The sequence below is a fragment of the Pseudophryne corroboree genome, chromosome 4, assembly GCF_028390025.1.
Source record: "Pseudophryne corroboree isolate aPseCor3 chromosome 4, aPseCor3.hap2, whole genome shotgun sequence".
Classification (NCBI taxonomy): domain Eukaryota; kingdom Metazoa; phylum Chordata; class Amphibia; order Anura; family Myobatrachidae; genus Pseudophryne; species Pseudophryne corroboree.
In genome coordinates, this window is record NC_086447.1 from 860,230,987 (window position 1) to 860,807,702 (window position 576,716).

Sequence of the window (576,716 nt, forward strand, 5' to 3'; positions counted from 1 at the left end):
TAATGACACGACTGGTCCAGCCCCCATCAGCAACTTGCTGCATCTCCAAATTAATGTTGCCAATGGGTGTATGTTATATACAGTATTGATAGATAGCTCTGTGTTTGCCCCTGGTTCTCACACTGTTGTGGAGATGTACTAAGCCTTGGAGAATGATAAGGTGGAGAGAGTTAAAGTACCAACCAATCATCTCCTAACTGCCATGCTACAGGTTGTGTTTGAGAAATGTCAGCAGCTGATTGGTTGGTAGTTTATCTCTCTCCACTTCTCAAAGGCTTTGTAGATCTGCCCCATAGGCAGAATTTAGTGAAGGCCAATACAGGTTGTGCAGACCTGGATGTAAGCAAAAGTACACAAATCAGGCTTGCCCGTAGATGTGTACAGCTTGCATTTTCCCTGTGCAGACTTTTTAAATCCATGGGGGTTATTCAGACCTGATCGCCGCTGTGCATTTTTGCACCGCAGTGCGCAGGCGCGTCGCACGGGTACAAAGCGGATCGCCGCTCATCGATTGGGTTTGTGCAACGGATCCGTTTGCACGGGCGATTGCAAGGAGAATGACAGGAAGAAGCCATTTGTGGGTGACAACTGACCGTTTTCAGGGAGTATCTGGAAAAACGCAGGCGTGTCCAAGCGTTTGCACGGAGGGTTCCTGACGTCAATTCCGGTCCCAGACTGGCTGATGTGATTGCAGCGGCTGAGTAAGTCCTGAGCTGTGCAGAGACTGCATAAAATCTGTTTGTACAGCTCTGCTACACATGCGTTGGCACACTTGCACAGCTAAAATTGTCGGCGACTATCTGATCGCAGCAGCGCAAAAAAAGCTTGCTAGCGATTAGGTCTGAATTAGGCCCCATGTACGCATGTGTAAATGTTAAAAACTTCCCTTCTGTAAAGATCCATGTAAATATCGAAAAGTCTTTACCCCCTGTGTAGGGTTGGTGTGAATATTGGAAAGTGATCATTTCACCTCTATAGTGGAATGTGCAAATTACAATGATATTACTTCCCATATTTGAATCTTGTGCCGGACAAAGGGTGATCCCTTTAAAAATATAGATCTTCAATATAGATCTTCCCTATTAATGATGACTCGCAAAATAATAATAATAATAATAATAGTAGTAAAAAAATACCTTGCCTTTAACTGATGTAATCGGACACAAAAATAGTTCATTATGTGATGGAAATATCCAGCTGGTATAAATAGGCAACTGAACAATTTAATGTTGGGGGAACCTTTCATTAGAAGAGAGCCTGCACTCCTTTTCTAGCATCACCTTAGGGGGCGCAAGCGCTGGTTTTGTATTTTTATTGTAACGTTGCTCCAGCCCGCCTAATATTACTGAGATTTGTCAGGTGAGTGCACAGAGATGTGATACCGCAGCTAATGACAGATCTTTTGTGTACTCCTTTTAAAATATTACTGAATAACTCAGAGCAATTTCCAGACTTCCAATATAATAGACAATTACAGAAATAACTGAATTATATACACTTCTTGTTACAAACACAGGTATACGGTGTAATTACATGTAATTATATTTTTCACAGTAGCTGATGACAACAGTTTTTTCACATTTGTCTTTCAGTTCATTTCTATCATGTTTTTTTTTCTCCCTTCATTTACAAGATGAAACCTATTGTTTTTGAAGAAGGCATACTCGAGGATTTATTGCCCTCTAGTGGAGGGAATAAATATATTTTTTTGTGTGCTGCCCAAAACTGACATGTACTTTATATTCAAATCCCCCCAAATATCAGCATGCTATCTGCCCCCTGCTAGCAGCTTGTTATATTTCTCTGCATTCGTTTCTTTTATATGAATTCTGATATCCAGAAACTGATCCTGATCTGCGAATCAACTCAAGCACCCTAGAGAATGCAGAGTATCCAAAATGATTTAGGGGGTAATTCAGACCTGATCTTAGCAGCACATTTGTTAACTCTAACTCTCTCTGCAAATGTTATATCTACCCCCCCCCCCCCACCGCTTCCTGCAGTGCACATGGGGGGCCATTCCGAGTTGATCGCTTGCTGCCGATTTTCGCAGCACAGCGATCAGGTGAAAAAACGGCATTTCTGCACATGCGTATGCCCCGCAATGCACACGCGCGACATACGGGTACAAAGCCATTTGTGATTGTGCTCAGGTTCTAGCGAAGTTTTTCTTTGCACTGGCGGCCGCTAGAAGATTGACAGGAAGGGGGCGTTACTGGGTGTCAACTGACCGTTTTCAGGGAGTGTTTGCAAAAACACAGGCATGTCTGAAAAAACACAGGCGTGGCTGGGCGTTCGCTGGGCGGGTGTATGACGTCAAATCCGGACACGAATAGGCTGAAGTGATCGCAAGCGCTGAGTAAGTTTAGAGCTACTCTGAAACTGCACAAACTGTTTTTGCAGAGCTCGGCTGCACTTCTGCTAAGCTAAGATACACTCCCAGTGGGCGGCGGCATAGCGTTTGCACGGCTGCTAAAAACTGCTAGCGAGCGATCAACTCGGAATGACTCCCTTGGTTTTGCCCAACTGGTAACAAATTTGCTGCTACGATCAGGTCTGAATTACCGCCTTAGTCCTCTAAGGACACTGTATGCTACAGTATAAATTGTCTTGTTTAAAACTGATTCCTCATACCTATACTTGTATACAGAGTTGGACTGGCCCACAGGTGTACAGGGGAAATCCCTGGGGGGCCCCACTGCCGGAGGGCAACACTGCTTTCTTTAATGTCCGATTCCAGACTGTGCACTCATATTATACACTGTTACTCCGGCCCAGATTTATTAAGCTGGTGAAGTGATAAAGTGAAAGGTGATAAATGACCAGCCAATCAGTTCCTAACTTCCATGTCACAGGCTGGGTTTGAAAAATGTCACTTAGGAGCTGACTGGCTGGTGCGTTATCACCTTTCCCTTTATCACTTCACCAGGCTTAATAAATCTGCCCCTCTATGACTGTGTCAATTACATGGTGTCTAATAGCTGGCCAAGTCAGTGTGGAGCTGGCCACACCCCCTGTTGTAACTGGCCACACCCCATAAGCACGGGCCTCTATCACTGCATTACCCATTTTTTGTTTTATTTCTTGGGGACACTTTGGTCTTCACAAATGAGAAGGCAGTATACAGACTCGTTGACCACTAGGCTGGACACAGCTAGGGTTTTCAGATTGCTAGTTAACAATGGGCACGATTCAGAAGCAGACACTAAGGAAATTGTGGCTGCAAATCAGTACGCAGTTTAATGTGGGAAAATATGCTAATGCTGCTGCATGCAAATGTATTGAGGCACCCACTGACGGCCTCGCTAATATCAGCAACTGCATACACACAGCGCAGCGGTGGTCACAGATCCCTCTATAATTGACCATCTGAGTGAGTCTAAGATCCGTCAGAGTGGCCGTGGGAACTGAGACGCTGGCACCAGAGCCGGCCCCAGAGCCGGCCCTAACCAATATGATGCCCTAGGCAAGATTTTGGCTGGTGCCCCCTTGCACAGATGCTAGTTCCACCTCTGACTCTGTACCCCTTTCCCAGCACCATCACCCCTCACCCATAGCAGTCCTCATTTTAGTGCTCCTACCCCCTATATTATAAATAGGAACGGTGTACAGCCCAAAAAAGGGCGTGTTCTTGCAGAGAAGGGGCATGGGCACACTATAATACCCCCGGTTGAAATTACGCCACACAGTACTGCAACTTTATTCACGTAATATCATGCAATAGTGTCTCTTATTCACGTTACATCACACAGTAGTACCACGTTACTCCTCACAGTAGTGCCCCTTTTTCACATTACACCACACCATATTGCTCTTTATTCACATTAGACCACACAGTAGTGCCCTTTCAACATGTTAGGCCACAAAGTACTGTAGTACACCTTATACACATAATGGCGCACATTAGTAATGCATTTTGTATTCAGATAGAGCCGCGGTCACACATAGAATATAGGCATGCCACATATCATTCTAATCTGCAGAAGCTGCTTGTGCCCCTAGGCATTCCAAATGCCCTAGGCATTTGCCTAGTTTGCCTATGCCTAGGGCCGGCTCTGGCTGGCACCATTGTCTCTGCATAGCAGATCGCGGGTATTAGGCAGAGACGCGTTTCGGTCTATGTTTGGACCTTTATCAAGACATTAAGATGTCTTGATAAAGGTCCAAACATAGACCGAAACGCGGAAACGCGTTGACAGGAGGAGTGTGGACAGCCATTTTTTTCCATCTTTTACCTTTTATGGACTTTGTATAAGGTAAAAACCTTGTTTTTAATCTTTTATGGTTTTTTACTCAGAAGAATTTTGGCTCCTTTGTGTTTTTGTAATTTGTATGTACTCTATTGTCTTTTGAACATTGTTGTTTGGCCCACTCCCATGTGGAGAGTGGTGTGGAATAAAATACAAGCATTTTTTTTCTTACCGTGGATTTCTCAAATTTATGGAACTATATATGCCTGATTGGAGGTTATCCAGATGAACTATATGACAGAGGATAAAAAGAAACCCTGATGCATATGGCTGTTATGATTCCAGCACTCCTGGCCAGAGGAGATCTTATGACAATGACCGGAGCACTGGAATGGAATGCTGGGAACGGGAGCAGGAAAGAATAATAGCCCCTGGCACCCTAACTCTGTTGTCTCACCCGTGCTATCGGAAATCCCTTGCGAGACTATGGTTTCTTGAGCCCTTGGCAGCCGCGTTTGAAGGGCGGATTATGTCTGCCCAACTCCGATGCCCCCCGGTCTTAATGAGAGACAAAGGGAAATCCGAGGCAGGATGATAACAAGAGGACCTCTAGCTAACAACAGGCCAGGGGCTACGAGCTAACTAAAAAACCTAAAGTATGTGCGGAAAAACCGCCAGGGAAAAGGACAACCAAAATTCACTCGTCCAATACTCCTACCCGGCACCGCCGGATACCAGAGTGGACCTGTGGAAGCGGAACCCTCCGCAAAATGCTCCAAACACAAATAATAAAGGGTAAAGCGGCCGAGCCGCTACACACGGCAGAGCCGCGACTCACGAACACCACTGGATGTTAAACGGTGATCGGTCAGGACTCCAGGGACGAGATGATAACTCCCGAGTACAGGACTTCAGAGGACTGGAACGACCGGATACAGCAAGACTGGAAACAGACTCTCAGCAAACAAAGACAGCATGCAGGAAGCTATTACCGGCGTCTGTGAGAAGCCCTGAAAAGTGTATTTAAACAGGAGTCCTCCAATCAGCTGCTGACAGAGCTGATTAGAATGAATGCCATGCAGCTGCCTTGCTGCACGGCCAGAGATCAGGTGCACCTATTAATTAAACAGGACCCAGCAACGGGGAACGCGGTCCGTCAGTGGCGTCCCCGTTGCTAGGGTCCGTGCGGCTCAGCGCGCCCGGCGTCTAGCGTTGCTAGGGAGCCGGCGGCTGTACGCGCACGGCGTCCCTAGTTGCTAGGCGCCGGGCCGCGCAGACGAGCGGACCCCGGCGCCTAACAATGGCTAGAACCAGCTATATTGTGAGTGGGGTACGCTTGTTGGAATTTCTCCATTTTTCTCCATACAAAGAAACTGTTATGTGTATATCACTTCACCTACCTTGTGTAAGTGGGGTACGTCCATTCTAATCTAACACCAGTCTATATACTGGGTTCATTTCCAAGGTCATATGCACCACATATTAATATTAATATTGTCGGGGACCATTATACATATATATCTTTATAAAGGGATATTTCTAACAAATAATTAACCCCCTTTTTTTCATGGTACATTCCTCTCAAACGTTTGGAGAGAGGTTTTCACATATATATCTTCTGTACTAATTTATTAGTCCAGTCTACACATTTGTGTTTTTTTTTTTTATTTTCACATATTTGGCACTGAATCCTTGGGGGAGACTGAGAAGAAAATGAAAGTCACCTTCATCAGAAAAACCAAGGGAAAAGAAACCTTGATACGCATGTGATCACTTTCAACCCTGTAAGTAGGGTACGCATTTGGATATACAGTATTATTGAAGATAAAGATACCTTTATGAGCTTTCTCCACTCTACAAACTTAGTGAGTGGGGTACGCCAATCTAAACACAGTAAAATCGGTGGTTTGGTGGTGAAAAAAAAAGGAGACAAAAAGATACCTTTATATATATAGCTTCACGTTGAATTATGTGAGTCGGGGTACGCTCACATCACGTCTTATTGTTCATCTAAAGGATATTGTACATTGTATAAAAAAGAGACTCTTTTAAGAAATTGAGACTGTTCTACACATATATTATCTTTATTTTTTGCATATTATTCACATCACTGGGATATGACACTGGATGAATATTGAAAGAAGAAAATACATTTTTTTGGGGATCCATTAAGAGGAACGTATTGTGTAAATTTTAATATATATGTACATGTAAAGTGTTGAATATTGCGATGTAGCGCCAAGAGCCATATCCTTTCCATCTTCTTTGTATTGTTGCGGTTGATCAGCCCATCTGATGAGAGGTGTTGGGCTGAGCGGCCCATCCGATAAGAGGTGTTGGGTTGAGCAGCCCACATGGTGAGAGGCGTTGGGTTGATCGGTCCGCCTAATGAGAGTCGTTGGGTTGAGCGGCCCATCTGATGAGAGGCATTGGGTTGAGCAGCTTGCCTAATGTGAGGCGTTGGGTTGGTAAAAAGATTTAGATTTGTGGGAAAATGTGTACTACGGATATGCTCTTAGTTTTACTGGTGGGTTTACAGCATCCCCCCCCCATACACACACACACACACACACAAGGACTTGATTGTTCCACCTGTCAGCATCATCCAGGATTTGTCCTTTCTTTTTAGGGGAATACAATTTTCTAGACATACACAAAAAGTTGGCATGTAATAAAGGTCCTCAGATTCTGCTTTCGCTCTCAGGTTTCATTTCAGGCATATATTTGAAATGAATAAAATGGGTGGAAGAATCTCTGTGAAAACCATTTAGGTTCCTTTCCTTCCCCTTTATTATATGCCCTTCATGTCCAAGAAGAGCCCTATTTGTCGGCTACCAATTGCTTGACGACAGTGAAAACCTTTGGTGTCTCCAATCTGTAAATAATATACTTTATCTTTACCTACCACACCGTGAGTCAGAGAGAACTCGAACGTTTCACTCTGTACGGGAAAAGGATGTTTCTGGGTGACAACTGGGTGGACACGCAGAAGAGAACCATTTTGATGGAGTGGCATGCGCTTATAGCCTGAGTTGCGTCCAGGGTTGGACTGGACCACAGGGGTACCAGGGAAACCACCGGTAGGCCCCACTGCCTGAGGGCCGGCTCCTTCCTCTAAGAATCAGGTTCCAGACTGTGCACTTGTATTATACATGGTAGATATGTTGCATTACACTGCACTAAACGATTGTGTATTTCAAGCCTCTGTGGAGGCTGGCCACACACCCTTTGTAGGCTGGCCACGCCCCTAAGTATGGGCCCCTATAACTGCATTCCCCCAGTGGGCCCTTCATGCCCCAGTCCGACACTGGTTGCATCCCATTCTGAGTCGTGGATATGGGGGATACAGTAACAGGATTGTGAAGATCTTTTTGCCATATTTATCAGGATTAAAATACTGTAGAAACAACTGATGAAACCCCCACCCCATCTGCTTCAGGTTGTTCCCAGGAAAGAATTACTGGTGGAGGGAACCAAACAGTCTGACTGAAATAGATAGCTTTATCATATTAATATCTGGAGACTTCTCTGCCCCCATCTTGGGAGCCCCTAATTACGGTACACTTGAAACTTTCCATCTAGAAAGTATGCATAGCCAAAAAATTGTGGACATAAGTTTCACTTATCTTGGCGTAGGACCCTGCTCGAACCACGCACATACCTTATCCAGATGATACAAGTACTGGTAGAATATTCATTTTCGTGGTGACCATCCTCCCACGCTGGCCAATCACGTGCTATCTCCGTATCTACAGACCTGATCTTATTTGGGTGAAAGGGTATGGGTCGTTGAGTAGGCCAAATGTATGGGATGTAGTCAATATGGCAGCACGAACATAATGTCGATAGCGAACATGTCAACGTGGTCTTTATGTCGACATTGTGAATGTCGGCCATCACAATGTCAAAAAATTCTGAATGTTGACAGTCAAAAGGTTGACATTACAGAGCTAGACTTAAAGCTATCAGTAGAAAAACGTCAACATGCCGACTGTTGATATACACATTGACATGACCATATCAACATTCTGGTATCAATATTCGCACCATGGGGGTCATTCCGAGTTGTTCGCTCTGTATTTTTCTTCGCATCACAGCGATTTTCCGCTAAATGCGCATGCGCAATGTTCACACTGCGACTGCGCCAAGTAAATTTGCTATGTATTTAGGTATTTTACTCACGGCATTACGAGGTTTTTTCTTCGTTCTGGTAATCGTAGTGTGATTGACAGGAAGTGGGTGTTTCTGGGCGGAAACTGGCCGTTTTATGGGAGTGTGTGAAAAAACGCTACCGTTTCTGGGAAAAACGCGGGAGTGGCTGGAGAAACGGAGGAGTGTCTGGGCGAACGCTGGGTGTGTTTGTGACGTCAAACCAGGAACGACAAGCACTGAACTGATCGCAGATGCCGAGTAAGTTTGAAGCTACTCAGAAACTGCTAAGAAGTGTCTATTCGCAATTTTGCTAATCTTTCGTTCGCAATTTTGATAAGCTAAGATTCACTCCCCATGTCAACATTCTGGTGTCAACGTCCTGAATGTCAACCTTTTTTAGAAGTCCTAATTTATATATAGGGCCGGCTGTAATGGTGGACGCGTGGGATGTCGGCCGAACACAAATGTTTTTTATAAAGGGCCGATCACTTACAAGGCAAAACCATGCCTTGTAAGTGATTGCCCCTTTATAAAAAACAGTCCGAATTTGGCCGGCATCCCACACGGCCGCCGAACTCTGTCATCATTACATCCGGCCCATTGTGGTTTTTTTTTTTTTTTTTTGGGGGGGGGGGGGGTCAAATTGTACATAAAATTTTGGGCTAAGATTAATTCCTTTGTATATGAAATATGAATGGGTAAAGCCTAGGATTCAGTATCAGTGCAATCGAAACACACTATTATTCTTCAGCAGGCAAAGAAAATTATCTTACAGAAGTTCACGTTCATTGCATTCAACAGTAACCTCCAGCAGCCTTGGCAATTGTAGCCTTGGGTCTTGTCACTGACCTTTCTGTTACTTGGACAGCGGTGTTGCAAACATTCCTTTGCAGCGAGCCGCAGATGGGATAACCGTGTCTGCTTTCGTACATCATGGCTATAACCTTCAGCCCACCACATTATGTCATACTAAACGTTTTATCCATTCCAGGAACGCCACAGGCCAAGGAGTTGTCGCAGAGGGTGTTTAAGATACTGGTGGGATTATACATGAAGCAGGTGAGGCAGGAGCACTGTAATCTGTAGTAACACACTGCAAACCATCAGACTTTCCTGCCGCTTCCCTGTGCTTCCATCTGTACTGTAGGCAGTGGGCGAGCAACCGGTTCTCAGAGCTGCTGACAGCAGTTCCATTTTCCCTCTTCTGCCTACGGGATATTAGGTTAGGACATGAATGGGAAACTATCAGCTATTTCTATTATTAGTTTGTGTTCAGTTTCCCATCCTGCACTGTCCTGAGACCAGCTGCCGGGGGGATAGTGGAAAGGAGAGTGCTGACAGAGTATCTTGCACTGAAGTATGCATATGGGCAGTTTTACTAAGCTGTGGAGAGAGGTAAAGTGGAGAGAGAGAGAGAGAGAGAGAGATAAAGTGGCAGCCAATCAGCTCCTAACTGCCCCGTTACAGGATGTGCTTGAAAAATGACGATTAGGAGCTGATTAGTTTGTACTTTATCTCTCTCCACATTATCTCTATCCAAACTTTGATACCTCTCCCCCAACGTGTGTATATATATGTAACACCCCCTTACCTGGGCTTTCTGGGTAATGGTGTGTATTTAAACTCTTCCCGCTTTGCAATGCTTCTCACCTTGTACTTCTTTTGGTATTAGTGCCTCCACCCGAATCTTGACGTGACGTGCTCTTCTGGGAAGTGCTCAATTTTGGAAACACCAGAGGGAGACTCGGGAAACCCTCTGCCCACCACGTGCTTAGACCGACCCCACTACAGGAATATATCACACGGATATGTTGCAAAAGCCACCCTGGCACATTAATTAAATGGTCTGGAATAGCAATTGCTTTTATGCATTTATATACAAGGGACTATAGTAGATCAATAAAAGAGGACATATACTAAAGGCATAGGAACATGTTGGTCAGTAATGCACACACATATCTAAAGGGTGTATAATGCAGTAATAAGAAAAATGAACATAACACATGAATCTGCTTTCTCCTGTCTGTCTGTCCCTTCCTGAACTTCCCTTTTGTATGCAGATAGCACCCTGGCCTTTGCAATCACTAACTGGGTAATGGCAACTTAAAACAGCAGTATCACAAGGAATTTCACACATACCACACACAGCATTAGACAATACATCCCCCACTATAGTGCACTGTTATTTCAGAGTTCCTTATCTTCTGCATGCTATAGCTTGATGGAAAAGGTACTTTAACAGGTTCCAATTGGCACTTTCAGCAACGCTGGTACTTGTAGTTCCACAAACTGATTCTTGGTGAAATCTCACACTTTGTTAGCTACTATTTATCAGTCTTTACCGAGAAACATAACACTGTAAACCGTTACTTATCTCACATTCCTCCAAAGTGTGTCCCTCTGCAAACTGTCCTCTCCAGGGGTCTAGAAGGAAGGTTTGAAATGCATTATCCTCTGTAGGCCACTTAACTTCATCAGACTGGGGTTCTCCCTCTCCGTAGGGCTCTTTCTGTACAGTCACGTGGACTTCTTCCCCAGTATTCTCCAGTCATTGTCAGCTGCATCTTAGCTATATGCCAGACATGGATCCTTCTCCCATCTCCTCCTTCACTCCTCTGGACAAAAGCATTCCATTCTGCACTCCCCCCTCCCCATGCCTTGTTTCCCCACCCCCCGACAGCCTCTGCGTGTCTCTCTGTATATCCTCTGAAACCCAAGGCTGTCTGGGAGATGTAGTCTCTATACACAAAATGGCCGGTGTCCAATTTCACATTTGCTGCCTGTCATAAGCGCTGGGCGCTACATACTCCCCCTGTGGGACTGGCGATCCGCTGACAAAGTGATGAGCCTGTTCCACACCCTGAAAAGGAATATGTGTTAAACCATTCTGTCTGTTTACACATCCACACATACCCTGACAAGCTCCTACGATGACAGGAGTGGGCCCCAAATAAGGCCACGGGTAGACCCAGTGAGGGTGAACCACCCTGGGCACTTCAGTGGCCCTTCCTAACTCATCATAAGTAAATATCATAGGGGCCCTAGTGGTGCGTCTGGGTCGGCTAATAGCTGGAAGGGCTCCCTCATCTCCCTCTGACACCCTTTCTGGTTGCTCAGCCTCTCCCCCAACATCTCTCTCTTCTGGTTGGTCCTGAGCCTGTCCCTCAGGTTCTCTAACTTCCACCGTTACTTCAGGTACGACCTCTTCCAACCTGCACACCTGTTCTCCTCTTGGCTCTCCTGTAGCTCTCTCAGTAGACCTGTGGGGTCTAGTGACTTCATGACTTTGAATGACAGTCTCATTTTCCGTAGTGGGAGGATCATACCCCCATTCATCCTCACTGCATTCTGTCTCTTTATAATCTCTAGTTTCCTCTCTCCTTGTAGACCTCAGTCTTCCTGGCTTCCTCCAGGGCACCCTCTCGGTGGTCTCAACAGCTTGCTTGGTCTTGAACCTCACATCTCTGCCAATCGGTAATAGGTGTTGACGGTGATAAGTCTTTATGGGCCCTGTTTGTCCTTCAGGCCTTACACGGTAAATAGGTGCCCCAGACATTTTGTCCACCACTTCATAGGGTTCTTCTCTCCATCGATTTGCCAATTTATGCTTTCCAGGTATTCCCAGGTAACGGAGCAGTACTCTGTCTCCTATCCCCAGTACATTCTCTTTCACTCGACTGTCATATCGAGTCTTGTTTCTCAAACCCGACTTAGTAGAAGCTTCTTGAGCCAACTTGTGAGCATGTCTCAGTTCTTCTCGCAGTCTCTGCACATACTGTAAATGTGTCTCCCCCGAGTGGGAAACCTCCATTATTCCAAAACAAATGTCTACAGGCAGTCGGGCTTCTCTTCCAAACATAAGGAGGTATGGCGAGTATCCAGTTGACTCATTTTTTGTGCAGTTATATGCATGTACTAACTGACTGATGTGCCTACTCCAGTGTGCCTTCCTGGCAGTGCCCAAAGTGCCCATCATGTTGAGAAGAGTTCGATTGAATCTCTCTGGCTGTGGGTCCCCTTGTGGATGGAATGGTGTCGTCCTCGACTTCTGTATCCCGCACAATTCACAGATCTCTTTTATCAGCCGACTCTCAAAATCTCTTCCTTGATCAGAATGGATCCGGGCAGGAAGTCCATAGTGCACAAAGAATTTCTCCCATAGAATCTTGGCAACAGTTGTGGCTCTTTGATCTTTGGCTGGGTAGGCCTGGGCATACCGAGTGAAATGATCTGTCACGACCAGAATATGTGCTGTGTTGCTTTCATCTGGCTCTACAGAAAGGAAATCAATACACACCAGCTCTAGTGGCCCATCACTCGAAATGTTTTTCAATGGTGCAGCTCTTTCGGGCAGTGTTTTACGCAGAATGCAAGTCCCACAATTTCTGCAATATTTTTCAATATCAGCCTCCATCCTTGGCCAATAGAACCGATCAGCAATCAACCCGCTTGTTTTCTCAACACCTAAGTGCCCATGTTGGTCATGTAGGGCATTCAGTACAGAATCACGATGTTTCTTTGGCAGAACCAACTGTCTTCTTACTCTACCATCTCTGCGGGTAGATTCCCTATAAAGGAGGCCTCCTCTGACCATCAGAAATTCTCTTTGCCTGTGCAGTAAGATGGCTTCTTCTGTTTTAAGGGCCTTTGGCCCCAACCTCTCATTGTTCTTTATCATCCAATAGACCGCTCCTAGGGACAGATCTTCTAGCTGATCACTTTTCAGCTGTTTCCTACTGATCCTCTGCAGATCACCCAGTTCAAACTGACTCAGCCAGCAATAATGTTTGGGCAGTGCCGCTTCTGAAACTCCCAATGCAGTGACACATTCTCTCACAGGCGGCACCACCACTCTTCCTTCATGGCACATACCTCTTACTTCTGGAGCAGGCACTTCAACCCACTCTTCTTCAGGTGATTCAGCATGTCTTCCAGCCAACCTGGACAAAGCATCAGCATCAATGTTTCCTTTGCCAGGTCGGTACTTAAGCGTGAAGTCATACACCGCCAAAGCTGCCAGCCATCGATGTCCTGTGGCATCCAACTTTGCTGTAGTCTGGATGTATGTCAACGGATTGTTGTCAGTATGGACTTCAAAGGTAGCACCATACAAATAATCATGCAGACGGTCGACAATGGCCCATTTTAATGCCAAGAATTCCAGCTTGTGCACAGGGTAATTCTTTTCGCTGGGTGATAGGCCTCGGCTAACATAGTGCACAGGCCTCATCTGGCCTTCTTGTTCTTGGTAAAGTACTCCTCCGAGTCCATCAAAAGATGCATCTACATGAAGAATGTATGGAAGGTCAGGGTTTGCATAGGCGAGCACTGGAGACTGGGTAAGGCCCTCCTTCAACTTCTTGAATGCAGTTTCACACTCTTCTGTCCATCTTTCCCCAAATAGGTCATTAACACGGAGAAAGTGTTTATTTTCTTGCTGGGTCATCCGCCCCTTCACTGGTGGGTACCCTTTGGTTAATTCTGTCAAAGGCTTGGCTAATTTAGAATATCCTGGAACAAATCTTCTGTAGTACCCACAGAACCCCAGAAAAGACCTCAGTTCCTTTAGTTTTGTGGGCCGTGGCCACTCTGCCACAGCTTCTACTTTGGCTGGGTCGGTGGAGATCCCTTCCCTGCTGACAATGTGCCCAACATACTTGACTTGCTTCTGGCATAGTCGACACTTTTCTAAAGATAGCTTTAGCCCTTTACTCTTCAGTCGGTCAAGTACTTTGAGCAATCTCTCGTTATGTTCTTGTAGACTCCTCCCAAAAACGATCAAGTCATCCAGATACACGATTACTTCACGAAAATTCATGTCTCCCACTGTCTCATCCATGCACCTCTGAAAGGTGGCTGGGGCACCTTTTACCCCCTGTGGCATTCTCTTGAACTGAAAGAACCCTTCAGGGCAGATGAAGGCTGTCTTCTCAGCATCTTCCGGACTCATCAGAATCTGATAGTACCCACTCCTGAGGTCTAACACAGAGAACCATTTGCTTCCTTGCAGACAGTCAAGTGCCTCATCAACTTTAGGCACTGTGTACTGGTCAGGCACTGTTCGCTTATTAAGAGTTCTATAGTCCACACACATCCGGATATCACCATTCTTCTTACGAGCCACCACTATTGGAGAGGCATAGGGACTTTCTGATTTTTCAATGACATCATTCTCCAGTAGACCTTTCAGATGACTTCTTACATCATACAAATCCGCAGGGGCCAATCTTCGTGACCTTTCTCGAAAGGGTTTTTCATCAGTAAGACGAATCTTATGTTGGACCCCTTTAGCCAGACCTAGGTCCCAATCTCCTAGGGAGAAAACATCTCTCCTCTCTAACATTTCTTTGATTAGTCTGTCTAGATCGGCTTTCATGGCATCTGTACCTTCAAAGCATGGTTGGAAACTGTCTGCAACCAACACACTCTTTTTCTGAGCTTCTTCTGCCTCCTTTTTTCGATAGGCAGCCAGGCATACAGGATGAATGGTGAGCGTCTGGTAGTATTCCTTTCCACCCTCCTCTCTGCACCATTGGGCTAGTGTATTGAACAAATGGGCATTGGTTCCTATGATAACTTGCACATCTCTATCCTCTTCTTCTGGATCGGGACACACAAGGGCGACTACTTGCACTTCTTTTTCAATCCCAGCCACTTCTCTTGGGAACTTGAGGTCCACTGTGATGTATCCGAGATATGGATAGCTCTGTTCACTGAGGCCCCAGATGGTCAGTCCAGACAATGGATGTACCTTGACATCCGACAGATTCTCACGAAACCACTTCTCAAACACAATGGACACCTGGGAACCACTATCCAGTAGAGCCGTACACTTCTGTCCATTCAATAAGGCAGTCACATGAGGCGCTGGACCGACTAGGCCAGGTGGCAATATATTCCAGGTAGCAGGTGAGTTCCCCACAGCATTGGTACTAACTTTCTTTAGGGGGCCAGGGTGGGGTCTTCTGGTCCCCCTTTCTCGTTTCCCAAAGGCTTTTCAGGTTGTGGGGATTGCTTATATGATGACCTCTGATTCCATCTGGCTGGACACTGTCTAGCTATATGTCCAGGCCGACCGCACTCAAAACATCTTCTGGGGTCACCTCGACTCTCTAGTTGTATTGGAGATGATGGATGCGAAGGCCTTGGGGCCTCCCTAGCTGTCTGAAGGGCTAACAGACGGTCTATCTGTTCCTTCTGCACTTGAAGGATCTTCAGTAACTCCACCTCTTTTGCACTGGTTTCCTGCTTCAGGCTAACAGTCTTTATCTTTTTGGCTACACCATCTCTAGCTTCGATTATAGCTTCCTCTTGTTTAACTTCATCGATTAGCTGGTTGAAAGAAGGAGCTGGGTTTCTAGTAAAGTCTCCCCGGAGCTTCAATGCAACTGGGTCTAAAGACAGTGCTCCTCTTAGTAACTGTTGCATGCGACTCCCATCTACTTCACTGAGGGTCATTCCCCCTTTTTCCACAATGCGGTAAATTAGCTTGTCCAGGCGGTATAGATATTTGGACAATCTCTCCCCCGGCTCTTGACAGGTGTTTCTTAACTTGTAAAGGAGGTCAGTGGCATCTTCTGATGTTCCAAACTCTCTTTCCAGAGCTGCTAGATAGTTCCGTGCAGTAGCATTAGGGTCACTCTGACGAGTGGCCTGCACAATCTCCATTGCTGGACCACGTAAACTCTCCACTATCCGTTGTCTCTTTGCAGTCTCAGGACAGTGCCACTCTTCCATGTACTGGATTGCAGTGTCTTTCCACACCTCATAGGCATCTTCTCCAGTTGGAACAGGTTGGACACCTGAGAAAGGTCTCAATCTCCTATATCCACCATCATACTGGTTTCTTCCCAGTTGCTCCACGAGTTTATTCATAGCAACCAAAAATAATTGACTCTGCGTGTCAGAGGCTCCATCTAGGCCCAGAGGTGAATCATCTTGTCTTCGAATGTCAGGGGACTGTACCATGGAGCTCCTTGCCCTCTCTTCAGTAGGACTGGATTCTTGGGCAACTCTCATCCCCTCACTTGGCTTAAGAGGCAACACTACACTCCAACGTTTGCTTCCCTCATAGGAAAAGACAGCAGGGATCAATCCTCTCTCCAACACAGCATTGCTCTCTAGCAGCACAGCATCATCCCGCCTGCCCAGTACATTTAGCCTCTGCATCCCTGTCCGATCTGCAATCATCTTGGTAACCTCCTCATCTGGAACTTCCTGCAGTTCACCGCACAAAACAAAACAGCATTCTGAATCTTTGGATAGTTGTTCACACCAACCATATACTTCTTCTGGCTTCAAACTAGCCATGGCGCCCGCCTGGTAAGCAAATCCTGAGTTAGCTGTACGAATCTCAGCAGTGCCTCCACTGTAACACCCCTTTACCTGGGCTTTCTGGGTAATGGTGTGTATTTAAACTCTTCCCGCTTTGCAATGCTTCTCACCTTGTACTTCTTTTGGTATTAGTGCCTCCACCCGAATCTTGACGTGACGTGCTCTTCTGGGAAGTGCTCAATTTTGGAAACACCAGAGGGAGACTCGGGAAACCCTCTGCCCACCACGTGCTTAGACCGACCCCACTACAGGAATATATCACACGGATATGTTGCAAAAGCCACCCTGGCACATTTATTAAATGGTCTGGAATAGCAATTGCTTTTATGCATTTATATACAAGGGACTATAGTAGATCAATAAAAGAGGACATATACTAAAGGCATAGGAACATGTTGGTCAGTAATGCACACACATATCTAAAGGGTGTATAATGCAGTAATAAGAAAAATGAACATAACACATGAATCTGCTTTCTCCTGTCTGTCTGTCCCTTCCTGAACTTCCCTTTTGTATGCAGATAGCACCCTGGCCTTTGCAATCACTAACTGGGTAATGACAACTTAAAACAGCAGTATCACAAGGAATTTCACACATACCACACACAGCATTAGACAATACATCCCCCACTATAGTGCACTGTTATTTCAGAGTTCCTTATCTTCTGCATGCTATAGCTTGATGGAAAAGGTACTTTAACAGGTTCCAATTGGCACTTTCAGCAACGCTGGTACTTGTAGTTCCACAAACTGATTCTTGGTGAAATCTCACACTTTGTTAGCTACTATTTATCAGTCTTTACCGAGAAACATAACACTGTAAACCGTTACTTATCTCACATTCCTCCAAAGTGTGTCCCTCTGCAAACTGTCCTCTCCAGGGGTCAAGAAGGAAGGTTTGAAATGCATTATCCTCTGTAGGCCACTTAACTTCATCAGACTGGGGTTCTCCCTCTCCGTAGGGCTCTTTCTGTACAGTCACGTGGACTTCTTCCCCAGTATTCTCCAGTCATTGTCAGCTGCATCTTAGCTATATGCCAGACATGGATCCTTCTCCCATCTCCTCCTTCACTCCTCTGGACAAAAGCATTCCATTCTGCACTCCCCCCTCCCCATGCCTTGTTTCCCCACCCCCCGACAGCCTCTGCGTGTCTCTCTGTATATCCTCTGAAACCCAAGGCTGTCTGGGAGATGTAGTCTCTATACACAAAATGGCCGGTGTCCAATTTCACATTTGCTGCCTGTCATAAGCGCTGGGCGCTACATATATATATATATATATATATATATATATATACATACACATTGGTCGAAGTGGAAATTTTGAAGTGGGGGTATAGAAAAGTGGAGGCTGTAATTATGCGCTCAAGAAAAGGGGGTGTGGCCACTCAAAAGGGGGCATGTCCTGGGAGCGTGTCCTTAAGTGTAGTTTAACACACCATATACCATTTATACACATTATGCACAATAATAGGACCCCTTATACTATCTAGTAATGGTGCCCCTTTGAAATTATGCCACATGGAATGAGCCAAAATTCACATTATACCACACAGTATGACCGAAATTCACATTATAGCACACAGTAAAAGCCACAATTCACACGGAATGAGACAAAGTTCACATTGTAGTATATGGCGGAAGCAGTATATGGAGGAGGGATGTGCCCTGTATATAGGCAGCACTATATGGAGGGATATGAGGGTGCAGCGTTAGATTAATGTAACTGTAAGCGGAAATTAAAGAAAAGGATAGAAAATCCAGTCAATGTTGACTATGAAGGGTTGTTATAAATGGCAACTGACACATCAAAAACCTACCGCCCCCCCCCCCCCCCTCTCTCTCTAGCACCCTCTCCCCATATTCAACAAGTGTGCAATAGTCAGTGTTTTTACGTAATTAGCAGCAGGCTGTAACATCTCCCTGCATGATCACTTTCATTTTCAGTTGGTCTGTGTGGCGGCCTCCAGTGGCCATCGGTGCACATAACAGAGGTGAGGAGCAGTTAGCCTTTTATTATTTCTTTAACTTTAATAGATTATTCAATTTTGAGGCCTGTACTAAATCTAATACCTCTCATCAAGAAATCACCCAGAGAAGCTGAGACAATGCATAAGTAAGAGATACCATATATTTTATTTTAAAGTGTTAAAAATGAAAAAAATTATTGACAGTGCAGTATTTATATACAAATGTTACAGATTAGTAGTAGGATCTCATGCACAATACCCAAAGTAAGAGAGACGTTCACGAATTTCCCACCTCACATTAAAAAGGTGTGAGCTCTATGGTAGGTGCTTATATATATATATATATATATATATATATACACATACACATACATCTGAGGCGGCTCCATCGCAGGCGTGCACTCCCGGTGTGACTAGACGATCCGTCTGCCTAGTCATGCCAGGAGTGCACAGTGATGCTCCCATTCTGAGCGTCTCTGTCCGGGCGCGCGGATGGAGACACTCTCCATTCAAGTTAATGGGGCGCATCTAAGTCGTGGGCGCGACAGAGACGCTCTTGGCGATAGGTGCGCTCTAGTCACACTAGTGTGGCTCCATCTGTATATACACCGGTTTACTATTTATTGTAGCACACTTCTGTGCTGAAACTATGACTTACTTTAAACCTGTTGGCATAGTTTGTGTTGAGTTGCTAAAGTTACTATACACTAGATTAACCAACCGCTGATTTTTCTCATATGAGTTTAATTGAATTATTTTCCCCTTCATCACATAATTTGTGCATCTGCAATATTGCTTTATGGGATATCGTTGAAAGAGACATAGGATCTGATTTGGACTTGGATAGATGTTAATTTACATCTTGTAAAAATGTATAAAATGGGCCAACCTGTGCATACATACAAGTCACACATTTTGAGTATATACTGTACTTGTACTTGCTGGGACATTAATTTGTAGATTCAGTACAGTAGCGTGGAATCACAAGACAACCACGCCCCTTAGAGGTGCATCAGATTTTCCCATAAATGTATCTTAAAGATATGTCTTTTAGGCAGGTACAGTACTGTGCAAAAGTTTTAGGCACGTGTGGAAAAAATGCTGCAAAGTAAGTTCTTTCAAAAATAGAATTGTTAATAGTTTATTTTTATCAATTAACAATATGCAAAGTGAATGTACAGAAGAGAAATCTAAATCAAATCATTATTTGGTGTGACCACCCTTTGCCTTCAAAACAGTATCAAATCTTCTAGGTACACTTGCACACAGTTTTTAAAAAAAAACTCTACAGGGTGATTGTTCCAAACATCTTTGAGATCTAACCAACGATCTTCTGTGGATGTAGGCTTGCTCTAATCCTTCTCTCTCTTTATGTAATCCCAGACCTGCTTTCTAATGCTGAGATCAGGGCTTTGTGGGGGCCATATCATCACTTCTAGAACTCCTTGTTCTTCTTTATGCTGAAGATAGTTCATAATGACATTGGCTGTATGTTTGGGGCCGTTGCCATGCTGCAGAATAAATTTGCCTCCCTGATAGTATTGCATGATGGATACCTGTATTTCTTAGCATTGAAGCACAAAGGGACATGCAACGATGAGGACCGTAGACACAGTGGTCGGCTAAGAAACTTTGGGGGACATGTACTAAGAAGTGATAAGAGCGGAGAAGTGAACCAGTGGAGATGTTGCTCCTTCAACCAATCATCAGCTCTGTATAATTTTATAGTATGCAAATTATAGATGTTGCTTCAGTGCTGATTGGTTGCCATGGGCAACTTCTCCACTGGCTCACTTCTCCACAATTATCACTGCTTAGTACATGTACATGCATCAGATGAAAGACACTTCCTGCTTACTTCCTTCAAAATCGGATGATGTTCAGCAATGTCATCAGCTCATAATTGGTAGAAACCAGTGGGACCAAGGTACACTCATCTACTGTTCGGAGTAGTTTTGGCAAATTTTGCGGGCATGTTGTGCCAATCTTGATGTCACACGCAGCCAATCCGACTGACAGCGCAGCCAGGCTGCGCTGACAGGGGTCAACCTTAATTTGATACGCCCGCAATTAAATTGCAGACGTATTGTGAGGCGGCGCCACACATGCTAGGTGGACTTTCCCTGTGCTGGGCAGCCCCCGGCATGAGAGGAGATGGACATAGATCTTGCTGCCTATGCAGCATCGGCATCAGTCTCTGAATAACCCCCATTGTTTGCCTACAGTGCTTTTTAGGTCTATTTTGTTCATCATTATTTGCATTAATATGCGTTTATTATTTATTTGTACATTTTGTATATGCTTTTTCATTGTGAGCCATTAAAATGTTTTAGATTTTGTATAATATACATGCCTTGATTCACTTTTTCTGCCATGCCAGTGCTACTTGGTTTTAACTGTGCTTATTCCTGCATAGATCTGTTCTTGGTAGACAAATGACTGCTGCAGTCTATAATGAAAGCCACCATATGTGTAAAGGTGGGTACACAGTGGCCGATATATATCGCCCGTTCTATTGAACGGCTGATATATCGCTGGTCCGTCGGCCAGTGTGTACGGGCGATATGTCTGAGAACTCCGTCGTCAACAGACATATCGCGTCGGCCCCGCAGCACAGCCGACGGCCAATATATCTACCGATATATTGGCGCATCGCTGTGTGTGTGTACGGACGACCAACCGGCCGCCTGTACTCATTGGGGGTCATTCAGAGTTGATCGTTGCTGTGCTAAATTTAGCACAGCTACGATCATTCACACTGACATGCGGGGGAACACCCAGCACAGGGCTAGTCCGCCACTCATGTCAGTGCCGGCCCTCCGCAGAAGTGCAAAGGCATCGCACAGCGGCGATACCTTTGCACTTCAAGAGTAGCTCCCGACCAGTGCAGCTTTAGCATGCTGGCCGGGAGCTACTCGTCGCTCCCCGGCCCGCAGCGGCCGAACCGCCCCCCCTCAACGGCGGCTTAACGCCGCCATCCAGCCCCCTCCCGCCTCTGCCTCAGAGGCTATTGCTAGGCAACGACTGCTGCGCAGCTGTCGCGACTCGCCCCAGCAACGGTCCTGACATGATGGTGTTGTTCGGACTGCCCCCAAAAACACCACTGAAATGCCGCTGTCACGGCCGGCGACTGCCTCTGCCGCCTTGCACCACAATTAGTGCGCGGTCACAGAAATTAGGAAAGTCTCCTGCCAGTGCAGCATGGCAGGCCGCCATCTTTTTGATCGGAGTCATGATGTCACGCAGCTGCCCCGATAACGCCCCCCCCCCACCCCCGTTTGTGCCGTCACCCTCTCATTTCCTTGACGTCGCCCACGCAACGCTCCGTCTCCGCCTTGGAAATGGAGCGTTGCCACCCCCTCCCGCCCCGCAAAAGCCTCTGCCTGTCAATCAGGCAGAGGTGTTCGTATTTACTGCTGGTCATCCGCTGAAAATACATGCGCAGGACGGGCCCTACACATGCGCCCACCGGGCTAATGTAGAAATTCAGGTTGGATCACGATTTGCAATTCAACCTGAATTAGCCCCTACTGTATGTCAGGTCCACAAACTTGCTTTCATACCATAATTTCCAGCTTTGAGAAAAATGTCTCTGTCAACTGGATGGTACCGTGTTCAAAGTTGATAAAAGGGGAATAGTCATCCAATCTGGTGCTAGTATAAAATACAAAAAATACAAAAAAGAATAAAAAACAGCACTGAACCTACAAAACAAAAGAGGAAAGCTGAAACACATTAACAAATCTGACCTGCATAAAAAACTGGTGAGTTGGGCAAAGTGAGAAGAATTAAATTAACTTTCAATGACTTTGATGCACCTTACACCATAATTTACTGTAAACTATTCAACAAGGGAAATAAGGCACCACAATCCACTTAATCACAAACAAATGAGAAAAACCCCACAAAGGGCAACAAGCAAGGGATACAGATAAAAATATACAATAAGTGACATAAGCAGTTGCTAGCTAGCATAAAAATCTCTCAAAACCCAAAGAAATGTTAAGGTCAGCCCGAATGGTAAATAAATTCAAAATCTAAAAAGGATAATAATACTATATTCTTGAATAAATATAAAAAAAATACTTGTCAGCATGCAATATCTATCAAACATACAGTATATAAATAAATCAAGATTAAAAAGTTATTATAAATAAACATATATAGAGCATTGCGAATATTCTCAAGGAAAACCAGAATAACTATCAAACAGAATGTACAGTGCATCCGGAAAGTATTCACAGCGCTTCACTTTTTCCACATTTTGCTATGTTACAGCCTTATTCCAAAATGGAATAAATTAATTTTTTCCCTCAAAATTCTACACACAGTGGGGGACATTCAGATTTGATCGCTGGGCAGCGATTTTTGCAGTCCTGCGATCAGATAGTCGCCACCTACAGGGGGAGTGTATTTTCGCTGTGCAAGTGTGCGTTCGCATGTGTAGCAGAGCTGCACAAACTGATTTTGTGCAGTCTCTGCGCAGCTCAGGACTTACTTATCCTGTGTGATTGAATCCTCCTGATCGGGACTGGAGCTGACGTCAGACACCCTCCCTGAAAACGCTTGAGCCCGCCTTCGTTTTTCCAGACACTCCCTAAAAACGGTCAGTTGCCACCCACAAACACCCTCTTCCTGTCAATCTCCTTGCGAATGCCCGTACAAATAGATCCTTCGCACCATCCCGTTTCAGGGCGCCTATGCCCGTTGCAGCCGTGCAACGCGCCAGTGTAGTGTGGTGCATACGCATGCGCAGTTCGGATCTGATCGACCGCTGTGCGAAAACACACAGCAGTGATCAGATCTGAATGACCCCCCAATACCCCATAATGACAACATGTATCACAATCCTGTCTCGGGGGTCTACAGACAATTCCTTTGACTTCATGCTTGGTTTGTGTTCAGACATGCACTGTCAAGTGTGGGACCTTATATAGACAGGTGTATGCCTTTCCAAATCATGTCCAATCAACTGAATTTACCACAGGTGGATTCCAATTAAGCTGTAGGAACATCTCAAGGATGATTAGTGGAAACAGGATGCACCTGAGCTCAATTTTGAGCTTCATGGCAAAGGCTGTGAATACTTATGTACATGTGATTTCTTAGTTTTTTATTTTGAATACTTATGTACATGTGATTTCTTAGTTTTTCATTTTTAATAAATTTGCAAAAATCGCAAAAAAACTTTTTCACGTTGTCATTATTGGGGACTTGGCCCTCATTCCGAGTTGATCGCTCGCTAGCTACTTTTTGCAGCTGTGCAAATGCATAGTCGCCGCCCACGGCGGAGTGTATTTTCACTTTGCAAGTGTACGATCCGAAAAAGTTTTGCAGTTTCAGAGTATGTCTGAACTTAGTCAGCCCTTGCGATCACTTCAACCTGTCCAGGCCCGGAATTGACATCAGACACCCGCCCTGCAAACACCTGGACACGCCTGCGTTTTCCCTACCACTCCCAGAAAACGGTCAGTTGACACCCACAAACGCCTTCTTCCTGTCAATCTCCGATCGGCTGTGCGAATGGATTAGTCGCTAGAAGCATTGCACAGCAACGATGCTGTTTGTACCCGTACGACGCGCATGCGCATTGCGGTGCATACGCATGCGCAGTAGTAACCTGATCGCTGCGCTGCGAAAAACAGCAGCAAGCGATCAACTCAGAATAAGGGCCACTGTGTGTAGAATTATGAGGACAAAAATTAATTTATTCCATTTTGGAATAAGGCTGTAACATAAAAATACATAAAAAAAATAAAAAAAAAATCAGCAGATGGGATTAATACTGTACGTGGAAGACAAACACCTGACAACATGAGACATGATATTGCTGAATCCTATAGCTTTACCCTTCCTAATTAATTCCCTGCCTTGTCTTTTCTACCATTGTACATGGCAACTTACCTCACTTAGGGGGGGTCATTCCGACCTGTTCGCATGCAGCGGTTCTTCGCTGCAGTGCGAACGAGTCAGAACTGTGCATGCGCGGCGCCCGCAATGCGCATGCACGTCATTGCCCAGTGACAGCCGTAGCCGGGCAATGACCAGAAGAAGAAAGTGATCGCTAGCGCGACCGCAAGAAGACTGACAGGCGGAGGCGTTCCGGGGCGGTTACTCACCGTTTTCCGGGCGTGGAGACCCGAACGCAGGCGTGTCCAGGAGTTTGGAGGGCGGATGTCTGACGTCAATCCCGGGACCTTCGTCGCCGGATCCGTCGCACAGGGTAAGTAAGTCTGACCCTGACTGCTCGTGCGATCAACCTGACGCCGCCTATGGGGGAGTGTATTTTAGCATAGCAGGGCTGCGATCGCTTGTGCAGCCCTGCTATGCTAAAAAAAGTTTCAAGTAAAACAAGACCAGCCCTGCAGCTACGTACCCAGTACGACGGATCCAGCGATGAAGGTCCCAGATGTGACGTCAGACATCCGTCCTCCAAACGCCTGGACACGCCTGCGTTGGACTCACCACGCCTGGAAAACGGTGAGTATCTTCCCGGGAGCGCCTCCCGCCTGTCCGTCTTCTTGCGATCGCCGCTGCGATCACTTTTGTCGCCAGGCAACGATGCGCATGCACAATGCATCCGCTGCGCATGCGCATTTCCGACCCGTTCGCACCCAGGCAAAGAACAGCTTCGTGCGAACGGGTCAGAATGACCTCCTTAGTCAAAATTGTACATAGACAAAATCTCAAGCACAGATAGTCTAAATCTGTACAATCTGTGCTATCTGGGCACTGGGGGAGTTTAAGGGAAATTGCATAGTCAAAATCGGACATAGCAGGGATCTCACCATGTGTGTACACACCTTAACACCTTGAGATATGCACTAACTTTTCATAAGATTTTCACTATATAGTCAAAATCTTACAGATTTATCTCACCGTGTGTACACACCTTAAAGGCCCATACACACTGGGAAATTTTGAGCTGAAAGCAGGTCACTTTTGGTGTTTTGAGCTGCTATCAACTCAAAACCACCTAGTGTGTATGCCCTAACGATGAGCGCTGATACGCGCTCCCGCATCATCGCCAGTGGCCGCCGTTCATCTACTGATATTACCAGTAGATGAACGGCGGGGAAAGCGGCTTTCCATAGCGTCCTGCTATGGAAAGCCGCTTACGCCCGCTGCCCTCGCTGGGCAGGGGGAAAAAGCGCTCAGTGTGTATTAGAGATGAGCGGGTTCGGTTCTCTGAGAACCGAGCCATACCGAACTTTGCTACCGGAGTCCGGATCCGAGTCAAGCTCGGGTTTTCCCGCCTGACCCGGAAACCAGAACGAGGCAAAACGTCATCATCCCGTTGTCGGATTCTCGCGGGATTTGGATTCCATACCAAGGAGCCACGCTTCCCCACCATTTCCACTCCGACATTAGAGAGTGTAGAGAGAGGACGTGTCTCCATTCTCTCAGTGTCCGTGTCTTGTGCTGCATTTGTCCAGTCACAGTGGTTGTGTCCTCTGCTGCCATATGTCCAGTTCTGCTGTATAAGTCCGGTCCAGTGTTGCTGTGTTGTGCTGCATCAGTTCAGTGGTGGTGTATTGTGCTGCATCAGACCAGTGGTAGTGTCCTGTGCATCAGCCATCAGTCATTCCAGTGACCAGGCAGTCACAGTGGTATACTCTGTTGCCATATGTCCAGTGATCCTGTGCCGCATATTGTGTTATATAACTCCAGAAAAAGTAATGGAGAACAAAAATTTGGAGGATGAAATAGGGAAAGATCAAGAACCACTTCCTCCTAGTGCTGAAGCTGCTGCCACTAGCCATGACTTAGACAATGAAATGCCATCAACGTCGTCTGTCAAGGCCGATGTCCAATGTGATAGTAGAGGGCAGGTAAAATCCAAAAAGCCAAAGTTCAGTAAAAAGATCCAAAATAAGAAATTTAAATGGTCTGGGGAGAAACGTAAACTTGCCAATATGCCATTTACGAGGCAAGGAACGTCTGAGTCCCTGGCCTATGTTAATGACTAATGGTTCAGCTTCACATGACGATGGAAGCCCCCATCCTTCCGCTTGAAAAATTAAAAGAGTTAAGCTGGAAAAAGCACAGAAAAGAACTGTGCTTTCTGAGATGGTATCACAAATCCCCAAGGAGAGTCCCAAGTGTGTCGGCGGTTGCAATGCCTGACCTTCCCAACACTGGACGGGACTGGACTGCACGCCCCTGCAAGTGCTGGAAGGAGCACCCACAGTCCAGTTTCTGATATTCAAATTGAAGATGTCACTGTTCAAGTACACCAGGATGAGGATATGGGTGTTGCTGGCGCTGAGGAGGAAGTTGACGATGAGGATTCTGATGGTGATGTGGTTTGTTTAAATGAGGCACCGGGGGAGACACCTGTTGTCCGTGGGATGAAGAAGCCCATTGTGATGCCTGGGCAAAATACCAAAAAAGCCAACTCTTCACACCACTGACAACCTCTTATGGAAACTGAGGGACATCATTGCGCATTGGTTTTCCCCACTTAGACTCTCCTGGGGATTTGTGATATCGATCAATGCCACCAATATTGGGGGTCATTCCGAGTTGTTCGCTCGCAAGCTGCTTTTAGCAGCTTTGCACACGCTAAGCCGCCGCCTACTGGGAGTGAATCTTAGCTTATCAAAATTGCGAACGAAAGATTAGCAGAATTGCGAATAGACACTTCTTAGCAGTTTCTGAGTAGCTCCACACTTACTCGGCATCTGCGATCAGTTCAGTGCTTGTCGTTCCAGGTTTGATGTCACAAACACACCCAGCGTTCGCCCAGACACTCCTCCGTTTCTCCAGCCACTCCCGCGTTTTTCTCAGAAACGGTAGCGTTTTTTCGCACACACCCATAAAACGGCCAGTTTCCGCCCAGAAACACCCACTTCCTGTCAATCACATTACGATCACCAGAACGAAGAAAAAACCTTGTAATGCCGTAAGTAAAATACCAAACTGCATAGCAAATTTACTTGGCGCAGTCGCACTGCGGACATTGCGCATGCGCATTAGCGACTAATCGCTCCGTTGCGACAAAAAAATAACGAGCGAACAACTCGGAATGACCCCCATTGTGCGTGCATTACAACTGGGCAAATTCCAGCACGTCCCATGTTTTGCACATACAATTGCGGGCCACTTTTGACATTCTGCCACCGCGTGCCGAAGACTGGAGCACCAGCAATCACTCCTGAACCTGCCCTGCCATCAACTGGAGCAAGAGGTGGTAACGCGGTGAAATTCAACACTCTATATGTTTCAGATGATGGTGGAGCAGCAAAAGGCCATTAAAGCCTATACATCCACCTACAATATATGCAAAGGAAGGGGAATGCACCTGACTCAAGTGCAGTGGAGAATGATTTCCGTCTTGTGCAAGGTTCTCCAACCCTTTGAACTTGCCACACGTGAAGTCAGTTCAGACACTGCCAGCTTGAGTCAGGTCATTCCCCTCATCAGGCTTTTGCAGAAGCAGCTGGAGAAATTGAAGGAGAAGCTAAGACGGAGCAATTCCGCAAAGTATGTGGGACTTGTGGATGGAGCCCTTCATTCGCTTTACCAGGATTCAAGGGTGGTCAATCTGTTGAAATCAGAGCACTACATTTTGGCCACGGTGCTCGATCCTAGGTTTAAAGCTTACGTTGTATCTCTCTTTCCGGCAGACACAAGTGTGCAGAGGTGCAAAGACCTGCTGGTGAGTAAATTGTCAACTCAAGCGGAATGTGACCTGTCAACAGCTCCTCCTTCAATTTCTTTACTTTACTATTTGAGCAGTCTTCTCTCTACTACTTTTATTATCCATTGCTGTCAGTTTCCTTGTTCAGCATATAGCCCAGCGGTGTCTATCTATCACCTTCCCTCTCTTGTTTCTTTACATAGCCGCACAGACCCTAGCACGTAAGCGCTTCCACCGTTGCTTGGCAACGGATCGGCACAGACACTCTTCTGATGCACCTATGCGTCATTTCACAGCGCCGCACAGCGCACACGCCGGGACCGTGGACAGCTTCTCTTCTCCGGTTTGGCGGGCTCTGTCTCCATTTAGGTAGGTTCTTTTCTTCACTTACACACTCTCACATCTTGACAAAGGGGCTAGACACCCCAAAACGTTGGTGTTCCATGTTGTGAATTATCAATACACTTTGCCTGTTTACAAGACCCTGAGTGCCGCAGCCATCTATTCTACCTAGCCATTCCTTATACTGAGGGCACCGGGGCATTTGGAGGAGTGCCAGGCTTTACATGCTGTGTGTATATATATATATATATATATATATATATATAAATTTGTGTATCTATCTATATATACTTGTTTGTATACTGGGCCACCTCAATCTCCAACCCCATGCTTGGCTCCACCCCCTCTGGAAACCTTCCCCTCTCGATCCTGCGTTTGACCCTGTGGCTGCATGACATGGTTACACCTCCCACATGCCCGCTTATACTTATGTTCCAAAAAAATCCTGGATGGATATGCCCTGTATGCTTCTACAGGACACATCTGGACCATTGCACAATTATAATTTTACTGGTTACCAGTCCATTAAAATGACGGAACAACATAATAGTAATGTCTGCGCCAGCAGCTGTGCACGCCCGAACGGAGCAATGTGTCAATTGCTCCATCGGGCGCCATCTAGTGGCCGCCGGTGCACAAAACACTTGAATCCCCACCCCCCATTGAGGTGAGGAGCAACGTTAGCCTTTTATTATATAAGATTAACCTTTTTATCTATAAATTTAGAGAATTGTGTGGTGTGGTCATAAACCTGTGGCTGCCACCACCAGTGCTAACTGAAGGCAGATCATTTCTGCACCTAAACTGTCATTACATACTGGTTTCAGTCAAAGACCATACATAGGTACTTGGCTTTTAGATGCCCGAGGGAAGGGGGGGGGGGGGGGGGGGGAACGAGCGCAACGAAGCCCCTTTGCGAGCTTGCTGCGCTCGAATACTCCCTGTTAGTTGGCATGCCGACTGTAGGGATTGTGAGGGGTCGGGGTCCCGGTCTCCTGATCACCGTTCACATAACTACATCCCAGGATGCTAACTAGTGCAAACATCGCACTCATAATGACCATAGTATAGCCATGACTGTGACACACACACGGGAGATTATAGCAGGGGAGATGTAATAATGTACTGATCAGGTACAGGTGAATGCCATGCTAGGAGAATTGGTGCAGAGCCATATAGAATGTGCGAGTCAGCATCAGAAATTAGTGACAAGCATCTTAGCACAGCTTAGCCTTGCAGAGCCATTTGCATGCATTAGGTAGCCTCTGTGGAGCGCAGGCTTTGAATCATATAATTGTTCTGTGGAGCTGGAAGTTATGTCCCGTGACCCACGCCAGCTATAGCAAGATGGGTGCAGTTTGTCTCAATTCAATATTGGATTATATATTTGTGATAGATAGATAGATAGATAGATAGATAGATAGATAGATAGATAGATAGATAGATAGATAGATAGATAGATAGATAGATAGTATTATAGAGGTTATACCTTAGCTAGTGTAAACATATGAAAGTAACGTGTGATATGGTTGATTGAATATCATTAGAGTCTTGTTACCTTATGGATGATTTCCCTCTGCGCCCAGGCCCTCCTGTTGTGCACTTGTCATTCCTATACAGAATTTGTCGGAGTGCGAGAATGCTTCATTTTTGTAACGCTACCACTGAAGCTCTGCACATCCTAAGCAACGTATTAAACCCACTCTTTGCCTAAATTCGCTCTGAATGTCACTGTCATTAATGAGTCCTGCAGTTTTTCTCGTTGTTAGCGAAACCCTAGGCTTTCTCAAGTTGTGTGTGATGATGCTTGGTTTATGACAGGAAGTTTTTAATCATATAGGTAAATGAGAACTCTTATAACGAGTAATAAAATGTCACATAACTTTCAGCAGAGAAATCATTGCTATGAATGATGGCTTTATCAGCAAAACATTGCAATATGTTATTAATTACAAAATGCATAATTTTAACAGTATGTGTGTGTGTGTGTGTGTGTGTGTGTGTGTGTGTGTGTGTGTGTGTGTGTGTGTGTTAATAAATGTGTATTAATAGTTTCCAATGTTTCAGAGTAGACATTCTTTCATCAGGGTATAGCATAAAATAACTGAAATGTTTCCTGACTTATAGCTGAAATGCCCCACAGTCATGAGAGAGGAGAGGCAAACAAGGTTTGTCACAGTTTCCCAATCTCCAACTCCTGGATAGGGGAATCGGAAATATGAAACATATTGGGGGTCATTCCGAGTTGTTCGCTCGTTGCCGATTTTCGCTATGCTGCGATTTGCTGCTAATTGCGCATGCGCAAGGCACGCAGGGCGCATGCGCTTAGTTATTTAACTAAAAACTTAGCAGATTTGCTGTGGATTCTGCGGCGCTTTTCAGTCGCTCTGCTGATCAGTGAGTGATTGACAGGAAAGGGGCGTTTCTGGTAGTTTTCCGGGAGTGTGCTAAAAAACGCAGGCGTGTCAGGGAAAAACGCGGGAGTGTCTGAAGAAACGGGGGAGTGGCTGGCCGAACGCAGGGCGTGTTTGTGACGTCAAACCAGGAACTAAACGGACTGAGGTGATCGCAATCTGTGAGTAGGTCTGGAGCTACTCAGAAACTGCAAAGAATTATTTAGTAGCTAAGCTAAGATACACTCCCAGAGGGCGGCGGCCTAGCGTGTGCAATGCTGCTAAAAGCAGCTAGCGAGCGAACAACTCGGAATGAGGGCCATTGGGTGGAATTCAAATGATATATATCACTCTCAATCTCCTGTCTAAAATGATCCCCGTTATCATGCATATCGCGCCCATAGTAATCAGGTTTAGCTGTGTAAATGGGTGGGTGCCTCGCTATTCCAAGGGTAGCAAGCTGAAATAATGATACCATTCCCCCGAGGGCAGAAACAGAATGGGTGTGGAAAGTGGGTGAAAATAATTGAATCCCGTCCATTGAATTCTCCTAATTTGCCAGTCCCGACTAAAAAAATTATCCGGGTCGGCAAATCAGGGAATTTTTAACATGTAAATTCCCCAGTGGTTCTCCAATCATTAATGGCCGCCAGTCGCCATTTTTGATTGGTGGGTCTGGGAATTGGGGAAATGGACATCTGATGTATGGGTCCCTTTAATCTCCACTTCCTGGTCAGGTTACCCATACTTGCTGACTTTTACCAGAGCCACCGGTCAGAGGGAAAGGCACAGGTGGAAGGTGTGTAGAACATGGTGCTGTGAATCATACCATCGTGAACCAGTGCCCCTTGTACAACGCCTTGATGTGCAGCATAATGTAGTAGGGGAAGCAGTCAGGTTGATGTGATTCACAGCTAACTGCGCCATTGAGCAGCTAGTCAGACCACTACTCTGGGGAAGCTGTGCATCACAGCTGTGCAGAAGCCAAACACAGAATGCAGTAATGTGAAGCACACCACGGTACAGACATAGGACCTGATTCTGAGATGGAAGCAAAGCAAAAAGTACTGTAAACCTGGACAAACCAAGTTGTGTGTTTTTGCACGACAAATACTAGCTGCTTTTGCGTGTAGCCCCCACATGTTAGACAGCTTTATTACACTGCAATTTAGATTTCAGTTTGGACATGCCTCTCTCATATCTAAATCTCAGGCAGATTGACATTTAATATCTCAGTAGGCTGATCATGTGACTGGCTAACGTCATAGACAGCCTTTGTGATGTCACTCAGCTTTGGGGAAAAGAATCACTACTTGGTAAGTAACAGTCAGTATTCAGCTGTATCTGCTGATGTGGCATCTCACAGTGTAAGGTAAGCTTATTTTAACCTAAATGTTGTATGAAAATAATATTAGCTGGTGCAACATGATTCTACCAAAGTGCCAAGTTCCACAATCTTTTTTGCTTTTCTTCCAGCTGAGAATCAGCCCCACAGACCCCAACATGACAATGAAATACAATAACTTAGGAGTTTGGTATACAGTATACATAGACAGTGATCATGTCTAAATTCATAATGTCGATTTAAAAATGTCAACAATGTCATTGCGCTGACATTTACCATGCCGACATTCAACATATTGACACTGCTGTAATGTCAACATGGTGATAATGTCTTCTTAGGGTAAGTGTAACTCTAATTCTAACCCTAAAGGTAACCCTAATCCATAAACCTAAGACTAATTTAAACGGTCATGTCAACTTTTTCACTATGGAAACATTTCATATGTCAACAATCTGTCCATGTCGACACTTTCCAGATGTACTATATATATTAATTATCAGGACTTGGAAAGTTTTGGTTAGTAAGAATAACCCTGCAAAAGTGATCACTTGGAGAATCAGAAGGACGGGATGTAGTCAGAATCCCGGCGGTCAGAATCCTGATGGTAAGAATCCCAGCGGTCACTATGCCGATGGATCCAACGGTATTAGGGTTAGTTTTAGGGTTAGGTTTGAGCACTAGGAGCAGGGTTAGGGTTAGGCTGCGTGGGGAGGGGGCATTTATGGTTAGGCTGCCGAAGGTGATGATTAGGGTTAGTCTCCCGGAGGGGATGTTTAGGGTTAGGCTGCGGGGAAAGGGGGCATTTAGGTTTAGGCTGCCAAAGGTGATGGTTAGGGTTAGGCTGATGAAGGGGCATTTAGGGTTAGGTTGCCGAAGGTGATGGTTAGGGTTAGGCTGTGGGAAAGGATGGTTAGGGTTAGAATACTCACCGGGATCCATCAATATTCTGACTGTCGGGATTCCACTGTTGGGATGCTGACTGCCAATATTTTGTACCCAACCACCCAGCACAACATCAAGTAATTGTTTAGGCCCATAGAAGAAGATAAAGAAAGAAAAATGTGTTTACACTGGATTATTTATGAGGTGTAATATAGCCTTTAGGATGTGTCCAGTGCTTATCTCTGGAATCAATCCCCAGGACCGGGAAATTGATATGCAATTTTTATAGAAAAGAAATTTAGGGGCATATTCTATTAGCTGCTAGGTTTACCCCACAGCTAGTTAGAGGAGCAGCGGGATTCAATTAGTGAGGATTCACGGGTGCGTGTTTCCTCAAGGTTCACGCGTGGGGAAAACACATTCATTCCGCAGTTTACGAAGACTCAGTGAGATTCTGCGCTGTAATCCCGGACTGTAGGCATGGGGAAAACGCTATGTAATTGAATAGCCTCCCCTAACTGAAAGAAGGATATTCTCTTTTGTCACAATCTGTCCCCCCCCCTCCTATATTTTCCTACATAGTATTTGCCTTCTTTTTGCCTTTTAAAACATAAAGGGTCTGATGCCAAGCAACATGCAAAGCATCTGCAGCTGCAATTTTTCCCAATGCATTTGCATTGGAGGCCGTCTCTGAGTACAGACAGAAGTCTGCTGACGCTTTACGTGCAGCACAAAATCTGCAGATACTGTGCCGCAGTCAGTGCTGCCTGCCAAGAATTGGATGAGACTTTCTGTAATTGCATTATGCTTATTATGACATAAACTCGGAAGAGGCAACCTACCTATCATCCTGATACAAGGGCCTGATTGAGCTTTTCTGTTTGGCTGCGGCAACCTACTGACTTCCATCTGCTAATGGGAGAATCTGCCCATGTATACTAAAAATCTGGGCATCTGCACATGGAAGCTCATCCCGGCCACTGTTCTGTCTGCAGCTGTCATCATTAGTATGTGCATCATTAGTATGTGGACTTGTACTCACTCCATGCTGGGTACAGAAGAATCATCTGAAAAAACAACATCCAGGCACTATGATCGAGCAAGAAAGCCAGTCTACATGCCCAATACACGTGCCTACAACACTTCCACAATACGGAACAGTTCTATGTGTTTACATGGTCGCTGCCCAGTTACTGCAAAGAAAGGTCCATTTTACAAGTACTGTACAAGGCCAGATCAAGGACCCCAGGGCAACTAAGTTATGGGGCCCCTCCAATAAAGTGGCCCTTTGTCTTGCCCCCCTTCCCTCCCAATCTGGCAACAGTGTATGCTGCACAGAGGGGGATGCTGCAGGTCAGTTCAAATTTCAAATAGCGGACCCACACCAACTGTCACCAACTTCCATTTAAAACGGACTCATTGGCAGTTGGTGTGGCTTGCCTATTTCAATTTTGAACTGAGCTGCAGCCCCACCTCTGGAGCCGCCCCTGCTGCACAGTTCCCTTCTCCCCTGTGCCCCCCTCCCACCCGAGTACTCACCTCATGTGGTGGTATGATTCCAGCTCTGCGTTCTACGTGTGCAGCTCTGCATTGTATGCCGTCTGTACATGCAGAACACAGAGCCGCAGCAGCCCGGTCCATGCTGCTAGCACCTGTACTTGTCAATTGCAGTGTCAGACTGACCCAGTGTGAGCCCACACTCCCCCTTTTCCCCCCCTGGTGACCTTTCCTGTTATTTCCGCTTCTCTCAATCCATCCCTGTTAGTGCGCTCTGTCAACAGACAGGGCCTAATTCAGACTTGATCGGTGCTGTGTGCGTTTTCGCACAGCAGCCGATCAGGTCTGAACTGCGCATGCCGACGGCCATCTCAGCCCTGCGATCGCCTCTGCCTGGTTGACAGGCAGAGGCGTTCTCTGGGTGGGAGGGGGCGGGCCTGCAGCATTCGGCTAACGTTTTAGGGGCGCGGTCTGGATTGTGTGGTGGGTGGGCCGCGGCGGCTGCGTGACATCACACGCAGCCGCTGCGACCCTCACAGTGACGAGTAGCTCCCTGCCAGCGTGCAGGTGCTGCGCTGATGGGTAGCTACTCTTCAAGTACAAAAGCATCGCCGCTGTGCAATGCTCTTGTACTTATGCGGGGGGGGGGGGGTCGGGCCTGACATGCAGGGCGGACTAGCCTTGTGCTAGGCATCCCCCCCGCATGTCAGTGTGCCTGATCGTAGATGTGCTAAATTTAGCATATCTACGATCAAGTCTAAATTAGGTCCAATGGCCCTCATTCCGAGTCGTTCGCTCTGTAATTTTCTTCGCATCGCAGCGTTTTTCTGCTTAGTACGCATGCGCAATGTTCGCACTGCGACTGCGCCAAGTAATTTTGCTATGAAGATAGTTTTTTTACTCACGGCTTTTTCTTCGCTCCGGCGATCGTAGTGTGATTGACAGGAAATGGGTGTTACTGGGCGGAAACACGGCGTTTTATGGGCGTGTGGATAAAAACGCTACCGTTTCCGGAAAAAACGCGGGAGTGGCTGGAGAAACGGAGGAGTGTCTGGGCGAACGCTGGGTGTGTTTATGACGTCAAACCAGGAACGACAAGCAGTGAACTGATCGCAGATGCCGAGTAAGTCTGAAGCTACTCTGAAACTGCTAAGTAGATTGTAATCGCAATATTGCGAATACATCGTTCGCAATTTTAAGAAGCTAAGATTCACTCCCAGTAGGCGGCGGCTTAGCGTGTGTAACTCTGCTAAAATCGCCTTGCGAGCGAACAACTCGGAATGAGGGCCAATGTGCGTACACCTGATCCAGTGTATTGCGCAGCAGCCATTTTCTTTCTTTGGCGCCTGTGCGCTATGCAGGGGTGTGGCTCATACTTAGGTCAACAGTCTCTAGGTCGACCACTATTGGTCGACAGTAAGTAAGTCGACATAGCTTCTAGGTCGACATGTACAAGGTCGACATGACAAAGGGTCGACATGGATTTAAAAAAAAATTGGTGTCGTTTTCTCCGTAAAGTGACCAGGAATCCCAATTAGTGCACCGTGTCCCATCATGTGGCTCGCTTCGCTCGACATGCTTCGGGCAAGGTGCCTCGCTCCGCTACCGCTGCGCTCGTCGCAGGTTAACGTTCCCAATTGTAGTCCACGTGGATCATAAAGTATTAAAAAGTTTAAAAAAATTTGAAAAATTCATGTCGACCTTCTATCATGTCGAGAGACCATGTCGACCTAGAAACCATGTCGACCTACTTACTGTCGACCAATAGTGGTTGACCTAGACATTGTCGACCTAAGTGTGGTCGACCTAGAGACCGGATACCGTTATGCAGATATCTGCAAGATCCATCTGCCTCTGGTGTCAGAATTATGCCCAAGAGGTTCTAAAATTCAACATGTAAGTTTGATCATCCCTTCCAGTTCCCGATTTAATCAGAAAACTGACATGAGAGTCAGAATCCCAATGGATCCCGGAGACCAGCATGGCAGGTTAGGCACTAGGGGGAGGGTTAGAATGTGGGTGGGGTTGGTGGAGGTATAGGGATAGGCTGCAAGGAGAAAGACAGTTAGGTTTAGGCTGCGGGAGGGTATGCTTAGGGTTAGGCTGTGAGCAGAGGTGTACCTAGGTGCCATGGTGCCTGGAGCAAGGGTATGTTATGGCGCCCTCTCCCCTGAACTGAATTGGGTGTATGTTAAATTTGAAAAGAAAAAATATAAAAAAATCCTAAATTGGTGACAGGTCTGGTTCTAGATCTTGTGGAGCTCAGTTTCCATTGGGCGTCCCACATGCATAAAATAGGGACAGTGCAACAAAAAAAATATAGTGGTATTGCTTCATGGGGAAAATGCATAGCCACAGAATACTACCAATTCAGATTACATTGCACAGTAGTGTCCGTTATTCACATAACACCACATATACACATTTCACAACACAGTAGAATGGCTTGTACACGTTACACAATACAGTAGAGCCGCTTGTTTTGTTCGTATGTTTGTAAATCCAGTCATCAGGACACAGAGACATCCAAGTTCACTGCTGTGCTGCTTTATTCCATCACCAACTCCAGGCACACTGCACACTGGACCACCCACTTCCCAGCATCCCCCTGGTCCCAGGGACCATCACTGAAGATTTAGGCTTACACATATTACTAAGGGAGTGTCTACAAATATAAAGTATTCTAATACACTAATATCACACCGCTTATACACATTACACCACAGCAGACCCACTTATACACTTTACACAACAGTAGTGCCACTTATACATGGTTATGCCACAATAAAGCTGCTTATACATGTTACTCTGCAGCTTCTTGTGCAGTAAGCGGTGCTGCAGCAGTAGCTGGGGCAGAGAGTGGTGCTCCAGCATCAATGTGGAGAGAGGCGCTGCAGCAGCCCGGGCAGAGAGAGGAGCTGTAGCAGCCAAGGCAGAAAGAGGTGCTGCAGCAGCTGGGGCAGATAGAAGTGCTGCAGCAGCAGGGGCAGAAAAATAAGATTTTACTCACCGGTAAATCTGTTTCTCGTAGTCCGTAGTGGATGCTGGGAAATCCGTAAGGACCATGGGGAATAGCTATCGCCTGAGGGTCCCTTGACCTGGCGCAATATCTTTTTAGCTTTTTGTTGAGGCGGGACGCCATCATGTCCACCTGTGGCCTTTCCCAATGGTGTACAATCACTTTGAAGACTTCTGGATGAAGTCCCCACTCTCCCGGGTGGAGGTCGTGCCTGCTGAGAAAATCTGCTTCCCAGTTGTCCACTCCGGGAATGAACACTGCTGACAGTGCTAACACATGATTTTCCGCCCATCGGAAAATCCTTGTGGCTTCTGCCATCACCATCCTGCTTCTTGTGCTGCCCTGCTGGTTTACATGGGCGACCGCCGTGATGTTGTCTGACTGGATCAGCACCGGCTGGTGTTGAAGCAGGGGTCTAGCCTGACTTAGGGCATTGTGAATGGCCCTTAGTCCCAGAATATTTATGTGTAGGGAAGTCTCCTGACTTGACCATAGTTCTTGGAAGTTTCTTCCCTGTGTGACTGCCCCCCAGCCTCGAAGGCTGGCATCTGTGGTCACCAGGACCCAGTCCTGTATGCCGAATCTGCGGCCCTCTAGAAGATGAGCACTCTGCAGCCACCACAACAGCGACACCCTGGCCCTTGGAGACAGGGTTATCAGCCGATGCATCTGAAGATGCGACCCGGACCACTTGTCCAACAGATCCCACTGGAAGATCCTTGCATGGAACCTACCGAATGGAATTTCTTCGTAAGAAGCTACCATCTTTCCCAGGACTCGCGTGCATTGATGCACCGACACCTGTATTTGTATTAGGAGGTCTCTGACTAGAGATGACAACTCCTTGGCCTTCTCCTCCGGGAGAAACCCTTTTTCCTGTTATGTGTCCAGAACCATACCCAGGAACAGTAGACGCGTCGTAGGAACCAGCTGCGACTTTGGACTATTCAGAATCCAGCCGCGCTGTTGTAGCACTTCCCGAGATAGTGCTACTCCGACGAACAACTGCTCCCTGGACCTCGCCTTTATAAGGAGATCGTCCAAGTACGGGATAATTATAACTCCCTTTTTTCGAAGGAGTATCATCATTTCGGCCATTACCTTGGTAAATACCCTCGGTGCCAGGGACAGACCAACGGCAACGTCTGGAATTGGTAATGACAGTCCTGTACCACAATTTTGAGGTACTCCTGGTGAGGAGGGTAAATGGGGACATGCAGGTAAGCATCCTTGATGTCCAGTGATACCATGTAATCCCCTTCGTCCAGGCTTGCAATAACCGCCCTGAGCGATTCCATTTTGAACTTGAACCTTCGTATATAAGTGTTCAAGGATTTCAATTTTAGAATGGGTCTCACCGAACCGTCTGGTTTCGGTACCACAAACATTGTGGAATAGTAACCCCGGCCTTGTTGAAGGAGGGGTACCGTGATTATCACCTGCTGGAAGTACAGCTTGTGAATTGCCGCCAGTACTACCTCTCCTCGAGGGCAGCAGGCAAGGCTGATTTGAGGTAACGGCGAGGGGGAGTCGCCCCGAAACTCCAGCTTGTATCCCTGTGATACTACTTGCAGAACCCAGGGATCCACCTGTGAGCGAGCCCACTGGTCGCTGAAGTTCCCGAGACGCGCCCCCACCGCACCTGGCTCCACCTGTGGAGCCCCAGTGTCATGCGGTGGACTCAGAGGAAGCGGGGGAAGATTTTTGATCCTGGGAACTGGCTGTCTGGTGCAGCTTTTTCCCTCTTCCCTTGTCTCTGTGCAGAAAGGAAGCGCCTTTAACCCGCTTGATTTTCTGAAGCCGAAAGGACTGCACCTTATAATACGGTGCTTTCTTAGGCTGTGAGGAAACTTGAGGTAAATTTTTTCCTTCCCAGCTGTTGCTGTGGATACGAGGTCCCAGAGACCATCCCCAAACAATTCCTCACCCTTATAAGGCAGAATCTTCATGTGCCTTCTAAAGTCAGCATCGCTTGTCCACTGCCGAGTCCCTAATACCCTCCTGGCAGAATGGACATTGCATTAATTCTGGATGCCAGCCGGCAAATATCCCTCTGTGCATCCCTCATATATAAGACGACATCTTTAATATGCTCTATGGTTAGCAAATAGTATCCCTGTCCTGACAGGGTAATAGACCACGCTGCAGCAGCACTATCCATGCTGAGGCAATTGCAGGTCTCAGTATAGTACCTGAGTGTGTATATACAGACTTCAGGATAGCCTCCTGCTTTTTATCAGCAGGCTCCTTCAAAGTGGCCGTATTCTAAGACGGCAGTGCCACCTTTTTTGACAAACGTGTGAGCGCCTTATCCACCCTAGGGGATGTCTCCCAACGTGACCTATCCTCTGGCGGGAAAGGGTACGCCATCAGTAACTTTTTAGAAATTACCAGTTTCTTTTCGGGGGAACCCACGCTTCTTCACACACTTCATTCACTCATCTGATGGGGGAACAAAACACTGTCTGCTTTTTCTCCCCAAACATAAAACCCCTTTTTTGTGGTACCTGGGTTAATGTCAGAAATGTGTAACACATTTTTCATTGCCGAGATCATGCAACGGATGTTCCTAGTGGATTGTGTATATGTCTCAACCTCGTCGACACTGGAGTCAGACTCCGTGTCGACATCTGTGTCTGCCATCTGAGGTAGCGGGCGTTTTTGAGCCCCTGATGGCCTTTGAGACGCCTGGGCAGGCGTGGGCTGAGAAGCCGGCTGTCCCACAGCTGTTACGTCATCCAGCCTTTTATGTAAGGAGTTGACACTGTCGGTTAATACCTTCCACCTATCCATCCACTCTGGTGTCGGCCCCACAGGGCCCCACATCACATTTATCGGCATCTGCTCCGCCTCCACATAAGCCTCCTCATCAACCATGTCGACACAGCCGTACCGACACACCGCATACAAACAGGGAATGCTCTAACTGAGGACAGGACCCCACAAAGTCCTTTGGGGAGACAGAGAGAGAGTATGCCAGCACACACCAGAGCGCTATATAATGCAGGGATTCACACTACCCACAGTGATTTTTCCCTTATAGCTGCTATAATACACAGATTTGCGCCTAAATTTAGTGCCCCCCCTCTCTTTTTAACCCTTTGAGCTTGAAAACTACAGGGGAGAGCCTGGGGAGCTGTCCTCCAGCTGCACTGTGAAGAGAAAATGGCGCCAGTGTGCTGAGGGAGATAGCCCCGCCCCTTTTTCGGCTGACTTTCTCCCGCTTTTTTATGGATCCTGGCAGGGGTATTTTTCACATATATAGCCTCTGGGACTATATATTGTGATTATTTTGCCAGCCAAGGTGTTAATATTGCTGCTCAGGGCGCCCCCCCCCCCCCCCCCCCCAGCGCCCTGCACCCATCAGTGACCGGAGTGTGAGGTGTGCATGAGGAGCAATGGCGCACAGCTGCAGTGCTGTGCGCTACCTTGTTGAAGACCGAAGTCTTCTGCCGCCGATTTTCAGGACCATCTTCTTGCTTCTGGCTCTGTAAGGGGGACGGCGGCGCGGCTCCGGGACCGGACGATCGAGGTCGGGCCCTGTGTTCGATCCCTCTGGAGCTAATGGTGTCCAGTAGCCTAAGAAGCCCAAACTAGCTGCAAGCAGGTAGGTTCGCTTCTTCTCCCCTTAGTCCCTCGTAGCAGTGAGTCTGTTGCCAGCAGATCTCACTGAAAATAAAAAACCTAAACTATACTTTCTTTTCTAGGAGCTCAGGAGAGCCCCTAGTGTGCATCCAGCTCAGCCGGGCACAAGATTCTAACTGAGGTCTGGAGGAGGGTCATAGAGGGAGGAGCCAGTGCACACCAGGTAGTCCTAAATCTTTCTTAGCTGTGCCCAGTCTCCTGTGGAGCCGCTATTCCCCATGGTCCTTACGGAGTTCCCAGCATCCACTAGGACGTCAGAGAAAAGGTGCTGCAGCAGCCAGGACAAAGAGTGGTGTAGCAGGACAGACGTAACCCTGCTGCACAACTACAAGCAGACAGTGAGACATATAAAAGGGCGGCAGAGCTCTGGCATGTGCCGGCTGTCAGTGTCTCCTACTATCACCTCTGGCCTGCCCTGTTCCCTACCTAGTCGCTGAATCCGAGTCAGTGTGCAACCCTCCGCTTCTCCTCTTGTTCTGCAGCTGCCTGTACAGCGGGCTGCGGTATAGCGGGTGGAGATGGCGGGGCAGGCAGCAGCGTGCCCTCTAACTTTTCCGGCGCCCGGAGCTCAAGTTCCACCGGAGCCACCCTCGCTACACCCCTGGCTGTGGGAAAGGATGTTCATGGTTAGGCTGTGAAAGGGGGAGGTTAGAATTAGGCTGCGGGGTAAGGGGGGGCAGTTAGGTTTAGGCTGCAGGAGGGGCAGGTTAGGGTGGCGACCATTTTCTGAGTGATATTTGCAGCTCTGCAGCTGGTACCAGGCTGACAGAGCGGTGAGTCTAATTAAATGGGCCAGTGCACCTTACACCCATTATAGATACGCCAGTGGGGGTACAGTGAAAATACTTACCGGGATCTGTCGGCCTTCTGACTGTTGGGATCCCGACCGCCGGGAATTCTTACCCAATACGTTTATTTATACAGGTCCAAATGTAGAGCTGCCTGGTGGTTATACAAGCTCTGTATATTAGATCCTTAGCAATGTTTAAAAAAGGATAATGGGGGTCATTCCGAGTTGATCGCATGCTGCAACTTTTTGCAGCCTGTGCGATCAACTAGACGTCGCCTATGGGGGAGTTTATTTTTGCATAGCAAGGCTGCGAGCGCTTGTGCAGCCCTGCTATGGAATTTTTTTTTGTGTAGTACAAGACCAGGGTAAGAGTTACTTACCCTGTGCGATCAATCCAGCGTTGCAGGTCCTGGAATTGACGTCAGACATCCGCCCTCCAAACGCCTCGACACGCCTGCGTTTGGATCTCCACGCCCAGAAAACGGTCAGTTGACGCACAGTTCCACCTTCCTCCTGTCAATCTTCTTGCGGTCGCTGCTGCGACCGCTTTCTTCATTAGCGGCGTCGCTGCCCGGCGACAGCCGTTGCTGGGCAACGATGCGCCTGTGCAATGCGGCCGCCACGCATGCGCAGTTCCGACCCGATCGCACAGCTGCGAAGAATGACCCCCAATGTGTGAAGAGACGTTACGTTATTAAGCATGACATTCTAGCTGTATCAGTGTCATGCAATACTCATACAACATAATAAAACAAGATGCTATACTCAGTCAGGTAGGCCTGCTATTACCCTCTTTTTTTTTTTTTTTTTTTTTTTTTTTTCATTTTAGTGCAAAGTCCATGATCACTTCGTTTTACATCAGTCATTTCTGAGGTTAATGTCATAAACATTTCCCTTCATTTTTTTCCCCAGCAAGTTTTTATTGTGTAAAGCACCATAAAACTGTCTTTGATGACATAGCATCTATTCATAAGACAATAAAGACATCACATATTAATGACTGTAGATATACACATAAGTAACTAATTACATCATAGAAAAAAAACAAGTAAATGTAATTAATAATAGACAATCAAAAATATCGATTCAAGCTTGCATAGATCCATAGTAAACAAATGTACAGACAACAATATACTGTAAATCTTTGCATTTCCCTTCATTTAATAACAAAAAATGGACCTGATTAGGCAGCTCATGTCACTGACACATTATACAGAGTTCTGTAATGTCACTGACACATTTGCCCTCATTCTGGGTTGTTCACTCGCTAGCTGCTTTTAGCAGCATTTCAATCGCTAGCCCGCCGCCCTCTGGGAGTGTATCTTATCTTAGCAGAATAGCGAACGAAAGATTAGCAGAACTGCTAATAAATAATTCCTTGCAGTTTCTGAGTAGCTCCAGACCTACTCACAGATTGCGATCAGCTCAGTCCGTTTAGTTCCTGGTTTGACGTCACAAACTCGCCCTGCGTTCGGCCAGCCACTCCCCGTTTCTCCAGACACTCCCGCGTTTTTCCCTGACACGCCTGCGTTTTTTAGCACACTCCCGGAAAACGCTCAGTTACCACCCAGAAACGCCCCTTTCCTGTCAATCACTCACCGATCAGCAGTGCGACTGAAAAGCGCCGCACGACGAACAGCAAAACTGCTAAGTTTTTCGTTAAATAACTAAGCGCATGTGCCCTGCGTGCCTTGCGCATGCGCAATTAGCAACAAATCGCAGCATAGCGAAAATCGGCAACGAGCGAACAACTCGGAATGACTCCCATTATACAGAGCTTCTGAGATGTCACTGACACATTATACAGAGCTTCTGTGATGTCACTGACACATTATCCAGAGAGTCTGTGATGTCAATGACACATTATACAGAGCTTCTGTGATGTCACTGGCACATTATACAGAGCTTCTGTGATGTCACTGGCACATTATTCAGAGGTTTTGTGATGTCACTGAGACTGGAGCAGTTAGTGTTTGGCACAGACCTGTCAGTTACCAGCTGCCAGGGACCTGTTCTGTACTGTATATATTCACTGCTGTTTTGTGGTATGTCTCCTAGATTTGACATCACATACAGTAGCCTAAGGTAAGTTGATTATTATTATTATTATTATTATTATTATTATATTGTATTGATAATTTACTTTTAGCTTATAACAAAATATATGAAAAGCACTTGCCATCCAAATTTAGGGGGAGATGTATCAAACCATTTAAAGAGGGCTAGTGGAGGTTTTTTTGTTATTATTTAGTACATTCTATAAAATGATAGCTAGAAACGTATCCGTTGCTATGGGCAACACCTCTACTTGTCCTCTTAGAAAATTCGATAAATCTCTCCCATAGTGTTGACATTACTGATATGATAATAAAACCATGAATCAGAGTTGTCTGATGGTTCCCCCAACATAAAAAGTTTGTAACCAGTTCAGCGACTCACCCATAACACCGCCCAGCACTTTTCCAATACATTTCTGATATGATAAAAACCGAGAATGCGCCAATTCAATCTGTTGTAGGTTTTAACCAAATAATATTTAGACAAATACATTAATGATATCGGCCAGCATCACATAAACATTGCAAAACACACACTATGAATATAGAAACTTTGTTAGCAATAAAGCAGTTTATGCAGCAGTGTATTATTTAGTGCATGGGACAGTTCAGAAATTCTTATCTCCCACATCCCGCCAGTGATGCGTACAGGAAGAGGAGATTATACCTGGGATTTTCTTCGTTTCTAGGAGGTGGGGCTAAATGACCATCCAGCCCCGCCCCCCAAAGTGTGTGGCACTGTCTCCACTTCGGGGTTTTCCCTTTGAGGAGACCATATAAGTAGGTAAGCTAAGTGCGTGCACACAGGGCTACCAAGAGAAATCCTGGACCCCGGTACAACAACTTCCGCCCCCCCCCCCCCCCCCCCTGCAAAAGGGTGTGACCACAGCATGCTGGGGGCATGGCCACACCTCTTTGGAGCATGTCTAGCACATGAGAAGCACCCACTCACAGAAGTATGGCATGCCTCCCAGCCAGGGCCTAATCACAGGAGTTGTGGACCTGGGCCCCCACTGGGCCCCTCTATCAGATCTGGGCCCAGGTAATTTGTACCCTCTCCCCCCCTCTCTCGGCACCACTGCGTACACACAGTGTAATGCATGAGCCTTATGATCTTTTAGGGACTTTCGTGCATGCACAGGAGAATAAACTCGCTCAATTACATGAACATTAGCATTGTCTGTGACTCAGAACCAGGCCCTCAGTGTAATTATTGAGGCCCCTTCACATTCACATGAACATCCAATTGTATATTAAAGGCTTCAAAGGAATCTTTCATATTGGGTTGACACTGCACTAAATCAAGTATATTTAATATTACCTTAGTAAACTTCACCCAGAAATAATCGTTAATTACACGATACCGTTGGGATTTTTTTTCTGTATGTGATAAGAGTAATATACCATTAGCACTTTACTTTTAAATACAGCATAATTGGAAATCAGGGTCCTATTTCCCTTTAAATGACATTTAAATAAATATTGTTTATGCTACGGATTACAGCAAATAGTATTTTATTTGACAGCAGCATGAAAGTAGGAAAGCAAAATATATTTGGCAAATAGCAGGTCTCCAGGACCAGTAAACTGTGCAGGCAGTTTTTATTTTTATTTTTATTTTTTCATTATTTTATTTTATCATGAATATTTGTCAGCGGGAAACATCCGCTCCAGTGATATTGCTGATTGACGTACACAGCAGTAGTCCGGCTACTGGCTCTGGTTTAATATTCATGTTAATGGCAAGCTGTCATTGAGAATGCATATTCTAATTGATAAATGAGACTGCTATAGTATTATTGTCATAATGGATAATTCAGTGCCTCATTTTGTGAAGTTATTCTAATGACTCGGGATAATATCTACATATCAAGAAAAACAAGTCAATTGTGCATTTTAATTCAATGACATATACTCGGAATCTAGTTAAAGCCGTTTCGAGAACATTGAACTGGAGAAAATGTCCCTGGGGGGGAAGGGGGGAAGGGGGGGAACTACAGTGGTAGTTTGAAACATAACTTTAATTATTAAAAATCAATACTCAATTTACAGCGCACCTTGTTTTAGAACTGCATTGACAGTAGATAATATTGCAATCTCAGTAAAGATGACAATGATTCATCGTTATTTACAAAGTTCTCTATGTGACGGCAAATTAATCCTGCAGGGTGACGGTAAAATGAGGCCCGGAGGGTCCTACGTAAGAGTAAAAAGACTGAGCTTTCTGTTAAATAAAAATAAATCTACCTGCACAAGCATATGATTCATAATACTGGGAATAATAAAAAGGCAATTCCGTGGGTACATCTACTTGACCTCAGCTTTTTTTTTTTGGTTTGCGTTTAAGGAGAAATCCATTAATAGTCGTCTTTTAACGTTAATCCCCCTAACTACTAAGTTGTAGAGCGACATACCGCTTGGACCCTAGTTTATGTGGGTGTAAAGGAAGTGTACAACTACAGGAGTGGTCATTTTACTAGTGCATGAATGGAAATGGTGCAGGGAACCCCGTCTCCCCTATCCTGGTACCTAGACAGTGAGAGATGGAGGCACCTTCGTTTGAAAGAGATGTGCGCTCGCTTTCAAAGGGAAGCGGTTATGTGACTGGCGGCCGGGAATGGGGGAAAGCCCGACAGTTGGCATGCCAACTAACAGGGGCTATTCCCACTCCTGGGTGTCTCGCAAGGGCCTTCGTTGCGCTTGCCCCACCCACCACCACTGGCATTCTGCCGCCAGGATCCCGGGGTCGGTATACTGACCTCCGGGATCCCGGACGCCAATCTTCAAATACCAACAGTCCACCCAGAGAAGCTAATGACTGATGAGTGCAGGTCCAGGAATGGAGCAAAAACTCTGCCATCCTGGCTTCCATTATTTCATGGGCACCCATGTTTGAAAGTGGTGATCACCAGACAATGGGAGTTATGGCTGACAGTAAGCTCCGGCGAGAGGGGGAGGGGAGGTCGGGCATCACTGCCCGTGGCTGACAGTAAGCTCCTCCCGGGCAACACTGCCCGCAGCTGACAGTAAGCTCCGGAGGGAGGGGGAAGGGGGGACTGCTTCCTCCCTCCATGCATAATATTTGCTTGCACAAAATCTGGTTGCCAGGAAGTAGAATCTGGTCGCCATGGCGACCTGGCCCCCGGGATTTGTTGAGCCCTGGGTTATGCAATAGGTACCGAGATGAAGGAGTTGGCATAATCTCAGTGAGGTTGCTGTTACTGTACATTTAAAGCGAAAATCAATTGTATGGAAAGTTTTGCCTGATAACTGATTGCCGTTTTAAATTTAGCGGCAAAATCACAGAAATCACGAACCTATTAGATAACTCCCTTGTGCTATCAAAAATGAAATTTTCCATTCAAGGGGGCAGGGCACAGTGCCTCCTACCTCACCAATACTTGGCTGCATTTCCTATATGTGCCAAGCTCTGGAACTAGATACTTGGCCGTAATCACAATTCTACATACATATCAGTGTTCTTAAAGGTGCTGTGTATGCGTCATAGTGTCGTTATGTATCGCATCCAAAATCCGATGCCTGATACAATCCACCCAGAATCAGAAAGGTGGCGGTAAAGTGATGGACATTCCTGGGCAGAGACTGGGAGGTGACTATGAGTGCATGCAAAATTGTCTGTTCCATGGACGTATTAGGGGAGTGGCGTGGGTCTGCCACTGCAAGCGGCTGCATTCACAACCGCAAGCATAGGAGGCCGTAGTCAGACAGAGAAACTGCTCCTGCTGCAGGGCTGGTGCACAGTTCGATAATGTCACCGATGGTGGCAGGGCCAGGCTGGCCATCTAGTACTTCTGGCAAATTTCAGAAGGGCCGATGATTTGATGTGCCAGTCCGGACGACACAGAGAGCAGGGTTGGCCAACCAGCACAGCCAACCAGCTGTGGCTCCGCCCCCCCTTGTCGCGCGCACAGTGATGTGTTTCACAGCCCCAGTCTGTCCCTGGATGGTGGCTTATAATGACGCACCAATCGGTATTACAGTGGGCATGTCTGTCCTTGCACATTCGGTCACATGGATGTACACAAGGGAAGGAGTTTATATGTAATTTGCGTAAACCTGCAGACGGATCGGACAATAAATTTTTAGGCGTATGGCAAACTTTAGACACACGTCTGGTAGCCCCCAGGTTCTGACGGTGAGCGTGTCAGTTGGCTTCCGCACCCACCTTCATAGACGACGTTCACCCCTCACATCAACGGCACATGGTGCTCCACAGTTTCCATGTTGATTATTCGCAATGGTGCCATTTGTCCAATCACACTACACCTTCACTACAGCAGCACGCGGACAGGTCACACACTGCGCTATTTTAGAAATACTGCCACCCTTGGCCCGAAAGCCGGTAATCATCTCTTTTTGCAACTCAGATAAATCGCCCATTATACCCATGACAGCAACGCGAGTAAAATGTGTGCAGACGGCCTATCGCACACCTTATATACCCACCAAGCCAGCGCACAACACATGATGTACTTCATGCACGCTATCGACGTCTCATGTAGGAGATGGTCATAATAATGTGACACGGATGCGTAACATTAATGGGAAAACTTAAGTCAAACCATTTACAGCCGATCTTAGATCATAACTATCTCCGGCTTGATGTCTGTAGTGCAAAGACGTGGAGGCATAATTAGTGATAACAATAGGCTCAGGCATCTAATTTGAGCTACGTTCTAGGTGTCTGCCATTGCTGAACCCTTTATATCCTGCGAGGCCGCAGAGGGAAATGAAAGACTTTTTTCTTGTTTCCATAACTATAAGGGGAATATATACAGTATGCTGTATGCATCACCATACATTTAGGCATATGAAAAGAAAAAAATTCTGTCCACTTTGCAGTTTGCTATAACTGTAGTATAAGCATATAAATCTTTTTTTCTTTATTATTTCTTGGTAATCTGCTTTAGTAGACAGAAAAAGGTCAGCATCTGACTGAGAAAGCGACAGATAAATCCAAACCGCGTACAGCGAGCCCCTTACTTAATGCTGCCTTTACCCATGCATATACTACGGTGGACACTTACTACCTTGCTAAACACTTCTGTGATGAATGAATATCAAATTGATATAAAAGCAGATAGATTTGAAAGTATAAATAGACGCTTTAGTACAAATGAATATTTTATTAAACGTGCAGCGCCGGCTATCACCGTTTATGGCTTGCAGAATAACTGGAAAGGGCACAGCCATGAATCACCTTTTAACGCCTCCTCTAACTGTTGTCTGTAATTCTTGGAAATTGCAGATCAAGGAACTCTTTAGGGCTCAGCCATCAATCGTGTGCCGCTGACGCTGTGCGTGCCAGGAACCATTTTACATTTGTTTAGTAAACAGCAGGAATTCTGTCACTTTTTTTTTTTTTGGGGGAATGTGTTAACAAAGTTCTTTGTATTATATTTGTGAATTCGTGTGGGTGGATATGATTATATATGGAATTTTGGGGGCGTTCTCAATCATTACGGAACATTCTGTGTATGAAGTGCACTTCGGAACTGCAGAGTGAATTCTGAGCCAGTTGGCATAGAGCATCTTGCATGAATTCACACTGCGCATACCCAGAACAGTGGGCGCCTTGCTCATATGCCACTGTGCACATTTGCGTAACTGCCACTTCTTCCTGCCTGTGCATGGATAGGTGGAATGGGGGCAAACCTAGGACTAGTACAGTTCATATGCAGACTGGGAACGCTGTATCATTAGTGGCTGTTCCACCCATCCCGATTTTGGCACGACAGTACCAGCAGCGTTTCTAGAGAGGAGGGGACCCGTGTGCAGACTCCGTGTGTGGGCCCCCTCCTCTCCTGTAGCCGTCACCGCCGCTGCTAGCGCTCTCAGCGCTGAGACTCTGGCACAGTGCCAGAGTCTACAGCGCATGCACAGGACTCCGAAAAATGGCCGCTTTGCCACAGTCTCTAGCGCTCAGTGCGCTAGCAGCGGCGGTGAAGGCTACGGGAGAGGGGGGACACACACACAGTCGCTGATGGACGCCAGAAAGGTAAGTATAGAAGAAATGGGTGCAGTGTGTGCGGTGTGGGCCCCCTCTGGACCTAGGGGCCCATGTGCACCACAAACACTGCACCCATTATAGATACGCCAGTGGACAGTACCATGGCATGTAAGGAACTGGGGGTAGCCCAGCTGTGCTAGAAAGCTGGGTTTGCCCCCATCATGACGAAAAAAGGAGTTGTGATGCCCTCATTCTGTGAGGTCTTACCCCGATATAGAGAGGCCACTCCCTTTTTGTAGAGTCCAGCTTCCCTTCTCTCAAATGTTCTGAGGGATGGTGCGTTTGATTGGCTGTTTGGAAACACCCCACAGATGCTGATTGGTGCATTCTTAATCACTTGGGCATAAATTTCTCTCTTTTCTCTTTAAAGGGCAGGGACTAATAGCTTTACTGTTGGTGTCCATCATTTGCAATGGCTCTCGATCTAAGGGCCCGATTCAGACCTGATCGTAGATGTGCGTAAAAAGTAAAAACGCACATCTACGATCGATAACTCTGACATGCGTGAGACACCAAGCACAGGGCTAGTCCGCCCCACATGCCAGCCCCTACCTCCTCCCCCCCCCCTGCACATGTGTGAAAGCATCGCACAGCGGCGATGCTTTCGCACCTGGCGAGTAGCTCCCTGCCTACGCAGCCTAACCGCGGAGGTAGGCGGCTACCCGCCATGTTTTTGTTTGCAGCGGCTGCGTGTGATGTTACGCAGCCACCACAACCCACCCCAGCAACGTTCCGGACACACCTGCACTGTTGGGAACGTGCCCCCACAGCGCCATTCGAACGCCACAGACATGCCCCCTCCCGCCCCGCAACAGCCTCTGCCTGTCAATCAGGCAGAGGCGACCGCACCAGTGACATGCTCTCGCATCTCACTGTGTGCACACACGCAGTGCGCCCACTGTACGTGCGCACACCACGTAGGGCTTCAGCCTGTGATGGCTGCCGTTGCAGTGACCAAGGCTGAATTAGACCCTAAGATTGTTGGATCATGGTCTATGAAAGCGGCAAGCAACTGTATATTTAACCATTTGGGGACACCCACCCCCTTATCCCTGTGTCACTGCCACACAGCGAACAGCATAACGAGCTGACAATGGGCTACTATCATTCCTGGAATATTTCTACATCGCACCTACAGCAGAGGTATATAACCATCTAATAGATTCCAGTTCATGATAGTGGATACATATTTTAGTTTTTGCTTTTGTGTGTGACTATATATTGCTCTTATTATTATTTTGATGTAATAATATTTGTATTTTTTTACACTTGATACTTTTTGAATAATTAATTGCACTCCTTGAAATTGAGAGTATACTTTTGTACATTACTCTTCTCCCTCCTCTTGTTTAATGCTGGCCATACATTAGGACGCGAGTCGTCTCACGATTTCCCTTGAATTCCCCGGGAGCTCCCTGGCAGTCATGGCCACACAATTTGGTCTTTTTTTGACACATGGGGGGAGATTCAAATGTTTGAAAAATAAGAATTTACTTACCGATAATTCTATTTCTCTAACGTCCTAAGTGGATGCTGGGGACTCCGTCAGGACCATGGGGTTTAGCGGCTCCGCAGGAGACAGGGCACAATAATAAAAGCTTTAGGATCAGGTGGTGTGCACTGGCTCCTCCCCCCATGACCCTCCTCCAAGCCTCAGTTAGATTTTTGTGCCCGGCCGAGAAGGGTGCAATCTAGGTGGCTCTCCTGAGCTGCTTAGAATAAAAGTTTAAGTTAGGTTTTTTATTTTCAGTGAGTCCTGCTGGCAACAGGCTCACTGCTACGAGGGACTTAGGGGAGAGAAGTAAACTCACCTGCGTGCAGGATGGATTTGCTTCATAGTCTACTGGACACCATTAGCTCCAGAGGGAGTCGGAACACAGGTCTCACCCTGGGGTTCGTCCCGGAGCCGTGCCGCCGACCCCCCTTGCAGATGCCGAAGTTGAAGAGGTCCAGAGGTCCAGAAACAGGCGGCAGAAGACTTTCAGTCTTCATAAGGTAGCGCACAGCACTGCAGCTGTGCGCCATTGTTGTCAGCACACTTCATACCAGCGGTCACTGAGGGTGCAGGGCGCTGGGGGGGGCGCCCTGGGCAGCAATGTATTATACCTTTTTTATGGCTAAAATACATCACATATAGCCCTTGAGGCTATATGGATGTATTTAACCCCTGCCAGATCTCACATACTCCGGGAGAAGAGCCCGCCGTTTTAGGGGGCGGGGCCTATTCTCCTCAGCACACGGCGCCATTTTCCTGCTCAGCTCTGCTGTGAGGAAGGCTCCCAGGCTCTCCCCTGCACTGCACTACAGAAACAGGGTTAAAACAGAGAGGGGGGGCACTTATTTGGCGATATGATTACATATGTGAAAATGCTATAAGGGAAAACACTTGTATAAGGGGTTGTCCCTGTATAATCATAGCGTTTTTGGTGTGTGCTGGCAAACTCTCCCTCTGTCTCCCCAAAGGGCTAGTGGGGTCCTGTCCTCTATCAGAGCATTCCCTGTGTGTGTGCTGTGTGTCGGTAGGTGTGTGTCGACATGTAGAAGGACGATGTTGGTGAGGAGGCGGAGCAAATTGCCTGTATTGGTGATGTCACTCTCTAGGGAGTCGACACCGGAATGGATGGCTTATTTAGGAATTACGTGATAATGTCAACACGATGCAAGGTCGGTTGACGACATGAGACGGCCGGCAAACAAATTAGTACCTGTCCAGGCGTCTCAGACACCGTCAGGGGCTTGTAAAAACGCCCATTTACCTCAGTTGGTCGACACACAAACGTATTTTCCTTTAGGGCCACACGTTACATGTTAAGGGCAATGAAGGAGGTGTTACATATTTCTGATACTACAAGTACCACAAATAAGGGTATTATGTAGGGTGGGAATAATCTACTTGTAGTTTTTCCTGAATCAGATAAATTAAAGGGTGTGATGATACGTGGGTTTCCTCCGATAGAAAATTATTGGAGGTATACCCTTTCCCGCCAGAAGTGAGGGCGAGTTGGGAAACACACCTTAGGGTGGATAAGGCGCTCACACGCTTATAAAAACAAGTGGCGTTACCGTCTCCAGATACGGCCGCCCTCAAGGAGCCAGCTGATAGGAAGCTGAAAAATATCCTAAAAAGTATATACACACATACTGGTGTTATACTACGACCAGCAATCGCCTCAGCCTGGATGTGCAGCGCTGGGGGGGCTTGGTCGGATTTCCTGACTGAAAATATTGATACCCTTGACAGGAACAATATTTTATTGACTATAGAGCATTTTAAGGATGCATTTCTATATATGCGAGATGCGCAGAGGGATATTTGCATTCTGACATCAAGAGTAGATGTGATGTCCATATCTGCCAGACGATGTTTATAGACACGACAGTGGTCAGGTGATGCAGATTCCAGACGGCACATGGAAGTATTGCCGTATAAAGGGGCGGTCCATCGGACCTGGTGGCCATGGCAACAGCTGGAAAATCCACTTTTGTTACCCCAAGTCACATCTCAGCAGAAAAGGACACAGTCTTTTCAGTCTCAGTCCTTTCGTACCCATAAAGGCAGGCGGGCAAAAGGCCAGTCATATCTGCCCAGGGTTAGAGGAAAGGGAAGAAGACTGCAGCAGGCAGCCCATTCCCAGGAACAGAAGTCCTCCACAGCTTCTGCCAAGTCCGCAGCATGACGCTGGGGCCATACAAGCGGACTCAGGTGCGGTGGGGGGTCATCTCAAGAGTTTCAGCACGCAGTGGGCTCACTCGCAAGTGGACTCCTGGATCCTACACGTAGTATCCCAGGTGTACATTGGAAATTCGAGACGTCTTCCCCTCACAAGTTCCTGAAGTCTGCTTTACCGACGTCTCCCTCCGACAGGGAGGCAGTATTGGGAAAAAATTCACAGGCTGTATTCCCAGCAGGTGATAATCAAAGTACCCCTCCTACAACAAGGGAAGGGGTATTATTCCACACTATATTGTGGTACTGAAGCCAAACGGCTCGGTGAGATCTAAAAGATTTGAACAATTACATACAAGGGTTCAAATCAAGATGGAGTCACTCAGAGCAGTGATAGCGAACCAGGACGATATGGTGTCACTGGATATCAGGGACGCTTACCTACATGTCCAAATTTTGCCCTTCTCACCAAGGGTATCTCAGGTTCGTGGTACAGAACTGTCACTATCAGTTCAGACGCTGCCGTTTGGATTGTCCACGGCACCCCGGGTCTTTACCATGGAAATGGCCGAAATGATGATTCTTCCTAAAAGAAATATGGACGCTTTCCTGATAAGGGCAAGGTCCAGAGAACAGTTGGCGGTCGGAGTAGCACTATCTCAAGTAGTTCTACGACAGCACGAGTGGATTCTAAATATTCCAAAATCGCAGCTTTTTCCGACGACACGTCTAATGTTCCTAGGAATGATTCTGGACACAGTCCAGAAAAGGATGTTTTCTCCCGGAGAAGAAGGCCAGGGAGTTATCCGAGCTAGTCAGGAACCTCCTAAAACCAGGAAAAGTATCAGTGCATCATTGCACAAGGGTCCTGTGAAAAATGGTGGTTTCTTACAAAGCGATCCCATTCGGTAGATTTCACGCAAGAACCTTTCAGTGGAATCTGCTGGGAAAATGGTCCGGATCGCATCTTCAGATGCATCAGCGGATAACCCTGTCTCCAAGGACAAGGGTGTTTTCTTCTGCGGTGGCTGCAGAGTGCTCATCTATGAAAGGGCCGCAGATTCGACATTCAGGACTGGGTCCTGGTGACCACGGATGCCAGCCTGAGTGGCTGGGGAGCAGTCACACAAGGAAAAAAAAAAATTTCCAGGGAGTGTGATCAAGTCTGGAGACTTCTCTCCACATAAATATACTGGAGCTAAGGGCAATTTACAAGGCTCTAAGCTTAGCAAGACCTCTGCTTCAAGGTCAGCTGGTATTGATCCAGTGGGACAACATCACGGCAGTCGCCCACGTAAACAGACAGGGCGGCACATGAAGCAGGAGGGAAATGGCAGAAACTGCAAGGATTCTTCGCTGGGCGAAAAATCATGTGATAACACTCTCAGCAGTGTTAATTCCGGGAGTGGAAAACTGGGAAGCAGACTTCCTCAGCAGGCATAACCTCCACCCGGGAGAGTGGGGACTTCAGCGGGAAGTCTTCCACATGATTGTAAACCGTTGGGAAAAACCAAAGGTGGACATGATGGCGTCCCGCCTGAACAAAAAACTAGACAGATATTGCGCCAGGTCAAGGGACCCTCAGGCAATAGCGGTGGACGCTCTGGTAACACTGTGGGTGTACCAGTCAGGGTATGTGTTCCCTCCTATGCATCTCATACCAAAAGTACTGAGAATCATAAGAAGGAGATGAGTAAGAACGATACTCGTGGTTCCGGATGGGTCAAGAAGGACTTGGTACCCGGAACTTCAAGAGATGCTCACGGAAGAACCGTGGCCTCTACCTTTAAGAGAGGACCTGCTCCAGCAGGGGCCTTGTCTGTTCCAAGACTTACCGCGGCTGCGTTTGACGGCATGGCAGTTGAACGCCGGATCCTGAAAGGGCATTCCAGATGAAGTCATCCCTACCCTGGTCGAAGCCAGAAAGGATGTAACCGCAAAACATTTTCACCGCATTTGGCGAAAATATGTTGCGTGGTGTGAGGCCAAGAAGGTCCCTACAGAGGAATTCCAACTGGGTCGTTTCCTACATTTCCTGAAAACAGGACTGTCTATGGGCCTAAAATTAGGGTCCATTAAGTAGAGATGAGCGCCTGAAATTTTTCGGGTTTTGTGTTTTGGTTTTGGGTTCGGTTCCGCGGCCGTGTTTTGGGTTCGAACGCGTTTTGGCAAAACCTCACCGAATTATTTTTGTCGGATTCGGGTGTGTTTTGGATTCGGGTGTTTTTTCCAAAAACACTAAAAAACAGCTTAAATCATAGAATTTGGGGGTCATTTTGATCCCAAAGTATTATTAACCTCAAAAACCATAATTTACACTCATTTTCAGTCTATTCTGAATACCTCACACCTCACAATATTATTTTTAGTCCTAAAATTTGCACCGAGGTCGCTGTGTGAGTAAGATAAGCGACCCTAGTGGCCGACACAAACACCGGGCCCATCTAGGAGTGGCACTGCAGTGTCACGCAGGATGTCCCTTCCAAAAAACCCTCCCCAAACAGCACATGACGCAAAGAAAAAAAGAGGCGCAATGAGGTAGCTGTGTGAGTAAGATTAGCGACCCTAGTGGCCGACACAAACACCGGGCCCATCTAGGAGTGGCACTGCAGTGTCACGCAGGATGGCCCTTCCAAAAAACCCTCCCCAAACAGCACATGACCCAAAGAAAAAAAGAGGCGCAATGAGGTAGCTGTGTGAGTAAGATTAGCGACCCTAGTGGCCGACACAAACACCGGGCCCATCTAGGAGTGGCACTGCAGTGTCACGCAGGATGGCCCTTCCAAAAAACCCTCCCCAAACAGCACATGACGCAAAGAAAAAAAGAGGCGCAATGAGGTAGCTGACTGTGTGAGTAAGATTAGCGACCCTAGTGGCCGACACAAACACCGGGCCCATCTAGGAGTGGCACTGCAGTGTCACGCAGGATGTCCCTTCCAAAAAACCCTCCCCAAACAGCACATGACGCAAAGAAAAAAAGAGGCGCAATGAGGTAGCTGTGTGAGTAAGATTAGCGACCCTAGTGGCCGACACAAACACCGGGCCCATCTAGGAGTGGCACTGCAGTGTCACGCAGGATGTCCCTTCCAAAAAACCCTCCCCAATCAGCACATGATGCAAAGAAAAAGAAAAGAAAAAAGAGGTGCAAGATGGAATTATCCTTGGGCCCTCCCACCCACCCTTATGTTGTATAAACAAAACAGGACATGCACACTTTAACCAACCCATCATTTCAGTGACAGGGTCTGCCACACGACTGTGACTGATATGACGGGTTGGTTTGGACCCCCCCCAAAAAAGAAGCAATTAATCTCTCCTTGCACAAACTGGCTCTACAGAGGCAAGATGTCCACCTCATCTTCACCCTCCGATATATCACCGTGTACATCCCCCTCCTCACAGATTATCAATTCGTCCCCACTGGAATCCACCATCTCAGCTCCCTGTGTACTTTGTGGAGGCAATTGCTGCTGGTCAATGTCTCCGCGGAGGAATTGATTATAATTCATTTTAATGAACATCATCTTCTCCACATTTTCTGGATGTAACCTCGTACGCCGATTGCTGACAAGGTGAGCGGCGGCACTAAACACTCTTTCGGAGTACACACTTGTGGGAGGGCAACTTAGGTAGAATAAAGCCAGTTTGTGCAAGGGCCTCCAAATTGCCTCTTTTTCCTGCCAGTATAAGTACGGACTGTGTGACGTGCCTACTTGGATGCGGTCACTCATATAATCCTCCACCATTCTATCAATGTTGAGAGAATCATATGCAGTGACAGTAGACGACATGTCCGTAATCGTTGTCAGGTCCTTCAGTCCGGACCAGATGTCAGCATCAGCAGTCGCTCCAGACTGCCCTGCATCACCGCCAGCGGGTGGGCTCGGAATTCTGAGCCTTTTCCTCGCACCCCCAGTTGCGGGAGAATGTGAAGGAGGAGATGTTGACAGGTCGCGTTCCGCTTGACTTGACAATTTTGTCACCAGCAGGTCTTTCAACCCCAGCAGACCTGTGTCTGCCGGAAAGAGAGATCCAAGGTAGGCTTTAAATCTAGGATCGAGCACGGTGGCCAAAATGTAGTGCTCTGATTTCAACAGATTGACCACCCGTGAATCCTTGTTAAGCGAATTAAGGGCTGCATCCACAAGTCCCACATGCCTAGCGGAATCGCTCCGTGTTAGCTCCTTCTTCAATGCCTCCAGCTTCTTCTGCAAAAGCCTGATGAGGGGAATGACCTGACTCAGGCTGGCAGTGTCTGAACTGACTTCACGTGTGGCAAGTTCAAAGGGCATCAGAACCTTGCACAACGTTGAAATCATTCTCCACTGCACTTGAGACAGGTGCATTCCATCTCCTATATCGTGCTCAATTGTATAGGCTTGAATGGCCTTTTGCTGCTCCTCCAACCTCTGAAGCATATAGAGGGTTGAATTCCACCTCGTTACCACTTCTTGCTTCAGATGATGGCAGGGCAGGTTCAGTAGTTTTTGGTGGTGCTCCAGTCTTCTGTACGTGGTGCCTGTACGCCGAAAGTGTCCCGCAATTTTTCTGGCCACCGACAGCATCTCTTGCACGCCCCTGTCGTTTTTTAAAAAATTCTGCACCACCAAGTTCAAGGTATGTGCAAAACATGGGACGTGCTGGAATTTGCCCATATTTAATGCACACACAATATTGCTGGCGTTGTCCGATGCCACAAATCCACAGGAGAGTCCAATTGGGGTAAGCCATTCCGCGATGATCTTCCTCAGTTGCCGTAAGAGGTTTTCAGCTGTGTGCGTATTCTGGAAAGCGGTGATACAAAGCGTAGCCTGCCTAGGAAAGAGTTGGCGTTTGCGAGATGCTGCTACTGGTGCCGCCGCTGCTGTTCTTGCAGCGGGAGTCCATACATCTACCCAGTGGGCTGTCACAGTCATATAGTCCTGACCCTGCCCTGCTCCACTTGTCCACATGTCCGTGGTTAAGTGGACATTGGGTACAGCTGCATTTTTTAGGACACTGGTGACTCTTTTTCTGAGGTCTGTGTACATTTTCGGTATCGCCTGCCTAGAGAAATGGAACCTAGATGGTATTTGGTACCGGGGACACAGTACCTCCAACAAGTCTCTAGTTGGCTCTGCAGTAATGATGGATACCGGAACCACGTTTCTCACCACCCAGGATGCCAAGGCCTCAGTTATCCGCTTTGCAGTAGGATGACTACTGTGATATTTCATCTTCCTCGCAAAGGACTGTTGAACAGTCAATTGCTTGCTGGAAGTAGTACAAGTGGGCTTACGACTTCCCCTCTGGGATGACCATCGACTCCCAGCGGCAACAACAGCAGCGCCAGCAGCAGTAGGCGTTACACGCAAGGATGCATCGGAGGAATCCCAGGCAGGAGAGGACTCGTCAGACTTGCCAGTGACATGGCCTGCAGGACTATTGGCATTCCTGGGGAAGGAGGAAATTGACACTGAGGGAGTTGGTGGGGTGGTTTGCGTGAGCTTGGTTACAAGAGGAAGGGATTTACTGGTCAGTGGACTGCTTCCGCTGTCACCCAAAGTTTTTGAACTTGTCACTGACTTATTATGAATGCGCTGCAGGTGACGTATAAGGGAGGATGTTCCGAGGTGGTTAACGTCCTTACCCCTACTTATTACAGCTTGACAAAGGGAACACACGGCTTGACACCTGTTGTCCGCATTTCTGGTGAAATACCTCCACACCGAAGAGCTGATTTTTTTGGTATTTTCACCTGGCATGTCAACGGCCATATTCCTCCCACGGACAACAGGTGTCTCCCCGGGTGCCTGACTTAAACAAACCACCTCACCATCAGAATCCTCCTGGTCAATTTCCTCCCCAGCGCCAGCAACACCCATATCCTCCTCATCCTGGTGTACTTCAACACTGACATCTTCAATCTGACTATCAGGAACTGGACTGCGGGTGCTCCTTCCAGCACTTGCAGGGGGCGTGCAAATGGTGGAAGGCGCATGCTCTTCACGTCCAGTGTTGGGAAGGTCAGGCATCGCAACCGACACAATTGGACTCTCCTTGTGGATTTGGGATTTCAAAGAACGCACAGTTCTTTGCGGTGCTTTTGCCAGCTTGAGTCTTTTCAGTTTTCTAGCGAGAGGCTGAGTGCTTCCATCCTCATGTGAAGCTGAACCACTAGCCATGAACATAGGCCAGGGCCTCAGCCGTTCCTTGCCACTCCGTGTGGTAAATGGCATATTGGCAAGTTTACGCTTCTCCTCCGACAATTTTATTTTAGGTTTTGGAGTCCTTTTTTTTCTGATATTTGGTGTTTTGGATTTGACATGCTCTGTACTATGACATTGGGCATCGGCCTTGGCAGACGACGTTGCTGGCATTTCATCGTCTCGGCCATGACTAGTGGCAGCAGCTTCAGCACGAGGTGGAAGTGGATCTTGATCTTTCCCTAATTTTGGAACCTCAACTTTTTTGTTCTCCATATTTTATAGGCAGAACTAAAAGGCACCTCAGGTAAACAATGGAGATGGATGGATTGGATACTAGTATACAATTATGGACGGACTGCCACGGTTAGGTGGTATAAAAAAACCACGGTTAGGTGGTATATATTGTAATACAATTATGGATGGACGGACTGCCTGCCGAGTGCCGACACAGAGGTAGCCACAGCCGTGAACTACCGCACTGTACACTGGTTGATAAAGAGATAGTAGTATACTCGTAACAACTAGTATGACTGACTATGACGGTATAAAGAATGAAAAAAAAACCACGGTTAGGTGGTATATATTATAATACAATTATGGATGGACGGACTGCCTGCCGACTGCCGACACAGAGGTAGCCACAGCCGTGAACTACCGCACTGTACACTGGTTGATAAAGAGATAGTAGTATACTCGTAACAACTAGTATGACACTATGACGGTATAAAGAATGAAAAAAAAACCACGGTTAGGTGGTATATATTATAATACAATTATGGATGGACGGACTGCCTGCCGAGTGCCGACACAGAGGTAGCCACAGCCGTGAACTACCGCACTGTACACTGGTTGATAAAGAGATAGTAGTATACTCGTAACAACTAGTATGACTGACTATGACGGTATAAAGAATGAAAAAAAAACCACGGTTAGGTGGTATATATTATAATACATTTATGGATGGACGGACTGCCTGCCGACTGCCGACACAGAGGTAGCCACAGCCGTGAACTACCGCACTGTACACTGGTTGATAAAGAGATAGTAGTATACTCGTAACAACTAGTATGACACTATGACGGTATAAAGAATGAAAAAAAAACCACGGTTAGGTGGTATATATTATAATACAATTATGGATGGACGGACTGCCTGCCGACTGCCGACACAGAGGTAGCCACAGCCGTGAACTACCGCACTGTACACTGGTTGATAAAGAGATAGTAGTATACTCGTAACAACTAGTATGACACTATGACGGTATAAAGAATGAAAAAAAAAACCACGGTTAGGTGGTATATATTATAATAATACAATTATGGATGGACGGACTGCCTGCCGACTGCCGACACAGAGGTAGCCACAGCCGTGAACTACCGCACTGTACACTGGTTGATAAAGAGATAGTAGTATACTCGTAACAACTAGTATGACTATGACGACGGTATAAAGAAAGAAAAAAAAATACCACGGTTAGGTGGTATATAATTATACAATTATGGATGGACGGACTGCCTGCCGAGTGCCGACTGCCGACACAGAGGTAGCCACAGCCGTGAACTACCGCACTGTACTGTGTCTGCTGCTAATATAGACTGGTTGATAAAGAGATAGTATACAACAATATACTACTATACTGGTGGTCAGGCACTGGTCACCACTAGTCACACTGGCAGTGGCACTCCTGCAGCAAAAGTGTGCACTGTTTAATTTTAAATTAATATAATATTATGTACTCCTGGCTCCTGCTATAACAACCTGCAGTGCTCCCCAGTCTCCCCCACAATTATTATAAGCTTTTATACATTGATGTGCAGCACACTGGGCTGAGCTGAGTGCACACAGACTGAGTCACACTGTGTGACTGCTGTGTATCGTTTTTTTCAGGCAGAGAACGGATATAGCAGAGAACGGATATATTAAATAAAAGTTAACTTAACAACAACTGCACTGGTCACTGTGGTAAACTCTGTCTGCACAATCTCTCTCTCTCTCTCTCTCTCTTCTAATCTATTCTAATGGAGAGGACGCCAGCCACGTCCTCTCCCTATCAATCTCAATGCACGTGTGAAAATGGCGGCGACGCGCGGCTCCTTATATAGAATCCGAGTCTCGCGAGAATCCGACAGCGTCATGATGACGTTCGGGCGCGCTCGGGTTAACCGAGCAAGGCGGGAAGATCCGAGTCGCTCGGACCCGTGAAAAAAAAAGTGAAGTTCGTGCGGGTTCGGATTCAAAGAAACCGAACCCGCTCATCTCTACCATTAAGGTTCAAATTTCGACCCTGTCGAATTTCTTCCAGAAAGAACTGGCTTCAGTGCCTGAAGTTCAGACGTTTGTAAAAGGGGTACTGCATATACAGCCTCCTTTTGTGCCCCCAGTGGCACCTTGGGATCTCAATGTTGTTTTGAGTTTCCTAAAGTCACATTGGTTTGATCCACTCACCACTGTGGAATTAAAATATTTCACATGGAAGGTGAAGATTCTATTAGCCCTGGCTTCAGCCAGGCGTGTGTCAGAATGGGCGGCTTTATCATATAAAAGCCCTTACTTAATTTTTCATTCTGACAGGGCAGAATTGAGGACTCGTCCTCAATTTCTCCTTAAGGTGTTTTCTGTTTTTCACATGAACCAACCTATTGTGGTACCTGCGGCTACTAGGGACTTGGAGGACTCCAAGTTACTTGACGTTGTCAGGGCCCTGAAAATATATGTTTCCAGGACGACTGGAGTCAGAAAATCTGACTCGCTGTTTAGCCTGTATGCACCCAACAAGATGGGTGTTCCTGCTTCTAAGCAGACGATTGCTCGCTGGATTTGTAGTACAATTCAGCTTGCACATTCTGTGGCAGGCTTGCCACAGCCAAAATCAGTAAAAGCCCATTCCACAAGGATGTGGGCTCATCTTGGGCGGCTGCCCGAGGGGTCTCGGCTTTACAACTTTGCCGAGCTGCTACTTGGTCAGGGGCACACCCTGACTGAGGAGGACCTGGAGTTCTCTCATTCGGTGCTGCAGAGTCATCCGCACTCTCCCGCCCGTTGGGGAGCTTTGGTATAATCCCCATGGTCCTGACGGAGTCCCCAGCATCCACTTAGGACGTTAGAGAAAATAAGAATTTACTTACCGATAATTCTATTTCTCGTAGTCCGTAGTGGATGCTGGGCGCCCATCCCAAGTGCGGATTGTCTGCAATACTTGTACATAGTTATTGTTACAAAAATCGGGTTATTCTTGTTGTGAGCCATCTTTTCAGAGGCTCCTTCGTTGTTATCATACTGTTAACTGGGTTCAGATCACAGGTTGTACGGTGTGATTGGTGTGGCTGGTATGAGTCTTACCCGGGATTCAATATCCTTCCTTATTATGCACGCTCGTCCGGGCACAGTATCCTAACTGAGGCTTGGAGGAGGGTCATGGGGGGAGGAGCCAGTGCACACCACCTGATCCTAAAGCTTTTATTATTGTGCCCTGTCTCCTGCGGAGCCGCTAAACCCCATGGTCCTGACGGAGTCCCCAGCATCCACTACGGACTACGAGAAATAGAATTATCGGTAAGTAAATTCTTATTTTCTCGTAGTCCGTAGTGGATGCTGGGGACTCCGTCAGGACCATGGGGAATAGCGGCTCCGCAGGAGACAGGGCACAAAAATAAAGCTTTAGGATTAGGTGGTGTGTACTGGCTCCTCCCCCTATGACCCTCCTCCAAGCCTCAGTTAGGATACTGTGCCCGGACGAGCGTACACAATAAGGAAGGATATTGAATCCCGGGTAAGACTCATACCAGCCACACCAATCACACCGTATAACTTGTGATCTGAACCCAGTTAACAGTATGACAAACGTAGGAGCCTCTGAACAGACGGCTCACAACAATAACAACCCGAAGTATTGCAGACAATCCGCACTTGGGATGGGCGCCCAGCATCCACTACGGACTACGAGAAATAGAATTATCGGTAAGTAAATTCTTATTTTCTCTAACGTCCTAAGTGGATGCTGGGGACTCCGTCAGGACCATGGGGATTATACCAAAGCTCCCAAACGGGCGGGAGAGTGCGGATGACTCTGCAGCACCGAATGAGAGAACTCAAGGTCCTCCTCAGCCAGGGTATCAAATTTGTAGAATTTTGCAAATGTGTTTGCCCCTGACCAAGTAGCAGCTCGGCAGAGTTGTAATGCCGAGACCCCCCGGGCAGCCGCCCAGGATGAGCCCACTTTCCTTGTGGAATGGGCCTTGACAGATTTAGGTTGTGGCAAGCCTGCCACAGAATGTGCAAGTTGAATTGTGCTACAAATCCAACGAGCAATCGTCTGCTTAGAAGCAGGAGCACCCATCTTGTTGGGTGCATACAATATAAACAGTGAGTCAGACTTTCTGACTCCCGCCGTTCTTGAAATATATATTTTCAATGCCCGGACCACGTCCAACAACTTGGAATCCTCCAAATCGTTAGTAGCCGCAGGCACCACAATAGGCTGGTTCAGGTGAAACGCTGACACCACCTTAGGCAGAAAATGAGGACGTGTCCGCAGTTCTGCCCTATCCGTATGGAAAATCAGATATGGGCTCTTATATGATAAAGCCGCCAATTCTGATACTCTCCTGGCTGAAGCCAGGGCCAGTAGCATGGTTACTTTCCATGTAAGATACTTCAACTCCACCGATTTGAGCGGCTCAAACCAATGGGATTTGAGAAAATCCAAGACTACATTAAGATCCCACGGTGCCACTGGGGGCACAACCGGGGGCTGTATATGTAGTACTCCTTTTACAAAAGTCTGGACTTCAGGAACTGAAGCCAATTCTTTCTGGAAGAAAATCGACAGGGCCGAAATTTGAACCTTAATGGACCCCAATTTGAGGCCCATAGACAATCCTGTTTGCAGGAAATGTAGGAATCGACCCAGTTGAAATTCCTCCGTGGGGGCCTTCCTGGTCTCACACCACGCAACATATTTTCTCCAAATGCGGTGATAATGTTGTGCAGTCACCTCCTTCCTGGCTTTTACCAGTGTAGGAATGACCTCTTCCGGAATGCCTTTTTCCCTTAGAATTCGGCGTTCAACAGCCATGCCGTCAAACGCAGCCGCGGTAAGTCTTGGAATAGACACGGTCCCTGCTGAAGCAGGTCCGGTCTTAGAGGTAGAAGCCACGGATCCTCCGTGAGCATCTCTTGAAGTTCCGGGTACCAAGTTCTTCTTGGCCAATCCGGAGCCGCTAGTATCGTTCTTACTCCCTTTTGCCGTATAATTCTCAGTACCTTTGGTATGAGAGGCAGAGGAGGGAACACATACACTGACTGGAACACCCACGGTGTTACCAGAGCGTCCACAGCTATTGCCTGAGGGTCTCTTGACCTGGCGCAATACCTGTCCAGTTTTTTGTTGAGGCGGGACGCCATCATATCCACCATTGGTTTTTCCCAACGGTTCACAATCATGTGGAAGACTTCTGGATGAAGTCCCCACTCTCCCGGGTGTAGATCGTGTCTGCTGAGGAAGTCTGCTTCCCAGTTGTCCACTCCCGGAATGAATACTGCTGACAGTGCTATCACATGATCTTCCGCCCAGCGAAGAATCCTTGCAGCTTCTGCCATTGCTGTCCTGCTTCTTGTGCCGCCCTGTCTGTTTACGTGGGCGACTGCCGTGATGTTGTCCGACTGGATCAACACCGGCTGACCCTGAAGCAGGGGTTTTGCCAGACTTAGAGCATTGTAAATCGCTCTTAGCTCCAGTATATTTATGTGAAGAGACATCTCCAGGCTTGACCATACTCCCTGGAAGTTTCTTCCCTGTGTGACCGCTCCCCAGCCTCTCAAACTGGCATCCGTGGTCACCAGGACCCAGTCCTGTATGCCGAATCTGCGGCCCTCTAACAGATGAGCACTCTGCAACCACCACAGAAGAGACACCCTTGTCCGTGGCGATAAGGTTATCCGCTGATGCATCTGCAGATGCGATCCGGACCATTTGTCCAGCAGATCCCACTGAAAAGTTCGTGCGTGGAATCTGCCGAATGGAATCGCTTCGTAAGAAGCCACCATCTTTCCCAGGACTCTTGTGCATTGATGCACAGACACTTTCCCTGGTTTTAGGAGGTTCCTGACAAGTTCGGATAACTCCCTGGCTTTCTCCTCCGGAAGAAACACCTTTTTCTGAACCGTGTCCAGAATCATTCCCAGGAACAGCAGACGTGTCGTCGGGGTCAACTGAGATTTTGGAAAATTCAGAATCCACCCGTGTTGTTGCAGCACTAGTTGGGTTAGTGCTACTCCGTCCTCCAGCTGTTCTCTGGACCTTGCCCTTATCAGGAGATCGTCCAAGTAAGGGATAATTAATACGCCTCTTCTTCGCAGAAGAATCATCATTTCGGCCATTACCTTGGTAAAGACCCGAGGTGCCGTGGACAATCCAAACGGCAGCGTCTGAAACTGATAATGACAGTTTTGCACCACGAACCTGAGGTACCCTTGATGTGAAGGGCAAATTGGGACATGTAGGTAAGCATCTTTATGTCCAGGGACACCATAAAGTCCCCTTCTTCCAGATTCGCTATCACTGCTCTGAGTGACTCCATCTTGAACTTGAATTTTTGTATGTACAGGTTCAAAGATTTCAGATTTAGAATAGGTCTTACCGAGCCGTCCGGCTTCGGTACCACAAATAGCGTGGAGTAATACCCCTTTCCCTGTTGTAGGAGGGGTACCTTGACTATCACCTGCTGAGAAAACAGCTTGTGAATGGCTTCCAATACCGTCGCCCTGTCTGAGGGAGACGTTGGCAAAGCAGACTTTAGGAACCGGCGAGGGGGAGACTTCTCGAATTCCAACCTGTAACCCTGAGATACTACCTGCAGAATCCAGGGGTCCACCTGTGAGCAAGCCCACTGTGCGCTGAATTTCTTGAGTCGACCCCCCACCGCTCCTGAGTCCGCTTGTAAGGCCCCAGCGTCATGCTGAGGGCTTTGCAGAACCCTGGGAGGGCTTCTGTTCCTGGGCAGGGGCTGCTTGCTGCCCTCTCTTACCCCTTCCTCTGCCCCGAGGCAGATATGACTGTCCTTTTGTCCGCTTGTTCTTATAGGACCGAAAGGACTGCGGCTGAAAAGACGGTGTCTTTTTCTGTTGGGAGGGGGTCTGAGGTAAAAAGGTGGATTTTCCGGCAGTTGCCGTGGCCACCAGATCCGATAGACCGACGCCAAATAATTCCTCCCCTTTATACGGCAATACTTCCATATGTCGTTTGGAATCCGCATCACCTGACCACTGTCGCGTCCATAAACTCCTTCTGGCAGATATGGACATCGCATTTACTCTCGATGCCAGAGTGCAAATATCTCTCTGAGCATCTCGCATATAAAGGAAAGCATCCTTTAATTGCTCTATAGTCAATAAAATACTGTCCCTATCCAGGGTATCAATATTTTCAGTCAGGGAATCCAACCAGACGACCCCAGCACTGCACATCCAGGCTGAGGCGATGGCTGGTCGCAGTATAACACCAGTATGTGTGTATATACTTTTTAGGGTAGTTTCCATTCTCCTATCAGCTGGATCCCTGAGGGCGGCCGTATCAGGAGACGGTAACGCCACTTGTTTTGATAAGCGTGTGAGCGCCTTATCCACCCTAGGGGGTGTTTCCCAGCGCGCCCTAACCTCTGGCGGGAAAGGGTATAATGCTAATAACTTTTTTGAAATTAGCATTTTTCTATCTGGGTTAACCCACGCTTCATCATATAATTTAATTCCTCTGATTCAGGAAAAACTACAGGTAGTTTTTTCACCCCCCACATAATACCCCTTTTTGTGGTACTTGCAGTATCAGAGATATGCAAAGCCTCCTTCATTGCCGTGATCATATAACGTGTGGCCCTACTTGAAAATACGTTTGTTTCATCACCGTCGACACTAGATTCAGTGTCTGTGTCTGGGTCTGTGTCGACCGACTGAGGTAAAGGGCGCTTTACAGCCCCTGACGGTGTCTGAGACGCCTGGGCAGGTACTAACTGGTTTGCCGGCCGTCTCATGTCGTCAACTGATTTTTGTAATGTGCTGAAATTATCACGTAATTCCATAAACAAAGCCATCCATTCCGGTGTCGACTCCCTGGGGGGTGACATCACCATTATCGGCAATTGCTCTGCCTCCACACCAACATCGTCCTCATACATGTCGACACACACGTACCGACACACAGCAGACACACAGGGAATGCTCTTATCGAAGACAGGACCCCACTAGCCCTTTGGGGAGACAGAGGGAGAGTTTGCCAGCACACACCCAAGCGCTATAATATATATGGGAACAACCTTATATAAGTGTTGTTCTTTATAGCAGCTTAAATATATCAAAATATCGCCAAAAAAATGCCCCCCCTCTCTGTTTTACCCTGTTTCTGTAGTGCAGTGCAGGGGAGAGTCCTGGGAGCCTTCCTCACAGCGGAGCTGAGCAGGAAAATGGCGCTGTGTGCTGAGGAGAATAAGCTCCGCCCCCTATTTCGGCGGGCTTTTCTCCCGTAGTTTTAGATAACTGGCATGGGTTAAATACATACATATAGCCTCAATGGCTATATGTGATGTATTCTTTTGCCATAAAGGTAATAAATATTGCTGCCCAGGGCGCCCCCAGCAGCGCCCTGCACCCTCCGTGACCGCTTGGTGTGAAGTGTGTGACAACAATGGCGCACAGCTGCAGTGCTGTGCGCTACCTTCATGAAGACTGAAGAGCCTTCTGCCGCCTGTTTCCGGACCTTCAATCTTCAGCATCTGTAAGGGGGGTCGGCGGCGCGGCTCCGGGACGAACCCCAGGGTGAGACCTGTGTTCCGACTCCCTCTGGAGCTAATGGTGTCCAGTAGCCTAAGAATCCAATCCATCCTGCACGCAGGTGAGTTGAAATTCTCTCCCCTAATTCCCTCGATGCAGTGAGCCTGTTGCCAGCAGGACTCACTGAAAATAAAAAACCTAAAAACTTTTTCTAAGCAGCTCTTTAGGAGAGCCACCTAGATTGCACCCTGCTCGGACGGGCACAAAAACCTAACTGAGGCTTGGAGGAGGGTCATAGGGGGAGGAGCCAGTACACACCACCTAATCCTAAAGCTTTATTTTTGTGCCCTGTCTCCTGCGGAGCCGCTATTCCCCATGGTCCTGACGGAGTCCCCAGCATCCACTTAGGACGTTAGAGAAAGTTGGTTGGGTGTCTGCTTTTTCCTGTCTATTAGGAAAAAACAGACACCGAACTGACTTTTCAAATATTTGAATCTTCCCCATGATGTGCATACGATATGCATACGATCTTACGACCTCTCAATCCATCGTATGCCTTACATAAAGCATACACTCAAATGCATGGCCGGATTAACAATGGGGCGGATGGAGCTGCAGCTCCAGGCAGAGCCGGCCTTAGCTATAGGCAGGCTAGGCATTTGCCTAGGGCATCCAAGCATGTCTAGGGGCATCCAAGCATGTCCCTGCAGTATCTCATGCTGGGAGGGACAGTCTGCAAACTATCTGTTACTTTCTAAATGTATTCAATCAGTACTTGTATACACTGCTGTTTACATTTATAAAAAAAAATGCACACTCTCCCTTAAAGTTCTTAAAACTCCCTCTGACATGCTTGAATGCCCCTGACTTGTGAGACCTCAGACAGACAGCAGAAGCCCAGTAACTGCAATGCCTGGACCTGTGACATTTTCACTGACTATATAAGGTTATTACTGGATGGCTCCTAATGATACCACATGTGTATTTGGAAGACTGCTTCACATAAATCTGACATCACCTATACTGCTTGTGCACATGGGGGAGGGGGACCCTGCCATCCTGTGTGTGTCCCTTATCCCTGTGCAAACCCCAGGTGTCTGCAGGGACATAACATGGGCAGTGTTCGCCTCACACTTTATTTCCTAGTCAGTCCATACCGTAAAATTCCCCTCCCAGGATGACGTACCCTGTGAGGTCACATCCCTTGTATGGGTGCCCCTTTAACGGGTGTGAGCGCAAGCACTCATCCATCCTGCCACCCCCATCTCACAAAACGCAGTCATGGATCCAGGGAGCTGCATGGGCGCACACACTGACTGCAAGCACACCAGCAAGCAAAAGTAAGTTATATAAAAAAAGCTACTAGCATTACTAATGTGGGGCATATGTGTAAGGTGCATTGCTATGTGGAATTATGTGTATTATGGGCATCACTGTGTGCCATTATGTAGGGTTGATCTGGCCCACCGTGTACCCCCCCCCGGTGGGCCCCACTGCCTAAGTGTGGCTGGGTCAGATGCAGAACCAGCGGCGGTGCTAGGGGGCACCAGACAAAATTTTGCCTAGGGCATCAAATTGGCTAGGGCCGGCTCTGGCTCCAGGCTGCCCCATCAAAATAGGCCCTCAAGATCTGCTGCGCTGCTGTACACAGGAACATTTTTCTTTCCTGTTACAGCAGTCGCCTAAGGCCCGTCTACTAAAGCCGCAAAACCCCTTCCACACTTTCCCGAGGTTGAAAACCGGACATAAGAATTCTGCTCATAGAGGCGCAGCGGAAAGCTTCACACCCCTCCCTGCACCGCACAGTACCTGCCTATCCAGCGGGGCAACGCCGTGATGTTGCATCAAACCCCGACATGAGACATGACACCAGGCGCCGCCCACCACCGTGTACAACTGCAACAGCCAGCTCAGCATCAGCTCCGTGAAGGTGGCCTTGATTGCTGCCTCTGCCTGAGCTACCTGGCTGCTGATCATCGGCGACAGGCTTCAGCTGTCAGTGAATGGGTGATCAAGGAAGGGGTGTCAGTGTCCTGCAGTGCCTGTGTAAAAGGTATTGCAGTTTTGCTGAGTGAACATGGGAATAATTATATTTTGTTTAAATACAGTATGGAAACATATATTTTCAGGGCCCTGACTACGTCCAGCAACTTGGAATCCTCCAAGTCCCTAGTAGCCGCAGGCACCACAATAGGCTGGTTTAAGTGAAATGCTGAAACCACCTTAGGGAGAAATTGAGGACGAGTCCTCAATTCTGCCCTGTCCGTATGAAAAATTAGGTAAGGGCTTTTATAGGATAAAGCCGCCAATTCTGAGACACGCCTGGCTGAGGCCAGGGCTAACAGCATTACCACTTTCCATGTGAGATATTTTAAGTCCACAGTGGTGAGTGGTTCAAACCAATGTGATTTTAGGAACCCCAAAACTACATTGAGATCCCAAGGTGCCACTGGAGGCACAAAAGGAGGCTGTATATGCAGTACCCCCTTGACAAACGTCTGAACTTCAGGAACTGAAGCTAGTTCTTTTTGGAAGAATATTGACAGGGCCGAAATTTGAACCTTAATGGACCCTAATTTTAGGCCCATAGACAGTCCTGTTTGCAGGAAATGCAGGAAACGACCCAGTTGAAATTCCTCTGTAGGGGCCTTCCTGGCCTCACACCACGCAACATATTTACGCCAAATACGGTGATAATGTTGCACAGTTACATCCTTCCTGGCTTTGATCAGGGTAGGGATGACTTCATCCGGAATGCCTTTTTCCTTCAGGATCCGGCGTTCAACCGCCATGCCGTCAAACGCAGCCGCGGTAAGTCTTGGAACAGACATGGTCCCTGCTGGAGCAGGTCCTTTCTTAGAGGTAGAGGCCACGGGTCTTCCGTGAGCATCTCTTGAAGTTCCGGGTACCAAGTCCTTCTTGGCCAATCCGGAGCCACGAGTATAGTCCTTACTCCTCTCCTTCTTATGATTCTCTGTACCTTGGGTATGAGAGGCAGAGGAGGGAACACATACACTGACTGGTACACCCACGGTGTTACCAGAGCGTCCACAGCTATTGCCTGAGGGTCCCTTGACCTGGCGCAATATCTGTCCAGTTTTTTGTTGAGGCGGGACGCCATCATGTCCACCTTTGGTTTTTCCCAACGGTTCACAATCATGTGGAAGACTTCTTGGTGAAGTCCCCACTCCCCCGGGTGGAGATCGTGTCTGCTGAGGAAGTCTGCTTCCCAGTTGTCCACTCCCGGAATGAACACTGCTGACAGTGCTATCACATGATTTTCCGCCCAGCGAAGAATCCTTGCAACTTCCGTCATTGCCCTCCTGCTTCTTGTGCCGCCCTGTCTGTTTACGTGGGCGACTGCCGTGATGTTGTCCGACTGGATCAGCACCGGCTGACCCTGAAGCAGAGGCCTTGCCTGACTTAGGGCATTGTAAATGGCCCTTAGTTCCAGGATATTTATGTGAAGTGACGTTTCCATGCTTGACCACAAGCCCTGGAAATTTCTTCCCTGTGTGACTGCTCCCCAGCCTCTCAGGCTGGCATCCGTGGTCACCAGGACCCAGTCCTGAATGCCGAATCTGCGGCCCTCTAGAAGATGAGCACTCTGCAACCACCACAGGAGAGACACCCTTGTCCTTGGAGACAGGGTTATCCGCTGATGCATTTGAAGATGCGATCCGGACCATTTGTCCAGCAGATCCCACTGAAAAGTTCTTGCGTGGAATCTGCCGAATGGAATCGCTTCGTAAGAAGCCACCATTTTTCCCAGGACCCTTGTGCATTGATGCACTGACACTTGGCCTGGTTTTAGGAGGTTCCTGACTAGGCCGGATAACTCCCTGGCTTTCTCCTCCGGGAGAAACACCTTTTTCTGTACTGTGTCCAGAATCATCCCTAGGAACAGCAGACGTGTCGTCGGAATCAGCTGCGATTTTGGAATATTTAGAATCCATCCGTGCTGTCGTAGTACTACTTGAGATAGTGCTACTCCGACCTCTAACTGTTCTCTGGACCTTGCCCTTATCAGGAGATCGTCCAAGTAAGGGATAATTAAGACGCCTTTTCTTCGAAGAAGAATCATCATTTCGGCCATTACCTTGGTAAAGACCCGGGGTGCCGTGGACAATCCAAACGGCAGCGTCTGAAACTGATAGTGACAGTTCTGTACCACAAACCTGAGGTACCCTTGGTGAGAAGGGCAAATTGGGACATGGAGGTAAGCATCCTTGATGTCCAGAGACACCATATAGTCCCCTTCTTCCAGGTTCGCTATCACTGCTCTGAGTGATTCCATCTTGAATTTGAACCTTTGTATGTAAGTGTTCAAGGATTTCAGATTTAAAATAGGTCTCACCGAGCCGTCCGGCTTCGGTACCACAAACAGCGTGGAATAATACCCCTTTCCCTGTTGTAGGAGGGGTACCTTGATTATCACCTGCTGGGAATACAGCTTGTGAATGGCTTCCAATACCGCCTCCCTGTCGGGGGGAGACGTTGGTAAAGCAGACTTCAGGAACCGGCGAGGGGGAGACGTCTCGAATTCCAATTTGTACCCCTGAGATACTACCTGCAGGATCCAGGGGTCCACTTGCGAGTGAGCCCACTGCGCGCTGAAATTCTTGAGACGGGCCCCCACCGTGCCTGAGTCCGCTTGTAAGGCCCCAGCGTCATGCTGAGGACTTGGCAGAAGCGGGGGAGGGCTTCTGTTCCTGGGAAGAGGCTGTCTGCTGCAGTCTTTTTCCCCTTCCTCTGCCCCGGGGCAGATACGAGTGGCCTTTTGCCCGCTTGCCCTTATGGGGACGAAAGGACTGAGCCTGAAAAGACGGTTGTCTTTTTCTGCTGAGAGGTGACCTGGGGTAAAAAGGTGGATTTCCCAGCCGTTGCCGTGGCCACCAGGTCCGATAGACCGACCCCAAATAACTCCTCCCCTTTATACAGCAATACTACCATATGCCGTTTGGAATCCGCATCACCTGACCACTGTCGCGTCCATAACCCTCTTCTGGCAGAAATGGACAGTGCACTTACTCTTGATGCCAGAGTGCAAATATCCCTCTGTGCATCTCTCATATATAGAAATGCATCCTTTAAATGCTCTATAGTCAATAATATATTGTCCCTGTCCAGGGTATCAATATTTTCAGTCAGGGAATCCGACCAAGCCACCCCAGCACTGCACATCCAGGCTGAGGCGATTGCTGGTCGCAGTATAATACCAGTATGTGTGTATATACTTTTTAGGATATTTTCCAGCTTCCTATCAGCTGGTTCCTTGAGGGCGGCCGTATCAGGAGACGGTAACGCCACTTGTTTTGATAAGCGTGTGAGCGCCTTATCTACCCTAGGGGGTGTTTCCCAACGCGCCCTAACCTCTGGCGGGAAAGGGTATAATGCCAATAATTTTTTAGAATTAGCAGTTTTTTATCGGGGGAAACCCACGCTTCATCACACACCTCATTTAATTCATCTGATTCAGGAAAAACTACGGGTAGTTTTTTCACACCCCACATAATACCCTTTTTTGTGGTACTTGTAGTATCAGAAATGTTCAAAACCTCCTTCATTGCCGTGATCATGTAACGTGTGGCCCTACTGGAAAATACGTTTGTTTCCTCACCGTCGACACTGGAGTCAGTGTCCATGTCTGGGTCTGTGTCGACCACCTGAGGTAACGGGCGCTTTAGAGCCCCTGACGGTGTTTGAGACGCCTGTACAGGTATTAACTGATTTGCCGGCTGTCTCATGTCGTCAACAGTCTTTTGTAAAGTGCTGACACTATCACGTAATTCCTTCCATAAGACCATCCAGTCAGGTGTCGACTCCCTAGGGGGTGACATCACTAATACAGGCAATTGCTCCGCCTCCATACCATTTTCCTCCTCATACATGTCGACACAACGTACCGACACACAGCACACACACAGGGAATGCTCTGATAGAGGACAGGACCCCACTAGCCCTTTGGGGAGACAGAGGGAGAGTTTGCCAGCACACACCAGAGCGCTATATATATACAGGGATAACCTTATATAAGTGTTTTTCCCTTATATAGCTGCTGTATAGATTTATCTGCCAAATTAGTGCCCCCCCCCCCCCCCCCCTCTCTTGTTTTACCCTGTTTCTGTAGTGCAGGACTGCAGGGGAGAGTCAGGGAGCTTCCCTCCAACGGAGCTGTGAGGAAAAATGGCACCAGTGTGCTGAGGAGATAGGCTCCGCCCCCTTCTCGGCGGCCATTCTCCCGCTTTTTTATGGAAAAACAGGCATGAGTTAAATGCATCCATATAGCCCAGGAGCTATATGTGATGCATTTTTTGCCCCCTAAGGTGTTTATATTGCGTCTCAGGGCGCCCCCACCCAGCGCCCTGCACCCTCAGTGACCGGAGTGTGAAGTGTGCTGAGAGCAATGGCGCACAGCTGCGGTGCTGTGCGCTACCTTATTGAAGACAGGACGTCTTCTGCCGCCGATTTTTCCGGACCTCTTCTGCTCTTCTGGCTCTGTAAGGGGGACGGCGGCGCGGCTCTGGGACCCATCCATGGCTGGGCCTGTGATCGTCCCTCTGGAGCTAATGTCCAGTAGCCTAAGAAGCCCAATCCACTCTGCACGCAGGTGAGTTCGCTTCTTCTCCCATTAGTCCCTCGATGCAGTGAGCCTGTTGTCAGCAGGTCTCACTGAAAATAAAAAAACTAAAACTAAACTTTTTTCTAAGCAGCTCAGGAGAGCCACCTAGACTGCACCCTTCTTGTTCGGGCACAAAAATCTAACTGAGGCTTGGAGGAGGGTCATAGGGGGAGGAGCCAGTGCACACCAGGTTGTCTTAACTTTTGTGCCCTGTCTCCTGCGGAGCCGCTATTCCCCATGGTCCTTTCGGAGTCCCCTGCATCCACTAGGACGTCAGAGAAAAGTAAAAATTTGTGACGCAAATGCAGGTAACAAACGTACAGGATAATAGAATAAAAACAGCTTATCTGTCCACTCTGGGAAGTTCAGGGTTAAGCAGCAAGTCCCAATCCCAACGCGTTTCGTCCTATGGTAAAGGACTTCATCAAGGGGATGCAGACTGAGAGCAAAGCAGGAGTTTAAATAGCAAACATACATTGATCACATGGGACAGGAAGTGTGACATCACTTCCTGTCAGGTGACTGAGAACTGAATTAGTATGGGGATAAAGGAGACCAATAAGAATGATCTAAAATAAAAGTCCAGAAGGTATATAGCCCAGTAGTCTAATAGGGATAGCATGGTGTGGAAACGAGTTTTAAATTTGTCTTAAAATGTGGTATTGAGCCGCGATAACGTCATTTCCGCCGGAACCAGGAAGCCGGGAGTCCTCTCTCCTGGCTTTGAGGCGCATCGTGAGTTGCGCCACGTCACTTCCGCCGGATGTTGATGTCAGGAGCAGGGCCGGTCCTCGCGGGAAAACAGTGCTGGAACGCACTGTGAGCCGCATTACATCACTTCCGCTGTAGCCTGCGGTGACGGAACGTCACTTCCGGTCCGGCTTTAATGTAGACGCTTGGACAGTGTTAGAGTCATTTTCTGTATACTGTGAAACGCACGCCCATTGTTCTACGGTTCTCCTCAGGCCATATATTACTTTTAAATGCACTGGAACGCACAGCCATTTTGATAAAGAGAAGTGAGATCATCAGAAATATATTATTAAAACTTATGTAAGATATTCATATTTATAGTAGTGTGAATCGCATAGTGTAGTGGTGATTTGTACAGAAACAAGATAAATGTAGAAGCATGAATAACAATAGCAAGTGAATATATAAAATATAATAAATAAAAAGATTAAGTGTATAAGAGGCAAAATAATACCTAGTGGTACCAGAAGGTATATAAAAACATATTGCTGCCCTGCTTGTAATTTTTTGCCAAGTCTTAGCATATACTGTACATATATATATATATATATATATATATATATATATATATATATATAGGAATAAAACATAATGGAAAAGGCGCTCATAGTGCAGACTGTTTATTCAATTTAAAAATAGTAACAGGTCCACGGACAAATTGTATAGGACTCGTACCATATAGCACACACTGTGGGCTGGTTACCACACAGTTCAAAGAAAATCCACTGGCACAAACTGCATAACCGCTGGCTGCCACCCGGGTCCACACACCGCGCCGCCGGCTATGGTATAGCCGTGACTCGTCGGGAAACCTCTCTGGATCAGACAGTGGGAGCAGCTGCACAGGTGGACACAGTGCGTCAGACAGGCCACCCCCCAACGCGTTTCGTATCACACTTCGTCAGGAGGCTGGCCTGTCTGACGCTGAGCTCATGTTTTATGTCCCTGGGCTGTGTGTGCGCATCAGCCCACACTGCTCAATTAGTGGCAAGCACAGCTGAGCACTATTATGGCTCCAGGTAAAAGTGTTTAAGACATGCCAATAAAGCACTTTTTTTCTAAAAACATAACAACAGAACATTTTTAACATTTTTAACACTTTTTAGCCTAATAGCAGCAACTTTTAGCTTAAAAGACCATACATAGATCACAGGCAATGAATAGCAAATACTAATGAACATTTCATGACATGTACACAAAACACATACATATAATGCAATATAAAATATATCTATAAAAAATCTTTACTTATAGGAGGGAGATCACAGTAGTTAGATTCAGGGATTGCACGCAGAGAGAAGGTACCAGAAGAAACTTCAGAACACTAAACTCTACACAACTGACAGGAGAACTTTCTCTTAAGCATTTCTCTCAGTTAATCACAGCTAGATCCCTTGTTACATGTTGCTTAAAGCAACAGTAACCATTATTCGTTGTATCACTTAAGATCGTTTCCAGCTATTTTGTTACCTACTGCACATATTTGTAACAGTATTGCTAATATTGTTCAAAACTGCTAGCAGACACAGAAAGACTGATCTTTATCATTCTGGCCTCAAGGGTGTCAGTAATATAAACTATATGTCCCGAATAGCAGCTGTCACAATCAAGGAGAATAGAGAAAATATCAGGTAGCTAGATTAGACATAAAGGTACTAGTAATAAAAAAAAGTAAAATGATGGAAACAGAAAAAAACAGCAGAACGAACAGAGGAATTTATCAGTGACTACCAAATCATGTCTTGATAATTCTGCAGTACAGAGATAGGAATTGTCTTCATATTTTTCTCTCTACCCCTATATTCTCATATTGGTGTACTAGAAGCAGGGAGAAAGTAACTATCCAATTATTTAACCCTACCACGCTTATCTCTGTCTGATGAATGGGGTGATCTCATATGTTTCATTTAACCCATTAGGAATCAGAGTGTCTAGAGACAGGATCCAGAACGTTTCTCGTCTCAGCAGTTGTTCCTCTCTGTTTCCTCCGTCCTTATTTTGAGCAACATGTTATATCCCCATAAACTTCAATAAACTAGGGTCAGCATTGTGGCATTCTGTAAAGTGTCGGGGGACACTATGATTTAGAACCCGGTTTTTTATGTTCCGGGTATGCTCTAAAATTCTAATCTTCAAGACTCTTTTGGTTTTTCCCACGTATCTTAGTCCACATGGGCAACTCAATACATATATGCAAAAAGGTGTATTGCAGTTAATAAAAGACCTGATGTTATTGGGAGAACTCTGTTTATTATTTCCAGAAAACGTCTTTTTTCCATTTTCTGCATTATTACATACCTTACATTTCCCACAACTAAAGAAGCCTTTTAGACCATCCAGGAAATTTTTTTCCATATTTCCATGAACCTTTTTAGTTTACTCTTAGATATCATGGATTTGATGGTTTTAGCCTTTTTGTAAATGATCTCTGGTTTGCTGGTAAGTTCAGGTCCCAGGACTGGGTCTAGCTGGAGGATATGCCAATTTTTTTGGACTATCTTTTCCAGCTCTCGGAATCCTGCACTGAATTGTGTGACTAAGGGGCAAAATAATTTATTTTGATTCTCCCTTTTCTTATACTGAAGTAGGCCAGTCCTTTCTTTTAGCCTAGCTTTTTCTCTAGCTGTTGACACAAGTTTTTCTGGGTAGCCCCTTTCAGTAAATCTATCAGTATACACATGGGCCCTCATTCCGAGTTGTTCGCTCGGTATTTTTCATCGCATCGCAATGAAAATCCGCTTAGTACGCATGCGCAATGTTCGCACTGCGACTGCGCCAAGTAACTTTGCTATGTAGAAAGTAATTTTACTCACGGCTTTTTCATCGCTCCGGCGATCGTAATGTGATTGACAGGAAATGGGTGTTACTGGGCGGAAACACAGCGTTTCAGGGGCGTGTGGCTGAAAACGCTACCGTTTCCGGAAAAAACGCAGGAGTGGCCGGAGAAACGGTGGGAGTGCCTGGCCGAACGCTGGGTGTGTTTGTGACGTCAAACAGGAACGACAAGCACTGAACTGATCGCACAGGCAGAGTAAGTCTGAAGCTACTCTGAAACTGCTAAGTAGTTAGTAATCGCAATATTGCGAATACATCGGTCGCAATTTTAAGAAGCTAAGATTCACTCCCAGTAGGCGGCGGCTTAGCGTGTGTAACTCTGCTAAATTCGCCTTGCGACCGATCAACTCGGAATGAGGGCCTTGAGCTTGTTCATCAAACTTAGATACATGGGTGCAATTCCTACGAAGTCTAGTGTATTGGGACAGGGGAATGTTTTCCTTCCATTGCGGAAGGTGACAGCTAGTGTATTCTAAGTAGCTGTTACTGTCTACCTGTTTGAAATGTGTGGAGGTTTCAATAACACCAGAGCTTTGAAAATTTTCTGTTGATAATACCAGGTCAAGGAACTCAAGACGGTTACTACTAAAAGTACCCGTAAATTAAATTACATTTTAAATAATCATACCTGATTATTTAGATTGTCATTTCTATCTCTTTGATATTTCTTAGATTTAGTGTCCATTACTTTATGTTCTAATATATATATTGGCTAGGCTTGGAGCACAAATACTGCCCATTGCTGAGCCACAGACTTGTTTATACCAGTCATCTTGAAATGTCAAGTAATTATATCCAAGTACAAAATATAAACATTTAGAAATAAATTCAAGCTTCACATCACTGATTTCAGGATCTTGCCTAAGTTTGTTCTCAACTGCATGTACACCTTTGTCGTGAGGAATAGAGATGTACAGGGACTGCACATCCACAGAACACCATTTAAATGTATCTTGCCACTTAAGATCACTAATCAGTTGTAGCACATACGTGGAGTCTTGAATATATGACTCAAGAAGGGGAACATATTTCTTTATATAGCTATCAACATATTCAGATATTCTCGATGTCAGGGACCCAATCCCACTAATAATGGGTGTTTAAAAGAGGTGGAAAGTGAATTAGAGGTTTTGAATAAGGAATTTGAGTCCATAAAGGACAGTGAAAAATTCCATCAAATCAAAAGAGAAATTGATGCCAAAGTATCCACTATAGAACAGAAAGTAATGGACACTAAATCTAAGAAATATCAAAGAGATAGAAATGACTATCTAAAAAATCAGGTATGATTATTTAAAATGTAATTTAATTTACGGGTACTTTTAGTAGAAACCGTCTTGAGTTCCTTGACCTGGTATTATCAACAGAAAATTTTCAAAGCTCTGGTGTTATTGAAACCTCCACACATTTCAAACAGGTAGACAGTAACAGCTACTTAGAATACACTAGCTGTCACCTTCCGCAATGGAAGGAAAACATTCCCCTGTCCCAATACAATAGACTTCGTAGGAATTGCACTCATGTATCTAAGTTTGATGAACAAGCTCATGTGTATACTGATAGATTTACTGAAAGGGGCTACCCAGAAAAACTTGTGTCAACAGCTAGAGAAAAAGCTAGGCTAAAAGAAAGGACTGGCCTACTTCAGTATAAGAAAAGGGAGAATCAAAAGAAATTATTTTGCCCCTTAGTCACACAATTCAGTGCAGGATTCCGAGAGCTGGAAAAGATAGTCCGAAAAAATTGGCATATCCTCCAGCTAGACCTAGTCCTGGGACCTGAACTTACCAACAAACCAGAGATCATTTACAAAAAGGCTAAAACCATCAAATCCATGATATCTAAGAGTAAACTAAAAAAGGTTCATGGAAATATGGAAAAAAAAATCCTGGATGGTCTAAAAGGCTTCTTTAGTTGTGGGAAATGTAAGGTATGTAATAATGCAGAAAATGGAAAAAAGACGTTTTCTGGAAATAATAAGCAGAGTTCTCCCAATAACATCAGGTCTTTTATTAACTGCAATACACCTTTTTGCATATATGTATTGAGTTGCCCATGTGGACTAAGATACGTGGGAAAAACCAAAAGAGTCTTGAAGATTAGAATTTGAAAGCATACCCGGAACATAAAAAAACGGGTTCTAAATCATAGTTTCCCCCGACACTTTACAGAATGCCACAATGCTGACCCTAGTTTATTGAAGTTTATGGGGATTGAACATGTTGCTCAAAATAAGGACGGAGGAAACAGAGAGGAACAACTGCTGAGACGAGAAACGTTCTGGATCCTGTCTCTAGACACTCTGAATCCTAATGGGTTAAATGAAACATATGAGATCACCCCATTCATCAGACAGAGATAAGCGTGGTAGGGTTAAATAATTGGATAGTTACTTTCTCCCTGCTTCTAGTACACCAGTATGAGAATATAGGGGTAGAGAGAAAAATATGAAGACAATTCCTATCTCTGTACTGCAGAATTATCAAGACATGATTTGGTAGTCACTGATAAATTCCTCTCTTCGTTCTGCTGTTTTTTCTGTTTCCATCATTTTACTTTTTATTATTACTAGTACCTTTATGTCTAATCTAGCTACCTGATATTTTCTCTATTCCCCTTGATTGTGACAGCTGCTATTCGGGACATATAGTTTATATTACTGACACCCTTGAGGCCAGAATGATAAAGATCAGTCTTTCTGTGTCTGCTAGCAGTTTTGAACAATATTAGCAATACTGTTACAAATATGTGCAGTAGGTAACAAAATAGCTGGAAACGATCTTAAGTGATACAACGAATAATGGTTACTGTTGCTTTAAGCAACATGTAACAAGGGATCTAGCTGTGATTAACTGAGAGAAATGCTTAAGAGAAAGTTCTCCTGTCAGTTGTGTAGAGTTTAGTGTTCTGAAGTATCTTCTGGTACCTTCTCTCTGTGTGCACTCCCTGAATCTAACTACTGTGATCTCCCTCCTATAAGTAAAGATTTTTTATAGATATATTTTATATTGCATTATATGTATGTGTTTTGTGTACATGTCATGAAATGTTCATTAGTATTTGCTATTCATTGCCTGTGATCTATGTATGGTCTTTTAAGCTAAAAGTTGCTGCTATTAGGCTAAAAAGTGTTAAAAATGTTAAAAAATGTTCTGTTGTTATGTTTTTAGAAAAAAAGTGCTTTATTGGCATGTCTTAAACACTTTTACCTGGAGCCATAATAGTGCTCAGCTGTGCTTGCCACTAATTGAGCAGTGTGGGCTGATGCGCACACACAGCCCAGGGACATAAAACATGAGCTCAGCGTCAGACCGGCCAGCCTCCTGACGAAGTGTGATACGAAACGCGTTGGGGCGTGGCCTGTCTGACGCATTGTGTCCACCTGTGCAGCTGCTCCCACTGTCTGATCCAGAGAGGTTTCCCGACGAGTCACGGCTATACCATAGCCGGCGGCGCGGTGTTTGGTCCCGGGTGGCAGCCAGCGGGTATGCAGTTTGTGCCAGTGGATTTTCTTTGAACCGTGTGGTAACCAGCCCACAGCGTGTGCTATATGGTACGAGTCCTATACAATTTGTCCGTGGACCTGTTACTGTTTTTAAATTGAATAAACAGTCTGCACTATGAGCGCCTTTTCCATTATGTTTTATTCCTAGAAATCAATCCTGCTCCAGGAGTCCGGAGCCTTCATTGGGAAAGTGCTGCGGTATTTATCCTATACCTGTGCTACAACTCAGAGGTTTCTGGTGCTTGTAATTTTATCTACTGTTGAGAGAAAAAGGACTGCCAGCGCACCTGCACACCTTCTAATCAAACTGATATATATATATATATATATATATATATCAACACATGTCCATCCACATGTCCATCATTGTTCTGTGATTTGTCTATATATATATATATATATATATATATATATATATGTGCACATGTATCATATATTATTAGTGTGTGTGGTTATACAGTATAAATAAATATAAATATATATGCTGGTGCCATTCCCTTTCCTCTAGCCCACACCTTTCCAACCCCCCCCCCCCCCCCAACAGCTTGGCCATGCTGCTTGGTCCCTGCCGCTTTGTCCCCACAGCTAGCCAGGTCACGGCACCTACTAAATGTACCTGTTAGGCATCAGGACCGGCGCATATGCACTAGCGGCGACGGTACTGCGCGTGCGCAAAACCCTGGTTTCTGTAGACTTCAGCAACAGCAGCAGCCCATAGAAGCCATCTGGGAAGGGAGTGGCTTCCTATAGGAAGCCAGCTCTCCACTAATTGCAGCCTGTACTGGCAGTCCCAGAGGGAGAAAACACCTCCCAATGGGACTTCCTGTCCTGCGGATGACTGACAGGTAGGACTTCCAGTGGGAAGTCGCTGCCATTCACAGTGTAGCCAGTGCAGTCTCACAGACTGCATCTTACTCGCTGACATGAGCTGAGGTGGCGTATTTTACTGGGGGGTCTGCAGTTCACAAGTAAAAGCTTCCACTGGTTCTTACTTTGGTGCATATTTATTAACCAATTCTGCCCTTAAAATATGCTGAAACTGCTATTTCCACATGTTTAAAGGGGTAGTATTCAGTATGCCGGCTGTTCGGATCCCGGCGCTCAGTATACTGGCGCCGGAATCCCGACACCCGACATCAATTCTCCCTCTTGGGGGGTCCACGATCTCCTGGAGGGAGGGCTCATTTGCACTCACCCAACTGTCGGTATGCCGGCAGTCGGGATCCCGTCGCCGGTATGCTTGCCGCCGGGATCCCGGCAGCCAGCATACCATACTACACCAGTTTAAAGGCAGAATGGATTGGGAAGGGGGGAAGGGGGGTTTGTGGCTTTTAAAGGTAGGTGCTAGTCACACCCTTTGGCACAGGCCACACCCCCTATGCAGGCCACACCCCCACAACATTGGCTACAGCCCCCATATCACTAGTAACAGCCCTGCAGCGCTGATCACATCCACTGCAGCGGCACACAATAGGCCCTTCATAAATTTTAGCTCCAGGCCCATTTGGACCTTAATCTGGCACTGCTCAAATTACGTGATTGAATGATACATGGAACGTTGCATTGCATGCACATAACACATGGGGGTAATTCAGACCTGATAGCTGATGTGCGGCGATCAGGTCTAAACTGCGCATGCGTATGCACCGCGCATGCATATGCACCGCAATGCACAGGCTTGTCGCACGGGTACAAAGCGGATCGCCGCTAAGCGGTGGGTTTGTGTGACGGATCTGTTCGCACCGGCGATCGCAAGGACAGGAAGAGGGCGTTAGTGGGTGGTAACTGACCGTTTTCAGGGAGTGTCTGGAAAAACGCAGGCATGTCCAGAGCTGGCCCTAACCAATATGATGCCCTAGGCAAGATTTTGTCTGGTGCCCCCTAGCACCACCGCTATTTCCGCCTCTGACCCTGTACCCCATTTCCAGGACCATCACCCCTCACCCATAGCAGTCCGCATTTTCATGTTCCTACCCCCTATATTTAAAATAGGAACAGTGTGCACATTCTGCGCGCAGCCCAAAGAGGGGTGTGAATTTGCTGGCAAGGGGCATGGGCACACAATAGTACCCTCATTTTCAAATTATGCCACACAGTATTGCAACTTTATTCACATTTTATTATGTAATAGTGTCCCTTATTCACGTTACATCACACAGTAGTACCACTTTACAATATATACGTTACTCCTCACATTAGAGCCACTTATTCACATTACATCACACTGAAATGCTCCTTATTCACATTACATCACATCATATCATGTCCATGTGTTAGCAGGGAGGGTTCCTGACTTCAATTCTGGTCCTGGACAGGCTGATGTGATCGCAGCGGCTGAGTAAGACCTGGGCTGCTCAGAGACTCTTCCATGCTCCTGAATTAATTCTTTGCTTCATGATTATTGTAGTAGGCCGTGATCTAATCCATAGCCACTTGGTGCCAGATTTTAACTATGCAGTGAATGTATTAACGGAATCTCAGGTTATTTCCAATGACAGATTCTTTAGTATGTCACAGCGTTGAGTATCTGGGTGGTTAACTTGTCCCACAATTGCTAAATTCAGAATGACTGAAATAGAGTTTATAAAGAATGGAAGCTTGGTCACAGTCCTGAGAAGGTCAGCCACCTTATCTAAAATTGTGACTATTTTTGGGTCCAGGTGGTTTTTCTCTAGATAAGGGATGGGCAATAAGTGGCCCTCCAGATGCTGTGGGACTACACATCCCAGCATGCACTGTACCAGTTTTAGCACACCCACATAGCAACAGTATAACACAGTATGCTGGGATGTTTAGTACCACACAGCTGTAGCTAGATATTTTGGTGCCCTGTGCCAGAAAGAGCACTGGTACCCCCCCCCCAATCAATATTTTGGCCACACAATAGTACCCCTTATACACAGTATGCCATACAGTAGTACCACATATATACAGTGCACCAAACCACACAGTAGTACCCCTTATACACCTTACACCACAGTAGTAAGCCTTATACACAGTATACCCCACAGTAGTAGTACCCTTAATACACAGTATGCCACACAGTAGTGGTACCCCTTATACACAGTATGCCACAGAATACTACACTCATGATACACAGCATGTCACACAGTAGTACACCCCTTATACACAGCATGCCACACAGTAGTATGCCCCTTATACACAGTATGCCACACAGTAGTACACCCTTGATACACAGCATGTGACACAGTAGTACCCCCCTTATACACAGCATGCCACACAGTAGTACACCTTTTATACACAGCATGCCACACAGTAGTACACCCCTTATACACAGTATGCCACACAGTAGTACACCCAGTTTATACAGCATGTTACACAGTAGTACAACATGTATACACAGCATGCAACCGAGTAGTACCCCTTATACACAGTTTGCCATACAGTAGTACATCCCTTATACACAGCATGCCATGCAATAGTAGACCCTGTATACACAGTATGTCACACAATTAATTTAATGAATTGGTTATTTTAGTCCCCAAAAATTTGTGAGATAATTAAACCCATTGAGGAAACAAATTCAGTAATTCAGTAATACTCTCCCGCCCCCTCCCTACAGGATAACTCACCCAGCCGCTGCATCTTCAGTACTCCTCATGACATCTCTTCCAGTCCCAAGAGACACTGCACGTGGCAGTGGGTCCAGCAGAAAAGGAGCCTGGCTCACTGCTACTATTATACAACAAGGCAGGTGGTACATAGCAACTGAAAGCGGCAGCACACACAAATAAAAAACATCAGTGGATGCGGACAGTTTTGCCCACAGGGCAGATGTGCTATGTGCCGTGCACCGCTTGCACCACCGTAGTTACAACCCTAGTTCTACAGCAGCTGGAGGACCACTTATTGCCCACCCCTGCTCTAGATTCTTGCACCCTCAACCAGTATTGATGTTGCAGATCTTTACGGCGCATCCGTTGGGTGCTCCGGGCATGTACCCTGCAGCCTGTACAGCTGCACAAAGCTCCAGGCAGTGATGTAGTTTCCAGTGCTGGTGGCCCCACCCCCATTATGTCATGTGTTCATGGGGCGGCGCAGTGCAGCTCTGCTCTGGCACTGATGGAGTAGATTGTGCGTGTTTTTTTTATAAAGGTGTGTGATAACAAATCACCTCAAATTTTGTCAAATGTTTTATAGTTTCTGAAATTCGGAAGGAAGTTGGTAAAATGGGCCTGATTCAGAGGTGAATTCAGTTACATGCACAGCTGTGGTTTAGTTCTTAGTGTACTTGTGAAAATATGCTAATGGGATGTCATGCTCACAGAGACGTCTGTGACGGAATGCAGCCATGCCAGCGTCACGTATTTTTGGCCAGCCTGGTCCTGCGCTTCAGTAGTAAATGGCAGAATACCGGAGCTAACGGTATGTTATCCTTTATAACACCCAGCTGATATTCGCATCTGAGCTGTATACCCCATACTACTGTATACAGCGGACATAACAGGACTGCATGTTGGACAAGAATATGATGTTATACTGAATAATCCAAGAAGGTGATTTTGCTAGGTACCCGATTTGTGCCTGCGGTAAGAAATAGTCCCGTGTTATATGGTTGTGCCTCTCAGGGAATATCTTTCTAGCCCTGATTTGCTCACTATAAAATGTATATGTGTGATTGTATTGTATTGCACTAATGGGTGTAAGGGCTTGTTGTCAAGTGTGTGCCCAGCCAGGGAAGCTGTCTAGGACATCTGGCTGTGTGATGTACAGGAAGTGCAGGGCTGACCCCCCCGCCCCCCTCTGTCGCAGCCCCCCTTCACAGGAAACCTCAGTCAGCTGAAGGGCTTGTGACATCACAAATGATGACAAAGGGTTAATCGTGACTCATTTTATTAGACCAATTAATTACCTGGTTTTGTTCTACCAGGGCCCTTTCCAGACTCTCATGCATCAGCCCTGCAGGGAGTCAAGCTGCTCAAGGGATGTTTTACATTTCTTGGATTCAAGAGCCAGCCAATCCCTGCACAGAAGTCAGTGGACTGGACATGTACATTCTGGGATTCAAGAGCCACCCAATCCCAGAGAGAGAATTGTCTCCTATCTCCACCAGCATCAGAGGTTTTTAAAGGTCACGCGGAAGGGCTTTTGGGGAGATTAGTGAAGCTCCTGCCTTGTGAGGAGTTTTGGAATGAGGCTGTTGCCAGGAGTCGAGAGATCCTGTTAGCCCATTGGTCTGGAGTCCTGGCTCTGCAGAGAGGGTCCAGTATATGCAGCCAAGCGTATTGCTCCCACGGGAGCTATCCTAGGTAACTGGCTTAAGTGTGCCAGCAGGAGCTGGGTGACTTTTCCAGGTTACCCTACTCGCAAGAGTAGTGGATTCACACAGGCCACGCGGCCAGGGTCAGCAAGACAGACATCATCTCCCCTTCCAGCAACCAGCATCCGCCAGGAGTTGCCAAACGCAAGTATTCCCTGAGATGGCTAGTGACTGTGTAGGGGCAGGAGTTTCTTGCTTTTGTGTGGTTCTTTCTCTTATATAATCTTAACTGTAATTGTTATTAATGCTACCTGTATATATTGTACAAAGTGGGGTTACGGTTTTTCCTGTATAATTAGTGGGTATGAAAATAAAGGTGCGTTTTGTACCTTGCTATTGTGTCCTTACTGTGTGATTCCCGACCCATACCGGGCACTGGGGTAACCGCACTGAGCTGTAAAGGACAGCCTTTCTGAAGGCTGCTCCCATAATACGTGCACATAAACCCAGTGTCCTCACAACGTCCACTGCCACTCACATACGTATATGAGCAGAAACAGTGAGAACACTGGATGCACATTGACCGCACCATTGGACCTCTGAGGAACCTTATGCTGTCTCCGTCAGAGCGGCTTTCCTAGGGCCTAATTCAGATCTGATCGTAGATGTGCTAAATTTAGCACATCTACGATCAGTTTCACAGACATGCAGGGGGACGCCCAGCACAGGGCTAGTCCGCCCCGCATGTCAGACCCTACCCCCCCCGCACAGGTACAAAAGCATTGCACAGTGGCGATGCTTTTGTTCCTGACGAGTAGCTCCCTACCAGTGCAGCTCCTGCATGCTGGCAAACCGCTACTCGCTGCGTACTGGGTCACAGCGGCTGCGTGTGACGTCACGCACCCGCTGCGGCCCACTTCCCCAATGGTCTGGACATGCCTCCATTTTCCGGAACGCGCCCTAACGTTCTAATGCCGTTGGCAAGCCTCCTCCCGGCCCGCGACCTTTGCCTGTCAATCAGATTCTAGCTATTATCTCCTAGAGGGTGCTAGATAAGTAAGTTGAATCGTATTTGTTGCTAATGTGCACCGGACATTTTTCGGGTTTTGTGTTTTAATTTTGGATTCGGTTCCGCGGCCGTGTTTTGGATTCGGACGCGTTTTGGCAAAACCTCCCTGAAAATTTTTTGTCGGATTCGGGTGTGTTTTGGATTCTGGTGTTTTTTTACAAAAAACCCTCAAAAACAGCTTAAATCATAGAATTTGGGGGTCATTTTGATCCCATAGTATTATTAACCTCAATAACCATAATTTACACTCATTTTCAGTCTATTCTGAACTAGAGATGAGCGGGTTGAGCGGGTTCGGTTTCTTTGAATCCGAACCCGCACGAACTTCACTTTTTTTTCCACGGGTCCGAGCGACTCGGATCTTCCCGCCTTGCTCGGTTAACCCGAGCGCGCCCGAACGTCATCATGACGCTGTCGGATTCTCGCGAGGCTCGGATTCTATCGCGAGACTCGGATTCTATATAAGGAGCCGCGCGTCGCCGCCATTTTCACTCGTGCATTGAGATTGATAGGGAGAGGACGTGTCTGGCGTCCTCTCCATTAGAATAGAGATAGATAGATTAGATAGAGAGAGATTGTGCAGAGTCGCAGACAGAGTTAGTTTACCACAGTCAGTGACCAGTGCAGTTGCTAGTTAACTTTTATTTAATATAATATATCCGTTCACTTCTCTCTGCTATATCCGTTCTCTGCCTGAAAAAAAAAACGATACACAGCACAGTCAGTCACACAGTGTGACTCAGTCTGTGTGCACTCAGCTCAGCCCAGTGTGCTGCACAGTCATCAATGTATAAATTAAAAGCTTATAATTAATTGTGGGGGAGACTGGGGAGCACTGCAGGTTGTTAGCAGGAGCCAGGAGTACAATTATATTAATTAACAGTGCACACTTTTGCTGCAGGAGTGGTGACCAGTGCCTGACCACCAGTATAGTATTGTTGTATACTACTAATATCTCTTTAAATATCAACCAGTCTATATTAGCAGCAGACACAGTACAGTGCGGTAGTTCACGGCTGTGGCTACCTCTGTGTCGGCACACGGCAGGCAGTCCGTCCGACCAGAATTGTATTATTTATTATTATATACCTACCACCTAACCGTGGTTTTTTTTTCATTCTTTATACCGTCATAGTGTCATCCTAATTGTTACGAGTATACTACTATCTCTTTATCAACCAGTGTACAGTGCGGTAGTTCACGGCTGTGGCTACCTCTGTGTCGGCACACGGCAGGCAGTCCGTCCGACCAGAATTGTATTATTTATTATTATATACCTACCACCTAACCGTGGTTTTTTTTTCATTCTTTATACCGTCATAGTGTCATCCTAATTGTTACGAGTATACTACTATCTCTTTATCAACCAGTGTACAGTGCGGTAGTTCACGGCTGTGGCTACCTCTGTGTCGGCACACGGCAGGCAGTCCGTCCGACCAGAATTGTATTATTTATTATTATATACCTACCACCTAACCGTGGTTTTTTTTTCATTCTTTATACCGTCATAGTGTCATCCTAATTGTTACGAGTATACTACTATCTCTTTATCAACCAGTGTACAGTGCGGTAGTTCACGGCTGTGGCTACCTCTGTGTCGGCACACGGCAGGCAGTCCGTCCGACCAGAATTGTATTATTTATTATTATATACCTACCACCTAACCGTGTTTTTTTTTTCATTCTTTATACCGTCATAGTGTCATCCTAATTGTTACGAGTATACTACTATCTCTTTATCAACCAGTGTACAGTGCGGTAGTTCACGGCTGTGGCTACCTCTGTGTCGGCACACGGCAGGCAGTCCGTCCGACCAGAATTGTATTATTTATTATTATATACCTACCACCTAACCGTGGTTTTTTTTTCATTCTTTATACCGTCATAGTGTCATCCTAATTGTTACGAGTATACTACTATCTCTTTATCAACCAGTGTACAGTGCGGTAGTTCACGGCTGTGGCTACCTCTGTGTCGGCACACGGCAGGCAGTCCGTCCGACCAGAATTGTATTATTTATTATTATATACCTACCACCTAACCGTGGTTTTTTTTTCATTCTTTATACCGTCATAGTGTCATCCTAATTGTTACGAGTATACTACTATCTCTTTATCAACCAGTGTACAGTGCGGTAGTTCACGGCTGTGGCTACCTCTGTGTCGGCACACGGCAGGCAGTCCGTCCGACCAGAATTGTATTATTTATTATTATATACCTACCACCTAACCGTGGTTTTTTTTTCATTCTTTATACCGTCATAGTGTCATCCTAATTGTTACGAGTATACTACTATCTCTTTATCAACCAGTGTACAGTGCGGTAGTTCACGGCTGTGGCTACCTCTGTGTCGGCACACGGCAGGCAGTCCGTCCGACCAGAATTGTATTATTTATTATTATATACCTACCACCTAACCGTGGTTTTTTTTTCATTCTTTATACCGTCATAGTGTCATCCTAATTGTTACGAGTATACTACTATCTCTTTATCAACCAGTGTACAGTGCGGTAGTTCACGGCTGTGGCTACCTCTGTGTCGGCACACGGCAGGCAGTCCGTCCGACCAGAATTGTATTATTTATTATTATATACCTACCACCTAACCGTGGTTTTTTTTTCATTCTTTATACCGTCATAGTGTCATCCTAATTGTTACGAGTATACTACTATCTCTTTATCAACCAGTGTACAGTGCGGTAGTTCACGGCTGTGGCTACCTCTGTGTCGGCAGTCGGCAGGCAGTCCGTCCATCCATAATTGTATTATTATTATAATATATACCACCTAACCGTGGTTTTTTTTTCATTCTTTATACCGTCATAGTGTCATACTAGTTGTTACGAGTATACTACTATCTCTTTATCAACCAGTGTACAGTGCGGTAGTTCACGGCTGTGGCTACCTCTGTGTCGGCAGTCGGCAGGCAGTCCGTCCATCCATAATTGTATTATTATTATAATATATACCACCTAACTGTGGTTTTTTTTGCATTCTTTATACCGTCGTCATAGTGTCATACTAGTTGTTACGAGTATACTACTATCTCTTTATCAACCAGTGTACAGTGCGGTAGTTCACGGCTGTGGCTACCTCTGTGTCGGCAGTCGGCAGGCAGTCCGTCCATCCATAATTGTATTATTATTATAATATATACCACCTAACCGTGTTTTTTTTTTCATTCTTTATACCGTCGTCATAGTGTCATACTAGTTGTTACGAGTATACTACTATCTCTTTATCAACCAGTGTACAGTGCGGTAGTTCACGGCTGTGGCTACCTCTGTGTCGGCAGTCGGCAGGCAGTCCGTCCATCCATAATTGTATTATTATTATAATATATACCACCTAACCGTGGTTTTTTTATACCACCTAACCGTGGCAGTCCGTCCATAATTGTATACTAGTATCCAATCCATCCATCTCCATTGTTTACCTGAGGTGCCTTTTAGTTCTGCCTATAAAATATGGAGAACAAAAAAGTTGAGGTTCCAAAATTAGGGAAAGATCAAGATCCACTTCCACCTCGTGCTGAAGCTGCTGCCACTAGTCATGGCCGAGACGATGAAATGCCAGCAACGTCGTCTGCCAAGGCCGATGCCCAATGTCATAGTACAGAGCATGTCAAATCCAAAACACCAAATATCAGAAAAAAAGGACTCCAAAACCTAAAATAAAATTGTCGGAGGAGAAGCGTAAACTTGCCAATATGCCATTTACCACACGGAGTGGCAAGGAACGGCTGAGGCCCTGGCCTATGTTCATGGCTAGTGGTTCAGCTTCACATGAGGATGGAAGCACTCAGCCTCTCGCTAGAAAACTGAAAAGACTCAAGCTGGCAAAAGCACCGCAAAGAACTGTGCGTTCTTTGAAATCCCAAATCCACAAGGAGAGTCCAATTGTGTCGTTTGCGATGCCTGACCTTCCCAACACTGGACGTGAAGAGCATGCGCCTTCCACTATTTGCATGCCCCCTGCAAGTGCTGGAAGGAGCACCCGCAGTCCAGTTCCTGATAGTCAGATTGAAGATGTCAGTGTTGAAGTACACCAGGATGAGGAGGATATGGGTGTTGCTGGCGCTGGGGAGGAAATTGACCAGGAGGATTCTGATGGTGAGGTGGTTTGTTTAAGTCAGGCACCCGGGGAGACACCTGTTGTCCGTGGGAGGAATATGGCCGTTGACATGCCAGGTGAAAATACCAAAAAAATCAGCTCTTCGGTGTGGAGGTATTTCACCAGAAATGCGGACAACAGGTGTCAAGCCGTGTGTTCCCTTTGTCAAGCTGTAATAAGTAGGGGTAAGGACGTTAACCACCTCGGAACATCCTCCCTTATACGTCACCTGCAGCGCATTCATAATAAGTCAGTGACAAGTTCAAAAACTTTGGGTGACAGCGGAAGCAGTCCACTGACCAGTAAATCCCTTCCTCTTGTAACCAAGCTCACGCAAACCACCCCACCAACTCCCTCAGTGTCAATTTCCTCCTTCCCCAGGAATGCCAATAGTCCTGCAGGCCATGTCACTGGCAAGTCTGACGAGTCCTCTCCTGCCTGGGATTCCTCCGATGCATCCTTGCGTGTAACGCCTACTGCTGCTGGCGCTGCTGTTGTTGCCGCTGGGAGTCGATGGTCATCCCAGAGGGGAAGTCGTAAGCCCACTTGTACTACTTCCAGTAAGCAATTGACTGTTCAACAGTCCTTTGCGAGGAAGATGAAATATCACAGCAGTCATCCTACTGCAAAGCGGATAACTGAGTCCTTGACAACTATGTTGGTGTTAGACGTGCGTCCGGTATCCGCCGTTAGTTCACAGGGAACTAGACAATTTATTGAGGCAGTGTGCCCCCGTTACCAAATACCATCTAGGTTCCACTTCTCTAGGCAGGCGATACCGAGAATGTACACGGACGTCAGAAAAAGACTCACCAGTGTCCTAAAAAATGCAGTTGTACCCAATGTCCACTTAACCACGGACATGTGGACAAGTGGAGCAGGGCAGGGTCAGGACTATATGACTGTGACAGCCCACTGGGTAGATGTATGGACTCCCGCCGCAAGAACAGCAGCGGCGGCACCAGTAGCAGCATCTCGCAAACGCCAACTCTTTCCTAGGCAGGCTACGCTTTGTATCACCGCTTTCCAGAATACGCACACAGCTGAAAACCTCTTACGGCAACTGAGGAAGATCATCGCGGAATGGCTTACCCCAATTGGACTCTCCTGTGGATTTGTGGCATCGGACAACGCCAGCAATATTGTGTGTGCATTAAATATGGGCAAATTCCAGCACGTCCCATGTTTTGCACATACCTTGAATTTGGTGGTGCAGAATTTTTTAAAAAACGACAGGGGCGTGCAAGAGATGCTGTCGGTGGCCAGAAAAATTGCGGGACACTTTCGGCGTACAGGCACCACGTACAGAAGACTGGAGCACCACCAAAAACTACTGAACCTGCCCTGCCATCATCTGAAGCAAGAAGTGGTAACGAGGTGGAATTCAACCCTCTATATGCTTCAGAGGTTGGAGGAGCAGCAAAAGGCCATTCAAGCCTATACAATTGAGCACGATATAGGAGATGGAATGCACCTGTCTCAAGTGCAGTGGAGAATGATTTCAACGTTGTGCAAGGTTCTGATGCCCTTTGAACTTGCCACACGTGAAGTCAGTTCAGACACTGCCAGCCTGAGTCAGGTCATTCCCCTCATCAGGCTTTTGCAGAAGAAGCTGGAGGCATTGAAGAAGGAGCTAACACGGAGCGATTCCGCTAGGCATGTGGGACTTGTGGATGCAGCCCTTAATTCGCTTAACAAGGATTCACGGGTGGTCAATCTGTTGAAATCAGAGCACTACATTTTGGCCACCGTGCTCGATCCTAGATTTAAAGCCTACCTTGGATCTCTCTTTCCGGCAGACACAGGTCTGCTGGGGTTGAAAGACCTGCTGGTGACAAAATTGTCAAGTCAAGCGGAACGCGACCTGTCAACATCTCCTCCTTCACATTCTCCCGCAACTGGGGGTGCGAGGAAAAGGCTCAGAATTCCGAGCCCACCCGCTGGCGGTGATGCAGGGCAGTCTGGAGCGACTGCTGATGCTGACATCTGGTCCGGACTGAAGGACCTGACAACGATTACGGACATGTCGTCTACTGTCACTGCATATGATTCTCTCAACATTGATAGAATGGTGGAGGATTATATGAGTGACCGCATCCAAGTAGGCACGTCACACAGTCCGTACTTATACTGGCAGGAAAAAGAGGCAATTTGGAGGCCCTTGCACAAACTGGCTTTATTCTACCTAAGTTGCCCTCCCACAAGTGTGTACTCCGAAAGAGTGTTTAGTGCCGCCGCTCACCTTGTCAGCAATCGGCGTACGAGGTTACATCCAGAAAATGTGGAGAAGATGATGTTCATTAAAATGAATTATAATCAATTCCTCCGCGGAGACATTGACCAGCAGCAATTGCCTCCACAAAGTACACAGGGAGCTGAGATGGTGGATTCCAGTGGGGACGAATTGATAATCTGTGAGGAGGGGGATGTACACGGTGATATATCGGAGGGTGAAGATGAGGTGGACATCTTGCCTCTGTAGAGCCAGTTTGTGCAAGGAGAGATTAATTGCTTCTTTTTTGGGGGGGGGTCCAAACCAACCCGTCATATCAGTCACAGTCGTGTGGCAGACCCTGTCACTGAAATGATGGGTTGGTTAAAGTGTGCATGTCCTGTTTTGTTTATACAACATAAGGGTGGGTGGGAGGGCCCAAGGATAATTCCATCTTGCACCTCTTTTTTCTTTTCTTTTTCTTTGCATCATGTGCTGATTGGGGAGGGTTTTTTGGAAGGGACATCCTGCGTGACACTGCAGTGCCACTCCTAGATGGGCCCGGTGTTTGTGTCGGCCACTAGGGTCGCTAATCTTACTCACACAGCTACCTCATTGCGCCTCTTTTTTTCTTTGCGTCATGTGCTGTTTGGGGAGGGTTTTTTGGAAGGGACATCCTGCGTGACACTGCAGTGCCACTCCTAGATGTGCCCGGTGTTTGTGTCGGCCACTAGGGTCGCTAATCTTACTCACACAGTCAGCTACCTCATTGCGCCTCTTTTTTTCTTTGCGTCATGTGCTGTTTGGGGAGGGTTTTTTGGAAGGGCCATCCTGCGTGACACTGCAGTGCCACTCCTAGATGGGCCCGGTGTTTGTGTCGGCCACTAGGGTCGCTTATCTTACTCACACAGCGACCTCGGTGCAAATTTTAGGACTAAAAATAATATTGTGAGGTGTGATGTGTTCAGAATAGGCTGAAAATGAGTGTAAATTATGTTTTTTGAGGTTAATAATACTTTGGGATCAAAATTACCCCCAAATTCTATGATTTAAGCTGTTTTTTAGGGTTTTTTTAAAAAAACACCCGAATCCAAAACACACCCGAATCCGACAAAAAAAATTCGGTGAGGTTTTGCCAAAACGCGGTCGAACCCAAAACACGGCCGCGGAACCGAACCCAAAACCAAAACACAAAACCCGAAAAATTTCCGGCGCTCATCTCTATTCTGAACACCTCACACCTCACAATATTAGTTTTAGTCCTAAAATTTGCACTGAGGTCGCTGGATGGCTAAGCCAAGCGACACAAGTGGCCGACACAAACACCTGGCCCATCTAGGAGTGGCACTGCAGTGTCAGGCAGGATGGCACTTCAAAAAAATTGTCCCCAAACAGCACATGATGCAAAGAAAAAAAGAGGCGCACCAAGGTCGCTGTGTGACTAAGCTAAGCGACCCAAGTGGCCGACACAAACACCTGGCCCATCTAGGAGTTGCACTGCAGTGTCAGGCAGGATGGCACTTCAAAAAAATAGTCCCCAAACAGCACATGATGCAAAGAAAAAAAGAGGCGCACCAAGGTCGCTGTGTGACTAAGCTAAGCGACACAAGTGGCCGACACAAACACCTGGCCCATCTAGGAGTGTCACTGCAGTGTCAGACAGGATGGCACTTCAAAAAAATAGTCCCCAAACAGCACATGATGCAAAGAAAAAAAGAGGTGCACCAAGGCCGCTGTGTGACTAAGCTAAGCGACACAAGTGGCCGACACAAACACCTGGCCCATCTAGGAGTGGCACTGCAGTGTCAGACAGGATGGCACTTCCAAAAAATAGTCCCCAAACAGCACATGATGCAAAGAAAAAAAGAGGCGCACCAAGGTCGCTGCGTGACTAAGCTAAGCGACCCAAGTGGCCGACACAAACACCTGGCCCATCTAGGAGTGGCACTGCAGTGTCAGGCAGGATGGCACTTCAAAAAAATAGTCCCCAAACAGCACATGATGCAAAGAAAAAAAGAGGCGCACCAAGGTCGCTGTGTGACTAAGCTAAGCGACACAAGTGGCCGACACAAACACCTGGCCCATCTAGGAGTGTCACTGCAGTGTCAGACAGGATGGCACTTCAAAAAAATAGTCCCCAAACAGCACATGATGCAAAGAAAAAAAGAGGCGCACCAAGGTCGCTGTGTGACTAAGCTAAGCAACACAAGTGGCCGACACAAACACCTGGCCCATCTAGGAGTTGCACTGCAGTGTCAGGCAGGATGGCACTTCAAAAAAATAGTCCCCAAACAGCACATGATGCAAAGAAAAAAAGAGGCGCACCAAGGTCGCTGTGTGACTAAGCTAAGCGACACAAGTGGCCGACACAAACACCTGGCCCATCTAGGAGTGGCACTGCAGTTTTCTAGCGAGAGGATGAGTGCTTCCATCCTCATGTGAATCTGAACCACTAGCCATGAACATAGGCCAGGGCCTCAGCTGTTCCTTGCCACTCCGTGCCGTAAATGGCATATTGGCAAATTTACGCTTCTCATCAGACGCTTTCAATTTTGATTTTTGGGTCATTTTACTGGACTTTTGTTTTTTGGATTTTACATGCTCTCTACTATGACATTGGGCATCGGCCTTGGCAGACGACGTTTATGGCATTTCATCGTCTCGGCCATGACTAGTGGCAGCAGCTTCAGCACGAGGTGGAAGTGGATCTTGATCTTTCTCTATTTTAACCTCCACATTTTTGTTCTCCATTTTTTAATGTGTGGAATTATATGCCAGTATCAATAGCAATGGCCTACTACTATATATACTGCGCACAACTGAAATGCACCACAGGCATGGATGGATAGTATACTTGACGACACAGAGGTAGGTAGAGCAGTGGCCTTCCGTACCGTACTGCTATATATACTGGTGGTCACTGTCAGCAAACTGCAAAACTAAAATGCACCACAGGTATAGAATCTAGATGGATAGTATACTTGACGACACAGAGGTAGGTAGAGCAGTGGCCTTCCGTACCGTACTGCTATATATACTGGTGGTCACTGTCAGCAAACTGCAAAACTAAAATGCACCACAGGTATAGAATCTAGATGGATAGTATACTTGATGACACAGAGGTAGGTAGAGCAGTGGCCTTCCGTACCGTACTGCTATATACACTGGTGGTCACTGTCAGCAAAACTCTGCACTGTACTCCTCCTATATAATACAGCTGCTCCCCAGTCCCCACAATTGAGCAGTGTGAGCACAGATATATGCAGCACACTGAGCCAGGCTTGCCTACCCTCTCGCATTTAGCGGGAGGCTCCCGTTTTTTAATTTACCCTCCCGCCGCCCCGCAAACCTTGCTTAGCCTCCCGATTTTTAACAGGTCCCTCTGTGAAAATATGGACTTTGCATGAGCGAGCCCAGAACGGCTGAGGGGTGGGGCCTGCATGAGAGCCGTCCTATAGGCAGTGGACCGATGGCTGAGTGACTGACTGTCCTGCAGAGACAGTCAAACACTCTTAACTGCAGCCGTCATGGGTGCAGGACAGAAGCTTCACGCACAGACTGTATCCTGCCACAGCTTTGCCAGGTGAGCTTTGGTCCCAGCAGTGTGGGAACTATCAGCTGCTGCAGAACAGCAGTCTCAGTGCTGATCTCCCTGGCCGTATCTCCACTCACCCTTTCAAAGATGGTAAAAGGGATTTTTTCTGATACAGCTGCAGCAGCCATCCCACTGCTGAGGACCGGCCCTCTCCTGCAATCTTCCTCCTCCCCTCAGAGACAGGAACAGAATTCCCTGCTGCAGCAGGCAGCCAGAAGCAGAGGCCCCACCCATCTCACTGGCCCCGCCCCTAGAGCAATCCTCCTCCTCCTCTCAGAGACAGGAACAGAATTCCTGCTGCAGCAGGCAGCCAGAAGCAGAGGCCCCGCCCCCAGCGATCTTCCTCCTCCCCTCAGAGACAGGTACAGATTTATTCCCTGCTACAGCTGCAGCAGGCAGCCAGAAGCCGAGACCCCGCCCATCTCATAGGCCCCCACCCCCTCCAGCCCCAGCTATGCAGATCCTGCACAGAGATACTACAGGTAAGAGCTCTCAGTACTTTCTATTATCAAAGCTCTGCCACCAATATATTAGAGCATGACAAGCCTAGAAAACATAATATTGTCACTGAATGGGTCCAATATTTTTCTTTCAAAATAACCTGACACCAGTGGTGCCGACAGTTCTGCTGCTCCCGGTAATGAGAGGGGACGTGGTCAATGGGGGAGGTGTGGCCAGACCCTGCTTTTTCAAAAATATATTTAAAAATTTTTTTCTGTGTGGCGACGTAGTGGGCATGTGCTGCACAAGGTGGGAGCACCAGTGTCAGAATCAGTGGGTGGCAGCGGCCAAGCGGATGGTCAGGCGCGATCGCTCTCCTTCCTCTCATGCAGGGAGAGAGGACTGACTGCTGCTGCAGCCTCCTCCCCAGCACCCAGCAGCCTGTGCAGTGCTGGGCTGGGGAGAGAGGCTGCTGCAGCAGCAGTCAGTCCCCTCTCCCTGCCCTACGTTCAGCTGTCAGCAAAGGGGGAGGGTAGCAGGACCCAGGCCCCTCCAACGAGCCCGGGTAAAATGTACCCGCTCCCCCACCTCTCGGCGCCACTGCCTGACATAGGATGGAGCACTAAGTAACTCAAACAGCACATACCGGAAAGTGATTTACAGACCATGTAGACAGGGACGGAGTGATGTGCTCAGCAAGGGCAGCAATGCACTTTGCTGTAGAGGCATTCTCCCCACTCTGCTGCTATCCCAGGCTTGCCTACCCTCCCCGTATTGAGCAGGAGGCTCCCAGTTTTTAATATAGCCTTCCACTGCCCCACAAATCTTACTCGTCCTCCCAGTTTTTCACTGTCCCCCATGAAAATCTGGACTGCACATGCACAAGTCCGGAAATGCCGGAGGCGGTGCCTGTATTGGAGACATCATGACACATGACGTCATGTTACTTAAAGGCCGATCACCGCAGGTTGTGGGTAGCGGTGGCCGTCTAGCAGTGCACGTTCAGAAAGGCACAACTCACAGTCACTGCCATTGCCATCTCTAACTCCGCTCTGAGCCTCACTGTGGCAGCCTCATCAGCCAGAGCCACTCTGCCAGTCTCAGATGCCGCTAAGCTGCCTACATTGTCCCTGAGCACCAGCTTCAGACCCTACTACTGTCCAAGTGCAGCATCAGATCACTCTCAACTGCTCTCTCCTGCCGACCACTGCACTGTAAGCACTGTGAGATTAGCAGTAGCAGCAGAGTTAAGTCTAAAGCCTATCTGGCTAAAGAACCCCTGACATCACAAGCATGGGACACTCAGCAACAGGGGGAGAATCAAGGTCCAAACATGGGAGCCCAAATGCATTCATGTAGGCTAACTTCGCTCGCCACGCTTTGGGCACAGTGGCTCACTTTGCTCTCCACCTGGTTACCAAAGGCAATAGGTGGTGACGCGGATAGTGACAGTGCTATTCAAACTTCCTTGCCCCTTCCACTGCCGGCGGGTGTCACGTGGTTGAGAAGCCAGAGGTACTTTAGCCCACTTGGATTTAGCAACAACGGTAGCAGCAGCTTGTATTCTTACACTAGCTCCCTGGGTCTGCATGCACCACTTTCAATCACTCTTTGCGGGAATCCACAAGTGCCATATAACCAGTCCTGGCAAAGTAGATCATCTGATCATTAACAGCATCAGGGCTTGGCTGTGCAGGTGAGCAGTTTATTTGTGTCCCATGACTAAACAGGCAGACTTGGCACACTGGTCAGAGGGGATGTAGTCCGCATTCCGACAGAATGCCAACAGTCACAATACTGACAGTGGCATCCGGACTGTCATAATCCTGACACATTCCACCAATAAGCATTAGGGTTAGGGTGAGGCTGCGGGAAGGGGAGGGATGGAATAGGGTTATGCTGTGGGAGGGTTAGGGTTAGGCTGCGGGAAGGGTGGATGGGAGGGTTAGGCTGTGGGAGGGGAGGGTTAGTGTTAGCACTAGGAGGAGGGTTAGGCTGTGGGAGGGGAGGGTTATTGTTAGCACTAGGAGGAGGGTTAGGCTGTGTGAGGGGAGGGTTAGTGTTAGCACTAGGAGTAGGGTTAGGCTGTGGGAGGGGAGGGTTAGGGTTAGCACTAGGAGGAGGGTTAGGCTGTGGGAGGGGAGGGTTAGTGTTAGCACTAGGAGTAGGGTTAGGCTGTGGGAGGGGAGGTTAAGGCACTAGGAGGAGGGTTAGGCTGTGGGAGGGGAGGTTAAGGCACTAGGAGGAGGGTTAGGCTGTGGGAGGGGAGGTTAAGGCACTAGGAGGAGGGTTAGGCTGTGGGAGGGGAGGGTTAATGTTAGCACTAGGAGGAGGGTTAGGCTGTGGGAGGGGAGGGTTAATGTTAGCACTAGGAGGAGGGTTAGGCTGTGGGAGGGGAGGGTTAGGGTTAGGCTGTGGGAAGGGTGGATGGGAGGGTTAGGCTGTGTGAGGGGAGGGTTAGGGTAAGGCACTAGGAGGAGGGTTATGCTGTGTGAGGGGAGGGTTAGGTTAAGGCACTAGGAGGAGGGTTAGGCTGTGGGAGGGGAGGGTTAATGTTAGCACTAGGAGGAGGGTTAGGCTGTGGGAGGGGAGTGTTAGGGTTAGGCTACGGGAAGGGTGGATGGGAGGGTTAGGCTGTGAGAGGGGAGGGCTAGGCAATAGGAAGAGGGTTATGCTGTGGGTGGAGGAGGTTAGAGTTAAGCTGCGGGAAGGGTGGATGGGAGGGGAGAGTTAGTGTTAGCACTAGGATGAGGGTTAGGCTGTGTGAGGGGAGGCTTAGGGTAAGGCACTAGGAGGAGGGTTATGCTGTGGGAGGGGAGGGTTAGGGTAAGGCACTAGGAGGAGGGTTATGCTGTGGGAGGGGAGGGTTAATGTTAGCACTAGGAGGAGGGTCAGGCTGTGGGAGGGGAGGGTTAGGGTTAGCACTAGGAGGAGGGTTAGGCTGTGGGACGGGAGGGGAGGGTTAGGGTTAGCACTAGGAGGAGGGTTAGGCTGTGGGAGGGTTAGGGTTAGGCTGTGGGAAAGGTGGATGGGAGGGTTAGGCTGTGGGAGAGGAGGGTTAGGCTGTGGAAGGGGAGGGTTAGGCACTAGGAAGAGGGTTAGGCTGTGAGAGGGGAAGGTTAGGGTTAGGCTGCGAGAAGGGTGGATGGGAGAGTTAGGCTGTGGGAGGGGAGGGTTAGGGTTAGGCTGCGGGAAGGGTGGATGGGAGAGTTAGGCTGTGGGAGGGGGGGGTGTGTTAGGGTTAGGCTGCGGGAAGGGAGGGTTAGGGGTAGGGTAAGGGTTACAGTACCAAAATGTGTAAGGATTATGACTGTCGGGATCCTCTACCCAACCTGGCCACAGCTTTTTAGACTATTGAAACTAATGTGCAGTGCTTTTAGCTAATTACTATCTTTAAGGAGAACTCTTCATTGGATTACAGGCCTCTTCTCTAATTGTTTACTGCACTCTTTCTTATATAGCCCTACTTACCCGGTCTGTTGGTTGGACTTTCAAAGACGCTTTTTATATTCAGTTAAACCTGAATAGATATTCTATATTTGTAGTGGTCACAAATGTGTAAGTTGGTTGCAACTATGTAGCATACAACTATTTTGATGGATGGGAATATGTTACATGTTGCATTGTAACTTTTTCGATTTTTTTATAGACTAATCTTGTTCAGGTACCAGCAGTTTACATCTGATTAATACATTTATGTTGTTTTTCTGTTTAAATAAATTGCTATATCTACTTAAATAATAGAGTTGAATTGAATTTTATTTAGTTTTTATGCAAATGTCGGTGCTGCTTAAATTGTTTGTTTTGTTTTGTTGTTACCATTTATTGGGACTAGTATCCCTTTCAGCAGCTGCTGTATAAGCATATTTCCCAGTGCCAGCAATGTGGAAGGTTTGTGGGCAAGGTGAGGTCACTTAAATTAATTTAAAAATTACCCTTTGCTCCCTTCTATAATTACCCTGGTAAATTATACACAACAAATGAGAATTTGCATATATACGACTGTACAAATAACATTTATTCATTTTAAGTTGGGCCACTGTGAGATTGGCTTCCTTTGTACACTAACCCAAGACCCAAATGCTGACAGATGAAAGGAAAGAAACTGGGTGCCGAGTGTCACAGGCATTACCCAGAGAAAGCACTCACTGATAGCCATGGATGACTGTCAGTCACTGCCCTTTCAGAGTGCAGTTAATGCCTGTGACACTCCGCACCCAGTCCCTTCCCTTTCTCCTGCCCAACCACCACGGACCGTATGATGCAGTTCTGGTTTACTTAATTCCCTTACATTCTAACAGACCACCGTGTGGGGAGAAGAGGCCACCACTACAGCTGACACTGACAAGGCCATAAAGCACACTAGCCTCCGCTTAGGCTACACACTAGAAGATATGAAATAATTCCAGGCACACAGCAATCCACACAGATACTAAACTCAGCAGCTCTGCTGCAGGACACACCCCTGAGTGGCAATAGATATGCCCATAGGCGGATCTAGACATGCCCTTTGGGTTGTACATGACACGCCCCCTCAACAGCACGCTACACATTCTGCTACCACTTGCAATCTCCCTGAAACTAGTTTTCAAAAGTAGGCAAGTATGCACTGAGCACAGATATGGAGTGTTTTTCAGGCAGACAACGTATACTGGTGGTCACTGTCAGCAAAACTCTGCACTGTACTCCTCCTATATAATATACTGGTGGTCCCCAGTCCCCACAATAAAGCAGTGTGAGCACAGATATATGCAGCACACTGAGCACAGATATGGAGTGTTTTTCAGGCAGACAACATATACTGGTGGTCACTGTCAGCAAAACTCTGCACTGTACTCCTCCTATATAATACAGCTGCTCCTCAGTCCCCACAATTAAGCAGTGTGAGCACAGATATATGCAGCACACTGAGCACAGATATGGAGTGTTTTTCAGGCAGACAACGTATACTGGTGGTCACTGTCAGCAAAACTCTGCACTGTACTCCTCCTATATAATATACTAGTGCTCCCCAGTCCCCACAATAAAGAAGTGTGAGCACAGATATATGCAGCACACTGAGCACAGATATGGAGTGTTTTTCAGGCAGACAACGTATACTGGTGGTCACTGTCAGCAAAACTCTGCACTGTACTCCTCCTATATAATACAGCTACTCCCCAGTCCCCACAATTAAGCAGTGTGAGCACCGATATATGCAGTACACTGAGCACAGATATGGAGTGTTTTTCAGGCAGACAACGTATACTGGTGGTCACTGTCAGCAAAACTCTGCACTGTACTCCTCCTATATAATAAACTGGTGGTCCCCAGTCCCCACAATAAAGCAGTGTGAGCACAGATATATGCAGCACACTGAGCACAGATATGGAGTGTTTTTCAGGCAGACAACGTATACTGGTGGTCACTGTCAGCAAACCTCTGCACTGTACTCCTCCTATATAATACAGCTGCTCCCCAGTCCCCACAATTAAGCAGTGTGAGCACAGATATGTGCAGCACACTGAGCACAGATATGGAGTGTTTTTCAGGCAGACAACGTATACTGGTGGTCACTGTCAGCAAAACTCTGCACTGTACTCCTCCTATATAATACAGCTGCTCCCCAGTCCCCACAATGAAGCAATAAGCACAAATATTTGCATCAACATTAATAAACGGAGAGGACGCCAGCCACGTCCTCTCCCTAACATTTCCAATGCACGAGTGAAAATGGCGGCGACGCGCGGCTGCTTATATAGAATCTGAATCTCGCGAGAATCCGACAGCGGGATGATGACGTTCGGGTGCGCTCGGGTTAACCGAGCCATACGGGAGAATCCGAGTATGCCTCGGACCCGTGTAAAATGGGTGAAGTTCGGGGGGGTTCGGTTTCCGAGGAACCGAACCCGCTCATCACTAGTTGCTATGGGCAACATCTCCACTTCTATAAACCTGCACTTTAGTAAATATACCCCTAAGGGCCATTTCACACCAGCCGGTTTGTCCCAGCTGGCAAAAAGCTGGGCGGCTTTTTGCCGTGGCTGGAATTTAGTTAAATGTAGAACTGCATATGTCCTTCCTTTTACAAGGCACGGTTCCGGCCCAACCGCGGTGTTGCAGTCGGTACTATTCACTGGAAAGGCTGGCTGCCGGGCCGTGGCTGTGCCGTCCAAACAGGACAGTAAAACACATGCTTCAGGGGGGGCGTGGCCTGGAGTAGCTAGAGGAAGGGTGCGTTTGCTCAGCTCTCCCGCTGAAATCCTTCATTTCTCCTGATTGCTGTGCTAATTCTTCCCCTCATGCTGCCAGAGAAGTGAGGGAATGGTTCCTGACTATCGTAGACTCTGTGTGGGGACTTTTCTGTGGTGATTTACTGCGTGATTCGTGGAGTGCTCTTGACGGCCTGTTCTCCGCTCCTGTTGTTGGTGTTTTAGCCTCCGGCTCCCGGGACTGGTCAGTGATCGTATACTTACCCTGTGGCTCTCATCCTGCTGGCGGTTGTCTTCGGTGGAAGATCCTGGTTGCTCCATCCGACTGCTGCGGTGTTTGTGAGGTGGGATTGAAGCTTGGCGCTATCGTGTCTCTGTGCCCATCACGGTTGCTGGTGAGATTTGGTGGTGTGCCGGCCACCGCCATTTTGACGCTGGCTCCCGTCTTCCCTGCTTGATCCTGGTATAACGATGGCTGTCTCTGTACAACAGATCCTTCTGGCTGTAAATGCCTCTACTGAAAGGCTTCTTGCTCAGTTAGATGCTACATTAGCAGCTGACGTCTCGGGGTCTGTGAAGGAAACCCTCGGGTCGCTGTTACCTGAACTCCTCCTGGACTTATCTGTTGCACGAGATGTACTTTTCGCCTCACCCGTTGTGCGAGATGTGCCTCTCGCCTCACCTGATGTGCACGCTGTACTCCTGGACTCGCCTGCTGTACAAGACATGCTCCTGTACTCTCCTGCAATACAGGAGGTGCTTTCACCCGTGTCTGTGTTTCTTCCTGCTAAGGGATTCATTGATTCTGGCCATAATATCCTGTCAATAGATTTTACCCTTCTGGGGCCTGTGTTCCAGTTTTGTGCCCGGATGTCCATGGATGGCTGGGAAGTTTCGATATTTGGCTTGTAAGTATTTTTTCTCCTGTTCTATCTGGCCCTGGGTGACTGGGGATGTGACCATCTTCGCTATCCTACTTGCGCTGGAGGACTGGCCGGACTGTTACTCCATATGTGTTAAATAACACCTATTGTGATTTTATGTTGATGACGTTTCGTATTGTATAATGCGGAATTGATATACCCTTCTGGTTATGGGCCCCCCGTCCTTTGTTTTGTTTTATATATATATATATTGTTTATAAACTGGTTAGCGTTCTGCATGAGAAGCACACGATATCCTTGAACCGCGGGAGAGCTGGGTTTAGTCTAGCTATAAGGTCATCTTTAGTCTATTGCCCTTATCAGACATGTGCTTTAATATCCTTCTGCCTTAATATCCAGTGGTGGGGTGGGAAATGGGGGGTTGGTTGGTTAGTGTAGTGCGGGGCGGGGTGGGGTCTTAGCGATCCAAGTATACCTGAGTTGGGGGTAGGGTATACAGGGTGGGGGGTTAATGGGTAAGTAGTTTAGTGGGGAGAGGGCTTTTGGGGATCCAGGTATACCTAGGTTGGGGTTAAGCTATACAGGGTGGGGGGTTATGCGGTGGTTTGTTTTGGGGTGTTTTGTTTTCATTTTATACTGCAGGGTTTTATGTTTTATTTCTATGTATGGCAGATGTCTAAGGATTTCACTTATTTTAATTGTATTCTATATACCTATGCAAGTGTGGTCTACAGTGCTAGGCCTCATGTGTCCTTTTTACTTTATCCTTATGCGGGAGCTCATATGATGCCTGTGGGCTCTTACTCTTATTCAAGGTGTATTATAGATCCTGACCTATTGCTGTATGCTGACCCTATCATATGTGCCCATTGTCTGACCACACTACTGATTGTATAATGCATACTCTCTTTTACCTGCCGCTATTGTTCGGTATTGTGTTTTTTTTTTTTGTTTTTTTTTATTTCTCAATGTATTTTTGTTTGGTTGTTATGTCTTTTTGTTTAAAAGAAAACGGAAAAACAATAAAAGATTATTGAATTTAAAACACATGCTTCAATTGAGACTTTCACACATACCATTTTTTTTCTCTGGAAGCTGTGAGCTTCTGCAGCCATTCTCCACCCCCAATTTTACATCACAGCTATTCCCTGCCGGCTAAAAGCCATTGCATGTGAAAGGCACTGCCGGCTGCCAAAAAAACGGACGACACTTGTCCGTCTTTTTGCCAGATGGTGAAAACAGAGGTGCAATTATGCGGGTATGCTCGGGTACGGAGTACCCTTAAGAATTTGGCAGCGGGTACTCAGTACCACCTGCCACACACTTTGCCATTACCACATTTATAATGTGCCACAAAGCAACAAGACCATGATGCTTGACAGCATGACGGCTCCTCCCACTTTGTCATGGTTACTGGGAGTGCGACAGTGGCTGTATTTTCCTGTTATAATGGAGGCATTACTATATATTGTTATTAAACTGGTGGCATCACTATATATTTCTATTATACTGGAGGCCTTACTTTATACTGTTTGCCTTGCCTCCAGATTTAAAAAAAAACAGGGCCTGTCATGTGGCCACGCCGCTAGTGTCATGTAGCCACTCCCACTAGCAGCATGTGGTCACGCCCCCTCACAACACATGACCACGCCCATTTTCAGCACTCAGTACCACTAAGAAAATATTTCTACTTGCACCACTGGGTGAAAACCAGTGTGTGTGAAACAGGCCTGTGTGTCTAAAGGGCTCTACACATTTGTCGATCCGCCACGGAGCTGCCCGACGGTGGAGACGGCCGACGGGTGACCCCGCAGCAGGGGGGCAGTGACGGGGGGAGTGAAGTTTCTTCACTCCCCCTGTCACCCGGCTCCATAGCAGTGCAGGCAAATATGGGCGAGATCGTCCATATTGGCCTGCATGCACAAGCGACGGGGCACCAGCGATGAATGAGCGCGGGACCGCGCATCGTTCATCACTGGTGCCACCACACTGAAAGATATGGATGGTATCTCGTTCATTAATGAACGAGATCATTCATATCTTTCAGTATTATCGCCAAGTGTGTAGGGCCCATTAGAATAGTGAGTTTCAACTGATTGCAAACTGAACGAGATGGTAAAATTGTTTTGTAGTGAATAAATTATTAAGATTATCGTAGAGTTGTGCCCCCAGTTTATGAAGAGATTTGTGCCCCCAGCTTGAGAGGCATTGGGGGGCTGAAGAGACAGAACGGGGCTGGCCAGAACTGGAGAGACACTGGGGGGCTGGAGAGACAGAGGGGAGCTGACTGGAGCTGGGCTGGAGCTGTAGAAACCCGGGGGAAAGGGGGGTAGATGAAGAGAACTGGGGAGAAGTGGCTGGAGAGCAACTGACAGGATTACTGGCACATTCCTTCCAACTTTGCCCCCTCAGTTGTTCTACTGTGCCTATGCATGAGCAAGCTTGACGGCAACGGGAGGGTGGGAGTGGGCACCACAATCTATTTTGTCTCTGTGCTTCTGGTATGAATTTGCGCCCCTGCAGTGATGTAACCACCAGCTTGATGTGCCCTCAAGGCAGTGAATCAGAGAATCAAGTGGAGCCCTCACCTGTTGAAAGCACTAACGGGATAAGAGAATTCATAACTCTGAGCTAAAATAAAAAAAAATAATAACAAGTTAGTTGAGGACATATAAAAACATTGCTCATAAATATATATGCTAAAAATAAATAAATATACTAGATTTATGGACCCACCCCCTCTCTGCTGTCCTCCTCTTTCTCCCCCCTCTAGCGGCTCCGAACCACCTCTCCCCTCCCCCACACTTCCCACCAACCCTGCTCTTATACTTTCCCCCGAAGGCTGGTCCTCTTCTCAGAAGGTTGTCCCGTTTCTCATGCAGTGGGAGTCTTACAGAATTAAGGAGACGGGACAGCCTTACACAATATATAATTTATCCTACTGTTTATAATAAAAGGCTATTGCTGCTCCTCACCTCTATGGTGAGCTGGCGGCCACTAGATGACGCCCAGTGGAGCAATTCAAGTGTTACTCCGTTCAGGCACAAACACATACATAGTACTTAGCATGACAGACCCCTGCTCCCTGCAGCTCCATCGTTTTGATGGGATGGTAATTAGTATTATATGTTTGCTTTGTGCAGTTTACAGTATGTACATTTCTCTAGCATCCATATGGGATATTGGGGAATTAGTACGATGGGGTATAGATGGGGTCCAAAGGAGCCGGTGCACTTTAAATTTGTTCAACTGGGTGTGCTGACTCCTCCCCTCTATGCTTCCTCCCACAGACAGTTTAGAAAAAAGTGCTCTCAGGAGAGGATGCACACTTGGAGCTCCAGAGAATTTTTTTCTGTTTCTTTTAAAACTTTATTTTCGGTATGCTGTTTGGGCAACAGCATACCTGCACCGTGGGAGTTAGAGGGGCGGTCACCGGTCTTTGTAAGGTGTCAGAGCCGCTTCCCCGCTGCAGGACCACTGTCCTGAGAGGTCGTTGTACAGCGGGGCACTGTGCCTTAGCGGTCACAATCGCAGCACGCCGCACACTCCTCACATTGCCTGAAGATGACAACAGTGGTGAGTACAAACCAGGGGCCCTGCTAGGGGTGTCCCCCGGTTCTTGGTGCGGCAAAGACGCAGGAGCGGCATACAGGACCCTGCCGGGAAGGAGCCCCCCTGTGTACACTGGCAGCGGTAGTGAATGCTAACACTTGCTGTGATGTTTTACACTAATAGGGAGACTTTGCCAGTATAAAGATCACTGAAGCTCCGGCGCCATTACAGGGGCGGAGCTTCCTCAGAGCGGGACCAGTGGTGTTTTGGCGCCTTCCTCTGCTTACAGCTGCAGCAGCAGGCACACACAGCTCCTCCAGACACTCAGGATACGCAGTAAAACTGGTACAGGGGTGTAGCAAAGGGGGAGAGCCGCTATTGTACACAATCTCTGTGTCCTGAAAAGGACTAATACTCCGGTGTTACACTGTGATATAACAGCTTACAGCCTCACTGGGGCTGTTTAGCTTGGGTGTGCTGTTCCCTTCTACCTGTCTCCCTCTCACATACAGTAAGGGCATTCTAACTATTATATTACTTGTATGTGTATATAAGTGTTGTTTACTGTTAACATGGTGAAACACCAATTATGCAGTGTCACACCAGATTCTCTCCCTCTATATCTGGTTCCATATCATGTGAACAATGCAGCCAGTCCTCACAACTCAGTGAGGGGTCTGGGGGGGGAGGGTCAAGAGCCTTCCTGGCTAGGTGCCATAAAATCCATGATGTCAGATATCTCATCTCAGCTCACTGCTAATACTCAAAAAACTCAACAACTGCAGCAGGATGTTGCAGACCTAGCTGCAAGAAAGCCCCCCTCTCTAAATCAGAACCACAAAAGTGTGGGTTACCTGCTTTACTCTCAGACTCTGATGAGGAGACACAGGAGGAGGGGGAGGAATTGGATCCTGTTACTGGGGATTCCCCTTCTACACAGGGTATTGAACCCCTCATTCTAGCTATTCAGCAGTCATTTTTCACAGTATAAAACAAACTCAGTGTCACTTTCCCTGATTCTGCAGAGCTAGATGATCTGTTTAAGTTAGCCTGGAAAAATCCAGATAAAAAATACCAAGTGTCAAGACGGTTTTTGCACACCTTCCCATTTGCTCCTGAAGGCAGGAAAATCTGGGAAGAACCCCCGGCTGTTGATGTATCAGTCTCTCACCTATCTCTGGGCTCCTTAACCATAAAGGATCCTGGGGATAGAAAAATAGAGACTACACTGAAGTCTATCTACACAGCAGCGGGTATATTACAAAGACCGGTCATTGCAGGTTGCTGGATGACTCATGCCATTCATACGTGGGCTACGCAGATTCTGGAGGGCCTCTTGGGGAATATGTCCCTGGTCACTACAGTGACTCTCCTAAAACACATGCACGTGTCCTGTGTGACTCTCTCAAGGAGATAGGCAATATTAATGCTAGGACCACTGCTATGGCAGTGTCGGCATGCAGAGCTTTGTGGTTGCGTCAGTGGATAGTGGACACAGAGTCCAAGCGCAGTGTAGATTCTCTCCCTTTTTCAGGGGATTGGCTCTTCAGGGTGGAATTGGATACGTGGATTTCTAAAGTAACTGCAGGGAAATCCACGTTTCTCCCCTCTGGGGTTCCTACCCGGGGCAGTCTACCCAGTTCTTTCAGTCTAACAGATTTAGATCTAGGGCCAGAGGTGCCTCCAATGTGGCTAGAGGCACCAGAGGTAGGACAAGGAAACCAGCAATCGCAGTTTCTCAGGAGAGCCCAGTTCAGCTTCCACTAAGGCCTCAGCATGACCAGGGCCGACGCTTCCACTAGGCAGCTTTAGGCAGCTGCCTATGAGCGCAGGGAACTCAGGGGGCGGCATGCTGAGGCTGCCAGGAGCCCTTGTCATTTTGGTGGTTAGCCCCCCTCCAGGGCCGGTGCAAAGTTTCTTGGCACCCTAGGCAAAACTTCAATCTCCATTCCAAACCCCCCCCCCCCCCTCCCCCCCCCCCAAAAAAAAAAAAAAAGAAGACATTGGCCACCACAGGAATAAATTATAACAAAACATTTGCCCCTTTCAGGAAAAAAAACAAACACTTTGGCCTCCACAGGGTAAAAAAAACACATTGAGGCAGACGCACACATACACTCACAATGACACTCATACTGAGGCAAAGGCACACACACACACACACACACACACACACACACACACACACACACTGAGGCAGAGGCACACACTCATACTGAGGCACACAAACACATACTGAAGCAGAGGCACACACACACACACACACTCATACTGAGGCAGAGGCACACACTCATACTGAGGCAGAGGCACACATACTGAGGCAGAGGCGCACACACACTCATACTGAGACACACACACTGACACTCATACTGAGGCAGATGCACACACACACTGACACTCATACTGAGGCAGATGCACACACACACACACACACACTGACACAAATACTGAGGCAGACACACACACTCATACTGAGACACACACACACTGACACTCATACTGAGACACACACACACTGATACTGAGACACACAAACACTGATACTGAGACACACAAACACTGACACGCATACTGAGGCAGAGGCACACACACTGATACTGAGACACACACACTGACACTCATACTGAGACACACACACACTGATACTGAGACACACACACTGACACTCATACTGAGACACACACACACACACTGATACTGAGACACACAAACACTGATACTGAGACACACAAACACTGACACGCATACTGAGGCAGAGGCACACACACTGATACTGAGACACACACACTGACACTCATACTGAGACAGAGGCACACACACACTAATACTGAGACACACACTCACACTGAGGCAGAGGCACACACACTGACACTCACACTGAGGCAGAGGCACACACACACTGATACTGAGACACACTCTGACACTCAAACTGAGATACACACACACTGACACTCATACTGAGACACACACAAACTGACACTTATACTGAGGCAGAGGCACAAACACAAATACATACACTGACACTCATACCGAGACACAAAAAACACACACACAGACACTTCTACTGAGACACACAAACACACACACTGACACTTATACTGAGACACACACACTGATACTAATACACACACAAACACACACACTGACACTCATACTGAGATACACACAAACACACACACTGACACTCATACTGAGATACACACAAACACACACACTGACACTTCTACTGAGACACACAAACACACACACTGACACTTATACTGAGACACACACACTGATACTAATACACACACAAACACACACACACACTCATACTGAGATACACACAAACACACACACTGACACTCATACTGAGATACACACAAACACACACACTGACACTCATACTGAGGCAGAGGCACACACACCCATACTGAAACACACACACTGATACGGAGACACACACACACTCACTCATACTGAGGCAGAGGCACACACACACTGATACTGAGACACACACACGGATACTGAGACACACACACACACACACACACGTACTGAGACACACACAAACACACACTGACTCATACTGAGAAACACACTGATACTGAGACACACACACACACACACACTTATACTGAGCCACACACAAACACACACTGACACTCATACTGAGAAACACACTGATACTGAGACACACAAACAGACACACACACACACACTCATACTGAGACACACACTGACACTCTGGGACACACTCATATTGGAGGCACACACCCACTACCACAGTAGTTACCTCCAGCTCTGATCACAGGAGCCAGTCTCCCAAAGAGCAGGCAGGCCAGGCAGAGCCACAGACAGACCGCGGGGAGAACTGGCAAAGTCGGGGGGCGTGGCCTAATCACGGCTATGTGGCCACGCCCCCTTTAAAAAAAAAAAAACACAGCACAAAGCAGCAGTCTATGGAGGCGGCTCCGGCCGGCAGAAAAGGGACATGGTGACGGGACCGGCCGAGGGGGAAACCACCTCTCTGCTCACTGCATAGCTTCTGCACAGAGGTGGCAACTTAAAGAAAATCAGTGGTGGATCTTGGGACACTGGGTAGGGTATAGTGGCCTGGTATGGCCAAAAAGCATCAGCTGCCAGTCACTCGATTTAGCAGCGTTGCAGGACTACCCGCAGCGCTGCTACTAGTAGTGTGTCCATGCCGCCGGGTGTCCTGCTGCTGTATTGCATGGGGGCTACAGGGAGGGGGGCTAACCATCAAAATGACAAGGGCTCCTGGCAGCCTCAGCGTGCCGCCCCCTGAGTTCCCTGCGCTCATAGGCAGCTGCCTAAAGCTGCCTAGTGGAAGCGCCGGCCCTGCCCCCTCCCTGTAGCCCCCATGCAATACAGCAGCAGGACACCCGGCGGCATGGACACACTACTAGTAGCAGCGCTGCGGGTAGTCCTGCAACGCTGCTAAATCGAGTGACTGGCAGCTGATGCTTTTTGGCCATACCAGGCCACTATACCCTACCCAGTGTCCCGGGATCCACCACTGATTTTCTTTAAGTTGCCACCTCTCTGCAGAAGCTATGCAGTGGGAGCAGAGAGGTGGTTTCCCCCTCGGCCGGTCCCGTCACCATGTCCTTTTTCTGCCGGCCGGAGCCGCCTCCATAGACTGCTGCTTTGTGCTGTGTTTTTTTAAAGGGGGCGTGGCCACATATCCGTGATTAGGCCACGCCCCCCGACTTTGCCAGTTCTCCCCGCGGTCTGTCTGTGGCTCTGCCTGGCCTGCCTGCTCTTTGGGAGACTGGCTCCTGTGATCAGAGCTGGAGGTAACTACTGTGGTAGTGGGTGTGTGCCTCCAATATGAGTGTGTCCCAGAGTGTCAGTGTGTGTTTCAGTATGAGTGTGTGTGTGTGTCTGTTTGTGTGCCTCAGTATCAGTGTGTTTCTCAGTATGAGTGTCAGTGTGTGTTTGTGTGTGGCTCAGTATAAGTGTGTGTGTGTGTGTGTGTGTGTGTGTGTGTGTGTGTGTGTGTGTGTCTCAGTATCAGTGTGTTTCTCAGTATGATTCAGTGTGTGTTTGTGTGTGTCTCAGTACGTGTGTGTGTGTGTGTGTGTGTGTGTGTCTCAGTATCCGTGTGTGTGTCTCAGTATCAGTGTGTGTGTGCCTCTGCCTCAGTATAAGTGAGTGTGTGTGTGTGTCTCCGTATCAGTGTGTGTGTTTCAGTATGGGTGTGTGTGCCTCTGCCTCAGTATGAGTGTCAGTGTGTGTGTTTGTGTGTATCTCAGTATGAGTGTCAGTGTGTGTGTTTGTGTGTATCTCAGTATGAGTGTCAGTGTGTGTGTTTGTGTGTGTATCAGTATCAGTGTGTGTGTCTCAGTATAAGTGTCAGTGTGTGTGTTTCTGTGTCTCAGTATGAGTGTCAGTGTATGTATTTGTGCCTCTGCCTCAGTATAAGTGTCAGTGTGTGTGTGTGTGTGTGTGTGTGTGTGTGTGTGTGTGTCTCAGTATGAGTGTCAGTGTGTGTGTTTGTGTGTATCTCAGTATGAGTGTCAGAGTGTCTCAGTATCAGTGTGTGTGTGCCTCTGCCTCAGTGTGAGTGTCAGTGTGTGTTTCTCAGTATGAGTGTGAGTGTGTGTCTCAGTATTAGTGTGTGTGTGTGCCTCTGTCTCAGTATGAGTGTCAGTGTGTGTGTCTCAGTATCAGTGTGTGTGCCTCTGCCTCAGTATGCGTGTCAGTGTTTGTGTGTCTCAGTATCAGTGTGTGTGTCTCAGTATGAGTGTCAGTGTGTGTCTCAGTATGAGTGTGTTTTTTTTTTTTCCCTGAAAGGGGCAAATGTTTTTGTTATAATTTATTCCTGTGGTGGCCAATGTCTTTTTTTTTTTTTTTGGGGGGGGGGGGGGGCTGGAATGGAGATTGAAGTTTTGCCTAGGGTGCCAAGAAACCTTGCACCGGCCCTGAGCATGACGGTGCCCACCCACCCCGAGGGGATCTCAACTGTGTCACTTCAGCCGCATCTGGGACAGCTCCTAGCAGGATACCTGGGTAAGGGACCTCATTTCTCAGGGCTACAAACTGCAGTTCGACGGTGCTCCTCCCCAATGATTTTTCAAATCAAGCTTACCAGCTTTGGAGGATATGCGTGTTACGCTGCAACAGGCCATCCTAAAATTGGTCCAGTCCAGAGTCATTGTTCCAGTGCCACTGCAACAATAGGGAAAGGGTTACTACTCCAACCTGTTTGTGGTACCAAAACCGGATGGTTCGGTAAGGCCCATTTTGAATCTAAAATTCTTGAACCCTTACCTAAAGGTTTTCAAGTTCAAGATGGAATCCTTGCGAGCAGTGATTGCGGGCCTGGAGGAACGGGAGTTCATGGTCTCCCTGGATATAAAAGGCGCCTATCTCCATATCCCGATTTGGCCACCTCACCAGGCTTACCTGAGGGTTGCCCTGCTGGACGCTCACTACCAATTCCAGCCACTACCCATTGGCCTGTCCACAGCTCCAAGGGTGTTCACGAAGGTGATGGCGGAGATGATGTTTCAACTCCGGGGAGCTTTTATTGCTCCATATAGACCACACTATCCAACTTCTGTCACACCATGGATGGATCCTCAATTTACAGAAGTCCCACCTGGTGCCAATTCAGTGGCTCCTGTTCCTGGGAATGTTGCTGGATACTGTGGCCCAAAAAGTGTTCCTCCCAGAGGACAAAGCGAGAACACTTCAGGAGATGGTCCGAATGGTTCTCCGGCCTACTCGAATATCCATCCACCTTTGCAAAAGATTGTTGGGGATGATGGTAGCCTCATACGAGGAGATCCAGTATGGAAGAGTATGGAAGGTTCCATGCCAGAACATTTCAATTGGATCTCCTGAGCAAGTGATCCGGATCACATCTTCAGATGCACTGTATAATACGGCTGTCACCTAAGGCCAGGATTTCCCTCCTGTGGTGGCTGCAGTCCTCCAACCTCCTGGAAGGTTGAAGTTTCGGGATTCAGGATTGGACCCTCCTCACGACGGAAGCGAGTCTAAGAGGATGGGGAGCTGTCACCCAGGGGGCTCAGTTCCAGGGCAGGTGGTCAGCCCACAATGAAATATTGTAAACAATTAATGATAAGAAGGATTGAGTGATAAATTAATTTTGCAATTTAATAAAAATGAATTATCGGCCTTTATATAAAAGTGGATACAAATCCACACACATATTCAAACAATTAAAAACAATACATATGGGTCTGATGGAAATAATGACTGCCTAGCACATTAACATCCGTTCCTGATTTGGAAAACCTGGAAATTTAGCAGATGGAGACAGACTGACAGCGCAGTCACACCAAAGCACTTTACCCAAAACCGCTAGAGGTGTAGTCCCTTTAAGAACGTCACTGATGTTTTTGCTCAGAATCAGCCAGATTCGGGATCCTCATTTAGCACGGTGTCCTCTTTGTGAAGATGGGGTAGATGGTGCTCCTTAATCAGGAAGTAGTTGTCTCAAATAAACTGCAGATGGTAAAGTCCAGTGTTTGGTCCGGATGTGATACGGCAGTCAAAATGGCGTAATAGTTGACCCAAGTAGCCTCCTCCTAACGCGTTTCACTGCAAGGCACTGCAGCTTTATCAAAGGTGACTTAGGTAGGCCACTGACAGGATATTTATACCTTAGGTGATTACCAAACAATAAACAGCTGTTTCACTCAATCCTTCTATTTAATCAATTTAATCATAAAAACATTCATACTGACCCTACAATGGGTTGTTTGTGTGTTATAGGGACAGACTCAAAGATGAAAACTCTATTTTTTAAAAAGGAATTTGGTCCAAAAAACAAATCTATTCATTATAATTGACCTCTATAATAATGCTTCCGGGTCACGAGAGCATATGTTTTAAATACAAATGTTTATTTCCACCTCATATTTTCGTTGAACTTGTTTCAGGGGTTATTTACTTATGTACCTATACTTATTAACAATGACCTTTAGTAATAGCTACCAGGAGAATTCTTTTTAATATCGTGTTCCCCACTGTCCCTAGTGAGATATTTCCGCTCAGTGGAGCGCATTTGCGTTCCATCAGACGGAGTTCGTCTCTATGCGTCTTCCGGTCACGTGGTATCCGTCGTCCCGCTGCCTCTGGGAATCGTAGTGAATTGTTGAACGGCGGAGTCCACGTGACCGGACAGTGAAGTCCGTTGGCATGGTACCTTATAAACATTATGTTCTACTTATGGAGGCACAATTTCAAAACATATAAAGTTTCATATTATCTTTTTCTTCCACAGTATAGTGGTGGATATAAAAGGAGAAGAATATACATGATAATGAAAAAACAGGGCACTCACACCCGTTACCATAGTCACCAATAAACAATTCTATCATTAGTTGGCTTGATTGTAAGAACAGATACTGCAAGAATATACTGAGGATGTTATAGGGATGTCATTTCATCGCAACTCTTTGAATCTATAGAGGTGTAATACTTCAGATATTATTGGAGAGCCTTTGGAAAGGCATGGATAGATTCCCTGCTCATCTCCCCAAAACCCATATGTCTATAGTATTATATCCATAATCAATTTGCATATTAATCACAGACATTCAAAGGGACCAGAGAGTTTATATATTGATTTCTCAGAAACTATTTTGTTATTTTGAAGGCTCTTATCGACTTAGTAATATTTTCTGAGAAATATATTATTCCTATTAAATGTAAATTCCAAGTCAATAACATTTTCTAATTATTTTTTATTTTTTATTAATTTTATTTGGTTTATATTATTATTATTATTATTATTATAATTATTACTATAAAAAGACATATTAGATTTACTACTTTCTCTAATGAGGAGAGTTGAAAATATTTACCTCCTCTCTGTTATGAGAGGTAAGAGGGGAAAGGGAAAGGAAGAAAGGAAAAAAGAAATTAACCCTCACACTGCTTTCGAGGGTGTATAGGTCTTATGGGTTCTTAATGCTGCAATATTTAACTATATAGAACATTGCAATCCTAAATTAGATTATTATTCTGGTATGTACATATCACCAGTCAGATCACAGTATTTAATTCTACTGCCTCATTGAGGCCCTCCGGGAATATGCTGTTCATTTGGTACATCCAGAAGACCTCCTGTCTACAAAGTCTCTTATATCTATCGCCCCCCCGTGTGGTGTGGGGTATATGTTCTAGACCCAGAAGTTTTAAACATTTTGGGTCTCCACCGTGTACATCACAATAATGTTTCAGAACACTATGGGTCTGGATCTTTTTTACTATGTTCCTCCTATGTTCTAAAAACCGGATTTTGAGTGTTCTTGTTGTTCGTCCTATGTATTTTTTACCACATCCACATGTCAACATATAAATGACATATGGAGTATCACAGTTAATAAAGCTCCCAATTTCGAATAATTTCTCTGATGTTTCGACCTTAATTGCTTTTGTTCGGTTAGAAATGTGATTACATGTTATGCATTTATTTTTCCCGCATCTGTAACAACCTTTTATTTTTTCCTGATGGTTCTTCAGCCAGTTGTTATCCCCACTTAAACCCTCATTGTTTTCTCTGATAACTTTGAGATAACTGGGAGCTAATAAATTTTTGAGTGACTTGTTCTTACGGAAAATAAACTTAGGTTTTGAATGCAATATTAGGGACAGCTGTGGATCCTGTCTCAAAATCCCATAATTCTTTGAAATGATATTCCTAATCTCTGAATGACAGTTATTAAATGTTGAGATAAATGCTATCTTATCCATATTAGCAGTTTTATCTGTCCTCTTGTCTTTAGGTATTAATAAATCTTCCCTTTCCCGCTGTCTGACTTCATCCAACGCTGATTTAATAAGTAATTTTGGGTAACCTCTACTGAGAAACGCCTCCGTCATTGATTTGGCTTGTGTGTTAAAGGAAGTCAAATCAGAGCAATTCCTTCGGAGGCGTAAGAATTGACTTTTGGGAATGCTCTTTTTCCAGGGCATGTAATGTCCACTTTTGAAATGTAGATAGGCATCTGTTCCCACCTCTTTCATATAGTTAGTAGTGGAAATTTTATTTCCTCTGACCTCCAAGGAGATATCCAGAAAATTAATATTATAAGGGTGATAAGTGGGGGTGAAAATTAAATTAAAAGAATTGGAGTTAAGATGAGAAACAAAAGAAGAAGCGGATTCAGCATCCCCATTCCAAATTATAAAAAGATCATCTATGTACCGGCCATAGAGAACCAGGCCCGCGCCGAGGTCGCCACCCCACACGAGCTGGTCTTCGACTTCGCCCATGTAGAGGTTGGCGTAACTCGGCGCGAACCTGGTTCCCATGGCCGTCCCCATCACCTGTAAATAAAAAGTGTCCAAAAATGTGAAATAGTTGTGTCTTAATATAAATGATATAGAATCCCGTCAAGTAAATTTTTAGAACAGCGGAAAAGGAGGTTTCAGGATCGGGACAGGGACTGGCAGAGAGAAAGGGCCAGAAAAAGGAGAAACGTCAGTTTCGAGGAAGAAGAGGCGGGAGGAAGGAAGTATACAAGAGATTAAAGCTAAAAAGAAAGCAGTCACAGAAGAAAAATATATTTAATCTTTCTTCCAGACAACTGACTGATAATGAGATTGCATTGTTGAATAAGGGCTTAAAATTCTCCCCATCAACACCACCCAACATATTCAATTTATTTGTAGAATTGAATCGGTTTGTCCGAACTTTATGCCGGAAGAAATATTTTGCAAAGCAGGCCTTATTAAAGAAAAAAGATTTAGCATCACCCATAGTTTTGGATGGGGAAGACGAAGGGGCTTTAGAGATACTTACCGATCTTCTGGGTGAAAGCTCTGAGGACACCCCCCCCGAAAATCGTGAAATTGTTTGACATCAATAAGCTGAAAAACAAGTCAGAGTTTTATCCAATCAAAACAAAGGGATCGAGCATAGAGAGTTTTTACAAAACAACATTAGAGGAATTTAAAAACCTGTGCTCAAAAACACAAGAGACACATAAAACCGATAATCTCAATAAGTGGGAGAAAAAAGCAATTCACAGGCTAACAAAAGACAGTACGATAGTGATCAAACAAGCCGATAAAGGGGGGGGGCTCATTATACAAGACAGGTCTGATTATATTAGTGAAGCCAAAAGACAGCTAGATAATCATGATTTTTATCAAATTTTACCTAGAGACCCTACTCCAGGTTTTTTGAGAGAACTCCATGACCTATTAGGTCAAGCTATGAGTAACAATCTGATCTCCAAGGAGGAATTCAATTTTTTGTTCTGTGCACACCCTACTGTTCCTATATATTATCACCTCCCAAAGATTCATAAATCGTGCACTGCACCCCCAGGTCGCCCTATTATTTCTGGTGTAGGTTCCCTCACGTCTAACCTTTCACATTATGTTGATATTTTTTTACAGCCACGGGTCACTTCGTTGAAATCACACATCAAAGACACAACACATTTTTTGAATTTAATCAAAGACATCGAGTGGAGAGACTCCTATGGGTTTCTCACACTCGATGTCCAAAGCCTGTACACCAATATCCCACACGATTTAGGTATTAAAGCAATAGCAAAAAGACTCACTGAGGATGGGGATCTCACTGATCTACACCAACAATTCATTTTGGATTCTATATCATTTATATTAAGACACAACTATTTCACATTTTTGGACACTTTTTATTTACAGGTGATGGGGACGGCCATGGGAACCAGGTTCGCGCCGAGTTACGCCAACCTCTACATGGGCGAAGTCGAAGACCAGCTCGTGTGGGGTGGCGACCTCGGCGCGGGCCTGGTTCTCTATGGCCGGTACATAGATGATCTTTTTATAATGGGGATGTTGAATCCGCTTCTTCTTTTGTTTCTCATCTTAACTCCAATTCATTTAATTTTCACCCCCACTTATCACCCTTATAATATTAATTTTCTGGATATCTCCTTGGAGGTCAGAGGAAATAAAATTTCCACTACTAACTATATGAAAGAGGTGGGAACAGATGCCTATCTACATTTCAAAAGTGGACATTACATGCCCTGGAAAAAGAGCATTCCCAAAAGTTAATTCTTACGCCTCCGAAGGAATTGCTCTGATTTGACTTCCTTTAACACACAAGCCAAATCAATGACGGAGGCGTTCCTCAGTAGAGGTTACCCAAAATTACTTATTAAATCAGCGTTGGATGAAGTCAGACAGCGGGAAAGGGAAGATTTATTAATACCTAAAGACAAGAGGACAGATAAAACTGCTAATATGGATGAGATAGCATTTATCTCAACATTTAATAACTGTCATTCAGAGATTAGGAATATCATTTCAAAGAATTATGGGATTTTGAGACAGGATCCACAGCTGTCCCTAATATTGCATTCAAAACCTAAGTTTATTTTCCATAAGAACAAGTCACTCAAAAATTTATTAGCTCCCAGTTATCTCAAAGTTATCAGAGAAAACAATGAGGGTTTAAGTGGGGATAACAACTGGCTGAAGAACCATCAGGAAAAAATAAAAGGTTGTTACAGATGCGGGAAAAATAAATGCATAACATGTAATCACATTTCTAACCGAACAAAAGCAATTAAGGTCGAAACATCAGAGAAATTATTCGAAATTGGGAGCTTTATTAACTGTGATACTCCATATGTCATTTATATGTTGACATGTGGATGTGGTAAAAAATACATAGGACGAACAACAAGAACACTCAAAATCCGGTTTTTAGAACATAGGAGGAACATCGTAAAAAAGATCCAGACCCATAGTGTTCTGAAACATTATTGTGATGTACACGGTGGAGACCCAAAATGTTTAAAACTTCTGGGTCTAGAACACATACCCCACACCACACGGGGGGGCGATAGATATAAGAGACTTTGTAGACAGGAGGTCTTCTGGATGTACCAAATGAACAGCATATTCCCGGAGGGCCTCAATGAGGCAGTAGAATTAAATACTGTGATCTGACTGGTGATATGTACATACCAGAATAATAATCTAATTTAGGATTGCAATGTTCTATATAGTTAAATATTGCAGCATTAAGAACCCATAAGACCTATACACCCTCGAAAGCAGTGTGAGGGTTAATTTCTTTTTTCCTTTCCCTTTCCCCTCTTACCTCTCATAACAGAGAGGAGGTAAATATTTTCAACTCTCCTCATTAGAGAAAGTAGTAAATCTAATATGTCTTTTTATAGTAATAATTATAATAATAATAATAATAATATAAACCAAATAAAATTAATAAAAAATAAAAAATAATTAGAAAATGTTATTGACTTGGAATTTACATTTAATAGGAATAATATATTTCTCAGAAAATATTACTAAGTCGATAAGAGCCTTTAAAATAACAAAATAGTTTCTGAGAAATCAATATATAAACTCTCTGGTCCCTTTGAATGTCTGTGATTAATATGCAAATTGATTATGGATATAATACTATAGACATATGGGTTTTGGGGAGATGAGCAGGGAATCTATACATGCCTTTCCAAAGGCTCTCCAATAATATCTGAAGTATTACACCTCTATAGATTCAAAGAGTTGCGATGAAATGACATCCCTATAACATCCTCAGTATATTCTTGCAGTATCTGTTCTTACAATCAAGCCAACTAATGATAGAATTGTTTATTGGTGACTATGGTAACGGGTGTGAGTGCCCTGTGTTTTCATTATCATGTATATTCTTCTCCTTTTATATCCACCACTATACTGTGGAAGAAAAAGATAATATGAAACTTTATATGTTTTGAAATTGTGCCTCCATAAGTAGAACATAATGTTTATAAGGTACCATGCCAACGGACTTCACTGTCCGGTCACGTGGACTCCGCCGTTCAACAATTCACTACGATTCCCAGAGGCAGCGGGACGACAGATACCACGTGACCGGAAGACGCATAGAGACGAACTCCGTCTGATGGAACGCAAATGCGCTCCACTGAGCGGAAATATCTCACTAGGGACAGTGGGGAACACGATATTAAAAAGAATTCTCCTGGTAGCTATTACTAAAGGTCATTGTTAATAAGTATAGGTACATAAGTAAATAACCCCTGAAACAAGTTCAACGAAAATATGAGGTGGAAATAAACATTTGTATTTAAAACATATGCTCTCGTGACCCGGAAGCATTATTATAGAGGTCAATTATAATGAATAGATTCGTTTTTTGGACCAAATTCCTTTTTAAAAAATAGAGTTTTCATCTTTGAGTCTGTCCCTATAACACACAAACAACCCATTGTAGGGTCAGTATGAATGTTTTTATGTATAAATTGATTAAATAGAAGGATTGAGTGAAACAGCTGTTTATTGTTTGGTAATCACCTAAGGTATAAATATCCTGTCAGTGGCCTACCTAAGTCACCTTTGATAAAGCTGCAGTGCCTTGCAGTGAAACGCGTTAGGAGGAGGCTACTTGGGTCAACTATTACGCCATTTTGACTGCCGTATCACATCCGGACCAAACACTGGACTTTACCATCTGCAGTTTATTTGAGACAACTACTTCCTGATTAAGGAGCACCATCTACCCCATCTTCACAAAGAGGACACCGTGCTAAATGAGGATCCCGAATCTGGCTGATTCTGAGCAAAAACATCAGTGACGTTCTCAAAGGGACTACACCTCTAGCGGTTTTGGGTAAAGTGCTTTGGTGTGACTGCGCTGTCAGTCTGTCTCCATCTGCTAAATTTCCAGGTTTTCCAAATCAGGAACGGATGTTAATGTGCTAGGCAGTCATTATTTCCATCAGACCCATATGTATTGTTTTTAATTGTTTGAATATGTGTGTGGATTTGTATCCACTTTTATATAAAGGCCGATAATTCATTTTTATTAAATTGCAAAATTAATTTATCACTCAATCCTTCTTATCATTAATTGTTTACAATATTTCAATTAGCGCTATTTTTTTTCTTGTATTTCTTTGAGTATATGGTTGGGGTGTAACTACCCCCAAATGTTATAGCAGCAGCATTAGAAACACAGCACCTGAAAGCGCCCGATCCTCCATTTATTTGGTAAAATTTCCTCTTGCTTGGTCCGCCCACAATGCCCTACTTCCGATCAACATTCTGGAACTTTGGACAATCTACAATGCTCTGCTTCAGGCCTCTCCTCTACTCAGGGATCACGCGATCGAGGTTCAGTCGGACAATGCCACAGCAGTGGCGTATATCAATCGGCAAGGAGGGACAAAAAGCAGGGCCTGCCTTCGAGAGGTGTCAAAGATACTCTGGGCAGAAAGAAATGCAAGAGCAATGTCCGCAATTTTCATTCCGGGAGTAGACAACTGGGAAGCGGACTTCCCTAGTCGTCAAGATCTCCACCCGGGAGAGTGGGGGCTCCACCATCAGGTGTTTCAACAGATCATCAACCGGTGGGGCTGCCCACAAATAGACATGATGGCTTCTCGACTCAACAAGAAGCTTCACTGGTATTGCTCATTAACCAGGGACCCTCAAGAGAGGGCAGCAGATGCACTGGCGTCGCCGTGGCCTTACTGGCTGGTCTACCTATTTCCTCCGATTCCATTGCTCCCATGGGTGCTCAAGCGAATCAGGAATCAAAGAGTCCAGGCAATTCGGATTGCCCCGGATTGGGCTCGGAGGGTGTGGTATGCAGATCTTCTGGACATGTCCGTCGAAGACCCTTGGCCCCTGCCAATGGGAAGAGATCTTCTTCAACAAGGACCGTTCATCTACCAGGACTTACGGCGACTTCATTTGACGGCATGGAGGTGGAGCGGAACATCCTACTGTAGCTCACAAGGGCCTTTCCAAGAAGGTTATTGTTACCATGGTTCAGGCCAGGAAACCTGTGACGTCAAAAAAATATCATCATATATGGAGAAGATATGTCTCTTGGTGCAAGGAATGCACGTATCTGCCTGCTGAGTTCCACTTGGGACGTTTCCTGCAGGCTGGTCTGGATAAGAGCTTGCATCTGGGTTCCATTAAGGTACAGATTTCAGCTCTCTCAATTTTCTTCCAGAAGAAATTGTCAGTATTGCCAGAAGTTCAGACCTTCTTGCAAGGGGTACTTCACATACAACCTCCTTTTTTGCCGCCCACGGCACCCTGGGATTTGAATGTAGTGTTGGCATTTCTACAGTCCTCCTGATTTGAACCACTGATGACAGTAGAAGACAAGTACCTCTGTCACGATCCTCACTGTAGTTCTCATATTGGGTGACTTCTCTCTGCCATCTGTCCTGGATCCTGCGTCTTTTCTGTTCACTGGGATAAACAGCTTGTCAGTACCATGAGTTTCCTGAGTGCAGAGTTAACGAGCTCCACCTGTGGTAACTAACCTTCTGTGTGAATCTGAATTCAGCAATCTGGAGTTTAGGCCTAAAAGCTAGCATCCTCTGTTCATTTGCAGAAGTTAAGGCTTCAGTGTTCTTTCAGCCTGCTAGGCCTCACTCCACATCACATGTCACACTTCTCTGAGGAAGCCGCTGAATCTTTGAGAGGTGGAGAAACGCGTAAGAGGTCTCTATCATCATCATTGTCCGGTACCGGTCTACATTTCGATAACCTGCAGGCGTTTGGACCATTATTGGGACACTCCAGATATGGCACCATTAAAGGGTAATTAAAGCACCAGGAGCCGGGAGACACCATCATACTGGACCAAAGGGTTTATTTCCAGACCCAGGAAGCAGGTTATATCTACACAAAAACGTGGATCACTGTTTCTTGCTTTTTCTAAATAATATAAATAGCATGCTATAAAAACTAACTAACAATGCTTGGAATGGTAGTTGCAACTAACAGACTAGCCAGCACCAGTAGCAACAACTACTGTTTTGCAAAAGACTTGCTAACTTGGAAAGAGCTTAATGACTAATTAACTAACCTAGCTTAGAAAGCTTGTGCAGCGAATACTTGCATAAGGGCTCTGAACTATACTGTGCCTCGAAATGTATGCCCTGCAGGACTGACCGACAGTCACGATGAGAATTTATTGCATGTTTAAATTTTAATTTGTTATTAAAAGTTTACACTTTTCTAATAAGCACTGTTATTTGTGTGTATATTCTGTGGTTTTAAGGGTAGAGTACTCTCCCTTTTTCTAACAGCTGCTATTGATTGGTGTGTGCTTTTTTAGCTTTACTACATATATGCACTAAACCTACTTGGGAGTGAGCGCTAAGTCGTTTTTTGTCTTGGTGTCACCAGTAACCAGTCCAGCTCACAATCTCACCAGTAACCAGCTCAGTTCCAGTCCCACCAGTAACCAGTCTAGTTCTCAATCTCGCCAGTAGCCAGCCCAGTTCTGCACAGCTCCAGAGATCCTATTTCATATTAACCTTGAGTACACAAGCACCTACTCCTGTGACAGTATATCCAGTTCAATCTCACCAATACATTCACCATCCTGCTATCAACACCAAGTCCCTGGTGATCCAGTGGCCAGGATACGGCTTCCTCTGCCGAGGCCCGGGTTCGATCCCCAGTCAGGGATTGCTCCTTCTTCTCACTGATTCCTACAGACCAGCCTAATTTACACATAGTCCTCCAGTCACCCGCACAGACTTCACTAACACCGGGTTCACAAAAACCACAGTCATGACAACCTCACGTGGAAGACGGTGATGTTATTGGCCTTGGCTTCTGCTAGGCGTGTCTCAGAATTGGGGGCCTTATCGTGTAAAAGTCCCTACCTTGTCTTTTACGAGGACAGAGTGCAGCTCAGGCTTAGGCAGCAGTTCCTGCCGAAGGTCGTCTCTGCATTCCACTTGAATCAACCTATTGTGGTTCTGTCCACTTCTGGCACTTCTGCTCCCCCGGAGACATTGGACGCTGTGCGAGCCTTGAAGATCTATGTCAAGAGAACGGCTCGGATCAGAAAGACGGATTCCTTGTTCGTGCTATATGATGCGCAGAAAAAGGGTTGCTCTGCTTCAAAGCAGTCCATTGCTCATTGGCTTAGACCTACTATCCAACAGGCCTATGTGTCGGCAGCCTTTCCTGTTCCACAGTCTCTGAAGGCCCACTGTACAAGATCGGTGGGGTCTTCCTGGGCGGCTGCCTGTGGAGTCTCGGCCTTGCAACTATGCCGAGCTGCTACCTGGTCGGGGAAGAACACCTTTGTGAAGTTCTACAGGTTTGATACCCAGTTTGGGCAGGTGGTCCTGCAGGCATCTCCGCACATTCCCGCCCGTTCTGGAAGCTTTGGGATGTCCCCATCGTACTAATTCCCCAGTATCCCTTATGGATGCTAGAGAATATAGGATTTTAATTACCTACCGGTAAATCCTTTTCTTGTAGTCCACAAGGGATATTGGGCGCTCGCCTCAGTGCGTTGACTTTTCTGCAGGTTGTCTCTTATGTGGTTACCTGTTCAGCTGTTGCTGTTTTGTTACCAGCCATTGCTGGTCGTTTTTATGTTAGTGGTGTACTGGTGTGTGAATCTCACCACTCATTCTTGTTATGTTCCTTCTATCATATATGTCCTTTCTCCTTCGGACACTGTTTTACCTATAACTGCCTGTGGGAGGGGGCATAGAGGGGAGGATCCAGCACACCCAGTTGAACAAATTTAAAGTGCACCGGCTCCTTTGGACCCCGTCTATACCCATTGTACTAATTCCCCAATATCCCTTATGGACTACGAGAAAAGGATTTACCGGTAGGTAATTATAATCCTACTTTCCCAAATGAATGTCTCCATTCTCTGGGCTGAAACACTCCTAGATAATGTTCTCTGGGAACACTTGTGCCGTTAAGGTTACCTCAGGCTTTGCCAAATGAAACGTATAGCTTTTCATTGTTTTCTCATTATACTTTGGAGATTTGTGGTCACACACTAATCATGAAAGATTGTCTATTGCGGAATGCCACCATCACCTGGCTTACACTGCACGTTGATTTCAATTATTTCATATTTGGTGCATAGGTCTGAGAATAATTCCTGGGGTAGAGAATCCTGCTTGTCAAGAAGCAGGAATAATATTGTCGCCTCTACTAATACAGAGGCTTTAGCAGCTATAATACTGTGGAACGCTTTGGTTATTATCCTAAGTGTCATCTTCAATCTGTTTTATGCTATGTGGACTTTCCAGCATGAGAAATAAAGCGGAGCCCAACTTTATTTTATACATTTTTTATGAGTATTATATAGATCAGTTATTCTAACAGCGCAATACACTTTTCTTTATTTATCAAGTGATGCAGATGTTTTTGAACAACAAAGTAGATTTACAGTAAGGGGGGTATCCTATTACCTGCGGTAATTTACAATAGCTAATTGGTTTGCCGGGAGCTATCCTATTAGCCCTGATAGCCGGCACGTATCGGAGATTGGTTTCAACTGCCTCAGGCAGGCAAAGCCAAATCCTAGATAAGTGACTATTTTTTACCGCGATAAGTGCCGCAAAAATACATAGGTCTGCAAAAAGCTTTTTGCGGACCCTATGTATTTTTGCTAAGAAAAAACGGGGGGGGGAGGGGTTCTCATGATGTAATTGGATACCAGTGATTAAAGAAAATCGGTGATTAAAATGAAAAACAAAAACACAAAAAAACAAAAACGCATAAACCCATTTTTCACTGCTGCGACTTTGTTACAGCTAATTGGATACACCCCCCCCCCTCCTTAAGAATTGTGAAGATTCTGAAGAAAAGCATAGTACTACACTGAGATTAATATCATAATATTAAACATAAATAACAACATAAAATTAAATAGCCCAATTGGCATTTATGTGTCAACATGTTTGTTTCAGAAATCCTTATAATAGTCATGGTTTAAAAATAAAAGCAGACTATAAATATGCCCATATTGGGGTAGCCAATATAACAATCCAAATAGAGGCGCATCTTATTTTTCAAAAATATTTAACAGCAGTTTCCCAAACTCCGACATTACAGTTAAGGTCTAAAGCATATCCATGATGGTTACATCATATTGACTGAGGTACTCATTAAGTCACTGTGCTCAAGCATGGATATCCTTAAAACCTGGACTGTAATGGCGGAATCTGGGAAACGCTATCCTACAGTATATATTAAAATCATCTTGCAGGGACAGTGGTTACAAAAACATGCTTTCCCTGCAAGTTACATATGAGCACAAACTTTGCATTTTCAAAAGTCTCTTCTGTGAGAATTCCTCCTTAGGAATAAAGAGGTTAATGCCACCTGAATGTGTGGTTAACCTACAGGGCTAAGTCATGCAGGAACTGCAGTTTCAGCATGGTCTAAGTAACGGTATCCAGTCTCTGGGTCGACAGTGAATAGGTCAACACTAGAAATAGGTCGACACGACCATTAGGTCAACATTAACAAGGTCGACATGCAAAAAGGTCTACATGAGTTTTTCACAATTTTTTTTCTTTTTTTGAACTTTTTCATACTTTACGATCCACGGGGACTACGACTGGGAACGGTAACCTGTGCCGAGCGCAGCGGTAGCGGAGCAAGGCACCTTGCCCGAAGCATGGAGAGCGAAGCGAGCCGTGTGAGGGGACACGGTGCATTAATTTGGGTTCCTGGTCACTTTATGAAGAAAACGACACAAAAAAACATGAAAAACTTATGTCGACATTTTTCATGTTGACTTTGTTCATGTCGACCTAATGACCACGTCGACCTATTTTTAGTGTCGACCTGGCCACTGTCGACCAATGGGTGTCGACATAGACACTGTCGACTCTGTGTCCCACACCCCTAAGTAACAGGGAGCTTGATACATAGACCTTCCCAACCTCAGCATCAATCTGTGTCTAGTATGGCTGCAAATGACCAAATTGTCTGAAATCGGATCTTGCAAGGATTAGTAGTATGAACAGCACACCCCAGAGTCGGGCTGGCTCAGAGGTGTGCAATGGAAAGCCCGATGAGCCCCACTGCCTAAGGGCCCCACCTAGGGTTACCACCTCATCTCATTAATTCTGGACACATATTAATTACACAGGTTCTGTGGCGGGCTGACTTCAAGACTCCATTTCACCTGGTTTTAATCAGCCACAGAACCTGTGTAATAAATGTGTCCAGAAATAAAGGGATGAGGTGGTAACCCTAACCCCACTCCCTCCTCTAGGGGTCAGTATCATGGATGAACTTGAGTGCTTGGTTTGATTCTATGGATTAGAAGTCGAAGTGGATGGTCCTAACACATCCCTGTCCCCTTCTATATAAATGGGCCCTGTTTTTAATATGTCCTCTATAATAATTAGTTGGCCAAGTCCCTCTGTGGTGTCTGACCACAACCCTCAGGTGGCTGGCCACACCCCTTCAGCTTGGGCCCATACCACAGTATTTCGTGATGGGCCTATCATGCCCCAGTCAGACACTGGCACACACTGACAGATGTCAGTCATGGGTCATGTACTGAAGATGTTTTACCACTTCTGATCAACATCTACTTGACCCTGATAAGAGATGACTCTCTTTGGCCAAAACAGATGCCAACTGGGTGCAAAATATCCAAACTGGACATTTAAAGGGACATATATCAAGATACAATAGAGATGCCTATTGTGCTTATCTGATGGGCTACTCTAATGTACAATACAGAAATATGTAACGCTGGAGGGAAAGTGACATAGTACTGCAGGTAATTCTCCCTCCATCACCTTGGGCAGTACGGATGGTGTAATGGTTAGCATTACTGCCTCACAGCACTAAGGTCATGGGTTTGATTCCCACCATGGCCCTAACTGTGTGGAGTTTGTATATTCTCCCCGTACTTGTGTGGGTTTCCTCCGGGTACTCCGGTTTCCTCCCACAATCCAAAAATATACTGGTAGGTTAATTGGCTTCCAACAAAATTAACCCTAGTGTATGTGTCTGTGTGTACACGTGATAGGGAATATAGATTGTAAGCTCCACTGGGGCAGGGACTGATGTGAATGGGCAAATATTCTCTGTAAAGCGCTGTGGAATATGTGTGCGCTATATAAGTAACTGGTAATAAATAATACCTCCACCTGCTGCCATCCTGTACAGTGCAGCCACAGATTTCTAACATGAATTCACATTTATTCCGTGATGAGAATGAACATTAGATACCGCCTGTATATCTTTAATGAAGGAAATTATATTTAGCTTATGATAGTGTCTCACACGCCCAGTCACTTATCCTGGCGCCAGGATAATTTGTATGTAACAAAGCTTGGTTATTACCTCATTGCCCATGCCAATCATTTATTGTTTGCTTGATAAAGTGCTTCTCTTACTTTGATGGCTTTTTCTCACTAACATCTACATACACTTGATAAGGCGAGAGCATGAATACTAAGTACGTTTCCCAGGCAAGTCGGTCTCCCAGCTACATTAAGCTGACAAGAAGTACTTCAGATTGTAATTTCCCTCACACACAACTGGGTTATACTGACCAGATAGGATTGTACAGTCTGTGCAGGCACAATGTTGCTGGTTTTGTTTCAGCAGTTAAAAAGACAGTAAATGTTATTTACTAACCATAAAATGTGCAATAGTATGTGGGTGGTCATTCCGAGTTGTTCGCTCGTTGCAGATTTTCGCTATGCTGCGATTTGTTGCTAACTGCGCATGTGCATGGCACATGCTAAGTTATTTAACACAAAACTTAGTAGATTTGCTGGTGTTCGTGCGGCGCTTTTCAGTCGCACTGCTGATCGGTGAGTGATTGACAGGAAAGGGGCGTTTCTGGGTGGTAACTGAGCGTTTTCCGGGAGTGTGCTAAAAAACGCAGGCGTGTTAGGGAAAAACGCGGGAGTGTCTGGAGAAACAGGGGAGTGGCTGGACGAACGCAAGACGTGTTTGTGACGCAAAAACCAGGAACTAAACGGACTGAGGGGATCGTAATCTGTGAGTAGGTCTGGAGCTACTCAGAAACTGCAAGAAAATATTTAGTAGCAATTCTGCTAATCTTTCGTTCGCTATTCTGCTAAGCTAAGATACACTCCCAGAGGGAGGCGGCCTAGCGTTTGCAATGCTGCTAAAAGCAGCTAGCGAGTGAACAACTCGGAATGACCACCGTAATCCACTGGCCACCTACAAGTGGAAAAAGCACGCGCATAGCGAGCACTTGTTACAGGTTTCGGGAACGGCCCAGGTAAAAATGGTCAGTGTTGAGTTTTGCAGGCCCAGATGGAAATGTAGACAGGGATGCACTCTGTAACCGTAATGTGCACGTTACACGATGCAATTACTTCTGGGTTTCAGACCCGGCAGCTGTGATGTGCATACGTGGCCGTTGGGCTGTATATGCGCAATTGGCGTCTTATGGAGAGGAATCTAAAATTTTCAGAATATAGCCCATAAGCTACTATGGTCAAATCCAACAAAATATGGCGTTGTCTCTGGGCTGGTAATTTTCCAGAACTTGATACATTCAGCCAGATTGCAACCCCATAGAAATCTATGGGGACTGCTCTGTCGAGGGACCAGCGATATCTGCTGCAAATGCTGATAATACATATGGGGGGATACTAAAGTGATAAGCTGCTGAAAATGTCATTTCTCAGGTGCATTTCTCAAATTCACCTTGCCAGCTCCAACCTGCTATGCCTGCAGGGTCCCATGCCCAGTGTCTGAGCAATGGTACAATACTATCTGAGGCACTGTTACCATAACAGCCGTCAGTGGAGAGTAGTAACTAATGGTCCACACAATGATTTATCAAGCCTTGGAGAGTGATAAATGCACGGTGATAAAGTAGCAGCAATTAGCTCTTAACTGTCATTTTTCAAACACAGGGGGACATTTACTAAGCAGTGATAAGAGTGGAGAAGTGCCCATGGCAACCAATCAGCACTGAAGTAACATCTATAATTTGCATACTATAAAATTATACAGAGCTGCTGATTGGTTGATGGGGCAACTTCTCCACTGGCTCACTTCTCCACTCTTATCACTGCTTAGTAAATGTCCCCCACAGCCTGTGACATGGAAGTTGGGAGGTGATTGGTTGGTCCTTTATCACCATTCTATTTATCACTCTCCAAGGATTGATAAATGGGGGCCAGTATTAGATCACATGCCGAAGGGAGGAATTGGGTGAAGATTTCTCTGCCTAACAGTCTGCTTATAACCCATCCCAGAAAAGTACAAATCTTCCTTACATGTAAACTTCTCATTTTCGTCCGCAATAACATAAGTATAAAAAATATATAATTTATTGACCATGAAGGTCTAAAATGTATTTATCACCTCTTTCTTACTGCTACCAGTACATACAGTAGATGCTGTATATTGCAGTATCCATGTCAATGCACAAAACAGACTGTACCCTGCGGGGAGAAAGATCTACACATGATGCAATTTCCTCCAAACGACTGGGCACATTTTTTCATTCCTGCTAATTTGTCACAGTGGATTGTGTGTGAAATTCTGATCATCCTATTTGTTGCGTTTGACTTAAGCCCAGAGGTTAAAAGCACCTGCAACTTGCAGAGCTCGTGCGTGCCACAATTTTATACCTGTCACAATACAGCTCTACTTCACTAATGAGAGGCACCTGCTGCTCCTAATTGCCACAAGAATAGACGGGGACATATTTAGCGCTTCAGGAAAACTAGCAGAAGTTGATGATTCTACTCTAATGCACACAGAACCACACATACATATGTGCATCACCTATTAATGAGTATAAAAGGAGACAAACTTATCGTACCCAGCGGTGCAGATGGGGGATGGGTACTGATTGCCAAGGGTTGCTGGAGAGGCCCGGGTCCGTGCCCCACCCTTACCTGTTAGACAGCCGCAGCCTCTCTCCCCAGCCCAGTACACGCTGCTGTATGCTGGACTATCGTGGGTCCACTCCAGGGAGGAGTGCAGCACTCCACTCCACTGAGTGCAGCAGTCTCCTCTGCCTGCAGGTGACTTTAGCTATCGTACTGTTTGCCACCCCCCTTGCACCTTCCCCTCTGGACCAGGCTGAGTGGCTCACGGCATCCCCACTGTTCAGGTTGGCACCAAGTACGTTTTTGTTAGAGATGAGCGTGTTTGGTTTTACCCGGATTTACTTGTTTCTCAAAACGGCATCTTATTGGCTCACAGATGTCTCGTTTTGGATAGCCAATAAGATGCCGTTTTGAGAACCGAATAAATCCGAGTAAAACACAAACCCGCTCATCTCTAGTTTTTTTTTGCATTTATTTAAAGGGGGGCATGGCCACACCCCCATTATCAGGCCACTCCCCTTCCCCGGTTTTACCGGGCCCCAGCAATCTTTCTACAACCCTGACCGTATACAGCCACTGGGATACGGTCAATAGGTCGACCACACTTAGGTCGACAGTCATTAGGTCGACCACTATTGGTCGACATGCATAAGGTCGACTTGGTCACTAGGTCAACATGTACTAGGTCGGCATGGAAAAAGGTCGACATGCATTTTCACATTTTCTTTTTCATTTTTTTTACTTTTTCATACTTTACGATCCACGTGGACGATTGGGAATAGTAACCTGTGCCGAGCGCAGCTAATGACCATGTCGACCAATAGTGGTCGACCTAATGACCCATACCCCAGCCACTTTACTGCAAGTTTAAATGTTTTGATCAAAATATGAACAAAATCTCCATGTTTTTATTTGCTATACGCACTGTGCAAATGTGTCTGTAATTCGTCTCCCATATTGATAGCTGCACACCCAGAAATAGCTTTAACTTTCATCATACTGTATATTTTGCAAACGGATTTCAGAATACAATTGACAGGAAAATTCGGAAACACCTTTAGTGGAGCATAGGGTCGAGTCTATAAGGCTTGGAAACAGACTGATTTGTTTCACTTGCAGCTAAACCACTCAGGTTATACCTGCTTGCCACTTACAGTAGGTTAGTCGGGAACTTTCTTTAGTAAAACTACATTTGCTTCACCTGTAGCTGAACCCCTAAGGTTTGCATGCACTGTGATGTCAGAAAAAACATGGGCACACTGGTAGCTGTTAGGTCCACTGTACCTACACTTTGTTAGCAAGGGCCCAGTGGTATCAGAAGTATATATACATAGTCAATTTTGTAATTTAAAAAAAATCTTATACCGCTTTCAGACATATGTCGGGGCTCTGGACACGGGTTGGATCCTGGCCCCTGCTCAGTACCCCCTTTCACACAAGAGATGACATTTCTGGGGTAAGCATTTGGACCTGGGACTTAGCCGGCTTAACCCAGATACTTTCTCTGTGTGAAAGGGTCGACTAAGGTTGCTACCAGGATTGAAGTCCCGGCACTTTTGACCTGGGTGTTCATTTTCACACAGAGAAAGTACCCAGGTTGAGTTGGCTTGCCCCGGCAAATTCCTGGGTACAAATCTCTGTGTGAAACCTGGGTCCTTTCTCTGTGTGAATGGGGTATTAATGATTTGTTTGGTACACGCATGAGAAGAATGAGCTGCCTGCTAGTACCTTTATAAAAGTATAGCTGAATACCTGTGTTTCGCTATGGAATTTCAGGTATAATGCCAATCTTTGTCAGGCCGCACCTCCAGGCGGGCCATCCCTGGATTGATGCTGTCAAAAGGCTGGCGCTGAGGAGAATAATCCGCCTCCTTCTCTGCCCCATCCCGCCTCTGATGCTGCCCTGCTCAGTGCTGTAAATGATGGGGCGACAGGTCAAGCTCCGTTCGCTGTATGTTAAATATGTAAGGTTTGCAGGGATAGGCTGACTCTATTCCAAAGGGCCCTAGGTCTCATTGCTTAGCTTCTCGCTCTCCTTAGGATTCCTCCTTTGAGGTAAAAAGGTAAAGATTTTTGCATAACACTTAAGGTCACTGGGAGAGCTGTCGGTACCATTTACACAGCAGATAAGCAGTTGCTGACTATCAAGCTTTCCTTTAATGCATTTAAGAGTCAAAATATGTATGTCTCCTTTCCTCCTATTGCTCTCTGAGAGGTTCAGCAATGTTTAGTTCAAGTGACAGGTTCACCTCTAATAACTGAGACACTATGCTCTCCTGACTGGAAATAGACTGGTTAAGTACTTAAAAAGCAAATACCACTGACTCATCACAAAATCTCCTGAACCATAAGACTGCACTTCCTTGCCAGTGGCAGTTGCATAGCAGTCCATTATTCAAATAGAGGAGCCACACCCAGCGATGTTTGACAGTAATTAGGGATGGCAGTTGATGTGGCTCCCCTATTTGAATAATGGACTGCTGTGCAACTGCCACTGGCAAGGAAGTCAAGGAACAGAGCATTCTGGCCCTTCCCCTCTGTGACTTGTCACCATGCATTCTATAAAGCACCAGCTGGGTGGGCTGTCTTAACTCTCCTCTGTGAGGAGGAAATTCCCAATAATCATCTCACCCCTTTTAACTCCTTTGTGGAAAGTGAAAGTATAAGATACTCTACAGTAGCCTGCAAACCAGGAAACACCAGTATCAGTCTCTCTTCTATGAGAACCGGATGCTCCATCATAGTGCGTATGCATGGTTTGGTGCTTGCATCCAACTCAGAATCAGAACCATAGTGTTCACTTCAGATATCTGGCTCCAAACATGAGTGCAGTCTAATAATTCTCTACCCTACAGTCCCCACCATAGCCTTGAATTCAGTGCTACTTGTTGCTGACAGTGCTTCCAGTACATAGCTCGGGTGGTATTCATGTGACCGCCGGTCAGCTGACCGACAGTCACATGACCTCCTCCACCAGCCCGACCGGTCACTGTCCCGATGGTCGGCTTGCCGACCAACAGGGACTATTTCCACTCGTGGGTGTCCACGACACCCATAGAGTGGGAATAGAACCCGTGGCGACCGCAGGTCGCCACCGAGCCCGCAGCGTGGCGAGCGCAGCGTGCCCGCAAGGGGCTTGCTGCACTCGCCCCTCCCCGCCGGGATCCCGGCGTCGGTATGCTGCCGGGATCCCGGCGTCGGTAAGCTGACCGGCGGTCAGCCGTACTACACCCCATAGCTCTAAGAGATGGAGACTGATTGGTTGCTGCTATGGGCACATGTCCTCCTTAGAAGGTTTGATGTATCTGTCCCTCAATGAGGAATTCAAAGCTCCTGCACAGGAAGTGAAGTTTGTCTTGAATGCAGCATCTAATTGGATAAGTACTGTGGCCAATCGAAATGGGTTTCAGATACACTATGCATATAGCACAGTGAATATCCAAGCCCAGGCTTGTTGGAGAGGCCCAGGTCAACTACCAAGGAGGATATATGTCCCACTGTGAAGCCACCAGCGTCCTCTGGTGCAGCAAGCGAAGCATGCCACACAATCCACACATACTATTTTGTTCTCATTTGTATGAGTGGGAAGTGGCCACGCCAACCTCTGCAGTGTCTCAGTAGGAGGCCGTGGTCTGACATACTATTAAAGCCTTGGATAGGAGGAAGCAGAGATAGTACATGTGGATAGCTTTATACTATAACATATATACATTCACTTGTGACAGGCACAATGAAGCACAGACTTCCCTTGTTTTCCATTACTGTCCCTTTAATAGACATGAGTTTATGATCGGAATGTAGAGGACTCCCTGAGAATACACATAATAGCTGGCAGAAATGTACGGTATGGTTCCAATTATTTGTTCATGTAATCATTTTCATTTTATCCCCATGGATAGTATAGCCTTATTGCTAAATACTTGTTATGCAAATCCACCAGCAAAATTATACCAGAATTGTAGCATAGTGTGGTAAGTACATAAATATGCAATGTGTATAGTGTGTACTACAAATAGGATATTATTTTATATTATCAATATTGTGTATATGCAAGTGATATTAACAGTGTATCTAACATATATTACTAATTCAAAATATCATTACAAAGCAATTATTTACATCTGTACACATACAGACAGCAATGTGGAAACTTTATCACACCAGCAGTTGCTGCACTACACGATATCTTCAGCTGACGGAGCATTCTGGGACTTGCAGTACGGTTCATGGCGTGGCAAAGGAAGCTAGCTCCTGAAATAAGGGTTTTATCTCAATAAGGCAGTTTCTGTGTAACACCATTCAAAGACTTGTCCTGTTTCTACTGCATTAAGCAATCTCCAGCCCTGTTCATGTCTTCTCCCTCAGTGGGAATGCGCTGTTTCTCAATCTCCACCTGAGGTAAAAACAGAAGATGAAGATTCAGGTAAGAAAACGGGAGACAGATGTAGCTGGTCCAGGGAGAGACAGAGTGGACATTTTCAGAAGAAAGGTCAGGGCGATATCAGAACAACGGAGAGACACGTATGGTATATTGGGGGTCATTCCGAGTTGTTCGCTCGTTGCTGATTTTCGCAATGGAGCGATTAAGGCGAAAATGCGCATGCGCATGGTACGCAGTGCGCATGCACTAAGTATTTTAACACAAAACTTAGTAGATTTACTCACGTCCGAACGAAGAATTTTCATTGTTGAAGTGATCGGAGTGTGATTGACAGGAAGTGGGCGTTTCTGGGCGGAAACTGACTGTTTTCTGGGAGTGTGCGGAAAAACGCAGGCGTGCCAGGATAAAACGCGGGAATGTCTGGAGAAACGGGGGAGTGGCTGGCCGAACGCAGGGCGTGTTTGTGACGTCAAACCAGGAACGAAACGGGCTGAGCTGATCGCAATGTAGGAGTAAGTCTCGAGCTACTCAGAAACTGCTAAGAATTTTCTATTCGCAATTCTGCTAATCTTTCGTTCGCAATTCTGCTATGCTTAGATACACTCCCAGAGGGCGGCGGCCTAGTGTGTGCAATGCTGCTAAAATCTGCTAGTGAGCGAACAACTCGGAATGACCCCCATTGAGGGAGATATATCAACATGAAGAGAGATAAGGCAGCCAAGCTTCTGTCATTTTTGTAGCACAGCCTGTAAAGTGATGTTGTATCTCATAGGCCACAGGTTCTCAAACTCGGTCCTCAGGACCCCAAACAGTACACGTTTTCCAGGTCTCCTCACTGAATCACAAGGGAAATAATAAAGTCCACCTGTGGATCTTTTAAAATGTGTCAAAGAGTAATGAGTACACCAGTGCACCCGCTGGGTGACCTGGAAAACACAACCTGTTTGCGGTCCTGAGAACTGAGTTTGAGAACCACTGTCATAGACTATCCCAGACTTTGCACGCAACTTCAGTATCAGCAGGTGCGGCAAGCCTTTTGGTGAGTGTAGAACAATAAAAGCTATTGGTCCATGTAGTTACTAACCCCCCCCCCCCCTCCCCCCACACACACACACACACACACACACACACACAATCTGACGCTGATCACAAATTGGGGTAGAGCTCCATCTGCCTCCACATAATCACCACCACAGGCCTGGGTAATCTGTCCAGGTTGGGTATAGGATGCTGGCAGCTGGGATCCCGGCGGTTAGCATACCAACGCCGGGATCCTGCCCACTAGAATGCCGGCAGGGGGGCGAGCGGAACTAAGCCCCTTGCAGGCTCGCTGCGCTCACCATGCTGTGCGCTCAGTGGCTCGCTACACTCGCCACAGCTTCTATTCCCGTTCTATGGGCGGGAATAGTCCATGCTCGCCAGGATTCCGGCTGGTAGCAGTGGTCGGGATTCTGGCATCTGTATTCTGATTGCCGGGATTCCGACTGCCGGCAATGTAACTACATCCCCTCTGTCCACCTCTAAGTGCCCCTATTTTATACATCGGCAGTGGCCACGGAATCTACATATCCACGACAGGGACCAGCCACGTCTCCCGAACTCCACACTCACTTCCCCACTAAGAATCAAGGGCAATATTTTTCTTGCCACCCCCTGACCCCCAGTAGCTGTACAGAAATGGCAGTCGCCAGTAGCAGTATTAATATTGATATCTGATAATGCTTCTGCCTTCCAGCAGCCACACACACTGTCTCCACCACTACTACATTGTTATTCCACTACCTATTACATCAGTTGTTCCCTACTTATTGCATCAGTTGTTCCCTTCCTATTGCATCAGTTGTTCCCTACCTATTGCATCAGTTTTCCCTACCTATTGCATCAGTTGGTCCCTACCTATTGCATCAGTCGTTCCCTGGCTATTACATCAGTCGTTCCCTACCTATTCCGTCATTCTCTACCTATTACATCAGTTTTTCCCTTCCTATTGCATCAGTCGTTCCCTACCTATTGCACCAGTTTTCCCTACCTATTGCATCAGTCGTTCCCTACCTATTACATCAGTTGTTCCCTACCTATTGCATCAGTTGTTCCCTACCTATTGCATCAGTCATTCCCTACCTATTACATCAGTTGTTCCCTACCTATTACATCAGTCGTTCCCAACCTATAACATCAGTCGTTCCCTACCTATTGCATCAGTCGTTCCCAACCTATTGCATCAGTCGTTCCCTACCTATTACACCAGTCGTTCCCTACCTATTGCATCAGTTGTTTCCTAACTATTACATCAGTTGTTCCCTAATTGCATCACTTGTTCCCTACCTATTGCATCAGTCGGTCCCTACCTATTACATCAGTTGTTCCCTAACTATTACATCAGTTGTTCCCTAATTGCATCACTTGTTCCCTACCTATTGCATCAGTTGTTCCCTACCTATTGCATCAGTTGTTCCCTACCTATTACATCAGTCGTTCCCTAACTATTGCATCAGTCGTTCCCTGCCTATTGCATCAGTCGGTCCCTACCTATTGCATCAGTCGGTCCCTACCTATTACATCAGTCGTTCCCTATCTATTGCATCAGTCGTTCCCTACCTATTGCATCAGTCGTTCCCTACCTATTACACCAGTCGTTCCCTACCTATTACACCAGTCGTTCCCTACCTACTGCATCAGTTGTTTCCTACCTATTACATCAGTTGTTCCCTAACTATTACATCAGTTGTTCCCTAATTGCATCAGTTGTTCCCTACCTATTGCATCAGTTGTTCCCTACCTATTACATCAGTCGTTTCCTACCTTTTGCATCAGTCATTCTCTACCTATTACATCAGTTTTTTCCTTCCTATTGCATCAGTTGTTTCCTACCTATTACATCAGTCGTTCCCTACCTATTACATCAGTCGGTCCCTACCTATTGCATCAGTCATTCTCTACCTATTACATCAGTTTTTCCCTTCCTATTGCATCAGTTGTTTCCTACCTATTACATCAGTTGTTCCCTACCTATTGCATCAGTTGTTCCCTACCTATTACATCAGTCGTTCCCAATCCCTACCTATTGCATCAGTCGTTCCCTACCTATTATATCAGTCGTTCCCTACCTATTACATCAGTCATTCCCTGCCTATTACATCAGTCGGTCCCTACCTATTACATCAGTCATTCCTATTGCATCAGTCGTTTCCCTACCTATTGCATCAGTTGTTCCCTACTTATTACATCAGTTGTTCCCTATTACATCAGTTGTTCCCTATCTATTACATCAGTTGTTCCCTAATTGCATCAGTTGTTCCCTACCTATTACATCAGTTGTTCCCTACCTATTACATCAGTCGTTCCCTACCTATTACATCAGTCGTTCCCTAACTATTACATCAGTCATTCCTATTGCATCAGTCGTTTCCCTACCTATTGCATCAGTTGTTCCCTACCTACTGCATCAGTCGTTTCCCTACCTATTGCATCAGTTTTTCCCTATCTATTGCATCAGTCGTTCCCTGCCTATTACATCAGTCGTTCCCTACCTATTGCATCAGTCATTCTCTACCTATTACATCAGTTTTTCCCTTCCTATTGCATCAGTTGTTTCCTACCTATTACATCAGTTGTTCCCTACCTATTGCATCAGTTACCTATTACATCAGTCGTTCCCAATCCCTACCTATTACATCAGTCGGTCCCTACCTATTACATCAGTCATTCCTATTGCATCAGTCGTTCCCTACCTATTGCATCAGTCGTTCCCTACCTATTGCATCAGTCGTTCCCTACCTATTCCATCAGTCGTTCCCTACCTATTGCATCAGTCGTTCCCTACCTATTACATCAGTTGTTCCCTATCTATTACATCAGTTGTTCCCTAATTGCATCACTTGTTCCCTACCTATTGCATCACTTGTTCCCTACCTATTGCATCAGTTATTCCCTACCTATTGCATCAGTCGTTCCCTAACTATTGCATCAGTCGTTCCCTACCTATTACATCATCAGTTGCTCCCTACCTATTACATTGGTTGTTCCCTAATTGCATCAATTGTTCCCTACCTATTGCATCAGTCATTCCCTACCTATTACATCAGTCGTTCCCTACCTATAACATCAGTCGTTCCCTACCTATTACACCCATTGTTCCCTACCTATTGCATCAGTTGTTTCCTACCTATTATATCAGTTGTTCCCTAACTATTACAGCAGTTGTTCCCTAATTGCATCACTTGTTCCCTACCTATTGCATCAGTCGTTCCCTACCTATTACATCAGTCGTTCCCTAACTATTACATCAGTAGTTCTCTGCCTATTGCATCAGTCGGTCCCTACCTATTACATCAGTCATTCCCTGCCTATTACATCAGTTTTTCCCTTCCTATTGCATCAGTTGTTTCCTACCTATTACATCAGTTGTTCCCTACCTATTGCATCAGTTGTTCCCTACCTATTACATCAGTCATTCCCAATCCCTACCTATTGCATCAGTTGTTCCCTAGCTATTATATCAGTCGTTCCCTACCTATTGCATCAGTCATTCTCTACCTATTACATCAGTTTTTCCCTTCCTATTGCATCAGTTGTTTCCTACCTATTACATCAGTTGTTCCCTACCTATTGCATCAGTTGTTCCCTACCTATTACATCAGTAGTTCCCAATCCCTACCTATTACATCAGTCGGTCTCTACCTATTACATCAGTCATTCCTATTGCATCAGTCGTTCCCTACCTATTGCATCAGTCGTTCCCTACCTATTAAATCAGTCGTTCCCTACCTATTGCATCAGTCGTTCCCTACCTATTACATCAGTTGTTCCCTATCTATTACATCAGTTGTTCCCTAATTGCATCACTTGTTCCCTACCTATTGCATCACTTGTTCCCTACCTATTGCATCAGTTGTTCCCTACCTATTGCATCAGTCGTTCCCTACCTATTGCATCAGTCGTTCCCTACCTATTACATCATCAGTTGCTCCCTACCTATTACATTGGTTGTTCCCTAATTGCATCAATTGTTCCCTACCTATTGCATCAGTCATTCCCTACCTATTACATCAGTCGTTCCCTACCTATAACATCAGTCGTTCCCTACCTATTGCATCAGTCGTTCACTACCTATTACACCAATTGTTCCCTACCTATTGCATCAGTTGTTTCCTACCTATTATATCAGTTGTTCCCTAACTATTACAGCAGTTGTTCCCTAATTGCATCACTTGTTCCCTACCTATTGCATCAGTCGTTCTCTACCTATTACATCAGTCGTTCCCTAACTATTACATCAGTAGTTCTCTGCCTATTACATCAGTCGGTCCCTACCTATTACATCAGTTGTTCCCTACCTATTGCATCAGTCGTTCCCTGCCTATTACATCAGTCGTTCCCTACCTATTGCATCAGTCGTTCCCTACCTATTGCATCAGTTGTTCCCTACCTATTGCATCAGTCGTTCCCTACCTATTACATCAGTTGTTCCCTACCTATTGCATCAGTTGTTCCCTACCTATTACATCAGTTGTTCCCTACCTATTTCATCAGTCGTTCCCCACCTATTGCATCAGTCATTCCCTTCCTATTGCATCAGTTGTTCCCTACTTATTACACCAGTCGTTCCCTACCTATTGCATCACTTGTTTCCTAACTATTACATCAGTCGGTCCCTACCTATTACATCAGTAGGTCCCTACCTACTACATCAGTCGGTCCCTACCTATTGCATCAGTCGGTCCCTACCTATTACATCAGTCGGTCCCTACCTATTACATCAGTCGTTCCCTACCTATTGCATCACTTGTTTCCTAACTATTACATCAGTCGGTCCCTACCTATTACATCAGTCGGTCCCTACCTATTACATCAGTCGGTCCCTACCTACTACATCAGTCGGTCCCTACCTATTGCATCAGTCGGTCCCTACCTATTACATCAGTCGGTCCCTACTTATTACACCAGTCGTTCCCTACCTATTGCATCACTTGTTTCCTGACTATTACATCAGTCGGTCCCTACCTATTACATCAGTCGGTCCCTACCTACTACATCAGTCGGTCCCTACCTACTACATCAGTCGGTCCCTACCTATTGCATCAGTCGGTCCCTACCTATTACATCAGTCGGTCCCTACCTATTGCATCAGTCATTCTCTACCCATTACATCAGTTTTTCCCTTCCTGTTACATCAGTCGGTCCCTACCTATTACATCAGTCGTTCCCTACCTATTACATCAGTTGGTCCCTACCTATTACATCAGTCGTTCCCTGCCAATTACATCAGTCGGTCCCTACCTATTACATCAGTCGTTCCCTACCTATTACATCAGTCGTTCCCTACCTATTACATCAGTCGTTCCCTACCTATGACATCAGTCGGTCCTTACCTATTACATCAGTTGTTCCCTACCTATTACATCAGTCGGTCCCTACCTATTGCATCAGTCATTCCCTGCCTATTACATCAGTCGTTCCCTGCCTATTACATCAGTTGTTCCCAATCCCTACCTATTGCATCAGTTGTTCCCTACCTATTATATCAGTCGTTCCCTACCTATTACATCAGTCATTCCCTACCTATTACATCATCAGTCATTCTCTACCCATTACATCAGTTTTTCCCTTCCTATTGCATCAGTTGTTCCCTACCTATTACATCAGTCGTTCCCTGCCTATTACATCAGTCGGTCCCTACCTATTACATCAGTCGGTCCCTACCTATTACATTAGTCGTTCCCTACCTATTACATCAGTCGGTCCCTACCTATTGCATCAGTCATTCCTATTGCATCAGTCGTTTCCCTACCTATTGCATCAGTTGTTCCCTATCTATTACATCAGTTGTTCCCTATCTATTACATCAGTTGTTCCCTAATTGCATCAGTCGTTCCCTGCCTATTACATCAATCGCTCCCTACCTATTACATCAGTCAGTCCCTACCTATTACATCAGTCGGTCCCTACCTATTGCATCAGTCGTTCCCTGCCTATTACATCAGTCGTTCCCTGCCTATTACATCAGTCGTTCCCAATCCCTACCTATTGCATCAGTCGTTCCCTACCTATTATATCAGTCGTTCCCTACCTATTACATCAGTCATTCCCTGCCTATTACATCAGTCGGTCCCTACCTATTACATCAGTCATTCCTATTGCATCAGTCGTTTCCCTACCTATTGCATCAGTTGTTCCCTACTTATTACATCAGTTGTTCCCTATTACATCAGTTGTTCCCTATCTATTACATCAGTTGTTCCCTAATTGCATCAATTGTTCCCTACCTATTACATCAGTTGTTCCCTACCTATTACATCAGTCGTTCCCTACCTATTACATCAGTCGTTCCCTAACTATTACATCAGTCATTCCTATTGCATCAGTCATTTCCCTACCTATTGCATCAGTTGTTCCCTACCTACTGCATCAGTCGTTTCCCTACTTATTGCATCAGTTGTTCCCTATCTATTGCATCAGTCGTTCCCTACCTATTACATCAGTTGTTCCCTATTTATTACATCAGTTGTTCCCTAATTGCATCAGTTGTTCCCTGCCTATTACATCAGTTGTTCCCTACCTATTGCATCAGTTGTTCCCTATTTATTACATCAGTTGTTCCCTAATTGCATCAGTTGTTCCCTATTTATTACATCAGTTGTTCCCTAATTGCATTAGTTGCTCCCTGCCTATTACATCAGTTGTTCCCTACCTATTGCATCAGTTGTTCCCTATTTATTACATCAGTTGTTCCCTATTTATTACATCAGTTGTTCCCTGCCTATTACATCAGTTGTTCCCTACCTATTGATAGTAACCTCAGTTGGGCAGCTCCATCTTTATCTTCTGTTTTATGTCATTATTTCCATATATACAGATTCTCAGAGAAATATTGGTAGATTGTATTACGGTTATTATTCTAACTATATTATAAGACTAGAGTTTCAGCTGGCTGTAATATTTATTTCTCGTTAGACACAAAAGGGTTAAGCATTAACATTTAATCACGTTTTAGGTCATCGTTAAGCAGCTTCAGCTGAATACTCAGACACCAGCAGTTTTGCTGAATGATATCATCTTTCCAGAAATGATGATTCAAGCAAGTTTATTGTCGTTGTTTCATTAAGTGAACTACAGTATGTTTTCCTAGCGCTCCCACTGTTATATTTTGTCTGACTAGACATCTCCTGTGCCACTCGCTGCATTTTGTATTATTAAGTCTTTAAATATTACCTTATGTGACTTGTGCATGCACACCTGTCAGCTGATAGTCTTCCCCTAACAATAACTATTATCTGATATATTATTTATATCATTGTAATATTCACAGAGCTTAGCTCATATTCTAGATCTATGGCCCTCATTCCGAGTTGATCGCTTGCTAGCTGCTTTTAGCAGCAGTGCAAACGCTATGCTGCCGCCCTCTGGGAGTGTATGTTAGCGTAGCAGAAGTGCGAACGAAAGAATCCCAGCACTGCTACAAAAAAAGATTGTGCAGTTTCAGAGTAGCTCGAGATCTACTCCTAGCTTGCGAACACTGCAGACTATTTAGACTGGTTAAGAACCCCCTGTGTAGCCTGACAGTCACTTTTACATCCATTGTGCACCTATTGTGACCACCATACCCATAAGCTATACATACACAGTATACAATAGGTTTTTAATATCTACCGGTAAATCCTTTTCTCATAGTCCATAAGGGGTATTGGGGGAATCTAGTACGATGGGGTATAGATGGGGTCCAAAGGAGCCAGTGCACTTTAAATTTCTTCAAGTGGGTGTGCTGGCTCCTCCCCTCTATGCCCCCTCCTACAAGCAGTTATAAGTAAAAACGTGCCCAAAGGAGAAAGGACATATATGAGAGAAGGAACATGATAACAGAAAAGATGGTGAGATTTAGACACCAGCACACCACTGACATACAACAACCAGCAACGGCTGGTAACATAACAGCAACAGCTGAACAGGTAATTATAGAACAAGAACCTGCAGAAGAGTCCACGCACTGAGGCCGGCGCCCCAATATCACTTATGGACTAAGAGAAAAGGATTTACCGGTAGGTATTAAAATCCTATTTCCTCTAACATCCATAAGGGATATTGGCGGAATCTAGTTCGATGGGGACGTTCCAAAGCTTCCAGAACGGGTGGGAACGTGCGGAGACTGCTGCAGCACTGCCTGCCCAAACTGGGTATCCTCTTTGGCCAGGGTATCAAATTTGTAGAACTTCACAAAAGTGTTCTTCCCTGACCAGGTAGCAACTCGGCATAGTTGCAAGGCCGAGACTCCACTGGCAGCCGCCCAAGAAGAGCCCACTGATCTTGTAGAGTGGGCCTTTAGAGACTTAGGAACAGGTAAGGCTGCCGACACATAGACCTGTTGGATAGTAAGCCTGATCCAACGAGCAAAGGACTGCTTGGAAGCAGGGCAACCCTTTTTCTGCGCATCATAGAGCACGAACAAGGAATCTGTTTTTCTGACCCGAGCTGTGCGCTTGACATAAATCTTCAAGGCTAGCACAGCAGCCAATGCCTCTGGAGGAGCAGAAGTGTCAGAACTGGACGGAATCACAATAGGTTGATTCAGATGAGACAACCTTCGTCAGAAACTGCTGTCTAGTCCGGAGCGACGCTCTGTCCTCGTAAAAGACCAAATACGGACTTTTACACGATAAGGCCCCCAATTCTGAAATATGTTGAGCAGAAGCCAGGGCCAGTAACATCACCATCTTCCACGTGAGGTACTTTTTCCTCTACCATCAGCAGAGGTTCAAACCAGGAGGACTGTAGAAATGCCAACACTTCATCCAAATCCCAGGGTGCCATAGGCGGCACAAAAGGTGGTTGTATGTGGAGTACCCCTTGCAAGAAGGTCTGAACTTCTGGCAACACTGCCAATGTCTTCTGGAAGAAAATGGAGAGGGATGAAATCTGGACCTTAATGGAACCCAGACGTAAGCACTTATCCACACCAGCCTGCAGGAAACGTAGGAAACGTCCCAAGTGAAACACTGCAGGTGGATACGTACGTTCCTCGCACCAAGAGACATATCTCCACCAGATATGATGATAGTGTTTTGACGTCACAGGTTTTCTGGCCTGAACCATGGTAGCAATAACCTTCTTGGAAAGGCCCTTGTGAGCTAAGATGTTCCGCTTAACCTCTATGCTGTCAAATGAAGTCGCCGTTAGTCCGGGTAGATGAACGGTCCTTGTTGAAGATCTCTTCGTAGTGGTAGAGGGCAAGGGTCTTCGACGGACAGGTCCAGAAGATCCACATACCACGCCCTCTGAGGCCAATCGAATTGCCTGGATACCTTGATTCCTGATTCTCTTTAGCACCCTTGGGAGCAATGGAATCAGAAAAAAACAGGTAGACTAGCCGGTACGGCCAAGGCGACGCAAGTGCGTCCACTGCCCTCGCCTGAGGGTCCCTGGTCCGTGAGCAATACCAGGGTAGTTTCTTGTTGAGCCGAGAAGCCATCATGTCTATTTGTGGACAACCCCAATGGTTGATGATCTGCTGGAACACCTGATGGTGGAGCCCCCACTCCCCCGGGTGGACATCGTGACGACTCAGGAAGTAAGCCTCCCAGTTGTCCACACCCGGAATGAAGATTGCTGACATTGCTCTTGCATTTCTTTCCACTCAGAGGAGTATTTTGGACACCTCTCGCATGCAGGCGCTGCTTTTTGTCCCTCCTTGTCGACTGATATATGCCACAGCTGTGGTGTTGTCCGACTGTACCTGGATCGCGTGATCTCTGAGCAGAGGAGAGACCTGAAGCAGAGCATTGTAGATTGCCTGAAGTTCAAGAATGTTGATTGGAAGGAGGGCTTCGTGGGCTGACCACTGTAAATGCCAAATTGTTTCCTTAAAAATATTTAAAATGCCCACTCTAATATATATTGTAAACGCCTGCACCTCTTATTACCATGTGCCATGAATGTGCGCTATACATAGCGAAACAATGCATCCCATAAGAGAAAACAATACACCCACACATTATCTAAGTTCCAAAGCTCATTGATGTATATATTTGTTATTAAAAGGATATGGATTCAATATATTACAGTGTACAGTATACACATAATTACATGATTACAATTTATACAGTAAGCAGTTAATACATACAGTTACAGGCCAGCATACAATACTATTATCTTTCTCATATAAATTTGTCTCTCCATATCACTCTCTCTCTCTCTCTCTGTAAAATCATGCAGGCACTCCATCAACGTCTCGGACAAAAACAGCAACTGCCTCCTGTGTGATCAGCAATGTGTTATCTAGTTTTTGGGGGAGGGGACTTTCTCATTCATGATGAGTCACTAGTCTATTTGTATATGCTCCACAGGTTCAGCCTTGAAGACATCCTAAGGGGCTGGCCTGAGCTTCCTGTCCACTACCTGTTTGGAATATCTATTGTTCTAATAAAAGTGATTTTACCTTTCATACATTTAATCATAACTATTTGTTGCAATGTCCTACAACTTAATAACAAGTATCAAATGAATCTACACATTAATCTGGTTGCTTAAATACCAAATATGGCAGGTGTATCTGGCTTCGTTCAAATAATACACATACATGACATTACTTCATTATATAATTTTAAATCATCATGATGTCTGGCGCTTGATATTATTATAATTATGTACTGTATGAAATAAGTGTCGAATCCATCTCTGTGGCATGTCCGTGTAAATGCGTGTGTTACAATATATTGCTGTGCTCGCTGCGCGTATTTGCAAGTATAGCGACTTATATGTGTGTAGAGTTTGTATGTTCTTTCTATGTAATATTTTTGACTTCGACAGTCCACCCTTTGGCAGTAAACAATAACTGCCATCAATTATTAACATAAGAAAAAATATTTCATACAATAATCGGTGACCTAGACACAAGTATGTATTCATTTCGCAAATCAGACACTTGACTATGGGGGTAATTCCAAGTTGATCGCAGCAGGAAAAATTTTAGCAGTTGGGCAAAACCATGTGCACTGCAGGGGGGGCAGATATAACATATGCAGAGAGAGTTAGATTTGGGTGGGTTATTTTGTTTCTGTGCAAGGTAAATACTGGCTGCTTTATTTTAACACTGCAATTTAGATTGCAGATTGAACTCACCACACCCAAATCTATCTCTCTCTGCACATGTTATATCTGCCTCCCCTGCAGTGCACATGGTTTTGACCAACTGCTAACAAAGTTCCTGCTGTGATCAACTCAGAATTACCCCCTATATTTGGGGAAGACAGGGAGGAGGACGAAACATCCTCTATATGCACTCAGCGGTCACGGGACCACTGGTTGGGTGTGGGACAACCTTCAACCTATAGAGTATGCTGGGACAGTGCTTTGGCCTATAATGTCTGATTTGCGACGAACATTTCACACATACATGTACCTACGTCTTTGTACACTGATGTTTGGATTCGATTGAGGTTCTGCTGGGTAGATGAAGAAGACACAAACAAATTGTGAAAGTGACATATAAAATTTTTATGATCTACATATTCCTATCATTTTCTGAACATTGTTTCCATTTCTGGAACGTATGCTAGGTCTGTTTAATAATTGAACAAGGGTTATAAGTAGTGTCCTTCCTAAATAACATAAACCTTCGGAGTTCGGGGAGAGCCACTCATAAACCTTTCTTCCACATATATTAATGAGCTCTTTATCTGCAATGTGTGAATAGCCATTGTCTGTTTGTTCCTGATTACCTCCGAACTCCATAACTACTAGACCTTTGATTTTTCTCTGATTTTAACAAACTGATCGGCTAATCTTGGGATCCTATAAGGAAATCACTCCTTCCTCCAGAACCAGTTCCAGTCCCACACTCGACTCCTCGTAAAAAAACCTCACAAAAATAGAATATCCTGAAAAAAAATGTTTGTCAGCGGGAAAGAGAGAAAAGAGAAATAGAACAAAACAACTCTTGTTCATAACAAATCAATTACAATGACTGGTCTTTCTGCAATCCTTTAGTACGCTCAGGTAGTGTTCAACAGTGCCGCCTCTCAGTCTTCACGGAACAGAGTCTCTGGTGATACTTTTGCGATCTCACTCCATTTACGAGTTCCTTCCGGACTACCGACTTTTCTACAATGGGAATCGTGGACCCAAGTCTCTCTCTCGACTACTTTCACTGGGATAGTGCTGTCAACAAAACTTGGTATGGTCCTTCCCACCTGTCTATTAGGCAACCTGAGCGTAAGAACAATCACACAGTCTCTTGGTTCACAATCAAGACAGTTAGTATTTGGCATACCAGCAATCAACAGTTTCAAGTTCTTTTGTCAAGTTCTCAAATGCTGGCTCATCTCAATAAGGTACTGTACTGTCACCTCATTGGTGTATTTCTGATCATTGTGCGGATCAATCATGACATGAGGTTGTCTTCCAAAAACAACCCCCAAAAAAAACACAAATACCAAAACCAAGACAAAAACAAATTTCGAAGAGGGTGATTAGTTGAGTGAAGAACTGGGAGTGGTTCCGATGCTACATAATACTAGTGGCAGTATCTATGATCACAATAGTACAATTTCAAGCTTTGCTCCTACTTCTAGGGGTACCATTATCTACACACAAATTTCTGCGCAATTTTTCTTTGCGGTAAACACAGCAGCATCCGTGGCGGCAGGAAATGCCTCTACCCAGTTTGAGAAAACATCAGTGCACACCAATACATACAATAATTCCTAAAGGGTGTTAACTGTACGAAGTCGATTTGTATTTCCTGAAAAGATCCGTCTGCAGGAGGGATATGGGATGGCTCTGTTGGTATTGCTTTACCAATATTCTTCCTCAAGCAAGCAAGACAGGTCATTGCTCTCTTACCTGCATGAGAATAGAATCCTGGCGCACACCAGTAGGCTCTCATCAGCCTGCACATACCCTCTTTGCCTAGATGAGTCAGACCGTGTGCCACCTCAGCTAGACTTGGAAGGTATGCTCTGGGGGCTACTGGCTTACCGTGTCCACCTGTCCACAGTCCTGAGGACTCCTGGCCATACCCCTTTGTCCTCCAGACTGCCTTTTCCTGTAGGGAACACAAATTTTTCATTTTAATTTACTATCGTGTGTTTGCAATGTAGAGTACCATGAGCATAACTCAAAAAAAAAAAACATCTCTAGAGGAGAGAAGGAAAAAGAAAATGAAAAAGAAAATGTCAGGTTTGCCATTCACCAACAGGCATATCAGTGTCTATACAAAATTTCCCTTCACCAGTATTCCCATTCTCCACCCTTTGTGCATGACAAGGCACACAGCATTTTAATTTACTATCGTGTGTTTGCAATGTAAAGTACCATGAACATAACTAAAAAAAAAACCATCTCTAGAGGAGAGAAGGAAGAAGAAAATGAAAAAGAAAATGTCAGGTTTACCATTCACCAACAGGCATATTAGTGGCTATACAAAATTTCCCTTCACCAGTATTCCCATTCTCCACCCTTTGTTAATGACAAGGCACACTGCATTTTAATTTACTATCGTGTGTTTGCAATGTAGAGTACCATGAGCATAACTCAAAAAAAACAAAACAAAACCATCTCTAGAGGAGAGAAGGAAGAAGAAAATGAAAAAGAAAATGTCAGGTTTGCCATTCACCAACAGGCATATCAGTGTCTATACAAAATTTCCCTTCACCAGTATTCCCATTCTCCACCCTTTGTGCCTTACAAGGCACACTGCAGTAATACTGGTGTTATCGTGCTGTTGAGATATACTGGGTTTGGGCAGAACTCTGAAGGACCTATGCATGTGGAGTTTGAACTGTAATTGGGTCCATGTATTGTACCACCCTGTGTGAACGCAAAAGATGAAGAGGAAACTGTAGAGAAACAGAACAGAGGTTGGTGACAGATGAGTTTGTAGAGGTGAAGAAGATTTTATAAAAATTTGACAACTGGATTGGGCACTACAGGGAAGTGATTCTCTACTTGGTCTACTCCCCTTAAAAAAATTCTGTGTTTATCGTATCGCTATTGGGACTATCCCAGCCATCAATCCAGTGTCCTGTCCATACTAAGTTCATAGGGAACCCGGTATCTGTGAGATAATTTCCTCTACCTGTGATGGACATGCATCTAGAACAGTAGAATGCGACATTAGTCTTCGTGGGTGTCTAACATACTTTGTACTTCCTGAGCGGGAGCACAGTATATGTATATCATATCTAACAAAATTAAGTTAATCAGGGGCCATTTCTGCTAGGAAAAAGAAGCAAAAGTTTAGAGGCCCCATCTTAACCCCAGCAAGTTTTGTCAAAGGGTAATGTTGCATTTATTTTGTTCTTCCCATTAGCCGAATCTGTGTTTTCTATATGGCTTATGATTCCTTACTATATGTCCCTTGGTCCCGTCTATGTGTTTAATAATGTGGCTTGTGTTTTCTGTCTAGGGGGTCTATATTGACTATGTGTCCTACTACTCCTACAATCTCTAGCAAAATGCCCTTCCTTCCTACAAATGTAACATATTATTAACCATTAGGGATCTGGGGTTTGGACTGATGGGTCTTTCCTGTATGTGCCAGTATACTTACCGCCCTCAACCTCTCCACCTGTTGTTCTCTGCGCCTAGCACTATTCTTGTGATGTTCAATAGCACACTATCTAAGATTAGCTGCTGTGACCCCTTTCCAATTTTGCAAAGAAGTCTGCACCCTGACCCTCAATGCCTTATTGAGCCCGTCCATTAGCACAGAGACAGCCACCTCCCATTTGCCGAATTAGTGTTTACCAGTGGTCTTATCCAGATGGAGAGTTTTCTATTACTGCAAAAGACAAAAAAAAAAAAAAACAAGTTTAACAAGCTTCTAGGTCATGCGAAGTATTCATTCAATCCTTCTCATCCCGTATTAAGGGTCTGTACATGGTCCAACAAACATTTCCGAGCTCATCTTGACTAGGGGCATTACTAGGAATGAATACTTCTTATATGGTGACTGAAAGAAATACCCGGGGGTTACCTTGTCTCTGTCCGCTTTCCTACTGGCAAATACTAATGTGCGGACAGGTTTTTCTCCATTTCTGACGTTACTTTCTTGATTTTTTTATTTTTATTTTTGGGTTTTACTATATATGTACACGAATGATACCATACTTACCTGTTCCACTGGTCTCAGCCACTTCCCCCGCAGGCTACTGCTCTTCTTTTACCGGTTGGATACTCCTCTGGGTGCATGAGAAATGGCTGAAAACAATCAGAATGTTATGAGCCACGGCTGTGGCTCATTCCTGTTTTGCATTTTTGTTCTGTATTTTATGTTATACTTCTGTTTATGTTCCCCGTGGGTGTCATGGGGTGCTCGGAGCTCACCCTTAAGGAGGGGATACTGTTATGAACCACAGGTAGTGGTTCATTCCTATTTTATGTTTATAAAGTTGTCTTGCATGCCAGGATTTCCCGTTGCTCTGTTTTAGAATACTCTTGTCTGCTGCCGCTGGTGAGTCTGTGTAATTGCAGCTTGTTCCCATGTGTTCAGCCTCACCTGGCTGCTAATTGCATCTTGTCAGTTTAGAGTCATGCAACAGGGCAGCTGCATGGGATTATTAATTAGGCCTCTCTGTTATATGCTGGCTGTTTGCAATTCACAGATGCTGGTGATATTTCTTGGTTTTCAGTCTGCTTGAAGTCTGACCTGGTTCCTGCCAGTCCCTGAGCTCCTGTATAGCAGTGTCTGACTAGCTGCTTCCTGTGTTGATTCCTGTGTCAGTCCCTGTGTCGATTCCTGTGTCTGATCCCGTGCCCTGCTGTGAGGTGTTCCTGCCCTGAGGTCCAGTGGCTTTGCCTATCCCTGGTCTAGTTCCTGGTTTCCTGGTGTCCACCGGTCTGTCGTTTGGGATTCTGCCTGTCCTCCAGTTCTGAGAGTGTGTGTCGGCATCATTGAGGGTTCCTGTCCGTTTGCCAGTATTCGTACCAGTTCCGTGAGTAGCGGCTCTGCCGCGTCCGTTGGCCTAGGCCGCTGTATTCCATTATTGTTTCTGTCCCTGGTGTTTTGCAGAGGGTTCTGCTTATGCTGTCACCGCCGGTACACAAAGGTATTGTGTCGGCGTGTGATCAGCATTTCCTTTGTTGTTATTTTCCTTTGGCGGTTTCTCTGCACATACTTTAGGTTTTTAGTTAGCTTGTAGCCCCTGGCCTGTTTGCTTAGTTAGAGGGCCTCTTGTTATCATCCTGTCTCGGATTTCCCTTTGTCTCTCACTAAGACCGGGGGGCATCGGAGTTGGGCATACTTAATCCGCCCTTCAAACGCGGCTGCCAAGGGCTCAAGAAACCATAGTCTCGCAAGGGATTTCTGACAGCATGGGTGAGACAACAGAGTTAGGGCGCCAGGGGCTATTCCCTTTCCATTCCCCTTTCCCAGCGTTACGTCCTGGTGCTCTGGACTCACTTCATGAACATCTCCCTTGTTCTGAGCACCAGGAACCTAACACAGGTCACCTTCTCCTCCTAAATAAAACTTCAACATTCATTAGTACATATATAGGTTACAGTCATATTTTTCCTATTTTTATTATTTTCTATAGTTTGTATGCTGGCCGTAACTGCTTCCACATCTACATATGGCGGTGTACTTGCATTCTCTTTTTTTTTAATTCCTACTTGTTTATTGTTGCTACAAGTTCAAACAGTTCTTATATTTCCATTCTTGTCTTATATGACTTTGGTTGCAATACCTTAGGATCAAACTCACCAACCCCTCTTGCTGCCACAGGTTTAAACACTTTGTATGTCTGACCCTTTGTTTTCTGGATTTTATCAGACATATTTTACTGCTTACATTCTGCAGTACCTCTGGTTCAAAGCTGCCCACCTTAGGGAATGGTACCCTATCTTTGTCAGTCATACGTACCCATTAGTCACAATAAACTTCAGCATGTGTACCATATTTCCCACACATAATAAACCTCGCTGACCCCTTGGGCCGCGGCTCTTCAGCCTGAACCCTGGCTAAACATCCCTTAGTTGCGCAACTGGCTCCCATAATTGTGGGCCTTTTCCCACAAACACCAAAATACTCAATATAAGGTGACGGTGAAAGTTCTCTGAGCGCTTTCACCCACTCTCGCCCACGTTGGTCAGTACTACCATACACTGTCGATAGCGAAGGCGATGTACCCAATTTAGGGCCCCTAATTGACCTATATTTACTGGAAGTTTTAAGGAGTAACTTACCCTTTCCAGTAAAGTATCTGTCGTTGGAGATTTTCCTGAGAGAGACCAGCGAAAACTCCCTATGCACTTTTTATACACAAATCACGCTTGCGTATGCTGTATACAGCGCTAATGATACTGCGATTTTACACAAAATCTCGTAAAAGGGGTATCAAGTTGCGCTATATATCGCACCCACAAACGCGCGGTCCAATCGCACAGCGTATAGGTACTTGTTACCTATCCGCCGAACGACCACTGGAATCGAATCACAAGCTGCGAAACCTCAGCCGGAGCGTATCAAAAAACTATATGGGTCACAATTCACAATTCCCTACCATGCTCCTGTGTAAGTCTCTTCACGACTTACGTATTCCAAATCTTATACTAACGTGAGTCAGCCGCCTCACGCCACCAAGCCTCCACTCACTTGGTGTACCGAACGACGGGATCCCGAATTCCGTGGTTCGAATCCACTCACTCCTACGTTCGCTCACTCAAATACACTTTGTTTTTCTGTACAGAAAATTTTAATTCATTCAGATTGGCAGCTTTACCCCCAGAGGCAATACAGTTTAAACAAAAGTTTTATACTAATCTGCTTTAGAAACCGGGTAGTTTTGTGCTATTGTAGCCTGGCTACTGTCCCACCTTTGAACTAAACGACACTATTGAGTAATTTGTACTTAGCGCCCGCACTCTTACGCACTTTGCGTAAACACGCGACCATGCGTGTCTCTTACCCTGCATGCGCAGTCCTGTACTTTGTCCGAGACACGTGTACAAAACCCTGCGTCCGCAATAAAACAAGTCACACAGCTCTATAAATGTGAACAATACTAATTACTATTGCCCACTAAACACAAATTGTTCTGTATAAACTTTTATGCAGACCTGCGTTTGTGTCTTTACACTTACTTCCTTAAAATACTGTTATTTAAAATTTACCTATATAGCAACAAATGTATCCGATTTCACACAGATCTATAATGAATGCAATAATCTATAATTTAAATTATATGATTCCGATTGGATAGCTATCTTGCAGAACATACACTGATATATATATATATATATATATACACATAATTATAATAATATTATATATATGTATCATTCACTGGCCTTCTATGTGACTCATTTACCCATTCAGTGCTTCTAATTTGCATATCAAAGCTATTTGCTTTTCACTGCTAAGAAAAAGCAGTTACACAGGTTAATTTGCATTTCAATGGCTATCCTATAGCAAACAGAGAGTTAACTAAATCCTGGGGGAAAAAAGAAGAAGAAAAAAAGTATTTTTTTTCTTTTCTTTTTTGTGTGTAATTTCTTACACCAAGCCAAGCATTTATCTCACCATTTACTCTCACTAGGCCCAATTGAAACTATTTGTAATTGACTATGGCATGGGTTAAATAAATGCATTGGTAACTCATAAATGGTGCTTGATGTGACCAAGGAAACTGATTGTTCTGAGCAGACGGAAAATCAGCTATTTAGAAAATGACCTTCCTAAAATGGCCACTGCTCCTCCCCCTTCCACATCCATGAGGTTTACACAAAATGGTGGACAGGCCATGTGGTTAGTCCAAAATGGAGGACAGACCATGCGGCTTCCTTTGTCACAAAGAAATCACACATTATACACGCACCAGAAGTTATTTTAGGCCTGAGTTTAAAAAAAACTATATCAAGGCTATGCAGCAACTTTTAAATGTACTTTTAAACCTACTTAACAGATAAACAATCCAATCTGAATCAAACACAATATGACTTATTTGAACTTTGTTTTCTAACAATAAAAATACATTTTAGCATTTTAAATATTATGAGAAACGCATTGTCCCTTGAAATTTCATATCATTGGCTTAGTGATATCACAACAATACACACGGATATGATTTTCTCAGCTTTACGATGCGTCCACCACAAGCTGATCGACCACAGTGTTGCGTTTATAATATACAGTGCATCATTAAGACCATGATATCCCGTAAGAGCCCTCATCTGTAAATGCCAAATTGTTTCCTTAAAAATATTTAAAATGCCCACTCTAATATATATTGTAAACGCCTGCACCTCTTATTACCATGTGCCATGAATGTGCGCTATACATAGCAAAACACTGCATCCCATAAGAGAAAACAATACACCCACACATTAACTGAGTACCAAAGCTCATTGATGTATATATTTGTTATTAAAAGGATATGGATTCAATAAATTACAATGTACAGTATACACATAATTACATGATTACAATTTATACAGTAAGCAGTTAATACATACAGTTACAGTTACAGGCCAGCATACAATACCATTATCTTTCTCATATAAATTTGTCTCTCCATATCACTCTCTCTCTCTGTAAAATCATGCAGGCACTCCATCATCGTCTCGGACAAAAACAGCAACTGCCTCCTGTGTGATCAGCAATGTGTTATCTAGTTTTTGGGGGAGGGGACTTTCTCATTCATGATGAGTCACTAGTCTATTTGTATATGCTTCACAGGTTCAGCCTTGAAGACATCCTAAGGGGCTGGCCTGAGCTTCCTGTCCACTACTTGTTTGGAATATCTATTGTTCTAATAAAAGTGATTTTACCTTTCATACATTTAATCATAACTATTTGTTGCAATGTCCTACAACTTAATAACAAGTATCAAATGAATCTACACATTAATCTGGTTGCTTAAATACCAAATATGACAGGTGTATCTGGCTTCGTTCAAATAATACACATACATGACATTACTTCATTATATAATTTTAAATTATCATGATGTCTGGTGCTTGATATTATTATAATTATGTACTGTATGAAATAAGTGTCGAATCCATCTCTGTGTCATGTCCGTGTAAATGCGTGTGTTACCATATATTGCTGTGCTCGCTGCGCGTATTTGCAAGTATAGCAACTTATATGTGTGTAGAGTTTGTATGTTCTTTCTATGTAATATTTTTGACTTCGACACCACCTACCCTGGCACTGCGCCCCTTGGTGACAGCTCCCCATCCCCGTAGACTCGCATCCGGAGGGTCCAATCCTGAATCCCGAAACTTCGGCATTCCAGGAGAATGGAGGACTGTAGCCACCACAGGAGGGAAATCCTGGCCTGAGGTGACAGCTGAATCATCCAATGTATCTGCAGATGCGATCCAGACCACTTGGTCAGGAGATCCAACTGAAACATTTTGGCATGGAACCTCCCATACTGGATTGCCTCGTATGAGGCAACCATTTTTACCAACAATCTTATGCAAAGATGGATGGACACTCGAGTAGGTCGGAGCACCATGCGGACCATCTCCTGAAGTGTTTTTGCCTTGTCCTCTGGAAGAAACACCTTCTGTGCCACATTATCCAGCAACATCCCCAGGAACAGGAGCCTCTGGGTTGGCTCCAGGTGGGACTTCTGTAAATTGAGGATCCACCCATGGTCCGACAGAAGATGGATGGTGCGGTCGATAAGGAGCAACAAAAGCTCCCTGGATCATGCCTTTATCAGAAGATCATCGAGATATGGGACCACATTGACTCCCTGGACCCGGAGTTGGAACATCATCTCCGCCATCACCTTTGTGAATACCTTCGGGGCTGTGGACAGGCCGAAGGGTAGTGCTTGGAATTGGAAGTGATTGTCCAGTAGGGCAAACCGCAGGTACGCCTGATGAGGCGGCCAAATCAGAATATAGAGATAGGCGTCCTTGATATCCAAGGAGACCATAAATTCCTGTTCTTCCAGGCCCGCAATCACTGCTCGCAGGGATTCCATCTTGAACTTGAACACCTTCAAATAAGGATTCAAGGATTTGAGATTCAAAATGGGTCTGACCGAACCGTCCGATTTCGGCACCACAAACAGGTTTGAGTAAAATTCCTTCCCGCGTTGCGGTAGTGGTACTAGAACAATGACGCGGGACTGAACCAACTTTCGGATTGCCTGTTGCAACGTAACTTGCATATCTCCCAAAGCTGGTAAGCTTGATTTGAAAAATCGTTGGGAGGGAGTACTGTCGAACTCCAGCCTGTAGCCCTGAGAAACGAGATCTCTGACCCAAGCATCCTGGCAGGAATTCTCCCAGACGCGGCTGAAGTGACGCAGTCGAGCTCCCACCTCGAGATCCCCTCTGGGTGGGTGGGCACCGTCAAGGGGTTCACTACGGCTGGCCGGCGGTCGGGCTCCCGGCGACCAGCATCCCGGCGCCGGGAGCCCGACCGCCGGCTTACCGACAGCTTGGCGAGCGCAAATGAGCCCCTTGCGGGCTCGCTGCGCTCGCCACGCTACGGGCACGGTGGCGCGCTACGCGCGCCACACTATTTTATTCTCCCTCTATGGGGGTCGTGGACCCCCACGAGGGAAAATAAGTGTCGGTATGCCGGCTGTCGGGCTCCCGGCGCCGGTATACTGAGCGCCGGGAGCCCGACCGCCGGCAAACAGAAGACCACCCCCGTCAAGCTGAGGCCTTAGTGGAAGCAGAACCGGTGGACTGTTCCTGAGAGCTAGTGCTTGCAGGTTTTCTGGACTTACCTCTGGTGCCTCTAGCTGCATTGCAGGCACCTCTGGCCTTAGATCGAAATCTGTGAGCCCGAAAAGACTGGACAGATGGCCCCAGATAGGAACGTCTTGCCAGCGGGGCCCCAGAGGGGAGAAACGTGGAATTCTCAGCCGTAGCTTTGAAAATCCAGGTATTCGATTTGACCCCAAAAAGCCATTCCCCAGAAAAGGGGAGGGATTCCACACTACGTTGGATTCTGCATCCACAGTCCACTGACGCAACCACAAGGCCCTGTGCGCCGACATACCATGGCAGAAGTCCGAGCATTAATGTTCCTCATCTCATTGTGCGAATCACAGAGGACCCGGGTAGTGTCCTGAATGTGCTTCAGGAGGGTTACCATAGTAACTAAGGGCATATCCCCCGAGAGGTCCCCCTGAATTTGAGTGGCCCAAGAATGAATAGCATGGGTCATCCAGCAACCTGCAATGACTGGTCTTTGTGATATACCGGCTGCAGCGTATATAGATTTTAGGGTAGTCTCTATCTTCCTATCCCCAGGATCCTTCATTGCAATGGAGCCCGGGGCGGGCAGCACCGCCTTTTTAGACAGGCGACAGACTGAGACATCCACCCCAGGGGGATCCTCCCAAAATGTTCTACCTTCAGGAGCAAATAGGAAAGTGCGCAAAAACTTTTTGGACACTTGGAATTTTTTGTCTGGATTTTTCCAGGCCTGTTTGAAAAAGTAATCTTACTCTGTAGAATCAGAGAAAGTGACATTAAGCTTGTTTTGTACAAAGAAAAACGACTGCTGTGACGCAGCGTCCTCTAGATGGAGCTTTAACACATCCCTTATAGCCAAAATGAGGGGTTCAATACCCTGAGCAGCATCGGGATCCCCACTAACGGGATCCAGATCATCCCCATCATCCTGTATATCATCATCTGTATCAGATAGAATAGCAGGTAAACCACGCTTCTGAGGACCTGCATGAGAGAGGGGGGCTGTGCATCTGCCCTGGCAGCTAAATCTGCAACAGCTTGTTGCAGTAGCTGAGTTTTCTGCATATTAGCAGTGAGCTGGGATGACATATCAGACATCATAGTCTTAAGAGACCCTAACCAGTGGGGCTCTGTACCCTTCTCCCCTTCACTGATTTGTGAAGATTGACTGCATTGTTCACATAAAACATTAGACAATGGAGAGAATCTAGTGTGACATACACTGCACAGCTTGTGTTTACCCATATTTCACAGTAAGCACAATAACTTACACACAGTTATAATGCAAGCCTGCCCTACTGTATGTGAGAGGAGACACAGAGAGAGAGAGGACACCAGCACACCCTGAGCTGCACAGCCCCAGTGAGGCTGTCAGCTCCCTATAATACTGTAAACACTAACAATTTCTATCTTATATAGGATTTATATAGTGTACACAAGCGGCTGTCCCCCTTTGCCACACCCTGTATCCAGTGTGGCTGAGGAGTCAGGAAGCGCTGTGTGTGCTCTATATGGCTGCAGTAAGCAAAGGAAGATGCCAAAAAGCCTCAGGTCCTGCTCTGAGGTAGCTCCGCCCCCTCCAATGGCGCTGGAGTAACATACATATTTTATACTGGCAAAAGTCTCCTTTTAAGCTTAAAACATCACACAAGTGCTAGTCAAGCCCTTTTGTGCCAGTTCTACACGGGGGATCTTAGCGGGACCCCTCCGGGAGAGTCCCGGAAGCCGCACCAGTTGTCAGCCGCACTTTCAACCGGGGCACCCCGGTTTGTACTCACCACCGATGTCACCTTCAGGCAGCGTTAGGGGTGTACGGCGTGCTGCGGCTGTGACAGCCAAGGAGCAGTGCCAATATGGCTGGCTGCTACGGGAAACATCTCCACTTGTCTTCTTAAGGGGGTTTGGTAAATCCCCCACCTTAGTTTATGAACATGGACCTGTCATCTTCACATAAAACCAAGTCTTCTGGTCACATGCCTACTGCATGCAGTGGATGCAAATCTTGTCATCCAGCCCCCGCCCCCTGCTGCGTGATGACGCAAATAGAATATCCTCAGCTTTTCCCATACAAAACACGATAGCTTACGAGGGGGGAGGGGATAGTTTACCTGTGTCTCCAGCATTTATTAGCTGCTTGAGACTTTGCAGGACTAAAACGTGTGGCTTCCGCAGTACTGCTTATGGCCAACAGGTAGCAATAAAGAGTCAGCTTCTCAGTCAGTATTTAAGTGCATGCGTGGGTCTAATAAATCCAATTTAATTTTAACTATTCTGCCATGAGTGATTTTTTTGTTAATTGCAGTATATGACTGCTTCTACCATCACACTTTTCTGTTACTCAAAAATTGATTAGGTGATTGAACATTTTCTGTGTCCTGCAGTCACATCCTGCGTCAGCGTACTTTGGTGAGTCTGATCGTTTCTTACCAGTGCGTTACTGATTTTATTGGTCAGTTCTTCTTACATTTTATTCGTCACAATGATTTGGTGTTTAACGGAATAGGGTGTCCCATTATCAGAGAAAAATCAGATTATCTAGCCTGCCTGTGATCTGATGTGTCTGAATCATATCCACTTCTGGAATGTCTATGACAGTGGTTCTCAACCGCGGCCCTCAAGTACCCCCAACAGTTCATGTTTTCCAGGTCTCCTCACAGGATTGCAAGTGAAATAATTTGCTCCACTTGTGGGTCTTTTAAAATGTGTCAGTGAGTAATGACTACACCTGTTCAACTGCTAGGTGACCTGGAAAATATGATCTGTTGGGGATACTTGAGGACCGAGGTTGAGAACCACTGACTGGTCTATGAGATGCCCAGATCTGCTTATGCAGTCAATATCTTATTACAAAAAGACTGATTAGAACTCACCATGTCTTGCTTTGAATGGTATTGCCGAGTATGGGGTCCTTCTGAGTTGATCGCACGCTGCCGATTTTCGCAGCGTAGCGATCAGGTTACTACTGCGCATGCGGATGCACCGCAATGCACACGCGCGTCGTACGGGTACAAACAGCATCGTTGCTGGGCAATGCTTCTAGCAACTAATCCATTCCCACGGGTGATCACAAGGAGATTGACAGAAAGAGGGCGTTTATGGGTGTCAACTCACCGATTTCTGGGAGTGGAAGGGAAAACGCAGGCGTGTCCAGGTGATTGCAGGGCGGGTGTCTGATGTCAATTCCGGGACCCGACAGGCTGAAGTGATCGCTAGGGCTGAGTAAGTTCAGACCTACTATGAAACTGCAAAAAACTTTTTCGTCCCGCTCGGCTGCACATGCGACCGCACACTTGCAAAGCGAAAATACACTCCCCCGTGGGGGGCGACTATGCGTTTGCATGGCTGCTAAAAGTAGCTAGCGAGCGATCAACTCGGAATGAGGGCCTATATGCGGCAGCTTGCTTAGTACATTTACCCCTATAAGTATGAGTGGTCTGGTTTCTACAGGGCACATAAGGTTATATAATCACACCTTTTGCCTCAGTTTGTTCTTAAATAGTTTTCATTATAGGGGAGGTGTATCAAGTCTTGGAGAGATAAAGTGAAGCACAATCAGTTCTGACATTTCAAAGACTATCCAAGATAAATGACAGTTAAATGAGAGTCAGCAGCGGAACGGTTGCTTTGGACACGATCCCCACTTTATTTCTCTCCAAGGCTTGATACATCTTCCCCTTCCCCTGTTTGTTTAATCAGTGTTCCTTGTTATGCAGCACTGTTTAATATGTCGATACTATATAAAGACTAATAATATATGCATTTATTACACACACACACATATATATATATATATATATTAGAGATGAGCGGATATATAAATAATATAATTATATGTTATTATGTCATCCAGTCACTGTGATACAATGCCATCGGATTCAGACAGACTGTTCCCATTGATCGTAGGCAATGTTTCTGCGCTTGTGTAACAGCTGCATACATACACTACCTGCATACATTAATATGATGGGCACTTACACATGACAACTATGTAAGGTTTGTACACATTTGCCGTACTGTATATTTATCACTTGCTTTGAACACGGGAACCGGCTGACACATGCCTGGCGGTGCAGATGATGAAAGGCGCATGTTTATGCAGAGAATAAAGTCAGCGCTTCATATCTGTGCTACCTGGGTAGCAACGTCTGCACCCGATAGGCCAGTTTACATGCTGTCGTCTCACAATCCCAGATGGATCAGAAAGTAGTAGTGGAAGGTCCCCATCTAATCAGAAAGTATAACGTTCCGTGATTCCTGCTTATGTCCCACCCAGTAACAATTTATATGCAATGTAAACCATTCCAAACAAATGTCCAAATCAATACTACCTGGATGTTGTAGCAAGCTTTCTGTATGACGTGTTTATGGGGCTGGATATCACTCTCGACGCCCACTGATTTCACTTCGGCCCCTGAGACGCATGTAAAGGGCATAACAAAGTGCACAGTCGCTATCGGCTCCCAGCTGGGCGGTATCTCCTGGTCTGAGCCCAGTTCCAGCTTGCAGGAAAAGCTGTGCGGCTGATCCGGACCTTTAAGAAGAAGAATAGAACATGTTTAGAATGTGACTGTAGAAGTTTGTGGCAACTAGTGTAATATCACACCTTGGCGAATAAAGTAGATTGCTTTGATCTACTGAAGTGCTACACCAGGCCTGGCCAACCTGTGGCTCTCCAGCTGTTGTGAAACTACAAGTCTCAGCAAGCTCTGGCATAGTATTGCTACTAGGGAATGCTAAAACTGTGGCACAGCATGCTGGGATGTGTAGTTGCACAACAGCTGAGGAGCCACAAGTTGGCCAGGACTGGGCTACATAATTACTTTTTATTCAATTTCAAATATTAGCATTAGCTGCACTTCACTTTGCAGCAAGTACAAAAGCATCGCACAGCGGCGATGCTTTTGTACTTCTAGAGTAGCTCCCGGCCAGCGCAGCTTCTGCGGCTGGCCGGGAGTTGATCGTCGCTGCCCCTGGTCGCAGCGGTTGCGTGTGACGTCACACAGCTGCTGCGGCCCGCTCCCCGCACAGTCCAGCCATGCCTACGTTGGCCGGACCGCGCCCCCATAACGACGGCCAGACACTGCCGTGCCACCCCCTCCCGCCCAGTGACCGCCTCTGCCTGTCAATCAGGCAGAGGCGATCGCAGGGAAACGCATGCGCCAGCGCACTGCGGCGCCGGTGCATGCGCAGTTCCGACCCAATCGCTGCGCTGCAATAAACTGCAGCGAGCGATCGGGTTGGAATGACCCCCATTGAAAGGGGAAAGCGGTATTTTCAGTTTTGTTTCAATAAATCTACAGTGTCTAGAGCAGGCATGTCCAAACTGCGGCCCTCCAGCTGTTGTGAAACTACATATCCCAGCATGCCCTAACAGTTTTGCTGTCAGAGAATGCTAAAGCTGTGTCAGGGCATGCTGGGATGTGTAGTTTCTCAACAGCTGGAGGGCCGCAGTTTGGACATGCCTGGTCTAGATAGACAGTCAGTAGATTGACAGGTACAAAAAGTTGACATGTGAAAGGTAGACATGGAGAAGGGTCGACACAAAAAAGGTTGACGCAACTTTTTTTTTTTTTTTGTGTGTGTTGTTTTCACCGTCAGAACACAGGAAACCCCAATTAGTGTACTGATGGCCAAATTCAAGGTTGATTGCAAAACAACATTTTCCTCTAATGGGCAAAATCATGATGCACAGCAGGTGGGGCAGATATAACATGTGCAGAGAGAGTTTGATTTGGATGGGTTATATTGTTTCTGTGCAGGGTAAATACTGGCTGCTTTTTTTTTACACTGCAATTTAGCTTTCAGTTTGAACACACCCCACCCAAATCTAACTCTCTCTGCACATGTTACATCTGCCACCTCTGCAGTGCAACATGGTTTTGCCCATTGGAGGAAAATGTTGCTTTGCAATCAACCTTGAATTAAGCCTTGCGTCCCCTTGCATGGCTCACTAGCTGCGGGCAAGGTGCCTCACTCCGCTACTGCTGCGCTTGGCACAGGTTACTATTCCCTATCATAGACCACGTGCATGGTAAAGTATGAAGAAGTTGAGGGGAAAAACGCATGTCGACCATTTGTGTCGACCATTGACATGTCGATCATTTGAATCTGACGACCTTTTGTACTTGCTGACCATAATCACTGTTGACCAGATACAGGTCAACCTAATTACCATGTTGACCTAATGTATGTCGGCCATTTGGTGTAAACCTATCGACACTGTAGATCTATAGACCGCATACCGCATTTTCAGGGTTCTGTGACAGACTGGAATCTCTTAGGCTGGGGTCACATATGTGCTGGAGTGCTGCAGGTTCGCTGGAGATTTGTAGCTGCCGTTTACATCACTCCGGGGGCATTCCCGGGGATGCTGGGCTGATTCCGGAGACTCTGCCTGCACCGCCAGCTCCTCCTCAGTGACAGGAGTCGGGCAATACAGGATAATGTCACAGTGCAGCACCTGGCTCCCTGTCATGGTGGAGGAGCCGGCATTTGCAGCGGGACGCTCTGCCGTCCTGCCGCACGGGGGGGGGGGGGGCTTGAGGTTAGGTTTAGGCAGGAGAAGGGGGGTTAGGGTTAGATGGCAGGGATGTGAAGGTTAGGGATCGGGGAGGGAGGGTCAGGCACAGAGAAGCAGAGGTTAGGGTTAGGCATCAAGCAGTTAGGGGTAGATTTAGGCAGTGGGGAATGGAGGGTTAGGGTTAGGCACCAAGGGTGGAGGGTTAGACACCACCGGGGAAGGTTATGGTAGGGGGCAGAGGAGGGTTAGGGGGGCTTACTACTGGCCCGTCGGGATTATGAGAGACGGGATGCCGCTGTCGGTATACTGACAGCCGGCATCCCGTCCATCGGCAAATCATACTGAACCCCCTGGAAAGGTGATACCAGGGTGCGGTCCGCACACCCCTAGTGACACCTCTGGCACAGAGCTGTACAAGTGTCACATAATAAACTAATCAGCACAGTCTCCTGGTGCAAGTCTCTGGTACGTCCTCGTCATACCGCAAAAAAGTCGCACAGTACCTGGTTGCCCACTTGCGCCAGCTGTCTCATGCCGCATGGCGTATTGAAGCTAGGTGTATGAGGACACATCTGTATACTATAAAATACATGTTTTATACATTCAAATCATTATGTAATAAAAACATTGAAACACATAAATGTTACAGATCTAATAAACCAAGAGGAAGAGATCTAAAGTATTTCGGGGAGATGTACTAAACAGTGAAAAGACTGGAGAAGTGAGCCAGTGGAGAAGTTGCCCATGGCAACCAATCAGCGTCGAAGTAACATTTATAATTTGCATACTTTAAAATTATACAGAGCAGCTGATTGGTTGCCACAGGCAACTTCTCCACTGGCTCATTTTTCCACTCATCACTGCTTAGTATATCTTCCCCTTAGTAGATAGGACTTTTACGTGACTTCCAACCATGGCCCTCATTCCGAGTTGTTCGCTCGCTAGCTGCTTTTAGCAGCAGTGCAAACGCTAAACCGCCGCCCTCTGGGAGTGTATCTTAGCTTAGCAGAAGTGCGACCGAAAGGATCGCAGTTCTGATGGTAAAAAATTTTCATGCAGTTTCTAAGTAGCTCCAGACCTACTCCTACCTTGCGATCACTTCAGACAGTTTAGTTCCTCTTTTGACGTCACAAACACGCCCTGCGTTCGGCCAGCCACTCCCCCGTTTCCCCAGCGCACGCCTGCGTTTTAATCTGACACGCCTGCGTTTTTTAACACACTCCCGGAAAACGGTCAATCACCTCCCAGAAACGCCCCATTCATGTCAATCACTCACCGATCAGCAGAGCGACTGAAAAGAGTCGCTCGGCCTTGTGTGAAACTGCATAGTTTTTTGTGAAAGTACGCCACGCATGCGCACTGCGGCCCATACGCATGCGCAGAAATGCTGAATTTTTGCCTGATCGCTGCACTGCGAACAACGGCAGCTAGCGATCAACCCGGAATGACCCCCCATGTGTCTACGTCATACCCTGCGGATTCCACAAATGTGCCATACGGATAACTAGGGGAATTTACGTAAAACTGAATGCTTGTTTGCATAATCTGTAGTTATAAAATGAGCCCGTTGTATGTATTTTAGTGCACAGCACGTTTCCCCAGCCAGTGTTCACAGACCACACATTTTATTTATAGCTACTATGGAGATTATTTGTCCCTTTGGCTATGTCCATATTCACTGTGGATTACATGCATTAGGCTGCTGTAGAGAGAAAAAAAAACACATTTAAGATTATAAATGGTGGAAGAGAATAATCCATTTAAATGCGAAATCCTAAAATACCTCTTGAACATTGACTGACACTGCAGATAAAAAATATATGTTATTTGAAATCTGCCTTATGGCAAAACGTATAAGAACTGAGAAAAAGTCTAAAATGATCAATCACAGCTCCAGATATCTCTGCAGCCGGCTTGTAGCAATGGGGGTCATTCCGAGTTGTTCGTTCGTTATATTTTTCTCGCAACGGAGCGATTAGTCGCTAATGTGCATGCGCAATGTCCGCAGTGCGACTGCGCCAAGTAAATTTGCTATGCAGTTAGGTATTTTACTCACGGCATACGAGGTTTTTTCTTCGTTCTGGTGATCGTAGTGTGATTGACAGGAAGTGGGTGTTTCTGGGCGGAAACTGGCCGTTTTATGGGTGTGTGTGAAAAAATGCTACCGTTTCTGGGAAAAACGCGGGAGTGGCTGGAGAAACGGAGGAGTGTCTGGGCGAACGCTGGGTGTGTTTGTGACGTCAAACCAGGAACGAAACTGACTGAACTGATCGCAGATGCCGAGTAAGTGTGGAGCTACTCAGAAACTGCTAAGAAGTGTCTATTCGCAATTCTGCTAATCTTTCGTTCGAAATTTTGATAAGCTAAGATTCACTCCCAGTAGGCGGCGGCTTAGCGTGTGCAAAGCTGCTAAAAGCAGCTTGCGAGCGAACAACTCGGAATGAGGGCCAATATCTGCAGCCGAGGACGGCACCTAGGAATCGTGCAAGTTAGCGGATCTCAGGAGTTATCTCATTGTCAGTAAATAAATTTAGGCCCTCATTCCGAGTCGTTCGCTCGGTATTTTTCATCGCATCGCAGTGAAATTCCGCTTAGTGCACATGCGCAATATTCGCACTGCGACTGCGCCAAGTATCTTTGCTATGAAGAAAGTATTTTTACTCACGGCTTTCTCATCGCTCCGGCGAACGTAATGTGATTGACAGGAAATGGGTGTTACTGGGCGGAAACACGGCGTTTTATGGGCGTGTGGCTGAAAACGCTACCGTTTCCGGAAAAAACGCAGGAGTGGCCGGAGAAACGGGGGAGTGGTTGGGCGAACGCTGGGTGTGTTTGTGACGTCAAACCAGGAACGACAAGCACTGAACTGATCGCACAGGCAGAGTAAGTCTGGAGCTACTCTAAAACTGCTAAGTAGTTTGTGCTCGCAATATTGCGAATACATCGGTCGCAATTTTAAGATGCTAAGATACACTCCCAGTAGACGGCGGCTTAGCGTGTGTAACTCTGCTACATTCGCCTTGCGACCGATCAACTCGGAATGAGGGCCTTAGTTTGTCTAATTGCTAAAAATAAAAAAAACACATTTTGATTGAGCTGGTGCAAGTTAGACATTAGAAAGCTCTGGCTGCTGTGTTACTAGACATTTTCACGTTGCAAATACAGTACATTGATGATTGGCTCACTACAAATCGTCAATCGGACCAATTTTTGGTCAGTGTCCCGCCGTCCGACCTGTGGGTTCCGCGGTGGGGGGGTGGGGGGTTCTGATTAAGGATTTGACAACGTTGGGTGCAAGCCTGGATTAAGGGCCATATGGACCTGGGCCTTGAAATTATATAGAGAAGGCCAGGCCAATCTGTCAATCTCCAGCTGTTGTGAAACTACTTAGGGGTCTATTTACTAAGCCTTGGATGGAGATAAAGTATCAGCCAATCAGCTCCTAACTGCTCTGCCACGGGCTGGGTTTGAAAAATGTCATTTAGGAGCTGATTGACTGGTACTTTATCTCCGTCCACCTTATCTCCATCCAATCTTACTAAACAGACCCCTAAGTTCCAATATCCCTTTCCATCATGAGCTGCTAAAGCACGCTGGGACTTGTACTGTCACAACAGCTGGAGAGCCACAGATATAGGGGTCTATTCATTTAGTAGTGAAAAGAGTGGAGAAGTGAGCATGAGGAGAAGTTTCCCATGGCAACCAATCGGCTGCTCCGTACAATTCTATAGTATGCAAATTATAAATGTTACGTCAATGCTGATTGGTTACCATGGCAACTTCTCCACTGGCTCATTTCTCCACACTTTTCACTGCTTCATGAATAAACCCCATAGAGCCTATTGTGAGAAGCGGCAGTGCTGTGTGGGTGTGGCCAGTGTCATGTGGGCGTAAACACTCCCTACGCGATCAGACCCAATATCTCCTTATCTACATATCTAGGTAAAAGTGCATAATTTGTGAGGAAATACAAATGTAATACTTAAGATTTATGGCCAACCGTGTGGCATGCTAGGTTGCTGTCATGATGATGGGCCTATTATTTTGTCGAGGCCTGGGACTATAGCCCAATTCACCCTATTGTTAATCTGAAAAGTGGATGTGCATGTATGTCCATGCAATACGGTACAATAAAAGAAAATAATTACATTGATGCTTAATAAAAATAAAAAAAAAGAAAGTGTGCACAACTGCCATATGATTAAACTGATCAAAGATATAATTACTAGAATTTTTATCTGGAAGTCGGTCAATTTTCCAAACGACGGCCTTGTATGCATTCTCGTATTTTGCTGTTCCGATCGTTACTTGTATGACTGGCTCAGATTCAATTTCATACGCAGACCCAAGGCAAGCTCTTCGATTCATCTTTGTCTTGAGGGACCTTTGCCTCTGAAGGCTAACAGTCCACAGAGCTTTCACCCACTGTGCAGGGACTGGGAAGTGGATTGTCACGTTTTCACAGTATTTAATCGGTGAAGAAACCGCAACACTACTGGACATGTTTAGGAAAGCTTGAAGCTCCACGTAGGCTCCCTGCACCACGACCAAGCTCTTCATCGAAAACGGAAGCTCTTGAACACTGCAAGGCGCTTTGAAGCGCATGAGTTCAAATCTGCAGGCATCTGGCGGGGTGAATTTAATTATCCTCGACTTTTCAAATTCCTGTCTTCTTACACACTTGTGAAAATGATATTCATCAATATTAATCAACACTTGGTCACCCTCCTTTGTAAAATAGCTTTCAGATAACTTTTTTAGTTTGGCATCGTTTAACGTTAAGAAACACTCCATGCCACTATTAATGAAGCAAAGACCATAGATGTGACAAATCACCGCCTTCTCCGTAACTTTCCCTTTCTTGGTGACCTCTCCCCAAAAATTGTCCACGATTTCCACTAACATTTCCGGCTCTTCATAGGTTTTTTTTTGCTTTGAAACCGGTGCCTGCAACAGTAGCTCCTCCTCCATTGTGGTAATAAAGTCCTGTAAGTCGTGGTAGTCCGTGGTTCCCAATTTTAATGTCTGTTCGATTTCTGCCTCGCGGACTACTTCGAATTTTGGATGGTATTTCCTTTTTTCCACATATGTTACATTTTCAATTTTAACAGTGTGTATTTTATCTGAAACTCCTAAGTTTTCTAGTTTCGGCTCGGAAAGTCTGCAGAACTGATGAAGCTGAAAATCTTTGAACGGTTTTTCAAGGCCCCTTTCATAATACATTTGCAGAATTCCACCTGCTAGAACTTTCAGGTAAATAGGTCCCCACTGCCTCGAAGACATCACGTTCTTTTTTTCCGGTATCCTCAGCATGAAAGGCCACCCATCTTTTCTCTGACTTCTAAAGAGACTTTGTGGAATAAATGATGGGTTCCTTTTCTCCGCGCAGACAGGCTGGTGTTTCAAATTGTCAGGTGGGTCAATCTTTAAGTGCTGGAGCCTTTCGCACACGTAACCGAAAGAACAGTGGTTAAGACTTTTTTGGTTATTAGAGTCTTCTCTTTCCATTGTATTATATTCCTGTTTTGCAGATATTTCTTCTTTTACATGAGAATCCGCTATAGTGCATTCACCAGTGAATGACATATTTGTGACATCACTGTCCCAAAATGGGCTTGAGAAGGTACAGTCACTATGAGAGTGGTCTACATGGGAAGCTGACAAGTCAAATAAATGATTATTCTGTTGACATGTGGAAAGATTTGTACCATTGGTCCTTGAAGGAGATGAACTACTTGATGTATGTGTATGGTTCGCTTTCAACGGACTTGATGCCTGAGGGTGGGTCAAAGACCTCTCTGGAATAGGGTACAAGTTATGAGACCCTAACTTGGGAATGCAGGGTGTGGCCAGGCTGTCTTTGATTGGTGTACAGAGAGGTGAATTGCTTGGAGGACCAGGACTCATAAAGAAGTCTATTACTGGAGATGTATGGGGGCTGGTGGAGTTAGAGGAAGAAGTGCTTGTTGTCTCTTCACGAGACAGACTCAGTTTGAATCCACTTGATTTAGGAGTAGGATTGTAAACACCATGAGGACACATGAGGGATTTCTGTGGGGACTGGAATGGTTTCTCATCATCAAAAGTCACCCAGTTATCTGGATTTGTTGAACACATTTTCTCTTGACTCGATTACTTGAACTTTGGAGTTGCCTAGGAAATTAAAAAAATATATATATTAATATCTTTTGAATTTATTACCATAGTTATGCAAAGATATTTTTAAAGTGCCATAGGAGGGTGACTGATTTATTTATTTATTAAAATATTCCTCCCTCCATCTGAGTAGCAAAATGCTTGCGGTCCCACCCACGAGGTCCACATATTAGACACTTGTCTGTCCACTGGTGTTTTATTAGCTGTATTGGAACATACATGAAAACAACATTCTTCTACGGAATCTGTAGCAACCAAATGGGCAAAAGTTGGAATTGCATTTGAACTGCCTGAACAGTTGTAGTCCCATGAGGATGCGGTCAGAATCCCGGCAGTTCTGAATTCTGTCAGAATACTGACAGCGGAATCCAGGCAGTCAGAATCCTGACTGATCACAACAGTAAGTACTTGGGTTAGGATTAGGCACTAGGGGGAGGGTCAGGCCTTGAGGAGGGGGAGATTAGGGTTAGGCTGCGGGTGGGGGAGGGGAACTGGTTAGGTTTAGGCTACAGGAGGGGACAGTTTGAGTTGGCTAGGTAGGGGATGGCAGTGGCGCTGAGAGGGGGGGGATCGGTTACTCTTTACCCGGGCCTGGGCTGTTGGAGGGGCCTGACGTGTGCTGTGCTGGGAAGAGAGGCAAAAGTCAGTCAGTCCTCTCTCCCCTTGCATTATGTGCACCTGCCCCCCGCCACTTCCTCCTCCTGCTGCCACTCACCACATAGGGGACTGGCGCCTCAGTCTTGCCCCACCCCATTACCGGGGCCCGACAAGGCTGTTGGCGCCCCTGGGGGTTGGTTAGGGTTAAGCTGCAGGAGGTATGGGTTAGGAATAGGCGTAGGATTAAAATACTTACCGGGATCAGTCAGGATTTTGACCATCAGGATGCCACTGTTGAGATCATGACCATTGGGATTTTGACTGCTGTGATTTCATACCCAACCTGTCCCAAAGATGGGACTCCTACTTTGTGTTAATCATGGGGCAGGAGGACTATAAAATAAATATGCCTATGGGAACATACGACTTAGTGACAGGAAACAAGGAGAATAATATTAGTAGAATATTTTTTATTAATACATTTGTGCAACTCAACTATGACAAATGTTCAGAAATTGTTATACTCGAAGCCCAGGTTCAAGAACTTGTCAATTTATTTAACACAGAGTATTTTGCCAGTGTGTAAACCACTAGCTGCAACAGGGACAGCAAAATCATTTTGTGAATTGCATGTTTTCAAATATGCTATCATAATTTGCCTAACCCCAAATTATCCTGCCCAAGGCTGTTCCTTCAACCTGCCTTATTACAGGCTTGCTGCTAAGGCAGAATAACTAGAACTGCTAATTTCGAAGCATACAATTTAGAGCAAAGCATTGCTTTTGATTTTCATTGTTAATGAACAATATGCTTTCTTTTTCCTCGGAAGCCGACAACACATCCTTCTGTACTGAGCAAACTGACGCATATAAAAACCCTTCTGCTAGAAAGACTGTCTGCATTTATTTGTGAGCGCACCTATAATTCTCCGGTAATTGCATGCCATTCCTATAGAGTTGAAAAAATATATTCTATATTCTTACCGGGATTGTTGTATAGAAAACAGAATATATATTCAGAAATAGAATTTACAGGGGATAATTTCTAACCCTGCTGGAGACTGCGTTTAAATGCAAGCGGGGGAAGAAAAATAAAAAAAACTCCATTTACAAAAAAATCTGTTTATCAGTTCTGTGTAATGGAAAAACGAGCAGACACGATAATGAAATGCCCCAGACATTCTACCATCAGAAACAGCCATATGCATAAATATTAACGCAGCTAATGCTGTACCATTAATGGCTAGAAAGCTGTTTTTCCTTAGAGCCATAATACATAATACCAAAGTATGTCATTATTTTCACATACATAAGTCATGATGCACGAGCAGAATAGAATCAGACAGACTTTTTGGAGATAAATTGTGTATTTTTTATTTGTATTTTTCTACAAAAAGCAATTTTTCTTTTCTTATTATTTTTCCTTTTTGCTTTCAAACTATATAAAATTTCTGTAGAATCCCTAATTTAAATGCAAGTCTCTTTAAACGGCACAGTGATAGGCTAGATGCCGAGGCGGTTTCATCTGGGTCCTCCTGGTACAGTATGGAAATGAAGCCAATCTTTTCCAACACTTGGTTTATAAGAGGTAAATATTTTCCCCCCGCACACTGCATTATGCATTCTCCTGTAATGAGCAGTATTGGAAGAACATCCGTTATAATTATTTTCTACAGGTTTTGTTAGCATGAACAATACGAGCGACAAGCGAACACGTTAAAATTTACAGCTCATATACATATAATGTCATGCAGTGCCGTAACTAGACATTTTAGCGCTGTGTGCAAGAAACAGCATTGGCGCCCCCCCACATATTTTAAACAGAGCACATGCTCGCTGTAGGCGCACATCTAAAATACAGGGGCGTGGCTTCAAAGGGAAGGGGCGTGGCCACTGAATAGTACCAATTCACAGTAGTATCCGTTGTTCAAATTACACCACACAGTAAGAGCCCCTTATACATGTTGCACAACACAGTAAGAGCCCCTTATACACGTTACAGCACAGTAAGAGCCCCTACACAATGAGAGAGAAAGTGTGAGTAAGGTGTAGTGTGTGTGTGTGTGTGTGTGTGTGAGTGAGAGAGAGAGAGAGAGAGAGAGAGAGAGAGAGAGAGAGAGGGTAAGGTGTAGTGTGTGTGTGTGTGTGTGTGTGTGTGTGCGAGCATCAACCCCCAAGCTGCCACGACCAGCCAGTGTTCATGGCTCCCAGCGCCATCAATGCTCACCCACCACCACTGCGGAGCTGTCTCGCTGCCTCTCCCTTCAGTGTTTCAGCTCCCGGCTGACCCTACAAACGTCACATGTTTGTGTCCCCCCTCTGGCATATGTATATATTCCAGCGATTGCTGTTAAAAAGGAGTGTGCCGGGATAAACACTCCGGGCTGAACAGCTTATTTAAAAAAGTGCTGGCCACACAAATTTATGCACACGGTATGAGCTGAAATTCACATTACAGCACAAGGTATGAGTCAAAATTCACATTACAGCACAAGGTATGAGCCGAAATTCACATTACAGCACACGGTATGAGCCGAAATTCACATTACAGCACACGGTATGAGCCAAAATTCACATTACAGCACACGGTATGAGCCGAAATTCACATTACAGCACAAGGTATGAGCCGAAATTCACATTACAGGCAGCACACGGTATGAGCCGAAATTCACATTATAGCACACGGTATGAGCCTAAATTCACATTACAGCACACGGTATGAGCCTAAATTCACATTACAGCACAAGGTATTAGCCGAAATTCACATTACAGCACAAGGTATGAGCCGAAATTCACATTACAGCCCACGGTATGAGCCGAAATTCACATTACAGGCAGCACACGGTATGAGCCGAAATTCACATTATAGCACACGGTATGAGCCTAAATTCACATTAAAGCACACGGTATGAGCCGAAATTCACATTACAGCACACGGTATGATCCACATTTCAGGGACAGGGAGAGAGAGAGTGACAGAGAGTGACAGCAGGGACAGGGAAAGGGACAGCAGGAATATAGGGAAGCAGGGAAACATTACCGGATACGTGCAGCGGAGGTGCGGAAGGGACGGTTGGCGGCGGCGGAGCCCATGGTCTGCGGGGGATGCGGCGGTACTAAGCTGTCTGTTGTTGCTGCGGCGTTGATGTCCTTCTAACCACCGCCAGTTGTGGTCAGCTTTCAGTGGCGGTGCAGCGTGCGTTGGTCAGCGGTGGGCGGCTGTGAGATATATACACATATATATATATACAAAAATTAGTGATGAGCGGGTTCGGTTTGTCGGGATCCGAACCCCCCCCTGAACTTCACCCTTTTTACACGGGTCCGAGGCAGACTCGGATCCTCCCGCCTTGCTCGGTTAACCCGAGCGCGCCCGAACGTCATCATCCCGCGGTCGGATTCTCGCGAGATTCGTATTCTATATAAGGAGCCGCGCGTCGCCGCCATTTTTCACTCGTGCATTGGAGATGATCGTGAGAGGACGTGGCTGGCGTCCTCTCAGTTTCTATGTTCAGTGTGCTGCAAATATCTGTGCTCAGTGTGCTGCAAATATCTGTGCTCAGTGTGCTGCAAGTGCAAATATCTACGTTCTCTGCCTGAAAAACGCTCCATATCTGTGCTCAGTGTGCTTCAAATATCTGTGCTCAGTGTGCTAATTGCTTTACTGTGAGGACTGGGGACCAGCAGTATTATATAGTAGGAGGACAGTGCAGAGTTTTGCTGACCAGTGACCACCAGTATTATATGTTCTCTGCCTGAAAAACGCTCCATATCTGTGCTGCATTGTAGTATATAGTAGGAGGACAGTGCAGAATTTTGCTGACCACCAGTATAACTATATATATAGCAGTACGGTACAGTAGTCCACTGCTCTACCTCTGTGTCGTCAAGTATACTATCCCATCCATACCTATGGTGCATTTCAGTTTTACACAGTTTGCTGACCACCAGTATATAATATATAGCAGTACGGTACAGTAGGCCACTGCTCTACCTACCTCTGTGTCGTCAAGTATACTATCCATCCATACCTGTGGTGCATTTCAGTTTTGCACAGTTTGCTGACCACCAGTATATAATATATAGCAGTACGGTACAGTAGGCCACTGCTCTACCTACCTCTGTGTCGTCAAGTATACTATCCATCCATACCTGTGGTGCATTTCAGTCTTGCACAGTTTGCTGACCACCAGTATATAATATATAGCAGTACGGTACAGTAGGCCACTGCTCTACCTACCTCTGTGTCGTCAAGTATATTATCCATCCATACCTGTGGTGCATTTCAGTTTTGCACAGTTTGCTGACCACCAGTATATAATATATAGCAGTACGGTACAGTAGGCCACTGCTCTACCTACCTCTGTGTCGTCAAGTATACTATCCATCCATACCTGTGGTGCATTTCAGTTTTGCACAGTTTGCTGACCACCAGTATATAATATATAGCAGTACGGTACAGTAGGCCACTGCTCTACCTACCTCTGTGTCGTCAAGTATACTATCCATCAATACCTGTGGTGCATTTCAGTTTTGCACAGTTTGCTGACCACCAGTATATAATATATAGCAGTACGGTACAGTAGGCCACTGCTCTACCTACCTCTGTGTCGTCAAGTATACTATCCATCCATACCTGTGGTGCATTTCAGTTGTGCGCAGTATATATAGTAGTAGGCCATTGCTATTGATATATTACTGTTAGGGTCTCCTGCTCTATGCTGCCACGTCGTCATGGCAACCGGGAGACAAGTGCTAGCGGAGTAACCTGAGCGTAGCTGATACTCCGGTTCGGGTCTTTTGCTGTGCAGTGGTTACAGGCTCTGTGCACGGCAGGGGATCCGGTGCTGGTTTTTGTGCTCACAGTCTGTGAGGTCTGAGTGGGGCGTGGACAGCACCTGCTATATAAACCCTCTTCTCAGGTTAGGCAGATGCTGCTGAATTTTTGTTGGTTAGTCAGTTCCTGAAAGCTAGCTAGTACTGTGTAAACTTTGTATTTGTTTGTTGCTTACTGCAAATAGGCCTTGGGATTTGGTATTACACTCTGCCAATTCAGACCTAGCAGTAAGACTGGAGTCAGTCGTTTAACCTGCTTGGGTTCTTTTGCTACTCTGTGAACCTAGCAAGTTTGCGGCTGTATTCTCAGACTTGCCTGCCAAAATCCTTTCTCACTGTGCAAGGTGCTCAGGTGTCAGTTTAGTGGCAGTAAGCTGAACCAGTGCACTGCAAGTGAGGACTAGGATTGTGGAGACTCTCCTTGTGTCTATTATTCCATCTCTGACCAAGGAGTTTACTGCCACACCCGTTGGTAACCCTTTAGGGTTTTGCTGTTGCCCTTAGCAACAGCATTTCGGGTTCTCTACGTATTAAATCACTACATCTCGCCTCTTTCCATCTGAGCATTCCTAATACTAGGGAGACACCCAGTTTCTTAGCCTTTGGGCTTCTCTGTTCACTTTGTGTTTATTTTGTTACCCTATCACCTTCTGTGTATGTAATGTCATATTCCCCAGTCTGTCTGTGAGTTCATTTGTTTTGCATCCCTCACCGTTCAGACACCAGTACATTCCTGCTGGCACTGGTGTGCATAACAATTACTGGCATATAATTCCACACATTATAAAATGGAGAACAAAAATGTGGAGGGTAAAATAGGGAAAGATCAAGATCCACTTCCACCTCGTGCTGAAGCTGCTGCCACTAGTCATGGCCGAGACGATGAAATGCCATCAACGTCATTTGCCAAGGCCGATGCCCAATGTCATAGTAGAGAGCATGTAAAATCCAAAAAACAAAAGTTCAGTAAAATGACCCAAAAATCTAAATTAAAAGCGTCTGAGGAGAAGCGTAAAACTTGCCAATATGCCATTTACGACACGAGTGGCAAGGAACGGCTGAGGCCCTCTCCTATGTTCCTCATGACTAGTGGGTCAGCTTCACATGAGGATGGAAGCACTCATCCTCCCGCTAGAAAAATGAAAAGACTTAAGCTGGCAAAAGCACAGCAAAGAACTGTACGTTCTTCTAAATCACAAATCCCCAAGGAGAGTCCAATTGTGTCGGTTGCGATGCCTGACCTTCCCAACACTGGACGGGAAGAGGTGGCGCCTTCCACCATTTGCACGCCCCCTGCAAGTGATGGAAGGAGCACCTGCAGTCCAGTTACTGATAGTCAAATTGAAGATGTCACTGTTGAAGTACACCAGGATGAGGATATGGGTGCTTTTAGCGCTGAGGAGGAAATTGACAAGGAGGATTCTGATGGTGAGGTGGTTTGTTTAAGTCAAGCACCCGGTGAGACACCTGTTGTCTGTGGGACGAATCTGGCCATTGACATGCCTGGTCAAAATACAAAAAAAATCACCTCTTCAGTGTGGAATTATTACGTTAACCACCTAGGAACATCCTCCCTTATACGTCACCTGGAGCGCATTCATCAGAAGTCAGTGACAAGTTCAAAAACTTTGGGTGACAGCGGAAGCAGTCCACTGACCACTAAATCCCTTCCTCTTGTAACCAAGCTCCTGCAAACCATACCACCAACTCCCTCAGTGTTAATTTCCTCCTTAGACAGGAAAGCCAATAGTCCTGCAGGCCATGTCACTGTCAAGTCTGACGAGTCCTCTCCTGCCTGGGATTCCTCCGATGCATCCTTGAGTGTAACGCCTACTGCTGCTGGCGCTGCTGTTGTTGCTGCTGGGAGTCGATTGTCATCCCAGAGAAGAAGTCGGAAGACCACTTATTTCATCTTCCTCGCAAAGGACTGTTGGACAGTCAGTTGCTTACTGGAAGTAGTACATCACAGCAGTCATCCTGCTGCAAATCGGATAACTCAGGCCTTGGCAGCCTGGGTGGTGAGAAACGTGTTTCCGGTATCCACCGTTAATTCACAGGGAACTAGAGAATTGATTGAGGTACTGGGTCCCCGGTACCAAATACCATCTAGGTTCCATTTCTCTAGGCAGGCGATACCGAAAATGTACACAGACGTCAGAAAAAGTGTCACCAGTGTCCTAAAAAATGCAGTTGTACCCAATGTCCACTTAACCACGGACATGTGGACAAGTGGAGCAGGGCAGACTCAGGACTATATGACTGTGACAGCCCACTGGGTAGATGTATTGCCTCCCGCAGCAAGAACAGCAGCGACGGCACCAGTAGCAGCATCTCGCAAACGCCAACTCGTTCCTAGGCAGGCTACGCTTTGTATCACCGCTTTCCATAAGAGGCACACAGCTGACAACCTCTTACGGAAACTGAGGAACATCATCGCAGAATGGCTTACCCCAATTGGACTCTCCTGGGGATTTGTGACATCGGACAACGCCACCAATATTGTGCGTGCATTACATCTGGGCAAATTCCAGCACATCCCATGTTTTGCACATACATTGAATTTGGTGGTGCAGAATTATTTAAAAAACGACAGGGGCATGCAAGAGATGCTGTCGGTGGCCCGAAGAATTGCGGGCCACTTTCGGCATTCAGCCACCGCGTGCTGAAGACTGGCGCACCAGCAAACAGTCCTGAACCTGCCCTGCCATCATCTGAAGCAAGAGGTGGTAACGAGGTGGAATTCAACCCTCTATATGCTTCAGAGGATGGAGGAGCAGCAAAAGGCCATTCAAGCCTATACATCTGCCTACGATATAGGCAAAGGAGGGGGAATGCACCTGACTCAAGCGCAGTGGAGAATGATTTCAGCGTTGTGCAAGGTTCTGCAACCCTTTGAACTTGCCACACGTGAAGTCAGTTCAGACACTGCCAGCCTGAGTCAGGTCATTCCCCTCATCAGGCTTTTGCAGAAGAAGCTGGAGACATTGAAGGAGGAGCTAAAACAGAGCGATTCCGCTAGGCATGTGGGACTTGTGGATGGAGCCCTTAATTCGCTTAACCAGGATTCATGGGTGGTCAATCTGTTGAAATCAGAGCACTACATTTTGGCCACCGTGCTCGATCCTAGATTTAAAACCTACGTTGTATCTCTCTTTCCGGCAGACACAAGTCTGCAGAGGTTCAAAGACCTGCTGGTGAGAAAATTGTCAAGTCAAGCGGAACCTGACCCGTCAACAGCTCCTCCTTCACATTCTCCCACAACTGGGGGTGCGAGGAAAAGGCTAAGAATTCCGAGCCCACCCGCTGGCGGTGATGCAGGGCAGTCTGGAGCGAGTGCTGATATCTTGTCCGGACTGAAGGACCTGCCAACGATTACTGACATGTCGTCTACTGTCACTGCATATGATTCTGTCACCATTGAAAGAATGGTGGAGGATTATATGAGTGACCGCATCCAAGTAGGCACGTCAGACAGTCCGTACGTATACTGGCAGGAAAAAGAGGCAATTTGGAGGCCCTTGCACAAACTGGCTTTATTTTACCTAAGTTGCCCCCCCTCCAGTGTGTACTCCGAAAGAGTGTTTAGTGCAGCCGCTCACCTTGTCAGCAATCGGCGTATGTGGTTACTTCCAGAAAATGTGGAGAAGATGATGTTCATCAACATGAATTATAATCAATTCCTCCGTGGAGACATTCACCAGCAATTGCCTTCTGAAAGTACACAGGGACCTTAGATGGTGGATTCCAGTGGGGACGAATTAATAATCTGTGAGGAGGGGGATGTACACAGTGAAAGGGGTGAGGAATCGGAGGAAGAGGAGGAGGTGGACATCTTGCCTCTGTAGAGCCAGTTTGTGCAAGGAGAGATTGATTGCTTCTTTTTTGGTGGGGGCCCAAACAAACCAGTCATTTCAGTCACAGTCGTGTGGCAGACCCTGCCGCTGAAATGATGGGTTTGTTAAAGTGTGCATGTCCTGTTTATACAACATAAGGGTGGGTGGGAGGGCCCAAGGACAATTCCATCTTGCACCTCTTTTTTCTTTGCATCATGTGCTGTTTGGGGACTATTTTTGGAAGTGCCATCCTGTCTGACACTGCAGTGCCACTCCTAGATGGGCCAGGTGTTTGTGTCGGCCACTTGGGTCGCTTAGTTTAGTCACACAGCTACCTCATTACGCCTCTTTTTTTCTTTGCATCATGTGCTGTTTGGGGACTATTTTTTTGAAGTGCCATCCTGTCTGACACTGCAGTGCCACTCCTAGATGGGCCAGGTGTTTGTGTCGGCCACTTGGGTCGCTTAGCTTAGTCACACAGCTACCTCATTGCGCCTCTTTTTTTCTTTGCATCATGTGCTGTTTGGGGACTATTTTTTTTGAAGTGCCATCCTGTCTGACACTGCAGTGCCACTCCTAGATGGGCCAGGTGTTTGTATCGGCCACTTGGGTCGCTTAGCTTAGTCACACAGCTACCTCATTGCGCCTCTTTTTTTCTTTGCATCATGTGCTGTTTGGGGACTATTTTTTTGAAGTGCCATCCTGTCTGACACTGCAGTGCCACTCCTACATGGGCCAGGTGTTTGTGTCGGCCACTTGGGTCGCTTAGCTTAGTCACACAGCTACCTCATTGCGCCTCTTTTTTTCTTTGCATCATGTGCTGTTTGGGGACTATTTTTTTAAAGTGCCATCCTGTCTGACACTGCAGTGCCACTCCTAGATGGGCCAGGTGTTTGTGTCGGCCACTTGGGTCGCTTAGCTTAGTCACACAGCTACCTCATTGCGCCTCTTTTTTTCTTTGCATCATGTGCTGTTTGGGGACAATTTTTTTGAAGTGCCATCCTGTCTGACACTGCAGTGCCACTCCTAGATGGGCCAGGTGTTTGTGTCGACCACTTGGGTCGCTTAGCTTAGTCACACAGCTACCTCATTGCGCCTCTTTTTTTCTTTGCATCATGTGCTGTTTGGGGACTATTTTTTTTGAAGTGACATCCTGTCTGACACTGCAGTGCCACTCCTAGATGGGCCAGGTGTTTGTGTCGGCCACTTGGGTCGCTTAGCTTAGTCACACAGCTACCTCATTGCGCCTCTTTTTTTCTTTGCATCATGTGCTGTTTGGGGACTATTTTTTTGAAGTGCCATCCTGTCTGACACTGCAGTGCCACTCCTAGATGGGCCAGGTGTTTGTGTCGGCCACTTGGGTCGCTTAGCTTAGTCACACAGCTACCTCATTGCGCCTCTTTTTTTCTTTGCATCATGTGCTGTTTGGGGACTATTTTTTTGAAGTGCCATCCTGTCTGACACTGCAGTGCCACTCCTAGATGGGCCAGGTGTTTGTGTCGGCCACTTGGGTCGCTTAGCTTAGTCACACAGCTACCTCATTGCGCCTCTTTTTTTCTTTGCATCATGTGCTGTTTGGGGACTATTTTTTTTTAAGTGCCATCCTTTCTGACACTGCAGTGCCACTCCTAGATGGGCCAGGTGTTTGTGTCGGCCACTTGGGTCGCTTAGCTTAGTCACACAGCTACCTCATTGCGCCTCTTTTTTTCTTTGCATCATGTGCTGTTTGGGGACTATTTTTTTGAAGTGCCATCCTGTCTGACACTGCAGTGCCACTCCTACATGGGCCAGGTGTTTGTGTCGGCCACTTGGGTCGCTTAGCTTAGTCACACAGCTACCTCATTGCGCCTCTTTTTTTCTTTGCATCATGTGCTGTTTGGGGACTATTTTTTTAAAGTGCCATCCTGTCTGACACTGCAGTGCCACTCCTAGATGGGCCAGGTGTTTGTGTCGGCCACTTGGGTCGCTTAGCTTAGTCACACAGCTACCTCATTGCGCCTCTTTTTTTCTTTGCATCATGTGCTGTTTGGGGACAATTTTTTTGAAGTGCCATCCTGTCTGACACTGCAGTGCCACTCCTAGATGGGCCAGGTGTTTGTGTCGGCCACTTGGGTCGCTTAGCTTAGTCACACAGCTACCTCATTGCGCCTCTTTTTTTCTTTGCATCATGTGCTGTTTGGGGACTATTTTTTTAATCTGCCATCCTGCCTGACACTGCAGTGCCACTCCTAGATGGTCCAGGTGTTTGTGTCGGCCACTTGGGTCGCTTAGCTTAGTTATCCAGCGACCTCGGTGCAAATTTTAGGACTAAAAATAATATTGTGAGGTGTGAGGTGTTCAGAATAGACTGGAAATGAGTCGAAATTATGGTTATTGAGGTTAATAATACTATGGGATCAAAATGACCCCCAAATTCTATGATTTAAGCTGTTTTTGAGTTTTTTTTGTAAAAAAAACCACCCGAATCCAAAACACACCCGAATCCGACAAAAAAAATTCAGGGAGGTTTTGCCAAAACACGTCCGAATCCAAAACACGGCCGCGGAACCGAATCCAAAACCAAAACACAAAACCCGAAAAATTTCCGGTGCACATCACTAAAAAAAAAAAAATTACATTTATTTTATTTATTCCTCCATGTCCCTGCAGTCCAAGTGATCTGAGGGTGAGCTGCAGTTCAAGTGATCTGGCCCAGATCACTTGGACTGCAGCTCACCCCCAGGTCACTTGGACTGCAGCTCATCCCCAGATCACTTGGACTGCAGCTCATCATCTGGGGGGGAGCTGCAGTCCAGGTGATCTGAGGGTGAGCTGGCCAATCACTTCCCACCCAGTACAGCTACCCAACCCCCCCCCCCCCCATGTCCCCCACCCCCTCATCTCGCCTGTGTGGTGATGCCGCGGGCCCCCGTCCTGGAGGGTGCAGGTGCTGCTGTGAGGAGTGCGGAGGACACGGAAGGTAAGGAGCGGTTCCAGCGCTGCCCAGCGCCGCATTGCTTCCCCCAGCTCTGGCGTTCCCAGCCCGCTGCCTCGGTAGCTCCTGCTGCTATAGTGACGCCGAGCGCATGCCCCAGCATCCTGAGTGGCCGCAGCAGTGAGGGGGAAACTGTATAGCAGCGCCGGGACTGGGAGGAGACAGGTGGCCGTGGCGGTGAAGGGGGAAGACCCGAATAGCAGCGCCGGGACGGGGAGGAGACAGGTGGACGCAGCGGTGAGGAGGAGACCAGAATGGCAGCGCCGGACGGGGAGGAGACAGGTGGCCGCACTGCAGCAGCATCATTTCCTCCCGTTATTCATTGTGCGCGCTTTTGTCAGTCTTAAGCTCCGGCTTGGGGCGGGGGGAGGCAGAGCTGACCGTCACCTGTCTAATATTGATTGTGGTGGCGGCTGCTGGTTGCGCCCCAGATCATCCTGCGCTGTGTGCAAGGCACACAGCGCACATACCTAGTTACGGCTCTGATGTCCTGTTCATGTAAATAAAAGTCTCCTGTTTTATGGAGCTTGGAAAAATATAATATGGCCCTAGCGCAACAGGTACCATAATCAGTGCTCACCATTATTCTGCTATACTCCTAGTCTCAGTTCTGTTTTACTGCACCTGTAATAGAATACAGATGTGGCCTCATTCACCTAGTACTTTCACGCCATACGTTAGTTACCTCTCTCAGTTGGAGTCAGTGCCGTAACTTGGTATGTGCGCTGTGTGCCTTGCACACAGAGCAGTGTGAGCTGGGGCGCATCCAGCCACAAACAAAATGTAATGTATATACATCTCCGCCGCCTTTCCCCCCAATGCCGGTGTTAAATCAGCAGCGCGGAAAACACCCCCCGGGACACTGGAGGCAGAGGGAGAGGCAGCGGGCACAGGACAGCGCTGCCTGCAGTAGAGAAGAGCAGGCAGCGCTGAAGATGGAGAATGCCACGCCGCCCCTGTCAGCTGTCACAGGTCGGATCTTCACCGATCCGAGCTGCAGCACTCCCGGATCCCCGCGGCACTGGCAGGCAAACTCGTAGCCGCCAGCGCCGCATAGAAGACAGGACGGGGCAGCTGAGCGCAGCAGGAGGCGGAGGAAGTGGCCAGCCTGCTGCGCTTATAGAAGTTGCTCCCGTCCCTGCTGTAGCTCCGCCCACGTGCGATGCGCCGGCTCTCGTCCCTGCTGGTGCCGGGCTCCCACTTGGGGTGCTCACTCCTTGTTCCTGCCGCCGCCACCGGGCTCCCACATCGTGGGGTGCACGGTGCACCCAGTTACTGCCGCCGCTAGAGCAATGCAGTGCACCTAGTGGTCTGGTAGGCTTTATTTTGAAATCAAAATCATCATACGTATATCTATGTTCCTCTCCCACCCTGCACAACCCACTCTCACCCTGCATCCTCTCTCACCCTGTACACCCCCCTCTCACCCTGTACACCCCCCTCTCACCCTGCACAACCCCCTCTCACCGGGCGTCCTCTCTCACCATGTACACCCCCCTCTCACCCTGCACAACCCCCTCTTACCGGGCGTCCTCTCTCACCATGTACACCCCCCTCTCAACCTGCATCCTCTCTCACCCTGTACGCCCCCCTCTCACCCTGCATCCTCTCTCACTCTGTGCACCCACCTCTCACCCTGCGTCCCCTCTCACCCTGCATCCTCTCTCACCCTGTACACCCCCCTCTCACCCTGCGTCCCCTCTCACCCTGTACACCCCCCTCTCACCCTGCGTCCTCTCTTACCCTGAACACCCCCCTCTCACCCTGTACACACCCCTCTCACCCTGCGTCCTCTCCCACACTGCAACCCTCTCCCACACAGTGTCCCAATCCCCAATATGTCTCTCTCCCACCTTGCATCCTCTCCCACCTAGCATCCCTCTGTTCTTCTGTCCCTCTCCCTATTATGTCCTCCTCCCACCCAATGCCCCCACCCCCCTCCGTCCTTCTTCCGCCAAGTGTCCTCCCTCTCATCCAGTGCCTCTTAAGGACACGCCCCTTTTTCAGCGCGTGTGCCTTTGACGTGCGCAACAGTACACCCCGGAGTGGAAACTATACCCCTTTAAATTTCCATACCCTCACTTCAAAATTCCCACTCCTACCACTATATATATATATATATATATATATAATTCATCTGCCTGCCTCTTTATTAGGGGCCCCATTGTCTGAAGTGCCCCGGGCCTTCTATAGCCTTAATTCGGCTCTGGGCAGCGGGCACAGGACAGCGCTGTCTGCAGTAGAGGACAGCAGGCAGCGCTGACGATGGAGAGTACACTGCTGCGATGCAGAGAGAATGGGGAGACAGGAAACAAGGAAGAGGCAGCAGGACAGCTCTGGAGACTGGTGAGTTAAGTGAGCGCAATGTAATGTGTAAAAAAGGGGACACTGTCTGCCGTAATGTGTAAAAAGGGGAAGCTGTCTACCGTAATGTGTAAAAAAGGGGGACGCTGTCTGCCGTAATGTTTAAAAAGGGGACACTGTCTGCCGTAATGTGTAAAAGGGGACGCTGTCTGTCGTAATGTGTAAAAGGGGACGCTGTCTGCCGTAATGTGTAAAAGGGGCTCTACCTGGTGTAGTGGCGCTACTGTGCAGCGTAATTTGATAATGGAGACTACTGTGCACCGTAGTATGAATTGGTATTATTTTGTGGCCACGCCCCTATATATTTTTTGCGCGCCTGCGCCTATCTTGCATTGGGGGGGGCGCCAATGCCGTTTCTTGCACACAGCGCTAAAATGCCTAGTTACGGCACTGGTTGCAGTAATGCAGGGCTCAGTCTTAGGTCCTCTGCTTTTCTCAATCCATACCACATCTCTTGGCAAACTAATCTTTTGGATTTCAGTATCATCTGTATGCAGATGATACTCAAATCTACCTATCCTCTCCAGATTTGTCACCATCTGTGTTGTGCCGTGTCACTGAATGCCTTTCTGCCATTTCATCTTGGATGACATCTCGCCACCTCAAACTTAATATTTCCAAAACAGAATTAATTATATTTCCACCAGCCAATAGCAGTTACCAACCTGATATCTCTATCACTGTTGATAACTCAGCAATCATCCCTACCCCACAAGCTCACTGCCTAGGTGTCATTCTTGACTCTGAATTGTCCTTTGTTCCCCACATTCAATCTGTCTCAAGATCATGTTACATACATCTAAGAAACATTTACAATATACGACCATATCTTACACAAGACACAGCAAAAACTCTAATCCATGTTCTCATTATCTCCCGCATTGATTATTGTAATAGTCTCCTAACTGGTCTTCCCAAACATAGGCTCTCACCACTACAATCCATTCTGAATGCAGCTGCGAGGCTAATCTTCCTCGCTAGACGTTCATCGTCTGCAGATCCACTCTGTCAGTACCTCCATTGGTTACCAGTATTCTACCGTATTAAATATAAAATACTTTTACTTACATAGAAGTCTATTAACCAAACTGCTCCTACATACATCTCTTCACTCATCTCAAAATATATTTACATAGTTACATAGTCAGTGAGGTTGAAAAGAGGCAAAATGCCCATCGGGTTCTACCTGTATTCTGTATTAATCTGTTCAGATTATAATGCGTCTGCTGAAGTAATGGTTTAGTACCAATTGACAGCTATGGTTCTTACCACTCCCTGATAATTTAATGTCAATATGTTAAATGCTAAAGCCCTGGATACATTTTCCAGTTAGGAATTTGTCCAATTCGTTTTTAAATACATTTACAGAGTCTGCCATTATTACCTTCTCTGGCAGGTAGTTCCAAATCTTCATTGCCCTAACCGTGAAGAGCCCTTTCCTACGTTGTGTACGGAATTTTCTTTCCTTTAGCCTAAGCGAGTGCCCACGCTTCCTATACAGAGTTCTTTTAATAAACAAATCCGCTCCTAGCTCCTTGTAATGACCCTTTACATATTTGAAGATATTAATAATGTCTCCTCTCAGTCACCTCTTTTCTAGTGTATACATATTTAACCTACCCACGGTTATCTTGACTAGTTTTCTGCGCCTAGGCACAACATGATTTATTAGCATAAACCCTTCATCTATTGTTCTCAGCTGCAATACAATACAGAGAACAATACAGCAGAGGATTAAGTCATTACAGCAGATTAAATCCGAATGGCCAGTCTCAGTTAATCCCATTAAAGGTCAAGATAAACATGGACCTATCTGTAGTAAGCCTTTCCCCGTACTCCATAGACTCTAACCCTTTAATCAGTTTAGTAGCCCTTCTTTGAACTCTTTCTAGTTCCCCGATATCTTTTTTTATAATACGGTGCCCAGAACTGAACACAATATTCCAGGTGCAGACATACCAATGATTTGTACAGTGGTAGGATTACATCCTCGTCCCTTGACTCAATACCCCGTTTTATGCATGCAAGTACTTTACTTGCCTTCTTTGCTGCAATTTGACATTGTGTACTGTTATTAAGCCTATTATCTATGAGCACCCCCAAATCCTTTTCCACCATAGTTACCCCTATATTTTCCCCATCTAGAGTGTAGGATGCATGTGGTTTTTGTCCCAAAATGCATAACTTTGCATTTTTCTATATTGAACCTCATTCTCCATTTAGAGGCCCAAGTTTCCAGTTTAACTAAGTCATTCTGTAGAGACTCCACATCGCCTTCTGAATTAATTACCTTACACAGTTTAGTATCATCAGAGCCAGCCCTAACCAATATAATGCCCTAGGCAAGATTTTGGCTGGTGCCCCCTGGCACCGCCTCTGACCCTGCATCATCACCCCTCACATATAGCAGTCCTCATTCTGGTGCTCCTACCCCCTATAGTTTAAATAGGAACAGTGTGTACAGCCCAAAAAGGGGTGTGTTCTTGCTGGGAAGGGGCATGGCCACACAATAATACTCCCAATTCAAATTACGCCACACAGTAGTGGAACTGTATTCACATTTATCATGCAACGGTGTCCCTTATTCACGTTACATCACACAGTAGTACCACTTTACCTTATACAGTTGTGCTCATAAGTTTACATACCCTAGCAGAATTTGTGATTTTCTGGCCATTTGTCAGAGAATGTGAATGATAACTCACAAACTTTTCTTTCACTCATGGTTAGTAGTTGGGTGAAGCCATTTATTGTCAAACAACTGTGTTTACTCTTTTTAAATCATAATGACATCAGAAACTACCCAAATGACCCTGATCAAAAGTTTACATACCCTGGAGATTTTGGCCTGATAACATGCACACAAGTTGACACAAACGGGTTTGAATGGCTACTAAAGGTAACCATCCTCACCTGGGATCTGTTTGCTTGCAATCAGTGTGTGTGTATAAAAGGTCAGTGAGTTTCTGGACTCCTGAAAGACCCTTGCATCTTTCATCCAGTGCTGCACTGACATGTCTGGATTCTGAGTCATGGGGAAAGCAAAATAATTGTCAAAGGATCTGCGGGAAAAGGTTATTAAACTGTATAAAACAGGAAAGGGGTATAAAAAGATATCCAAGCAATTGAGAATGCCAATCAGCAGTGTTCAAACTCTAATTAAGAAGTGGAAAATGAGGGATTCTGTGGAAACCAAATCACGGTCAGGTAGACCAACAAAAATTTCAGCCACAACTGCCAGGAAAATTGTTCGGGATGCAAAGAAAAATCCACAAATAACTTCAGCTGAAATACAGGACTCTCTGAAAAAAAGTGGTGTGGTTGTTTCAAGATGCACAATAAGGAGGCATTTGAAGAAAAAAGGGCTGCATGGTCAAGTCGCCAGAAGAAAGCCATTACTACGCAAATGCCACAAAGCATCCCGCTTACAATACTCCAAACAGCACAGAGACAAGCCTCAAAACTTCTGGAACAAAGTCATTTGGAGTGATGAGACCAAAATTTAACTTTTTGGCCACAACCATAAACGTTACATTTGGAGAGGAGTCAACAAGGCCTATGATGAAAGGTACACCATTCCTACTGTGAAACACGAAGGTGGATCGCTGATGTTTTGGGGATGTGTGAGCTACAAAGGCACTGGAAACTTGGTCAAAATTGATGGCAAGATTAATGCAGCATGTTATCAGAAAATACTGGAGGAAAATTTGCACTCATCAGCCTGGAAGCTGCGCATGGAACGTACTTGGACGTTCCAACATGACAATGATCCAAAACACAAGGCCAAGTCGACCTGTCATTGGATACAGCAGAATACAGTGAAGGTTCTGGAGTGGCCATCTCAGTCTCCTGACCTCAATATCATTGAGCCACTCTGGGGAGATCTCAAACGTGCAGTTCATGCAAGACAGCTCAAGAATTTACAGGAACTGGAGGCTTTTTGCCAAGAAGAATGGGCAGCTTTACAACTGAGAAAATAAAGAGCCTCATCAACAACTACAGCAAAAGACTTCAAGCTGTCATTGATGTTAAAGGGGGCAATACACAGTATTAAGAACTGGAGTATGTAAACTTTTGATCAGGGTCATTTGGGTAGTTTCTGTTGTCATTATGATTTAAAAAGAGTAAACACAGTTGTTTGACAATAAATGGCTTCACCCAACCACTTACCATGAGTGAAAGAAAAGTTTGTGAGTTATCATTCATATTCTCTGACAAATGGCCAGAAAATCACAAATTCTGCTAGGGTATGTAAATTTATGAGCACAACTGTATATGTTACTACTCACAGTAGTGCCCCTTATTCACATTATATCACACTGAATTGCTCCTTAATCACATTACACCACACTACATTGCTCTTTATTCACATTAGACCACACAGTAGTGCCTTTTCTATACATTATGCCACACAGTAGAGCAGCTTATACACATAAAGCCACACTTTAGTAATGCATTTATACGCATGATAGCACACAGTAATGCCCTTTACACATATGACACACATTATTAATTTCATTATAAACATCATGCGCTTTACACATTATGTCAACTTTTATTAAAGCCCTTATACACATAATGTCCCTTACACATATGCCGCACATTATTAAAGCCCTTATACACATAATTACACACATAATGCCCCTTACACATACGCCACGCATTATTAGTGCACATATACACATAACACAGTGTCCCTTACACATATGCCGCACATTATTAGTGCCCTTATAGACATAATGACACACATAATGCTCCTTACACATATGCCACACATTATTAATGCATTTATGCACATGACACACACAATGCCACTTACACATATGCTGAACACTACTGCACAACCAACCCACATGCATACAGCAGTCACATGGGCGCTAACACTGTGACCTCTGCCTCTGCTTGGATACAGATGTGTCCTCATACATCTTGCCTTAATATCCCATACAGCAGAAGATGCCTGGCGTGAATCAGCTGACAGCTCTGCTAACATTGGGGGTAATTCTGAGTTGATCGCAGCAGGAACTTTGTTAGCAGTTGGGCAAAACCCTCAGGGGAGGCAGATATAACATGTGCAGAGAGAGTTAGATTTGGGTGGGTTATTTTGTTTCTGTGCAGGGTAAATACTGGCTGCTTTATTTCTACACTGCAATTTAGATTGCAGATTGAACACACTACACCCAAATCTAACTCTCTCTGCACATGTTATATCTGCCTCCCCTGCAGTGCACATGGTTTTGCCCAACTGCTAACAAAGTTCCTGCTGTGATCAACTCAGAATTACCCCCATTGTGCGCCTTTTTGACACAAATGCATCTTATTTGCATTACTATGTGGCTAGGATGCACAAGCAGCTTCTACTGATTAAAATGATATGCGGTATGCTTATATTCTGTGTGCGACTGTGGCTGTATCTGCCTACGAAATGCTACGTTATAGTGATTTCCAGTAATACACTGTTATGTAGCATTTCGTAGGCAGATACAGCCACAGTCGCACACAGAATATAGGCATGCTGCATGTCATTTTAACCAGCAGAAGCTGGTTATGCCCCTGGGCATACCAAATGCTCTAGGCAATTGCCTAGTTTGCCTATGCCTAGGGCCGGCTCTGAGTATTATCTGCAAAGATCGACACTGTGCTTTCCAGGCCTATTCCTAGATCATTGATAAATATAGTGAGCAGCAATGGGCCAAGAACGGACCCTTGTGGTATTCCGCTGACTACTGGTGCCCAGCTGGAGAACATCCCTTTGATCACTACTTGTTGCACTCTGTTATCCAGTCAATTACTTATCCATGTACAAATAGTATATCCTAGGCCTAGTTCCCTTAATTTGGTGATCAGTCTCCTATGAGGCACTGTATCGAAAGGCTTTTGCAAAATCTAAATACACCACGTCCACTGCTTTTGCATGGTCAAGATTCTCGCTCACTTCCTCGTAGAAGCTAATTAAGTTGGTTTGGCATAATCTGTCCCTTATAAACCCATGTTGACTTTTGCTAATAAATTTAGTAGCCTGTAGGTGATCCCCTATGCTATCCCTCAAAATGCCTTCCAATATTTTACCCTCTATAGAGGTAAAACTAACTGGTCTATAATTTCCAGGATAATTTTTATTTCCCTTTTTAAATAAAGGCACTACCTCAGTTATGCGCCAATCCCTTGGTACCATGGGTGGTCTTCAGGTTGCCGGCTGTCAGGATCCCGGCGCACAGTATACCGGCGCCGGAATCCCGACAGCCGGCATACCGACACTTTTTCTCCCACTTGGGGGTCCACGACCCCCCTGGAGGGAGAGAAGATAGTGTGGCGCGCGTAGTGTGGCGTGCCCGCAGCTATCCCGCAAGGGGCTTATTTGCGCTCTGTCAAAGTCGAAAAATATTGCAGTACACGCATCACGTACAAACTATACACAGATGGCCTCCGCGTGTGTACTTGTTCTGTCGTGCATGCACATATTCGCAATTTGTGTATGGTCGCTCCCGCGGTCCTGCGCATTAGCGCGTGGTATGGGTATTTACGGTAGAGTTTGTGAACGCATGGAAAGCTATCAAAACACATTACATATTTAATCCAAATAGTGCACAATGTACACATAGCCTCTCTGCACCACATCAGAAAGTAACAGCAGTTTAAATGGTTTCAGAACAAAGGGATTCACCTTTACAGAATAGGAGGGGACAGAACAAGGTTATAAGGTGGTGTTTGGTATCCAGCTGAAGGGTATTTTAAGGGTAACATTCCGGTGTTGGTTTGAGGAAGATCGCATGTTCCTGCGGATAGTTATGTGCAGGAGCAGAATATAGATATAAACTGTATTTACTGTACATTATGTATGCGGCGGGAATCCAGAGGAGACCACCCACAAGAGCAGTTGGAACAGACATCGCCTACCTATTCAAACCGACCTATGACCTCTCCTGTACTGTAAATGTGCATCCCTGTGTCCAATGGACAAAGAGATTACAGTATCTATTGTATTGCTTTTTGGAAGAATTGTATAAAGAGAGCCTGCTGCAGGCCTGGTCAGACACAAGACTCACAACGTTATCTATCAGATGACGGAGGACCGGACCGGGTAGCGCAAGCGAATCCACTCACATATGTACCATTGAATGTAGCCATTTACTCTGTTATATTGTATTGTATTATTTGTATTGTAACCCCCTGTCAGCAATAATACGCTGTGGTTTCGGAACCCAGCGGTTTAATTACAATCTGGTGTCGTGTCTTCATTGCCCTGCTAAGGTTTAAAGTGTATTATCATTGCATTGCATCACTGTAAAAGGTTTAAAGTGTATCTCTGGGTGTGTACGCGCTGTGAGTACTTTGTACCGTCAGCGCTGCATTTGTACGCTAATAACGGACAAAGTACGTAGAGTGTGTATTAAGTATAGCGGCCGCAGCGGCTCCATGGTAAAGTGTATTTAAGGTGTGTTTAAGGTATAGCTTTCATTCCTGTAAGATAATCAGCATTATCAATTGGGGGCTCCTCCGGTTTTCCACATACTTGCTACCTAACAGGTCACAGCAGACTTAATCTATCAGCAAAGGGTGGACAGAAAGTTATCCTACGTATCCTTTTCCTGGTCGATGAATGCACTGAAAACCCTACTTGATTGCTGATTAGATGGCGTCTGCTCTGTATGGTTTGTAGAGATGCTGGTAGAACTCGTAAGGTAAACAGGAAAAAAGCTATTTAAAATCTGTGAATTTTTTTTGGCGCCAAAAGCGTACACGGCACCAATACTCTTTGTATATCCTCACATTGTTGCCATAACATTCAAATTGCTAGATTTATTTAGACCTGTGTGAAACCGGAGATATTTGTTGCTATATAGTTAAAAAAAAAAAAAAAAAAAGTATTTAAGGAAGTAAGAGTAAAATCACAAAACGCATTTCTGGCCCAGTAGTAAGAGGGTTAAAACGGAACAAGTGTGGATTGTGTTTAGTGGGCAATAGTAGTTTTATTGCTCACATTTATAGAATTGTATGATTTGTGCTATTGCGGACGTACGGTTTCGTACACGTGTCTCGGACACAGTATGGAACTGCACACGCGGCGTAAGCGACACGCACGGTAGCGTGTTTACGCAAATTGCATAAGAAGTACGGTCGCTAAGTACAAATTACACAATAGTTCGTTTAGTTTAAAGGTGGGACAGTAGCCACGCTACAATAGCACAAAACTACCAAAAAAAAGAAAATGTAAGTATAAAAGCAAAATATAGTATAAATAAAAATTTTTGAAATTGTCTCTGGGGGTAAAGCTGCCAACTTGAATGAATCCAAATTTTCTGTACAGAAAAATAAAGTGTATTTGAGTGAGCGAATGCAGGAGTGAGTGGATACTGAACCCAACAACTGAAGTGGTCTGAAGTGGTAACACTGGGTTAGTAGAGGCCCGGTGGCGTAGGGTTCGCTACCCTGCGTTATTAGGAACTGAAGTGGACTTAAGTGGTATCCCATACAACTGAAGTGGTCTAAAGTGGTCTGGAGTGGTCTAGGCTGAAGTGGTCTACAGCAATTGTATGGCATATAGATAACTAGTATCTATAGGCTGTGTTATTGCATCGCATGTCCGTGTGTTCTGCACAGCACAACGTGATACCATTGTGTCACATGCGCTGTGGAAGAGCATACGCAGACGTGATTGAATAGACAAAAAGGGGTTTTTCTTTGACAACGTCGGGAAATCTCCCTGGTGGGCTTCACTGGAAAGGGTGAAGGATAGTTATCTAATTTCTCTGTTTTTCACCCTACAAACAATTCCAGTTGAAAGATACCGAAAAGGAATTTTTCGCTGCCTCTCTCAGGAAAATATTCCAAACAGAACTTCCACCGAAAGAAATTACGGTGTAAGGTCTGATAGGAGCCCTAAGTTGGGTACATTGCGATCCGCTACCAACAGTGTATCGTTGTACTGGCCAGCGTGGGCGAGAGAGCGAGTGTAAGGCGCTCGGGTATACTTCCACCGTCTACTTATATTGAGTATTTTGGTGTTTGTGGGAATTTTTTAAAGTTATTAGAAGAGACCCACAAATATGGGAGCCAGTTGCTCAAGTAAGAGACATTTAGACAGGGCTCAGGTGGAATTGTGGCCAAAAGGCTCAGCAAGGTTTATCATGTGTGAAAAATATGGTTCACACACAGAAGTTTTATGCAATGAGTGGGTATGTATGACTAACAATGATAGGGAACCATTCCCTAGGGTGGGCAGCTTTGAACCAGAGGTACTGCAGAATGTAAGCAGTAGAATATGTCTTCTTAAATCCAAGTAACAAAGGATTAAACATAATGATTGTTTAAAATGATGGCAGCAAGAGGGGAATATGCAAAGAGAACAAATTCGCAAAACAGGTTCAAAACCTAGCGGGAATGAGAACACAAACACACCATTGTCGACACAGGTCGAAGGGGAAGAGTTGGCTACAATCAATGGTATATCCGTAAATGATAGTAGTATGCAAAAACAATGTATTAACCCTAATTTTTGCAAGATGTATCCTGTTTTGAAGTCTTTTCAAGGTTATAGGTCACAAGAAGATGAAGAATCCAGCCAAATCGCAGCTCTCCTCCAAGCAGTCACTTTGCAGGAAACTCAGGTGGGGCCTGTCCAACCAGGTAGAGCAGTAACAATATTCCCCAATGAAAGAACTAGTGAGGTCACAGCTACCGGTGAGTGTGAGACAGTTCATTGCACAGAGACAACAACACCTCACAGTAAACAGATTAGGAACGGAATGGTAGAATTGGGGGGGGGGGGACCGATAGTCAGGGAGTAGTCCTCACCAGGAATAATGCAATGTATTGCCCGTGGCCCAGAGATGAGCTGCGATCAATCATTTCAGAATTCCCCGACCCTCGGAAGCATTTAGCCAGATGTCAGAAATTTATCAGAGATCTGGGTAATGCGTATGAACCGACAAACACACACTGGCGGATAGTTTTGAAAGCGTGCCTACCCCCTAATATTGACACCCAAAAATGTATCACTGATTGTAGGTTAGAGTCGGATAGTCTTATGACTGACAAACACAATCAGGAGAACTTAGAACGAATTAATAGACAACTAGAGTTGTGTTTCCCCATTAATGTAAAGTGGAGAAAAATTTTCTCCATAAAACAGAGGGAAAATTAAATGACATCTGAATATTTCCATCGGGCCCTGCAAATAGATAGATACATTGGGGTATCAGATACAGGGAACGATGTGAATTATAGGGAAGTGGCTGTCTCTGTGCTAATGGACAGTAAGGGACAGGGTACAAACATTTTTGCCTGATTGGAGAGGGGTCACAGTAGCCTGTCTTAGAGAGTGCGCAATTGAACACCACAAGAATATTGCCAGGCGTAGAGAACTGCAGGAGGAGAGGCTGAGGATTGAAAGAATACAGGCTCTTACACCAAAGTCTCATCAACCTAAATCCCAAAACACGGATAGTAAGAGAGGACCTAGGATATGTTACACTTGTAGGAAGGAAGGGCATTTTGCCAGAGATTGTAGGAATAGTAGAACACATAGCCAATATAGACCCCTAGATAGAGAAAACAAGCCACGTTATTAAACACATAGACGGGATCAAGGGACATATAGTAAGGAATCACGAGCCATATAGAAAACACGGATTCGGTTAATGGGAAGAACAGAATAAATGCAACTTTACCCTTTTGACAGAACTTAGAACTTACTGGGGTTAGGAGGAGGTCTCTAAACTTTTGCTTCTCTCTCTAGCAGAAGTGACCTCTAAGTAACTTAACAGGAGTTTTGTTAGAGATGGTATACATATTGAGTGCTCCCGCCCAGGAAGCACAAAGTATGCGGGATACCCACGAAGACTAATGTTGCATTTCACTGTTCTAGATGCATGTCCATCACAGGTAGAGGAAAGTATCTCAAAGATACCGGGTTCCCTATGAACTTAGAATGGACAGGACACTGGATTGATGGCTGGGATAGTCCCAGTAGAGATATAACACACATAGAATTTCTTTAAGGGGAGCAGACTGAGTAGAGAATCATTCCCCCGTAGTGCCCAATCCAGATGTCAAATTTTGTAAAATCTTCTTTGCCTCTACAAACTTATCTGTTACTAAACTCTATGTGATTTGTCTTCAAAGTTTCCTCTTCATCTCTTACGTTCACCGACAGGATTACAGTTCAAACGTCACATGCCTACTCGGTCTTTCAGAGCACTGCCCAAATCCAGTATATCTCACCAGCATAGGGACACCAGTATTAACGCAGTGTGCCTGGTCATGCACAAAGGGTGAAGAATGAGAATACTGGTGAAGGGAGACTGTGCATGGATACCGATATGCATGATGGTGTGACAGCCTGATGGTGAACGCAAAACTGACAAATTTTCTTTTTATTATTTCCCGTCTCTTTTCACTTTCCACAGACGGTTTACTTCACACAACTGATAATACACAACAGTTAAACACATTGAAATGCAAGTTTTGTGTTCATTACAGGAAAGGGCAGTCTGGAGGCCAAAGGGGTATGGCCAGGAGTCCTCAGGACTGTGGACAGGTGGACAAGGTAAGCCAGTGGCCCCCAGAGCATATCTTCCAAGCTTAGCTGAGGCGGCACACGGTCTGACTCATCTGGGTAAAGAGGGTATGTGTAAGCTGGTGAGAGCCTACTGGTGTGACCCAGGATTCTCTTCTCATGCAGGTAAGAGAGCAATGACATGTTTTACTTGCTTGAGGAAGAATATTGGAAAGTCAATACCAACAGAGCCATCCCATATCCCTACGACAGACGGACCTTTTCAGGTAATACAAATCGATTTCATACAGTTACCAACCTGTAGGAATTTAAATTATGTGTTAGTTTGTATTGACGTATTTTCTAATTGGGTAGAAGCGTTCCCTGCTGCCACAAATACTGCTACGTTCACTGCAAAGAAAATTGTGCAGGAATTTGTGTGTAGATATGGTATCCCTAGAATAATTGAAAGTGACAGGGGTACCCATTTTACAGGTGAAGTCTTTCAGGTCATGTGCAAACTGATGGGAATTAATAGCAAGCTGCATACTACGTACCATCCACAGGCGAGTGCAAACGTGGAGAGAGTGAATAGCACTATTAAGAACAAGCTGAGCAAATTAATGGCTGAAACTGGATTGTCGTGGCCAGAAGCTTTGCCACTAGTGTTGTACAGCATCAGAACCACTCCCAGGTCTCCCCTTAACCTATCACCCTTTTAAATTCTTTTTGGTCGACAACCTCATGTAATGATAGACCCCCAGGATGATTTGAAATGTAATAATGAAGTGACTGTGAAATATTTGGTTGGGATGAGCCAGCAGCTGAAAAATCAACAAAGAAATTTAAAGCTGGAGATTCCTGACCTACCGAACAGTAATTGTCATGACATTGAACCTGGGGAGTATGTGATGTTTCGAAATTTCTTACGCTCAGGTTGCCTCATAGACAGGTGGGAAGGACCATATCAAGTCTTGTTAACCAGCACAACAGCATTGAAGGTCGTCGAAAAAGAGACTTGGATCCACTCGTCCCACTGCAAGAAGGTCGCTGACCCGGAGAGAACTCGTGCAGTTTCATCAAGTTTTGTGGTTTGGTAACTGTGTGTCCAAAGAGCAAAGCAAAGAGACACTAGAGTGTTTGTTCCAGGAAAGTTGAGAGGCAGGACTGTTGAAGGGCATCTGAGCACAGAGAGTAACAAGAGCTAGAACGGTTGTCGTACCACTTTCTTTTTTCACCTCCCCCTGCATTTTCCTTTCTTTTCAACTTCTTATTTTCCTCCTTTCCCCTAACGAAATGGATCGATCACAAGAGACTGCGTTTCGGGTTCTATTAGTAATTCCGGTTTTGATAAGGACAGTGTGTTTTGGTGAGGGTCCCAGAGAGGTCGAGCAGGGATCTGGAATGGGTTCTGATGGCAAGTATGAATTTGTAGGATCTCAGGATCAGCACATCATTTTGGTAAAGGCTGGCATCAGTAAGCTCTCTGGTAGTCAGGGAGCTCGGAGGCACTGTGAGGGGTTATTGTCTGATGAATAATGTATTTGTAGGAATTGTGAGAATATAGTTGAGGATGGGTGCATCCAGAGATGTCAGTCCAACCTTAATATCGACATGGACCGTCATCCGTTGAGTGATTACCACTCACTAGTGGGTAAGGTCTTAAACCAGACAGAATGTTGGGTGTGCTCACAGGTACCTCAAGGTCAGAGCAAGTCAGGATTAGTACCATACCCTTTAGCAATAGATGAGGTACTCGAATTACGGGGTGGGAGACCGGTGGATAAGAAATTCAATATTTCTAGGCCCCCTAGTTTGACGCTTCACCAGTATCATGTAGACAGATCCTTATTATGTTTAAATATTTCCAATTACCAAAAACCGGGAAATTGGGAAGTGACGTGGAATAACCAGACAATGACCTTTTCACACAGAGCTGATAGGATACCCATAGACTCTGAACTTGTACGCCAAATAGCCAACAGTGGGAGGTATTTTCGGTATAGGTATACTCGTGGAAGCAAGACCATGTGGGTTGGAAAAGTATCGCCAGGGTATTGTGCTCATATCATCCAGCCCGATACTTGTACTGGGGAGAACTAGGGATGGGTTTCTTTACTTGGAAAGTTTGTAATATGGTGATGTTATATTTTGTCCCCTATGTTCTCCCAGATGATGCCTATTTCATATGTGGGAGGAAGGCGTACAAGTGGCTTGCCCCGAGCTCAGAGGGATTGTGTTATATTGGGAGAGTACTGCCAGAGGTCATGACCATAACCCATGATAAGATGAAAGACGTTCACCGCAGTGCTCAGGCTCCTTATACTCATACTCACTATGAACACATCATCAAGAGACACCTCATAGATAGGACAGAGCATGCAGCCTCTGATTTGATCCACGAATCCACCGGGATTCAATTCCTTCTCGCATTAGACATCACCCGTACTGCCAGAGGAATTATAAATTATAGGTATATCCATGCGCTAGCGAACTTGATAGATAATATCACTGAGATGTATGACGACACCTTCAGGTATACGGGAAGGGAGTTACAAGCTTACAAGAAGGAACTGATTCAGCACAGGATGGTCCTAAATTATATCACAGCCGTGACAGGTGGGTACTGTGTTACTCTGGCAACTCAATATGGGGTGAAGTGCTGTACGTATATTACAAACAGCACTGACGACCCAACGGAGATTATCGATCAAAAGATGGACGATATCTTGCAGTTGAAGTGGGAGTTCAGGACGAAACACAACCTTACCTTGGCGACTGTGAGTAATGAACTGACCGGCTGGGTCTCATGGTTGAACCCACAAAATTGGTTCTCAGGTTTAGGAGAGTGGGCTCAAAATGTTATTATGAGTGTAGGGAAGTTTCTCCTTTGTATCCTGGGAGTCGTCATAATTATTGGTTTGATATTTAGGTGTGTTCGAATTCTGACGCGGCGCAAGCACGGCACAAAGTTGATGAGTCTAAGGAGCGAGGGCGCTGTTATAGCAGCAGACTTAATTTATGACCCATCCATAGAGACAGTGTTATGATAAGGATTGCAAATGAATTTCATGGCCTGTTTCTTTCACCCATTTTTCTTTTGTTTCCCCCTCTGCCCCTCTGCCCAGATACATCCATCCGGAAAAGACATCTGCCCTACCCAAAATGTTTATATGAATGTATTTAAGATATGTGTCTTATCTTCATCTCTGCAACCTCCAGTTAATAGCACACATAGTCGACAGGTGATATCCACATATACTAGCACTCACATATGTTTCCCCATCCATGTATCATCAACTAAATGTGCACCCCATTTGTTTTAACAAGAAGCCGAAAAGAGCTCAGTAGTGTTTGTTGGCCCATTTACAGACCCTTGATACGGATGAGAAGGATTTAATGTATACTTCGCAATACCTCGAAGCTTATTTAGAACATATACGGCACGTTGATACATGCCCCTCAGACATGAATTCATACACTGCTCAAAAAAATAAAGGGAACACTAAAAAAACACATCCTAGATCTGAATTAATGAAATATTCTTATTAAATACTTTGTTCTTTACATAGTTGAATGTGCTGCCAACAAAATCACACAAAAATGATCAATGGAAATCAAATTTATTAACCCATGGAGGTCTGGATTTGGAGTCACCCACAAAATTAAAGTGGAAAAACACACTACAGGCTGATCCAACTTTGATGTAATGTCCTTAAAACAAGTCAAAATGAGGCTAAGTAGTGCGTGTGGCCTCCACGTGCCTGTATGACCTCCCTAAAACCCACACAAGTGGTTCAGGTAGTGCAGCTAATCCAGGATGGCACATCAATGCGAGCTGTGGCAAGAAGGTTTGCTGTGCCTGTCAGCGTAGTGTCCAGAGCATGGAGGCACTACCAGGAGACAGGCCAGTACATCAGGAGACATGGAGGAGGCCGTAGGAGGGCAACAACCCAGCAGCAGGACCGCTCCCTCCGCCTTGGTGCAAGGAGGAACAGGAGGAGCACTGCCAGAGCCCTGCAAAATGACCTCCAGCAAGCCACAAATGTGCATGTGTCTACGCAAACGATCAGAAACAGACTCCATGAGGGTGGTATGAGGGCCTGACGCCCACAGGTGGGGGTTGTGCTTACAGCCCAACACCGTGCAGGACGTTTGGCATTTGCCAGAGAACACCAAGATTGGCAAATTCGTCACTGGCGCCCTGTGCTCTTCACAGATGAAAGCAGGTTATCACTGAACACATGTGACAGACGTGACAGAGTCTGGAGACGCCAAGGAGAACATTCTGCTGCCTGCAACATCCTCCAGCATGACCGATTTGGCAGTGGATTAGTAATGGTGTGGGGTGGCATTTCTTTGGGGGGCCACATAGCCCTCTATGTGCTCACCAAAGGTAGCCTGACTGCCATTAGGTACCGAGATGAGATCCTCAGACCCCTTGTGAGACCATATGCTGGTGCGGTTGGCCCTGGGTTCCTCCTAATGCTAGACAATGCTAGACCTCATGTGGCTGGAGTGTGTCAGCAATTCCTGCAAGACGAAGGCATTGATGCTATGGACTGTCCCGCCCGTTCCCCAGACCTGAATCCAATTGAGCACATCTGGGACATCATGTCTCGCTCCATCCACCAAGCCACGTTGCACCACAGACTGTCCAGGAGTTGGCGGATGCTTTAGTCCAGGTCTGGGAGGAGATCCCTCAGGAGACCATCCACCACCTCATCAGGAGCATGCCCAGGCGTTGTAGGGAGGTCATACAGGCACGTGGAGGCCACACACACTACTGAGCCTCATTTTAACTTGTTTTAAGGACATTACATCAAAGTTGGATTAGCCTGTGGTGTGTTTTTCCACTTTAATTTTGAGGGTGACTCCAAATCCAGACCTCCATGGGTTAATAAATTTGATTTCCATTGATAATTTTTGTGTGATTTTGTTGGCAGCACAATCAACTATGTAAAGAACAAAGTATTTAATAAGAATATTTCATTCATTCAGATCTAGGATGTGTTTTTTTTAGTGTTCCCTTTATTTTTTTGAGCAGTGTACATACATGCTATTTACTATCCCACTAGGTCATACATTTCCTACCTACCACTCTCCCCCGACCATCCAAACTTCTGTAGATATTGTGTAGATATTTTTCTGTTTAGTGATTAGATAGTGGCAGTTATTGGTGACTGCCAAAGGGTGGACTGTCAAAGTCGAAAAATATTGCAGTACACACATCACGTACAAACTACACACAGATGGCCTCCATGCGTGTACTTGTTCTGTCGTGCGTGCACATATTCGCAATTTGCGTATGGTCGCTCCCGCGGTCCTGCGCATTAGCGCGTGGTATGGGTATTTATGGTAGAGTTTGTGAACGCATGGAAAGCTATCAAAACACATTACATATTTAATCCAAATAGTGCACAACATACACATAGCCTCTCTGCACCACATCAGAAAGTAACAGCAGTTTAAATGGTTTCAGAACAAAGGGATTCACCTTTACAGAATAGGAGGGGACAGAACAAGGTTATAAGGTGGTGTTTGGTATCCAGCTGAAGGGTATTTTAAGGGTAACATTCCGGTGTTGGTTTGAGGAAGATCGCATGTTCCTGCGGATAGTTATGTGCAGGAGCAGAATATAGCTATAAACTGTATTTACTGTACATTATGTATGCGGCGGGAATCCAGAGGAGACCACCCACAAGAGCAGTTGGAACAGACATCGCCTACCTATTCAAACCGACCTATGACCTCTCCTGTACTGTAAATGTGCATCCCTGTGTCCAATGGACAAAGAGATTACAGTATCTATTGTATTGCTTTTTGGAAGAATTGTATAAAGAGAGCCTGCTGCAGGCCTGGTCAGACACAAGACTCACAACGTTATCTATCAGATGACGGAGGACTGGACCGGGTAGCGCAAGCGAATCCACTCACGTATGTGCCATTGAATGTAGCCATTTACTCTGTTATATTGTATTGTATTATTTGTATTGTAACCCCCTGTCAGCAATAATACGCTGTGGTTTCGGAACCCAGCGGTTTAATTACAATCTGGTGTCGTGTCTTCATTGCCCTGCTAAGGTTTAAAGTGTATTATCATTGCATTGCATCACTGTAAAAGGTTTAAAGTGTATCTCTGGGTGTGTACGCGCTGTGAGTACTTTGTACCGTCAGCGCGGCGTTTGTACGCAAAGTCCGTACACGTGCCCTCATTCCGAGTTGTTCGCTCGCAAGCTGCTTTTAGCAGCTTTGCACACGCTAAGCCACCGCCTACTGGGAGTGAATCTTAGCTTATCAAAATTGCGAACGAAAGATTAGCAAAATTGCGAATAGACACTTCTTAGTAGTTTCTGAGTAGCTCCACACTTACTCGGCAACTGCGATCAGTTCAGTCAGTTTCGTTCCTGGTTTGACGTCACAAACACACCCAGCGTTCGCCCAGACACTCCTCCGTTTCTCCAGCCACTCCCGCGTTTTTTCCAGAAACGGTAGCGTTTTTTCGCACACACCCATAAAACGGCCTGTTTCCGCCCAGAAACACCCACTTCCTGTCAATCACATTACGATCACCAGAACGAAGAAAAAACCTCGTAATGCCGTGAGTAAAATACCTAACTGCATAGCAAATTTACTTGGCACAGTCGCACTGCGGACATTGCGCATGCGCATTAGCGACTAATCGCTCCGTTGCGACAAAAAAATAACGAGCGAACAACTCGGAATGACCCCCACAGTACGGGACTTTGTACGCTAATAGCGGACAAAGTACGTAGAGTGTGTATTAAGTATAGCGGCCGCAGCGGCTCCATGGTAAAGTGTATTTAAGGTGTGTTTAAGGTATAGCTTTCATTCCTGTAAGATAATCAGCATTATCAGCTCGCTACACTGTCGGTATGCTGGCGGTCGGCCTTCCGGCGCCGGTATGCTGGTCGCCGGGAGCCCGGCCGCCGGCATACCCTACTACACCCGCTACCATGCCTGATCTAACTAAACTGTGGAAAATAAAGTATAGGGGTTTTGCTAGCTGTAACCTAAGCTCCGTAATAACCCTCGGATGAAAACCATCTGGACCTGGTGATTTATTAATCTTCACGTTACTTAGTCTCTCCAGGACTATTTCCTCACTTAAACAAGCATCAAGCCAAGAGTCATTAACTTCACTGTCGTTATGCACTAATGTCACCGGCTCGGTATCCGTTCACATGGTCGACCATGTTATGGTCGACAGTCATTAGGTCGACCACTATTGGTCGACATTGACATGGTCGACATGGACACATGGTCGACACATGAAAATGGTCGACACATGAAAAGGTCGACATGAGTTTTTTCACTTTTTTCTTTTGGGGAACTTTTCCATACTTTATGATCCACGTGGACTACGATTGGAACAGTAATCTGTGCCGAGCGAAGCGGTAGCGGAGCGAAGGCACCATGCCCGAAGCATGGCGAGCGAAGCAAACCATGCGAGGGGACGCGGAGCACTAATTGGGGTTCCCAGTCACTTTCCGCAAAAAAACGACACCAAAAAAGTAAAAAAACTCATGTCGACCTTTCAGGTGTCGACCATTTTCATGTGTCGACCATGTGTCCATGTCGACCAATAGTGGTCGACCTAATGACTGTCGACCATAACATGGTCGACCATTCATACCGGAACCCACCAGCTCATCCTCCCCGGTGAATACTGAGGGGAAAAAATTGTTCAGTATTTTCATTTCTCATCGTTTATCAAAGCTCCTAATTCATCTTTTAATGGGCCTACGTTCTCCTTCTTTAACCGTTTACTGTTTATATATTTATAAAACTTTTTAGGATTGGTTTTACTCTCTATAGCGATTTGCTTTTCTTTTACAATTTTAGCTGCCCTTATTACTTTTTTGCATCTTTTATTGCATTCCTTGTAATACCGGAATGACTCCTCCCCTCCATTAGATTTAAATGTTTTGAAAGCACGCCTCTTATTAGCCATTGCTTCCTTGACCTCCTTATTAAGCTACGTTGGTTTGTGTTTAGTACTCCTGCGTGAATATTGCTTTCAAGCAACCCTTTTAAAGCATCGCACATTTCCGATGTGTCCTTGCCTTGAAACAAAACTTCCCAGTCAATGGGGGTCATTCCGACCCGTTCGCACGCTGCGGTTTCATTGCTGCGGTGTGAATGGGTTGGAACTGCGCAAGCGCGGCGGCCGCATTGTGCAGGCGCGGCGATGCCCGATGACGGCTGACGCTGGGCAGCGACGACGCGTATGAAGAAAGCGGTTGCAGCGGCGGGCGCAAGAAGATTGACAGGAGGAAGGCATTCCGAGGCGTCAACTCACCGTTTTCCGGACGTGGAGATCCAAACGCAGGCATGTCCAGGCGTTTGGAGGGCGGATGTCTGACGTCAATTCCGGGACCTTCATCGCTGGATCCATCGCACTGGGTAAGTAACTACAGGGCTAGTCTTGTTTTACACAAAACTTTTTTAGCACAGCAGGGCTGCACAAGCGATCGCAGCCCTGCTATGCTAACATACACTCCCCCATAGGCGGTGTCTAGTTGATCACACGAGCAGCAAAAAGTTGCTACGTGCGATCAACTCGGAATGACCCCCAATGTAATTTAGTGTCCGTCTCAGCATATTGAAGTTAGCTCTTCTAAAGTTAAATGATTTGGTTGCTCCCTTATAGCTATGTTTCTTGAAACTGATGTCGAATGTGTTCATATAGTGATCACTGTTTCCCAAGGTCTCACCAACCTTAGTGTTTGTAATACATATATATATATATACACATATATATATGTATATATATAAAAAAAAAAAATATATATATATATACACATACATATATATATATATATATATATATATATATATATATATTCCTACTCAACCTCTCCACTCTGCACAAGGGTGGTCATTCCGATTTGTTTGCTAGCTGCATTCGTTCGCTGTGCAGTGATGAGGCTAAAAACTGCACTTCTGCGCATGCGTATGTGGCGCAATGCGCACGCGCGACGTACTATTGCAACGAACGATGCAGTTTCACACAGGGTCTAGCGAAGCTTTTCAGTCGCACTGCTGGCCGCAGAGTGATTGACATGAAGTGGGTGTTTCTGGATGGCAACTGACCGTTTTCAGGGAGTGTTCGAAAAAACGCAGGCATGCTAGAAAAAAGTGCAGTCATGGCTAGGCGAACGCAGGGCGTGTTTGTGATGTCAAAACAGGAACTGAACAGTCTGAAGTGATCGCAAGAGCTGAGTAGGTTTTGAGCTACTCTAAAACTGCACAAAAAAACTTTGTAGCCACTCTGCGATCCTTTCGTTCGCACTTCTGCTAAGCTAAAATACACTCCCAGTGGGAGGCAGCATAGCGTTTGCACGGCTGCTAAAAACTGCTAGCGAGCGGTCAACTCGGAATGACCACCAAGATCTGCTTCTCTCATCCACACATATTACTTGTTCACACTCAAAATGACAGGACTTTATCCGGGCTTCACCCACTCTATGGAATGCCCTCCCATGCACAATAAGACTCAACTCTAGTCTCCAAACCTTTAAACGTTCCCTGAAAACTCACCTCTTCAGACAAGCCTATCAAATTCCAGACCCAGCCACATAACCTTCAGTGCTTCCCTAATGACATCCTCCCTGTACAGTCTACACATAACCTCACATATCTTGTCTTTCTTTACTCTCACAACTTCCTGACCCTTGGCCAACATTGCTGGGTGATCATATCATACAAACCATTAAGAACCTAGCAATCTGGTGGACCATTATGCAATAGGTAGCATCTACCCTTGTGTATCAATACCTATTTCCCTATAGATTGTAACCTTGCGAGCAGGGTTTTCCTACCTCTATGTCTGGCTGTTATTACTCAGTTTTGTTCTATTACTGTTGTTCTAATTGTAAAGTGCAACGGAATATGCTGCGCTATATAAGAAACTGTTACTGCCCCACTCGACCCCATACTGCCCCACTCGATTACTGCGATCTGTAGATGAAGGACTTTTAGCAGTACCTAGAATCTCCTGTAATTCATCCGGGGGTCGAGCTTTTAGTCATGCGGCTCCGACTCTATGGAACTCACTTCCCCGCACAGTGCGAGAGTCCCCAACTATAGAATCCTTCAAAAGTAGACTGAAGACTTTCCTGTTTACTCAGCATTTCCATAGTGTCCGTTTTAGTATCTTCATGCTTCCGTATTTTATGAAAATGTACTTCATTATTTTCTGTACTATATTATGCTATGCATCTGTTAAGCGCCTTGAGTCCTATTGGAAAAAGAGCACTATATAAATAAAATTGTTATTATTATTATTATTATTAATAATAATAATATGGCGCAATACACTTGGTGCGACTAAGACACTCCGCCACGGTTATGCAGTAGGTTCAGTATGAATTACCAGCGGTTGGGATGCCAGTGGTCACATGACCAACAGCGGCATCACAACATCGGAAGGGGTAAGTATTTTCACCCTCCCCTCCTCCAACCTGGCTAGAGCTAACCCTTTGGGGGTGGTGACCAGGTCTAGCCCTTGGGGGGTGTTGGCTAGGGCTAATTCCCCCCCCCCAGGCCCGATCCTAAACACCCCTTTCTCCCCCCCCCCCAAGCCTTTACCCTGAGAACCCAGATACTTACCTTTGGTATGTCGGCTGTCTGTGTTCCGGCATCGGTCTCCTGAGTGGTGTCGGGATTCCGGCGTCAATCACATGACCACTGGCATCACTGAACGCATACCTTTGCAGTGTACCAGACATACTAGATTAGCACTCTGTTGCAAAGGAGTTGGGATAAAGTTGCAGATTAAGCATAATGATACAAGGCATGGCCGGGTCGCTGACAGTGAAGAAGATCGGGTTAGTCTACAACGCACCCATCGCTCCAGTTCACCCCAGAGGATATCAATAGTCAAAGCACTGCAAAATATGTGTGCGCTATATCAGTAACTGGTAATAAATAATAATTATATAGTGGTAGTGGGGCCGCCCCTCCCCCATACCGCTAGTTGTGGCACACACCCCCTGGAGGGGGCAGCCAGAAGGTAGGTAACAAAGCACAGCTTGCTATGTATGACACTCATTCCCATTTTGGCAGTATGTCCATGAGGGTACCGCTTAAATGCATTATGTTTATTATCACTTGAAAACAATAACTATGATCATACAAACTTTTGATTTCACTTGGCTGCATGTTGTCTATTCTCTGTCACAACTGAGGGCCTGAGCTGACGGGAGGCAGCCTCAGTTGTAGGGGCTGAGATGTACCGGAACCTGGGAGGTTGTATCAGACCCCTGGACATGTAAGTAACATGAATAATAACTGCCCGAAGGCGTGACCACGACAACTTAGATAAAAGTCAATGATGTTTATTATGACAACTCCGCAACACAGCAGCAGTAAAAGAAAACGTAAAAGTCAGCAAAGAATAAATACAGTTCCTGGGTACTACAGGATGGCAGGAGCCACAGGGCACTGGTAGTGTGAGATAGTTCTTATGATCTTCTAGATGGAAAGTCCTTACCAGGCCCGACTGTAGCAATGGAGATAACCCAGGATTGTGCCAGCTGGTGTTCCAGGAAAAGCTGGGTTGCTGAAGGTAAAACAGCTGCTGTGGATACTGGCTGTAACCAGACTGTTGTTAGCACGGAGTGGATACTGGCTGGAACCAGTTAAATAATAAATGAACTTGGGAGCGATGAAATATGAACTGAAATGTAGAACTTGAGAGCGGAGAAATAATAATACCGGTGGAGAGTGGTAAAGTGTAGAAAGGACACCGGCCCTTTAAGGGAAGCTGTACTCTGCTGGAAGCTGAGCTGGAAGCAGGCAATGTTGTAGCTGGAAACAGATGAATCCACAATGGATTGGAGAGTCAGGCTACACCGCAGGTGGAATGCTGGTGCGGGTCTCTATGGTGGAAGTCTTGAGACAGGAGCTGGAACCTGGAAGACAATCACAGGAGAGAGACAAACAGGAACTAGGTTTGACAACCAAAGCACTGACGCCTTCCTTGCTCAGGCACAGTGTATTTATACCTGCAGCAAGGAAGGGATTGGCTAGGCAATTATGCCGATTAACAATACTGACAACAGATTGGAGGAAATGATCAGCTGACAGAATCCAAGATGGCTGCGCCCATGCAGACACTTGGAGGGAAGTTTGGTTTGTAATCCATGTGGTAATGAAAACAGTAATGGCGGCGCCGGCCACTGGAGACAGGAGACGCCAGGCTGACAAGTGCACATCCAACCACGCGGACACAGCGGAGGCCGCGGCTGACGTAATCGCCACTCTGACACTCTGCATGCAGAAGCTCAGGGACGGCGGCGGAGGCCGCGGGAGACGCCATGCCAGATGTAATAAGGCGTTACTGTGACAGCGTCTCAGAGAGACAGGAGAGGATGCAGGAATGACAGGAGAGGATGCAGGATAACAGATGGGATCCGGTCCTGGAGCGCTGAGCCAGCCTTAGGAGGCATCTGATGGGTAAGAAATGGCGTCCAGATACCCGGATCGTGACAGCACCCCCCTCTTTAGGAGTGGCCCCAGGACACTTCTTTGGCTTTTGAGGAAACTTGGAATGGAATCTCCGGACCAAGGCAGGAGCATGGACATCAGAAGCATTGGTCCATGAACGTTCCTCAGGACCATAACCCTTCCAGTCAATAAGATATTGTAGTTGACCGTAACGGTGACGTGAGTCCAGGATCTTGGCCACTTCATACTCAACGCCTCGTTGAGTTTGGACTTTCGGAGTTGGAGGAAGTGAGGAATGAAACCGATTCAAGATCAGCGGTTTCAACAGGGAAACATGGAATGTCCTGGGTATTTTTAAGAAGGGAGGCAACTGGAGTCTGTAAGCAACAGGATTGATGACTTGTTCAATCTTGAAAGGACCGATATAGCGAGGTGCAAACTTCATACTGGGAACTCTTAACCTCAAATTCTTCGTGGATAACCATACCCGATCACCCACCTTGAGAGCAGGAACTGCTCGACGCTTCTTATCCGCAAACTTCTTGTACCTGAACGATGCCTTGAGCAGAGCTGATCGTACGCTCTTCCAGATATTGGCAAACTGATGCAAGGTGATATCCACTGCGGGAACAGAAGTTGCTGGAAGCGGTTGGAACTCAGGAACTTTAGGGTGGAATCCAAAGTTAGTGAAGAATGGTGTTGAAGCAGATGAAGAATGATACTGGTTGTTATGACAGAACTCGGCCCAGGGAAGTAATTGAACCCAGTCATCTTGAGAGGAGGACACATAGATGCGGAGGAAGGCCTCCAAGTCCTGATTCACCCTCTCGGTTTGACCATTGGTCTGAGGATGGTAAGCCGTGGAAAACTTTAGCTTGACTTGGAGGACTTGACATAAACTTCGCCAGAATTTGGCTGTGAATTGAACTCCTCGATCTGAGATAATTTCTTCAGGAAGACCGTGGAGTCGGAAGATCTCTTGTATGAATACTTGAGCCAACTTGGAAGCTGACGGAAGACCGGTGAGTGGAATGAAGTGTGCCATCTTGGTGAACCGGTCAACTACCACCCAGATGGTATTGAACTTGTTGCACATGGGTAAGTCTGTAATGAAATCCATCGACAAGTGGGTCCATGGTCGACGGGGAACGGATAGTGGAACCAGTTGCCCCGCAGGCGACTGGCGGGATACTTTATGTTGGGCACACTTTGGGCAAGATGCAATAAACTCCAAGACGTCCTTTTTCAGAGTTGGCCACCAATAGGACCTAGAGATAAACTCCAGGGTTTTTTGGATACCTGTATGTCCGGCAAAACGGGAAGCATGGGCCCAATGCATGAGCTTCTTCCTTAGCATCGGCTTCACAAAACTTTTCCCTGATGGGGGCGTAGAGTCCATCCCTACCGTGGAGAATGCCAACGGATTTATAATAGGATGCTTGTCTGAAGACTCTGACTCATTTTCTTGCTCCCATGAGCGGGAAAGGGCATCGGCCTTGCGATTCTGAGAGCCCGGACAGAACTGGAGTTTAAAGTCGAACCTGGAAAAGAAAAGTGCCCATCTGGCCTGACGAGGGTTGAGACATTGTGCGCCCTTCAGGTATAAAAGGTTCTTGTGGTCTGTAAGTATGGTGATTAAATGAGAAGCTCCCTCCAACAGATACCTCCACTCTTCTAGAGCGAGCTTGATGGCTAGCAACTCCTGGTCGCCAATGGCATAGTTGCGCTCAGCTGGGGAGAACTTCCGGGAGAAGAAACTGCAAGGATGTAAATGGCCATCTTTAGCCCTCTGAGATAACACCGCTCCTACTCCAACGGAGGAGGCATCCACCTCTAGGATGAAAGGAGAGTCGATGTCAGGCTGTTTCAGGACAGGCGCAGAGATGAACCTCTGTTTTAAAAGATGAAAAGCTTGCATGGCTTCTTCAGACCACTTGGACGGGTTAGCACCCTTCTTGGTGAAAGCAGTAATAGGCGCCACAATGGTGGAAAAGTCTCGTATAAACTTTCGGTAATAATTGGCGAACCCTAAGAACCTCTGGACCCCTTTGAGGGTTAAGGGTACCGGCCAATTCTGAATTGCTTGTAGTTTCTCAGGATCCATCTCTAGTCCGGAACCGGACACAATGTACCCTAGAAACGGAATGGACTTGACTTCAAAGACGCATTTTTCTAATTTGCAATAGAGATGATTGACACGGAGACGGGACAGAACCTCTTTAACCCAAAAACGATGTTCCTCTAAATCGTTGGCAAAAATAAGGATATCGTCTAGATAGACCACGACATGACGGTATAGAATGTCTCTGAAAATCTCATTGACAAAATGCTGGAAGACAGCTGGAGCATTGCTCAATCCGAAGGGCATGACGAGGTACTCATAATGTCCGTCACGGGTGTTAAAGGCGGTCTTCCACTCGTCACCCTCACGGATCCGGATGAGATTGTATGCACCTCGCAAGTCCAGCTTTGTAAAGATGGTAGCTCCGCTAACTCTGTCAAAGAGCTCAGTAATCAGGGGTAAAGGATAACGGTTCTTGATGGTAATGTCGTTCAAACCTCTGTAGTCGATGCACGGCCGCAGACCACCATCTTTCTTTTTTACAAAAAAGAAGCCTGCGCCGGCTGGGGAAGAAGAAGGTCGAATGAACCCCTTTGCTAGGTTCTCTTTAATGTATTCCTCCATAGAATGCGCCTCAGGCAGAGACAACGGATAAGTTCGGCCTCGAGGTGGAACCTTCCCTGGAACGAGATCAATCGGGCAGTCCCATTCTCTATGAGGAGGAAGGATATCAGCAGAAGCTTTACTGAACACATCCGTGAAATCTTGATATGGAGGAGGTGGAACATCAGACGACCTGGGGGAGGAAGAACAGACAGGCAATACTTTAAACAAACATGTCTCTGCACAGGAGGAACCCCATGCCAGGATTTGCGTAGTCGTCCAATCAATTGTAGGATTGTGAAGACGGAGCCATGGAAGGCCCAGGACCACAGGATGTGTGGCTCTTGGAATCACTAAAAGTGAAATAAGTTCGGAATGAAGAACTCCCACTCTCAGACGAACTGGTAGAGTCCTTAGAGCAATAACAGTATCAAAAATTTTACTGCCATCCACGGCAGTTAAGGAAAAGGAGGAAGGAAGTCTCTCGGTGGGTAGGGACCACCGTTTAACATAGGCTTCAGTAATAAAGTTCCCAGCTGCTCCGGAATCAGGGAGAGCAATGACGTTCCGATAACGTTGAGCAACTTGAAGCGAGACTGGGAGATTACAATCATGAGGAGATGGAGAGGAGATCATTACTCCTAGCCGGCCCTCTCCTGGGCGAGCTAGGGTTTGGAGTTTTCCCGGACGTTCGGGACAGGCATTGATGGTGTGAGACGGAGCTGCACAGTAAAGACAAAGAGACTCAGAGAGACGTCTTCGGCGCTCAGCAGGAGTTAAACGGGAACGGCCAATTTGCATGGGCTCATCTTTAGATGGTGACAGTTGACGAGGAGGAGGAGCCGAAGATTTTGGAGCAGATGATCTTCCACGCTCAGTTGCTCTCTCTCTGAAACGTAAATCAACTTTCGTGCAGAGTGAGATTAGCTCATCTAACTTAGAAGGTAAGTCTCTGGTAGCTAACTCATCTTTAATAAGCTCAGATAAGCCATGCCAGAATGCAGCATACAGGGCCTCGTCGTTCCATGCCAGTTCGGATGCCAGGATCTGGAACTGTATCAGATATTGTCCTACAGTACGTGACCCCTGGCGTAAACGGAGAATCTCGGATGAAGCTGAGGTTACCCGGCCTGGCTCGTCGAAGATGCGCCTGAATGTTGACACGAATGCAGTGTAAGAAGATAGCAGGGTGTCGGACCTCTCCCATAACGGTGATGCCCAGTCAAGGGCGGAGCCACTGAGAAGAGAGATGATGTAGGCAATTTTTGTACGGTCACTGGGAAAATTGCCAGGTTGTAGCTCAAACTGAATCTCACACTGGTTGAGAAATCCCCTGCAGAATCTTGGAGATCCGTCAAATTTTGCTGGCGTTGGAAGATGAAGACGTGGAGCAGAAATGGGTAAGGTGGGTGGGGTTATAGCTGGAGTCACTGTGGTTGACGCACCAGATGCGCCTGATCCACGGAGAGTTGTCTGAATCCCATCCAGCCGAGTAGAGAGATCCTGGAGACAGCGGATGATGTGGCCCTGTGCAGCCTCCTGATGTTCTAGTCGGGCTGCCAGTTCTTGCATCGGCCTGGCCGCTTGATCCTGGTCTCCGGCTGGATTCATTAGGTCAGTGCTTACTGTCACAACTGAGGGCCTGAGCTGACGGGAGGCAGCCTCAGTTGTAGGGGCTGAGATGTACCGGAACCTGGGAGGTTGTATCAGACCCCTGGACATGTAAGTAACATGAATAATAACTGCCCGAAGGCGTGACCACGACAACTTAGATAAAAGTCAATGATGTTTATTATGACAACTCCGCAACACAGCAGCAGTAAAAGAAAACGTAAAAGTCAGCAAATAATAAATACAGTTCCTGGGTACTACAGGATGGCAGGAGCCACAGGGCACTGGTAGTGTGAGATAGTTCTTATGATCTTCTAGATGGAAAGTCCTTACCAGGCCCGACTGTAGCAATGGAGATAACCCAGGATTGTGCCAGCTGGTGTTCCAGGAAAAGCTGGGTTGCTGAAGGTAAAACAGCTGCTGTGGATACTGGCTGGAACCAGACTGTTGTTAGCACGGAGTGGATACTGGCTGGAACCAGTTAAATAATAAATGAACTTGGGAGCGATGAAATATGAACTGAAATGTAGAACTTGAGAGCGGAGAAATAATAATACCGGTGGAGAGTGGTAAAGTGTAGAAAGGACACCGGCCCTTTAAGGGAAGCTGTACTCTGCTGGAAGCTGAGCTGGAAGCAGGCAATGTTGTAGCTGGAAACAGATGAATCCACAATGGATTGGAGAGTCAGGCTACACCGCAGGTGGAATGCTGGTGCGGGTCTCTATGGTGGAAGTCTTGAGACAGGAGCTGGAACCTGGAAGACAATCACAGGAGAGAGACAAACAGGAACTAGGTTTGACAACCAAAGCACTGACGCCTTCCTTGCTCAGGCACAGTGTATTTATACCTGCAGCAAGGAAGGGATTGGCTAGGCAATTATGCCGATTAACAATACTGACAACAGATTGGAGGAAATGATCAGCTGACAGAATCCAAGATGGCTGCGCCCATGCAGACACTTGGAGGGAAGTTTGGTTTGTAATCCATGTGGTAATGAAAACAGTAATGGCGGCGCCGGCCACTGGAGACAGGAGACGCCAGGCTGACAAGTGCACATCCAACCACGCGGACACAGCGGAGGCCGCGGCTGACGTAATCGCCACTCTGACACTCTGCATGCAGAAGCTCAGGGACGGCGGCGGAGGCCGCGGGAGACGCCATGCCAGATGTTATAAGGCGTTACTGTGACAGCGTCTCAGAGAGACAGGAGAGGATGCAGGAATGTGAACATTAGGATAACAGATGGGATCCGGTCCTGGAGCGCTGAGCCAGCCTTAGGAGGCATCTGATGGGTAAGAAATGGCGTCCAGATACCCGGATCGTGACATTCTCATACAGAGGCCACATGCAGCCATTGCGTTTACAGGAATTGCCCCCTTGAACCTACCTCTGCTTCTCCTGCACTGAGCAAGTTCCGGGCCGCTCTGTCACTGCAAGTGTTCATTCTGAAGGTACACTTTGCAAGTAATACCCCTTTCAGATCGAAATCCCAGAGCCGAGCTGGAATTTTGAACATGGATCCCACCCGGAAGCGACCCAACTCAGACCCCTTTTACACCGGCAGCTGGAGCCTGGTTATTCCTAGGTCCAGCCGCTCACACCGGACCCGGGTCTTCCGTGACCTGGATCTACCCGGCTTACAGCGGATACTTGGAGATGATGTCTCTCCAAGTGCTACTGTAGGCAGCCAATCCAGTGGTATGTGGACTGTTCACACCGTGACCCAGGTCAGTCCCGTGTCCAGCCCTGGCCATTACCCATGATGGATTGCCAGGTCACTTGAACCGGGTAATTTCTCCTGACCCCTTTCAGATTAAGCCGTGACTCTAGGCGGGTTATTGCAGCAGTCTGAAAGGGGTGTAAGTCAGAATGGGGGTCACTGCTGGTCATTGGTGGTCATTCCGAGTTGATCGCTAGCTGCATTCGTTCGCTGTGCAGCGATGAGGCAAAAAAATGGCAGTTCTGCGCATGCGTATGCGGCGCAATGCACACGCTAGAAGTACTATTACATCGAAGAATGTAGTTTCACACAGGGTCTAGCGAAGCTTTTCAGTCGCACTGCTGGCCGCATAGTGATTGACATGAAGTGGGCGTTTCTGGGTGTCAACTGACCGTTCTCAGGGAGTGGTTGGAAAAATGCAGGCGTGCCAGGAAAAATGCAGGCGTGGCTGGGCGAACGCAGGGCGTGTTTGTGACGTCAAAACAGGAACTGAATAGTCTGAAGTGATCGCAAGCGCTGAGTAGGTTTATACTAGCTACTCAGAAACTGCACAAAAAAACTTTGTAGCCGCTCTGCGATCCCTTCGTTCGCACTTTTGCTAAGCTAAAATACACTCCCAGTGGGAGGCGGCATAGCGTTTGCACGGCTGCTAAAAACTGCTAGTGAGCGATCAACTCGGAATGATCACCATAGTCTGCTGTGATAAGTGCCCTTTGTTTTAGCTTATTAGTATGGAAAATGGACCATACTGCAGATACTGTGTATTACATCCATTACCAAACTAGAAATATTTCCATATGTTCTAAAACACATATTTATGTAACGTATGCTACTGCATTAATTACAGTGCTTCAGCTTACGTGATGGAGTCATGGCTGAAGATGAAAGACTAAATGAATCCAAGTCTATCTACATTTTATAAAGTAGATTTTAATTATCATGCTACTTAAAACCTTAACATTTTCGTGAGGTGACAACCGGTGCAAGCTTATAATAATGCCCAATGTGCCAGTCAAATGCATGCGTTACAGGTAATTATTTATGGTGTACCAATTAACCTGTGACTTTCATATATGAAATGTGTGTAAGTAGGAGTATGGGGAGTCTTGTCCAGAAAGGAAGATACGGTAACAGCTGCGGGCTTCTTCCACTGAAAACAATGTATGGGGCTTCCTCGCACAGGAGTCCCCGGTGTGTCTGTCCCTTTACCCCACTGTGTGTGTCTGTCTCTAATATTGCGGGGAGGTCTACGGGTATATAGGGAATCTGGTGGCCATTTAAAAAGCACATGGGGAAATCTTCTGTGCATATAAAATTATGGGGCAGATGTATTAACCTAGAGAAGGCATAAGGAAGTGATAAACCAGTGATATGTGCAAGGTGATAAACACACCAGCCAATCAGCTCCAATATACAAATTAAAAGTTAGGAGCTGATTGCCTGGTGCGTTTATCATCTTGCACTTATCACTGGTTTATCACTTCCTTATGCCTTCTCCAGGTTAATACATCTGCCCCTATATGAGGGGTAGGAGAGCAAATCCGGAGAACTGAGGGGTAACCACTTAACTGAACAATTGCTTTCCTAAAAACACTCCAAATTATAGTTTGTTTTCTTTTTTTCTTCATTTCATCAACTTTAGACAATATTTTTGATATGAATTTCAATATTTTATTACATGCCCCCCCCCCCATCTTCGTAGGCCCCCACTGAAATAGCACCTCCCAACCACGAGTGGCAACAGTACCCCCAGTGGCATTACCCCTCCCCCACCGCCATCACCACCTCTGTGTGCCAATATAAATAATGTGTATGTTTAGCCCATCAGAGAGGGCTGTTGATTCTTGTGTTGGGAATTACTCCCCCCCCCCCCCATACCCTTCCATGTGCCAAAATATCACAGTGGGGAATTATGCCTTCACCATTGTGTGGAGCGCAATGGATGTGACTGATCAGTTCCCCCTTCGGCAGCTTATCTTTGCATATCATGCTTGCCTACCCTCCCGCACCCAACAGGAGGCTCACGCTTTTTGTCCCAGTTCCCCGCTTCCCCGCAAGTTAGACTACAGCTCCTGGCTTGATCTAGCCCCCCCACCCCCCCAGCAGCAGCATGCTTGTCTCAGCAGCAGCAGCGGATGCAGCACTGGCAGTGGCATCTGCAGCAGTGCAGACTCTTCTACCCCCCAAGTAGACAAGTGTGCATTATTGTATGGATTGTCAGAGTTTGTGACAGTATAGTGCGGCGTGCAGTATTGTATGTGAGACGTGGGTGGCAGTGCGCTGTGGCCACTCCATGACTTATATTAGCATAAGCTAATAAGCCCTCATATTTGTATGCTGCAATTTATCATGCTGGTACTCCTCAACAAGGATTTCCAACGGCTTACCGGCACCCTAACGCTGCTGGCAGAAGTATAAGGGAGAATGTGCATGAGCACCTAACATGCATGCGCACAATGGTGTAACACAGAGAGAATCTACCAAAGCCTCTTCAGTCTCACTAGTCCCCCACTGCCGAGTATGGCCAGCGTCAGCCTACCAGCAACTTGTTAAGGCCAGTACTCACTGGCCGATGGCAGAGAGATGTGTGCTGAGCGAACCGCTCAGCACACATCTCTCCCGGCGCTCAGCACAGCGCGATCTGTGCTGAGCGGGCGGGGGGAGACGGGGGGGCCGCTCACTTCACCCAGCGGGTGAAGTGAGCGACCCGCTAGATTGGCCTGCATGCAGGCCAATCTAGCAGCAGCGATAGCGATGCGCGGGGCTGCGCATCGCTATCGCTAAGGGGGGTACACACGGAGCGATCGTGCTTAAAATCTAAGCAATCTAGTCAGATTGCTTAGATTTTAAGCAGCGATCGCTCCGTGAGTACCCCCCTTTACACTGGGGCAGATGTATTAAGCCTGGAGAAGTGATAAAGCAGTGATAAGTGCAAGGTGATAACGCAGCAGCCAGTCAGCTCCTAAAGGGGGGCACACATGTAGCGATTTTTACTTTATTTCTACCAATCTGACTAGATTGTTTAGAAATGAAGCACACATTGCTCCGTGTGTAGGGTGCCGGCGACAGCGATGCGCAGTCCCGCGCGACGCTATCGCCGGCTCTACATTTGGCATGCATCGCGCTGTGTGTTGAGCTGGACAGAGATGTGTGCTGAACGTTCTGTGCTAGATCGCTCATGTAATGTAGCCATGATGTCAGTATGTAGCTCTGCCATGTAATGTAGCCGTGATGTCAGTGTGTAGCTCTGCCATGTAATGTAGCCGTGATGTCAGTGTGTAGCTCTTCCATGTAATGTAGCCGTGATGTCAGCATGTAGCTCTGCCATGTAATGTAGCCGTGATGTCGGTGTGTAGCTCTGCCATGTAATGTAGCCGTGATGTCAGTGTGCAGCTCTGCCATGTAATGTAGCCGTGATGTCAGTATGTAGCTCTGCCATGTAATGTAGCCGTGATGTCAGTGTGCAGCTCTGCCATGTAATGTAGCCGTGATGCCAGTGTGTAGCTCTGCCATGTAATGTAGCCGTGATGTCAGTATGTAGCTCTGCCATGTAATGTAGCTGTGATGTCAGTATGTAGCTCTGCCATGTAATGTAGCTGTGATGTCAGTATGTAGCTCTGCCATGTAATGTAGCCGTGATGTCAGTATGTAGCTCTGCCTTGTAATGTAGCCGTGATGTCAGTGTGTAGCTCTGCCATGTAATGTAGCCGTGATGTCAGTATGTAGCTCTGCCATGTAATGTAGCCGTGATGTCAGTGTGTAGCTCTGCCATGTAATGTAGCCGTGATGTCAGTATGTAGCTCTGCCATGTAATGTAGCCGTGATGTCAGTGTGTAGCTCAGCCATGTAATGTAGCCGTGATGTCAGTGTGCAGCTCTGCCATGTAATGTAGCCGTGATGCCAGTGTGTAGCTCTGCCATGTAATGTAGCCGTGATGTCAGTATGTAGCTCTGCCATGTAATGTAGCCGTGATGTCAGTGTGTAGCTCTGCCATGTAATGTAGCCGTGATGTCAGCATGTAGCTCTGCCATGTAATGTAGCGTGATGTCAGTGTGTAGCTCAGCCATGTAATGTAGCCGTGATGTCAGTGTGCAGCTCTGCCATGTAATGTAGCCGTGATGTCAGTGTGTAGCTCTGAACTTGATAATTTTCTACCCCATGCCCATGTGGTCCTTATTGGGGCCCTGGCAGCAATGGAAATGGGTTGGCACAGGCAACGCATGTTATACCCCTACATGGCATTAGCCTGACTGTGCAGTGTGTTGTCAGGGAACATGCTTTATGGAAAGGTTTTATTCCCAGGACATTTTTCTGCGGCATAAAATTCTCTAGGGGCCTATTTATCAAATAATATTTACAAGATACTCCCCCCCAAACACCCATTTTCTGGGGATACCCACTAATATTAAGTATCCCCTAAATATACCATGGAGGGATCTCTGCAATCCCTCCATTTCCAGGAGCAGCCGCAGCCCCATAGGTTTTTATGGGGGTTGCAAGCAGTCCGATTTACCAAGCTCCAGATTGCTTGGCCCCAACAGGTAACACATACTTGCCTACCCTCCCAGAAGCTGCGGGAGGCTCACGATATTTGGAGCAGTCCCCCGAAGCCCTGGAAGGGTACACAACTCTCCCGCATCCTGCCCGATTCCCAGTGAAGCGGACAGGATGGTGTAAAAATCATCGGCAATCGCGGGTCCGCAAGAAGGGGACGGGCTAAACTGCTGAAATGAGCCATTTAGCTCCGCCCCTCACTGTGAACCAGCTAATCATGGGTGTTTTCCTGAGTTGGGGGTGGCCTTAAGCTTGGCCCATCGCTGTTGACCCGCAAATCGCGGGTGTTTTCCTGTGTTGGGGGCGGGCCTTAAGCTCCGCCACTCACTGTAGACCCGCGAATCGCGGGAGTTTCCTAGTGCTGGGGCGGGGCCTAATGATGAGTCAGTGACATGTTGCGTCTCCTCTCCTGGTATCTCCCAGAGAGGAGAATGAAAAAGTTGGTAAGTATGAGGTAACGCCATCTGCAGATCCTATAGTAGCCTAAGAGCTATGTTTTGCAATGGCGGCCACACATGCGCTACTACACAGTCGCAGTAGCGCACAGAAGTCCCTATAGAGGAGTGAAGACACCGCTGATGCAGTCACTTCATTCCAATAACATTGCAGGAATGGGTTCCTTTCCCTGCGGGTGACTTTCAGTGTGTCCGGGCGAAACTTAATGTCTTACTGCCATAAGTAGCGACAATTAAATTACAATTATCATGTCTAAAACCTAATAATAGATAAATATATCCCCTGGTGAGACGCTAGGCTGCATACGATGGTTAATGTATCATATTGCATCGTTTTCCCAAACATTGTGCCCACAGCGTTTGAAAGTGCCATCCACACATCTTTGGCAGTAATACCTACCATGCTGCAAGAGATGGGTACACGTGTGGCAGATACAGTGGTGAATTAGCAATGCTGCACAATCCTGTCCATTATTCACTGTAGCTACTACAGGTCCTTAGGAATATGCATAATCCTAAATGTAATCACAGCATAGAACATTTGTGGGGAAACAAACGTGTTGCCTTGGTAACTGCAGGGTGAAGCACAGCTAGAATGAACTTGACAGCAACAGTACAAGGCATTAACAAATATGAAGCACTGCTAGCACCACAATCAAAAGCATGTGCGGCAGGACTCAGCCAGGAATAAGAGTAACCGATGCCTGCGTACACATAGGAATCTAACAACAGCACTGCAGCAGCCGAGAACTGTGTTCAATTACCACTTGACCAGTGCGTTACCCAGTTATGGTCTCCTCTAACCAGTGGCTTGCTAGCAAAACCCAACTAAAAAAAAAACGGTTTGTGGGGGTCATTCCGAGTTGATCGCTCGCTAGCAACTTTTTGCAGTGCTGCGATCAGGTTAAAACTCTGCAAAACTGTGCATGCGTATGCACCGCAATGCGCAGGTGCGTCGTACGGGTACAAAGAGGATCGGTGCCGGGTGATGGATTTAACGAAGAATCCACTCGCACAGCCAATCGCAAGGAGATTGACAGGAAGAAGGCGTTTATGGGTGTCAACTGACCGTTTTCTGGGAGTGTTTGGAAAAACGCAGGCGTGTCCAAGCGTTTGCAGGGTGGGTATCTGACGTCAATTCCGGGACCAAAAAGTCTGAAGTGATCGCAGCAGCTGAGTAAGAAACTGCAAACTTTTTTGTGCCGTCGGCTGCAAAAGCGTTTGCACACTTGCAAAGCGAAAAATACACTCCCCCATAGGCGTCGACTATCTGATCGCAGCACAGCAAAAAGTTGCTAGCGAGCGATCAACTCGAAATGACCCCCTATGTTGCTTGTCACTGGGGTCTATGTACTAAGGGCCTAAATCAGCATGGGTTGTAGATGTGCGACAATTTGTACAATTACAAGCCTTCACGCTGACATGCGGGGGGACGCCAAAGTCCGCCCCGCCTGCTTGGTCCCCCCCACTAACACTGGAGTGCGTAGGCAGAAGGAGAGCAGCCATCTTTTGGGTCACAGCGCTGCGTGCGATACCACGCAGCCACCGTGACCAGCCCTGCAAATGGTCCGAATGCGCCTGCGTTGTTCGGTCCGCACCCCCCCATACGCAACAACACCGCCCACTAAACGCAGCGTCGATACCCCATCCCACCTGGCGAACGCCTCTGCCTGTAAATCAAACCAAAAACAATAGGAGCGTGGCTGGTGACCTCAGGGACAAGAATTTAACAATACATTCTGCTGGCGGTATTCATTATAGGAAAATATGGTTTAAAATCACAATAAAAACATATACAAATATCCCCCAATAAAAATATGAATAAGAAAAATTGTCCGTATGGAAGGCTGCTTGGTTGATGCCTTTTGGCTCAAATCCAGATCGTGCACAATTATCACAAGCAATTATTTAGTGTACCGGCTGGAATGTTCCACTAGTGAGCAATAATCAATCAGTGTTTCTCATTTAGAATGCAGAGCACTCCTTGCGCACTCCTTTACTGGTGCTGCTGTCCAGATGCACACATTAGTTCATTAAACCACTCTATTTTATCAAGCTATTGATCTCCAATGGCAACACAGTTCGTATAGTGCAAAATATACCTGGGTCTCCACATTACAATCGCTCTCCTCCTCGTCCACTCTACTGGTCCTGCCAGTGTTTTACAGCATTGGTGGGAATGAAGGTGTTAGTGATCTCCGTGGTTCCGGTCTCTTTGGTACGATCGGCGGTTTCCCCGCCTTTCCTTTCAGCGGCTTCCTCAGACACATGATGTGTCTGAGGAAGCCGCTGAAAGGAAAGGCGGGGAAACGCGTTACACAAGGGGCTCAACGGAGTGCTGCTGTGGTAGTATATGACATATTTACCGCTGATCGTACCAAAGAGACCGGAACCACGGAGATCACTAACACCTTCATTCCCACCAATGCTGTAAAACACTGGCTGGTCAATAATTCAGTATTAAAGCATCTGCGTGCCCCAGGCAATGTAAAGGTCTTGATTAACTAAAACATCTACTTTGCTGCTTACATCACGCCTGCTGAACTGCTGGACCACAACATCATGGAGTCTTTGTGACAGTGCCTTGGGCTAGTAGTTCAGAGCAAAAGCAATATGCGGAGAGACTTCCCTGGTGTTGGAGAACCAGAGACCCCCAGGGGTGAAATTTTATAGGTGTCTCAGCTGCACGGTGCCACTGGTCACAAACTGGGGTGTAAGTTAGTCTCATACAATAACCATTACTCCTAACCCAATGGTATGTATTTTTACAATGCATCTGGAAAGTATTCACAGCGGTTCACTTTTTCCACATTTTGTTATTTTACAGCTTTATTCCAAAATGGAATAACTTCATTTTTCCCTCAAAATTCTACACACAATACCCCATAATGACAACGTGAAAACAAATTTATTAAAAATAAACTAAGAAATCACATGTACATAAGTATTCACAGCCTTTGCCATGAAGAACAAAATTGAGCTCAGGTGCATCCTGTTTCCACTGATCATCCTTGAGATGTTTCTACAGTTTAATTGGAGTCCACCTGTGGTAAATTCAGTTCATTGAACATGATTTGGAAAGGCACATACCTGTCTATATAAGGTCCCACACTTGATGCATGTCTGAGCACAAACCAAGCATGAAGTCAAAGGAATTGTCTGTACACCTCCGAAACAGGATTGTCTTGAGGCACAAATCTGGGGAAGGGTACAGAAAAATATCTGCTGCTTTGAAGGTCCCAATGAGCACAGTGGCCTCCATCATCCGTAATAAGGCTGTAACCAGGAATGGATCTAGACTTTTCTTTTAGGGGGGGCTGTTTACTGTTTAATCTTGACTCCTCCCCTCTCCAGTCCCAACTCCTCCCATCTGCAATCTTAACTCCTCTTCTCTCAATTCCTGAAAAACTGAACTTTTTGAGTGAGACTGAGATAGTGCTTTGTGATTGTTCTATGTACATGTGACTGTGCTGTGGGGTAATTGTATTTGTATTTATTAGCCCTAGTACCCATACACCTGCAAGAGAGGGGCAAATGCTCTGTAACCCTTACTCTCCTGGCTCCTCTGTGCTGCTGTGGTATAGGCTGCAGCACAGAGTTCTGCCTCAGGCTCTCCCTGGTGAGCTCTCTTCTGCTCAAAAGTGGGCGTGTCTGACTGTGTGTGTATGTGTATGTGTGTGTGTGTGTGGGGGCCCTGGCTGTAACACAACAAAATGTGAAAAAAGTGAAGCACTGTGAATACTTTCCGGATGCACTGTAAATAATATTCCCATTGTTAAAGCTGCTTGCTCTGCTCTCTGAGGCAGGAAGCCCTTCACTAAAGTGCATATTGTAAATAATGATGTCAGATGCAGTAAGATATTCAAAAAGACAAAGCCCATTAGTATGCACACTGTGCTGTTTCTAATTGTGAGCCATCAGTGCAGTATAAGAATAAAGTAATAATAATAAGAATAATTAAATCTAAATATAACGACTTAAAATGCAGCAGATGCTGTGACTTTGAAAAATTTGCATACAACTAAGATTACAGCTCAGGGATCTTAAAGCAAAATTACAGATATTCACGTTAACATTTTTTTTTCCTGCATTTTTTTTTTTACCTTTGTAGATACTACACAAATACACAGACCAAGCTGACAAGGAGACATTCAGAAGCATGCTTCAGTGGGAATCATACAGCGCCTCGTATGTGGACACTGAGCAGCAGCGTAAAAAAGGACGCCCCGCTCCTTGTGCCGGCCCCACCCCTGAGCGCATGATGTGATGACGCCATCCTGAGGACGCTCCGAGCGGCTGTACATACTGTAGGGTGCATACCAGTGGCACTACAGTGGTGCCATTACAAGTGCCATGCTAGCCAAAAGAATGAGCCGTGAGGCTGCGGTGGTGTCAACCCACGGCACCGCTCGCACACCCCTAGTTACAGCCCTGACACCATGGACTTGATTCAGAGGTGGACTTCTGTTGAAGCCAGCAGTGCGTCTTCATGCTAATGCAGCAGCCAGTGGTCTTCCTACTGAGATGTCCACCGGCTGTGGCACAAATCCGCCACTATGCGTAGTAAGTCGCTCCATCGGATGCACCATCAAAGTCTACACCAGCCCTTTGGAGGTGCAGGATCTACATCTGGACATGGCCACTCATGTCAATGCAACATGAAACGGCATCTTTAGGCGCAGCCGCTGACCGTGACAAACCCGCATCTGGCTAGCCACACCCCATTCCATTACCACCTAGAATCGCCCAATGAAATGACATAGATCTGGGTGCAATTTTTATCTGCATCAGTGACAATCGGGATGCAAGCGCAGCACGGTGCTCTGACGCATGCTCAGACTGGGAACATTGGCCACTTGCATCCGATGCCACCCCTGCGTCCACCTCTGAATCAGGCCCTGGGTTGGACGATGAGTAGCTGTATTTGCGGGAAGCTGTGGCAGACAGAACTACTACCTTATGCTAATGCAAGTTCCATAGGGCTGATGCCAGGAGCTGTCAAAGTCAGAAAAATATCTCTATGCACGCTACCATATTTGCACCGCACACAGGTCCGTGCTGCGCATGCGTACGCTCTCCCGTACGTGCGCATACTCACAGTCGCGGGCACCCGCAGGCGCATGGTATGCGTATTTACGGTAGAGTTTATGCGATCATAGCGTGCGACTCGATCATTACATATTTTCACTAATAATGTATTTTGTAGATCATGGTCCCTTTGATAGATTCTGAAAGTTTGGTTAATATAGAATGTTCATGAACAGAGGAATCCCTCTTTGTTTAATACGAAGGGTCAGATAGGAGTAATACAGTGGTGTTTAGTATCCATCGGAAGAATATTTAATTAGAAATATTCCGGTGTTGGTTTGAAACAGATCAATCGCTCGTGCGAATAGTTATGGACATAAGAAGTTTATGAACATTTACTTTATTTGCACTTTATTACCCATGCGGCGGGAAACCCAGTTTCCCTCCCACCTGAGCAGTTGGAAATAGTCACAGCCCACCTGTATGAATCAACCTATGACCTTTTGTTATAATGCGAAGCCGAATTCCTGTGTCCAATGAACAATGAGATTGTAGGGACCATTGAATTGTATTGTGTGTGGAGCATAAAAAGCAGGCCGACCATATCCAACTTCACTCTCTTCAACGGTTCTCATTGCTGATAATCGGGAGCTGGATATCGAGGCGCATGCGATCGTTCCCCTTGTGCGTAAGTTTTCTCCGTAATCATATTGTCTTACTGTGAGCCATTTCTCTCTCTCTCCCTCTCTTCTCTTTCTCTCGTATTTTCCCTTGATTAGAATTGAATTGTATTGTATTGTATTTCCTGTGTAGTTATCTGGTTAGTTGGTTTATGTTATACTGTAGTGTATGCTTTGTACTGTGATTCTTTTTGCAAGTAATAGTCATAATACATATAATAGGTTTCGGACCCTAAGCCAGGTATCTGTGTATTCTTTATAGTGTTAAGTATTCTCTGAGCGTCGGTGACGCTCAAGCAGCTTTGTAGGTAATCAGGTTACACAAGGTTGCACTTACACATTGTCTCCACACTAAGGTTTACTGTGTATTTCATTGCTGAAGGTATAGATATAAAGGTTTAACGTTGCGAGCGTCTGCATCGCTGGTGATCTCCTCGTGGTCCCGAGCGCTGCTACGCTATAGCGAATCATTACGATAAGTCAACAGCCAATATTCTGCCTGCCTGCGATCACTTGGCCGTGAGTGAACGTGACGCCTGAGCGTCTCGATCACGGCTAAGCGATCGATACGCAACTTGCGTACCCTTACGGTACTTCTTACGTAGATAGCGTACAGTGTTCTTAGACCTCATAAAGGGTTATATACACGATAAAAAATTTAGCTTTATCAATTGGCGGCTCGTCCTGTCCTTCACATATCTGCACTAGGTAGATCAGCAGACATTATCCCTCAGCAAAGGGCGGGAGGTTGTCTCGTAGTGCTGACGGGATAAGCGTCTGCTTCGCTTAGATAAAAGAGTGCTGAAGGAATCCGGGAACCGGAGGTAAGAACAAAACGCTAGTGTCTTTTAAAACTGTATTTTTCTGTCTTGCGTACACACGCACGCACACATATATCTGCATTTCTTTTCTTTTTTCATTTTCGTATATCACTCTCCTGTCTGCCAGTTTTATAGTCGATAGAAGTGCTAAAAAAAGATTTGCCGTTATTTCATAGTTTAAGAGTAAAGATAATATAGTTAAAAGATAGACAAACACACAGTTTTGCCTGGGAGATAAGGCGAAGTCAGTGTGTTGTGTGGTAGATGACCAGGGATCATCTACATTGATAAAAATATAAATTGTGTTACGGTGGATCTTTGCTTTGCGTACACGTGTCCCTAACAAAAGACTTGTGTACGCAATCCAAAGGCGGACGCACGCAGCGTACATTAGGCAACGGAGCGTCCGGTTACGCCCACGTAGCTCAAGTCACGATAAGTTGATTTTTAACGCAACGCGATAAGTAACGCAAAGCGGTAAATAGCGCCACAGGCGATAAATAACGCAAGTCTATTTTTGGAAATCCAAAATTTAAATTAACAGATCCTGCTCCTAATTGGTAACACAGCTGGGCTAAAGAAAAATTTCTGCGCAGAAATAGAAATAGAAGCAAAAGTGTACATGTGATGAGTGAGTGTTTTTGTATTACATAAGTTTATATAACTTAAAGGTTGAACCACAAGAAAAGTCGAGTACTCGTGAGGTACACGCGTGTAAGTGACGTGCACGGTGGCTAGGGAGGCATCCTTGGTTAAACATAATATTTGAGCATTAGAGTATAGCGGACCAGTATAGAACAAGACCAGGAGGTCGTACAGAACAAGACCAGGAGGTCATAACAGACCAGGAGGTCCAGGTACAGTAAACAGGGAAGTCCGCTATACAGTTCAGAGGCACAACACCGAGAAGGGTTGGTGCAAGACCCATATAGGCCGTACAAGCTCTGGCTGAAGGAATTCGCAGTCGTAAGTTTCGATTCCATTGGTCGTTCTGTACACAAGTTTAGTTGTTTGTGTACTGAACGACTGGACCGCACATAATTGTGTACAGTAGTTAGTAATCTGACCTAGTACCATTAGAGTAAAGGGGTCACAAACGCTATTTGTACATTCTGACGTGATTTGTGTAATTTTTTATTTTTCAAGAAGGGAAGTTCGCTGGTCACTCAGGAACTATCTGACAAACCTCACCTTTACTGGAAAGAGTAAGTGTTCTGCGGATAACCCTCACATGTTCCAGTAAACAACGGTTTTTATAGGTGCCCTGGGTCGAGTACGCCAGCACCATATCGGTGTGATCAGGTCGTATTGGTCGGCGTGGGCGAGTGAGTGGGGTACTCGGTAAACCGCCACCGTCGGCCTATTGTGAACAATCTGGTTTTCTGTAAGGGTTCGCTGAAGACCTTGATATAGAGATCAGAGGTAGAGCAAGCAACGCCTGCAGAGTGATGGGGGCCAGTTGTTCAGGTAGGGGGCGATCAACCTCGGTTCGGGTTGATTCAGTGGTCCGACCAATTGGGTCGGCCAGGTATATCATGTGTGAGAAATATGGAAGTCACACAGAGGTTTTATGTGATGAATGGGAGAGAATGACGGTACAAGACCGGGAGAAATTCCCAAGAATAGGTAGCTTCAGCCCAGAGGTGTTACAAAATTTAAGGAGGAGGATATGTCTCATAAAATCAACAAAGAGACGAGTTCAGCATTATGATTATTTACAGTTGTGGCAACAGGAAGGTGAGATACAGAGAGGTTTGGCTCAGGCGGCAGGATCTGGCTCTAACAGAAAACTAATTGGCACGGCCCCGCCGCCACCATATATATCAGGAGAGAAGTTGATTACGGAGAAAGACGCACTAAGGGGTAACACAAAACCACTTAGTAACGGTGTAAATGTTAATGATAATGTTAACCCATTAACCCATGCAAGTATTAACCCGTGCAAGTTGTACCCTGTTTTGAACTTTCCTCAGGAGTGTGATCAAGAGGACGAAGCGACAACGATTTCAGCGCTCTCTCTAGCAGCCACCATAGCAGAGACCACAGTAGGCACAGCAACACCCACGAGATTAGTAAAGGCCCCTAGCGGAGGGATAGGTGAGGTCGTATCAACTGGTAAGTACGGCACCATACATTATACTGAGACTATTTCACCACAAGCTGTAGAATCTACACAGAATGAGGTTGTTAGAATTACTCCTGTTAGGGTAATAGCAGTTCCCAATGGGAAAACAGATGTATCAGGAGCCACTCCCATAAGGAACACTGCCATGTACAGCCCATTTTCCCGAATGGAATTAAGGACCATAGTGTCTGAATTCCCTGACCCTAGAAAAGATTTAGTTGCCAGCCAAAAATACATCACAGACTTAGGAAACACTTTAGAGCCCAATAATAAAGATTGGCAGATATTGCTAAAAGCTTGTTTACCCTCCAATGTCGACTCAGCTCAATTTTTAGCTGATTGTGGACTAGATCTGGATGTACCTCTTACAGATGTGTACAACAAAGATAACGTAAGAAGGATAAACTTACAGTTAAAGGAGCAATTCCCAGCAGTTGTTAAACGGAACAAAATATTTTCCATTAAACAAAAAGAGTCAGAAACAGCTGCAGAATATTTTCACCGGGCACTATTAGAAATGGCAAAGTACACTGGTATAGAGGACATTAGGACAAATCCAAACCATCGAGAAATAGCAGTGTCTGTACTAATGGATGGTTTGAAGGAAACATTAAAGGCAAGGGTACAGACCACGCAACCATGTTGGCGAGGTCTGTCAGTGTCCACTTTGAGAGAGGCTGCTATTGATCACGACCGAAACATCACCAGACACAGGGAGTCGCAGAGTGATAAGCTAATGTCAGTAAGTATACAGGCTCTGACCACAAAGCAGCCTGCGTATGTACCATCCAACCCTGTGGGTAAGTCAACTATGATAACATGTTATTCTTGTCAAAGACAGGGGCACTATGCACGAGACTGTAGAGCGAAAAATTCGCAAAGATCATACCAACCCCCTAGACAACGACACGACACACGACATTGGGAGCAAGGTCCGCAGAAACGGAGTTATGAGCCACATACAGGGGAAACAAAAATATATCCCCCAAACAGAGACTGGCATGCCTCTGGTAGTTCCCAACTATCTCCCTCACAAATAGTTGCTGCCAGCGGGATTCAGGGAGGTCACCATACCCAATAGGGGTGTGGCCATACCTGTAATCTGCAGCCAGTGAAATTGATTGCCAACCTTGAAAGTGAACCCGAGGTCGCAATTAATGTAGCTGGTAAAACTTTAAACTTTCTTGTAGACACAGGGGCGGCCAAGTCAGTGATAAATTCGACAGTGGGCATGAGGACCACTGGTAGGACAATTCCAGCCATGGGAGTAACAGGAGTAGTCCAGCACTACCCTGTTAGCAAACCAGCCGAGATTACAATAGGGCCTTTGCATACCAAGCATTCCTTTTTGCTGGCTGCATCGGCACCAACCAATCTCCTGGGAAGAGATTTACTGTGTAAAATGGGGTGCGTCATTTATTGTACTCCTGAAGGTGTATTCTTGGACATACCTGAGAAACACGCTCAGGAAGTGCGAGACATGTTAGACTCCCCATCAAAATTAATGTCACATACCATTATGACAAATAGGAATCCATCCCAGATAGAAGAGATGACATCTCAGATACCAGAGTCACTTTGGACAAAAGACGGACAGGACACTGGATTAATGGCAAACGTAGCTCCAGTAGTTGTACAAGTAAAAGATGGTAGGATAGCTCCAAAAATCTCACAATATCCTCTGAAGCCAGAGGTGGAGTTAGGAGTTTACCCAGTAATAGAGCGCTTGCTACAACAGGGCATTCTGGTAAGAACGTCCAGCACTGCCAATAGTCCCATCTTCCCTGTTAAGAAGAGTGGGGGGAGGGGTTACAGGCTAGTGCAGGATCTAAGGGGGATTAACAAAATAGTTGAGAGTCAGTTCCCCGTAGTGCCAAATCCAGCTGTCATCCTAATGCAAATCCCTCCCACTGCCAAATTTTTCACTGTTATTGACCTCTGCTCCGCTTTCTTTTCGGTACCTCTGCACCCTGACAGCCAATATTTGTTTGCATTCACATACAGAGGAGTCCAATACACGTGGACTCGATTACCCCAAGGTTTCATAGATAGTCCAAGTATATTTTCTCAGGCTTTGCATGATTGTTTACAGTCTTTTCAACCAGACAGTGGATCAGTATTGATACAGTATGTGGACGATTTATTACTGTGTTCAGATTCACTGGAAGCATCTCTGAAGGATACGAAACAGCTCCTGTTTCATCTTTCAGACACCGGACACAAGGTGTCCAAAGACAAGTTGCAATTATGCCAAACTAAGGTAAAATATTTGGGACACTGTCTAACACAAGGACTGAGACACCTGACCGCTGATAGAATCCAAGCAATTAGAGACATGACCCTACCACAAACCCAGCAACAGATCAGAACGTTTTTAGGAATGTGTGGGTATTGCCGTAATTGGATCCCAGGGTTTTCCATTTTAGCGTTACCTTTGCAGGAAATGGTCTCCTCAAACAAACCTGATAGGATCTCGCATACAGACGAGTCCGAAACAGCATTTGAGAGACTTAAACAGTGCCTAACACAGGCACCAGCACTAGGTATGCCAGACTATGGGAAACCCTTTGAACTATACGGAACAGAAAGTGCTGGTTGCGCGGCAGGCGTACTAACCCAAAAACACGGTGATGCCAGCAGGCCAGTTGCATACTACAGCGCTCAGCTAGATACGGTAGCGCGATCCCTCCCCACATGCTTGCGAAGCGTTGCTGCGATAGCATTGCTAGTGACAAAAAGCGAAGATGTCGTGCTAGGCCACAACCTCACAATCCATACGCCACATGCGGTATCAGCCTTATTGAATTCTGCCCAAACCAGACACGTCTCATCAGCGAGGTTTACAAGATGGGAATTGGCACTAATGGCCCCCGTAAACATCACCATAAGGAGATGCAGTGCATTAAATCCTGCAACATATCTCCCAGGTGTGCCTGGTCAGGCACAAAGGGTGGAAGGTGAGAGTGCTGGGGAAGGAGGATTTAATACAAAGGAAGATACACATGATTGTATGGAATATTTGACCCAAAATTTTACCGCAAGGCCTGACATCAGTGACAACCCACTGGAAGATGCAGAACTCACGTTCTACACGGACGGTAGTTGTCACAGACAGTCAGACTCGGGAGACTTGTGTACTGGATACGCAGTCGTAGATGACCAAGACACCATAGAAGCGGAACCGCTAGGCCCACCTCACTCAGCCCAGGTTGCTGAACTGGTCGCCCTAACCAGAGCATGTGAATTGGCTAAGGGTAAGTCAGCCAATATCTACACCGATTCTAGATACGCATTCGGGGTAGTCCATGATTTCGGAGCCCTATGGCGCCTCAGAAATTTCATGACGGCAGCTGGTACACCGGTAGCGCATGCAGCTCACATAAAAAGGCTTCTAACAGCGATACAGGAACCCGACAGAGTGGCTGTTATCAAATGTAAGGCACACACATATAGCCAAGACCCGGTATCACTTGGTAACAGCCGAGCAGACGAAGCTGCTAAGTTAGCAGCTGCTACCCCCATACAGACAGACACCACACAACTGATGGTATTCAATACCATCAACACACAGAAGTTGTGTAAAATGCAAAATTTGTGTTCCACACAGGAAAAGGCAGTCTGGAAGGCAAAGGGATGTGGCCAAGAGTCCTCAGGACTCTGGACGGATGGACATGGTAAACCAGTGGCCCCCAGAGCATATCTTCCATGTCTGGCTGAAGCAGCTCACGGGCTGACTCATCTAGGCAAGGAGGGAATGTGCAAATTGGTAAGAGCCTATTGGTGCGCCCCAGGATTCTCCTCTCATGCGAGTAAAAGAGCAATGTCATGCCTTACCTGTCTGAGAAAGAATATTGGAAAGGCAATACCAACAGAACCATCCCATATCCCACCTGCCGGCGGCCCTTTCCAGTTAATACAAATTGACTTCATTCAATTACCCCCTTGTCGGAATTTGAAATATGTACTTGTTTGTATAGATGTTTTCTCGAATTGGGTCGAAGCATTTCCTGCAGCTACAAATACCGCTATGTTTACAGCTAAGAAAATTGTGCAGGAATTTGTATGTAGATATGGTATCCCTAGAATAATCGAAAGCGATAGGGGTACCCATTTTACAGGTGATGTCTTTCAAGGAATGTGTAAGTTGATGGGAATTGATAGCAAGCTGCACACTCCGTACCGTCCACAGGCGAGTGCGAAGGTCGAAAGAGTGAACAGCACTATTAAAAATAAATTGAGTAAAGTGATGGCAGAGACAGGATTGACATGGCCAGAAGCTTTACCCATTGTATTGTACAGTATCAGAACCACTCCCAGGTCCCCTCTTAATCTGTCCCCCTTTGAAATCTTATTTGGTCGACAACCGCATGTCATGATTAACCCTCAGGATGATTTGAAATGTAACAATGAAGTAACTGTAAAGTACTTGATTAACATGAGTAAACAGTTAAGGAATCAAAATGATAATCTAAAGTTGGTGATTCCTGATCTACCTGATAGTAGTTGTCATGACATTGAACCTGGGGATTATGTAATGATACGAAATTTTCTACGCTCAGGTTGCCTTATTGACAGATGGGAAGGACCATACCAGGTCTTATTGACTAGCACGACAGCATTGAAGGTTGCTGAGAGAGAGACTTGGGTCCATTCATCCCACTGCAAGAAGGTTGCTGATCCAGAGAAGTCCCGTGATAAGGAACAGACGGTAGAGGTTGTATCACTGGAGTGTCTGTTCCAGGAGGACTGAGGCGGCACCTGAGCCTTGAAGACCGAGAGCTGTTGTCGACTCCCCACTCCCTTTTATTGTTTTTCGCCACTTCCCATCCCCTCTCCCTCAAATGTATTTTTCCTCCTTCTCATTCTTCTTCGTCTCCTCCTCAAAGATGGACTTGCCCCAAGAGACTGTGATCCGGATTTTCCTGTTGACCATGATGTTGACCAGAGCAGTCTGTTCCGGCGAGAGTACCATGGAGGTCGATAGAGGTTCTGGAATGGGTTCTGATGATAAAGATGGAGGCGTAGTTTTCCAAGATCAACCTAACCAACAAGCAAAGGCGAGTATCAGAAAACGATCCGATAGCATTGACCATAGAAGAAATTGTGACGGATTGTTAGCTGAAGAAAACTGTATCTGTAGGCTCTGTAACAATGTCATTGAAGATGGGTGCATTAAGAAATGCCAATCCAGTTTTAATATCCATATGGACCGACATCCATTGAGTGATTATCACTCCTTAGTGGGTAATGTATTAAACAAAACAGATTGTTGGGTATGCTCTCAAGTACCTCAGGGTCATAGCAAATCAGGGCTAGTACCATTTCCTTTAACGATAGGGGAGGTACTTGAGTTAAATGGTGGGAGACCGGTGGACCGGAGGTTTAATATCTCCAGCCCTCCTAGTTTGAAGCTCCACCAATACCACGTGGATAGGTCCCTATTATGTTTTAACATCTCCAATTCCAGAAAGCCGGGAAATTGGGAAGTATCATGGAGCGACCACACCATGACCTTTTCACACAGAGCAGATAGAATGCCTACAGATACAGAGCTTGTACGCCACATAGCCAGTAGAGGAAAATCTTTCCGGTATAGATACACCTTAGGAAATAGGATTACTAGAGTTGGAGAAGTATCACCAGGATACTGTGCACATATCGTACAACCTGATACGTGCATTAAGCAGATGGAAGAGTTAGGGCTAGGAGATTTCACCTGGAAGGTGTGTAATATGGTAATGTCTTTCTCCGTCCCATATGTTCTCCCCGATGATGCATATTTCATATGCGGGAGAAAGGCGTACAAGTGGCTTGCCCCAAACTCTGAAGGATTGTGTTATATTGGAAGAGTATTGCCTGAAGTAATGACTGTAACACATGACAAAATGAAAGACATACACCGTGGTGCCCAAGCTCCTTATACTCACACTCATTACGAGCACCTCGTTAAAAGACAACTGTCAGAAAGGTTAGAGCATCCGGCCTCTGATCTGATCCATGAATCCACCGGGATTCAGGTTCTGGTGGCGTTAGATTTCACTCGCACCGCTCGAGGAGTGATGAATTATAGATACATTTCCGCACTCGCCAATTTGTTAGATAATATCACTGAAATGTATGATGACACGTTTAGATATACTGGAAGAGAACTTCAGGCTTATAAAACAGAACTGGTACAGCATAGAATGGTTCTTAATTACCTCACAGCAGTGACAGGCGGATATTGTGTTACATTAGCAACACAGTACGGCGTGAAGTGTTGCACGTATATCACGAATAGCACCGAGGATCCGGTAGAGGTCATAGACCAAAAGATGGACGATATTCTCCAATTAAAGTGGGAATTTCGTCGAAAACACAATCTCACTCTTGCTGCTGTAGGTAATGAGCTGACTGGTTGGGTGTCATGGTTGAACCCGCGAAATTGGTTCTCCGGTTTGGGAGACTGGGCTCAAGGAGTCATAATGGATGTTGGGAAGTTTCTACTATGTATCTTAGGTGTCGTTATATCGATTGGATTGATATTTAGATGCGGGCAGGCTTTAATGAGGTGCAAACAAAGTACCAGAGTGATGAGTTTGAGGAGTGAGGAAACTGTAATTAACCTGGATTTGATTTACGACCCAACGATAGAAACAATGATGTGATGAAAATGCGATTTCTACGGTCCGTTTCTTTCACCTGTTTTTCTGGTTTTTCTCCAAGATAACAAGACCCCCTTGGACGAGGAAGTTGATGAGACGCTATACAGACAACGGATAGACCAAAGGAGAAGTTTTGACCACTTGAGATATGGACACTTGATGAACTTTGCCATGGATCCCCAGTTTCCCTAGAATTCTTAAAATTACGCTAGCCCAACATTTTTTTTGTAAATCTAATGGCATTGACAAAGCTTATTGCTCACGCTTAATGAGCAAAACAGCGCAAAGAAGACGACTTTCAACTGATACCGAACAAAACTTCAACTGACAGATGTACATTAACCTGACATAGAATACCACCGCATTTACCGTAATTATGTCTTTTCTTCATTTCTACAACCCTCAGGTAATGACACACATAGTATAGGGAATACAGGCACAGATATCAGCAATCACATATTCCCCCATTCATGTATCATCAACTAAAATGTGCTCCCCATTTTGTTCAAAAATCCGAAAAGAGCTCGGTAAAGTTTGACAGCCCATCCACAGACCTGTACCACGGGATAAGAAGGAATTCAAATGTATACTTCGCAATACCTCGAAGCTTGATTTACAACACGTACGGCACGATGATACATGACCCCCCAAACATGGACTCATACACACATGCTTCTGCTATCTCACTAGGTCATACCCTCTTCCCACCTACTCCTCTCTCCTCCCTTACCCAACCATGGAAATGAATTAACCCCTGACATATATTTTTCTCCTTTTGAAATGTTTTCAGGAAGTGGCAGTTATTATTGACTGCCAAAGGGTGGACTGTCAAAGTCAGAAAAATATCTCTATGCACGCTACCATATTTGCACCGCACACAGGTCCGTGCTGCGCATGCGTACGCTCTCCCGTACGTGCGCATACTCACAGTCGCGGGCACCCGCAGGCGCATGGTATGCGTATTTACGGTAGAGTTTATGCGATCATAGCGTGCGACTCGATCATTACATATTTTCACTAATAATGTATTTTGTAGATCATGGTCCCTTTGATAGATTCTGAAAGTTTGGTTAATATAGAATGTTCATGAACAGAGGAATCCCTCTTTGTTTAATACGAAGGGTCAGATAGGAGTAATACAGTGGTGTTTAGTATCCATCGGAAGAATATTTAATTAGAAATATTCCGGTGTTGGTTTGAAACAGATCAATCGCTCGTGCGAATAGTTATGGACATAAGAAGTTTATGAACATTTACTTTATTTGCACTTTATTACCCATGCGGCGGGAAACCCAGTTTCCCTCCCACCTGAGCAGTTGGAAATAGTCACAGCCCACCTGTATGAATCAACCTATGACCTTTTGTTATAATGCGAAGCCGAATTCCTGTGTCCAATGAACAATGAGATTGTAGGGACCATTGAATTGTATTGTGTGTGGAGCATAAATAGCAGGCCGACCATATCCAACTTCACTCTCTTCAACGGTTTTCATTGCTGATAATCGGGAGCTGGATATCGAGGCGCATGCGATCGTTCCCCTTGTGCGTAAGTTTTCTCCGTAATCATATTGTCTTACTGTGAGCCATTTCTCTCTCTCTCCCTCTCTTCTCTTTCTCTCGTATTTTCCCTTGATTAGAATTGAATTGTATTGTATTGTATTTCCTGTGTAGTTATCTGGTTAGTTGGTTTATGTTATACTGTAGTGTATGCTTTGTACTGTGATTCTTTTTGCAAGTAATAGTCATAATACATATAATAGGTTTCGGACCCTAAGCCAGGTATCTGTGTATTCTTTATAGTGTTAAGTATTCTCTGAGCGTCGGTGACGCTCAAGCAGCTTTGTAGGTAATCAGGTTACACAAGGTTGCACTTACACATTGTCTCCACACTAAGGTTTACTGTGTATTTCATTGCTGAAGGTATAGATATAAAGGTTTAACGTTGCGAGCGTCTGCATCGCTGGTGATCTCCTCGTGGTCCCGAGCGCTGCTACGCTATAGCGAATCATTACGATAAGTCAACAGCCAATATTCTGCCTGCCTGCGATCACTTGGCCGTGAGTGAACGTGACGCCTGAGCATCTCGATCACGGCTAAGCGATCGATACGCAACTTGCGTACCCTTACGGTACTTCTTACGTAGATAGCGTACAGTGTTCTTAGACCTCATAAAGGGTTATATACACGATAAAAAATTTAGCTTTATCAGAGCCGTGCGGCTTCAAGCAGTAAGCAGATCTGCCCACGGGTCCTGATTCACGTGTGATTGGAGAGTGCATCGCGTCCTGCGCAAACACAATATAGACAAACCTGAATCGGGACCACTTTGTACACACACAGCCACAACTGTCATCATTAGTACCGCCACTTGCCCCAGCAACATGCTAGCTGAACGGGATCTGTCAGAAGCAGGCGCCCCTTCTGCGCATACAGAACTGAGATTCGCACAGAACTCTAGCTACTGTACAAACCCATGACACTCCCATGAGAAGAGATCTGGGTTTGGTCCCATGAACGCCACCCGGTAACGCCCATTTCACGCAAAGAGACATTCCACCAAGATCTGTCCGACTCAGAACTGGATGGCGATACGCCATTCGTAAGTCCGAATCTGCGCATGCTCTGCATACTGAAACTCGCTATTTGTGTCAGTGCAAATAGATCTGTCCAGCTCAGAATCAGCACCAACGTGTGGAAGTGAAACCAAATTAAGCAGTTAGATTAGGAAGCCAAACCAACACACCCCAAACTAAACATGAAGAAGAAGGAAAGAAACAATAGGGAACGTATAGCATGGCAGGTACTGTATGTTAGCCCCACAAAGAATGGCCATGTAACTTTAATATTTACAGACAGGTCTGGCGCTACCATTAGGCAGCAGTCTAAGGGCGCCGGTACCTGAGGAATGCAGCCGAATCCGCCTACCTCCAAAATGAGACATCCTTCTTTTACATGGCGGTGGCTGTGGGTCTGATCACCCACAGCCACCGCTATGCCAGAGCCCACTGTGACCCACAGCGCAAACCCTTCCCCACATCCGCCGCCCCCCACACACGCTGCTTGGGCTGGCTCGCCTCCTGTGCCGAGTGATGCTTCCTCTTCCTGCTGCTGGTCTATATGTGGGCTGCTTGAGCTCATCACCTAGGTCATGTTCAGGCTCCTTCTCTGGATGTTCTGGACCAACTCCAGGCGGCCTGGGACCTGCTGTACAATGAGTGCACGGAAGTGTCCCGTGAACTGACGCCAAGCATATGCCAGTCTGGGTTGGTAGTAGAGAATTGGGAGAGAGTGTCAGGGGTGTTGGGGTGTAACACTGGTGACTGACAGCTGACATATTGGTGTGAGATTAGTGTTTATAGACACGGTTGTTACCTAGGGCGCCCATGAACCTTGCAAGGTCATAAATCCCTAATTGGTCTGTATGAACCAGCAATGTCCATCACAGACAGCCATGCATGCACTTACTTTATTTTATTTTAATTGTCATATCTCCGTCCCACATGATTAATTATGAATGTAGTAGAGGGGTGGAAGGCATCTCTGCCTGGCAGTCAGAACATGTCTCTCTGGAAATGCTGAGCTAATTTGTTTGGATTCCTGGAGAGGTCCAATAAAGACCTTTGGAACAGAGCAGATCATGCGGAGCGGTGGATTATGTTGTTGAGCAGCATAAACGCCACCACTATACATATAACTGTTATCGTCCCAGCTGTTTCTAAAAAAACAGATCATCCTGTAGGTTGCTGGAACTGAATATATGTGGAAGATTTAAAATGTGTTCTCCTTAACTGGAATGATCTACCCACGTGTTCGAAACATCGTTGTGGCTCCCAAAAATGTAAATGTGCATATTAGCTCACACTGTGTTGCCGCTGAGACACAATCATGGTTTTGTTTTCTGGATTGGATTAGAAGTCTTTGATCTATTGATAAACCCAGTTATGTGGTTTTCAGCTGCAAACCCCTCAAATTATATAACTTTGCCCATGGAGTTGACCAGGTACCACCCAATGATTTGGCAGCAATATGAATCTCTCCATGGTATTGACTGTCTGTGAAGATCCTTGTTCCCTTGTCCATTACTATAACAGAGGTTTGATGGCTGCAATAGATACTATTGCTCTTGTTCATATATGTTCTCTCAAACCACATCGCCAGGCTGTTTGGTTTTACAGCAGTGTAGGGGGGCTGAAGAAGAGGGGTCGTGCACTTGAAAGTCAACGGAGAAAAATAAACCACCTGGTAAAGGAGAAACTAATGCTAATCAAGCATATTGAAGAATTCCAATTCACAATCTTCTGCAAGAAAACAGAATTCCTGTCAAGTGAGATCATGGCAGCAAACAATAGGCCAGCTCATCTTTTCCATACTGTGGACATGCTTTGCAAACCAGCACATATGATGCAACCCTCCCCCAGTCAAGATGCTTTGCAGATAAAGGGGGTCATTCCAACCCGTTCGCACGCAGCGGTTTATCGCTGCGGTGCGAACGGGTGCGGAATGCGCATGCGCGGCGGCCGCAGTGCGCGACGTTGCCCGGCGACAGGGGTCGCCGGGTTACGTCGAGGCTTAAGAAGAAAACGGTCGCAGGACGGGCCGCAAGAAGATTGACAGGAAGAGGGCAGTGCAAGGCGGATAACGGAACGTTTGGAGCCGTTTTCGGGAAGTGGTGAGTAAAACGCAGGCGTGCCCAGGAGAACGGAGGGCGGAGGAGTGACGTCAAAGCCGAGCCCATCATCGCTGGATCCATTGCACAGGGTAAGTAGGTATAGGCCTAGTCTTGTTTTGTGTGACATTTTTTTAGCTTAGCAGGGCTGCACAAGTGATCGCAAAGCTAAAATACACTCCCCCATAGGCGTGGACTAGTTGATCGCAGCAGCAGCAAAAAGTTGCTGGCTGCAATCAACTCGGAATGACCCCCTAAGTCTCCTTCGTCCGGTTTGTAATCCCAAATGTGCCAACAAATGAGTGCCAAGGCTCCAAGACTGCAAGTGTAAGCCATCTACCTTCATGGACCAGCTTTGTCACTCCGAATGCAGAAGATAATGTTTATATTATCCAAGGGTTGAGTCCCAAAATATATGATCTGGACCCTGCCCCAGCCAAGCTTCTAATATTGTCTGTTGACATAAGTGGCCCAGTATTAGCCAAAATAGTGCGGTGCTCTTTGCAAACATTCATTGGAGCAGAACAACTAAAGAAAGCAATTGTCAGACCAGAGGCGGAACTACCGCTAGTGCAACCAGTGCGTTGCACTGGGGTCCGCCTCTGTCCAGGGGCCCAAAGCATGTAATGAGTCAAACTGATTCATTACATGCCGCTGTGTGCTGCGGGCAACCGCTGCCCGCAGCACACAGCCGCCCGGAGAGGAAAGGAGCGCAGCGGTACGGGGGAGAAGGAGGAGGAGGGAGGTGGAGGAGGGAGCCGCGGCAGCGCTTTGTTACTGGTGGAGGCGCTGCTGCTGCTGCCCCTCTGCTTCACTATAGGCTGTCTTCCGAGAACAGCCTATAGTGAAGCAGAGGGGCAGCAGCAGCAGCGCCTCCACCAATAACACAGCGCTGCTGCGGCTCCCTCCTCCACCTCCCTCCTCCTCCTTCTCTCCTGCCCGGGAATCGTGACAAATGGGGAATCTGCCTGCCGCAATGTGTAAAAAGGGGGAATCTGCCTATCGTAATGTGTAAAAATGGGGAATCTGCCTGCCGCTATGTGTAAAAATGGGGAATCTGCCTGCCGCAATGTGTAAAAGGGGAATCTGCCTGCCGCAATGTGTAAAAAGGGGGAATCTGCCTGCCGTAATGTGTAAAAAGGGGGACGCTGTCTGCCGTAATGTGTAACAAGGGCACGCTGTCTGCCGTAATGTGTAAAAAGGGGACGCTATCTGCCGTTATGTGTAAAAAGTGTACGCTGTCTGCCGTAATGTGTAAAAAGGGGACGCTGTCTGCCGTAATCTGTAAAAAGGGGGACGCTGTCTGCCGTTATGTGTAAAAAGTGTACGCTGTCTGCCGCGATGTTTAACAAGGGCACGCTGTCTGCCGTTATGTGTAAAAAGTGTACGCTGTCTGCCGCTATGTGTAACAAGGGCACGCTGTCTGCCGTTATGTGTAAAAAGGGGGACGCTGTCTGCCGTTATGTGTAAAAAGTGCACGCTGACTGCAGTAATGTGTAAAAAGGGGGACGCTGTCTGCCGTAAGGTGTAAAAAGAGGAATCTGTCCGCTGTAAGGTGTAAAAGGGTCTCTACCTGGTGTAGTGGTGCTACTGTGCGGCGTAATTTGAATAATGGAGACTACTGTGCACCGTTTTATGAATTGGTATTATTTTGTGGCCACACCCCTTCCCCACGAAGCCACGCCACTATGTATTTTTGCCCCTGTTTTGCATGCAGGGGTGGGGCTCCGATGCCGTTTCTTGCACATAGTGCTAAAATGTCTAGTTACTGCACTGTTGCTAGGTATCCATTTCTCTGGCCCTGAGCAGGTCCTCCTCACCAGACCCTCTCCAGGGGTGAGGGGGTGGACTTGGATGGGATGGGGGGGGGGGGGGAGCAAAGCATTTTGTCGCACCTGGGACCACCGCTCGCTAGTTCCGTTACTGTGTCAGACCTCTAAAAACACAAATGTATAAATACCTTTATTTATTATTATTAACAGTTTCTTATATAGCGCAGCATATTCCGTTGCTCTTTACAATTGGAAGGACAGTAATAGACCTCTGCTGCATGATCAACTACTAGTATCAGCAATAGCACCAGCCCCTTGCTAGGTGCAAGAGATCCATCAGAAACAGGCTTTCCGACTCCTTACGCGTGACTCAGAATAGCACGCAGCTTTAGCAACAAGCCCACAACTGCTTTTCTCCTAAAATACAGTATTGGTAAATTGAAAGTAAGGGTGTTACCAAAGGCAGATATACTCTATGATGGCATCAGGCGATGCAACAATGCGGGACACCTCCTCCCTCTCCAAGACACACGCAGCCCCCTTCTGAGCACCTCATGCACAGTGAATGTATGCATCATAGACCACGGACATTCGGAAGAGGCTACAGCGGCATCTCCGCCCTCTGACCCAGTGTCGGACTGGGTCATGAAGGGTCCACCGGGGAATGCAGTGGTAGGGGCCCATGTTTAGTGGTGTGGTCAGCTGCTACATTGGTTTGCCAAACTATTAAAGAGTGCATGGGCTGGTCCCCTTTATAAATATATGAATACTGCTAGTGCGTGCATGATAATGTACCAGATAAATATTGGCAATGCACTGTAGAGAATACACCATAGTCCTGTGCAGTATAATGTAACATATGTATAATGTATAATTCAAGAACACAGTTTGGAACCTGATTCCCAGAGGAGGAGGTGGGGTTTCCCCTGTACCCCTGTGGACCAGTCCAACCCTGCCCTGACCAGATTTTTGCCACGCCATGCACTGTTGTACCCCTGCCAGTGATGTCACAACAGAATTTTTGCACTGCAGGTTTGTACTTCTGCACATCCCTAAATGAGCCTTAATATCTCTTTCTTATTACACTTATTTATCATATGCAATATATGTATCATTCAAATTTATCCGTGCTGATTTCTAATAGTAGTTACTGGCAATTCTGGCTTAAAGGATTGCACATACCTCCCAACTTAAGGGCCCCCATACATCAGCCGCCGCTTTTCCCCAACCCGCCGACACCGTCGGCAGTTCCGTACTCAGCAATGATCAGTGGTGATCTATCTGGGAATCTGGGAAATTAAACATGTTAAAAATGTCCGAAAACATCTGGGATTGGTGAAACAGGATTTTTCAACATGTTTAATGTTCCCGATTCCTGACCCGACGGTTGTGGGAACTGGACATTGCCCCAATACATCTCTGATATTTGGGGACCTTTACGCGAGACACTTCTGATTTTAGGTGACTGTTCTGTCATCCCAGCTGCCAGGACTTTTGTCACAACTGCTAGGACTGTTGGGAGTTGTATGTAGCTTCCAAACTCAAAGTGACGTGACTAAGCTCCCAAAGTGACATAGTGGCTATGCTTCTTTTTGGAGTGGGTGTGCCTCCTGGGTATGCACTTTCCCTAGTAACAGACTTTATGATGCATCATCGCTTAGAAAGTTATAAAATGGAGAGTGAAAAAGTACCAGCCAATCAGCTCCTAACTGCCATTTTGCAAACACAGCATGTGACATGGCAGTTAGGACCTGATTGGCTGGCACTTTTTCACTCTCCATTTTATCACTTTCTAAGCGATGATGCATCTAGAGCCAACAAATTGTGAGGGTAAATATACGTACTGCAAGGACATTCTCAATTACAAGTTTATAGGCCTACAATTATCAAAGCTTGGAGAGTGATAAACTACCAACCAATCAGCTCCCAACTGTCAATCAGCTGCAGCTTTGCGTTCATTGGCTGTTGGTGATCACAAGAAGTCGATGTCCACTGCAACAAGTCATTTAAATGGAGCCCTCGAGGCGTTTATGACACCGAGGGAAGAGTACAGTTTTATTGCTGAATTTCCTCAGCAACCGTATTTTAAATAGCAACTTTACTCTGCAATTAGAGTTTTACTTAGGCTGTACTATTTAGATTGTTAAAAACTGCATGACAGGCACACGTTAATGAGCTGAGATAACCACGTTACCTGATGTACTAAAGTTAGACACGTTCTGCATATTTAGCAGGAAAACGTCTTACACTGTAGATGCTGCTAGCTCTTTGTAGAGTCAAGAAGCTGGAGAGAAAACCAGGCATCATTATTGCCGATAAGTAATCATCAAGACGTTATTTCAGGGGTTTAAGAGTGACTGCTATAAATACCCAGCAAGCCAAATGCATTTAGGAGGCCAATACTTATTAACCTACGCACAGTTTACAATACAGAACGCCGTTGAGCTATTGTCAGATCTACAATGTGGCATTTTGTTATTGTTTTTTTTTACAAAGGATCAGATACTCAAGACTGAATTAATTAAGGTTCTTACAGCATTCTTCCAAGCTAACTTCACCAGTGCGATAATGCCCTTAAAATGTTTCCTCTTTCAATATTAATAGTTATTTATCACTGGTTTATCACTTACTTATGCCTTCTCCAGGTTAATACATCTGCCCCAATATGTGGTCGGTCACATCAGTCCCTGGGGCAGATGTATTAAACTGGATAAGGCATAAGGAAGTGATAAACCAGTGATAAGTGCAAGGTGATAAACTCACCAGCCAATCAGCTCCTACAGCTCCTAACTGTTAATTTACATATTGGAGCTGATTGGCTGGCGCGTGTATCACCTTGCATTTATCATTGGTTTATCACTTCCTTATGCCTTATCCAGGTTAATACATCTTCCCCCCTGTCTCATGTGACTCAGCTTACGGTCTATGGGCCCTATTTAAATGCTCCCCCCCAACCCCCCCCCCCCCCCAAAAAAAAAAAAAAACGGGCCTGCTCCTGTTGCCGCTCGCAGCTGCAATTAGCTCCCTGCTGCAGATATTTAACCATACTTACCTACTTCTTGTCTCCTCTACGGGAGAGGCCCAAAGCGGTGACGCTGCTGGGCACTTTTGAGGGTGGGGTCAGGCTATCCCGTCATTAGGTGATTTGCATCATTTAGTCCGCCCCACATAGAGCCGCAACTCTGACATTCATCTTCCCATCCCACCTACTCTTCTGGGGGTGCAGGGGACTACCCAAAAAAATCTGAAGTTTTCCGCAATTTCCGGGAGATTAGGCAAGTATGTATTTAACACTACCTTCCTGTGCAGCGAGAGGTAGTGTTATTTTACCAGGCAGTGTGTGATTTTCTGTCCTCTGGATGACGATGACTGAAGAGGATCAGCGGAAGGGAGGGGGCCGGAAGGGAACGGAGTACCTGGCGAGTTTTGACCTTCACAATGAGTGGTAAGTCACAGACAGCGCTGTTTGAGAAATACAAAGCCCATACTGTTTGCAGACAAGCACTGGTCACTAAAATGTGACATAGGGGGCTGCTCGGAGATGGACGTAGTCTTGAGAAAAGCGCAAATGGGCACAATCGCAAATGGCCACATTGCACGTGCGTGGGATTTCATTATGCGATCACATCCTGGAAGGATGCGATCACAAAATGACTGCAGACTAGTACGGTGTACTGCGCTGCAAGTTAAGATGCTCAATTACAATAATGTAATTCAAAGTGGACTAAATAAGCGCTAATAGTATGTGTTAGAACCAAGTAAGCTGAAAAAAAGGGGGTTAAAGCATTTAACAACAATAGCATAAAAACTCTGAATAACCCCATAATGCGGCATCTGCTTTATTAGATACCGGAAAGGTGCTCAAGAACCTCTGACCATTAGAGAGACATAACTAGTGATGTGCACCGGACATTTTTCGGGTTTTGTGTTTTGGTTTTGGATTCGGTTCCGCGGCCGTGTTTTGGATTCGGACGCGTTTTGGCAAAACCTCACCGAAAAATTTTTGTCGGATTCGGGTGTGTTTTGGATTCGGGTGTTTTTTACAAAAAACCCTAAAAAACAGCTTAAATCATAGAATTTGGGGGTCATTTTGATCCCATAGTTTTATTAACCTCAATAACCATAATTTCCACTCATTTCCAGTCTATTCTGAACACCTCACACCTCACAATATTATTTTTAGTCCTAAAATTTGCACCGAGGTCGCTGGATGGCTAAGCTAAGCGACACAAGTGGCCGACACAAACACCTGGCCCATCTAGGAGTGGCACTGCAGTGTCAGGCAGGATGGCACTTCAAAAAAATAGTCCCCAAACAGCACATGATGCAAAGAAAAAAAGAGGCGCACCAAGGTCGCTGTGTGACTAAGCTAAGCGACACAAGTGGCCGACACAAACACCTGGCCCATCTAGGAGTGGCACTGCAGTGTCAGGCAGGATGGCACTTCAAAAAAATAGTCCCCAAACAGCACATGATGCAAAGAAAAAAAGAGGCGCACCAAGGTCGCTGTGTGACTAAGCTAAGCGACACAAGTGGCCGACACAAACACCTGGACCATCTAGGAGTGGCACTGCAGTGTCAGGTAGGATGGCACTTCAAAAAAATAGTCCCCAAACAGCACATGATGCAAAGAAAAAAAGAGGCGCACCAAGGTCGCTGTGTGACTAAGCTAAGCGACACAAGTGGCCGACACAAACACCTGGCCCATCTAGGAGTGGCACTGCAGTGTCAGGCAGGATGGCACTTCAAAAAAATAGTCCCCAAACAGCACATGATGCAAAGAAAAAAAGAGGCGCAATGAGGTAGCTGTGTGACTAAGCTAAGCGACCCAAGTGGCCGACACAAACACCTGGACCATCTAGGAGTGGCACTGCAGTGTCAGGCAGGATGGCACTTCAAAAAAATAGTCCCCAAACAGCACATGATGCAAAGAAAAAAAGAGGCGCAATGAGGTAGCTGTGTGACTAAGCTAAGCGACCCAAGTGGCCGACACAAACACCTGGCCCATCTAGGAGTGGCACTGCAGTGTCAGGCAGGATGGCACTTCAAAAAAATAGTCCCCAAACAGCACATGATGCAAAGAAAAAAAGAGGCGCAATGAGGTAGCTGTGTGACTAAGCTAAGCGACCCAAGTGGCCGACACAAACACCTAGCCCATCTAGGAGTGGCACTGCAGTGTCAGGCAGGATGGCACTTCAAAAAAATAGTCCCCAAACAGCACATGATGCAAAGAAAAAAAGAGGCGCACCAAGGTCGCTGTGTGACTAAGCTAAGCGACACAAGTGGCCGACACAAACACCTGGCCCATCTAGGAGTGGCACTGCAGTGTCAGGCAGGATGGCACTTCAAAAAAATTGTCCCCAAACAGCACATGATGCAAAGAAAAAAAGAGGCGCACCACAGGTATAGAATGTAGATGGATAGTATACTTAATGACGACACAGAGGTAAGTACAGCAGTGGCCTTCCGTACTGCTATATATATATAGTATACTGGTGGTCACTGTGTCAGCAAACTAAAATGCACCACAGGTATAAAATGTAGATGGATAGTATACTTAATGACGACACAGAGGTAGGTACAGCAGTGGCCTTCCGTACCGTACTGCTATATATACTGGTGGTCACTGTGTCAGCAAACTGCAAAAATCAAAATGCACCACAGGTATAGAATGTAGATGGATAGTATACTTAATGAATGACGACACAGAGGTAGGTACAGCAGTGGCCTTCCGTACTGCTATATATAGTATACTGGTGGTCACTGTGTCAGCAAACTGCAAAACTAAAATGCACCACAGGTATAGAATGTAGATGGATAGTATACTTAATGAATGACGACACAGAGGTAGGTACAGCAGTGGCCTTCCGTACTGCTATATATAGTATACTGGTGGTCACTGTGTCAGCAAACTGCAAAACTAAAATGCACCACAGGTATAGAATGTAGATGGATAGTATACTTAATGACGACACAGAGGTAGGTACAGCAGTGGCCTACTGTACCGTAATGCTATATATTATATACTGGTGGTCACTGGTCAGCAAAACTCTGCACTGTACTCCTCCTATATAATATTATACTGGTGGTCCCCAGTCCCCACAATAAAGCAGCACACTGAGAACAGATATGGAGTGTTTTTCAGGCAGACAACGTATACTGGTGGTCACTGTCAGCAAAACTCTGCACTGTACTCCTGCTATATAATACAGCTGCTCCCCAGTCCCCACAATTAAGCAGTGTGAGCACAGATATATGCAGCACACTGAGCACAGATATGGAGCGTTTTTTTTCAGGCAGAGAACGGATAACTGGTGGTCACTGATCAGCAAAACTCTGCACTGTACTCCTCCTATATACAGCTGCTCCCCACAATTAAGCAATAGTGCACAGCACAATCAAGTTCAACAATAACGGAGAGGACGCCAGCCACGTCCTCTCCCTAACATTTCCAATGCACGAGTGAAAATGGCGGCGACGCGCGGCTGCTTATATAGAATCCGAATCTCGCGAGAATCCGACAGCGGGATGATGACGTTCGGGCGCGCTCGGGTTACCCGAGCCATACGGGAGAATCCGAGTATGGCTCGGACCCGTGTAAAAATGGTGAAGTTCGGGGGGGGTTCGGTTTCCGAGAAACCGAACCCGCTCATCACTAGACATAACTGCACATCATCGTACCTGTGTACTGGACAACAATTATATTGGGGGTCATTCCGAGTTGATCGCACATAGCAACTTTTTGCTGCTCGTGCGATCAACTAGACGCTGCCTATGGGGGAGTGTATTTTAGCATAGCAGGGCTGCGATCGCTTGTGCAGCCCTGCTATGCTAAAAAAGTTTTGTGCAGAACAAGACCAGCCCTGCACCTACTTACCCAGTGCGATGGATCCAGCGATGAAGGTCCCAGCTGTGACATCAGACATCCGCCCTCCAAACGCCTGGACACGCCTGCGTTCGGATCTCCACGCCCCGGAAAACGGTGAGTATCCACCCTGAAACGCCTCCCCGCTGTCAATCTTCTTGCGATCGCGCTAACGATCACTTTCTTCTTTCTTCTGGTCGTTGCCCGGCGGTTTTTGGAGGTTTTTGTGCATGAGAAAGATGTACTAGGAGGGTTTTAGCATTTTAAATGATGCAGAACAGAAAAAGCAGTTGTCGCATGTTAGGTAAGTGATTTGAAACATGGGGATAGAGACAGTGGGGTAAATTTACTAAGATGGGAGTTCTATTTAAGATAGGATGTTGCCCATAGCAACCAATAATTTATCTAGCACCTTCTAGAAGATACCTGGAATCTGATTGGTTACTAGGGGCAACATCCCATCTTAAATAGAACTCCCATCTTAGTAAATTTACCCCAGTGTCTGTGATGCATACAGTATATGGCGTAACGCCGTCACATATGCAGCAGCTGCAGACCACAGCGCATCTTGGCCCTCATTCCGAGTTGTTCGCTCGCAAGCTGCTTTTAGCAGTATTGCACACGCTAAGCCGCCGCCTACTGGGAGTGAATCTTAGCTTAGCACAATTGCGAACGAAAGATTCTCTAAATTGCGAATAGAAATTTCTAAGCAGTTTCTGAGTAGCTCGATACTTACTCTGCCACTGCGATCAGTTCAGTGCTTGTCGTTCCTGGTTTGACGTCACAAACACACCCAGCGTTCGCCCAGACACTCCCGTTTCTTCAGCCACTCCCGCGTTTTTCCCAGAAACGGCAGCGTTTTTTCACACACTCCCATAAAACGGCCAGTTTCCGCCCAGAAACACCCACTTCCTGTCAATCACACTACGATCACCAGAACGAAGAAAAAACCTCGTAATGCCGTGAGTAAAATACCAAACTTCTTAGCAAATTTACTTGGCGCAGTCGCACTGCGGACATTGCGCATGCGCAATTAGCGGAAAATCGCTGTGATGCAAAGAAAATTACCGAGCGAACAACTCGGAATGAGGGCCCTTGATTGTAACTGGAACTGCAAACATACACTCAGTCACTCTATTCAGTAGTAACTTCTGCCCATTGTGTACCCTACCGAGCAGTGGCCCCCAGGTCTGCAATATGTCAGCTATTGCAGTTGTGTGCTTTTTTCGCTTCCTGAATCAGGCCCAATATCTGCATCAGCAGGTAACCCTTTCCTGTCCTGACGACTCATTTTGACTCTAACATTTGCTTTAATTTTATTATTTATTTCACTGTGTCCAAAAACAACCCCCAAACCTATTATCGCTGTTTCATTACTTTTTAAACTTTTTTGGAGATATTAATATTACACATCCTTGTGTATGAACCGTAGCAGCCTACTGCCAGCTAGTGGCACAAATGGCAACACTGTAATAGAAAAAAAGAGAAAATAAACCCTGTGAAAACTGACAGCTGGTAATGTATATGCTAAGTGACAGCTCGCACTGTGCCAATGTCTTTAAGTAGAACAGAGTCTGTACTGTCAGTGAGCTCTGCTGTCTCCTCTTGCAGTGGGATGCTGAGTACACTGTACCTCTCAGGTACAGTCGCACAGAATGCATTGCAGACTGATTTAAAAAAAATAATAATAATAATATGGAAACACCATTTGTTCTTTATTTTTACATTGTGAATATGGGGGAAGATTGGTGAGGAGTTACAGGTATAACCATATTATGATAACAAAGGGGATCACAGGCGCACTATGAGGGTACAGGCCCAGGGGGTCCAGACCACAGCCGGATGTCCCCTTTGGAAGGGGTGACAGTATCTGCAGCTTCTATTAATGAGTGGAAGCCAGCAGTGAAGCTAAAGTTTCCGGGGGGCAGCCGAATGCACGCCCCCTGAGTGAGGAAGATGGGGGAGTGGCCTCATGGCCATGCATCTTTTGCGGTACGTGCAGGGGTGTGTGCTCTGTTTTGTGCACCAGGTGATACCACACCCTGTGACGCCTCAGAGGGAGAGAATTACTAAACCTGCTGAAGAGTACAAGTGGAAGTATTGCTTATAGCAACTAATCATATTCTGGCAATCAACAATCCCAATTCACACAACCAAATTTAGGGGGAGGTGTATCAAGCAGTGGAGAAGTTGCTCTTAGCTACCAATCAGCTTTGAGGTAGTAGTTATCATGAACATTCAATAAGACGATAGGTAGAATCTGACTGGTTGCTATGGACAATTTCTCCACTCTTTACACTACTTGATACATCTCCCTAATAAATTCTTCTGGGAGAGAAAACCAGCCTCCCAGATCCTGCCTACTTCCCCAGAGAAGTGAGCAGTCCGGGCCTTGATGACACACACTGCCATACATTTTATATATAAATGATGGTCCCATGGACAGTCGGCTGCATATTTGTGAATGACCATCGAAAGTTCTTATGTGCTATTGTTACAAGTACTAATTTATTCCTGCAAGGGTTAGGCTGCAGGAGGGGAGGGTTAGGCAGTGGGGAGGGTAAGGGTAATGCTGCAGGAAGGGAAGGTTAGGGTTAGGCTGCAGGAGGGGAGGGTTAGGGTTAGGCAGCGGGGAGGGGAGGGTTAGGGTAATGCTTCAGGAGGGGACGGTTAGGGTTAGGCTACAGGGGGGGACGGTTAGGCTACAGGAGGGGACGGTTAGGGTTAGGCTGCAGGAAGGGAGGGTTAGGGTTAGGCTGCAGGAGAGGACGGTTAGGCTGCAGGAGAGGACGGTTAGGCTACAGGAGGGGACGGTTAGGGTTAGGCTGCAGGAAGGGAGGGTTAGGGTTAGGCTGCAGGAGGGTTAGGGTTAGGCTGCAGGAGGGGACAATTAGAGTTAGGTTGCAGGAGGGGAGGGTTAGGGTTAGGCTGCAGGAGGGGACGGTTAGGGTTAGGCTGCAGGAGGGAAGGGTTAGGGTTAGGCTGCAGGAGGGGAGAGCTACGGTTAGGCTGCAGAAGGGTAGGGTTATGTTGCAGGAGGTTAGGGTTAGGTTGCAGGAGGGGAGGGTTAGGGTTTGGTTGCAGGAGGGTAGGGTTAGGTTGCAGGAGGGGAGAGTTAGGGTTAGGCTGCAGGAGGGGAGACTTAGGGTTAGGCTGCAGGTGGGGATGGTTAGGGTTATGCTGCAGGAGGGGAGGGTTAGGGTTAGGCTGCAGAAGGGTAGGGTTAGGTTGCAGGAGGGTAGGGTTAGGTTGCAGGTGGGGATGGTTAGGGTTAGGCTGCAGAAGGGTAGGGTTAGGTTGCAGGAGGGTAGGGTTAGGTTGCAGGAGGGGAGGGTTAGGTTGCAGGAGGGGAGGGTTAGGCTGCAGGTGGGGATGGTTAGGGTTAGGCTGCAGGAGAGGAGCGTTAGGGTGACAATACTTACCAAAATCTGTTGGAATTTCACTGCTGGGATTCTGATCGCCGGCATGCTGAGAGCAGGGATACTGTGCCCAACCTGTGTACAATATTACATAGGCTTTGTAGACTATTATAACATCAAAGCTGACTATCTGGTATTAAGCAGACTGCAAAATCCTATGGCTTGTATGTCAACTGATAGGCTGAACTCCCCTCTGCTGCTGACACTATTCCCATACATAGGGGCTATAGGAATAATACTTACATGCCTATTTATCACAGCCGTATCTTTGATGCAGTAGGCATGTGATAATATTATCTAAACCGTCGCGACGGGGAGGGTGGTGCTGGCAGCGGTGGTAGCGGCCTATTTATAAAAGTGCATATGGAAGTGTTTTTGAGGGGAGGCCTGTGGGTACCCGTAAATATTAAGTATCCCCTGGATGGATGCATAGTGGACCACAGCACATATTGCTGCAATCCCCTGTGATCGCAAAAGCACCCACCATAGGTTTCTATGGGGGCTGAGTCAGTGTTGACTTTTCCAAGTTCCGGAATGGCGTTTGCCTTTGTAGCCTATACCAGGATATATCCGATAATTAATAAATATACGCCAAGTACTGCAACCATACAGGAAGAATAATGTTGTACATATATCTGGATTGTAAAGTGCAATAAGACACAATGCTGTAGGTACATACACAAGCTCAGTGCTTAATGCTGGCAGTGCTGGGCTACGTACACCAGTGCCACCGCATGAGGCTACTGAGAGGTGAAGACCTACTGCTCACACGGGATACTTAGCCGGATGGTCTCCAGATTCATGTTGTATCAATCGTAATGGGGCTCTTTCAGGACTGTACACCACTTAACATACTGTAGTTGTACATTCATAAGATACCATCACTTATTATCATTTATTATGCATTTATTGTGGAAGAACAAGTCTGAACGGGATCAATACGAAATCCCGCTGGACGGGATCCCGGCAGTCGAAATACCGACACCGGAATCCCGACCAGCACAATCCCGACAGAGGTGGCGAGTGGAACGCAGCCCATTGCGGGCTCGCTGCGCTCGCCACGCTGTGGGCACGGTGCCTCGCTACGCTCGGCACACTAATTTATTCTCCCTCTATGGTTGTCGTGGACACCCACGTAGGGAGAATATGTCGGGATTGTGCCAGTCGGAATTCCGGTGTCGGTATTTCGACCACCGGGATTCCGTCCGGCGGGATCTTGACCGCATCCTGTCTGAACGGGATGCGCTCAATTTGCCGACTGTTGGGATCCCAGTGGTCAGGAAAACGACGATGGAATCCCGACAGCAGACACTACTGCCAGCCGGTATCCCGACAAAACAGGACTATTCCTACTCGTGAGTGTCCACGACACCCATAGGGGTCAATCCAATTAGCTGCGATATCTTCACAGCTGCGAATCATCGCGGCAGGGGCCGCACTTTATGGCGGGCTGAATTTGCACAAACTGCTCGCCACCCCATAGAGGTCCGAGCAATTTTATTCAAATTAGGGCTGATTCGAGCCCCCGAAGGGTGCAAGATCAGTTGTCACTGCCGACGTTTAAGCACCGTTGCAACGGCACGTCGCACCCTTCGCAGCTAACTGGATTGACCCCATATAGTGGGAATAGATCCATTATTACATATAAGCCTGTTCTACAAAATGATGAAAAAATAAGAATTTACTTACCGATAATTCTATTTCTCGGAGTCCGTAGTGGATGCTGGGGTTCCTGAAAGGACCATGGGGAATAGCGGCTCCGCAGGAGACAGGGCACAAAAGTAAAGCTTTCCGATCAGGTGGTGTGCACTGGCTCCTCCCCCTATGACCCTCCTCCAAGCCAGTTAGGTACTGTGCCCGGACGAGCGTACACAATGGCCCTCATTCCGAGTTGTTCGCTCGTTCTTTTTCATCGCATCGCAGTGAAAATCCGCTTAGTACGCATGCGCAAAGTTCGCACTGCGACTGCGCCAAGTAACTTTACTATGAAGAAAGTATTTTTACTCACGGCTTTTTCTTCGCTCCGGCGATCGTAATGTGATTGACAGGAAATGGGTGTTACTGGGCGGAAACACGGCGTTTCAGGGGCGTGTGGCTGAAAACGCTACCGTTTCCGGAAAAAACGCAGGAGTGGCCGGAGAAATGGTGGGAGTGCCTGGGCGAACACTGGGTGTGTTTGTGACGTCAACCAGGAACGACAAGCACTGAACTGATCGCACAGGCAGAGTAAGTCTGGAGCTACTCTGAAACTGCTAAGTAGTTAGTAATCGCAATATTGCGAATACATCGGTCGCAATTTTAAGAAGCTAAGATTCACTCCCAGTAGGCGGCGGCTTAGCGTGTGTAACTCTGCTAAATTCGCCTTGCGACCGATCAACTCGGAATGAGGGCCAATAAGGGAGGAATTTTGAATCCCGGGTAAGACTCATACCAGCCACACCAATCACACCGTACAACTTGAGATCTAAACCCAGTTAACAGTATGATAACAGCGGAGCCTCTGAAAAGATGGCTCACAACAATAATAACCCGATTTTTGTAACTATGTACAAGTATTGCAGATAATCCGCACTTGGGATGGGCGCCCAGCATCCACTACGGACTCCGAGAAATAGAATTATCGGTAAGTAAATTCTTATTTTCTCTATCGTCCTAGTGGATGCTGGGGTTCCTGAAAGGACCATGGGGATTATACCAAAGCTCCCAAACGGGCGGGAGAGTGCGGATGACTCTGCAGCACCGAATGAGAGAACTCCAGGTCCTCCTTAGCCAGGGTATCAAATTTGTAGGATTTTACAAACGTGTTTTCCCCTGACTAAATAACCGCTCGGCAAAGTTGTAAAGCCGAGACCCCTCGGGCAGCCGCCCAAGATAAGCCCACCTTCCTTGTGGAATGGGCATTTACATATTTTGGCTGTGGCAGGCCTGCCACAGAATGTGCAAGCTGAATTGTATTACACATCCAACTAGCAATAGTCTGCTTAAAAGCAAGAGCACCCAGTTTGTTGGGTGCATACAGGATAACAGCAAGTCAGTTTTCCTGACTCCAGCCGTCCTGGAACCTATATTTTCAGGGCCCTGACAACATCTAGCAACTTGGAGTCCTCCAAGTCCCTAGTAGGTGCAAGGCACCACAATAAGCTGGTTCAGGTGAAACACTGACACCACCTTAGGGAGAGAACTGGGGACGAGTCCGCAGCTCTGCCCTGTCCGAATGGACAAACAAATATGGGCTTTTTTTTTGAGAAAAAAACCACCAATTTGACACTCGCCTGGTCCAGGCCAGGGCCAAGAACATGGTCACTTTTCATGTGAGATGCTTCAAATCCACAGATTTGACTGGTTTTAAACCAATGTGATTTGAAGAATCCCAGAACTACGTTGAGATCCCACAGTGCCACTGGAGGCACAAAAGAGGGTTGTATATGCAATACTCCCTTGACAAAGTTCTGGACTTCAGGAACTGAAGCCAATTCTTTCTGGAAGAAAATTGACAGGGCCGAAATTTGAACCTTAATGGACCCCAATTTGAGGCCCATAGACACTCCTGTTTGCAGGAAATGCAGGAATCGACCGAGTTGAAATTTCTTTGTGGGGCCTTCCTGGCCTCACACCACGCAACATATTTTCGCCACATGTGGTGATAATGTTGTGCGGTCACCTCCTTTCTGGCTTTGACCAGGGTAGGAATGACCTCTTCCGGAATGCCTTTTTCCCTTAGGATCCGGCGTTCCACCGCCATGCCAACAAACGCAGCTGCGGTAAGTCTTGGAACAGACATGGTACTTGCTGAAGCAAGTCCCTTCTTAGCGGCAGAGTCCATAAGACCTCTGTAAACATCTCTTGAAGTTCCGGGTACCAAGTCCTTCTTGGCCAATCCGGAGCCATGAGTATAGTTCTTACTCCTCTACGTCTTATAATTCTCAGCACCTTAGGTATGAGAAGCAGAGGAGGGAACACATACACCGACTGGTACACCCACGGTGTTACCAGAACGTCCACAGCTATTGCCTGAGGGTCTCTTGACCTGGCGCAATACCTGTCCCGTTTTTTGTTCAGACGGGACGCCATCATGTCCACCTTTGGTATTTCCCAACGGTTTACAATCATGTGGAAAAAACTTCCCGATGAAGTTTCCACTCTCCCGGGTGGAGGTCGTGCCTGCTGAGGAAGTCTGCTTCCCAGTTTCCATTCCCGGGATGAAACACTGCTGACAGTGCTATCACATGATTTTCCGCCCAGCGAAAAGTCCTTGCAGTTTTTGCCATTGCCCTCCTGCTTCTTGTGTCGCCCTGTCTGTTTACGTGGGCGACTGCCGTGATGTTTTTCCCACTGGATCAATACCGGCTGACCTTGAAGCAGAGGTCTTGCTAAGCTTAGAGCATTATAAATTTACCCTTAGCTCCAGTATATTTATGTGGAGAAAAGTCTCCAGACTTGATCACACTCCCTGGAAATTTTTTCCTTGTGTGACTGCTCCCCAGCCTCTCGGGCTGGGCTCCGTGGTCACCAGCATCCAATCCTGAATGCCGAATCTGCGGCCCTCTAGAAGATGAGCACTCTATAACCACCACAGGAGAGACACCCTTGTCCTTGGATATAGGGTTATCCGCTGATGCATCTGAAGATGCGATCCGGACCATTTGTCCAGCAGATCCCACTGAAAAGTTCTTGCGTGAAATCTGCCGAATGGAATTGCTTCGTAGGAAGCCACCATTTTCTACCAGGACCCTTGTGCAATGATGCACTGTTTTTAGGAGGTTCCTGACTAGCTCGGATAACTCCCTGGCTTTCTCTTTCGGGAGAAACACCTTTTTCTGGACTGTGTCCAGAATCATCCCTAGGCACAGCAGACGTGTCGTCGGGATCAGCTGCGATTTTGGAATATTTAGAATCCACCCGTGCTGTTGTAGCAGTATCCGAGATAGTGCTACTCCTACCTCCAACTGTTCCCTGGACTATGCCCTTATCAGGAGATCGTCCAAGTAAGGGATAATTAAGACGCCTTTTCTTCGAAGAAGAATCATCATTTCGGCCATTACCTTAGTAAAGACCCGGGGTGCCGTGGACAATCCAAACGGCAGCGTCTGAAACTGATAGTGACAGTTCTGCACCACGAACCTGAGGTACCCTTAGTGAGAAGGGCAAATTTGGGACATAGAGGTAAGCATCCCTGATGTCCCGGGACACTATATAGTCCCCTTCTTCCTGTTCGTTATCACTGCTCTGAGTGACTCCATCTTGATTTGAACCTTTGTAAGTGTTCAAAAAAATTTTAGATTTAGAATAAGTCTCACCTAGCCTTCTGGCTTCAGTACCACAATATAGTGTGGAATAATACCCCTTTTCTTGTAGTAGGAGGGGTAATTTAATTATCACCTGCTGGGAATACAGCTTGTGAATTTTTTCCCATACTGCCTCCTTGTCGGAGGGAGACCTTGGTAAAGCAGACTTCAGGAGCCTGCGAAGGGGAAACGTCTCGACATTCCAATCTGTACCCCTGGGATACTACTTGTAGGATCCAGGGGTCCTGTACGGTGTCAGCGCCATGCTGAGAACTTGTCAGAAGCGGTGGAACGCTTCTGTTCCTGGGAATGGGCTGCCTGCTGCAGTCTTCTTCCCTTTCCTCTATCCCTGGGCAGATATGATCTTATAGGGACGAAAGGACTGAGGCTGAAAAGACGGTGTCTTTTTCTGCAGAGATGTGACTTAGGGTAAAAACGGTGGATTTTCCAGCAGTTGCCGTGGCCACCAGGTCCGATGGACCGACCCCAAATAACTCCTCTTCCTTTATACGGCAATACACCTTTGTGCCGTTTGGAATCTGCATCACCTGACCCCTGTCGTGTCCATAACATCTTCTGGCAGTTATGGACATCGCATTTACTCTTGATGCCAGAGTGCAAATATCCCTCTGTGCATCTCGCATATATAGAAATGCATCCTTTAAATGCTCTATAGTCAATAAAATACTGTCCCTGTCAAGGGTATCAATATTTTTAGTCAGGGAATCCGACCAAGCCACCCCAGCTCTGCACATCCAGGCTGAGGCGATCGCTGGTCGCAGTATAACACCAGTATGTGTGTATATACTTTTTATGATATTTTCCAGCCTCCTGTCAGCTGGTCCTTGAGGACGGCCCTATCTATAGACGGTACCGCCACTTGTTTTGATAAGCGTGTGAGCGCCTTATCCACCCTAAGGGGTGTTTCCCAACGCGCCCTAACTTCTGGCGGGAAAGGGTATACCGCCCATAATTTTCTATCGGGGGGAACCCACGCATCATCACACACTTTATTTAATTTATCTGATTCAGGAAAAACTATGGTAGTTTTTTCACATCCCACATAATACCCTCTTTTGTGGTACTTGTAGTATCAGAAATATGTAACACCTCCTTCATTGCCTTTAACGTGTGGCCCTAATAAGGAATACGTTTGTTTATTCACCGTCGACACTGGATTCAGTGTCCCTGTCTGTGTCTGTGTCGACCGACTAAAGTAAACGGGCGTTTTAAAAACCCCTGACGGTGTTTTTGAGACGTCTGGACCGGTACTAATTGTTTGTCGGCCGTCTCATGTCGTCAACCGACCTTGCAGCGTGTTGACATTATCACGTAATTCCCTAAATAAGCCATCCATTCCGGTGTCGACTCCCTAGAGAGTGACATCACCATTACAGGCAATTGCTCCGCCTCCTCACCAACATCGTCCTCCTACATGTCGACACACACGTACCGACACACAGCACACACACAGGGAATGCTCTGATAGAGGACAGGACCCACTAGCCCTTTGGAGAGACAGAGGGAGAGTTTGCCAGCACACACCAAAAACGCTATAATTATATAGGGACAACCTTATATAAGTGTTTTCCCTTATAGCATCTTTTGTATATATTTCTAACGCCAAATTAGTGCCCCCCCTCTCTGTTTTAACCCTGTTTCTGTAGTGCAGTGCAGGGGAGAGCCTGGGAGCCTTCCCTCCAGCCTTTCTGTGAGGGAAAATGGCGCTGTGTGCTGAGGAGATAGGCCCCGCCCCTTTTTCGGCGGCCTCGTCTCCCGCTCTTAACGGATTCTGGCAGGGGTTAAATATCTCCATATAGCCTCCGGAGGCTATATGTGAGGTATTTTTAGCCAAAATAGGTTTTCATTTGCCTCCCAGGGCGCCCCCCTCCCAGCGCCCTGCACCCTCAGTGACTGCCGTGTGAAGTGTGCTGAGAGGAAAATGGCGCACAGCTGCAGTGCTGTGCGCTACCTTTAGAAGACTGAGGAGTCTTCTGCCGCCGATTCTGGACCTCTTCATATTTCAGCATCTGCAAGGGGGCCGGCGGCAAGGCTCCGGTGACCATCCAGGCTGTACCTGTGATCGTCCCTCTGGAGCTGATGTCCAGTAGCCAAGAAGCCAATCCATCCTGCACGCAGGTGAGTTCACTTCTTCTCCCCTAAGTCCCTGGTTGCAGTGATCCTGTTGCCAGCAGGACTCACTGTAAAATAAAAAACCTAAGCTAAACTTTTCTAAGCAGCTCTTTAGGAGAGCCACCTAGATTGCACCCTTCTCGGCCGGGCACAAAAATCTAACTGGCTTGGAGGAGGGTCATAGGGGGAGGAGCCAGTGCACACCACCTGATCGGAAAGCTTTACTTTTGTGCCCTGTCTCCTGCGGAGCCGCTATTCCCCATGGTCCTTTCAGGAACCCCAGCATCCACTAGGACGATAGAGAAAGTTACAAACAGCTGCTAGAAATAACCTGTATTCCAGAGAAAGACAAAAACTAGTCCAAATATTACATTGATTCATCCAGTACAATACAACTGACTCACTACATTCTCTCTCATAAGCAGTTTGTAGAGTTACTCCTATGGGGGTCATTCCGAGTTGGTCGCACGCAGCAACTTTTTGCTGCTCGTGCGATCAACTAGACGCCGCCTAAGGGGGAGTGTATTTTACCATAGCAGGGCTGCGATCGCTTGTGCAGCCCTGCTATGCTAAAAAAGTTTTGTGCAGAGCAAGACCAGCCCTGCAGTTACTTACCCTGTGCGATGGATCCAGTGATGAAGGTCCCGGAATTGACGTCAGACAACCGCCCTCCAAACGCCTGGACATGCCTGCGTTTGGATCTCCACGCCCGGAAAACGGTGAGTATCCGCCCCGGAACGCCTCCCCGCTGTCAATCTTCTTGCGATCACTTTCTTCTTTCTTCTGGTCATTACCCGGCGACGGCTGTCGCTGGGCAACGGCGTGCGTGCGCATTGCGGGCGCAGCGCATGTGCATTTCCGACCCATTCGCACCGCAGCGATGAACCGCTGCGTGCGAACGGGTCGGAATGACCCCCTATATCCAACCCCCACCCAGGGTTATCTCCAGTGTTCTATGCAGAACATAGATTAATGTTGTGTAAAGAGAACCACACTTTCAATTGTAGAGAACAAACCATCACTAGTTTCTATCTCCTTCCGTTACTTTTCTACATGCTATATCATTGTTATTGTACTTTATTTATTTACTTATTTATCGCAGGATAATAATAACAAGCCGACTACAGCCGATGACAGCGGAACACTCAAATGAAACTCTCTGTTCCGTATTTGTTAATAGCACAGTTTCATTAAAACTGAGGTAGCGAGAAGCAATTCAATTATGACATTCTCTACAGATTGGTAAACTTAATGCGACCCGCAGAATTTTACTATACACATTCATTAGTTCTTATGATTACGTTTCTCTGTTTGCACAGGTTGCAGACATTTAAATAATTGTAGTAATTGAAATGTTTCAGAATATGATTTTTATTGCCAGATAATTGCGTAAAGAAAAGAAAATACACAGAGAAACGGCCGGTGTACCGTCGATGTCATTTAAATTCTATTTACTATTTATTTATTAACGGTATCTTATATAGCGCAGCAAATTCCATTGCGCGCATTCTATGCCGTTATATGTCAGTAAGACGACGCGCCTCTGAGCCCAAATATTATCCATATTCCTTTTTAACCATCTAATCACAAACACGTGTAGTATTTAGCTCAGAAATGTGACCGGAAATACCATTTACACAGCCTGGAAAAAAAAAAAGAAAAAGAATGAATGCAAAAATCTGCTTTGGAAAATAACGTTTTCCTTTTCCCGGAACATTCTCGGCTCTTATTTATATAAGATCTTCTGGAATACACATGGGGGGGGGGAATGGTGATTTCTGCTAAACGTCGGGACATGCTGCATTAAGATTAGAGTTGAGCGTTCCCAATAATCTGTGGAGTTTTATTTATTTATTTATTGCTGCATCTTTTTTTTTTCTCCCAAGGATGTATCTCGGAATTGGTTCGGAGTAATCAGCTTAACATATCCCCAGTAAGATCATCTCCAGTGCGAGAGGAGAAGTTTTTAAAATAAGCTACATCTCCCCTAATAGCTTTTCAATTGACTTTGTCTGTAAAGGGGAAAGAAAAACACATCAAGAAATCCACAATTTCAGGAATTCCAGCAATGAAAGGAAGTAAACTGTGGTTTATTTCAGGGATGTCATTACACGGACAGCTGGGGGTAAAATGGATTTAGCTCCTTTCTTATGTTTAGTTCAATGGCCTATGAAGCAAATGACATCGCCCCAGCTCAGTCCAATTGAAACGTGTGCAAATCCAACTGTTAACAACTGCTAAAAAGACAGGGACAGCTCTTCAGATCGTCCCAGCTTCAGAACATATACATCTTCCTATGGCACAATATGTGTCATTTCTAAAAGTGCAAATCTGCAAATGACACATTGTAACATCGTGCTCCTGATTTTATGGGATGTGCATGGAGTTTGACCTTTAAAAAAATAAGATTTTAAACCTACCGGTAAATCTTTTTCTCGTAGTCCGTAGAGGATGCTGGGGACTCCGTAAGGACCATGGGGATAGACCATACTTACCTACTCTCCCGGAAGCTGCGGGAGGCTCCCGTTTTTTGGGGTAGCCCCCCGCACCCCCGGAAGAGTGGGCAGGTCTCCCGGATCCTGCTCGCACCCTAGTGATGCGGGCAGGATGGAGAGATAACCTCCCGCATTCGCGGGTCCGTCGGGTGGAAAAAGGGTTAAAATGACGCAAATTGTGTCATTTTAGCCCCGCCCCCTTCCTGCAGACCCGCGAATCGCGACATTTTCCGAAGTGGGGGCGGGGCTTAGTGATGTCACAGTGTCCCCCCCCCAAGAAACCAGAGAGGAGAAATACAAAGTCGGTAAGTATGGGATAGACGGGCTCCGCAGGAGACATGGGCACTTTAAGAAAGACTTTAGGTATGGGTGTGCACTGGCTCCTCCCTCTATGCCCCTCCTCCAGACCTCAGTTAGATAAACTGTGCCCAGAGGAGACGGACAGTACGAGGAAAGGATTTTTGTTAATCCAAGGACAAGATTCATACCAGTCACACCAATCACACCGTATAACTTGTGATATATTAACCAGTTAACAGTATGAAACCAACATAGCATCAGTCCAAGACCGATGAAAACTATAACATAACCCTTATGTAAGCAGAACTATATACAAGTCTTGCAGAAGTAGTCCGCACTTGGGACGGGCGCCCAGCATCCTCTACGGACTACGAGAAAAAGATTTACCGGTAGGTTTAAAATCTTATTTTCTCTTACGTCCTAGAGGATGCTGGGGACTCCGTAAGGACCATGGGGATTATACCAAAGCTCCCAAACGGGCGGGAGAGTGCGGATGACTCTGCAGCACCGATTGAGCAAACAGGAGGTCCTCCTCAGCCAGGGTATCAAACTTATAGAACTTTGCAAATGTGTTTGAACCCGACGAAGTAGCAGCTCGGCATAGTTGCAGTGCCGAGACCCCTCGGGCAGCAGCCCAAGACGAGCCCACCTTCCTAGTGGAATGGGCCTTAACAGATTTTGGTAACGGCAATCCAGCCGTAGAATGCGCCTGCTGAATCGTGTTACAGAGCCAGCGAGCAATAGTCTGCTTTGAAGCAGGGGCACCAACCTTGTTGGACGCATATAGGACAAACAGTGCTTCTGTTTTTCTGACTCTAGCCGTTCTGGCCACGTAAATTTTCAAAGCCCTGACTACATCAAGGGACTCGGAATCCTCCAAGTCTCGCGTAGCCACAGGCACCACAATAGGTTGGTTCATATGAAAAGATGACACCACCTTACGCAAGAATTGAGGACGGGTCCGCAATTCCGCTCTATCCATATGGAAAACCAGATAGGGGCTTTTATGAGACAAAGCCGCAAATTCCGACACTCGCCTAGCCGAAGCCAAGGCTTATAACATGACCACCTTCCAAGTGAGATATTTTAACTCCACTGTTTGAAGCGGTTCAAACCAGTGCGACTTAAGGAAACTTAACACCACGTTAAGGTCCCAAGGCGCCACCGGAGGTATAAAAGGAGGCTGAATATGCAGCACTCCCTTTACAAAAGTCTGTACTTCTGGGACAGAAGCCAATTCTTTTTGAAAGAAAATGGATAAGGCCGAAATCTGAACCTTAATGGAGCCTAATTTTAGGCCCAAATTCACTCCAGTCTGTAGGAAGTGAAGGAAACGGCCCAGATGGAATTCTTCCGTAGGAGCATTCCTGGCCTCACACCAAGAAACATATTTTCGCCATATACGGTGATAATATTTAGCTGTCACGTCCTTCCTAGCCTTTATCAGCGTAGGAATGACCTCCACCGGAATGCCTTTTTCCGCTAGGATCCTGCGTTCAACCGCCATGCCGTCAAACGCAGCCGCGGTAAGTCTTGGAACAGACAGGGCCCCTGTTGCAACAGGTCCCATCGCAGAGGAAGAGGCCACGGATCTTCTATGAGCATTTCCAGCAGATCCGGATACAAGGCCCTTCGTGGCCAATCTGGAAAAATGAGAATTGTTCTCACTCCTCTTTTTCTTATTATTCTCAACACCCTGGGTATGAGAGGAAGAGGAGGAAACACATAGACCGACTGGAACACCCACGGTGTCACTAGGGCGTCTACAGCTACCGCCTGAGGGCCTTTTGATCTGGCGCAATACCTCTGTAGCTTTTTGTTGAGGCGGGATGCCATCATGTCTATCTGGGGCAGTCCCCACTGACTTGCAATCTGTGCGAAAACTTCCTGATGAAGTCCCCACTCTCCTGGATGCAGGTCGTGTCTGCTGAGGAAGTCTGCTTCCCAGTTGTCCACTCCCGGAATGAACACTGCTGACAGTGCGCTTACATGATTTTCCGCCCAGCGAAGAATCCTGGCGGCTTCCGCCATTGCCACTCTGCTCCTTGTGCCGCCTTGGCGGTTTACATGAGCCACTGCGATGATGTTGTCTGACTGGATCAGAACTGGTTGGTCGCGAAGTAAGGTCTCCGCTTGACGTAGGGCATTGTATATGGCCCTCAGGTCCAGGATGTTGATGTGAAGACAAGTCTCTTGACTTGACCAAAGACCTTGGAAGTTTCTTCCCTGTGTGACTGCTCCCCAACCTCGGAGGCTCGCGTCCGTGGTCACCAGGATCCAGTGCTGAATGCCGAACCTGCGGCCTTCTAGAAGGTGAGCACTCTGCAGCCACCACAGGAAAGATACCCTGGCTCTGGGGGACAGGGTGATCAACTGATGAATTTGTAGATGTGACCCGGTCCACTTGTCCAGTAGGTCCCATTGGAAAGTCCTCGCATGGAACCTGCCGAAGGGAATGGCTTCGTATGATGCCACCATCTTTCCCAGGACTCGAGTGCAGTGATGCACTGACACCTGTTTTGGCTTCAATAGGTTCCTGACCAGAGTCATGAGTTCCTGAGCTTTTTCTATCGGAAGATAAACTCTTTTCTGGTTTGTATCCAGAATCATGCCCAAGAAGGTCAGACGAGTCGTAGGAACCAACTGCGACTTTGGGATATTGAGAATCCAGCCGTGTTGCTGTAACACCTTCAGTGAAAGTGAGACGCTGTTCAGCAATTGCTCTCTTGATCTCTCTTTTATGAGGAGATCGTCCAAGTACGGGACAATTGTGACACCTTGCTTGCGCAGGAGCACCATCATTTCCGCCATCACCTTGGTGAAAATCCTCGGGGCCGTGGAAAGCCCAAACGGCAACGTCTGAAATTGGTAATGACAATCCTGTACCGTAAATCTCAGGTACGCCTGATGAGGTGGATAAATGGGAACATGAAGGTATGCATCCTTTATGTCCAGAGATACCATAAAATGTCCCCCCTTCCAGGCTGGCGATGACCGCTCTTAGCGATTCCATCTTGAACTTGAACCTTTTCAAGTATAGGTTCAGGGATTTTAAATTTAAAATGGGTCTGACCGAACCGTCCGGTTTCAGGACTACAAACAGGGTTGAGTAATATCCCCTCCCTTGTTGAAACAGGGGAACCTTGACTACCACCTGTTGAAGATACAATTTGTGAATTGCATTTAACACTATCTCCCTTTCCGGGGGAGAAGCTGGTAGGGCCGATTTGAAAAACCGGCGAGGAGACACCTCTTTGAATTCCAGCTTGTAACCCTGGGAAACAATTTCTATTGCCCAGGGATCCACCTGTGAGTGAACCCAGATGTGGCTGAAAACTCGAAGATGTGCCCCCACTGGGGCGGACTCCTGTAGCGGAGCCCCAGCGCCATGCGGTGGATTTTGTAGAGGCCGGGAAGGACTTCTGTTCCTGGGAACCAGCTGTGTTGTGCACCTTTTTTCCTCTGCCCTTACCTCTGGCAAGAAAGGACGCACCTCGTACTTTCTTGTTTCTTTGTGATCGAAAGGACTGCATTTGATAATGTGGCGCTTTCTTAGGCTGTGAGGGAATGTAAGGCAAAAAATTTGATTTACCAGCTGTAGCTGTGGAAACCAGGTCCGAGAGACCTTCCCCAAACAATTCCTCGCCCTTGTAAGGTAAAACCTCCATATGCCTCTTTGAGTCGGCATCACCTGTCCATTGCCGGGTCCATAGGACCCGTCTAGCAGAAATCGGCATAGCGTTGATTCTAGAACCCAGTAGACTAATGTCCCTTTGAGCATCTCTCATGTATAAGACAGCATCTTTTATATGCCCTAGGGTCAATAAAAATGGTATCCTTACCTAGGGTCTCAAGTTCCGCTGATAAGGTATCTGTCCATGCTGCCACAGCGCTACAAACCCAGGCTGACGCAATCGCCGGTCTGAGTAAGGTACCAGAATGTGTGTAAATGGACTTCAAGGTAACCTCCTGCTTGCGGTCAGCAGGATCCCTGAGGGTAGCCGTATCTTGGGATGGCAGCGCTACCTTTTTGGATAAGCGTGTCAATGCTTTGTCCACCCTAGGGGAGGATTCCCACCGTATCCTGTCCGTTGGCGGGAAAGGATACGCCATAAGAATCCTTTTGGGAATCTGCAGTTTTTTGTCTGGAGATTCCCAAGCTTTTTCACATAATTCGTTCAACTCATGTGAGAGGGGAAAGGTTACCTCAGGTTTCTTTCCCTTATACATGTGTACCCTTGAGTCAGGGACAGGGGGTTCCTCTGTGATATGCAAAACATCTTTTATTGCAATAATCATATATCGAATACATTTAGCCAATTTTGGCTGTAACTTTGCATCATCGTAGTCGACACTGGAGTCAGAATCCGTGTCGGTATCTGTGTCTACTATTTGGGATAGTGGGCGCTTTTGAGACCCCGAAGGTCCCTGCGACATAGGGACAGACATGGGTTGACTCCCTGGCTGTTCCCTAGCTTCAGCTTTGTCTAATCTTTAGTGCAATAAATTTACATTAGCACTTAAAACATTCCACATATCCATCCAGTCAGGTGTCGGCGTTGTTGACGGAGACACCACATTAATTTTCTCCTCCTCCTCCCCCTGAAAGCCTTCTACCTCAGACATGTCAACACACGCGTACCGACACACCACACACTCAGGGAATCCTCTTATCTGAAGACAGTTCCCCCACAAGGCCCTTTGGAGAGACAGAGAGAGAGAATGCCAGCACACACCCAGTGCTATATGACCCAGGAAAAAACACTATATAAATATATGTTTACCCAGTAGCGCTGTTTTTACATATATATATGCGCCAAATTATGTGCCCCCCTCCCTTCTTCAAAACCCTCTTTCACCGTGGAATAAGCAGGGGAGAGTCCGGGGAGCTTCCTCTCAGCGCTGTGCTGTGGAGAAAATGGCGCTGGTGAGTGCTGAGGGAGAAGCCCCGCCCCCTCGGCGGCGGGCTTCTGTCCCGCTCAAATATACTAAAAACTGGCGGGGGCTCTTTATATATACAGTGCCCAGCTGTATATATATATATATATTATTATTTTTTTGCCAGAGAGAGGTTTATATGCTGCCCAGGGCGCCCCCCCTGCGCCCTGCACCCTTACAGTGACTGCCGTGTGTGAGGTGTATGGGAGCAATGGCGCACAGCTTCACCGCTGTGCGTTACCTCAGTGAAGATCATGAAGTCTTCTGCCGCCTCTGAAGTCTTCTTTTCTTCTTATACTCACCCGGCTTCTATCTTCCGGCTCTGTGAGGAGGACGGCGGCGCGGCTCTGGGACGTACCGATCCCTCTGGAGCTAATGGTGTCCAGTAGCCTAAGAAGCAGAGCCTTGAAACTCACAGAAGTAGGTCTGCTTCTCTCTCCTCAGTCCCTCGATGCAGGGAGTCTGTTGCCAGCAGGCAGGGCCGGCGCTTCCACTAGGCAGCTTTAGGCAGCTGCCTATGAGCGCAGGGAACTCAGGGGGCGGCACGCTGAGGCTGCCAGGAGCCCTTGTCATTTTGATGGTTAGCCCCCCTCCCTGTAGCCCCCATGCAATACAGCAGCAGGACACCCGGCGGCATGGACACACTACTAGTAGCAGCGCTGCGGGTAGTCCTGCAACGCTGCTAAATCGAGTGACTGGCAGCTGATGCTTTTTGGCCATACCAGGCCACTATACCCTACCCAGTGTCCCAAGATCCACCACTGATTTTCTTTAAGTTGCCACCTCTGTGCAGAAGCTATGCAGTGAGCAGAGAGGTGGTTTCCCCCTCGGCCGGTCCCGTCACCATGTCCCTTTTCTGCCGGCCGGAGCCGCCTCCATAGACTGCTGCTTTGTGCTGTGGTTTTTTTTTTTAAAGGGGGCGTGGCCACATAGCCGTGATTAGGCCACGCCCCCCGACTTTGCCAGTTCTCCCCGCGGTCTGTCTGTGGCTCTGCCTGGCCTGCCTGCTCTTTGGGAGACTGGCTCCTGTGATCAGAGCTGGAGGTAACTACTGTGGTAGTGGGTGTGTGCCTCCAATATGAGTGTGTCCCAGAGTGTCAGTGTGTGTCTCAGTATGAGTGTGTGTGTGTGTCTGTTTGTGTGTCTCAGTATCAGTGTGTTTCTCAGTATGAGTGTCAGTGTGTGTTTGTGTGTGGCTCAGTATAAGTGTGTGTGTGTGTGTCTCAGTATCAGTGTGTTTCTCAGTATGAGTCAGTGTGTGTTTGTGTGTGTCTCAGTACGTGTGTGTGTGTCTCAGTATCCGTGTGTGTGTCTCAGTATCAGTGTGTGTGTGCCTCTGCCTCAGTATGAGTGAGTGTGTGTGTGTCTCCGTATCAGTGTGTGTGTTTCAGTATGGGTGTGTGTGCCTCTGCCTCAGTATGAGTGTCAGTGTGTGTGTTTGTGTGTATCTCAGTATGAGTGTCAGTGTGTGTGTTTGTGTGTATCTCAGTATGAGTGTCAGTGTGTGTGTTTGTGTGTGTATTAGTATCAGTGTGTGTGTCTCAGTATAAGTGTCAGTGTGTGTGTTTGTGTGTCTCAGTAGAAGTGTCAGTGTGTGTGTTTGTGTGTATCAGTATGAGTGTCAGTGTGTGTGTTTGTGTGTGTATTAGTATCAGTGTGTGTGTCTCAGTATAAGTGTCAGTGTGTGTGTTTGTGTGTCTCAGTAGAAGTGTCTGTATGTGTGTTTTTTGTGTCTCAGTATGAGTGTCAGTGTATGTATTTGTGTTTGTGCCTCTGCCTCAGTATAAGTGTCAGTTTGTGTGTGTCTCAGTATGAGTGTCAGTGTGTGTGTATCTCAGTATGAGTGTCAGAGTGTGTCTCAGTATCAGTGTGTGTGTGCCTCTGCCTCAGTGTGAGTGTCAGTGTGTGTGCCTCTGCCTCAGTGTGAGTGTGTGTCTCAGTATTAGTGTGTGTGTGTGCCTCTGTCTCAGTATGAGTGTCAGTGTGTGTGTGTCTCAGTATCAGTGTGTGTGCCTCTGCCTCAGTATGCGTGTCAGTGTTTGTGTGTCTCAGTATCAGTGTTTGTGTGTCTCAGTATCAGTGTGTGTGTGTCTCAGTATGAGTGTCAGTGTGTGTGTCTCAGTATCAGTGTGTGTGTGTCTCAGTATGAGTGTCAGTGTGTGTGCCTCTGCCTCAGTATGCGTGTCAGTGTTTGTGTGTCTCAGTATCAGTGTTTGTGTGTCTCAGTATCAGTGTGTGTGTGTCTCAGTATGAGTGTCAGTGTGTGTGTGTCTCAGTATGAGTGTGTGTGTCTGCCTCAGTATTTGTGTCAGTGTGTGTGTGTGTGTGTGTGTGTGTGCATCTGCCTCAGTATGAGTGTCAGTGTGTGTGTGCATCTGCCTCAGTATGAGTGTCAGTGTGTGTGTCTCAGTATGAGTGTGTGTGCGCCTCTGCCTCAGTATGTGTGCCTCTGCCTCAGTATGAGTGTGTGCCTCTGCCTCAGTATGAGTGTGTGTGTGTGTGCCTCTGCTTCAGTATGTGTTTGTGTGCCTCAGTATGAGTGTGTGCCTCTGCCTCAGTGTGTGTGTGTGTGTGTGTGTGTGTGTGTGTGTGTGTGTGTGTGTGTGTGTGTGTGTGTGTGTGTGCCTTTGCCTCAGTATGAGTGTCATTGTGAGTGTATGTGTGCGTCTGCCTCAATGTGTTTTTCTCTATCGTCCTAAGTGGATGCTGGGGTTCCTGAAAGGACCATGGGGAATAGCGGCTCCGCAGGAGACAGGGCACAAAAAAGTAAAGCTTTACTAGGTCAGGTGGTGTGCACTGGCTCCTCCCCCCATGACCCTCCTCCAGACTCCAGTTAGATTTTGTGCCCGAACGAGAAGGGTGCAATCTAGGTGGCTCTCCTAAAGAGCTGCTTAGAGAAAGTTTAGTTTAGGTTTTTTTCTTTACAGTGAGTCCTGCTGGCAACAGGATCACTGCAACGTGGGACTTAGGGGGAAAGTAGTAAACTCACCTGCATGCAGAGTGGATTTGCTGCTTGGCTACTGGACACCATTAGCTCCAGAGGGATCGAACACAGGCCCAGCCGTGGAGTCCGGTCCCGGAGCCGCGCCGCCGACCCCCTTGCAGATGCTGAAGCGTGAAGAGGTCCGGAAACCGGCGGCTGAAGACTCCTCAGTCTTCATAAGGTAGCGCACAGCACTGCAGCTGTGCGCCATTTTCCTCTCAGCACACTTCACTGGGCAGTCACTGAGGGTGCAGAGCGCTGGGGGGGGGCGCTCTGAGAGGCAAATATAAACCTTATACAAGGCTAAAAATACCTCACATATAGCCCATAGGGGCTATATGGAGATATTTAACCCCTGCCTGACTGGAAAAATAGCGGGAGAAGAACCCGCCGAAAAAGGGGCGGGGCCTATCTCCTCAGCACACGGCGCCATTTTCTGTCACAGCTCCGCTGGTCAGAACGGCTCCCAGGTCTCTCCCCTGCACTGCACTACAGAAACAGGGTAAAACAGAGAGGGGGGGCACATTAATGGCTATATATATATATATTAAAGCAGCTATAAGGGAGCACTTAATATAAGGATATCCCTTGTATATATAGCGCTTTGTGGTGTGTGCTGGCAGACTCTCCCTCTGTCTCCCCAAAAGGGCTAGTGGGTCCTGTCTTCATTAGAGCATTCCCTGTGAGTTTGCGGTGTGTGTCGGTACGTGGTGTCGACATGTATGAGGACGATATTGGTGTGGAGGCGGAGCAATTGCCAAATATGCAGATGTCACCCCCCAGGGGGTCGACACCAGAATGGATGCCTTTATTTGTGGAATTACGTGATGGTTTATCTTCCCTTAAACAGTCAGTTGAGGACATGAGGCGGCCGGACAATCAATTAATGCCTGTCCAGGCGCCTCAAACACCGTCAGGGGCTGTAAAACGCCCTTTGCCTCAGTCGGTCGACACAGACCCAGACACGGGCACTGATTCCAGTGACGACGGTAGAAATTCAAACGTATTTTCCAGTAGGGCCACACGTTATATGATTTTGGCAATGAAGGAGACGTTACATTTAGCTGATACTACAGATACCGTAAAACAGGGTATTATGTATGGTGTGAAAAAACTACAAACAGTTTTTCCTGAATCAGAAGAATTAAATGACGTGTGTGATGAAGCGTGGGTTGCTCCTGATAAAAAGTTGATAATTTCAAAAAAGTTATTGGCATTATACCCTTTCCCGCCAGAGGTTAGGGCGCGCTGGGAAACACCCCCTAAGGTGGACAAGGCGCTCACACGCTTATCCAAACAAGTGGCGTTACCCTCTCCTGAGACGGCCGCACTTAAGGATCCATCAGATAGAAAGATGGAAGTTATTCAAAAGAATATATACACACATGCAGGTGTTATACTACGACCAGCTATAGCAACTGCCTGGATGTGCAGTGCTGGAGTAGTTTGGTCAGAATCCCTGATTGAAAATATTGATACCCTAGATAGGGACAATGTTTTACTGTCGTTAGAACAAATAAAGGATGCATTTATCTATATGCGTGATGCACAGAGGGATATTTGCACACTGGCATCTCGGGTGAGTGCTATGTCCATTTCAGCCAGAAGAGCCTTATGGACACGACAGTGGACAGGCGATGCGGATTCAAAACGTCACATGGAGGTTTTGCCGTATAAAGGGGAGGAGTTATTTGGAGTTGGTCTATCAGACTTGGTGGCCACGGCTACTGCCGGGAAATCCACTTTTTTACCTCAAGTCACTCCCCAACAGAGAAAGGCACCGACCTTTCAACCACAGCCTTTTCGCTCCTACAAAAATAAGAGAGCAAAGGGCTTGTCGTACCTGCCACGAGGCAGAGGAAGAGGGAAGAGACACCAACAGGCAGCTCCTTCCCAGGAACAGAAGCCCTCCCCGGCTCCTGCAAAAACCTCAGCATGACGCTGGGGCCTCTCAAGCGGACTCGGGGACAGTGGGGGGCCGTCTCAAAAATTACAGCGCGCAGTGGGCTCACTCGCAGGTAGACCCCTGGATCCTGCAGATAATATCTCAGGGGTACAGGTTGGAATTAGAGACGGATCCTCCTCATCGTTTCCTGAAGTCTGCCTTACCAACCGTCTCTTCCGAAAGGGAGAGGGTGTTGGAAGCCATTCACAAGCTGTACGCTCAGCAGGTGATAGTCAAAGTACCCCTATTACAACAAGGAAAGGGGTATTATTCCACTCTATTTGTGGTACCGAAGCCGGATGGCTCGGTAAGGCCTATTCTAAATCTGAAGTCCTTGAACCTCTACATAAAAAAGTTCAAGTTCAAGATGGAGTCACTCAGAGCAGTGATAGCGAACCTGGAAGAAGGGGACTTTATGGTATCCTTGGACATCAAGGATGCGTATCTACACGTTCCGATTTACCCCGCACACCAGGGGTACCTCAGGTTCATTGTTCAAAACTGTCACTATCAGTTTCAGACGCTGCCGTTCGGATTGTCCACGGCGCCTCGGGTCTTTACCAAGGTAATGGCCGAGATGATGATTCTTCTTCGAAGAAAAGGCGTATTAGTTATCCCATACTTGGACGATCTCCTAATAAGGGCAAGGTCCAGAGAACAGCTGGAGACAGCTTTAGCACTATCTCAAGAGGTGCTAAGACAACACGGGTGGATTCTGAATATTCCAAAATCCCATTTAATCCCGACAACTCGTCTGCTGTTCCTAGGAATGATTCTGGACACGGTTCAGAAAAAGGTTTTCCTTCCAGAGGAAAAAGCCAAGGAGTTATCCGATCTGGTCAGGAACCTCCTAAAACCAGGAAAAGTGTCAGTACATCAATGCACAAGAGTCCTGGGAAAAATGGTGGCTTCTTACGAAGCAATTCCATTCGGCAGATTCCATGCAAGAATATTCCAAAGGGATCTGTTGGACAAATGGTCAGGGTCGCATCTGCAGATGCACCTGCGAATAACCCTGTCACCAAAGACAAGGGTGTCACTTCTGTGGTGGTTGCAGAAGGCTCACCTATTAGAAGGCCGCAGATTCGGCATTCAGGATTGGATCCTGGTGACCACGGACGCCAGCCTGAGAGGCTGGGGAGCAGTCACACAAGGAAGAAACTTCCAGGGAGTATGGACGAGTCTGGAAAAGTCTCTTCACATAAATTCTGGAACTAAGAGCAATCTACAATGCTCTAAGCCAGGCGGAACTTCTCCTGCAAGGAAAGCCGGTGTTGATTCAGTCGGACAACATCACGGCGGTCGCCCATGTAAACAGGCAGGGCGGCACAAGAAGCAGGAGTGCAATGGCAGAAGCTGCCAAGTTTCTTGCTGGGCGGAGAATCACGTGATAGCACTGTCAGCAGTGTTCATCCCGGGCGTGGACAACTGGGAAGCAGACTTCCTCAGCAGACACGATCTTCATCCGGGAGAGTGGGGTCTACATCCAGAAGTCTTCAACATGTTAATAGACCGTTGGGAAAGACCAATTGTAGACATGATGGCGTCTCGCCTCAACAAGAAACTGGACAAATATTGCGCCAGGTCAAGAGATCCACAGGCAATAGCTGTGGACGCACTGGTAACTCCTTGGGTGTACCAGTCAGTGTATGTGTTTCCTCCTCTGCCGCTCATACCAAAGGTATTGAAGATCATACGGCAAAGAAGAGTAAGAACAATACTAGTGGTTCCGGATTGGCCGAGAAGGACTTGGTATCCGGAACTTCAAGAGATGCTCACGGACGAACCGTGGCCTCTACCTCTGAGAAGGGACCTGCTACAGCAGGGTCCCTGTCTTTTTCAAGACTTACCGCGGCTGCGTTTGACGGCATGGCGGTTGAACGCCAGATCCTAAAAGGGAAAGGCATTCCAGAAGAAGTCATTCCTACCTTGATTAAGGCACGGAAGGAAGTCACCGTGAAACATTATCACCGCATTTGGCGAAAATATGTAGCGTGGTGCGAGGATCGGAGGGTTCCGACGGAGGAATTCCAACTGGGTCGTTTCCTACATTTCCTGCAATCAGGATTATCTATGGGTCTCAAATTGGGATCCATTAAGGTTCAAATTTCGGCCCTGTCAATATTCTTCCAAAAAGAATTGGCCTCTGTCCCTGAGGTCCAGACTTTTGTCAAGGGAGTACTGCATATACAGCCTCCTGTGGTGCCTCCGGTGGCACCGTGGGATCTAAATGTAGTTTTAGATTTCCTCAAATCCCATTGGTTTGAACCATTGAAAAAGGTGGATTTGAAATATCTCACATTGAAAGTGACTATGTTACTAGCCCTGGCCTCTGCCAGGAGAGTATCTGAATTGGCGGCTTTATCTTATAAAAGTCCTTATCTAATCTTCCATTCGGATAGGGCAGAACTGCGGACTCGTCCGCATTTTCTCCCTAAAGTGGTATCAGCATTTCATCTGAACCAACCTATTGTGGTGCCTGCGGCCACTAGCGACTTGGAGGACTCCAAGTTGTTGGACGTTGTCAGAGCCTTAAAAATATACATTGCAAGGACGGCTGGAGTCAGAAAATCTGACTCGCTGTTTATATTGTATGCACCCAACAAGTTGGGCGCACCTGCTTCTAAGCAGTCGATTGCTCGTTGGATTTGTAACACAATTCAACTTGCACATTCTGTGGCAGGCCTGCCACAGCCTAAAACTGTAAAAGCCCACTACACAAGGAAGGTGGGCTCATCTTGGGCGGCTGCCCGAGGGGTCTCGGCATTACAACTCTGCCGAGCAGCTACGTGGTCGGGGGAGAACACGTTTGTAAAATTTTACAAATTTGATACCCTGGCAAAGGAGGACCTGGAGTTCTCTCATTCGGTGCTGCAGAGTCATCCGCACTCTCCCGCCCGTTTGGGAGCTTTGGTATAATCCCCATGGTCCTTTCAGGAACCCCAGCATCCACTTAGGACGATAGAGAAAATAAGAATTTACTTACCGATAATTCTATTTCTCGGAGTCCGTAGTGGATGCTGGGCGCCCATCCCAAGTGCGGATTATCTGCAATACTTGTACATAGTTATTGTTAACTAATTCGGGTTATTGTTAAGGAGCCATCTTTAAGAGGCCCTTTCTGGTGTCATACTGTTAACTGGGTTTAGATCACAAGTTGTACGGTGTGATTGGTGTGGCTGGTATGAGTCTTACCCGGGATTCAAAATGCCTCCCTTATTGTGTATGCTCGTCCGGGCACAGTACCTAACTGGAGTCTGGAGGAGGGTCATGGGGGGAGGAGCCAGTGCACACCACCTGACCTAGTAAAGCTTTACTTTTTTGTGCCCTGTCTCCTGCGGAGCCGCTATTCCCCATGGTCCTTTCAGGAACCCCAGCATCCACTACGGACTCCGAGAAATAGAATTATCGGTAAGTAAATTCTTATTTTTTTACCCTGTGGAGGCCAAAGTGTTTGTTTTTTTTCCTGAAAGGGGCAAATGTTTTTGTTATAATTTATTCCTGTGGTGGCCAATGTCTTCTTTTTTTTTGGGGGGGGGGGTTTGGAATGGAGATTGAAGTTTTGCCTAGGGTGCCAAGAAACTTTGCACCGGCCCTGCCAGCAGGCTCCCTGAAAATAAAAAACCTAACAAATATACTTTCTGACAGGAAACTCAGGAGAGCTCCCTGTAATGCACCCAGTCTCCTCTGGGCACAGTAGTAAACTGAGGTCTGGAGGGGGGGCATAGAGGGTGGAGCCAGTGCACACCCATACCTAAAGTCTTTCTTAAAGTGCCCATGTCTCCTGCGGAGCCCGTCTATCCCCATGGTCCTTACGGAGTCCCCAGCATCCTCTAGGACGTAAGAGAAAAAGCATCTGCAGTGTGCAAAGGCTTGGGTCATGGGTCTTCAATCTGCGGCCCTCCAGCTGCTGTGGAACTACACATCCCATCATGCCCTGCCTCAGTTTTAGCATACCTCAATAGCAAAACTTTGGCAGGGCATGCTGGGATGTGAAGTTTCACAGCAGCTGGAGGGCCACGGGTTGAACACCCATGGCTTGCATCCTTGCCTAGTGGGGTACAATAATAACGAAATTCCAGATTCTATCGCCACATGCAAATCATTGTTTTCACATCAGAGTTTTACGCAAACTGTCGGAAAATCTTAAACTTCAAGAAAAATCGGGGAAAACAAAACCACACAAGGCAATGGGCTACTGTGGTACACAGTCAGCCCCCATATGTAACGTTCCTATACACAGGGGGCAGTCAATGACAAAACAGCATCAACGCAATCAAAGAAAAAATGTAACTTGAAGGGAAACAAAATCTAATCAATCCTATTCTGAGAAAATAAGTCCAGCCGCTATATGGTTTGTGCAGTATTTTGGAACTCAGACAAACTGAATCTACCCACCGGTATGAACTTGGAATTGAACTCGTAACCCCAGTGCTGTGAAGCAGCAGTGCTACCCACTGTGCCGCCGCACCGCATCAGCCACCTTCGCACACGATTTGTATTTGTTAGAAAGTAACATACGAAGCATGCTCTTGAAGCTAGCCTTGAAAGAATACAGCAGCATTTAAAAGCAACTCACCAATAAATTGAGAGCTAATCCTACAATAGCAACATCATACAATGAGGGATCTGGAAGAAAGGTGTGGGTTTCGGGCCCATGAGAGCAGTGCATCTTGTGAATGTGATAATGGTTCCTAAAGTTATACCACAGCCTTGAGCCATTGTAAAACAGACAGAGACATAAAACATTGGCTCTATTCCAGGATTACCTATGTCTAGAGACTATACAAATATTAGTGACACTGTTTTACCAGAAGCTCGTCTATTCAGCGTGAGAACTAGAACGGAGAAGTACTCACACACTAGTTGCTAGGGAACAGCAATATACTCTGATAACGAGTACATAAGAGATCTGCCACAGAATTAGGTTTTTTTGGAGGGGCGTGATGGTGGAGGGGTGAAGGGGGGGGGGTTCTACCTGAAATTAAGCTATGCATTGTCCAGCTGTGACCTGATTAATGGCAATAACCCAAACTGACTTGTTGAATATCTACATCTCTGAAACCCCCCCCAAATACTTATTTTAAAATGTAGTCATGGGCGACACTCCCCCATTTTCTGCAACAGGCTGCTCCTAAGCTCCCTGCTCATAAACGGCCGCAGCCTGTCATTCATGGGGCACATGTGCAGAGTCGGTCCTGCGCACGCATCCCACCATCGGAGATGCGCGCAAACCATCGGATTTGCGTAGGCCCATATTTCAGGGAAGATTTCAATCATTCAAGTCAGTCCTTGTCCCCGGAAGAGCTTACAATCAATAGTCGCTATAGCACGGACACTCATACTGTACACATTCGGGTTAGCTTTTTGTAAGAAGCCAATTAGCCTTTCATTGTGGGAGAACATGCAAACTCCATACAGATGGTGCCATTGTCAAGGGACGGGTCCATGGCCTCTGAGGCAGCGATGCTGACCACTCAACACCCCCGCAGATTGTTTCCCTTATCGCCCCAGATATCTCCATCCTGAGATGGCAACAGTGATGATTGTGGTAAATGCATGTTTAAAAAAAATACTACCTTACATTTGTTTTTGCAGACTAAAAGAAATAATAATAATAATAATAATAATAATAACAATAATAATAATAATAATAAAAAAATAAGAATTTACTTACCGATAATTCTATTTCTCATAGTCCGTAGTGGATGCTGGGGACTCCGAAAGGACCATGGGGAATAGCGGCTCCGCAGGAGACTGGGCACAAAGTAAAAGCTTTAGGACTAGCTGGTGTGCACTGGCTCCTCCCCCTATGACCCTCCTCCAAGCCTCAGTTAGGATACTGTGCCCGGACGAGCGTACACAATAAGGAAGGATTTTGAATCCCGGGTAAGACTCATTACCAGCCACACCAATCACACCGTACAACTTGTGATCTGAACCCAGTTAACAGCATGATAACAGAAGGAGCCTCTGAAAAGATGGCTCACAACAACAATAACCCGATTTTTGTAACAATAACTATGTACAAGTAATGCAGACAATCCGCACTTGGGATGGGCGCCCAGCATCCACTACGGACTATGAGAAATAGAATTATCGGTAAGTAAATTCTTATTTTCTCTAACGTCCTAGTGGATGCTGGGGACTCCGAAAGGACCATGGGGATTATACCAAAGCTCCCAAACGGGCGGGAGAGTGCGGATGACTCTGCAGCACCGAATGAGAGAACTCCAGGTCCTCCTCAGCCAGGGTATCAAATTTGTAGAATTTAGCAAACGTGTTTGCCCCTGACCAAGTAGCTGCTCGGCAAAGTTGTAAAGCCGAGACCCCTCGGGCAGCCGCCCAAGATGAGCCCACTTTCCGTGTGGAATGGGCTTTTACAGATTTTGGCTGTGGCAGGCCTGCCACAGAATGTGCAAGCTGAATTGTACTACAAATCCAACGAGCAATCGTCTGCTTAGAAGCAGGAGCACCCAGCTTGTTGGGTGCATACAGGATAAACAGCGAGTCAGATTTTCTGACTCCAGCCGTCCTGGAAACATATATTTTCAGGGCCCTGACTACGTCCAGCAACTTGGAATCCTCCAAGTCCCTAGTAGCCGCAGGCACCACAATAGGTTGGTTTAAGTGAAATGCCGAAAACACCTTAGGGAGAAATTGAGGACGAGTCCTCAATTCCGCCCTGTCCGAATGGAAAATCAGATAAGGGCTTTTACAGGATAAAGCCGCCAATTCTGACACGCGCCTGGCCCAGGCCAGGGCCAACAGCATGACCACTTTCCATGTGAGATATTTTAACTCCACAGATTTAAGTGGTTCAAACCAATGTGACTTTTGGAATCCAAAAAAAAAAACTACATTGAGATCCCAAGTGCCACTGGAGGCACAAAAGGAGGCTGTATATGCAGTACCCCTTTTACAAACGTCTGAACTTCAGGGACTGAAGCTAGTTCTTTTTGGAAGAAAATTGACAGGGCCGAAATTTGAACCTTAATGGACCCCAATTTCAGGCCCATAGACACTCCTGTTTGTAGGAAATGTAGGAATCGACCCAGTCGAATTTCCACCGTCGGGCCTTACTGGCCTCGCACCACGCAACATATTTTCGCCAATTGCGGTGATAATGTTTTTGCGGTTACATCCTTCCTGGCTTTGATCAGGATAGGGATGACTTCATCCGGAATGCCCTTTTTCCTTCAGGATCCGGCGTTCAACCGCCATGCCGTCAAACGCAGCCGCGGTAAGTCTTGGAACAGACAGGGTCCTTGCTGGAGCAGGTCCCTTCTTAGAGGTAGAGGCCACGGATCCTCCGTGAGCATCTCTTGAAGTTCCGGTTACCAAGTCCTTCTTGGCCAATCCGGAGCCACGAATATAGTGCTTACTCCTCACCATCTTATCAATCTCAGTACCTTGGGTATGAGAGGCAGAGGAGGAAACACATACCCTGACTGGTACACCCACGGTGTTACCAGAGCGTCTACAGCTATTGCCTGAGGGTCCCTGGACCTGGCGCAATACCTGTCGAGTTTTTCCCAACGGTTTATAATCCTGTGGAAGACTTCTGGGTGAAGTCCCCACTCTCCCCGGGTGGAGGTCGTGCTGAGGAAGTCTGCTTCCCAGTTGTCCACTCCCGGAATGAATACTGCTGACAGTGCTATCCCATGATTTTCCGCCCAGCGAAGAATCCTTGCAGCTTCTGTCATTGCCCTTCTGCTTCTTGTGCCACCCTGTCTGTTTACGTGGGTGACTGCCGTGATGTTGTCCGACTGGATCAACACCGGCTGTCCTTGAAGCAAAGGTCTTGCTAAGCTTAGAGCATTGTAAATGTCCCTTAGCTTCAGGATATTTATGTGAAGTGATGTCTCCAGGCTTGACCATAAGTCCTGGATATTCCTTCCCTGTGTGACTGCTCCCCAGCCTCGCAGGCTGGCATCCGTGGTTACCAGGACCCAGTCCTGAATGCCGAATCTGCGGCCCTCTAGAAGATGAGCACTCTGCAACCACCACAGGAGGGACACCCTTGTCCTTGGTGACAGGGTTATCCGCTGATGCATCTGAAGATGCGACCCGGACCATTTGTCCAGCAGGTCCCACTGGAAAGTTCTTGCGTGGAATCTGCCGAATGGGATTGCTTCGTAGGAAGCCCCCATTTTACCCAGAACCCTTGTGCATTGATGCACTGAGACTTGGCTCGGTTTGAGGAGGTTCCTGACTAGCTCGGATAACTCCCTGGCTTTCTCCTCCGGGAGAAACACCTTTTTCTGGACTGTGTCCAGGATCATCCCTAGGAACAGAAGACACGTCGACGGAACCAGCTGCGATTTTGGAATATTGAGAATCCAATCGTGCTGCCGCAACACTATCTGAGATAGTGCTACACCGACCTCCAACTGTTCCCTGGATCTTACCCTTATCAGGGAATCGTCCAAGTAAGGGATAACTAAAATTCCCTTCCTTCGAAGGAACATCATCATTTCGGCCATTACCTTGGTAAAGACCCGGGGTGCCGTGGACCATCCCTACGGCAGCGTCTGAACTGATAGTGACAGTTCTGTACCATAAACCTGAGGTACCCTTGGTGAGAAGGGTAAATTTTGACATGAAGGTAAGCATCCTTGATGTCCCGAGACATCATGTAGTCCCCTTCTTCCAGGTTCGCAATCACTGCTCTGAGTGACTCAATCTTGAATTTGAACCTCTGTATGTAAGTGTTCAAAGATTTTAGATTTTAGAATCGGTCTCACCGAGCCGACTGGCTTCGGTACCACAATAGTGTGGAATAATACCCCGTTCCCTGTTGCAGGAGGGGTACCTTGATTATCACCTGCTGGGAATACAGCTTGTGAATGGCTTCCAAAACTGCCTCCCTGTCAGAGGGAGACGTCGGTAAAGTCGACTTTTGGAAAAGGCGAGGGGGAGACGTCTCGAATTCCAATATGTACCCCTGAGATATTACCTGAAGGATCCAGGGGTCTACTTGCGAGTGAGCCCACTGCGCACTGAAATTCATTGAGAACGGGCCCCCACCGTGCCTGAGCTTGTAAAGCCCTAGCGTCATACTGAGGGCTTGGCAGAGGCTGGAAAGGGTTTCTGTTCCTGGGAACTGGCTGATCTCTGCAGCCTTTTTCCTCTCCCTCTGTCACGAGCAGAAAAGAGGAACCTTTTGTCCGCTTGCCAACAAAGGACTGCGCCTGATAATACGGCGTCTTATTTTGAGAGGCGACCTGGGGTACAAACGTGGATTTCCCGGCTGTTGCCGTGGCCACCAGGTCTAAAAGACCGACCCCAAATGTCCCCTTTCAAAGGCAATACTTCCAAATGGCGTTTGGAATCCGCATCACCTGACCATTTTACTGGTAGAATTGGACAACGCACTTATACTTGATGCCAGTCGGCAATTATTCCGCTGTGCATCATGCATATATAGAAATGCATCTTTTAAATGCTCTATAGGCAATAATATACTATCCTTATCTAGGATATCAATATTTCCAGTCAGGGAATCCGACCATGCCAACCCAGCACTGCACCTCCAGGCTGAGGCGATAGCTGGTCGCAGTATAACACCAGTATGTGTGTAAATACCTTTTTTTGGATACCCTCCTGCTTTCTATCAGCAGGATCCTTAAGGGCGGCCATCTCATGAGAGGGTAGAGCCCTTGTTTTTACAAGCGTGTGAGCGCCTTATCCCCCCTAGGGGGTGTTTCCCAATGCATCCTAACCTCTGGCGGGAAAGGGTATGCAGCCAATACTTTTTAAGAAATTATTAATTGTTATCGGGGGGAAACCCACGCATCATCACACATTTTATTTCTCAGATTCAGGAAAACTACAGGTAGTTTTTCCCTCACCGAACATAATACCCCTTTTTTGGTGGTACTCGTATTATCAGAAATGTATAAAACATTTTCCATTGTCTCAATCATGTAACGTGTGGCCCTACTGGAAATCACGGTTGTCTCTTCACCGTCGACACAGGAGTCAGTATCCGTGTCGGCGTCTGTATCTGCCATCTGCCTGACGGCCTATGAGACGTCTGGACAGGCACAAGCTGAGTAGCCGGCTGTCTCATGTCAACCACTGTTTTGTTTTGTTTTTATATAGAGCTGACACTGTCACGTAATTTTCAACAGTACATCCACTCAGGTGTCGACCCCCTAGGGGGTGACATCACTGTTACAGACACTCTGCTCCGCCTCCACATCATTTTCCTCCTCATACATGTCGACACACACGTACCGACACCCAGCACACACACAGGGAATGCTCTGATAGAGGACAGGACCCACTTAGCCCTTTGGGGAGACAGAGGGAGAGTTTGCCAGCACACACCAGAGCGCTATATATGTATAGGGACAACCTTACAATAAGTGTCTATCCCTTATAGCTGCTTATATCTGTTATTTTGCCAAATAAGTGCCCCCCTCTCTTTTTTACCCTGTTTCTGTAGTTGCAGGATGCAGGGGAGATTCTGGGAGCCTTCCTACCAGCGGAGCTGTGTGGGAAAAATGGCGCTGTGTGCTGAGGAGATAGGCCCCGCCCCCTTCACGGCGGGCTCTTCTCCCGCTTTTTACTGGAAAACTGGCAGGGGTTAAATACATCCATATAGCCCAGGAGCTATATGTGATGTATTTTTCGCCAACTAAGGTAAATTCATTGCTTCCCAGGACGCCCCCCCCAGCGTCCTGCACCCTCAGTGACCGGAGTGTGAAGTGTGCTGAGAGCAATGGCGCACAGCTGCAGTGCTGTGCGCTACCTTATGAAGACAGGAAAGTCTTCTGCCGCCGATTTATGGACCTCTTCTTGCTTCAGCATCTGTAAGGGGGCCGGCGGCGCGGCTCCGGGACCCATCCATGGCTGGGCCTGTGATCGTCCCTCTGGAGCTAATGTCCAGTAGCCTAAGAAACCCAATCCACTCTGCACGCAGGTGAGTTCGTTTCTCTCCCCTAAGTCCCTCGATGCAGTGAGCCTGTTGCCAGCAGGTCTCACTGAAAATAAAAAACCTATTTAAACTTTTACTCTAAGCAGCTCAGGAGAGCCACCTAGATTGCACCCTTCTCGTTCGGGCACAAAATCTAACTGAGGCTTGGAGGAGGGTCATAGGGGGAGGAGCCAGTGCACACCAGCTAGTCCTAAAGCTTTTACTTTGTGCCCAGTCTCCTGCGGAGCCGCTATTCCCCATGGTCCTTTCGGAGTCCCCAGCATCCACTAGGACGTTAGAGAAACAACTATTACATTCCGGGTGAACCGCAAATACATCAGCAAGGGCATAGTAACTGAGGTACAAAATACTCCTGCAAGTCATTATGTGGGTAACTTTTAGCTATTAGTGTAGGGTGGATACAGTAGGGTTTCCTAGAAGCTGCACTTAATGTGGAGAGAATTGGAGAAGCAGAAGACACACACAAACTGCCTTCCTAATCCATTTGCAGTCTATTTATTTTACTCCAACACTGTCCAATTATTTTGCTGCAGCTGCTGCATACGGCCTTTCTCAAAATGGGTCCATGTTAATTGGCTATAAAATGAGTTAAGCTTTGTAAGGAGATTTTGGGGAATCAGTAGGAGGGAAGCACAGAAAGTTTCCATGGTGTTCTGCAGTGTAATTAATGTATGATGCTTTGTTTCCGTAACTACCAGGAACAGCAAAGAGGAACATTCATTCATATCCCGTATAGTGCAACGTTTTACATTCACTTCTGTAACCAAACTGGGTGACCAATTAGCTGTGTCAGCTGAAGTGGGAACATTTCTACATACTGTATATTATCATGTGTGGCCCATGTCTATATACTGTATAATATCATGCGTGGCCCATGTCTTCATACTGTATATTATCATGTGTGGCCCATGTCTTCATACTGTATATTATCATGTGTGGCCCATGTCTACATACTGTATAATATCATGCGTGGCCCATGTCTTCATACTGTATATTATCATGTGTGGCCCATGTCTACATACTGTATAATATCATGTGTGGCCCATGTCTACATACTGTACAATATCATGCGTGGCCCATGTCTACTGTATAATATCATGCGTGGCCCATGTCTATATACTGTATAATATCATGCGTGGCCCATGTCTTCATACTGTATATTATCATGTGTGGCCCATGTCTATATACTGTATAATATCATGCGTGGCCCATGTCTTCATACTGTATATTATCATGTGTGGCCCATGTCTACATACTGTATAATATCATGCGTGGCCCATGTCTACTGTATAATATCATGCGTGGCCCATGTCTATATACTGTATAATATCATGCGTGGCCCATGTCTTCATACTGTATATTATCATGTGTGGCCCATGTCTATATACTGTATAATATCATGCGTGGCCCATGTCTTCATACTGTATATTATCATGTGTGGCCCATGTCTACATACTGTATAATATCATGCGTGGCCCATGTCTACTGTATAATATCATGCGTGGCCCATGTCTATATACTGTATAATATCATGCGTGGCCCATGTCTTCATACTGTATATTATCATGTGTGGCCCATGTCTATATACTGTATAATATCATGCGTGGGCCATGTCTTCATACTGTATATTATCATGTGTGGCCCATGTCTACATACTGTATAATATCATGCTTGGCCCATGTCTACTGTATAATATCATGCGTGGCCCATGTCTACATACTGTATAATATCATGCGTGGCCCATGTCTACATACTGTATAATATCATGCGTGACCCATGTCTACATACTGTATAATATCATGCGTGGCCCATGTCTACATACTGTATATTATCATGCGTGACCCATGTCTACATACTGTATAATATCATGCGTGGCCCATGTCTTCATACTGTATATTATCATGTGTGGCCCATGTCTACATACTGTATAATATCATGCGTGGCCCATGTCTACTGTATAATATCATGCGTGGCCCATGTCTACATACTGTATAATATCATGCGTGGCCCATGTCTACATACTGTATAATATCATGCGTGGCCCATGTCTACATACTGTATAATATCATGCGTGGCCCATGTCTACATACTGTATAATATCATGCGTGACCCATGTCTACATACTGTATAATATCATGCGTGGCCCATGTCTACATACCGTACCTCCCAGCTGCCCCGATTTTCACAGGACAGTCCTGTTTTTTTGGGACTGTCCCGCTGTCCCACAGGCCGCAGTGTCCCGCGGTGAGGGAGGGGGCAGTTGGGTGGCGCAATTACAGCATTACCGTAAAGCCATGCCCCATTTACTGAGGCCACGACCCTTCTCCGAGCGGGCGTGGCCATGTCTACATTCTCTAACCCCACTTACAGTTAGAGATCATTAATAGTAATGTGTAGAACCAACATAATTATGTATATCTCCTAACTTAGGGGCCTATTTATTAAAGACTATTTGCAGGAGATGCCCGGAGAGGAAAACCAGGTGGGCGGCAGGAAGGGGTGGAGCTTGGCTGACAGCTTTTTAGGCTCCGGCCCTTCGCAGAGACTATGCTGCGACTGGACTATATTTGCACAGGGGCGGGGGTTAATGACAAGATTAGCATTTAATTGCGTCATTAGGCCCTGCCCTCTCAGCAGTGATCATATTTGTGTCTACATTCTGCCTGCTTCATTGGGAAGTGGGCAGAATGCAGGAGGGGTGACCCCTCTTCCGGGGGTGCGGGAGACTACCGGAAAAATCAAGTGTCTCCTGCAGGATCCGGGAGAGGTGGTAACCCTGATCTTCAGGATGTAAGAAGGAGGGATTACTCTGATTTCCTTCCATTTCCGACAGCATAAGTATCTAGGGGGGCTGCTTAGCTGTCAGATTTACAGATGTGTCCTCGTGCATCTAGCCTCAATACGCCACGCAGCGTGGGATTCCTGGCCCTAGCGCTGCACGTCTTTTTAACTGAAAATGCATCTTAGTGACAACCCCATGTGACTAGGACGCGTCAGGAGACCATGCTGAATTATTTCAGATGCAACCCTTGTGTATCTGTGCCGTGCCTTAAGAAGCTCATCACAGCATAGTAACCGCGTCAGAGTCTGCATGCCGCTGCATCACATGACTGGAGGGACAGTAGTAAGAGGACAGGGCTGCGTGCATGCCCAACTAGGGAGACACAAATTACAGGCAGCAGCAACTATGGCTGTGGGTGTAGACTGAGCTCATAAATCACAGAACCGGTGTGGGTCCCCCTTAACACACGGGCCCGTGTGCAGCACTGCTTACCATATAATTCTCCTATAGTTATTTTCAAATAGAAATCCATATTTTGCAAATGAGCAGCCAGCAAACAATCTGTTTAATTAAACCATTGATTTCCATTGCCTTGTAAATATAAAGGACAGTTCCTACTGAAATTCAATTACATGGTACAATGGCCAATAACGTAATAATAAATAAAGCGAATGATCAAGCAACTGGGCAGACCATGCTGCACTGCAGGTGGGGCAGATGTAACATGTGCAGAGAGAGTTAGATTTGGGTGGGGTGTGTTCAACCTGAAATTCAAATTGCAGTGTAAAAATAAAGCAGCCAGTATATACCCTGCACAGAAATAAAATATCCACCTGAATCTAAATCTCTCTGCACATGTTACATCTGCCCTACCTGCAGTGCAACATGGTTTGTCCCAGTTGCTTGATAATTTGCTTTGCTTACAAACATGAATCAGGCCCTAAGGGGGACATTTACTAAGCAGTGATAAGAGTGGAGAAGTGAGCCAGTGGAGAAATTTCCCCATCAACCAATCAGCAGCTCTGTATCATTTTATAGTATGCAAATTATAGATGTTACTTCAGCGCTGATTGGTTGCCATGGGCAACTTCTCCACTGGCTCACTTCTCCGCCCTTATCACTGCTTAGTAAAGGTACCCCTTAGTCTGCTAGGTGTCTAAATATGGGGCTGAGCAAATCTACATTTATACACAATTGATTCCGATAGAATTCTATATATTTTTTTTACATCACAGAATGTATAACATAGGACTTTTCCCATAGTGAATGACGTTTGCCACCGCTCAGTGACTGTCAGGGAGACTCCCTGAAATAGTGCCAATCTCCCTAGCTCCCTGAGTAGTCTAGAAATCTCCCTGATTGCACCTTACCCCATTATGTAGCTGTTATAACCTTGGAGGGGAAAGGGGAGTCAGAGATATATACATTCAGATGGGATCATCAGTGCTATTTCCCTGCACTGGTAAAAAGGCACTATGGGGGCAATTCAGACCTGATCGCTAGGGTGCATTTTTTGCAGCCCTGCGATCAGATAGTCGCCGCCTACAAGGGGAGAGGTAGAGCCTGTGCAAGTGTGCGTTTGCATCTTTAGCAGAGCTGCACAAACATCAGTTTGTGCAGTCTCTGCGCAGCCCAGGACTTACTCAGCCGCTGCGATGTATACCTGGTGATTGGGGCCGGAGCTGACGTCAGACACCCTCCCTCCAAACGCCTGAGCCCACCTGCGTTTTTCCGGACACTCCTGCAAAACGGTCACGTGACACCCACTTCCTGTCAATCACCGTGCGATCGATTTTTCGCACCATCCCTTCGCTAGGCGCCGATGCCCGGTGCTGTTGTGCGATGCGCCGGCGCATTGCGGTGCATACGGATGAGCAGTTCAGAAAACGCACAGCAGCGATCAGGTCTGAATTACCCCCAACGATCCCTACGGCTACACACATTTTTAAATAAGGTTTCTTGTGGCCACTTATATGAAAGAAACCACATGTAAAACACAATGGGGGTCATTCTGACCCGTTCGCTCGCTGCGTTTCAATGCAGCCAAGCGAATGGGTTCCTGCTGCGCATGCGCCGGCGCCGTAATTCGCCTGCGCATGCCGGACGGCTGAAGGCCGTAGCAAGACAGCGATCACCTCTGCCTGATTGACAGGCAGAGGTGATCGATGGGCGGGAGGGGGCGAAACAGCTGCGTTTGGCTGCCGTTTTGTAGGCGCGGTCCGGCCAACGCAGGCGTGGCCGGACCGAACGGGGGGTGGGCCGCAGCAGCTGCGTGACGTCATACGCAGCCGCTGCGGGCCAGGAAGCGAGGAGTAGCTCCCGGCCAGCTCGCTAAAGCTGCGCTGGTCGGGAGCTACTCCTGAAGTGCAAAGGCATCACTGCTGTGCGATGCCTTTGCACTTCTGCGGGGGAAGGGGGGGGCGCACTGACACGCCTCTCAGATGTAGCAGTCCACGTCCACATTTATAGGTATCACGGTCGCAATCTCCCTGAAAAGCTTTTTCAAAAGCAGGCAAGTACCACTGGAAACTCTTAATACTCTAACGAGGAATGTAAACCGGGTTATTAAGCAACCGCTACTAACCGACTCAGCACATTCCTCCTTGTCTACTGTAGGGAAAAAAAGAGAGAAGGAAACAGACTATTGTGGGAATATTCAATCAGTGGTTTAACACATCGCAAGCCAACCCGCATGTTGGTCGCATTCACTATTAATTCATTTGTTATCTTTCATTATTAGCCGCGTTATAGAAAAATGACAAATGACATGAAAAACACAGAAACTAAGATGCTCTGCTTCCAAGAATAGCAGCAAGAGATAAATAAGAATAAGGAATGGAAAATGATTCCCACCGCACTTACCCGTGGCACTGATAGATAGGTGTTCGGGAAATACACTAAAGCATCATTTAATCATAAGTAGCGATATAAAAGTTAAAAGAAGAAACTGGAGCAGGACATATTTTTCCTTTCATTACCATATTAAAATAATATCTTGTCTAGTTGAAGTTTTTGAAAACGTATATATATATATAAATGACGGTCAGAAGAAGGTTGTATTCACCACAGAGATCTCCGTGGAAGTGACCGACATTCCGTTTTCCCAGTGATTTCTGCTGCTACAGCCGTACCGATGCTAGACGCCGGAGAGGTGGGTGTAATTATATGGGAGCATCCATTATAGATAAGCGAAAGCGTGTGGGGTTTGTATGTTCTCCCTGTGTTTGCATGGATGGGAATTTAGTGTGTAGCCTCCACTGTGTTAGGGACTGACATGGATGATTAAACATTAACAGCTGTGTAATATGTTGGTGTTATGTAAATAAACATTATTAATTATATAATAATAATATTATAATAATAATAATAAAGGATAATCAAGCAGTTGTCCAGGAGGAATCTGGTGAAGATCCCAGCAGTCGGGATTCCAGAACTCGAATACCGACACTGAGATTTCCGACACTACTCAGAATAGGATCACCTGCCCTGCGACAGAATCCCGACCGCCGGGTTCCTGAACAAGCAAGTACCGGGACACTGGAGAGGTAAGCCGCGGGGGTGGGCTGAGGTGGTAGGTTAGGTCTAGGCTGTGGTCCGTGGGTGTTAGGATTAGGCTGAGGTCCGGGGGGTTAGGTTTAGGCTGCGGTGAGGGGGGTTAGGGTTAGGTTGCGGGGGTGGGGGAGGTTTAGGCTGTGGGAAGGAGGGATTAGGTTCAGGCGTAACCAAGGAAGGTTAGACTGCGGGGAGGGCGAGGTTAGGTTCAGGCTGCGAGGAGGGAGTGTTATGGTAACATTTGAGGAAGGTAAGTATACTTACCTTCCCCTGTCGGGATTCTGATCGTTGGGATGCCGCGGTATTCTGGCTGCCGGCATCCTGACCGCTGGCATTCTCTACCCAACCATGGCAGGGCAGTACCAGACCTGGGTCGGCATGGGAATTGTTTTCTGTCCATTTAATTTACTTTTGCCATTTAAATGAGTTGATGACATTTGGAAATCCCTCTGTCCTCCTGGCATCTGTCATTGCGTGGTTACCTGCATTCAACTCCTATTATTGCTGTGACGCCAGTTGCCGCATAGTGGGTACAGTAGCTTGAATACACACACACACAGCGTTTATGTTGTCACAATACACTGGTGATAGCAATACCAATATAGTATACAAACAAGAAAAATGTGGTTTTAGCTACTGGTGAGAAAGCCGTTTCTCCCTCTCTTTATTATAATCTTAAATTAGCCTTTTTTTTATCATGGTTCAGCAGACGGCAATACGTGCTCCAGGATTCAGAGCAGATTCAGAGCACGAGAGAGCCTGGTGGATATGATATGCTAATGTATATGTATGTTATTATTTTCTGCTAAATGGAATTCATCTTGTGCCGCCGCATGATTCCCGCGCTGGGATTATAACTAATTAAATGACTGTGTTGTCTGGAGCGGAGGTAGCCTGAGCCGGTCCACATGACTGACTGGTGCCAGGGATTCCACAGAGCGGTACGGATGTGGGTGGACAGTATGAGATGTATGCAGGTGATGGGGGGCACAAGTGCAGAAAGAACACAGAAACAAATCTCTGGGAATTCTGTCCAGGGAAGAGACCTATCAAATCTTCAAGATAGATCAAGTGGAGAAGTTGCCTATAGCAACTACTCAGCTTCCAGCTATCATTTATCTAGCAAGGTCTACAAAACGACAGAAGCTCATTGGTTACTATGGACAATTACTGTACTCCACTGTATCTGGCTTGATATGCTGTATGTTTGCCCCGGGTGCAGCCTCCTCCGTTCGGGCCCCCTCCTCTCTGCCGGCAGCGCTGAGAGTCTGAGCACTAGAGCGCTCAGACTCTACTGCGCATGCGCAGATCTTCGGGAAAATGGTGCGGTGGCCATTTTCCCTGAGATTTCTCTACTGCGCATGCGCAGAACTCTGTGAAAATGGCCGCTGGGCCATTTTCACAGAGTTTTAATACTGCCGTGGACGTCGCCGCGGGACTCCGGAGGGGTGAGTATTCAGAAAATGGGTGCAGCGTGTGCGGTGGGGGCCCCCTCTGGACTCAGGGGCCCGTGTGCACCGCACACACTGCACCCATTATAGAAACGCCAGTGGTTAGCCCATATACTGATTGTACAGATGTGTCCTCATATATCTAGCCTCAACACTCCACGTAGCAGGAGATGCCTGGCGCGAGTGAGCCACCAGGTCTCGTATTGTCTAGGACGCACCAGGAGACTGTGCTGATTTATTTGATATGTGACATTTGTATATCTGTGTACGACTGAGGGGTCTATTTACTAAGCCTTGGAGAGAGATAAAGTGGAGAGAGATACATGTATTAACCTGGAGAAGATATAAAGAAGTGATAAAGCAGTGATAAGCACAAGGTGATAACGCACCAGACAATCATTATGGATTTGAAAAATGACAGTTAGGAGCTGACTGGCTGGTGCGTTATCACCTTCCACTTATCACTGGCTTATCACTTCTTTATCCCTTCTCCAGGTTTAATTCATCTGCCCCACAGTACCAACCAACCAGCTCCTAACTGTCATTTTTCAAACACAGCCTGTAACATGGCAGTTAGGAGCTGATTGGCTGGTACTTTATCTCCCTCCACTTTATCTCTCTCCAAGGCAGGCCCGGCGCTACCCGCTCAGCAAAGGGATGTAAAGCAGGTAGGCGCCTGATTGGAGAGGCGCCTTCCTGCTCTGCATCCCTGTGCTGCGCCGCCCTGGGCCTGGCCTGTCCCCCTGCTGCCACCTGCAAATGCAAACTGACAGGCAGCAGCGTCGTCTGTTTAAAGCCCTCCCTCCTTACCTACAGAGGCATGATGATCGGACAGAGGCATGATGAGCAGGTGAAAAGTGGGCGGAGCTGCACGGACCAAGGGGGCGTGGCTTAATGATCGAAAAGAGGCGGGGCTACACGGGATCCCCATGTTGAGGCAAAGGAGATATCCCTTCCAGCCAACCAGACTGTGGTATTGTAAGTGGATGGAAAAAATGTGAGAGAAACTGTGATACTGTGTGTATGTACTGTCTGTATATATGTATATGCGTGTGTGTGTGTGTGTGTATGTATGTATATATGTGTGTGTGTGTGTGTGTGTGTGTGTGTGTGTGTGTGTGTGTGTACTGTATATATGTATATGTGTATATGTATGTGTGTATGTATGTATATGTATATGTGTTTGTGTGTGTATAAGTTTCACTTCTGCAGGCATTTCTCCCAGAAAATGGTCAGTTGCCACCCAGAAACTCCCACTTCCTGTCAATCTCCCTGCGTCCGCCAGTGCGACTAAAAGCGTTGCAAGAACCTGTGCAAAGCCACGATGCTCATTGTACCAGTACGCCATGCGTGCGCATTGCGGTGCATACGCATGCGCAATTTTGCCATTTTTTTAAATGATCGCTACGCAGCGAACAACAGCAGCTAGCGATCAACTCGGAATGAGGGCCAATATATGCACACAGTATAAAGAGACATGATGAAAATAAAATGTTTCACCAGAACCTTACATCAGTCAAAGAAAAGAGGTGGAGATCACACATCATTCAAAAATATATACAGAGTAGTACAGTAAGGAAAAATACATATACAGTTTAAATAAAACACCGCCTCAAAGCGAAAAAAGGTATAATCCTGCCCAGAAGCAATCAAAAGGGAGCTCCGGATCCAAGGACTTCTACATTATAACCATTTGGTAGACTAGAAAAATTTGCATAAAGCTTCTTAATCAACGGAGATAGAGTATGAACATACGGGAGCCATATATTAAAATGCTTCTCCGTTAACTTTTCTTTTTGTAACGTGGTGTTGGTCCAATCTAAGTGAAACAGGTGTGAGATTCTGGGGTGTAGTAATGAAATAGGAACAGGGTCGGTGGAAATCCATTGGGAAAGTATCGTTTTATTTGCAGCAGCAGCCAATTTCATTAATAAAGGGGGTAATTCCAAGTTGATCGCAGCAGGAATTTTGTTAGCAGTTGGGCAAAACCCTGTGCACTGCAGGGGGGGACGGGGGTGGGGGGGGGAGATGTAACATGTGCAGAAAGAGTTAGATTTGGGTGTAGTGTGTTCAATCTGCAATCTAATTTGCAGTGTAAAAATAAAGCAGCCAGTATTTACCCTGCACAGAAACAAAATAACCCACCCAAATCTAACTCTTTCTGGACATGTTATATCTGCCTCCCCTGCAGTGCACATGGTTTTGCCCAGCTGCTAACAAAATTCCTGCTGCGATCAACTTGGAATTACCCCCCAAATACGGTTCCCTATAGATAATTTAGTAGGAAGGGAGTTAGGGTAAACGCCCCAGAACGCCCAGGTTTTATCAATAATAAATGGTATTTTAAAATCATTTGAAATATACGATTGAAGTGCAAGCCATAAGGCCTGCACTTTGGGGCAGGACCACAAGCAGTGAACAAGATCGGCTCCTGGTAAATTACATTTAAAAAAAATGAGACATAGGGGCAGCCCCAATGAGGAATCTTAATTTAGGTGTAACATAGGCCCTATGCAGTATTTTCTGATGCATCTCCATATACAAGGTGGACCCTAGTGTCTTGTCTAAAAATAAATTAGCATACAGAATGGTCTTCAGTGTGAGGTCTGGAAACCCCTGTTTCCATCATAACAGACCCACATTACCAGAGTCCAGATTAAGTAAGGGTCGTGAATGGGTGTGTATAAAAATAAAAGCGTTAGAGAAATGGCCTCCCGAGTCGCGGCGTAATGTTCCATCTAAAGTATTAGGGGTCTATTTATTAACATTATTTTTACTAAAATAATGTGAACAAGGGTGTTTTCACACCCATTTCACATTATTTTAGTATCACCTGAATGTATTAAAGGGCATTTGGAGCAGTTTTCATGAAAAACTGCTCCAAACCCTTTAATTGGCACCCACTGGCCCAGATACAGACTCATGGATAGCCCTAGTGAATACCACGGTAGCGCATTAAAAATTTGTTTACATACCCAGAACAGCCATCACTAACTTCTATACGATATTGGATAGATGGCTATCTTCACCATATGCCAAGGGTACTCACATCAATATGCTCTATGGTGCCAACTCAGTTTCATAAGGATACGTTAAGTACATATTGCAGAAAAGAAACAGTAACTAATGATCGCACTGACATAATGTTTAATATACTGTTTATTAGTGATGTGCACCGGAAATTTTTCGGGTTTTGTGTTTTGGTTTTGGGTTCGGTTCCGCAGCCGTGTTTTGGGTTCGAACGCGTTTTGGCAAAACCTCACCGAATTTTTTTTGTCGGATTCGGGTGTTTTTTTAAAAAAAAACCCTAAAAAAAAGCTTAAATCATAGAATTTGGGGGTCATTTTGATCCCATAGTATTATTAACCTCAATAACCATAATTTCCACTCATTCTCAGTCTATTCTGAACACCTCACACCTCACAATATTATTTTTAGTCCTAAAATTTGCACCGAGGTAGCTGTGTGACTAAGCTAAGCGACCCAAGTGGCCGACACAAACACCTGGCCCATCTAGGAGTGGCACTGCAGTGTCAGACAGGAGGGCCCTTCAAAAAAATACTCCCCAAACAGCACATGACGCAAAGAAAAAAAGAGGCGCAATGAGGTAGCTGTGTGACTAAGATAAGCGACCCAAGTGGCCGACACAAACACCTGGCCCATCTAGGAGTGGCACTGCAGTGTCACGCAGGATGGCCCTTCAAAAAAATACTCCCCAAACAGCACATGACGCAAAGAAAAAAAGAGGCGCAATGAGGTAGCTGTGTGACTAAGATAAGCGACCCAAGTGGCCGACACAAACACCTGGCCCATCTAGGAGTGGCACTGCAGTGTCACGCAGGATGGCCCTTCAAAAAAATACTCCCCAAACAGCACATGACGCAAAGAAAAAAAGAGGCGCACCAAGGTCGCTGTGTGACTAAGTTAAGCGACACAAGTGGCCGACACAAACACCTGGCCCATTTAGGAGTGGCACTGCAGTGTCACGCAGGATGGCCCTTCAAAAAAATACTCCCCAAACAGCACATGACGCAAAGAAAAAAAGAGGCGCACCAAGGTCGCTGTGTGACTAAGTTAAGCGACACAAGTGGCCGACACAAACACCTGGCCCATCTAGGAGTGGCACTGCAGTGTCACGCAGGATGGCCCTTCAAAAAAATACTCCCCAAACAGCATATGACGCAAAGAAAAAAAGAGGCGCACCACGGTTGCTGTGTGACTAAGATAAGCGACCCAAGTGGCCGACACAAACACCTGGCCCATCTAGGAGTGGCACTGCAGTGTCACGCAGGATGGCTCTTCAAAAAAATACTCCCCAAACAGCACATGACGCAAAGAAAAAAAGAGGCGGACCAAGGTCGCTGTGTGACTAAGATAAGCGACCTAAGTGGCCGACACAAACACCTGGCCCATCTAGGAGTGGCACTGAAGGTCACGCAGGATGGCCCTTCAAAAAAATAGTCCCCAAACAGCACATGACGCAAAGAAAAATTAAAGAAAAAAGAGGTGCAAGATGGAATTGTCCTTGGGCCCTCCCACCCACCCTTATGTTGTAAAAACAGGACATGCACACTTTAACGAACCCATCACTTCAGCGACAGGGTCTGCCACACGACTGTGACTGAAATGACTGGTTGGTTTGGGCCCCCACCAAAAAAGAAGCATTCAATCTCTCCTTGCACAAACTGGCTCTACGGAGGGAAGATGTCCACCTCATCATCATCGTCCGATTCATCACCCCTTTCACTGTGTACATCCCCCTCCTCACAGATTATTAATTCGTCCCCACTGGAATCCACCATCTCAGGTCCCCGTGTACTTTCTGGAGGCAATTGCTGCTGGTGAATGTCTCCACGGAGGAATTGATTATAATTCATTTTAATGAACATCATCTTCTCCACATTTTCTGGAAGTAACCTCGTACGCCGATTGCTGACAAGGTGAGCGGCGGCACTAAACACTCTTTCGGAGTACACTGGAGGGAGGGCTACTTAGGTAGAATAAAGCCAGTTTCTGCAAGGGCCTCCAAATTGCCTCTTTTTCCTGCCAGTATACGTACGGACTGTCTGACGTGCCTACTTGGATGCGGTCACTCATATAATCCTCCACCATTCTTTCAATGGTGACAGAATCATATGCAGTGACAGTAGACGACATGTCAGTAATCGTTGCCAGGTCCTTCAGTCCGGACCAGATGTCAGCACTCGCTCCAGACTGCCCTGCATCACCGCCAGCGGATGGGCTCGGAATTCGTAGCATTTTCCTCGCACCCCCAGTTGCGGGAGAATGTGAAGGAGGAGCTGTTGACGGGTCGCGTTCCGCTTGACTTGACAATTTTCTCACCAGCAGGTCTTTGAACCTCTGCAGACTTGTGTCTGCCGGAAAGAGAGATACAACGTAGGTTTTAAATCGAGGATCGAGCACGGTGGCCAAAATGTAGTGCTCTGATTTCAACAGATTGACCACCCGTGAATCCTGGTTAAGCGAATGAAGGGCTCCATCCACAAGTCCCACATGCCTAGCGGAATCGCTCTGTTTTAGCTCCTACTTCAATGCCTCCAGCTTCTTCTGCAATAGCCTGATGAGTGGAATGACCTGACTCAGGCTGGCAGTGTCTGAACTGACTTCACGTGTGGCAAGTTCAAAAGGTTGCAGAACCTTGCACAACGTTGAAATCATTCTCCACTGCGTTTGAGACAGGTGCATTCCACCTCCTTTGCCTATATCGTGGGCAGATGTATAGGCTTGAATGGCCTTTTGCTGCTCCTCCATCCTCTCAAGCATATAGAGGGTTGAATTCCACCTCGTTACCACCTCTTGCTTCAGATGATGGCAGGGCAGGTTCAGGTGTTTTTGGTGGTGCTCCAGTCTTCTGTACGCGGTGCCTGTACGCCAAAAGTGGCCCGCAATTCTTCTGGCCACCGAAAGCATCTCTTGCACGCCCCTGTCGTTTTTTAAATAATTCTGCACCACCAAATTCAAGGTATGTGCAAAACATGGGACATGCTGGAATTTGCCCAGATGTAATGCACGCACAATATTGCTGGTGTTGTCCGATGCCACAAATCCCCAGGAGAGTCCAATTGGGGTAAGTCATTCTGCGATGATCTTCCTCAGTTGCCGTAAGAGGTTTTCAGCTGTGTACGTATTCTGGAAAGCGGTGATACAAAGCGTAGCCTGCCTAGGAACGAGTTGGCGTTTGCGAGATGCTGCTACTGGTGCCGCCGCTGCTGTTCTTGCAGCGGGAGGCAATACATCTACCCAGTGGGCTGTCACAGTCATGTAGTCCTGAGTCTGCCCTGCTCCACTTGTCCACATGTCCGTGGTTAAGTGGACATTGGGTACAACTGCATTTTTTAGGACACTGGTGACTCTTTTTCTGAGGTCTGTGTACATTCTCGGTATCGCCTGCCTAGAGAAATGGAACCTAGATGGTATTTGGTACCGGGGACACAGTACCTCAATCAAGTCTATAGTTGCCTCTGAAGTAACGATGGATACCGGAACCACGTTTCTCACCGCCCAGGCTGCCAAGGCCTCAGTTATCCGCTTTGCAGCAGGATGACTGCTGTGATATTTCATCTTCCTCGCACAGGACTGTTGGACAGTCAATTGCTTACTGGAAGTAGTACAAGTGGTCTTCCGACTTCCCCTCTGGGATGACGATCGACTCCCAGCAGCAACAACAGCAGCGCCAGCAGCAGTAGGCGTTACACTCAAGGATGCATCGGAGGAATCCCAGGCAGGAGAGGACTCGTCAGACTTGCATGTGACATGGCCTGCAGGACTATTGGCTTTCCTGTCTAAGGAGGAAATTGACACTGAGGGAGTTGGTGGTGTGGTTTGCAGGAGCTTGGTTACAGATTTAGTGGTCAGTGGACTGCTTCCGCTGTCACCCAAAGTTTTTGAACTTGTCACTGACTTATGATGAATGCGCTGCAGGTGACGTATAAGGGAGGATGTTCCGAGGTGGTTAACGTCCTTACCCCTACTTATTACAGCTTGACAAAGGCAACACACGGCTTGACACTTGTTGTCCGCATTTGTTATGAAATAATTCCAAACCGAAGAGCTGATTTTTTTTGTATTTTGACCAGGCATGTCAATGGCCATATTCCTCCCACGGACAACAGGTGTCTCCCCGGGTGCCTGACTTAAACAAACCACCTCACCATCAGAATCCTCCTTGTCAATTTCCTCCCCAGCGCCAGCAACACCCATATCCTCATCCTGGTGTACTTCAACACTGACATCTTCAATTTGACTATCAGGAACTGGACTGCGGGTGCTCCTTCCAGCACTTGCAGGGGGCGTGCAAATGGTGGAAGGCGCAAGCTCTTCCCGTCCAGTGTTGGGAAGGTCAGGCATCGCAACCGACACAATTGGACTCTCCTTGGGGATTTGTGATTTCGAAGAACGCACAGTTCTTTGCTGTGCTTTTGCCAGCTTAAGTCTTTTCATTTTTCTAGCGAGAGGCTGAGTGCTTCCATCCTCATGTGAAGCTGAACCACTAGCCATGAACATAGGCCAGGGCCTCAGCCGTTCCTTGCCACTCCGTGTCGTAAATGGCATATTGGCAAGTTTACGCTTCTCCTCAGACGCTTTTAATTTAGATTTTTGGGTCATTTTACTGATCTTTTGTGTTTTGGATTTTACATGCTTTGTACTATGACATTGGGCATCGGCCTTGGCAGACGACGTTGATGGCATTTCATCGTCTCGGCCATGACTAGTGGCAGCAGCTTCAGCACGAGGTGGAAGTGGATCTTGATCTTTCCCTATTTTTTTAACCTCCACAATTTTGTTCTCCATATTTTGCGCACAACTAAAAGCCACCACAGGTATACAATGTAGATGGATGGATAGTATACTATTATTACTTATGGACGACGAGTGACGACACAGAGGTAGGTACAGCCGTGGCCTACCGTACTGCTATATATATAATATATACAGAATAATAATAACGGACCTGGTGGACACTGTCAGCAGACTGCTAAACTAGTATGAAGAAAAAAAAGCCACCACAGGTATACAATGTAGATGGATGGATAGTATAGTATTATTACTTATGGACGACGAGTGACGACACAGAGGTAGGTACAGCCGTGGCCTACCGTACTGCTATATATATAATATATACAGAATAATAATAACGGACCTGGTGGACACTGTCAGCAGACTGCTAAACTAGTATGAAGAAAAAAAAGCCACCACAGGTATACAATGTAGATGGATGGATAGTATACTATTATTACTTATGGACGACGAGTGACGACACAGAGGTAGGTACAGCCGTGGCCTACCGTACTGCTATATATATAATATATACAGAATAATAATAACGGACCTGGTGGACACTGTCAGCAGACTGCTAAACTAGTATGAAAAAAAAAAAGCCACCACAGGTATACAATGTAGATGGATGGATAGTATACTATTATTACTTATGGACGACGAGTGACGACACAGAGGTAGGTACAGCCGTGGCCTACCGTACTGCTATATATATAATATATACAGAATAATAATAACGGACCTGGTGGACACTGTCAGCAGACTGCTAAACTAGTATGAAGAAAAAAAAGCCACCACAGGTATACAATGTAGATGGATGGATAGTATAGTATTATTACTTATGGACGACGAGTGACGACACAGAGGTAGGTACAGCCGTGGCCTATCGTACTGCTATATATATAATATATACAGAATAATAATAACGGACCTGGTGGACACTGTCAGCAGACTGCTAAACTAGTATGAAGAAAAAAAAGCCACCACTGGTATATAATGTAGATGGATGGATAGTATAGTATTATTACTTATGGACGACGAGTGACGACACAGAGGTAGGTACAGCCGTGGCCTACCGTACTGCTATATATATAATATATACAGAATAATAATAACGGACCTGGTGGACACTGTCAGCAGACTGCTAAACTAGTATGAAGAAAAAAAAGCCACCACAGGTATACAATGTAGATGGATAGATAGTATAGTATTATTACTTATGGACGACGAGTGACTACACAGAGGTAGGTACAGCCGTGGCCTACCGTACTGCTATATATATAATATATACAGAATAATAATAACGGACCTGGTGGACACTGTCAGCAGACTGCTAAACTAGTATGAAGAAAAAAAAGCCACCACAGGTATACAATGTAGATAGATGGATAGTATACTATTATTACTTATGGACGACGAGTGACGACACAGAGGTAGGTACAGCCGTGGCCTACCGTACTGCTATATATATAATATATACAGAATAATAATAACGGACCTGGTGGACACTGTCAGCAGACTGCTAAACTAGTATGAAGAAAAAAAAGCCACCACAGGTATACAATGTAGATGGATGGATAGTATACTATTATTACTTATGGACGACGAGTGACGACACAGAGGTAGGTACAGCCATGGCCTATCGTACTGTTATATATATAATATATACAGAATAATAATAACGGACCTGGTGGACACTGTCAGCAGACTGCTAAACTAGTATGAAGAAAAAAAGCCACCACAGGTATACAATGTAGATGGATGGATATTATACTATTATTACTTATGGACGACGAGTGACGACACAGAGGTAGGTACAGCCGTGGCCTACCGTACTGCTATATATATAATATATACAGAATAATAATAACGGACCTGGTGGACACTGTCAGCAGACTGCTAAACTAGTATGAAGAAAAAAAGCCACCACAGGTATACAATGTAGATGGATGGATAGTATAGTATTACAGGTTGAGTCTCCCTTATCCAAAATGCTTGGGACCAGAGGTACTTTGGATATGGGATTTTTCCGTATTTTGGAATAATTGCATACCATAGTGAGATATCATGGTAATGGGACCTAAATCTAAGCACAGAATGCATTTATGTTACATATACACCTTATACACACAGCCTGAAGGTCATTTTAGCCAATATTTTTTATAACTTTGTGCATTAAACAAAGTGTGTCTACATTCACACAATTCATTTATGTTTCATATACACCTTATACACACAGCCTGAAGGTAATTTAATACAATATTTTTAATAACTTTGTGTATTAAACAAAGTTTGTGTACATTGATACATCAAAAAACAAAAGGTTTCACTATTTCACTCTCACTCAAAAAAGTCCGTATTTCGGAATATTCCGTATTTCGGAATATATGGATATGGGATACTCAACCTGTATTACTTATGGACGACGAGTGACGACACAGAGGTAGGTACAGCCGTGGCCTACCGTACTGCTATATATATAATATATACAGAATAATAATAACGGACCTGGTGGACACTGTCAGCAGACTGCTAAACTAGTATGAAGAAAAAAAAGCCACCACAGGTATACAATGTAGATGGATGGATAGTATAGTATTATTACTTATGGACGACGAGTGACGACACAGAGGTAGGTACAGCCGTGGCCTACCGTACTGCTATATATATAATATATACAGAATAATAATAACGGACCTGGTGGACACTGTCAGCAGACTGCTAAACTAGTATGAAGAAAAAAAAGCCACCACAGGTATACAATGTAGATGGATGGATAGTATAGTATTATTACTTATGGACGACGAGTGACGACACAGAGATAGGTACAGCCGTGGCCTACCGTACTGCTATATATATAATATATACAGAATAATAATAACGGACCTGGTGGACACTGTCAGCAGACTGCTAAACTAGTATGAAGAAAAAAAAGCCACCACAGGTATACAATGTAGATGGATGGATAGTATACTATTATTACTTATGGACGACGAGTGACGACACAGAGGTAGGTACAGCCGTGGCCCACCGTACTGCTATATATATAATATACTGTATAATAAATGGACCTGGTGGACACTGTCAGCAGACTGCTAAACTACTAGTATAAAGAAAAAAAGCCACCACAGGAGTGTTTTTCAGGCAGACAAACGTATACTGGACTGGTGGTCACTGTCAGCAAAACTGTGCACTGTACTCCTGCTATAACTGCTCCCCAGTCCCCACAATTAGGCAGTGTGAGCAGTGCACTCAGCACAGATATATCATGCAGCACACTGAGCACAGATATGGTATGGAGCGTTTTTTTCAGGCAGAGAACGGATTAAACTGGTGGTCACACTCACTACTATCAGCAAAACCCTGCACTGTACTCCTAACAGCTGCTCCCCGTCCCCAATCCTCCCCACAATTATAACAATGTCACTCTTAGTCTTTTCTATTATGACTATAACGGAGAGGACGCCAGCCACGTCCTCTCCCTATCAATCTCAATGCACGTGTGAAAATGGCGGCGACGCGCGGCTGCTTATATAGAATCCGAATCTCGCGAGAATCCGACAGCGGAATGATGACGTTCGGGCGCGCTCGGTTTACCCGAGCCACACGGGAGAATCCGAGCACGGCTCGGACCCGTGTAAAAAGGCTGAAGTTCGGGGGGGTTCGGTTTCCGAGAAACCGAACCCGCTCATCACTACTGTTTATTCAGGTTGATAACGTATAAGGCTGGTACACATGGACAGTGCAATGTATATGTGGTCTCATACATATTCCACATTGCTTGAAATTAGGTTGTTCCCGTCTACACTTTACTCTGTATCTTTCGCTTGAATGCATGTACCGATAATGTTCATCTCTGTTAAAATAAAATAAATGCTCTCCGTATTGACTGGCGGTCACTAAAATGCTCTCTGTATAATCTGGTGGTCACTAAAATGCTCTCAGCATTGTCCGGCGGTCACTAAAATGCTCTCCATATTATCTGGTGATCATTGAAATGCTTTCCATATTGACTGGTGGTCACTAAAATTATTGGCAATAGATATGTGCATAGGTGGAGCTAAACACGCCCTTTGGGTGGAACATGACTTGCCCCCTCAAAATGGCACTTCACGTAGCGCATTCTGCTCACACCTACAATCTCCCTGAAACTAGTTTTCAAAAGTAGGCAAGTATGCTGTACCATTACAGAATGATTATAGTATCATATATCATCTTCTTTTATGCCTGGGGGTAAATTTACTAAGGTGGGAGATTTTTAGAACTGGTGATGTTGCCCATGGCAACCAATCAGATTCTACTTACCATTTATCTAGCTACTTCTAGCAGATAATAGATATAATCTGATTGGTTGCTATGGGCAACATCACCAGTTCTAAAAATCTCCCACCTTAGTAAATTTACCCCCTGGTGTCAAAAACTCAAAATATATTCATATTTCGCTAGTTCACTAATATAATTGCATATGAACTGTATAAAATAACTAATTTCTCTTCTACTATGACGTCCCTGTCACCTATACAAACGCAATGTTCATTTAAATATATCTCAAGTGAAATAAATTATTTAAAAATTATCTTTAATTGTGCAAATAGTTAATGTTTGTTGATCTGATGCAATAAACATTTCTCTTCAACCAGAGTATATGCAAACCAGATGCTACAGTGCATATTCCAAAATCAGCACTTTATATATATGAAATAATCCAACACAACAAGCTTTTAGTTGTGACTCCGCCTTGCCCGGTAACCTTTACTGTAATCTATGTGCTACCAAACGGAAAAGGAAATACATAAAATAAGAATTTACATACCGATAATTCTATTTCTCGGAGTCCGTAGTGGATGCTGGGGTTCCTGAAAGGACCATGGGGAATAGCGGCTCCGCAGGAGACAGGGCACAAAAAGTAAAGCTTTAGGATCAGGTGGTGTGCACTGGCTCCTCCCCCTATGACCCTCCTCCAAGCCTCAGTTAGGATACTGTGCCCGGACGAGCGTACACAATAAGGAAGGATTTTGAATCCCGGGTAAGACTCATACCAGCCACACCAATCACACTGTACAACCTGTGATCTGAACCCAGTTAACAGTATGATAACAGCGGAGCCTCTGAAAGATGGCTCACAACAATAATAACCCGATTTTTGTAACTATGTACAAGTATTGCAGATAATCCGCACTTGGGATGGGCGCCCAGCATCCACTACGGACTCCGAGAAATAGAATTATCGGTAAGTAAATTCTTATTTTCTCTATCGTCCTAGTGGATGCTGGGGTTCCTGAAAGGACCATGGGGATTATACCAAAGCTCCCAAACGGGCGGGAGAGTGCGGATGACTCTGCAGCACCGAATGAGAGAACTCCAGGTCCTCCTTAGCCAGGTTATCAAATTTATAGGAGTTTACAAACGTGTTTGCCCCTGACTAAATAGCCGCTCGGCAAAGTTGTAAAGCCGAGACCCCTCGGGCAGCCGCCCAAGATGAGCCCACCTTCCTTGTGGAATGGGCATTTACATATTTTGGCTGTGGCAGGCCTGCCACAGAATGTGCAAGCTGAATTGTATTACACATCCAACTAGCAAAAATCTGCTTAGAAGCAAGAGCACCCAGTTTGTTGGGTGCATACAGGATAACAGCAAGTCAGTTTTCCTGACTCCAGCCGTCCTGGAACCTATATTTTCAGGGCCCTGACCACATCCAGCAACTTGGAGTCCTCCAAGTCCCTAGTAGGCGCAAGACACCACAATAAGCTGGTTCAGGTGAAACACTGACACCACCTTAGGGAGAGAACTGGGGACGAGTCCGCAGCTCTGCCTGTCCGAATGGACAAACAGATATGGGCTTTTTTGAGAAAAAAACCACCAATTTTACACTCGCCTGGTCCAGGCCAGGTCCAAGAGCATGTTCACTTTTCATGTGAGATGCTTCAAATCCACAGATTTGACTGGTTTTAAACCAATGTGTTTTGAGGAATCCCAGAACTACGTTGAGATCCCACAGTGCCACTGGAGGCACAAAAGGGGGTTGTATATGCAATACTCCCTTGACAAACTTCTGGACTTCAGGAACTGAAGCCAATTCTTTCTGGAAGAAAAATCGACAGGGCCGAAATTTGAACCTTAATGGACCCCAATTTGAGGCCCATAGACACTCCTGTTTGCAGGAAATGCAGGAATCGACCGAGTTGAAATTTCTTCGTGGGGCCTTCCTGGCCTCACACCACGCAACATATTTTCGCCACATGTGGTGATAATGTTGTGCGGTCACCTCCTTTCTGGCTTTGACCAGGGTAGGAATGACCTCTTCCTGAATGCCTTTTCCCTTAGGATCCGGCGTTCCACCGCCATGCCGTCAAACGCAGCTGCGGTAAGTCTTGGAACAGACATGGTACTTGCTGAAACAAGTCCCTTCTTAGCGGCAGAGGCCATAAGTCCTCTGTGAGCATCTCTTGAAGTTTCGGGTACCAAGTCCTTCTTGGCCAATCCGGAGCCATGAGTATAGTTCTTACTCCTCTACGTCTTATAATTCTCAGTACCTTAGGTATGAAAAGCAGAGGATGGAACACATACACCGACTGGTACACCCACGGTGTTACCAGAACGTCCACAGCTATTGCCTGAGGGTCTCTTAACCTGGCGCAATACCTGTCCCGTTTTTTGTTCAGACGGGACGCCATCATGTCCACCTTTGGTAATTCCCAACGGTTTACAATCATGTGGAAAACTTCCCCATGAAGTTCCCACTCTGCCGGGTGGAGGTCGTGCCTACTGAGGAAGTCTGCTTCCCAGTTTCCATTCCCGGAATGAAACACTGCTGACAGTGCTATCACATGATTTTCCGCCCAGCGAAAAGTCCTTGCAGTTTTTGCCACTGCCCTCCTGCTTCTTGTGCCGCCCTGTCTATTTACGTGGGCGACTGCCGTGATGTTTTATCCCACTGGATCAATACCGGCTGACCTTGAAGCAGAGGTCTTGCTAAGCGTAGAGCATTATAAATTTACCCTTAGCTATATTTATGTGGAGAAAAGTCTCCAGACTTGATCACACTCCCTGGAAATTTTTTCCTTGTGTGACTGCTCCCCAGCCTCTCGGGCTGGCCTCCGTGGTCACCAACATCCAAAACTGAATGCCGAATCTGCGGCCCTCTAGAAGATGAGCACTCTGTAACCACCACAGGAGAGACACCCTTGTCCTTGGATATAGGGTTATCCGCTGATGCATCTGAAGATGCGATCCGGACCATTTGTCCAGCAGATCCCACTGAAAAGTTCTTGCATGAAATCTGCCGACTGGAATTGCTTCGAAGGAAGTCACCATTTTTTTTACCATGGCCCTTGTGCAATGATGCACTGATTTTAGGAGGTTCCTGACTAGCTCGGATAACTCCCTGGCTTTCTCTTCCGGGAGAAACACCTTTTTCTGGACTGTGTCCAGAATCATCCCTAAGCACAGGAGACTTGTTGTCGGGATCAGCTGCGAATTTGGAATATTTAGAATCCACCCCTGCTGTTGTAACAGTATCCGAGATAGTGCTACTCCGACCTCCAACTGTTCCCTGGACTTTGCCCTTATCAGGAGATCGTCCAAGTAAGGGATAATTAAGACGCCTTTTCTTCGAAGAAGAACCATCATTTCGGCCATTACCTTGGTAAAGACCCGGGGTGCCGTGGACAATCCAAACGGCAGCGTCTGAAACTGATAGTGACAGTTCTGCACCACGAACCTGAGGTACCCTTAGTGATAAGGGCAAATTTGGGACATGGAGGTAAGCATCCCTGATGTCTCGGGACACCATATAGTCCCCTTCTTCCCGGTTCGTTATCACTGCTCTGAGTGACTCCATCTTGATTTGAACCTTTGTAAGTGTTCAAATTTTTTTAGATTTAGAATAGGTCTCACCTAGCCTTCTGGCTTCAGTACCACAATATAGTGTGGAATAATACCCCTTTTCTTGTTGTAGGAGGGGTAATTTAATTATCACCTGCTGGGAATACAGCTCGTGAATTGTTTCCCATACTGCCTCCTTGTCGGAGGGAGACCTTGGTAAAGCAGACTTCAGGAGCCTGCGCAGGGGAAACGTCTCGACATTCCAATCTGTACCCCTGGGATACTACTTGTAGGATCCAGGGGTCCTGTACGGTCTCAGCGTCCTGCTGAGAGCTTGTCAGAAGCGGTGGAACGCTTCTGTTCCTGGGAATGGGCTGCCTGCTGCAGTCTTCTTCCCTTTCCTCTATCCCTGGGCAGATATGACTCTTATAGGGACGAAAGGACTGAAGCTGAAAAGACGGTGACTTTTTCTGCAGAGATGTGACTTAGGGTAAAAACGGTGGATTTTCCAGCAGTTGCCGTGGCCACCAGGTCCGATGGACCGACCCCAAATAACTCCTCTTCCTTTATACGGCAATACACCTTTGTGCCGTTTGGAATCTGCATCACCTGACCACTGTCGTGTCCATAAACATCTTCTGGCAGATATGGACATCGCACTTACTCTTGATGCCAGAGTGCAAATATCCCTCTGTGCATCTCGCATATATAGAAATGCATCCTTTAAATGCTCTATAGTCAATAAAATACTGTCCCTGTCAAGGGTATCAATATTTTTAGTCAGGGAATCCGACCAAGCCACCCCAGCTCTGCACATCCAGGCTGAGGCGATCGCTGGTCGCAGTATAACACCAGTATGTGTGTATATACTTTTTATGATATTTTCCAGCCTCCTGTCAGCTGGCTCCTTGAGGACGGCCCTATCTATAGACGGTACCGCCACTTGTTCTGATAAGCGTGTGAGCGCCTTATCCACCCTAAGGTGTGTTTCCCAACGCGCCCTAACTTCTGGCGGGAAAGGGTATACCGCCCATATTTTCTATCGGGGGGAACCCACGCATCATCACACACTTCATTTAATTTATCTGATTCAGGAAAAACTACGGTAGTTTTTTCACATCCCACATAATACCCTCTTTTGTGGTACTTGTAGTATCAGAAATATGTAACACCTCCTTCATTGCCCTTAACGTGTGGCCCTAATAAGGAATACGTTTGTTTATTCACCGTCGACACTGGATTCAGTGTCCCTGTCTGTGTCTGTGTCGACCGACTAAAGTAAACGGGCGTTTTAAAACCCCTGACGGTGTTTTTGAGACGTCTGGACCGGTACTAACTGTTTGTCGGCCGTCTCATGTCGTCAACCGACCTTGCCGCGTGTTGACATTATCACGTAATTCCCTAAATAAGCCATCCATTCCGGTGTCGACTCCCTAGAGAGTGACATCACCATTACAGGCAATTTCTCCGCCTCCTCACCAACATCGTCCTCATACATGTCGACACACACGTACCGACACACAGCACACACACAGGGAATGCTCTGATAGAGGACAGGACCTACTAGCCCTTTGGAGAGACAGAGGGAGAGTTTGCCAGCACACACCAAAAACGCTATAATTATATAGGGACAACCTTATATAAGTGTTTTCCCTTATAGCATCTTTTTTTTTTATATATTTCTAACGCCAAATTAGTGCCCCCCCTCTCTGTTTTAACCCTGTTTCTGTAGTGCAGTGCAGGGGAGAGCCTGGGAGCCTTCCCTCCAGCCTTTCTGTGAGGGAAAATGGCGCTGTGTGCTGAGGAGATAGGCCCCGCCCCTTTTTCGGCGGCCTCGTCTCCCGCTCTTAACGGATTCTGGCAGGGGTTAAATATCTCCATATAGCCCCCGGAGGCTATATGTGAGGTATTTTTAGCCAAAAATAGGTTTTCATTGCCTCCCAGGGCGCCCCCCTCCCAGCGCCCTGCACCCTCAGTGACTGCCGTGTGAAGTGTGCTGAGAGGAAATGGCGCACAGCTGCAGTGCTGTGCGCTACCTTAAGAAGACTGAGGAGTCTTCATGCCGCCGATTAGGGACCTTCTTCTTGTTTCAGCATCTGCAAGGGGGCCGGCGGCGAGGCTCCGGTGACCATCCAGGCTGTACCTGTGATCGTCCCTCTGGAGCTAATGTCCAGTAGCCAAAGAAGCCAATCCATCCTGCACGCAGGTGAGTTCACTTCTTCTCCCCTAAGTCCCTCGTTGCAGTGATCCTGTTGCCAGCAGGACTCACTGTAAAATAAAAAACCTAAGCTAAACTTTTCTAAGCAGCTCTTTAGGAGAGCCACCTAGATTGCACCCTTCTCGGCCGGGCACAAAAATCTAACTGAGGCTTGGAGGAGGGTCATAGGGGGAGGAGCCAGTGCACACCACCTGATCCTAAAGCTTTACTTTTTGTGCCCTGTCTCCTGCGGAGCCGCTATTCCCCATGGTCCTTTCAGGAACCCCAGCATCCACTAGGACGATAGAGAAATAAACAAAATCAAGGTGTATACACACGGTGCGATAAATCTAGATTTTTACTATAGAGTCAAAATCTTATGAAAAGTTAGTGCATATCTCATGGTGCTAGGCAGCTTGCGATACAGATTCAATCCCGATGCGCACTCCCGTGGGGTCGGTATCGCAAGGCTAGATAGACTGTGCAGGCAAGTCCAACTTGACTATCTAGTGTACTATCTAGTATAGTCAAAATTGGTACTTAGTCAAAGATCGTACATAGACAAAATCTCAAGTACAGATAGTCAAAATCTGTACTATCTGTGCTATCTGGGCTCTGGGGGAGTTCAAGGGAAATTGCATAGTCAAAATCGGGCATAGCAAGGATCTCACCGTGTGTACACACCTAAAGACTTATGGTGTGTACACATGGTGAGATATTTTCTTACGATTTTGACTATATAGTCAAAATCGTAAGAAAAGTTAGTGCAGATCGCAAGGTGAAAGTCACCTTGCGATCCCGATTTGATGCCGATGTGCGGTCCCGCGCGGTCGGCATCGCAAGCCTAGATAGACTGTGCAGGCAAGTCAATTTTGACTTTTGATAGTCAAAACTGACACTTAGCCAAAATCGCACATAAGTCAGTATCGCAAGCACAGTCATTATGTGCTTGCGATGCCGACCTAGCCCCTGTTGCATAGTGAGAATCGGGCATAGCCCGAATCTCACCGTGTGTATGGGCTTTTAAAATGCATACACACGGTGCAATGTTTGTTCGCAATTTTGACTATATAGTCAAAATCGAAAGAAAAGTTACCACATATGCATGCAAATAAGCATGTGAATTAAAAAGTCACCACATATGCATGCACATAAAAGTTACCACATATGCATGCACATAAGCATGTGTACACAGCTTGCGATACCTATGCGCGCTCCCGTGGGGTCGGTATTGCAAGAAAAAATAGACTGTGCAGGCAGGTCAATCTTGACTTTATTGTGTACAATCTAGTTTCTAGTAGAGATGAGCGCCTGAAATTTTTCGGGTTTTGTGTTTTGGTTTTGGGTTCGGTTCCGCGGCCGTGTTTTGGGTTCGAACGCGTTTTGGCAAAACCTCACCGAATTTTTTTTGTCGGATTCGGGTGTGTTTTGGATTCGGGTGTTTTTTTCAAAAAACACTAAAAAACAGCTTAAATCATAGAATTTGGGGGTCATTTTGATCCCAAAGTATTATTAACCTCAAAAACCATAATTTACACTCATTTTCAGTCTATTCTGAATACCTCACAATATTATTTTTAGTCCTAAAATTTGCACCGAGGTCGCTGTGTGAGTAAGATAAGCGACCCTAGTGGCCGACACAAACACCGGGCCCATCTAGGAGTGGCACTGCAGTGTCACGCAGGATGTCCCTTCCAAAAAACCCTCCCCAAACAGCACATGACGCAAAGAAAAAAAGAGGCGCAATGAGGTAGCTGTGTGAGTAAGATTAGCGACCCTAGTGGCCGACACAAACACCGGGCCCATCTAGGAGTGGCACTGCAGTGTCACGCAGGATGGCCCTTCCAAAAAACCCTCCCCAAACAGCACATGACGCAAAGAAAAAAAGAGGCGCAATGAGGTAGCTGTGTGAGTAAGATTAGCGACCCTAGTGGCCGACACAAACACCGGGCCCATCTAGGAGTGGCACTGCAGTGTCACGCAGGATGTCCCTTCCAAAAAACCCTCCCCAAACAGCACATGACGCAAAGAAAAAAAGAGGCGCAATGAGGTAGCTGTGTGAGTAAGATTAGCGACCCTAGTGGCCGACACAAACACCGGGCCCATCTAGGAGTGGCACTGCAGTGTCACGCAGGATGTCCCTTCCAAAAAACCCTCCCCAAACAGCACATGACGCAAAGAAAAAAAGAGGCGCAATGAGGTAGCTGACTGTGTGAGTAAGATTAGCGACCCTAGTGGCCGACACAAACACCGGGCCCATTTAGGAGTGGCACTGCAGTGTCACGCAGGATGTCCCTTCCAAAAAACCCTCCCCAATCAGCACATGATGCAAAGAAAAAGAAAAGAAAAAAGAGGTGCAAGATGGAATTGTCCTTGGGCCCTCCCACCCACCCTTATGTTGTATAAACAAAACAGGACATGCACACTTTAACCAACCCATCATTTCAGTGACAGGGTCTGCCACACGACTGTGACTGATATGACGGGTTGGTTTGGACCCCCCCAAAAAAGAAGCAATTAATCTCTCCTTGCACAAACTGGCTCTACAGAGGCAAGATGTCCACCTCATCATCACCCTCCGATATATCACCGTGTACATCCCCCTCCTCACAGATTATCAATTCGTCCCCACTGGAATCCACCATCTCAGCTCCCTGTGTACTTTGTGGAGGCAATTGCTGCTGGTCAATGTCTCCGCGGAGGAATTGATTATAATTCATTTTAATGAACATCATCTTCTCCACATTTTCTGGATGTAACCTCGTACGCCGATTGCTGACAAGGTGAGCGGCGGCACTAAACACTCTTTCGGAGTACACACTTGTGGGAGGGCAACTTAGGTAGAATAAAGCCAGTTTGTGCAAGGGCCTCCAAATTGCCTCTTTTTCCTGCCAGTATAAGTACGGACTGTGTGACGTGCCTACTTGGATGCGGTCACTCATATAATCCTCCACCATTCTATCAATGTTGAGAGAATCATATGCAGTGACAGTAGACGACATGTCCGTAATCGTTGTCAGGTCCTTCAGTCCGGACCAGATGTCAGCATCAGCAGTCGCTCCAGACTGCCCTGCATCACCGCCAGCGGGTGGGCTCGGAATTCTGAGCCTTTTCCTCGCACCCCCAGTTGCGGGAGAATGTGAAGGAGGAGATGTTGACAGGTCGCGTTCCGCTTGACTTGACAATTTTGTCACCAGCAGGTCTTTCAACCCCAGCAGACTTGTGTCTGCCGGAAAGAGAGATCCAAGGTAGGCTTTAAATCTAGGATCGAGCACGGTGGCCAAAATGTAGTGCTCTGATTTCAACAGATTGACCACCCGTGAATCCTTGTTAAGCGAATTAAGGGCTCCATCCACAAGTCCCACATGCCTAGCGGAATCGCTCCGTGTTAGCTCCTCCTTCAATGTCTCCAGCTTCTTCTGCAAAAGCCTGATGAGGGGAATGACCTGACTCAGGCTGGCAGTGTCTGAACTGACTTCACGTGTGGCAAGTTCAAAGGGCATCAGAACCTTGCACAACGTTGAAATCATTCTCCACTGCGCTTGAGACAGGTGCATTCCACCTACTATATCGTGCTCAATTGTATAGGCTTGAATGGCCTTTTGCTGCTCCTCCAACCTCTGAAGCATATAGAGGGTTGAATTCCACCTCGTTACCACTTCTTGCTTCAGATGATGGCAGGGCAGGTTCAGTAGTTTTTGGTGGTGCTCCAGTCTTCTGTACGTGGTGCCTGTACGCCGAAAGTGTCCCGCAATTCTTCTGGCCACCGACAGCATCTCTTGCACGCCCCTGTCGTTTTTTAAATAATTCTGCACCACCAAATTCAAGGTATGTGCAAAACATGGGACGTGCTGGAATTTGCCCATATTTAATGCACACACAATATTGCTGGCGTTGTCCGATGCCACAAATCCATAGGAGAGTCCAATTGGGGTAAGCCATTCCGCGATGATCTTCCTCAGTTGCCGTAAGAGGTTTTCAGCTGTGTGCGTATTCTGGAAAGCGGTGATACAAAGCGTAGCCTGCCTAGGAAAGAGTTGGCGTTTGCGAGATGCTGCTACTGGTGCCGCCGCTGCTGTTCTTGCGGCGGGAGTCCATACATCTACCCAGTGGGCTGTCACAGTCATATAGTCCTGACCCTGCCCTGCTCCACTTGTCCACATGTCCGTGGTTAAGTGGACATTGGGTACAACTGCATTTTTTAGGACACTGGTGAGTCTTTTTCTGACGTCCGTGTACATTCTCGGTATCGCCTGCCTAGAGAAGTGGAACCTAGATGGTATTTGGTAACGGGGGCACACTGCCTCAATAAATTGTCTAGTTCCCTGTGAACTAACGGCGGATACCGGACGCACGTCTAACACCAACATAGTTGTCAAGGCCTCAGTTATCCGCTTTGCAGTAGGATGACTGCTGTGATATTTCATCTTCCTCGCAAAGGACTGTTGAACAGTCAATTGCTTACTGGAAGTAGTACAAGTGGGCTTACGACTTCCCCTCTGGGATGACCATCGACTCCCAGCGGCAACAACAGCAGCGCCAGCAGCAGTAGGCGTTACACGCAAGGATGCATCGGAGGAATCCCAGGCAGGAGAGGACTCATCAGAATTGCCAGTGACATGGCCTGCAGGACTATTGGCATTCCTGGGGAAGGAGGAAATTGACACTGAGGGAGTTGGTGGGGTGGTTTGCGTGAGCTTGGTTACAAGAGGAAGGGATTTACTGGTCAGTGGACTGCTTCCGCTGTCACCCAAAGTTTTTGAACTTGTCACTGACTTATTATGAATGCGCTGCAGGTGACGTATAAGGGAGGATGTTCCGAGGTGGTTAACGTCCTTACCCCTACTTATTACAGCTTGACAAAGGGAACACACGGCTTGACACCTGTTGTCCGCATTTCTGGTGAAATACCTCCACACCGAAGAGCTGATTTTTTTGGTATTTTCACCTGGCATGTCAACGGCCATATTCCTCCCACGGACAACAGGTGTCTCCCCGGGTGCCTGACTTAAACAAACCACCTCACCATCAGAATCCTCCTGGTCAATTTCCTCCCCAGCGCCAGCAACACCCATATCCTCCTCATCCTGGTGTACTTCAACACTGACATCTTCAATCTGACTATCAGGAACTGGACTGCGGGTGCTCCTTCCAGCACTTGCAGGGGGCGTGCAAATGGTGGAAGGCGCATGCTCTTCACGTCCAGTGTTGGGAAGGTCAGGCATCGCAACCGACACAATTGGACTCTCCTTGTGGATTTGGGATTTCGAAGAATGCACAGTTCTTTGCTGTGCTGCTTTTGCCAGCTTGAGTCTTTTCATTTTTCTAGCGAGAGGCTGAGTGCTTCCATCCTCATGTGAAGCTGAACCACTAGCCATGAACATAGGCCAGGGCCTCAGCCGTTCCTTGCCACTCCGTGTGGTAAATGGCATATTGGCAAGTTTACGCTTCTCCTCCGACAATTTTATTTTAGGTTTTGGAGTCCTTTTTTTTCTGATATTTGGTGTTTTGGATTTGACATGCTCTGTACTATGACATTGGGCATCGGCCTTGGCAGACGACGTTGCTGGCATTTCATCGTCTCGGCCATGACTAGTGGCAGCAGCTTCAGCACGAGGTGGAAGTGGATCTTGATCTTTCCCTAATTTTGGAACCTCAACATTTTTGTTCTCCATATTTTAATAGGCACAACTAAAAGGCACCTCAGGTAAACAATGGAGATGGATACTAGTATACAATTATGGACTGCCTGCCGACTGCAGACACAGAGGTAGCCACAGCCGTGAACTACCGTACTGTACTGTGTCTGCAGCTAATATAGACTGGTTGATAAAGAGAAGATGTCTATGTAACTATGTATGTATAAAGAAGACTGAAAAAAATCCACGGTTAGGTGGTATACAATTATGGACGGACTGCCTGCCGAGTGCAGACACAGAGGTAGCCACAGCCGTGAACTACCGTACTGTACTGTGTCTGCAGCTAATATAGACTGGTTGATAAAGAGAAGATGTCTATGTAACTATGTATGTATAAAGAAGAATGAAAAAAATCCACGGTTAGGTGGTATACAATTATGGACGGACTGCCTGCCGAGTGCAGACACAGAGGTAGCCACAGCCGTGAACTACCGTACTGTACTGTGTCTGCAGCTAATATAGACTGGTTGATAAAGAGAAGATGTCTATGTAACTATGTATGTATAAAGAAGAATGAAAAAAATCCACGGTTAGGTGGTATACAATTATGGACGGACTGCCTGCCGAGTGCAGACACAGAGGTAGCCACAGCCGTGAACTACCGTACTGTACTGTGTCTGCAGCTAATATAGACTGGTTGATAAAGAGAAGATGTCTATGTAACTATGTATGTATAAAGAAGAATGAAAAAAAACCACGGTTAGGTGGTATACAATTATGGACGGACTGCCTGCCGAGTGCAGACACAGAGGTAGCCACAGCCGTGAACTACCGTACTGTACTGTGTCTGCAGCTAATATAGACTGGTTGATAAAGAGAAGATGTCTATGTAACTATGTATGTATAAAGAAGAATGAAAAAAATCCACGGTTAGGTGGTATTACAATTATGGACGGACTGCCTGCCGAGTGCAGAGACACAGAGGTAGCCACAGCCGTGAACTACCGTACTGTGTCTGCTGCGACTGGATGATAAATGATATAAAAAATATATATATATCACTACTGCAGCCGGACAGGTATATATTATATATTATATAATGACGGACCTGCTGGACACTGTCTGTCAGCAGAATGAGTTTTATTTTTATAGAATAAAAAAAAAAAAAACACACAAGTGAAGTCACACGACGAGTGTTTAACTTTTTCAGGCAATCACAATATAAGTATACTACTAACTATACTGGTGGTCAGTGTGGTCAGGTCACTGGTCAGTCACACTGGCAGTGGCACTCCTGCAGCAAAAGTGTGCACTGTTTAATTTTAATATAATATGTACTCCTGGCTCCTGCTATAACCTATAACTGGCACTGCAGTAGTGCTCCCCAGTCTCCCCCACAATTATAAGCTGTGTGAGCTGAGCAGTCAGACAGATATATAATATATATAGATGATGCAGCACACTGGCCTGAGCCTGAGCAGTGCACTGCACAGTGCACACAGATATGGTATGTGACTGACTGAGTCACTGTGTGTATCGCTTTTTTCAGGCAGAGAACGGATATATTAAATAAACTGCACTGTGTGTCTGGTGGTCACTCACTATATAATATATTATGTACTCCTGACTCCTGCTATAACCTATAACTGGCACTGCAGTAGTGCTCCCCAGTCTCCCCCACAATTATAAGCTGTGTGAGCTGAGCAGTCAGACAGATATATATAATATTATATATAGATAATAGATGATGCAGCACACTGGCCTGAGCCTGAGCAGTGCACACAGATATGGTATGTGACTGACTGAGTCACTGTGTGTATCGCTTTTTTCAGGCAGAGAACGGATATATTAAATAAACTGCACTGTGTGTCTGGTGGTCACTCACTATATAATATATTATGTACTCCTGGCTCCTGCTATAACCTATAACTGGCACTGCAGTAGTGCTCCCCAGTCTCCCCCACAATTATAAGCTGTGTGAGCTGAGCAGTCAGACAGATATATATAATATTATATATAGATAATAGATGATGCAGCACACTGGCCTGAGCAGTGCACACAGATATGGTATGTGACTGACTGAGTCACTGTGTGTATCGCTTTTTTCAGGCAGAGAACGGATATATTAAATAAACTGCACTGTGTGTCTGGTGGTCACTCACTATATAATATATTATGTACTCCTGGCTCCTGCTATAACCTATAACTGGCACTGCAGTAGTGCTCCCCAGTCTCCCCCACAATTATAAGCTGTGTGAGCTGAGCAGTCAGACAGATATATATAATATTATATATAGATAATAGATGATGCAGCACACTGGCCTGAGCCTGAGCAGTGCACACAGATATGGTATGTGACTGAGTCACTGTGTGCTGTGTATCGCTTTTTTCAGGCAGAGAACGGATTATAAAGTAAACTGCACTGTCCTCACTAGTAAACTCTCTCCACTCAGTCTCTACACTTCTACAGTAACAGTACTCCTCCTAGTCAGCTCCAGTAAATCTCTCTCAGTCTCTTATAATCTAAATGGAGAGGACGCCAGCCACGTCCTCTCCCTATCAATCTCAATGCACGTGTGAAAATGGCGGCGACGCGCGGCTCCTTATATAGAATCCGAGTCTCGCGAGAATCCGACAGCGTCATGATGACGTTCGGGCGCGCTCGGGTTAACCGAGCAAGGCGGGAAGATCCGAGTCTGCTCGGACCCGTGAAAAAAACCATGAAGTTCTGGCGGGTTCGGATTCAGAGAAACCGAACCCGCTCATCTCTAGTTTCTAGTATAGTCAAAATTGTATTTAGTCAATATCGGTAGTTCAGGGCTCCGGGGAGTTCAAGGGAAATCGCAAAGTCACTTAGTCAATATCTCACCGTATGTATGCACCTTAAAACAAATGAAAAATAAACTGGAAAACAGCTTTAAAACCACTAATACATTGTCCAAAGTCAATTTATAAGCAAACCACAATTTGTAAGTGCTCTTCATAATACTCTGTACAGAATTGTGGCTTTAAATGTTTGTATTTAAAAACACACACACACACACACACACACACACACACACACACACACACACACACACACACACACACACACACACACAAAGCAAGGAACTATTAATGTGTTACTTTTAAGTAAATAAAGTAATACAACTGATTATACTATAAAACAATATGTACAGCACTAGCACATATAAACACACACTGTAAATGTCACTTTTTTTTCTCTTTGTAAATATTGTTTTGCGCATGAATGGTAAAAACACGGAATAGTTTACAAAAATACTTAACTTTAAGGCATTTAACAAATCCAAACATTTTGAACATATGTTATAAGCTAGGCTCTATTTAAAAAAAAAAAAGTGCTTTAGAACTTACACAAGCATTTAATTTGCATGCACTGTCTTCCAGTGAAAATGTTCAGCCCTGTGGATACTAGAGTTTTCCAGCTGTGACCATGAATCATACAAACAGCAAAGCTCCATAAAATGGCAAGAGGAACAGGAGTTTTATCAGCAAGCTAAATCAGCCAGAAAGGCTGTACCAGTGGGAAGGTCATTTTAGGGCCTCGGGCTATAAAGTACTGCCAGGCTTTGTGGCGAGATGCACATTACCCAGTATGCATGGATTAATACATCCCTCTAGTTTGCAAGCCGTCGACGCTCCCAGTAGATACACACTTCATTAAATCTCTCCCGTCGCCCAATCCTTCATATTTATAGTGTTTTCAATACCTCACAATATGAGACCCACAAAAATTAGGAGATAACTCCTGAGATATTTTCAGGTTCTTCACAGAATGTAACCCCGCCCCCATTCCAAAAACTCTAATGGCAAACTTTCTAAGGGGTCTATTTACTAAGCCTTGGATGGAGATAAAGTCGCTGGAGATAAAGGTGGTAATTCAGAGTTGATCGCAGAAGCAATTTTTTTAGCAGTTGGGCAAAACCATGTGCACTGCAGGTGGGGCAGATATAACGTGCAGAGAGAGTTAGGTTTCGGTGGGGTATATTGTTTCTGTGCAGGGTAAATACTGGCTGCTTTATTTTTACACTGCAATTTAGATTGCAGATTGAACACACCCCACCCAAATCTAACTCTGCAGTGCACATGGGGGGTCATTTCGAGTTGTTCGCTCGCTAGCAGATTTTAGCAGCATTGCACACGCTAGGCCGCCGCCCTCTGGAAGTGTATCTTAGCTTAGCAGAAGTGCGAACGAAAGATTAGCAGAATTGCGAATAGAAAATTCTTAGCAGTTTCTGAGTAGCTCCGGACCTACTCACAGATTGCGATCAGCTCAGTCCGTTTCGTTCCTGGTTTGACGTCACAAACACGCCCTGCGTTCGGTCAGCCACTCCCCCGTTTCTCCAGACACTCCCGCGTTTTTCCCTGACACGCCTGCGTTTTGTCAAAGTCGAAAAATATTGTAGTACACACACCACGTACTAACAACACACACATGCCCGCTGCGCGTGCACTTGTTCCGCCGTGCGTGCACATATCCGCAATTTGCGTATGGTCGCTCCCGCGGTCCTGCGCGTGGTATGGGTATTTACGGCAGAGTTTGTGAACGCATAGAGGGTTATCAAAACATTACATATTTAATCCAAATAGTGCACATTGTACACATAGCCCCCCTGCACCACATCAGCAAGTATCAACAGTTTAAATGATTTCAGAACAAAGGGATTCACCTTTGCATGATAGGAAGGGACAGAACAAGGTCATAAGGTGATGTCTAGTATCCAGCTGTAGGGTATTTTAAGGGTAACATTCCGGTGTTGGTTAGAGGAAGATCGCATGTTCCTGCGTATAGTTATGTGCAGAAGTAGAATATAGATATAAACTGTATTCACTGTATATTATGTATGCGGCGGGAATACAGAGGAGACCACCCACAAGAGCAGTTGAGAAAGACATCGCCCACCTTTTCAAATCAACCTATGACCTCTCCTGTACTGTAAAGATGCATCTCTGTGTCCAATGGACAAAGGGATTACAGTATCCATTGTATTGCTTTTGGAAGTAATGTATAAAAAGCCTGTTGCTGCCTGGCCGGTCAGAAGACTCTTAACGCTATCTACCTGATTAGCGGAGGACTGGACCAGGTTGCGCAAGCGAATATTCACATGTATGTACATTGACTGTAGCCATTTACTCTGTTGTATATTGTAGTGTATAAATTGTATTGTTATCCCCTTCCAGATATATATGCTGAGGTGTCGGGGCCCAGTGTTTAACTACAAATCGGTGTTGTGTCCTCTTTTCCCTGCTAGGGTTTAAAGCGTATTACATTACCTAACTGTATAAGGTTTAAGAGTGTATTGATAAGGTGTGTACGCACTGCGGGTACTTTATACCGTCAGCGCTGCATAAGGTTTAAGGTGTAACATCATTGCAGTGCTTTGCTGCATAAGGTTTAGAGTGTAATAATATCATTGCATTGCATTACGAATAAGGTTTAAAGTATATCAAGAGTGTGTGCGCGCTGTGTGTACTTTGTACCCCCAGCGCGGCGTTTGTACGCTAAGTCCGTACAAGGTACGGGACTCTGTACGCAAATAGCGTACAAAGTACGTAGCGTGTGTATTAAGTCTAGCGGCCGCAGCGGCTCCATGGTAAAAGTGTATTTAGAGGTATAGCTTTATGGTTTAAGATAATATCGACATTATCAGTTTTTCCACACACTCCCAGAAAACGGCCAGTTTCCGCCCAGAAACACCCACTTCCTGTCAATCACACTCCGATCACTACAACGATGAAAATTCTTCGTTCGGACGTGAGTAAATCTACTAAGTTTTGTGCTAAAATACTTAGCGCATGCGCACTGCGTACCATGCGCATGCGCATTTTTGCCTTAATCACTCCGTTGCGAAAATCGGCAACGAGCGATCAACTCGGAATGACCCCCATGGTTTTGCCCAACTGCTAACAAATTTGCAGCAGTGATCAGGTCTGAATTAGGCTCAGACTACCAGACAATCGGCTCCTAACTGTCATTTTTCAAACACAGCCTGTGGCATAGTACTTTATCTCCAGCAACTTTGGGGGACATTTACTAAGCAGTGATAAGAGCGGAGAAGTGAGCCAGTGGAGAAGTGGCCCCATCAACCAATCAGCAGCTCTGTATCATTTTATAGTATGCAAATTATAGATGTTACTTCAGTGCTGATTGGTTGCCATGGGCATCTTCTCCACTGGCTCACATCTCTGCTCTTATCACTGCTTAGTAAATGTCCCCCCTTTTTTATCTCCATCCAAGGCTTAGTAAGACCCCTTTACAATATCGGAATTACATTACTATGGTCTTTAAACAGCGACTCTCCTCCAAACTGAAGAAGAGATCACGTTAACTAGCTACAGTGGTCATAGGCAACCTGATACACCTCAGGATCCGTACTACAAAGAGGACGCACATTATACTTCTGGGAAGATGTAGTAAACCTTGGAGAGTGACAAAGTGGAGAGCGTTAAAGCACCCCCGCTCTGTGCCTCAATTGTATCACCATACTTTAGCATGGTGAGTACGATTCATATAGGAGCGGAAAGCCCAGCTTTCCACTTCTCCATGGAGTTCAGGTTCGCCATTTCGGGATGGCGCAACCTAAACTGTGGTGCGGTAACTGCAGGGAAGCTCAATGTTTCCCTGCTCTCTGTCGGCACCCGGTGCTGGCTCCGCCCCCCTGATCTCCTATCAGCCATTGCAGCCTTCCGCAACTACATAAACTACAGCTCTCAGCAGCCTTGCTGCTGTGATCTCCTGGCATTATGTAGTTCCTTGATTGTAGTTTGGTGCAGGACCCCGGCGCCAATTACAGTGGCTGCCACTGCCGCCTGCTATTGTCGTTTCTTAATATTTATTAGTCAGTCAGTACTCACTCCTCAGCCCTTTTACAGTCAGTCTGTTTGCCTGCCTGCAGCAGTGCCACTTTCATCCCAGCAAGTAGGAGAGACGTCACGCAGGAAACCAAGGATCCGGACGCCGGCTGCCTGCTACACAGACACACGTGGCACGCCCAATGCCACCCAGCCTCCAGCTGCGCCCACGCCAGTCGTGTAATGACGCTCCCGAGAGTCCCAGCAGCACTACTACTTGAGGAAGAGCCGCTGAGCAAGTCCTTGTGATCGGCGGCGGACTTTACTTAACTGCGGCTACAGTGTAAAGTCGTACTGGCGGACAGATTCTTACCGGTACACTGTACCTGAGCATACCGTCACACTTGCAGGCCTGGGGGCAAGGGGACCCAAGAGATGATGGTTTACGCAGCCCCAAGATTTCTGTTGCCAGTCCTGATGCTAATGCTGCGGCCAATCGAACACTGGAACATGTCCGCTTGGACACACGCACAGACTTAAAACTTTGAGCTCCCATCCACCTCAGAATCAGGCTCTTGATCTCATGGTCATAAGGGAGAGAAATAATGGGGTTTACGCAAACTAAATAAGTAAACCCTATTTCACAATTTACATGGTGACTGGAACTTCGGTCTGCAGAGCTCCTCTCAGTTTCACGGTAGTTTTAGTTGGTAGCAAGGGGAAGTGGTCTTGTATTTAATGGGGTACAGAAGTGGTTCCCAAACTTTTTTGAATCACAGCACCCTAAGGTATTGGAATTTTTTTCACAGCACCGCTAGGCCAAAAGTTTTTTATTCAGAAAAATCAGAAATAAATATTAAATTAAGTAAATTGTATTTATATGTCATCCTTACGTTTAGTTGTGTTGTGAGGGGCAAGATTTGCTTCTGTTTGACCACATACTTTATGATTGGCAGCCACCAGCACTGGTTTTGCCTATTACATTGACCATAAATTGTCACGATCCGGGTATCTGGACGCCATTACTTACCCTTCAGATGCCTCCTAAGGCTGGCTCAGCGTTCCAGGACCGGATCCCGCTGTTCCTGAGTTTCCACATGCAGAATGTCAGAGTGGTGATTTCATCAGCCGCGGCCTCCGCTGTGCCCGCGTGGTTAAATGTGCGCTTGTCAGTCTGGCGTCTCCTGTCTCCTGTGGCCGGCGTCGCCATTACTGTTTGAATTCTCACATGGATTACAAACCAAACTTCCCTCCAAGTGTCTGCATGGGCGCAGCCATCTTGGATTTTGTCATCTGATCATTTCCACCAATCTGCTGTCTGTATTGTTGATTTGCATAATTGCCTAGCCAATCCCTTCCTTGCTGCAGGTATAAATACACTGTGCCTGAGCAAGGAAGGCGTCAGTGCTTTGGTTGTCTAACCTAGTTCCAGTTTGTCTCTCTCCTGTGGTTGTCTTCCAGGTTCCAGCTCCTGTCTCCAGACTTCTGCTATAGAGACCCGCACCAGCATTCCATCTGCGGTGTAGCCTGACTCTCCGATCCATTCTGGACTCACCTGTTTCCAGCTACAACAATCACCTGCTTCCAGCCCAGCTTCCAGCAGTGTACAGCTTCTCTTAAAGGGCCGGTGTCCTTTCTGCAGTTTACCACTCTCCACCGGTATTATTATTTCACCGCTCTCAAACAATCACCTGCTTCCAGCCCAGCTTCCAGCAGTGTATAGCTTCTCTTAAAGGGCCGGTGTCCTTTCTGCAGTTTACCACTCTCCACCGGTATTATTATTTCACCGCTCTCAAACAATCACCTGCTTCCAGCCCAGCTTCCAGCAGTGTATAGCTTCTCTTAAAGGGCCGGTGTCCTTTTCTGCAGTTTACCACTCTCCACCGGTATTATTATTTCACCGCTCTCAAACTCCAAACTTCATTATTATTTCATCGCTCTCAAGTTCGTTTATTATTTAACTGGTTCCAGCCAGTATCCACTCCGTACCAACAACAGTCTGGTTCCAGCCAGTATCCACAGCAGCCGTTTTACCTTCAGCAGCCCAGCCTTTCCTGGAACATCAGTGTCAGGAATCGACTCACCAAGCCGACATCCGTCCGCCGCTGCGGACTCCGTCCTGGCTCCCTGCGGTCACCTGTCATCTGTGTCTCTGCCATGGGACGCCATCACGGGCCTGGGAACACTCCTGTGACAGCGGGCGTGTAGCGCGCCGCGTTCCCGCTAGGCCGCGGCATGGGCGCCGCCATGACAGTCTACAAACAGCCAGCATACAGCGGCCAATCCGGTGCTTGGCCGCACCCACTTTCTCTCACTCACCCAATCCCTGTGCACCAAGGGGTATATAAGAGACTGCAGGATCAGTCTGCAGGCATCCTGGACTTTGTGTCACTCCTGCGACCCATGTGTAAGGATCTGTTCTGTTACTCCTGTGTTCCTGGCTCTCTGGCTAAAGACCTGTACTCCTGGTTATCTGCACAAGCTCCGTGGAACTTCAAGGCCCAGCAATACCTGCAAACAGGCTTCACACTCATCACCACCTTGTGTGCTCCAGCCTGCAGTTGAGACTGACTCCAGGTGTGTCTCATTCCAAACACCTGTGATACAGCTTGCTGCTGCCAGTGCTTCAATACCTGCACTGTGAAGTCAGACTCCTGCCTCTGCTACCAGGTTTGCCATTTAACACCTTGCTGCCTAAAGTTTCCTATTTTATATCTGCACTGGTTTCCAAACCAGAACCACTTTACAAGCACCCGTTCTTCTGTTTATTACATTTCCGGTTATTATTTCTACAGTCATCTGCCATCCAGTTGCCATAGACTTTTCAGCTATTACGCTGTGTGATTGACATTTTACATCTGTGATTATTATTTCTGCTGCCATTTCTGTTATTATCATCTGCAAATAAATATCATTTCGCTGATGCGCTGAAACAACATCCAGCCTCCTTGTTTCCTCCCTTATACCTCCACTGACCCACTAGCGCCCCCTCTGGGGACACAGACAAGTCCAGATCTGACAGTAAGTCCAGGATCGATGGACTCAGATGGTGGACGGAGTGTGGGGTCAGAGGCCTTGCAAAACCTGGTCTCCCGTCTGGATGGTCAAGAGGCTGCGCAGCAGCAGATGTATCAATTTCTGCAAGGGATGTCCTCCCAGATAGATACACTACAGCAATCCCTGCCTAGTGTACTCACTCCTATTGTTCCTGTTACTCCAGCACCTGCCAGTGCTGTGAGTTCCTCTATGCCGACTGCATCAGCTCCAGTGTCACGTCTGCACCTGCCCGTGCCGAGCAAGTATGATGGCAGTCCAGAGTTATGTCGCGGGTTTCTCAACCAATGTGAAATCCAGTTTGAGTTGTTGCCACATAATTTCCCCACGCCAAGGTCCAAGGTTGCCTACATCATCTCCTTACTTTCTGGATCTGCTCTGAACTGGGTGTCTCCTCTGTGGGAACGTGCTGACCCTCTGATTAACAACTACACAGACTTCGTGTCAACTTTCAGACGGATCTTTGACGAGCCTGGTCGTGCAACATCAGCTTCCGCTGACCTGATTCAACTCTGCCAAGGTACCCGTAGTATGGGACAATATGTTATTCAGTTCCAGACGTTGGCCGCAGAGGTTCAGTGGGATAATCAGGCCCTGGTAGCAGCCTTCTGGCATGGACTTTCTGACCGGATCAAGGATGAACTGGCGACCCGCGACCTTCCTGTTCTATTGTCTGACCTGATCTCCTTGTGCATTAAGTTGGACTCTCGCATCCGTGAACGCAATAATGAACGCGCTCGGAGTGAGCCACGCAGATCAAGGATAATACCTTCTGTACAGTTCCAGTCTCCCTCTTCTGACGAGCCTATGCAGATAAATAGGTCCCGCCTATCTCCTGAGGAGCGGGCAAGAAGAATGCGTGAGAGACTCTGTCTGTACTGTGCGGCTGCGGGCCACCAGATTAACTCCTGCACAGTGCGTTCGGGGAAACGCCAGATCCTGACCTATAAAGGAGGAGTCAAGTTGGGATCTTTTTGTCAAGCTCCTTCCAATCAAGACCTTATCCTTCCTGTGACGTTGGAGACTTCAGTTGGGCTCCAGTCCGCATCAGCATTGGTGGACTGTGGAGCTGCAGGAAATTTCATCACCCAAGCTGCGGTAAATAAATTTTGTTTATCTACGTGTGAACTTTCCTGTCCAGTTTATATTACCGCTGTGGATGGAAGTCGAATTTCCAAGGGGAATATTTCCCATCAAACTGCCCCAGTGGTCCTGGGAGTTGGATTCTTACACTCTGAACTGATCAAGTTCTTAGTTATCCCTCAAGCCACCCAGGAGATCGTCTTGGGCATGCCCTGGCTCCAGCTACATAATCCACAGTTTGACTGGTCAACATTGCAGCTTACTTCATGGGGTTCACAGTGTCATCAATCCTGTCTAGCCCAAGTGTGTCCCATAAAGTCTACCGAAGTTAAGACACAGTCAAGTCTCCCAGCAGCCTATCAAGATTTCTCAGACGTCTTCTGTGAAAAGGCCGCTGATGTCCTGCCGCCCCATAGGGAATGGGATTGTCCCATCGATCTCCTTCCTGGCAAGAAGCCACCTAGGGGGCGCACCTACCCGTTGTCTGTTCCTGAAACTGAGGCGATGAGTGTTTACATCAGAGAGAATCTTCAGAAGGGATTCATCCGTCCGTCATCATCACCCGCTGGCGCAGGTTTCTTCTTTGTTAAAAAGAAGGATGGAGGACTGCGTCCATGCATTGACTACCGGGGTCTCAATGACATTACCATCAAAAACAGTTATCCATTACCACTCATTACCGAATTATTTGACAGAGTTAAAGGAGCCCGCATCTTCACCAAGTTAGATCTCCGCGGTGCCTACAATCTCATCAGAATCCGGAGTGGTGACGAGTGGAAAACAGCTTTTAACACTCGAGATGGCCATTACGAATACCTAGTAATGCCATTTGGATTGAGTAATGCTCCAGCAGTGTTCCAACACTTTGTGAACGAAATTTTTCGTGATGTCCTGTATAAGCACCTCGTTGTTTACTTGGATGATATCCTCATCTTCTCCCAAGACCTTCCATCTCATCGTCTACAAGTCCGAGAAGTTCTCCGACGTCTTCGTGAGAACCGTCTTTACGGAAAACTATCTAAATGCACCTTTGAAGTACCCTCTATACCCTTCCTGGGTTATATAATTTCCGGATCGGATCTTCAGATGGACCCGACAAAATTGGAAGCTATTGCCAATTGGTCCATTCCAAATTCTCTCAAGTCTATCCAGCGGTTCCTGGGTTTTGCCAACTACTATAGGAAATTTATTCGGGGATTCTCCACTCTCATCGCTCCTATTACCAACCTGACTCGGAAAGGGGCAAACCATTCCAACTGGTCAGAAGAAGCCTTAGCAGCCTTCCAGAAGATCAAGCTGGCCTTTATGTCTGCCCCAGTTCTGTCTCAGCCAGATGTTAACAAACCGTTCGAGTTGGAGGTGGATGCCTCTACAGTTGGGGTTGGAGCTGTTCTCTCCCAGAAGGGAACCGATGGGAAAGTCCACCCTTGTGGGTTTTATTCTCGCAAATTCCTTCCTGCAGAAGCTAACTACTCCGTTGGAGACCAAGAACTACTGGCGATCAAGCTGGCTCTCGAGGAATGGAGATACCTCCTAGAAGGGGCCAAACATCCGTTCAATATCTACACGGATCATAAAAACCTGCTATACTTAAAGGCAGCTCAGTGCCTTAATCCTCGCCAGTCCAGGTGGGCTATGTTTTTCTCACGTTTTAATTTTAAGCTTCATTTCCGCCCAGGTTCGCAGAATGTTAAAGCTGACGCTCTATCCCGATCCATGGAATCCGAAGAGGAAACACCTGACTCAGTGCCTCATTCCATCCTGAGTCCAGTGGTATTCGCTGCATCCCAAGTCTCCCCGGCTCCTCCTCCTGGTAAGACTTTTGTTTCCCCAGAGCTCCGTCCCAAGTTGCTATCTTGGGCTCATCAATCCAAGTTCACCGGTCATCCTGGTGTTCTGAAGACCTTCAAGTTTCTCTCTGAGACGTACTGGTGGCCAAAGATGAAGGCTGACATCAAGGATTTCGTGGCATCCTGTCCTAAGTGTGTGCAGCATAAGACTCCTCGTCAGTCTCCAGCAGGTCAGTTACAACCATTGTCTGTTCCTAGTCGTCCCTGGTCACACCTGTCCATGGATTTTATCACCGACCTTCCTCCTTCCCAAGGATATAATACCATCTGGGTTGTAGTGGACAGATTTACCAAGATGGCTCATTTTGTCCCTCTCCAGGGTCTCCCGTCTGCCCCGAAACTTGCCCAAATCTTCCTACGGGAGATTTTCCGCTTACATGGTCTACCCTCAGAAATAATATCTGATCGGGGGGTACAGTTTGTAGCGAGGTTTTGGAGGGCCCTCTGTGCTGCCATGCAGGTCAAACTGAAGTTTTCGTCATCATACCATCCTCAGACGAATGGGCAGACAGAGAGAGTTAATCAAGATCTAGAGACGTTTTTAAGATTATATGTTTCATCTTCCCAGGATGACTGGTTCGATCTGCTCCCATGGGCCGAGTTTGCCCACAACTTCCGATACCATACTGCTACTGAAACAACACCATTCTTTGCAGTATATGGGCAACATCCCCGTGTTCCTGACTTCCAAGAACTCCCTCATATGGATGTTCCTGCTGCCACTACTGCTCTGTCTCAGTTTTCATCAATTTGGAAAAAGATTCATGTATCTCTCAAAAAGGCCTCCAGCCGGTACAAATTCTTTGCTGACCGCAAGAGACGTGCGGTTCCTCACCTGAAACCTGGGGACAAGGTTTGGCTATCAACCCGTAACCTCCGTCTTAGGGTTCCGTCCATGAAGTTTGCACCCCGTTTCATTGGTCCTTTCCCTGTTGAAAGAGTCATCAACCCTGTGGCCTATAAACTGAAGTTACCACCTTCTCTGCGTATACCTAACGCTTTTCATGTTTCTCTCCTTAGACCTCTAGTCCTGAACCGTTTTCAGAGTTCTCTTCCAGTTGGCCCCAAAATTCGAACTCAGCGGGGCGTGGAATTCGAGATCGGCAAAATCCTGGACTCTCGTTGCCGGTATGGACGTCTCCAGTACCTGGTCGATTGGTCCGGTTATGGCCCAGAGGAGAGGAGTTGGGTAAACTCATCTGATGTCCATGCTCCAAGGTTGGTCCGTGTCTTCCACAGCACTCATCCATCCAAGCCACGTGGGTGTTCGGTGTCCACCCTTAAAGAGGGGGGTACTGTCAGGAATCGACTCACCAAGCCGACATCCGTCCGCCGCTGCGGACTCCGTCCTGGCTCCCTGCGGTCACCTGTCATCTGTGTCTCTGCCATGGGACGCCATCACGGGCCTGGGAACACTCCTGTGACAGCGGGCGTGTAGCGCGCCGCGTTCCCGCTAGGCCGCGGCATGGGCGCCGCCATGACAGTCTACAAACAGCCAGCATACAGCGGCCAATCCGGTGCTTGGCCGCACCCACTTTCTCTCACTCACCCAATCCCTGTGCACCAAGGGGTATATAAGAGACTGCAGGATCAGTCTGCAGGCATCCTGGACTTTGTGTCACTCCTGCGACCCATGTGTAAGGATCTGTTCCGTTACTCCTGTGTTCCTGGCTCTCTGGCTAAAGACCTGTACTCCTGGTTATCTGCACAAGCTCCGTGGAACTTCAAGGCCCAGCAATACCTGCAAACAGGCTTCACACTCATCACCACCTTGTGTGCTCCAGCCTGCAGTTGAGACTGACTCCAGGTGTGTCTCATTCCAAACACCTGTGATACAGCTTGCTGCTGCCAGTGCTTCAATACCTGCACTGTGAAGTCAGACTCCTGCCTCTGCTACCAGGTTTGCCATTTAACACCTTGCTGCCTAAAGTTTCCTATTTTATATCTGCACTGGTTTCCAAACCAGAACCACTTTACAAGCACCCGTTCTTCTGTTTATTACATTTCCGGTTATTATTTCTACAGTCATCTGCCATCCAGTTGCCATAGACTTTTCAGCTATTACGCTGTGTGATTGACATTTTACATCTGTGATTATTATTTCTGCTGCCATTTCTGTTATTATCATCTGCAAATAAATATCATTTCGCTGATGCGCTGAAACAACATCCAGCCTCCTTGTTTCCTCCCTTATACCTCCACTGACCCACTAGCGCCCCCTCTGGGGACACAGACAAGTCCAGATCTGACAATCAGCTGGTACGATCCTGGGTTCTCTCCATTGCTACAGTCAGGCCTGGTAAGGACTTTCCAACTAGAAGATTATAAGAACTGTCTCACACTACCAGTGCCTGTGGCCCTTGCCACCCTGTAGTACCCAGGAATTGTATTTATCCTCTGTTGACTTTTATGTTTCCTTTTACTGCTGCTGTGTTACGGAGTTTGTCATAATAAACATCATTGACTTTTATCCTGGTTGTCGTGGTCACGCCTTCGGGCAGTTATTCTACATGTCTAGGGGTCTGATACAACCTCCCAGGTTCCGTTACATCTCAGCCCCTACAACTGAGGCTGCCTCCCGTCAGCTCAGGCCCTCAGTTGTGACAGTAAGCACTGACCTAATGAATCCAGCCGGAGACCAGGATCAAGCGGCCAGGCCAATGCAAGAACTGGCAGCCCGACTTGAACATCAGGAGGCTGCACAGGGCCACATCATCCGCTGTCTCCAGGATCTCTCTACACGGCTGGATGGGATTCAAACGACCCTCCGTGGACCTGGCACGTCCGATGCGTCCACTACAGTGACACCAGCTGTAACCCCACCCACCTTACCCATTTCCAGTCCACATCTTCATCTTCCAACGCCAGCAAAATTTGATGGATCTCCAAGGTTCTGCAGGGGATTTCTCAATCAATGTGAAATCCACTTTGAGCTTCTACCTGGCAATTTCTTCAGTGACCGTACCAAAATTGCCTATATCATCTCCCTTCTCAGTGGCTCAGCCCTTGACTGGGCATCACCTTTATGGGAGAAGTCTGATCCCCTGCTATCCTCCTATACTGACTTTGTAGCTACATTCAGGCGCATCTTCGACGAGCCAGGCCGGATAACATCTGCTTCATCTGAGATTCTCCGTTTACGCCAGGGAACACGTACTGTGGGACAGTATCTTATACAGTTTAAAATCCTGGCATCCGAACTGGCATGGAACGACGAGGCCCTGTATGCTGCATTCTGGCATGGCTTATCAGAACGCATCAAGGATGAGTTAGCTACCAGAGACTTGCCCTCTAAGTTGGATGAGCTAATTTCTCTTTGCACGAAGGTTGATCTACGTTTCAGAGAGAGAGCAACCGAGCGAGGAAGATCATCTACTCCTAAATCTTCTGCTCCTCCTCCTCGTCAACCATCTCCATCCAAGGATGAGCCTATGCAAATTAGTCGTTCCCGTCTATCTCCCGCTGAGCGCCGAAGACGTCTCTCTGAGTCTCTCTGTCTCTACTGTGCAGCTCCGTCGCACACTATCAATGCCTGTCCCAAACGTCCGGGAAACTCCAGATCCTAGCTCGCCAAGGAGAGGGCCGGCTAGGAGTAATGATCTCCTCTCCATCTCCTCATGACTGTAACCTCCCAGTGTCGCTCCAAATTGCTCAACGTTACAGGAACGTCATTGCCCTCCTTGATTCCGGAGCAGCTGGGAATTTCATAACCGACGCTTATGTTAAACGGTGGTCCCTACCCACCGAGAGACTGTCCTCGTCCATCTCTTTGACTGCCGTGGATGGCAGCAAGATTTTTGACGCAGTCATTTCCTTAAGGACTCTTCCAGTTCGTCTGAGAGTGGGAGTTCTTCATTCTGAGTATATTTCTTTTTTAGTGATTCCAAGAGCCACACATCCAGTGGTTTTAGGCCTTCCATGGCTCCGTCTCCACAACCCATCAATTGACTGGACGACTACGCAAATACTGGCATGAGGTCCCTCCTGTGCTGAGACTTGTTTAGCCAAAGTTCTTCCTGTTTGTTCTTCCTTCCCCAGGTCATCTGATGTTCCGCCTCCTCCATATCAAGACTTCACGGACGTGTTCAGTAAAGCCTCTGCTGATATCCTTCCTCCTCATAGAGAATGGGACTGCCCAATCGACCTCATTCCAGGGAAGGTTCCACCGCGAGGCCGAACTTATCCGTTGTCTCTGCCTGAGACACACTCCATGGAAGAGTACATCAAAGAGAATCTGGCGAAGGGTTTCATCCGACCATCTTCTTCTCCAGCCGGCGCAGGCTTCTTCTTCGTTAAGAAGAAAGACGGTGGTCTGCGTCCGTGCATCGACTACAGAGGTCTGAACGACATTACCGTCAAGAACCGATACCCTTTACCCCTGATTACCGAGCTCTTTGATAGAGTTAGTGGTGCAACTATTTTCACAAAGCTGGACTTGAGGGGTGCCTACAATCTCATCCGAATCCGTGAGGGTGACGAGTGGAAGACCGCCTTTAACACCCGTGACGGACATTATGAGTACCTCGTCATGCCCTTCGGATTGAGCAACGCTCCAGCAGTCTTCCAGCACTTCGTGAATGAGATTTTCAGGGACATCTTGTACCGCCATGTCGTGGTTTATCTAGACGACATCCTCATCTTTGCTAATAATCTCGAAGATCATCGTTTCTGGGTAAAAGAGGTTCTTTCCCGTCTCCGTGTCAATCACCTCTATTGTAAATTGGAGAAGTGTGTGTTTGAAGTTAAAACCATTCCGTTTCTAGGTTACATTGTGTCCGGTTCCGGACTAGAGATGGATCCTGAGAAACTCCAAGCAATCCAGAATTGGCCTATACCCTTAAGCCTCAAAGGGGTCCAGAGGTTCTTAGGGTTCGCCAATTATTATAGAAAATTTATACGAGACTTTTCCACCATTGTGGCGCCTATCACTGCATTAACCAAGAAAGGTGCTAATCCGTCCAAGTGGTCCGAGGAAGCTACACAAGCCTTTCACCTTCTGAAGCAACGGTTCATCTCTGCACCAGTTCTGAAACAGCCCGACACCGACTCTCCTTTTATCTTAGAGGTAGATGCCTCCTCCGTTGGAGTAGGAGCAGTGTTATCCCAGAGGGCCAAAGATGGACATCTACATCCTTGCAGTTTCTTCTCCCGGAAGTTCTCCCCAGCTGAGCGCAACTATGCCATTGGCGATCAGGAGTTGCTAGCCATCAAGCTCGCTCTGGAGGAGTGGAGATACCTGTTGGAGGGAGCTTCCCACTCAATCACCATACTTACCGACCACAAAAATCTTTTATATCTCAAAGGCGCACAATGTCTGAATCCTCGTCAGGCCAGATGGGCACTTTTCTTCTCTAGGTTTGACTTTAAACTCCAGTTCTGTCCGGGTTCTCAGAATCGTAAGGCCGATGCCCTTTCCCGCTCATGGGAGCAAGAAAATGAGTCCGAGTCTGCAGACAAGCATCCTATTATTAATCCGTTGGCATTCTCCACGGTAGGGATGGACTCTACGCCTCCACCAGAGAAAAAGTTTTGTTAAGCCAGTTCTAAGGAAGAAGCTCATGCATTGGGCCCATGCTTCCCGTTTTGCTGGACATACAGGCATTCAGAAAACCCTTGAATTTATTTCTAGGTCCTACTGGTGGCCAACTCTGAAGAAGGACGTTATGGAATTTATTGCTTCCTGCCCAAAGTGTGCCCAACACAAAGTCTCCCGCCAGTCGCCTGCGGGGCAACTGGTTCCATTATCTGTTCCCCGTCGACCTTGGACCCATTTGTCGATGGACTTTGTTTCCGATCTACCTATCTGCAACAAGTTTAATACCATCTGGGTGGTAGTTGACCGGTTCACCAAGATGGCACATTTCATCCCTCTCACCGGTCTTCCGTCAGCTTCCAAGTTGGCTCAAGTGTTTATACAAGAGATCTTCCGACTTCACGGTCTTCCTGAAGAGATCATCTCGGATCGTGGAGTACAATTTGTAGCCAAATTTTGGCGAAGTTTGTGTCAAGCCCTCCAAGTCAAGTTAAAGTTTTCCACGGCTTACCATCCTCAGACCAATGGTCAAACCGAGAGGGTGAATCAGGACTTGGAGGCCTTCCTCCGTATATATGTGTCTTCCTCTCAAGATGACTGGGTTCAACTTCTTCCTTGGGCCGAGTTCAGCCACAACAATCAATACCATTCCTCATCTTCTTCTACACCATTCTTCATTAATTATGGATTCCACCCTAAAGTCCCAGAATTCCAACCGCTTCCCGCAACTTCTGTTCCAGCAGTGGATGTCACCTTGCGTCAGTTTTCAAATAACTAAAGGAACGTCCGCGCAGCCCTGCTTAAAGCCTCATTCAGGTATAAGAAGTTTGCCGATAGGAAGCGTAGAGCGGTTCCTGCTCTCAAGGTGGGTGATCGTGTGTGGCTGTCCACGAAGAATTTGAGGTTGAGAGTTCCCAGCATGAAATTTGCACCTCGCTACATCGGACCCTTCAAGATTGAACAAGTCATCAATCCTGTTGCCTACAGGTTACAGTTACCATCCTTCTTGAAAATACCCAGGACATTTCATGTTTCTTTGTTGAAACCGCTGATCCTGAATCGGTTTCATTCCGCACTTCCTCCAGCTCCCAAAGTTCAGACTCAACGGGGAGTCGAGTACGAGGTGGCCAAGATTTTGGACTCACGTTTCCGTTACGGTCAGTTACAATACCTCATTGACTGGAAGGGCTATGGTCCTGAAGAACGCTCTTGGACCAATGCCTCAGACGTCCATGCTCCTGCCTTGGTCCGAAATTTCCACGCAAAGTTTCCTTTAAAGCCTAAGAAGTGTCCTGGGGCCACTCCTAAAGGGGGGGGGGTGCTGTCACGATCCGGGTATCTGGACGCCATTACTTACCCTTCAGATGCCTCCTAAGGCTGGCTCAGCATTCCAGGACCGGATCCCGCTGTTCCTGAGTTTCCACATGCAGAATGTCAGAGTGGTGATTTCATCAGCCGCGGCCTCCACTGTGCCCGCGTGGTTAAATGTGCGCTTGTCAGTCTGGCGTCTCCTGTCTCCTGTGGCCGGCGTCGCCATTACTGTTTCAATTCTCACATGGATTACAAACCAAACTTCCTTCCAAGTGTCTGCATGGGCGCAGCCATCTTGGATTTTGTCATCTGATCATTTCCACCAATCTGCTGTCTGTATTGTTGATTTGCATAATTGCCTAGCCAATCCCTTCCTTGCTGCAGGTATAAATACACTGTGCCTGAGCAAGGAAGGCGTCAGTGCTTTGGTTGTCTAACCTAGTTCCAGTTTGTCTCTCTCCTGTGGTTGTCTTCCAGGTTCCAGCTCCTGTCTCCAGACTTCTGCTATAGAGACCCGCACCAGCATTCCATCTGCGGTGTAGCCTGACTCTCCGATCCATTCTGGACTCACCTGTTTCCAGCTACAACAATCACCTGCTTCCAGCCCAGCTTCCAGCAGTGTACAGCTTCTCTTAAAGGGCCGGTGTCCTTTCTGCAGTTTACCACTCTCCACCGGTATTATTATTTCACCGCTCTCAAACAATCACCTGCTTCCAGCCCAGCTTCCAGCAGTGTATAGCTTCTCTTAAAGGGCCGGTGTCCTTTCTGCAGTTTACCACTCTCCACCGGTATTATTATTTCACCGCTCTCAAACAATCACCTGCTTCCAGCCCAGCTTCCAGCAGTGTATAGCTTCTCTTAAAGGGCCGGTGTCCTTTTCTGCAGTTTACCACTCTCCACCGGTATTATTATTTCACCGCTCTCAAACTCCAAACTTCATTATTATTTCATCGCTCTCAAGTTCGTTTATTATTTAACTGGTTCCAGCCAGTATCCACTCCGTACCAACAACAGTCTGGTTCCAGCCAGTATCCACAGCAGCCGTTTTACCTTCAGCAGCCCAGCCTTTCCTGGAACATCAGCTGGTACGATCCTGGGTTCTCTCCATTGCTACAGTCAGGCCTGGTAAGGACTTTCCAACTAGAAGATTATAAGAACTGTCTCACACTACCAGTGCCTGTGGCCCTTGCCACCCTGTAGTACCCAGGAATTGTATTTATCCTCTGTTGACTTTTATGTTTCCTTTTACTGCTGCTGTGTTACGGAGTTTGTCATAATAAACATCATTGACTTTTATCCTGGTTGTCGTGGTCACGCCTTCGGGCAGTTATTCTACATGTCTAGGGGTCTGATACAACCTCCCAGGTTCCGTTACATCTCAGCCCCTACAACTGAGGCTGCCTCCCGTCAGCTCAGGCCCTCAGTTGTGACATAAATAATTTTAATTGGTCCTGGACCACCAATCCAAGGCACCCCTGCAAGTGTCCCGAGGCATCACAGGGTGCCACGGCACACAATTTGAGAACCACTGGGGTATAGGCAACATTTTGATTCCAAGAGTTAACTGTCCTTGACCAAAACTAAGTAAATGCTCTTCACTTTATGCAGTTCCACTGAGTTTTATGGTAAAGTGTAAAGGTTTGCAGTACAAAATGGCGGCACCTGCGGCTGACAGAAGTGGGTCGGATCAAGTGCTAAGCACAGAAACCAGATTTAATTTTGTGGTATGGGAGTTTTTAAATAACACAAATGTGTAGTGGGTGCATTTATAAATGTGTTCCCTGCATTGTGGGAGGGGGCACAGTCTTGTTCTCCACACAAAAGGAATTTAATTACTTTCACCTCTGAGGTCCTAGAGGTTGCGCCCTGTCTCTGTACTAGGGATGTGCGATTATTTTTTTTTTTAGAAATCAAAACTCGAATTTAGGGGATCCAAGTTGAACCGAGTCCCAATTCAGAGCTTCCCTCGGTTCTGAACTCACATTTCACATCAGAATCTTGGGCTTTGGATTGCCTGTAAGTCCCTCCCTTATGATGACAGGCGCCATGTCACACAGGTGAGTGTGGTCATAATTAACTGGAAATTAATATTATTGATAATTGTTAATACTGTAGGAACAAGAACAGGTTCAATTTACCAATTTTCAAGAAATACAATACCAAATCCGAATCTGAAACAAAACACTTGAGGCTGGTTGTGCCAAATCCGAAAAACAAAAACAAAACTCTGACGTTGGTTTTGGCAAAACCACGGTTGATGGTCCATGCATATTTCTATTCTATGAGGAAAGCAGGAAACGTAGGCGTGTCATGGCAGTTTTCGGGGCCGGCCGATAACGTTACCAGCGTGTCCTGCAATAGAAACATGCCGCCATGCTGCATAGGCAGGGGTCAACCTCTCTTTGACGTTTTTTTGCGATGTGATACATGCTTCGCGGCCTTGCCATGTGCTGGGCGGTCCCTAGCATGTGAGTAGAAAGATCGCAGATTTTGCTAATTTAATAAACTTCTTTACCTATAATAGTGCTCGCTTTGCACTACCTAGTTGAACTTCTGAGGAAAAATATATTTTGCATGCGCACTACAACCAATGTAATAAAAAGTTTCAAATAAGCAAAACTGATACATGTAATAATAAAAGGTGATAAAGGCAATCCCTATGATTAATTTAAGATAAAGATGACGTTGGTTAAATCAAGCAGCGAATTTAACAACAAAAAAATTAAAAGAAAGAAATGTATAAATTTTGAGGGATTAAGCTTATTCATTTTAATGTGACATGTTTAAAGTTTACATATTGCGCAATTTCCAGAGCTTCCACCATTTTACAGCATGCAGACGTGCAACTAGAAATGCACTTGGCTGACAAGCAGGAACGCCTGCGTACACAGAAGCTGTGCAACGCCCACTTTTCATAATGTGTAAATTAACCCTCGTCTCTCCACTGGAAAGGAAGGCTCGCTATATGCGGAAACCTTATTACCTCCAGTGACCTCCGACAGATTTCTGCAGAATAAAAATGTTCCGAAGATGCTGCCAAAATCCCACCTGCCAAAAAGAAAGTTTCAGCTGTATTTCTCACCCTGTTCCCAAACCGAAACATCCCGCAAAAATACAGAATATTAAGAATGAAATGCTAATAATATTTATTAATTAGCAGTTATTTATATATAGCGCACACATATTCTGTATCACTGTACAGTGGATGTTTAAGTCATTGACATCAGTTCCTGCCCCAGTGGCTGTATGTCGTTCAAAAGGCAGTAGTGAATGCAGCAATGGTAGCTGGAATTGACCAGAAGGCTGTGACACCACAGATCACTGCTGTATATGATTTACATTATTGATTGTCCATATCCGAACATCACTAAAAAACACAAAAACTGTTTTATTATGTTTGTTAGATAGAGTGATACACGTGATTATGGGTGGGCTGTATCGAGCATCGTATTTTGGATGAGACAAATCCCTTCACTTACCGCACTGCGCCATTAATAACGCCGGTATGTATGTAGAATTGCGATTGCAATAACAAAGGACAGCTCTTCCGAGACATCTGTCCTTTGTGATTAGAGGACTTCTAGGTTTATGACCCGGAAGTCCTATAATCACAAAGCCCATGTGCACCCATTGGCCAGCATACACACAAGCCGCAGGGGAAGACTGGGAGCAGTAGCTGATCTTGCCACGGGCAAGCAGGACTTTTGCCCGGGGCGCCGCCTTACGGAGGGCGCCGGCGCCATCCGGAGGGTGCGCACCATGGCAAGATCCGCTACTGTGCTACTGTGCCCCCCGCTGTGTCCGCCGCTGGTCCCCCGCTGTGAAGGGAACTAGACGCTACTTTTGCTGTGTGGTGCGCGATGACGTCATCGTGCACCGCACAGCATTGTGGGACTGACACAGACGCTAGGGGTCATAATTGACCTCTAGTGTCTATCTATGCTGTGCATCTCTCCCATAGATGACTTCATGACGTCTCTCCCATAGATCCGAGGAGAGGAGCGGCGCCGGCGGAGGTCTGCAGCGGTCGGGACTCAGGAGCGGGGATAGTAAGTATTAATTTTTTTTTGTGTGTAAGCGGCGCTACTCCTACATGGGGTACAAATGGGGGCACAACTCTACAGGGGGCGTAACTGACCACGCCCCCTGTATGAAGCCACGCCCCTATTTTCCGCCCAGGGCATCAAAAGGGCTAGAACCGGCCCTGACTGGGAGGGATCCTATTTGATCCCTCTCGGTGCACAATGTGGAAGGAAGTCCACAGGCTTCTATTATGCAGTACCATCTAAAGAATGCGATACTCCATCTCTGTGTCACCCTTGTCTGTCTGCTCCTCCCCATTAGAATGTAAGCTCTGACAATGCTAAATTCCTTTGTCGTATAACAACCCTTTATGAAGCTAAGAACACTGTACGCTGTTTGCTTAAGAAGTACCGTAATGGTACGCTATTGGCGTAGCGATCGCTCAGCCGTAGGCGAGACGCTCAAGCGTCACGTTCGCTCACGGCCCAGTGATCACAGGACACGTTATTGGCTATGACTAGAGTAATGATTCGCTATGGCGTAGCGGACGCTCGAGACCACGAGGAGATCACCAGCGGCGCAGACGCTCACAACGCTATACCTTAATGTTTAAACCTTATACCAAAGAAACACAAAGAATACCTTAATGTGAGTACAGGGTGTAAGTGCAACCTTGTGTAACCTGACTAACTACAAAGCTGCTTGAGCGTCACCGACGCTCAAGTGAACACTTAACACTATAGAAAATACACAGATACTGGTTTAGGTTCCAAAGCCTATTAACTGTATTATATCTAATATACTTGTAAAAAGGGGATAACAGTACAAATGATACACTACAATATAACAAAGACTTCCTAACCACAGAACTAAACAATAAATACAAAAAGACAATACTACACTGACCTAAATGCAATACAATACAATACTATCTAATACAATACAATACTAGCCTAGTCTAGGGGAGATATGAGAGAACAGAACAGAGAGAGAGAGAGAGAGAGAGAGAGAGAGAGAGAGAGAAATTGGCTCACAGAAAGACAATGATAACGGAGAGAAACTTACGCACAAAGGGTATGATCGCCTGCGCCTCGATATCCAGCTCCCGGCTATCAGCAGATAACCGTTGATGAGAGAGTGAGAGCTGGATGTGGTCGGCCTGCCTATTTATGCCCCACACACAATGCAATCTCATGGTCCTACAATCCCATTGTCCATTGGCCGAAGGAATTCGGCCCTGCATCATAACAAAAGGTCATAGGGTGATTCATACAGGTGGGCTGTGACGATTTCCAACAGCTCAGGTGGGTGGGAAACTGGGTTTCCCGCCGCATACCTGAGTATGTGTAAATAATAGAAATGGACATAAACTTCTTATGTCCATAACTATTCGCACGAGCGATTAGTACGCTCCAAACCAACACCGGAATATTGCTAATTAAATACTCTTCCGATGGGTACCAAACACTGCTGTATGATTCCTGTTAGACCCTTCGTACGATATAAAGAGGGATTCCTCAGCTCTGGGACATTGTATTTTAACCAAACTTTCAGAATCTATCAAAGGGACCATGATCTATAAACTACATTAATTGTGAACATTTGTAACGAATGAGTCGCACGCTACGACTACATAAACTCTACCGTAAATACGCATACCGCGCCTGCGAGTGCACGCTATTGCGGGTATGCGCCTTCACGGGAGAGCGCACGCACGCGCAGCGCGGACCAGTGTGCGGTGCAAATATGGCAACGTGCATAGAGACATTTTTCTGACTTTGACAGTCCACCCTTTGGCAGTCAATAATAACTGCCACAAAACATTTAAGGAGAAAAATGCAAGTCAGGGGTTAATTGATTTCCATGGTTGGGTAAGGGAGGAGAGAGGAGAAGGTGTGAAGAGGGTATGACCTAGTGAGATAGCAGAAGCATGTGTGTATGAATCCATGTTTGGGGGGTCATGTATCATCGTGCCGTACGTGTTGTAAATCAAGCTTCGAGGTATTGCGAAGTATACATTTGAATTCCTTCTTATCCTGTGGTACAGGTCTGTGGATGGGCTGTCAAACTTTACCGAGCTCTTTTCGGATTTTGAACAAAATGGGGAGCACATTTTAGTTGATGATACATGAATGGGGGAGGTATGTGGTTGCTGATATCTGTGCCTGTATTCCCTATCGTCTATGTGTGTCGTTACCTGAGGGTTGTAGAGATGAAGATAAAGAACACTTACGAAAAATGCAATGATATTCTATGTCAGGGAAATGTACATCTGTCGTCGAAGTTGTGTTCGGTATCTGTTGAGAGTCGTCTTCTTTGCGCTGTATTGCTCCTTGGGCATGAGCAAATAGCTTTGTCTGAGCCATCAGATTTACAAAAAAATGTTGGGCTAGCGTGAGTTTAAAAAATAAGAATTTACTTACCGATAATTCTATTTCTCGGAGTCCGTAGTGGATGCTGGGGTTCCTGAAAGGACCATGGGGAATAGCGGCTCCGCAGGAGACAGGGCACAAAAAGTAAAGCTTTAGGATCAGGTGGTGTGCACTGGCTCCTCCCCCTATGACCCTCCTCCAAGCCAGTTAGGTACTGTGCCCGGACGAGCGTACACAATAAGGGAGGAATTTTGAATCCCGGGTAAGACTCATACCAGCCACACCAATCACACCGTACAACTTGTGATCTAAACCCAGTTAACAGTATGATAACAGCGGAGCCTCTGAAAAGATGGCTCACAACAATAATAACCCGATTTTTGTAACTATGTACAAGTATTGCAGATAATCCGCACTTGGGATGGGCACCCAGCATCCACTACGGACTCCGAGAAATAGAATTATCGGTAAGTAAATTCTTATTTTCTCTATCGTCCTAGTGGATGCTGGGGTTCCTGAAAGGACCATGGGGATTATACCAAAGCTCCCAAACGGGCGGGAGAGTGCGGATGACTCTGCAGCACCGAATGAGAGAACTCCAGGTCCTCTTTTGCCAGGATATCAAATTTGTAGAATTTTACAAACGTGTTCTCCCCTGACCACGTAGCTGCTCGGCAGAGTTGTAATGCCGAGACCTCTCGGGCAGCCGCCCAAGATGAGCCCACCTTCCTTGTGGAATGGGCCTTAACCGATTTAGACTGTGGCAGGCCTGCCTCAGAATGTGCAAGTTGAATTGTGTTACAAATCCAACGAGCAATCGCCTGCTTAGAAGCAGGCGCACCCAACTTGTTGGGTGCATACAGTATAAACAGCGAGTCAGATTTTCTGACTCCAGCTGTCCTGGAACATATTTTCAGGGCCCTGACAACTCCTAGCAACTTGGAGTCCTCCAAGTCCCTAGTAGGTGCAAGGCACCACAATAAGCTGGTTCAGGTGAAACACTGACACCACCTTAGGGAGAGAACTGGGGACGAGTCCGCAGCTCTGCCCTGTCCGAATGGACAAACAGATATGGGCTTTTTTGAGAAAAAAACACCAATTTGACACTCGCCTGGTCCAGGCCAGGGCCAAGAGCATGGTCACTTTTTATGTGAGATGCTTCAAATCCACATATTTGACTGGTTTTAAACCAATGTGATTTGAGGAATCCCAGAACTACGTTGAGATCCCACAGTGCCACTGGAGGCACAAAAAAGGGGTTTGTATATGCAATACTCCCTTGACAAACTTCTGGACTTCAGGAACTGAAGCCAATTCTTTCTGGAAGAAAATTTACAGGGCCGAATTTGAACCTTAATGGACCCCAATTTGAGGCCCATAGACACTCCTGTTTGCAGGAAATGCAGGAAACGACCGAGTTGAAATTTCTTTGTGGGGCCTTCCTGGCCTCACACCACGCAACATATTTTCGCCACACGTGGTGATAATGTTGTGCGGTCACCTCCTTTCTGGCTTTGACCAGGGTAGGAATGACCTCTTCCGGAATGCCTTTTTTCCCTTAGGATCCGGCTTTCCATCGCCATGCCGACAAACGCAGCTGCGGTAAGTCTTGGAACAGACATGGTACTTGCTGAAGCAAGTCCCTTCTTAGCGGCAGAGGCCATAAGACCTCTGTAAGCATCTCTTGAAGTTCCGGGTACCAAGTCCTTCTTGGCCAATCCGGAGCCATGAGTATAGTTCTTACTCCTCTACGTCTTATAATTCTCAGCACCTTAGGTATGAGAAGCAGAGGAGGGAACACATACACCGACTGGTACACCCACGGTGTTACCAGAACGTCCACATCTATTGCCTGAGGGTCTCTTGACCTGGCGCAATACCTGTCCCGTTTTTTGTTCAGACGGGACGCCATCATGTCCACCTTTGGTATTTCCCAACGGTTTACAATCATGTGGAAAAAACTTCTCAATGAAGTTTCCACTCTCCCGGGTGGAGGTCGTGCTGAGGAAGTCTGCTTCCCAGTTTCCATTCCCGGGATGAAAAACTGCTGACAGTGTTATCACATGATTTTCCGCCCAGCGAAAAGTCCTTGCAGTTTCTGCCATTGCCCTCCTGCTTCTTGTGTCGCCCTGTCTGTTTACGTGGGCGACTGCCGTGATGTTTTTCCCACTGGATCAATACCGGCTGACCTTGAAGCAGAGGTCTTGCTAAGCTTAGAGCATTATAAATTTACCCTTAGCTCCAGTATATTTATGTGGAGAAAAGTCTCCATACTTGATCACACTCCCTGGAAATTTTTTCCTTGTGTGACTGCTCCCCAGCCTCTCAGGCTGGGCTCCGTGGTTACCAGCATCCAATTCCGAATGCCGAATCTGCTGCCCTCTAGAAGATGAGCACTCTATAACCACCACAGGAGAGACACCCTTGTCCTTGGATATTGGGTTATCCGCTGATGCATCTGAAGATGCGATCCGGACCATTTGTCCAGCAGATCCCACTGAAAAGTTCTTACGTGAAATCTGCCGAATGGAATTGCTTCGTAGGAAGCCACCATTTTTACCAGGACCCTTGTGCAATGATGCACTGTTTTTAGGAGGTTCCTGACTTGCTCGGATAACTCCCTGGCTTTCTCTTCCGGGAGAAACACCTTTTTCTGGACTGTGTCCAGAATCATCCCTAGGCACAGCAGACGTGTCGTCGGGATCAGCTGCGATTTTGGAATATTTAGAATCCACCCGTGCTGATTGTAGCAGTATCCGAGATAGTGCTACTCCGACCTCCAACTGTTCCCTGGACTATGCCCCTATCAGGAGATCGTCCAAGTAAGGGATAATTAAGACGCCTTTTCTTCGAAGAAGAATCATCAATTCGGCCATTACCTTGGTAAAGACCCCAGGGTGCCGTGGACAATCCAAACGGCAGCGTCTGAAACTGATAGTGACAGTTCTGCACCACGAACCTGAGGTACCCTTAGTGAGAAGGGCAAATTTGGGACATAGAGGTAAGCATCCCTGATGTCCCGGGACACTATATAGTCCCCTTATTCCTGGTTCGTTATCACTGCTCTGAGTGACTTCATCTTAATTTGAACCTTTGTAAGTGTTCAAAAAAAATTTTTTAGAATAAGTCTCACCTAGCCTTCTGGCTTCAGTACCACAATATAGTGTGGAATAATACCCCTTTTCTGTAGTAGGAGGGGTAATTTAATTATCACCTGCTGGGAATACAGCTTGTGAATTTTTTCCCATACTACCTCCTTGTCGGAGGGAGACTTGGTAAAGCAGACTTCAGGAGCCTGCGAAGGGGAAACGTCTCGACATTCCCATCTGTACCCCCGGGATACTACTTGTAGGATCCAGGGGTCCTGTACGGTCTCAGCGCCATGCTGAGAACTTGTCAGACGCGGTGGAACGCTTCTGTTCCTGGGAATGGGCTGCCTGCTGCAGTCTTCTTCCCTTTCCTCTATCCCTGGGCAGATATGATGTTATAGGGACGAGAGGACTGAGGCTGAAAAGACGGTGTCTTTTTCTGCAGAGATGTGACTTAGGGTAAAAAACGGTGGATTTTCCAGCAGTTGCCGTGACCACCAGGTCCGATGGACCGACCCCAAACAAGTCCTCTTCCTGTATACGGCCATACTGTGCCGTTTGGAATCTGCATCACCTGACCACTGTCGTGTCCATAACATCTTCTGGCAGTTATGGACATCGCGTTTATTCATGATGCCAGAGTGCAAATATCCCTCTGTGCATCTCGCATATATAGAAATGCTCTATAGTCAATAAAATACTGTCCCTGTCAAGGGTATCAATATTTTTAGTCAGGGAATCCGACCAAGCCACCCTAGCTCTGCACATCCAGGCTGAGGCGATCGCTGGCCGCAGTATAACACCAGTATGTGTGTATATACTTTTTATTATATTTTCCAGCCTTGTCAGCTGGTCCTTGAGGACGGCCCTATCTATAGACGGTACCGCCACTTGTTTTGATAAGCGTGTGAGCGCCTTATCCACCTTAAAGGGTGTTTCCCAACGCGCCCTAACTTCTGGTGGGAAAGGGTATACCGCCCATAATTTTCTATCGGGGGGAACCCACGCATCATCACACACTTTATTTAATTTATCTGATTCAGGAAAAACTATGGTAGTTTTTTCACATCCCACATAATACCCTCTTTTGTGGTACTTGTAGTATCAGAAATACGTAACACCTCCTTCATTGCCTTTAACGTGTGGCCCTAATAAGGAATACGTTTGTTTATTCACCGTCGACACTGGATTCAGTGTCCCTGTCTGTGTCTGTGTCGACCGACTAAAGTAAACGGGCGTTTTAAAACCCTTGACGGTGTTTTTGAGACGTCTGGACCGTACTAATTGTTTGTCGGCCGTCTCATGTCGTCAACCGACCTTGCAGCGTGTTGACATTATCACGTAATTTCCTAAATAAGCCATCCATTCCGGTGTCGACTCCCTAGAGAGTGACATCACCATTACAGGCAATTGCTCCGCCTCCTCACCAACATCGTCCTCCTACCTGTCGACACACACGTACCGACACACAGCACACACACAGGGAATGCTCTGATAGAGGACAGGACCCACTAGCCCTTTGGAGAGACAGAGGGAGAGTTTGCCAGCACACACCAAAAACGCTATAATTATATAGGGACAACCTTATATAAGTGTTTTCCCTTATAGCATCTTAATATATATATAAGCATATCGCCAAATTAGTGCCCCCCCTCTCTGTTTTAACCCTGTTTCTGTAGTGCAGTGCAGGGGAGAGCCTGGGAGCCTTCCCTCCAGCCTTTCTGTGAGGGAAAATGGCGCTGTGTGCTGAGGAGATAGGCCCCGCCCCTTTTTCGGCGGCCTCGTCTCCCGCTCTTAACGGATTCTGGCAGGGGTTAAATATCTCCATATAGCCTCCGGAGGCTATATGTGAGGTATTTTTAGCCAAAATAGGTATTCATTTGCCTCCCAGGGCGCCCCCCTCCCAGCGCCCTGCACCCTCAGTGACTGCCGTGTGAAGTGTGCTGAGAGGAAAATGGCGCACAGCTGCAGTGCTGTGCGCTACCTTTAGAAGACTGAGGAGTCTTCTGCCGCCGATTCTGGACCTCTTCTTACTTCAGCATCTGCAAGGGGGCCGGCGGCAAGGCTCCGGTGACCATCCAGGCTGTACCTGTGATCGTCCCTCTGGAGCTGATGTCCAGTAGCCAAGAAGCCAATCCATCCTGCACGCAGGTGAGTTCACTTCTTCTCCCCTAAGTCCCTCGTTGCAGTGATCCTGTTGCCAGCAGGACTCACTGTAAAATAAAAAACCTAAGCTAAACTTTCCTAAGCAGCTCTTTAGGAGAGCCACCTAGATTGCACCCTTCTCGGCCGGGCACAAAAATCTAACTGGCTTGGAGGAGGGTCATAGGGGGAGGAGCCAGTGCACACCACCTGATCCTAAAGCTTTACTTTTTGTGCCCTGTCTCCTGCGGAGCCGCTATTCCCCATGGTCCTTTCAGGGACCCCAGCATCCACTAGGACGATAGAGAAATACTAGGGAAACTGGGGATCCATGGCAAAGTTCATCAAGTGTCCATATTTAAAGTTGTCAAATCTTCTTCTTTGGTGCTTGTCTGTTGTCTGTATAGCGTCTCGTCAACTTCCTCGTCCAAGGGGGTCTTTGTATCTTGGAGAAAAGCAGAAAAACAGGTGAAAGAAACGGACCGTATAATCGCATTTTCATCACATTCTGGTTTCTATCATTGGGTCATAAATCAAATCCAGGTTAATTACGGTTTCCTCACTCCTCAAGCTCATCACTTTTGTACTTTGTTTGCACCTCATTAAAGCCTGCCCGCATCTAAATATCAATCCAATCGATATAACGACACCCAAGATACATAGTAGAAACTTTCCAACATCCATTATGACTCCTTGAGCCCATTCTCCCAAACCGGAGAACCAATTTCGCGGGTTCAACCATGACACCCAACTAGTCAGCTCATTACCTACAGCAGCAAGGGTGAGATTGTGTTTTCGACGAAATTCCCACTTCAATTGGAGAATATCGTCCATCTTTTGGTCTATGACCTCTACCGGATCCTCGGTGCTATTCGTGATATACGTGCAACACTTTATGCCGTACTGTGTTGCCAATGTAACACAATATCCGCCTGTTACTGCTGTAAGATAATTAAGAACCATCCTATGCTGAACTAGTTCTGTTTTATAAGCTTGAAGTTCTCTTCCAGTGTATCTAAACGTGTCATCATACATTTCAGTGATATTATCTAACAAATTGGCGAGTGCGGAAATGTATCTATAATTCATCACTCCACGAGCGGTGCGAGTGAAATCTAACGCTACCAGAACCTGAATCCCGGTGGATTCATGGATAAGATCAGAGGCCGGATGCTCTAACCTTTCTGACAGTTGTCTTTTAACTCGGTGCTCGTAATGAGTGTGAGTATAAGGAGCTTGGGCACCACGGTGTATGTCCTTCATTTTGTCATGTGTAACAGTCATCACTTCAGGCAATACTTTTCCAATATAACACAATCCTTCAGAGTTTGGGGCAAGCCACTTGTACGCCTTTCTCCCGCATATGAAATATGCGTCATCGGGGAGAACATATGGGACGGAGAAGGACATGACCATGTTACAAACCTTCCAGGTGAAATCTCCTGACCCTAATTCTTCCATCTGCTTAATGCACGTATCGGTTTGTACGATATGTGCACAGTATCCTGGTGATACCTCTCCAACTCTAGTAATCCTATTTCCTAAGGTATATCGATACCGAAAAGATTTTCCTCTACTGGCTATATGGCGTACGAGCTCTGTATCTGTAGGCATTCTATCTGCTCTGTGTGAAAAGGTCATGGTAAGGTTGCTCCATGACACTTCCCAATTTCCCGGTTTTCTGGGATTGGAGATGTTAAAACATAAGAGGGACCTATCCACATGGTATTGGTGGAGCTTCAAACTAGGAGGGCTGGAGATGTTAAACCTCCGGTCCACCGGTCTCCCACCACTTAGCTCAAGTACCTCCCCTAACGTTAAAGGAAATGGTACTAGCCCTGATTTGCTGTGACCCTGAGGTACTTGAGAGCATACCCAACAATCTGTTTGGTTTAACACGTTACCCACTAGAGAGTGATAGTCACTCAATGGATGCCGGTCCATATGGATATTAAAACTAGATTGGCATTTCTTTATGCATCCATCTTCAACCAGATTATCACAGAGCCTACAGATACAATTTTCTTCAGCTAACAATCCATCACAATTTCTTCTATCGGATCGTTTTCTGATACTCGCCTTTGCTTGTTGGTTTGGTTGATCTTGGAAAACTACGCCTCCATCATCATAATCGGAACCCATTCCAGAACCTCTCTCGACCTCTATGGTACTCTCGCCGGAACAGACTGCTCTGGTCAACATCATGGTTAACATCAAAATCCGGATCACAGTCTCTTGGGGCAAGTCCATCTTTGAGGAGGAAATAGAGAAGAATGAGAAGGGGGAAAAAGAAATTTTAAGGGAGAGGGGCTGGGAAGTGGAGAAAAACAATAAAAGGGAGAAGGGAGTCGACAACTGCTTTCGGTCTTCAAGGCTCAGGTGCCGCCTCAGTCCTCCTGGAACAGACACTCCAGTGATACAACCTCTACCGTCTGTTCCTTATCACGGGACTTCTCTGGATCAGCAACCTTTTTGCAGTGGGATGAATGGACCCAGGTCTCTCTCTCAGCAACCTTCAATGCTGTGGTGCTAGTCAATAAGACCTGGTATGGTCCTTCCCATCTATCAATAAGACAACCTGAGCGTAGAAAATTTCGTATCATTACATAATCCCCAGGTTCAATGTCATGACAATTACTATCTGGTAAATCAGGAATCATCAACTTCAGATTATCATTTTGATTCCTCAACTGCTTACTCATGTTAATCAAGTACTTTACAGTTACTTCATTGTTACATTTCAAATCATCCTGAGGGTTAATCATGACATGCGGTTGTCGACCAAACAAGATTTCAAAAGGAGACAGATTAAGAGGGGACCTGGGAGTGGTTCTGATGCTATACAAAACAATGGGTAAAGCTTCTGGCCACGTCAATCCTGTCTCTGCCATTACTTTACTCAATTTATTTTTAATAGTGCTGTTCACTCTTTCGACCTTCGCACTCGCCTGTGGACGGTACGGAGTGTGCAGCTTGCTATCAATTCCCATCAACTTACACATTCCTTGAAAGACATCACCTGTAAAATGGGTACCCCTATCACTTTCAATGATTCTAGGGATACCATATCTACATACAAATTCCTGCACAATTTTCTTAGCTGTAAACATAGCGGTATTTGTAGCTGCTGGAAAAGCTTCGACCCAATTCGAGAAAACATCTATACAAACAAGTACATATTTCAAATTTCGACATGGGGGTAATTGAATGAAGTCAATTTGTATTACCTGGAAAGGGCCGCCGGCAGGTGGGATATGGGATGGTTCTGTAGGTATTGCTTTTCCAATATTCTTTCTCAGACAGGTAAGGCATGACATTGCTCTTTTACCCGCATGAGAGGAGAATCCTGGGGCGCACCAGTATGCTCTTACCAATTTGCACATCCCCTCCTTGCCTAGATGAGTCAGCCCGTGAGCTGCTTCAGCCAGACATGGAAGGTATGCCCTGGGGGCCACTGGTTTACCATGTCCATCCGTCCAGAGCCCTGAGGACTCCTGGCCATATCCCTTTGCCTTCCAGACTGCTCTCTCCTGTGTGGAACACAAATTCTGCATCTCACACAACTTTTGTGTGTTGATGGTATTAAATACCATCAGTTGTGTGGTGTCTGTCTGTATGGGGGTAGCAGCTGCAAGCTTTGCGGCTTCGTCTGCTCGGCTGTTACCAAGGGATACTGGGTCTTGGCTATATGTATGTGCTTTACATTTGATAACAGCCACTCTGTCGGGTTCCTGTATCGCTGTTAGAAGCCTTTTTATATAAGCTGCATGCGCTATCGGTGTACCAGCCGCCGTCATGAAATTTCTGAGCCGCCATAGCGCTCCGAAATCATGGACTACCCCGAACGCGTATCTGGAATCGGTGTAGATATTGGCTGACTTACCCTTAGCCAATTCACATGCTCTGGTTAGGGCGACCAGTTCAGCAACCTGGGCTGAGTGAGGTGGGCCTAGCGGTTCCGCTTCTATGGTGTCTTGGTCATCTACGACTGCGTATCCAGTACACAAGTCTCCCGAGTCTGACTGTCTGTGACAACTACCGTCCGTGTAGAACGTGAGTTCTGCATCTTCCAGTGGATTGTCACTGATGTCAGGCCTTGCGGTAAAATTTTGGGTCAAATATTCCATACAATCATGTGTATCTTCCTTTGCATTAAATCCTCCTTCCCCATCACTCTCACCTTCCACCCTTTGTGTCTGACCAGGCACACCTGGGAGAAATGTTGCAGGATTTAATGCGCTGCATCTCCTTATGGTGATGTTTACTGGGGCCATTAATGCCAATTCCCATCTCGTAAACCTTGCTGATGAGACGTGTCTGGTTTGGGCAGAATTCAATAAGGCAGATACCGCATGCGGTGTATGGATTGTGAGGTTGTGGCCTAGCACAACATCTTCGCTTTTCGTCACTAGCAATGCTATCGCCGCAACGCTACGCAAGCATGTGGGGAGGGATCGCGCTACCGTGTCTAGCTGGGCGCTGTAGTATGCAATTGACCTGCTGGCGTCACCGTGTTTTTGTGTTAGTACACCTGCTGCGCACCCAGCACTTTCTGTTCCGTATAGTTCAAAGGGTTTCCCATAGTCTGGCATACCTAGTGCTGGTGCCTGCGTTAGGCACTGTTTGAGTCTCTCAAATGCTGTTTCAGATTCGTCTGTATGCGAAATCCGATCAGGTTTGTTTGAAGAGACCATTTCCTGCAAAGGTAGCGCCAATATGGAAAACCCTGGGATCCAATTACGGCAATACCCACACATTCCTAAAAACGTCCTGATCTGTTGCTGGGTTTGTGGCAGTGTCATGTCTCTAATGGCTTGGATTCTATCAGCGGTCAGGTGTCTCAGTCCTTGTGTTAGACAGTGTCCCAAATATTTTACCTTAGCTTGGCATAATTGCAACTTGTCTTTGGAAACCTTGTGACCTGTGTCTGAAAGATGAAACAGGAGCTGTTTCGTATCCTTCAGAGATGCTTCCAGTGAATCTGAACACAGTAATAAATCGTCCACATACTGTATCAATACTGATCCACTGTCTGGTTGGAAAGACTGTAAACAATCATGCAAAGCCTGAGAAAATATACTTGGACTATCTATGAAACCTTGGGGTAACCGAGTCCACGTGTATTGGACTCCTCTGTATGTGAATGCAAACAAATATTGGCTGTCAGGGTGCAGAGGTACCGAAAAGAAAGCGGAGCAGAGGTCAATAACAGTGAAAAATTTGGCAGTGGGAGGAATTTGCATTAGGATGACAGCTGGATTAGGCACTACGGGGAACTGACTCTCAACTATTTTGTTAATCCCCCTTAGATCCTGCACTAGCCTGTAACCCCTCCCCCCACTCTTTTTAACAGGGAAGATGGGACTATTTGCTGTGCTGGACGTTCTTACTAGAATGCCCTGTTGTAGCAAGCGCTCTATTACTGGGAAAACTCCTAACTCCACCTCTGGCTTCAGAGGATACTGTGGGATTTTTGGAGCTATCCTACCATCTTTTACTTGTACAACTACTGGAGCTACGTTTGCCATTAATCCAGTGTCCTGTCCATCTTTTGTCCAAAGTGACTCTGGTATCTGAGATATCATCTCTTCTACTTGGGATGGATTCCTATTTGTCATAATGGAATGTGACATTAATTTTGATGGGGAGTCTAGCATGTCTCGTACTTCCTGAGCGTGATTCTCAGGAATGTCCAAGAATACACCTTCAGGAGTACAATAAATGACGCAACCCATTTTACATAGTAAGTCTCTCCCCAGGAGATTAGTTGGTGCCGATGCAGCCAGCAAAAAGGAATGCTTGGTATGCAAAGGCCCTATTGTAATCTCGGCTGGTTTGCTAACAGGGTAGTGCTGGACTACTCCTGTTACTCCCATGGCTGGAACTGTCCTACCAGTGGTTCTCATGCCCACTGTCGAATTTATCACTGACTTGGCCGCCCCTGTGTCTACAAGAAAGTTTAAAGTTTTACCAGCTACATTGATTGCAATTTCTGGTTCGCTTCCAAGACTAGCAATCAACTTAACTGGGTGCAGATTACAGGTATGGCCACACCCCTATTGGGTATGCTGACCTCCCTGAATCCCGCTGGCAGCAACTACTTGTGAGGGAGTTAGCTGGGAACTACCAGAGGCATGCCAATCTCTGTTCGGGGGATATCTTTTTGTTTCTCCTGTATGTGGCTCAAAACTCCGCCTCTGTGGACCCTGCTCCCAATGTCGTGTGTTGTGTTGTTGTCTAGGGGGTTGAAAAGATCTTTGTACATTCTTTGTTCTACATTCTCGTGCAAAGTGTCCCGGTCTGTTACAAGAAAAACATGTTATTACACTTGCCTTACCCACAGGATTCGGTGGTACATACGCAGGCTGCCTTGTGGTCAGCGCCTGTATACTTACGGACATCAACTTATCACTTTGCAATTCCCTGTGCCTAGTGATGTTTCTGTCGTGATCAATAGCAGCCTCTCTCAAGCCGGACACTGACAGACCTCGCCAGCATGGTTGCGTGGTCTGAACCCTAGTCTTTAATGTTTCCTTTAAACCATCCATCAGTACAGATACTGCTACTTCTCGATGGTTTGGGTTGGTCTTAATGTCTTCTATACCAGTGTACTTTGCCATTTCTAATAGTGCCCGGTGAAAATATTCTGTTGCCGTTTCGGACTCCTTTTGCTTAATGGAAAATATTTTATTCCATTTAACAACGGCTGGGAAATACTCCTTTAGCTGTAAATTTATCCTTTTTACATTATCCTTGTTGTACACGTCTGTAAGCGGTACATCTTTATCCAATGCACAGTCAGCTAAAAATTGAGTTGCGTCAACATTGGAAGGTAAACAAGCTCTTAGCAGTATCTGCCAATCCTTGTTGTTGGGTTCTACAGTGTTACCTAGATCCCTGATGTATTTTTGGCTAGCAACTAAGTCCTTTCTGGGGTCAGGAAATTCGGACACTATTGTTCTTAATTCCATTCTGGAAAATGGAGTGTACATGGCAATGTTCCTTATGGGAGTGGCTCCAGACACATCTGTTTTTCCATTGGGAACTGCTATTACCCTTACAGGAGCAATTCTAACAGCCTCTTCCTGTGTAGATTCTACAGCTTGTTGTGGTACAATTGTTTCAGTGTAGTGCATGGTGCCGTACTTACCCGTTGACACGACCTCACCTATCCCTCCGCTAGGGGCTTTCACTAATCTCGTGGGTGTCGCTGTGCCTACTGTGGTTTCTGCTATGGTGGCTGCAAGAGAGAGAGCTGAAATTGTTGCTGAATCGTCTTCTTGATCACACTCCTGAGGAAGGTTCAAAACAGGGTACATCTTGCACGGGTTAATACTTGCATGAGTTATTTGGTTAACATCATTAACATTTACAGGGTTACTAAGAGTTTGTGTTTTACAACCCAGTGCGTTTCTCTCCGCAATCAACTTCTCTCCTGCAATGTATGGTGGAGGAGGAGCTGTGGCAATCAACTTCCTGACTGCCCCAGATCCTGCCGCCAGAGCCAAACCTCTCTGTATCTCACCTTCCTGGTGCCATAACTGTAAATAATCATGATGCTGAATTCGTCTCTTTGCTGATTTTACGAGACATATCCTCCTCCTTAAATTTTGTAACACTTCTGGACTAAAGCTACCTATTCTTGGGAATTTGTCCCTGTCTTGTACAGTCATTCTCTCCCATTCATCACATAAAAGATTCGGTGTGAATTCCATATTTTTCACACATTACATATCGTGCCGACCCAACTGGTCGGTTCACAGAATCAACCTGAACCAGGGTTGATCGCCCCCTACCTGAGCAACTGGCCCCCATAGTCTGCAGGTGTTGCTTAGTCCTCCTTGGATTTCTGTATCAAGGTTTTCAGCAAGCCTTTACAGACAACCAAATTACTCCACAGTAGGCCGGCGGTGGCGGTTTACCGAGTACCCCACTCACTCGCCCACCTCGACCAATACGACCTGATCACACCGATATGGTGCTGGCGTACTCGATACAGGGCCCCTATGGAACCTTCAGTTTACTGGAACATATGAGGGTTACCCGCAGGACACTTACTCTTTCCAGTAAAGTTGGGGTTGTTAGATAGTTCCTGAGTGACCAGCGAACTTCCCTTCCAAAAATAAAAAATTACACAAATCACGTCAGAATGTACAGATAGCGTTTGTGACCACTTTACTCTAATGGTATTAGGTCAGATTACTAACTACTGCACACAATTACGTGTGGTCCAATCGTTCAGTACACAAGCACTACTTGTCATGTACTGAAAGATCAATGGAATCGATGTTTCCGGCCGCGATTCCTTCAGCAAGAGCTTATGGCCTATATGGGTTCTGCACCAACACCCCAGGCGTTGTGCCACTGGACTTTTATAGCGGACCTCTTTGTCTATTTTACCTGTTACCTTATGACCTCCTGGTCTGTTACCTTATGACCTCCTGGTCTTGTTACCTTATGACCTCCTGGTCTTGTTACCTTATGGTCCGCTATACTCTAATGCTCAAATATTATTTAACCAGGGATGACTCCCTAGCCACCGTATATGTCACTTACACGTATGTCCCTTGACGAGTACCCGGCTTTCCTTTTGGTTCCACCTTAAAGTTATATAAACTTTTGTATACAAAACACACTCACTCAACACATGTACACTTTTGTTTCTATATCTATTTCTGCGCAGAAATTGTCTTCAGTCCAACAGTGTTACCAATTAGGAGCAGGATCTGTTAAACTAAATTTCAGATTTTTTTTTTCCCAAAAATAGATTTGCGTTATTTACCGCTTCGCGTTATCTACCGCTGTGCGTTACTTATCGCCTTGCGCTAATTATCGCTTTGCGCTAATTCAACTTTTCGTGACTTGAGCTACGTTGCGTAACCAGACGCTACGTTGCGTAATGTCCGCTGCGTGCGTCTGCCGTTTGGATTGCGTACGCAAGTCTTTTGTTAGGGACACGTGTACGCAAAACAAAGATCCACCGTAACACAATTTCTACCTTTATCAATGTAGGTGATCCCTGATCATCTACCGCACACCACACTGACTGTCTTATCTCCCAGACAAGCCGTGTGTTGGTCTATACTTTAACTATTACCTCTACTATGAAATAACAGCAAATCTCTTTTTGCACTTTCTATCAACTATAAAACTTGGCAAACAGGAATAGTGATATACGAAATTTGAAAAAGAAATGCAGATAAATGTATGCGTGCGTGTATACGCAAGACAGAAGAGAAATAAAACAGTTTTAAAAGACACAAGCGTTTTGTTCTTACTTCCGGTTCCCGGATTCCTTCAGCACTCTTTATCTAAGCGAAGCAGACGCTTATCCCGTCAGCACTGTGAGACAACCTCCCACCCTTTGCTGGAGGGATAATGTCTGCTGATCTACCTAGTGCAGATATGAGAAGGATAGGACGAGTCCCCAATTGACAATGCTAAATTCCTTTGTCGTATAACAACCCTTTATGAAGCTAAGAACACTGTACGCTGTTTGCTTAAGAAGTACCGTAATGGTACGCTATTGGCGTAGCGATCGCTCAGCCGTAGGCGAGACGCTCAAGCGTCACGTTCGCTCACGGCCCAGTGATCACAGGACACGTTATTGGCTATGACTAGAGTAATGATTCGCTATGGCGTAGCGGACGCTCGAGACCACGAGGAGATCACCAGCGGCGCAGACGCTCACAACGCTATACCTTAATGTTTAAACCTTATACCAAAGAAACACAAAGAATACCTTAATGTGAGTACAGGGTGTAAGTGCAACCTTGTGTAACCTGACTAACTACAAAGCTGCTTGAGCGTCACCGACGCTCAAGTGAACACTTAACACTATAGAAAATACACAGATACTGGTTTAGGTTCCAAAGCCTATTAACTGTATTATATCTAATATACTTGTAAAAAGGGGATAACAGTACAAATGATACACTACAATATAACAAAGACTTCCTAACCACAGAACTAAACAATAAATACAAAAAGACAATACTACACTGACCTAAATGCAATACAATACAATACTATCTAATACAATACAATACTAGCCTAGTCTAGGGGAGATATGAGAGAACAGAACAGAGAGAGAGAGAGAGAGAGAGAGAGAGAGAGAGAGAGAGAGAAATTGGCTCACAGAAAGACAATGATAACGGAGAGAAACTTACGCACAAAGGGTATGATCGCCTGCGCCTCGATATCCAGCTCCCGGCTATCAGCAGATAACCGTTGATGAGAGAGTGAGAGCTGGATGTGGTCGGCCTGCCTATTTATGCCCCACACACAATGCAATCTCATGGTCCTACAATCCCATTGTCCATTGGCCGAAGGAATTCGGCCCTGCATCATAACAAAAGGTCATAGGGTGATTCATACAGGTGGGCTGTGACGATTTCCAACAGCTCAGGTGGGTGGGAAACTGGGTTTCCCGCCGCATACCTGAGTATGTGTAAATAATAGAAATGGACATAAACTTCTTATGTCCATAACTATTCGCACGAGCGATTAGTACGCTCCAAACCAACACCGGAATATTGCTAATTAAATACTCTTCCGATGGGTACCAAACACTGCTGTATGATTCCTGTTAGACCCTTCGTACGATATAAAGAGGGATTCCTCAGCTCTGGGACATTGTATTTTAACCAAACTTTCAGAATCTATCAAAGGGACCATGATCTATAAACTACATTAATTGTGAACATTTGTAACGAATGAGTCGCACGCTACGACTACATAAACTCTACCGTAAATACGCATACCGCGCCTGCGAGTGCACGCTATTGCGGGTATGCGCCTTCACGGGAGAGCGCACGCACGCGCAGCGCGGACCAGTGTGCGGTGCAAATATGGCAACGTGCATAGAGACATTTTTCTGACTTTGACAGCTCTCACGAGCAGGGCCCTCTTCCATCAATAATAATAATATTAATAATAATAATAATAAAACTTTCTGTAGCATGGTACATATGGGAAATGCGGCCAAAACTGCATTTTGCTTTTAGTACTTCCAGCATACATCTGAAATACGTGTATTTTATTTTTATTTTTTTATTATAATACAGTTAAAATATAAAAGACAATTATTTGATCATTTGAATGCTATACTTAAAAAATATTCATCAGAAAGTGATGAGATAAATCAGTGACTGTCATACAAATGGTATCCGGGCTCTAGGTCGACCACACTTAGCTCGACACTGTCTAGATCGACCACTATTGGTCGACGGTAAGTCGACATGGTTTCTAGGTCGACATGGACTCTAGGTCGACATGTTCTAGGTCGACATGACAAAGGGTCGATATGAGTTTTTCACATTTTTTTTCCATTTTTTTTTTTACTTTTCCATACTTTACCATCCACGTGGACTACAACTGGGAACGGTAACCTGTGCCGAGCGCGAGGGGACACATTGCGAGGGAACATGGTCCACTAATTGGGGTTCCCGGTCACTGTACGGAGAAAACGACACCAAAAAAGAGAAAAAACTCACGTCCACCTTCTGTCATGTCGACCTAGAGTCCCTATCGACCTAGAAACCATGTCGACCTACTTACTGTCGACCAATAGTGATCGACCTAGACACTGTCGACCTAAGTCTGGTAGACCCTACATACCACACCCCATACAAAAACTGAACAATGGGGGTAATTCCGAGTTGATCGCAGCAGGACATTTTTTTAGCTGTAGGGCAAAACCATGTGCACTGCAGGGGGGGCAGATATAACATTTGCAGAGAGAGTTAGATTTGGGTGGGTTATTTTGTTTCTGTGTAAGGTAAATACTGGCTGCTTTATTTTTACACTGCAATTTAGATTGCAGATTGAACACACCACACCCAAATCTAACTCTCTCTGCACATGTTATATCTGCCTCCCCTGCACTGCACATGGTTTTGCCCAACTGCTAACAAAAATCCTGCTGCGATCAACTTGGAATTACCCCCAATATGTGGTCAGTCTACTGGTTACTATACATTACTTCATGAAGTAAGAGTATGAGGGAGGTGGTGCGTGCAGCCTGGTATACAGGTAGACGAGGAAGGGGAAAATGACGGCAATGGCTGTTTAATCCAGCACAGAGGGATCGAACGCAACATCTCCCAACTACCGCATATAAAATATATACTCATAAGGTACATTTAGTATTCTGTAAGTCCCCTATTAAATGTCATCTCATTCAGGATTTGCCTATTCCGCTTAGTGTTACCTATACAGAGTGCCCAAGATGGCTGCCTTGTGGCAAGATAAATAATTCTAGGAGTATATGAACCAAAATAGCTGCCTCAACTCTTATGGTTTATGTTCGGAATTTCTGTATTTTCTGTAAAGCAAAACTTCTGCATTACGTGTCCATGTAAGCACCTTCTTCCTTCATAATTACAAATTATTATTATTATTAATTCTAATTTAGTTATGTAAAATATACTTCTTAACCTGATCATATGGCTAGTTGTTTTGTGCACGTTGTTGTGATTATAGCAACAGATTTGAACTGGTCACAGACCATCCTGTCTTCCCTGTTCTTGTGGGAATCAGTGACCGGTCATATGGGGTGGTATTCATGTGACCGCCGGTCAGCTGACCGACAGTCACATGACCTCCTCCACGAGCCCGACGGCTCACTATCCCGATGATCGGCATGCCGACCAACAGGGACTATTTCCACTCGTGGGTGTCCACGACACCCATAGAGTGGGAATAGAACCCGTGGTGACCGCAGGTTGCCACCGAGCCCGCAGCGTGGCGAGCGCAGCAAGCCCGCAAGGGGCTTGCTGCACTCGCCCCTCCCCGCCGGGATCCCGGCGTCGGTATGCTGCCGGGATCTCGGCGTCGGTAAGCTGACCGGCGGTCAGGAGACCGCCGGTCACCAGTACTACACCCGTCATATGACAGTGTGAGGACAAGAGGCATGTAACATAGTGTGAGAAGCAGTGACCAGTCACGTGACAGTGGGCGGGATGCACCAACCTTTAAAATGCCAAACCTCAGAAAATGCAGTTTTTTGAGGCTTGGCCACTTACCGCATATGCACCAAGCCCCAGAATGCAATAGATTCCGAGACTTGGATGCAGCGGGCGACGCCACCTTTAGCTGCATGCAACATGTTATGGGAAGCAGTGACCAGTCCAGTGACTGTGTGAGGGCTGGATGTAACATGGTATTGGAAGGGGATTGGTGACAACAGAGACAGTACTGTACAGTAAATGTAACTGGGCTCCCGAAAAGTAACCTAATGATGCAGGGGGACAACAGTCACGGTGACTCAGATTGTGGTGTTAAGGGGGGTACTCACGGAGAGATCCATACTTAAAATCTAAGCAATCTGACTAGACTGCTTAGATTTTAAGCATAGACCACTCGTGTGTACCCCCACAGAGATAGCGATGCGCAGCCCCGCGCATCGCTATTGCTGGTGCTAGATTGGCCTGCCAGGCCAATCTAGCACATCGCTCATTTCACCCGCCGGGTGAAATGACCGCCCCCCCCCCCCCCGTCTCCCCCCGCATGCTCAGTACACATCGTGCTGTGCTGAGCGGCGGGAGAGATGTGTGCTGAGCGGTTCGCTCAGCACACATCTCTCCCATGTATAGGGCCCCTTACATGCAGCACATCTACATGGAATGTAGTTCATACGTTCTACTTGTTTTTTTAAAGTAAAAAAATCAATAAATGAAAGAGTGACACCGATATTCAATTTGTCCCGACGCTGACAGGTGATAAGTCTCGCCGCCGGGGGCTATCTAATTGGCCCCGATAAGCCGGCGCATGCCACAGCTTATCTGGGATTTTGCTTCACCTGCCTCTGGCAGGCGAAGCAAAATGCCCGATAACACTCATAACAGCCCCGTTTTCATCCGAAAACTGAGCTATTTCACCCAAAAACAAGCAGGTTTCACTGAACCTGTGTGTGTACAGGTGTAAAAGGACTTGTTACCGGCCAAGCTAATTAAATAGCCCGACCGCAGCACCCGAAGAAACATCGGGGGGTTTTACTCCCTATGGGGTATATGCAATTGTGGTCGAATTCCCGAAATTGTCGAATTTCGGGTCATTTTCGACCAAAAAAAAAAATTCCCCTATGCAATCCAGTGCTTTCCGACCAAAAAACGGACTTTCAAAATTCGACTTTTTGAAATTCGAATTTTTGCAAATTCGACTTTTCTGCAATGATACAAGTGCTGCAATTCGACCAAAGCATATTCAATTCAAGTTTTGAAATTCGACAGCAGTGCTTTTAGACAGCAAATTCGTCATTTTCAATCCGCCACACTTTGGAGGGTGAAAACAAATAAAAAAATTTTAAACATGTTTTTTTTGGTGTTTTTTTTTCTGGGAATAGCAGATCTATTTATATTAGAAGGGATTAGGTACTTTTTTTTTTTTTTTTGGGGAGGCACAAATATTATTTATATATTTTTTAAAATATTATTTTTTTTTTTTATTTTTTTTTTTATGCTGGAAGGGTAAAATCATAAAAAAAAATGGCGTGGGGTCCCCCCTCCAAAGCATAACCAGCCTCGGGCTCATTGAGCTGGTCCTGGTTCTAAAAATGCGGGGGAAAAATTGACAGGGGATCCCCCGTATTTTTAAAACCAGCACCGGGCTCTGCGCCTGGTGCTGGTGCCAAAAATACGGGGGACAAAAAGAGTAGGGGTCCCCCGTATTTTTAACACCAGCATCGGGCTCCACTAGCTGGACAGATAATGCCACAGCCGGGGGTCACTTTTATGCCGTGCCCTGCGGCCGTGGCATCAAATATCCAACTAGTCACCCCTGGCCGGGGTACCCTGGGGGAGTGGGGACCCCTTCAATCAAGGGGTCCCCCCCCCCCAGCCACCCAAGGGCCAGGGGTGAAGCCCGAGGCTGTCCCCCCCCCATCCAATGGGCTGCGGATGGGGGGGCTGATAGCCTTTGTGATAATAAAAAGATATTGTTTTTTCCAATAGTACTACAAGTCCCAGCAAGCCTCCCCCGCAAGCTGGTACTTGGAGAACCACAAGTACCAGCATGCGGGAGAAAAACGGGCCCGCTGGTACCTGTAGTACTACTGGGAAAAAAATACCCAAATAAAAACAGGACACACACACCGTCGACAGTAAAACTTTATTTCATACGTCGACACACACATACTTACCTATGTTCACACGCCGACATCGGTCCTCTTCTCCATGTAGAATCCACGGAAACCTGTAAAGAAAAGTTCAAAATACTCACCTCAACCATGGTCCAGAGATAAATCCACGGACTTGGCAAAATAAGAAAACGCAAATACCCGCACCAAAAACGGACTGAAAGGGGTCCCATGCTGACACATGGGACACCTTTCCACGAATGAGACCTGTCAGTGACAGCTGTCACTGACAGGTCTCTAAGCCAATCAGGAAGCGCAACTTCGTTGCGCTCACCTGATTGGCTGAGCGCTGTCTGCACTGTGACAGCGCATCGCACAGCTCCCTCCATTATATTCAATGGTGGGAACTTAGCGGCTAGCGGTGAGGTCACCCGCCGGTCAGCGGCTGACCGGCGGGTGACCCCACCGCTACCCGCAAAGTTCCCACCATTGAAAGTAATGGAGCGGCTTTGCGATGCGCTGTCACAGTACAGACAGCGGACAGCCAATCAGGTGAGCGCCACGGAAGTAGCGCTTCCTGATTGGCTGAAGGGACGTCAGTGACAGGAGTCACGTGATGTCCCGGCATTCGGGAGAAAGGGGTCTGATGTGAAAACATTGGACCCCTTTCTAGTCCGGTATGGATCGGTGTTCGGTTTGTTTTTTTGCCAAGAACGTGGATTTACCTCTGGACGTGGATGTACCTCTGGACGCTGGAAGGTGAGTATAATTTTTTCACAGGTACCCTCGGATCGTCGGCGACCGTGGCAGTCGGCGTGTCAACATAGGTAAGTATGTGTGTGTCGGCAGTATGTAATAAAGTTGTACAAGTCACGGTGTCTGTGTCCTGTTTTTATTTGGGTATTTTTTTTCCAGTAGTACTACAGGTACCAGCGGGCCCGTTTTTCTCCCGCATGCTGGTACTTGTGGTTCTCCAAGTACCAGCTTGCGGGGGAGGCTTGCTGGGACTTGTAGTACTAATGGAAAAAACAATATCTTTTTATTATCACAAAGGCTATCAGCCCCCCCATCCGCAGCCCATTGGATGGGGGGGGACAGCCTCGGGCTTCACCCCTGGCCCTTGGGTGGCTGGGGGGGGGGGACCCCTTGATTGAAGGGGTCCCCACTCCCCCAGGGTACCCCGGCCAGGGGTGACTAGTTGGATATTTGATGCCACGGCCGCAGGGCACGGCATAAAAGTGACCCCCGGCTGTGGCATTATCTGTCCAGCTAGTGGAGCCCGATGCTGGTGTTAAAAATACGGGGGACCCCTACTCTTTTTGTCCCCCGTATTTTTGGCACCAGCATCAGGCGCAGAGCCCGGTGCTGGTTTTAAAAATACGGGGGATCCCTGGCCAATTTTTCCCCTGCATTTTTAGAACCAGGACCAGCTCAAAGAGCCCGAGGCTGGTTATGCTTTGGAGGGGGGACCCCACGCCATTTTTTTCCCGGGTTTTTCACGTTTTTTTCCCGTTTTTTAAAATCGCGGCAAAATCCGCCAAATCGGCCGATTTTCGCCCGCGATTCTGGCGAATCCGTTTTTCATTGAATATGGTGAATCCCGGCAGGCACCTGCCGGGATTCACCTGGCGAATTTGGTCGAATTAAAAAACGGCGATAATTGCCGCGAATTCGACCGCAATTGCATATACCCCTATGTCTCTTCGGGCCAAACTGAATATCCCCTTCGTGTGGAGAAGAATAAGTTGCTGGAGTAGAAGACATATGCCTTCCTGTTACAAGAAGCTGCCCTGGACTAGAAGTACGGCTTATTGAGTAATTGCATACAGTATATACAGGGGTGGTATTCATGTGACCGCCGGTCAGCTGACCGACAGTCACATGACCTCCTCCACCAGCCCGACGGCTCACTATCCCTATGGTCGGCATGCCGACCAACAGGGACTATTTCCACTCGTGGGTGTCCACGACACCCATAGAGTGGGAATAGAACCCGTGGCGACCGCAGGTTGCCACCGAGCCCGCAGTGTGGCGAGCGCAGCAAGCCCGCAAGGGGCTTGCTGCACTCGCCCCTCCCCGCCGGGATCCCGGCATCGGTATGCTGCCGGGATCCCGGCGTCGGTAAGCTGACCGGCGGTCTCCTGACCGCCGGTCAGCAGTACTACACCCTATATACAGGCATGCTTATATCAGCAATGCTAGTAGTGATGGCAATCAACGTTTCCTTGTGAACAGAATTGTTTTATAAATACACTTCATGTATCTGACTAGCGACAGAGAGCAGCAATCCTGTATGAGGCTGACACTGAGCCCAACACATTGCTATGTTGTCATTCTCAGTACATTGTGAGTTGTACATAGAGTTCTGCCTGAAGTAAAATCATTTCTGAATGAGAAGGCACAACACCCAGCTATAGTCTATTATTGGAACTTCAGTGCGTGATCAGTGCCATGAGTTATGAAGGCACATTAGGCAGCCATAGGAGATAGAACTCACAGATGTGCCATTATTATTTACCTCATTACTATTATCCTTTATTTATATACTGCCAACATACTATACAGTGCATGAGAGTGAGTGTTGTAGTCATTCCCATCAGTCCCTGCCCAGTGTAAACTCTCTACCACACTGCCTCACACCAGTGCAGATTCCACCAAAAGCCAGATAACTTGCCAGTATATTTTTGGCCTCCAGGAAAGCAGAGCACCCAGAGGAAGCCCACGTGAGCAAGGGGAGTATATGTAAAAAAATATGAATAAAGAATACTCAAAGTAAACGTACATAAAAATAGCATATACTGGGACGGAGGCATCTCAGGGTGTATCCGCTCGGCGGCGGCTGCAGCTGCGCCAAGTTTACATCACATACAAATTTGGGTGTATGCCCAACTCCACACAAACACCTCAAACTCTACAAATACCGTGCCCTGCTTGGCATCAAACCCATGGCCCCAGCACTGTGAGGTAGCAATGCTAACCACTGTGCAATGGTATTCGTTATAAATAGAATACTTTCAAACATTGTTAATATCGCAAATAGATAATGCCACTTTTACTACCATGAGAGTTTATTTTGAAAAATCCTGCCAAAACAAATGAAAAATTATTTATATATATATATATATATATATATATATATATATGTAATCGTCGATCGTCAGCACTCAATGCGGACTGGAACAGCTACAGCAAAAATATTTGCTGTTCCAGTCCACTCCACGATTATCCGCATTTGTGTCTAGCACAGGAAGGCACCGAGGCAATTGCTGAGGAGGCTTGAAGTGCCGGTATCGAACTATATATATATATATATATATTTATTCTGCCTAGCAGACAAGCAAAATCCATGTTATGACAACTTTTTTTTATGTTAAAAGTTTTGTTTTATGCATTACATGCAGAGCAACTGTCCACTACACCTATACAGCACAGGTATTATAATTAGGGGAGGATACACCTTCTCTTCTTATTTCTGTAATTCTACTGAATGGCAAACAAATTTTAGTGCATGTTTGTTATAGATGTTTTTATTATTATTGTATTACACCTGGATTGCATTTTCATTTAATATCTACATTAAGACCATGGTGCTGAGAGGTTGGAGGTAGGAGGTAGCCGAGACGGTCATGAAGGTTGTGTACGCCACAGTACCCGGGAACCAACAGGCTTGAACCATGGGCCTTAGGAGTTAATGACATTTGGGGGCTTTTCAGTCACCATCTTGACAAAGCCCTTTTTTTTTAAATCTTATTTTAACATTTTTGTAATTGTTACATATTATATGGAGGTTTTCGGTTGTTTTCAGTTAGCATTTAGAAAGATATTGTTGTTTAAGTTTCTTATACTCACCATTTAAACTGGCATTTCCGTTAGTCCATGGAATTTAACTACAAATAGTTGTAATAGAAATATATGGTGTCCTGGGTCATTGCAGACTTGTCTCTTCTGGAGAGGGGTGGCACAGGGCTCGCTGCATAATCCATTGCCCAGCTTTGATCCCTACAGCAAATACGTTTAAATAAAAGTGGGCAGCCAGTTAGGGCAGCAGCCTGTGCGTAGGGAATCCCAGACAATCCCTGTTCTCCAGGTAATGTCACTTATAGGATGTATCTAACCAGAGCTAAAAGACAGACACTTATAGCTACAACACATAACTAATGCCAGTATATAACATCTATGCCAGTATATAACATCTATGTGAGTAAAGATAGACAAGCAAACAAAACAGTCAAAAAGCCATGCTATAAGTAATGTACAGTATTACACAGTACATAGGCTACTGGAATACATTGTTCTCTGATGAATATGCAGTTACACTATATATAGCTGGCATCATACTGCAAACTTCATGTGTCATACAGTATGCTGCTCAGTCCTATCATCAGTCCCTGCTGCCCGGCTCCAGCTGCTGTGGAGCTACAAGTACTGAAGGCATGCTGGAACTTGTAGTTGTGTAGCAGCTGGGCAGACTAGGAGGATGCACAGTGTTTGCGGGGTGCGGGGAGCCGGGGCACCCGGGAGGGCTCCGGGAGGAGGGATGCTTGCACTCACTTGTTACGGCTGCAGGCTGGGCGCTACGTGCTCCGGGGAGATGCCGATCACCGGGACAGGAAGCCGTGCTGCAGGCCGGGGCTGCTCACTCCGTGCAGGAAGCTGGGACCTACCCTCAGCCCCTGTGTGATGTGACTGCACCAGGCCCAGACTGTAACGCAGGCTGCTCCCTGCAATAGCCTGGCCGCCTGCCAGCTCATCATCCCCGGCCTCTCATGCTGAGAGCAGCCTCTCCCCTCCCCACAGGGCTGCCAGGTACAGGGGGCAGAGAGGGGGCTGCCAGGTACACGGGGCAGATTGGGGGCTGCCAGGTACAGGGGGAAGAGGGGGCTGCCAGGTACAGAGGGCATACAGTAGGTGTCTGCCAGGTACAGAGGGCATACAGTAGGTGTCTGCCAGGTACAGAGGGCATACAGTAGGTGTCTGCCAGGTACAGAGGGCATACAGTAGGTGTCTGCCAGGTACAGAGGGCATACAGTAGGTGTCTGCCAGGTACAGAGGGCGTACAGTAGGTGTCTGCGACTGCAAGGGATCAGTATGTGATCCCGCCGCACAAAATGCAGAATGTCAGTATATCGACATCGGCATTCCAGGCGCTAGAATGCCGGCGGCAGGGGGGTTGAGCGCAACAAAGCCCCTTGCAGGCCCGTTGGCGAGCTCTGCTCACATCAGGTTCTATTCTCCCTCGATGGGTGTCGTGGACACTCATAGAGGGGGAATCGCCTACCTCGCCGGTATTACGGCAGCAGTATAGTACCCCCGACGGGTTCCCGGCGGCGGTATTGAGACAACCGGGACCCGGACGGGGCAGAGGTATCTGACAGGTTCAGAGGGCATACAGTAGATGTCTGCCAGGTACAGAGGGCATAGATGTCTGACAGGTACAGAGGGCATACAGTAGGTGTCTGCCAGGTACAGTGGGTAGAGGTGTCTGCCAGGTACAGAGGGCGTACAGTAGGTGTCTGCCAGGTACAGAGGGCAGAGGTTTCTGACAGGTACAGAGGGCGTACAGTAGGTGTCTGCCAGGTACAGAGGGCATACAGTAGGTGTCTGCCAGGTACATAGGGCATAGGTGTCTGCCAGGTACAGAGGGCATACAGTAGGTGTCTGCCAGGTACAGAGGGCGTACAGTAGGTGTCTGCCAGGCACAGAGGGCATAGGTGTCTGCCAGGTACAGAGGGCATACAGTAGGTGTCTGCCAGGTACAGATGGCATACAGTAGGTGTCTGACAGGTACAGAGGGCATACAGTAGGTGTCTGCCAGGTACAGAGGGCATAGGTGTCTGCCAGGTACAGAGGGCATACAGTAGGTGTCTGCCAGGTACAGAGGGCATAGGTGTCTGCCAGGTACAGAGGGCATACAGTAGGTGTCTGCTAGGTACAGAGGGCATAGGTGTCTGCCAGGTACAGAGGGCATGCAGTAGGTGTCTGCCAGGTACAGAGGGCATACAGTAGGTGTCTGCCAGGTACAGAGGGCATACAGTAGGTGTCTGCCAGGTACAGAGGGCATACAGTAGGTGTCTGCCAGGTACAGAGGGCATAGGTGTCTGACAGGTACAGAGGGCGTACAGTAGGTATCTGCCAGGTACAGAGGGCATAGGTGTCTGACAGGTACAGAGGGCGTACAGTAGGTGTCTGACAGGTACAGAGGGCATACAGTAGGTGTCTGACAGGTACAGAGGGCATAGGTGTCTGCCAGGTACAGAGGGTATAGGTGTCTGACAGGTACAGAGGGCGTACAGTAGGTGTCTGACAGATACAGAGGGCATAGGTGTCTGACAGGTACAGAGGGCATACAGTAGGTGTCTGCCAGGTACAGAGGGCATACAGTAGGTGTCTGCCAGGTACAGAGGGCATAGGTGTCTGACAGGTACAGAGGGCGTACAGTAGGTGTCTGACAGGTACAGAGGGCATAGGTGTCTGACAGGTACAGAGGGCGTACAGTAGGTGTCTGCCAGGTACAGAGGGCATAGGTGTCGGACAGGTACAGAGGGCATAGGTGTCTGACAGGTACAGAGGGCGTACAGTAGGTGTCCGCCAGGTACAGAGGGCATACAGTAGGTATCTGCCAGGTACAGAGGGCATACAGTAGGTGTCTGCCAGGTACAGAGGGCATAGGTGTCTGACAGGTACAGAGGGCATAGGTGTCTGACAGGTACAGAGGGCGTACAGTAGGTGTCTGACAGGTACAGAGGGCATACAGTAGGTGTCTGCCAGGTACAGAGGGCATAGGTGTCTGACAGGTACAGAGGGCATAGGTGTCTGACAGGTACAGAGGGCGTACAGTAGGTGTCTGCCAGGTACAGAGGGCGTACAGTAGGTGTCTGCCAGGTACAGAGGGCATACAGTAGGTGTCTGCCAGGTACAGAGGGCATACAGTAGGTGTCTGCCAGGTACAGAGGGCATAGGTGTCTGACAGGTACAGAGGGCGTACAGTAGGTGTCTGACAGGTACAGAGGGCATAGGTGTCTGACAGGTACAGAGGGCGTACAGTAGGTGTCTGCCAGGTACAGAGGGCATAGGTGTCTGACAGGTACAGAGGGCGTACAGTAGGTGTCTGACAGGTACAGAGGGCATAGGTGTCTGCCAGGTACAGAGGGCGTACAGTAGGTGTCTGCCAGGTACAGAGGGCATAGGTGTCTGACAGGTACAGAGGGCGTACTGTAGGTGTCTGCCAGGTACAGTGGGTAGAGGTGTCTGACAGGTACAGACGGCAGAGGTGACCGCCATATACAGGGCATGAAGTGGAGACCACCAGGTGCGGGGGCCATAGGTGAGCGCCAGGTACAGGTGGCATAGATGACCACCAGGTACAGGGGGCAGTGGTGACCGCCACCATGTACTGGGGTTGTAGAGGAGACAGTTAGGTGTAGGGGGCAGAGGTGACTGCCATATACAGGGGATATAAAGATATCAAAGAATGACTGTGAATGGAGACTCAAATGGAGTTAGTTCCAGAATAATTGAGTCTCTGGTGGTATAAATGAACCAGTGGTAGTCCAAAGGTATATTGCCAACACTTTCAGTGAAATGAGGTCCACAGCTGAACCCTAAGAGATTCTAAAATGTATTTTTGACGTTGTTAAAAGCTGACAATACCCAATTTATTGGGTGTGCTCTGTTAAATAGACTAGACTTAGGTCGACAGTGTCTAGGTCGACCACTATTGGTTTGTAAATTTGTTTATAAAATTTGTTTATAAAAGTATTATTTTTAGTATTTATAGGAGGATATATATAATTGATATCAATCATTGCCCTATGGGAACACATAGACACACGTTTCACAGAGGGAGGACATAATACAAACTCTACACAGATAGCTTGTGATTGGGAATTGAACTTCTCACTACAGTGCTGTAAAACTGTAATACTAGTTGCTACGCAAACGTGTCCTCTTTTAACCCTTATTTTAATAACACAAAAATATGAACCAATGCCTATTATCTCTATTCTACATAATCCAGATTTGCATTTTTATTACACTGCAGCACTTTGCGTTAAATATGCAGGGGAGGCAGCGAGTAGGTATATGGGGACACAACACCCTGCTGGAGTTTAGTTTGATGTTGAGTAGGTGTCTGTATTCTAGTGAAGTACTGCAAACACACTTAGGGGCTAATTCAGACCTGATCGCTAGGGTGCGTTTTTTGCATCCCTGCGATCAGGTAGTCGCCTCCTACAGGCGGAGGGGGAATTCGCTGTGCAGGGATTCGTACGGATGTGTAGCAGAGCTGCACAAACTAATTTTGTGCAGTCTCTGTGTAGCTCAGGACTTACTCTTCCAGTGCGATGATCGAGGCCAGAACTGACGTCAGGAACCCTCCCTCCAAACGCCTGGTCCCACCTGCGTTTTTCCGGACACTCCTTGCGATCGCCGGTGCATTCGGAATTTTCGCACCATCCCGTCATTGCCCGGCGATCCCCGTTGTTGCAATCCGTCACACCCTGCACATTGCGGTGCATACACATGCGCTGTTCAGACCTGAAAATGCACAGCAGCGCTCAGGTCTGAATTAGCCCCATAGTGCTGTGCCTCTATAGACACCTAGGGGTAAATTTACTAAAGATCAATTTTGGCCCATTTGATTATTTTCTGCAATATTCCATCAATTTTGCAAATCAGAGATTTACTAAAAGCAAAATCAATGGGAAATCATATGGCAAACACATGTTAACCCGTCAATAGAACGCAATACACCGTCGGAGCAAACATTGTTACTGGTGTGCAGAGGTGGATTAACCATATCGGGGAGACCCATATTACAGTGCACCCCTGCCGTCACATAAACCACCCCAAAAAATGATGCACCCCCCCCCCAAAAAAAAAAAAAACTTGCCCGAGGCTGAAACCCATGGTCGGACTGGGGCATGAAGGGCCCACCGGGGGAATGCAGTTATAGGGGCCCATACTTAGGGGTGTGGACAGCCAACAAAGGGGGTGTGGCCAGCTACCACAAAGGCTTGAAATACACAATAGTTTAGTGCAGTGTAATGCAACATATCTACCCTGTATAATACAAGTGCATATTCTGGAACCTGATCCCCAGATGAAGGAGTGGGCTGTCAGGCAGTGGGGCCTACCGGTAGTTTTCCTGGTACCCCTGTGGGCCAGTCCGACCCTGCTGAAAGCCCAAGAATATTCCCCACATCCCTGACCTGGTGGCAGTGGATGCGAGGTTGATGTCTAAGTGGGTCATGTACTAAGCAGTGATAAAAGTGGAGAAGTGAGCCAGTGGAGAAATTGCCCATGTCAACCAATCAGCTGCTCTGTATACTGTTATAGTATGCAAATTATAAATGTTACGTTAATGCTGATTGGTTGCCATGGGCAACTTCTCCATTGGCCAACTTAGTAAATGTCCCCCTAAAAGTAGAGTGTAATATTGCTCTTCACAGTGGAAATACAGATACCAGCAAGTCTGCCCTGGCATGCCTGCACTTGGAGAACCACAAGTGCCAGCATGCCCAGAATTTAGGACCCACTGGCTCCTGTAGTCCCACTGTGAAGAAAAGAAAAAAAATTACTGTACGCCGGGTCAGTACTCAGCAACCTATGAATCAGGCCAGCCTTGGACCATGAAGTAGTCCAAAGGTTTCTTAAATAAAAAAAAACATAACCCGATGTCACCCAGATAGTACTTTAACCTCTGTACTGTACTTGCATGAAGTTAGGTCATTCCCAGTCACCGGCATTGGAATTAATGGCTGAGAGCTGTGGTTGCCAAAATCACATTTGCTGACTTTTATAAAGCCCCCTCTAGGAGAGTCCCAGAAGGATCAACCAGGTGCCGCAACGGTGTCATCATTGTTTTGCCTCCTTCAACTGTAAATTGTGATTTTCTGTATTTTACAGCAGGGGCCAGGATGACTCGATTCAATGTGAATCACCTCAACACACTCCTGGGGCACCTACTTTACTTGGGAAATGTGGATCATGCAGGAGACTGTCCCACTCTTTCAGGAGTCCGGGAGACAACATTACGGACTCTTGACCTTTACAGACTCCCAGACTTTCCGGGAGAGTTAGCCAGCATGTATAAAACAGAGTCACAGGAGGAGGCTCCAATTGGGTCCCCTCCTTTCCGACGGTGCAGTAGACTCTGACATTGTGCCTACTGTGCATGCGCAAGTCTCCGAGAACATGGCGCCTGCACCTTGTCCCTGGGTACATCTGTACTACACATGGGCGAATCACCCGGAAAATGGCTGCAGTGGCCATTTTCCTGGTAATTTCTGCAGCCGGCGCCAGCCTGATGGTAATTATATGGGTGCATGGTGTGTGTAGGTGTGGGGGGCCTGGACTCAGGGGCCCCCGTGGTATGTACACCTTGCACCTATTACTGATACGTCAGTGCCTTGCCCACCTTGGTGCCTCCATCTTCACTACCACAGTTTGACTGTTCCAGGGTTTAGAGCTCGTCCCCTAGACCATGATGCCTCCCTAGGTGATTTTGTAAAATGGATTGTCCAGAGCAGGTACAGTGGACTGTGCAGATTTTTGAGACCATGGTAAATCCGTATTTATGTAACACTTACAAAATCTTACACTATGGAAGTCAATATTAAGTACCGTTTTGCACAGGTTCTCTTCTTCAGGCAAAGAGGAGAAGGTAAGGCATTTCTTCCAGACACAGAAAGTAAAAAATGTACTAAATACAGTCTTTAATTACAAGAATTAATACATTTTTAGTACGACAAGGTAACACATGTAAAGAATGACAACACAGCTGTAGCACAGTAACAATGTACACCAAAGTATACCAATTATTTACTGTTACAATTATGTTATACACACTACTGATACAGGTATAAATGTATTGTACTGGAACTTCTATCTTCGTGCTATGGATGAAATCTGATTAGAAATTCACAATAGAAACATTTAATGAACAAACAACTTTACCAAACACTTCACTTATCACAACTATGCTTATATTAAATGTTCTAAACTCAGTTTTAAACCAAAGTTAATATGTGCTGGCCATGCACTAAGTGTTAGTGTACACAAGTTATAGTGAACTAGGTGATTCATCGCGCCCTACGGGCGCTGTTCACACCATCGCAAGGGGCTACGCCCCTTTGACCCTTGCACGCCCTCGGGCTGTGCAATATTATTATTGCTGTATGTGGGGGAGGGGCGGGTGCAGGGGAGCCGGAGGTGGGAGAGGGGCGGGTGCAGAGGCGTAACTAGGGTTTTTGGAGCCCAGGGCAAGATCAATAATGGCGCCCCCCCCCCCCCCCCCCCCCAAAAAAAAAATTCTAATAAAAAGAATAAATTAATAAAATGCTAATAATAAAAAAAAAAATACAAAAGGAAAGTATGTGCAGACGCCACCGGTGTCACTGCATATAAAGATGTCAGGGTGTGTATGTATGTGTATGTAGGTGCAGTGGTCGAAGTAGAATTTTGAAGGTGGAATGAAAGAGTTTAGATAGCAATTATGCGCGCGCCGAAGGCGCGCGCGCTCCGGAAAAGGGGCGCGGTCACTCAAAAGGGGCGTGTCCTTCAGTGTATTAGGACCCCTTGTACTATCTAGTACTGGTGCCCCTTTCACATTATAGCACACGGTATGAGCCGAAATTCACATTATAGCACACAGTATGAGCCGAAATTCACATTGCCCCACACGGCATGAGCTGAAATTCACATTATGGCACACAGTATGAGCCGAAATTCACATTACCCCACATGGTATGAGCCAAAATTCACATTACTCCACATGGTATGAGCCAAAATGCACATTACCCCACATGGTATGAGCCGAAATTCACATTACAGCACACGGTATGAGCCGTAATTCACATTACAGCACACGGAATGAGCCAAAATTCACATTACCCCACATAGTATGAGCCGAAATTCACATTATAGCACACGGTATGAGCCAAAATTCACGTTACAGCACATGATATGAGCCAAAATTCCCATTATAGAGTTAGGGGATCCTACCCCCAGAATTAACATGGCCTGTGGGGCACTATGATGAGGGAGCCCACCCCCTTAATAGACTAATTGCAGAGTTTAGCAGCGGAAGGGCTGCAGCGGTTTCTCACCCCAAGCTGCGGCGCTTCTGCCACCTCCGACACTCCACATCTTCGGCACGACCCGGGATGCAGAGCACCGCACCGGGTATGCACCCTTTTCAGTGTGGTCTGCTGCGCTCTGAAGGGGTTCTTGTTTCATGCTGCAGGATTCCGATGTGCACCTTCCTCCCCGCTGTTACTGTCACGGTAAGCATTAGTATCGATTACCGCAGAGGCCATTTTCTGAGGCATATGTATTAAACCTCAGGAACTGAGATGCCCTTCTCACCATACAGCTGTGTGGCCGAGCCGGGCGTGGGGACAACCAGCAGCAGCATGCCGGATATCAGCAGCAGAGGGTGCGGGCTGTACATACTTGAGGTAGCTGGATATTCAACAGTGCTGAAAGCCTCCGGAGCCCGCACCCCCGGAGCTGCAGTACACCGGCAGAGGACACCCATCCCCCGAACCCTGCGTAGCCCAAAGCCGGACATCAGCAGCATGTTGAACGCGGAAGCAGAAGCTGCTTATTGCCGGTCAACGTGCTGCTGATCTCCGGCTTTGGGCTCCGCACGTGCATTACAGCCCCCACCCTCGGCTGCTGATATCCGGCATACTGCCCCTGCTGCTGGCTTTCCACCCGCCCGGCTCGCCCACCCAGCTGGATGGTGAGTGAGAAGGGCATCTCAGTGCCCGTGGTTTAATACATATCTCTCTTCGGTAAATGGCCATTAGTACATCCCACACACACTGATTACACACACACACAGACTGGCCACCCCCAAATCCTACACACACCCACTCAGACTACACACACACACACACACACACATTCTCATACTTTCCTCTCCCCCACACACACACACTGGACTGCAAAAATTTACACACACTGACACTGTTCCACACACACACACTCACACTGTCCCACACACATAATTAACACACATGCACACTGTCCCACACACACAATTAACACACACGCACACTGTCCCACACACCAGTGGCGTGCGGTGAGGTCAGTGGTGTGCGGTGAGGCACTACAGCATAATGTCTGCCGAATCCTGCCAATGAGCCCTACCGCCACCGAGCCAATGCCCGCCACTGCCTCTGAGCCGATGCCCACTGCCACCACCAATGGCTTACAAACTGGCCCACCATCAACTGACCCAGCCCTCCGCCACTAATTTGCAACTCAGTCCAAAGCCGCCAATGCCCGCTGCATGCCTGCTCATCATACTTGTGATATATTGTACAATTTTATAGAAAATAATAATAATTAGTGTTTGGGACTGGGAAGGGAGTGGGAGGAGGACATGAATGCAATTTTGTTGTCCAGGGCTTCCATTAACTTAATGGAGAAGGGTCTGAATGGGTTAAAAATGTCCAAAAAAAACTGCGTGAGGTCCCCCCTCCTAAGTATAACCAGCCTCGGGCTCTTTGAGCCGGTCCTGGTTGTTTAAATACTGGGAAAAAATTGGACAGGGGTTCCCCGTATTTAGACAACCAGCATCGGGCTCTTAGTCCGGTCCTGGTCCCAAAAATACGGGGGACAAAAGATGTAGGGGTCCCCCCGTATTTTTAAAACCAGCACCGGGCTCCACTAGCCAGGGACATAATGCCACAGCCGGGGGACACATTTATGTAGGTCCCTGCGGCCATGGCATTACCCCCCCAACTAGTCACCACTGGCCGGGGTTCCCTGGAGGAGTGGGGACCCCTTAAATCAAGGGGTCACCCCCCCTCCAGGCACCCAAGGGCCAGGGGTGAAGCCCGAGGCTGTCCCCCCCATCCGTGGGCTGTGGATGGGAGGCTGATAGCCATGTAAGTAAAAAAGAATATTGTTTTTTGTTGTGGAACTACAAGGCCCAGAAAGCCTCCCCCGCTTGCTGGTACTTGGAGAACCTCAAGTACCAACATGCAGGGAAATAACGGGCCCGCCGGTACCTGTAGTTCTACAACAGAAAAAATACCCAAATAAAAACACAACTCACACACCGTGACAGTAAAAATTTATTAAAACACACTGACACACTCACACATACTTACCTATATCCCACGCCGGTCACGTCCACTTGTCCAGTAGAATCCAATAGGGGTAGCTGTAAAAATGAGAGACACATTACTTACCTACATCCCACGCCGGTCACGTCCACTTGTCCAGTAGAATCCAATAGGGGTACCTGTAAAAATGAGAGAGAGATTACTTACCTACATCCCACGCCGGTCACATCCACTTGTCAGTAGAATCCAATAGGGGTACCTGTAAAAATGAGAGAGAGATTACTTACCTACATCCCACGCCGGTCACGTCCACTTGTCAGTAGAATCCAATAGGGGAATCTGTAAAAATGAGAGACAGATTACTTACCTACATCCCACGCCGGTCACGTCCACTTGTCCAGTAGAATCCAATAGGGGTACCTGTAAAAATGAGAGACAGATTACTTACCTACATCCCACGCCGGTCACGTCCACTTGTCAGTAGAATCCAATAGGGGTACCTGTAAAAATGAGAGACAGATTACTTACCTACATCCCACGCCGGTCACGTCCACTTGTCAGTAGAATCCAATAGGGGTACCTGTAAAAATGAGAGACAGATTACTTACCTACATCCCACGCCGGTCACGTCCACTTGTCAGTAGAATCCAATAGGGGTACCTGTAAAAATGAGAGAGAGATTACTTACCTACATCCCACGCCGGTCACGTCCACTTGTCAGTAGAATCCAATAGGGGTACCTGTAAAAATGAGAGACAGATTACTTACCTACATCCCACGCCGGTCACGTCCACTTGTCCAGTAGAATCCAATAGGGGTACCTGTAAAAATGAGAGACAGATTACTTACCTACATCCCACGCCGGTCACGTCCACTTGTCAGTAGAATCCAATAGGGGTACCTGTAAAAATGAGAGAGAGATTACTTACCTACATCCCACGCCGGTCACGTCCACTTGTCAGTAGAATCCAATAGGGGTACCTGTAAAAATGAGAGACAGATTACTTACCTACATCCCACGCCGGTCACGTCCACTTGTCCAGTAGAATCCAATAGGGGTACCTGTAAAAATGAGAGACACATTACTTACCTACATCCCACGCCGGTCACGTCCACTTGTCCAGTAGAATCCAATAGGGGTACCTATAAAAATGAGAGACACATTACTTACCTACATCCCACGCCGGTCACATCCACTTGTCCAGTAGAATCCAATAGGGGCACCTGTAAAAATGAGAGACAGATTACTTACCTACATCCCACGCCGGTCACGTCCACTTGTCCAGTAGAATCCAATAGGGGAATCTGTAAAAATGAGAGACAGATTACTTACCTACATCCCACGCCGGTCACGTCCACTTGTCAGTAGAATCCAATAGGGGTACCTGTAAAAATGAGAGACAGATTACTTACCTACATCCCACGCCGGTCATGTCCACTTGTCCAGTAGAATCCAATAGGGGTACCTGTAAAAATGAGAGACAGATTACTTACCTACATCCCACGCCGGTCACGTCCACTTGTCCAGTAGAATCCAATAGGGGCACCTGTAAAAATGAGAGACACATTACTTACCTACATCCCACGCCGGTCACGTCCACTTGTCCAGTAGAATCCAATAGGGGCACCTGTAAAAATGAAAATGATACTTACAAACTTCAATCCACAGGAGGAGAGAGAGAGAGAGAGAGAGAGAGAGAGAGAGAGAGACTAACCTGCTGCTGCTGGGGAGACCGGCACACACTGCAGGGCCACGACGGGAGGACGGAGCCGGCGGAGCAGGGGGAGAGCCGCACAACACCGCTCCTGTCAGCAGCAGCGGAGGAGGACGGGGGCGCACACTGCAGACACCAATCACCGCCGGGACAATTAACACACGCACACTGTCCCACACACGCACACACACAATTAACACGCACACTGTCTCACACACACGTACTGTCCCACACACACGCACACTGTCTCACACGCACACTGTCCCACACACACAATTAACACACACGCACACTGTCACACACACACACTGTCACACACACAATTAACACACACGCACACTGTCACACACACACATACAATTAACACACACACACGCACACTGTCCCACACACACACACAATTAACACACACACTGTCCCACACACGCACAATTAACACACTCACACAATTAACACACTCACACTGTCCCACACACGCACAATTAACACACTCACACAATTAACACACTCACACTGTCCCACACACACACAATTAACACACTCACACAATTAACACACACTCACACACACACACTGTCCCGCAACCCCCTCTCCCGACAGAAAAAAAACTAAAGTCCACTCCGCTCACCTGGCTGTTAAACCCGCTCACTGAAGCCGCGCAGGCGCGCGGTCGCGCGCGCACGCGCGATCGCGCACAGTGCAATGTGTAGGGAGACGGAGAGAGGGGGAGGGCCGGGGGAGATGAGCGGAGGCTCCTGGCTGCCGCTGCCTGTCCAGTGTGACAGGCACAGCAGCCGGGAAGACAGGGAGAGCGCCGCAGGTAGCGTCGGCGGAATCCCTGTTGCATGGGGTGAGCGGGCCGTGCCGGTGGCGCCCCCTCTGTTGGGGCTTCCACAGCGCCCAGGGCACGTGCCCTGCTCGCCCCGTGCTAGATACGCCTCTGGGCGGGTGTACACACATATACACACACATACATTAATTATATACATGCACCTGGTGATGGCAGGCGTGTGCGGGTTAATGTAGTGCTGTAAGGCAGTAGCCGCTGAAGTGTGGCAATGAAGAGAGCAATGTGAGCGGGAGTACGGGGAGCCCCGGCCTCTGGATCCCAGTGGTCGCTGCTTTGTTGGTGCTGCTGCTGAGCCGTTCTCCCCTCCATGGCCGGCGCTGTTGTCCGGTCCCAAGGCTGCCGCTTTCTTGCCGCTGAGGCCTGGGTCCGCTATGGGGAGGAGAGACTGGTGCTGGGTGCCAGAGAAGTCCCTGGGCCTGCAGAAAGGCAGCCAGAGTCTGGCACTCACCTGGCCCGCTTCCTGCACTGCCGCCCCGGCCAGCCCTTGCTCCTGAGCCCCCGTGCCCAGGACGTCCTGCAGGAGGGGCCGGCTGTGGGCGGATAAGGCCAGTGACCTTTCCTCCAGCACGGGGCAGGGAGATGACGATCCCAGTAACACGCCACTCTCTGTACTGGTGAGGACTCTCCTTATACCCATCAGCAGTGCCGTAACTATATATTTTAGGGCTGTGTGCATGAAACAGCAGCAGCACCCCCCCCCACATGTAAAACAGGGCCAATGTGCGTTAAAAATATAGGGATGTGGCTTCATGGGGAAGGGGTGTGGCCACAAAATAAAACCAAGTCATATTACGCTGCACAGTAGTCTCCATTATTCAAATGACGCCGCACAGTAGTGCCACTTACACACATTACACCAGGTAGAGTCCCCTTTTACACATTACTCCAGGTAGAGCCCGTCATACATGATGCCAGGTATAGTCCGTCACATATTACACCAGGTAGAGTCCCTTTTACACATGATAGCAGGTAGAGTCCCTGTCACATTACGCCAGGTAGAGCCCGTCACACATTACGCCAGGTAGAGGCCCTTTTACACATTACTCCAGGTGGAGGCCCTATCACACATTACACCAGGTAGAACCCCCTTTTACACATTACGCCAGGTAGAGCCCGTCACACATGATGCCAGGTAGAGTCCGTCACATATTACACCAGGTAGAGGCCCTTTTACACATTACTCCAGGTGGAGGCCCTATCACACATTACACCAGGTAGAACCCCCTTTTACACATTACGCCAGGTAGTGTCTCCTTTTACAGATTACAGAAGGTAGAGTCGTGAAAGAAAGGGAGGGAGGGAGAGAGAGATAGGGTTGAGAGGGAAAGAAAGGTGGCAGGTACAGAGACAGAGAGTGGCGGGGAAGAGGGAGAGAGAGACAGACAAACACACACACACACACACACCGGTACCTATGTGATGATGGCTGGAGTGCAGGCAGCCATGGTGGCGGCAGGGTAATGTCCCTGTGCTGATGACGGCTGTAGCTACAGTACACTATGGAATGGGAGCTGCTGCTGCCATTCCGTCCTCTCGGCATCCCCTGCGTATCTCCCTGCCAGGAGGAGGCGCAAATCGGGACCGGCCTGTATGGTGCAAGGACACTGCTGCACCAGTCAAGGAAGAGGGGGGAGGAGCGAGGCGGAGCTGCAGCACACGGGATGGGGAGACAGAGATAGTCTGCGCAGCGCTGGTAGCTATAATATATATCAGCGGGCAGCAGCTGTGCGTCCGGCAGTGGAGCCGGGCACAACGCTACTTTGATATGTTATAGTGGGCAGGGACTGCACATCACACAAACACTCATGGACTGCAGAATGCCCCTCCCACACACACACACTGCCTGCTGACTAACAACCCCCCTCCCCCAACACACGGACTGCAGATTACAGACACAGGGACTGCACATCACACAAACACACATGGACTGCAGAATGCCCCCCCCCCCCCCACACACACACTGCCTGCAGACTAACAACTCACCCCCCTCCCCAACACACACACACGCACTGCCTGCACAGTAACACCCCCCCTTCCCCAACACACACATGCACTGCCTGCACAGTAACACCCCCCCTTCCCTAACACACACACGCATTGCCTGCACAGTAACACCCCCCCCTTCCCCCAACACACACACGCACTGCCTGCACAGTAACACCCCCCCAACACACACACGCACTGCCTGCACAGTAACACCCCTCCCCAACACAAACACGCACTGCCTGCACAGTAACACCCCCCTTCCCCAACACACACACGCACTGCCTGCACAGTAACACCCCCCCTTCCCTAACACACACACGCATTGCCTGCACAGTAACACCCCCCCCCTTCCCCCAACACACACACGCACTGCCTGCACAGTAACACCCCCCCAACACACACACGCACTGCCTGCACAGTAACACCCCTCCCCAACACAAACACGCACTGCCTGCACAGTAACACCCCCCTTCCCCAACACACACACGCACTGCCTGCACAGTAACACCCCCCCAACACACACACGCACTGCCTGCACAGTAACACCCCCCCAACACAGACACAGTGCCTGCACAGTAACACCCCCCCAACACACACACGCACTGCCTGCACAGTAACACCCCCCCAACACACACACGCACTGCCTGCACAGTAACACCCCCCTTCCCCAACACACACACACGCACTGCCTGCATAGTAACACCACCCCCTTCCCCAACACACACACGCACTGCCTGCACAGTAACACCCCCCTTCCCCAACACACCGCTGCTTAATGTATTCTTGGGGGGGGGGGAGGATAGGTTTCGGGCTGCAATGTGAACTCCGTTGATGGGGGTTAGGAGGAGGGGTGGGGAGATCGGGCATCCTGGGTGGTGGATGTCAGGGCACAGTATAAACTCCGGCGGCAGGTTGCGGTCATTACTGGCCGCGGCTGCACAGTACCCTGGGAGAAAGAGAGGCAGGCACCTGATTTGTTTTGTCAGCCAGGTCTGATCTGTGACTCAGACTCCGGCCAGCGCTGTGACTCCGCCCAGCGTTAGAGGCCCAGGCACAGAATCACCTGGGCTAATATATAGGAGATGTGATCCTCCAATACACTAATGAGGACAAAGCTACTGCTCCTACTATGTAGATATCACTATCACTCTCCCACTGAATTCTGGATAAATGAGCATGTACAAGATAATCCGTCGAACTTGTAGGTTGCAAGCCCAGGCCTGGTTGAATTTAACTGTGACGTCTAGGTGATCCTTTTCCAGTTCTGAGTATGGGGAATCATTCTGAGTTGATCGCTCGCTGACGATTTTTGCAGTGCAGCGATCAGGTGAAAAAAACTGCATTTATGGGCATGCGTATGGGCTGCAATACGCACGCGCGTCGTACGGGTACAAAGCCCGTTGTGGTTGTGCACAGGTTCTAGCAATGTTTTTATTCGCATTGACGGCCGCAAGAAGATTGACAGAAAGGGGGGCATTTCTGGGTGTCAACTGACCGTTTTCAGGGAGTGCTTGTAAAAACGCAGGCGTGTCTGTAAAAACGCAGGCGTGTCTGAAAAAACGCAGGCGTGGCTGGGCGGTGTATGACGTCAAATCCAGACACAAATAGGCTGAAGTGATCGCATTAACAGGGTCTATCTGTGGTTAAACTGCACAAACATAAGATTGGTGTAGAGTTTAGAATCCACTCCAAGGTACTGTAGGTTATTAACTATTAAGTGATAAAGCCAGGTGAGTGAGCTGTAAGTCTATCACTGTACTGTCTCAGTTCTCAGAATGATGACTTTAACAACTAAAAGAGCAGTGTGTCTGTCTCTTACTCCTACAAGGCAGATCCAGAGAAGCTATATAACAATAGTTAATGAAGGATAGCTTTTGCTGGCTAGGTCTTTGGGGAATATGACTAAATGTTTAGGTTTCCACAGATTTATACTGAATAACCAGGGTTTGCTTTCCTCTGTTGCAGATTGACTATATCAGTGATAAATGTGATGCTATGTTGCAGACAAGCTAGTTCACAGACCTGATCCTGGCATTACAATAGCACCTACTGCTAAGACAGCGCTTCCTCCTCTCCAGGGAGGCCAATCCCGGGATCCCGGGATTTGGGCCCAAAAATGCCGGGATTTGAATCCCGGGATTGGAGCATCCAATCCCGGGATTCACGGGATTACACTGCGCATGTGCGGGAGGGTGGGTGTAAGTAATACTACTTACTAATATTAGGCGGGCGGCAGCCATGAACACGTTGAACGTGGCGGCACTTCAAATGTAGCGCCGGCCGCCAGCCAATCAGGGAAGCTGCCGCGGCAGCCAATCAGGACCGTCTGCTGTGGCCGCTTCCCTGATTGGCTGCTGGTCTGCCAGCTCTGGTTGGCTGGCGGCCGGCGCTTCATTTGAAATGCTGCCACGGTCAGTGTGTCCATGGTTGCCGCCCGCCTAATAGTAAGTAGTATTACTTACACCCACCCTCTCTCCCTCCGTGCAGTGCTCCCTACAGCCTTCCTCCCTCCCGCGCCGCTACCAGTACCAACCCTCCCTGCCGTGACCTACACCCTCCCTCCTGAGTCCCGCACCTCTACCTACACCCTCCCTACCTCCCGCACCGCTACCTAGACCCTCCCTACCTCCCGCACCCTTTAAGGCTAATTGCAAACTTAGCTACTGTTAGCATGTGAACACATATGTGATGTATGTAACAGGTGAGGGCGATTTTCCTGCATGACCTGTTCGGACATACTGTAGACTGTTGTTCTTAGATCCAGATGGCATAAGCTACTGTACACACAACGCCGAGGGTCACTGTCTCTTACCAGTTCAGTTGCACAATAAATGGACAGATTGCCTTCCGTTTCCTCTTCTTACGCTGTAATGGGAATTTTATGTTTTTAGAAATTGGTTTCTAGTTCCCTACGTTGTTCCATATAAAGACCCTCCCTACCTCCCGCACCGCTACCTAGACCCTCCCTACTTCCCGCACTGCTACCTACACCCTCCCTACGTCCCGCACCGCTACCTACACCCTCCCTACCTCCCGCACCGCTACCTACACCCTCCCTACCTCCCGCACCACTACCTACACCCTCCCTCCAGCGCTGCTCCCTACAACTTTCACTGATCCCTACTGCAATCCCGGGAATCCCGGGATTGACCATTTTTCAATCCCGAATCCCGGGATTGAAAAAACGGCCCGGGATTGGCCTCCCTAATTGGAAGGGGTACGGCCCAGAGGAGAGAGCTTGGGTTTGGGACAAAGATTTGCATGCCGCTAAACTAAAGAAGATGTTTTTTCAGGAATTTCCTCATAAACCTGGGTTTAGGGGTTCCTTAACCACTCCTCTAGGGGGGGTACTGTTAGAAGCGCTGGGACACACCGGCTAGTGGCCTTTGTTTGCAAAGGGTGGCCGCTTATCTGGACAATCGTTCTCTTCTGGTGTACTGTGGAATCCGGAGCTTCCAGTGCCTCCTGGGAGGGTAACTTGTGACCAGATGTCAGACACCCCCATATCCACTTTCATGTGGTTATATGCTTGTTTTATCTGTACCATTGTGAGTGCTTCGTGTAATAAACCTGGGGTCTGTTTGTCATACTGGTCTGTTCGATGATCTGTCTCCTTTTTTCGAGATAAGAAATTACACCTTGAAAGGAAACACAGAGAAAACTGCTTCAGACCTACTAAGCCTTTGTTATAGGACTAAGGATAAATCCTTTGGTTTACAGATCTTTCATGTAAGGATTATATGGTGTTGCGCGGCGCCCACCGCTTTCCATTTTACTTTTGTATAGGCAGCGGGGCCGGCGCGTCACTTCCGCCCCAGGCTCTCCGTCCCCGGCTGGTTGCTCGGCAACCGGGGACGCCAGGCGGCCGTCCTGCACTGCGATCCCGGCTGTTGCTAAGCAGCTGGGATGCGGTGTGCCGCGCGCCAGGGACAGGTGGAATAATTAGGATCCAGGGGGCTGGGCTGCCGGGTCTCCTATCATTGGCCCGCAGGGCGTTTTTATGAGAGCCAGGACAGGCCATCCCCGCCGGTGATAGCTTCCTGCTAGCTTGTTTCTGGTCCCTGTCAGCAGTTTCCTGTGGAGCTGAGTCCTGCCTTTGGAGTGTTCCTGTGCAGCCAGTTCATTCCTGCATCCTATGTCCTGGTGTCCGGAGCCTGATCCTTGGAATCTTATCCAGCCCTCAGTCCAGGGACCCCATATCTGCAGCCTTTGGGTCCAGATCCTTCTGCATACACCCTTACCGGTTCGTGAGAAGCGGCTCTGCCACATCATACGGCTTTCGGCTGTATTATTCTTTCCATTTTGCCTTTGTGTTTTCTGCTGAGGTTTCCGCCACAGTTGTCCTCGCCGAACTGCGACAGTCGGGTTCGGCGTTTGGCCAACGTTACTTTTGTTACGGTTTTTCTTGGCGGCTGCGCTGTACATAATTTAGGTTATTGTTTCAGTAGTTTCCCCTTTCTTGTTTTTCTGTCTTAGTTCGTTTTCCCCTTGTTCTCTCTCGGCCTCGGTTAACGCCTTGTCACTCACTAAGACCGGGGGCATCGGAGTCGGGCAGACCTAATCTGCCTGTCAAACGCGGCTGCCGTGGGCCCAAGAAACCATAGTCTCACAGGCGTTGACCGACCACTTGGGAGAGACAACGGAGTCAGGGTTTCCTATAGGGATTGCTGCTAATCTCTAATCAAATGGCAGCTCCACGCTTCTGTACTTGGAACTCCTCTGCTGCCACCCTGTCTTCTGAGTTCCAGGTACAGAGAACATAACAGTGGATAAGAGTCTTAGTAGCATCCTGGGTTAGAAGAGTCTGATCCTGAAAATATTTTTTTGATGAAAATGGCAAGTTTGCGAGAGGTGCTGAATGTGTGGTTTGAAGTAGAGGGAGGAGTCAAGGATTACTCCAAGACAGCGCACTTGGGGGCTAGAGGAGATAGTAGTACCATCAATAGATAATGAGATTGTAGGAGATGAGGTTATGCGAGAGGGAGGGAAGATGATCAGCTCGGTCTTAGACATGTTAAGTTTAAGAAAGCGCTGGGACATCCAAACAGAGATAGCAGAGAGACAGTTGGAGATACGAGTCAGGAGAGCAGGGGAGAGGTCTGGAGAGGAAAGATAGATTTGAGTGTCATCAGCATAGAGATGATATTGGAAACCAAAAGAACTAATGAGCTTACCTAGTGAGGACGTATAGAGAGAAAAGAAGAGGATCAAGGACAGAACCTTGGGGTACACCTACAGTTAGTGGAAGTGAGGGGGAGGTGGAGTCATGAGAGGAGACAGAGAATGAATGGTCAGAGAGGTCGGAAGACAGCCAAGAGAGGGCAGTATCACGCAGACCAATGGAGTGAAGGATTTGCAGTAAGAGAGGGTGGTCCACAGTGTCAAAAGCAGCAGAGAGATCAAGAAGAATAAGTAGAGAATAGTGTCCCTTAGATTTAGCAGCATGGAGGTCATTGCATACTTTTGTAAGGGCAGTTTCAGTGGAGTGGAGACGACGGAAGCCAGACTGGAATGGGTCAAGCAGTGAGTGTGAGGAAAGAAAGGAAGTAAAGCGGTTGTAGACAATACGCTCAGAGAGTTTGGAGGCAAAAGGGAGGAGAGAGATTGGTCGGTAGTTGGAGAGAGTGTTTGGATCAAGGGTAGGTTTTTTAAGAATAGGAGAGATGAGTGCATGCTTGAAGGCAGAGGGGTAGTGCCTGATGAGTGGGAGAGATTGAGAAGGTGGGAAAGATGAGAACAGACAGAAGGAGAGAGGTAGCGTAGGAGGCGGGAGGGGATAGGGTCAAGTGGGGAGCTGGTGAGGGGACAGGAACGAATGAGGGTCATGACTTCCTCACCAGATGCATGGGAGAAAGATGTCAGAGTTGGTGAGAGGGATGGGGAGGGGTGGTAAGGGATGGGAGGAGGCTGGTTGCTGATGGTCTGGTGTGATGTGATGTCCTGACGTATGGAGTCAATTTTGTCAACATAGCTCAGTATGGAGGATATGGGCACTGGGGGTTGTTCATGGGCACTGCTGCCAATAGTATGAGGCACTGTGGTTAGTAATGAGTTAAATCAGATCTTGTGACCTGACAGTGTGGTGTGGCATTAACAACAGAGACCTGTCCTGTTGCATCAGTCACAGAGAGCCCATGGTTGGTCCTCCTTGTTCTCACCTGAGGCAGAAACTCCAGCTGTCCCAAGCTGCCCTTCTCCTCCTGAATCTCTTTTACTGTCTCACTCATTCATATAAAAAAAAAACACACACACAAAATAAATGATCACTTGATAGCTTTTTGCTGGGCTGTACACTATTGCCTGGCATCCACGGAGAGTAGGCATTACACTCTTATGCAGGTAAAAAATGGCTAAGGAATAAATATAGCTGTATTGAAAAATAAGAAATGTGTTTTATTCCGTAGCTTGACTGTGAGCTGTCAATACGTTTTCATTTATATACCTTTTATATGAATAAAGCCTTTTCATTTTGTGTGAGGATTCAGGTGCTGGGCCATTATACTGCAATTGCTTTGATATATTCAGTGGCATTCATTCTTGCATAACATTTAGCAAAATACATATTGCATACACGTGTTGACCTTAATGCTGGATTTTGTGACGGATTATAAACACAGTTTACCAATGATTACATTACATAGGGAAATAAACATTCATGCTAATACATTTGCGAGTAAATAAATGAATTATACTAACCTAACAATTTGTCAAAAGAGTGAAGCATATGCTATTAGGGTTTCTTTCTCATCTTGTGTGAGGTCTTATATAACCTGCCTTCTGGCTTTGCAGAGCCTTCATTTATATTTGTGTCTGTAGTGTTGGGAATAACAGCTGCCTTTGCTGGGTCTGCGTTACCTAGGATCACTCTGCGCAGGGCTGATCCAGGCCTTCTGCCACATGGTGCGAGAATGTTTAGAGCACCTACCCCCTCTCCTATCCAACTATGTACATAATGAATATATCAACTGAATAAAATATGCCCCCCACAGGAAAAACATTTTTTTAGTCCACACAGGAAAAAGCACATTGGCCCCCACAGGATAAAATACACACATTGGCATCCACGGGAAAGAAAACACACATTGACCCCCCCCACCACCACCACCAGGATAAAAAACACACATTGGCCCGCCACAGGAATAAGAAACACATTGCCCCCCCACAGGGAAAAAAAACACACACATGGTTCCCCATAGACAAAAGAACGCATTAGCCCCCACAGGACAAAACACACACATTAACCCCCACAGGTAATAAAAAACACATTGCCCCCACAGAAGACCGTATATGGCTTCCCAATATGAGTTGAAAAATCAGGCAGCGGCAGAGACTGTGACAGGGCTGCTTCCTGTTGTGCTGACTCGCTGTTCTGAAATGGCGGTGGGCTTCTTATAATGGCTGCAGGTGCAACTGCTTAAAATGTGCCCTTGATGGGGGAACATAGAATTCCCTTCAGGGCCAGCAGCAACAGGCTGCCTGTACTGTGCCATTACCTGCCTCCCTTCCCTGCTCACCCTCTGTGCACTGCACGGCTACCTGACCTCCATGACATCATACAGCCAAGTCAATGATGGGTCACGGCCCAGGCGGCGACAGAGACGGAAGATGAGCCCAGCGTGGCCTAGACCAGAAGTTCAGCAGGCTGCCGGTCGCAATGCGGTGGTGCCCCTGTATTCCACTCGAACAGGCCTTGAGCTGGTGCAGATTTGGAGCTAACTTTCTAGAGACGCCTTGTTCACTGTAGATTGATCGGTCACTAAGCCCCAATTACAGTGTGACATACTATAGATGTATATGTGAGACCAGTTACACTTCAATTATATTTGCAGACATTTCATCGACCCCCTCCAGGAAGGGGCACCCAGGATGGCGTTGTGTGGCGCAGCCAAGTGGGCAGTGCAGTGGTAGCTGCGCTGTGATTGCATCTTCCTGATCTCACGCTGTGTTGTATAATGCTGTGATTACCGCCACTGTAAAGTGGGGCAGGGCCACAATGATGCATTGTAGTGCAAATCATATCCTTTAGCCCAACCTCCCCCCACTCCTGCTGCCCACTTTTCTCTGTTAGTGGGCAGCAGTGGGAGTCTTCCAGGAGACTCTCACTTTGCCAGATGTCCGGGAGAGACCGTTGAGATTCACGAGTCTCCCGAGCTTCCAGGACAATAGGCAAGTATGACTTCAGTTTACAGGTGAAAACTTAGTGATGAGCGCCTGAAATTTTTCGGGTTTTGTGTTTTGGTTTTGGGTTCGGTTCCGCGGCCGTGTTTTGGGTTCGACCGCGTTTTGGCAAAACCTCACCGAATTTTTTTTGTCGGATTCGGGTGTGTTTTGGATTCGGGTGTTTTTTTCAAAAAACCCTAAAAAACAGCTTCAATCATAGAATTTGGGGGTCATTTTGATCCCATATTATTATTAACCTCAAAAACCATAATTTCCACTCATTTTCAGTCTATTCTGAATACCTCACACCTCACAATATTATTTTTAGTCCTAAAATTTGCACCGAGGTCGCTGGATGACTAAGCTAAGCGACCCTAGTGGCCGACACAAACACCTGGCCCATCTAGGAGTGGCACTGCAGTGTCACGCAGGATGTCCCTTCCAAAAAACCCTCCCCAAACAGCACATGACGCAAAGAAAAAAAGAGGCGCAATGAGGTAGCTGTGTGAGTAAGATTAGCGACCCTAGTGGCCGACACAAACACCGGGCCCATTTAGGAGTGGCACTGCAGTGTCACGCAGGATGTCCCTTCCAAAAAACCCTCCCCAAACAGCACATGACGCAAAGAAAAAAAGAGGCGCAATGAGGTAGCTGTGTGAGTAAGATTAGCGACCCTAGTGGCCGACACAAACACCGGGCCCATCTAGGAGTGGCACTGCAGTGTCACGTAGGATGTCCCTTCCAAAAAACCCTCCCCAAACAGCACATGACGCAAAGAAAAAAAGAGGCGCAATGAGGTAGCTGTGTGAGTAAGATTAGCGACCGTAGTGGCCGACACAAACACCGGGCCCATTTAGGAGTGGCACTGCAGTGTCACGCAGGATGTCCCTTCCAAAAAAACCCTCCCCAAACAGCACATGACGCAAAGAAAAAAAGAGGCGCAATGAGGTAGCTGTGTGAGTAAGATTAGCGACCCTAGTGGCCGACACAAACACCGGGCCCATCTAGGAGTGGCACTGCAGTGTCACGTAGGATGTCCCTTCCAAAAAACCCTCCCCAAACAGCACATGACGCAAAGAAAAAAAGAGGCGCAATGAGGTAGCTGTGTGAGTAAGATTAGCGACCGTAGTGGCCGACACAAACACCGGGCCCATTTAGGAGTGGCACTGCAGTGTCACGCAGGATGTCCCTTCCAAAAAACCCTCCCCAAACAGCACATGACGCAAAGAAAAAAAGAGGCGCAATGAGGTAGCTGTGTGAGTAAGATTAGCGACCCTAGTGGCCGACACAAACACCGGGCCCATCTAGGAGTGGCACTGCAGTGTCACGCAGGATGTCCCTTCCAAAAAACCCTCCCCAAACAGCACATGACGCAAAGAAAAAAAGAGGCGCAATGAGGTAGCTGTGTGAGTAAGATTAGCGACCGTAGTGGCCGACACAAACACCGGGCCCATTTAGGAGTGGCACTGCAGTGTCACGCAGGATGTCCCTTCCAAAAAACCCTCCCCAAACAGCACATGACGCAAAGAAAAAAAGAGGCGCAATGAGGTAGCTGTGTGAGTAAGATTAGCGACCCTAGTGGCCGACACAAACACCGGGACCATCTAGGAGTGGCACTGCAGTGTCACGCAGGATGGCCCTTCCAAAAAACCCTCCCCAAACAGCACATGACGCAAAGAAAAAAAGAGGCGCAATGAGGTAGCTGACTGTGTGAGTAAGATAAGCGACCCTAGTGGCCGACACAAACACCGGGCCCATTTAGGAGTGGCACTGCAGTGTCACGCAGGATGTCCCTTCCAAAAAAACCTCCCCAAACAGCACATGACGCAAAGAAAAAGAAAAGAAAAAAGAGGTGCAAGATGGAATTGTCCTTGGGCCCTCCCACCCACCCTTATGTTGTATAAACAAAACAGGACATGCACACTTTAACCAACCCATCATTTCAGTGACAGGGTCTGCCACACGACTGTGACTGATATGACGGGTTGGTTTGGACCCCCCCCAAAAAAGAAGCAATTAATCTCTCCTTGCACAAACTGGCTCTACAGAGGCAAGATGTCCACCTCATCATCATCCTCCGATATATCACCGTGTACATCCCCCTCCTCACAGATTATCAATTCGTCCCCACTGGAATCCACCATCTCAGCTCCCTGTGTACTTTGTGGAGACAATTGCTGCTGGTCAATGTCTCCGCGGAGGAATTGATTATAATTCATTTTAATGAACATCATCTTCTCCACATTTTCTGGATGTAACCTCGTACGCCGATTGCTGACAAGGTGAGCGGCGGCACTAAACACTCTTTCGGAGTACACACTTGTGGGAGGGCAACTTAGGTAGAATAAAGCCAGTTTGTGCAAGGGCCTCCAAATTGCCTCTTTTTCCTGCCAGTATAAGTATGGACTGTGTGACGTGCCTACTTGGATGCGGTCACTCATATAATCCTCCACCATTCTTTCAATGGGGAGAGAATCATATGCAGTGACAGTAGACGACATGTCCGTAATCGTTGTCAGGTCCTTCAGTCCGGACCAGATGTCAGCATCAGCAGTCGCTCCAGACTGCCCTGCATCACCGCCAGCGGGTGGGCTCGGAATTCTGAGCCTTTTCCTCGCACCCCCAGTTGCGGGAGAATGTGAAGGAGGAGATGTTGACAGGTCGCGTTCCGCTTGACTTGACAATTTTCTCACCAGCAGGTCTTTCAACCCCAGCAGACTTGTGTCTGCCGGAAAGAGAGATCCAAGGTAGGCTTTAAATCTAGGATCGAGCATGGTGGCCAAAATGTAGTGCTCTGATTTCAACAGATTGACCACCCGTGAATCCTTGTTAAGCGAATTAAGGGCTCCATCCACAAGTCCCACATGCCTAGCGGAATCGCTCCGTGTTAGCTCCTCCTTCAATGTCTCCAGCTTCTTCTGCAAAAGCCTGATGAGGGGAATGACCTGACTCAGGCTGGCAGTGTCTGAACTGACTTCACGTGTGGCAAGTTCAAAGGGCAGCAGAACCTTGCACAACGTTGAAATCATTCTCCACTGCGCTTGAGACAGGTGCATTCCACCTCCTATATCGTGCTCAATTGTATAGGCTTGAATGGCCTTTTGCTGCTCCTCCAACCTCTGAAGCATATAGAGGGTTGAATTCCACCTCGTTACCACTTCTTGCTTCAGATGATGGCAGGGCAGGTTCAGTAGTTTTTGGTGGTGCTCCAGTCTTCTGTACGTGGTGCCTGTACGCCGAAAGTGTCCCGCAATTCTTCTGGCCACCGACAGCATCTCTTGCACGCCCCTGTCGTTTTTTAAATAATTCTGCACCACCAAATTCAAGGTATGTGCAAAACATGGGACGTGCTGGAATTTGCCCATATTTAATGCACACACAATATTGCTGGCGTTGTCCGATGCCACAAATCCACAGGAGAGTCCAATTGGGGTAAGCCATTCCGCGATGATCTTCCTCAGTTGCTGTAAGAGGTTTTCAGCTGTGTGCGTATTCTGGAAACCGGTGATACAAAGCGTAGCCTGCCTAGGAAAGAGTTGGCGTTTGCGAGATGCTGCTACTGGTGCCGCCGCTGCTGTTCTTGCGGCGGGAGTCCATACATCTACCCAGTGGGCTGTCACAGTCATATAGTCCTGACCCTGCCCTGCTCCACTTGTCCACATGTCCGTGGTTAAGTGGACATTGGGTACAGCTGCATTTTTTAGGACACTGGTGACTCTTTTTCTGAGGTCTGTGTACATTTTCGGTATCGCCTGCCTAGAGAAATGGAACCTAGATGGTATTTGGTACCGGGGACACAGTACCTCCAACAAGTCTCTAGTTGGCTCTGCAGTAATGATGGATACCGGAACCACGTTTCTCACCACCCAGGATGCCAAGGCCTCAGTTATCCGCTTTGCAGTAGGATGACTGCTGTGATATTTCATCTTCCTCGCAAAGGACTGTTGGACAGTCAATTGCTTGGTGGAAGTAGTAAAAGTGGTCTTACGACTTCCCCTCTGGGATGACCATCGACTCCCAGCAGCAACAACAGCAGCGCCAGCAGCAGTAGGCGTTACACGCAAGGATGCATCGGAGGAATCCCAGGCAGGAGAGGAATCATCAGAATTGCCAGTGACATGGCCTGCAGGACTATTGGCATTCCTGGGGAAGGAGGAAATTGACACTGAGGGAGTTGGTGGGGTGGTTTGCGTGAGCTTGGTTACAAGAGGAAGGGATTTACTGGTCAGTGGACTGCTTCCGCTGTCACCCAAAGTTTTTGAACTTGTCACTGACTTATTATGAATGCGCTGCAGGTGACGTATAAGGGAGGATGTTCCGAGGTGGTTAACGTCCTTACCCCTACTTATTACAGCTTGACAAAGGGAACACACGGCTTGACACCTGTTGTCCACATTTCTGTTGAAATAGTTCCACACCGAAGAGCTGATTTTTTTGGTATTTTCACCAGGCATGTCAACGGCCATATTCCTCCCACGGACAACAGGTGTCTCCCCGGGTGCCTGACTTAAACAAACCACCTCACCATCAGAATCCTCCTGGTCAATTTCCTCCCCAGCGCCAGCAACACCCATATCCTCCTCATCCTGGTGTACTTCAACACTGACATCTTCAATCTGACTATCAGGAACTGGACTGCGGGTGCTCCTTCCAGCACTTGCAGGGGGCGTGCAAATGGTGGAAGGCGCATGCTCTTCACGTCCAGTGTTGGGAAGGTCAGGCATCGCAACCGACACAATTGGACTCTCCTTGTGGATTTGGGATTTCGAAGAACGCACAGTTCTTTGCGGTGCTACTGCTTTTGCCAGCTTGAGTCTTTTCATTTTTCTAGCGAGAGGCTGAGTGCCTCCATCCTCATGTGAAGCTGAACCACTAGCCATGAACATAGGCCAGGGCCTCAGCCGTTCCTTGCCACTCCGTGTGGTAAATGGCATATTGGCAAGTTTACGCTTCTCCTCCGACAATTTTATTTTAGGTTTTGGAGTCCTTTTTTTACTGATATTTGGTGTTTTGGATTTGACATGCTCTGTACTATGACATTGGGCATCGGCCTTGGCAGACGACGTTGCTGGCATTTCATCGTCTCGGCCATGACTAGTGGCAGCAGCTTCAGCACGAGGTGGAAGTGGATCTTGATCTTTCCCTAATTTTGGAACCTCAACATTTTTGTTCTCCATATTTTAATAGGCACAACTAAAAGGCACCTCAGGTAAACAATGTAGATGGATGGATACTAGTATACAATTATGGACGGACTGCCGAGTGCCGACACAGAGGTAGCTACAGCCGTGGACTACCGTACTGTACTGTGTCTGCTGCTAATATAGACTGGTTGATAAAGAGATGTAGTAGTATGTATGTATAAAGAAGAAAGAAAAAAAAAACACGGGTAGGTGGTATACAATTATGGACGGACTGCCGAGTGCCGACACAGAGGTAGCTACAGCCGTGAACTACCGTACTGTACTGTGTCTGCTGCTAATATAGACTGGTTGATAAAGAGATGTAGTAGTATGTATGTATAAAGAAGAAAGAAAAAAAAACCACGGGTAGGTGGTATACAATTATGGACGGACTGCCGAGTGCCGACACAGAGGTAGCTACAGCCGTGGACTACCGTACTGTACTGTGTCTGCTGCTAATATAGACTGGTTGATAAAGAGATGTAGTAGTATGTATGTATAAAGAAGAAAGAAAAAAAAACCTCGGGTAGGTGGTATACAATTATGGACGGACTGCCGAGTGCCGACACAGAGGTAGCTACAGCCGTGGACTACCGTACTGTACTGTGTCTGCTGCTAATATAGACTGGTTGATAAAGAGATGTAGTAGTATGTATGTATAAAGAAGAAAGAAAAAAAAACCACGGGTAGGTGGTATACAATTATGGACGGACTGCCGAGTGCCGACACAGAGGTAGCTACAGCCGTGGACTACCGTACTGTACTGTGTCTGCTGCTAATATAGACTGGTTGATAAAGAGATGTAGTAGTATGTATGTATAAAGAAGAAAGAAAAAAAAAACACGGGTAGGTGGTATACAATTATGGACGGACTGCCGAGTGCCGACACAGAGGTAGCTACAGCCGTAGACTACCGTACTGTACTGTGTCTGCTGCTAATATAGACTGGTTGATAAAGAGATGTAGTAGTATGTATGTATAAAGAAGAAAGAAAAAAAAACCACGGGTAGGTGGTATACAATTATGGACGGACTGCCGAGTGCCGACACAGAGGTAGCTACAGCCGTGAACTACCGTACTGTACTGTGTCTGCTGCTAATATAGACTGGTTGATAAAGAGATGTAGTAGTATGTATGTATAAAGAAGAAAGAAAAAAAAACCACGGGTAGGTGGTATACAATTATGGACGGACTGCCGAGTGCCGACACAGAGGTAGCTACAGCCGTGGACTACCGTACTGTACTGTGTCTGCTGCTAATATAGACTGGTTGATAAAGAGATGTAGTAGTATGTATGTATAAAGAAGAAAGAAAAAAAAACCACGGGTAGGTGGTATACAATTATGGACGGACTGCCGAGTGCCGACACAGAGGTAGCTACAGCCGTGGACTACCGTACTGTACTGTGTCTGCTGCTAATATAGACTGGTTGATAAAGAGATGTAGTAGTATGTATGTATAAAGAAGAAAGAAAAAAAAACCACGGGTAGGTGGTATACAATTATGGACGGACTGCCGAGTGCCGACACAGAGGTAGCTACAGCCGTGGACTACCGTACTGTACTGTGTCTGCTGCTAATATAGACTGGTTGATAAAGAGATGTAGTAGTATGTATGTATAAAGAAGAAAGAAAAAAAAACCACGGGTAGGTGGTATACAATTATGGACGGACTGCCGAGTGCCGACACAGAGGTAGCTACAGCCGTGAACTACCGTACTGTACTGTGTCTGCTGCTAATATAGACTGGTTGATAAAGAGATGTAGTAGTATGTATGTATAAAGAAGAAAGAAAAAAAAACCACGGGTAGGTGGTATACAATTATGGATGGACTGCCGAGTGCCGACACAGAGGTAGCTACAGCCGTGAACTACCGTACTGTGTCTGCTGCGACTGGATGATAAATAATGATATAAAAAATATATATATATATCACTACTGCAGCCGGACAGGTATATATTATATAATGACGGACCTGCTGGACACTGTCTGTCAGCAGAATGAGTTTTTTATAGAATAAAAAAAAAAACACCACACAAGTGAAGTCACACGACGAGTGTTTAACTTTTTCATGCAATCACAATATAGTATACTACTAACTATACTGGTGGTCAGTGTGGTCAGGTCACTGGTCAGTCACACTGGCAGTGGCACTCCTGCAGCAAAAGTGTGCACTGTTTAATTTTAATATAATATGTACTCCTGGCTCCTGCTATAACCTATAACTGGCACTGCAGTGCTCCCCAGTCTCCCCCACAATTATAAGCTGTGTGAGCTGAGCACAGTCAGATATATATACATAGATGATGCAGCACACTGGGCTGAGCAGTGCACACAGATATGGTATGTGACTGAGTCACTGTGTGTATCGTTTTTTTCAGGCAGAGAACGGATATATTAAATAAAACAAAACTGCACTGTCTGGTGGTCACTGTGGTCAGTCACTAGTAAACTCTGCACTCTCTACACTTCTACAGTACTCCTAAGCTCCAGTAAATCAGGTCAATCTCTCTCTCTCTCTCTCTCTTCTAATCTAAATGGAGAGGACGCCAGCCACGTCCTCTCCCTATCAATCTCAATGCACGTGTGAAAATGGCGGCGACGCGCGGCTCCTTATATAGAATCCGAGTCTCGCGAGAATCCGACAGCGTCATGATGACGTTCGGGCGCGCTCGGGTTAACCGAGCAAGGCGGGAGGATCCGAGTCTGCTCGGACCCGTGAAAAAAACCATGAAGTTCGGGCGGGTTCGGATTCAGAGAAACCGAACCCGCTCATCTCTAGTGAAAACCTAGAAATACAGTTCTTACAATGTATCTTCAAATCACAGGCATGGCAATCAGATGTAGGCAGTGATATATCTGTGTGCTAGGGATGGACATCGGAAGCCCGGCATCGACTGGTTGCCAGGCTTCCGACATCAAATCCACCGATGCAATGGCACTTGCCATCACATCGCAACCATTCGATGGTAATACTATCGCGATGTTTAGACTTTGCGCATGCGCAGAAGCATTCATAGCTTTGCGCATGCGTACTAGCTGAGCTACGGACACCACTTCTGGGTGTCCGCAGCTCAACAAAAAGAATAGTCAGTCGTCGGATGTGCATTGGAAAGTTTCGGATTCCCACAATTCGATGGAAAAAATATTTCCATCAGAATAAAAACATTGATGGTTGCCTAACATCGGATTCCGATGTCCATCCCTAATCTGTGCACCTGCACTTGTGCCTACTACCAGGGCCACCATCAGGGAGGGACTGCAGGGACTCCAGTCCCGGGCGCCGGACCGCAAGGGGCTCGCGCGGCAGCAGTGTGGATTGGAACGCACCACAGGCTGCCATAAAGCGCCAGCGGCACTTTGAATTTGGAGCCGACCGCGAGCCAAACAGAGCTCACGGACCGACAGCCAATCAGGAGTGGCCATAGCAAGACACCATCTGCAAACAGGTGTATGGTCAAATCAGCAAATTAAAGTAAATTACACCCGCCCTCTGTCAATATTCTGTATTATTATTACTTTTATCCAGTAACTTACACCAGATTTACCAAAGGTTATCGAAGCATCCAATCAGAATCAACAGCACACTCAAATGGCATCTACATACTTACAGCCAAAACATTGCTTACAATGCTTATGGAGGACATTGCATTTAATTGGAGCTCACATCCTGGATAGGGTGAGGTTGGCCTACCTTTATCTCTGTAATCCCCGTGAGAGGTCTTCTTATATGCAATTGAATTACTGTTTTTAAGCCAGTGTTATTATAAAAAAAAAAAAAATCAATGAATACTGTATACTACACGATGATTGGCCTCTGGCCTTTTTCAGTTGGTGCTTCTTAGTGAAAGGGTGTTTTTCCAGGTCTGAAGGATTTACGACAACGGGAGATGTATAACAGCTTGGAGGGAGAGAGATAAAACATAGAGAGATAAAGTAATAACCAATCAGCTCCTAACTGCCATGTTACAGGCTGTTTTTGAAAGATATCAGAAGCTGATTGATTGATACTTTATCTCTCTTCAAGCTTTGAGAAATTTACCCCATAATCTGAAGCTGTTCAAGTGGGACCTTAAGGACACCAAAAATATCTCCGATAATCCAATATTCAAGAGAACTTTTATGTATGCATATCTATTGAATTTGGACGTATCACACTATTATATGGATATGTGGATACATTGGCCCTCATTCCGAGTTGATCGGTCGCAAGGCGAATTTAGCAGAGTTACACACGCTAAGCCGCCGCCTACTGGGAGTGAATCTTAGCTTCTTAAAATTGCGACCGATGTATTCGCAATATTGCGATTACTAACTACTTAGCAGTTTCAGAGTAGCTCCAGACTTACTCTGCCTGTGCGATCAGTTCAGTGCTTGTCGTTCCTGGTTGACGTCACAAACACACCCATCGTTCGCCCAGGCACTCCCACCGTTTCTCCGGCCACTCCTGCGTTTTTTCCGGAAACGGTAGCGTTTTCAGCCACACGCCCCTGAAACGCCGTGTTTCCGCCCAGTAACACCCATTTCCTGTCAATCACATTACGATCGCCGGAGCGATGAAAAAGCCGTGAGTAAAATTACTTTCTACATAGCAAAGTTACTTGGCGCAGTCGCAGTGCGAACATTGCGCATGCGTACTAAGCGGATTTTCATTGCGATGCGATGAAAAATACCGAGCGAACAACTCGGAATGAGGGCCATTAACTAGACACAATTTGGCCTCATGGACTGAATGAGTCTATACATTTTGGAATTTTCCTGGATTCATTGGATAGTCTGTTCCTGAAGGAGGGGTGCACCATCATGAACCATTTATAACCGGATATGTTTTTCGATTTTTTTTCTTCTTTATTTAAATTTTTAGGGTTTTTTGTGGCCGTCATTTTGTTTAAATATATAGTTTTTTTCCATAGACTTGTATATACATTTTTTTAACCCACTTGATTCCTATACATCCTGTGACCATTATACACTTTTGGATATATATCTTTGTATTTTGATGTGTGTTTCTTGGTTTATGTATTTCTTTTATTCTAGGTATTTATACACTACACTGGGCCTGGATTCAGGTTTGTAGACAAATCAATAAAAGCACACAACAGGGCAAAACCATGCTGCACTGGAGGTGGGGCAGATGTAACATGTGCAGAGAGATTTAGATGGCTGTCACAGCTGGAAGGGGCACGCCATGTTTGCTACACAAAATGCATTACTAATACAGGTTGAGTATCCCATATCCAAATATTCCAAAATACGGACTTTTTTGAGTGAGAGTAAGATAGTGAAACCTTTGTTTTTTGATGACTCAATGTACACAAACTTTGTTTAATACTAGTGATGTGCACCGGAAATTTTTCGGGTTTTGTGTTTTGGTTTTGGGTTCGGTTCCGCGGCCGTGTTTTGGGTTCGAACGCGTTTTGGCAAAACCTCACCGAATTTTTTTTGTCGATTCGGGTGTGTTTTGGATTCGGGTGTTTTTTTCAAAAAACCCTAAAAAACAGCTTAAATCATAGAATTTGGGGGTCATTTTGATCCCATAGTATTATTAACCTCAATAACCATAATTTCCACTCATTTCAAGTCTATTCGGAACACCTCACACCTCACAATATTATTTTTAGTCCTAAAATTTGCACCGAGGTCGCTGGATGGCTAAGCTAAGCGACACAAGTGGCCGACACAAACATCTGGCCCATCTAGGAGTGGCACTGCAGTGTCACGCAGGATGGCCCTTCAAAAAAATATTCCCCAAACAGCACATGACGCAAAGAAAAAAAGAGGCGCAATGAGGTAGCTGTGTGACTAAGCTCAGCGACCCAAGTGGCCGACACAAACACCTGGCCCATCTAGGAGTGGCACTGCAGTGTCAGACAGGATGGCCCTTCAAAAAAATACTCCCCAAACAGCACATGACGCAAAGAAAAAAAGGCGCAATGGGGTAGCTGTGTGACTAAGCTCAGCGACCCTAGTGGCCGACACAAACACCTGGCCCATCTAGGAGTGTCACTGCAGTGTCACGCAGGATGGCCCTTCAAAAAAATACTCCCCAAACAGCACATGACGCAAAGAAAAAAAGAGGCGCAATGAGGTAGCTGTGTGACTAAGCTAAGCGACCCTAGTGGCCGACACAAACACCTGGCTCATCTAGGAGTGGCACTGCAGTGTCACGCAGGATGGCCCTTCAAAAAAATACTCCGCAAACAGCACATGATGCAAAGAAAAAAAGAGGCGCAATGAGGTAGTTGTGTGACTAAGCTAAGCGACCCTAGTGGCCGACACAAACACCTGGCCCATCTAGGAGTGGCACTGCAGTGTCACGCAGGATGGCCCTTCAAAAAAATACTCCCCAAACAGCACATGACGCAAAGAAAAAAAGAGGCGCAATGAGGTAGCTGTGTGACTAAGCTAAGCGACCCTAGTGGCCGACACAAACACCTGGCCCATCTAGGAGTGGCACTGCAGTGTCACGCAGGATGGCCCTTCAAAAAAATACTCCCCAAACAGCACATGACGCAAAGAAAAAAAGAGGCGCAATGAGGTAGCTGTGTGACTAAGCTCAGCGACCCTAGTGGCCGACACAAACACCTGGCCCATCTAGGAGTGGCACTGCAGTGTCACGCAGGATGGCCCTTCAAAAAAATACTCCCCAAACAGCACATGACGCAAAGAAAAAAATAGGCGCAATGAGGTAGCTGTGTGACTAAGCTAAGCGACCCTAGTGGCCGACACAAACACCTGGCCCATCTAGGAGTGGCACTGCAGTGTCACGCAGGATGGCCCTTCAAAAAAATACTCCCCAAACAGCACATGACGCAAAGAAAAAAAGAGACGCAATGAGGTAGCTGTGTGACTAAGCTCAGCGACCCTAGTGGCCGACACAAACACCTGGCCCATCTAGGAGTGGCACTGCAGTGTCACACAGGATGGCCCTCCAAAAAAATACTCCCCAAACAGCACATGACGCAAAGAAAAAAAGAGGCGCAATGAGGTAGCTGTGTGACTAAGCTCAGCGACCCTAGTGGCCGACACAAACACCTGGCCCATCTAGGAGTGGCACTGCAGTGTCACGCAGGATGGCCCTTCAAAAAAATACTCCCCAAACAGCACATGACGCAAAGAAAAAAAGAGGCGCAATGAGGTAGCTGTGTGACTAAGCTAAGCGACCCTAGTGGCCGACACAAACACCTGGCCCATCTAGGAGTGGCACTGCAGTGTCACGCAGGATGGCCCTTCAAAAAAATACTCCCCAAACAGCACATGACGCAAAGAAAAAAAGAGGCGCAATGAGGTAGCTGTGTGACTAAGCTCAGCGACCCTAGTGGCCGACACAAACACCTGGCCCATCTAGGAGTGGCACTGCAGTGTCACGCAGGATGGTCCTTCAAAAAAATACTCCCCAAACAGCACATGACGCAAAGAAAAAAAAGAGGCGCAATGAGGTAGCTGTGTGACTAAGCTAAGCGACCCTAGTGGCCGACACAAACACCTGGCCCATCTAGGAGTGGCACTGCAGTGCAGGCGCAAGCTCTTCCCGTCCAGTGTTGGGAAGGTCAGGCATCGCAACCGACACAATTGGACTCTCCTTGGGGATTTGTGATTTCGAAGAACGCACAGTTCTTTGCTGTGCTTTTGCCAGCTTAAGTCTTTTCTTTTTTCTAGCGAGAGGATGAGTGCTTCCATCCTCATGTGAAGCTGAACCACTAGCCATGAACATAGGCCAGGGCCTCAGCCGTTCCTTGCCACTCCGTGTCGTAAATGGCATATTGGCAAGTTTACGCTTCTCCTCAGACGCTTTTAATTTTGATTTTTGGGTCATTTTACTGATCTTTTGTGTTTTGGATTTTACATGCTCTGTACTATGACATTGGGCATCGGCCTTGGCAGACGACGTTGATGGCATTTCATCGTCTCGGCCATGACTAGTGGCAGCAGCTTCAGCACGAGGTGGAAGTGGATCTTGATCTTTCCCTATTTTTTTAACCTCCACATTTTTGTTCTCCATATTTTAATGCGCACAACTAAAAGCCACCACAGGTATACAATGTAGATGGATGGATACTATAGTATTATATTACTTATGGACGGAGTGCACTGACGACACAGAGGTAGGTACAGCCGTGGCCTACCGTACTGCTATATATATATATATATATATATATATATATATAATATACTGTATAATAATAATAACGGACCTGGTGGACACTGTCAGCAGACTGCTAAACTAGTATGAAGAAAAAAAAAGCAACCACAGGTATACAATGTAGATGGATGGATACTATAGTATAGTATTATATTACTTATGGACGACGAGTGCACTGACGACACAGAGGTAGGTACAGCCGTGGCCTACCGTACTGCTATATATATATATATATATATATACTGTATAATAAATAACGGACCTGGTGGACACTGTCAGCAGACTGCTAAACTAGTATGAAGGAAAAAAAAGCCACCACACGAGTGTTTTTCAGGCAGACAAACGTATACTGGACTGGTGGTCACTGTCAGCAAAACTGTGCACTGTACTCCTGCTATAACTGCTCCTCAGTCCCCACAATTAGGCAGTGTGAGCAGTGCACTCAGCACAGATATATGCAGCAGTGCAGCACACTGAGCACAGATATGGTGGAGCGTTTTTTTTCAGGCAGAGAAACAACGGATTAAACTCACTGGTGGTATAATCAAAACCCTGCACTGTACTCCCTAACAGCTGCTCCCCATCCCCAATCCTCCCCACAATTATAACTAAGTCACTCAGTCTTTTCTACTATAACGGAGAGGACGCCAGCCACGTCCTCTCCCTATCAATCTCAATGCACATGTGAAAATGGCGGCGACGCGCGGCTCCTTATATAGAAACTGAATCTCGCAAGAATCCGACAGCGGGATGATGACGTTAGGGCGCGCTCGGGTTAACCGAGCAAGGCGGGAGGATCCGAGTCGCTCGGACCCGTGAAAAAAAAAGTGAAGTTCGGGCGGGTTCGGATCCCGAGGATCCGAACCCGCTCATCACTATTTAATACACAAAGTTATTAAAAATATTGTATTAAATGACCTTCAGGCTATATGTATAAGGTGTATATGAAACATAAATTAATTGTGTGAATGTAGACACACTTTGTTTAATGTACAAAGTTATAAAAAAATATTGGCTAAAATGACCTTCAGTCTGTATGTATAAGGTGTATATGAAACATAAATGCATTCTGTGCTTAGACTTAGGTCCCATCGCCAGGATATCTCATTATGGTATGCAATTATTCCAAAATACAGAAAAATCCGATATCCAAAATACCTCTGGTCCCAAGCATTTTGGATAAGGGATACTCAACCTGTAATATTGTTACAGTATAACAGATTTTCAGATGTATTATTCTGTGTTTTGTATTACAAGCGGACTAAGGTGTGACTCCAGGGTGATGACATGCATGTAATGCTGATCGATGAACGCTCACACACTTCGGGAAAACAAGCTTGGTTTAGCAGTATGTAGCTTCTATAACATTAGAAACAGGACGGATCCATCCTGAATATGGCAGTGGGGTAATCATGAGAAACAAAGAACGCTGAGCCTTTGAAACTTGTAGTAATGATAAAACATTTTGCTTTCACTGTCCATTTGGAGAACGCACATCAGAATGCAGTTACTCTGTTCATTTAACAAATTAAGTTTATTTACAGAATATTGTTCATCTGAATACCATTGTGTCCTCCTAATTCTCATCCTTTCCCAGCCCTTTGCACATTATCTGTTTTATTTTAGAGATGAGCGCCTGAAATTTTTCGGGTTTTGTGTTTTGGTTTTGGGTTCGGTTCCGCGGCCGTGTTTTGGGTTCGACCGCGTTTTGGCAAAACCTCACCGAATTTTTTTTGTCGGATTCGGGTGTGTTTTGGATTCGGGTGTTTTTTTCAAAAAACCCTAAAAAACAGCTTAAATCATAGAATTTGGGGGTCATTTTGATCCCATATTATTATTAACCTCAAAAACCATAATTTCCACTCATTTTCAGTCTATTCTGAATACCTCACACCTCACAATATTATTTTTAGTCCTAAAATTTGCACCAAGGTCGCTGGATGACTAAGCTAAGCGACACTAGTGGCCGACACAAACACCTGGCCCATCTAGGAGTGGCACTGCAGTGTCACGCAGGATGTCCCTTCCAAAAAACCCTCCCCAATCAGCACATGACGCAAAGAAAAAAAGAGGCGCAATGAGGTAGCTGACTGTGTGAGTAAGATTAGCGACCCTAGTGGCCGACACAAACACCGGGCCCATTTAGGAGTGGCACTGCAGTGTCACGCAGGATGTCCCTTCCAAAAAACCCTCCCCAATCAGCACATGACGCAAAGAAAAAAAGAGGCGCAATGAGGTAGCTGACTGTGTGAGTAAGATTAGCGACCCTAGTGGCCGACACAAACACCGGGCCCATTTAGGAGTGGCACTGCAGTGTCACGCAGGATGTCCCTTCCAAAAAACCCTCCCCAATCAGCACATGACGCAAAGAAAAAAAGAGGCGCAATGAGGTAGCTGACTGTGTGAGTAAGATTAGCGACCCTAGTGGCCGACACAAACACCGGGCCCATTTAGGAGTGGCACTGCAGTGTCACGCAGGATGTCCCTTCCAAAAAACCCTCCCCAATCAGCACATGACGCAAAGAAAAAAAGAGGCGCAATGAGGTAGCTGACTGTGTGAGTAAGATTAGCGACCCTAGTGGCCGACACAAACACCGGGCCCATTTAGGAGTGGCACTGCAGTGTCACGCAGGATGTCCCTTCCAAAAAACCCTCCCCAATCAGCACATGACGCAAAGAAAAAAAGAGGCGCAATGAGGTAGCTGACTGTGTGAGTAAGATTAGCGACCCTAGTGGCCGACACAAACACCAGGCCCATTTAGGAGTGGCACTGCAGTGTCACGCAGGATGTCCCTTCCAAAAAACCCTCCCCAATCAGCACATGACGCAAAGAAAAAAAGAGGCGCAATGAGGTAGCTGACTGTGTGAGTAAGATTAGCGACCCTAGTGGCCGACACAAACACCGGGCCCATTTAGGAGTGGCACTGCAGTGTCACGCAGGATGTCCCTTCCAAAAAACCCTCCCCAATCAGCACATGACGCAAAGAAAAAAAGAGGCGCAATGAGGTAGCTGACTGTGTGAGTAAGATTAGCGACCCTAGTGGCCGACACAAACACCGGGCCCATTTAGGAGTGGCACTGCAGTGTCACGCAGGATGTCCCTTCCAAAAAACCCTCCCCAATCAGCACATGACGCAAAGAAAAAAAGAGGCGCAATGAGGTAGCTGACTGTGTGAGTAAGATTAGCGACCCTAGTGGCCGACACAAACACCGGGCCCATTTAGGAGTGGCACTGCAGTGTCACGCAGGATTTCCCTTCCAAAAAACCCTCCCCAATCAGCACATGACGCAAAGAAAAAAAGAGGCGCAATGAGGTAGCTGACTGTGTGAGTAAGATTAGCGACCCTAGTGGCCGACACAAACACCGGGCCCATTTAGGAGTGGCACTGCAGTGTCACGCAGGATGTCCCTTCCAAAAAACCCTCCCCAAACAGCACATGAGGCAAAGAAAAATAAAAGAAAAAAGAGGTGCAAGATGGAATTGTCCTTGGGCCCTCCCACCCACCCTTATGTTGTATAAACAAAACAGGACATGCACACTTTAACCAACCCATCATTTCAGTGACAGGGTCTGCCACACGACTGTGACTGATATGATGGGTTGGTTTGGACCCCCCCCAAAAAAGAAGCAATTAATCTCTCCTTGCACAAACTGGCTCTACAGAGGCAAGATGTCCACCTCATCATCACCCTCCGATATATCACCGTGTACATCCCCCTCCTCACAGATTATCAATTCGTCCCCACTGGAATCCACCATCTCAGCTCCCTGTGTACTTTGTGGAGGCAATTGCTGCTGGTCAATGTCTCCGCGGAGGAATTGATTATAATTCATTTTAATGAACATCATCTTCTCCACATTTTCTGGATGTAACCTCGTACGCCGATTGCTGACAAGGTGAGCGGCGGCACTAACACTCTTTCGGAGTACACACTTGTGGGAGGGCAACTTAGGTAGAATAAAGCCAGTTTGTGCAATGGCCTCCAAATTGCCTCTTTTTCCTGCCAGTATAAGTATGGACTGTGTGACGTGCCTACTTGGATGCGGTCACTCATATAATCCTCCACCATTCTTTCAATGGTGAGAGAATCATATGCAGTGACAGTAGACGACATGTCCGTAATCGTTGTCAGGTCCTTCAGTCCGGACCAGATGTCAGCATCAGCAGTCGCTCCAGACTGCCCTGCATCACCGCCAGCGGGTGGGCTCGGAATTCTGAGCCTTTTCCTCGCACCCCCAGTTGCGGGAGAATGTGAAGGAGGAGATGTTGACAGGTCGCGTTCCGCTTGACTTGACAATTTTCTCACCAGCAGGTCTTTCAACCCCAGCAGACTTGTGTCTGCCGGAAAGAGAGATCCAAGGTAGGCTTTAAATCTAGGATCGAGCACGGTGGCCAAAATGTAGTGCTCTGATTTCAACAGATTGACCACCCGTGAATCCTTGTTAAGCGAATTAAGGGCTCCATCCACAAGTCCCACATGCCTAGCGGAATCGCTCCGTGTTAGCTCCTCCTTCAATGTCTCCAGCTTCTTCTGCAAAAGCCTGATGAGGGGAATGACCTGACTCAGGCTGGCAGTGTCTGAACTGACTTCACGTGTGGCAAGTTCAAAGGGCATCAGAACCTTGCACAACGTTGAAATCATTCTCCACTGCGCTTGAGACAGGTGCATTCCACCTCCTATATCGTGCTCAATTGTATAGGCTTGAATGGCCTTTTGCTGCTCCTCCAACCTCTGAAGCATATAGAGGGTTGAATTCCACCTCGTTACCACTTCTTGCTTCAGATGATGGCAGGGCAGGTTCAGTAGTTTTTGGTGGTGCTCCAGTCTTCTGTACGTGGTGCCTGTACGCCGAAAGTGTCCCGCAATTTTTCTGGCCACCGACAGCATCTCTTGCACGCCCCTGTCGTTTTTTAAATAATTCTGCACCACCAAATTCAAGGTATGTGCAAAACATGGGACGTGCTGGAATTTGCCCATATTTAATGCACACACAATATTGCTGGCGTTGTCCGATGCCACAAATCCACAGGAGAGTCCAATTGGGGTAAGCCATTCCGCGATGATCTTCCTCAGTTGCCGTAAGAGGTTTTCAGCTGTGTGCGTATTCTGGAAACCGGTGATACCAAGCGTAGCCTGCCTAGGAAAGAGTTGGCGTTTGCGAGATGCTGCTACTGGTGCCGCCGCTGCTGTTCTTGCGGCGGGAGTCCATACATCTACCCAGTGGGCTGTCACAGTCATATAGTCCTGACCCTGCCCTGCTCCACTTGTCCACATGTCCGTGGTTAAGTGGACATTGGGTACAACTGCATTTTTTAGGACACTAGTGAGTCTTTTTCTGAGGTCTGTGTACATTTTCGGTATCGCCTGCCTAGAGAAGTGGAACCTAGATGGTATTTGGTAACGGGGGCACACTGCCTCAATAAATTGTCTAGTTCCCTGTGAACTAACGGCGGATACCGGACGCACGTCTAACACCAACATAGTTGTCAAGGCCTCAGTTATCCGCTTTGCAGCAGGATGACTGCTGTGATATTTCATCTTCCTCGCAAAGGACTGTTGAACAGTCAATTGCTTACTGGAAGTAGTACAAGTGGGCTTACGACTTCCCCTCTGGGATGAACATCGACTCCCAGCAGCAACAACAGCAGCGCCAGCAGCAGTAGGCGTTACACGCAAGGATGCATCGGAGGAATCCCAGGCAGGAGAGGACTCGTCAGAATTGCCAGTGACATGGCCTGCAGGACTATTGGCATTCCTGGGGAAGGAGGAAATTGACACTGAGGGAGTTGGTGGGGTGGTTTGCGTGAGCTTGGTTACAAGAGGAAGGGATTTACTGGTCAGTGGACTGCTTCCGCTGTCACCCAAAGTTTTTGAACTTGCCACTGACTTATTATGAATGCGCTGCAGGTGACGTATAAGGGAGGATGTTCCGAGGTGGTTAACGTCCTTACCCCTACTTATTACAGCTTGACAAAGGGCACACACGGCTTGACACCTGTTGTCCGCATTTCTGTTGAAATAGTTCCACACCGAAGAGCTGATTTTTTTGGTATTTTCACCAGGCATGTCAACGGCCATATTCCTCCCACGGACAACAGGTGTCTCCCCGGGTGCCTGACTTAAACAAACCACCTCACCATCAGAATCCTCCTGGTCAATTTCCTCCCCAGCGCCAGCAACACCCATATCCTCCTCATCCTGTTGTACTTCAACACTGACATCTTCAATCTGACTATCAGGAACTGGACTGCGGGTGCTCCTTCCAGCACTTGCAGGGGGCGTGCAAATGGTGGAAGGCGCATGCTCTTCACGTCCAGTGTTGGGAAGGTCAGGCATCGCAACCAACACAATTGGACTCTCCTTGTGGATTTGGGATTTCGAAGAACGCACAGTTCTTTGCGGTGCTACTGCTTTTGCCAGCTTGAGTCTTTTCATTTTTCTAGCGAGAGGCTGAGTGCCTCCATCCTCATGTGAAGCTGAACCACTAGCCATGAACATAGGCCAGGGCCTCAGCCGTTCCTTGCCACTCCGTGTGGTAAATGGCATATTGGCAAGTTTACGCTTCTCCTCCGACAATTTTATTTTAGGTTTTGGAGTCCTTTTTTTACTGATATTTGGTGTTTTGGATTTGACATGCTCTGTACTATGACATTGGGCATCGGCCTTGGCAGACGACGTTGCTGGCATTTCATCGTCTCGGCCATGACTAGTGGCAGCAGCTTCAGCACGAGGTGGAAGTGGATCTTGATCTTTCCCTAATTTTGGAACCTCAACATTTTTGTTCTCCATATTTTAATAGGCACAACTAAAAGGCACCTCAGGTAAACAATGGAGATGGATGGATACTAGTATACAATTATGGACGGACTGCCGAGTGCCGACACAGAGGTAGCTACAGCCGTGAACTACCGTACTGTGTCTGCTGCTAATATAGACTGGTTGATAAAGAGATGTCGTAGTATGTATGTATGAAGAAGAAAGAAAAAAAACCCACGGTTAGGTGGTATACAATTATGGACGGACTGCCGAGTGCCGACACAGAGGTAGCCACAGCCGTGAACTACCGTACTGTACTGTGTCTGCTGCTAATATAGACTGGTTGATAAAGAGATGTAGTAGTATGTATGTATAAAGAAGAAAGAAAAAAAAAACACGGGTAGGTGGTATACAATTATGGACGGACTGCCGAGTGCCGACACAGAGGTAGCCACAGCCGTGAACTACCGTACTGTACTGTGTCTGCTGCTAATATAGACTGGTTGATAAAGAGATGTCGTAGTATGTATGTATGAAGAAGAAAGAAAAAAAAAACCACGGTTAGGTGGTATACAATTATGGACGGACTGCCGAGTGCCGACACAGAGGTAGCCACAGCCGTGAACTACCATACTGTACTGTGTCTGCTGCTAATATAGACTGGTTGATAAAGAGATGTCGTAGTATGTATGTATAAAGAAGAAAGAAAAAAAAACACGGTTAGGTGGTATACAATTATGGACGGACTGCCGAGTGCCGACACAGAGGTAGCCACAGCTGTGAACTACCGTACTGTACTGTGTCTGCTGCTAATATAGACTGGTTGATAAAGAGATGTCGTAGTATGTATGTATGAAGAAGAAAGAAAAAAAAACCACGGTTAGGTGGTATACAATTATGGACGGACTGCCGAGTGCCGACACAGAGGTAGCCACAGCCGTGAACTACCGTACTGTACTGTGTCTGCTGCTAATATAGACTGGTTGATAAAGAGATGCCGTAGTATGTATGTATAAAGAAGAAAGAAAAAAAAACCACGGTTAGGTGGTATACAATTATGGACGGACTGCCGAGTGCCGACACAGAGGTAGCCACAGCCGTGAACTACCGTACTGTACTGTGTCTGCTGCTAATATAGACTGGTTGATAAAGAGATGTAGTAGTATGTATGTATAAAGAAGAAAGAAAAAAAAACCACGGGTAGGTGGTATACAATTATGGATGGACTGCCGAGTGCCGACACAGAGGTAGCTACAGCCGTGAACTACCGTACTGTGTCTGCTGCGACTGGATGATAAATAATGATATAAAAAATATATATATATCACTACTGCAGCCGGACAGGTATATATATTATATAATGACGGACCTGCTGGACACTGTCTGTCAGCAGAATGAGTTTTTTATAGAATAAAAAAAAAAACACCACACAAGTGAAGTCACACGACGAGTGTTTAACTTTTTCAGGCAATCACAATATAGTATACTACTAACTATACTGGTGGTCAGTGTGGTCAGGTCACTGGTCAGTCACACTGGCAGTGGCACTCCTGCAGCAAAAGTGTGCACTGTTTAATTTTAATATAATATGTACTCCTGGCTCCTGCTATAACCTATAACTGGCACTGCAGTGCTCCCCAGTCTCCCCCACAATTATAAGCTGTGTGAGCTGAGCACAGTCAGATATATAATATATACATAGATGATGCAGCACACTGGGCTGAGCAGTGCACACAGATATGGTATGTGACTGTCTTGTACTCCTGGCTCCTGCTATAACCTATAACTGGCACTGCAGTGCTCCCCAGTCTCCCCCACAATTATAAGCTGTGTGAGCTGAGCACAGTCAGATATATAATATATACATAGATGATGCAGGCATGCAGCACACTGGGCTGAGCAGTGCACACAGATATGGTATGTGACTGAGTCACTGTGTGTACCGTTTTTTTCAGGCAGAGAACGGATATATTAAATAAAACAACTGCACTGCTGGTGGTCACTGTGGTCAGTCACTAAACTCTGCACTCTCTTCTACAGTATCAGCCTCAGGTCAATCTCTCTCTCTCTCTCCTAATCTAAATGGAGAGGACGCCAGCCACGTCCTCTCCCTATCAATCTCAATGCACGTGTGAAAATGGCGGCGACGCGCGGCTCCTTATATAGAATCCGAGTCTCGCGAGAATCCGACAGCGTCATGATGACGTTCGGGCGCGCTCGGGTTAACCGAGCAAGGCGGGAAGATCCGAGTCGCTCGGACCCGTGAAAAAAAACATGAAGTTCGTGCGGGTTCGGATTCAGAGAAACCGAACCCGCTCATCTCTATTTTATTTGTCTTTTTTGCAGTACTTGTAAAGAGCATTATATGCAGTATATTTTTTATGTTGTTTTGTAGCACTTATAGTTGTCCCCACTCATCACCCCTCACCTCCAAAAACATATATTTAATATATTTAAAGAGACTAGCAAAACAATATGTATAATTTCCCAAATGGTTATAAATAGTGGAAATAGTTTTGCACACTCTCCCCGAGTTCTGTAACCTGTAGGAAAATAAAAAAATCTGCATGTGCATAACCTATAAATGGCTGTGGAACATCTCAGTGACTTCTACTATTCTTAAGTTTCACAGTAGAGTGTGCATTATCACATACAGTATACAGTACATGGACAACAGTGTGTATACACCCAAAACCACCCCACGTCTCATTCCAAAACTATGGGCATTAATACAGAGTTAGTCCCCGCTTTGCCACTATAGTGATATGGCGGTAGGCCCCTCTTTGCTGCTATAGTAATATGGCAGTAGTCCTCTCTTTGCTGCTATAGTGATATGGCGGTAGTCCTCTCTTTGCTGCTATAGTGATATGGAGTTAGTCCCCGCTTTGCTGCTATAGTGATCTGGCGGTAGTCCCCTCTTTGCTGCTATAGTGATCTGGCGGTAGTTCCCTCTTTGCTGCAATAGTGATATGGAGGTAGTCCCCTCTTTGCTGCTATAGTGATATGGAGGTAGTCCCCTCTTTCCTGCTATAGTGATATGGAGGTAGTCCCCTCTTTGCTGCTATAGTGATATGGAGTTAGTCCCTGCTTTGCTGCTATAGTAATACGGAGTTAGTTCCCTCTTTGCTGCTATAGTGATATGGAGGTAATCCCCTCTTTGCTGCTATAGTGATATGGAGGTAGTCCCCTCTTTGCTGCTATAGTGATATGGAGGTAGTCCCCTCTTTGCTGCTATAGTGATACCGTGAGGTAGTCCCCTCTTTGCTGCTATAGTGATATGGAGGTAGTCCCCTTTTTGCTGCTGTAGTATTGTGGAGGTAGTTCCCTATTTGCTGCTATGGTAATATGGAGTTAGTTCCCTCTTTGCTTCTATAGTAATACGGAGTTAGTTCCCTCTTTGCTGCTATAGTGGTATAGAGGTAGTCCCGTATTTGCTGCTATGGTAATATGGAGTTAGTTCCCTCTTTGCTGCTATAGTGGTATGGAGGTAGTCCCGTATTTGCTGCTATGGTAATATGGAGTTAGTTCCCTCTTTGCTTCTATAGTAATACGGAGTTAGTTCCCTCTTTGCTGCTATAGTGGTATGGAGGTAGTCCCGTATTTGCTGCTATGGTAATATGGAGTTAGTTCCCTCTTTGCTTCAGTAGTAATACGGAGTTAGTTCCCTCTTTGCTGCTATAGTAATATGTAGGTGGTCCCCTCTTTGCTTCTATAGTAATAAAGAATTAGTCCCCTCTTTGCTTCTATAGTAAGCCCAATGCCCTCTTCTACAGTTTAGTGTTCTCCCTCCCGACGCATCTCCCACCATCTGTGCAGTTAAGTAGTAAATCAGAAATTACTGCTCCAGGTCCTACATGCTGAGCAGAAGATAGAACACCCTCTACCCCTCACGCAGACATCAAAGCTGCCACTGATAGCACCCACCATCCCTACCTCTGGAGGATGGGTAGGAGCCCCAGTGCATTGCTTTGCCCATGAGGCCTACACTGCTCTTAAGACGGCCCTGCATAGGTGCCTAACCCAAACCTTCTGTACCGTAATCCAAGCCCTCCCCCTAGTAACTAACCCTAACCTCCCCTCCCATAGCATAACCATAACCCACCTCGTAGTGCCTAACCCTAATCTCCTGTAGCCTAATCGAACCCCTCCCCTAGTGACTAACCCTTACCTCCCTCAGTGCCTAACCCTAACCTCCTGTAGCCTAATCAAACCCTTCCCCTAGTGACTGACCTTAACCTCCCCTCCCATAGCCTAGCCCTTACCTCCCTTAGTGCCTAACCCTAACCTTCCCTGCCATAGTCTAACCCTAACCCTGCCCCTAATGCCTAACCCTACCCTCTCATAGCCTAATCCTAACTCTCTTCCTCTGGTCCATGCAGAATGTCGACATTTCACATGACACTATTCTGCAGATGCCGGCATGTTCAATGTCAACATAATAACTTGACGTTGTGGTGTCGACATTATGAATGTTGACATTACAGATTGTGCTACTCAGCAAGAGCTGCCTACAGTGGAATAGTATTTCACAATTACATTTGGGTGAACAGATTGTGTCGGTACTTTGTGCAAGACAAAGGAAAAGATTGCAACGGAGGGAAGACTTGTGTCAGAAAGCGAACCATCACATACAGAATGTTGCTTACACAGCAGGGATTGCAGTATACCACGTATTCATTCTGAGAAATTTCAATACACCCAGCATAGGGTAGAGAGCGGGGATAGATAAATGGAGATGACAGTGATGACTGCTGCACTTGCAGATGGGGAATGCATGCACAAAGATAAATACAGCTCAGGGGACTGCTGTAGAATCGCGTCTGCACATTGGGGGTAATTCCAAGTTGATCGCAGCAGGATTTTTGATAGCAATTGGGCAAAACCATGTGCACTGCAGGGGGGCCAGATATAACATGTGCAGAAAGAGTTAGATTTGGGTGGGTTATTTTGTTTCTGTGCAGGGTAAATACTGGCTGCTTTATTTTTACACTGCAAATTAGATTGCAGATTGAACACACCACACCCAAATCTAACTCTCTCTGCACATGTTATATCTGCCTCCCCTGCAGTGTACATGGTTTTGCCCAATTGCTAACAAAAATCCTGCTGCGATCAACTTGGAATTACCCCCATTGATCGTACTGTGGCCCTCATTCCGAGTCGTTCGCTCGGTAATTTTCATCGCATCGCAGTGAAATTCCGCTTAGTACGCATGCGCAATAATCGCACTGCGACTGCGCCAAGTAATTTTACCATGAAGATAGTATTTTTACTCACGGCTTTTTCTTCGCTCCGGCGATCGTAGTGTGATTGACAGGAAATGGGTGTTACTGGGCGGAAACACGGCGTTTTAGGGGCGTGTGGATAAAAACGCTACCGTTTCCGGAAAAAACGCAGGAGTGGCCGGAGAAACGGGGGAGTGTCTGGGCGAACGCTGGGTGTGTTTATGACGTCAAACCAGGAACGACAAGCACTGAACTGATCGCAGATACCGAGTAAGTCTGAAGCTACTCTGAAACTGCTAAGTAGTTTGTAATCGCAATATTGCGAATACATCGGTCGCAATTTTAAGAAGCTAAGATACACTCCCAGTAGGCGTAGGCTTAGCGTGAGCAACTCTGCTAAATTCGCCTTGCGAGCGATCAACTCGGAATGAGGGCCTGTGTACGCAACCTGTGTATCTGTTCAAATCAGAATCAGGCCCTATAGGCTATTTTGCAGGGCACAGGCATTCTCACCAATCCCGGTATGGCTCTGATTGAATGTATACTTAGGGGTAAATTTACTAAGATTCGTATTTTCCCGTTTCAGGTCAAAGTTCAATCACGAATGACATCGACAGTGTAAAATTGCAACTTTTTGAATTGATTACGTCTAATTTACTAAGCTGCCATATTTAGCCTTTTCGGGTTTTCCGATGTCGATGTCATTCGTTTTTTTTTTCTGTTTTTTACGGCAGTGATTAGCAAAACACTGCCGACTTTTTTACAATGAATCTCGGCCGGATCTGTGTGATCCGTGCTGGGGTTCATTTTTTTTTTTTTTTTTAATTAAACACTGTAAAATCCAAAAAAAAAATTGCGTGGGGTCCCCCCTCCTAAGCATAACCAGCCTCGGGCTCTTTGAGCCGATCCTGGTTGCAGAAATATGGGGAAAAAATTGACAGGGGTTCCCCCATATTTAAGCAACCAGCATCGGGCTCTGCGCCTGGTCCTGGTTCCAAAAATACGGGGGACAAAAAGAGTAGGGGTCCCCCGTATTTTTAAAACCAGCACCGGGCTCCACTAGCTGGACAGATAATGCCACAGCCGGGGGTCACTTTTATATAGTGCCCTGCGGCCGTGGCATCAAATATCCAACTAGTCACCCCTGGCCGGGGTACCCTGGGGGAGTGGAGACCCCTTCAATCAAGGGGTCCCCCCCCCAGCCACCCAAGGGCCAGGGGTGAAGCCCGAGGCTGTCCCCCCCCATCCAATGGGCTGCGGATGGGGGGGCTGATAGCCTTTTGTGATAATGAAAAGATATTGTTTTTAGTAGCAGTACTACAAGGCCCAGCAAGCCTCCCCCGCATGCTGGTACTTGGAGAACCACAAGTACCAGCATGCGGCGGAAAAACGGGCCCGCTGGTACCTGTAGTACTACTACTAAAAAAATACCCAAAAAAAGACAAGACACACACACCGTGAAAGTAAAGATTTATTACATACATGCACACAAACATACATACATACTTACCTTATGTTCACACGAGAGTCTGTCCTCTTCTCCAGTAGAATCCAAGGGGTACCTGTTGAATAAATTCTACTCACCAGATCCCGTGTCCCAGGGTCCTCGGGGCAACCATTTGTAATCCAGGTACTTGAATAAAATAACAAAACGGAAAGCCGAGCCACGAACTGAAAGGGGCCCCATGTTTTCACATGGGACTCCTTTCCCCGAATGCCAGAAACCCACTCTGACTGATGTCTAAGTGGGTTTCTTCAGCCAATCAGGGAGCGCTACGTTGTAGCACCCTCCTGATCGGCTGTGTGCTCCTGTACTGTCTGACAGGCGGCACACGGCAGTGTTACAATGTAGCGCCTATGCGCTCCATTGTAACCAATGGTGGGAACTTTCTGCCCTGCGGTTGACCTAAAGTGACGTCACCGCTGAGCAGAAAGTTCCCACCATTGGTTACAATGGAGCGCATAGGCGCTACATTGTAACACTGCCGTGTGCCGCCTGTCACTCAGTACAGGAGCACACAGCCGATCAGGAGGGTGCTACAACGTAGCGCTCCCTGATTGGCTGAAGAAACCCACTTAGACATCAGTCAGAGTGGGTTTCTGGCATTCGGGGAAAGGAGTCCCATGTGAAAACATGGGGCCCCTTTCAGTTCGTGGCTCGGCTCTCCGTTTTGTTATTTTATTCAAGTACCTGGATTACAAATGGTTGCCCCGAGGACCCTGGGACCCGGGATCTGGTGAGTAGAATTTATTCAACAGGTACCCCTTGGATTCTACTGGAGAAGAGGACAGACCCTCGTGTGAACATAAGGTAAGTATGTATGTATGTTTGTGTGGATGTATGTAATAAATCTTTACTTTCACGGTGTGTGTGTCTTGTCTTTTTTTGGGTATTTTTTTAGTAGTAGTACTACAGGTACCAGCGGGCCCTTTTTTCCGCCGCATGCTGGTACTTGTGGTTCTCCAAGTACCAGCATGCGGGGGAGGCTTGCTGGGCCTTGTAGTACTGCTACTAAAAACAATATCTTTTCATTATCACAAAAGGCTATCAGCCTCCCAATCCGCAGCCCATTGGATGGGGGGGGACAGCCTCGGGCTTCACCCCTGGCCCTTGGGTGGCTGGGGGGGGGACCCCTTGATTGAAGGGGTCCCCACTCCCCCAGGGTACCCCGGCCAGGGGTAACTAGTTGGATTTTTGATGCCACGGCCGCAGGGCACTATATCAAAGTGACCCCCGGCTGTGGCATTATCTGTCCAGCTAGTGGAGCCCGGTGCTGGTTTTAAAAATACGGGGGACCCCTACTCTTTTTGTCCCCCATATTTTTGGAACCAGGACCAGGCGCAGAGCCCGATGCTGGTTGCTTAAATATGGGGGAACCCCTGTCAATTTTTTCCCCATATTTCTGCAACCAGGATCGGCTCAAAGAGCCCGAGGCTGGTTATGCTTAGGAGGGGGGACCCCACGCAATTTTTTTTAATAAAATAACCACTTTCCCACCCCTTCCCACTGATATACATGCACGGATCTCATGGATCCCTGCATGCCTATACAATCACGGATTAAAAAAGCAGGTCTGTTTTTTTTTAGCACTTTTTTACGAGTTGTAATTTTTCACGGCAGTGTTTTTTTTTTTTTTTGCTTTGCACTTCTTAGTAAATTACCGAGATTCATACTTAAACAGCCGCGTTTTGACCGATGGTGTATTCATTTGTATTTTTTTTGTTGGACTTCCAAAAAATTACGAATGCCCTCATCACTGCCGTGATTATTGCTTAGTAAATTACCGAGATGACACTTTGATGAAAAAACGGCATCTCGGTCAAAATCGGGACCTTAGTAAATTTACCCCTTAGAGGCTATCCGATGCCTCGTTGGGTGCATATGTTCCCTCATTACGTGCATGGGAATAAATGTGTTAATTTGCCCGTATGCAGAGTCTTACCGCCTGCCCCCTATGTGTGCACCTGTTTTGCTACTAGCCATCATGCACACCTGCAACAGCCCTATACTGTGTACAAATAATACACCTGGATTTCATAGTGTACAGTAGGTACTGGTATGGGAGGCAGGTATGTATTCGGGCGAATGAACTACCTCTCTGTCTCCACTACCTCCCTGCTCTACTTGAATATCAAGAATACTCACAGATAATGGGAAATTCTCCCCAACTCCCGATACCGCAGAGAACCCTGAGCTACTGAGATGGGAATGACGCAATCCAGTGGTTTGTGGCATTATGCCGCAGGATGGTGGGCCCATGATAACTTGTACTAGAATGCCATGCCCCTGCATTCACCACTTGGACCTCCTCTCCCGGATCTCCAGGAGGCTCGCTGCCACCCCTAATGTTCCTCCACCTGAGACAAGGATCTTATTGCTATAGTGGCCATTGTCATTATCTGTATCCTCTTGCCATGCTGAGGTCTTAAATCTTACACTAATAACACAGATATCCACTTATGTCGTATCTATATGTATAAAGTAGAGATGAGTAGTGAAGAGTAGAGATTTCAGGGAAGCCGAACCGCTCTGAATTTATGGAATTCCGAGTCTACCGGAGCCGCGGCTCGGGTGTTCCTGCCAGACTCGGATTAAGTTTAAAGGGGGAGATGTACTAAGCCTGAAAAGTGATAAATATCACTGTGATAAAGCACCAGCCAATCGGCTCCTAACTGCCATGTCACAGGCTGTGTTTGAAAAATGACAGTTAGGAGCCGATTGGCTGGTGCTTTATCACAGTGATATTTATCACTTTTCAAGCTTAGTACATCTGGCCCAAAATAAGAATAAAAATATATATTGTTGTATAATTTATTTGTACTGTTCTGCGCACTGCACCCTAGTGCGTTGTACCCATTGCGATTTTGTTCAAGGACAATTCCATCTTGCACCACTTTCCATTTCTGCCACTGCTGTGTGGCAATGTTTCTTAGATGTGCTATAAACGGGATGCAGTTCAATTGCCAGCTGTCGGTATCCTGGCGGTCAGGATACCGATGCTGGAATCCCAACAGCCGACAATGCCGACAGCTGGAATCCCAACGCACAGGGGCTATTCCCACTCGTGGGAGCGCAGGGAGCTACCAAACCCACAGTGTGGCGAGAACAGCGAGCTCGCAAGGGGACTCTTTGCACTCGCCCTGCTGCCGGCATTCTGGCGACCGGGATGCAGCTGTCGAGTGCTGGCATCCCATCCGCCGGGAATACGTATATGTATTCCCTATAAACTGCCATGTGTTTGTGCCGCTGCTCTGTCGCTTAGTAACCAGCCAGCTCGCTGCAGCCTTTTGCGTAAAGCAGATGAAAACAATAGTGTGATAAATTGACTGGAAATCCGTGGAAATAAATGTTATTGTGGATAATATTTCTCTAGGAACAAAAAAAGGCCCAAATTATGTAATTTTAGGTTTTTTTTGTATATTTTTGGAAAAAATCCCAAACCAGTCATGCCCGAAATCCAAAACCGAATCCAAAACCAGCAAAAATGGTCCGGCGCAGATCTCTAGTATAAAGGTTTTATGACACTCATGGGTCCTGTTACAGCGCTGATAATTGCAGACGTGAATGAAATTTGTGCTACTCTGCATCCCCTATATTTGTATACGCAGGAGCGCATGCAGCGTACAAACACACAAAAAATGCTCCGCTATTGGCACATAGACCATTAGGCAAATGTTAATTCCATGACTGCGTGGGCCAGGCTTACAGAGTCTATAATATAATTTGCAAAAAAAAAATATTATTTTGGTTTATCGTAAGAGGAAATGAAATCCAGAATTGGGTACAGAGGTGGTCATTCCGAGTTGATCGCTCACTGCCGTTTTTTCACAGCACAGCGATTAGGCTAAAATCGGCATTTCTGCACATGCGCATGGGCCGCAGTGCACACGCACAAAGTAATTTCACAACAAACAAAGCAATTTTACACAGGTCAAAGCGACGCTTTTCAGTCGCTCTGCTGATGGGTGAGTGATTGACAGGAAAGGGGCGTTTCTGGGAGGTAACTGAGCGTTTACCGGGAGTGTGCTAAAAAACGCAGGCATGTCAGGTAAAAACGCAGGCGTGCCTGGGGAAACAGGGGAAGTGGCTGGACAAACGCAGGGCGTGTATGACGTCAAACCAGGAACCAAACAGTCTGCAGTGATCGCAATCTAGGAGTAGGTCTGGAGCTACTCAGAAACTGCAGGGAAATATTTAATAGCAGAACTGCTAACCTTTCGGTCGCAATTCTGCTAAGTTAAGATACACTCCCAGAGGGCGGTGGCTTAGCGTTTGCAATGCTGCTAAAAGCAACTAGCGAGCGATCAACTCGGAATGAGGGCCAGAGTGCGCATAGACCTTCCTTGGGTTGTGGGATGCTGCTGGGCTTTTAAATGTGCTAAATAACCAGAGACATGAAGACGTTCTTTATCTAGGTTTAATTGCACAGTGGTGTGTAACGCTTAGAAATATGCATATATAAACCAACATGTTTACTGTATAAGCAACATAACAATAAGCATCACTTGGATGCTCCCACTCTCAGCTTCCTTCTCCCACGCCTCCAATCCTCCGACGCCATGACATCACATGCGCTGGTGAATACATTTATTGAACAAACATTTCAACTAATGACAGAAGGGTTTAAGTGGTGCAATAGGCTGTACTTTGACGTGACGTATTTGTTTATTCACATACAGAAGCAGAATGATTTGGACAGATGGACCGCAAATGTCTTCATTGTCAGCATGCTAGTGTTCTGGAAAATGAAAATAGCTCGATACAGTATATTCCACAAAAATGACTCCCACTATGTATATCAAGCTTTTTGTATCACTTACTGAGTTGTGTCTATGTACCATTGTTCTAGAAGTCCAAGTATCTAAGTGCTATCATTCTCTTTCCTCAAAAGACACTTCCGCATAGAATTTTTACTTGATCAAAGTACTACATAGGTTCTTTAACCCTTGAGGTCCCGATCCACATGTTACACACCTCTAGAGTAGGTTGTGTATCTACCGGCTGAGCGTAATTACAGTTGATGACACCAGGATACGAACTAATGACCTAACGTCAGGCAGAGACTACGTCTTTACATCAAAAGACACTGCAGTAAAGAGAAAAAAATTGGAACCAGGAAAATAAATGTAAGATGAAGGAGGTCACTGTTATGAGGACAAAGATGTTAAGTGTTCCATTATTCCTATCTCAGCACAAATCATATTACTTGCTCTCAATCAAGCACATTACTTCATTGACCGATGTAAAGACAATGACAAGCCAAAGCTTAGTGGGAATACGTGAATCATAATCATTCACGTTTGTCATCTTCTCTGACATCTATCATAATCCTGACACAATATAAGGTTGCAGTGTCTCTTTAACCTTATCAAGGAGAGTCATAGTGGTCAATGATCAATCAGCAATTTCTGCAATATAAGATAACACAACTTGAGGCATTGGAGTACAAATTCCCTCTTATCCAGTGACGTGGGGAGGGTAACAGGACAAACAGTGGTTATCAGACCATGATCTTTTCATTCATGATAAGAGAGCACATACTGGATTATGAAGACTTCATAATATATGGTGCTTCATGGACCCACAAACTCTGTGAAGACCTAAATCTATTAGTTATGATGAATACTGTTTGAAATATAGGGGTCTATTTACAAAGCCTTGGATGGAGATAAAGTTGACGGAAGTAGCAGCCAATCAGCGCCTAACTGTCATTTTTCAAATGCAGCCTGTGAGATGGCAGTTAGGAGTTGATTGGCTGGCACTTTATCTTCGTTGACTTTCTCTCCATCCAAGGTTTAGTAAACAGACCCCATATTCCTGTTAGAGGGTCTTAATTTACTGACATCAAAATTTCATACATGTTGTACTTGTGATTAAGTTTAAGTAGTGATAAAGCCATGGGTAGTACTCCCGTGAGAGGCAATTGCAAACATGGTAGCCGTAGGATTCAGTGTCAGATGTCATGTACAGTTATATATAGAATATTTGATGAACAAGCCCAGAATATGTGGATAACTAGGGTTTTTTTTATTGGGTGAGCTGGGGCATAATTGTGAAGCTAGATGGGGGGAGGGTGTGTCCAGGGCCGGTGCCTGGACTTGAGGGGGCGGTACGCTGAGGCTGCCAGGTGTGTCAGTAGGCTCAGGTCCAGGAGAGTGCCAGACCATCAATACAGTTTTTCAAAAGGCCTCAGTGAGCCAAGTAAAGCATGTGGATAAGTCACACATTAACTTAAAACTAATTGGTGCTTTAAAAATAGTGGCTATATTGAAAAAAAAATTGTATGCTGTTTCATTAGTTACATTGCTGGCAGTCGGGATCCCGGCGGTCAGTATTCTGATGCCGGAATCCCGTCCACTGACAATGCCGACAGCCGGAATCCCAGCTAACAGGCGCTATTCCCAATCGTGGTTGTCCACGACACCCATAGAGTGGGAATAGAACCTATGGCGAGCGCAGCAAACCATCGAGCCCGCAACGTGGCAAGTGCAGTGAGCCCGCAAGGGGCTTCACTGGGCTCGGCCCCCTGTCGGAATTCTGGCGGTCGGGATCCCAGAATCAGTATGCTGACCACCAGGATCCCGGCTGCCGGCATACCATACCCAACGTGTTTCATTTGGGCCTAATTGCACCATGAAGGTATCTGAGGTGAGAAATTATTGGTAGAAGTTTTTTCAAGAAATATTGTGCAAGGCCTGGATGTAACAAAAACATCAAAAAAGATTGGGAGTGAGATAAGTCTTCTCAAAACAAAAATGGATAAAACCAGCCAGGTACGAGGTTCTGACCAAGCTTGAAGTTGTCGTAGGTACAAATTATTGTTGAGGAGGGTGGGGCCAGGGCAGAAAGTATGATTCCCTATTGCTAAGGAATTGCCCTACCCCCGACATCTCAGTCATGAACCAATCTTTCAGGAAGTGAGGGGCGTTCAATAGTATACACTAATGAAGTTGTGCTTATCCCGCTATTTTGGGTAAAGCATTGTAAAAGCCACAACCATCTTTTTTGGACTCTTGTTTGCCCATATGAATGTGGAGAGGATAGACTAAAGAAATTGGAACAAGTAGGGATGGGGGTGGGCTAAGCGAGAGGCTACGGGACTATCTCACTGAGCAGTATGTCTAATGATGGGCACACAATATCGGACAAAATGCCTGTCAGACCAACATACATTTTATCTGACAAGCTGAAACCCATCAGATATTGTGGCCATACACTGATATATGTCCCAGTGTATGACCCACAAAATCTGCTTTTCTCCCTGGGGAGGAAACATTTCTCCATTCCTCCGCTGTGAAGGAAAAGGGAAAATGTCAGGCAGTTGTCCACGGCAGTGCATACACTGCCAGATGCGTCCAACAAATTATTGGATCAGTTGGGCATGTTGGAAGATTTTTCATGCCCGACCGTCTAATGATCACTAATCTGTGGATCAGCTGATAATTGCATACTGTATGCCCGTCTTAAGAGAATACTGGGAATAAGATCAATTAATAGCTACATCTGTGTGCTGGAGAGCGGCGGCCATTACTTTCTCATACGTCCTAGAGGATGCTGGGGTCCACTTCAGTACCATGGTGGTATAGACGGTTCCGCAGGAGCCATGGGCACTCTAAGACTTTCAAAGGGTGTGAACTGGCTCCTCCCTCTATGCCCCTCCTCCAGACCCCAGTTTTAGAAATGTGCCCAGGCAGACTGGATGCACTCCAGGGGAGCTCTACTGAGTTTCTCTGAAAAGACTTATGTTAGGTTTTTTATTTTCAGGGGGAACTGCTGGCAACAGTCTCCCTACTTCGTGGGACTGAGGGGGCAGAAGTAGGAACCAACTTCCTGAATAGTTTCATGGCTCTGCTTCTTGCTGACAGGACACCATTAGCTCCTGAAGGGTACTGAACGCTAGCTGTGCCTAGATGCTCACTCCCACAGCACGCCATCACCCCCCTTGCAGAGCTAGAAGTCAGAAGACAGGTGAGTGTCAGAAGAGAGATCTTCAATCAAGGTGACGGCTAAAGGTACCGCACGGTTGGCAGGAGCGCAGCGCGCCATACTGCCCACACAACACAGGCACTGCAGGGCACCCTGGGCAGTATGAAACCTTATAAAACTGGTAGAAAAGGGGCACAAGATGCAGAGGCACAGCCCTACCCCCGCCAGTATAAATATAGTTATCAGAATCTCTGAGGAGAAACACGCCATTGCGGGGGCGGAGCTTCCTCCTCAGTCAGACAGCACACTGCTCAGCGCCATTTTCTCTCTCTCCTCAGGCTGCAGAGACAACGCTGGTCCTCCTCCACTACTGAATACAAGTATCAGGGTGCAAAACAGGGGGGGGGGGGGGGCACAGTGAAATTGGTGCTTTATATTGTGTATTTACATTATAAAAAAGCGCTGCATGTCAGTGGGCATTTTATGTTTCACAGGCATTGTGTTACTGGCGCTGGGTTTGTGAACTGGCTGCTCCTATCTGTGTCCTTCTGACAGATTTTACTGTGGGTCTGTCCCCTATAAGTCCCGGAGTGTCTGTGGTGTGTTTGTGCACGTGTATGACATGTCTGAGGCAGGGAGTTCTTCCCCTGAGGGAGCCATTTTAGGGACACAGAGTTGTAATGTGGTGGCGCTGCCGGCACACCATGAGCATGAATGGGTGAAAGAAATACGTGATAGTGTGAATCATATCAGTAGGAGATTAGATAAGTCTGAGTCTCATGCAGAAAGCTGGAGAAAATCAGTGGATTTTTCAGGGTTCTGCTTTCTCATCCGCAGGCGACCCCTCTGGGTCACATAAGAGACCGTTTGCAAACATTGTACATACTGATACCGACACGGACTCTGATTCCTGTGTCGACGATAGTGATTCCAGGGGGATAGATCCCAAATTGGCAAAAAGTGTACAATATATGATTGTTGCTATAAAGGAGGTCTTAGAAGTTATGGAAGCCCCTACTGTACCTCAGGAGAAGGCTTATTTCTATAAGGAAAAGAAATGTAAGGTAACTTTCCCTCCTTCCCACGAGCTAAATACTCTTTTTGAGGGAGTTTGGGTGAATCCTGAAAATAAATTTCATATTCCCAAAAGGATTCAGATTGCTTATCCTTTCCCATTAGAGGACAGGAAAAGATGGGAGTCACCCCCGATGTTAGACAGTGCACTGTCAAGGTTAACAAAAAAGGTAATTCTCCCTGCACCTGGGACGGCTTCACTAAAGGAGCCGGCAGACCGCAAAATGGAGACTACGTTAAAATCTATGTGGCCAATGGTACGCTGCTCAGACCCACCATTGCTTGCGCGTAGGTGAGTCGTGCTATCGAAAAATGGTCAGATAACTTGTCATCGGAAATTGACATGGTTGATAGAGACGAGATACTCCTAACGTTAGGTTATATCAAAGACGCTGCCGCATACATGCTGGAAGCTATGAAGGATATTGGACTCTTGGCTTCAGAAGCCGCTACCATGGCAGTATCGGCTCGGAGGGTGTTGTGGATTCGCCAGTGGAATGCTAATGCAGATTCCAAAAGAAATATGGAGGCTCTCCCGTATAAAGGTGAGGCCTTGTTTGGTGATGGACTGGATGCGTTAGTCTCGGCGGCTACCGCAGGTAAGTCGACATTCTTGCCTTATGCTTCTACACCGGCGAAAAAGACACATCACTCTCACATGCAGTCCTTTCGGCCCAGTCAATATAATTCCTTATCTGGACGATCTCCTGATAAAAGCGAGATCCAGGGAACAGTTGGTGCAGAACATCGCACTCTCCCTGTCAATACTCCAACAACACGGTTGGATCATGAATTTTCCAAAGTCGTAGTTGGAACCGACGACAAGATTGTCCTTTTTAGGGATGATTCTGGACACAGAAGTACGGAAAGTATTTCTTCCAGTGGAAAAGGCTCTGGAAATCCAGAAAATGGTCAAACAAATATTGAAACCAACAAGCGTGTCGATCCATCAATGCATTCGGTTGTTGGGGAAAATGGTAGTGGCCTACGAGGCCATACAGTTTGGCCAATTTCATGCCAGAGTATTCCAGTGGGACCTGTTGGACAAGTGGTCCGGATCCCACCTACACATGCACCGGAAAATAATCCTGTCTCCCAAAGCCAGGATTTTGCTCCTGTGGTGGCTACACAGTTCTCACCTACTAGAGGGACGTAGGTTTGGGATTTACAACTGGGTCCTAGTAACCACGGATGCAAGTCTCTGAGGCTGGGGAGCTGTCACACAGGGGAAAAGCTTCCAAGGAAAATGGTCAAGTCAGGAAGCCTGCCTTCACATAAACGTTCTGGAATTGAGAGCCATTTACAACGGCCTTCTACAAGCGGTACATCTTCTTCAAGATCATCCCGTGCAGATCCAGTCGGACATTGTAACAGCAGTCGCGTACATAAACAGGCAAGGCGGAACGAAAAGCAGAGCGGCAATGGCAGAGGTGACAAGGATTCTCCTCAGGGCAGAAAGACATGTAAGAGCAGACTTCCTCAGCAGACACGATCTCCATCCAGGAGAGTGGGGCCTCCACCAAGAAGTCTTCGCAGAGGTGACAAGTCTTTGGGGAGTTCTTCAAGTAGACATGATGGCATCTCGTCTAAACAAGAAGCTTCAGAGATATTGTTCCAGGTCGAGAGACTCTGAAGCAATAGCAGTGGATCACTGGTGACCCAGTGGGTGTTTCGGTCGGTATATGTTTTCCCTCCACTGATTCCAAAAGTTCTCAAAATAATAAGAAGAACAACAAGAGTTAGAGCAATCTTCATTGCCCCAGACTGGCCAAGGAGGGCTTGGTATCCAGATCTTCAGGAGTTGCTCATAGAAGATACTAGGCCTCTTCCTACTCGAGAGGACCTACTACAGCAGGGGCCGTGTGTGTATCAAGACTTACCGCGGCTACGTTTGACGGCATGGCTGTTGAGCGCCGGATCCTAGCCCGAAAGGGTATTCCCAAGGAAGTCATCCCCACTCTTATTCAGGCCAGGAAAGGAGTAACGTCTAAACATTACCACCGTATTTGGAAAAAATATGTGTCTTGGTGTGAATCCAAGAAGGCTCCTACGGAAGAGTTTGAGTTGGGACGTTTTCTCCATTTTCTGCAGGCTGGTGTGGATGCAGGCCTTAGATTGGGGTCAATCAAGGTCCAGATTTCGGCCTTATCAGTTTTCTTTCAAAAACAATTGGCCTCTCTTCCAGAAGTTCAGACATTCGTAAAAGGGGTTCTGCACATCCAGCCTCCATTTGTGCCTCCAGTGGTACCATGGGACCTTAATGCGGTGTTGCAGTTCCTTCAATCAGATTGGTTTGAGCCTCTGCAGGAGATAGAATTGAAGTTTCTCACTTGGAAAGTGGTGATGCTTTTGGCCTTGGCATCCGCAAGGCGGGTGTCTGAGTTGGGGGCCTTGTCTCACAAGAGCCCTTACCTGATCTTCCATGAAGATAGGGCAGAGTTAAGAACTCGTCAACAATTTCTTCCAAAGGTGGCTTCGTCCTTCCACATAAACCAACCTATTGTGGTGCCAGTAGCTACTGACACTTTCACTGAGTCAAAGTCTCTAGATGTGGTTAGAGCTTTGAAGATTTATGTTGCAAGAACAGCTCGGTTACGGAAAACAGAGGCTCTGTTTGTCCTGTATGCTCCCAGCAAGATTGGGTGTCCTGCATCTAAGCAGACTATTGCGCGCTGGATCAGAGGGACAATTCAGCATGCTCATTCTACGGCAGGCTTGCCGGTACCGTAGTCGGTGAAGGCCCATTCTACTAGGAAAGTGGGCTCATCCTGGGCGGCTGCCCGGGGCGTCTCGGCTTTACAACTTTGCCGAGCAGCTACTTGGTCAGGGTCAAACACATTTGCTAAATTTTATAAGTTTGACACTTTGGCCGATGAGTACCTCAAGTTTGGTCAATCGGTGCTGCAGGGTCATCCGCACTCTCCCGCCCGTACTGGAGCTTTGGTATAACCCCATGGTACTGAAGTGGACCCCAGCATCCTCTAGGACGTATGAGAAAACAGGATTTTAATACCTACCGGTAAATCCTTTTCTTCTAGTCCGTAGAAGATGCTGGGCACCCGACCCAGTGTGTACTTTACCTGCAGTTTGTTCATTATAGTTACACAAGTTGTGTTACATTTGTTTTCAGCATGTTGCTGCAAATGGTTCATGCCTGTTGGTGTGTGTTATGTTGAATGCCATGTTGTGCGGCATGGTTGAGGTGTGAGCTGGTATGAATCTCACCATTAGTATAAAAAGTACATCCTTTCCTCGAAATGTCCGTCTCCCTGGGCACAGTTCCTATAACTGGGGTCTGGAGGAGGGGCATAGAGGGAGGAGCCAGTTCACACCCTTTGAAAGTCTTAGAGTGCCCATGGCTACTGCGGAACTGTCTATACCCCCATGGTACTGAAGTGGACCCCAGCATCCTCTACGGACTAGGAAAAAAGGATTTACCGGTAGGTATTAAAATCCTGTTTTTTCTTCTCCCTAGTTTTCCCCATCAGGGGTGGAGAATAACAACGTAAACAAGCGTCCTCATGCTTTAGTCCATCTACTGCTTCTTCATCTGACCCATCGCAATGGCAAAGGCAGGATTTCTAGAGGGGGGGGTTTCCAAATAAACTCCACAATCTTCTACTCTGCGGAAGATTGGAGCAAATGCGGGAGACTTCGGGAACGGTAGAAGAACCTAGTAACAACCCTCGACATGAATTTAAACATTGGTCATTTTATACACTGGATACTGTATGGAATACAATATTAATATTTAACACTATAAATGGACTCTAGCTATAGATGGTCTCTGGTATATAAGCTATATCAAACATTTAAATAATATAAATAAGTGGTCAGGAAAAGGTTAAACATACCATAATAAATACACAAACATAATAGAACCAACCAGTACTTTCTAAGCACACGTTCTCCCACATCATGGTAAGGCTCCTGTCTCTTCTTCCTAGTAGCTACCCTCTGGTCCAGTGCACTTATTGAGGACTCAGATCCACACACACAGCAAACATAGTAGAAGAAGCTACCATTGAGCATGTGCAGCAGCTAAGCTCTGTCCCTTAAAATGCATGATGTGGCTGCAGCTCTAGTAATTGTATTATGGGGGTCATTCCAAGTTGATCGCACGCTGCAATTTTTTGCAGCCCGTGCGATCAACTAGACGCCACCTATGGGGGAGTGTATTTTTGCATAGCAAGGCTGCGATCGCTTGTGCAGCCCTGCTATGCTAAAAAAGTTTTCTGTAGAACAAGACCAGGGTAAGAGTTACTTACCCTGTGCGATCAATCCAGTGTTGCAGGTCCCGGAATTGACGTCAGACATCCGCCCTCCAAACGCCTCAACACGCCTGCGTTTGGATCTCCACGCCCAGAAAACGGTGAGTTGACGCCCGGTTCCGCCTTCCTCCTGTCAATCTTCTTGCGGTCGCCGCTGCGACTACTTTCTTTGTTATCGGCGTCGCTGGCAACGACATGCCTGCACAATTTGGCTGCAGCGCTTGCGCAGTTCCGGCACGTTCGCACAGCTGCGAAGAAGCGCAGCATGCGATCGGGTCGGAATGACCCCCTATCAGTGTCGGACTGGAGCATGTAGGGCCAACCAGGGGAATGCAGTGGTAGGGGCCCATGTTTAGGGGTGTGGCCAGTCTGCTGAGGGGGTGTGGCCGGCCACCTCATTGGTTTGACTAACCATTAGAGAGTGCAACGTCTGGGCCCCTTCATAAATATATACAGTAAATTCAGCTGCTGCATGCATGATAATGTACCAGATTAATAACAGCGATGCACTGTAGAAAATACACCATAGTCCAGTATAAGGTAACATATGAATAATGTATAATTCAAGTGCACAGTCTAGAACAGGCTTGTCCAACCCGCGGGCCGCATGCGGCCCAGGTCGGCTAGTAATGCGGCCCAGTGCAATTTTTTATTTTTTAAGAAGTTCTATTCTAAAGTTTTCTAAAGTTTCAAGTTTGGGGAGCCAGCAGCACTAGACGCGGCTCTCTGTGCTTCCGGGATGCCGGCGCAGGCACATCGCGCGTGTGACGTCATGACGTCGCACGCGCATGTGACGTCACACGCGTGCACCCGGCTAGAGAGAGCACGGAGCTGGAGGCGGGAGTCTCTGGCGCCGGCGGCCGCGGCTAAACTAGCAAATCCTGGCTAAAAAAAGTAGGTGCGTGTTGCGGGCGGCTACCGGTACATGGTGTCCTTGCCAAACCCCCTTCCTTTCACTCCATACAAGACTGGGCAACACTTCAGGCTCTACGAGAGGACTTCCCCCTTCTGAAATAAAAGCATTCAGGCCATCAGCTGCAAGGCACAATTCTCTGTAAAGGAGTCCGGGCAGGAGGGGCAGACCGGGGCTTACATTTCAAATGTAGTTTTTTTCCCTTTACAATAAGCACAAATCAGGACAAATCTTTATTGAATGTTTAAGAGTTTTTCTTATGTTAATGAACAAAAGACTCAGCTGGTTTCATTTCTATTAAGTAAACTTGTTACATTCATTGAGAAAATAGCAGTGGTCTCCCCTAGTGAAACAGTATACGTTGAAGGGAGAGAGGAAAAAACAAAAAACAAAATAGCAGTCCCGACTGGAATATAAAATAAATGTGTGTCCTCTTTTGCCCTTTCCAATCCCCTACTGCAGCCTTTCCTGTTGTTTCTCTGTGGTTTGTCCTATAAATAATGTGATTTTATTTGTTTTCAGCCTTTAACTGCGCATCTTCCTGCACAACCTGTCCCGTAAGGCCTGCCACCTACAGAATTGTATTTTAAAAGCCTCAAACATCACTGTATATTAAGTAGTGATGTGCACCGGAAATTTTTCGGGTTTTGTGTTTTGGTTTTGGATTCGGTTCCGGTGGCTGAGAAACAATGTCAAACATCTCACTAACTTCATTTCCAAGTAAGTTTAATATGTTAACTATGTTTCTCTAACGTCCTAAGTGGATGCTGGGGACTCCGTAAGGACCATGGGGAATAGTGGCTCCGCAGGAGACTGGGCACATCTAAAGAAAGCTTTAGGACTATCTGGTGTGCACTGGCTCCTCCCCCTATGACCCTCCTCCAAGCCCCAGTTAGATTTCTGTGCCCGACGAGAAGGGTGCACACTAGGGGCTCTCCTGAGCTTCTTAGTGAAAGTTTTAGTTTAGGTTTGTTATTTTCAGTGAGACCTGCTGGCAACAGGCTCACTACAACGTGGGACTAAGGGGAGAAGAAGCGAACTCACCTGACTGCAGAGTGGATTGGGCTTCTTGGCTACTGGACATTAGCTCCAGAGGGACGATCACAGGTTCAGCCTGGATGGGTCCCGGAGCCGCGCCGCCGGCCCCCTTACAGAGCCAGAAGAGCGAAGAGGTCCGGAAAAATCGGCGGCAGAAGATGTTCCTGTCTTCAATAAGGTAGCGCACAGCACTGCAGCTGTGCGCCATTGCTCTCAGCACACTTCACACTCCGGTCACTGAGGGTGCAGGGCGCTGGGGGGGAGCTCCCTGAGACGCAATACAACATGTTTAAACCTTATATGGCTAAAGAAATACATCACATATAGCTCCTGGGCTATATGGATGCATTTCACCCCTGCCAGTTTTCCTAAAAAAAGCGGGAGAAAAGGCCGCCGTGAAGGGGGCGGAGCCTATCTCCTCAGCACACAAGCGCCATTTTCCCTCACAGCTCCGTTGGAGGGAAGCTCCCTGGCTCTCCCCTGCAGTCACTACACTACAGAAAGGGTTAAAAAAGAGAGGGGGGCACTAATTAGGCGCAGTATTAACTATACAGCAGCTATAAGGGGAAAAACACTTATATAAGGTTATCCCTGTATATATATAGCGCTCTGGTGTGTGCTGGCAAACTCTCCCTCTGTCTCCCCAAAGGGCTAGTGGGGTGCTGTCCTCTATCAGAGCATTCCCTGTGTGTGTGCTGTGTGTCGGTACGTTTGTGTCGACATGTATGAGGAGAAAAATGATGTGGAGACGGAGCAGAGTGTCTGTAACAGTGATGTCACCACCTAGGGGGTCGACACCTGAGTGGATGTACTGTTGAAAATTACGTGACAGTGTCAGCTCTGTATAAAAAAACAGTGGTTGACATGAGACAGCCGGCTACTCAGCTTGTGCCTGTCCAGACGTCTCATAGGCCGTCAGGGGCTCTAAAGCGCCCGTTACCTCAGATGGCAGATACAGACGCCGACACGGATACTGACTCCTGTGTCGACGGTGAAGAGACAACCGTGATTTCCAGTAGGGCCACACGTTACATGAGTGAGACAATGGAAAATGTTTCATACATTTCTGATAATACGAGTACCACCAAAAAGGGGTATTATGTTCGGTGAGGGAAAAACTACCTGTAGTTTTCCTGAATCTGAGAAATAAAATGTGTGATGATGCGTGGGTTTCCCCCCGATAACAATTGATAATTTCTTAAAAAGTATTGGCTGTATACCCTTTCCCGACAGAGGTTAGGGTGCGTTGGGAAACACCCCCTAGGGGGGATAAGGCGCTCACACGCTTGTAAGAACAAGGGCTCTACCCTCTCATGAGATGGCCGCCCTTAAGGATCCTGCTGATAGAAAGCAGGAGGGTATCCAAAAATGTATTCACACACATACTGGTGTTATACTGCGACCAGCAATCGCCTCAGCCTGGAGGTGCAGTGCTGGGTTGGCATGGTCGGATTCCCTGACTGGAAATATTGATATCCTAGATAAGGATAGTATATTATTGCCTATAGAGCATTTAAAAGATGCATTTCTATATATGCAGGATGCACAGCGGAATAATTGCCGACTGGCATCAAGTATAAGTGCATTGTCCAATTCTACCAGTAAAATGGTCAGGTGATGCGGATTCCAAACGGCATTTGGAAGTATTGCCTTTGAAAGGGGACATTTGGGGTCGGTCTTTTAGACCTGGTGGCCATGGCAACAACTGGGAAATCCACGTTTGTACCCCAGGTCGCCTCTCAAAATAAGACGCCGTATTATCAGGCGCAGTCCTTTGTTGGCAAGCGGACAAAAGGTTCCTCTTTTCTGCTCGTGACAGAGGGAGAGGAAAAAGGCTGAAGAGATTACCCAGTTCCCAGGAACAGAAATCCTTTCCCGCCTCTGCAAAGCCCTCAGTATGACGCTAGGGCCTTACAAGCTCAGGCACGGTGGGGGCCCGTTCTCAATGAATTTCAGTGCGCAGTGGGCTCACTCGCAAGTAGACCCCTGGATCCTTCAGGTAATATCTCAAGGGTACATATTGAAATTCGAGACGTCTCCCCCTCGCCGTTTCCAAAGGTCGGCTTTACCGACGTCTCCCTCTGACAGGGAGGCAGTTTTGGAAGCCATTCACAAGCTGTATTCCCAGCAGGTGATAATCAAGGTACCCCTCCTGCAACAGGGAACGGGGTATTATTCCACACTATTGTGGTACCGAAGCCAGACGGCTCGGTGAGACCGATTCTAAATCTAAAATCTAAAATCTTTGAACACTTACATACAGAGGTTCAAATTCAAGATTGAGTCACTCAGAGCAGTGATTGCGAACCTGGAAGAAGGGGACTACATGATGTCTCGGGACATCAAGGATGCTTACCTTCATGTCAAAATTTACCCTTCTCACCAAGGGTACCTCAGGTTATGGTACAGAACTGTCACTATCAGTTCAGACGCTGCCGTAGGGATGGTCCACAACACCCCGGGTCTTTACCAAGGTAATGGCCGAAATGATATCCCTTCGAAGGAAGGGAATTTTAGTTATCCCTTACTTGGACGATTCCCTGATAAGGGTAAGATCCAGGGAACAGTTGGAAGTCGGTGTAGCACTATCTCAGGTAGTGTTGAGGCAGCACGATTGGATTCTCAATATTCCAAAATCGCAGCTGGTTCCGACGACTTGTCTTCTGTTTCCTAGGGATGTTCCTGGACACAGTCCAGAAAAAAGGTGTTTCTCCCGGAAGAGAAAGCCAGGGAGTTATCCGAGCTAGTCAGGAACCTCCTAAAATCGAACCAAGTCTCAGTGCATCAATGCACAAGGGTTCTGGGTAAAAATGGTGGCTTCCTACGAAGCAATCCCATTCGTTAGATTCCACGCAAGAACTTTCCAGTGGAACCTACTGGACAAATGGTCCGGGTCGCATTTTCAGATGCATCAGCGGATAACCCTGTCACCAAGGACAAGGGTATCCATCCTGTGGTGGTTGCAGAGTGCTCATCTTCTAGAGGGCCGCAGATTCGGCATTCAGGACTGGGTCCTGGTGACCACGGATGCCAGCCTGCGAGGCTGGGGAGCAGTCACACAGGGAAGGAATATCCAGGGCTTAGGGTCAAGCCTGGATACATCACTTCACATAAATATCCTGAAGCTAAGGGCCATTTACAATGCTCTAAGCTTAGCAAGACCTCTGCTTCAAGGTCAGCCGGTATTGATCCAGTCGGACAACATCATGGCAGTCACCCACGTAAACAGACAGGGTGGCACAAGAAGCAGGAGGGCAATGGCAGAAGCTGCAGGGATTTTTCGCTGGGCGGAAAATCATGTGATAGCACTGTCAACAGTATTCATTCCGGGAGTGGACAACTGGGAAGCAGACTTCCTCAGCACGACCTCCACCCGGGAGAGTGGGGACTTCACCCAGAAGTCGTCCACATGATTAAAAAACTTGACTGGTATTGCGCCAGGTCAAGAGACCCTCAGGCAATAGTTGTAGACGCTCTGGTAACACCGTGGGTGTACCAGTCAGTGTATGTGTTCCCTCCTCTGCCTCTCATACCCAAGGTACTGAGATTGATAAGATGGAGAGGAGAAAGCACTATATTCGTGGCTCCAGATTGGCCAAGAAGGACTTGGTAACCGGAACTTCAAGAGATGCTCACGGAGGATCCGTGGCCTCTACCTCTAAGAAGGGACCTGCTCCAGCAAGGACCCTGTCTGTTCCAAGACTTACCGCGGCTGCGTTTGACGGCATGGCGGTTGAATGCCGGATCCTGAAGGAAAAAAAGGCATTCCGGATTAAGTCATCCCTATCCTGATCAAAGCCAGGAAGGATGTAACCGCAAAAACATTATCACCGCAATTGGCGAAAATATGTTGCGTGGTGCGAGGCCAGTAAGGCCCGACGGAGGAAATTCAACTGGGTCGATTCCTACATTTCCTGCAAACAGGAGTGTCTATGGGCCTGAAATTGGGGTCCATTAAGGTTTAAATTTCGGCCCTGTCAATTTTCTTCCAAAATGAACTAGCTTCAGTCCCTGAAGTTCAGACGTTTGTAAAAGGGGTACTGCATATACAGCCTCCTTTTGTGCCTCCAGTGGCACTTTGGGATCTCAATGTAGTTTTGGTTCCAAAAGTCACATTGGTTTGAACCACTTAAATCTGTGGAGTTAAAATATCTCACATGGAAAGTGGTCATGCTGTTGGCCCTGGCCTGGGCCAGGCGCGTGTCAGAATTGGCGGCTTTATCCTGAAAAAGCCCTTATCTGATTTTCCATTCGGACAGGGCGGAATTGAGGACTCGTCCTCAGTTTCTCCCTAAGGTGGTTTCAGCGTCTCACCTGAACCAACCTATTGGTGGTGCCTGCGGCTACTAGGGACTTGGAGGCCTCCAAGTTGCTAGACGTTGTCAGTGCCCTGAAAATATATGTTTCCAGGACGGCTGGAGTCAGGAAATCTGACTCGCTGTTTATCCTGTGTGCACCCAACAAGCTGGGTGCTCCTGCTTCTAAGCAGACTATTGCTCGTTGGATTTGTAGTACAATTCAGCTTGCACATTCTGTGGCAGGCCTGCCACAGCCAAAAATCTGTAAATGCCCACTCCACAAGGAAGGTGGGCTCATCTTGGGCGGCTGCCCGAGGGGTCTCGGCTTTACAACTTTGCCGAGCAGCTAGCTACTTGGTCAGGAGCAAATACGTTTGTAAAATTCTACAAAATTGATATCCTGGCTGAGGAGGACCTGGGGAATAGCGGCTCCGCAGGAGACAGGGCACAAAAAGTAAAGCTTTTCCGATCAGGTGGTGTGCACTGGCTCCTCCCCCTATGACCCTCCTCCAGACTCCAGTTAGGTACTGTGCCCGGACGAGCGTACACAATAAGGGAGGATTTTGAATCCCGGGTAAGACTCATACCAGCCACACCAATCACACCGTACAACTTGTGATCTAAACCCAGTTAACAGTATGATAACAGCGGAGCCTCTGAAAGATGGCTTCCTTTAACAATAACCCGAATTAGTTAACAATAACTATGTACAATTTATGCAGATAATCCGCACTTGGGATGGGCGCCCAGCATCCACTACGGACTACGAGAAATAGAATTATCGGTAAGTAAATTCTTATTTTCTCTGACGTCCTAAGTGGATGCTGGGGACTCCGTCAGGACCATGGGGATTATACCAAAGCTCCCAAACGGGCGGGAGAGTGCGGATGACTCTGCAGCACCGAATGAGAGAACTCCAGGTCCTCCTCAGCCAGGGTGTGCCCCTGACCAAGTAGCAGCTCGGCAAAGTTGTAAAGCCGAGACCCCTCGGGCAGCCGCCCAAGATGAGCCCACCTTCCTTGTGGAATGGGCATTTACATATTTTGGCTGTGGCAGGCCTGCCACAGAATGTGCAAGCTGAATTGTACTACACATCCAACTAGCAATCGTCTGCTTAGAAGCAAGAGCACCCAGTTTTTTGGTTGCCTACAGGATAACAGCAAGTCAGTTTTCCTGACTCCAGCCGTCCTGGAACCTATATTTTCAGGGCCCTGACAACATCCAGCAACTTGGAGTCCTCCAAGTCCCTAGTAGCCGCAGGTACCACAATAAGCTGGTGCAGGTGAAACGCTGACACCACCTTAGGGAGAAAATGGGGACGAGTCCGCAGCTCTGCCCTGTCCGAATGGACAATCAGATATGGGCTTTGTGAGACAAAGCCGCCAATTCTGACACTCGCCTGGCCGAGGCCAGGGCCAACAGCATGGTCACTTTCCATGTGAGATATTTCAAATCCACAGATTTGAGCGGTTTAAACCAATGTGATTTGAGGAATCCCAGAACTACGTTGAGATCCCACAGTGCCACTGGAGGCACAAAAGGGGGTTGTATATGCAGTACTCCCTTGACAAACTTCTGGACTTCAGGAACTGAAGCCAATCTTTTCTGGAAGAAACTTGACAGGGCCGAAATTTGAACCCTAATGGACCCCAATTTGAGGCCCATAGACACTCCTGTTTGCAGGAAATGCAGGAATCGCCGAGTTGAAATTTCTTCGTGGGGCCTTGCTGGCCTCACACCACGCAACATATTTTCGCCACATGTGGTGATAATGTTGTGCGGTCACCTCCTTCCTGGCTTTGACCAGGGTAGGAATGACCTCTTCCGGAATGCCTTTTTCCCTTAGGATCCGGCGTTCCACCGCCATGCCGTCAAACGCAGCCGCGGTAAGTCTTGGAACAGACATGGTACTTGCTGAAGCAAGTCCCTTCTTAGCGGCAGAGGCCATGAGTCCTCTGTGAGCATTTCTTGAAGTTCCGGGTACCAAGTCCTTCTTGGCCAATCCGGAGCCACGAGTATAGTTCTTACTCCTCTACGTCTTATAATTCTCAGTACCTTGGGTATGAGAAGCAGAGGAGGGAACACATACACCGACTGGTACACCCACGGTGTTACCAGAACGTCCACAGCTATTGCCTGAGGGTCTCTTGACCTGGCGCAATACCTGTCCAGTTTTTTGTTCAGGCGGGACGCCATCATGTCCACCTTTGGTCTTTCCCAACGGTTCACAATCATGTGGAAGACTTCCCGATGAAGTCCCCACTCTCCCGGGTGGAGGTCGTGCCTGCTGAGGAAGTCTGCTTCCCAGTTGTCCACTCCCGGAATGAACACTGCTGACAGTGTTATCACATGATTTTCCGCCCAGCGAAGAATCCTTGCAGTTTCTGCCATTGCCCTCCTGCTTCTTGTGCCGCCCTGTCTGTTTACGTGGGCGACTGCCGTGATGTTGTCCCACTGGATCAATACCGGCTGACCTTGAAGCAGAGGTCTTGCTAAGCTTAGAGCATTGTAAATTGCCCTTAGCTCCAGTATATTTATGTGGAGAGAAGTCTCCAGACTATATCACACTCCCTGGAAATTTTTTCCCTGTGTGACTGCTCCCCAGCCTCTCAGGCTGGCATCCGTGGTCACCAGGACCCAGTCCTGAATGCCGAATCTGCGGCCTTTTAATAGATGAGCACTCTGCAGCCACCGCAGAAGAAACACCCTTGTCCTTGGAGACAGGGTTATCCGCTGATGCATCTGAAGATGCGATCCGGACCATTTTTCCAGCAGATCCCACTGAAAAGTTCTTGCGTGAAATCTGCCGAATGGAATCGCTTCGTAAGAAGCCACCATTTTTCCCAGGACCCTTGTGCAATGATGCACTGACACTTTTCCTGGTTTTAGGAGGTTCCTGACTAGCTCGGATAACTCCCTGGCTTTCTTCTCCGGGAGAAACACCCTTTTCTGGACTGTGTCCAGAATCATCCCTAGGAACAGCAGACGTGTCGTCGGAAACAGCTGCGATTTTGGAATATTTAGAATCCACCCGTGCTGTCGTAGAACTACTTGAGATAGTGCTACTCCGACCTCCAACTGTTCTCTGGACCTTGCCCTTATCAGGAGATCGTCCATTTTCTTTGAAGAAGAATCATCATTTCGGTCATTACCTTGGTAAAGACCCGGGGTGCCGTGGACAATCCAAACGGCAGCGTCTGAAACTGATAGTGACAGTTCTGTACCACGAACCTGAGGTACCCTTGGTGAGAAGGGCAAATTGGGACATGGAGGTAAGCATCCCTGATGTCCAGGGACACCATATAGTCCCCTTCTTCCTGGTTCGCTATCACTGCTCTGAGTGACTCCATCTTGATTTGAACCTTTGTATGTAAGTGTTCAAATATTTCAGATTTAGAATAGGTCTCACCGAGCCGTCTGGCTTCAGTACCACAATATAGTGTGGAATAATACCCCTTTCCTTGTTGTAGGAGGGGTACTTTGATTATCACCTGCTGGGAATACAGCTTGTGAATTGTTTCCAATACTGCCTCCCTGTCGGAGGGAGACGTTGGTAAAGCAGACTTCAGGAACCTGTGAGGGGGAGACGTCTCGAATTTCCAATCTGTACCCCTGGGATACTACTTGTAGGCTCCAGGGGTCCACTTGCGAGTGAGCCCACTGCGTGCTGAAACTCTTGAGACGACCCCCCACCGCACCTGAGTCCGCTTGTACGGCCCCAGCGTCATCCTGAGGACTTGGTCTCTTTAGGAGAGCCACCTAGATTGCACCCTTCTCGGCCGGGCACAAAAATCTAACTGGAGTCTGGAGGAGGGTCATAGGGGGAGGAGCCAGTGCACACCACCTGATCGGAAAAGCTTTACTTTTTGTGCCCTGTCTCCTGCGGAGCCGCTATTCCCCATGGTCCTTTCAGGAACCCCAGCATCCACTAGGACGATAGAGAAATCGGGTTATTATTGTTGTGAGCCATCTTTCAGAGGCTCCTCTGTTATCATGCTGTTAACTGGGTTCAGATCACAGGTTATACGGTGTGATTGGTGTGGCTGGTATGAGTCTTACCCGGGATTCAAAATCCTTCCTTATTGTGTACGCTCGTCCGGGCACAGTATCCTAACTGAGGCTTGGAGGAGGGTCATAGGGGGAGGACCCAGTGCACACCAGATAGTCCTAAAGCTTTTTTTAGATGTGCCCAGTCTCCTGCGGAGCCGCTATTCCCCATGGTCCTTACGGAGTCCCCAGCATCCACTACGAACTATGAGAAATAGAATTATCGGTAAGTAAATTCTTATTTTTATATGTTTTTTTTGGATGATCAGGTATCGTTACTGTTATTTTATTTTATGTGCGGCCCAAACCAAATTTTCATCTTCTAATGTGGCCCAGGGAAGGTGAAAGGTTGGACACCCCTGGTCTAGAACCTTATCCTTAGAGCAGGAGTTGGGCCCCCAAGCAGTGGGACCCACCGGTGGTTTCCCCTGTACCCCTGTGGGCCAGTCCAAGCCTGCCCCCCATTATGCCATTGCTATTGTTGTCATAATTTGAGCCACTTGCCAAGAGAAGGGGGGTTTCCAGGCAACCGGAAACCCCCCCCTGCGTTTGCCTATGCATTAGGTTACCAGACTCTCCGGGAGAGCACCAATATTTAATATGTTGGCAAGTATAATTTTACCTTAATGGTGTATATACAGTATGATAATATCCTCTTGTAGGGTGTAGTCATCTTATACCGACAATTGTACAAGGGGCTGATACAACAGGCCCACTGATTATTTTATACATCGCTAGAATTGTTTGTAGATACAGGATGTGATTTGCAGATATTTGCTAGACGTATTCTATTTATAACAGAGCAATATAGCAGAGCCTTTGCTGCATTAGACCTGAGCTGACAGAAGAGCTTCAACAGAAAACAATATCACATCGTGTTGCTAGGCATTGTACAATCTCTTGTAGAGAAGTTTAGATCATTTGAGAGTCTACAGCTTTCTTTCTTCAATTCCCAGTGACCTCCTAACTTGAACAAATATGAGACAATCTGTTATTTCATCTTGGCTGTCAGATATTCTGCCCAAAGTTCACAAATTCCTTACACAAATAGTGTTTTAGAAGGTATGAATCTGAGAAGTAATATTATGGCACATATCAAATAAAGCCATTCCTGTATTTTGTATTATATATCCCCCAAATTTCATGACTAGTCTATCGTTAAGTCATGCACAGGGCTGGAGATTTTCTAGAAATATGGATTTCTCACGGTAGAAAACAGCCTTAATTTTTTCCCCTCACTAACAGTACAATCACTTAGGGGCCTATTTATCACCATCCGCATCCAGGATGCGGATGGCAGGTGATAAAATCGCCCCAACTCGCACTGCGATAATTGATTACATCGCAGGGATGTATCAATTATCGCGTGCAGGGACAGAGCTTGCGGTCAAGCTCTATCCCTGCAATGATACTCCGCAGCATCATCTGGGTATTTTTTGGAAAAAATACCCCGATGTCCTGCTGCGCTTGCGCCGCCCCAGCAGACATCGCCGCTACCGCCGCCGCCCGGTCGACCCCCCCCCCCCCCGTCGCGACTACCCCCGCGCTCCACGGACCGCCCCAAGCAGATCAATATACTCACCAGTCCAGGGAGCCGGACGGCGCTGCTTCTGCTGGGCTGCCCGGCGCCGGATCCTATGCGCTGTGGTGACCCCCGGTGCTTTAAAGTGCGCTGCCGCTTTGCAGCATCACTTTTCTGCATTGGGGTCACATTGCAGCACATGGGCAGCGCTCACCGGAGAAGCGGACGCCGGCTCCCTGGACAGGTGAGTATGGTTTTTTTAAACTTTTTTTTAAACTTTTTACACTGTGATCAGCTTGTGTGTCCATCGGACACACATAGCTGATCGCTCTGCCGGGTCCCCGCTCAGCTTTCTCTGCCAGGGGCAGAGTAAGCTGGGCAAATGCCATATTATCGCAGTACTGCCCTGTGAACTTGCCAGCCTGAGCTGGCGAGATTATCACAGGGCACACTGGTATTTTTTCACATTTTTTTTTTGTAAATTTGGCCACATCACATTTCCCATTATAAGTATGGGGAATGCGATGTGGGTTACTAAAAAAAAGTGAATTAAAGGGTTTGGAGCAGTTTTTGGAGCAGATATGGGAGGGGAGGGTGGGTATAGGCAAATGCGGGGGGAAGTCCGGTTGCAAATTAAATTCCCTTCTCTTTGTCAGTAGTTCAAATTCTGACATTAGCAATAATATATATGATGACTACAGAGCCCGCGCCACCACTAGGCAGCTTTAGGCAGCTGCCTATGGGCGGCGCCCACTGGAGGGCGGCAGCTCACGCTGCTGAAGAAGGCTTCCCTGCAGAGGCGGAACTCACGGTGACAGTGCAGTAGGCTGCCGCCGGCCTCCTCCTCTGACGGGGGGCACCTCTCCTCCACTGTCTCTGGCTCCCTGTGCCCACAGCTGATGGCGTAAAATGAGTCAGACTGACTTATTAAACTACGCTCCACCACCACAGCCAGCCCCCCCCCTCCCCTCCCCCCCCCCCCTCCAACTCCCATCTGTAAGACAACTAATGATACCAGAGATGAGCTGGACTGCTTCATTTAAGAGGCTCGTCTGCCAGTTCAGTATGCAGTGATCAGCTACAGGATAGGGGCACAGCACCGAGCACACAGTAATCTGCAATGCACTACTGGGTACTAAATCCTATCCCAGGATACTCTGCAGAGAGGTCAGAGGAGCATTTGCTGGGCTCTGATTGGAGGAAACCAATCACATGCTGCTCTGACCGTGTAGATGATGATCAGCAGCAGAAACAGGCAACCTCATGGGAGTCCGAGTCCTCACTTCCCAGCCAGGCACACAGACAACTTCCAGTGCAGTTTCTACCACACCAGTGACCAGCACCCTGCAGGCAGAGGCACCCACCCACACTATGAGCAGTTTGTGTGAGGTGGAGCTGAGGAGCAGCTACAAGCCAGAGTCGGGAGTTCCTCAGCCTGCTCTTCCCTCATCAGTTCCCCTGCCTATGCCAGGCATGAAGATTCACCTCCCAACAGCTCACACAGGTTGGTGGGGGTAGAAAGGCATGTAGCTTGTAAAGAGCGGGGGAGAAGCAGGTAAAAAAGGTGCAATGAATGAGCTGTAGTCAGAGACAGATAACCTGCTACATCTAGATGATGTAACCATCTGTCTCATTAAGCATGTAGTAAAGCCAGTATTGGCAAGCAGGGCTTTTACTGCCATTACTTGCATGTGTAGCCCAGGCTGTGAAGTCCTGCACAGGAGCATTACAGGTTCAGTCTAAATATAATGTGGGCTAAAGAACCTTGCCTTAATCTAACCATCCCCCGCTACCTAAACTTAACCACCCCACTCACAGCCTTACCTTAACCTCTCCCCTACCCCCCTAACCTCCCCTCCCACAGCCTTATCCTAACCTCCCGCCTAACTCTAATCTCCCCTCCCACAGCCTTGCCCTAACCTCCCCTCCCGCAGCCTTACCCTAACCCCCCATCCTAATCCTACCCTGCGGCGCTGGTGTCATCAATTCAGATATGAAAGGTGATGAGGTCAATCATCATTCTTCAGTTCAGCTGGAAGCCCAGCATGGCATGCTGGGAGGAGGGACAGGACGGAGTTCAGCTGCCTGTGAGTGGACAGACGCACTATGGATACAGCAGAGAGGACTGAGGAGCCTAGCCATCAGAGCCAGCCAGCCTAATTATTTATATTGCCTTAAGTGCTGTCCCGTCCCATCCATCCATCCATCCATCCATTACGGATGGTGTAATGGTTAGCATTACTGCCTCACAGCACTGAGGTCATGGGTTCGATTGCCACCATGGCCCTAACTGTGTGGAGTTTGTATATTCTCCCTGTACTTGTGTGGGTTTCCTCCGGTTTTCTCCCACAATCCAAAAATATATACTGGTAGGTTAATTGGCTCCCAACAAAATTAACCCTAATGTGAATGTGTGTGCATGTACATGTGATAGGGAAAATAGATTGTAAGCTCCACTGGGGCAGGGACTGATGTGAATGGCCAAATATTCTCTGTATTCTCTGTAAAGCGCTGCGGAATATGTGTGCGCTATATAAATAACTATTAATAAATAAATAATATCTATCTATCTTATCTATCTAGTTCTATATTTATCGGTGGGGTGGGGTTGGTGGCAGCAACATTTATCTTGTCTCCAGGCGACTGGGACAAACTTACGCTACTGCTTACCCGACCCTTGCTCAGCTGAGCTCCTCCTCTTCCTTAAGAGGAATATGTCCAGTGTTACTGGAGAGGCGGAGAGGAGAACTGTAACAATAGCCGGCAGCACGCTGCTTACTCTATGTGCAAAGAGTATTAGAGGCGCTACCAATGGGTTACACTCACACTGTCAGCGCTAGCGGCGGAGAACAGTTGGGCGGCCACGGCATTCCTGCAGCGCTGACAGTGTGAGTGTAACCCACCGGCAGCGCCTCTAATACTCTGCACATAGAGTAAGCAGCGTGCTGCCGGCTATTGTTACAGTTCTTCTGCTCCTCTCCAAGCTGACATATTCCCGCCCCGCACCGCAAGAACAGACTCTGCATATGGGAGTCCTGCGGTGATGATTGTGTCGTGCTTTGTGAGGGAATGGGACTACACTGCAGAGCAGACTGCGGGCAGCTCCCCTGCTACTGTTCCCTGTCTGAGTGGATCACAGTCCCCTTCTTCTGCAGCCTGCAATATAGTTGCCTTGGATTGGTCCCTATTATACATCTCTTCTTCACTGGGACTCCTTCTCCTGCAGCTATAAAGGTACCCTTATATTGCAAGCTCAGTACTCCATTCCTCTACTGTAGAAGAATCTGGATTTGAGGCTGCGATTTGTGGTGTATGTGTATGTATGTATATATATATATATATATATATATATATATATATATATATTTCAGTCAATATCCGGCACTCAATTACATAGCATAAATACATGCCCCGTTGCGCTCCGCTGTATATTGCATGGCAGCGAATGTATAAAGATTCAGTTCGGCTGCACTCAGGGGTAACCTATCCTATGTCCAGACACATTACAGCCTGTCTAGGGTCCCCGCAAAATGTCACACATAGTGCCTGGGTGGGTTTTTTTTTTTCCAGGGGGGGGGGGGGGGGGGGGGTGCAGCAGGCACATGTTTTGCCTAGGGTGCTGAGGAACCTTGCACCGGCCCTGGATGACTAGATCTTCTGCCACAATAGCAGTTTAAAGGACAGAGTGGAGCAAGATGGAGGAATGTAAGCTTAGAAAGTGCAGTTCTGTCTCCTACTGGTTCTGTTATGTTTGTGTATTTATTTATTTATTATGGGATGTTTAACCTTTTCCTGACCACTTATTTTATTATATTAGTTAAATATGTTTGATACAGCCTATACTATAGACAACCTATGGTGTTAAATATTAACTCAAAAGTGACAAATAAAATAAAACCAGCCTGATGTACTTTTACTTTCATGACCCATTTTAGACATACATGGAGCCTAAACCAAGTATTCTGTACATCATCTGCATTTTCAGGTGGTTGTGTAGACTCGCTGAACCAGGCGCCAGCTGAGTTTCCAGAAACTGTACTAAAGACCAGGATGTGGACTTCTACCTTGAAGTGCGCTAACCAATTTAGTGCACTTACGCATTCTTCAAAATAATTACCACCTGCGCCAAGAGGGGGTGGGGGTTCAAGTAACTTTTACCCGGGCCTGTTGGAGGGGCCGGGTGAGGTCCCGGGTCCCGCTACATCCCTCCACTTTGCGTAGGGAGAGAGAGGACTGGCTGCAGCATCAGCCTCTCTCTCCAGCACAGCATATGGCACAAGGCTGCTGTGTGCTGCGCTGGGGAGAGGGGAAGAATCAGTCAGTCAGTCCTCTCCCCTTCTGTGACGTGTGGGGGGGAGCGAATGCACCCGCCTGCCGCCGCTTCCTCCTCCTCTTCCGCTGCCACCACCGCCCGCCGCCAACCGCATAGGGGACTGGTCAGGTTTTAGTGCTACCCATTCTCGATTCCAGTTGGTTAAATCAAACTGACTTAGGTACTAAATAAGTCACCTGTGTTCAAGTTGGGATGTCCTTGAAACTTGGACTGTAACGTGAAGTTTGGGAAGCTCTTTAGTGGGAACATATACCATTATAATGGTGTACATATTGGAAGCTTAAGAGACTCTTCTATTGAACATACAGTATTAAATTATTCTAAAAATATTTTAATATTGTTTCCTATAATTGTAACAAATCCAAACACAATAAGCATGAATCCCACGTACTTGTTTTGTTCAGTGTAACATATGGACTTAATCTGTGTAGTTGTTTTCTAGAAAATATGGGGGGGACCTTAGTGAGTAAAAAAGATGAACTAATAATAAACTATCAATTAAGGGGTGTTGTGAGGGTAATGCCCCGGGCACTCTCTCTCAGCTTACCCCCTCCCCCCCTTCCCGCTAGGGCACATTTACTGTCCCTGCCTGTTCCTTCCCATGCATGCTGAGCAGTTTCATGCATTTTTTTAATGGCTGTTTATGGAGTGGGCCAGGCAAGGAGCGTGGCGGGATGGAGGAGGAGTCAGGTGAACATGCCACTGCACAGGAACCAACAGAAGCTGTTTAGCCCAATGACAGCAGACGCAGTTAGTCATTGGTTAGGTTAAAAAATTCTCTGCTCCTGAACGTCCTTCTTAATATATGATTGCTGTCATCTGTATTGAAACACCTTTCTCATCAATTAACTAGTTCAACATGGGTTTCCGCAATCATACATTAAGATGGAAGACAAGGAATGGAGCATTTTGTATCTAGTGGCAGGGGTCATATTAGGGGGTCTTCTGTCATGGGCACAGGACAAATCATTAGAAGCCGGCAGACACGCAGCAGCCAATGAAATCGGGTCTGCATTTTGAACTTGATCTTATTGGCTGGTGCTCATCTGCAGGAGCTGATGATTGGCTGCTGTCCTGGAGCTGCGGCTGCTGTGATTTGCTTCTATGAGGTAAATTTCCTAAGATAGCAGTTTTTTTTAGAACTCATGATGTTGCCTATAGCAACCAATCAGATTCTACTTAGCATTTATCTAGCTCTTTCTAGAAGATAATAGATAGAATCTGATTGGTTGCTATGGGCAACATCACCAGTTCTAAAAAAAACTCCCATCTTAGTAAATTTACCCCTATGTCTAACAATAAAAAGGTATTCCAGTGCGCTAATACATATACAGTGGGGCAAAAAAATATTTTGACAGCCACCGATTGTGCAAGTTGACCCACTTAAAAAGATGAGAGAGGTCTGTAATTTCCATCATAGGTACACTTCAACTGTGAGAGACAGAATCTGAAAAAAATAAACAGGAAATCACATTGTATGATTTTTAAACAATTTACTTGTATATTCTTGTGGAAAATAAATATTTGGACACCTATCAAGCAGCAAGATTTCTGGCTCTCACAGACCTGTTACTTCTTCTTTAAGAAGCTCTTCTATCCTCCACTCGTTACCTGTATTAATGGCACCTGTTTGAACTGGTTATCTGTATAAAAGACACCTGTCCACACCCTCAAACAGTCAGACTGCTACCTCTCCACCATGGCCAAGACCAGAGAGCTGTCTAAAGACACCAGGGACAAAATTGTAGAGCTAGAAAGGGAATATTAGAATAATCCCTAGGTGGCGCAAATAGTAAAAAGTCCAAAAAAATTACCCGTGTGGGCTAAAGTCCGTTCCTTTTCATACAAGTGAGTTCATATATGAATCCGTCGTCCAAAGATGATGTATGAAAAAAAACACAATATAAACACAAATGTTCAGTACAGTCTCTGTGGGTATTAGAGGAACAAAATGTACACCCAGGTTCCTTCGACTATTCAGTACTTGGGATGTGCAGTTCTACTCGTAAGGTCCACCTCAGTGACTCGCATAAATGGACTGCTTACATGTGCTTACTTCTAAAACAATTGTATAAATCACATCAAGGTTTCTTTCACCCATACAAATGCAGTATCCAAAATAATCAAGCACCCACGAGTAGGTCTCTGGGTATATAGGATGCTCACGTGTATGCTTACTTCAAGGTGCGGTGTACTTTCACATCAAAGGTTTCTTTCGATGTTTTCCGCTGTCTTTCTCCTCTATTCCTTCAATTTTAATTATTACCAGCAGCCTATCGTCTTCCCAGCAGCAGCTGTAATAAGCATACACGTGAGCATCCTATATACCCAGAGACCTACTCGTGGGTGCTTGATTATTTTGGATACTGCATTTGTATGGGTGAAAGAAACCTTGATGTGATTTATACAATTGTTTTAGAAGTAAGCACATGTAAGCAGTCCATTTATGCGAGTCACTGAGGTGGACCTTACGAGTAGAACTGCACATCCCAAGTACTGAATAGTCGAAGGAACCTGGGTGTACATTTTGTTCCTCTAATACCCACAGAGACTGTACTGAACATTTGTGTTTATATTGTGTTTTTTTTCATACATCATCTTTGGACGACGGATTCATATATGAACTCACTTGTATGAAAAGGAACGGACTTTAGCCCACACGGGTAATTTCTTTGGACTTTTTACTATTTGCGCCACCTAGGGATTATTCTAATATTCCCTTTCTAGCATTATTTCAGTGTGTTAGGTGACACACTAGGATAGACCTTGGGTTGGCGGCATTTGTGCGCAGGGACATATCCTAACCCCTTTGTTACCAAAATTGTAGAGCTGCACAAGGCTGAGATGAGCTACTCGACAATAGGCAAGCAGCTTGGTGAGAAGAGATCAACTGTTGGAGCAATTATTAAAAAATGGAAGAAATACAAGATCACTGACAATCTCCCTCGACCTGGGGCTCCATGCAAAATCTCACCTCGTATCAATGATCTTGAGAACAGTGAGGAATCAGCCCAGAACTACACGGGGGACCTGGTCAATGACCTCAAGAGAGCTGGGACCACATTCACAAAGGTTATTACCATTAGTAATACACTACGTCGTCATGGATTGAAATCCTGCAGCACCCAAAATGTCCTCCTGCTTAAGCTAGCACATGTACAGGCCCGTCTAATGTTTGCCAGTGACCATCTGGATGATCCAGAGGAGGATTGGGAGAATGTAATGTGGTCAGATGAGAGCAAAATTGAACTTTTTGGTATAAACTCCACTCACCGTGTTTGGAGGGAGAAGAATGATGAATGGCATCCCAAGAACACCATACCCACTGTGAAGCATGGGGGTGGAAACATCATGCTTTGGGGCTGCTTTTCTGCAAAGGGGACAGGACAACCCCTATTAAGGAGAGGATGAATGGGGCCATGTATCGTGAGATTTTGGGCAAAAACCTCCTTCCCTCAGTAAGAGCATTGAAGATAGAACGTGGCTGGGTCTTCCAGCATTCCAGCATGACAATGACCCCAAACACACCGCCCGGGCAACTAAGGAGTGGCTCCGTAAGAAGCATTTCAAGTTCCTGGAGTGACCTAGCCAGTCTCCAGACCTCAACCCAATAGAAAATCTGTGGAGGGAGTTGAAAGTCCGTGTTGCCCGGTGACAGCCCCAAAACATAACAGATCTAGAGAAGATCTGCATGGAAGAGTGGGCCAAAATACCTGCTACAGTGTGTGCAAACCTGGTCAAGAACTACAGGAAATATTTGACCTCTGTAATTGCCAACCGAGGTTATATTACAAAGTATTGAGTTAAACTTTTTGATTGTCCAAATATTTATTTTCCTCAAGAATATACAAATAAATTGTTTAAAAATCATACAATGTGATTTACTAGTTTTTTTTTTCCAGATTCTGTCTGTCACAGTTGAAGTGTACCTATGATGGAAATTACAGACCTCTCTCATCTTTTTAAGTGGGTCAACTTGCACAATCGGTGGCTGTCAAAATACTTTTTTTGCCCCACTGTAAAACTGTACATTCAGTATATGATGGAGTACTGAGCAGATCCACCTCTTTAGAGCAATCGTATATTCGATGTACCAAAGGTCTTCCTTTGATGTATATCACCGTAGGATAAGAACCCTCTCACCAGGAAGAAATCACCCAAGAAATAAGAATGATATTGTATTTGATTGACAATATAAAAAAATTGTATAAAATCACAATACCAAACAAATCCATATAAATGTCATTGTACAATAGATGGTATGATTCTCCCCTCACCTTAGCAGCTCAAGGTGGAGATTGTTATTATCTCAACAACACAATTCGTCTCTATGACTTCATCAGGGGTATAAAACTTTTCAGGTAAAAAAAGAAGAAAAAGAACAGGAAGGAGTTAGGAAAGGTTAATTTATAAAACAGGGGAGTCCACAATCTTGGGACTGTGTGTGCTTGAAAAGGTACATACCACATAAATCTAAAAAGGATTATATTCAAGCAGCCATTCCTCCAATTCAGTTTTGAAGGCTTAATTAAGGTTCCGAAAAAAACAAATCCTAATTATGGATCTATTGTATACTTAAGTGTTGGATAAACACCAACAAAAAGTACAGTCATACATACCGTTTGGTATAAGGGTGTCAAATCCGTTAGGTAAAAATCCCAAAAAGGTATATAAATGACATCTACAAATACCCTAAAAACTATAATGATAATAATACATCTAATTATTAGTGAGTGACTGACATAAGCAGTTCACACATAGGGTTCAACAAGAACAAAAATATAAACATATACATAATATATTCTCTTACTGGTGATCATTAATTTCACTAGAGAATTTGCACCTTTAGAAAACAGCAGACAACAAAAAATGTTTTCTGTCACTTTATACAAAACTTGTTAAAGTTTTATCCTTAAATCATATTAGATATAATCAAGCTTAATTCCATATGCACCATATTAAATGCACACCATTAACCAAAATACATGATTAAAAATAAGTTGATCCATACAGCTTTCTTTATCAGATCGCATTTAGCAAAAAATGTATAATTCACAATAATTCATGTCCTGTTACCCCTATGTCTGTCTGTTATTATTGCCCAGTTTGTCTTATCACTGTTGTTTCCAATTGTAAAGTGCAATGGAATATGCTGCGCTATATAAGAAACTGTATATAATTAAATGAATAAATAATAAACCAGCAGCTCTGACACTATTTAAAAGTACTTGAAAGGAGAAGTCAAACTGAGGGGAGGCAGAAAGATAAAGAAGGGAAAGAGCATGAGATAAGCTGAATGATGGAGAGCACATGGCACAAGGGAGAGCCAGGGGGAACATTGCTGTTTGGATGGGTGAGGGGGATTGGTAGTCCTGGTGTGTCAGTAGAGTAAGGGCCCAATTCAGACCTGATCACTGTGCTGCAAATTTACAGAGGTCTGCGATCAGATAGTCGCCGCCCACAGAGAGTTAAAACCCGCCCCGTGCAAGTGTGCTATTGCATGTGTACACCGTGCGAAAATTCCGCCAGACAGCGGACATCTGCAAAACCGCTCACTCACCATCTAAGGATTTTTCCAGTCTGTGCAGTCTGTGCGTAGCCCAAGACTTACTCCTACAGTGCGATGAGAACAGGCTGATCGGGGTCGGAGCTGACGTCACACACCCGCCCTGAAAACGATTGGGAACGCCTGCGTTCTCCCTGACACTCCCAGAAAATAGCCAGTTACCACCCCCAAACGTCCACTTCCTGTCACTCACCTTGCGATCGAAATTGTTGCACCATTCTGTCACTGTTTGTTGACACGCCTGCGCATTGCAATGCATACGCATGCGCACAACAGAGATCAGGTCTGAATCGAGCCCTTAGGTGGGAGAGGATCTCCAAACCAAGTTCAGCAGAAGAGAAAGGAACTGGATCAGCTGACGGTGCTGGAACCCGTACAGCCAGTGGTTAGAGTGTGTTTGTGTGTCTGTCTATCTATCTATCTATCTATCTATCTATCTATCTATCTATCTATCTATCTATCTATAGTATATTGTGGCAGCAGAGGTACTTTGCAAGCTGGAGACAATCCCTGGTGAACTAGTAGTGGCTTGTGCCGCTAATATAGTGGCTGGTGCAAGACACAGGGTCACAGGAATGGATGGGAAGTGTGGAGGGATTGGTTTCCCATCCATTGGGCCCAGGCCAGGTCTTATGGGCTTCTCAGCCCAGGAAGCTGCTTCATCAGCCACAGGGCCGAAACTAGGATTTTCGTCACCAGTGGCAAGACAGTAATTTGGCACCCGCCCCCAAAACCTCCCCCCAAAAAAATCAAACAAACCCTTTCAGACTAAAATAATTAGATTCTAAAAAAATTTTTTAAAAAGGGGATACTATTGGACAATATTCCCTTATGTGCCTCAAATGCCCTATGCGTCACATGCACCTCCAGCAGCGTGTTCAAATATGAGCATGCTCCTCTGTGGGACCCCATACATTGCACTATATCACTGCACTATGTCATAACATGCACTATATTCCCCTATCCACTGCATTACTATACTACATCCCCTACACGCTGAACTACATCACTACACTACATCAGAATCAGAATCGACTCTATTGGCCATGTATAATCACGTGTAATAGGAATTGTTTGCGGTTTACAATGCGTCGCCAAATAACAACATAAAAGGAAAAGGCATAACATAACACACATACAGTACACACATAACATACATTAGTATAAAACACTGTTTACAATTACATAGCAGATCATTGCACCAGACTTGTTAGGCATAATTTAGTAAATGGACAGCTAGCAGAAAGAAGCTTTTTTTGGTTCTGGTCAACTTGGCGAGAATGGACGTATAACGCCTCCCTGATGGAAGTGTTTCAAACAGGACATGACCAGGGTGCAGCTTGTCTGACACAATTTTCCCTGCACGCTTCTTGACTCTGGACAAGTAGAGGTCCTGAACAGAGGGGAGAACGGCTCCAACGATCTTTTTTTGCGGTCCTCACCACCCTCTGTAGCCTCCATCTGTCACACTCATTGGCAGCTCCATACCAGACTGTGATTGAAGAGCATACAACAGACTCCACAGTGGCTATATAGAAGATAATCAGCAGTTTTTGTGAAATATTGAATTTCCTGAGTTGCCTCAGGAAGATCAGCTGCTGTTGCGCCTTCTTGACAATGGAGCCTATATTTGGCCCCCATTTAAGGCCATGGGAAATTGTGGACCCCAGAAATTTAAAGGAGTCAACCCACGACACCACGCTATCGGCTATCATGCCCCTATACACTGCACTACATGCCCCTATATACTGCAATACATCACTACACTACATCCCCTATAAGCTACACCAAATCTACCATCTGGGAGGCAAAGCGGAGGTTGATACTGCTAACTGGGAGCACGGTGCCGATAATAAAATCTGTTTTAAACTCACCACAAAGCTGCTGTAGTGATACTCGGTGAGATTTGGAGGTTGTCCAGGCTCTGCTGTCAAGTGGATAGCTAGCAAAGTGAACCGTTGAATTCTGTAACATCGGTGACTGCACCTGTTAACAAGCATAATGGATGTGAAAAAAAGAAAGAATGGGAGCGCTGGATGAATCTAATATATATTTTTTTATTAAAATATTATTATATCAACCACGTAAAAATACAGTAGATAAACTGGCCTAAAAATGATGAACAATTAATAATGTATAAATATATACAAGACTGCCATATCTCCTGAACCAATATGAATAAGAAAACCTTTAATAAACCTTAATTAAGGGCTGCATTGGTGCTTCATGAAAATCAGCCGTGCGTCCACGAGCTGAAATATTTATAAGAAGGAGACTGATGAAAAAGTGCCTCTGTTATAAATCACTGTTAAAGTGTACACTCTCTTCTCCTTGTACACAAAAGAACCTCATTGGCAAAGAGTATCCCAGTATTGAAATTGCGGACACCCGCGCTGTATTATTAAGTGACAAATGAACGGTGATGGTCAAATTCACTTGTAGTATATCACCTGATGTGAGAGCCTCTCCGTCAAAGGCGCTGTACTGAGCCGGGTTTGCAGCGGCTCTATGCAGTGAAAGTACAGCTGGTCACGTCGCCAGTGAACCATCCAGACAAACGTGGTTGTTTTCTCCGCTAAAGGGTACTGTACCAATTTGAATGTGCAGCAGTGCAGAAAGATTGGAGCAGCAAATTCCCCAGCCGCTGGTGAAAAGTCCGTTTTAATTGCAGCTACGGTCCACTCGATATATACGGCTCACGGAGTGTCAGGAGAATGCAGCAGTCAGATGAAGTCCTTCAATGGAGTACCTTAACGCGTTTCTCGGCCTACAACGCTGGCCGTTTATGCCTCCCCTGTCATTAAAGGGATTAAAAGAATACAGAGAAGATACTTATGACATGTTCTGTGTCATAAGTATCTTCTTATAGTAACCTAATCTATTTTAGCGTTGAAAAAAAGATTTCGGAGGCACCGTGAACGGTGCCTCTCGCTGCTAATTGTAAATGGGCGGAAGCAGGGGGCGGGCAGGGGGCGTGGCCATGCAGAGGGCTGTAAAAGCCCATTAGAAAAAGCATTGGAAGCGGCACCTATAGAGGTGCCGCAGTGCAGCAGGGACGTGCTTTCAGCCCATGAAAGCATGCCCCTGTCACCACGGCCGTAACTAGGGGGGGCAAGGGGGTCACGTGCCGCAGGCGCCGTACTTGAGAGGGCGCCGAAAACTCCCCCAGCCAGCTGCTCCTCCGCGCCGCCGCCCCCCCCCCCCCCCCGCTCGCGATCACTTTCTTCCGCCGCGCACACCGGACTCCTGCCGCCACGATCACCTTCGCTGCTGCTGCAAGCCACTGAATGCCCGCGCCTCCCTCTGCTCAAGTCCATGGTAGCGCCTCCTGCATACCCACCCATCTGCCTGCCTGCCAGCACCTCCCAGACCTACACTACAGTATGCAGCAGGCAGCCATCCGGAGCAGAGAATGGGACAACACAGCCGGCGACCAGTTCACCTCATCCTCCTGGCCTGTGCTGAGGCAAGTGGACAATGTGAGGGGGATGGCCGGGCAGAAGGAGCAGCCTTCTTATTTATGTAAATACAGAATATATATATATATATATATATATATATATACAGGGGTGCGGCACTCACAGCGTCTTAAGCAGAGCATTAATGATGGCACAGTCACCAAGTTAGTAATCGTTTCAATCTATATTTTAGATTTTCGTCAGGATAATGACTGTGCCATCATTATTGCTCTGATTAAGTTGCCATGAGTGCCGCACCTTGCTATATACTGTTTATCTTATTGTGGGGGCAACAGACATGTGTATGTGTATATATACTTTTATATATATATATATATATATATATATATATAAAATCCTGAACATAGGCCGGCATTCCTCAATGTCGCTAAAGGTGCTCCGGTGCCCTCTGTTGTAGGCATGAGGTATGTACAGAAGAACAAAAAGTGGCGGCACTCAGTCTGCTTAAATGGCAGATCACGTGTATTTAAAACACATATTTAGAATACCGGTGTTCTAAATGGGTGGTCTTCAGTATGCCGGCGGTCGGGCTCCCGGCGCTCAGTATACCGGCGCCGGGAGCCCGACAGCCGGCATACCGACACTTATTCTCCCTCGTGGGGGTCCACCGTGCCCGTAGCGTGGCGAGCGCAGCAAGCCCGCAAGGGGCTCATTTGCGCTCGCCACACTGTCGGTAAGCCGGCGGTCGGGCTCCCGGCGCCGGTATGCTGGTCGCCGGGAGCCCGGCCGCCGGCATATCGTAGTGAACCCGTTCTAAATATGTGTTTTAAATACACGCGATCTGCCATTTAAGCAGACTGAGTGCCGCCACTTTTTGTTCTTCTGTACATACCTCATGCCTACAACAGAGGGCACCGGAGCACCTTTAGCGACATTGAGGAGTGCCAGCCTATGTCCAGAATAATATTCTATCTAATCAGTGAAAATAAGGTTGCACTATTGTGTGGTGTAGTTTTTATTTTTGTATTATATTTTTTTTGTTATTTATGTGTTTTTGTGTTTTTTTGTTTTTTTTTTGGGGGGGGGGGGCGCTAAACTACTGTCTCGCCCCGGGTGCCGAAAATCATAGTTTCGGCCCTGCCTGTCACAGTGATTGGGCAGCAGCAGCAGATGCAGCAGCAGCAGCACTGACAGTGTCCTGCATGCGGCTGTCACTGTCAGTGCTGCTGTTACAGGGAGAGATGAGAGAGATAGTGCCAGCCAGTGTCTTCTGCAGTCAGTGTCAGTGCATGTAAGTGTTTAGTTTACACACACACTGTCACACCACTGCTTTATTCTTGTTGTCCACTCACTGTCCAGGTCTTTCAGTAACTTAATAGCGCCCCAACCGCAGAACTGCTAAGTTAATGAAAGCCCTGAACATTGAATAACAGTTGTACAATTCCAAGTTGTTTTTGTTTTATTCATTAAAATTCCGTGTTGGACACATACAATAGACAAATACTACATTTGCCTGCTCATCACGTTTGATGAGCAGACACTTTGTGCGCGGAACCCGGCGTTGGGCGGTCGCGGGCAGCGGGAGTTATGCAGCGGCAGCGGGCAGCGTGGCTTGACTTGTGCGGCGGAGGCGGGCAGCGGGACTTATGTGGTGGCGGGAGTTATGCAGCGGCGACGGGCGGCCACGGCGGAGGCGGGCAGCGGGACTGCAGCGGCGGCGGGACTTATGCAGCGGGCGGAGGAACTCAGCGGGCATTTTGGCTGCAGGTCTGGATCATGGATCCAGTCCCTGCAGCCATTAGGGCACTATAGTTGAGGGCTTTGGCACTTTCAAAAATGGCGCTGTAGTGCAGAGCCATTTTTGAAATCCAAGATGGCCACCGCAAGCCAATCACGGCTCGCCACCTCATCGCCCCCCCCCCCCCCGGGGCTGGCTTATAGAAGCCAGCACGAGCCCGGAGCAGGCAGTTCGTCGGCGGTGTAGGAGCAGAGAACAGCTCCAGAAAAAGAAGAAGTCCTGGTGGGCCAAAGAGCTTAAAGGCTGCCGCCCAACAGGTGAAGACGTCAGAAGTCCTGGGTGAGGGTAGCTGCCATGTAAGAGCTTACAGGCTGCTGCCACCCAGGTGAAGACGTCAGAAGCCCTGGGTGAGGGCAGCAGCCATGAAAGAGCTTACAGGCTGCTGCCACCCAGGCGAAGACGGCAGAAGCCCTGGTGGGCGCTGTCCTGCCAGGTGAAGACGTCGGAAGCCCTGGTGGGTCGGCGGCCGGGTAAAAGAGCTATATGGCCGCCGACCCGCCTGCAAAGCTGCAGAAAAATAAAACATTTTAAAAAGCCAGTGTTGTGTTTTTATTTTAATATTTCCATTACAGGGGGACTATAGGTACCAGTGGGTCTTTAATGCCTTGCATGCTGGTGTCACTGACCTGGGTTGGGAGTGTTGAGAACTCGGGGGTTCTTCCGATGATAGGGAAGAGGAACCACAGCTGGGCCGGAGCAGGGATGGCCGGATGTAGGTTTTCCTCATGCAGAACTTAGCCGTTGTAACCGACGTGTAATGCTAAAGAATTAGTTGTGGCCAAGGCTTGGGGGTGATGCTGAAGTACACAGAAGAATGAAGAACTTGTGAGCGATGCTGAAGAAATGAATGAAGATTTGAGAACGATGTTGAAGCACACAGAAGAATGAAGAACTTGTGAGCGATGTTGAAGAAATGAATGAGGATTTGAGATTCAGTGTAACTCTGGAAATATGGAAGGCGTTCCACTTAGGGATACCCTGTAATACTGGAAGCACAGAAGGTGTCCCTCTGAGAGATACACTGTAACGCTGGTAACGCAGAGAATGTCCCACTGAGTGATACACTATAACGCTGGTAGCACAGGGAAGGTTCCACTGAGTGATACACTGTAACGCTGGTAGCACAGGGAATGTCCCACTGAGAGATACTCTGTAACGCTGGTAGCACAGTAAATGTCCCACTGAAAGATACTCTGTAACGCTGCTAGCACAGGGAATGTCCCACTGAAAGATACTCTGCAACGCTGGAACACAGGAGACGTTCAGCTTGAGAACACGCTGAACGCTGCTAACACTGGTGATCATTAAAAAAAAAAAAATACTCAGGCGCCGGGGCTCTGTATGGCGTCTGCCTTTGAACTTCCCGCCCTGTCCCGATTGGCGGAAGGGGCCGATGACGTCACCCGCTCACCATGCTCTCGTGGATGCCGGGCGCAATGGCGGCGCCCACACCCCGGGAACCCGCCGTAGGCAGCGCCAGCAAGACGCGACGACCCCGAGCCACCGGGGGCGCCGACCGCCGGGAGACCCAGCGCACCCGGAGTGGTAAGCGCAGCAGCCGCAGCGCTGCGAGTGTGGCCCCTGGACACTTTCCTGGTTTCATTGGATGTTTAGAATGAAAGATCCGGACTAGTCGGGGAGCAGTGACTTCAGAAGCTTTGACCCAGCTCCTCTCCTCAGGACCATAACCTTTCCATTCTACCAAATACTGTAAATTCTTGTGAAGATAACGAGAGTCAAGAATAGTTTTGATTTCAAATTCTGTTCCAGCTTCAGTCTCTACCGAGGTTGGGCTAGGAGACTCCGAATGAAACCGATTTAAAATGAGGGGACGAAGGAGAGAAACATGGAAAGAATTTGGTACCCGAAAGTAGGAAGGCAATCCCAATTTGCAGAAAACAGGGTTCAGGACTTGCAAAACGGGGTAAGGACCGATGAACCTCGAAGCAAACTTCATAGCGGGTACTCTTAAACGAAGATTGCGGGTAGAGAGCCATACCCTGTCACCAACTTTGTATTGAGGAGCTGCTCGCCGTTTTCTATCCGCAAAGAATTTGTAGCGGCCAGAGATTTTCTTGAGATTAGCATTAACCCTACTCCAGATTTGACTGAAGTGCCGGAGAGTGGAAGCTGCAGCAAGAACATCCTCCGAAGGAAAAAATTGGTAATTCTGGGACTCGTGGATAGAATCCGTAATTAATGAAGAATGGGGACTCATCAGTGGAAGAGTGATAGAGATGATTATGGGCAAACTCGGCCCAGGGTAACAGTTCCACCCAATCGTCATGTGAAGAAGAGAGATAAACGCGGAGAAAAGTCTCTAAATCTTGATTGACACGTTCAGTTTGCCCATTGGTTTGTGGATGGTAAGCAGATGAGAACTTGAGTTTTATTTGTAAGACTGAGCAGAGGGCCCTCCAAAATCTTGCAGTGAACTGTACCCCTCGATCAGAGACTATCTCCCGAGGTAAGCCGTGCAGGCGGAAGTGTTCACGAATAAATAGTAAAGCCAACTTGGGAGCCGTTGGTAAACCGGTCAACGGAACAAAATGTGCCATTTTTGAAAAGTGGTCAATAATCACCCAGATGGTATTCGGTAATAAAGTCCATAGAAATATGGGTCCAGGGTTTCTTAGGAATGGACAGTGGATGAAGCAACCCCGCAGGAGGCAGACGAAGAGTTTTGTGCTGAGCACATTGAGGACATGAATTGACATAATCTTGTATATCCTTCTTCATGGTGTCCCACCAATATGACCTTCGTAGAAATTCACACATTTTTTGAACTCCAGGATGACCGGAAAACTTGGAGATATGAGCCCACTGCAGTAACTTTGGTCGAAATTCAACTGGTACAGACATTCTCCCAGGAGGAGGACCCAGAGAGGTGGGAGCTGCTGATATAGAGACTGGACTGAGAATTAAACTCTTTTCAAAGGAATTCTCCTCATCCGAGGCCGTTAAAGAACGAGACAGAGCATCAGCCTTAGCGTTAAGAGTCCCGGCCCGGTACTTAATAAGGAACGAGAACCGAGTGAAGAAAAGCGCCCATCTAGCTTGACAGGGATTCAAGCACTGGGCCGTCTTGATATACAACAAGTTCTTGTGATCGGTGTAAATAGTAATTAGGTGTTTAGCACCTTCCAATAAGTACCTTCATTCTTCTAGGGCAGATTTTATTGCTAACAGTTCCTGATCTCCAATGGTGTAGTTTCGTTCAGCAGGAGAGAACTTACGAAAATGGAAACCACATGGATGTAACTTCCCATCAGAAGAGTACTGTGAAAGGACGGCACCGATGCCTACTGAGGAAGCATCGACTTCCAAGAAGAATGGTTTTGAGAAATTCGGTTGTTGGAGTACCGGAGCAGACATAAAGGCTGATTTCAACCGGCAAACGCTTCTACAGCTTCGGAAGACCAGAGACTTGGGTCAGACCTCTTTTTGGTTAGGGCAGTAATGGGTGCAACGATGGTAGAAAATCCCTTAATTAATTTCCGGTAGTAATTTGCAAAGCCCAGGAATCTTTGTACCGCTTTCAAGGAGAGAGGCTGAGTCCAGTCCCGAATGGCAGGGAGTTTTTCCAGATCCATGCGAAGCTCCGTACCTGAGATGACATAACCGAGGAACGGAATCGAAGGGACCTCAAAGATACATTTGGAAATCTTGCCATAGAGACGAATCCTTCTTAAGCGAAGAAGTACTTCTTTGACCTGCACTCTGTGCTCTGCAAGATTCTTAGAAAATATCAGAATGTCATCCAAGTACACCACTACGCTTTGGTATAACATATCTTGGAAGATTTCATTTACAAATCCCTGAAAAACGGCAGGGGCATTGCTGAGGCCAAACGGCATTACCAGATATTCGGAATGCCCGTCCCTGGTATTGAAGGCCGTCTTCCATTCGTCCCCCTGTCGGATACGTATCAGATAATAGGCTCCTCTTAAAGTCGAGCTTAGTGAAGACGTGGGCTCCACGAACCCTATCAAATAGCTCAGTAATTAGCGGCAAAGGGTATTTGTTCTTAACGGTGATATCGTTTAAGCCACGATAATCAATACATGGTCTTAACCCCCCGTCCTTCTTCTTCACGAAAAAGAAACCTGCTCCAGCCGGGGAGGTAGAGGGGCGAATTAATCCTTTCAGTAGATTAGATTTGATATAGTCCGACATAGCTTGGGTCTCAGGTAATGACAAGGGATATGTGCGTCCCCGGGGTGGCATTTTCCCTGGGATAAGCTCAATGGGACAGTCCCAGGGTCTATGGGGTGGTAACTGATCGGCCGCCTGTTCCGAGAACACATCTGTGAACTCCCGATAGGCCTCCGGAATGAGCTCCTCATCCGACTTGGAAGATGCACGGAGCGGGTAAACAGGAGTGAGACAACTAGAGCGACAAAACGAACTCCAGGACAATATTTGTGACGACTTCCAGTCGACGTGAGGGTTGTGAATTTTAAGCCAAGGTAGACAAAGAACAAGATCGTGAGGCATCTCCGGAACTACTAGAAACTCCAAATGTTCTTGATGCAGAGCTCCGACCTGCAGCTTGATTGGCTCTGTGCGACTTGTAATAAGACCATTAGATATTTTGGTACCATTGATGGCAGTCAACGTTATAGGTCATTTGACAGACTGTAACTGTAAACCCAGACTCTGAACACAAGAAAGAGAAACAAAATTCCCTGCAGCCCCAGAGTCCAGCAGGGCCTTAACAGGTTTGGCTATAGACTCAGAAAACAGAGACACGGAGAGTAAACAATCCACTGTCGGAGAAGATTTAGATGTAACCCCTAACTTGACTCCTCCAGAACAAGCTAGGCTTGCCCGTTTCCCGGACGGGACTCGCAGAACTTGATAAAGTGATCCGCGGCTCCACAGTAGAGGCAGAGTTTACCCTCACGACGGCGCTGTCGTTCCTCCGGGGACAGCCGGGATCGGTTGATTTGCATGGGTTCGTCCGGACTCGGGGTAACAGTTTGCTTAGGCGGGAGAAGCCAGAATCTGGATCGATCCGACCGACTACGTTCGCCACCTCGTTCCTGCATGCGAAGATCCACCTTGACACAGAGTGAGATCAACTCTTCTAAAGGATCCGGCAGATCCCTAGTGACCAGCTCGTCCTTCAGACGGTCAGAGAGCCCGTTCCAGAAAGCGGCCCTGAGAGCATCATTATTCCAGCATAGTTCTGAGGCAATGGTCTGGAAGTGAACCACATACTGTCCCACAGAACAGGAGCCTTGACGGACTCGGAGCAGGTCCGAGGAAGCAGCGGTCGTTCTGCCGGGCTCATCAAAAATCCTTCGGAATGACGCGATGAAATTAGTGTAACTGGAAACCAATGGGTCAGATCGTTCCCACAACGGAGACACCCAATCCAACGCTGAACCTTCAAGCAAGGAAATAATGTATGCCACTTTGGACCGATACGTGGGGAAATTGTGTGAGAGAAGTTCAAAATGCACCTTGCATTGGTTGAGAAAACCACGGCAATTCTTTGGATTACCATTATAGCGAGAGGGAGTGGGAAGCTGAAGGCGTGACCTGGTTCCAGACGAGGATTGAACATTACTGGAGACGACTACTGGAGCTGGTACTGGAGCAGGAGCCGGAACTACTGAAGCCAGGGAGGCCTGAATTTGATCCAGCCGGCCGGATAATTCCTGGAGATACTGCATCACCTGGCTCTGTGCCGCCTCCTGACTCTGAAGTTTTGGATGGCGCTTGACTCTGGGTTCCGATCCCCCGGGTCCATGTGGCCTGAGTATACTGTCACTGACCTGGGTTGGGAGTGTTGAGAACTCAGGGGTTCTTCCGATGATAGGGAAGAGGAACCACAGCTGGGCCGGAGCAGGGATGGCCGGATGTAGGTTTTCCTCATGCAGAACTTAGCCGTTGTAACCGACGTGTAATGCTAAAGAATTAGTTGTGGCCAAGGCTTGGGGGCGATGCTGAAGTACACAGAAGAATGAAGAACTTGTGAGCGATGTTGAAGAAATGAATGAAGATTTGAGAATGATGTTGAAGCACACAGAAGAATGAAGAACTTGTGAGCGATGCTGAAGAGATGAATGAAGATTTGAGAACGATGTTGAAGCACACAGAAGAATGAAGAACTTGTGAGCGATGCTGAAGAAATGAATGAAGATTTGAGAATGATGTTGAAGCACACAGAAGAATGAAGAACTTGTGAGCGATGTTGAAGAAATGAATGAGGATTTGAGATTCAGTGTAACTCTGGAAGTTTGGGAGACGTTCCATTTAGGGATACCCTGTAATACTGGAAGCACAGGAGGTGTCCCTCTGAGAAATACACTGTAACGCTGGTAACGCAGAGAATGTCCCACTGAGTGATACACTGTAACGCTGGTAGCACAGGGAAGGTTCCACTGAGTGATACACTGTAACGCTGGTAGCACGGGGAAGGTTCCACTGAGTGATACACTGTAACGCTGGTAGCACAGGGAATGTCCCACTGAGAGATACTCTGTAACGCTGGTAGCTCAGGGAATGTCCCACTGAAAGATACTCTGCAACGCTGGAACACAGGAGACGTTCAGCTTGAGAACACGCTGAACGCTGCTAGCACTGGTGATCATTGGAAAAGACAATACTCAGGCACCGGGGCTCTGTACGGCGTCTGCCTTTGAACTTCCCGCCCTCTCCAGATTGGCGGAAGGGGCCGATGACGTCACCCGCTCACCACGCTCTCATGGATGCCGGGCGCAATGGCGGCGCCCACACCCCGGGAACCCGCCAGAGGCAGCACCAGCAAGACGCGACGACCCGGAGACCCAGCGCACCCGGAGCAGTAAGCGTGGCAGCCGCAGCGCCGCGAGTGTGACAGCTGGTACTTGTGATTCTCCAAGTACCAGCATGAGTGGCAGGCTTGCTGGGACTTGTAGTCCCATTGTTGTCACAATCCTGACTGTAGGTTTTATATTTGGTGACTTACCTCTGCCATCTGTCCTGGATCCTGTGTCTTTTCACTCACGGAGTTAAACAGCTTGTCAGCACTATGAGTTTTCCTGAGTTCTCTGCCTGAGAGGTAATAGTTAATTAGCTCCACCTGTGGTGATCTCCTGTGTGAGGCTGAATTCAGTAATCTGAACTTTAGGTCTAAAAGCAAGCATCCTGTGTTTTGCAGAAGTCCAGGCTTCAGTGTTCTCTCGGCCTGCTAGGCCTCATTCTACATCACAGCCTTGGCTAGAGTAGTCACATGACAGTGTCTGTTCACCTGACCCAGAGTTGTCCAATCCTCTGCCAGCCTGAGACTGTCTGCATCACCTAATCCTGCTCACCAATCATCAAGGACCAGGAAGTATAAATCAGGAGGCTGAGTTAGAATCTGGGCCAGTTCCTCGTGTCACATACAGCCTTGTGTGAGTCTTTATGCTGAGCTCCCTTAAGGTACCCTTTGTACCTAAGTTCCTGTGGAAACTCTGTTCCCTTGTTACCGTTTGGTTTACTTGTGTGTTGCCATTTGATTTTACCATTTCCCTGAGTCTCAATGTAAAGGCACAGCTGCAATGTTTCGTCTTAAAGGCACAGTACTGAATTCCGTGTTCTCCACTGAAAACCACAGCTGTCGTGTTTCAGTTTTACTACTGTTGTAGTTGGGATCTCCAGAGCTCAGTACTTCCGTGCTTCCAACACCTCCGTGCCTCAGCACCTCCGTGCTTCCAGCACCTCCGTGACTCAGCATCTCCGTGCCTCAGCACCTCAGTGCCTCAGTACCTCCGTGCTTCCAGCACCTCCGTGACTCAGCATCTCCGTGACTCAGCATCTCCGTGCCTCAGCACCTCCGTGCTTCCAGCACCTCTGTGCCTCCGTGCCTCAGTACCTCCGTGCTTCCAGCACCTCCGTGCCTCAGCACCTCCGTGCTTCCAGCACCTCCGTGCCTCCGTGCCTCAGTACCTCCGTGCTTCCAGCACCTCCGTGCCTCAGTACCTCCATGCTTCCAGCACCTCCGTGCCTCCGTGCTTCCAGCACCTCCGTGCCTCCGTGCCTCAGCACCTCCGTGCCTCAGCATCTCTGTGCTTCCAGCACCTCCGTGCCTCAGCATCTCCGTGCTTCCAGCACCTCCGTGCCTCAGCACCCCAGTGTCTCTACGCACCCCAGTGTCTCTACGCACCCCAGTGTCTCTACGCACCTCAGTGCCTCTACGCACCTCAGTGCCTCTACGCACCTCAGTGTCTCCAAGTACCTCAGTGTCTCCAAGTACCTCAGTGTCTCCAAGTACCTCAGTGTCTCCAAGTACCTCAGTGTCTCCAAGCACCTCAGTGTCTCCAAGCACCTCAGTGTCTCCAAGCACCTCAGTGTCTCCAAGCATCTCAGTGTCCCCAAGCACCCCGTGCCCTTTAGCACAGTTGTACCTGTTATTCTTCACTGATTCATCAGCGCCTTTCCAGTTCTGTCTTTCAGGAGACCTTCAGCGCCCACACGTGCTTCCTGTCTGCCGACCTCATCCTGCATGAGGAGAACCTGGATTCGGCCATCTCTGCCGCGGTTCCTCTTCCCAGTCACCGGAAGAGACCCCGAGTCCACAACACTTCCAAACCAGGTCAGTGGTGGTATTCGTGTAGTCCTCCAGTCGCCCGCGCAGACTTCGCTAGCACCGGGTTCACAAAACCTCAGTCATGACAGTAGGAACTGGCCACATGGACCCGGCCGAAAGTGTTTGTCTGACGCAGGACCTCCTAAGCAATATTGCAGGACGCTTGGAAGGTCTGGAGTCGACTCAGCATCAATTGGCACAGTGTCTGCAGCGGAATTCTTTCTCCAGAGATTCTCTGACCTTCTGCTCTAAGACTCCTGACCAACTGCAGATTTTCTACCAGATGTTACTACAGTTACAAGAACTTTTGCCTAGTATTCTCTCTGTGATGCCTGATCTCCTCAGGAATACTACCAACGTTGTTGATCCTGTTTTGTCCCAATCAGTTAATAGACTCTCTTCCTCTGTGCATGGAAAAGTTGTTCATCAGAGCTATCCACGGCCCAAGCTCTCTGAAGCTGAACGTCAGCGGCGTAGGGAGCTACACCTCTGTCTTTACTGTGGAAATTCCGGTCATTTTGTTAAAGACTGCATTCTTCGCAAGCCAGGGAATGGTGACAAATCTCAGTATCACAGTGCTCATGTCTACAAGTCATCCACAGTAGCCGATCCTGCTACTGCTGACGGGGGTATCAAGATGGCTACTCTGAAAGAGACTCAAATTTATGACTGGGGTCCGGTGATTAAAAGACCTTATCCCAAGTTGGGTGTCCAGAGAAGAATATTCAAGCCATTTAGAGTCACAGAGGAGTCCGGGTGTCCAGCCCCAGGAGGGGCGTCTTCAGAGTGTCCAGCCCCAGGAGGGGCGTCTTCAGAGTGTCCAGCCCCAGGAGGGGCGTCTTCAGAGTGTCCAGCCCCAGGAGGGGCGTCTTCAGAGTGTCCAGCCACAGGAGGGGCGTCTTCAGAGTGTCCAGCCCCAGGGGGGGCGTCCGTGTCTTCAGCCCCAGTGAGGGGTTCAGAGAGTCTACAGAGCGCTGCCCAGCCAGAGAGACTTCAGAGCGCTGCCCAGCCAAAGAGACTTCAGAGCGCTGCCCAGCCAGAGAAACTTCAGAGCGCTGCCCAGCCAGAGAGACTTCAGAGCGCTGCCCAGCCAGAGAGACTTCAGAGCGCTGCCCAGCCAGAGAGACTTCAGAGCGCTGCCCAGCCCCGTGAAGTGGGGGCTCTTGCCTCAGCCCAGCCCCGTGAAGTGGGGGCTCTTGCCTCAGCCCAGCCCCGTGAAGTGGGGGCTCTTGCCTCAGCCCAGCCCCGTGAAGTGGGGGCTCTTGCCTCAGCCCAGCCCCGTGAAGTGGGGGCTCTTGCCTCAGCCCAGCCCCGTGAAGAGGGGGCTCCTGCCTTAGTTCAGCCCCGTGAAGAAAGGGCTCAGTCCGTCCCGGTTCCAGCCGGTCCAGCAATACTCCAGGCCCAGCTTGGTCAGTCCGTCCCGGTTCCAGCCGGTCCAGCAATACTCCAGGCTCCGCCTGGTCAGTTCGTTCCGGTTCCAGCCGGTCCAGTGTTACTCCAGGACCAGCCTGGTCAGTCTCCTTTGGTTCCAGCCAATTCAAGTATCCTCGGATCCAATCCAGTCCTACTCGTCCAGTCAAAGATTTCTCCAGTTTCAGCCACTAAGCTTTCGTCTGATGGTTTACCACCTATTTACTTCGATGGAGATTTACTGCAATACGCCGCTCTGGTTGAACAATTTCTCTCTCGGATGGAGTCTGATCCTTCAGGTGCGGTAACTCCTTCCAACGTTACTCGATATCTGTTCCTGGCATTCAGAGGAAGAGCTTTGGAGTGGGCCAACATGCTTTTTGAGAGTAATGATCCTGTGTTCCATGACTTACAGACTTTTAGTAATGCTGTGGTTAAAGAATTTGGTCCTAAACCTATGGAATCTGACTCGGTAAAGAAATCATGCTCTAAAGGGAATGCAGAAGGAAGTTTGTGCTGTCCTCCCAGGGATAATCTAAGAATCTCCTTCGGTAAGAAGCCGACCATTAAAATTGCTCATGTTGGAGTCTCTCCTAGCCCAGAGAATTTAAAACTCCAGTGCACCTCCTTTTCATCTGCAAACTGTGTATCTATGGGAAATTCATATCTTCCATTAGACTTGGACTCAGACTCTGAATTTGATCCAGTTCATGATGCTACTCCTTTCTTGGGAGGCCCCATGTTTTCTAAGGAAGGTTTTTCTTTACAGGAGATCCCGCTGTCCTTGGTCAAAACCAAACGTTCCCGTAAGAAGAAGAGGCATCAACGAAGGTCCTAAATTCTTCTGTATGAATTTCTCAAGTTCCTCTAAGATTCAAGATGGGTGTCCGGAGTCCACCCTTGAAGAGGGGGATACTGTCACAATCCTGACTGTAGGTTTTATATTTGGTGACTTACCTCTGCCATCTGTCCTGGATCCTGTGTCTTTTCACTCATGGAGTTAAACAGCTTGTCAGCACTATGAGTTTTCCTGAGTTCTCTGCCTGAGAGGTAATAGTTAATTAGCTCCACCTGTGGTGATCTCCTGTGTGAGGCTGAATTCAGTAATCTGAACTTTAGGTCTAAAAGCAAGCATCCTGTGTTTTGCAGAAGTCCAGGCTTCAGTGTTCTCTCGGCCTGCTAGGCCTCATTCTACATCACAGCCTTGGCTAGAGTAGTCACATGACAGTGTCTGTTCACCTGACCCAGAGTTGTCCAATCCTCTGCCAGCCTGAGACTGTCTGCATCACCTAATCCTGCTCACCAATCATCAAGGACCAGGAAGTATAAATCAGGAGGCTGAGTTAGAATCTGGGCCAGTTCCTCGTGTCACATACAGCCTTGTGTGAGTCTTTATGCTGAGCTCCCTTAAGGTAACCTTTGTACCTAAGTTCCTGTGGAAACTCTGTTCCCTTGTTACCGTTTGGTTTACTTGTGTGTTGCCATTTGATTTCACCATTTCCCTGAGTCTCAATGTAAAGGCACAGCTGCAATGTTTCGTCTTAAAGGCACAGTACTGAATTCCGTGTTCTCCACTGAAAACCACAGCTGTCGTGTTTCAGTTTTACTACTGTTGTAGTTGGGATCTCCAGAGCTCAGTACTTCCGTGCTTCCAACACCTCCGTGCCTCAGCACCTCCGTGCTTCCAGCACCTCCGTGACTCAGCATCTCCGTGCCTCAGCACCTCAGTGCCTCAGTACCTCCGTGCTTCCAGCACCTCCGTGACTCAGCATCTCCGTGACTCAGCATCTCCGTGACTCAGCATCTCCGTGCCTCAGCACCTCAGTGCTTCCAGCACCTCTGTGCCTCAGTACCTCCGTGCTTCCAGCACCTCTGTGCCTCCGTGCCTCTGCACCTCCGTGCCTCAGCACCTCCGTGCTTCCAGCACCTCCGTGCCTCCGTGCCTCAGTACCTCCGTGCTTCCAGCACCTCCGTGCCTCAGTACCTCCGTGCTTCCAGCACCTCCGTGCCTCCGTGCCTCAGCACCTCCGTGCCTCAGCACCTCCGTGCCTCAGCATCTCCGTGCTTCCAGCACCTCCGTGCCTCAGCATCTCCGTGCTTCCAGCACCTCCGTGCCTCAGCACCCCAGTGTCTCTACGCACCCCAGTGTCTCTACGCACCCCAGTGTCTCTACGCACCTCAGTGCCTCTACGCACCTCAGTGCCTCTACGCACCTCAGTGCCTCTACGCACCTCAGTGTCTCCAAGTACCTCAGTGTCTCCAAGTACCTCAGTGTCTCCAAGCACCTCAGTGTCTCCAAGCACCTCAGTGTCTCCAAGCATCTCAGTGTCCCCAAGCACCCCGTGCCCTTTAGCACAGTTGTACCTGTTATTCTTCACTGATTCATCAGCGCCTTTCCAGTTCTGTCTTTCAGGAGACCTTCAGCGCCCACACGTGCTTCCTGTCTGCCGACCTCATCCTGCATGAGGAGAACCTGGATTCGGCCATCTCTGCCGCGGTTCCTCTTCCCAGTCACCGGAAGAGACCCCGAGTCCACAACACTTCCAAACCAGGTCAGTGGTGGTATTCGTGTAGTCCTCCAGTCGCCCGCGCAGACTTCGCTAGCACCGGGTTCACAAAACCTCAGTCATGACAATTGTAAAGGACAATATTGCTTTTTACATAAGCTATCAACCCTGCACCCACCGCCCAGGGGTGTGGGGGATAGCCCCGGGCTTCAGCAAAGGCCTGGGGTACCCTGGAGAGGGGGACCCCTGTATTGGGGGGTACCCACTTCACTAGGAACCTCTGGCCTTTGCTGACTAGTTAGAGGGGGCCAGAATGCTTTGGCCACGGCAGTGGCATGCGGTGAGGTCAGTGGCTGGTGAGGCACTACAATCATAATGTCCGCCGAATCCTGCCGATGACCCCTACCGCCGCCAAGCAAATGCCCGCTACTGCCCCTGAGCCGATGCCCGCTGCCACCGCCAATGGCTTACAAACTCGCCCACCATCAACTGATTCAGCCCTCCACCACTAATTTGCATCTTAGTCCGATGCCACCAATGCCCACTGCCTACCTGCTCATCATACTTGTGATATATTGTACATTTTTATAGAAATAAAAATAAAAATTAGTGTTTGGGACTGGGAAGGGAGTGGGAGGAGGACATGAATGCAATTTCGGTGTCCAGGGCTTCCATTAACTTACTGGAAAAGGGTCTGAATGGGTTAAAAAAAATGTGTGAGGTCCCCCCTCCTAAGTATAACCAGCCTTGGGCTCTTTGAGCCGGTCCTGGTTGTTTTAATACTGGGGAAAAAATTGGACAGGCGTTCCCCATATTTAGTCAACCAGCACCGGGCTCTTAGTTTGGTCCTGGTTCCAAAAATATGAGGGACAAAAGATGTAGGGGTCCCCAGTATTTTTAAAACCAGCACCGGGCTCCACTAGCCAGGAACATAATGCCACAGCCGGGGGACACATTTATGTAGGTCCCTGCGGCCGTGGTATTAGCCCCTAACTAGTCACCACTGGCTGGGGTTCCCCCTCCAGGCACCCAAGGGCCAGGGGTGAAGCCCAAGGCTGTCCCTAGCATCCCTGGGCGGTGGGTGCCGGGCTGATAGCCATAAGTGTGTTAAAAAAAGAATATTGTTTTTTTTTGTGGAACTACAAAGCTCAGCATACCTCCCCTGCTTGCTGGTACTTGGAGAACCTCAAGTACCAGCATGCGGGGAAATAACAGGCCTGCTGGTACCTGTAGTTCTACAACAACAAAAATACCCAAATAAAAACACAACACACACACCACTTACAAACTTCGTTCTTGAAGCAATAACACAGGAAGGGGTGAAAAGGAGAGAGAGAGAGAGAGAGAGCGAGAGAGAGAGAGAGAGAATGAACTGACTTGGTTATTATGCTGCGTGATGACGGAGAAGGAGGAATGAGAGGGGAGAGCCACTGCACTCACTCGTGCTTTAGGGACATCGCTGCTGTAGCTCCAACGACAGTCACAGCCGCTGGGTCCCGCCGCCACTTCCGTCTCCAGCGCCACATGTGGGTGATTGGACAGCGGATCCAGCACTGGATCCGCTGTTCAATCACAGGTGCCTCGCTGACATGGGGGTGGTGTCCCTGGCAGCGAGGCACTTGGATATGTGCCGCTTTCCCTATCTTTTTTCATGGGCTTTTACAGCCCAGTGCTTGGCCCCGCCCCCTGCTCTGTCCCCATTCCCATTATCTCTGAGAGGCACTGCTATCAGTGCCTCCCAAAGTAATTTAACCCCATAAAATGATTACAATTAAATAAAGAAGATACTTATGACACAGACTGTGTCATAAGTATCTTCTTTGTATGATTTTAATAATTAATCACAGGGTAGGCACTGCCTCCCCTGACTGCACGTCCCTGCCCTGATCAGCCTGATGTCTTCGCACTGGAGGTGTAAGTATTGACACACGGCACAGAATGGGAAAATCATTCGATGGTGAGTGAGTTACGAACGGATTTGCAGCTGCCCGCTGACTGAGGGGAATTTTCACACAGCGTCCACATGCGATCGCACACTTGCACAAGGCGAATTTTCACTCCCCCGGGCGGCGACTATCTGATTGCAGGACAGTGTAATTTGCAGTTCAGCGATCAAGTCTGAATTGGGCCCATAGACCACTTTTTTTTAAAATATTTTTATCTCACTCTACTTTCTTTTTCTACAAGCTTTGATAAATACCCCCCTTAAGTTTTATTCCATCCCTATGGCTTATTTTTCCTCTCACCTATAGTGATCTACTAATATGGACCAAATGACTCCGCTCATTACTTGCCACCGACCTATGAGAAGTGGTACGTGGGTGGTATTCATGTGACCGCCGGTCAGCTGACCGACAGTCACATGACCTCCTCCACGAGCCCGACGGCTCACTTTCCCGATGGTCGGCATGCTGACCAACAGGGACTATTTCCACTCGTGGGTGTCCACGACACCCATAGAGTAGGAATAGAACCCGTGGCGACCGCAGGTCGCTACCGAGCCCGCAAGGGGTTTGCTGCACTCGCCCCTCCCCGCCGGGATCCCGGCGTCGGTAAGCTGACCGGCGGTCAGGAGACCGCCGGTCAGCCATACTACACCCATGGTACGTATATTAGCTCCCATATGATATATATACTGTAGTTCTTGATCCAAACTACTAAAGTTCGGGTGTGGTTTATAGGGTCGACAGTGTCTAGGTCGATCATGTTTGGGTCGACCACTAATGGTCGACAGTAACTAGGTCGACAGGGATGCTAGGTCGACAGAGTCTCTAGGTCAACATGGTCTAGGTCGACAGGTCAAAAGGTCAACATGAGTTTTTAAAAAAAATTGGTGTTGTTTTCTCCGTACAGTGACCGGGACCCCCAATTAGTGCACCGTGTCCCCTCACATGGCTTGCTTCACTTCGGGTTACTATTCCCAATCGTAGTCAACGTGGAACGTTAAGTATGAAAAAGTGTTTTTTTTAAAGAAAAAAAATGTGAAAAACTCATGTTGACCTTTTGACCCGTCGACCTAGAACATGTCGACCTAGAGACCCTGTCGACCTTGACAGCATGTCGACCTAGTTACTGTCGACCAATAGTGGTCGACCTAAACATTGTCGACCTAGTTACTGTCGACCTAGAGACCGGATCTCTAAAGTTCAGTATCAATGAGATACTGGGGGAGATGTATCAAAACTGAGAATGCTGATTTTCATACAGGACTAAAAGCAACACTTTAAAAAGACATTTCATACACTTTAAATGAAGCTGCTGCGGCCGCTATACTTAATCCGCAACCTACGGACTTTTTACACCGTTACCGTACAGAGTCCCGTACCGAGTACGGACTTTGCGTACAAACGCAGCGCTGGCTGTACAAAGTACACACAGCGCGTACACACCCAGTGATACACCGTGAACCCTTAACAGCTATACAATGCGATAATAATACACTTTAAACCTTAGCAGGGAAAGGAAGACACGACACCAGATTATAATAAACTACTGGGTTCCGACTCCACAGCGTATTATTACTGAAAAGGGGGTTACAATAACAAAGCAATACAATACAAAAGAATAATGGCTAAAGTCAATGATACATACTTGTTTGGATTTCGCCGCACTACCCAGTCTGGTCCTCGGTCATCTAGATAGATAACTTTGTGAGTCTTCTGTGACCAGGCCTGCAGCAGGCATCTTTTATACAATCTTCCAAAACTTAACACAATGGACACTGTAATCTCTTTGTCCATTGGACACAGGGATGGTCATTTACAGTACAGGAGAGGTCATAGGTCGGTTTGAATAGGTGGGCGATGTCTGTTCAAGATGCACTTGTGGGTGGTCTCCTCTGGGTTCCCGCCGCATACTTAATGTACAGTAAATACAGTTTATATCTATATTCTGCTCCTGCACATAACTATTCGCAGGAACATGCGATCTTCTTCAAACCAACACTGGAATATTACCCTTACAATACCCTACAGCTGGATACCAAACACCACCTTATAACCTTGTTCTGTCCCCTCCTATCCTGTAAAGGTGAATCCCTTTGTTCTGATACCATTTAAACTGTTGTAACTTGCTGGTGTGGTGCAGGGAGACTATGTGTACATTGTATACTATTTGGATTAAATATGTAATGTGTTTTGATAGCTTTTCCATGCGTTCACAAACTCTACCGTAAATACTCATCCCACGTGCTAATGCGCAGGACCACGGGAGCGACCATACGCAAATTGCGAATATGCGCACGCACAGCAGAACAAGTACGCGCACGGAGGCCATCTGTGTGTGGTTTGTACGTGATGTGTGTACTGCAATATTTTTCGACTTTGACAGTCACCAATAACTGCCACTACCTGATCAATAAACAGAGAAATATCTACACAATATCTACAGAAGTTTGGATGGTCGGGGGAGAGTTGTAGGTGGGAAATATATGACCTAGTGGGATAGTAAAAAGCATGTATGTATGAATCCATGTCTGAGGGGCATGTATCATCGTGCCGTATATGTTCTACATAAGCTTCGAGGTATTGCGAAGTATACATTAAATCCTTCTCATCCCGTATTAAGGGTCTGTAAATGGGCCAACAAACACTACCGAGCTCTTTTCGGCTTCTTGTTCCAACAAATGGGGTGCACATTTAGTTGATGATACATGGAGGGGGAACATAAGTGAGTGCTAGTATATGTGGATATCACCTGTCGACTATGTGTGCCATTAGCTGGAGGTTGCAGAGATGAAGATAAGACACATATATAAAAATACACTCATATAAACATTTTGGGTAGGGCTGATGTCTTTTCCGGATGGATGTATCTGGGCAGAGGGGGAAACAAAAGAAAAACGGGTGAAAGAAACAGGCCATGAAATTCATTTGCAATCCTTATCATAACACTGTCTCTATGGATGAGTCATAAATTAAATCCGCTGCTATAACAGCGCCCTCGCTCCTTAGACTCAGAGTTGTGCCATGCTTGCGCCGCATTAGAATTCGAACACACCTAAATATCGAACCAATAATTATGACAACTCCCAGGATACAAAGGAGAAACTTCCCCACACTCATAATGACATTCTGAGCCCACTCTCCTAAACCTGAGAACCATTTGTGTGGGTTCAACCATGAGACCCAGCCGGTCAGTTCATTACTCACAGTCGCTAAGGTAAGGTTGTGCTTCCTCCTGAACTCCCACTTCAACTGCAAGATATCGTCCATCTTTCAATCGATAATCTCCGTTGGGTCATCAGTGCTGTTTGTAATATATGTACAGCACTTCACCCCATATTGAGTTGCCAGAGTAACACAGTACCCACCTGTCACGGCTGTAACATAATTAAGGACCATCCTGTGCTGAATCAGTTCCTTCTTGTAAGCTTGTAACTCCCTTCCCGTATACCAGAAGGTGTCGTCATACATCTCAGTGATATTATCTATCAAGTTCGCTAGCACATGGATATACCTATAATTTATAGTTCCTCTGGCAGTACGGGTGATGTCTAATGCGAGAAGGAACTGAATCCCGGTGGATTCGTGGATCAAATCAGAGGCTGCGTGCTCTGCCCTATCTATGAGGTGTCTCTTGATGATGTGTTCATAGTGAGTATGAGTATAAGGAGCCTGAGCACTGCGGTGAACGTCTTTCATCTTATCATGGGTTATGGTCATGACCTCTGGCAGTACTCTCCCAATATAACACAATCCCTCTGAGCTCGGGGCAAGCCACTTGTACGCCTTCCTCCCACATATGAAATAGGCATCATCTGGGAGAACATAGGGGACAAAATATAACATCACCATATTACAAATTTTCCAAGTAAAGAAACCAATCCCTAGTTCTCCCATCTGCTCAGTACAAGTATCGGGCTGGATGATATGAGCACAATACCCTGGCGATACTTTTCCAACCCACATGGTTTTGCTTCCACGAGTATACCTATACCGGAAATACCTCCCACTTTTGGCTATTTGGCGTATAAGTTCAGAGTCTATGGGTATCCTATCAGCTCTGTGTGAAAAGGTAATTGTCTGGTTATTCCACGTCACTTCCCAATTTCCCGGTTTTCGGTAATTGGAAATATTAAAACACAATAAGGACCTGTCTACATGATACTGGTGGAGCTTCAAACTAGGGGGCCTAGAGATATTGAATTTCTTGTCCACCGGTCTCCCATCCCGTAATTCGAGTACCTCATCTATTGCTAAAGGGTACGGTACTAATCCTGACTTGCTCTGACCTCGAGGTACCTGTGAGCACACCCAGCATTCTGTCTGGTTTAAGACCTTACCCACTAGTGAGTGGTAATCACTCAACGGATGACGGCCCATGTCGATATTAAGGTTGGACTGACATCTCTGGATGCACCCATCCTCAACTATATTCTCATAATTCCTACAAATACAATATTCATCAGACAATAACCCCTCACAGTGCCTCCGAGCTCCCTGACTACCAGAGCGCTTACTGATGCCAGCATTTACTAGAGTGATGTGCTGCTCCTGAGATCCTGCAAATTCATACTCGCCATCAGAACCCATTCCATATCCCTGCTCGACCTCTCTGGGACCCTCACCAAAACAAACTGTCCTTATCAAAACCAGAATTACTAATAGAACCCGAAACGCATTCTCTTGTGATCGATCCATTTCGTTAGGGGAAAGGAGGAAAATAAGAAGGAGAAAAAGAAAGGAAAATGCAGAGGGAGGTGAAAAAAGATAAATGGTACGACAACCGTTCTAGATCTTGTTACTCTCTGTGCTCAGATGCCCTTCAACAGTCCTGCCACTCAACTTTCCTGGAACAGACACTCCAGTGATACGAGATTCTCTACACTCTGCTCTTTGTCACGAGTTCTCTCCGGGTCAGCGACCTTCTTGCAGTGGGACGAGTGGACCCAAATCTCTCTTTCGGCGACCTTCAATGCTGTCTTGCTGGTTAACAAGACTTGGTATGGTCCTTCCCACCTGTCTATGAGGCAACCTGAGCGTAAGAAATTTCGAATCATCACATAATCCCCAGGCTCAATGTCATGACAATTACTGTTCGGTAGGTCAGGAATCACCAGCTTTAAATTTCTTTGTTGATTTCTCAGCTGCTGGCTCATCCCAACCAAATATTTCACAGTCACTTCATTATTATATTTCAAATCATCCTGGGGGTCTATCATTACATGAGGTTGTCGACCAAAAAGAATTTCGAAGGGTGATAGGTTAAGGGGAGACCTGGGAGTGGTTCTGATGCTGTACAACACTAGTGGCAAAGCTTCTGGCCACGACAATCCAGTTTCAGCCATTAATTTGCTCAGCTTGTTCTTAATAGTGCTGTTCACTCTCTCCACCTTTGCACTCGCCTGTGGACGGTACGGAGTATGCAGCTTGCTATTAATTCCCATTAGTTTGCACATGATCTGAAAGACTTCACCTGTAAAATGGGTACCCCTGTCACTTTCAATTATTCTAGGGATACCATATCTACACACAAATTCCTGCACAATTTTCTTTGCAGTGAACGTAGCAGTATTTGTGGCAGCAGGGAACGCTTCTACCCAGTTGGAAAATACATCAATACAAACTAACACATATTTTAAATTCCTACAGGGTGGTAACTGTATGAAATCGATTTGTATTATCTGAAAAGGTCCGTCTGTCGGAGGGATATGGGATGGCTCTGTTGGTATTGACTTTCCAATATTCTTCCTCAAGCAAGTAAAGCATGTCATTGCTCTCTTACCTGCATGAGAAGAGAATCCTGGCACACACCAGTAGGCTCTTACCAGCTTGCACATACCCTCTTTGCCCAGATGAGTCAGACCGTGTGCAGCCTCAGCTAAGCTTAGAAGATATGCTCTGGGGGCCACCGGCTTACCTTGTCCACCTGTCCACAGTCCTGAGGATTCCTGGCCATACCCCTTTGACCTCCAGACCGCCTTTTCCTGTAAAGAACACAAATCTTGCATTTCAATTAATTGTTGTGTGTTGATCGTGTTAAGTGTCATCAGTGATGTGATGTTCGTTTGTATGGGGGTGCTGGCTGCTGATTTAGCAGCTTCGTCTGCCCGGCTGTTACCAAGTGAAATTGGGTCTTGGTTGTAAGTATGTGCTTTGCACTTGATAACAGCCACTCTGTCTGGTTCCTGTATCGCTGTTAGAAGCCTTTTTATGTGGGACACATGTGCTACAGGTGTGCCAGCTGCCGTCATGAAATTTCTGAGGCGCCATAGGGCCCCGAAATCATGCACTACTCCAAAGGCGTACCTGGAATTCGTGTATATATTAGCTGACTTACCCTTGGCCAATTCACACACTCTGGTTAGGGCGACCATCTCAGCAACGTGTGCTGAGTGCGGTGGGCCCAGGGGTTCAGCTTCTATGATACCTCTGTCGTCTACAACTGCATATCCAGTACACAAGTCTCCTGATTCTGTCTGTCTGTGGCAACTACCGTCAGTGTAGAAGGTAAAGTCCTCTCCTTCCAGTGGGTTGTCACTAATGTCAGGTCTCGCAGTGAAAGTTTGGTTCAGGTATTCCATACAATCATGCGTATCAGTGTCTGCACTAAATCCTCCTTCACCATTATTCTCATCCTCCACCCTTTGTGCCTGTCCAGGCACACTTGGCAAGTAAGTTGCAGGATTTAGTGAGCTGCATTCTCTTAATGGTGATGTTTACCAGGGCCATCAGTGATAATTCCCACTTTGTAAACCGAGCAGATAAGACATGTATGGTTTGGGCTGAGTTCAGTAAGGCTGATACTGCATGAGGTGTATGAATGGTCCAACTGTGCACTGTAGTATGCTACCGGTCTGCTGGCATCACCATGTCTCTGAGTTAAAAGTCCTGCCGCGCACCCAGCACTTTCTGTACCGTACATTTCAAAGGGCTTCTCATAATCTGGCATACCTAATGCAGGTGCCTGTGATAGGCACTGTTTGAGTCTCTCAAATGCAAGTTCGGACTCATCTGTGTGCGAGACCTGTTCTGGTTTGTTTGAAGAGACCATTTCTTGCAAAGGTAAAGCCAGTATAGAGAAACCTGGAATCCAGTTTCGACAGTACCCACACATTCCAAGGAAACTGCGGATCTGTTGCTGCGTTTGTGGCAGAGTCATGTCGCGAATCGCCTGTATTCTGTCAGCGGTGAGGTGTCTAAGTCCTTGAGCAATGTCCCAAATATTTTACCCTGGTCTGGCACAACTGCAACTTATGCTTTGAAACCTTGTGTCCCGTTTGGGAAAGATGAAACAGAAGCTGTTTCGTGTATTTCAAGGACGATTCGAGTGAGTCAGAACACAACAATAAGTCATCGACATACTGTATTAGCACTGATCCACTCTCAGGTTGAAAGGATTGTAAACAGTCATGCAAGGCCTGAGAGAAAATACTCGGGCTGTCAAGGAAACCTTGGGGAAGACGAGTCCAGGTGTACTGTACTCCCCTGTATGAGAAGGCAAAAAGGTACTGGCTGTCAGGGTGAAGAGGGACAGAAAAGAAAGCAGAACAGAGGTTAATGACAGTGAAAAATTTTGTAGTAGATGGAATTTGCATGTGGATGACAGCTGGATTGGGCACTACGGGGAATTGGCTCTTAACTATCTTGTTTATCCCCCTTAGATCCTGCACTAGCCTGTAACCCCTCCCCCCACTCTTTTTCACAGGGAAGATGGGACTATTGGCGGTGCTGGACGTCCTGACTAGGATGCCCTGCTGTAGCAGCCGCTCTATGACAGGGTACACTCCTAATTCTACCTCTGGCTTCAGAGGATACTGAGGGATTTTTGGAGCTATCCTACCATCTTTTACTTGTACTACCACTGGAGCTACATTTGCCATCAATCCAGTGTCTTGTCCATCTTTGGTCCAAAGGGAACCCGGTATTTGTGAGATCATTTCCTCTACCTTTGATGGACACTTGTCTATAACAGCAGAATGCGACATTAGCCTTTGAGGGGTGTCTAATATATCTTGCACTTCTTGAGCGTGGTTCTCAGGTATATCCAAAAAGACACCCTCATGAGTACAATATATGACACACCGCATTTACACAATAGGTCTCTGCCAAGTAGATTAGTCGGAGCCGATGCAGCCAGCAGGAAAGAATGTTTGGTTTGCAAGGGCCCTATTGTAATCTCTGCAGGTCTACTCAAAGGGTATTGTTGCACAGTTCCTGTTACTCCCATTGCCGAAATTGTTTTACCCGTGGTCTTTATACCTGATGTGGAATTCAACACTGACCTGGCCGCCCCTGTATCTACAAGGAAAGGTAATGGTACACCAGCTACATCAACTGTTACCTCAGGTTCACTACCAAGGCTAGCAATCAACTTCACTGGCTGCAGACTACAGGCGTGGCCCAACCCCTATTGTGTGTTGAGACCCTCCCACAGCGCATTGGCAGCTACAATATTTGAGGGGGGTAGCTGAGAATTTTCGGAGGCCTGCCAGTCTCTCCTTGGTGGATACCTCCTTGTTTCCCCTGCATGTGGCTCATAATCTCTCCTAAGTGGTCCCTGATCCCAATTATGTGCATTGTAGTGTGGTTCATATCCTGGTCTAGGGGGTCGGTATACATTATGTGTACCTTTATTCCTACATTCCCTCGAGTAATGTCCTACCTTTTGACAAGTATAGCATGTTACTACACGTGACTTATCATCAGGGGTCTGGGGTTTCGGCTGATATGGCTTTTTTGTAAGTGCGTCTATACTTACTGTCATCAGCTTTTCCCCCTGAGACTCCCTGTGCTTACTGATGTTCCTATCGTGCTCGATAGCGGACTCTCTCAATGCAGCCACCGAGATACCTCTCCAGTTTGGTAGAGAGGTCTGCACTCTTGTTCTCAGTGCCTCCTTCAACCCGTCCATTAATACAGTAACAGCTACTTCCCTGTGATGTGCATTGTCTTTAATGTCCTCGATCCCAGTGTATCTAGCCATTACCTGCAGTGCTCGATGGAAATATTCGGATGCCATTTCACCTTCTTTTTGTCTTATGGAGAAAATTTTTATTCCATTTAACAACAGTAGGGAAATACACTCCTAGTTGCAGATTGATTTGCTTTACGTTCTCCTGATTGTATTCATCAGTGAGAGGTACTTCTGCGTCTAACTTACAATCAGTTATGAATTTTGCGGGGTCAATATTTGAGGGTAAACATACCTGTAGCACTGTTCGCCAATCTTTATTTGTAGGCTCATGGGCGTTACCTAACTCTTTAATGAATCTCTGGCATCCGACTAGATCTTTCCTGGGATCGGGAAATTCAGACATAATTGACCTTAACTCTGCCTGGGACCAGGGACAATGCATGGCAATGTTCCTGATGGGAGTTATCGTGCTGGGCTCATCTTCCTGCTCGCAGTCCTGGGGAAAATTTAAAACGGGATACAACTGGCAAGGGTTAGCGTTAGTACATTTATCAATTACTCTCCTATCCTGTACCAATGTACCATTGTCTGTAGCCACTTTCTCCCCCACAATATATGGTGGTGGTGGTGCGGTCGCCATTGTTTTCCCGCAAGGTTTGGAACCTGCTGCGCGAGCTAATTCGCTTTGCACATCCCCCTCTTGCTGCCATAAATTTAAAAAATCTGTATGTCTAATCCTTTGTTTTCTGGATTTTATCAGACATATCCTTATCCTTAAATTCTGCAATACCTCTGGTTCAAAGCTGCCCACCCTAGGGAATGGTACCCTATCTTTGTCAGTCATACGTACCCATTCAGACAAAAAGTCTTGAGTGTGTGAACCATATTTTCCACACATAACAAACCTCGCTGACCCCTTGGGCCGCGGCTCTTCAACCTGAACCCTGGCTACAAAACGTCCACCGCTTGTGCAATTGGATCCCATTGCGGACTTTTTCCCTTTTTACGCAATCCCCAATGCACAATACGAATAGACGGTGAAAGTTCTTAGAGCGCTTTCACCCACTCCTTCTCCGCTGAGTACCACGACTCACTCCAATAGTGACCACTGCATACCCAGTGAGGTCCCTATCTGGTTTCTATTTACTGGAAGTGTTAGGAGTGACTTACCTATTCCAGTGAATATACACCGCTGGAGATTTTCCTGAGAGAGACCAGCGAAAAAACTCCCTATACACTTATACACAAATCACGCTTGCGTATGCTCTACACAGCACTACTGATACCGCGGTTCTACGCAAAAGCTCGTAAAAGGGGAATCAAGTTGTGCTGTATATATCGCACCCACAAACGCGTGGTCCAATCGCACAGCGTATAGGTACTTGTTACCTATCTGCCGTACGACCACGGGTCGATGTACAAACTGCGACCCTCAGCCCGGAGCGTAATACAAAAACCTTTTTTTACTTCAATACTTCGCAATACTATGCACTATCACGCTCCTCTGCAAATCACCTCACGATTTGCGTATTAAACCTTATACTAACGTGAGTCAGCCGCCTCATGCCACCAAGCCTCCACTTACTTGATGTACCACACGACGGGATCCCGAATTCCCTGGGTTCGAATATCCACTCACTACTACGTTCGCTCACTCAAATACACTTTGTTTTTCAGTACAGAAAATTTTAATTCATTCAGATAGGCAGCTTTACCCCCAGAGGCAATACAGTTTTAAACAAAAGTTTTATACTAATCTGCTTTAGAAACCGGTCAGTTTTGTGCTATTGTAGCATGGCTACTGTCCCACCTTTTAGCTAAACGACACTATTGTGTAATTTGTACTAAGCGCCCGTACTCTTACGCACTTTGCGTAAACACGCGACCGTGCGTGTCTCTTATGCTGCATGCGCAGTCCTGTACTTTGTCCGAGACACGTGTACAAAACCGTACGTCCGCAATAAAACAAATCCCACAACTTCTATAAATGTGAGCAATACTAACTATAATCGCTCACTTAATACAACACAGTTTTTTCTGTATAAACCTTTACAACCAGGCCAGACTGCGTTTGTGCTTTACACTTACTTCCTTAAACATTTATTTTAGTTTTAACTATATAGCAACAAATGTATTCGGTTTCACACAGATCTAAATGAATCTAGCAATCTGAGTATTATAGCAACAATGTGAGAAGGTATACAAAGTATGGGTGCCTTTTGTTGTGTACGCTTTTGGCACCAAAAAAAAATTCACAGATTTTTAAATAGCTTTTTTCCTGTTTGTTTTCCGGGTTCTACCAGCATCTCTACAAACCATACAGAGCAGATGTCATCTAATCAGCACACAAGTAGGGTTTTCAGTGTATCCATCGACCAAGAAAAGGTTACGTAGGATACTTTCTGTCCGCCCTTTTGCTTATAGATTAAGTCTGCTATTACCTGTTAGGCTGTGAGTATGTGGAACACCGGACGATGCCCCCAATTGAGAATGCTGATTTTCATACAGGACTAAAAGCAACACTTTAAAAAGACATTTCATACACTTTAAATGAAGCTGCTGCGGCCGCTATACTTAATCCGCAACCTACGGACTTTTTACACCGTTAGCGTACAGAGTCCCGTACCGAGTACAGACTTTGCGTACAAACGCCGCACTGGCTGTACAAAGTACACACAGCGTGTACACACCCAATGATACACCGTGAACCCTTAACAGCTATACAATGCGATAATAATACACTTTAAACCTTAGCAGGGAAAGGAAGACACGACACCAGATTGTAATAAACTACTGGGTTCCGACACCACAGCGTATTATTACTGAAAAGGGGGTTACAATAACAAAGCAATACAATACAAAAGAATAATGGCTACAGTCAATGATATATACTTGTTTGGATTTCGCCGTGCTACCCAGTCTGGTCCTCGGTCATCTAGTTAGATAACTTTGTGAGTCTTCTGTGACCAGGTTTGCAGCAGGCATCTTTTATACAATCTTCCAAAACTTAACACAATGGACACTGTAATCTCTTTGTCCATTGGACACAGGGATGGTCATTTACAGTACAGGAGAGGTCATAGGTCGGTTTGAATAGGTGGCCGATGTCTGTTCAAGATGCACTTGTGGGTGGTCTCCTCTGGGTTCCCGCCGCATACTTAATGTACAGTAAATACAGTTTATATCTATATTCTGCTCCTGCACATAACTATTCGCAGGAACATGCGATCTTCTTCAAACCAATACCGGAATATTACCCTTACAATACCCTACAGCTGGATACCAAACACCACCTTATAACCTTGTTCTGTCCCCTCCTATCCTGTAAAGGGGAATCTCTTTGTTCTGTTACCATTTAAACTGTTGTAACTTACTGATGTGGTGCAGGGAGACTATGGGGTATATGCAATTAGCGGCGAACCGCGGCAATTTTTCGTCCGTTTTTTTAATTCGACACAATTCGACCGTAGAATTCCGGCAAATGGGTGCCGGAATTCAACATATTCAATAAAAAACTGATTCGACAGTCCCGCTGTCGAAAAACGTCCGATTTGACGGATTTTGATCCGATTTTTTAAAAACCGGAAAAAACGGTAAAAAAACCCGAAAAAAAATTGCGCGGGGTCCCCCCTCCAAAGCATAACCAGCCTCGGGCTCTTCGAGCCGGTCCTGGTTCTAAAAATCCGGGGGGGGGAAATGACAGGGGATCCCCCGTATTTTTAAAACCAGCACCGGGCTCTGCGCCTGGTGCTGGTGCAAAAAATATGGGGGACAAAAAGAGTAGGGGTCCCCCGTATTTTTTACACCAGCATCGGGCTCCACTAGCTGGACAGATAATGCCACAGCCGGGGGTCACTTTTATACAGTGCCCTGCGGCCGTGGCATTAAATATCCAACTAGTCACCCCTGGCCGGGGTACCCTGGGGGAGTGGGGACCCCTTCAATCAAGTGGTCCCCCCCCCCAACCACCCAAGGGCCAGGGGTGAAGCCCGAGGCTGTCCCCCCATCCAAGGGCTGCGGATGGGGGGCTGATAGCCTTGAGAAAATTGCAAGAATATTGTTTTTTCCAGTAGTACTACAAGTCCCAGCAAGCCTCCCCCGCAAGCTGGTACTTGGAGAACCACAAGTACCAGCATGCGGGAGAAAAACGGGCCCACTGGTACCTGTAGTTCTACTGGAAAAAAAATACCCAAATAAAAACAGGACACGCACACCTTGAAAGTACAACTTTATTTCACACATGTCGACACACACACATACCTAAGTTGACACGACGTTCGGTCCACTTGTCCAAGTAGAATCCACGTGTACCTGTGAATAAAATTATACTCACCTCAATCCAGTGTCCGGATCTTTTAAAATAATCCTCGTACTTGGCAAAAAAAAGAAAACGAACACCCGGACCAAACGGACTGAAAGGGGTCCCATGTTTACACATGGGACCCCTTCCCACGAATGCCGGGACCCCATGTGACTGCTGTCACAGAAAGGTCCCTTCAGCCAATCAGGAAGCGCTACTTCGTGGCACTCACCTGATTGGCTGTATGCGCGTCTGCTGGCAGACAGCGCATCGCACAGCTTCCTCCATTAGTTTCAATGGTGGGAACTTTGCCGTCAGCGGTGGGGTTACCCGCGGTCAGCCGCTGACCGCGGGTGACCTCACCGCTGACCGCAAAGTTCCCACCATTGAATATAATGGAGAGGCTTTGCGATGCGCTGTCTGACAGCTCAGACGCGCATAGCCAATCAGCAGAGTGCCAGGACGTTGCGCTCGCTGATTGGCTGAAGAGACTTTTCTGTGACAGCAGTCACGTGGGGTCTCTGCATTCGGGGAAAGGGATCCCATGTGTAAACATGGGACCCCTTTCAGTCCGTTTGGTGTGGGTGTTCGTTTTTTTTGTTTTGCCAAGTACGTGGATTTTAATCTGGACACTGGATCAGGTAAGTATAATTTTATTCACAGGTACACGTGGATTCTACTTGGACAAGTGGACAGAGGTCGGCGTGTGAACATAGGTAAGTATGTATGTGTCGACATGTGTGAAATAAAGTTTTACTATCACGGTGTGCGTGTCCTGTTTTTATTTGGATTTTTTTTTTTTCAGTAGAACTACAGGTACCAGCGGGCCTGTTTTTCTCCCGCATGCTGGTACTTGTGGTTCTCCAAGTACCAGCTTGCGGGGGAGGCTTGCTGGGACTTGTAGTACTACTGTAAAAAAACAATATTCTTGCAATTTTCTCAAGGCTATCAGCCCCCCATCCGCAGCCCTTGGATGGGGGGGACAGCCTCGGGCTTCACCCCTGGCCCTTGGGTGGCTGGGGGGGGGACCCCTTGATTGAAGGGGTCCCCACTCCCCCAGGGTACCCCGGCCAGGGGTGACTAGTTGGATATTTAATGCCACGGCCGCAGGGCGCTGTATAAAAGTGACCCCCAGCTGTGGCATTATCTGTCCAGCTAGTGGAGCCCGATGCTGGTGTAAAAAATACGGGGGACCCCTACTCTTTTTGTCCCCCATCTTTTTTGCACCAGCACCAGGCGCAGAGCCCGGTGCTGGTTTTAAAAATACGGGGGATCCCCTGTCATTTTCCCCCCGGATTTTTAGAACCAGGACCGGCTCGAAGAGCCCGAGGCTGGTTATGCTTAGGAGGGGGGACCCCACGCAATTTTTTTTCAGATTTTTACCATTCCATTTAAAAAAAAAAAAAAAATTAAAAAAATATATCAATAATTATTGTGCCTCCAAAAAAGACAAACCTAGTACCTAATCCCTCCTAATATAAATAGATATGCTATTACCAATAAAAAAAAACACCAAAAAAAACATGTTTTAAATTTTTTTTATTAGATTCCGCCACCAAAGTGTGGCGGATTGAAAATGACGAATTTACTGTCTAAAAGCACTGTTGTCGAATTTCCAAACTTCAATTGAATATACTTTTGTCGAATTGCCGCATATTTTGTACCATTGCAGAAATGTTGAATTTGACAAATGTCGAATTTCAAAAAGTCGAATTTGGAAAGTCCGTTTTTTTGACGGAAAGTGCTGAATTGCATTGTCGAATATTTTTTTTTTGGCGAAAATGTCCCGTTTTTCGACATTTTCGGGAATTCGACCGCAATTGCATATACCCCTATGTGTACATTGTGCACTATTTGGATTAAATATGTAATGTGTTTTGATAGCTTTTCCATGCATCCACAAACTCTACCGTAAATACTCATACCACGCGCTAATGCGCAGGACCGCGGGAGCGACCATACGCAAATTGCGAATATGCGCACGCACAGCAGAACAAGTACACGCACGGAGGCCATCTGTGTGTAGTTTGTACGTGATGTGTGTACTGCAATATTTTTCGACTTTGACAAAACTTCTAAAGAGGACAAGTGTAGAAGTTGTCCATAGCAATCAATCAGCTTGTAGCTAGTACAATGATCCATAGACTCTGATTGGCTGCTGTTAGCAACCTTTCCATCTGTCCTTTTCAGAACATTTAATGCATCTCCTCCACTGCTCTGTGTTAATCTATCATCCAAACCGTTGAATCTCAAAGTATGTCTGCGACTCTTCACACCCTTCTCTTATATATGAGAAAGGTTTTTTGTTGACTCAGCTGGCTGGGCCTGGCTTTGACCTCCCCTATTTGGCCCCATAGCAGAATCCTCTTCTTGCTAACTGCGTGCCTCGCCTCATTGTTCTGCAGCTAAAGAACTGGTAGCGGCTCTGTGTTTTCATAGGCCATAGACATAGCCGCGGTTTTATCAAGTGTAAACAACTCATGATGTACGGTACATTAAGTTATCAAAATAAAATGAACAACCTTCCACTGTTTATGACCAAGATGTGGAAAAGGGGACAAGCCAAGATTTTCCCTTAAACTATGCAACTGATAAAGTAAAACTTTTTTTTGTTTTGTTACGTGTCTATAGAATCATTGCTGCCAAAACATTCTGCAGAAGAATGTATAACAATATGTTCCAATAAAGAGCCAATATAAATCCTACAAAGTGGATATGATTCCAGCATACATTTTTAGATGTTGGGAGACATTTCATGCCTGTAGTTCCACCTTGTATGATTTACTGGCGCTGTAATGAAAAACTAATATACTGTATGGTTTCCTTTTTTTATTAGAATGGGAAAAGAAAAAGATTACATGGACAGTACAGGGGAAATGTACTAAGCCTTGGAGGAAGATAAAGTGAAGAGAGGTAAAGTACCAACCAATCAGCTCCTGTTATTTTTCAAACAGCCTGTAACATGACAGAAGCTGATTGGCTGGTACTTGATCTCTCTCCATCATTCTCTCTAAAGCGTAGTACATCTCCACTTGTGTTTGAAAAATGACAGGAGCTGGTTGGCTGGTAGTTTATCTCTCTTCACTTTATCACTCTCCAAGGCCTCTATGACATTTAGAGATACACAGTGGTTATGAAAACCTACAGAATAGGTTTATCCAGGAATGCATGCCAATTTTCACAAAAAAGAAAAATATATTTTGCAATTTCGATTCACATCATCATCTCTTAAGGGTAGATTTACTAAAACTTCTAAAACAGTGAAGAGGAGGTGTTACCTGTAGCAGCTAATACCCCTTTTCCACTAGCTAAATTTACTTGTGTTTTTGCACAGAGGCGCGCATCGACACAGGTTTTTTAGTAAGTGGAAACGACTCAACACGGGATGAGTGACCCTGGAATCCTACCCGTGTAGCTACCTGGGTTGAACACAGTAATGACCCGGGTAATTGTGCAGTGGAAACGATCATTACTCGTGTTTTCAGACCCGAGTACCGCTCTGAGACACTGACTGGTGCTTCTGGGGAACAGGAAGATGATGTCATCCCTGGGAGACACGCTGGGCATATGCAGGCATCGCAGCAGCTTCTAAATGCGGAGTTGACACGCTGGGAGACCCGCTGGGCACAGCTATTGCAGCAGCTTGCAGAAAGACACTTTGCTGGGCACGTGCAGGCATTGAAGTAGCTTGCAAGCAAACAAACAGACACTCTCTGAAGTCACGCTGTGCACATGCAGATATTGCAGCAGCTTCCAAACAAACAGACACCCCTCCCTTTTGTTTCTTTTTGTGACATCATCTTGATGAGACCGTAAAAAGTAAATTTTTAATGACATCAATAGGCTTTTACATAGCTTATCCGGGATAAGTGGAAACAGATCCGACCCGGGAATAACCCGTGTCGAAGTGCAGTGGAAACGGCGGGGCCGACACAGGTTGCAGCCGGGTTAAACATCCCGGATCGGATCCGGTACTCAGGTGGAAAAGGGGTATAATTAGATTCTAGCTGTCACTTTCCAGAACTAGATAAGTGCTAGCTAGACTCAATATGGAAAAATGCTGATTTTATTTTATATCTGAATACGAAGCCAGTGTCTAAAGCTGGGTCCACATGCTGTAAGATATACCATACTATATTGTTCCGATGCGGATAGGATTGATAATATATTGCACACATCGTATAGCATAGTATGCGGCCGTTATTCATTGAATCGTCCCATTGGATGTGCTGCATGTCGAATTGGACTATTTCACGACCGGCGTGGGTGTAGTTACATGCAGCATGAAATGATACATCGCTCTGTCATACAGTGGTCGTGCAGTGCATGAGGATGTGCTATATATTTACATCGCATCGCAATATTGTAGCGTGCATAGGGCAGGCGTCAAATATCCCAGTATTAATGTTCCTCAAGCAGCAGCGTAACATGGACCTCAGTTGTTCTTTAGACATAGTCTGGGGTAACTACAGCCTGTTAAGCGGGTTGGGTGTGAAATGCCGGTGGTCAGGATCGCAACGGTCAGAATCTTAACAGCGAAATCCCGGCGGTCACAATGATGACTGACTCCAGTGAGTATTTTAACCCTAGCCATAACCATCACCCTAACTCACCCCTCCCGCAGCTTAACCGTAATTGTCCCCAGCTGCAGCCTAACCCTAATCCTCACCCCCACCCCCACACAGTCTAACTCTAACTCTCCCCCTAGTGCCTAACCCTAACCATCACCCCCTCCCCCCACAGCCTAACCCTAACCATCACCCCCCCCCCACACACACACACACACACACAGTCTAACCCTAACCCTCCCCCTAGTGCCTAACCCTAACCATCACCCCCTCCCCCCACAGCCTAACCATTACCTCCTCTCCCCACAGCCTAACCCTAACCATCACCCTCTCCCCCCACAGCCTAACCCTAACCATCACCCCCCCCCCCACACACACACACAGTCTAACCCTAACCCTCCCCCTAGTGCCTAACCCTAACCATCACCCCCTCCCCCCACAGCCTAACCCTAACCATCACCCCCCCCCCACACACACACACACAGTCTAACCCTAACCCTCCCCCTAGTGCCTAACCCTAACCATCACCCCCTCCCCCCACAGCCTAACCATTACCTCCTCTCCCCACAGCCTAACCCTATCCATCACCCCCCTCCCCCCCACAGCCTAACCATCACCTCCTCTCCCCACAGCCTAACCCTAACCATCACCCCCTCCCCCCACAGCCTAACCCTAACCATCACACACACACACACACACACACACACACACACACACACACACACACACACACTCTAACCCTAACCCTCCCTATAGTGCCTAACCCTGACCATCACCCACTCCCCCCACAGCCTAAACCTAACCATCACCCCCCCACACACACAGTCTAACCCTAACCCTCTCCTTAGTGCCTAACCCTAAAACTAACCCTCACCCCAGTACACAATGTTGGGATGTGTTAGCATTGTGGGCAGAATGAATGGAGTACGTTCAGCATCCCAGCAGCGGATCACTGACAGCCAACATCCAGAAGGAGAGTATAGGTGTTCAGGGATTGGGATAGGGCCCAGAGGAAGGGAGGGTTAGGTTTAGGCAGTAGAGGGTGTTAGGGTTAGGCCCTAGGGGGCGGTGGTTAGCCATAGCCGCCACCCCCCGAGGGGGAGGGTTAGGGTAGGGGAAAGGGGGGAGTGGTAAAATTACTTATCCCCTCCGATGTCTGAATCTTTAATGTCGGGATGCTGCGGTCGGTCATATGACCACTGGGATTTCGTATGTATTCTGAATTAATTATACACAAAAGGAAATTTTGAGGAGGAATATTTGAACAGTTAAATGGATGTCTGCTGATATTTATAGACGGGGGAGAAACTCTTTTAGAGAATACATCATTTTACAGCAAACCCATTTCCATATTGCAACGTTACAGATGAAACAGACTAGAGACTTGTGAGAGACACATGATATAGTTGTCCCCGTTTTGCATGTGAGATAAAGTGGGCAGCGCTCAGTGATTGATAGTGTGCAGGGCTGACAACGCGCAGGCCGGTACAGGGAACAGAACAGATGTTGCAGTATCGGATGGGATATATTTTACATTCTGCATCCTGATCGCCTGCAGCTCTGTCTCTTGATGTGTCATTGACAGGGAACATAAGGATTGACAGTCTGTTCCTATTTTGAAAAATTCATTTTTATTATTATTTTTGGGGTTTTTTACTTTTATTTGTCAGAGGCATTTACGTTGAAATATATTGTCACAGAGACACAAGCACCGCTAAATTTGTGTGAGCGCTGGAATCTGAGGTTTCGGTTCAACAGGCGGAGAATGATGTTTCATTTATAAATACAAATGAAGAACACTTTCTTACGTACAGTCTTGTAGATGTGTAACGTCTGTGATAACTCACGGCCTAATAAATAGATGTACATAAACTACGATGGTTTTATATCTGCGCAGATTTGGGGCTGCAGTGCCGCTCGCAGTGCCCCAAAAGCTGCGGCAAGATGTGTGCAGGGCTGCCAAGAGAAATCCTGGGCCCCGGTACAACAACTTCCTGGGCCCCCCTGCCCTCCTTGGAGGGGATGTGACCACAGCATGCTGGGGACATAGCCACACCTCTTTGGGTGCGTGTCTATCACATGAGAAGCACCCACTCAAAGGAGCATGGCATGCCTCCCAGACGGGATCGGTATGAAATACCTCCAATCAAAATCCCGACGGTCTAAATCCCGACACCCATTGACCGATGGTCAAAATCCCGACAAGGTCGAAATACCGACACGGACTAAATACCGACATGTAAAATACCGACAAGGTCAAAATACCGACATGTAAAATGCCGACAGGTCGAAATACCGACATACATTTTTTTATGTTTTTTTGTGTGTATGTCGACATAAATCAACATGGACACCATATAAAGTGTACCGCGTCCCCTCGCATGGCTCGCTGCGCTCGCCATGCTTCGGGCACGGTGCCTCGCTGCGCTCGGCACACTATTATATTCCCCCTCCAGGTCCACTGGGACGGTAAAGTATGAACAAGTCGGTTTCAATGAAAAAAATCATGAAAAACTCGTGTCGGTATTTAGACCTGTCGGCATTTTACATGTCGGTATTTTGACCTTGTTGGTATTTTAAATGTCGGTATTTAGTCCGTGTCGGTATTTCGTCCTTGTCGGGATTTTGACCATCGGTCAATGGGTGTCGGGATTTAGAACGTCGGGATTTTGATTGGAGGTAAACTGACTGCATCCCCTCCCAGACAGGGCAGTAGAAAGCCTGGCTGGGCCCAGGTACTTTTCAGGGGGCAAGGCCTAATCACAAGACGCATGGACCTGGGCCCCCACTGGGCCCCTCCATCAGACCTGGGCCCAGGTAATTTGTACCCTCCCCCCCTTCTCTTGGCACCACTGGATGTGTGTGATTTCACCAATAGCTTGAGGGCCCGGTTTATGTTTGTAAGGAATTGCACAGGCGCAAGGAAGCAGCTGCGCAATTCCGTCTTATTAAAATTATACAGCAGCAGAAGGCATCTGTAGATAGGGTGTGCGCACAAATATGAATCATGCCCTGAGTAACCTGAGGATTACTCAGATGTCCGATGTTCGCAGAGATGATCTGATGCTGTGAAATTTTTCATTGGCACAAGTCATCTTCACTTCTCAACTATAGTCTTGCAATGTAGGAGGAAGAGTCCAATGTATTACAAGTGCCAGGTATTCTATAGGAAATGGAATTGAACATTTCTTTCAAGACTGTGGGGTATCTATACATATAATAAAACATTAAGGGTTGTGTCTGTACATAGCAATTTGTTTTTGAGATACATACTTCAAGGAAGGGACTGTTTCTGAGCTATGGAGAATTTTGGTCTGTTTTTTCCAGCATCACGCAAACATTACTGGATGATTTTGGATCGTGTTTCCACTATTGTATAGCTTATTGACCTAGAAAGATAATGAGTTATGTATGATCTCGATGTGACATCAGGAAGAAAAGCGTCATTATGATTTAAAAAGAGTAAACACAGTTGTTTGACAATAAATGGCTTCACCCAACCACTAACCATGAGTGAAAGAAAAGTTTGTGAGTTATCATTCATATTCTCTGACAAATGGCCAGAAAATCACAAATTTTGCTAGGGTATGTAAACTTATGAGCACAACTGTATATATATATATATATATATATATATATATTTATTAGAGATGAGTGGGTTCGGTTCGCCGAGATCCGAACCCCCCCGAACTTCACGTGGTTTACACGGGTCCGAGGCAGCCTCGGTTCTTCCCGCCTTACTCGCAAAACCCGAACAAGGCAAAACGTCATCATCCCGCTGTCGGATTCTCGCGAGATTCGTATTCCATATAAAGAGCCGCGCGTCGCCGCCATTTTCACTCATGCATTGTAGATTGAGTGGAGAGGACGTGGCTACGTTCTGTGCCTGAATAGCCCAATATCAGCTAAATATCAGCTCAATATCTGTGCTCAGTATCAGTGCTGCATTGTGGTGACCAGTATATAGTAGTACAGTACAGTAGTCCATTGCTGTATCTTGCTGCTCTGTGTCAGTTCTAGTATCCTGAACAGTGCTCAATATCTGTGCTCCATATCAGTGCTGCATTGTGGTGACCAGTATATAGTAGTACAGTGCAGTAGTCCAGTGCTGTATCTTGCTGCTCCGTGTCAGTTCTAGTATCCTCATCAGTGCTCAATATCTGTGCTCAGTATCAGTGCTGCATTGTGGTGACCAGTATATAGTAGTACAGTACAGTAGTCCATTGCTGTATCTTGCTGCTCTGTGTCAGTTCTAGTATCCTGAACAGTGCTCAATATCTGTGCTCCGTATCAGTGCTGCATTGTGGTGACCAGTATATAGTAGTACAGTACAATAGTCCATTGCTGTATCTTGCTGCTCCGTGTCAGTTCTAGTATCCTCATCAGTGCTCAATATCTGTGCTCAGTATCAGTGCTGCATTGTGGTGACCAGTATACTACAGTACAATAGTCCAGTGCTGTTCTCGCTGCCCAGTGTCAGTTCTAGTATCCTCATCAGTGCTCAGTATCACTACTCATTGTCTTGTGCTGCATTGTGGTGACCAGTATATAATACTACAGTACAAAAGTCCAGTGCTGTTCTCGCTGCCCAGTGTCAGTGCTAGTATCCTCATCAGTGCTCGTTATCACTGCTCATTGTCTTGTGCTGCATTGTGTGGTGCTTAGAATACTACAGTTCATTACTAAAAGTCCAGTGTCTTGTGCTGCATCTTGCTGCTGTAGGGTGCTGTGGTAGTGTCCTGTCACTGTGCATAGGTCATCATCATTCCAGTCACAGTGGTATCTGGGGGGTGACAATTCCTGAGGGCTTTTGTGCTGCTCACTAATACTAGTACAGTGTCTTCTGCTGCATCGTGCTGCTCAGTGTCAGTTCTCCGTAGTATCATCAGTGCTCAGTATAATCAGTGCTCAGTAAAATCAGTGCTCAGTATAATCAGTGCGCTGTTAGTAGTGCGCCCGTTATCCGCCATTAGTGCAGTGGGATTTAGACAATTGATGAAGTTATTGTGTCCCCGGTACCAAATCCCATCTAGATTCCACTTCACTAGGCAGGCGATAGCGAGATTTTGCCAAGTAATTCCAGTGATTTGGATGTAGCATTACAGTGATTTTACCAATTAATATCAGTGATTTATAATTATTAATTCCAGTGATCTTGCCAAATAATTCCAGTGATTTGGACGTAGCATTACAGTGATTTTACCAATTAATATCAGTGATTTATAATTATTAATTCCAGTGATCTTGCCAAATAATTCCAGTGATTTGGACGTAGCATTACAGTGATTTTACCAATTAATATCAGTGATTTATAATTATTAATTACAGTGATCTTGACAAATAATTCCAGTGATTTGGACGTAGCATTACAGTGATTTTACCAATTAATATCAGTGATTTATAATTATTAATTCCAGTGATCTTGCCAAATAATTCTAGTGATTTGGACATAGCATTACAGTGATTTTACCAATTAATATCAGTGATTTATAATTAGTAATTACAATGATCTTGCCAAATAATTCCAGTGATTTGGACATAAAATTCCAGTTGGAATTGTTTGTGTCGCTTGGCTTAGTCATACAGCTACCTCATTGCACCTCTTCGACATCTTTGCATGAGGTGCTGTTTGGGGCCTAGTTTTTGAAAAGTGCCATCCTGTGTGACACTGCCGTATGAGTCCAGGGGTACTGCCGTATAAGTCCACCAATTGCATATTTTATTTAAAGTGACTGGAGCGTGCTGGAGATTCTGTCAGTGGACCGAACAGTTGCGGCCCACTCTTGACATTCAGCCACTGCGTTAGACTACTAGATGGGCCAGGTGGTTGTGTTGCTTAGCTTAGGCCTACAGCAACCTCGGTGCACCTTTTTTTCGTCTTTGCATCACGTGCTGTTAGGGGCCTTTTTTTTATATCTGCCCTCCTGTCTGACACTGCAGTGCCACGCCTAAATGGGCCAGGTGTTTGTGCTGACCACTTGGGTCGCTTAGCTTAGTCATCCAGTGACCTCGGTGCAACCTTTTGGCCTAAAAACAATATTATGAGGTGTGAGGTGTTCAGAATAGACTGGAAATGAGTGGAAATTATGGTTATTGAGGTTAATAATACTATAGGAACAAAATTACCCCCAAATATAATTTAAGCTGTTTTTAAGGAGTTTTTGAAAAAAAACACCCGAATCCAAAACACACCAGAATCCGACAAAAATTCTTAAGGGAGGTTTTGCCAAAATGCGTCCGAATCCAAAACACGACCGCGGAACCGAATCCAAAACCAAAACATAAAACCCGAAAAATGCCCGCTGCACATCTCTAATATATATATATATATATATATATATATATCTATCTTATGTCCTAGAGGATGCTGGGGACTCCAAAAGGACCGTGGGGTATAGATGGATCCGCAGGAGCCTGGGCACACTATAAAGACTTAAACTGAGTGTGAACTGGCTCCTGCCTCTATGCCCCTCCTCCAGACCTCAGTTAGACTTTGTGCCCAGGAGTGATGGGTCACACACTAGGAGAGCTCTCCTGAGTTTCTCTGAAAGACTTTATGTTAGGTTTTTTATTTTCAGGCAGACCTGCTGGCTACAGGCTCCCTGCAGCGAGGGAGTGAGGGGAGAGAAGCAGACCTACTTCTTCTTAGTTTAAGGTCTCTGCTTCTCGGCTACTGGACACCATTAGCTCCAGAGGGTTCGATCACTTGGTGCGCCTAGCTGCTTGTTCCCGGAGCCATGCCGTCAACCCCTCACAGAAGCCAGAAGAAAGAAGCCAGGTGAGTATGTGAAGAACAGAAGACTTCAGTGACGGCAGAAGACTTCAGTAACGGAGGTAACAGATCGTGCTACGCTCCATGCTCCGACACACCTACGGCACTCACAGGGTGCAGGGCGCTGGGGGGGAGCGCCCTGGGTAGCAATGTTACTCAGGCTCTTTTATTCTAAATAGGCTGGCTTGAGTTGTCCGCTACCCCCGCCAGCACGCCGCAGAGGTCCCGCTGCGCGCCATTGCTCCCACACACCAACGGCTGGTATCGGGTGCAAGGCTCAGGGGGGGGAGGGTGCCCTGGGCAGTATGTATTGCTTTAATTTTACACTCCCAGACGCATATACAGTGGGTAAACACTGTATATGCTCCCCTGCCTGCATATAATGTTTTTCATATACTGGGCTACAGCACGCCGATAAGGGGCGGAGCTTAGCCCTCACAGCAGACAGCGCCATAATGTCGCAGGGGTCCCGCTGCACGCCATTGCTCCCACACACCAACGGCTGGTATCAGGAGCAGGGCGTGGGGGGGGGGGGGGGGGATGCCCTGGGCAGTAGGTATTGTATTAATTTTACACTGTTTTTCTGGAAGTTATTAGTGTAAACCACTAGTGGGATCATCACTAAAAGAAAGGCTTAGTGTGTGGCGCACTCTTTTGAAATGTTAATACAGTATTAAAACATAACTTTTATTCAATCTTTTAAAATAAATCTCTATAACCAGGCAAAGCGAATCATCTGATAGCCTGAGAGTACGAAATAATGACTGATGTGAACAAGCTATTTGTGAAACGTACGTCATCAGCGGGACGCGGGCGTGTACTGTTCACGGAGGTTCGGGAATTATACCCGACCCGGCGTCCATTTCCCGTAACGGCTCCCTGCAAGGACGGAGGCCTGTCAGCTCCCTGCAAGGACGGAGACCTGTGGCCGCTCTGAGCGCAAGGCGCACTTAGTATATAGGGGTGCAGGAATTAATCCTGACCCGGCGCTCTGTCACGGTAGCGGCTCTTTACAACTGACGGGGAATTACACCCAACCCGGCGCGCTATATTAGCGGGACGCGGGCGCACACTGCTCACGGAGGTTCGGGAATTATACCCGACCCGGCGTCCATCTCCTGTAACGGCTCTTTGCAAGGACGGAGACCTGTCGGCTCCCTGCAAGGACGGAGACCTGTGTCCGCTCCAGGCGCAGGGCGTACTTAGTATATAGAGGTGCAGGTATTAATCCTGACCCGGCTCTCTGTCATGGTAACGGCTCTCTACAACTGACGGGGAATTACACCCAATCCGGCGCGTTATTACTGCAGTGGCTCTCCCCAACTGACGGAGAGTTATATCCGACCTGGCACTCCATCACTGCAGCGCTCTCTACAACTGACGGGAAATTACACCCAACCCGGCACGCTATATCAGCGGGACGCGGGCGTATACTGCTCACGGAGGTTCGGGAATTATACCCGACCCGGCGTCCATCTCCCGTAACGGCTCCCTGCAAGGACGGAGATCTGTCGGCTCCCTGCAAGGACGGAGACCTGTGTCTGCTCTAGGCGCAGGGCGTACTTAGTATATAGGGGAGCAGGTATTAATCCCTACCCGGCTCTCTGTCACGGTAACGGCTCTCTACAACTGACAGGGAATTACACCCAATCCGGCGCGTCATTACAGCAGTGGCTCTCCCCAAACTGACGGAGAGTTATATCCGACCTGGCACTCCATCACTGCAGCGCTCTCTACAACTGACGGAGAACTCACCCTGCTTTCTCACAGACACACCAGGCGGGACACCAGTAAGGTACTCAGAGCAGCCCTCTCATCCATTGTTCTTTTGTCTGCGGCCCCCCCTGCAATGCCCATATGCAACAGGGGAGGGGGGACATAGAACGTGGACAATAGAAGCAGCTCGCACTACTCTGTCTTTTCAGTCCTTGGTGGACGGCTCTTCCCCGCTCTCATTGTACCCATCACTACCCACTGTGGCATATGGGGCAACAGTAGAAAGGGAATCCGTTTCCACACACCAGGGACTCTCTTTACATTCCTTCTCCTATCTGGCGTATTTCCAAAATGTTATAAAAAAAATGTGTGTGTCATATGAAATTTATAACAGTAAGCTGTAACAGTAATATTAATTAGCTATAAGAAAATCACATTTGCATAGCTACTGATTAATGTCATATATCACCACATAAATGAATCCAGTCCATAGAGTGGTTATAAATGTGGGGATTTGACACTCTGACAAAGGGGTCTAACTATATCTTTTTGGAAATTTGATTGGCTATACCATCCTTGGGTGTGTCTGTGTTGAATAGTCCTGGTTTTTAGGACATTAAAAGAGGTCTATGTATGTTTTAATAATACCATCCATGGTTATCTTATGCACTGGGGCTATTGTACCTATGTTTACACACAATGTATCTTTTTGAGACAAGTTTCTAACTCAAAGGCAGTAGAAACGTAATCATTACGTAGTGGGGTATCAGTTATTTTTTGGTTACTAATTAAGTATATATTGATTCCTCCTTTTTAGAGGAGTGAGATCAGCCAATTGTGTCCACCTATACTCAATAAATTAATTCCATTTGTGATTTTGTAATAACCATTTGAAATATTTATTATTTTGTCTGTAACTTTCCCTCACTTACAGTTCTTATGAATGTAATCACAAGAGACAGTGTATTCATTATCTGATCTCTTGTATTTATTGTTGTGTCAGCCATATACTTGTTGCGAGCTGGTGGACATAACTTTGTATCAATTTACATCTGCACTGTTACTGCAGTCTTGAACAGTAGACTGGTGTAAAAGATGGCTTTATGTTACAATACTTCCACACTATCCTTTTAGGTACAAACCTTGTTTAAAAACAATTAGTGTCCTAAGAATCATAAGAGACTACTTAAGAGACATAAGAGACGGCTTAAATTAAAATTCCTTGAATTAATAGCCTATTAGTAATAATAATTTTGGAGTAATAATTCACTTAGCTTAAATATTTTTTTATTTTTTCTATTAATTTATATTTGCATTTTTTCTTGCCCTAACCATATTGTAGAATCATATATCATCATGGTATTTTGATCTTAGGGCAATTACTTCATTATTTCGTACTCTCAGGCTATCAGATGATTCGCTTTGCCTGGTTATAGAGATTTATTTTAAAAGATTGAATAAAAGTTATGTTTTAATACTGTATTAACATTTCAAAAGAGTGCGCCACACACTAAGCCTTTCTTTTAGTGATGAACCCACTAGTGGTTTACACTAATAACGTCCAGAAAAACATTGTAATTCAGCTTAGTGGCGCACCTCCAACCTAGTTCCAATTTGACCAGGGCCCCCTTTCTTTTAGCCCTTATTATAGTTCATCTATTGGTTGGTTATATATATAATTGTTTCTATGAATTTTTGAAAAATATCCCTGTGCATTGTCCCTTAGACTTTTTGTCTTTCCTTCAAAATATTAATTTTACACTCCCAGAAGCATATACAGTGGGTAGCCACTGTATATGCTCCCCTGCCTGCATATAATGTTTGTAATATACTGGGCTACAGCGCGCCAATAAGGGGGGGAGCTTAGCCCTCACAGCAAGATTTAATCACTGTCATTTTAATCACTGTCCCCGCCAAAACAGCACAAACAAGGGGGGGCACATATAGTTAGTGTTATGTAGGAATGTATAACACTATTTGATTGGAAATGGACATGTACCCTCTGTGTGCTCCCTGTCTGGTATACACTTGTGTCGACACGGGTGAATATTCTGTCATTAACACCTCTGTGGTTCATTGTCGGCATCGCCGACGCCTGTTTGGTACTTGATACAGTAGATATTGAGTCAACAGTTCGGTTGTGTTATACTTGTTCATAGTAAACACGGTATGGGAGACACAGTAGTATGTGGGTGACCCTGTTGACACCTATTGTTATTACCGGGTGTAAATTAACATGCTGTAACTAACTTATAACAGTATATATATTTATATGGTTCGGCTCCATTAGTCTGTAGCTTGAGCGCAGACATGGTTAATTTTGTGAGGGAATATTATTAAAATTATTTATGTATAATCCCCTCGGACCCCTCAGGGTCGCAAGTATGTTGTTTGCCTGGTTACTACTCTCTGCTGTCGACGATTACTAGCTTTTCTGTCGACTATAATGCTTCCTGGTAGAGCAATGACTGCGGTTCAGTACATGGTCATACACATTCAGTACACATTAATGTCATTTGGGTCCCGGCGGTGCCGGACAATCCGCTTATATGTATGTTTTATGTATATATAGGTAGGATATGTGTGTATATGTGTATTACATTATGTATATTCATCTTATGATTTCTAATGAATGCTGAAATAATAGTATTCCTTCTCATGTGCTGGTCGCTCTGCTGAGAAGGCTTTAGGTCGGCTGTGACGAGTGGGTCTCCCGTCCTCTCAAGGTGTCCGAATGTTTATTCTTTCCACGTGGCGGAGGGAATACTGTGAAAATCAACGCCTGGTCGACACGGCGTCCTGTCACGAAGGATCGGATACAGGAAGCTAAGTGATATTTTATTTCTATTTATTGGACTTACTTACATTGTATGCACAGCATCCGATGAAATTATCCTGCATGGTTAGGAGATATTCCTTATGTTGGGTTTTCTCTATAGATCACAACACGCTGCAGTGTGTATACAGGAGGTGTCCGGAGAAAGACTGAGGCCGACTCCGAGAGGTACTGGAGTTTTTTCCCTGGGTCGGTGTGCCACTGTTGGGGATGCCTTACTTCAGTCAATCTCGGCGGATTCTGCTGGTAACTCTAACTTTGTGAGTTAGATTCCCTCACAACGGTTGGTGACGCATTCCTTTGTGGGATGCAGTCGCGTTACCTAGTTCAATACCGTTCTTTTTTACTTTTCTGTGCAGATGGAAGGTGAAAAGGTAAGTGTTCTGCAGCCTTGTTAGGTTCGCAGAAGCGGATGTCGTTTTCTGTTTCTCACACATCCACCACAGGGTGCTGAGTCTACCTGACTGGACCCCACTCCGGTGGGGACTCGTCTACTACTTTTCTATTAGTCCGGAAATAGACCAGGACCCGTGAGTTGATTATAGAATCCAGAGGGGGACAGTCTGGAGTTACAGATGTTTCCCCTCACTGTTTTTCTAATAGATCTTACCGTTTTTCCTCTGGAAGGGGAGATAATACGCGACGCCAGACCAGAGGGCGTCAGGTTCAGGGCATTGTCCTGCTGTCCCCTGTTAAAAAAAAAAAAAGGTTTAAATGCGTTGTTTTCCGCATTCAGATCATCTCGCTGGAAAGGCGAGGTCAAGAAACAAATGGTGCAAAGCGTTGTTTCTCTCTGACTATTCTTCAACACAGGGAATGGCTATCGTTCCCAATGTCGCAGATGTTGGGGGTAGGTATCAGAGTAGGTACTGCACGGTTAAGGTTCTATGTTTTTCCTGTGGCAGAAGGTCTGAGGTTGTGGAGTCGAATCAGATTTGCAGTGACAAACCATCATTATGTTCCGTTATGAAGCGGATGGGTGCGGCCTGAGAGGCCTTTTCGGTGAGCAGGTCAAATGCCGGAGTGGTTTCAAGGGACCAATTGGATATGTGGTCCGGGTCTCACCTGCCAATGCACCAGAATATGATTCTAATGGCCACGACATCGCTCCTGTGGTGTCTGCTCGATTCTCACCTTCTTGAGGGACGAAGGTTCGGGATCCAAGGAATTAGTCCTTGCAAGGGACGTATTTCCGGAGGAAAAGGTCAAGCTGGGAAGCTTGTCTGTAATATGTTTTCCTGTATTAGGAGCTATTTTTGACGAACAGATTATTCGTGGTCTGCCCATGTTAGTTCTCTCGGACGATTTGACAGCAGTGGCGTGAGTGAGCTGCTAGGGCGAATCAAGGAGCACAGCGCCAATTTCAGAGGATGCCGCTGGATGGAAAGACTGGTAAACGCTATATTAGCGGTCTGCGCTCCGCAGGTAAACGACAGAGAATTAGATTTCCTCTGCAGACGAGATCTCCTTCCGGGAGAAATACAGTCGTCATCGAGGAATTTTCAAAGACCTGACGAGTCTTTGGGGAGTACCTAAATTAGACATGTTGGCGTCTTGCCTCAACGAGAGGCCTCAGAGATATTGTTTCAGGTAAAGGGACACTCAAGCGATGGCAGTGGACCCCCTCGTGACACCTTGGGCGTTTTAAGTCGGTCTATGTGTCTCCTCCGTTTCGCTTTTTCTGAAGGTGATACTGAAAGAAGAAGAACAAAGGTTCAGGAGATCCTCATTGTTCCGGTCTAGCCAAGCAGGGCTTGGTTTTCCAGGTTTTCATGATTACTCATAGAAGATTCCTGGCCGCTTCTTTTACGTGAGGAACTGTTACGAAGATCCGGGAGTATATTAAGACATACCGTGGCTGCGTTTGTCGGGTCCCGATTGAAGGCCATATGCTAGCCAGAAAGGGTATTCCCAGTGAAGTCGTTTCCACACTTCTTCTGGCTAGAAAAGATTAACTACAAGGCCTTGCCACCGTAGTTGGAGTAAAGCTATGTCTTGGTGTACATCCAAGAAGACTCCTACCGAAGATTTTCGGCTGAGTCGTTCTTCTCCGTTCCTTGCAAGCAGTTGGGGATGCAGGCCTAAAGTTAGGCTCTTTTTCAGTCCAGTTTGACCTTATGAAGTTTCTTGAAAGAATTGGCCACCTTTTGGGAGGTTCGGACTTTCGTGAAAGGAGTACTGCACATCCGCTCTCCGTTTGTGCCCATTGGCACCGTGAGACCCTGATGTGGTATTGCGTTTTTCTTGTGTCACAATGTTTGGATCTTTTGTGAAAGATTATCTCTTGAAGAGTGGTCATGGTACTGGCTTTGGCGTCCGCAAAGCGGGTGTCGAAAGTAGCGGCTTTGTCTCACAAGAGCCGTTGTTGGATCTTGCATGTGGATAGAGCGGCATTGAGAACTCGGATAATAGTTCAGCAGAGTAGGTGGTTCCGGGTTTCGCAGAAACCAGCCTATTGTGATGCCTGTGGTTACTTCAGCGTTGCCCGATTAAAGAACTCTCGATGTAGTCGGGGCTTTGACTAATGTGTTGCCATTTTGGCTCTGGTTGGGGAAAAAGAGACTCTCTGTTGTCCGGTATGCTACCAGCGTGATTGGGGCACCTGCGTCTATGCAGTCTGTTATAAGCTGGATCTGTGATACGATTCGGCGTGTTCGTTCTACGGCTGGATTACCGTTACCGTTGTTGGGGGAGATCAATTCTCCTAGGAAGATGGGCTCTTCTTGGGAGGATATCCGAGGAGTCTCGGTGGTTCAACTTAGCCGAGCGGCTACTTGATCGGTTTCAAACACCTTTGCTGTGCTCTACAAGGTGGATACCCTGGCTGATGGGGGCCTCATGTTAGCTCAATCGGTGCTGCAGAGTCGTCCGCACTCTCCCGCCCGTTCTGGAGCTTTGGTATATACCCCATGGTCCTTTTGGAGTCCCCAGCATCCTCTAGGACGTAAGAGAAAATAGGATTTTAGTACCTACCGGTAAATCCTTTTCTCCTAGTCCGTAGAGGATGCTGGGCGCCCGTCCCAGTGCGTACTATATCTGCAGTTATGGATTTTGGTTGCACTTTGTGGTGTTTTTTCTCTGTCAGGCTATTGCTGACGTTGTTCATGCCATGACATGTGGGTTTTTATTGTTGGTAAACTGACACACAGGTTGTGTTACACATTCTCTCAGCATATGGTTGGATGTTTTTCATACCGTGGACTGGTATTCTGTTGAAGGCCATGTCTGGTCGTATGTTCGTGGTGTGAGCTGGTATAACACTCACTGTGTTTAAATTATAAATTCTTTCCTCGAAAATGTCCATCTCTCCTGGGCACAGTTTTCTAACTGAGGTCTGGAGGAGGGGCATAGAGGGAGGAGCCAGTTCACACCCAGTTTAAGTCTTTATAGTGTGCCCAGGCTCCTGCGGATCCATCTATACCCCATGGTCCTTTTGGAGTCCCCAGCATCCTCTACGGACTAGGAGAAAAGGATTTACCGGTAGGTACTAAAATCCTATTATATACATATCTATATATATATATATATATATATATATATATATATATATATATATATATATATATACATACTTACACAATATATACACTGCTCAAAAAAATAAAGGGAACACTAAAATAACACATCCTAGATCTGAATGAATGAAATATTCTTATTAAATACTTTGTTCTTTACATAGTTCAATGTGCTGACAACAGAATCACACAAAAATTATCAATGGAAATCACATTTATTAACCCATGGAGGTCTGGATTTGGAGTCACCCTCAAAATTAAAGTGGGAAAACACAATACAGGCTGATCCAACTTTGATGTAATGTCCTTAAAACAAGTCAAAATGAGGCTCAGTAGTGTGTGTGGCCTCCACGTGCCTGTATGACCTCCCTATGCCTGGGCATGCTCCTGATGAGGTGGCGGGTGGTCTCCTGAGGGATCTCCTCCCAGACCTGGACTAAAGCATCCGCCAACTCCTGGACAGTCTGTGGTGCAACGTAGCGCTGGTGGATGGAGCGAGACATGATGTCCCAGATGTGCTCAATTGGATTCAGGTCTGGGGAACGGGCGGGCCAGTCCATAGCATTAATGCCTTCGTCTTGCAGGAACTGCTGACACATGAGGTCTAGTATTGTCTTGCATTAGGAGGAACCCAGGGCCAAGCGCACCAGCATATGGTCTCACAAGGGGTCTGAGGATCTCATCTCGGTACCTAATGACAGTCAGGCTACCTCTGGCGAGCACATGGAGGGCTGTGCGGCCCCCCAAAGAAATGCCACCCCACACCATTACTGACCCACTGCCAAACCGGTCATGCTGGAGGATGATACAGGCAGTAGAACGTTCTCCTTGGCGTCTCCAGACTCTGTCACGTCTGTCACATGTGCTCAGTGAGAACCTGCTTTCATCTGTGAAGAGCACAGGGCGCCAGTGGCGAATTTGCCAATCTTGGTGTTCTCTGGCAAATGCCAAACATCCTGTACGGTGTTGGGCTGTAAGCACAACCCCCACCTGTGGACGTCAGGCCCTCATACCACCCTCATGGAGTCTGTTTCTGATCGTTTGAGTAGACACATGCACATTTGTGGCTTGCTGGAGGTCATTTTGCAGGGCTCTGGCAGTGCTCCTCCTGTTCCTCCTTGCACAAAGGCGGAGGTAGCGGTCCTGCTGCTGGGTTGTTGCCCTCCTACGGCCTCCTCCACGTCTCCTGATGTACTGGCCTGTCTGCTGGTAGCGTCTCCATGCTCTGGACACTACGCTGACAGACACAGCAAACCTTCTTGCCACAGCTCACATTGATGTGCCATCCTGGATGAGCTGCACTACCTGAGCCACTTGTGTGGGTTATAGGGAGGTCATACAGGCACGTGGAGGCCACACACACTACTGAACCTCATTTTGACTTGTTTTAAGGACATTACATCAAAGTTGGATCAGCCTGTAGTGTGTTTTTCCACTTTAATTTTGAGAGTGACTCCAAATCCAGACCTCCATGGGTTAATAAATGTGATTTCCATTGATAATTTTTGTGTGATTTTGTTGTCAGCACATTCAACTATGTAAAGAACAAAGTATTTAATAAGAATATTTCATTCATTCAGATCTAGGATGTGTTATTTTAGTGTTCCCTTTATTTTTTTGAGCAGTGTATATATATATATATATATATATAAATATATATATATATATATATATATATATAAATACATTGATATATATAGACATACAAGATTGCTTTTGCATGAAAATCTGACTATGGCCCTCATTCCGAGTTGTTCGCTCGGTATTTTTCATCGCATCGCAGTGAAAATCCGCTTAGTACGCATGCGCAATGTTCGCACTGCGACTGCGCCAAGTAACTTTACTATGAAGAAAGTATTTTTACTCACGGCTTTTTCTTCGCTCCGGCGATCGTAATGTGATTGACAGGAAATGGGTGTTACTGGGCGGAAACACGGCGTTTCAGGGGCGTGTGGCTGAAAACGCTACCGTTTCCGGAAAAAACGCAGGAGTGGCCGGGGAAACGGTGGGAGTGCCTGGGCGAACGCTGGGTGTGTTTGTGACGTCAACCAGGAACGACAAGCACTGAACTGATCGCACAGGCAGAGTAAGTCTGGAGCTACTCTGAAACTGCTAAGTAGTTAGTAATCGCAATATTGCGAATACATCGGTCGCAATTTTAAGAAGCTAAGATTCACTCCCAGTAGGCGGCGGCTTAGCGTGTGTAACTCTGCTAAATTCGCCTTGCGACCGATCAACTCGGAATGAGGGCCTATATATCAATAACTACTCAGGCAGGTTATCTTGACTTCCAGTTTCCTCGTCAATCCAGTAGATGGCGCACCAAGACAAATACTACAAGCTATGGTTATGCACAATGCGAGTTTATTATATATCATTGAGCCGCTTGTCATGTTACTTGCAACCTTTTGATGTTAGGTTAAGTAGCAAGGGATTGGCACTACTGTCTTTGTAAAATTAGTTATGATGAGCAATATCAGACATCTATGCGAGTGAAGCTGCGGGCAAACGCTAGTATGTACTAATGGTTGTTTTTAACCATTTTTTACCAATATCAATTTGATTTAAAAAAAATCAATACCAAAATTGTCTGTTAGTAAATGGGTGTTATAGCTCTCGAAACATAACATCGATTTGGATATAGACGTTATGGTAAGAACTTACCGTTGATAACGTGATTTCTCTTATAATACAGAAATGAATAGGATACCGTCGTGCGCAAATTTAGCAGCTGGTATAGTCTCAAAGTTTCTAAGGAGGTTTTCCTTCACCCCTCACCCATATAGTGCACAACAGAAAATAGAAACTGAGACTTAACTAGCGCGTTCTTAGTTTCTTCTTATGATCCCGTGGAATTTCATAAATCCGGATCGGATTCCATATGAAAAACAGATGTGTGTATATAGTGAAGTACTATTTTAATAGTAAACATAAAACACATACAGATACATCCAATAAAATTGATAAAAAGTCCAATATATTGCACAATCCCTTCAAGCATATATATGAGGCCGGGCTAATTACCAGATAATTCTGAACTGTGGTTTAGACAGTTCAAAAAGCGCATGAACGATGTAATATGGGGTTACCGGATATTCCCACCATGCCACTCAGATCTTATTGAGAACCTGGTCCTTGCGTCCGTCCTCTGGCTTGTTCAGGAAACAACCTACGCGTTTCTACCCCTGCCTGGGGTCTTTCTCAAGGTCTGCAAACTGAATGATTCCCTTCCTCCTTCTGCTGATATTTAAACCACAATCTCCCAATCAGAAGCTAGGCGCCCAGCTGAATCCTATACATTATCATTTCCTACAAGTCCCATGATCCTCTGCCAGAGCGTCCATAGCAACTTCCAATCCCAATCCTATGGGAAACTACTGGGCGGGTTTGTTGCCATGCCAACCTTAACTTCCCTCTCCACAAACCTGAGGGATGTGTATGCATATCTTTTGCTGCACCTTCCCCTTAGTCCGTGTCACGGTTCGTCGCCGTGGCAACCCGCTTCTCCGTGTGTTATTCCCTTCTGCGCACTGTAGCACGACGTCACTTCCGGTCCCGTTGTCATGGGGACCGGACGTTCGAAGCGCTCCGTTCTTGCGGTGTCCTGTGGCAGATTAAATGTTTCTCCTTTGGTCAGGATTCCTATCCTGGCCTCCCTGCTTTGGACATTCGGAGATTCCATTGTTGTTCAAAGTTTCACATGAAACAGTTCCTTTCCCTAGAGACGTAACGTCACTTCCGGTCCCGTTGTTATGGGAACCCGAGGGCTTGGTCTTTTGAGTCCTAGATTTTTACCATGTCATCTGTCTATAGGGGTGTAGTTCTTACAGATAGATGTCATCATGATCAGATGGTGACATATCCGAATCAAAGTCCATATTTATGTTTCGTAAAATGCAATTTAAAAAAAAAAAAGTCACAACATACAATACGGTTTTAAGAGAGAGTTATAACATAATATGATACATAAGATGAATAAAAACACCAGATGTATTTAAAACCCTTAGTATTAAAAAAATGGAGTATATACTAGAGAAACCACTTTACTTCAAAATCAGAATTTATCCCTCCCGGCTTTAGAGTGCCCAATTCATATATTAACTGCATTTATTTCTTGGCTAGCTGACTTGACACATCCTTACACCTCCAGTTATTTTTTACATGTTTTATTCCGCAAAAACGTTTAATGGCTGAAGTGCTACACTGATGTACCACCCTAAAGTGTTCAGACAGCGCATGCGTACTTAGGCCTTTCTTTATATTCCTCAAGTGTTCACTAATGCAAGTTTTTAGCATTCTGGAGGTGCGGCCTAAATACCAGAGGCCACATGTGCACTCTATTGCATACACAACATTCGAGGTATTGCACGTGATAAATTCATTTATCTTCCAATCCCTTTTATTGATGGTGACTTGTGTGATCTTACTGGTGTCCGACCGGATTCCTCTGCAACCCAAGCAGAGGCCACAACGGAAAAAGCCTTTTGATTTTATTGTGCTCATGGCTCTCTTGGGGGGAAAAGCACTCCTAACTAAGTTGGTTTTGAGATTCGGTGCTTTTCTGAAGATACACTTAGGTTTTGTCGGAATTATTGTACCTATCACAGGGTCTTTCTGTAATATCTTCCAGTGCCTTGCTAAAGTTTTCTCTATGTTCCTGTACTGGCTATTGTATGTGGTAATGAAAGCCCACTCAAATGCGGAGTTTTCCTTTCTCTTCACTGTGTTACTGGGCTGCAGGAGGATATTCCTATCCATTCTGGCTACTTTGTTTTTGGCATCCGAGACCTTCTCCTTATTATATCCGGATGCTTCAAATCTAAATTGCATCTCCTCTGCTTGTGTAAGATAAATTTCCTCTTTGGTGCAATTCCTTTTCAATCGCCTGAATTGCCCTTCAGGGATGGAACCTAGCCAGTCTGGATGGTGGCAGCTTTTGGCATTGATATAGGCTCCTGAGTCGGTCGGTTTACTAAAAGTCCTAGTATTAAAATTACCATTCTCTACGTACACTGATACATCAAGAAAATTGACCCCTTCACAACTTTTTTCAAAGGTGAAATGTATATTCAGGTTGTTTGTATTGAGGTACATGCAAAATTCATCCAGAAGAGTCTCTCCGCCTCTCCACACGAAGAAGACGTCGTCTATATACCTTCTCTACAGCACCAGGTTCGCTCCAAAAGGGCAGTGGTTCCAGATTTTTTCATCTTCCCACTGCCCCATGAAGATGTTAGCATAACTTGGAGCGAACCTGGTGCCCATGGCTGTACCCACACACTGTAGGTAAAAGGTGCCGTTAAAAGAAAAATAATTATTTTGCAATATGAAATTGACCCCCTTAAGTAAAAATTCTTGGAGGTCCTTATTGAGTTCACTATTGGCAAGGGCAATCTGTAATGATCTTAAGCCTGCCTCATGTTCGATTATAGTATAAAGTGATCTCACGTCGGCCGTGACTAACATCAGTCCCTCCTCCCATGTTATTTCCTTTATGGTCCTCAGGAAATCTCCTGTATCCTTTAAATGGGCTTTATTCTTCGGGACTAGTGGCTGTAGGAAGTAGTCGATATACTCTGACAGATTCGAGGTTACCGAACCTATCCCTGAAACAATGGGACGTCCCGGAGGTTTCTTTGGATCTTTATGGACCGTTGGCAGGACGTAAAACACCGGGATCACGGGCTCTGTAATACAGATGAATTTCACTTCCTTTTCCTGCAAGGTCCCGTTTTGATGGTATTCTTCTATCAATTCACCTAAAGCCTTCTGTATTCTTTCTGTTGGAACCGATCTTAGATGGCGATAAGTAATTCCATCCTCTATTTGTCTCATTATTTCGTTCTCGTATTCCTCCCTTGTCATGATGACTACCCCCCCCCTTTGTCAGTGGGTTTGGTAATCAAATCCTCGTTAGCCCTCAAACTTTGAAGTGCTTCATGCTCCTTAGAAGTCAGGTTGGGTCTGGGGATCCTTGTTTCCATATGCTGAATGTCATCCGACACTAATTTCAAGAAGGTCTCTATAACATTTCCCTTAACATGTGTTGGATAGAAGACTGATTTTGGTTTAAAAAGTGTGTTTGTATTTTCTGGAATGTTTGTAGTGGTCCCTTCTTCCTTCATCAGAAAAAATTTATTAATACATTATTTTCTTATATATTTGTGCAAATCCACATATGTATTGAACTTATTTAGAGAAAGTGCCGGTGCATACTTGAGGCCCTTCTCTAGAAGTGAAACCTCCTCCTTGGCCAAGATGTGGTCGCTGAGGTTAAAAATCTTGACCCTTGCCTCCGTATTCGGTGGTTTATCTATGTCCCTAGGTGGGTTTTCCCCTACTTTCTTTTGACGCCTTCTTCTACCTTTTTTTCCTTTTTGCTTTTGTTTGAACTTTTTCTTCAGTTTCCCTCCCCTCCTGCCTCTCTTCCTTATTTTTGGTGTCTCTGATTCCTCTCCCTGTATAAAAAAGGAACCGGAGACTGTGGGAGCTCCTCAAGAGGTCTAAATCTGTTACGATTTAGAGTTCCATCGGGACTATTCCTTCTTGATACCCCTTCCCTACTATTCCCATTCCTATTCCAATCTCTTCTGTTTGAAAAATGAACAGAATTCCTAGGTTTCCAATCTTTATGCTCTCTTCTATATTCTCTATAATTCCCGGATTTCCACCGTCTATCATCCCCCCTATACTCTCTATATCTCTGTTCTCTGAAATGTGGTGTTACCGATCTCTGTCTCCGATTATACCCAGAATACTGCATTTGTTGTCCTCTCCCTGAATTCAATCTCCCCCTGTGTTGGGCAACGTCTTGTATCTTCTTCCTATTAAGGGAGTGGAATTGCGGTGGGTCTGGTCTCTCCTCTTCTTTTAGTACTTCTGCCTCATCTTCCGTTGTTATTTCTTGTTCTCCCGAAATCTCGCTTTTTTTGTCTCTGTTGAATTTCCTCACTTTTCGTTCTATTAATGCTTTCTCATTCTTTCTCAAACTATTCTCTATCCTTTTCTCGAAGTCTTTGAACTCCTGAAGATCTTTAAATGGTTGGATCAGAGTTCTATAGTTAGCAATTTCCATTTCTAACTTTGTAAGTTCTTGTTTCCTGTCTACCACAATCAAATTAATTAAGGACAGGGAGCAAGTTTTAAGAATCTGATTCCACTCCAATGAAAAAGCCTCATTTGACGAGGAGAATGTGGCATTTTTTTGAATTTTTAATCCTTTGGGGATCATCTGGTGGGAGAGGTACCTTTCTAATGTAACCATCTCCCACCAGATTCTACTCTCCCTCAGGAGGACCCCCTCTAATTTCTTCATTAGTCCTTCTAAGTTTTCATCTACTAATACTGTGGAGTCCCCCTCCTCTCTAAAAACATAATCAAAGGTGGACTTGCGGGTTTCTCTTAATTTAAACATGTTAATGCAGCACAATGATTTCACTATTGAAGGAAAAGAAAATCGTACAATACAGAAATGAATAGGATACCGTCGTGTGCAAATTTAGCAGCTGGTATAGTCTCGAAGTTTCTAAGGAGGTTTTCCTTCACCCCTCACCCATATAGTGCACAACAGAAAATAGAAACTGAGACTTAACTAGCGCGTTCTTAGTTTCTTCTTAGTTTCTTCTTAATACTGTGGAGTCCCCCTCCTCTCTAAAAACATAATCAAAGGTGGACTTGCGGGTTTCTCTTAATTTAAACATGTTAATGCAGCACAATGATGTCACTATTGACACCGCAAGAACGGAGCGCTTCGAGCGTCCGGTCCCCATGACAACGGGACCGGAAGTGACGTCGCGCTACAGTGCGCAGAAGGGAATAACACACGGAGAAGCGGGTTGCCACGGCGACGAACCGTGACACGGACTAAGGGGAAGGTGCAGCAAAAGATATGCATACACATCCCTCAGGTTTGTGGAGAGTGAAGTTAAGGTTGGCATGGCAAAAAACCCGCCCAGTAGTTTCACATAGGATTGGGATTGGAAGTTGCTATGGACGCTCCGGCAGAGGATCATGGGACTTGTAGGAAATGATAATGTATAGGATTCAGCTGGGCGCCTAGCTTCTGATTGGGAGATTGTGGTTTAAATATCAGCAGAAGGAGAAAGGGAATCATTCAGTTTGCAGACCTTGAGAAAGACCCCAGGCAGGGGTAGAAACGCGTAGGTTGTTTCCTGAACAAGCCCGAGGACGGACGCAAGGACCAGGTTCTCAATAAGATCTGAGTGGCATGGTGGGAATATCCGGTAACCCCATATTACATCGTTCATGCGCTTTTTGTACTGTCTAAACCACAGTTCAGAATTATCTGGTAATTAGCCCGGCCTCATATATATGCTTGAAGGGATTGTGCAATATATTGGACTTTTTATCAATTTTATTGGATGTATCTGTATGTGTTTTATGTTTACTATTAAAATAGTACTTCACTATTGATAAAGCTAAATATTTATCTTATATAAAACCCTTTATGAGGTCTAAGAACACTGTACGTTATTCACGTATGGAGTACCGTAAGGGTACGCTCGTTGCGTAGCAATCGCTTAGCCGTAGTCGAGACGCTCAAGCGTCACGTTCGCTCACGGCCAAGAGATCACAGGCAGGCACGCTATTGGCTGCTGTCTAACGTAATGATTCGCTATAGCGTAGCGGACGCTCGGGACCACGAGGAGATCACCAGCGGCGCTGACGCTCACAATGTTAAACCTTTATATCTAAACCATAAACAATGTAATATGCTGTAAAGCCTTAGTGTAGAGATAGGGTGTAGATGCAACCTAGTGTAACCTTATTAACTTAAAAGCTGTTTGAGCGTCACCGACGCTCTGTGAATACTTAACACTACAAGAAATACACAGATACCTGGGCTTAGGGTCCAACGCCTAATATATATATATTTTATGAATGATATACTTGCAAAAGAATTAACACAATACAAGTCATACACTACAATATAACATAGACTACCTAACCAGATAACTACACAGGAAATACAATACAATACAATTATGTTTTAAGGGAAAATAAGAGAGAAAGAGGAGAAGAGAGAGATAGAGAGAGAGAGAAATGGCTCACAATAACAGTAAGAACAATATGATTGCGGAGAAACACTTACGCACAAGGGGAACGATCGCATGCGCCTCTGGACATCCAGCTCCCGATTTTCAGCAATGATAACCGTTGAAGAGTGAGCTGGATGTGATCGGCTTGTCTATTTATGCCCCACACACAATACAATTCAATGGTCCCTACAATCTCATTGTTCATTGGACACAGGAATTCGGCTTCGCATTATAACAAAAGGTCATAGGTTGATTCATACAGGTGGGCTGTGACGATTTCCAACAGCTCAGGTGGGTGGGATACTGGGTTTCCCGCCGCATGGCTAAGTAAGAGCAAGCATGGCTAAGTAAGAGCAAATAATAGTAAATGGACATAAACGTCTTATGTCCATAACTATTCGCACGAGCGATTAATCCGCTCCAAACCAACACCGGAATATTGCTAATTAAATACTCTTCCGATGGGTACTAAACACCACTGTATGACTCCTGTTAGACCCTTCGTACAATACAAAGAGGGATCCCTCCGTCCAGGAACATGCTATATTAACTAAACTTTCAGAATCTATCAAAGGGACCATGATCTACAAAATACATTATATAGTTAAAATATGTAACGATTGAGTCGCATAAACTCTACCGTAAATACGCATACCGTGCGCCTGCGGGTGCCCGCGACTGTGAGTATGCGCACGCACGGGAGAGCGTACGCATGCGCAGCGCGGACGTGTATGAGGTGCAAATATGGCAGTGTGTATAGAGATATTTTTCTGACTTTGACAGTCCACCCTTTGGCAGTCAACAATAACTGCCACCTTCTAAAACATTTCAAAAAGAGAAAAATATATGTCAGGGGTTAATACATTTCCATGGTTGGGTAAGGGAGGAGAGTGGAGAAGGTGTGAAGAGGGTATGACCTAGTGAGATAGTAGAAGCATGTGTGTATGAATCCATGTTTGGGGGGGTCATGTATCATCGTGCCGTACGTGTTGTACATCAAGCTTCGAGGCATTGCGAAGTATACATTTGAATTCCTTCTTATCCTGTGGTACGGGTCTGTGGATGGGCTGTCAAACTTTACCGAGCTCTTTTCGGCTTTTGGTTGTAACAAAATGGGGGAGCACATTTTAGTTGATGATACATGAATGGGGGAATATGTGATTGCTGATATCTGTGCCTGTATTCCCTATACTATGTGTGTAATTACCTGAAGGTTGTAGAGATGAAGAAAAGACATAATTACGGTAAATGCAGTGGTATTCTATGTCAGGTAAATGAACATTTGTCGGTTGAAGTCTTGTTCGGTGTCTGTTGAATGCAGTCTTCTTTGTGCTTTTGCCCATAAGGTGCGAGCAAAAGCTTTGTCAATGTCCATAGATTTACAAAAGTGTTGGGCTAGCGTAATTTTAAAATTTCTAGGGAAACTGGGGATCTATGGCAAAGTTCATCAAAAATCTGTGTATCGGGTTGTCAAAACTTCTTCTTTAATCCATCTGTTGTCTGTATATCGGCTCATCAAATTCCTCGTCCAAGTGGGTCTTTTTACCTTGGAGGAAACGGAAAAACAGGTGAAAGAAACGGACCGTAGAAATCGCATTTTTATCACATCATTGTTTCTACATTTGGGTCATAAATCAAATCCATTGGAATTACAGTTTCCTCACTCCTCAGACTCATTACCCTAGTACGACGATTGCACTTCATTAAAGCCTGACCGCATCTAAATATCAAACCAATTGATATGACAACACCTAAGATACATAGAAGAAACTTCCCAACATCCATTATGACTCCTTGAGCCCAGTCTCCTAAACCAGAGAACCAATTTCGCGGGTTCAACCATGACACCCAACCAGTCAGCTCATTACCTACAGCAGCAAGAGTGAGATTGTGTCTCCTGCGAAATTCCCACTTCAGTTGGAGAATATCGTCCATCTTTTGGTCTAGGACCTCGACCGGGTCCTCGGTGCTATTCGTAATATATGTGCAACATTTCACGCCGTATTGTGTTGCCAGTGTGACACAATATCTGCCTGTCACTGCTGTGAGGTAATTAAGAACCATTCTATGCTGTACCAGTTCTGTTTTATAAGCTTGAAGTTCTCTTCCAGTATACCTGAAGGGTTAAATATGCTATATGAACTGTTATGTGCTAGTATAAATACGTACCATCCTGTGCCGGGTACCTTTATCTGTTCATACAATGTGTCTCCTTGTCAGGGACAGCTACATTCCAGACTAAATCTGTTATCTCTATTTCTACTTCTGTTACCAATCTTCCCAGAGGTTTCTGTTTTCTGCCCAGTAACTACTAACGAGCCAATAAGAGTGTAACACATGTCAGTTACACCCATGTACGTTGTCTTTATATACCTTTGTTAACCTTATAATAAAGCAGAGTAATTCTTAACCACTGACTCGTGTGCTGTCTGTATGGGGTTAAGAACTGCTTTCACTGGTACCAGAGATGGTTACATCGAGGAGGCACAAAAAGGGTTAAATTCCCTTCAGCTGGGGGCTAGGTCCGGGATCTAGGTGATCGTCCCCTGCCCGGTAAGATAGAGAATTTTATTGTCTGTCTTTTCCGTTCAGGGATTGCGATTACTACTAGATATGAACTCATTCCGTGTTCCGGGAACACGTGACCAAAAATACAATCCAAGTCTGGGACTTGGCAGAAAAGAAACTTGTTTTCTTAAAGGCGCCGGGCGCCACATACAGGTATCAGGGATACCAGGACCAGGGGTCCACGAAATCTTTAAAAGGCACAGGTATCTGGGATACCATAAGATGGACGAGAAGTCCAAATAACAACGCCTCCTCGATTTGATCACCTAAATGTTTGTATGTTTGTCTTATAAGTACTTATATTGTAATTTTTTCTATTAAGGACACTCAGTGAACGGGTGGTAAGTGCACGGGCGCTGAGTCTCAGAGGGCATTGTTGTTTACAGTGATTTTAAGTACATTTGAAAGTTGATTTGTAACAAAATAACATTGTCCACGATTGCAGAGATATTAATTGTACGGGTTTTAAGTGTACGTACATTTGGTATCACAAATTGTGCTGTTATTCCTTATCTTTTGTACTCACCCTCCTCCCTCATGTGCTTACCCTTTTCTTACTTTAATAATCTTCAGCTGCACCAAATCCAGCAGCTTTCTGCCACCTGATACTTATTCCAGTGTCATCTGCTGATGTAGCTATGTTTATTTACCCTGTACTTGTCCTATATTGTAGCCAACTGTAAGTTGCTGTTTTCTTGTTTGATTATTTGCTTATGTACTCTGTAATTGGGCGCTGCTGAACCCTTGTGGCGCCATATAAATAATAATAATAATAATCTTCTCTGTTCTGTCTCTGGTAGTTTATGTAGGAATGTGTAATCCCACATGTTACCAATGATTTATGATCAGATCAGCTGAATGCATACATAGACTATTGTTTCCCTTCCCTGTTATTTGTGAATTCTTTTAGAAATATATTGCGTGGGTGGGCAAGTATGGTGTACACGCATTATATGACAGTGTGTTTGGAACAATCTATGTTTTTTTTTTATGATAAAGATTGTTATTAATTCAGTTTAGACACGTTAGTTACTTGTTGATAATATGGGATTCAGACCAGAGTAAAGAGAGACTGAATGTGCTGCTTGTCTCTCCCAGCAGCAGCAGTAACTTGCAAACAGAAACCTAGTGAGAATGTGACTGAATTCTGGAAGTGATTTAAAAAGTGTTGGTCAGAGGAGGCAGGTCTCACCCTAGTTAATACCACAACTTACTCATTTCTACATTTATAAACAACTTGTTGCCAACAGTGTCATTAACTGTAAAACAGAGTGTTTCCAGTTGGATTTCTGATAATTTTAAAGATTTTGAAAAACATTTATATGAGAAAGAAAGCAGCAGGTTGTTTTGAAATGAGGAAATCTGTCAGTACAGGAACCCTCACCGCCAGCGGGACACCCCACAGAATAGGGGGCCCCCTGCACTTCCGAGCAGACGACATACATCCTGCTTTAATTGCGGCAAGGATGGACATTGGGCTAGGGACTGTCCTTAACCCTTAGCATACTTAAACAACCACTGCTGCCTGAACCTGCCCACACTAACAATACTCCCAGAGACGCCCCAAGGTTCCAAATTGACTGACAGGGACAGCCCCGCTGACGGGGCCCGGAGGAGAGTGTCCCGACTTTCATGCAGCTCACTGGTCACTGGAAGGACAGTGAAGCCACCACCAGTGTCCTGTGTAGGGACCAGTACCATGAATCCTTAAAAAAGTCCGCTCCTTCAATAGGAATCAATGGGATACCCACAAAAGCTTATTCCACTGTACCTATCCCTATTGACACACCACCTGAGTTAGAGACTGTAAACCCCCAGGTATGGTCAGAGGGGCCCTATGACACTGGCCTAATATCTTGTACCCCCTACAAGGCCACACTGAAACCTGATGTACACCCCTTTACCAGAAACAATATTCATTGTCTAAAAGAAAAAATAGAATGTCTTAGACCTATGGTACAGCAATTTTTAGAGCAAGGCATTCTTAGACATGTAGTATCCCCATACTGCACACCAGTTAACCCTGTAGCAAAAGTAGATGGGACTATAAGGTTTGTGCAAGATCTTAGAGCAATTAATCAGCTAATTGTTCCCATTGCACCAATTGTACCTGATGTAAACTCACTCCTCTCAGCCATCCCTGTAGATGCTGCATTTTTTTCAGTGATTAATTTTAAAAAAATGCATTTTTCAGCATACCAGTGGACCCCCCAGACACAGTTACTTTTTGCTTTTTCTTTTGAGGGCAAGCAGTTAACATGGTGCAGATTACCACAGGTATGTTTATTCACCTGTTGTGTATAGCATTGTACTCCAAGCCACATTGGCTCCCTGGCACCCCCCCTATGGTCCTGTCCTGCTACAGTATGCAGATGATCTGCTTCTCTGTAGTCAAACTGTTAAACTGGCTCTGTGAATGTGGACACAAAGTGTCAAAAGCAAAAATGCAATGGTGTAAAAAGCATGTTGATTATCTGGGTTTTGTACTCACAGAGGGAGAAAGGAAAATCAGTCCACAACGCATTCAGTCTGTATTGGGCCTGGTCACCCCAACTACTCAGAAGGAAATGTTATCCTTTCTGGGCATGATTAATTATTGTAGACAGTGGATATCTGATTGTTCCTAATATGACAATATCTTGAGACAAGCTACTCTCAATAACAAACCTAAACAGATTCAATGGTCACAAGAAATGTTAACTGCATATGAAAGTCTAAAATGTATGTTGGTAAAAAGTTCGGCACTGAGCCTCCCAAACTGTACTGCCGTTTCATTTATATGCAAGAGACAACTGTAAACCATGGCGGGGGTACTAACTCACATGGAGGCAAACTGCGCCCTGTGGTATTCCTGTGTCGGTCCAAGGTATGCCTGCCTGCCTCAGAGCACTGGCAGCTTGTGCAATGGTGGCTGAGATGGCAACTACACTCACCTTAGGTCACACAACAATTCTACACACAACACATGATGCAGTAGCAATACTTAACGGCTTGCATACACAGCACATGTCAGCCCAACGCCTTAGTGGGTATGCAGTCCTATTGCAAAGCAACCCATCCCTCATCATCAAATATGCAAACACGTCATCAGGCCCAGCACCCATTCTTAATGCACTCCTAGGACAAAAGGGTCCCCAAGATGACATACCTGACGACCATGACTGCTCAGCATCAATAGAATCAGAGACCTCCCCGAGATTAGACATGTCCCCTGTGCCAATACCCGGTTCAGATAATGTCTTTGTTGATGGCTCCTGTAGCAGACCAAATGACTCCACATACCAAGCAGGTTATGCCGTTGTGCGCCTGCCCAATGACATTCTTGAAGTAAAGCCCATACCTTACCAATCGGCACAGGCTGCAGAGCTCATAGCCCTTACCAGAGCCTGCCAAATGTACCAAAACAAACCTCCTCCATGCCACCACACAGCCCTGACATTGCAATTTTGCACTGTAGGGCCCATACTGGTGGCAGGGACGACATATCAGAAGGAAATGCCCTTGCTGACAGAACTGCCAAAGAAGCAGCTCTACAACCCATTGCCCAGTCCCATATGACTGTCATGACCCCCCCTGCCATTAATGATCAATATCTTATCACGGAACTACAGGCCACAGCCTCCAACAAGGATTTGGATGACTGGATATATCCTGTATTGCAGAAAAATCCCAAATTAGGATTAATCTGCAAAGAGGGGAAACCTTGTATACCCCAAACAAGTGCCCCTTTGTTCATTACTCACTACCATGGGGTAGGACAAACTAAGGAAGGCCACAGGAGGTACCTTCCACAAATGGAAACAGGTCCTTCCCATTATCCTAGCAGAAATCAGAATGACTCCTCAAAAGACCCTAGGTTATTCACCCTTTGAAATACTTATGGGTAGGCCCTTCCCTACACCTTGGGCTAAGAAACCATTAATAGTACAGGAAGGTGATTTAGAACTTATAAAGGAAGAATATGTTAGGTCCCTTATAACGAAACTAGATGAAATTGAACACAAGGTTGTTTGTAAAAATCCTTCTAACCCACAGGAACCGACACATCCTTTTCAAGTCGGAGACAAAGTCGTTGTGAAAGTGCTCCCGAGGAATAAAGGTCCAGGAGATTTCACCTATGGTCCAGAGACGGAAGTCGTGGCAGTGACCAGGACGGCTGTCCTTACTGAAGAGGGGCCCACATGGATTCATGCATCCCGAGTAAAGAAGGTACCCAGACCAGACCGTGAGGGAGATTCCAGAGAGGTACTAACGGGGGCAGACAGCCCTGACCTCCAACATGGAGAAGAGGACCCTTTTGCTGACAAAACAAACCCAGAATTCTACTCAAATATGGACTCTGATTACCCTACTCATACTTGCCTATCAGACACCCATATCCAGAACTGAAGTAGATATTACACAAACGAATGGACAAACCTCCCTATGGTATAATTCATCCAGCACTCATGTGGCCACATATACTGTAGAATATAAAGATTTTCTTTCAAACTATATGTGGAAAATTAGAGCAAATAGATAAGGTATAGGAACAGAAATTGTTTATGTTTGTGTTACCAGCAAGAATTGGGGAAAGAACTGTGATCATTGGGGAGCCGTGGGATGGAACACTGGTATTGATTGGGGTCACAAACCCAGCGAGGCTTTAAGCAAGAAGGATAAAAATAACAAGTACTTAATGATGGGGAAGTGGACATTATAGTCAAAAGATAATAACAGGGAATACAAACATTTCACCTAAAAGACATGTACGCCCTGCTCAAAATCTAACAAACCACGGCCCAACCCCATCATGCCTCACATAACTACATTCAAGGATATAATAGCCATAGATAACCCCACATTTAAAGACACTATGGCCATTGAGACTGGATTTTCTGATATTAATTTTTGGGTTGGAATGGATGAAATATAATATAAAGAAGCATAATGTGAGCAATTGTTATGTATGTGGTAAATCTAGACCTCATTTAGGCACGGTCCCTTTAAATATCCCACTATCTCAAGAAAGCTGTTTTCTTTTTAGTCTCTACAATGATACAAAAACCAATGACAGTGATTGTGAAACATGGAAAAAGGAATACCCCATACTATCAAAGAACCCCAACCCAGGTAGCACAATAACCATATACCCAGGTAATTACACCTGCTATATATCAAACACTACCTCAGGGAAGGATTTAAAAATCTTTCATCCAGGGTACTGTACAGAAAAAAAGAACTACCGTCTTAGTTAATCAAACTAAGTCTTTAGGTGACATTTATTACATCTGTGGAGATATGAAGCTAAGAACTAAATTAGACACTGCATGGAAAGGGGAATGCGTCCTTGCCAAAATAATTATGCCCCTCCACATTCTTCCAGATGATGAACAAATATCCCCTCCTGTTGTTTCCCCCAATAAAAGGAAGAGGGAACTCCCAGGAGGTAGTTTTGATCCACATGTATATATTGATGCAATAAGGGTCCCAAGAGGGGTGCCAGACAAATTCAAAGCTAGAGATGAAGTAGCTGCAAGATTTGAATCCTTAATCCCTATAATAACTGCTAATAAAAATGTTGCATGGATTAATTGTATCTACTATAATCAGCAGAGATTTGTAAATGACACAAAATATGCTCTTAAGGGTCTTTCTGAGCAACTAGAAGCCACTTCCCAGATGACATTCCAAAACCAAATGGCCCTTGATATGATACTAGCAAAAAAGGTGGTACTTGTGTTTACATTAGTAAGGTAGAAGGGTGTTGTACCTATATACCTGACAATACAGGCCCTAATGGTAAAGTTACCTTAGCCATAAATAAACTAGATGATTTATCCATAGAGCTAAAAAAAGAATTCAGGTATTGATAATCCATGGAGCCAATACTTTGGTTGGTTTGAAAATTGGAAACAGGGTCTTGTTCAACTAGGAATCTACATATTGATTGTGATAGCAATCTTTTGTGTTGTTTTCTTTTGCATTATACCCTGCTGCAGAAAACTCGCCACAAAAGGTATTGAAAACTCGCTTATGTATGAAGCCGTCCTTACAATCCCTCCTAACTCCCCTGCAGCCTATAAGCAATACCTAACTGAATATAGAAATAAAAAGCTCTATGAAAAGAATCATGTTATATAAATATATGATTCTAAGAGGGGATTGAAGGGTTAAATATGCTATATGAACTGTTATGTGCTAGTATAAATACGTACCATCCTGTGCCGGGTACCTTTATCTGTTCATACAATGTGTCTCCTTGTCAGGGACAGCTACATTCCAGACTAAATCTGTTATCTCTATTTCTACTTCTGTTACCAATCTTCCCAGAGGTTTCTGTTTTCTGCCCAGTAACTACTAACGAGCCAATAAGAGTGTAACACATGTCAGTTACACCCATGTACGTTGTCTTTATATACCTTTGTTAACCTTATAATAAAGCAGAGTAATTCTTAACCACTGACTCGTGTGCTGTCTGTATGGGGTTAAGAACTGCTTTCACTGGTACCAGAGATGGTTACATTGAGGAGGCACAAAAAGGGTTAAATTCCCTTCAATACCTAAACGTGTCATCATACATTTCAGTGATATTATCTAACAAATTTGCAAGCGCAGATATGTATTTATAATTCAACACTCCTCTGGCGGTGCGAGTGATGTCTAACGCGATTAGAAACTGAATCCCGGTGGATTCATGGATCATGTCAGAGGCCGGATGCTCTGTTCTTTCTATCAGGTGCCGTTTAACTACGTGCTCGTAATGGGTGTGAGTATAAGGAGTTTGGGCAACACGGTGTATGTCTTTCATTTTGTCATGTGATACAGTCATTACTTCAGGCAGTACTTTTCCAATGTAACACAATCCTTCAGAGTTTGGGGCAAGCCACTTATACGCCTTTCTCCCGCATATGAAATATGCATCATCGGGGAGAACATATGGGACGGAGTAGGACATAACCATATTACACACCTTCCATGTGAAATCTCCTAACCCTAATTCTTCCATCTGCTTAGTACACGTATCAGGTTGTACGATATGTGCACAGTATCCTGGTGATACCTCTCCAACTCTCGTAATCCTATTTCCTAAGGTATACCTATATCGGAAAGATTTTCCTCTACTGGCTATGTGGCGTATAAGCTCTGTATCTGTAGGCATTCTATCTGCTCTATGCGAAAAGGTCATGGTTTGGTTACTCCATGACACTTCCCAATTTCCCGGCTTTCGGGGATTGGAGATGTTAAAACATAATAGGGACCTATCCACATGGTATTGGTGGAGCTTCAAACTAGGAGGGCTGGAGATATTAAACCTCCTGTCCACCGGTCTCCCACCACTTAACTCAAATACCTCCCCTAACGTTAAAGGAAATGGTACTAGCCCTGATTTGCTATGACCTTGAGGTACTTGAGAGCATACCCAACAATCTGTTTTATTTAACACACTACCCACTAAGGAGTGATAGTCACTCAATGGATGCCGGTCCATATGGATATTAAAACTGGATTGGCATTTCTTAATGCACCCATCCTCCACTACGTTGTCACAGAGCCTACAGATACAGTTTTCTTCAGCTAACAATCCTTCACAATTCCTTCTATTGTCAATGCTATCGGATCGTTTTCTGATACTCGCCTTTACTTGTTGGTTAAGTTGTTCTTGGAAACCTACGCTTCCATCTTTATCATCAGAACCCATTCCAGAACCTCTCTCGACCTCCATGGTACTCTCGCCGGAACAGACTGCTCTGGTCAACATCATGGTCAACAGGAAAATCCGGATCACAGTCTCTTGGGGCAAGTCCATCTTGTAGGAGGAAACGGAGAAGAATGAGAAGGGGGAAAAAATAATTTGAGGGAGAGGGGATGGGAAGTTGGAGAAAAACAATAAAAGGGAACAGGGGATCGACAACTGCTTTTGGTCTTGTGATTTTCAATGCTCAGGTGCCGCCTCAATCCTCCTGGAACAGACACTCCAGTGATACAACCTCTACCGTCTGTTCCTTATCACGGGACCTCTCTGGATCAGCAACCTTCTTACAGTGGGACGAATGAACCCAAGTCTCTCTCTCAGCAACCTTCAATGCTGTAGTGCTAGTCAATAAGACCTGGTATGGTCCTTCCCATCTGTCAATAAGGCAACCTGAGCGTAGAAAATTCTGTATCATTACATAATCCCCAGGTTCAATGTCATGACAATTACTATCTGGTAAATCAGGAATCACCAACTTCAGATTATCATTTTGATTCCTTAACTGTTTACTCATGTTAATCAAGTATTTTACAGTCACTTCATTGTTACACTTCAAATCATCCTGAGGGTTAATCATAACATGCGGTTGTCGACCAAACAAGATTTCAAAGGGAGACAGATTAAGAGGGGACCTGGGAGTGGTTCTGATGCTGTACAGTACAATGGGTAAAGCTTCTGGCCATGTCAATCCTGTCTCTGCCATCACTTTACTCAGTTTATTTTTAATAGTGCTGTTCACTCTTTCCACTTTCGCACTCGCCTGTGGACGGTATGGAGTGTGCAGCTTGCTATCAATTCCCATCAACTTACACATTCCTTGAAAGACATCACCTGTAAAATGGGTACCCCTATCACTTTCGATAATTCTAGGGATACCATATCTACATACAAATTCCTGCACAATTTTCTTAGCAGTAAACATAGCGGTATTTGTGGCCGCCGGAAATGCTTCGACCCAATTTGAGAAAACATCTATACAAACAAGTACATATTTCAAATTTCGACAAGGGGGTAATTGTATAAAGTCAATCTGTATTACCTGGAAAGGGCCGCCGGCAGGTGGGATATGAGATGGTTCTGTAGGTATTGCCTTTCCGATGTTCTTTCTCAAACAGGTAAGGCATGACATTGCTCTTTTACTCGCATGAGATGAAAATCCTGGGGCACACCAATATGCTCTTACCAACTTGCACATCCCTTCCTTGCCCAGATGAGTCAGCCCGTGAGCTGCCTCAGCTAAACATGGAAGGTATGCTCTGGGGGCCACTGGTTTACCGTGTCCATCCGTCCAGAGTCCTGAGGACTCCTGGCCATATCCTTTTGCCTTCCAGACTGCCTTTTCCTGTGTGGAACACAAATTTTGCATCTCACACAACTTCTGTGTGTTGATGGTATTAAATACCATCAGTTGTGTGGTGTCTGTCTGTCTGGGGGTACCAGCTGCTAACTTAGCAGCTTCGTCTGCTCGGCTGTTACCAAGTGATACTGGGTCTTGGCTATATGTGTGTGCTTTACATTTGATAACAGCCACTCTGTCGGGTTCCTGTATCGCTGTTAGAAGCCTTTTTATGTGAGCTGCATGCGCTATCGGTGTACCAGCTGCCGTCATGAAATTTCTGAGGCGCCATAGGGCTCCGAAATCATGGACTACCCCGAATGCGTATCTAGAGTCGGTGTAGATATTGGCTGATGTGCCCTTAGCCAATTCACATGCTCTGGTTAGGGCGACCAGTTCAGCAACCTGGGCTGAGTGAGGTGGGCCTAGCGGTTCCGCTTCTATGGTGCCTTGGTCGTCTACGACTGCGTATCCAGTACACAAGTCTCCCGAGTCTGACTGTCTATGACAACTACCGTCCGTGTAGAACGTAAGTTCTACATCTTCCAGTGGGTTGTCACTGATGTCAGGCCTTGCGGTAAAATTTTGGGTCAAATATTCCATACAATCATGTGTGTCTTCCTTTGTATTAAATCCTCCTTCCCCACCACTCTCATCCTCCACCCTTTGTGCCTGTCCAGGCACACCTGGGAGATATGTTGCAGGGTTTAATGCACTGCATCTCCTTATGGTGATGTTTACGGGGGCCATTAGTGCCAATTCCCATCTTGTAAACCGCGCTGATGAGACGTGCCTGGTTTGGGCAGAATCTAGCAAGGCTGACACTGCATGTGGTGTATGAATTGTGAGGTTGTGACCTAGCACTACATCTTCGCTTTTCGTTACTAGCAATGCTATCGCAGCAACGCTTCGCAAGCATGTGGGGAGGGATCGCGCTACCGTGTCTAGCTGAGCGCTGTAATATGCTACTGGCCTGCTGGCATCACTGTGCTTTTGGGTTAGTACGCCTGCCGCGCAACCAGCACTTTCTGTTCCGTACAGCTCAAAGGGTTTCCCATAGTCTGGCATACCTAATGCTGGTGCCTGCGTTAGGCACTGTTTAAGTCTCTCAAATGCCGTCTCAGACTCGTCTGTATGCGAAATCCGATCAGGTTTGTTTGAGGAGACCATCTCCTGCAAGGGTAACGCTAGAATGGAAAACCCTGGGATCCAATTACGGCAATACCCACACATTCCTAAAAATGTTCTGATCTGTTGCTGGGTTTGTGGCAGAGTCATGTCTCTAATAGCTTGAATTCTATCAGCGGTCAGGTGTCTCAGTCCTTGTGTTAGACAGTGTCCCAAATATTTTACTTTAGTTTGGCATAATTGTAACTTGTCTTTGGAAACCTTGTGTCCTGTGTCTGAAAGATGAAACAGGAGCTGTTTCGTATCCTTCAGGGATGCTTCCAATGAATCAGAACACAGTAGTAGATCATCCACGTACTGTATTAATACTGATCCACTCTCTGGTTGGAAAGACTGTAAACAATCATGCAAAGCCTGGGAAAATATACTTGGACTATCTATGAATCCTTGTGGTAATCGAGTCCATGTGTATTGGACTCCTCTGTATGTAAATGCAAACAAATATTGGCTGTCAGGGTGCAGAGGTACCGAAAAGAAAGCGGAGCAGAGGTCAATAACAGTGAAAAATTTCGCAGTGGGAGGGATTTGCATTAGGATGACAGCTGGATTTGGCACTACGGGGAACTGACTCTCAACTATTTTGTTAATCCCCCTTAGATCCTGCACTAGCCGGTAACCCCTCCCCCCACTCTTTTTCACAGGGAAGATGGGACTATTGGCAGTGCTGGACGTTCTTACCAGAATGCCCTGTTGTAGCAAGCGCTCTATTACTGGGTAAACTCCTAACTCCACCTCTGGCTTCAGAGGGTACTGTGGGATTTTTGGAGCTATCCTACCATCTTTTACTTGTACAACTACCGGAGCTACGTTTGCCATTAATCCAGTGTCCTGTCCATCTTTAGTCCAAAGTGACTCTGGTATCTGAGATGTCATTTCTTCTACTTGGGAGGGAGTCCTATTTGTCATAATGGTATGTGACATTAATTTTGATGGGGAGTCTAACATGTCTCGCACTTCCTGAGCGTGATTCTCAGGTATGTCCAAGAATACACCTTCAGGAGTACAATAAATGACGCACCCCATTTTACACAGTAAGTCTCTTCCCAGGAGATTAGTCGGTGCCGATGCAGCCAGCAAAAAGGAATGATTGGTATGTAAAGGCCCTATTGTAATCTCGGCTGGTTTGCTAACAGGGTAATGCTGGACTACTCCTGTTACTCCCATGGCTGGAATTGTCCTACCAGTGGTTCTCATGCCCACTGTCGAATTTATCACTGATTTGGCCGCCCCCGTATCTACAAGAAAGTTTAATGATTTACCAGCTACATTAATTGCAACTTCGGGTTCACTTCCAAGGCTTGCAATCAATTTTACTGGCTGCAGATTACAGGTATGGCCACACCCCTATTGGGTATGGTGACCTCCCTGAATCCCGCTGGCAGCAACTACTTGTGAGGGAGTTAGCTGGGAACTACCAGAGGCGTGCCAGTCTCTGTTCGGGGGGTATCTTTTTGTTTCCCCTGTATGTGGCTCATAACTCCGTCTCTGTGGACCCTGATCCCAATGTCGTGTGTCGTGTCGTTGTCTAGGGGGTTGATAAGATTTTTGTACATTTCTCGATCTACAGTCTCGTGCAAAGTGTCCTTGTTTGTGACAAAAATAACATGTTACCACATTTGACTTACCCACAGGGTTTGGTGATATTAACACAGGCTGTTTTGTGGTCAGGGCCTGTATACTTACTGACATTAACTTATCACCTTGTGACTCCCTGTGTCTGGTGATATTCCGGTCGTGATCAATAGCAGCCTCTCTCAAAGTAGCCACAGACAGACCTCGCCAACATGGTTGTGTGGTCTGTACCCTAGTCTTTAATGACTCTTTTAAACCATCCATCAGTACCGATACTGCTACTTCTCGATGGTTTATGTTTGTTTTAATGTCCTCTATGCCTGTGTATTTTGCCATCTCTGATAATGCTCTGTGAAAATACTCTGCAGCTGTTTCTGACTCCTTTTGTTTAATGGAGAATATCTTGTTCCATTTAACTACCGCTGGGAAATACTCCTTTAACTGTAAACTTATTCTTTTTACATTATCTTTGTTGTACACATCTGTAAGAGGTACATCCTGATCTAATCCACAGTCAACTAAAAATTGAGCTGCGTCGACATTGGAGGGTAAACAAGCTCTTAGCAGTACTTGCCAATCTTTATTATTGGGCTCTAAAGTGTTTCCTAGGTCTCTGATGTATTTTTGGCTAGCAACTAAATCTTTTCTAGGGTCAGGGAATTCAGACACTATGGTCCTTAATTCCATTCGGGTAAACGGGCTATACATGGCGATGTTCCTAACAGGAGTGACTCCTGAAGTGTCCGTTTTCCCATTTGGCACTACTATTACCTTAACAGGATTAATTCTAACAACATCATTCTGTGTAGATTCTGCAGTTTGTGGTGAAATAGTTTCAGCATAGTGTATGGTGCCGTACTTACCCGTTGATACGACCTCACCTGTCCCTCCGCTAGGGGGCTTTGTTACTAATCTTATGGGTTGGGCCGTGCCTACTGTTGTTTCTGATATGGTGGCTGCTAGAGAGAGCGCTGATATTGTTGCCGATTCGTCCTCTTGATCACACTCCTGGGGAAAGTTCAAAACAGGGTACAACTTGCACGGGTTAATACTTGCATTGGTTAATTGGTTAACATTATCTTTAACATTTACACAGTTGCTAAGTGTTTGTTTGTTACACCTTAGTGCGTCATTCTCCGCAACCAATTTTTCTCCTGATATGTATGGTGGCGGTGGGGCCGTGGCTATCAGTTTCCTGATCGAGCCAGATCCCGCCGCCTGAGCCAATCCTCTCTGTATGTCACCCTCCTGTTGCCACAACTGCAAATAATCATAATGCTTGATTCGTCTCTTTGCTGATTTAATGAGACATATCCTTCTCCTTAAATTCGTTAACACTTCTGTGCTGAAGCTACCTACTCTTGGGAATTTCTCCCCGTCATGTACTGTCATTCTCTCCCATTCATCACATAAAGCTTCTGTGTGACTTCCGTACTTTTCACACATTACGTACCTGCCGACCCGACTGGTCGGTTTATAGAATCAACCCGAACCGAGGTTGATCGCCCCCTTCCTGAACAACTGGCCCCCATAATTTGCAGGTGTTACGGAACCTTACAAAAAACCAAGATATTCACGATAGGTTGGCGGTGAAGTTTACCGAGCACCTCACTCACTCGCCCACGCCGACCAATACGACCTGATCACACTGATATAGTGCTGGCGTACTCGACCCAGGGCCCCTATTAACCTTTGTTTACTGGAACATGTGAGTGTGATCCGCAGAGCATTAACCCTTTCCAGTAATGGTGTGGTTGTCAGATAGTTCCTGAGTGACCAGCGAACTTCCCTTTTTGAAAAAAATAAAAAATTACACAAATCACGTTAGAATGTACAAATAGCGTTTATGACCTTCGTACACAAATAGTACCGGTCAGGTTTACTAATGCACACAATTACGTGCGGTACAATCGTTCAGCACATAAGCAACTAATCTTATGTACGGAGCGACCAGCGGAATCGAAAATTGCGGCTGCGAATTCCTTCAGCAAGAGCTTGTATGGCCTATATGGGTGTTGCACCAACCCTTTTTTTTGGTGTTGTGCCTGTGGACTCTATAGCGGACTTCCTTGTCTGCTGTACCTAGACCTCCTGGTCTGTTATGACCTCCTGGTCTGCTACAGTATGACCTCCTGGTCTGCTATACTCTAATGCTCAAATTTTATGTTTAACCAAGGATGCCTCCCTAGCCACCGTGCATGTCACTTACACGTATGTACCTCACGAGAACTCGATGATTTCTTTTGGTTCAATCCTCAAAATCGTAAAACCAAACACTCACTCACCACATATACACTTTTGTTTCTATTTCTATTTCTGCGCAGAAATTTCTCTTTAGACCAGATGTGTTACAAATTAGGAGAAGGATCTGTTAATTTAAATTTCGAATTTAAAATAGATTTGCGCTACTTATCGCCTGTTGCGCTATTTATCGCCTGTTGCGTTACTTATCGCTTGTTGCGCTATTTATCGCCTGTTGCGTTACTTATCGCCTGTTGCGTTACTTAAAAATCAACACTATCGTGTGACTTGAGTTACGTGGGCGTACCCAGACGCTCCGTTGCGTAATTTACGCTGCGTGCGTCGGCCCTTTGCGTACGCGAGTCTCTCCCTTTGTTAGAGACATGTGTACACCAGTCTTTGTCCACCATAACACAACTAACACGTTTATCAATGTAGATGATCCTCGATCATCTACCGCACACCACACCAATCTTTCCTTTTACCTTTAGGTAGAGCTGTGTGTATTTCTATACCTTAACTGTATTACCTTTACTCTTTAACTATGAAATAGCGGCAAATCTCTCTTAGTACGTTTATCAATTATACAATGGCAAACAGGAGAGTGATATATGAAAATACACGAATGAAAAGAAATGCAGATATGCGTGCGTGTGTACGCAAGACAGAAATAAACAGTTTTAAAAAGACACTATCGTTTTGTTCTTACCTCCGGTCCCGGATTCCTTCAGCACCCTTTACTAAGCGAAGCAGACGCTTATCCAAACAGCACTACGAGGAATATGACCTCCCGCCCTTTGCTGCTGGATAATGTCTGCTGAAATTACCTAGTGCAGATATGTGAAGGACGGGCGAGCCGCCAATTGATAAAGCTAAATATTTATCTTATATAAAACCCTTTATGAGGTCTAAGAACACTGTACGTTATTCACGTATGGAGTACCGTAAGGGTACGCTCGTTGCGTAGCAATCGCTTAGCCGTAGTCGAGACGCTCAAGCGTCACGTTCGCTCACGGCCAAGAGATCACAGGCAGGCACGCTATTGGCTGCTGTCTAACGTAATGATTCGCTATAGCGTAGCGGACGCTCGTGACCACGAGGAGATCACCAGCGGCGCTGACGCTCACAATGTTAAACCTTTATATCTAAACCATAAACAATGTAATATGCTGTAAAGCCTTAGTGTAGAGATAGGGTGTAGATGCAACCTAGTGTAACCTTATTAACTTAAAAGCTGTTTGAGCATCACCGACGCTCTGTGAATACTTAACACTACAAGAAATACACAGATACCTGGGCTTAGGGTCCAACGCCTAATATATATATATTTTATGAATGATATACTTGCAAAAGAATTAACACAATACAAGTCATACACTACAATATAACATAGACTACCTAACCAGATAACTACACAGGAAATACAATACAATACAATTATGTTTTAAGGGAAAATAAGAGAGAAAGAGGAGAAGAGAGAGAGAAATGGCTCACAATAACAGTAAGAACAATATGATTGCGGAGAAACACTTACGCACAAGGGGAACGATCGCATGCGCCTCTGGACATCCAGCTCCCGATTTTCAGCAATGATAACCGTTGAAGAGTGAGCTGGATGTGATCGGCTTGTCTATTTATGCCCCACACACAATACAATTCAATGGTCCCTACAATCTCATTGTTCATTGGACACAGGAATTCGGCTTCGCATTATAACAAAAGGTCATAGGTTGATTCATACAGGTGGGCTGTGACGATTTCCAACAGCTCAGGTGGGTGGGATACTGGGTTTCCCGCCGCATGGCTAAGTAAGAGCAAATAATAGTAAATGGACATAAACATCTTATGTCCATAACTATTCGCACGAGCGATTAATCCGCTCCAAACCAACACCGGAATATTGCTAATTAAATACTCTTCCGATGGGTACTAAACACCACTGTATGACTCCTGTTAGACCCTTCGTACAATACAAAGAGGGATCCCTCCGTCCAGGAACATGCTATATTAACTAAACTTTCAGAATCTATCAAAGGGACCATGATCTACAAAATACATTATATAGTTAAAATATGTAACGATTGAGTCGCACGCTACGATCACATAAACTCTACCGTAAATACGCATACCGTGCGCCTGCGGGTGCCCGCGACTGTGAGTATGCGCACGCACGGGAGAGCGTACGCATGCGCAGCGCGGACGTGTATGAGGTGCAAATATGGCAGTTTGTATAGAGATATTTTTCTGACTTTGACACTATATACACACATCTGTTTTTCATATGGAATCCGATCCGGATTTATGAAATTCCACGGAATCATAAGAAGAAACTAAGAACGCGCTAGTTAAGTCTCAGTTTCTATTTTCTGTTGTGCACTATATGGGTGAGGGGTGAAGGAAAACCTCCTTAGAAACTTCGAGACTATACCAGCTGCTAAATTTGCACACGACGGTATCCTATTCATTTCTGTATTGTACGATTTTCTTTTCCTTCAATAGTGACATCATTGTGCTGCATTAACAAGTTTAAATTAAGAGAAACCCGCAAGTCCACCTTTGATTATGTTTTTAGAGAGGAGGGGGACTCCACAGTATTAGTAGATGAAAACTTAGAAGGACTAATGAAGAAATTAGAGGGGGTCCTCCTGAGGGAGAGTATGATCCCCAAAGGATTAAAAATTCAAAAAAAATGCCACATTCTCCTCGTCAAATGAGGCTTTTTCATTGGAGTGGAATCAGATTCTTAAAACTTGCTCCCTGTCCTTAATTAATTTGATTGTGGTAGACAGGAAACAAGAACTTACAAAGTTAGAAATGGAAATTGCTAACTATAGAACTCTGATCCAACCATTTAAAGATCTTCAGGAGTTCAAAGACTTCGAGCAAAGGATAGAGAATAGTTTGAGAAAGAATGAGAAAGCGTTAATAGAACGAAAAGTGAGGAAATTCAACAGAGACAAAAAAAGCGAGATTTCGGGAGAACAAGAAATAACAACAGAAGATGAGGCAGAAGTACTAAGAGAAGAGGAGAGACCGGAAGCCTGAGGAAGGGAAACCGAAACGCGTTGCTGACGGCGGGGACTATCTGTTTGGGACTCAGACGGACCTACCTTTTGGAGAAAAGAACTGGACTTCCAAATGGAGTAACCGGGACTCGCAGAGGACTTCCAGCTTTTTCCTATCTCCTGCACTGTGTGTTTTAACATCTGGTAGGCGTTCTGACTCATCAGTGATTCCCCCTTTTAAATGTAATTTTTATTGTCTGTCTTTTAAAATGGATATTAAAAAACAGTATTATGCTATGTGAGTATCCTCTCTTTTACAAGTTCACTGGGAGGATTTTAATAAAAGAATCTGATTTTAAGAAACTCCTGTGTTCCGATCTCGCTTGGTGAAATATCCATACGCATATACCTCATTGATTGGAGGGGTATATAGAGGTAATTAGACTACAATAAGGTGACCCACATGGGCATAACGGATTTATTATCATCTATCCACTATCCTAAATAACCCTTCAGATTCATCCCTGCTGGGTGAATAAACCACATGCATATACCTCATTAATTTGAGGGGTGCATAGAGGTAATTACAACACCATAAGGGGATTCCCTCCACTTTCTACTCACTCCTTGGGAAAACTATATGGTCTTTTTTCTGCTGGGTGATTTTAATCCACTCGTATATACCTCATTGGTTTGAGGGACTGATAGAGGTAATTATATTTCCATAAGGTGACCAACCTGGGTGTTCTGGATCTATCACCTTTTGGGAAATAGCCTCGTTTCATCTTTTTGTTATAAGAAGTGGAAGTGTTTCAAATATACTACACCATGATATATTTATCTTTTTCTTTTTGAGGAACAAATTGAACAGAAAGGAGCGCCATTTCGCATTTGACACATTTGTATCTTTGAAAATAACAAAACGCAAAAACCCATGCCAGCGGACTGAAAGGGGTCCATGTTGACACATGAGACCCCTTTCCCCGAATGCAGAGACCTCTACGTGACAGCTGTCACTGAAAGGTCTCTTCAGCCAATCAGCGAGTGCAACGTCCTTGCACTCTGCTGATTGGCTCTGCGCGTCTGAGCTTAGACAGCGCATCGCAAAGCCTCTCCATTATATTCAATGGTGGGAACCTTGCGGTTAGCGGTGGGGTCACCTGCCGGTCAGCGGCTGACCGCGGGTAACCCCCCCGCTGACGGCAAAGTTCCCACCATTGAATATAATGGAGAGGCTTTGCGATGCGCTGTCACAGCACAGACAGCGCACAGCCAATCAGGTGAGCGCCACGTAGTAGCGCTTCCTGATTGGCTGAAGGGACCTCAGTGACAGGAGTCACGTGGGGTCCCGGCACATTCGGGGAAAGGGGTCTCATGTGTCAATATGGGACCCCTTTCAGTCCGCAGGATCGGGTCATTGCGTTTTTTTTCTTTGCCATGTACCTGGATTATTTTCTGGACGTGGATGTATCTCTGGACGCTGGAAGGTGAGTATAGTTATCTTTTATTTTCAGGTATCCGTGGATTCTACTTGGAGAAGAGGACCGACTGCTTCGTGTCAACATAGGTAAGTATGTGTGTGTCGGCAGTATGTAATAAAGTTGTACTTGTCACGGTGTGTGTGTCCTGTTTTTATTTGGGTATTTTTCCCCCAGTAGTACTACAGGTACCAGCGGGCCCGTTTTTCTCCCGCATGCTGGTACTTGTGGTTCTCCAAGTACCAGCTTGCGGGGGAGGCTTGCTGGGACTTGTAGTACTATCGGAAAAAACAATATTCAGACATTTTTCTCAAGGCTATCAGCCTCCCATCCGCAGCCCTTGGATGGGGGGGACAGCCTCGGGCTTCATCCCTGGCCCTTGGGTGGCTGGGGGGGGGACCCCTTGATTGAAGGGGTCCCCACTCCCCCAGGGTACCCCGGCCAGGGGTGACTAGTTGGATATTTAATGCCACGGCCGCAGGGCACTGTATAAAAGTGACCGCCGGCTGTGGCATTATCTGTCCAGCTAGTGGAGCCCGATGCTGGTGTAAAAAATACGGGGGACCCCTACTCGTTTTGTCCCCCGTAATTTTTGCACCAGCATCAGGCGCAGAGCCCGGTGCTGGTTTTAAAAATACGGGGGATCCGCTGTCAATTTTGACCGCAGATTTTTAAAACCAGGACCAGCTCGAAGAGCCCGAGGCTGGTTATGCTTTGGAGGGGGGACCCCACGCCATTTTTTTCCGGGTTTTTTCCCGTTTTTTCCTGTTTTTTTAAATCGCGGCAAAATCCGGCAAATCGGCCGTTTTTCGCCCGCGGGACTGTCGAATCCGTTTTTCATTGAATATGGTGAATTCCGGCAGCCACCTGCCGGAATTCACCTGTCGAATTGTGTCGAATTAAAAAACGGCGATAATTTGCCGCGATTCGCCGTGAATTGCATATACCCCTTAGACCTCTTGAGGAGCTCCCACAGTCTCCGGTTCCTTTTTTATACAGGGAGAGGAATCAGAGACACCAAAAATAAGGAAGAGAGGCAGGAGGGGAGGGAAACTGAAGAAAAAGTTCAAACAGAAGCAAAAAGGAAAAAAAGGTAGAAGAAGGCGTCAAAAGAAAGTAGGGGAAAACCCACCTAGGGACATAGATAAACCACCGAATACGGAGGCAAGGGTCAAGATTTTTAACCTCAGCGACCACATCTTGGCCAAGGAGGAGGTTTCACTTCTAGAGAAGGGCCTCAAGTATGCACCGGCACTTTCTCTAAATAAGTTCAATACATATGTGGATTTGCACAAATATGTAAGAAAATTATGTATTAAGAATTTTTTTCTGATGAAGGAAGAAGGGACCACTACAAACATTCCAGAAAATACAAACACCCCTTTTAAACCAAAATCAGTCTTCTATCCAACACATGTTAAGGGAAATTTTATAGAGACCTTCTTGAAATTAGTGTCGGATGACATTCAGCATATGGAAACAAGGATCCCCAGACCCAACCTGACTTCTAAGGAGCGTGAAGCACTTAAAAGATTGAGGGCTAACGAGGATTTGATTATCAAACCCACTGACAAAGGGGGGGGGTAGTCATCATGACAAGGGAGGAATACGAGAACGAAATAATGAGACAAATAGAGGATGGAATTACTTATCGCCATCTAAGATCGGATCCAACAGAAAGAATACAGAAGGCTTTAGGTGAATTGATAGAAGAATACCATCAAAACGGGACCTTGCAGGAAAAGGAAGTGAAATTCATCTGTATTACAGAGCCCGTGATCCCGGTGTTTTACGTCCTGCCAAAGGTCCATAAAGATCCAAAGAAACCTCCAGGACGTCCCATTGTTTCAGGGATAGGTTCGGTAACCTTGAATCTGTCAGAGTATATCGACTACTTCCTACAGCCACTAGTCCCGAAGAATAAAGCCCATTTAAAGGATACAGGAGATTTCCTGAGGACCATAAAGGAAATAACATGGGAGGAGGGACTGATGTTAGTCACGGCCGACGTGAGATCACTTTATACTATAATCGAACATGAGGCAGGCTTAAGATCATTACAGATTGCCCTTGCCAATAGTGAACTCAATAAGGACCTCCAAGAATTTTTACTTAAGGGGGTCAATTTCATATTGCAAAATAATTATTTTTCTTTTAACGGCACCTTTTACCTACAGTGTGTGGGTACAGCCATGGGCACCAGGTTCACTCCAAGTTATGCTAACATCTTCATGGGGCAGTGGGAAGATGAAAAAATCTGGAACCACTGCCCTTTTGGAGCGAACCTGGTGCTGTAGAGAAGGTATATAGACGACGTCTTCTTCGTGTGGAGAGGCGGAGAGACTCTTCTGGATGAATTTTGCATGTACCTCAATACAAACAACCTGAATATACATTTCACCTTTGAAAAAAGTTGTGAAGGGGTCAATTTTCTGGATGTATCAGTGTACGTAGAGAATGGTAATTTTAATACTAGGACTTTTAGTAAACCGACCGACTCAGGAGCCTATATCAATGCCAAAAGCTGCCACCATCCAGACTGGCTAGGTTCCATCCCTGAAGGGCAATTCAGGCGATTGAAAAGGAATTGCACCAAAGAGGAAATTTATCTTACACAAGCAGAGGAGATGCAATCTAGATTTGAAGCATCCGGATATAATAAGGAGAAGGTCTCGGATGCCAAAAACAAAGTAGCCAGAATGGATAGGAATATCCTCCTGCAGCCCAGTAACACAGTGAAGAGAAAGGAAAACTCTGCATTTGAGTGGGCTTTAATTACCACATACAATAGCCAGTACAGGAACATAGAGAAAACTTTAGCAAGGCACTGGAAGATATTACAGAAAGACCCTGTGATAGGTACAATAATTCCGACAAAACCTAAGTGTATCTTCAGAAAAGAACCGAATCTCAAAACCAACTTAGTTAGGAGTGCTTTTCCCCCCAAGAGAGCCATGAGCACAATAAAATCAAAAGGCTTTTTCCGTTGTGGCCTCTGCTTGGGTTGCAGAGGAATCCGGTCGGACACCAGTAAGATCACACAAGTCACCATCAATAAAAGGGATTGGAAGATAAATGAATTTATCACGTGCAATACCTCGAATGTTGTGTATGCAATAGAGTGCACATGTGGCCTCTGGTATTTAGGCCGCACCTCCAGAATGCTAAAAACTTGCATTAGTGAACACTTGAGGAATATAAAGAAAGGCCTAAGTACGCATGCGCTGTCTGAACACTTTAGGGTGGTACATCAGTGTAGCACTTCAGCCATTAAACGTTTTTGCGGAATAAAACATGTAAAAAATAACTGGAGGTGTAAGGATGTGTCAAGTCAGCTAGCCAAGAAATAAATGCAGTTAATATATGAATTGGGCACTCTAAAGCCGGGAGGGATAAATTCTGATTTTGAAGTAAAGTGGTTTCTCTAGTATATACTCCATTTTTTTAATACTAAGGGTTTTAAATACATCTGGTGTTTTTATTCATCTTATGTATCATATTATGTTATAACTCTCTCTTAAAACCGTATTGTATGTTGTGACTTTTTTTTTTTTTTTTTTTATTGCATTCTAGGAAACATAAATATGGACTTTGATTCGGATATGTCTCCATCTGATCATGATGACATCTATCTGTAAGAACTACACCCCTATGGACAGATGACATGGTAAAAATCTAGGACTCAAAAGACCAAGCCCTCGGGTTCCCATAACAACGGGACCGGAAGTGACGTTACGTCTCTAGGGAAAGGAACTGTTTCATGTGAAACTTTAAACAACAACGGAATTGTCCAAAGCAGGGAGGCCAGGATAGGATAGGAATCCTGACCAAAGGAGAAACATTTAATCTGCCACAGGACACCGCAAGAACGGAGCGCTTCGAGCGTCCGGTCCCCATGACAACGGGACCGGAAGTGACGTCGCGCTACAGTGCGCAGAAGGGAATAACACACGGAGAAGCGGGTTGCCACGGCGACGAACCGTGACACAGACTAAGGGGAAGGTGCAGCAAAAGATATGCATACACATCCCTCAGGTTTGTGGAGAGGGAAGTTAAGGTTGGCATGGCAACAAACCCGCCCAGTAGTTTCACATAGGATTGGGATTGGAAGTTGCTATGGACGCTCCGGCAGAGGATCATGGGACTTGTAGGAAATGATAATGTATAGGATTCAGCTTGGCGCCTAGCTTTTTTTTTTAAAGTTAGAATTTTTTATTGAGAATGAACAGTGTCCAAAACAGTAACAATAGTTAGGTTGTACAGGTTGAGGACATAAACATGGATACAGGGTGTGTACATAATATACCATCTTAATAAAGACAATTCTATGGCAATAAAGGCGAACCGGTGTCATCAAAATGTGCCTTATAAAAGTCCACCTGTGAACCTAAACAATTCTCAATGTATTTTTTATTTATCGGATCGATTCTATATCCAAACAGAGTGTAAATCTATGGAGGATAGAAGCAAGAAAGAGAAGGAGGGGGAAGGGAGTGAAGAAGCGAGAAAACGGGCGTTAGTAGAGGAGGAGGATTAAGAAGGTTCCCTATAAGAAAGCAAGAGGTTGGGGATATTCTTCTGTTTTAATACCATAAGGAGGGACAATTAGTGAGCTATAGGAGATAGTAATGCTAGCGGTATTAGCAGTATTAGCTATATTAGTAATATTAGCAGTATTAGCAGAGTCCGGGCATCAATAGAGAGCGAGCGAGGTACCAAGGAGACCAGGTGTTGTGGAACTGCGCCACAGTATTATTCCTTAGGCTTGTAATGTATTCCATATTGGCTATGTGATTAATCTTAGTTATCAGTACAGCCTTGGAGGGCAGCTTATGGTCTTTCCAGCATTTAGCGATCAGTGCTTTAGCCGCCATGCAAAGTTGCATGATTAGCTTGTCTTGGGTTTTGGGTATTGACGGTATGGGGGCGTGAAGCAAAGCAATGTCAGGGGAGAGGTCAAAGGTATGCCCGCAGGTTTGAGCAATAAGTGCTCCGACCGTGTTCCAGAAGGGGCGGATAGAGGGGCATGTCCACCATATGTGAAAAAAAGTTCCCTCCTCTCCACAGTGTCTCCAGCACAGATTTGATGTTGTGGGGAAAATGGCGTGAAGTCTGGAGGGGACCAGATACCACCTGGTGTAGACCTTATAACATGTTTCCTTAAGTGCTAGACTGATAGAAGCCTTAGCGATACGCATTCTAATTTCCTCCCATTGATTGTCTTCCAACGGATGGGAGAGATCTGATTCCCAGGCTAATTCGTGGGGTTTGGTGCCAAGATTGAGTTGTATATTGTTGATATATTCCCCTTTTTGCCAATTGAACGTAAGCACATATACTCATAGGAGGTGGGTGCTTTCAGAGGGGTGGTTTTAAGCTGAGACTTGAGGAAGCTGAGAATTTGGATATAATGGTATTGACACGAGGATGGGATACCAAAGCGCTCTTGAATTTCTCCAAAAGTGGTCGGTGCTGAGAGGCCTTTAACATGGATGAATCTCGTGATACCCTGGGATTGCCATGGGGCCGCTATTCTTCGCTCGCATCCTGGGGGAAAGGCAGGGTGACCCCAGATGGGTGATAAGGGTGAGGGGTATGAAGATAGATTGTGGGTGCTGCGGAGTTTATCCCACAGTCTGAGTGTGAATTTAATCGTGGGGACTGAGTAGGCCGAGGCTGGTCTGCAGGACCTGGGGAGCCAGGTAAGAGAGTCGAGGGGGACGCCCTGATATAGTGAATTCTCGATATCTACCCATTTTCTGATCCCTAGGGGGGAGTGCCAGGACACTATGTGGTTAAGGTGACATGCGTTAAAATAAGCCTGAAGGTCAGGGTATCCCAAACCCCCTGAGGTGGCACTCTTAGTCAACATAGCTCGTCGTAATCGAGATTTACGTTGAGCCCAAACAAATTTGTTGCACTGTGATTGCAAGGACGCCAGAGTCACTCGGGGCACCATTATTGGAATGGTCTGAAACAGGTAAAGAAGACGGGGGAGGAGATTCATTTTTAGGGCATTGATCCGTCCGATCCATGAAATAAATAAACGGTCCCATTTATCTAGGTCTTGCGTGAGAGTTTTAATTATGGGAACATAATTAGCCTGAAATAGGCTGGTGTAGGATTTAGTAATAAATATGCCAAGGTATTTAATAGCCGAGGGTCTCCAAAGAAAAGGGAAAGAAGACGTTAAAATCCTATGGGTATGTGGTGGAACATTAAATGTAAGAGCCTCGGATTTGGTGTGATTTATTTTGTAGCCAGAGAGGGAACCATATGAAAGTAGTTCTCTCTGTAAGTTAGGGAGAGATATCAAAGGGTTAGTGAGAGTCAAGAATACGTCATCAGCAAACAATGATATTTTATACGGATTCTGACCCACTGTAACGCCCCCAATATCCGTATTAAGTCTGATTCGGGCTGCAAGAGGTTCAATGCATATGGCAAAAAGTAGGGGTGAGAGAGGGCATCCCTGCCTAGTACCATTCTTCAGGTTGATTCGATGTGAGCTCAGGCCATTGGTCAGGACCGCTGATGAGGGGTTAGAATAGAGAGCCGCTATTGCTGTGATAAAGTGTCCATGGAAGCCAAATGCGGATAAGGTAGAAAACAAAAAGGAACAAGAGATGCGATCAAATGCCTTTTCGGCATCTAGAGCCAGAGCAATCGCTGGTATTTTTGTTGTGTTTATTTGGTGAATCAAGTTAACAATACGTCTGGTGTTGTCCGAGGCCTGACGGCCGGGAACAAATCCTACTTGATCAGGATCTATTAGTGACGGCAGCACAGCATTTAGGCGTGATGCCAGTATTTTGGCAAAAAGTTTGAGATCGGTGTTTATCAAAGATATGGGTCTGTAGTTTGAGCAATACGAGGGATCCTTTCCGGGTTTTGGGATTACTATAATACGGGATGTCGTGGAGTCCGTGTGAAATGGTGTGCCCTGGAGTATTTTGTTAAACAAAGAAACCATATGAGGAATAAGTTGAGGGGCGAAGGTTTTATAGTACACCATCGGATATCCATCCGGGCCAGGTGCTTTAGAGGGTTTCTGGGTTTTTAATGCAGCCTCAATTTCCTCAGCAGATATGTCGGCATTGAGAGCAGTGTTAGTCTCCTCGTCTAACCGGGGGAGAGCGCATGTGTCTAGGTATTGTTGTGTCTGATCGGCTTGTGCTAAGGGGTCGGACGGGGGATCAAGATTATAGAGTGTCTTATAATAATCAAAAAAGACACTATTGATTTTTTTGGGGTCGTAAGTAATATTACCTGAGGGCTGTCTTATAGAGTGGATGCATTGGTTAGCCTTTTTGGTGCGCAAGCGATTGGCCAACAAGGTGTGTGCTTTATTACTTTTATCGTAAAACGTTTGGTTAGCCCATCGAAGTGAGCGCTCGACGTTCTCCGCCAAAAGTGATTGTAGGCCATCGCGTGCCTTAGAAAGTTCGGCTAGAGTTTTTTTAGAGCGTGTACGTTTGTGTTCCTGATCCAATGTTGCAATGTTATTTGTTAATAAAGCAATTTGGTTTTCACGAATTCTCTTACGGCGGGATGCAAATTGTATAATAGACCCCCTGATGACCACCTTATGGGCTTCCCATATAGTGGCTATGCTGCAATCACTTTCCACATTAACCGCGAAATATTCTCTAAGCTCAGTTTTAATTAAGTCTTGGAATTTAGGAATCTTCAATAATGTCTCGTTAAGTCTCCACGTCGGTCTACCGTCGGGGATATCAAAAATGTCAAATGCCGCAGCTAAAGCTGCGTGGTCAGTCCAGGTAAGTGGGATTATCGAGGAAGAGTGAGCGGTCCGGGAGAGGGGTGCACAACTCAGAAACATATCAATGCGAGAGTACACATCATGTGGATTGGAATAAAAAGTGTAGTCTCTGGTGGTCGGGTTAAGAAAACGCCATACATCGAACAAACCAGCCTCGGCCATGCACCTGTGTAATACTGAGGAGTTTAGGGTTTGACCGCTGCGCAAAGGGCCGGATCTGTCCATGTTTGCGAGAGCCATATTAAAGTCACCTCCGACAAGTATTTTGCCACTTCTATATGAGTAAAGGTCGTGAAAAAACTTACGGAAGAATTTAGGGCAGTGTTTGGAGCGTATAGGTTAGCCAAGGTAACCTCCTCGTGTCCAATTTTTCCTCGTACCATTATATAACGTCCCTCATTGTTGTGTTTACAATCTAGAAATTGGAAAGGGACTGACCCTTTTACCAAGATGGCCACCCCATGTCTTTTTGCTGCGTGATTGGAGTACCAGGCCATAGGAAATTGTTTAGACGTCAGGGAGGGATGGGAATCAGCTTTCAAATGTGTCTCCTGTAAGAAAACCACATCACCTTTTAATGTTTTAAGAGATCTGTGGAGATGAGAGCGTTTCTGGGGAGTATTCAGTCCCTTAACATTGATGGACAGGCATGTTAACGGCATGGTTAAAGCAAGAGTGGGAGTGGTTCGCTGGTAGCCCCTAAAATCCCAGACTCTGCTAGGGTAGACAAGAAGAACAAAAGAGAAAGATAGAAAGAGGAGAATGAAAATGTATGTTACTGTACATGAACAGTACTTAATAACTAGGCCTGTTTGTCGGTGAACACAGATATGTCAACTTGCCACTGTCTCGTGACGGAGGTCTAAGGGAGGAAGATAATAGAAGAAAGAGAAGCCAAAAAAGAAATAAGCAGGCGTAGTATCCAGTAGGCAGGATACTCGACTGCCAAGATTGAGCTCTAGAAAAGAGAAAGAGCTCACTTGCGGGATATAAATGCAGTATAGCAAAAGAGGGTATCAACCCACTATGTTTGAATGTACCTTTGATCCCTATAAGTCGGGGGGGGATGTGTCAAGACAGAGCCCTGACACCCCCCACCCGAGACCATTAATGCACCAAAAATAATAATAATGGACTACATATAGCCATCCAAGACTTAGCTCTGGGGCGGATCAGTCCCAGATACCAAACGTTAACAAAAAAGTAATCATGTTACAGCTAGTATCAATAGGATGATAACATAATAACAATAGAGCATACAGTAACGTCGCCGAACAGGTCGGCGCCCAGAGACAGGCTCCATGACGTCAAAAATGGGGTCAAACCAGGACACCAGCCACCGGGCCATGTCTCCGAGCCGCCGGCCAGACCGGCGAAACAAAAACGCTGCATTACGCGGAGTATAAAAATCCGCCAACAAAAGCATTGTGTGAAAACAGTAAAAGGGACGTTAATATACTAATACGGTATCTAAAACATGGATCACATGGCATTTGAGCAAAGTTGAGAGCAAAATCAATCATACTAGACGTTGTAAAAACATAGAGTTCAAACATAAACGTAATGAGCGGCAGAACTATGAAGTAGCAACCGGGGACAACTGCAGTTTTCGAAGAAGCTTGTCCCCTTCATCAGGAGAGCGGATGGTGTGAACTTTGCCATCAATCTCCACAATGAGGCGAAACGGAAAACCCCAGCGGTATTTGTACCCATTGTCGCGCACTGTAGAGGTGACGGCACGTAAATCACGCCATTTGGCAATGGTCACCGGTGACAAGTCTTGGTAGATCTGAATCCGGGAGTCTTCAAATAAAATTGTGGTTGAATTCCTGCACGCCAGTGTGATACTATTTTTGATCTTAAAGGACAGAAATCGGAGGATGACGTCGCGAGGAGGGTCCGAATCCTTCGGTTTAGGTCTCAGGGCGCGGTGCGCTCTCTCAATCGAGATGGCTGAATCCGTAAGCGACGGGACCAAATGAAGGAACAAGCGTCGGAGGTATGGTTCCAGTTCGGAAGTTGAGACAGATTCTGGGATATTTCGGACGCGTAAATTGTTCCGTCTTTCGCAATTTTCGCTATCCTCAACCTTATCTTTGAGGATTTCAAGCTCGCTGGATAGGTAGCTAATGTCTTCGCACACTTGTTTACGGAAGTTCTGTTGGTGGTCTTCCCTTGATTCCAGCGCGGTTGTGCGGGAGTCTAGAGCCGCCATATCTGATTTTAATTCCCCGATCGCTGATTGAAGAGCTGTCGTGAAGGAGTTCTTAAGGTCTAAGATCATATTTTGAAGGGATTGAATATCCGCCTTGGTTGAAGGTGCTTCCGTCTGATCCATGATGGGGGTAGGCATTGGTGGGGGTGGAGATGAGGTTTCAGACAGTTTTTCCCGGCGTGAGAAATGTTGCGAGATATCTTGTGAAGCTCCCGGTTTTTTTGCTCTGGTGTTCGCTCTGCTCATAATATCTGGTAGGATAAAAACGTCCGTTTAAGGATTGGTGTCGATAAAGGTTTACTTGGATGTTACGTGTTCAACAATTGGTCCGGGTGAGGGGGGAAGTCAGGCATCCGTAGTGCTACATCATTTACAGGACCGAGGTCCTATTAATCTGTGAAATTAGTGAGAGGGATTCCCAGGAGAGCGACCCGGTTTAACACACCTCTTTCTCTTGGATTATGGAAAGGTATAGCAGCAGCTGCAGGGTGAAGGATCTGGGATGTTAAATCACTTGAAGTAAATCTGGTAGTACAAGGAGCGTATTTCCATTTAGCTCCAGCGGGGGCAGCACAATTCAAGGAAGAGGGACCAATCCTGCCACCTCCAAGATGGCCGCCGTCCGTAGTGTGCAGCGTTTTTCTCCTACCCAATTACCCAGCTGATTCCCTGTGGGGCCAGACCCTACCTATTCTCTAGGTGTCCTCTGCGGCCTCCGCTAGGTCCCCTCTGTCCCGCGGCCCGCCGGTTAGCTGTTTTAGTGCTGCGCCTGCTTTCCGGCAGATGTCACATCCAAGATGGCCGCCGCCACCGGATCTCCTCAGCGTCGCTCGTCTCCGGCCCTGCAGCTCCTGGGGCTCCCTGGCTCACCTCAGCCCCACTTCCAAGGCTCTCCAGGCAAGGGGCACCCAGCAGGACGGCGGGGTAGGTTCTGTGCAGTATGTTAAGGTGGCCGGAAGTCGATCACTCTCGGGCGGGGGTGGATGAAAATTGAGGTCCCGGCTTCACCTCGTGGGGAGGGCCGCGACCTGCAAGCACAGGGCAGGCCTGTGCTCCGGCTCCGCAGCTCACTCCCAACGTGTCCCTAGGCGCAGATGGTAGTGTGGGACAGTATTTAGGGTCTGTAGGCAGCGTGGGGGCAATTTTAAAGTAAAATAGAAGCCTGTACCAGCAGGAGCTCTCCAGGGGCACGTCCTCTCAGTCAGGCCACAAGCCACGCCCCCCGGCGCCTAGCTTTTGATTGGGAGATTGTGGTTTAAATATCAGCAGAAGGAGGAAGGGAATCATTCAGTTTGCAGACCTTGAGAAAGACCCCAGGCAGGGGTAGAAACGCGTAGGTTGTTTCCTGAACAAGCCCGAGGACGGACGCAAGGACCAGGTTCTCAATAAGATCTGAGTGGCATGGTGGGAATATCCGGTAACCCCATATTACATCGTTCATGCGCTTTTTGAACTGTCTAAACCACAGTTCAGAATTATCTGGTAATTAGCCCGGCCTCATATATATGCTTGAAGGGATTGTGCAATATATTGGACTTTTTATCAATTTTATTGGATGTATCTGTATGGGTTTTATGTTTACTATTAAAATAGTACTTCACTATATACACACATCTGTTTTTCATATGGAATCCGATCCGGATTTATGAAATTCCACGGGATCATAAGAAGAAACTAAGAACGCGCTAGTTAAGTCTCAGTTTCTATTTTCTGTGATTTCTCTTATGTCCACAGGTATCCACAGGATAACATTGGGATATGGTTGAGCGACAGCGGAAATGGCACCAACACGGTCACGAGCTTTCTGGCCTCCCAGGATGCATCGGGTCCTCACCATATAGTCCCGCCCACTGACTCAGTCAGATTAGTTCTTTCCACAGCGATTTAGGCAGGAGCATCAGGTAGAGACCTGTTTAGGCGATAAGAACACACATGCACACCCTTCCATACAAGAAGGAAGTGGTTTAGTGATTGTCTAGATCCTCAAATCAGGTGCGTCAGGGTGGGATCCCTGTGGATACCTGTGGACATAAGAGAAATCACGTTATCAACGGTAAGTTCTTACCATAACTTCTATTTCTCTGGCTGGGTCCACAGGATTATCCACAGGATAACATTGGGATTCCCAGAGCCAATTTTAGTGGTGGGGACGCTCCTGATTGCACAGGAGGACCTTTCGCCCGAAGTCTGCGTCATGAGAGGCAAAAGTATCCAAGGCATAATGTCTGATGTATGTGTTTATGGAAGACCATGTGGCTGCCTTACATATCTGTTCTGCTGAAGCACCCTGTTGTGCTGCCCATGAAGGACCTACCTTACGTGTAGAGTGTGCAGAGACATTAGCCGGAGTAGGGAGATCTGCATGAGAATAAGCTTCTGATATTACCATTCGGAGCCATCTCGCCAGCGTCTGTTTACTAGCAGGCCATCCTCTTCTATGGAATCCGTAGAGGATGAAGAGAGAATCTGTCTTTCTGATGGCACTAGTACGATCTATGTAGATTCTTAAAGCTCGGACTACGTCCAGCGACGCTTCTCCCGCAGATAGTCCCGATACCTGAAAAGCTGGGACTACAATCTCTTCATTCAGGTGAAACTTTGAAACCACCTTAGGAAGATAACCAGATCTCATTCTGAGAACTGCTCTGTCTGGAAAAAAACTTAGGAAAGGAGACTTACACGATAATGCTCCTAAATCTGACACTCTTCTGGCTGACGCCATTGCCAGTAGAAAAAGCACTTTAGCCATTAACCATTTAAGATCTGCTCTCTTAAGCGGTTCAAACGGAGGACCCTGGAGGAATTTAAGAACTAAATTCAAATCCCAGGGAGCTGCAGGAGGAACAAATGGAGGTTGAATATGTACTACTCCCTGAAAGAAAGTATGTACATCCTGTAAATCAGCGATCTTACGCTGAAACCATACAGTTAACGCTGATACTTGAACTCTCAAGGAAGCAACTTTCAAACCTTTATCCAATCCTGCTTGAAGAAAATCTAAAATCCAGGATCTTGGATTCAATTTTTTTCCAGTACACCAATGAATATAGGCTTGCCATATTCTATGATACACACGAGCTGAAGAAGGCTTTCTTGCTGTAAGCATAGTTTGGATTACTTGTTTCGAAAATCCTCTAGCTTCTAAGATAGAGGTTTCAACAGCCACGCCGTCAAAGACAGGCGATCCAGATGACTGTGACAACAAGGACCCTGCATTAACAGATCTGGACGTTGAGGGAGCAGTATCGGTGCTTCCACGGACATCCTCAGTAGATCTGTGTACCAATGTCTTCTTGGCCAAGCTGGAGCTATTAGAATTATCGCTCCCTTTGCTTGCTTTATTTTTCTCACTACTCTAGGTAACAGAGATATTGGAGGGAACAGATATGCCAGATGAAATTTCCATTTTACTGACAGTGCGTCTACAAGGACCGCTCCTGGGTCCCTTGTTCTCGATCCGTACCTTGGAACTTTGTTGTTTAGACGAGACGCCATGAGATCTATCTCTGGTAGACCCCATCTGTTCACTAGTGTCTGAAACACTTCTGAGTGTAATGCCCATTCGGTTTCCTGAATGGTGTGTCGACGAAGAAAATCCGCTTCCCAGTTCAGAACACCTGGGACAAACACTGCTGACAATGCTGGGAGATGGAGCTCTGCCCATCTTAGAATGGGAGTTACTTCCTCCATCAGTCTCCTGCTGTGAGTTCCTCCTTGATGATTGAAGTACGCTTCTGCTGTCGCATTGTCTGAGCGAATCTGGACCGGTCTTCCTTGCAGACTGTCCTTTGCCTGAACTAGAGCCAAGTAAATGGCCCTTATTTCCAACAGATTTATTGGCAGGCAACTTTCCCTTGCGGTCCATTTTCCCTGGAACCACAGGCTTCCGAGTACCGCACCCCAGCCTTGCAGGCTGGCATCTGTTGTCAGTACTTGCCATTCTTTTATCCAAAAGGGTCTCCCCTTGTTTAAATGGTCTGTCTGTAGCCACCACGCTAGAGACCTTTTTACGTTTACTGGAAACTTTATCATCTGCTTTTTTATCGTCTGATGATTTCCGTTCCATTTGGTCAGAATAAGGTGCTGCAATGGTCTGGAGTGGAATTGCGCATATACCACCATGTCGAAGGTTGATACCATCAGACCCAACAGTCGCATTGCTGCATGGACTGACATTGTCTGGGTATGCAACGCTTCCTGAGCCATGACCTGCACATTGACTATCTTTTTCTCTGGTAAGAGAACTTTCTGTAGGTCTGAATCCAATATGGCCCCCAAATGAACAATCCGCTGTGACGGATTCAGTGACAACTTTTCCCAATTTATGAGCCACCCGTGTCTCTGTAAACAAACTATTGTCTGTTGAAGATGGCTCAGAAGCAAATCTTGCGAATGTGCTAAGATTAACAGGTCGTCGAGGTATGGGAATATTCTTATCCCCTGTTTGCGCAGACAAGCTGCCATAACCACCATGATCTTGGTAAACACCCTGGGTGCTGTTGCTAGCCCGAAGGGCAAAGCTTGGAACTGAAAATGTTCCTGGAGGATGGCAAACCTGAGGTAATACTGATGAGACAGTGCTATAGGCACATGTAGGTAAGCATCCCGTACATCCAGATATACCATGTAATCTCCCGGTTCCATGGCCAACATTATGGAGCGTAACGTCTCTATGTGGAACTTCGGGATCCAAATGTATTTCTTTAACATTTTTAGATTGAGAATTGGTCGATATGACCAATTTGGCTTCTGGATCAGAAACAGATTGGAGTAAAACCCCTGTCCCCTTTGTGATGGAGGTACTAGAACAATAACACCTGACTGTAATTTTCGGACTGCTTCTTGCAGGGCATTGGCCTTCGACTCTATGCGAGACATGCTGGTGCAATAAAACCTTTGAGGAGGCTGCCTCCTGAATGGGAACCCATACCCCTGAGATACCACCTTCTGCATCCAAGCATCTGTTGTTGACTGTTGCCATATGTGTGCAAAATGAAGGAGTCTGCCCCCAACCCTGGAATCCTCCAGGCGGAGGCCGGTCTCCTCAGGCTGGTGGTTTCTGTTCAGGCTTGGAAGCTGGCTTTTTGCTAGCCCACTGTTCCTACCCCTAGTTTTGAACTGGGGTTGCTTAGACTCCTCTTTAGCTTTCGCTTTGCTTTGCCAATGAAATGAGCGAAACTTTGAACCCTTAGACTTAGGGTTAAAAGTAGCCGGAAATCTGACCTTCTTTGATTCAGCCTCTGATTCTAGGATATCAGATAATAGTTTCCCAAACAATATATTACCCACGAAAATCAATGCTTCCAATTCCTTCTTGGATTCCGCATCTGCCTTCCAGGTGCGTAGCCAGACTGCTCTTGCGAGCAGCTATTGTCAAGGCTGAAGCTTTAGAAGCAACTGTACCCATATCAATTGCTGCTTCTTCCAAGTATTGGGCAGATTGTCTTAAATGGCTTAAATGATACTCTTACTCCCTATTAGGAGAAGAGATGTCATTTTCTAGTTCCTCTATCTATTCGCCCATTGCCTTTGCTACCCAGGCCGAAGCCATAGCAGGTCTTACCACTGCTCCTACTAGAGAAAATATATTTTTCAAGAAACTATCTACCCTTCTGTCTGTGACATCATTTAGTGAGGTAGATGACAGTGGTAAAGCAGATTTATGCACAAGTCGCAGTACATGTTTCCACTTTTGGAGGAACTTCTCTTTTTGAACAATCCGCAGCTGGAAATGGATAATAAGAATTCCATCTTTTCTGAATCTTATATTTCTTACTGGGCGTCGCCCAAGACTCATCCATCATTTCCGTCAGCTCATCTGATGCTGGGAATTCAGTTCTCACTGATTTTGTTCGTTTAAATACAGGTGCTTTAGATTTTAACACCGTATTGGCTGGCTCTTCCAAAGAGAGAACATCCTTCACAGCATCAATAAGTTCAGCAACATCATCTGAACTAAAATTCTGCGACTGATCATCATACGGAGTATTTGAATATACTGTATCATCATCTGTTGTATCATCTTGTGTAGTCTGCCACATAGACATATCTGTCTTAGTCTTACCTGTCCCTTGGTTGCTTGTAGAGGCTACTGGAACCAAGCCGTAGGAAGGGAGCTGCATGTATGGGTTAATAGTGTAACCTAACCCTTGAGGTGGTGCTACCGGAGTTAACCTATCCGCTATTGAAGATAGAGTCTTTGCGAACATATTCCATGGTAGCTCTGTTGGTTGTTGAACCAACTCCTGTTTTTTACTTTGCTGAAAAGCAAAACAGTTCGCACACAACCCCTCATTAGTGACCAATTGGTCCATACCAATTAACCCTGTCTTACAAGATAAGCATGTTAGGGATGTAGGAGTGCTTGATAAATTCTCCTCGTCACTTTTGCCGCTCACAGACATGGTAATAATCTGTAAATGACTACACAATTTGTGACTGAAAATCACCTATATATGAGTATATAGAAGTGAGATCAATCTGACCACAGCCGTGCACCTGAATTGAGGGTCAGAACCGGACTGACATTACACAGAAAAGTCAGCACTCATACTAGCAGTCAGTCACATGTTAAGGCATTAGACATTGTCATATGAGAATACAACCCCCATTACAACTTATAAATAAGTAGGAAAATTGTACTTCTGTTTTTAACTGGTTCTTTTTCAACATTACATGCAGAAAACACAGTAATATACAGATCTCATATGCAATAGGTACTAAAAATTAACAATTCATACTAACAAGTAGAGAGAATTTTTAGTACTGTATATCCTTCCTCCGTAGAGCGAGATACAGGGAGACTCACCACACTTCCATATCCAAGCAAATGCGCTCGTAAGACGCTGAGTGGATTCAGACGCAACTGATGTACACTACCGCTCTTGTATAACTGATGAAGGACACAGTCGCTCACAGGCGGACACGGACGCTCAGCGACTTCCACGTGTATGCAGACGCTAAGGCCTGCGACTCGGTCTAGGCGGGATCTCTAGTGTACACAACCGCAGCGTCTAAGCTGCGACCGAGTACCCTCGTTGTAGGGTCTGAGACGGAAGTGAGGTCATTCAGTTCATGGACGGGAGACGCGCGGAAACTGGTCATGAACTCGGAGGAGGGGCGGCCAAGAGAGCATATGAATCGCCCTGTTGACTTAAACTCTAAGGATCGCGGCCTCTACCTAGTCCTGGTGCCTATGATCCCTGGAGCGTAAAGCTGTCGCACTCGAGATGTTCGGCGCATCAACACACTGTTTGTAGTCTCCACCAAATCAGTGTAGCTGTGTCCTGACCCCTCTAGTAAGAGGAAGTCCATAGACTCACCGTCTCCCCATGCTCCGGCCACAGCCTGGTTACGTCTGCTGGACCTGCTAGAACATCCGACACAGATGCCCGTCGAGACAGCACTATTACCGCGAAGGTAAGAGTTGTTAGAGTGACTTTTTCCAGTATGCGTTTAAGACGCTGTTAAGAAAAGTCACTCAAAAAAAGTAAGTCTATAAAAATAAAATAATAAAAAGCTTGAGGCTGCTTTATTCATAGCAGCCCAGTGACCATGCGGCTTCCTGCTGCACCAAGCAAAAAACTGATCTGACTGAGTCAGTGGGCGGGACTATATGGTGAGGCCACGATGCATCCTGGGAGACCAGAAAGCTTGTGACCGTGTTGGTGCCATTTCCGCTGTCGCTCAACCATATCCCAATGTTATCCTGTGGACCCAGCCAGAGAAAGATTTTTATTGATTTGGAATCAATAAAAATCGATTAAAATCGCCCTTTAGTAAATATGCCCCAGTCAGTATGTTTAGGCAGAAAACTATAAGGAGCCTCAGAATGAACAGTGATTGATTTTAAAGACTTAGGGGTCTATTTACTAAGCATTGGATGGAGATAAAGTCGCTGGAGATAAAGTACCAGCCAATCGGCTCCTAACTGTCATTTTTCAAACACAGCCTGTGACATGTCAGTTAGGAGCTGATTGGCTGGTACTTTATTTCCAGCGACTTTATCTCCATCCAAGGCTTAGTAAATTAACCCCTAATGCTGGGTACACACTAGACGGTGATGATGGGACCCGTTGGTTGCCGCCAGCGACGAATGACGGTGTGGCCCTTGCTGGCGATATCGCCCACTGGTCATTCATGCACGGCTACTGGGCGATGTCGCTGATGATGCGCAGGAACGCATATCGTCAGTGACATTGTGCATACACACTGAACGATTATCGGGAACATTGTCCACTTTATCATCTAGTGTGTACCCAGCTTAAGATTTTGATGAATTGAGAGATAAACTGAAAAAGATTTAGCAGAGATGAAGGGGGTTATTATGTAGCCCGGCACGGCCGCCCAGAATGCTAATTGGTGGCCAGAGATGCGTTAGCAAAACAATTGAAATTGCATCGCTGTGTCCAAAATTAATGACGACCCCCTGCAGCCCAGCTAAGCTGCGTATGCAGACGTCCGCTGCCATTTTCTTAATAGGAGAGGCTGCGCGTGATGTCACACAGCCACCACGGAAACAGTCCGTTCACGTTTGCGTTGGCTGGACCACTTTCCCACAGTGCCACCCCCCCAAAAGGCCGCCACTTTCAATCACAGTGTGATTGCATCCTTCAAGGGGGTTACGGTCGTTAGGTCGACACAACTTAGGCCGACACTCATTAGGTCGACCACTGAAGGTCGATAATGCCATTAGGTCACATGCATTAGGTCGACATGGCCGTTAGGTCGACATGTACTAGTTCGACAGGTCAAAAGGTCAACGTGAGTTTTTCACTTTTTTTCCCATTTTTTGGATTTTTTCATACTTAACTATCCACGTGGACTACGATTGGAACGGTCATCTGTGCCCGAAGTTCGCTCGCCATGCGATGGACACGGTGCACTAATTTGGGTTCCCAGTCACTTTACGGAGAAAACTACACCAAAAAGAGTAAAAAAACTCATGTTGACCTAGTACATGTCGACCTAATGCCCATGTTGACCTAATGCATGTCGACCTAATGGCAATGTTGACCTTCAGTGGTTGACCTAATGAGTGTCGACCTAAGTTGGGTCAGGGACGCAATGACACTGTGATTGCGTATGCATGTGCTGTACGGCCGCAGCGCTTGCGCAGTGTACAGAAAAATGACTTGATTGCAATTTTTGGTACACTGCGATCCGTACTGAATAACCCCCGTTATTTGCTATTCAATGACTCTAACTAAGCAACTCACCTACATGAGAGTACCCTTGTTCTACACAACCAGAACAGTCATTTGTCACTATAATTCCTCTCTATATAATTCCTCTACTATTATTCCTCTTTTGCAGTGTTACTAGCGCAGCAAGAATAATGTGAAAAGTGACACCATGTAGAAATCAGTACTTAGGGGGACATTTACTAAGCAGTGATAAGAGCGGAGAAGTAAGCCAGTGGAGAAGTTGCCCATGGCAACCAATCAGGACTGAAGTAACATCTATAATTTGCATACTATAAATTGATACAGAGCTGACTGGTTGATGGGGCAACTTCTCCACTGGCTCACTTCTTCACTCTTATCACTGCTTAGTAAATGTCCCCCTTAATCTATTGCTGAATTAACAACCTCTACAACCTCTAGCGCCCTTTTCACCACCCTGTGGCGCGGGCCGTTATCACGGTGGCTGCGAATAATCAGCAAGAACTACCAGAATCATGGGGGAAAAAGATGTTTTCTGTACATTACTTGTAACTGCTGAGAGCCCGAGGGAGTCAGAATAGTTCTATGAACATAAATTGGCATTGTGTGAATATCAATTTGTGAATATATTAAGCTATCCGAGTTGTAATCTTGCAACAATTAACATTCTGCTTTGCAGTTTTATGTATTAGTTTCAGTATCACCGCGGATGTGTATTGGATGCTAATCAGTAAGATTGCTACTAAATATTTCACAGGGTGACTCGGATCCCTCATCAGCAGCATTGTGACCTCATCAGCATTGTCTCATCAGCAGCACAGTGTCCAACCGCCCCTCCTTCTTGCCCTGCCCACAGGGTGGTGCCACATGTTCCACTGTACAGGGCACCACAAGGCAGGGAGCGCTGTTCTGCAGCACCTGTCAATTATTTTTTTATCAATCTCACTTGCAACTTCCTCCTCTTTAATCCCCGGCATCACCTGCCAGTCCCATCTCCCAATCACGTCCCTAAGCACCTTTAGTCACACACTCAAATACTGTCATATTTCCCATACAGGAGCAAATAGCTCCATGAGTAAGGTGTCTGACTGCAATGTGGAAGGCCATGGGTTCAAATCCTGGGTACAGTATGACAGTATTTTGAAATGTGTGCTTTAAATAAAGGAGGATGTGACTAATGGTCCTGGGAATGGCTGCTAAGAAATGTGATTTAAAATAAAGGATAATGTGGCTAAACAACAAAGAGCTCTCAAATTAAGTGCATAAATGAGAGGATTGGTTTTCCAAATCCAGTTTCGTGGGAGTGTTCTGTAAGCGTAGGTGTTCTATAAATGTGTATATTTGAGTATATCGGCCCTCATTCCGAGTTGTTCGCTAGCTGCTTTCGTTTGCTGCGCAGCGATCAGGCAAAAAATCTGCACTTCTGCGCATGCGCGTCGTACTATTACAACGAACGATGTAGTTTCACACAAGGTCTAGCGTAGCTTTTCAGTTGCACTGCTGGCCGCAGAGTGATTGACAGAAAGAGGGCGTTTCTGGGTGTCAACTGACCGTTTTCAGGGAGTGATCGGAAAAACGCAGGCGTGGCTGGGCGAACGCAGGGCGTGTTCGTGACGTCAAAACAGGAACTGAACAGTCTGAAGTGATCGCAAGCGCTGAGTAGGTCTGAAGCTACTCTGAAACTGCACAAAATTATTTTGTAGCCACACTGCGATCCCTTCGTTCGCACTTCTGCTAAGCTAAAATACACTCCCAGTGGGCGGTGGCATAGCGTTTGCACGGCTGCTAAAAACTGTTAGCGAGCGAACAACTCGGAATGAGGGCCATCAAGTCTATAGGGAAGATATATCTAGCACATTCTATAAAATGACAGAGCTAATTGTTTGTTATGGGCAGCTTTTCCACTTTATCTCAAAGGTTTGACATTTCTCCCCCTATACAACAAGCTGTTAAGCCACACATTTATACAGTGCTTTACTAAAGTATTCACCCCCTTTGCATTTTTCATGTTTTGTTGCCTCACAACCTGAAATTAAAATGGATTGTTTAAAGGCTTGCATCATTTCATTCACAGAACATGCCAACAACTTTGAAGATTTTTTTTTAATTATTATTGTGAAGCAAACAGCAAATAGGACAAAATAACAGAAAACTTCAGCGTGCATCCGGGGGATCATGAAAGATTTGGATTTTATGTTATTTTTAACCCAACCCTGACTTGTACTTCTCAACAACTTTGTCCCTGACTTGTTTGGAGAGCTCCTTGGTCTTCATGGTGTGATGCCTCTTGCTTAGTGGTGTTGCAGCCTCTGGGGCTTTTCAGAAAAGGTGTGTTTTTATACTGACAGACAGAGGCGTAGCTAGGGTTTTCAGAGCCCAGGGGCAAGATGGAAAATGGCGCCCCCCCCCCCCCCATCAAAATAAAAACAAGGGCCCTCATTCCGAGTTGATCGGTCGCAAGGCGAATTTAGCAGAGTTACACACGCTAAGCCGCCGCCTACTGGGAGTGTATCTTAGCTTCTTAAAATTGCGACCGATGTATTCGCAATATTGCGATCACAAACTACTTAGCAGTTTTAGAGTAGCTCCACACTTACTCTGCCTGTGCGATCAGTTCAGTGCTTGTCTTTCCTGGTTTGACGTCACAAACACACCCAGCGTTCGCCCAACCACTCCCCCGTTTCTCCGGCCACTCCTGCGTTTTTTCCAGAAACGGTAGCGTTTTCAGCCACACGCCCATAAAACGCCGTGTTTCCGCCCAGTAACACCCATTTCCTGTCAATCACATTACGATCGCCGGAGCGATGAAAAAGCCGTGAGTAAAAATACTTTCTTCATAGCAAAGATACTTGGCGCAGTCGCAGTGCGAATATTGCGCATGCGCACTAAGCGGAATTTCACTGCGATGCGATGAAAAATACAGAGCGAACGACTCGGAATGAGGGCCCAAACACACACAGGAAAAGAAGCATGTGCACGCGCGGTGCAAAAAAAATGGGGGTGGCCACGCCCCAGAAGGGGTGTGGCCACTGAAAATGGCCCACAGTGCCAGTTACATTGCCCCACAGTGCCGGATACTTGCCCCACAGTGCCAGATACATGCCCCACAGTGCCAGTTACATTGCCCCACAGTGCCAATTACATTGCCCCACAGTGCCAGATACATATCCCACAGTGCCAGATACAATGCCCCACAGTGCCAGTAACATTGCCCCACAGTGCCAGTTACCTTGCCCTACAGTGCCAGATACATGCCCCACAGTGCCAGATACAATGCCCCACAAGGCCAGTTACATTGCCCCACAGTGCCGGATACATGCCCCACTGTGCCAGATACATGCCCCACTGTGACAATACATGCCCCACACTGTGCCTGATACATGCCCCACAATGTGCCTGATACATGCCCCACACTGTGCCTGATACATGCCCCACTGTGCCAGTTACATGCCCCACTGTGCCAGTTACATTGCCCCACTGTGCCAGTTACATGCCCCACTGTGCCAGTTACATTGCCCCACTGTGCCAGTTACATTGCCCCACAGTGCCGGATACAATGCCCCACAGTGCCAATTACATTGCCCCACAGTGCCAGATACATGCCCCACAGTGCCAGATACATGCTCCACTGTGCCAGATACATGCCCCACACTGTGCCTGATACATGCCACACTGTGCCAGTTACATTGCCCCACTGTGCCAGTTACATTGCCCCACTGTGCCAGTTACATTGCCCCACAGTGCCAGTTACATTGCCCCACAGTGCCAGATACAATGCCCCACAGTGCCAGATACAATGCCCCACAGTGCCAGATACATTGCCCCACAGTGCCAGATACATTTCCCCACAGTGCCAGATACATTGCCCCACAGTGCCAGATACAATGCCCCACAGTGCCAGTTACATTGCCCCACAGTGCCAGATACATGCCCCACAGTGCCAGATACATTGCCCCACAGTGCCAGATACAATGCCCCACAGTGCCAGTTACATTGCCCCGTAGTGCCGGATACATGCCCCATTGTGCCAGATACATGCCCCACACTGTGCCTGATACATGCCCCACTGTGCCAGTTACATGCCCCACTGTGCCAGTTACACTGCCCCACAGTGCCGGATACATGCCCCACAGTGCCAATTACATTGCCCCACAGTGCCAGATACATGCCCCACACTGTGCCTGATACATGCCCCACTGTGCCAGTTACATGCCCCACTGTGCCAGTTACATGCCCCACTGTGACAGTTACATGCCCCACTGTGTTCTCCCCCCCCCCCCCGTCCACCCCCCCGGTCACTTACCGGTGCTGCTTGCTCTATGTGAGGGGAGGAGAGCGCAGCGAAGCGCCTCTCCTTCCCCTCACCGCTCCAGGTCTCCGGCCGTCCGGCGGCTGTGTGGCGCCGGTTCGCTAGCCAATCAGGACTCGCGGACCGGCAGCCAATCAGGAGCCGGTCTGCAAGCTCTGATTGGCTAACGCCGCTGGAGGCCGGACACATCAGCGCTGCTGGCAGCACTGCTAGGGCTTTCAGCGGCGGTGAGGGGAGGGAGAGACGGTGCGCTCTCCTCCCCTCACATTTCGGCTTGGGGGGCAAGTGGGGCATGATGCCAATACAGCAACCCCGAATATAAGGATACACTTATAAACACACGTGGACACGCTTTTTAAAGTCTTTATTCACAATTTTTCAATCCTTTGTCTAGATTCACTTACCTGTTTGTCCGTGATTTTAATTCTATGTTTCACTGTAGTTTGGGAAAATGAATTAATTATATTCATATTTTAATACATATCTAATAAAGGTTACATTTTAGAATTAGTTTCTTCCAGTGCGTCGACAATACAGAATCCCTTCTTCTTTCTTCTTCAAACATTCTAGTTTTGACATACTGTAGTTGACTGCACCCCCTAATTAAACTAACATTGTGTACAATACTAAATAGGGGTCATGTGAGTGAATGTATGGTGATGAATCATATACATTCACCTAAGATTATTACAACATTGATTCTTTGAGTGTGCAGATATCTAGTCTTGTGTCCCTCCGTAATGTAGAAGTGCCACGGAAGCCACTTCACAATAGGGGAGAAGGGAGCAGAAGAATATGTAACATCCCGAGTCTCCATATCAAAATTAAATTGGGTTTTGGAAAGTACTTTCTCAAAAGGGGGTGAGAAGGGGATTTCCAGTGTTGAGCAATGGTAGCTCTAGCAAATATCAAAATGTGACCTAGAACAAGCGGGAAGGTTTAGGGACAACACTAGGGTACCAATGTAGAAGAGCCAGTGAGGGGTCTCGTATAAGATCAAACACTTTATTCCAAAAGGAACGTAAAGCAGGACATTCCCAAAAGACATGAAAGATAGTGCCTTGGGATTGACACAGACGCCTACAAAATTTAGAAGTAGCAGGCCAAATCTTGTGTTGTTTAGAAGGGGTAAAATACAATCTATTTATCAATTTAATGTGCATTTCGGCATGATTAGTGCATTTAGAGAATGAGAAAGAGGAAAGATGAATAGTTTCCCATTGTTGTAGAGTAAAGGTACGGTGAAGGTCAGTCTCCCAATGAAGCTGGGAAAGGGTTTTAACCATCATGTCGGGAAAGAGTAGTAAACTATACCAGTAGGATATGCACCACGGGGTGAAGATTTAGTCAATCTATGCAAAATACGGTCTGGGGGAGCTTGAAAAACCTTAGGGTTAATGGCCATGCTATTAACCCAGCATTTAAGTTGAAAATAATGGAACCATGCTGACAAACCTAGTGTAAATTTAGAATGCAACTCTGCTAATGGGAGAATAGAGGTTGAGGAGAAAACATCAACAAGGGAATTGACACCTAGGCGTCTCCAATAGGAGATATGTAAATGGGGTAGTACCTTGTCTAATGCTCGGAAAGAGAGATTCCTAGTGGCAAGAGTAATGTCAAAGTGGGTCGAGTGTCGAAGATCCCAAATTTTTAGGGTGTCAAGGATAGAAGAGGGAGAGAAGGAGGTTTGGGGCGGAGTTGTCGGGGTAACCAAAGGAGGTCAGAGAGCGGGAACTCCTGAAGGAGACCCCGCTCTAAGTCAACCCAAGCCTTGGAATTTGGGGGAAGAAATAAATCACATAATTAAGAGAGCATAGAAGCTTCATGGTACCTGGCCAAATCAGGGAGAGTGAGCCCTCCTTGAGATTTAGAACGAGTCATACAGGAATACACCAACCTAAGGGGTTTAAGTTTCCACACATATGATAGCATTAAGCATCTCATCTGAGTTAGAAACTTACAGGGACCAGCATAGGGGATAGCATGAAAAAGGTACATCAATTTTGGTAACATCATCATTTTAAATGCCGCTATGCAGCCCAACCAAGAAACTTCGTGGCACATCCAAGATGAAATTAGAGAGGTTAACTGAACCAATAAGGGAGCATAATTAGTAGTGTGTACATTCTGTATATGGGAAGGAATGGAAATTCCTAGGTACAGTAGGGCTGAATCCGTCCAAGAAAATCGGAAGTGTGACTTGAGAGACTTCAGGATTGTAGAGGGGATATTAATGGGTAGAGCATCAGATTTAGTGGTATTCAATTTATAGTATGAGGCAGCACTGTAGCTATGTAGAGAAGGCAACAAGGTCTCTGGGTTGGTTACAAACAATAAAACATCATCTGCAAAAAGACACAGTTTGTGGGAGGTATTGCAAACAGAAAGGCCCGGTAACCAGGGGGTAAGCGGATCATTTGGTCAAGAGGTTCGATGGCTAATGTAAATATCAATGGGGAAAGGGGACACCCCTGCCTAGTGCTATTAGAAATTCAAAAAGGGGAAGAGAGAAAACCATTGCTAAAGATTCGGGCAGAAGGACCCCTATAGAAGGCCAGGATAGATCAGAGAATGTCCCCTCGGAGTCCGAACTTGGATAACACCTCACACATATATCCCCAGTGAAGGTGATCAAATTACTTTTCAGCGTCAAGAGAGAGTAGAAGAAGTGGAGAGTATTATCAGGTGCTTGGCGACTAAGAACAAAACCCACCTGATCCGGGTGTATCAACTGAGGGAGCAAGGGATTTAAGCGATTGACAATTAATTTGGCATACATTTTTAAGTCTGTATTCAGGAGGGCTATTGGATGGCAATTCTTGCATTCAGTGGGGTCCTTACCGGGCTTCAGGATAGTCACAATTTGAGTTTCAACCATTTCTGCAGGAAAAGACCCGGTGTCAGTGGGCTTAGAGTAGACCTGTAAGAGAAGAGGAGAAAGGACCTCACTGAATTCAGTATAAAAGGAGTTAGTGAAGCCATCTGGGCCAGGAGCTTTCCTCTTAGGCAAATGTCCATCTCCTCCAGAGACCAAGGAGCATTCAAGGATGCCAGTCTGCTGTCATCTAAAGGTGTCTAAGAACGAGGAAATGGTAACCGTAGAAGGTTGAGGGACAGAAGGGTCGTTATGTAGATTATATAATTTATCATAAAACTTTGAGAATAGATTGTCAATATCCAGGGGATTAAAACAGTGTTTTCCCGTGGCAGCAAGGAGACATTTGATACGATCACGGGCCTGTTGACTGCAGAGCTTACGCGCCAATAAATGAGAGGCCTTATTCCAGTGGTGTAAAATTTATGATGAAGGCCAGCCAGGGTAGAGTGCATACGAAGCAAAAACAATTTTTGGAGCTGATTTCTCACCTCCTGAAGTTGTTTACGTAAAGCTTTGGTGGGGTGGGTCTGAGTCTGAGATTCCAATGTTCTGAAAGACTGCTCTAAATCAGCTTGTGACTTTCTGGAGCGGGCTTTAAGTTGAGCACCGTTCTGAATAGATGTACCACAGAGTATCGCTTTCAGAGCACACCAGTAAGTAAAAATGGAGGTATCGTCTGGAGAATTAGTGTGCATGTACAAATCTAAAAAATCAGTCAGGGCCTTCTGAATCTCGGGGTCAGTTAATTGATAAACTGGGAGACGCCAAGGACGTGCGGGGGGAAAGCAGCGGCCCGTGGCCCAAGTCCATAGGACAGAGGCATGGTCAGACCATGTAATAGGAAGAATTTTAATGTTCTGTGTGTGCTGAAGGACCCACTTATCCACTAGAACAAGATCAATCCTAGAGTAACTATTGTGAACAGCCGAAAAGAAAGTATAATCTCTCTCTTCATGCAAGGAAATGCGCCAGGTATCATACAAGTCAAACTCCGCAAGAAGTTTCCTAAAGGCAAGAGAGGGGCTCACATCTCTAGGGGAAAGATTGGGTCCATGGGGAGAGGACCTACCCACTTTATAGTCAAGAACTAAATTAAAATCTCCCAGCAATATAAGTGCTCCTTGCCTAACTTTACATATTTCCTCAAAAGTGTCCCGAAGGAATGGGACTTGGTGGGAGTTAGGGGCATACAAAGAGAGATAAGGCAAAATCCCGAAGCTCACCAGATAACACCATTTCTGGAACACCTCTAATCTTGATATTGTTCCGCCTGGACCTGTCCTCAAGGTTGGCAAGCTTGCCCTTAACTGCCGAAAGTTCCGCCAAGACTGAGTTATGGGAAGAAAGAAGGTCATTATGAGAGGAAACCAACTCCTGCACTTTGTCCTCCAAGTTATTGGTTCGGACGCAAATACTCGTCACCTCACCAGTGAGGTGAGTAATGGAGGACTGTAGGTCAGCGGTAAGGTCCGTCCACAGAGCCTGAAGCATCTGATGTAGTGTGCGGACTGTAAGGGGAGCATCTGCAGAGGGATCAGATCCAGGATCAGGACGCGGTGGAGGAGTGGCAGTAGAGGCAGTCATCATACATACCTTCCCAACAGACACTGGTTCAGGAGTACGGGTGGACACAAATGTAATAGGAGGAGCAAGGGTGGAGATCTTGGCCTGTTTAGGAGACTTAGTGGACGTACAAGGGGCAGGGCAATAAAAAGGAGTAAAAGGACCAAAAAAGAGATGTGGTTCTAGCTCATGCAGGAGAAAACAGCAATGGTTTCATGGGTGTGAATTAGTGATGAGCGGGTTCGGTTCGTCGGAATCCGAACCCCCTCGAACTTCACCCTTTTTACACGGTTCCGAGGCAGATTAGAATCTTCCCGCCTTGCTCGGTTAACCCGAGCGCGCCCGAACGTCATCATCCCGCTGTCGGATTCTCGCGCGATTCGGATTCTATATAAAGCCGCTCGTCGCCGCCATTTTTCACTCGTGCATTGGAAATGATAGTGAGAGGACGTGGCTGGCGTCCTCTCACTTTGTTTCAGGGGGCTGCAGTGCAAATATCTTTATTCTGGGGACCAGCAGTATTATAGGAGGAGTACAGTGCAGAGTTTTGCTGACCAGTGACCACCAGTATACGTTGTCTGCCTGAAAAACGCTCCATATCTGTGCTCAGTGTGCTGCATATATCTGTGCTCACACTGCTTTATTGTGGGGACTGGGGACCAGCAGTATTATATAGGAGGAGTACAGTGCAGAGTTTTGCTGACCAGTGACCACCAGTATTATACGTTGTCTGCCTGAAAAACGCTCCATATCTGTGCTCAGTGTGCTGCATATATCTGTGCTCACACTGCTTTATTGTGGGGACTGGGGACCAGCAGTATTATATAGGAGGAGTACAGTGCAGAGTTTTGCTGACCAGTGACCACCAGTATTATACGTTGTCTGCCTGAAAAACGCTCCATATCTGTGCTCAGTGTGCTGCATAAATCTGTGCTCACACTGCTTTATTGTGGGGACTGGGGATCAGCAGTATTATATAGGAGGAGTACAGTGCAGAGTTTTGCTGACCAGTGACCACCAGTATTATACGTTGTCTGCCTGAAAAACGCTCCATATCTGTGCTCAGTGTGCTGCATATATCTGCTCACACTGCTTTATTGTGGGTACTGGGGACCAGCAGTATTATATAGGAGGAGTACAGTGCAGAGTTTTGCTGACCAGTGACCACCAGTATTATACGTTGTCTGCCTGAAAAACGCTCCATATCTGTGCTCAGTGTGCTGCATAAATCTGTGCTCACACTGCTTTATTGTGGGGACTTGGGGACCAGCAGTATTATATAGGAGGAGTACAGTGCAGAGTTTTGCTGACCAGTGACCACCAGTATACGTTGTCTGCCTAAAAAACGCTCCATATCTGTGCTCAGTGTGCTGCATATATCTGTGCTCACACTGCTTTATTGTGGGGACTGGGGACCAGCAGTATTATATAGGAGTACAGTGCAGAGTTTTGCTGACCAGTGACCACCAGTATACGTTGTCTGCCTGAAAAACGCTCCATATCTGTGCTCAGTGTGCTGCATATATCTGTGCTCACACTGCTTTATTGTGGGGACTGGGGACCAGCAGTATTATATAGGAGGAGTACAGTGCAGAGTTTTGCTGACCAGTGACCACCAGTATTATATGTTGTCTGCCTGAAAAACGCTCCATATCTGTGCTCAGTGTGCTGCATATATCTGTGCTCACACTGCTTTATTGTGGGGACTGGGGATTAGCAGTATTATATAGGAGGAGTACAGTGCAGAGTTTTGCTGACCAGTGACCACCAGTATTATACGTTGTCTGCCTGAAAAACGCTCCATATCTGTGCTCAGTGTGCTGCATATATCTGTGCTCACACTGCTTTATTGTGGGGACTGGGGACCAGCAGTATTATATAGAAGGAGTACAGTGCAGAGTTTTGCTGACCAGTGACCACCAGTATTATACGTTGTCTGCCTGAAAAACGCTCCATATCTGTGCTCAGTGTGCTGCATATATCTGTGCTCACACTGCTTTATTGTGGGTACTGGGGACCAGCAGTATTATATAGGAGGAGTACAGTGCAGAGTTTTGCTGACCAGTGACCACCAGTATTATACGTTGTCTGCCTGAAAAACGCTCCATATCTGTGCTCAGTGTGCTGCATAAATCTGTGCTCACACTGCTATATTGTGGGGACTGGGGATCAGCAGTATTATATAGGAGGAGTACAGTGCAGAGTTTTGCTGACCAGTGACCACCAGTATTATATGTTGTCTGCCTGAAAAACGCTCCATATCTGTGCTCAGTGTGCTGCATATATCTGTGCTCACACTGCTTTATTGTGGGGACTGGGGATTAGCAGTATTATATAGGAGGAGTACAGTGCAGAGTTTTGCTGACCAGTGACCACCAGTATTATACGTTGTCTGCCTGAAAAACGCTCCATATCTGTGCTCAGTGTGCTGCATATATCTGTGCTCACACTGCTTTATTGTGGGGACTGGGGACCAGCAGCATTATATAGAAGGAGTACAGTGCAGAGTTTTGCTGACCAGTGACCACCAGTATTATACGTTGTCTGCCTGAAAAACGCTCCATATCTGTGCTCAGTGTGCTGCATATATCTGTGCTCACACTGCTTTATTGTGGGTACTGGGGACCAGCAGTATTATATAGGAGGAGTACAGTGCAGAGTTTTGCTGACCAGTGACCACCAGTATTATACGTTGTCTGCCTGAAAAATGCTCCATATCTGTGCTCAGTGTGCTGCATAAATCTGTGCTCACACTGCTTTATTGTGGGGACTGGGGATCAGCAGTATTATATAGGAGGAGTACAGTGCAGAGTTTTGCTGACCAGTGACCACCAGTATTATACGTTGTCTGCCTGAAAAACGCTCCATATCTGTGCTCAGTGTGCTGCATATATCTGTGCTCACACTGCTTTATTGTGGGGACGGGGGACCAGCAGTATTATATAGGAGGAGTACAGTGCAGAGTTTTGCTGACCAGTGACCACCAGTATTATACGTTGTATGCCTGAAAAATGCTCCATATCTGTGCTCAGTGTGCTGCATATATCTGTGCTCACACTGCTTTATTGTGGGGACGGGGGACCAGCAGTATTATATAGGAGGAGTACAGTGCAGAGTTTTGCTGACCAGTGACCACCAGTATTATACGTTGTATGCCTGAAAAATGCTCCATATCTGTGCTCAGTGTGCTGCATATATCTGTGCTCACACTGCTTTATTGTGGGTACTGGGGACCAGCAGTATTATATAGGAGGAGTACAGTGCAGAGTTTTGCTGACCAGTGACCACCAGTATTATACGTTGTCTGCCTGAAAAACGCTCCATATCTGTGCTCAGTGTGCTGCATAAATCTGTGCTCACACTGCTTTATTGTGGGGACTGGGGACCAGCAGTATTATATAGGAGGAGTACAGTGCAGAGTTTTGCTGACCAGTGACCACCAGTATTATACGTTGTCTGCCTGAAAAACGCTCCTTATCTGTGCTCAGTGTGCTGCATATATCTGTGCTCACACTGCTTTATTGTGGGGACGGGGGACCAGCAGTATTATATAGGAGGAGTACAGTGCAGAGTTTTACTGACCAGTGACCACCAGTATTATACATTGTCTGCCTGAAAAAGCTCCATATCTGTGCTCAGTGTGCTGCATATATCTGTGCTCACACTGCTTTATTGTGGGGACTGGAGATTAGCAGTATTATATAGGAGGAGTACAGTGCAGAGTTTTGCTGACCAGTGACCACCAGTATTATGCGTTGTCTGCCTGAAAAACGCTCCATATCTGTGCTCAGTGTGCTGCATATATCTGTGCTCACACTGCTTTATTGTGGGGACTGGGGACCAGCAGTATTATATAGGAGGAGTACAGTGCAGAGTTTTGCTGACCAGTGACCACCAGTATACGTTGTCTGCCTGAAAAACGCTCCATATCTGTGCTCAGTGTGCTGCATATATCTGTGCTCACACTGCTTTATTGTGGGGACTGGGGACCAGCAGTATTATATAGGAGGAGTACAGTGCAGAGTTTTGCTGACCAGTGACCACCAGTATTATACGTTGTCTGCCTGAAAAACGCTCCATATCTGTGCTCAGTGTGCTGTATATATCTGTGCTCACACTGCTTTATTGTGGGTACTGGGGACCAGCAGTATTATATAGGAGGAGTACAGTGCAGAGTTTTGCTGACCAGTGACCACCAGTACTATACGTTGATCTAATACTGGCATATAATTCCACACATTAAAAAATGGAGAACAAAAATTTGGAGGGTAAAATAGGGAAAGATCAAGATCCACTTCCACCTCATGCTGAAGCTGCTGCCACTAGTCATGGCCGAGACGATGAAATGCCATCAACGTCGTCTGCCAAGGCCGATGCACAATGTCATAGTAGAGAGCATGTAAAATCCCAAAAAATAAAGCTCAGTAAAATGACCCAAAAATCTAAATCAAAATCGTCTGAGGAGAAGCGTAAACTTGCCAATGTGCCATTTACGACACGGAGTGGCAAGGAACGGCTGAGGCCTTGGCCATGTATTCAAGGCTAGTGGTTCAGCTTCACCTGAGGATGGAAGCACTCATCCTCCTGCTAGAAAACTTAAAAGAGTTAAGATGGCAAAAGCACAGCAAAGAACTGTGCGTTCTTCTAAATCACAAATCCCCAAGGAGAGTCCAATTGTGTCGGTTGCGATGCCTGACCTTCCCAACACTGGACGGGAAGAGGTTGCGCCTTCCACCATTTGCACGCCCCCTGCAAGTGCTGGAAGGAGCACCCGCAGTCCAGTTCCTGATAGTCAAATTGAAGATGTCACTGTTGAAGTACACCAGGATGAGGATATGGGTGTTGCTGGCGCTGGGGAGGAAATTGACAAGGAGGGTTCTGATGGTGAGGTGGTTTGTTTAAGTCAGGCACCCGGGGAGACACCTGTTGTCCGTGGGATGAATATGGCCATTGACATGCCTGGTCAAAATACAAAAAAAATCACCTCTTCGGTGTGGAATTATTTCAACAGAAATGCGGACAACTGGTGTCAAGCCGTGTGTTGCCTTTGTCAAGCTGTAATAAGTAGGGGTAAGGATGTTAACCACCTAGGAACATCCTCCCTTATACGTCACCTGGACCGCATTCATCAGAAGTCAGTGACAAGTTCAAAAACTTTGGATGACAGCGGAAGCAGTCCACTGACCACTAAATCCCTTCCTCTTGTAACCAAGCTCCTGCAAACTACACCACCAACTCCGTCAGTGTCAATTTCCTCCTTAGACAGGAAAGCCAATAGTCCTGCAGGAGTCTGACGAGTCCTCTCCTGCCTGGGATTCCTCCGATGCATCCTTGAGTGTAACGCCTACTGCTGCTGGCGCTGCTGTTGTTGCTGCTGGGAGTCGATCGTCATCCCAGAGGGGAAGTCGGAAGACCACTTGTACTACTTCCAGTAAGCAATTGACTGTCCAACAGTCCTTTGCGAGGAAGATGAAATATCACAGCAGTCATCCTGCTGCAAAGCGGATAACTCAGGCCTTGGCAGCCTGGGTGGTGAGAAACGTGTTTCCGGTATCCACCGTTAATTCACAGGCAACTAGAGACTTGATTAAGGTACTGTGTCCCCGGTACCAAATACCATCTAGGTTCCATTTCTCTAGGCAGGCGATACCGAAAATGTACACAGACGTCAGAAAAAGAGTCACCAGTGTCCTAAAAAATGCAGTTGTACCCAATGTCCACTTAACCACGGACATGTGGACAAGTGGAGCAGGGCAGACTCAGGATTATATGACTGTGACAGAACACTGGGTAGATGTATTGCCTCCCGCAGCAAGAACAGCAGTGGCGGCACCAGTTGCAGCATCTCGCAAACGCCAACTCGTTCCTAGGCAGGCTACGCTTTGTATCACCGCTTTCCATAAGAGGCACACAGCTGACAACCTCTTACGGAAACTGAGGAACATTATCGCAGAATGGCTTACCCCAATTGGATTCTCCTGGGGATTTGTGACATCGGACAACGCCACCAACATTGCGCGTGCATTACATCTGGGCAAATTCCAGCACGTCCCATGTTTTGCACATACATTGAATTTGGTGGTGCAGAATTATTTAAAAAACGATAGGGGCGTGCAAGAGATGCTGTCGGTGGCCCGAAGAATTGCGGGCCACTTTCGGCATTCAGCCACCGCGTGCCGAAGACTGGAGCACCAGCAAACAGTCCTGAACCTGCCCTGCCATCATCTGAAGCAAGAGGTGGTAACGAGGTGGAATTCAACCCTCTATATGCTTCAGAGGATGGAGGAGCAGCAAAAGGCCATTCAATCCTATACATCTGCCTACGATATAGGCAAAGGAGGGGGAATGCACCTGACTCAAGCGCAGTGGAGAATGATTTCAACGTTGTGCAAGGTTCTGCAACCCTTTGAACTTGCCACACGTGAAGTCAGTTCAGACACTGCCAGCCTGAGTCAGGTCATTCCCCTCATCAGGCTTTTGCAGAAGAAGCTGGAGACATTGAAGGAGGAGCTAAAACAGAGCGATTCAGCTAGGCATGTGGGACTTGTGGATGGAGCCCTTAATTCGCTTAACCAGGATTCACGGGTGGTCAATCTGTTGAAATCAGAGCACTACATTTTGGCCACCGTGCTCGATCCTAGATTTAAAACCTACGTTGTATCTCTCTTTCCGGCAGATACAAGTCTGCAGAGGTTCAAAGACCTGCTGGTGAGAAAATTGTCAAGTCAAGCGGAACGTGACCCGTCAACAGCTCCTCCTTCACATTCTCCCGCAACTGGGGGTGCGAGGAAAAGGCTAAGAATTCCGAGCCCACCCGCTGGCGGTGATGCAGGGCAGTCTGGAGCGAGTGCTGACATCTGGTCCGGACTGAAGGACCTGCCAACGATTACTGACATGTCGTCTACTGTCACTGCATATGATTCTGTCACCATTGAAAGAATGGTGGAGGATTATATGAGTGACCGCATCCAAGTAGGCACGTCAGACAGTCCGTACGTATACTGGCAGGAAAAAGAGGCAATTTGGAGGCCCTTGTAGAAACTGGCTTTATTTTACCTAAGTTGCCCCCCCCTCCAGTGTGTACTCCAAAGGAGTGTTTAGTGCAGCCGCTCACCTTGTCAGCAATCGGCGTACAAGGTTACTTCCAGAAAATGTGGAGAAGATGATGTTCATCAAAATGAATTATAATCAATTCCTCCGTGGAGACATTCACCAGCAGCAATTGCCTCCAGAAAGTACACAGGGACCTGAGATGGTGGATTCCAGTGGGGACAAATTAATAATCTGTGAGGAGGGGGATGTACACAGTGAAAGGGGTGAGGAATCGGACGATGAGGAGGAGGTGGACATCTTGCCTCTGTAGAGCCAGTTTGTGCAAGGAGAGATTGATTGCTTCTTTTTTGGTGGGGGCCCAAACCAACCAGTCATTTCAGTCACAGTCGTGTGGCAGACCCTGTCGCTGAAATGATGGGTTCGTTAAAGTGTGCATGTCCTGTTTATACAACATAAGGGTGGGTGGGAGAGCCCAAGGACAATTCCATCTTGCACCTCTTTTTTCTTTCATTTTTCTTTGCATCATGTGCTGTTTGGGGACTATTTTTTTGAAGTGCCATCCTGCCTGACACTGCAGTGCCACTCCTAGATGGGCCAGGTGTTTGTGTCGGCCACTTGTGATGCTTAGCTTAGCCATCCAGCGACCTTGGTGCACCTCTTTTTTTCTTTGCATCATGTGCTGTTTGGGGACTATTTTTTAAATCTGCCATCCTGTCTGACACTGCAGTGCCACTCCTAGATGGGCCAGGTGTTTGTGTCGGCCACTTGGGTCGCTTAGCTTAGCCATCCAGCGACCTTGGTGCACCTCTTTTTTTCTTTGCATCATGTGCTGTTTGGGGACTATTTTTTTGAAGTGCCATCCTGTCTGACACTGCAGTGCCACTCCTAGATGGGCCAGGTGTTTGTGTCGGCCACTTGTGATGCTTAGCTTAGCCATCCAGCGACCTTGGTGCACCTCTTTTTTTCTTTGCATCATGTGCTGTTTGGGGACTATTGTTTAAATCTGCCATCCTGTCTGACACTGCAGTGCCACTCCTAGATGGGCCAGGTGTTTGTGTCGGCCACTTGGGTCGCTTAGCTTAGTCACACAGCGACCTTGGTGCGCCTCTTTTTTTCTTTGCATCATGTGCTGTTTGGGGACTATTTTTCGGAAGTGCCATCCTGTCTGACACTGCAGTGCCACTCCTAGATGGGCCAGGTGTTTGTGTCGGCCACTTGGGTCGCTTAGCTTAGTCATCCAGCGACCTCGGTGGAAATTTTAGGACTAAAAATAATATTGTGAGGTGTGAGGTGTTCAGAATAGACTGAAAATGAGTGGAAATTATGGTTATTAAGGTTAATAATACTATGGGATCAAAATGACCCCCAAATTCTATGATTTAAACTGTTTTTGAGGGTTTTTTGTAAAAAAAACACCCGAATCCAAACCACACCCGAATCCGACAAAAAATTTTCAGGGAGGTTTTGCCACAACACGTCCGAATCCAAAACACGGCCGCGGAACCGAATCCAAAACCAAAACACAAAACATTTCCGGTGCACATCACTAGTGTGAATGAGGAGTGTCACAGAGGCATCATACACAGAGAGGATTGAGGCACCAACCAGCAGCATGGAGTGCACTGAAGATCGTGGAGCCAGAAGCTAGATCCAAGCCAGTTGAGGGGTAGACCCAGGCACACCACTGTTGGAGAGTGAGGATGCAGTTTTGTAGGATGCAGTGTGCTGTGGGACCCAGGCACTCCAAGCCCCGTGAGTGCAGCAGGCTCCCCTCCCAGGAGCTATCCCAGGTCAGAGGCACAGTATGGGGACAGCAGGGATCCAGAACACAGTGAAAGGAGGACGCTGCGGCTGCTGCAATTACATCATGCGGCCTGCCATCAGGGCCGGATCTAGGGGGGGCGAAGGGGGCGACCGCCTCCCCCTAACACAGTCATAGCCATGCCCACTTTTGAGCAGAAGAGAGCTCTCCAGGGAGAGCCTGCGGCAGAATGATGTGCTGCAGCTTATACCACAGCAGCACAGAGGAGCCAGGAGAGCAAGGGTTACAGAGCATTTGCCCCTCACTTGCTGGTGTGTGGGTATTAGGGCTAATAAATACAATTACCCCATAGCACAGTCACATGTACATAGAACAATCACAAAGCTCTATCTCAGTCTCACTCAAAAAGTTCAGTCAGAATTGAGAGAGGAGGAGTTAGGATTGCAGATGGGAGGAGTTGGGACTGTAGAGGGAGGAGTCAAATATTAAACAGTAAACTGCCCCCCCCCTAAAGAAAAGTCTAGATCCGTCCCTGCCTGCCACAGAGCTTCCAAAGCAACAGGCTCCTGGGTGCAGCGAGAAGCGGCTTCAGCAGCGGGAGAAACAGACAATGCCCCATACCTCCAGGCATGCGGCTCCACGGCTCTGATTGCCACTGGAGGAGGAGGCGGTGAGCGGCTCCGGCGGAAGGCCGAGTGCGGCAGCAGCTTGCAGCCAAGGACGGGAACCGGAGGTTGTCACGGGGATAGCAAGCCGAAGCACAATTAGGAGGAGGCAGTGGGAGTCAGGCCATCCACCAGCCCGCTCCAGCTCCAGGGGAAGCGGCAGGCACTCACAAAATCAATGCCCTGGCGCAGGCTGGATGACCAGGCCGCAACCTGCAGGAGGGTAGGTGACCCACCCCGACTCCGCAACTGGCACCAACACACACTAGGGGGGCTCAGGAGGGCAGGGCAGCAGGATCAGAGCCCCTGGCACAGCAGTAGACAGCAATCAAGAGGGTGCAGGCCAGGAGGAAAGCTGTGTCTCTGTGCGTCCATCCGATATGGCTGCTAGGCCATGCCCCTCGAACATGCCAATTTTAAAATTTTTATTTATAAAAAAATATTTTTCATATACATTTTTCTCATTTCACTTCACCAATTTAAACTATTTTGTGCAGATCCATCACATAAAATTCATATAAAAATAAATAAAAATAAATTACAGGTTGTAGTGTAACAAAATAGGTAAAAAGCCAAGGGGGGTGAATACTTTAGCAAGGCACTGTATATATATTATATTATTACTTTGGACTCTGATATGACCACTGCACCAGTTAGCTGTTGACCTACTGCTGAGCTGTCTGTTGTTGCGGATTGGTTAATAGAAGTCAGTAATAGACTTTAAACAACATTTTGTTGGGGTCACCTGGTTGACCATTAATTACTATCCGGATCCCTTGTGACTGGGGGCTTCATAGTATTGAATCCTTTCCCTAATCATATTGGTTTTATACCTGCTTTCATTGATATATACAGTGAGCTTTTCATATACTGTTGGATTATCTTTAAAAAACATCTGGCACTTGATTTTACCCCTGAGGAAGTCCCAGTTAGGGACGAAACGCGTTGGGTTGTGTTCAAGTACTGTACTCCATCTGTATCCTATGTTATTAAGGAAGATTCGTCACGAACCTTAAGTTTCATCTGGCCTCTCCATCTGACAGAAATTGTTTGTATACATCGCCTATACATTCTGTAAAAAGATGTTGACATGCTCACAGTTATTTTATGTTATCGGGACTTTTATGTATTAAATACTAAAGTTGAATCTTTCCATTAGCGCACTTAGACCTGTATTGTTTGTTATGTATCACTGAGCCTCATCTAACAGGGGGTTCGTCTAAGTCGCAGCATAATTCCTTTCCACCTAGCGCCTAAGGGTACCCTTTTTGTATGTATATATATATATATATATATATATATATATATATATATAATGGTCATTTCTTGGCATATTTGTTACCTAGATGATTTACTGTCTTGTCTCTGGGCCTAATTCAGGTCTGGTCGCTATACAGGTAAAGTCGCAATGTACCGATGGTCAGTAAATTGCGCATGTGCAGTATGGGTCCTGTGTCATCGCTCGTAAAATGGCTACAGACGTCAGGTGATTAACGTCATCTCCATTTTGTGGGTGTGCCGAGGCCAAGATCTCCGTTTTTTCCTGCAGAGATTTCCTGGTCTCAGCGACGGAGGTTGTTGTGGCAGAACGATGCAATGCTCCGTCCTCAGATGTAACAGTGGATCGCACGTGCATGCAGGAGGCGACTACTTATACCGGATGCTGCATTACCATATCTGAGCATTCCAAGGAAGCCGCAGCTATGCTTACTACGATCACACCTGAATCAGGCCCTCAGTCATCTTGTTGGGATTTTCATACAGAATGGCTGGAATCTGGGGAAGGATACAAGACAATAGAATAGCCATTGAACATCCTTAGGATCTCAGGTCAGTCTATTGTACAGAAACAGGCCATTCCTAAACTGATTGGCTAGGCAGGATGGATATACAGACAGACAGACAGATCGACAGATACTCTCCCGGAATGGCCAGGAGGCTCTTGAAAATTGAGTGGTGCTCCCATCCCCACCTGGGAAAGTGGTCAAGTCTCCAGGCGCTGGCCTCCACCACCCACATTCCCCTGCACCACCCTGTGAAAGTGGGCGGTACAGGGGGCTGTACAATGCCGAGGGTATGACTACGATGATGCAAACGAGCAGCCACCCCCCTAACCACTGCCTTTTCCGCTGCATCATGTCCCCTCCCCTTATGGTAAGCCATGCCCCCCGCCTCCCCCGCATTTCCCACCGCTGTGCCAACCAGGCTGCAGCAGTCACCAACCATGAGATAGATCTGGTTGCTATTTACAAGAAATACTCCATGTATCTGTGCATTGTCATTAGAATACTTTTAGGCTATTTGATCTGGATAAACACAGTTTTGATGGTTACTTGGTAATGCAATTCACTTATTCAGGGATGAACAACTAAACACATCATTTCAGCAGAACATTTCAAACCTAATAGTTTCTACTCTCCCTGTTTCCCGGGGTTACCATGACATTGTGCGTGCGGGTAGTGGTGCTGGTATTTAGCTTAATGTTTCTCTACAGCCTGCCGTGGCATTGGGACACTAAGGCCTGGGTTATACCTGGGACTCTGCAGATAATTACCTTCATCATTTATCTGTAAAATGCCAAACATATTACATAGCGCTAGACTGCCATTAACAGAATATCGGAAGAATGTGAATTTTTGGAAAGGCCAACAAAGCAAAGTACTTTCCAAAGCAGGGAAAAAAAAACAGTATTGTATGTAAGCCCCGATATTCCCCCCCCCCTCCCCCCCTTCTTTTTATTGCTGATTAATCTGTTTTGTAGTGCAGGACACATCCTATGCCGACGGATCCAGCAACCACCAGACTCTGCTGATTTTGGGGCCTATTTACTAATCCTTGGAGAGAGAAAAAGTGGAGAGCGATAAACTACCAGCCAATCAGCTCCTAACTGTCATTTTTCAAACACGGCCCATAACATGGCAGTTAGGTGCTGTTTGGCTGGTACTTCATCTCTCTCCAGGGGGTATATTTACTAAAGTGCGGGTTTATAGAAGTGGAGACGTTGCCCATAGCAACCAATCAGATTTTAGCTATGATCTTCTAGAAGATGCTAGAAAAATGGTAAGTAGAATCTGGTTGCTATGGGAAACATCTCCATTTCTATAAACCCACACTTTCATAAATATACTCCCAAGGCTTAGTAAATAAACCCCTAGGTAAGTATACACACTTACCAATCGGCTGCTCAATGGGGGTCATTCCGAGTTGATTGTAGCTGTGCTAAATTTAGCACAGCTACGATCATTCACACTGACATGCGGGGGGACGCCCAGCACTGGGCGATGCCTTTGCACTTCAAGAGTAGTTCCCGACCAGCGCAGATTTAGCGTACTGGCCGGGAGCTACTCGTCGCTCCTCGGCCCGCAGCAGCTGCGTGTGACGTCACACAGCCGCCGCGGCCCACCCTCCCAATGGTCTGGCCACACCTGCGTTGGCTGGACCGCGCCCCTTAAACGACGGCTTAACGTCGCCGTCCAGCCCCCTCCCGCCCAGCGACCGCCTCTGCCTCAGAGGCGATCGCTAGGCAACGACGGCTGCCATGCAGTGCGCCGGCGCATGCGCAGTTCCGACCCGATCACTGCGCGAAACTGCAGCGAGCGATCGGGTCGGAATGACCCCCAATATGTCGGGCCAGACATCACAACTGGACGGGCATTTGAATTTGCCTGCCCAGCTGTGACGTCATTGTTGGCAGTCCCAGCTGTCGGCATTTCGGCAGTCGGCCCTAAACACAGCCAGAGATGCCGATCTATCTGCAAGATGTACGTATGTGCAATGTTGTGAGAACAGACATGTCTGGTGTACACACGTCGATTCTTTCACTACAGATATATCGTTTGTTGCTTAAAGGCAGTGGCGCACCCAGG

At 46.5% G+C, this 576,716-nt stretch overlaps 1 protein-coding gene across 4 annotated transcripts; it reads right to left on the reverse strand.

Annotated features, from left to right (window-relative positions):
• Positions 1-138,245: 138,245 nt before the first annotated feature.
• On the reverse strand, positions 138,246-380,908 carry STON1 (stonin 1). 4 transcript variants are annotated; one of them, XM_063918690.1, is made up of 5 exons: positions 380,849-380,908; positions 376,535-376,703; positions 172,287-174,213; positions 165,869-166,071; positions 138,246-138,890 (listed from the first exon to the last, which is right to left on the reverse strand). In XM_063918690.1, exons 3-5 carry the CDS (start codon positions 174,175-174,177, stop codon positions 138,816-138,818), a joined length of 2,169 nt encoding a protein of 722 aa, XP_063774760.1. In that variant the 5' UTR covers positions 174,178-174,213; positions 376,535-376,703; positions 380,849-380,908; the 3' UTR covers positions 138,246-138,815. The 4 variants fall into 4 exon arrangements, with proteins under 4 accessions (XP_063774760.1, XP_063774761.1, XP_063774759.1 ...); XM_063918691.1 differs by lacking the exons at positions 376,535-376,703; positions 380,849-380,908 and adding exons at positions 368,277-368,426; positions 368,979-369,161; XM_063918689.1 differs by lacking the exons at positions 376,535-376,703; positions 380,849-380,908 and adding an exon at positions 368,979-369,160.
• Between the last annotated feature and the right edge of the window lie 195,808 nt (positions 380,909-576,716).

What these genes read in the sequence shown, in the direction of transcription:
- STON1 (XM_063918690.1), bottom strand. Translation starts at nt 174,177, where the DNA reads ATGTGTTCAACAAATCCAGATAACTGGGTGACTTTTGATGATGAGAAA. An exon ending in ACTTCCAGATAAAAATTCTA is followed by an intron (nt 166,072 to 172,286) that starts GTAATTATATCT and finishes TTCTTCTTAAAG; the next exon opens with GTCCGGATCAGCCGCACAGC. An exon ending in AAGCTTGCTACAACATCCAG is followed by an intron (nt 138,891 to 165,868) that starts GTAGTATTGATT and finishes TTTTTACCTCAG; the next exon opens with GTGGAGATTGAGAAACAGCG.